This window comes from Lissotriton helveticus, chromosome 5_1, assembly GCF_964261635.1.
Source record: "Lissotriton helveticus chromosome 5_1, aLisHel1.1, whole genome shotgun sequence".
NCBI classification, from domain to species: domain Eukaryota; kingdom Metazoa; phylum Chordata; class Amphibia; order Caudata; family Salamandridae; genus Lissotriton; species Lissotriton helveticus.
In genome coordinates, this window is record NC_136065.1 from 559,904,024 (window position 1) to 560,338,175 (window position 434,152).

The following is a 434,152-nucleotide window of genomic DNA, read 5'->3' on the forward strand; positions in this document are numbered from 1 at the left end:
GTAACCAGAGTGACTCGTCTAACTCCATCTTGACCGCATGCAACATAATATATTTATTTTAAATCAGCTTGTTATTTAATGTATTTTTTAGCTACCGAACTAATATTATGTTTTAATTTCATCACCAAAAATATGCATTTATTTCTGCAGCACTGGCTTCTGCGATAACGATAGGCGTCGCGCCTCACACAACTTGCTTTCATGTCACTTGTCTGTTTTACTTGTGCCTAGTTTATATTCGTTAGTGCTGTTCTAATCACCTCACAATTTCTCAACCTGATCGTAGCTTTCAACTGCTGTTGTTTTGCAGCGTTCTAAATATTTTTAAAAACATCATCAGTGTTTCCAATTGCATCAATTAAAGGAGCGAGACGCGAGTGGTCTATATTTGTACATAACTCTTTGATCCCATGTAATCACTGCCGGGTGCACAGGCCTCTGTTCACATTGCATGGGCGGCTACATCTGTATTGGTAAAGGAAATGTATACAGGCAAGTGCTTTTACTTTTACATCTGAGAAAACTCACAGTATTTGCATGGATTGGGTAATCCAATCAGAGCTATTAGTGCCAAAAATTCGGGAAATGGGGTAGTTCTGGTGGGGGGCTCAGGCAGCAGAATGGAAGGGGGAGTTTGAGAGATACTGTCAGTACCAGTCAGCCTAGAACATATGCATTCATTAGTAAACCCTGTCCCAAAGGAAAATGAAAACAATGATGGGTTTGTGAGCAACGCTGTCCTGTATAGGTACGATAAGTCAGCTGGTTAACGTGCTTCCTGCACAGATCAGCGTGTAATCTGCTGGTCTCAGATGTGGTTTCCATAAAATAACCTATGGGTTAATGCGTCTTCTGCAGAGCACTGCCAGTAACCTGCAAGTCTCATTCTCTTTTTTACAGTAAGATAGCTCAGTGGGTTGTTGTTGCAGAGATCCTTGTATAACCTCCACGGCTTTAGTTCCATCCCTGATCAAATAAATCAGTTGTTTATGCACCCATTGCTTACAGCTGTATTTAACCTTCTAGGCAGAAGTTTGAATTCATACAAGCTTTATCTCAATCTTTCACTTTTGTAAGGTTGATAATATGTGTGCCATTGAGTTGGATAGCAATAAATAAATATCTATTAAGTTGTAAAATAATTAAGTTAGCATTTTGTCCTTCATTAATGTTGAATATTGAGTTAATTACCTACATATATAACATACTTCACATACATATGTCAGTAGTAGATATGTATTCAAATATGAATCTTGAGATAGTATATGCTTTTATATCTCAGTGGTTATGATTTGTTACGATATATAGCTATGTTGTTTTTCCCTCTAAATAAAATATTGTCTTTCCCACTCAAATCACGCTGTGCAACTGTAACCAAACTTGCTGGCATGTCTTCCTTCTCTGGCGGTAATAATGCAGGACTTTTTATTTCATCAGAAACAGTATTCACAGGAGTCATTAAAAAGTTTGAAAGTATTTAATGTGTTGTCGTGATTACCGTCATCTGGGAATGTCATTGTACTAAAAATACTTGTGAGCTAAGCTACGTTGCAGTAATGTGCTGCATCACCAAATACTTATAATGTCCTAAAGGCAAAACCGATTGCATTGCAAGTGCTTGTTGTTACTGGTGGCCGGTTTTGCTGCTGTGTTTCTATATCAGCCCCTAGTAACAAAAGCAGCAAGAGGGTTGGCCCGTCATCATTGCCAGGGCTGCTTTGGGTTCCCAGTCCGGCCCTGAACACTGAGGGCTTTGTGTCAGAGCATTAGATCGTTGCACCTTTATACAAAGAACAAATAAATATGAGAGCAAGAACAAAAAAGCTAAGCTGCCCATGAAGTCGTAAGGTATTTTGTCCAGGATTAGACTGTGTGATGGAGTGAGGAACTGTGGTTGAAAGCAGTGCCTCAAGGTTTGGAAGTGTGAACTTTGCTCATGAATTACCTTGCCCACTTAAACATGACAAGGAATCAGTAGTGTGCACCTGTAACCTTAAAATATTCTTGTACCAGTTGGAAATCTTATGGAAATTCAGAAAATGATAGTAAGAAAGGGAAAATCTACCATCTGTAACCAATCACTTTTAATATTCACGCTCTGGAACACCCATAAAAATTACAGAATTCAAAATGTTAAATACTTTTTCATGAATATTCTCATGTTTCATGAGCACATATTAACCCACACATGTTTTTCCTATTGCCAATCTGGTCAGTAAACATTTATTCACAGGTGATGTATAGTCCTTATCTACACCAGAGATGTGAAAGAGAGCAGTTAGTTGTTTTAGATCCATTAGCTGAGATTCAGACATATCAAAGTGAGAAGTACATTTTTTATAGATGAGTGTAATGTACTCACCTTTAGTAAACCAAAAATACTCTTTGATTGGGAATATTAACTAGTATCCACAAGACCGTCTACTAGCAGGCTCAGGAGGTACTTTCTCTAATTTTTTTTATTGAGTAAAAAAAAATATATATTTACATGGAGCATGAGATATACATGAGTGAAAAATCAGAGAAAGAAGAAAAAAGAAAAGAGGGAAAGGAAGGGGCGCCAGGCGGGGGGGGGGTGATAGTTTGATTGTCCATGTTCTGTTGGTCTTTGTTTTATGCTTCCTCCTTTGCAGCGCTTTGTTCGGCTAAACTTCCTTTTTAAAATTAGTGGAAGTCTGGTAAGAAAATCTGAAAATAATTTGTTGTAATCATTCCGCTCAAATGATATGAATTCTGATTCCAGGTTTGTGATAAAGGCTCACCACCAGCCAAAAAGCTAGAATCTACATTGGTTCCCCACTCTTGTCCTTCACCTTTGCTCCAGGTGATTTCCTGGAGTTTGAAATAGTTTCATAGGGTGCAGTCTGTACACCTAGTGAAGAGTCTCAGTGGCTGGTGAAGATGTAGAGTACACTAAAGGGGCAAATGAAGAGATGTATATAAATGTATTAGACCAACGATCCCAATCCAATATTTGGGTGAGACTTTTCCCACGTAACACCTGCATTGGTTGCACTTATACACGCAAAGACAACAAGCTTCTGCACAGTAGGCGTATGCACAGAAAGCATGATGTACACAATAAACAAAGCAGTGGCAGCTTAAGGCGGACATCTACCGGGATCCCAATTGCTGAGACTACTGCTGAAAATTATGGAATGTTAAAGGATGCAGATTTATTGCATAGTGTCACATACAAGCAGGAGGCAGAGGAGCACCGCCTCACTGCTATTTGGGTAGTGAAAAAAGGAGAAATAAAATTATGAAAACATAATATTATTATCATTTCATTTTTCCGTACTGAGGGAGGTTTGCGGGGCAGGCCGGGATGGGCGGTCTGGGCTGTCATCACAGCCAGCAGGGGAGGAGTGGTTGGGGAACTTAAGTGCGCATGATGGTTTGGCCGGCACTTGGGCCAGCCACACAGTCATGCGCACTTTGCATGTTCTCCATTGGCTGTATTGTACAACCTGGGTGGAGAACATGCAGAAGCTCATAGTCCCCGTCTGAGTGCTGAACCACAGCGCTCAGACCACTCAGGACGCTTCTATCATGGTGACAGCAGCATCATGATTGGCTTAGGGGAGCCTGTGTGTGCTTCATGCTTCCAGCAGGAACAGAAGAGGACGCAGGCGAGGCGAGGCGGTGGCCGGCCGCCAGGTAAGTCATTTTATTGATTTTCCTACCCCCCACCCCACCTGTAATTTTCAGTGGCAGCCTCTACTGCATACAAGCAATTCCGCCTCTCTTTAACCTAGTGCTTCACATTAAAAGTGGTGCCCATTACCCTGCTTACTGGGTGAACATTCAGAGTCAGGTACCACACTAATCCCCTTTCACTTCACGCAGTTTAATCACTCACTCATACTGGTACCACCCTTTATTCTTACACACTGGGTGGCCATACGCTACCAACATGTTTCGCTTCATGTCTTGAACATGCATTGGAGGGCAACATTCTCTATGTTTTTCTAGGGCATATGTGAAGCTAGAAAGTTACAGTGAAGAGATTTTCACAAGTCTCGTGTGTTATAAGAAATGTGTGTTGAAAAGGACCTTGAAAAGTGGCATTTTGTTTTCCTCCTAAAATTGTTCCACTCTTTCATTCATCCTCAAAAGGCTGGTGATATTTGTAGCTGATATGTGGTTGGCTGATTTTAATATTAAAACTAGAAAAAGTTGTTTGAGATGAATATGTTGTTTGTCGTTTCAGTCTCCTGGAAGGAAACAAGCTTTTTGCAGGTTTCCCCCCCCACTTTTTGCCCCCATTTGGACTACTAGCTGCTGATTTTTCAATTCTGAGAGTGCACTGATGTCGGCTAACCAAAACCCGGTGCCAGTGTTCTGACCCATTATAAAATATATGTCAGATTGGACGTCCCTAATTGGCAGGCACTTACTTACTTGTAAGTCCTGAGTATACGGTACCCAAGATACCAAGGGCATATAAGGCAGAGTGTCCACACAGGACTGCAGCACTCTTTCTGCCACCTTGATTGTGAGAAACAACAAAAATGGCTACCAGCCTGCCACTACAGGCTGGAAGAGCAGTGTTCACACTGCTAGTTCAACTTTGCCATCACCATTAATGGCAAAACGCCCCTTCCCTTAATAAAATATGTAAGTATCCCCTAAGGAAGACCTATCGATTCCTATGGCAGGGAGCTGCATATTGTTAAGCAAGACATATATGTTTATATAAGTCTTAGCAGTAAAACCCTTAAAGTTTTTTGTTTTTCTGAGAAAAGGTAATTAGGCCCATCGGCTAACACAGGATTACAGGCTGGAATCCCAGCCTGGCTAACTTCTGAATCAGACAACATAACTGGGTGCTGGAAAGTATCACATTTATTGTGGCATTAAATCCAACTTGATGCCCAAGTCGAAATTAATGTCACTATTAAAGTTAAGCACCTTTTAAAACGTTGCCACTCTGTGTCCCAGCTGGTCCGGTGGCTTGGCACATGCCCTGGCCAATGGACAGCTTTCTGCCCACCTGGGGAGAAATGTGAATAACTCCCGGACTTAGGAACAAAGGCAGTTGCTGTAAAGTGAGGTGTGCCCTCTTCTCCCAGGAAGGCTACTTGAGGTGTTAGCTTGAAAGAAGAGCTTCAAAGGGAAAGCTGCTTTTGAAGGGCCACCTGTGACAACACCCGAGCAGGATGCCTTTTGTTTCTGCACATAAGTTGGAAACAATGTCAGAGAGGAAAAACCCATCCCCAACCATATTTCGCCTTTGAGCATGTAGCCCTTATGTAGCCACACCTCTGGTGTACATGCCAAGCTCCTGATAGTCGAGAGAAGGTTCAGACATCTTGAAAATGGCATCGGACCTATGTTACCAAAGAGGAGGGGACCTACTACCCGATTGGCTAGTGACCTCCTTGTCCCCGTGGGACACTTTCCTGGGATACAATGGGCACTCCCTGGCACCTTGAACCTTTGTACACATTGGATTTGGAGAGAGTACTGAATGAGGACTGCCCTGGTGCCCTTGGAGCTGCATGAAGAGAGGTTGCACCGTCAGAAGGACTGGACCTGCTGCACTTTGGGCTAGTGAAGTTTGAGCTGTGTCTGTAGCTTCTGTCTTGTGGGAAGTTGATACCCAGATCGAAGCAATGACTCCAAGGGTCAGTCAGCTGGCCCCCTGGACCAGCCCCAGGGAGATCACAGCAGAGGACGCCCAAATTGGCAAAGCAGTAGCCACTTCTGAGAAATTGCAGCTGACCACCGCAAGGCGCTCCAAGAGACAAATCCCAGATAATCTAAAGTTGACGTAACTGCTGGACCTGGGAGTTATATATTTAAAACCGGATTCTTCACCCAAGAGGGGCACTAGTCCCCACTAAGGATATTCGTTGTAACCACTGTGTCCCGGGATCAGTAGCCCAGCCACAGCTGGCCATCTTCTGTCACTAAGAGGGCATCGTGGGACCCCAAGTTTTATGGTCAAAGTCGCCCTACCTCACGTGTGGACTGAAGAATTATCTGTGCTTCACCCTTGTCGAAAACAGTTTTCCAGGAGCATCATTGAGTGTCTTTTCTGCCTGCATCCCCAGCATTAGGATCACCCAGTGTTGTCTGAGGCGGTTTGTTTCCTAAAGGCTGGAATTGGACTGGAAAAGTCTCTAGTGGCCAGGTAACTGTCCAAAGTAACCTTACTAGACTCCTAGACCTCCGCCCTGTCAAATTTGCTTGCCCAAGTTGGGACGGAGTCACCAAACTAACTGTTTAAAACTATTTAAAAGTTTACAAACTTTTTGTTGACTAATGCTTGCTTGCGGTTGCATTTAGAAGGTAAATTGTTGTTGTGTCTCTTTCTTGTTGTGTGACTTTCTTATTTTGTTGTTTAGTGCTGTTAAATGCTTTACAGAAAGGGCCTCAGTACGACTATGGCGGTCTTTCTGCTGGACCACCGCTACGGCGGTCCCAAGTACAACCTTGAGCCGTCAGTCTTCTGCCTGCCGTATTATGATGTTACCATTGTGCTGGTGGTCTTGCAGCAGCGATCTTCCAACGGAGGGAAGCCATCATGCTAGGAATCTTGCCTATTTTTTGTTTTTTTTGTCACAGTGCAAATACATGTGTCCATATTTTCACGAAACGAGTGTGTAAATACACACAGTAGTATTAAACCTATGGAACACTAACCTTCTCCTACAGCACGGGTCCACAGCCATTGCAACATTGGACAAATGGACAAGAAACTTACCTGTGATTCTGGTGACAAAGGTGTGGATTTCCTTTGTTCAGAAGTGTCTGCAGCAAAAGGGGGACCTGGACGAGGGGCTCTGTTATGGAGAGAGGAGTGGAAACAGGAGACATGGTAAGTTTTTCCCTCAAATTTTGTTTTTCCGCCAGGTTGAGTGTGGATGCCTTCCTTCCATAGTCAGTTTGGCAGTAAGGCACATCGTAATCTCGATGGTGGGAACAGGTTCTGGGCTCACTCCATGAGCCACTTTTGCCTATGACCACCATCGAGTCGGGAAGAGAATGGAGTGGTGGTCTTTCGTCTGTGGGACTGCGAACATCGTAGTTTGGCTGTTGGACTGGTTAGTCGGCAGGGGGTGAATCCGACGGTACGGAGGTCCTAAGACCGCCAAGGTAATAATCAGGCCTTACATTCCTTTGTTTAGCCTTGCTGCTTGAAACCACAGCTACCTAGGGTTGAGCTTAAAGTTTGCACACAAATCTGACTGGACCCAAACAGGTTTTGTGAGTGTATTCCACAATTAGGCCCCACAGCCATATCATATAATACACCCAAGTGCACACACCTCCTATCTAAATACTTCAACTGGACAACAGACAGAAAGTGAGTATCTAGCCAGATGCTTCATTTTTCACCCTCAACCTTGAAAATGATATACATTATACACCACTCTAAATTTTTACTAAAGCCCAATAAGTAGGGGCGAGTGTACTGTAGGCACTTTTCATTTCTGACATACACATATGGCAAGAAAAACAGCAAGTCGCTATGAAACTTCCATAAAAGGTAAACTAAAATTTGTGTGCAGGACCTAACAAAATGCCATTTAAAAATATTTAAACGTAATACTGAGTCATTCAACAGTTTATAGAAATCACACTGTTGTCAAAAATAAGAACGAATGCCAGCATGACCAGATAATAATCAAAATCAAAAGTGTGTATTCGTTGTTTCTCGTCTGAAAGCTGTGCTGAGAGCAGAGGACAGATGGCTCTTAACATCAGCTGTGGAATACACCAGGTTCTATTAAGAGGAAACGTTTATACAACGCTGAGAAGAGACTTTATATTAACATAATCGGTTCCAGCTTCCATATCAGTTTTGTTGGATCATGTACCCAATCTTTCTTATTCTTTGGGAGTTGCGAAAGTCATTCACCCATATCAATGTACATTTAATTTATCTTCTAAAAGATATCAATAAAAAAAATAAGGTCTCTATTAAGTAACAGGTCTAATGTTTTGTGGCTTTGAACAATAAAATAAAATATAGGGGCATATTTACAAGCCCCTATTGCCACCACAATGTCACTTTTCTCGACGTTGTGATGTGACATAACATGGCTTAACGGCGCCTTGTGTGGAAGGCATCCTTTCATGCTATACTTATCATGAAAGGAGTGGGAAATAGGTGTTGTGGTGGGGGTCCTGTAGCAAAACCCATTGATTTCGACGCTGCCCTATATTTACAAGGGTGGCGTTAATATGGGGAAGCGCCAAAATTAAGGCCAGGGAAAACCTGATCTTACCCTGGAGCAATGAGGAGAAATGTTTAATTTCTCCTAGTTTTTGCTTTTTCATGCATGCTGCGTTGTGCAGCACAGATAGAAACAGCAAAATGTCATTTATTGTTTATTTGTAGGAAGGTGTCCCTTCCTGCACATAAACATTAATTTAAAAAAATTACATTCTGCAACTTCTATGTGTGCTGCTTAGTGCAGCACACATAGAAGTTGCAAAACGTCATTTCAGATTGTTTATGTGCAGGTAGGGGCACCTTCCTGAACATAAACAATCATTACCCTCAACGCAGGCACCATTGCACTTTGCTGCAAGGGTGCCTGCGTTGGCGCTAGGAAGCTAAATTAGAACCAGTAAAGGGGGAAATGCAAGGCTGCACAATTTCTTGTAAATACGGTGCAGCCCTGCATTTCAGAAGTGGCGGAGCACTGCTTTAATCCAAGGAGGCTAACGCCACACTCTGCCACTTTCTTGTAAATATGCCCCATACTGTGTTATGCTTCTCATCTTTACAGGCTTTCTTTCATTTATAATTTAATTTTGATACTTGCAAGCAATATGAAAGGGTCATCCGGCGCATGGCGTCACAATAGATCTGAAAACCGAAGCAGATGTCAGCAACAAATACAGTATCATTTCAGAATGTCTATTGTGGGTCATTGTTAAATATACAGGACTTAGTTAAGAGGGTTGTTTATTTCTCCTGCTCAGTATGAACCCTTTAAATGGTAGTAGCTTAAGTCAGAGATTAATAACGAACATAACAAGCGGGTTACCATTTTCAGCAAGGAAATGTCACTTGCCTTAATCAGGACAAATGGGCCTTGGTTGGGAAGATCCAAGTCCTAGGTGAGAGGACTACACAAGGTTTTCCCCCCAAAATGCTCAGTTATGAAGCACTAAACTGGTTACATTTCGCCAGTGCAGTGTTATACTATTTGCAGTTTACACAAATAAGCAAATAAAGTAGTATACTTATTTCCATTGTTTGCGTACATATCTTGTAATAATGTAATGTATGTTTATTAGTTCTTATACGAGTGCAACTATCAGGTGATTATGCAACATTGTGGGTGGCTCTTGGATGTTATCACCTGTAAACAAATACTGTGTATGTATATTCAAGTTGATTTCACACTGTTAACTTTGCATCAGCGCTTGTATAATTATGCAGACATTTCTCATTTATGATGACGCAAACACTAACATGAAAATGAACTTGACATTTGCATGCAGTCCACAGCATACCTTTTAAAAAGTGTGGCCAGCCAAGCCAAAAAATAATGTAACACACGTGTTCTTACAAAAGGGAAACATTAACAGATGCAAGTCATCTGCAGCGAAGGAAGTGAGTTTTATTGTAGCATACGAGTCTGAAAAAGTCACACATTTTTAAATGCAATAATATTTCCCACAATAGTCATCCCATCCTAAGCATTCCCATATTTGTGAAAGTGTTGGATGGTGTAATCTTGCATTCATTGGAACCAGCTAATCCATAGATGGAAACATCTCTAGACAAGAAAAAAATTCTATAGTCAGTTTAGAGCAGTTCAATACTAAGTTGGTCAATTTGGACACTTGCAGGCAGTTGGGGAACCCACCAGCCATATTTAGAGAGCCCTGCAGAGTCAGTGTTAATAGTTGTGGCAAACGTCTTCCCAGTGATCCGGTAGGAGCACTTATGTCCAAACTGAAATACTTGTTGACCATCTTGTCATGGCCACCAGTCAACACTTTTTTCTATTTTAGAAATTAATAACTAATGCAGGAGTTTGTTTCAGAAATAGGAAATATCTTTGGCCCTGACATGAGGAGGTTTTCTCCCAGCTCGTGGCTGTCGGTGAATACTGTATGTTGAAAAGAACGCAGTTGCAGTTCCTCCGCTAAGGCAGAGACGCGTCGCCCCACTGCTCATTGAGCAGTGGCAAATACAAATAAAATGATAGTAACAAGAAGTTATTATCATTTTATTTTACTTTGCGACTCTGGGTGTGGCTGGCTCGCCGTAGAGGGAGCAGGAGTGGTTTGCACTCCCTCCCTACATGTGCATGCTGCTTTGACCTTCCCTCTCGGGCCAGCGAAATAGTCATGCGTAGTTGGCATGTTCTCCATTGGCTGGTTTGCACAGGCCCATGGAGAACATGCCCAGCCTCCCCAGGCACTGACTGAGAGGCCAAACAGGCCGCTCAGAACAATCACGACGTTGCTCCTCCTGCGTTTCTGATTGGCTGGCAGAGTCGGAAGCCTGGGTGCTTCCGGTGCAGGCAGCAGGCAACAGCCGGTAAGAAGACAAGAAGACGGAGGAGAGCTGTGAGGCGGATGCGGCGGCAAAGCAGGTAAGTTTATTTAAAAAAAAATCATCCTGACTCCCCCGCCCTTCCACTCCCGTTCAGAGGCAGCCGCCACTGCCCATGTTAAAAAGGGTTAGTCTTCAGACATACCAGCTTAGTGGTCCTATGGCTGTCCTGCCAAGTGGTCCTGCTGCAGTTTGAGACAGCGGAGCCAGAAGAGACTCCATCGTTGCATACATTGTGGTTCCCCACTTTTAAATGTGGTGGGGAAACTGTGGGATTTTGGGGCAGTTTCGCCCCATAGACTGAAGGGGGCCTCCAACTCCATCAAACTCTGAATGTGTCTCAGTAAAAAACGAAAAGATATGTCAGCACCTAGTTTAAAAGAAGGTGTTATTGCAAAACACAGTGATGATAGCAGATTGCTTTTCAGACAGAGCACATCTTTTTGTCCTGATGGTCCTAGGAGCGGGGGACACCCCACGGCGCACTAAAACTTGGGGAGAGAATGTAGCCTCACGGCTAGAGCGGTGGACCTCAAAGCTGGGGAACTGGCTTTGAGTCTCGGCAATGACGTTCAACATCCTGTGATTCTGGGCAAATCACTTAATCTCCCCGTGCCTAACAAAAAAATGAATGTGTCCCTCTGTAACAAAACTGGTGCTTATGTAAAGCGCTCTGATACCCGATTCCTCAGGTCTAGTTCACGCTATCTAAAACTCTAAAAAAACAGAATCAAACCCACAAGAAACCTGGTTGTATTATAAAACAACCTGTCTATGGATGACTAAATTATTTCAGTCTCCGCGCCCTGCTTCGGCGTTCTGAAGCTGATCCACAAAGTCTACATTGGGATTCACATCAAATCATGGAAACTGAGTCCCAGGCCCTCTTCACCAGTAATCTAGATTGCAAAAAAAACTCTATATGTTGCCATTTCTGATTATTTGACCAAAAGAGTCCAAAAGTCCATAACACAGTCGCCCTGATGGTCCCCAGTCTGCCTGCATGGGCTTCAGACTCTCCCCTTTTTAAGGCCCTCCAATGGCTTCCTGTCCAGAAAAGGGCTCTTTTCAAGCTTTTCTGTCACGCTCACAAGGCACCTCACTGGCCACTGTACCTTTCTAACAGGATCTTCTTTCATCCATCCATTAAGGTAGTCTCCTGTTGGGACCAGCACCTGCCTCCGTGCAGTCAGGCATTCCATTTCCCCATGCTAGGATATCCTTTTAGGGTAAAAGAGTGTGAAACAAATCCAGTTAACATAACTTATTGAACGTATGATAATCAACCTTATATTTTATATGGACAGAACATTGCATACTTAGAGCCAGAGATTGGTAACCCTTTATTAAAGTAAGATACAAAATAGCTAGGTAAAAAATGCCCTAATCCCTAAATTTCCCTAAAAGAAAGTACTCTGAACTATTAAGTGGAAAATAAAGCATATCATGACAGTCACTTTATCCCATTTCAAAACAGTGCGCACACATATGTACACACAATACACACACACTAACAACTAGCACTCCACACTAGGTTTGTGTTAAAATCCACGGCTGCTCTTTTTTGGCATGTGTACTCTTGATTTCTTGAGTGCTCTTTTGAATGCTATAGGTCTTTATTCTGCTTTGTCCATTATTTTCACAACAGCTGCAAACATATTTTTGTGACTGATTTGAAATAACCAGTTGTGCAGAATTTAATACATGCCTAAAAATATTCCCTGTTTCCATTTGGCCGGTTTTCCTTGTGAAATGTAAGTACGGAAAAGTGGTGATAAACAAGGGGAATCTGCAGTGATACGGTGTGCAAAACCTGATAACTCATAAAAAAAATCATAACAGGGATTGGGAATAAATAGCATATGCAATAAATGCCACAAACAATAATGGGTGATTCATAATGAGGCCCACCTCATTTTTTCATGTACTTGTTGCCAATCTTAATGTTATTTGCCTGAGATGCAGAACAGTTTTCTTTTAGCACTAAAGGCTGTATTACAAAAATTGTTTAGCCGTGCAAGTGGTGAAAGCGTGGAAGCCTGCATGAATTCCACATATTTTTGCACGGCACTTACAGGCTGATATTACAGAAGTGGCCTTGCATCTCTTTCTGTAATCTAGAATGTGCTGTGGGTAACTCCAGCTGTGGCGCTCAGATAAAGAATTTAAATATTTTGGATGTGAATGCTATTTGTACAAATTAAGAAATCCCTACCACATGGTCCCATGACAGAACATAATTTGTGGCAAAACCTCAAATGGAGTTGCATTACGTAATGGAGCAACAGAAAGACTGTGTACAAGATCCTGATTTTGTACAGTCTTACATGTACCAGATAAGAGATGCGTTACAACTATCACAGGAACATGATATAGCTGTCTTATCGTTTCCAGTGTCACCATTAGTTCTACCTGGCGGTAAAACCGAATACATAGGTCCACCCATGTAAGAGGGTAGAGTGTGTCTGTATCTGAAAGTCAGGTGTGCACTGCCGGCAGAGTCTAGGCACAAGGAAGAATCACAATGATAAAATATGTAGTTCAAATTGAGTGAACAATTAGGATCTTATTTGATATGAGATGTATTAGATGTAAACAGGAGACACAGTTTGAAAACACAGACTGGGATAGTGAAATCACCCTGGCGTACAGCCACAAGGTGTGCTAACTGATTTATTTTACTACCTGCTAAATTTGACAAACTTTATGGTCTAAAACCTTTTCCATATCTTTAACAATCCCTTCCTGTCCCTTCTTCTGAAATGTTAACCTCAACCAAACAATTTCTTTATTTTTCAGGCTTCTCTTTGGATTAAAGATTTTCTGTGATGCCGTTGCCTATTGTTTTTTACTGGCCACGCCCATTGTGTCAATTTATCCTTAAGTTCTTCTTGTATGTCATGAAGAGTATTGCTCAACATCTTATCTTTATTAGTTCAGGGCTGCGGTGTGAAGTGGGGCAGTGCGAAGTGGGACTGTGCAAAGTGGGGCAGCGCTAGTAGGTCATAGTGCAGGCAGCGTCGTCATCGTTGCTGAAGTGCTGTTGTCGGCTGACAAACTGGAGTTGATGGTGCCAGTGTCGGTAGGCTAAGGCTGCAGTATGTCATGTGACTTATGAGCGGTGTCCCCAAACCACGGTTTAGGCAGTGGCGTCGATGTCAGCTTAGAACAGTGTTGTTGGTGAGACCAGGGCTGTGGCGTGATGTGGAACGGTGCTCTGTGTACTCCATGAGCTGTGTCGGGGATACCAGGCTGGTGGCGTTAAGCGAGGCAGTGTGGAGCACGGTGCCCACAGATCACGGTGCAAGCAATGGCTCAGTGGTGGTGTCGAAAGCCATCATCAGTGAGACCAGGGTTGCAGTGCAAAGTGCAGCGGTGCCCTCTGTGGTGCCTTCAGGTGGCGTCGTTGATGGCGTCGGGTTGCTTTTCCTTCTGTTACAGTACAAAACACACAGTTCCCTGTGCTGGTAGCAGATGAACTTGAAGTCTTTGCTGTTCCTGAGACTTTTTGAACAGGGAGCTAAACTCTACCTCAAGCCCTTGGAGAAACTCAGGCAAATAGGATGCAGAAAGTCCAATCCAGTCCAGTTCTTTCACTGCTCAAGATAGAAGCAGCCACTACAGGCCAACACAGCAAAGCACACAGCAAAGTGGTAGTCCCGTCTCACAGCTTCTCCAGCTCTTCTACTTGACAGGTTTCTTGATCCAAAAGAGATCTAAAGTTCTGGGGTCAGGGCCCCAATATTTATATCACATTTCCCTTTGAAGTTGTCACAAACAAAGTTCTATTGGCATACATAAACCAGTTCAGCCTGGCACACATAATCAGGCCAGGTTCACTACAGGAGGTGGATACAGCTTTGTGAGAAGCAGACACTGTCCATTCAGGTGCAAGTGACAACTTCTCCCACTACTATAAATGCAGTCAGGTCTATTCATCCTAGTTATGAGTCACTCAGGAAAGGCAAGGCACACCTCACCCCCCCACCCTGTGTCTGTCTGGTGTGAATGCACATCCCTAGCCCTGTCAGTCTAAAGCCCAGACAGCTAATGCACAAAACAGGCAAGGACACATGGATGGTTAGACAAGGAAATAACCAATTTCTAAAAGGGGTAGTTCCAAACACACAATATAAAAAATCATCTTTACTAAAAGATGTATTTTTAAATCCTGAGTTCAGGTATCCTAAACTCCACTTTTCTATCAACTCCCTTTGGCCAGGTACTTTTGTAAAAGTGTTAAACAAAGCAGCCCCCATGATAACCTATGGGAGAGATAGCCTTTTAACAGTGTTAACGAAATGCACAGTATTTCACTATCAGGACATGTACACCACACCAGTAAATGTCCCACCTTTCACATACACTACACCCTTCCCACAGAGGTACCTTGGGCCTACCTGAGGGGTGTCTTACATGTAAGAAAAGAGAAGGTTAGGGACTGGCAAGTGAGTACACTTGCCAGGTCGACATGTCAGTAAAAACCGCGCGCTGACACTGCAGTGGAATGTCTGAGAACCCTTTGAAAGGCTGCTTGTGTGAGTGGCACAATCAGTGATGCAGGCCCACTAGCAGCATTTGATTTACAGGCCCTGGGCACACACAGTGCACTGTACTAGGGGTTTGTAGTAAATCAAATAAGCGAATCATGGAAAACAAATCGTAACACACATTATAGTAGGAGCACTTGCACTTTAACGCTAAACAGCCGTGAGAACATGTGCAGGGACACTAAAGCAGCAAAAACAAGGTACAAAACAGGAGGCCAAAAAGTCTGAGGTTAAACCCACTGAGAAAGCCAAGTCTTACACTTATTTATAAATATAATGCTATATATTTATCAATCGGTTTCCAAAATATGTGATAAGTAGATGTGTTATAAAACACATCCAAAAAAGTCAAATTAGCTCTTCTTCTAATACAAGTTACCAATGACCACCATGAACGGATTGATATTAATGAAGCATTTTTCCACTTTAAAGCAGCAGAGTATAGAAAGTCTAGTATTGTGTTATTTGAAGCAGACAAGTATGTGGAAGTGAAACAGATTTACAAATCAATATATTATAAGGAAGATTCTGAGATCTTAAAGATTTTTGTAATAACATGCCAACATTTCCTTCCAAAACTTAGAAACAATATAGCATATAAGGAGGCAGCTATTGTTTGAATCTAAATTGTAAATCAGAAGTGACATTTTGAGGGAAATTGTTGGAAAATGAATCAAGGATGAAATTACACAAAAGTTCATATTTGGAAATATCTGAGGAAGGTAAAATACATTTTTGCTGTAATTCGTCAAAAGTAAAAAAAAAGGTATTGTTAATATATGCATCTTGTAAGTAAAAAGTACCAGCCTCCATCCAAGATTGGAAAAATGTTGCAGTTCGAGCATGTTTTATCAATGGTTTGTACCATAACAAAAATTTTGAGGAGTGTGAAATAAGAAATTGAAAAAGAGAGTCTAAGGTCTGTAATATTATTTATGTAGATTTAAGTATGGTGGACCTTTTAAGTAATGGGGTAGAAATAGACAGTGAATAATGCAGGTAAAGGGAATGTTGATATAAATCTTCGTTCAATGAGAAACACAAAGGTGATTTATTAAACTCTGTATGTATGAACCAAATAGAATCTTGCTTTAAAATAAACACTTTATGATAATTAAGAAATTCTGGCAAACCAAAACAACCATTACACTTTACAATGTAATTTTTTTTTATAACTTATGCAGGTGGGTTTGTTATTTAAAATACATTTAGATAAGAGTTTATCTACATTTATATGGAACTTAATAGGAAGTTGAGTGGGCATCATAGAAAGGAGGTAAAATATTTTTGGAGCAATAACCATTTTTATGGATTCCGTTTTCCCCCGCCAGGATAGATGTAAGGTGGACCACTTATGAAAATTGTCTTTGATATGTTTAAGAATGTATTCACAATTCAATGTAATTCATTGCTTAATGGTGTGAGTGAGAAAATAGGATACCTAGATATTTAAGTTTTTCATTTTGCTATATTATCTCGTTGTCGGAGAGCAAATCAGGGGTACAATGAACATTTAGAGGGAAAAATTCTGTTTTATTAGTATTTGAAGTATGACCTGAAATTTGAGAGTAAATTTGAATTAGATTTAATAGAGGAGGAAGGCAAGAGTCAGGATTACTAATGTATAGTAGTTAATCATCCGCATAGTTTGAAGCTTTTACAGCAACATCATTAATAATAAGGTCTTCAATTTCCAAAGAGTTTCTGATGGCAGTGAGTAAAGGTGCAATAGCAAGGAGAAAAAGTAATGTGATAAGGGACATTCTTGTCTGGTGTCTCTAAAAGGAAAATATTACTAGAGATTTGACCATTAATGAAAAGTCTGGTGGAAGGACTTAAATAGAGTGCTGATATCATGTGAATAAATGAACTGCCAAAATTAAATGCAGACAAGGTGTGAAATGACACTGCCAATGCATTTAATCAAAAGCTTTTTCAGCATCCTGAGCAGGACTCAGGAAAAAAGAGGCAAGGAAGGACTAGCTTCAATCATCATCATCATTGATAACTTTATTTCGGTCAATGAAGACCATAAAAGTACAACAAAATAAGTACATGAAAGCACAGGAAGTTAAAACAATAAATTACATATACATTAAAACTTAAAACTAAAATTGAATGAAATTTGATTGTTATCAAGCTGTATAGTACAGTTAATAAAATTAATAAATAAGCACAGATATTATAGAAAACTTCTCCGTCTGCACCAAATACCCAACAGAAACCTTGAAACAGCAAATACGATGGGAGGGTGGGTATCGTATCTTAAAACCCTACAAGCTTGGGCACATTGGGTAAAACCTAGATCCCTACAGAGTGGAACCAACCAACATTTCCTAATTGTCTGATACGTTCGGACAAAAAAACAGAACATGGCATACATCTTCTTGCTTATAGTTACAGGCCGGGCATACAATGTTCTCTGCATTCGCCCATTTAGATGTAAATGCCCTAAGCGGGAGGCAGCCGATCCTAAGCTGCATATAAAGCTTCCTTGCAAGGGAGGGGTTAATTAGGTCCAAGAATTCCTCCATTCTCGGTTCGGTTTTTACTAGAAGGAACTCCACCGTCAATCTCCCCAGAGTGATACATCTCTGTAGAGCTATTAGGTTCTGGTTCCTAACATAGCGCAAGAGCTCAGCTTTCTTTAACTTTGGGCAGCTATCTGCAGGGTTCTCCCACAAGTCAAGTAAGCCGATTTGCCCACAGAGTGTCCTGATGTGTAGGAGCCACGGGATATTCTTGGTTGTTAGAGCGGCCCACACCTCTGTGAATTCTTCTTTATAGCAAACTAGTTCAGGCACGGACCAAAGCCTCTTCCAATACATCAGGGGCCGTGCTGCTACAGCCTCCTCTATAGGTTCTAGCCCCAAGTCCATGCGTAGGGGAATAAGTGGTGTACTCACTGGTAGACCCAGTAGGTTTCCCATAAAAGCATGCTCTACCCTTGCAATACTGGTTATACGTTTATGACCCCATAATTCTGCTCCGTACATAGAAGCCGCTCTGGCCTGGAGTTTGTAAATTTCTACGACCGGTGCCGCAGGCTTAAAAACCGAAGTTCTATGGACTTTACTAATTCCCCCCACCACTTGAGACAGCCTAAGGGCCACCTTTGATATCTGAGGACCCCAATCATAGTTTTCCGACAGATTGATTCCCAAGTACTCGAATGTCTTCACTCTTTCCAGATATGTCCCATTTAAAAGAGGGTTAGGGCGAGTTTTCTTGGGTGGGTTAAAGATCATAAACTTGGTCTTATCCAGGTTTATCTCTAGCCCGCGCAATTTGCAGAAATCTGCGAATACATCCAAAGTGCGCTGAATGCCCGTTGATGTTTTAGATAACAACAAAGTGTCATCTGCAAACCTCAAGGCGGGCACCCGCCCAGTCACCAGCCTTGGGGCGTCATTATCTTTCACTCTCTGCAGATGATCAACTAGTCCATATATTTAGAGGCAAAACAGAGTTGGAGCCAGGACACATCCCTGGCGTACCCCTTTGTTGACAGGGAAGCAGCCTGACAGTTCCCCGTGCCACCCACACCTAACTTGAGCATAGTTGTTCATATGGAGTCTCATCAAAATATCCAGCAAGTAAATGGGTAAACCCATAGCTAGCAATACATCCCACAGTTTTTCCCTCGGTACTAGATCGAATGCGGCCCGTAGGTCCACGAAAATAAGGTAGAGGCTGCCAACCTCCACACACACCGATTTCCAAAATAGTACCTGCAGCCTAAAAATTTGAACTAGTGTGGGGATGCCTGTCCTGAATCCAGCTTGGAATATAGACAGAATCCCATTTTCCTCTATCCACCCCTGAATTCTATCTAAGATGATCCTGCCCATCAGCTTTTGAATGATATCTATCAAGCTGATAGGCCTGTAGTTAGACGGGGTTAACGGACAGCCTTTTTTGTGTATAGGGACAATCTCTGCTCTAAGCCAGGTATCTGGCGGGTCATTCCCTTTGAGTATCGCATTAAATAAAACAGGCAGATACGGCGCCCAAATTTTGGGTTGAGCTCGAAATAAATCCCCAGGAAGCTTATCCAAGCCGGGTGCCTTATTGGGTAGAAGTTTGGTTATTGCGGTCTCAACCTCCACAAGCGAGATGTCTACGTGCCCACCCGAGCGATGCTCACAGAGAGGAGCCACTATCTCCTCGCCCCGCTCAGGACCCAAGGGCTCCACCAGTCAATGCTCATGGGGGGGTACTGGGGTAGAGAGCGGGCAAACCTCATCCTCATCCCCGGCCACAGGAACCAACGGCCCCTCCAATCTATACTCATGGGGGGGTCCGAGGGTAGAGGACAAGGATGACTCTATGGCGGGGTTAGCATATAAGGCTCCAAAATGGGCTTCCCAAACTACGGGTGCTATATTCGCCAAGGTAGGTGGCCCACCCCCCTGGTTCCCCGTACTAACAATGGCCCAAAACGATTTTGAGTCTTTAATCAGGAGTGCTAATCTTAATTCTTCCCACCTATTCACCTCCCAGTTCTTCTTTTCCCTGTTGATAACCTGCTTATACATAAATCGACATTGCTTTATACTAGCTCTGTTCTTGTCTTTTATTGCGACTAGCAGGTCTTTTTTCGCTTTCCGGCAGGATGCGTCATACCAGGAGTGAGTTTGGGCTGAGGTAGCCTTCGTTCTTCCACAGGGGTAGAACGAATCTATGACATAATATCGACAGACAAAATATAGACATACAAAAATATCGACACAAAAATATCAACATCAAAAATATCGGAGTTCTATCTACATAAAGGTAAGTACAAAAATATCGAAAACAAAATATCGTAGTACAAAAATATCGAAGTTAAAAATATCGTTTTTTTAAATGTATTAATAATAATGTAAAAATAATCAAAAAATACATATAATTTAACCAATTATAAATATAAACATTAAAACATATTTAAAAAATAATAACTAATACATATACATTTAAAATAAATTAAAAACTCTACATATAAATTAATATATATACTTACTCCACATATTGCAACAGTAGAAAAAGCGTTGGATAGCGTAGGGGTAAAAATTACTATTCCCACTCCAGAGGGTGCAACAGTAGGGAAAGCGTTGGATAGCGTAGGGGTAAAAATTACTATTCCCACTCCAGAGAGTGCAACAGTAGGGAATGCGTTGGATAGCGTAGGGGTAAAAATTACTATTCCCACTCCAGAGGGTGCAACAGTAGGGAAAGCGTTGGATAGCGTAGGGGTAAAAATTACTATTCCCACTCCACAGAGTGCACCAGTAGGGAAAGCGTTGGATAGCGTATGGGTAAAAATTACTATCCCCACTCCAAAGGGTGCAACACTAGGGAAAGCGTTGGATAGCGTAGGGGTAAAAATTACTATTCCCACTCCAAAGGGTGCAACAGTAGGAAAAGCGTTGGATAGCATGGGGGTAAAAATTATCCTGCATTTAACCTCAGCCTGGTATCAATATCAGTTTCTCTTTCATGTTTTTGTAGATAACCCTTGTTTGTTTATATAATCTGCACCGGTCACCCGCTGAGTAGACATCGTGATCCCTAGAGGCAATACGCAGCTTATTCATTACTTGCAGTTGAAGACTTTAGTATGCAATATTCGTGCTGCTTTTTCTACAATCTAACCGGTAACCCAGTTATTTTCCATTCGTCGTTTTTTATCGTTGCTATCTATTATTATTTTGATGGAAGAGGCAGGATCAACATTCAGTCGTATCCGAGGCATCTATGTCCACTAGAGCTTCCACATCCAAGCCGGTGCATATACAGCCATGTGGTTTGAGTTTATCAGTGTACTACACATCCCACCATTCCTTTGGCACACGAACCTGCCTAGAACTCTTTATATTGCAGTATGGTATCCTTCCACGGTAATCTACCACTACACCGTCAGTCAGTGTCGGAGATTGCAGCTGCTTCGATAGCAGGTACGAGGCTTACACAATTAGGCACATAGGCCCACATGCATCAAGCATTTTTGTAGTCGCAAACGGTGCGATTCCTTAAAATCGGCCGTTTGCGAATGCAAAAGTGCTTTTTGGGATGCATGAAGCAATTTTAGAATTCGTAATATTTTTGCGAGTTCTAAAATTGCGGGTGCTTTTAAGAAGTCGCAGATGTGCGACTTCTTAAAAGCAATGCATCATTACTTTGACAAGTGGAAATTCGCAATTAGGGTTCCAAATTTACCGAGTGGTTGAACCACTCGGTAAATTTGGAAAAAGTGTTTAAAATGCTTAAAATGTTTTTTTTTCAACATTCATGTTTCACACACACATGTCCTTAGGACATGTGTGTGCGAAACATGATGCGAAAAATACATTTCAGGGGTGCATGGGGGGGTCCTTTGGACCCCCCCCTGCACCCATGAAATTTTCTAAGTGCCACTCGCAATTCCCATTGACTCCTATGGGCCTTTTGGCCCATAGGAATCAATGGGAATTGCGAAAATTAACTTAAGAATTCGGTATTCATTTGGGATTCGGTAAAAATTGCGATTTTTACCGAATCACAAATGAATACCGAAAATAATGATGCATAGCATTTTGCACTTCTTAATTTGCGATTCCTTATTTTTCGCAAATTAGGAAGTGCAAAATGTCACAATGATGCATGTGGGCCTTAGACTACTAAAGTAACTTCTCGCTTTTTACGATATAATGGTAGTGACATTGGTGTGTTATTCCACGTTGTAGATTTTTCCGGAGTTCATTCCATCGACGGCTATATTTTACTCTTATTATTTAACTTGCTTATTGGACGCTAGAAACATTGACTATTTGACCCCCAAATCATTCACTCCGGTCCAGTCAGTCTGCATAAGCAGGTACGTGTGGGTTTATGTCTTTCTCACACCGAAGTAACGATGATTTTTTAGCACATAGAGCATTTTACAGACACTCGTGGTTTGTATCATTTATAGCTCAAGTTCACGTCAGTAAGATGATTTTCCTCCATATCGTCAATTAAATGAAGCATTAGCTGGACTACAGGATTATTATACCAATCGCTAGGTATGGGCAGATTTTCCCCCGTTATTGTCGCGGTATGTACTAAAGATGTTTGCACTTAGTAAGGACAGATTTTTTCTTTTCATTTATGCAGTATGCGAACATAACATCGAAAGAATCATCACTGGACTTATTGTTTGTATCTCAGCACATAGCTACTTAGTGGATTGTTCGAATCAGCCACTTCTGAGGTATCACTCTCTCTTATGTATTCGTGTAATTAACAGTTCTTTCAAAGCCCCCTTTTTTATTAGGCTTATTCTCATTTGTTCTTATCTTCTAGCACTGACTGCCATTCGTTCGTGACTTTATTTGTACTGTTTCCAATGCACAGCCTATCAGCAAGTAAGTTTATCCTCTATATACGCAGAATTTATCTTTAGTCTAGTATCGTGCTCTTGAGGCATCCAAGTATTAGCAACACTTACCATCCCATTAAGGTATGAATATAGAGGTTCACCAAATGAGTATCCTGGGGTCACTATGGTGCAGTACCATCCTTTAGGTAGAGGACATTAGCATTTGTAGGCTATTCCGTTAGGAATGATGTTATGATGTTAAAAGGTTAGAATCGTTGGTTGTCTTAGGTCATGTAGCAGAGCATTTCATACTAATGTATCCCCTTTTGACTGTCTGATTTTTTTATTATCATGTGTAAGACGTTCTAACAACAACATTCTGAATAGTTTTTTTTTATATTTTAGGATTCAGCCCCTGAAGAAGGGTACCTGAGGGTCCCGAAATGCATTGGGCAACGCAGCTACAAAATTATTACTTGTCTTTGTAACATGAACGTACATAGCAATGCCTTGCATTTTGTTTGTTACCACAACTGATTGCAATTGTGTATAAAAACAGGGATTCCGTTTGAAATAATATAATTTAGCAGAGCATTGTTTATGAACACAAATTAGGTGTTAAATAGGTGAATAGGATTGATGTATTCACGCTTTATCAGTTGAATGTATATATTTTCTATCATGAAAACTAAAAACCTAAATGTTTAACAAAAAACTGTCAATTGTTTAGTTATTTTTTGGAAAATTGAATGTTTCCACTAGGAACAGTGCTCACTTCTTGTAGATCTTGATCTACTTTTCTTGTTTGTTCATATATTGTGTTAGCCAACACAATTTAGCAGTGAGCACCCTTTATCTAATCGAGTTTAGAATTTTAAGAATAGGATTTATCTAGAGTGCACCCCACTCACCCCTTCTCTGGTAAAAATTACTTCCCACACTACTCGACCTTTAACACACAACACACTAACACAATTAATATAAATATAAATGAATCAATTAATAACAATTAATATTATTACATTGATGTAATTATAAATTAACTAATTAACACATATTAATTACCAATTAATAATTAATTAACAATTAATTAACAAGATATTTACAAGAATAAACAATATCTATTAATAGATTATTTATAATTACTATCATGAAATAATTTAAAAACACTAAATACCAATTAATTAATTAACAATTAATTAACAATAAATACAAATAAATAAATACAATCTCTTTAACTAATTTATTTAAATTATGTCACACCCTATTCCGCTATCAACACACAACCCATTACACATTAATAAATCACATAAAAAATGTAATTGTCATTTAATCACTTAATAATAATTAATTACCAAATAATTAATAATTACCAATAACAAAACATAATAAATATTACTACATTAACTCTAATAAATTTAATTGACTAATTAATAATAATTGATCGCCAATTAATTATTAATTATTAATTTTTTATTAATCGAAAAAAAAATTTTTTAAATTAATTAATTAATTATAATTAAATTACTTCCCACCCTATTCCCCTATAAACCCACAACCCGCTCTGATACTAAAATGCAAAATGTAAACAAATTACTAATTTCTAAACATACATTAAAAACATGTTTAACAAACATATAAACAACATAATAAAATACATAACACTAAACAAAATTTCGATATTAGTAACATACATACCTTAATATCGATATTCTGTCTATCGATATTGTTGCACATCGATATTCTGTACCATCGAAATTAAAACATCGATATTATTGTATATCGATATTTTAATTTCGATATTTTGTCTCTCTACCGGGTAGAACACGTCTGATAGTTTTGTAATCAGCTGCCTGCGAATTTCTACGATCCTAATCTGAGCCTCTTGGTCAAGGGCCTTTTCTCCCGCCTCCCCCATTTCTGTCAGCTGATATATTCCTGCCAGTTTGGTCGGCGAGTCCTGGAATTTTGACCACTTAATTCGCCGCCAATTATTTGATAGCAGAAAAGGCAGTTGAACAGAATTAGGCTCAGGGGCCGGGCTAGACAGACCGAAACTCCCGGGTTTCAATGTCAGAACCAGAGCGTTATGGTCGCTATCACTCCACGAGTGGACCTTGAACTCCAAAACCCTGTCCCAATGTCTGGCTTCAATCATTATGTCGTCGATGTTGGAGTTTTGCCCTAATCTATTGAAGGTAGATAGGTCCGGTCTGTCTGGATCCACCCTCCCATTACAAGCCCGCAAAGACGCTGTAAGGGAAAATGATTTAATCTGGAGAACCAGGGGGGTCCAGGTTCTGATAGGGGCTATCCGTGGCTCGGGGATGCGCCAGTGCCGGTCCTCATCCTCCAGTTCGCCCAAACCTAAGCTGGCAAGGGGTTCGAACTAGCAGTTAAAATCTCCCCCAACTAGTAGGGCAATCGCAGGGTCAAGAGAAAAGATAAACTGCCCCAATGTAACGATGGTAGCAGATTCCTGCAGGCCCTGCGAAGGCCTGGAGTAAATATTAAGCAGGGCAATCTGAGTAGAATCGGGGAGGGTCAGAAGAACACATTGGACATCGGGTGAGTTGGTAGGGATATGGGCTGCCTTGGCACCTAAGTGCGCACCCACCCAGATCGACAGGCCACCCGAGGGTCTCCCCCTACCTCTGGTTGTGGCTGGGATATCAAAGGTGGCAAAGCCAGCCCACGCAGTCTCCTCCAGTGCCCATGTCTCCTGCATCAGGCAGACGTCATGATTTTCTATAAAAAGGCCCCACTCAGGAATAGATAGTTTGTTTCTCAGCCCTGCCACATTCCAGGACAGGACTTTAATATTGCCGTCCTTAATCCCAGGGCTAGATGAGCCTGAAACTTTCATTGGGGCATGATCGCCAACCGCTGCCCCGCTAGAGCACACCTGTCTCTCAATCACCTGCATTCGTTCTATCGCTTCGCCGGTTAACGGCTCGGCAACAGAACCAAATACACCCTCCTGCATCTCTGGTAATAGGGTTTCAAGGACTACGTCCGAGTACTCCCTCCCCGTACTCAGCCCGACATTTGCTCCTATAGGCCCTTTTCCCCCCACACCCTCCTGTTGGATTATAATAGGAGCACAGGGGCGGTTCGCGTCAGCATTGCTCCCAGTACTCACTACCAGTGGGCCTGGTTCACCAGCCGTTGGCCGTGGGGGGGATTTATCCTCCAGGCATCAGTCCACTAAGTCTAGGGAGCTGAACCTGTTGTTCTGGGGAAACATTGAGAGCAAGGGGGTAATTGGTTGTACGCCCTTCCAATTATTTGCCACTCCTAGATCTCTGTGTGGTGGTAAGGTCCGAGCCCCCCTTAGCTGCCCACCTCTGATTTGCTCAAAGCCCCACTGAGGAGCAGGATAAAAATAAGACAGATGTAGGGGTAGGATTTGTGTTTTAGGCCCTACTGGGGCCCCACTGCAGATGTAATCCACAGCATAGATGTACCTAAAGTTAATAATTATACAGTTTCCTGAAATGGTTTTTGGCCTTGCCCCTACCCAGTCAACCCGCCTTGCGAACAATATTTCACCAGAAATCTGTGGGGGAAGAGGCCTATTAAAATTTAGCCACTGTATACATTTATTCTTAAGATCAGGGTACGTTTCACTTTTCCCCTTATCTAACGCTGGGACCCCAGCAAGCACCACCACATATGGTAGAGAGGCTGGGGGGAGATCAATGCGGGGTAGGGGTTTTACAGGCTTCTCCTCAACAACATTTCTACAGATTTGGAGTTGCTCTTCCAGGTGCCCCGCTAACCCCCCAAGTGCCCTGCTTTTAGGTGCTACAATATTGTTATCTTCAGATCTTTCTCTTAGTTGTAAAGGAACGGGATTAATGGGCAGACATTGATTTGCCACCAACGGCAGTGCAGTTGAAGTGTTATCACTACTGGGCAAATTGCTGGGGTTGGCTTCACTGTTTCCAAGTTGATGGTCCCCATCATGAAGGTCATCCCCCCCAATGACTTGTGGGTCTACCCGCACCTGGGCAGGATCAGAACGTGACTCTAAATGCAAAAGTCTCTTTTCAATCTGGGCGAGTCTGTCATATATGGGGAGACAAGTCCTAGTGAAAATAAGTTCCAGTTTCGCCCAAAATGCAGTTCCCAAGTCTTCCGGATCGACATCTCTAAAGTCCATAGGAGTAGTGGCCATCTGGGTAGCCTGTGGAGTTGCTACTGGGTTATTTGGGGGACTTGCCCTTGCACCCTCACTCGTGTCATTCCCTTTTTTACGTTTTTTAAGTTTTGCCTTTTTATTTGTTAGAGGAGCACCACCCGCTTCCTTTTCGTGTCCGACTCTACTACCACCTTCATGGACTCAATTTTGGATTTCTGTGGAGATCTCGTTTTTGGTCTCGTATTCGAAGGGCCAGGTTCTTCGTCATTAGGGTCAAGGGCACTTGTGCTGACCGGACCAGTATTCATGCTTTCCCGTGAGGATTCCAGGTTTTCTCTGCCCTGGTGATCTGGACTTCCCACCTCACTAGCACCAGTCACGGGTTGTCGGTTTGGATAGATTGCATGCAATATAGGGCCCAGGGATGAGCGCTTATCAAAGGCTGGGTATAGTGACAGTCTTTTTTCGGTCAGTTCGATTTCGCGTGAGAGGACAGATGAAGCCCTGGTGATAAAACGGTCCAGAGTGCCCACGAGAGAGCCACCCGTGTTGGACTTCCCTCCCTTGGCCTCATTATTGGTAGCCATATCAGAAATAATGGGGTTGAAGCTTCTTTAGATAAATTGCCGCTAAAGACTGCGATGCATTGTAATATAATAAAGCACTGACCTTGATTCCACGGATGATATGGGGGTGGCCGGTCCCGTCCTCTGCCGGGCTCGAACGGGCTAAAACGGCCCGCCCTTGGCCCAGGCTTCCCCCGGCGCGCGCACGCGCGCGTCCCGCGGAACTATGACGAGTGGCTAATTAAATAACCCAGTTGTGGTCGGGACGTTGCGGTAGTGCGGCTCTTGCCACCGGTGTGTCCTGGGGAGCGTGGTTCTCCCCTGTCGTGTGCCCCGCTGCCTTCAGAGTCTCCTTGGTTCTGTGCTTTCTGCGAGGGTCTCCCGCGGAGTGGGAGACACGAGAGGTAATGAGCGCCTGATTGGGGGCATGGTGGTAGTGCGGCTCTTGGCCCTGGTGTGTCCTGGGGAGTGTGGTTCTCCCCTGTCGTGTGCCCCGCTGCCTTCAGAGTCTCCTTGGTTCTGTGCTTTCTGTGAGCGTCTCCCGCAGAGTGAGAGACACGAGAGGTAATGAGCACCTGGTCGGGGGCATGGCGGTAGTGCGGCTCTCGTCCCCGGTGTGTCCTGGGGAGCGTGGTTCTCCCCTGTCGTGTGCCCCGCTGCCTTCAGAGTCTCCTTGGTTCTGTGCTTTCTGCGAGCGTCTCCCACGGAGCGGGAGAAGCGAGAGGTAATGAGCACCTGGTCGGGGCGTGGTGGTAGTGCGGCGCTCGGCCCTGGTGTGTCCGGGGAAGTGTGGTTCTCCCCTGTCGTGTGCCCCGCTGCCTTCAGAGTCTCCTTGGTTCTGTGCCTCTCTGCGAGCGTCACATGGAGTATTGTTCACCGAGTGTCTATATTTCATGAAACCAGATTGATCAATATGACTAAGAGTGTCAAGCACAGAGGCCAACATGATTGCAAGAATTTTTGCATAAAGCTTACAGTCCTGATTAATTAAGAATATAGGGCGATAGTTTGAAACAATAGTGGGATCATTGTTGGTTTTTGAGAGAACTATAATCAAGACTTCAGTGAAGGACCCAGGCGTTGATCCTAAAATCCTAAAATCCTAAAGTGAGTAAATAGTTTGAGGAGATGAGGTTGAATGTGAGGACCAAACTTCCTTATAAGATTCAACAGGGATACCGTCAGGACCAGAAGATTTAAAGTATTTAAGGAATTTAATGGCTGATTCAACCTCTTCTAGAGAAATCAGTAAATCCAATGTATCTTCACCTGATTGAGAAAATGTAGGTAACCCACAAAACTCGAGGAAATTATCAATCAATCAATCAAACAGCTTTATTTCGGCTATTATAGCCATAAAAGCACATATTAAATAACATTTTCCAAAGATCAAAATTCATAAGATAACATATTAGCTTAAGCAAAAAAGTATCAACATATAGAGGGTCGAACCGCTTGAGGTCAATAGTCAAATGTGGGGCAGCAACCAGGGATAATACTATAGCAGGGGCATAATGTTCAACAATACAACCAATATTTAATTAAAAAGGAACATTAAAAATATAAATAAAAGAAAAAAATGTTAAAAAGAAATTCACAGCCTGGATTTTTACCAATTTGGGAACACAGTAATGGTCGTAAGAATACATAATTGGCTTAATTCTTTAATCAATCTGTCAATAGCCGTCTATCTTTACACCACATAGCAAAATTAAATTTTGGAGTTAGCAACAACAAAAACTGGGTGAGTATCGTATTTTAATACCCTGTAAAATTCTCTATAATTGCTTATCCCTAAATTTCTACACAGTTGCATGACCCATTTAGATCTGGGACTTTTATATGCCAAGCAGAAGAATAAAACTTGTATTCCAGTTTCTTCTGCTACTAGGCACCCAGGACAAAGTTGTTTAGTAGCGCCCGCCCACTTATTTGTAAACGCATGAAGTGGGAGCATCCCGTGCCTAAATTGCAGAAGCTGTTTTTTTGCTGCAAATGGTTGGATAAAATCCAGCACTAACTCCAAATTATATTGTTGTTTTGCATCCAAGAACCCAGAAGTCAAGCTAAAGGAGTCTACTGTCTGCAAAATGTGTGCTATGTTATAATCTTTAAAAGCAATTGCCAATGACTTTTTAGAGATGACTTGACAAGCCTCCTCTGGTGTTGACCATAGGTCATCCCTCCCTATGGCGCGAAATGTATTCCCCGCCCCCAAGGCGCCCCCAAGGTAGACATGACAGCTTTTAGTTCCTCCCTGTAGTATTCTAATTCTGGCGTGCTCCATAGCTGTCGCCAGTAGAGGAGTGGACGAGAAGCAATGAGGTCTGCAATAGGATGGATACCCAGATCCATCCTTAAAGATTTGAGGGGGGTACTTTTGGGCAACCCCAAAAGTTGTCTTATAAAATTGTTTTCTGTGATAGGTAAAAATTTAGCTAAACAATGACCCCAGAGTTCAGCACCCTACATTGATGCCCCCCTTGCTTGGACCGTATAGATTTCTACAGGTGGGCTTATAACCTTTATGGCGCAACTCCTATGTACCTTTAAAATCCCCCCAGTGGCCTGAATTAGCTTTAGATTCGCCTTATGGATATGTGGTCCGCACCCCATTTTATCATTTAGCGTAAGACCCAGGTAGTCGAATATGGGTACCCTCTCAAGAAACCTAGGGGTCCATTACGATGTCGGGCGGTTTGCCTCCGCCAGGCTGGCGGTGGCCACCGCCGGCCTGGCGGAGGCAAACTGCCCGACATCGCAAGCCCAAATCCCCTCCGCCAGATTAGGATGGCGGAGGGGAAGGCGGCGGTGAAAAACACAGCCCGCCTGTTTTCCGCCCCGGTCGCCTTGCGGCCGGGGCGGAAAACCTGTAACATGGTGGCGGTGTCAGTAAGACACCCCCCGCCATATTACAATGGGCTGTGAGGCAAGCCTTTCCGTAGCGGCAATGCCGCCACGGAAAGGCAGGCGGTCTTCACTCTGGGGTCCCCTGCGGGTCCCCAGAGTGAAGGACAGTAGGGGGGTGCACACGGGGGGGTACTTTGCATAATGAAATCAGTACGCACAGCGCGGTGCCTGCCGCTTTCATTATGCAAATGGTGAAAAGCATTTTCAGCATTGTGGCGGGCGGTGCAGAAAGCACCACCCGCCACAATGCTGTGAATACAGGATGTGCCCGCCACTGTGCCGGGCACATCCTAATCTCACCCCCGCCCTTATGGCGGGCGGTCCCATTCCCCACTATGGTGACGGGCCATTGTGGGGTGTGGACAATTTGTGAAATCAGCGTTGAAGACCATATATTTGGTTTTCTTTATATTTACCTCCAAGTTAGGCTTCTTACAAAACAGGCTAAATTCATCTAGGATACGCTGCATCCCCATATGTGTTTTAGAGAGGAGCAGCGTGTCATCCGCGAACATCAGGGCCGGGATTTTGAGGTTAGCAAGTCTTGGGGAGTCAATATCTTTAACGGCAAGGAGGTCCTATATTAACCCGTTTAGAAAGAGTGAGAAAAGGGTTGGCACAAGCACCCAGCCCTGTCTCACCCCCTTCTCAACGGCAAAGGGAGCGGTTAGTTCTTGCCGAATCTTACCCTAGCAAAAGTGCCTTCATGGAGGCGTTTAAGCTGATGGCAGAGGTAAGCTGGGACTCCCATGTCAAGCAATAGGCCCCACAGCTGATTGCGATCTACCATATCAAATGCAGATTTAAGATCCACAAATGTAAAGTAGAGGCTGCCACCCTCCGATGTTATGTGTTTGCAATAGATCAGTTGAAATCTAAATAGCTGATCTATGGTCGAGGTTTTGGGCCTGAAGCCTGCTTGTAGGGGAGTTAAAATATTAAAGTCATCCATCCATGAGTGAAGTCTGCCTAGTAAAACGCGGGCAAACATCTTCTGTGTTACGTCAATAAGGCTAATCGGCCTGTAGTTTATAGGTCCTAGGGGGGAACCTTTTATAAAAATAGGAATTATCTCGGCCCCTGCCCAAGTTACCATGGAGGATAGCATTAAAAAGGGTCTGGAGATATGGGGCCCACACTACCTGTTAGCTTCTATAAAGGTCCCCAGGGATCCTATCCAGGTCAGATGCTTTGTTGGGTAGTACTTTGGTCAGGGCCGCTGAAATCTCAGCCAATGTACAAGGAGATATATCTCCAGAAAAGTGAAGGGGTTGAGCATTAGCCAATATCCTTGTCTCACTAGGACCATTTTGTACACTAGAGTACAGGGCTTTAAAATGAATTCGCCAGACTTCCTCCCCAAGGTTTGGCTACATGGCAGACCTCCCCTCAGTTTTTCCAGTCTTGACCAAATTCCAAAAGCCTCTAGAATCTTTAACATCTAAGGCTTTCTTAATGGACTTCCATCTCTCAAGCTCCCATTCAGATTTTACAGTTAAAAGATTTTTTTTTCAAAAATGCCCTTGCTTCCGTTATACATTTACTTTCCCCCCCCTTGAGACTTAACAACAGGTCACTCTTTGCATCCCTGCATGCCCTATTGTACCATGGGTTTCTTCCTCTATGTTGTTTACCTTTTTTAGGCTTAGTACTATAAAAGAACTCCGCCAAGGTTGTAACCAGATCCTGGTGATTTTCCCTAACTCTTCTTGAGATTCTATATAACCGTTACTTTCAGAGGTAAGGCTTGCCTTTTCCAAGAAGGGAATAATACGGTTATGCATAGTGGCCATTTCTTCTGGAGATTGTGCAATCATACCCCAACGTATTCTTCTCCCTCCTCCAACTGCTATTAAATTGTGGGGGGTGGACTATCCACACCTTGTTCTACAAGCGATAGAAAAGTATCAATATGAGGAGTATCAATAGATGGAGAATTACCGTATAAAGTTGAAAAATAATTCAAAAATTCACTGACAATTTCTTTGTGACTTAATGCAATTTAACTATTTGAACAATATATTGCATTAATTAGAATTTTACTTTTTTTAATACAAAGACAATTTGCTAGAAGCCTTCCAGACCAGTTAGCACTGAAACAAAATGTAGCATTATTATTAGAAATTTGGAAGAAAGCCCTCTTGTTTAATAGAGTTTTAATTCATAAGTTAGTTTTGTAGGTGTATTTTGTACTTGATATCATTAGATGTGATAAAGAGGTGTTTGTATTTAGCTATTTGTTTATCTAAATCCTCAAATTTAGAGTTAAATGACTTATTATCATGTGCCATAATAGATATGGTTACAACTCTGACATATGCTTTGAATGCATCCTAACGATTTACAATTGAAGGAGAGCTTCCTGGATTAAAAGAAAAATTGTCATGTATTGCAAACAAAAGTTTTGGTTTATTATTTTCATTAAGGGCAACATTCACGTTCATACGCCATCTTTGTTGAGATTGTTGAGTGGAGTTAAGTTGCAAAACAAAAGAAATGAGCACATGATCGGAAATATCGGTATTATGAATAATTATGTCAGAAATTGAGTGGATTAATTGACATGATATTAATAAATATTCTATTCAGGAATAGGAATTATGAGGGTTAGAGCAAAAAGTAAAATGTTTATCTGTTGGGTGATGCAAGTGCCAAATATCTACCAGTTTGGTCATTTTAAAAAAGGATTTGAGGGAATAAAAAGCTTTGAGAGGTTGATATTTAGTTAGAGAAGTTCTGTCCATCAAGGGGTCACATTCTAAGTTAAAATCACCTTCAATAATAAGCAGAGCATTACCTAATTTGAGCACTTCAGATGTAAAGAGGGACCAAAAATGTGGGTTATCATTTGATGGAACATAAACATTAATCAAGTGTAAAACTGTATTATCGATTTTAATTTTGAGTATAAGATAACGACCATGTGCTCCACCTTCAACAATCCAGTTACTTCTTAGTTCACCAGGGGGCATATTTACAAGGGATTGCGCCACCGGAAAGTCACTTTTTTTTACGTTCCGTTGGTGCACTGCCCTGCATTATTTATACAAAGCGGCGTTAAGCCACTTTGCAGGGCTGAACACTGCTTTGTAAATATGATATCCTTTCATTGAGTTTTCTGTGTGAAAGGAGCATGCAATGAGTGTTGCTGTGGGTGTTCCACAGCAACACCCATTGCTTTTTGACACTGCCTCAGAGGATCTGTAGATCAGAGGCAGCGCCAAAAACTAACGCCATGCAAAACCAGGCGTTAGATTAGCACAACAAGGATAAATGCTTTTATTTCTCCTCCATCGTACTTTTTTTGCTTTCTGCAGGACACATAGAAAGAGCTAATTGTCTTTAAAGATTGTTTATGTGCAGGACGGTATTCCTTCTTGCACCTAAACAATCATTCCCTGCAACAGAAACACCCTTACACCATGGTGCAAGGGTGCCTGTGTTGTAGAAAATCATCCCTGCAACCTAGGGACCCTTCCACTATGGCGCAAGTGTGTCTGTGTTGCCGCTAGGCAGTTATATTTTAGCACCAACGCAAGGGAAAACACAGGGATACATTCTTGTGAATATGCCGCATTCCATCTTTTTTAAATGACATAGTGCTGCGCTGCAAAAATTTGCCCTAGCGTTGCTATACACCATTTCCTTATGAATATACCCCTAGACTTCTTACAGTACCACTCCAAAGCCATTGCTACCTGCCAACTCCCAGTATTGCTCCATGTTTCCAGCGGTGAGATTCGCATCCCTCCATATCCACGTGCCACTAAATTTGGATAATAATACATCCTAAACATGTAGGTCCTGTTTCATGCTTTTGAAGTAGTGGGGGAGGATGACCTATATTGCTTTCCAATTGCACCTCTAAACCTGTGCATAGAAAAAGGCTTGTTGGTAGCCTTTCCTTTGTAAACATGTAGCTGGGTTATAAGTGATGAAGCACAAGATGGCACCCCTAATGGTTCTGAATTTTTCAAGAAACAGACTAGATTTTTGGTTGATATACTCCAGTTTAATAACTATCAAGACAATTGGGTCAAAGGTAATTTACATTTCTCTGAAATTCAAAGGGACCCGAGACTGTTGAACAGTTCACAAGAGGACTCTCACACTCTGTGCATACATGTGTTACAATAGTATGACGCCCTCAGCTGTAAAGTTTGGCAAGTCACAGCTTAATAGATGAACCAGTAAAAACTGGACAACAAGGCTAGATGCCAACTTTTTCCCGTAAGGACTTTACCCCATCTCTCTTTCACCATGTGTTTTACTTTGTGAAACTGTATACCCAGAATGAAAAAGAGAGTTACTCTCACTGTTTTAGTGGTGAGTTATTGATTTGACCTCTGGATGCCCCTGTGATACATCATCCTGAAAGTAGTCCCAGGGGTGACGCCTTGAAATGCTGAAAAAGCAGTGAGCAGTCCTGCCACACTACCCACCCGTCCATCATCCCCTTTTGTATCGCTTTGTTCGCCCTAAGTGTGGCAAGGTATGCTCAGACGTGAGTCCCTTGCTCACTTGGCCACTGGATTCAAGATAGCCTGGCTGATGAGGATTATGAATCCGAAACCGGTCCCAGGATGCTTGTTTCCGGTCCATGGAAGACATGGCTTGGCATTTCGGGCTGGACTGTTCCCATGAGGCACAGGGTCAGACTGATTTGCATATAGCCATGTCTGAAATGGGGTGGCTGAGTGGGCTAAAGAATGGTGATGGATTAAACCCAGATCAGTTGACTGGGGGGGAGTGTTTGATTTGCTCAAACGCTCCGTCCATCATCCCCTTTTGTAACACTACCCACCCCAGCTTTCTTTACAATTTTTCCTTCAGTGCCTCCGAGTGCTCTCTGGTGAATGCAGATTCCTGGCTGTGCAAGTCCTCTAACTGTCTTTTTGTAAGGGACCCAAAGTAATCTGAGAGGCTGAAGAGGATGAGTTCCACCACCTTTTCAATCACAGTATCTAAGGGCACTGCTAGTCCTTCTTTAATTATGCTGCCATGCAAACTCCATGGGTTACAGTCTACCCTGGTGAGGTTCCCTTTATTAGTTTTGCATCTCTTTGGGGACTGCCAAATGAGTGATTGCTTGTAGTGACACACCGTCTGCACTGACGCAAGCATGTACATTATGCCTACTCCTGGCTGGTCTACTGATCTGTACTACCAGCATAACCTTTGCTGTGGAAATACTGCTTTTGTCATATTTTTAACCATTGCCCTCCCCCTCCCCACACCCCACACCCAAAAAGAGACTATTAACAAATACAGAATAGGTCTATCCCTTGCATCGGACACTTCTCCTTCAGCATCTGACCAATGCTCTTTTCGGACTTCACTGCATCTTTATGTGCTGGTCTATAAAAACCTTCTGCCTCCCTTTTTTTCTCTTTTGCTTTCTTGCTTACATTTTCTTCACCTTGGTCCTCGTCCCTCTTGACCTGGCTCTTTACCCGCACCCACCTGTGACTTACATGGCTTTGAATTGTCTACCCCACTTTCATTACTCCCGTGGCCATCCTCAGTCCTCTTTCCCTACTGTTTCCTTACCTTTTCTTTTCCAGTTACTTCCACTACCTGCTATGGGTATTCTTCCACTCCCTCTACAACTTCTAGAGCTTTTAAATAGGTCTGAGTACAAAGGCAAGCTCTATGCATGCCTCTTCACTTGAGGGCACTCCACTATTAAATTCATCCCCTTCGTTCTCCTTACTCTTCCAGAATCTGTCTAGTAGGTCCCTTTCTTAACTCTTTGTAGAAGGTGCCCCAATACTCCGGATGGATCAGACCCAGCAGTGGATGACTGGCAGTACAGTGGGTAAAATAATAAAACTCTAGTTTGTTCCACATTTGCCCTTGCGGGCCAGACTCTTCAGTGGACTCTTCGTGGTCTTGTGGCTGAATTAGCAAAGGTTTTCTAAGCATGTTAGCAGCCTCTTTGTGTCTGGAATCTTCGTTGGTTGCCTGATATTGTAGTGGGACTAGTCTAGAATTCCGCAGGCAGTGGCCATATAGGAAAGGACTCTCTGTTTAGTGCCTTGTGGACTAGCAACTATAAATGAAGTTCTTTCAGTGCCTGCCGGTGGCCTCTATGGAACTAGATACTCCAGTGACTGTGGTCTGATGCACACCCCATGGATCCCCCTATATTGCCTTGATTATGTGAAATAGTGCAAATTATTGTGTAGCATCGCCACAAACGAAGCTCATGTATTCACTTTGTAACCATCTCATGCACCCCGAAAAACCCACCTTCTTAGGTTCCCAATTGTGATTTCAAGGTCAAAGAGTGCTCTAGCAGCAGACCCGTCCATGCTTGTCAGTCCCTGAATTCTTAACATTTGGTCAACTACTGGAACAACTTCCATGTTTTCTTTACTTTTTTGCCTCCACCCCGTCCAATATCGTAGTCTGCCTGTTAGTTACAGAACCCACTGAAAATTTAAAAATAGAGAAGCATATTTACAAGCCCTCAGCACTACCGTAGGGTCACTTTTTTGATCCTCCGGTGGCGCAGTGCCATTTTCCATATTTAAAAGGTGGTGCTAAGCCACTTTGGATGGCTTAACACCACCTAGTAAATATGCCCCTTTGCGAAACAGGCCTCTGAGGCAAAAGGGTGTGCAATGGGTGTTGCTGTGAGGGGAAACATCCTTTACGATGCAACTTTTACCACGCAGTGCCTTTACAACGCAGGATTTACAACGCAAATCATTACAACGAATTGCGCTGGGGGGCGGTCTAGGATAGGTAATAGTTTAATTAACTATCCAACACCTTCCCTACTATCCACGGGGACTGGAGTTGGAATAGTAAATTAAACTATTCACTATCCAGCACCCCCCAACGCAAGTTGTAAATCCTGCGTTGTAAAGGCATGCGTAGTAAAAGCATGCGTTGTAACAACGTACATCCGCTGTGAGTGTTCCACCGCAACACCCATTGCTTTTTGCTGCTGCCTCAGATTTACAAGGTTGATGCAGCCCCAAAAACTAACGCCATAGAATACCAGGCGTTGGAATGGGGCAATGAGGAGAAATTATTAATTCCTCCTCGTTTTTTGCTCTTTCCATGTGCGTTGCCTTCTGCAGCACACGTAGAAGGTGCAAATCGCCCTTATCTAATGTTTATGTGCAGCAAGGTGTCCCTTCCTGCACATAAACAATCGTCCATGCAGGGCAGTCACCCTTGCAACATAGCAACAGGGTGCCTGCGCTGGCGCTCGGCAGCTTTTTTTGTGCCAGTGCTAGGGGAAACACAGAGGTGCGCTATATTCTTGAGAATACGGTGCATCCCTGTATTTTGACAATGTTGTCACGTGGCGCTGCCAAATTTGGAGGAGATTCTTACACTCTTGATTAATAAGCACCGACAAATTGTGGTATTCATAATTTATAGTCTATGGACCATTGTTTTCTAATACTGCCAAATTTGGCACAGCTCCGCGCTCTGACTTTTTCTTGTGAATATGCCCCCCAGTGTGCCTACTAAAAAACACAAAGGAAATTAAATGAAGTGAAAAGGATAGGAGACACCATGAGCCAAACAACCACAACCCAAGCATTAAAGTGCATGTTTTCCAATCTGTGTACAGTCTATGATATGGCGACCGAGCAACGGGAATATTAATGCTTAATATATTCAAGAAGTTATGAAGGCTGCCATTGGCTCTTTGACCTTTCCGTTCCCGTCAACTGGCTGACTGCTCCTGCCTTCCCCACACACAATGGCCTTGCAGTGTGCAGACATTGCAATGGAACAATTAGCCTTCTGTATGTGCAAGTGTGGCCCTTTCCAAAAGCTAAATTAAACTCACTTTAGGTGGCTAGAGCTTGAACATCGGGCTTCGTGACGCCAACACATAACCGTAAAAGGCCGTTTGTTCTTTTTTTTTACAATGCAAGCGCGCATTTGTGCTCCTTGTTTAAATCAAAGAAACATGGCGGCGCACATGTGGTAATCCTTATTTTCAGACTGTCACTGTGACCTCCAGGATCTCGTCTTTTCTTTCTTCTTCAGCTTCTTTGAACTTATTTTATATTTAAACCAGAGCAGTTTTCATATTTCGCAACAGCAAATATAACACAGTAGGTTCTGGTGCATAGGGCTAATGTCTGCTAATAATAATAATAATGAGCATTGTCTTGCTTTATAATAATGGTAAAAATAATCGTACGTGGTCTATGTATAAAGCGACGTGTTTCAGAAATATACAAGCAGTAAACTTCTTAAAGTAGCAGCAGCTTCTAGTCTGGCAGGATGTGCAGACTTGGCTGTTCAGGAAATAGAGTGCTGGCTCTGTTAATGTTATCAGTATCAAATTACTCTAGGATACAAGTAGAGAGCAGCGCCAGATTTTTTTCCACGGTAAGAAAAGTGGCAAGTTGCTGTCCCCTCCGGTGGCAATTGACCCTTTCTGTGTGCTACTCTGTCGGCCCCTGCAGATGGCATCCATGGCAGCCTCATAGCATCACCTTGCCCTGTAAATATGGCCCTGATGATAGAAGCCCAGGCAGTGTTCGGGACCCTATTATAGTAAAATGCCCTATCACATTGTCTGTTCCCATGCTCCCTGCCCTTCTTAGCGATGCAGGCCAGGGAGGCAAACAGGGCTGGACTGGCCATAGCGGGCACCGGGCAATCCCCCGGTGCGCCGCACGAGTGGGGGCCGGTTTTGGTAGCTGCAAAATCGTCCCTCTACCAAAATCGGCCGAAAACCAGCCCGGGCAAAGAGCTCGGCGGTACCTCCAACCCCCCCCCGAGTGGGAGGGGGGGCGGCCGAGCACTTTGCCAGGGCTGGTTGTGGTTCCCAGTCCAGCCCTGGAGGCAAAGCCAGACCACACAGGGGCCTGCAGGAAACCTCTACCGCTGGCGGGAACACCGGAAGCACCCACCACGGTTAAAAGCCCGCGTAAAGGATGTGTGACGATTGGGCGCACTTTTTGAAATTACTAACCGCCCAATAGAGGAAGGAGGGCGTGGGGGCCAAGGAGTTCAAAAGTGGGCATGGGCCTCCTCTTGGCCACAGCTGACCATCACCTCATCGCCTTGGAACCCACCCACCCACACCAAAAGAATAGGGTTGTCGCAGCCGGAAGGATAGTGGAGAAGGGAAAGGCGGAGGCAGCACAGAAAGAGGCCCAGAGAAAAGAGTAACATGGGTAGAAGAGCTGCTCAAACAGTGTCATTGGGAAGCCTCACGCCTGGGACACGGGGGAGCAGGTGACAGTGCACAATGACAGCCAGAATAGATAAGCTGCTCAGACATTGTCCTTGGGATGCCACACGGGAGGGACATGGGGAGCAGGCGAGTGGTCAGCAAGGATCCAGGGAAGCAGAACGGCACTTGCAGCCCGGGCCAGGTAAAGCTATAGAAGCACAACCGGGACATGCATTTGTTGCTGCCTAATTGTGATAGTTTTGCAATGTTCCATTGCAACGTATCAGCGGGAATAGCATCTGTTACCACACATGCCAAAACTACTCGTGGCTTAACAACACAGTCAATACCGCCACTAGGCTGTTACCTCAAGTTCAATTATAATGCAAGGCATAATAACAACTTGCTTTAGGGAAAGGTTGGACTTTGGAATAGTTAAAATTAGTATTCCAACTCCAGTCAGTGTATCATTAAGGAAGGTGTTGGACTTAAAATCCAACACCAGTCCAACAACGCATTCTTTAAAACAAGCCATTGTAATGACTTGCATTGTAATGGAACTTGTGGTAACATTGCAATGGTGGTACTGACTGCCTTGTAAAGGCACTACAATGTAGTGTTTCCTCATCAGTGGTGGTACTGGCCCTTTCTGTGGTTGATACCTGTGACCCTGCTGCTGCTCGTGGTTAGCTGCTTAGTGATCGGGATAGTGGTCTTTCACTAACTGATTAAGTATGTTTCCTTTATTGCTTTTATTGTTTGAAAAAGGTGATGAGGGGATGCTAGCAATGAGTTTAACCACAGGCAACTGCTCGCGGTTGCATTCCAACCCATTGTTCTTTTGCCCACCATGCCACCTTAGTTTGAACCCGTCCATATGCAAATCAGTCTTGACCCAGCTCCAATTGGAACAGTCTGTCCCGAACCGACAGGCCAGATCCTCCTTGAATCGGAACACAAGGTACTCAAGACAGGTTTCTCCCTGATTGGGGCTCATCAGACAGGGGTAGCTTGGCTTCCAGTGGCACAGTGAGCACAGCCCCATGTCTAGGCATACCCATGTCACTTAGGTCTTTACATCAAACTCGTAAAAGGTGATGGGAGGAATGCTTGCAATAAGACTAACACTGGCAAAGGATCAGGGTAGCATCCCAACCCATTGTTCTTTTCCCCACTATGCCATCTCAGTTTGGACGCACCTATACGCCAATCAGTCTTGATACTCCTTTTTTCGTTATGCCTGTGGTATTATATATATTGTCTTTTCAAAAGCTCCTTTGATATCATTGTTTCTGTACATAAGGCCATACAGTAATAGTGTTTTTTACATGGCTGGCTATATGTACATTTATTTCTAGTGCTTTTTGGCCTGTTCGTTGCCTCTTAAATGGGTTGGGGGACTAAGATTGGTTCTACACCCTACTCACAGCCAGGTATTTCACTGTGGTGCATTAAATATTTACATCATGTATGTAAAAGGCAGTACTACCAACAGCTGCAACAGGGTCACTAATGATGATGTTATTTGTGTAATAACATTTGTAGGTCCCTGTGTAATGCAAGATTCCTTTCTCTTATCACGTGACCTTTTGCATGTGTTACCTTCATACACGATCTTCCCCAGGGCTGGACTGGACCTGTATCCCATTGGGGATTTCTCGGGAGGGCAGGAGCCATTGGAGGCTGGCTTTTAAGGGCCCAGGGCTGACACCTCTGTCACTTCCTTCTGCCTCCTGAGTTTAAGTACAGCAGGCAGAGGAGAGACAGCGGAGAGAGAGAGCGGTAAAGAGGGACACATAGCTAAGGAATGGATGGATGGGAAGAAAGAGTGAGACTGTCAGAAATATGTAGGGCTGGGTTGAACATTTTTGCAAATCTCAATCGGACCGTTCTTTCTGTCCCATTTGTGCATTCTTTACTTCATCTAATCAGTGTTTAATTTGAGCAGGTGGTTTCCGGTGCTCGGCACCAGCAGGTAATTGTCAACACTTGCACTTATGACAGCTGCCCCATGGTGACGTTGTGTAAATAATTTTGAGATTAGCAGAAAAGCAATTGTTTATTAATTCAGTATACATTTAAAGGAACTAATACCTGCTGCTCAAGCCATTTTTGATAGCTTTGTGGGCCAAGAATAGTCTGAATTGTCACCTACGTAGCAGTGTTGGTTACTAGTTGTGTAGGTACTGTCATTGGCAATGCTGGCAGAGCCAATAGGTGGTGCAGGCTACTGAGGTTTCTTGATGAAGGCCTGTCATTTTTTTTTTACAAATTATGCCCTGTCTAATTTGAACAAGCAGCAATATTTACGATTGTAAATTCTGTTTTGAATTCAAAGATTGAGGAATGGTGAGATTTTACCTTCATGAAGGGGGTTTCATCATTCATGGAAGTTCTGCCCATATCATGGAACTTCATGAGCACAAATTAGCTCACAGCCATGTGATTGAGGATGTTCCACTAGGTGTCCACATGTAAAAGTTGGCAATATCCACAAACGAGTATCTTTGGTTGATAACTAGTATACTTGTTACTTGTAGTTTCCTAACCTATAGAAAGTTAGAGATTTACTTCTGGGAAGGCAAGGAGTAAATAGGTGTTCGTGATGGGCATTCGAGAGTAAAAATTCCAAACTTGATGGTCAAGATAGGTGAAAGGTGTATCAAGGATTATAGATGTCAGTCCTCTTGTGAATAAGTGATTGTACTCGATTCCTAATAACAGTTGTGGAACTCTTTAAATATTTCTAGAAAGATATTTACTCAAAATATAGGTGCAGCACTAAGAAATGTCTGACTTTTTACCTGATCCTTCTGTGAATCGACCGTCAGTTATTACTTTCATAGGCAACATGTTGCATTTTATTATCAGCAAATAGTTTCTACTGTTCTTCTGTCTATGTGTCATTAAATAAGATCACAGATCCTTTCCCCTGTGGCAAATCTATATTAGAAAAGAAACAAAGCTGAACCCTTCCTAGCTTTCCAAAGGGGTAGAGGCTTGCAGCAAAGAGGTAGGTAAACGAGAACATGAGGAGGGGCGGCTCCTCTGCAATGGCGGAGGAGCATCCCCCCACTGGCTCCGACCCAGCGGGTGAAAAATAAAACGATTACCTAAATCATTTTATTTTTCATTTGCTGGGTCTGAGCCAGCGCGTTCAGGGAGCAGTGGGGTAGAGGCATGGGAGATTGGAGGAGAAGTGCTATGTGCACTCTCTATGTGCGCATATGTGTTTGGTCAGCCAAACACATATGTGCACTTAGGTTTCTCTAGCCCGGATACATTGAACAGCCAGGCTGTAGAAATCCCACAGACTCCTTGGTCTGAGCGAAGTGTCTTTTCAGCCTGCTCTGACCAATCCCTGCGCTGCTTTCATAGCAGGAGAGCAGTGTGGGGATTGCACAGGGAGCCTTTCCCAGTGTATGCAGGGAGCCAGGACCAGGAAGAGAACTCAAAGGCGTGACACAGCCGCAGCCCAAGGGAAGTGGATTTAAAAAAAAAACCAATTATTATTAACCCCCTGCACACTCCCTCTCCTACGCTCCCCCACAATCCCTCCACCCGCCCCACCACCTCTTTATTGTGTCGGCCACCACTTAACATTTACAGGTGAGTAAATCTCCTTCGGAGGCCGGAAGTTGGTGGGCAGTGAGCACTTACGATGGGGCAATGAAAGCCTGCGAGTTTATCCACATTAATACAGTAACGCATTTGTAGGTAATCAAAAACTCCTTTCTGACCATTTCCCACCCCAGAAAATGTTGACAATTACTCCTTTATGCTTGAGCAAAATAAAAGGGGAGGGGGTTTTGCTCTGGGAGTAAAATTTTCATTGAGTAAAAAAGGAAAAAATGACTGAAGAGCAAATATACAAATGCAAAACAATTTTTTACAAAATCAGGACTACATCCCAAAGCCTGCAACAGTGGCTGGTTTCCAGATACACCCTGATGAACATTTGTGAATTACAAAAACAAGTGAATCAACATCTATGCAAGGTGGTTGCAAATCTCTCTGTGGATATATATTGTTTGCAAATCAGGCCTTAAAACACCTATACTCCGTTCCCAAGCCATTATAAAGCTGTTACAAATTCAGGTAAGAGAAACAAGAGAATAGCTGCCAAAAACGGGAAACAGCCTTTACAACATGGACAGAGCCACTCATGCTGTTTCCCGGCAAGCGCAACCACACTTGCCTTAACCACGCATATGCACGGTTAAGGAAGTACGTGGTCTAGATGCGTGGAAGAGAAAGGAACTGGAAATGACATTAACTTATAAGTGGGGCTGGGGCAGTGTTTTGGGGGTAGGGGTAGTTTTGGAGGTGGGGATAGTTTTTAAGGTTTGGGGGGCAGGTTTGTTTATAGGACAGGGGGCAGGGTTTTAGGTCTCAAGGCAGACGGGGTCAGGGTAGTTTTAGGTTTTAGGCATGGGGTCGTTTTTGGGGCTCAGCGGATTCAGGTTGTTTATAGGGCAGGAGCCAGGGTTTTAGGGCTCAGGGGAAGGGAGTTCGGGTGGTTTTAGGGGTAGGGATAGTTTTTAGGCCTCTGGGGTTTGTTATTTGTTTAAAGGGCACGGGCCAGGGTTTTAGGGCTCTGGACGGGGGCTGCGGTGTGATCTTTACCACACATCCCTTTACTAATCATGCCTTCGCCATGAAATTGTGTGGTCAAGGCTGCTGCATCTGACTGCTGTAGCTGTCGTGTATGTGAGAGAAGCCTGCTGTACTATATACTGTGTGTCCTGGGGAGTCTGGTAATGCGGATGCCTATATTGTTTCTGTTCTGAGTTAGGGAGGCTTGTGTAGAGGATGATGGGATTGTACTAGTTTGTATAGCTAGACAGAACTGCAGATGCCTGCGCTAAACATCAGGAGGGTAGCTTCTTCTGGTGCATCAGGTACATTGGCACCAAGGCCCAGAAGTTTGAGGGGCCCACATAGCCCTGATTATTGCTGTATTTTCTCATTCATACAGTAGTTAGAAGGCTAATTTCCTTCCTTGTTCTAGTGCCCACGACACACAGACTATGCTACTGCTACAACTGCTTTGTGTGAGGGAAGTATTATGTTTTATGCTAGTTATTTTAATGTGCAGTAAATATTTTAGTGGGGAGCAAGAATGTTGAAAATAAATGCAGACACATTGGTGTAGTGGGAAATATAGCCCCTTTGAGCTGGGCTCGCACGTTCAAGAAAATTCTCAAGTAAGTTAATAACTTTATTTTGATTTCTTATTCTTTGAGGCAATATTTCCAAATTACCATTAACAAGCTGGAGAAATGATACAAAGTGATGCACAATGTTTTAATTGGAGTGTAGAGAGAGAAACTCATACATAGTATTCCAGAATGTGGGAGGGATCATTGAAATTTGAAATGCTAAGGTCTGCTAATGAGTTGGATACTAATCTGGAAAATTCCTGTGGAGTTGTAAATTCCATGTGTGGTCAGTTCTCTAATTTTAGCATTTTCCCCAGAATCTTCAGGATTTTCCATTAGTAGCCAAGTCAAAATTTCTACTTGGATGACAGCACTGGCCTCGCTGTTGTTCCCTCTAGCCTTGTCAGACCATTCTATTCCTGCCTCTGCCACATGGGTCTAACTCACTGCCAGACTCGGAATTCTCTAACTGAAACCTTTATCATGTAACCTCAAAGTCTTCTCACATGGTTTCGTCCTCAGGGACATGGATGGGTTCGAAGAGAGCACACTACAAGCAACTACAATATGATAAACACATATATTTATGTATTTTTAAATAAAGAGAACACAACAGGCGGCTATGTTGCAGATCATAAGGTATGTTATTTCTTGCCTATTTTTTTATATTATATAATATGCTAAAATATATCTTTTTTTTAACTTCCAACTGGTTTAATATTTCAGAATAGCACAATTCATCTCACTTCTTAATCTTTTTAAATTATGGGATTTTATGAATCATATTCCCCACATTTGCATAGTATGCAGACCGATTGATAGCCTATTTACTCTGCCTTTCGAATGTGTACGTTTCAAGTGAAGAGGATAGGACAGTAATCAATCCTTCAGAGGCTGGTCAGAGATTATGGGATACAACTTTATATGAGTGTCGGTGCATGTTTTACATTTTCTCTGTGTATTTTCTTCCCTACTCTCTAAATACTACCATTACTGGTAGATTAAGCCAATAGCCTCTACCACGGATCAGATTTACCCACCATGAAAAGACTACAACAGATTCAGAAGTCAGCTGCCAGACTACTCTGGCATATCAAAACACAAGACCACATCTCCCCTGCCTTGAAAGCCCTGCATTGGTTACCGGTTGCCAGAAGATCCACGTTCAAGCTGCTTTGTATCACTCTCAAAGTGATACATGGAATGGGACAGCTCATTATCAGGAATAAAATCACCAAACACATTCAGCAAAGGAGCCTCCGCTCTAGAGTGGCAACTCACATTAAAATCCCAAGACACAAAAAAAGAAAACATGGGTAGCACATCATTCTTTGTTCAAGTAGCCAAATTATGGAACTCTTTAACCCTCAACATAAGATCTACAGACAACCACCTTATCTTCAGAAAAAACTACTCAAGAATTGGCTCTTCCCCACATATGCACCATACGCAAACAGAAACATACAGCATATTCCTCTGTATATAAGCATCTATTTATGCTATAGATATGTACCTATATATGTGTATTTCTTTGTATAAACATGTAGATTAATTAGGTTTAAAAATATTTTTTTTAACTACAACAACACTTGAAAACCAGAGTTTATCTAATGCATCTATATATACTTACTTCCTTTATGCATCTATAATATACCTTCCATGTACTTGGACCTATACATTTATTACTTTTTCTACTAAGAAAGCATATTCAATGCATTACCCTAAGGATCACCCTATAGCTCTATAAATATCTTTAATCTACATATACCTACTTCCTTTATGCATCTATATACTTTCCATGTACTTATGGATCTACATATTTATTACTTTGTTCTAATTCAGCATATCCAATGCACTACCCTATTTCTCACTCCATGCCTCTCTCAATATATCTTCTACCTCAACTCTCTGACTCATCTCAAACCTCTTTCTACTACTATTTCCAATGCACTACCCTATTTCTCACCCTATACCTCTATCAATATATTCTCTACATCCCTTCTCATTCATCCCAACCCCCATACCACTACTATGATCCCCAGAATAACCCTTTCTAGACTCTCCCCTACTCTACAACTCCTTGCATCATGTGACACCTCTTTTACTGTACCGTTCCCCCAAAGCAAGCCTTTCTAAACTCTTCCTTCTGACTCTTCCACTCCACATCCCTTTTTACTCATCCCAAGCCGCCTCCAACTGCTATGACCTCCCAAAAAAAAGAAGTCTACATTATTCACTCTTCTATCCCTCCACTATTCTTTTCAATCAAAATAACAGATTAACATGTCCACTTCTCAAGATTCATATTTCACTATACTAATTTACCACTAATCCTTTATGGGTTCCAGAGTACCGTGCTACTCGCCATAAAAGCGCTTCAACACCTCATAAGGGGTAGCAAGCACTATTTAAATGCAAACCTTTCTCCTTCTTCTATCCTTCCGCTCTTCTTCTCAATCCAAATAACTAACATATCCACCACTCAAATTACTTTCATATTTCACTATACTAATGCAACACTAATCCTTTATGGATTCCGGAGTAGCGTGATACTCGCCAAAAAAGTGTTTCAACACACAATCAGGGTTAACAAGCACTATATAAATGCAAACCTTTTTCCCTCTTCAATCCCTCCCCTAACGTTCTTAATCCACATAACTGACTAACATATCTACCACTCAAATTACTTTCATATTCACTATACTATCTGAACACTAATCGTTTATGGGTTTTGGAGTAGCGTGCTACTCACTAAAAAAGCGCTTCAACACCCCATCAGGGGTAACAAGCACTATATATAAATGCAAACCTTTTTCCCTCTTCTATCCCTCTGCCATCCTTCTGAATCCAAATAACTGACTAACCAGCCACCACTCAAATTACTTTCATATTTCACTATACTAGTTCAACACTAATCCTTTATGGGTTCCGGAGTAGCGTGCTACTCGCCGAAAAAGTGCTCTGATGCCTCGCCAGAGGTAGTAAGTGCTATATAAATGCAATTACAATACAATACAATTCTTTTCAGATGATATCAGGACACACCTTAGTCTTAGTAGTGTTACTTTTGGCTTCTATAACTATTCCAGGGGGAACAACGTTTACAACGCAACTTTTACAATGCACTACCATTACAACAAAACTTTTACAACTTAACATCCATGACAACGCATGCCATTACAACGCAACCATTACAACGCATGACACTACAACGCATACCACTACAACGCATGTCATTACAATGCAGTCATTACAACGCATACCATTACAACGCATACCTTTACAACACATAGTACCCTTACACTATCCAACACTTACCCTACTGTTGCACCCCCCTGGAGTTAGAATAGTAATTGTTACCCCTACACTATCCAACACTTACCCTACTGTTGCACCCCCTGGAGTTAGAATAGTAATTTTTACCCCTACACTATCCAACACTTACCCTACTGTTGCACCCCCCTAGAGTTAGAATAGTAAATTTTAACCCTACACTATCCAATACTTACCATATATGCAATGTAATGGTATGCGTTGTAATGGTATGTGTTGTAAAGGTAGTATGCGTTGTAGTGGAATGCGTTGTAAAGGTAGTTTTTAGAGATGCGTTGTAATGGCATGCGTTGTAATGGAATGCGTTGTAATGGATGTTGCGTTGTAGAAAATGCGTTGTAAAGGTATGCGTTGTACAAGTATGCGTTGTAACGACATACATCCCTATTCCAGAGGTCCCTTTTGAATCACTGAAGCCTATATTTACCATAGTGTTGGGTCACCCTTGCGCCGCTCAAGGGGGTACAAGGGCAACGCAACACTAAAGTCAGATTTATCAACCCATGCAAGGCCACCTTGCATGGCCCTGCATGGCTTGATAAATCTGGAGTAACGCAAGGTAGCACAAATTGCTGCCTTGTGCTACTCTATCCAGGGAGTCGTTTCATTGGTGTAGCTTGGGTGTTACTAAGGACCCACCCGTGGATTTTGGCGCATTCCCAGATTCAGCCGCGGCCGTTGGTGGGAGTACCTGCCGGGCTGTGACGTGGGGAGGGGGAAGGGCAGGGTGGAGGATAGTAATGTATGGATTACAGAGTTTAACAGGTAAGTAAACATATAAATTAAAAAAACGAATTCTGTTGCGCGCACTGCTTCGCATTTGGTGATGCAGTGCACGTAACGAAATTTGTTTTATTATTTATATGTTTACTTACCTGTTAAACTCCGTAATCCATACATTACTACCCCCCACCCTGCCCCTCCCCCTATCACCGCCCGGCAGGTACTCCCACCACCGGCCGCGGCTGCCCAGATTTACCCTTAGTGGTAGGCTGGTGAATGTGTCAAAATACTACGCCTCCCCAGGTGAGGTGTAACAAGGAGAAATATATTTATTTCTTTATCTTTATGTGTGCTGCTGCTGCAGCACACATAGAACGAGGAAAATGCCTCTCAATATTGTTTTTTGTGCAGAAAGGTGTCTCTTTCTGCACAAAAAACAATCTTGCTAACAAAGCAGGCACCCTTGTATCATGGGGGAAGGGTGCCTGCGTTTTGGGATAGGCCGCCAAAAGTACACCAGCGAGAGGAAAGGATTGAAATGCTCCCTATGATGTTAAATGCAGCTCATTCCTGCTCTTTCCCTTTCAAGCTGCACGGCAAGATGGCTGCAGCATTGCGCTGTGTGAAAGTATGATAAATATGCCCCTAAATGTAGAACTGCGCAAAGTTGCAAGGCCAGACAATTTGTATTGGACAGACGACCACGAGGGAAAATTATATAAATAATTAATTTTCCTTCGGTGTCTGTCGAAATCCCCAACCCGGTCCTACCGCCCTTACCTGCACGGGCCGCGGCTGTGTAGCACGAAAATTAAAGATTTCCTTGGCCTTGCTGTGGTGTGTTCCATATGGCTGTCCACATATATACATGTGTTCAGAAGGTGCCTATCATTTTTGCGTTACAGGGGTAGAAGAGAAACCTTGCCTTCTTCATTTTTCGCAGAGGCCGAAGTATACAGTTTTCGACGGAATACTCAGGTGGGATAAAATATGCAAACACCCCTAATTAAGAGAATGTAATGTGTTGCCACAATGATGCTCTGAGCCTCTGTTGGTGGTAAACGCTTCTTTAATATATGCTTTACACTCCTAACTGAAGAGCGCCGAACCGGCGCTGTGTTCCGCTCGGAACTCGCGCCCACATCGCCAGGATGCGCGCGCATCTCTAAGATGGCCGCCGCACGTCACGTCATGACGTGACGTGCATCAACTAGAATGCGCCACTACATATCTCCCCTTTTTCATACAACAGTAAAGTCACTTACAGTTCACTGTCCATTTCGAAATCGCGATACCTGGAGGGCCTTATCACAGTTCTACCACTCCGGGTCACTCTGGCAGTGTTCTCCGGGAGGCCTCGGTTTTGCACCTCCTCGTTACTTTCCTCTCTCCTTCCAGCTGCCACTCCGTCGGAGTTCCCCCTCCGTGACTCCCCTTCTGTGCCTTGGTGATCACCATCACTTCCTACCTCAGTGAGTCCATCTGCAGCACCTCTACCTTCTCGCTGCACCTCAGCCTCTTGTCCCGGCTCAGTGTCCTGTTCATCTCCATCTTCCCAGTCATTTCCCATCTGTTTCCATCGTAAGATCTTGTTACACTTGGCCATGCGGTCTTGGGACCATACGTTCCCATCACTGAGTAAGGCCGCCCGATCATACACTTCTTTGACCTGCATGGGCCTGCTGTATTTACTGTCACCTTTCTTCTGTAACGTGGCCAGCTTCACTCTGACCCACTCTCCTTGCTCTAATCTCGATCCCTTCACACTTTTCCTTTTGTTGTAGTAGTTGGTGTATATAGACTGCGCCCTTTCTAGGTTGGCGCGTACAATCGCAGGAGACCACTCACTAGTGATAACTTTCTCTTTCCAGACCCGATTGTCATGGGTGAAAGGCTCGCGCCCTCTCAGAATCTGAAACGGGCTATATCCCGTACCCGTTGGGGTTATTCTGTAAGCCCATACCATGTTCTCAATGGCCTTCTCCCAGTCCTTGTTGCTTGAGATTGCAGCTTGAACAGCACCCATCACCACCCTGTTAAAACGTTCCACCAGACCATTTCCGGCCGGATGATAGATGGCTGTGTGTCTGCTCGTGATGCCGTTCCTCTGCATGAATTGGTTCCATCTGTCGGACGTGAATTGGGGGCCATTGTCACTGAGGATGGCTTTGGGAATGCCCTCCCTCACAAACGTGTCTGACAAGAATCTTAGGATGTTCTCGGTGTCCATAGTCTCCTCCACCTTCACCTCCGGCCATTTGGAGTATTGATCCATGAGCACACACACATATTTCTGCGTACCTTGGTCGTCAAGGATGGGCCCTAATATGTCAATGGATAGTTCCTCCCACGGGTTCTGTGGAATCTCAAACTGTCCCAGTGCGGGACGCAAAGGTTTTAGCGTTTTGTCGGCCCCTTGGCACTGGGGGCACTCCCTGACATGCCTCTCTGCTCTCATGTCCATGCCAGGCCACCAGTAGTTCTGTTTCGCTCTTAATTTCAACTTCCCAATGCCGAGGTGACCCTCATGTAGCATGTCCAGTAGTTTATTGATTAAGTTCCTTGGGGGAATCACTTTGTCCCCTCTATATACAAACACTCCTCTATCTCCTACTGATAATTCCTCTCTCACTTCATAGTATGGCTTGACCTGTTCAGCCACGTGTCTTTTGTCCGGCCAGCCCTTGATAATGTTGGTTTTCACTTCTTTCAGGACATCGTCCTCCTCATATTCAGTCATCCACTCCTGGTGGCTGATAATCTTTTCCTGGTCCTCTATTAGGGCCACCAACTCACTGTGGCTCGTGGGATCTTCTTCGCCTGGCTCCATTGCTGCCGCCCTGCTCAGGTAGTCTGCCACCCGATTCCGACTTCCAGGAATATACTCCACATCATACCGGAACTCGAGTAACTTCAATGTCATTTTTGATATCCTGGGGGTAGCATTGGCGTGCCCACAAGATGTTAATACCTTCACCAAGGGTTTGTGGTCAGTCCTGAGCAAGAATCGAGTCCCCCATAAGAACTGCCGGAATCTCGATGTGGCCCACACCACAGCCAACATCTCCTTCTCAATTACGCTGTACTTGCTTTCTGTGGCTGTTAATGTCCGGGACGCGAAGCTGATCGTCTCCATCAGCCCCTGTCCACGATCTTGCATTAAGACTGCACCTAGCCCCTTATCGCTGGCATCAGTCGTGAGTACAGTAACGCCCTGTGGGTCATATCCCTTCAGAGGTACTGCTCCTGTGACGTCCTTTTTGATCGTGTCGAACTCCCGTTGTGCCTCTGGTGTCCATTGGAAGCTGGTGTTCTCCCTGGTCAGCATCCTCATGTGGTGTGTCTTGGAAGCGAAGTGTACCACAAATTTGCTGTAGTACTCCGCCATGCCCAAAAACGACCTTACCTCCTCTTTGTTGGAGGGTGGCGGAGCCTCAGCGATTGCCTTCACGTTTCCTGCCTTTGGCGTGATGCCTTGGGCCCCAATCTCATGGCCCAAATAGGTCACCGACTCCAGGCCCAGTCGGCATTTTGCCCATTCAGCCGTAAGGCCTTTGGTTTCCAATGTTTTCAGTACCTTCTCCAGTTTCTGATCATGGTCTGTTCTGTCTCGCCCCATCACCAGGATGTCGTCCTGGAAGTATTGTATGCCCGTTATGTCCTTAAACAACTGGTGCATTAGTTTCTGGAACACGGCGGCTGCCGAGGCCAGTCCGAACGGCATGCGGCGGAACTGGTAGCAGCCAAACGGGGTGATGAATGAGGTGAGTTTCCTGCTGTCTGGGTGTAACTCTATTTGGTGGTAAGCGGAGGTCAAATCGATGGTGGAGTACCACTTGACCCCTCTGGTTCTTGCCAGCATTTCCTCTATTCTCGGGAGAGGGAATTTTTCCACGACAATGTTCTTATTTAACTCCCTCAGGTCAACGCAGAGCCTGACCTTTCCATTCGGCTTCATGACTACCACCAGCGGTGCGAGCCATTCTGCACAAGTGATAGGCTCAATTATCCCTTTCTTTTCCAAGTCCTGAAGTTCTGTTTGGACAGCCTCCCTTACGGCAATCGGCACATTCCTTACTTTGTGGGCCACCGGACTGGCGTCCTCCTTGAGTATGATTTTGTGTTGGAATTTCTCCAGTTTCCCCACTGTGCCTCCGAATACCTTTGGATAACTCTCCTTCCATCTCTTCAAGTCTGGCCAGGTGTCTGGTTCGGTGAGTAGGATTTGTTCTTTACCTCCTGGGTCTAGTTTTATTCCCAAGTCACCCTGGTCCAACCATCCCAGTACGGATGGTCCCTTCTCTGAGACGTATAGTTTGCACATCGCTGAACGACCTCTGAACTCGAACTCTAGGAGCCGGAACCCTGCCATGGGGATACGATCACCATTATATGTGACTGGTCGGATATCCAGTTTCTCCAACTCTGGTCCTAGTACGGGTCTGAAGGTGTCGTTCCACACCGCTCTTGGTACTATGGTGAAGGGTGAGCCGGTATCCGCCACCACCTCGACGGCTATACCACCCATCTTCATTTTCAGTATGGGTTTTGTTGTCCTCTTCCCTTCCACGCTTAGTATCTGATCATAAATGCACAGGACTGTGACGACCTCTTCATCCTGGCTCTGCTCCTGATTCTCCTCTTCTTGGTCGACGTATCGCACTGTATTCTTCGACAATTTCTTCCTGCACACCTTTTCGTAATGGCCGATGATGCCACAGTGCAAGCACTTAGCCCTGAACGCGGGACATCTCCTGTCGTGTGCCTCGTGCGACCAACTCCCGCACCTGTAGCACGCCTTTCTCGTGTCATTGTTGGGTTGTCGTCCCTGCTGTCCAGTGCTGCTTTGCCCCTTGCTGTGGCTTCTCCTTTCCGGGCCCTTGTATTTCTGGTCTCTCCGTGGTCCCTCTTCGTATACTTTGTTCACCATGGCGCCAGGTGCTGTGTCTTTCTTGGTAGCGTCGGCGCACCTACGTGCCAGCTCTGCCCTCTTGACGATAACCATCACGTCCTTGAGTGTGGTGTCTCCGCTCGCCCATAGCTTGTCTTGGACGTTTGTGCTGGAGGTGTGCATCACTATCTGGTCTTTGATAAATTCCTCCTCCCACTCTTTGTACCTGCACGTGGTCGCTAGTTTCTTCAGAGCTGCCACATATTCCTCGATCGACTCCCCCGACCTTTGCTTCCTCTGCTGGAAATTGAATCTGTCGACTGACACACATACAGTGGGTCGGTAGTGCTCATTTAAGTCGTCGAGGGCATGGGCGTACACATCGTCATCTGTGCTGTCTCTTTGTTTGGGCACCAGGCTCTTGTATATCCTGAGTCCTTCCGGTCCCAGATTTAGTAGCAATATGCGTTTCTTTCTTTTGGAGGTGAATTCCTCTTCGTTCTCATCCTCCAACACCCCTATAAAGTTGTCTATGTACTCACGCCAGTCCTCCCATTTCATCAATGGCTCCCCTGGTTTTGGTAGGAACTGGACCGGCGCTATGGCGTACCCCGCTGGTGTGCTCATCCTTTCTCCTTTGCCTGTGGATGCTCTGTCCTCCTTACTAGTGGGGCTGCCTGGGGTGCCGTCTGTCTCAGCCTTGTAGTGTTGTACCCGGGGACTCTCGGTGTCAGCCCCCTCTTCCTGCTTTGTGGTTGCCAGCTCGCTGTCTCTGGTGTGGTGGGGTCGTTTTCAGGGTTTGGCGCGTTTTCTTGTAGCTTGTGAATAGCGTGTTTTCAGGGTTTGGCGCGCTTTCTTGTAGGTTGTGAATAGCGTGCACCCTACCCCCTCGCTAACTTCTCCGTTTGGTGTTGTGGCTCTGCCGCGCTCTTCAGTTGCACTGTTTTATTATTCTTTGTACATGCACTTATCTGCGTCCATTCGTGGCTGTGCTCCTTCCTTGCAGTTCCTTCCCCCGGGTCTGCCTGCTTTGGCTTGGTGAGTCTCCCCCGAGGGTTCTGGTCGCGTCCCACCTTCGTCGCCACTGTAATGTGTTGCCACAATGATGCTCTGAGCCTCTGTTGGTGGTAAACGCTTCTTTAATATATGCTTTACACTCCTAACTGAAGAGCGCCGAACCGGCGCTGTGTTCCGCTCGGAACTCGCGCCCACATCGCCAGGATGCGCGCGCATCTCTAAGATGGCCGCCGCACGTCACGTCATGACGTGACGTGCATCAACTAGAATGCGCCACTACAGAGAAAAAAATCGTCTACATCCGACGATATGTCCCAGGCATGATTCACTTACATGGCACCCGGTGCCACACAAAGTGCACGTCACGTGAGTGAGATTCGCAGCCTCTGTTTTGGCGCGCGCCTTGCTCCTCAGCCCCTCCCTGTTTCTGAGACCGTGCCTTCTTTGGTGCTAACTGTTTTACAGACTGCATTTAAAAAACGGCCTCTGCTTATTTTTTTCTGTCACGTCCAGGCACTTCATCGTAGAGGTCAAGTCAGTGCCGGTAAACTTAGTAAGTGCAGAAAGCGACATCTGTTTAAGATGATTTTTATTTCTGTTGACGACAAAGCTCCAGCGCCGTGCAGCATACACAAGCTGCTTCACAACACGCTGGCGGTTGATGCAAGACCGGGCTTGTTCGCGAGGTCCCAGGAAGGAAAATCAAATGGTTATTGTTTGAACGGAAAATACAAGATCACAGATCTTTAATTCCACCCCTCCGTCAGTCCCCCACCCCCTCGTGGTCTCTCCTGCTTCCCGCCCTTCCCCAAATAATGAAAGCAGTTGTTCTGCAATCTCTTTTAGGGCCAATGTTCATATCCTCCCAGAAGGATGCATACTGTGCTCTCTGTGTGAATGCACTTAGCCTGACCTTTGAGCTAAACATCTGCGCTTATTCCCAGCTCGCCATCACTAGCACAAACATGCTGGGTTCAGTCACAGCTAGTTACTTAGGTCCTGGTGCACAGAGGTCTAGGTGGAAATCTGTTCACATACAATTACTCCTGCGCTTGGAGCAGATTTCGACTTTTTAGGGATTCCCCGTGCAACCCTAGAGTACTCCAGAAAATCTAACAGTCCTAGGTTTCCCGAAGCACTTAAATGTACAGAATTTGCAAATGCAAAAATATCCATCAAGAGACTAATTTAGCATATGCTATTCATGCATACATGTGCATCAGCACATTTAACATATCGTATTCTACTAAGTCTACAGGCCCACGAAATATGGGGGTATCGCCTCCATGTTACCACCCCCTAAGGCATTGACAATTGTCAGATTTTGCAAGGTTAAAGAGAGACGGAGTGAAAAGGAACGGGAACAAGGCTGAAATAGAGCAAAAGGCAGAGGTGGTAGAGGGGAGAAAGATCACTTTCCAAGGAGGCCATTGTAATGTGGGGGCCCTCGGCAATTGCCCACTATGCCCATGCCTGAAAAAGTATGAGTGATACACATCTGTGAACACCCCAAAACTTGGTGTTCTACTTCCTACTTCCTACTTCCTACTTTCCAACCCAGAAATGCCCACAACCCCAAACCTAACGTTGTGAGCTCAGCAGTATCACCACACCATACAAGCAGAATGTATGCATTCTTAAATGCACCTTACAAATGTAAAATTCAGCTAATCTTGATTCTGTGACTCACGAGGTAGAAACTTGCGTTTACAAAGTGCTTTTCTGCATATGTGCTTATGATTTAGGTAGACAAAACATCTGTAAATCGGGTCCCATAGTTATGATAGTTGAAGAAGTACAAGTTCCATGGAATATGTCCATCTCTCTTTCAGTTGCCAGCAGCTGGTTCTCTGTCTACTTAGCAATAACAAGAGCAGCATAAATGAATCTTACTGAAACCTTTTTAATCCAAAATAGCAAACATTACCTCCTGTCCTGCAATATATGGTAGCAGCCTCACACATCAGAGACACGGTTTCCACAACTGGACTTTGTTGTGGCAACCTATTGCTTTCTGTTTGTTGTGGCGTTTGTTTACATTGGACTAAATAGACTAGCAGACCTGTTAGGATTAATTTCTAGATTATAAACCCAGAACAGGAAAAGATCCATAATGACATGCTGCAATGTGCTAACCAAGGAACCTGTCAAATCAAGCGACGTCTTCCCACCCTAATGATACTAGCAAAATTATTGTATTGTCTGATGCTATGTTTTTTTATGAAATCCACCCACTTTGACCTGAAAAGTAAACAGCGATGGAAAAGCAACCTCTGAAGAGTGCCTCAATGCACTGTGAGCAATCCTGTCTCGCAACAAAGTGGATGCATTTACGGATAGCCAATATATCTATGTATGATGAAACCATCCGTTGACTGCCGCACTGCCATTCACAATGTTGGTGGCCCGATGACCTGCACATTGTGAATGTGAATGCTTTCACCGCTCATGGATAAAGTAATTTCCTTGAATCAGAGTTTGAACTCTGGAGATTTCTCGGTATGAGCAAACACTATGGAATTCAGACATGAGTGCTGTGTGAGGAACTAAAAGACTGGAGATCCAGAGGAGGAGGGCTCTTGCCTCAGTAGTGCACTGCCAATTAAGTGGGTGTGGTGGTCAGATGACTACATCCTGTAGAGCCCCTTATCATCAGACTGGGTCAAAACATCTACAAAACCTCCCATTCAGTTGAAAGATTGGAATAATACATGAGGGGCCATGTTGGAGCTCACATTACCCTAATAAGAACTGTTTTGAACTTTGTATACAACCATTATGACTTGTATAGTGTCATATATTATATGTTGTGAATAGATTCACAATCTGGGCACTGTGTCATCTGTTCTACAGTCACTTTTGTCAAAACAATATTTCTTGCATAATAATTTGTAATTTTTTAAAGAAACTAAGTTTGCACTGTGCTTCTTATTTAGATTTCTGCAATCACTGAAATAATCAGAACATAATTCATTTTTGGAACCATCTAAGGTGGTCCGTAAGTTTCCACATTCAAATGAGTCCCATAGGGCGACTGTTTCAATATATATGTACTTACCCTGCCCTGCGTGGGCAGATCGACTTGTCCTTGTCACGTACACACATGGATTTCCATGTGACATTTGGGGTACACTTCAATTGAGGGCAACAGAATACCAAAACAATTTGTGTGTATTCACTGTCTGGTCACTGAAAGCTCAGCTTTGTTCTACTAGACTTCTGTCTTTGAGTTTGTTGGGGGCAAAGGGACTGCCTAAAACTAGATTTTAGTGTTAGATATGGGGGGAACATTAGAATTACAACAGTGCGATCCCCGCAAACAGGTCTCAGAGCCCAAGTTTAGCGTGGCTGAAGTCCTTGGCCATCTTGAAAATGCTCAAAGTGGGTAGGGTTAGCACCAGAAACCTCTACTCCATTGGTTAGGGTGTCCCTAGAGGTAATTTCCACTCACTAGCTTGTGCCAGCCATAAATGTGGCTTCTCAGGTACCCACTTCAGAACACTCCTGGACCTGTGGAAGATAAGCCACTCACCTGGCTCTTGTCCGCAGAGATAATGCTGGATCTCCTATCTCTCCTAGGGTGCAGTCTGATCAGGGAATTGTAACCATGAATCAACTGCCGCTCAAGAATGGAAGGGGTGTTGGGACAAAATAACAATAAGAGAGGCTTGCGTGCCTTCAGGCTCAGACACCATATTCTTGGAGTCGTCCGTCCGTCTCTTCTCAGTCATGGAGAGCTTCATCATGATATGTGCATAATGTAGTGCATGGTGAGAACTGTACTGTAAATACAAGTAGAGAGGTTATTCAACAAATGAGCAGTCGTGAAATATTCCCTCTTGCCTTTGACATGTGTACTAACAGTCACTTACATGATAATGAATGTATTGATGCATAGACTTCCAATAATCAACTGTTACCCTTGGAGTTGCGACACTCCGGGCAGAAGCTATCTCGTGTTTTCACATAAGAAACTAAGGTACATCTTGTTTGTTCAACACTAGCCACAAGGTGCGCAAAGGTGTGCTTTTGGATTCCCAGACTACAACACAATAAAGGATGGCACATAAGAATGTTATTGGGTGCTAATACCAAGGCCTTGGTATGCATGTTAAATAATATCCATGATGTCTCAATGTTCAAAATTTGTCCTGTTTTAGCATCATAAAAACAAGTCTTTGGTTGATACGCTTACAGTTAGTGCACTAGCCTTAAGGATGGTACCTAGCCATGTTTTCTCCTTTTAGGTGTGGCGTTACAGGGATGGTGTTCGCTGCGTCACTGGATTTGCAGGGGAGAAGATGTCCATAGTGTTGGAAAGTTGCAGGAGAGCTGTGCAGCACTAAAGGGATGGAGTTTGCTGCATCTCTGGATCAGCAGAGGAGAAGATGTCTGCAACATCAGAGATTCACTGGAGAGCCGCAATGCAGAAGAAGCTCGACCAGGTCGTGGAGACCTTCAGGTGAGCGGGATCACTGAAGCGGATCCGTACTCTTCAACCAGCGGGTAAGCTAAGCACTGCCTCGGGGTTTGAGTGTGGTATAAATACCATTCCCAAATCCTGATGAGTCAGCCCGAATATCCCCATAGTCAGATGCCTATAAGTCAGTCCAAATATTCCCATAGTCATGTGCCTATGAGTCAGCCCAAATATCCCTATAGTCATGTGCATATGAGTCAACCCAATTATCCCCATAGTAATGTGACTATGAGTCAGTCCAAATTTCAACAAAGTTATGATGAGTCAACCTGAAAGCCTTAGGGGATGTTACTGTTTGTACGTTGGTGTTTCATGACTCGGTGGCCTTGGGCCCCGGGGGTTAATTACCATGCCAAGAACGTTGTCAAGCCTGTGGGACAATGATTCTCATGAACAGCCAGGGAGATACTGGGATGTGTGCTCGATCCCGCAAGGCCTCAACACATAAGGTACAGGAGGCATGAGGACACAAGGTGGTCAAGGTTTTGACAAACTGTTCTCTGAGACCTGAGAAGAGTCTAAGAGATTGGACATGTCTTCCTCTTGTACCCAAGACAAAGACGTGGATTTAATTGGTCATAAGGCTGACCTTCTGTTAAAGCTACAGGGACAAAACAATCTACAAGAGGTCATTTGCTACAACTGTCCAGATGACCAGAGGCAACCAGGAATTGAATAGACTCTGCTTTGTCCTCTACCTTACACCTACGTTGCTAAGTGTCTCCCCTGAGACTCTAGGGGTGTTAGAAGTGTATTCCTACGATGGATTGGGACTTCAAGGATTAAAGTCAGAGGGTAAAATCTTTGACCAGTATGAACTTGGTTAGAGTATGCAGCTCGTGGTCCATCGTGGTTAGCATCAAATTTCAGCTAGGTCCTGTTCTAAATTGACAATTGACTATCATTGGCACTTTGTGCTTCTTTTGTTTATTTCATTCTACTCTATATGACTCATTTGATTTTGGATTTATTTTGCTTTGCAATTCTGTTTTCTTACTGTATTAGTATTGCATAAATTCTTTACCTTTATGTTAAGCTTATCTGTACTTTACAATAGCCACATGGGGGTTGAACTTAGGTTTATATAGTGACTTTACAGGTTGACCTTGACAAGGATTGTAATTATTACTTTAGGTGGACTTTACCCCTCTCAACTAATAGTTCAATTTCTTACAACACTCATCAGATGATGACAGATGCGAAGACTTGGACAAGTTAGGTACCTAAGGAAGCAATCATTTCAAAGTATCATACTGAGCATAGCGATCAGCCAGTGAAGATGGGGTGAAAGTCATTTATACTGTTAAAGAGTGATCCTCAGACTGCCAAGTATGGAAGCATTCTTAAGATGGAATTTTTGATGCCTCTTTCAATGAAGAAATCGAGGAGGCCTTTCTGCACTGGACTTCTAAATATTGGGTGCATTATTAGAGATGGAGCATTAAACTGTGGAGTTCTCTTTGAAGAAGACCAATCACCTCTTTTAAGAATACTACCTACGTGAACTACTCAAACTACAACAGTTGAGCTAAAATATTGTACACTTTCAGAAAGGGCGAGCATTAAGGGTCCAACAGAATATAGTTACTGCAAAATTAGACAAATCAGAATTAAATCCCAGGACATGTACATTGAGATCCTGTTTGCGAACAATCAGCCAAACTGTAAAATAATAAAATACATGCAGGGTTAATGCCACCAGAGTATGTAACAGGAATAAAGCCATATTTTCGAAGGTATACCACAGGTTCTTAAAATGAACCCCAGCTACTCTGGCTCAGGTCCGGTATATAGATAACCCATGCTATATGTTGACATTGCTAAAAAAAATGTCATTGTGCTGTAAGGATTGTCCATAGAAAGAGCTCTACTATGTCAATCAAGTCTTTGCACTGACAGTACTGTAGTGTGAAGTCACACTTGCACTACCCAAAATGTCTACAAACGTTGTTGGCACATGCAGATGTTCTATGTTTGTGTGAGGGTCTTCTGTGTGCAAATAAACCTTGTAAACGGTTGTAAGGGTCTTTTTGGTAGAGGAGAACTCTGCTTGTTAGAGGTCTCTGTGCTGGAGATCTGTGTGTGGGGTGTTCTCTTGTGTGAGTTCATGAGTGTGGCTGGTCGCTACGTGCAACATCCTCCTCTGCATGCGCAGAGGCCTGTATCTGGGTGTTCATTGTGTGGGTACCTTTGTGGAGAGGTTGTTGCTTTAGTTTGAAATCCTTAGAAAAAACAGAAGACAAAAAGCGTTTGGCAAAACAGGAACATTGTGTTTAATTAAATAGTTCGGCCGGGAGATCATTTACAGGCACTAGGTCTGAGTACTTTCTCAATTTACATTTGGTTGTGTCCTTCTTATATACAAAATACAAGTCATAAAAGTTTCCTGCATACCATCTATGGTGCGGAACGTTGGTTGCTGGCTTTGGAGTCATAGATTAAAGGTTAAATAGTCACTACAGGTGGGTTCGACCTCACGCGGACACTGTTTGCCAAGTGTTGAACGTGTTCAGATGTCCGGCATTGGGTGCGCGTGACCACTACATGTGCTAGGTCCTGATTGGCTATGTGTTCCTAACTCATGTGGCATCTGACTTTATGGTGTTTTAGAAGCACATACTCCCTCCGGCCATGTGTGCTTTATTGGGGCAAGCTCCCTTGGCCATTGTAATGTCTCAGCGCCTATCTGTGGGATTGATACAGAGTTTCCTAACCAAGTCTTTGCCTGCCAGTTATGTCCCCTACCACCTATGACCTATCAACCAGCAATTCCCGGGCCTAGATCTCAGGGCCTGCCTAACTACATATTTGAGGTTGAAGTAGAGTTCACAACGGGTGATTCTATTAATAAAGACAATATTTAATTTCCATCAATATTTGCCTCATTTTCAATATTAATATTGTCCACGCTAGTTGATTTTTCAACTACACTACCTGACTTATGCATTTCGACACTTTCTGCACTTGGGGCCTGTTGGTCCTTAAGGTTGCTATTGACAACCACTGCCTCCCTATTTATTTGCATTCTACCCAGATTGAGGACTGCATTTTTACAATAGGTGATCCTCAATTGTATAACCCAACATACCAACAGAAACACAATGATAACTGGCAACAGTGATTTCCATAAACCGGATATCTATTGTGGGAGCCAGGAGAACGAATTTGAAAAACCCTCCTGCTCTGCAGTACAACCCTCTTCATGTATGCTTCTTTCTAGGTTATGCAGTGCTTGAATGGCACTCTTCAGTGTTCCATTGTCCATGTTGTTCCCAGGGATGAACGTGCATCAGGCGGCACTGATCTTGGCACAGACCCCTCCCTCCATTGCGGTCATTAAGTCCAGTACATAATGGTGCTGCATTACCATGAGCGGTAACTGCAAACACAACAATGATGGACAGAATGTGGATCAATGTCACACATTCACCCCAGTCAAAAGATCTGGGCCCAAATCCATCGTTTTTCCACTCCACACCACCCTGGGTTAGACAATGGCGATATGCAAATCAGCGCTGACCCTGTTGCCCCATGGGAACAGTCCAGTCCGAACTACAAAAGCCATGTCCTTCCCAGAACGGACACAAGCATCCGAGGACCGGCCCGGTTTCGAGGTAACACCTCTCATCAGCCCGGCTAGCTTGATTCCAGTGGTGTGGAGTGTCTGGGACTCACGTCTGAGCATCCCCAGTACACTTAGAGCGGTAACTGCAAACACAACAATGATGGACAGAATGTGGATCAATGTCACACATTCACCCCAGTCAAAAGATCTGGGCCCAAATCCATCGTTTTTCCACTCCACACCACCCTGGGTTAGACAATGGCGATATGCAAATCAGCGCTGACCCTGTTGCCCCATGGGAACAGTCCAGTCCGAACTACAAAAGCCATTTCCTTCCCAGAACGGACACAAGCATCCGAGGACCGGCCCGGTTTCGAGGTAACACCTCTCATCAGCCCGGCTAGCTTGATTCCAGTGGTGTGGAGTGTCTGGGACTCACGTCTGAGCATCCCCAGTACACTTAGAGCGGTAACTGCAAACACAACAATGATGGACAGAATGTGGATCAATGTCACACATTCACCCCAGTCAAAAGATCTGGGCCCAAATCCATCGTTTTTCCACTCCACACCACCCTGGGTTAGACAATGGCGATATGCAAATCAGCGCTGACCCTGTTGCCCCATGGGAACAGTCCAGTCCGAACTACAAAAGCCATGTCCTTCCCAGAACGGACACAAGCATCCGAGGACCGGCCCGGTTTCGAGGTAACACCTCTCATCAGCCCGGCTAGCTTGATTCCAGTGGTGTGGAGTGTCTGGGACTCACGTCTGAGCATCCCCAGTACACTTAGAGCGGTAACTGCAAACACAACAATGATGGACAGAATGTGGATCAATGTCACACATTCACCCCAGTCAAAAGATCTGGGCCCAAATCCATCGTTTTTCCACTCCACACCACCCTGGGTTAGACAATGGCGATATGCAAATCAGCGCTGACCCTGTTGCCCCATGGGAACAGTCCAGTCCGAACTACAAAAGCCATGTCCTTCCCAGAACGGACACAAGCATCCGAGGACCGGCCCGGTTTCGAGGTAACACCTCTCATCAGCCCGGCTAGCTTGATTCCAGTGGTGTGGAGTGTCTGGGACTCACGTCTGAGCATCCCCAGTACACTTAGAGCGGTAACTGCAAACACAACAATGATGGACAGAATGTGGATCAATGTCACACATTCACCCCAGTCAAAAGATCTGGGCCCAAATCCATCGTTTTTCCACTCCACACCACCCTGGGTTAGACAATGGCGATATGCAAATCAGCGCTGACCCTGTTGCCCCATGGGAACAGTCCAGTCCGAACTACAAAAGCCATGTCCTTCCCAGAACGGACACAAGCATCCGAGGACCGGCCCGGTTTCGAGGTAACACCTCTCATCAGCCCGGCTAGCTTGATTCCAGTGGTGTGGAGTGTCTGGGACTCACGTCTGAGCATCCCCAGTACACTTAGAGCGGTAACTGCAAACACAACAATGATGGACAGAATGTGGATCAATGTCACACATTCACCCCAGTCAAAAGATCTGGGCCCAAATCCATCGTTTTTCCACTCCACACCACCCTGGGTTAGACAATGGCGATATGCAAATCAGCGCTGACCCTGTTGCCCCATGGGAACAGTCCAGTCCGAACTACAAAAGCCATGTCCTTCCCAGAACGGACACAAGCATCCGAGGACCGGCCCGGTTTCGAGGTAACACCTCTCATCAGCCCGGCTAGCTTGATTCCAGTGGTGTGGAGTGTCTGGGACTCACGTCTGAGCATCCCCAGTACACTTAGAGCGGTAACTGCAAACACAACAATGATGGACAGAATGTGGATCAATGTCACACATTCACCCCAGTCAAAAGATCTGGGCCCAAATCCATCGTTTTTCCACTCCACACCACCCTGGGTTAGACAATGGCGATATGCAAATCAGCGCTGACCCTGTTGCCCCATGGGAACAGTCCAGTCCGAACTACAAAAGCCATGTCCTTCCCAGAACGGACACAAGCATCCGAGGACCGGCCCGGTTTCGAGGTAACACCTCTCATCAGCCCGGCTAGCTTGATTCCAGTGGTGTGGAGTGTCTGGGACTCACGTCTGAGCATCCCCAGTACACTTAGAGCGGTAACTGCAAACACAACAATGATGGACAGAATGTGGATCAATGTCACACATTCACCCCAGTCAAAAGATCTGGGCCCAAATCCATCGTTTTTCCACTCCACACCACCCTGGGTTAGACAATGGCGATATGCAAATCAGCGCTGACCCTGTTGCCCCATGGGAACAGTCCAGTCCGAACTACAAAAGCCATGTCCTTCCCAGAACGGACACAAGCATCCGAGGACCGGCCCGGTTTCGAGGTAACACCTCTCATCAGCCCGGCTAGCTTGATTCCAGTGGTGTGGAGTGTCTGGGACTCACGTCTGAGCATCCCCAGTACACTTAGAGCGGTAACTGCAAACACAACAATGATGGACAGAATGTGGATCAATGTCACACATTCACCCCAGTCAAAAGATCTGGGCCCAAATCCATCGTTTTTCCACTCCACACCACCCTGGGTTAGACAATGGCGATATGCAAATCAGCGCTGACCCTGTTGCCCCATGGGAACAGTCCAGTCCGAACTACAAAAGCCATGTCCTTCCCAGAACGGACACAAGCATCCGAGGACCGGCCCGGTTTCGAGGTAACACCTCTCATCAGCCCGGCTAGCTTGATTCCAGTGGTGTGGAGTGTCTGGGACTCACGTCTGAGCATCCCCAGTACACTTAGAGTGGTAACTGCAAACACAACAATGATGGACAGAATGTGGATCAATGTCACACATTCACCCCAGTCAAAAGATCTGGGCCCAAATCCATCGTTTTTCCACTCCACACCACCCTGGGTTAGACAATGGCGATATGCAAATCAGCGCTGACCCTGTTGCCCCATGGGAACAGTCCAGTCCGAACTACAAAAGCCATGTCCTTCCCAGAACGGACACAAGCATCCGAGGACCGGCCCGGTTTCGAGGTAACACCTCTCATCAGCCCGGCTAGCTTGATTCCAGTGGTGTGGAGTGTCTGGGACTCACGTCTGAGCATCCCCAGTACACTTAGAGCGGTAACTGCAAACACAACAATGATGGACAGAATGTGGATCAATGTCACACATTCACCCCAGTCAAAAGATCTGGGCCCAAATCCATCGTTTTTCCACTCCACACCACCCTGGGTTAGACAATGGCGATATGCAAATCAGCGCTGACCCTGTTGCCCCATGGGAACAGTCCAGTCCGAACTACAAAAGCCATGTCCTTCCCAGAACGGACACAAGCATCCGAGGACCGGCCCGGTTTCGAGGTAACACCTCTCATCAGCCCGGCTAGCTTGATTCCAGTGGTGTGGAGTGTCTGGGACTCACGTCTGAGCATCCCCAGTACACTTAGAGCGGTAACTGCAAACACAACAATGATGGACAGAATGTGGATCAATGTCACACATTCACCCCAGTCAAAAGATCTGGGCCCAAATCCATCGTTTTTCCACTCCACACCACCCTGGGTTAGACAATGGCGATATGCAAATCAGCGCTGACCCTGTTGCCCCATGGGAACAGTCCAGTCCGAACTACAAAAGCCATGTCCTTCCCAGAACGGACACAAGCATCCGAGGACCGGCCCGGTTTCGAGGTAACACCTCTCATCAGCCCGGCTGGGGATGCCCAGACGTGGGTCCCAGGCACTCCACACCACTTGGAGTCAAGCTAGCCGGGCTGAAGAGAGGTGTTACCTCGAAACCGGTCCGGTCCTCGGATGCTTGATTCCGGTCTGGGAAAGATATGGCTGTTGTAGTTCGGACTGGACTGTTCCCATGGGGCAACAGGGTCAGAGCTGATTTGCATAAGGCCATTATCTGACCCAGGGTGGTGTGGAGTGCAAAAAAACGATGGATTTGGGCCCAGATCTTTTGACTGGGGGAGTGTGTGACATTGATCCACATTCAGTCCATCACTTGTTGTTTTTTGCAATTGCCGCCCTAAGTGCGCTGGGGATGCCCAGACGTGGGTCCCAGGCACTCCACACCACTTGGAGTCAAGCTAGCCGGGCTGAAGAGAGGTGTTACCTCGAAACCGGTCCGGTCCTCGGATGCTTGATTCCGGTCTGGGAAAGATATGGCTGTTGTAGTTCGGACTGGACTGTTCCCATGGGGCAACAGGGTCAGAGCTGATTTGCATAAGGCCATTATCTGACCCAGGGTGGTGTGGAGTGCAAAAAAACGATGGATTTGGGCCCAGATCTTTTGACTGGGGGAGTGTGTGACATTGATCCACATTCAGTCCATCACTTGTTGTTTTTTGCAATTGCCGCCCTAAGTGCGCTGGGGATGCCCAGACGTGGGTCCCAGGCACTCCACACCACTTGGAGTCAAGCTAGCCGGGCTGAAGAGAGGTGTTACCTCGAAACCGGTCCGGTCCTCGGATGCTTGATTCCGGTCTGGGAAAGATATGGCTGTTGTAGTTCGGACTGGACTGTTCCCATGGGGCAACAGGGTCAGAGCTGATTTGCATAAGGCCATTATCTGACCCAGGGTGGTGTGGAGTGCAAAAAAACGATGGATTTGGGCCCAGATCTTTTGACTGGGGGAGTGTGTGACATTGATCCACATTCAGTCCATCACTTGTTGTTTTTTGCAATTGCCGCCCTAAGTGCGCTGGGGATGCCCAGACGTGGGTCCCAGGCACTCCACACCACTTGGAGTCAAGCTAGCCGGGCTGAAGAGAGGTGTTACCTCGAAACCGGTCCGGTCCTCGGATGCTTGATTCCGGTCTGGGAAAGATATGGCTGTTGTAGTTCGGACTGGACCCATGGGGCAACAGGGTCAGAGCTGATTTGCATAAGGCCATTATCTGACCCAGGGTGGTGTGGAGTGCAAAAAAACGATGGATTTGGGCCCAGATCTTTTGACTGGGGGAGTGTGTGACATTGATCCACATTCAGTCCATCACTTGTTGTTTTTTGCATTACCATGAGGCGGATGGCTCGCATTTCTTCCTTGATCAAATTGAGGTCGAGCTCAGTGCTGTTCAACATTTTGAACATTTCCCATCGGGTGATTTGCAGCCAGCAAGCGTTTTTGTCTGCAGGGTGAAGAAGGGTATTCACCCCCCTGGCCCCGGCTGTGCTTCCATGAACAGCCTAAATTCTTCTGGAATGTCTTTAAACTGAGCCCAGCCAAAATAGTCTGCCACTTTCACTTCACAAGCTTGGTGCAGCAAGGTGGTCTTTTTCCTTAACAGGTGCTGGTACAAGTCTGTTAGCTCTTCTCCAGGAATGACCAGGGTTGGGGTGTGTAGTCTGACCAGGGAACACAGTCCTCCCCATCCAAGAAGCAGCTCAGCACAGCATGTTTGGTGCACTGTCAATAAAAATCCATAAGCGTAGAGGTGCCATATTGCATATCTGGAGTATGTAGTATCACTCCACAGTTAGCATTCATCCCGACCGGAAGCATTCCTTTTCCTCTGAATACAGTGTGAGTTTCCATACAATCAGGGTTTCACCTTTCCCTTCTAGCCAAGTGTATCTACCCACCTCGTTGTCTCAGATTTCCCGACACAGATTAGTCATACTTTCATTAGAACCCTCCCCCATGTGACCCAGTCCCCTTTTTATCCCTGAGCTGGATGGCCCTCAATAGGAATTCCATGTCAGGTGACCACTTGTTTTTAAAGAAGACCACCCCGGATATACTAATAACCACTCTCGGTTCACAGATGGCTGCTGGAGTAGAGGTGTTTGTGCACTGAGTTAGGGGTTTGGTTACCTCCAAAAATCTGTTCTCTGGAAAATCTCTTCTCTGTTAAATGTCGGGCAAAGTAATATCTTCCCCTATGTTACCCTTCTTACACTTCCTGTTCATCTCAGTCTGGGTATCAGTGGATTCAGTAAAGAGGTATAGCACTGTTGGGTTGGTGTCCTATCTGGTTAGGTTTACAACTACCCTGCGTGGTTCTATCTTGTTGGGTTGGATCTAGGCTCTTGTCCTACATAGGTTGAGGTGAACAAGGTATTTTGCTTTCTCAGGGGCTACTTCTTGAGACAAGTAAAGCCTATCTGCACCTTGACCGTGTGGGATCAATGAGCAAGACATAGCATGACCCGGCTGAAGTTTGGAAGCTGACTGTTGTTATGTGCTGGTACCATGTGTTATGTAAAAGGGCGCTGTGCAATGGATTTGGGATGCTGGTGTTCTGTTAAGTGTCATTTTAGGTGACGTATGAGAGGTCCCTATTCAGGCGCTGTAGTTCGCCATTAGTGAATCACTTTTGAGTCTGCAGTTCCTCTGCAGTACTCAAGTTTGGGACTACCCATAGTAGTCAGATCCTACATAACCACAGAAATATACATGAGTGTGGCGTAACAAAACTCGAGAGGGCCCCCTCTGGACTCCGTCTTGAACTCTCCAGCCGTAGTGCGGTGCTGAGGGGGCCCCCTGGAGGTTGGGGGACCCCCACACTGCGGGACCTGTGTTACGCCCCTGATACATAAAGTTTATCGTGATACTGCAGTTCGAGGTATGGGTCCCCTGGGAGCAATCTGTGTATTTAGTTCAAGGGTGTCTTCCCCATGGAAGGGTTTGGCTATATGTTGAAACGGTGCACACTTGCAGGTGTTAAGCAGACCCCTCGCTGAGGGCCCATGGATTTTGCCTCCTTCCATTGACATAAGTTCAGAAATTTACAATTTTCCCTTTGGGTCATGGGGGTTGACATCAAGTCAGCATTGGTGTACTTTGTTTTTGTGGTTACCTGTTTTGAAAGAACTTGGTTGATTGTTAACTGAACTTGTCATCTGCTCAGTCATGAATGGTTTAGGAGACCCTGTATTTTACCACAGGGGTGTGATCCCATTAACCTATTAGTCGCTATCTAGTGAGGTATGGAAGGATGGTGAAGCATATTTTAATGATATGGGGGAGTGAGGTTGATAATTATTCTCTAGACAGGTGTTATTTTTCTAAGCCGTTGAGCCCCCACCCCATAAGACTACTTGGGTAGTTTTTGGTCCTTTGACATTTCGATTCAGAGTGATCAAATCGGTGTTAGGTATGTTTGTGGGGTGGCCGCATGAGTACAGGTAGGGATAGAAGTGTTGCTTTTAGCAGGAGTCCTATGGGTGACGCTAGGTTTGCCAAGGGTGCTTCACCCGGTGCGTGCCAAGGAGCGCGGTTGCAGTGCAGCCCCTTCCAGAGGCTATTTGCCTGTTGGGAGCTACTTCTTTTTGATATTACTCCCAGCTGGGCTTTTTTTACGTTGTATAGTTCAGTATCACTATATATGTGTGGACATTTTGGATAGAGGGGACATGTTTCAGTTTGGTGTTCCGGGTGTTTGTCATGTGCCCCATGAACACGTTTTGGTGCTTGTGCACCTCCCTGTTCCTGGCACATGGTGTGTAACATGGACTTCTCTCGGTGCCTCAGATACCTGGATTTGCTGATCTCGACCCCGCCTTTAATCTGGAATCTTCCTTTTGGGCAGTTTTTCATTTAGTTTGGGCGTTACCCTGAATCACAAAATTCATTGTTTCCCTGCCCCCGTGGGGAGAAGGACAGAGACTGCTCTGTGGTTCTTCCACCCCTCCTCTGTAATGCCCCATGGGGTCAGCGGTCAGGGCTGTCTGTTTCCTGTGTGGTGACTGCAAGATCTGGACTTCTCATGTGGACTATGTTTGGAATAGGTTTGCCAAGGGCGCCTCACCCGGTGCGTGCCTAGGAGCGTGGTTGGTGTGCGGCCCCCTCCAGAGGCTAGTTTCCTGCTGGGAGCTACTTCTTTTTGATATTACCCCCCATTGTACTTTTATGCATTGTGTAGTTCAGTATCACTATATATTTGTGGAAATTTTGGATAGAGGTGACATGTTTCAGTTTGGTTTTCCGGGTGTTTGCCATGTGCCCCATGAACAAGTTTTCGTGCTTGTGCATGTCCCTGTTCCTGGCAAGTGGTGTGTAACGTGGCCCTCGCTTGTGGTCTCAGATACCTGGTTTAGCTGATCTCGACCCCGCTTTTTATCTGTAATCTTCCTTTTGGGCATTTTTCATTTTAGTTTAGTTTGGGCATTTTCCTGAATCACAAAATTCATTGTTTCCCTTTCCCCATGGGAAGAGGGTCAGAGGCTGCTCTGTGTTTCTTGCGCCCCTTGTTATACCACCCCATGGGGTCAGCAGTCAGGGTGGACTGTTTCCTGTGTCAGCAGTCAGGGCTGACTGTTTCCTGTGTGGTGCCTGCAAGATCGGAGCATCTCATGTGGACTATGTTTGCAATAGATGTGAGTCTGGAAGGGAGGTACCAGGTGCCCTGCTTGCCATTTGCAGTGGGGGTAAAGGCTCGGAATCCTCTGTTCCTGGCACCACACTCACCCTTTGGCGCAACCCTGTCTTGAAAGTTTCAGTGAACCCCAACTGGAGTCTCGAACTCATCATTACGCTGGGGTAGAGTAACCAGTTTTCTAAAGCCAAAGAACATTTCACAAAAATAGGAGTAAGACTACAATTTCGCATCACAGAGGGGTGCAGAATGCCTTGAAGGCAGCACTCATCAGCAAAGCAATCGCTGACCCCATTGTACTAAGGAAAAATGAACTACGGCTATTAGACCTACTATAAAAAGACTGACACCTATTCCTGCACCAACACTCATAAAGGCTAGTTCAGTAGGGTCTCTACAAAAACCTGGTATAAGTGCTCGATCCACTGAACTTCGCCAGGACAGATAACCAAAAACCAGGACTGTACGCTCAATTCTGACACATCTGGCCATCCTACACTGAGGCCTCTAATCTCACTGACTCACGCTTGTGGGAGCTGTGAAGTTTTTATGATCTTACCATTTGAGGCATGAGAAGAACATTGGTTCATCCCCAAGGATGGCTTCATTCATAACTGAATGGGAGGCTTCCATTGCTTTGGAGCATTTGGGAGCGCTGTCACGACTACGCGCCATGAAAGAATTGTTGAGGGTGGGCATGATGCCTGAAAATGGGGACCTTTTGACTTTGTAATTGTAGTACGCCCCATTAGACTTTTCTTGCAGGACCTGGCTGTTGGCTTTTTAAAATAGTTTTCTTTCCTGCCCCCTCGTCAGACTGCCCTGCCCTAGGGTGTGGCCGATGAACCCTGCTCTGGGGGATCAGCAGCGGAGTGGGGCCTAGTTTCTATAGGTGCTTTAGGCAACTTGATTATTCTGTGCTTCCACGGGCTCACTGTTGATGCCGAACTTAATGTGTACACCTGATCAACACAGCCCACAGCAACCCTAAATTCCTGGAAGCAAGCAAAAAGCTGTTTGGACCCCCCAATGCTGTCTGTAGTTATTTCTGTTCTTCTAAAAAAGGTGGAAGGGGGATGCTGTTAGTCTTCTGGGGTTAGGTCTTTGGCATTATAATTATTTCCTATCATTATTCACTGAGGGGGCCTACTTTACTCTGTATTTTGGCTCTGTGATTGTGTGAATGTGCTACATCCTCACACTGTCACCCCTCCTTGCTGGGGTTGTGGCCCCTGTCCCTGTTATGCTGGGTTCCCTGTATGTGGCTGCTGCTGATGCCACATGCTCACCCAATTTCCTGATCTCTGTTGCGGTTGTATGGCGACCGGCAGACCTCCCTGCGACTGCATGTATGGTACGTTCTGATAACCCTGTGCTTGGTACTGAGGAAGGACGTTCATGGGGTTTTGTGGTGGTTGGCACTGGCTTACTATCCTCTGATGCATTTGCTGCTCATGGTATGCCGTTGTCTGACATCTCTTTACCAGGTGACCCCACCTATGACAATATTAGCACTCTTTAAGGTCTGGTTGCAACCAGCCTTCTTGGCCTCCACTATCATAGCCTGTTCTTGCTCCTAGACTGCCTGTTGCAACCCTTAAAAGTTTTGTGGTGGACCCCCCCATTGTGACTGGTGCCATCTAAACACTTTTTTTTATTTTATTTTTTTTATTGTTCAAACCGTTGTATTGCAAGTTTCATTCGATACACCGCTTCTTTGCCTACAACCCAGAGGCCGGCAGCACATCAGTAACAGCGCATGATTGGTATTAAACAATGTAACACAGCCTCTATACCGACAACCCGGAGGTCCGGTGGCGGTCTGCACAATGCAATGCAACGTTTCGTGTACCTAGGGCTTGTTAATATTGAACATATCAGCACAGTATGACATTTTCTATTGACTTATATAAAACCATTTTAACCTTATTTTAACCTTATAACTATCACTGCTTCACAACATTCTCACTCCTTTCGTGTGCTTTGTTCTTTGTCAGATTATTCGGTCACGGTATCTCCCCGCTCCCTCTAGTTCACTCAGCACTCCCCAACATTTTCTGCATCTGTCTGCTGTCCACCCTGTACATAGGCAACCAGGTACATCCAGTAGTCACGGGGTCTAGAGCCTGCAGGTAGTTCCTCCTCATATGTATTCAGTGTGTCTTTGCAGTATGTGAGATCTGACAGCCAATCTTTTAGCTTGGGGCATCTCCTGCCTCCCCAATGTAGCGAGACCCTACGTTTAGCCATCAGTAATGCGATCACACAGTATTTACGCTTGGTCGCGCGTAATGTCGGAACCAGACCCAGTAAACACGTTTTCACTGAGCACTCTACAGTTGTGCCCAACATAACACTCAGTGCATCCGTGACTTCCTTCCAGTAGTTCTCTACCCTAGGGCAGCTCGATGCGAGATGTATAAAATCAGCATTGTCTAATCTGCATCTCCTACATCTAGAGTCGTCCCGCAAACCATAGCGATGTAACCTGCTCGGTGTATAATATACTTGATGCAGATATTTATAATGGATTAGTCTCAAGTTGCCATTTGGGGTCAGCATATCTGTAAGCATACATGCCCTAGACCACTCTTCAACTGAAAGTGGATCATGCATTACCTCATTCCATTTAAGTCTCATGGTGTCTGTGTCGTTTGCTTTGTCGTCCTGCAACCTGGAATATAGCCGAGAGACCATATGAGATGCTGTGGGTGCCGTTAGAAGATATTGCAATGTGGACATTTGTTCAGGTTCCTCGGGATACATGTTGAACAGTGAACGCATTGCCCTCTGCAACCTGTAATATGTGAATGTGAATAGTGCCGTCTGATTACTAATATAGGTTAACGTCTCAAGTTTTTTGAATTGCCTGTCCTCATAGAGATCCCCCATTTTACCTATGCCCGCCTGTTGTAGCAGTGTCATGCCTACTGTGTCTTGTGTAACTGAAAGATCTGGGTGATGCGCTAGGGGCAGGTCCGGTGCATACAATGGGAGTTTGCTCGCTTTTCTACCCATCAGGTGCCATGCTGTGTTAGTAGTATCAATCGTGTTTATGTCCCGTGCATGTAGCGGTGGGCGTTTGTGTGGAAGTATCGCCGCTAACGGAATGGGGAGTGCGTCTCCTGTTTCTATCGCCACATGTGACATGAATGGTATCTCGTGGTACCAGAAGAACGCAAATTGCGCTTGTGCGCACAGGTAGTAGAGATAAAAGTCTGGTACCTTGAAGCCGCCTTTAGCGTATGGTAATGTTAGTGTACGAAGACGCAGTCTGGCCGTCTTCCCCGCCCAAATAAGATTCAGAACCAATCGATTGATATTACGGAATACTTCCGCTGGCGGTTTAATGGGGATGTTATTAAATAAGTAAAGGAACTTGGGCAGCAGTACCATTTTCACTATGGCAGTCCTGTCTGCAAGGGAAAGAGGTAGTTTGTTCCATCTGTTTATTTTCTCCTCCAATTCCAATGTCACCCTCCCATAATTTGTACGAATGACCAATTCAGGATCTCGGTGGAACCAGATGCCTAGGTATCTTGTGGGTTCCTCTCGACATTCTAATGGGTAATCTAATTGGAATGGTACTGTGCTATCTGACAGCGCCAATATTTGGGATTTATTCCAATTGATTTGCAAGCCAGAGTGCTGGCCAAATTTAATATACTCTCTCATCAGAGGGTTGAGGTTTTGTGCGGGGTCTCTCACATACAGCACCATATCGTCCGCGTAGAGCGATATGTGCAGGGGCCTCGTGGGAAATTGAAGGGCCGAATAGTGGTGGTGTTGTCTGATTTTACATGCCAGAGGCTCCAGCACTAGTGCGAATAGTAGAGGGGACAAGGGGCACCCCTGTCTAGTCCCTCTGCGTATCTCTATGGGGTTCGATATGTAACCATTGACTCTTATTCTCGCCGACAGCCCAACATAGAGCATCGTCATCCACTGAGTAAACATCACAGGAAAGCCCATGCACCTCAAAACAGCGTGTAAGTAATCCCATTCGATTGTGTCAAAAGCTTTCGCGGCGTCCAGTAGGATCGCCGCGGCCTTAGTTTCCGGCGTCAAGTAATGTGAGAGGGCAAACAGCGTTCTTGTATTGTGCATTGTCGACCGCTCAGGTATGAAGCCCGCCTGGTCCGGTCGTACCAATGACGGCATCAGAGGTTTAAGACGTGTGGCCAGTAAGCTGGTAAGTATCTTAGCGTCTACATTAATGAGCGATAAAGGTCTATAGGAGTCGCATAGATCTGGGTCCTTTCCGGGTTTGAGCAGTGCTATCAGCATTGCCTCCCGAAGGGTAGCCGGGAGGATTTGCTTCTCATGTGCCTCACCATACATCCTCACTAAATGCGGGGCCAATTGGTCCACAAATGCCTTGTAGAATTCCCCCGTGAAGCCATCTGGCCCTGGCGCCTTACCGTTAGGTAGAGCTTTAATTACCTTGGTTACTTCCTCAATCGTGACCGGTCTGGACAAGTATGCTCTATGCCCATCCGAAAGCCATCGGAGTTCCACATCAGCCATGTATGTTAATACATCTTCAGGTGGCACGCAGAGGTTCGAGTCGTATAGACGGCCATACGTCTTGCGGAATTCCTCCAATATTCCCTGCATGTCGTATCTATTCGTCCCCGTGTCGTCACGGATCGTGTTAATGTGCTGTGGAGCGTGACCTGTACATATTTTTTGCGCTAGTGCTCTACCTGGCCTTCCCCCCTCACCATATGCTCTAGCCACTCCTCGTTGTGATATGTATTTAAGTTCTGAGTTGGCGTATTCCTGGTGTTCAGTCAGCACCTGTTTGATAGTCCCTAGTATGGTGATGTCTTGAGTACGTTCATATTGGAGCTCAAGGTCTTTCAATTTAGACACTCTAGTTTGCATCTGTTGTCTAATGTCTTTCAGGATCCCTGCTGTTGTGCTGATGCATCTCCCCCTAATCGTGGCTTTAAATGCTTCCCACAGTACCCCTTTGTCATCGGTTGTTGGTGCATTTATGTAAAAATATTCTGCAATAGCTTAGTGTATGGTTTCAGTGAACACCGTATCCAGGAGTGCCTTTGCATTAAAGCGCCATGCGAAGGGCGGAGGGGTGTAATGAGGCAGTGTTAGAGATAGTAATACTGGGTTGTGGTCTGACAGTGTGCGTGGGAGGTGCAGGATATCAGACGTCCACAAGGACACATCCCCGGAGCCCAACCAATAATCAAGTCTCGACCAACTATTATGCATTGTCGATACATGAGTAGCTGCTGTGAGTCCGGGGTTACGAGTTCTCCAGATATCATGTAAGCGTAGCTCTTCTATCGCATCAGTGAATGCCACACGTGCCTGCCTGTGTGTCTCAGTGGTATTTGGCGATCTGTCTACCCCATCTTGCAAGGCGATGTTGAAATCTCCACCCCATAACAAATGTGGAATGTGTAGGTCAGAGATTATGTGCCATAATTTAGTGAAAAAAACGGGATCATCTGTGTTTGGCCCATACGTGTTAATTAAAGCTACAGATTGCTGTCTGATCCGACCAATCACTATAACAAATCTGCCTTCTGGATCTTTGATCACCTTAGCCACTTGAAAATTGAGCCCCTTCCTAATGAAAATGCTGACGCCTCTGGCATACGAGGAGTAATTAGAGCTGTGAGTGGATTCCGCCCATCTACTCCCTATTGCCGTTGTGGAATGCGCTGCGATGTGCGTTTCCTGGAGGAAAGCAATATCTATTTTGTGTCTGGTAAGGTACGTGAAGATTAGACGTATTTTCTTGGGTTGATTCATACCCCTAACATTCCAGGTGAGAAGATTTAGGGTAGCGTCTCTTATATTGTCAGTGTGTGTCCCTGGTGCAGTACAGTCTCTCAACGCTATAAAGTACATTTGGGGCGCCGTGTAGTTCCATATCTGTGAGCAGGGAACCTACCAATTTTAAAAGATAGCACATTTCGGAGTTTGCAATGTTTCTCAGATACAGTGATGTATAACAAAATTCCCCAACAGTTTCACTGTTCCCCCCTCCCACTTCAGCACCCCAACCATGCCAAAGCCATAAACCCAACTCAGTTAAACTACAAAACAAACGTATGTTGGGGGACACCCGGGTAGGGGGTCCACTAGGTGCACACATCTCCATCCACATGGTGGATGTGGATAGGTAGACTACCTCATTTGTCGTAACGTATTCTTAATGACAATAACCCATATTTGCTGCTGAGTTCTGGCTGTACCTTCCTCAGATGTGATTGGGCCCACTCCCCACTTCCTACTGTTACATGCTCAAAACACGGCCATCAAGACCAGTCCAGTCATCAATTCACCCAAGCAGTCATGGTAATTGTTCAGTATCAATCAGAGTTTCTACACAGGCTCGGTTGGGCCAGAATCGTGACTGCTGTTGGAGCCAGAAAAATCCCACCCGTCCCCGTATCATCCTGCTCACCTCCAGAATTCCAATGCGCCATCCACACCGTTACCTGTGCATTACAGGGGCTACATCTTCGCAGTCTCTCGGGCGGGTGGCGCCGTACCCAAATCCAGGTACCTTAGCAACTCCGCAGGACCTCTCAGCTTTCGCCGTCCTCCTGCAGGTCTCTCTCCGGTGTCTTCCGCCGCCGAATCAGTTTTTTGATGAATTCATGAGCCGCCTGAGGGGTTGCCAAAACCGCTGATCTCCCGTCCTGGTTTACCTTGAGTTTTGCAGGGTAGAGCATGGAGTAGTCCACGCCTAACTCTCTGAGCTTCTTTTTTGCCGATTGGAACTCTTTTCGGGCCAGTTGCACAGCCATAGTATGGTCCGGGTAAAAGTCGAGCTTATTCCCTTGGTGGGTAATTACACCCTGTTCACGCGCTTTACGTAGGACCATGTCTCTGTCTCTGTAATTCAACAGACGTGCTATTATGATGCGGGGAGGCGCCCCTGGTTTCTGGGGTGGCGCCAGGGAACGATGAGCCCTCTCCACCAGGAACACCTGTGAGAACGCTTCCGCACCAAAGAGTTCTTTCAGCAGATTCTCCATGTACAGTTCCATCTTACCAGTGTTGGTCGTCTCCGGAAGTCCCGCTACGCGGATGTTGTTGCGGCGGGACCTCGCTTCCAAATCCTCCGTCTTGTTGCGTAACGTGTCTATCACTTTCTCCATGGTGGCACATGTTTTTGTGTTAGTGCTAGAGACATCCTCCACTGCCGATATCCTAGTTTCCGCCTCGACTAGTCGTTCCCCATGTTTGTCCATTTTAGCCGCCATATTGTCAACTCTCCGCGCAAGAGTATCCAATTTTCCATTCATTTCCTGTAGGCTGCGCTGAATGGCCCTCAGCACCCCTTCCATTCCGGTGCCCTCCACCATCTCATGCTCAGTCTCCGTTTCGGAGCCACCAGTCGCGCCTTTGGTTTGCTTTTTTGCTTCAAACTGTAGCTTGGTCTGCTGTTTTTCCGGCTTGCCCATTTCGCCAGTTATGCCAGGGGATCCCCGGTTACCACGTGGTTGGCTGAGAGCGGCGTGTGCCTTTCTCGTTACCGTCGACATCCGTTGGTTGTGGTGCGCATCAGTATCCGGGGATGCAGCTCTGCAACCTCCGTGTCAGTGTCCGTTATAAGTGCGCTGAGCAGTCTGTTCCCCACTGTAGTGCTGTGCTCCGATGTTGTTTGTGTACTGGAGCTCCAAGGTAACCCCGGTTTTCACTCTGCCATCCCCGGCCAATGCGTGTCCACAAGGTTCTTTGCTGGAGTGACCATGTGATCAGATACGTCCGTCTCCCTCCCTAGCTGGTAGCATTATGCCTGCCGCGTGTGGCGTGTGTCTATTGTGTTGTCCTCGGGTATTCGCCGCTATTAGAAACATCCAGGCTGGCCCATGCTCCTCTATGGTACCATTCTCATGCTGCTTTCGCTATCCCTCGCTAGCGAGATCACGCCACAACTGCTCTGCTCTTGCTCTCCTCCGTATTGCTTTAGACCTCAGCTTCCACTTCGTAGCTGCAGGGGCTCGCAGACCTGTGCCCTCACGCCCTCAGCGTGTGCGTTTGAGCGAGCCTGCTTCCTACTCCTCCACCTCCCTCGCGCAAAAACACGGTTGGCACCCACAGACGTCTCATTAGGGGTCAGAGGAGAGTGTTGAATGCGCGATGGGCTGCAGCGCGCCTTACCCGGTGACGGGAGTCGAGAGGGCCTTACAAACGGTGCGTTGATCGGGCATTTGCTTATTGCGCCGGTATGCGTTTCACGCAGTCCGCCATTTTGCGCTCCGTGGAACGCACAACATATTTACTCACTATCGGCTATATAGTTCGCCGCTTTGCGAGATATCCGCTCTGCACGCTTGTTGGCCCCTACTCCGCCGTCGCCACATGTCCGAGGGTCACAGATGATGGTCCAGGGGCGTCCGTGTGAACAGCTCCTTCAAACTGCAGTCGCCGCCATTTTGGCCGATCGTCCACTGTCCGCTCACTTTTCCCCCCGGTTCTTGGTCATTCCGGGTCGTGTAGCCTTCGGAAATCCTCGCTCGGGGGTCCTCAGATATTCTGACAGCCCTCGCTGTGAAAATTCAGCATTTTAGGGTCATTGGCACAGCGCTATTTCTCCCGGTAGTCTCCCGTCCGGCGGAGCCGACTTAGGCGCCAGCCATCCCGCAGTGCGCCCTCTAGCGCCCCCCGTGCCATCTAAACACTTGCAGCCACCACTGCCTCCTCGATGGCAGTATTTTTCAACTTATGCTGAACTAATTTAGCTGTGTCTCTTTGGGTCTGCTCCTGCTGCTCTGTTTCTTTTTCTTGCTTTTTCCTATGTTAGTGGACTATAAGAGCTTGTATCTCCCGTCATGGTTTGGTATCTTACCCAACTACGCTGTCCAATCAATTCTGTATCTCAGTAGGTAACCCTTTCTTCAAAATATTGTAGAAAACTGTGAGTTGTGGGCCTGTATCGGTTCTCAGCTGTCCAGTTTATTGTCACCATCTTTCCCTCATTCTAGTAAATCGTTTATACTCTCCTCTGGCTTCATGGTCTCTGATATTAGCCCTCCTACATCTGGGAGGTCAGGGAATATTTCTCTCAGGGCGGTCCATATCCAAGGCTTGTGCATATTAAATGCAGACCCGTTATGCTGGGTATTTGTTAGCGTGATTGCTTGAATGCCTGCTTGGATGGACACCATGTTAGCCTGCTCCCCAATTTGACTTCTTAGCAAACTCTTACTGTCTCCTATCACTGGATTGTTACCTGTGGTGTTTTTCTCAAAGCATATAATCCATTTCCCTGCCCCATCCAGCAATGATGGTAACTTTGTCCCCAACCCCTCTTTATCCATCTGGGATTAATGCCAGAAACCGGTCCCCGGTAGCTTGTCTCCTTTCTGGTGAAGAATTGGCTTGGTAGTTTGGTCTGCCCTGTTCCCATGATGCACTGGGCCAGGGACAGACTAATTTGCATATAGCCAGGTTCTGAGCTGGGATGGGGCAGTGAGCTAAATAACGGTGATGGATCAAGCCCTGATCTTTGGACTGGGTAAGAGTGGTCTGCTTAATTCAGATACTCTGTTCATCACCACCCCCTTTTCTGAATCGTTTTTGGCCACTATAGGTGTGGCAGGGTATACTCAGACATGAGTCCCTTGCTCACTGCTCCATCAGGATTCAAGCAAGCCGGGCCGACGAGGCTGAAATGCCAGAAACCGGTCCCCGGTAGCTTGTCTCCTTTCTGGTGAAGAATTGGCTTGGTAGTTTGGTCTGCCCTGTTCCCATGATGCACTGGGCCAGGGACAGACTAATTTGCATATAGCCAGGTTCTGAGCTGGGATGGGGCAGTGAGCTAAATAACGGTGATGGATCAAGCCCTGATCTTTGGACTGGGTAAGAGTGGTCTGCTTAATTCAGACACTCTGTTCATCACCACCCCCTTTTCTGAATCGTTTTTGGCCACTATAGGTGTGGCAGGGTATACTCAGACATGAGTCCCTTGCTCACTGCTCCATCAGGATTCAAGCAAGCCGGGCCGACGAGGCTGAAATGCCAGAAACCGGTCCCCGGTAGCTTGTCTCCTTTCTGGTGAAGAATTGGCTTGGTAGTTTGGTCTGCCCTGTTCCCATGATGCACTGGGCCAGGGACAGACTAATTTGCATATAGCCAGGTTCTGAGCTGGGATGGGGCAGTGAGCTAAATAACGGTGATGGATCAAGCCCTGATCTTTGGACTGGGTAAGAGTGGTCTGCTTAATTCAGACACTCTGTTCATCACCACCCCCTTTTCTGAATCGTTTTTGGCCACTATAGGTATGGCAGGGTATACTCAGACATGAGTCCCTTGCTCACTGCTCCATCAGGATTCAAGCAAGCCGGGCCGACGAGGCTGAAATGCCAGAAACCGGTCCCCGGTAGCTTGTCTCCTTTCTGGTGAAGAATTGGCTTGGTAGTTTGGTCTGCCCTGTTCCCATGATGCACTGGGCCAGGGACAGACTAATTTGCATATAGCCAGGTTCTGAGCTGGGATGGGGCAGTGAGCTAAATAACGGTGATGGATCAAGCCCTGATCTTTGGACTGGGTAAGAGTGGTCTGCTTAATTCAGACACTCTGTTCATCACCACCCCCTTTTCTGAATCGTTTTTGGCCACTATAGGTGTGGCAGGGTATACTCAGACATGAGTCCCTTGCTCACTGCTCCATCAGGATTCAAGCAAGCCGGGCCGACGAGTCTGAAATGCCAGAAACCGGTCCCCGGTAGCTTGTCTCCTTTCTGGTGAAGAATTGGCTTGGTAGTTTGGTCTGCCCTGTTCCCATGATGCACTGGGCCAGGGACAGACTAATTTGCATATAGCCAGGTTCTGAGCTGGGATGGGGCAGTGAGCTAAATAACGGTGATGGATCAAGCCCTGATCTTTGGACTGGGTAAGAGTGGTCTGCTTAATTCAGACACTCTGTTCATCACCACCCCCTTTTCTGAATCGTTTTTGGCCACTATAGGTGTGGCAGGGTATACTCAGACATGAGTCCCTTGCTCACTGCTCCATCAGGATTCAAGCAAGCCGGGCAGACGAGGCTGAAATGCCAGAAACCGGTCCCCGGTAGCTTGTCTCCTTTCTGGTGAAGAATTGGCTTGGTAGTTTGGTCTGCCCTGTTCCCATGATGCACTGGGCCAGGGACAGACTAATTTGCATATAGCCAGGTTCTGAGCTGGGATGGGGCAGTGAGCTAAATAACGGTGATGGATCAAGCCCTGATCTTTGGACTGGGTAAGAGTGGTCTGCTTAATTCAGACACTCTGTTCATCACCACCCCCTTTTCTGAATCGTTTTTGGCCACTATAGGTGTGGCAGGGTATACTCAGACATGAGTCCCTTGCTCACTGCTCCATCAGGATTCAAGCAAGCCGGGCCGACGAGGCTGAAATGCCAGAAACCGGTCCCCGGTAGCTTGTCTCCTTTCTGGTGAAGAATTGGCTTGGTAGTTTGGTCTGCCCTGTTCCCATGATGCACTGGGCCAGGGACAGACTAATTTGCATATAGCCAGGTTCTGAGCTGGGATGGGGCAGTGAGCTAAATAACGGTGATGGATCAAGCCCTGATCTTTGGACTGGGTAAGAGTGGTCTGCTTAATTCAGACACTCTGTTCATCACCACCCCCTTTTCTGAATCGTTTTTGGCCACTATAGGTGTGGCAGAGTATACTCAGACATGAGTCCCTTGCTCACTGCTCCATCAGGATTCAAGCAAGCCGGGCCGACGAGGCTGAAATGCCAGAAACCGGTCCCCGGTAGCTTGTCTCCTTTCTGGTGAAGAATTGGCTTGGTAGTTTGGTCTGCCCTGTTCCCATGATGCACTGGGCCAGGGACAGACTAATTTGCATATAGCCAGGTTCTGAGCTGGGATGGGGCAGTGAGCTAAATAACGGTGATGGATCAAGCCCTGATCTTTGGACTGGGTAAGAGTGGTCTGCTTAATTCAGACACTCTGTTCATCACCACCCCCTTTTCTGAATCTGGCATTTCAGCCTCGTCGGCCCGGCTTGCTTGAATCCTGATGGAGCAGTGAGCAAGGGACTCATGTCTGAGTATACCCTGCCACACCTATAGTGGCCAAAAACGATTCAGAAAAGGGGGTGGTGATGAACAGAGTGTCTGAATTAAGCAGACCACTCTTACCCAGTCCAAAGATCAGGGCTTGATCCATCACCGTTATTTAGCTCACTGCCCCATCCCAGCTCAGAACCTGGCTATATGCAAATTAGTCTGTCCCTGGCCCAGTGCATCATGCGCTCTTCAGTAGTAACGGGCAGGCATTTTCTCACGCTAGGTGACTATATGGCTTTATCCTCAACATAGCGGTCCCATCTCGCGGGGCATCGCTGCATGTAGAGGAAGTCCCAACTAAGGTTTCTTCCTTCTTGCCTGATGCAATCTTCTGCTACTGCCATGTTCTTTGGCTCAAACGTTCCTTTCCTCAACCAAAACCTGTCATATTGGTCCCTCTCTTCAATCCAATCTGTAAATAGGTCAGAAAACAGGTACACAAAGGTCTTGTCTTCCCTTTTAGCTTTTATCTTCCTCTGGGTTTGTTTAACTTTGTCGTGCACCCTTGAGGAGCAATGCGTATCCTCGGTGCTGCTTACCTTGTGTGCACGCAGAGGTGCCATTTTGTTTTTCCTGTGCCTTAGGTGGGTAAGTACCAGGCTGCTTTGTTCCTTTATTCTTGGTCAGACCCTCTCCTATATTGACCAAATAATGTGGCTCTGAGCCCTGGTAGTAGCCTTTCATCAACCTCTGACTCCTCCCAGTGCTGTGCCCTGCGCCTGGCCCCGCTTTCCTCATGAGAAAAGTGCTCTGTCCTAAACTCTCATTCTAACTCCCGGTTGCGCGCCTTTTCTCTTTCGAGCACCCTCTCATGCTTCTCTTCCTCTCCCCATCTCGCCTGGCCCTTGTGCTCAGAGCCATGTGCTACTTTCGTTATCCTGGCTTCACTCTCAAATTCTCTCTTTGTTTCCTCCTTGGCTACCTGGGCAAATCCTGTAGCCCCACCCTCGTCATTAGTTTCCAAGGGACTGTAGCTCCCTTCATCTCCTGAACTTGCTGAGTCTCTATCGAGAACTGCCACAAACTTTCCTGACACACCGTAACACTTGCATGACATAATGGTAATGTGCATTTTACCCACCTTTGAGGTGTCACATGTCAAGTGTCGGGTTGATGGGGAGTCGAACTTTTGGGGCCTTCAGCAGGAACTTGCTAGTGGCATCTAGGCTCTCTTGCTTTTGGATTTCTCTGGCTTAGATCTGACGATCTTCTTTCGGTGGGGGGCTCATTGGCTTCCATTATTATTAGGTAGGACTATCCTAATGCAGGGGGAGATGGTGTGATTACATCCATCCCTGCATATGGTCGGGGAGGTGCCGAAGTCTTGCTTGCTATCAGCACCTTGGGGTTATCGGATTGAACCTCTTCAAAGCTAGCCACAATTCCAACACTGACTCCCTTTTGTCTTTCTTCTGTCCTGCATATTTAGTTTTTATATGTGTTTTCGTGGGTTCAATTATATTTGTATTGAATGTTACCTCCTTAGGCGAGGGAAATGTGTGTGCCTGTGTGTGTAAATGCTACTCTGGGCAAAACTTATTAATTATTTTTATCTGTTTGGGGAACCTAGTTTCCATATGTTTTAATGGGGAATCCATGGCAATTCTAGTAATTTGGAAGAATACAATTCAAATGACGTCTTTCTAGTTTTGTTTGTCTAATCCTAGGGGCAATCATATTTGGTCTACTCTTAAAAAGTATGTACTGTGAGCTCAGCGCTTAAATTTTTTACATCAAATGGCTCAAACGAGCATTTCAATAGAACAAGATGAGACTGCATTTTTAGTATGAGAACATAGGGCAAATATACGTATGTTAGAATAGCATCTGGCCGATCTCAAATTTTCGCACAATACTGTTTTCAAAGACAATCAATGCAATATCATCACATACAATAATACATTTCACTAATGGTTGGTCAAAAAAAATGACTCGGTCAAAAACAATTAGCGTGTTCATCACAGATTATCCACTAGCAAGAGAAGACTAGTGTGGAATACGTTCCTAAGTGAACTAGTTAGTCTGCTACTATCCGCTCCTAGACAAAGGTGGTATTTATAGAAACCATTTAGTAATAACTCTAGAATCACCAGCCCCTCTTGGTCACACATGAGTTATGCCCAGTTTACTGGGTCAAACTTTTCCTGTATCTAAATTGTACCCTGTAGCACCCAGAGTCAAGATAGATGCACCTCTGACACACCTACCAGATACTACTGGTGTTAAGAAACCTCTTTAGCACTGGGAAACCATTGAACTAAAAAACTATGAGACTACGGTGTCAACTCCACCAAATCAGGATAGCTATGTTACAAAAATCAGTGTCCTTTGAGATATCAAGGGCTATACACCGTACCCACTATTTTCACCTTAGCTAGCGGTCAGCTATCGAGCAAAGGTGACTTCCGTAGGAACGCTTCTGAGACCGCCTTAGGACTGATACAGTTAGGACATATAAAATAGATAAGATGCCAGAAGGCTGCTGCATAATGGACCAGCGCCCTGGGGATTCAGCAGAAATTCCAATCAATTGCGGTGTTTGCCCACCTTTCTTGTTGTGCAAACGTGAATCCATCTGGAAAGTCACCTTCCTTCATTGCAGGGGGGCATGAGATCCCAATCCTCCTATGGTGGGTCACCAGGATGTTGCTTGAGTTTGAAATCCTTAGAAAAAATTTAAGACAAAAGGCGTTTGGCAAAACAGGAACAGTTTGTTTAATTAGACAGTTTGGCTGGGAGAAGTGACAGGCACTAGGTCTGAGGACTGTCTCAATTTATAGTTTGTTTGTGTCCTTCTTATATACAAAATACGACAAGTCGTAAAATTTTCCTGCATACCATTATGGTGAGGAACGTTGGTTGCTGCCTTTGGAGTCATAAATTAATGGTCAAATGGATATTACAGGTGGGTCTCGACCTCGCGTGGACACAGTGTGGCCAGTGGTGAGCATGGGGTGCACATGATCAATACGTATGCTCGGTTCTGATTGGCTGTGTGTTCCTAACTCATGTGACATCTGATTTTATGGTGTTTTTAGGAGTGCGTGTACCCCCTCTGGCTAGGTGTGCTTTAGTGGGTCCATGTCCCCTGACCATTGTAATGTCGCTGCGCCTATCTGTGGGATTGATGAAGGGTTTCCTGAACTAGTCTTTACCTGCCAGCTATGCACCATCCCACCTGTGACCTACCAATCAATCAGCAATTCCCAGGCCGAGGTCTCAGGGCCTCCCTAACTACATATTTAAAATCAAGGTTGATGTAGAGTTCACAACGGGAGATTCTGTGAATAAAACTATATTTAATTTCTATTGATGTATGCCTTGTTTTCCATAGTAACAAGTTGAACTTTTGTATATGTCTGGTGTGAGTCTGCGGGTAGAAAGGAGTTGGTGTGGAGGTCCTTATGTATAATGGTGGAAGGTTCTTCTGTCTGAATGAGGCTACTGTGTGATTGTGTAAATTCTAATTCATAGGACATTATGAATTCTCAAATAGATAACATTATAGAAAAAGTATGTCAGTATGGCCAATTCATAGTGTTGAGTTTCTGCTCAATGTACTGGAGTTCTATGAATAGTTTTAAGGATCTGCCAATCATAACAGAATGTGTAGGTGACAATGTAAATACTCATTATGTGAGTGTTCCACTAGAAATATAATTACAATGCCTAATAACATTAAATTAGAACCAAGATGCTACCAAAATATGAGGATGAGGCTTGATATTCCTATTGTGCCACTGGTGACACGATGGTACTGCTCAAACACTTAGAATGATGCAGCTGCATCATTTTACTCCCAATGTTCTGAGCTGCTCTGTCAGATACTAGGGTACTCCTGAGTGAGCATGGGTGCAACCAGTTCAATTAAGGTACTGCTTAATATGAAACACAGCCCTATTACTCTGCATGTTTCAAATAATCATCATCATCAATCTTTATTTCAGTGCATGGCCATAAATGGACACATAAAACATTAATACAATACAATTGATAGAATAAAACAATTAACACAACACACCAATTCATAAAATGATCCCCTTCCATGCTGTCTATGATCAACAGTGTATAAAATAAAAAACACAGAATAAATATATAATAAAATTATAAAAGTAATTAAAATTTAAAAGACAAATACCTTCTAATTAGATCATTTTTCTGCCTGTGCCTCCACATATACAATAAAATTTGAGAAACGGCAAACGCAATATATTGGTGGGTGTCACTTCTTAAGATCGTAAGTGCAATCGTAAAGTTCCTTGTCCTAGATTACGACAGATCAGTAAGACCCATTTATTTCTGATTGCATGATAACCTGGGCAAAAAAATATAACATGCTAAATCTTTTCCTAAATCACCTTCATTTACACAATGATTCCATTTTACAGTAAATGCCCGTAGAGGGAGGGTCCCTAGCCGAAATTTGACATATAAAGTCTTTGCCAGCGGAAGTTCAATTTCATTCAGATAAGATTCCGTATGATAATTAATTTTAAAATCTAAAACTGAATCAGTAAGCAACCCTAGCCTTGCAGAGCAATGGAATTAGTTATCAAATATATAGCCAATATGCACTTTTTAGCTCTGCTTTGGAAATTGAGTCAGCTTCGCAAGGGGAGGACCAAAATTGGAATATCCAATTCGACCCAAGGAATTCTTCATAGAACATAATCAAGGAATTTTACAATCCCCAGGTTGGCTCATAATGTCTTCAGGGGCCATACTAAAAGGAGAAAGTTTGGGGGTTACCCACAACCTTCGCCAGGACATAAGAGGCCTCATCCCTGCTACATCACAAATCCATGTAAGACCATAATCAAAGATGTAAAGAAACAAGTGGAGTACTCACTGACAAACCGCAAAGGTTCCTTGCAAAATTATTTTTTCTCATTTCTAGTGTATCAGAGTCCTGGAAACCCCAAAGTTCACCACTATACAAAGAAACCCCTAATGCCTGGCTTTTATCGAATTCAAGGGCAGGAGTCACTGGGCGGAAAATGTAAGCTCGATATACCCTCAAAATACCCCCACTAAGTTGCTCTAACTTGAGACCACACATCCGAATATGATTAGACCAGTCGATCTTTTCTGTAAGTGTGACTCCCTAGTATTGAAATACCTTGACTCTTTCCAGAGTTACTCAATTGAACCTCAGGTTGGCACGGGTAGTGGGACAGGGATTAAAAACAGAAAACATGGTCTTGCCGAGGTTGATCTCAAGCCCTCGTTGCTTGCAGAAAGACTCAAAACAGCCCAGAATTATCTGAATCCCCATAAGGGACTTGAATATCAACAAGGTATCGTCTGAAAACAGAAGGGCTGGGATCTTAACCCTGGCAAACTGGGTGACATCTCCCTCACAGTGCTCCAATTGCGAAACCAAATCATTAATATATAAAAGAGTTGGAGCTAACACACATCCGTGCCTAACTCCACCGTCAACTGGAACAGGGTCTGTAAATTTACCCTGTGGTCCGCACCTGACCTGCGCATAGTCGTTCAAATGCAATCTATTAAGGACCTCTACAAGGTACACTGACACCCCCATCTCCTTTAGGCTCTTCCACAACAGATCTCTAGGGACCAGGTTGAAGGCTGACCGTAGATCCACAAAGATAAAATACAGCCTGCCTCTGCCCAACAAAACATATTTCCAATATAATAATTGTAAACAAAACACCTGATCCAGGGTTCCTACACTGTTCCTAAAAACTACCTGCAGAGGAGGTAAAATATTATGGTCCGTTAACCATTCACTCAATCGGTTCAAGATAACTCGACTAAACAGCTTCTGTGCACTGTTGATAAGGCTAATAGGCCTATAGTTTGAAGGCAGGGCCATTGAACTCTTTTTAAAAGATCGGGATGATCTCTGCTCTGGCCCAAGTAGGAGGCAAGGGTGCACCATTCAGAATGGCGCTAAAAATACTGAAAAATACGGACACCAGACATCTTTATATGATTTGAAGAGATCGCCATTTACTTTACCTAAGCCTGGGGCTTTATTGGCTATAATCCATTCCATACCTCTACAAACTTCATCAACTGAAACACTGTAGACTGCCTGCAATTCTAACTTTTTGCCCGAGTCAGTTCCTACACCAGTGATTGAAACAGGACTCCACTCCATAGCTACAAGGAGATTGGGAGCAACCTGATTCAATCCGTGCACCTCAACTCCCAAATATAACTGAGAGAAGGGATCTACCCACACAGAAGCAGGAATATTGCTATCCGGGGGGGGTGTCAGGATACTGGGATCCTTATTTGCTACAATACAGCAAAAACTCTGATAGTCCTCAGTATTAATGGCGCTCAACATGGACACCCAGTCACTTCACTCCCACTTTCTTTTTGCATCAGAGGTCGAACCCTTATACAAAGTCCTAGTCATCCTGATGTTGGCTCTAGACCCGGAATTAATTGTATGAAGTAATGCACTCCTAGTTAGCCTGCAAGATTTGGTGTACCAACGAGCCTCTTTCTTCCTCTTTGGAATGGATTGGGAATCTACTAAAAACGAGTACCTAAGGGCTAAAAACATGTGGTTGTGAATTTCACTCAAGCTGGATTATCGGCAGGGCTTTCCATTGTGGATGCTATGGCATCCAATCCTACCGTCACAGTCTTAAGCACTTTAACCAACGCCATCTCTGAGCTTGCCATAAAACACCACTTTACTTACGCCTATTATTAGAGGGAATCACCATCTATTAATTGGTTTGCGCAAAGAGGTTGTAAAAGAAGTACCTAGGGCACTTAATATTGACCCAAGGCATTATGGTCACTTTCCTATGTGGTGACTACAACCATATCAACCAAAGATAGCCATAGCCTTACATCATAACAAAATATAGTCAATAAGACTTTTACACTGGGGGCGGTGATACATATGATAATTAGGCAGTCCTTCCATTACACCCCTTCAGCCATTACCATATGTAAAGTCACTGATTTCTAAAACAGCGGCAGTCCACCTTTTTCCTGGGACAATAGACAGACCTGGTATTCCCCAGATTCGATCTTCACCCCCAGCGAAATCCTCATGCGAAACAGACAATGGCTCAAACTTAAAATTAAAATCATCCGCTACTATTTTAAAAGCATTTACAGGCAAAGTAACCATATGGGTTCCAATGAAATGAATGATCTTCAGTTCTGCACCATTTACCTCACGCCTGCAATCAACAATATACACAAAATACACACTAACTGATTAAAAGGAGAGATTGACACACTGAGCATCAACACTGCGCAAATCAAATATCTTGTTTGTGCAACAAAGGGAATTTTTGACCCACACAACCAGCTCACCTGAAAGCCTACCCCTCCCCGAGGAGACAACAGATAAGAAAAAATTGGCAAACCCAGCTCTAAATTGAGGGAATAGGCATATGTTAAATGAATCAATAAATAAGCCCCAATAGGGGCACTTTAATTTGGATGCCAAGACAGCTACATTCCAGGCAGCAATTCCAGTGTTAAAGTGCAGACAAGGAACTGGGTCATCCAAAACCATCACTGGTGGTGACACTTCGTGGGACCTAGCACAACTCCTTATTAGAGAACAAATATATTGGGAAGGAGATACAGAATATAGTAGAGTGGGACCTAAAATTGGAGGTAACCCAAATTTAGCGGAAGGAGAAATTGAAACCACCGACCCAGATGCCAGAAGCCTGTCATAGGTGGCAAGCGGAATTAAACGTCAGTCTGGGCCATTCAGGTCAGTTAGTGGAGAAAATCTATTTGTGGTGGGAACAGATAATTCATCACCATTTGTAATCCTGTGGGCTAAAGGCCCATGACCCACCATTTCCCTAAGTGCTTATAGAAAAACCCCAAGGGCACAAGATTGATAGCATCTCTCCCCAAACGAACCCTGGCCCCATTCTTGACTAACCTCTCAACCATCTCAGGTCTCCTACAATTGAAAACCACACAAACACCGCCAATATTTTTTGTGGATGGTCCCACCCGACCCACCCTCCTTCCCAACAATATATCTTCATACTCATAGGCATTAAAATCTATGTGCCTGGTCAACCAGTGACAAACTTTGGGGCAGATTTACAAGCCTCTTGCGCCTCCATTGCGTCACTTTTTTTGACACAACAGCGGTGCAAACAATGCGGCCAATCTACAACCTGATACACCTAGGGAGATGCGTCACCTTGTAAAGCCTTGCGTCACATTATACCTGCTTTGGGTATAATGTATGAAGGGTGTGCGTTCCCACGCAAAAAGCCATGTAGAACTGACACAGTGAAATTTACATTTCACTGCGTCACTCTACGCCTTCACTGCGTCAAAATCCCTACGCCTACTCAGGCCAGGCATAAGGAATGGCGCAGGGCTTTTTGAATGGGACACACCTATCTGTTGTGGCCAGTGCTGGAGTTGCGTCACTTTTGGGCCAACAGATGCGTCAGAATTTCTGAGGCATCTGTCGGTCCAAATAAGAGCGGTGGGGGGTAGATTTGACGAGACGACCATGAGGGAAAATTAAATAAATAATAATTTTTCCCTCGTCATTGCGTCATTGTCTGTTGAACCCCCATCCCCCCCCCCCCGCATCCTCCACCACCACCTGGCCCACCACTCTTACCTGCACAAGCTGCGGCTGCTTCTACCTCTGCTCACGGTCAATGATTTAACATGTTTCTAACACGTTGCGTGCTAACTTGATTTTCCAATCTATTAGACTATTCATGCCAATTCAACATATGCTAGCATATTCCACACACCACACACACAGTGACACTTTGCAATACCAAGAACCTGAGTATGGTTGAGAAAGCTCATTTTGAAGTTCTCCAGCCTATGTTTTGGCACTACAGAAGACAAACAATATAAAGAGAGGTGACCAGGGCAGTGGGCATTTTGACAAATTGTAACTGAAAAGACTTTAAGTGTGCAATTAGTGTGTGGTGGACATGGGACCAACATTGAACTGTGGATGTTCGGATCTATTGTATTTTTTGGTGCAATTTGTGAGCGACTTAATGCAGCATTACTACTTAAACTGACGTTTTGGGACTTTTGGAGTATTGCACTGTAGCCAAAAGTTCTTTTAGATTTTTTTTATTTTTATGGAAGACATAAGGTTTTTGTGAAAACAACAATTCTGCTAGACATTTAACCTGTAGCTTCTCGAAGAGAGAACCAAAAATCAACCCGTCACTGCATGTTTTAGCGCCAGAACTGCAGAATATAAAAGGTTTTCATATTGTGCGGTTCTGGCGCTAAAAACAACATATTGCACAACTGTAATATGTTGGTCCCGAGCCATAAAGTGCAACCCAAGCTTTATTATCTCTGTAGTGTAAATCTGTTCGCCAAATGCACAGCACATGTTCAATTGTGCGAGCCTGTTCTGTGCAACAGGAAGGGGCCACGGAGGGGTTAACCACAGTGCAGCTGAAATCTTTGTCAAGAGACTTCCTCCCCCCAAACTGCTCTGCCTCGAAGTGGATCGTGCCTTTGTGACTGCTCAAGCCTTTTACTGCTTTGTTTTTTTAATATGCAGAGATTTCTCGTTGTGTTTTATTCCTGTTTTAGCCTGATTTTCTTTCTTTGAGAATTGATTGGGAAGTCTGATAACATTGAGGTTTTTGTCTCAAGGTTTAGAGCATTGTACACATCTCAGAGTTGAAGCAGTTCCTTTGTGTGTAGCTGGGGTGCACGAATTTGTAGGGCACTGCATGTCTTTCACCAAAGTCAAGCGAAGTGAAGTCATTTCTGCTCTCCGCCCGCTCAATGTCTGCCATTCCGGCGGATTTTATAGTGTCTGGGAGGATGTCTGTTACTTGTGTCTGCTTCGTAATTTATCCAGTTCTGGAAGCTACCCACACATTGCTGTGAACTATATATTCTATGGTATCGGCCATGTCCTAGCAACAACATTAAAAAACAACAAATAAAACATTTTGACCATTTTTATTTCATACCTTTTACCGTCACCACAAAAACGAACATTATTGGACACTTGTACAACAAACACACACGAGAACAAAAACAGCCAGTCGGTAAGGCGGGTAGGACAGCGTTTCACGTCACCGCATTTTGTAGCAGATTCTTGCTCAGTGAAATAAATGACGACCACTCGTTCCACGGCACAAAACCATGGAGTGATTTAATTTTTTTGTTATGTAGCCTCCAAACGTGCTTGTCAAACAACAGACTTCTTTTACACCTTTTTGTTTAAATTAACTATCATTACATTGGAATCGCGACAGAAACCAAGATCTCACCAAAAATGATCACCCCCTCTCAACCAATAACTCACTGGGAAAAAAACCCGAATCAATTGTATTTAACTTCAGGGAAACAGAAAAAACTATATCTAAAAAACAATTACAACAGTTGAAATGTGTCATACCGATAGCACCAGGAACCACATTTCTCATGCCAGACATGATGGATTACAAAACTGCACCAGAAGATGACAGATTAGAGGGTACAGTATTTCTGTAAATGTACGGGGGCCAGGGGTGTAACACAAGCCATGCGGTCCAGGGAGGCCCACAACCCTTCTTGGCCTCCCAAATCCTACAGGGGGCCCACTCCCCCCCAAGGTTCTCAATATCTGGGAGACATGGGAGACTCAGGGGCCCATCGTCTCAGTCTGCGGGGTCCCCCATCATTTTACGTTAATCCTCTCATGGGACCACTGATTAAAGTTGGCGTGATTTTGTTTAGCTATTATGTTGTTTACTCTAATCGGGGTCAGCTCCTCCGTCATGGGGGAGGAGCGTCGCTCCACTGCCTTTAAGCAGTGCACTGCAAAGTAATGGAAACACCAAATGATAATAACATTGAGCTAATACTTTTATGTTTCCTGCTGCTTTGCTGGCAGGCAGGAGTGGGTCGGCTCTGCTCTTGGGGCAGGGCAGGAGTGCTTTGGCCACTCCTAAGTGTGCAATGACTGTTTGGTTGCCCCTCTCGGGCCGCCCAAACCAGTCATGCGCACTTGCCCTGTTTTCCATGCAGGCTGCATTACAGCTTGCGTGGAGAAGAAGCCCAGGCCCCATTCCCTGGTTGAGCATCGAACCAGTATGCTGAAACCCAATCACAACGCTGCATTGCAGCGTTGTGATTGCTCGGGGAGCCTGGCTTTGCTTCCTGTGCCACAGTCTGACGAAGAGAGCAGGAGCAGAGATGTAGGACACGGAGCAGCAAGGTAAGGTATTTTTCTCATAATTTTAAAAATAATAATTATACTTTTTTTTTATTGCGCACTGCTTCCCTCACCCCCGTCGCGTCCCATCGCGCGCGCCCGCCCTGCCACCCACGAGCCATGCCGGTCGCCACTGACCCTAATGAACCAGAAGATGTCTCACAACTTGTTCCTAGATATCACATAGCCTTGGTCTGGTTTCTATTAACAGTTGTATAATAGCTTTGCTAAATGTGACTCATAAAAGATGGATACTTCAGACTGTGGGTTCTGTCAGGAAAAATAGGGGTTCCCAAGAAAGTGATAACTATGCATATGGCACATCACATTTGCTTATAAAGAATAACGTCTAGACAAATTAACCCACAGGACCAATTTTCCAAGTAATTTGCTCACAGTTCCACTTGAGTGCCATATAAAATATTTTAGAGGACAAACTGGGGGAATATTAACCTCAAAATGGGAGTTGTAATTTTGAAGTTATTCAAGTGTAGTGTAATTTACAATCATACATTGAGGGTGAGGTGAAGATTAAGGTGGATAGAATTCCTTAGGGATCCTACCTGCCAAAGTAGATGAATAACTCCAAACTTTTAAGCTTGTGGGGTTAGTGTCCTATACTTAGAAATGTTGCCTGTCAAGACCAAGGGTCACTAGGGAATATGTACAATGAAGTGGCTGAGCGTGTCGTTAGCCTCCTGGGCTTAACGACATGCTCACCAATTTGGAAACGCAAGGCTGCACCATATCTACAAGAATGTGGTGCAGCCTTGCGTTTCCCCCTGCGATGGCGCCAAGTTTAACAACTTAGCTCCAACGCAGGCACCCTTGCACCGAGTGCAAGGGTGTCTGCGTGCAGGGAAGGATTGGTTATATGTAGGAAGGTGTCCCTACCTGCACATAAACAATCCTAAAATGCCATTTTGTAACTTTCATGTGTGCTGCTTCATGCAGCACACATGGAAGTTACAAAATGGCATTTTTTTAAAAAGGTTTGTTTATGTACAGGAAGGGTCACCTTCCTGTACATAAACAAACCATGGCATTTTGCTTTTTCCATGTGTGCTGCACAAGGCAGCCCACAAGGAAAAAGCAAAAATGAGGAGAAATAATGCATTTCTCCTCGTTTTGCCAAATTATGACCAGGATTTTCCTGGTCTTCATTTTGGTGCTGCCTCCTATGTACGCCACCCTTGTACACAGGGGGCAGCGTCAAATCAAATGGGTGTTGTGGTGGAACGCCCACTGCAAGACACCCTGCACGCCCCTTTCACTCTAAACATAAAGTGAAAGGGTGCCTTATGTACAAGGCAGGGTTAAGCCTGGCTTAATGCTGCCTTGTACATAAGACAAAGCCCCTATGGCTACAGGAATGTCACAAAAAGTGACGTTCCCGTGGCGATAGGGGCTTGTACATATGCCCCAATGTGTTTCCAAGGAGACATCACGAAGAGAACACTTCTGAATTCAATGTGATTGTAGTGGAAGGTTTCCTTCACCAAGGAAAATAATTTCCCGATGGAGAAACAAAAGATTTGAATGTGCAGATGCACGTTAGCTGCTGATGTTCACATGAAGCCAAACCTCCTGAAAAAAAATGTATCCTGTGAATCCTGCTGGAAAAATATGTCTGTTGAATATTTCAGGTGAACCATAGAGAATCTTTGTGACGCCTACAAGTCAGAAATGTGCTCCAAATGTAAGAGCAGTCCTACAGCAGTAAAGGTCTCGATTTCTTCCCAAACTTTCTGAAACAGGGAATAGTATGAGGCCAAAGAGATACAGCATTGTACCTCTCTCTCGTCCTCTAGGTCCTATATTGACACCAGCATAAACTATTACTGTCAGGCAAACTTTCTTTTGATGCTTCAGTGTAATATACCAGTGATGCATACAATTCTAAATTATCTCTTTATAATGAGAACAACGAGATACCTACCTGAGCTGTTTCATTTACCATTCGACTGACTGATAAATATTCCATGCAGTTACCCTTGCCATATCTTCATAGAGGACCACAAACAATCATTTCCTGGTGGATAAACATAATTATTAAATCTTTGTTTCCTAAGCAATGCTTTAAAACATTTCTTGTCAAAACGCACTAACATTAACACAATCGAACGCAGCTCCTTCAAAAATGTACCTGTAACTACTGCTTGCTGTTTGAATGACAATAAAGCTTCCCAATTCAAGTTGCACTTGCAATATTTTAAATCTTCATTTGCCCCATTAAGATAATAGCATCTTGCCGGGATTGAACATTATGCTTTTTAAACTCATGGGGTAGATTAGCCTTCCTATTATTAAGAACAGCAGACAATCCAGTGATTATTACATTTTACTGTGATTGCATCCTCTTGTGAACACGCAGTCTCCGTTGTTTGTTTTTGGAGATTCCATTAAACCATTTATATATCAACATAAACTTTGCCTTATCCTACATTTCCCAATTTCGTGACTTAATTTGTCTGGAAATTTAACTATATATTTTAGCACGCCTGGATCACCCAAATAGACTTGCTTAAGAAACAGCAAGTTTTGATAATTTTGGTTTATCTGAGGTGTATGTGGCCTTGACTCTTTTTTAGCCAACTTTTCTTCATAAACTGGATTTTTTTAAATCAACGTAGTGCAGAGTAGAGGGGGTTTAACCGCTGATAATAATTCAAAAAACCATTAGGTGTTGAGACTTGCTATGTTCCTGGATTGCAAAGGGAAAAAAAATATCCTTCGAGATCAGGTTGGTGGAAGGGTCCCTGATCGTCACCCGAAATTAACCTTTTTGGTGGATTTGAGGTGACTGATGTTGAGTGGTAATAGCTTGATAGTATAATGCCCCACAGTGAATTACAGTGATTCTCACACCAGCCACGTTTCCTTTCACACTGGAGCCTAGTTCCATTTGGTGTACTTGTGGTAATTGAGGCGATGAGCATGTTGTTTACAGCCTCAGAATCTAGAGTGCATCACAGTGAAGCGCAGACCAAATACTTTTCTTAGAAAGGGGATTGGGAGCACACCGCCTCACATCCCACATACTTTTCTCTCATAATTATTTGTGTCCATTATTTGTGTCCAAAATCACTTGTTTAAGTACAACGGTGATAGGCAAACTGTTTCCCGCTATTCACGTTGTACATCAGACTATATCGGTTGATGTAGTGTGTTCTCATGGTTGATGTAGTGTGTACTCATTGGTGATGCGCACACATCATCGTTGATACAAGCAGAAGGCTCATTTAATGATATAAGACCTATCGCTATGTGCTTAAAATTATTTTGCTACTTGTGTTTTGTGATCGTTGTATTTTTGGCTACAGATGACTAGGACGAACTGCAAAGCAGTGTAAAATGGGAAGACTTTAGGGGTAATTAGGATGACGGGCGGACTTAGTCCACCCGCCATCCTATCGGATTACCGGACCTCTCACCATAAGGGCGGGGGTCCCGTGGGGGGTATTAGGATGCGCCCGCCACAGTGGCGGGCGCATCCTGCATTTTTAACATTGTGGCGGGCGGTGATCTCAGCACCGCCAGCCACAATGCTAAAAATGCATGTAATGCATTTGTATACACAAAGCGGCAGGCACCGCACGGTGCCTGCCGCATTGTGTATGCAAATGCAGGGGGGTACCACAGGTACCCCCATGTGTACCCCTCACTTCACCTTCAAACTGCCACCATATTAAACCTTTTCAGCCCTGGTCGCAGGCGACCAGGGCGGAAAAGCGGCGGACGATCTTTCCGTCCGCCGCGGTTCCCCCCTCCATAGTAATATGGCGGGGGGGAAATGGGTGGGGGGCGGGTGGCTGGCGGGCAGATCGCCACCGCCCGCATGGCGGTGGCGATCCGCCCGACATTCTAATGGGCCCCTTTGTTTTAACAAAGACCCAACTGCCATAATAGCATTAGATGATGTGCCTCTTCAGCTTCTAATAGATTAATTGTCTTATTGGCAGCATGACATTTTGTTAGAACTGGATATCAAAACTGATGCATTTCAAGGCACCCTTTATTGATCTTGGTGGATATTTTGAAGAATGTATTTCTTTTAAAGGAGCTAACACTGAGGTGAAAGTGTATGTTGCTTTCAAAGGCAAAAACATTCTAGACTAGTTATGTCAATAGTTACTTGATATTTTAATGCTGCCAGGGAGAAAACAACCAGTTATGTTCTTTCTAAATTATCAGATCACCCAAAAGTATTATGCTTAAACAGTGTGACACCGATCATCTGGAGTCTGGAGACACACATTTTACCGATAGTGAAACAGTTTGGAGATTAGTTAGATTGTTGAAAAACACACATTTTCTGAAGAAGGTTTGTGTTGGCTAAAAGATTTCAAATCAGTAATACAATTGAAAGACAATGCTTGTCCAGTTAACCAGAAGATGAGGGCAGTCCCACTTAGTGATAGATAGGAGCTCTCTCAGGTTGTTAAGAAGTTACAAGTTGAAGATGTTATTGAACCTTTTGATAGTTCTCTTTGTTGATTCCGATTGTTGTGGCACAAAAGAGGAACAACAAGTTGAGAGTTTGCACAGATCTAAGCTCTCTGAACCAGGGTTTTTTGGGGAGATGCTCATCCTTTACCAATTATCTGTTGCTGTGTCTTGATAGGGCAACTGTTTTCTGTAAATAAGACTTATGTTCTGTTTACCATCAAATTGTACTTGGCCCAGAGCTGCGTCACCTCACAGTATCTGACACCCAAAATGGATGGGTTTTTCAGTACAAGACAATATCCTTTTAGTTGGCATTTGCTGCCACTGTTCCCAGGGTGTCATGAAACAGTTGGTTCAAGGTTTAAATGGTGTTTTGGCTTTTTAAAATGATATATTGATTTTTGGTAAGGATTTACAGGACAACAATGCCAGGTTACAAGAAGTATTTAATTTACTCCAAATCAGCATTTTGTGTTTAAACGTTGTCAAATGTATTTTTTGTCAGAAGCAACTGGAATGTTTAAGACACATGATTAGTGAACATGGAGGGAATCATCCATAGACCGTGGTTGCTGATATTTATTAAGGATATGTCAACTCACACAGAAAAGATTTTCTTGCTTCTCGAGCTTTGTGAAATGTACTCCAAATTTGTACAAAATGTTGATACAGTCTCTGAACCGGTTACAGGGTTCACAAGAAAGAGGGTAGCATTTCTCAGGGGGCAATGAGTAGAATGTAGCATTTCAGAGACTAAAAACTGATTTACTGAATGCACTTTTGATGCAATGTTACATTCCAGTTTTGCACATTTATGTTTCGATGCCAGTGGCTGTAGGTTAGGGCATGTGTTAACTAGAACGAGTATGAGAGAGAGATAGATAGTGACGTTTTTATCTTGCACTTTGAGGTACATGAAAAAGTAACATTTAGTTACTCAGAAGGAGATGTTTTCATGCACACAGGCTGTTCAAAGGTTAGGAGGTTACACTTGGGATGCATGGTTTACCTTGACGACTGATCACAAGCCCCTGTTCATTCTGGGCAAACCTAGTTCACATAGAATAAACACCAGATTTACAAGACTAGTTACCAGGATGTTGGAACACGATTCTGTAGTGAAGTATATTAACAGAAGATGCAACAGGAGAGCAGAATGTTTTTGAAAATAAGATGTGTCCCTAAAGAACAGTGGTCTCAAGCTAAAGGGTAAAATCCCATTATTCAGACACTTATAAAATTTATCAGAGAAGGGTGGCCCAGACGGAGGTGTTTGACAGGGGATCTTCATAGTTTTGCCAGGATAGACCTAGAACGATCTACAGAGGGTGATATTTTATACAGAGAGGATAAGCTAGTTCTTCATTTGGCACTTGGACGCAAATTGGTTGCTTTAGCGCACATTGGGCATCTTGGTATGACTTTGAATAGGAAAAGGCTTCAGGAGTCTTATTTGTGGCTAAAGATGTATGCTGATGTTAAGCAGAAGGTGCGAGGATGTGTTATGGTTAGAACGACTGCTAAATGTTTACCCCACCCATGGTAACTGAAGAGTAATCAGAGCAGGTTTGGGAAAAGGTAGCTTTGGACTTTTTGGGGCCTTTTCATGGTGAGCAAAATTACAGATTTCTTATACTTTTAATTGAGTACAGATCTAAATGGAGTGAGGTCAAGTATATTAGGAAGGGAAACAAAAGAGGAGATGTTGAATTTTTGAGAGAGGTTTTTATACAGGTCTTCCTAACATTTGAGTAACAGATAATGGGATGCAATTCAATTCTAGTGACAGCGTGGAATTTCTCAGGGAAACTAGAATCAAACCTTGGAGGAACAAGCTTTTGCCATCTCCTGGGAAATTGACTCCTGGAAAGGGTTAAACAATTAATTGAACGATGTACAGATTGGCGATTGCCTGTCAAACAAGTGGTTTGTGACAAGCTGTTTTGTGGAAAAGTAAATTTTGCCATGTTCTGTGTCCCTACGTGTCCCCCATCTTATGTTGTATGTGCATGATTAATATGCATATGTATTCCCCATGTTTGATTAAAGACGCAATTACAGTTGTGTCCATCTCTAGTATGCCAGTTTCCAGTTCTCGTGAAAGCTACGAGTATTAGGCCTATGTAAAGTTGCGTTGCCACGTTTCTCAGTGTGCACGTTATTTCATTGAAAAGTCCCCGTTTCTAGGCCTCAGAAGGGCCCGGACACCAGATTCAGCTCCTGTCTCCTGAGCCCTCGCTGAGGAGCGATACAGCCCCCACCTGTATCCTCGACCCTTCACTTACTTCCTGCCTCACAGTGCCCGGCTCAGCCTGGCTCTGCCTACGAGTCTGCCAAGAGTATGTTATGATTCTAGTTATCAGTCCAGCCCTCCTTCTCTGCATTCCTAAGCTACTGAATCGCATCAATAGTTTCCGTCATTGTCTAGCCTTTACGTCTCCATGTAAGAGAAATACTGCATTTAATGGTCATTTAATATTCTTCAACGCACTACATGTAGAATAATGCATGCTCCAGTCTTAGAGTCTGTTAGCCTTTCCCCTCCTGACTTTTAGTTTATATCAACATGTTCTCTAAACATTAGATACTAGATAGGGTTTAGGTACATGTTGCCCTGACTCTCCAGACTTCAGTCTCTGCTCCTAGCACAGAGTTCATAGCCCCCAGCTTCTCCTAGTAACACGTCATTGTCAGTTTGCGCGCACCATTAGGTTAGAGGTCCCGGCTCCTTAGGTAGCCCCCTCCATGTTTCCGCCCCATTTATGACATACTCTGTTACGTTTACATCACATGTCTATGTATACGCCTCTTGTTACACCCACTTACACCCTTATCTTTCGCGACTGCTATTGACCACACCCACTGATCCGCCTACTGTAATTCACTGTAATGCAATTGTTTTAGTATATATACTTGTGCACTGTTATTAAATGTTACGCCGACGCCGATTCCTTTTCCCTGGCACGCCAGTCCAATCCTGTCCCAGGCAGCGCTGCCATCCTATTCCTGTGCAGGTTGTCCTGTTCCTGTCCTTTATGCTGTATTAAAACCTGCAAACTCCTACTACCTCGAATCTTGACTCTTATTTATTGAGCTATCTGTTATTACTATGTCCAGTCAAACCTAGATCCGGTATTATTTATTTATATACCACATAATGGTGCCCGAATAGGGACTTGCCCTTTCCCCACGCGCCGGTGAAGCCACGCCGGCCCCCTGACCCTCTGCAGCCGTGACGGAACCATACCGTGCACGTGCAGATATTTCTGCTTCAAGTATCCCTCAGGCCCACGGAGGAGGCGGAGGTGGCGGTCCAGCATCCAGACGAGGCGGTGGAGGAACGCGGCGAGTCCCGACCAGAGCCCAAGCCGAGAGTCCAAGGTCCGAGGTATCCGGAGGCCCACCCGTAACAGAAGTCCGAAGTTCGTCCGTCCGGCGTCGAAGCAGTCCAGTCCAGTCCGAGGCCTTCCGTTCTTGCTGCCCGGTGAGTACCGTTGCTGGGGTAGTATCTAGACAGGGTCAATCTAATTGACTCTGGTCCGTGGGTTTTGGTGGTACACAGACCCAAAACGAAGTGTCCACTTCGGTGGATGCGGGTCCTGACGTGTCTCTTTATGAGACCGGTAAGTTTCGTACTGTTTCAGCAGTGCATCTAGTCTCTGTTCTAGTCAGTTCTGTTCTCGAGAAGATTCATGTATTCTGTTTTCAGTATTCCAGGTAGTATTCTGTTCGAACTGTTATTTTAAATGTTCTTCATGTATTTTTAATGTCGTGGTATGAAAGTGGTGTAGTTATCGTGTTCATTGTGTATTGTATTGTGTCTAGATTACAGTTCAGTCATGCCTTTATTCTCGAAATTACGTCAGTTAAAAACCAGAAAAGGTCTGCTAGAAGCAGCAGTTCCTGTCCCGCCTAGGGACAGTCCAGGTCATTTTATGTATCAGAAGCATGGCATAAGTGCCATATTATTTCTAGATTTATGGGTGGAGTACACCAAGGAATTAGAAGAAAAGTATAGATGGCCCGTATCAGGTACGTGGGATGCCGAGTGCATCATGCGAGTAGAAGAAGCATTATGGAAAAAGAAAGCCAGACAGTCACAGAAAGATGCCATCGAGTTATGGCGTAAAGAATCTCATAGAAGAACCGAAAAAGAAATCAGAAAGTCAGAACTAAGTAGAGAATCCTTAGAACGAGCCCAAGAAAGGGAATTAATCGAGATAGGTGAACGAGTTAAAACCGAACAGTCAGACAGACAGAGGAATGCCCTTATTAAGGGTATGTACCCTCTTCTTGCCGAGGGCTTGCCAAGAGCAACCCCGGAGGCATCCAGTAATTTTCCGCCACCATTAGTTCCGATCAAGCTACGTCACAAACCGACCGCAGCTGATATTTTTATTTCGTCCTATTTGGACGACACAGTCCCAGAATATGCAAATCCTGTTCCGCCAGCTCCTGTAAATAATGTAAATCCTGCTCCTCCAGTCACCGGAGTACCTGTTACGGTACCCCCGGTCCAGCCTACATTACAATTTCCCACTCTGCCAGCACGAAGAGTATCAGTCGACGATTCTAGTTTAGGGGCCGCAGGAGGAGGTCCTCCTGGTACCCCGCCACCACACCAACGTAGAACGTTGGCCGAGTTACATGAATGTGCGTTACAGCGCACGCCCAAATATAAGTCCGTTGCAGATATCCGACGAGCTCTTACTGAATGCCGCTATGATCCAGTCGCAGGTGATGATAGTACAGTTATATATTCCATCCGTGTAAGACGGGTGACCGGGTATTTGGACACCCTACCGGATATGAAAGGAGATCTAGACAGAATATATCGTTTCATCCGTACAGGGGATGATCCAGAAAGTATTGGCGAAGCCATGTCTCAAAGGAAAGCTGAGATCCAGCTCATGTTATTAAAGTTTCTGATTAATTGTCTAATAAGAGAACAAGATTCTCCGACTAAAGATCCGGCCGACATGAGAATCCTGACAAGGTGGAGTGATAACATAGCCGAGGGTAAGCACAGAACCATCAGTAGTATAGAGAGTATGTACAAGAGAATTCGTAAAGAAATAATAAGGTTACACGAGAAACGCAAAGAAGCACTAGTAAACGAGAAAGAAAATGACTCTTCTACTGAAGAGGTAGACGACGAGAATCCCACTAGAATAGCATATGTAGGAAAATCTAGATTTCCAGACCACCATTTACGCCTAGACTACAAGAAAACTGTTCCTCATCCAGCACCAGAGCAAGGTTCTCTAGAACAAGTATTTCAAGTTACCAATCACATTCTGGAATCACGAATCGGTTACAGTGAGTTAAGTACTATGCATGAACAAGAACTAGCCCGATCAGCAGTCCGATGGATTACTGATTCTACCACTTTTCCAGATGAAATAGTGGCACAAATGTTTCTGAAACTGCCTCCAGCCGAGCAACGACTGGTGGGTATGTATATGATCCAGCACCTCATTACTCTGTATGAGGGTCAACATTCTGATCCAGGTCCGTTACACGATGTCCTGAACGAGTTGCTCCAGTATAGATGGAAAGGTCTAGGTACCGATTTAATTAGTGTCATCCTAGAACAGCGTCACAAATATAGAACGTTCTTGAACCCGCATTTTGTTCATGTCTCACCCCCAGAAAGTAAACCCTTTTACATAGATAGACAGAATCCGTTACGAGAAGTACATCCAGTCAGGACAGCAGATGGTGAAATGCAACGAGTGTTTGTTTACACTCCGATTACAAAGATGGAACTCTTAGAGATGAAGAAATTAATTCCCTGTCATGACAAAGATCCAGCAGGGTTCCACCGAGAATTAAAAGACATGCTCCGTATGGGAGAATACACGTATCCAGATATAATTAAAATGTTAAAAGTCCTGTTGCCCGCAGGGGTATATGAAAAACTCAAGGAAAAAGAATGGGAGGTGGGAGAGAAAAAGATCGATTGGGCAGTTCTAGAAGCTGAAGATAAGATACGAGTACCAGGTACCGGTCTAGGAGAGAAATGTAAAGAATTACCTGAACTATTGATACAAGTTTTGCCAAGATTATTAGCCACTAAAAAGGAAGACTGGGATGCAATCTCAGCCTGTAAACAGAAACAAGACGAAGACACTAGTGATTTTTATTCTAGATTTGAGAAATGCTTTATTATAAACAGTGGCCTCAAGACAAGTAGCGAGTCATACCCTCATCTCTTTGTTACTAAATTAGTCGAGAATTCAAGTCCACAAGTTAAGAACCGAGTTTTGAAAGTCGAAAGTACCTGGCAAGCTAATACCCCGTCCCAAATGTTACAGATGCTTCAGTATCACCAGAATAGAATCAGAGAAGAGCAAGATCACGAAAGAAAACGTATGAAAGACACGAAAATGAAAGTACTAGTTGCACAATCTGTTCCTCAAGACAGTCAGAAGAGGGGTACGAATCAAGCCAGTCATCCTGCAGTTCCCGTTAAAGGGACCTGCAATTATTGTAAACAGCCAGGTCACTATATAAACGAGTGTGCAGTTCTGAAACACAACATAGCTACCGGTAAGACTAAAGAAAGACTACGTCCGTCTAGACAAGAACAGGTTTCACAGACTTCTCAGCCACAGAATGCACAACAGACAGTTCCAGCACCGCAGCCTATTGCTGCAACACAGCATGTTACACAACAGATGTGCCAGTATGCACAGACAGAGTATCCAGAGTATCAGCCGTATTCATGAAACAGCCTAGAGAGGGAGGTAGGCTTGCCTCTCATCGAGATACCTGTAGATCAAGAAGGTCCCTATGTTCATAGTCAAGTACTAGGGAAAGACAGAAAGTTTCTGATTGATACAGGGGCAAGTAGGACGACCATCAGTCACGCCGAAGTTCCAGGGGCTCCGCTCTCAGGCTCTAGAAATGTTTCCCTTGGATTTTCAGGAAAGCCTATTGTAAACGAGATATCTAAGCCAGTTACTCTAGAAGTAGGTCCATTGTCCCGCACTACTGATCTGTTACTTACGAAGTCATGTCCAGAAAATCTGTTAGGCATAAAAACACTGAAAGAATTAGGTGCAGTTATTTGCTGCTCCCCAGAGGGAATACGATTGTTCTTACGTGACTTCAAGGGTCACTATGTATTACGAGATTTTGATCAGAGATTGTCTAATGTTCCGCAGCATCTATGGGCACAAGGTCCAACTGATGTTGGTTATATGCAAATCACACCCCATCGTGTGACTCTCAAACCAGGTGTAGTGTTACCACGAATCAGACAGTACAGATTGCCACCTGAGGCTGTAGCAGCCTTATCCAAAATTATTGACGAGCTCATCGCTCAAGGAGTAGTTGTAGAAACTGACTCCAATGTATGTAATTCTCCGATCATTCCAGTCATGAAACGTACTGATCCAAATGCACCCCCAGTATATCGATTAGTGATTGACCTTCGAGAACTCAACAAATGTATTATTCCCCAGTACCCAGTTGTCCCAGATATCTCTTCCCTATTGACAGCTATTGATTCTGAAGCCACATTTTTTACAGTCATAGACCTCAAGAACGCATTTTTCAGTGTCCCCATTCATCCAGACAGCCAGTTTCTTTTCGGATTTTGTTTAAATGGAAGGAGCTATATGTTCACACGAGCTCCTCAAGGTTTCACAGAAAGTCCTAGTATTTACAGTCAAGCACTTAAGAGACAACTAGACAATATTCACATGCCAACTGACACTGCCCTGCTCCAATATGTCGATGATCTACTGATCACAGCCCGTTCTGAACGTGCTTGCGAGCGAGCATCCCTTACAGTTTTGTATTTCCTTGCCGAGATGGGGCACAAGGTGTCCCCTTCGAAGCTTCAATTCTGTGTCCAGCAAGTGATCTACTTAGGCCACTTACTGTCCAAGAGGGGTAGGCAGTTGACACCTGACCGTATCCAGTTAATAGCGAGTCTTCCTCAGCCCAAGACCCAGAAGGAGGTACGTGCTTTTATCGGCCTCACTTCTTATTGCAGACAATGGATTCCTCAGTATGCATTTCTAGCCAAGCCACTGATACAGTTAACGACACAGGAGGCAGCCGTATCGACTGTCCTCCCTTGGACATCTGAACATACACTTAGTTTCAATGAGTTAAAGAAAGCCTTATGCCAAGCCCCAGTTCTCGCTACACCGAACTACAGTAAGCCTTTTACACTTTTCGTCACTGAACGTGATGGTACTGCATTATCTGTTCTCACACAAGATCAAGCAGGACAATACAAGCCCTGTGCTTATTTTTCGAGCACATTAGATCCTGTAGCCCAGGCTCTGCCTGCGTGCCTCAAGTCAGTTGCAGCCACAGCACTAGCTATCAGACAAAGTTATTCCATAGTGTTAGGACATTCCTTGACAGTACAAGTTCCACACTCCGTGGAAGTTCTTTTAAACCGAACACAGACTCAGCACTTGACAATTGCACGTTTGACAGGTTATGAACTGACACTGTTCCAGCCACACATAGAAATCAGACGCTGCAACGTTCTAAATCCTGCTACACTGTTACCGTCAGTTACTTCAAATCCTGCCACACATGACTGTGTGGAAGTAGTTAACACTATGACTAAGCCAAGACAAGATCTGACAGATATTCCATTACCAGATCCCGACCTGACACTTTATGTGGATGGTTCATGTATGAGAACAAGTACAGGAGAACTAGTAGCCGCGTATGCAGTGACTACAGACACTGAAGTTATAGAGACACATCGTATTGACACCCTGTCCGCTCAAGCAGCAGAGCTAGTTGCTCTGACCCAAGCCTGCATACACGCTAAGAACCTGAAAGTAAATGTTTACACAGATTCACGTTACGCATTTGGAGTCGTACACGACTTTGGAGTGCTCTGGCAGGAGAGAGGTTTCATGACTTCTCATGGAACCAAGATTCAGCATGGTCTCCTTATTCAAGCTCCGTTAGATGCCATACACTTACCGACATCTATTGCTATCATGAAGTGCAAAGCACATACGAAAGTTACTGACACTATTTCTCAAGGTAATGATCTAGCAGATCGCACAGCCAAGCTTACAGCTCAGACACCAGACATGTCAGTTAATAAGACACCGACACACACTCCAGATCTGACTACCTGTATGACAGTTAAGGACCCCACTCAAGATGTCATAGATATCCAGTTACATGCTACTCCCGATGAAATCAAGAAATGGTCCGAACAAGGAGGGGTCCAGACAGATCAGGGATGGGTAACGAAGGGAAAAGCCACATGGTTTCTCCCCGACTCTATGGTTCAAGTCATTATCAATACCGCACATAGTCCAGCACATTTAGGAGAAAAAGCTATGTTAGATAGTATCCAGAACATTTGGTTCAACAAGCATTTACGAGCTGCAGCCAAGCAGAAGGTCCGTACCTGTATGATATGTTGCCAGTTTAACCCAGGTAAAAGTGTCCCGGTGGAACAAGGTGGATTCCAGCCCCCTGACCACCCTTTTGAAGTCCTCCAGATGGATTATATTCAGATGGAGCGATGTCGAGGTTTCAAGTATGTCCTTGTAGTTGTATGCGCTTTGTCCAGATGGACAGAGGCATATCCAGTCCCAGATTACACAGCCGCGACCACTGCCAAGCAGTTGGTTCGTGAATTCTTCCCCCGTTATGGACTCCCAAGGGTCGTATATTCTGATAACGGCCAGCCATTCTCATCTGAGCTTATGAAACACGTCTCCCTTTTGTTAGGGTACCAGTGGAAGTTCCATTGTGTACGCCATCCTGAAGCAGCCGGTCTCGTAGAGAGACATAATCAGACCCTGAAAATTCGAATTGCAAAAGTATGTAAAGAGAAAGGTGTGGACTGGCTAGTAGCTCTGCCAGTCGCTTTGTTTTATATGCGCATGGTCGCACATTCCAGATCAGGTCTGTCCCCGTACGAGGTCGTATTCGGCCGCCCCCCTAACATGTGGGGTACACCTAGACCTCGAAGTATTACCGATGTTTCAAGTAATATGCTGACAGATTACCTAGCTTCCTTGATGTCTGCCCTACACTCTTGTCGTTCACAGGTTGCCGCCGCATTTCCAGACAATACCGAGGTGGCACCGCATGAAATCGTTCCCGGATGCATGGTTCTTGTGAGGAACTTTGATCGTTCAAGTCCGCTGGAGCCCCGCTGGAAGGAACCCAAACAGGTCCTCTTGGCCACCCGTACTGCCGTCAAGTTGGAAGGCAGGAAGGGCTGGGTCCACCTGTCACATGTGAAAAGATTTTTTGGACTAAAGACTGTTTCCAAGAACATTTCCGAGGATTTTAAGGACTGCCAAAGTACTATTCTTAAGGACTGTCCCGCAAAAGACAATGATACAGATTCCTCCCTGTTAGAGAAAACTCCGCAGCAGGAGTATAAGAAAAAATTAAGGTCTAGTAAAATAAGTCAGCCAGTTTGATTGTCTAAGTCCTCCCCTAGGTGAAACGGTTAGACCGGTTTCTGACATGTATATAATAGACCCCCACCGAGAGAGAGTTAGTGAGAACTCTAAAAGTTGCACTATTATTTTATGTTTCCTGCTATATTTTAGCCTTATGATTTCCTGCACATGTTATGCATCTTATTTGTGTTTTCCAGTTTCTCATGTAAATAAGTCTGCTAATGTTACAGTAGAGCACACGTTTAGTGATCTACCTCCTCATGAACTCTCATATCGTCTTGCTATGCGTAATAATTCTTTTATCCGCATGTTACATTATTCACACCAGACCAGCAATGCCACTAATTGTTGGGTGTGTGGTCGACTCCCCCCTTTCCAGACACCGAAGGGAGTTCTGCCACTCTTTCCTTATCCATTTTCACATAATGGTTCGTGTGGAGCATGGTCCACGTTAATGTCATCCTCAACAGATATGTCTTTTCTTAACAGTACATGTTTTCCAGACAAGCAAGGTCTTCCCCACAGAACAGGGTTAGATCTAGAAAATGAAGTTTATAATTTGGGTAATTATTCTTCGAATTTTATGGTCCTGAATGTTCAGTCTGATTCTACTCCAGACTTACCTGCTATGTCAGTATTAGCAGTCAAAGGCGAATTATGTGTCAGAAATAATGGTTCCATACATGTAGGCCATAGTGATTGTACGACTATTGTCAAGTATAGTGACAGTAGGAAATCTATTTTCAAAGCTTCACGTCATTCTTATTTTGTTTGTGGTCAGACCGCATATGTCCGTCTGCCCCTCGATTGGGAGGGAACCTGTTACATTGCCTTCCTACTGCCACCAGTTTTCCTAGCCCCACCTGACTATCATAGGAATTCTCACCTAGTACATACTAGACACAAGAGAGACCTCCCGATTGTCGATTATACTGAAACTGCTCTAGAACAATACATAGATATCAATAAAGGTGTCTTCCCCTATTTAGGTACTGTCGTGAATAGTAAACTGATACGTAGATTAACGAGAACCCTTGAAGCAGTAGTGATTGAGACTACCTCTGCTCTAGGTAACTTAACCGAAGAACAATCCTTTATGAGAATTGTCGTGCTCCAGAATCGTCTCGTCCTTGACGTCATACTGGCCGATAGGGGCGGGGCATGTAGAGTCATCGGATCTAGTTGCTGCATTTTCATTCCTAATAACGCACCGTCTGTTTATTCAGCTATTACCAGACTCCATAATATTGCCCATATGTTACACCAAGATCCAGGCACCTGGACATGGTCCGGTTGGTTCTGGAATATAATTTCCACCTGGGGATGGAAAGTATTGTCATTTCTAGGTATTGCAGTAGCGATCATATTCAGTTGCTGCCTCTGTTTACAATGTGGCCCTGCGATTTGCGGCATTTGTGCTACATCCTGTATTCCTAGTCCCAAGTCCCGTTCTAAATCCAGTTCCAAGAAAATTCGAGACGAGCAAATGTTACTGTATGAAATGATAGATGGTATCATGAATATTGATGTTTCCTGATGGAAACGTAGTGACAAGGAGGGAATGTGGAAAAGTAAATTTTGCCATGTTCTGTGTCCCTACGTGTCCCCCATCTTATGTTGTATGTGCATGATTAATATGCATATGTATTCCCCATGTTTGATTAAAGACGCAATTACAGTTGTGTCCATCTCTAGTATGCCAGTTTCCAGTTCTCGTGAAAGCTACGAGTATTAGGCCTATGTAAAGTTGCGTTGCCACGTTTCTCAGTGTGCACGTTATTTCATTGAAAAGTCCCCGTTTCTAGGCCTCAGAAGGGCCCGGACACCAGATTCAGCTCCTGTCTCCTGAGCCCTCGCTGAGGAGCGATACAGCCCCCACCTGTATCCTCGACCCTTCACTTACTTCCTGCCTCACAGTGCCCGGCTCAGCCTGGCTCTGCCTACGAGTCTGCCAAGAGTATGTTATGATTCTAGTTATCAGTCCAGCCCTCCTTCTCTGCATTCCTAAGCTACTGAATCGCATCAATAGTTTCCGTCATTGTCTAGCCTTTACGTCTCCATGTAAGAGAAATACTGCATTTAATGGTCATTTAATATTCTTCAACGCACTACATGTAGAATAATGCATGCTCCAGTCTTAGAGTCTGTTAGCCTTTCCCCTCCTGACTTTTAGTTTATATCAACATGTTCTCTAAACATTAGATACTAGATAGGGTTTAGGTACATGTTGCCCTGACTCTCCAGACTTCAGTCTCTGCTCCTAGCACAGAGTTCATAGCCCCCAGCTTCTCCTAGTAACACGTCATTGTCAGTTTGCGCGCACCATTAGGTTAGAGGTCCCGGCTCCTTAGGTAGCCCCCTCCATGTTTCCGCCCCATTTATGACATACTCTGTTACGTTTACATCACATGTCTATGTATACGCCTCTTGTTACACCCACTTACACCCTTATCTTTCGCGACTGCTATTGACCACACCCACTGCTCCGCCTACTGTAATTCACTGTAATGCAATTGTTTTAGTATATATACTTGTGCACTGTTATTAAATGTTACGCCGACGCCGATTCCTTTTCCCTGGCACGCCAGTCCAATCCTGTCCCAGGCAGCGCTGCCATCCTATTCCTGTGCAGGTTGTCCTGTTCCTGTCCTTTATGCTGTATTAAAACCTGCAAACTCCTACTACCTCGAATCTTGACTCTTATTTATTGAGCTATCTGTTATTACTATGTCCAGTCAAACCTAGATCCGGTATTATTTATTTATATACCACAGTTTCTCTATCACTCCACTCCACATTCCACAACCAGGATTGCTCCATTTCGAATTCTGAAAGGCTGTAAGACTTGTGCTTAAGCTGCTGAGGCTTAAGATCCAACCTAGGACAGTAGGATGTGTTGTTTGCAAAAACCAGAGTGCTGATGTCAGGGTGCCAGAAAGGCAAGAAAAATCTAGTTCACTACAATTAATTGCATTGCTTGAAGATGAGAAATATCCAGGTGAAAGATTGGTTTAGAATTAAATTGACTTGAAGCATTAAGCAAGGTGAGTTTGAGTTTGGATCAGAACTCATGGTGGAGGATGTATCACAGTTTGTGGTGTGTTTTTCTGGGGGAAATGGTGGAACAAAGCGTTAGCAACTCTCAGCCAATTAAAACAAGATGGGATGGTTGGAATTAGGCAGGAAGTCATATCTGGGAGACTGCAGATAGTTGAATCTGAGAATATTGAGCAAAACAATGCATCTGAGACGCTGATTCTGAATAAAGCTTCCCAGGATGTTCATGTTAAAAAATGTCCCCATTGAGTCAAAGACTATACAAACATTTATATTTCTATTGGTTGTAGATCGTACTCTTAATCATTATGCGCTGTTCTTGTTGCCATTGTTGTATATTTGAATTTGCATTCGGTTCTCACAGTTGTGGTGGCCCAGTCTTGCCATCTTATTTTCATTTGTTTCCTTGGTCTGATGGCCAGATCGGGAATTGAACCCTTTCCCCTGTGGACCATTTTGGGGGCCTGAAGAGAACTCCTTCTTTTTCTCCCCTCCTCTTTCTCCTATTGGGAACACTGAACACCCTTTTGGGAGTGCCACCCAGATACCTTCTTGGAAACTCTGGGGCTGACACAGATGTCTGCCTACTCAGCAACTTTCATGGGGCCAGTCAACTTGCTATCAACCAGGTGTTGGCGCAGCTCTGGAAAAGAATTATCAAGCCTCTTATCATTCAAAATTAAGTTGTACAGCCCTGAATAATCATCAACCTTGCCTCCCCTCACCCAGCACTACAGTTGCCTTGCTGGCATATTCAAATAAATCCACCAAAGTTTGTGATGAAATCTTGTGGTTGCCCCTGAATCTCAACCTATACCTCTCAGAGGTCAGACCAAACTTACTGACCAGAATGTCTTTCATCGCAGTGTAGCATGTTTGTTTCTCTACATTGAAAGCATCCCTCCCCTCTGTAGGCATGTACCTCCATAGTCTACCTCACCAAGAATAATCAGGGGCCATGGGCACCCTTAGGGCCACTTCATAGGCTGGGAACCATTTGTCTATGTCATCTCCCACCACATAACTGGGCACCAAGTCTTTTGGTATGCGGACCCTTCCTTCACCAGTGGACACTGTGGGTACGCTGCCATCATTACTGCTGAACTCCACCTGTAGTGCTCAAAAGTCCAGCTCTCTGAGGCCATGCTCATGGGCCATCTTCCTCTCCTCCATGGCCAGCGTCTTCTCCACTAGGGCCTGCTCTTTCTCCAATTTTGCTCCTGCTCCATTTTAGCAAGCTCCAGCTGTAGTTTACTCTCCTCCCACCTGTCTTCCAACTCCTCTGAGGACAGGTTCCTAGACGACACACTGGTGCCTGTCTGGTGTGGTGTGGACTTCCAGATGTTACCCCCCACCTCAACAAACTGCATGACAAGACCTCCAGACAAGTCCAGCTCCATTTCCTCCTCAGGCTCTGACTCCCCCCCCCCCCATCATCTGTGTTGGTCTGGTGGGGTGTAACCATGCTCTTAGGGCTTTTTGAAGTTTTTTTGAAGCTCTGCCTTCTTGGCACGTCCTTTAGTGAATACCCTTCTTTCTTGGCAGAGCCCCTTGAGCGTGGCCTCTGTGTGGGTTTCCAGATTGTCCAGCTCGAATTTCATATTGCCAGATAAGGCCACAGATATTGCCGATAAAAAGTGATTATTGGGAAAAAAGACTTTTTAAAAATCGAAGATGTAAATGAGGGAGAATTGAAAAAGGTTTTCATTGGTCTATATATGGAGTAGTAGTGTAGACCAAGTCACAGTACAGCACTGCAAAAAAACAAGTCCTATCCTCACCGCTGATTACCAAGTTAGAAGTTGGGTTTCTGGTTGGCAGAGTATGCACCCTGTCCAAGCAGGAACCACAATCCTAGTCAGGGGAAGTCAGATACACACTTTAAATTAACCTGTGCTTGTCCTCTGGTAGTTTGGCACAGAGCAGTCAGGCTTAATTTAAGAGGTAATTTCTTAAGTATTTGTGCAATACAACAAACAGTAAAACAGTGAAAACACCACAAAAAAACTCCACACTGGATTAGAAAAATTTATTATGATTTAATAACAACAAAGATCCAATAAGTTCAAGTTGAAATATGAATTTTTAAAAATTAAATGCAGTTTAGCGCTTGAAGCATATAGCACTTAAAGGGGTTCTTGGGACGCACTGGGGGACAAAGTCAAGAGTTCAGGTATCCCACAATGGCTACAGGACCCATGCAGGGCCGGCTGAGCAAAAGTACCTTCGTCCTTGACCACAAACCCAACATGCGGAAAGCATTGATTGATGTGTTGATGTCAGTCCCAAAGTTGTAGAGATGCATGATTTTCTCCAAGCTTTGATGACGGTGCGCCAGCTGCCAAAGATGAGCGTCCGTTCCGCAATGCATTGATTCCGTTGTCGATCTGCCAGGTTTCTCATCACTTGTTGAAGGGATGCGTCAATCGTACTTCAGTAGTGGCGGTAATGCGGTGGACGAAGCAATAGTTCCGGTAGCGCTGCTCAGTGCCAATTCTGCTCCCACTTCAGTAGCAATGCGTTGATTCAACTCGTCGCAGCAGAGGATGAGTCTGTTTCCCTGGAGCAAACATCTGGAGTCAATTCTAATGATCGAGAAGCAGGGTTAAAGATTTTGATCCCTGACTCTTTGAAGAACAGGAGGCTTGTCAGCTAGCCCTTGGAATCAAGCTGGGACAGTCAGAGAGAACAAGCAGGCAGCAGAGAGCACAGCAAGGCAGCCATCATCCAGAAGAGCAGTCCAGCAAGCAGCAATCCTCAGCACAGCAGTCCTCCTTCTTGTCAAAACTGGTTTCAAATCCAGATGTATACTGAGTTGGTAGGTTCAGAGGTCCAGTACTAATACCTAGTTGTGCCTTTGAAGTGGGAGTGACTTCAAAGAAGGGCAGTTGAAAAGCACACAGGTGCCTTCATCCTGTCCTGGCTCCAGACTCACTACAGGGGGGTCTGCAGATCTTTGTGTGTGTCATCAGAGCACAGCCTATGCAGGTGTAAGTCTGAGGCTGTGCCCAGCCTTGTCCCTCCTTCAACCCTGGAATATGCTTGAAGTCACACCCAGCCCTTCCTGTGTGAGGGACTGTCTAGGGAGGGAATACAAAGTGAGCTGTCACTCACCCCAGTTAGTCATCAGAGACAGGCAGCTGACACCAACGAGCTAAGAGCAGGAACATGTTCAACTTTTTAAAAGGATTTTCAGAAGGGTAACCACAAATCCACTTTTACCATTAAAGAGGATTTGTTAGTACCATTCCAGATGTACTAAACATGACATCCTTACCTTCTCTCAATTAGGAATTTCAGTTTATTAAGTGTAATAAGGAATTTTCAATGTTAACCTATGAGAGGAGTAGGCCTCTGAGTAGTGAAAGACTAGTTTGGGAGTTTCTCACTACCAGGACATGTAAAACTTAAAAGTACATCCTTCCTTTTGGTTACATAGCACCCTCCTTATGAGCTATCTAGGGTCTACATTAGGGGGGGCCAATATGTAATAAAGGGATAGTTTGAGGTTGGCAAGGGGTTTCAAATGCCAAGTCAAAGTGGCAGTGTAATTGCACACACAGACTCTCCAGTGGCAGGCCTGAGACATGCGTAAAGTGCTATTTCTGTGGGTGGCACAGTCAGTGCTGCAAGTGTACTAGTAGCATGTATTTTACAGGCCCTAGGCACATGTAGTGTGCTGTACTAAGGACTTACAAGTAAATTAAATGCGCCAATTGTGACTACATCAATAACACCAAACTTTAGGGGAGAAGCACATGCACCTTAGAACCGGTTGGCAATGGTAATGTGCTCAGAGTCCTAAGGCCAGCAAAAAGAGGAAGTAAGCAGGCTAATAGTCTGAGATCAGACCGCAATAAGGATGCCAGGTCTAACATCCTTATTTGTAAGTTCATCTCACCTCTCTTGCTTCTGGTGGGATCCCTGACCATCCTTTTGGGAGTTGTTGCCCCCCCCTTAGATACGTTTCTGGACACTCTAGTGCTGGCACAGAGGTCTGTTTCCAAAGCAAGCTTCCTTGGGTCAATCAGCTTGCTGTCAACTAGGGGCTGGCATGACCCTGCGAATAAAATACTGAGCATGGGCTCCCTTAAAATCAGATTGTACAACCCATTGTAGTCATTAGCTTTGCTGCCCTGCACCAACCATGTATTGCCTTGCTACAGTAATCCACAAAATCTACGCAAGACTGGTTGGTGAGCTTCTGGCTGTCCCTGAACCTTTAGCAATACTTTTAAGGGGTCAGTTCAAACTTAGCAAGCAAGATGGCATTCATGGTGGAGCACCTAGTTTGGTTCTAAACTTCAAAAGTATGAAGGGTGTCATGCCCCACTGTAGGCATGTGTTTCCACAACCAACCCCCGTGCTCTTCTGGGATCTTGTGAACCCTGATGGCTACATCGTAGGCAGAAAAACATTTCTCAGTGTCATCTTCCACCACATGCCTTTTGCAACGATTCCTCTGGGATGCTTCAGGTATGGTGCTACCACCACTGCTGAATGTTGCCTGTCTGGCCTTGATGGCCAGCATCCTTAAGACTCTGTATCAACTTTTTCTCCCCTAAGGCTCTCTGTGCCTCAACTTTCTTCTCCTCAATGGCCAGTTACTTAATTACATCCTTAACTGGGCCATCTGCAGCTTGAATTCCCTCTCCTCCCTCCTCTCTGCAGCTCCTCTGTGGACAGGCTGAGGGAAGAGACACTGCTCCCTGCCCTGACAGGGGCTCCATTCCAGTGATCAACTCATCCCCCCACTGCAGGTTCCTTCAAGGGAAGATCCTCTCTAACCCTCTCCACTCCATTATCATTTGCTGTGGCTTCAACCAGTGATTGATGAGTTTCTGCCCAGACCCTCAGCGCCTTTTCAATTTCACCTTCCTGGTGGTGCTCTTGGCAGGAATTCCCCTCTCCTTGAGCTGGGCCACAGGGGCAAACATGTTTGCCAGCTCAAACTTCATTCTTGCAAGTGTACTTCCAGATACAACAGTCAGAGGAAACATTTGAGAAAAACCAAAAAGGCCAATCAGGGAGAATTCAAACTCAAATTGGTCTTAGATATGGGATGATAGTATACACCAGACCATTATATAACACTGCACAAACACAAGTCCACTTATCACCAATGTGAGAAATCGGGTTACTGGTTGACTGGGACATGAGCTCTGGCCAAGCAGCAACCACAATCCTTGTCAGGGTAAAGCACAAGCAAACCACAATTTAACCTGTGCTCAATACCCTGGTAGCTTGGCACACAGTCAGGCTTATCTTGGAGGCAATGTGCAAAGTATTTGTGCAAAACAGTAAAACCTTGAAAAAACCATGCAGGAAAAGTCACACCATGTTACAAGAATACAACACATTTTAATAAATAAAACAAGACTAAAATGAAAAAAAAGCCAATCAGTAGAAACAGAGTTATGAATTCTTAAAGAATAATGAGAAAAATAGCACCTAAAAGCATAAAGCACAAACTGCCGCTATCCGGTCACACTGGACTGTCAAGTCAAAATGTATGTTTATTATGACCGTAGTCTTTAAACAATTGCAAATAACCGTATCACAGAATAAAATATTCACATCAAATACAATAAAACCTTTTAAAAATTAATCCAGTAAAAAATTCTTATGCATCATTATAAAAATACAAAACACCAATAGAATTACATTTGCCTTAAAACTTACATTTACATTTAAAACCCATTCCTTTCATTTACTACATGATGTATTTTCATTGGTTTAAAATTTCATACAGTGCTACAGATTATTCCTGTTTTCTTAGTGCACTCAGGGCCACCTTTATATATTTCCCAAGGGCAATTGCAATATCAATAGTGGGGATTTCAGTTAATAGGTTGGCCGCACTGGACTGAGTCAAAGTCAATAGTTAAGGCTGACTGCTATGGAGGGTAGGTCGGATACAGTCCCAGATTAGTCCTGCTGAAGTTTTACTTTCTCAAGTTTTGTGCCAGTAGTCCCTTTCGCATCGGAGAGGGCCGCTAGGAGCAAAGAGAGAGTCATGGGAGGCTGTTGTCATGGAGAAAGGAGCAGGACGAGCATCACAGAAGGGTGATCTGGAGCTTCTTGTTGGCAGTTAACCACAGGCGATCAAGCCTGCTGTGCATGGAGATGAGGTGGTGGTGGCTTGTGCTGATTTCTGGCGCAAGTAGCACGGTCTCAGTGTGAACAGGCCCAGTCGTGGTAGCAAAGAGCCCAAAAGCTTTATTTCAGTGTCCATGAGCCACAAAAAAGGTCCAGAACATGAGAGGCACCACTTGCTGTTCAGGTACTTGCTACAGCTGGGTCCAGGAGCTATTTGGAGAGGCATTTATGTCTCCGAAGCTCAGATAAGGAGGCCATTAGACCCACACTTCAAGTCACTCTGGGGTCTTGGTTTCAAGATGAAGTGCAGGGTGAGCTGTTCTTCACCAGTCAAGAGAGCAGCAGGCAGAGCACAGCTGGGCAACAGTTGCTTTAAAGCAGCTGTCCGGCAGATTGTCAGTTTTTTGAACAGCATAGCAGCCCTTCTTCCTGGGAGAGTATCCACACGTTCAGACTACTGAAGAGTTCGTGTCTGAGGTCCAGGATTTATTGCCAGTTAAGCCTTTGAAGTGGGGGAGAGAGGTTTCCCTTTGAACTCCCCAAGTATCCTGCCTTCCCTGTCCTGGCTCCAGACTAACTACAGGGGGTATTATTCTGCACAAGACAGGTTGTGCAAAAATATGTATATACATGAATTACTGGGGTAAGAAATCCCAAAATCCAAAGGCGTTGGCAGAGCACTCACCTCGGACTGCAGAGACATCGGGTTCCCCCTTTTCTTTCATGTAACAAGTCGACCATAAAACGGAACATTTAACTATTAGATTAATTGCCTTGAAAAAGCCCTTGGTCTGTTGGGCATATGGGTGAAACACGTGTTGGCTGTTTACAGTTTTTTATTTCTTTTGACAAAAAAATAAATACAGACCTAAAGCTGACAACGCCCTTGGATTTTGGTATTTCTTACCCTAGGAATTTATGTGTATACATATTTTTGTCTAACCTGTCTTGCACACAATAATCTATCCTAACTTGTGGACTTTGGGTGTACCACCTGACAGGTCTTGTGCCCCACAAAGATGTGGGTCCTATCTGTTTGTGTGTGAACCCCAGCAGCTCACCCCTCTACAAGATAAATACCTACAGGGTGTATGCAGCTCTTTGTGTGGAGGCAGAACACAGCCTATTCCAACTGGAACTGTGCTGAGCTCCTTCCTCCCACCCTGCCAGTAATAGCCCATCCAGGCACACCTAAGTCCCTTATTGTGTGTGGCTATCTAGGAGGAATGCACAAAGCTCAACTATCAGCTACACCCAGTCATCTGACCAGAGACAGGCTACAGGCACCTATTGACCAAGGCAAGGCATTAAGCCAGCTTTCTAAAACTGGCATTTTCAGAATAACAATGTAAAATCTAACTTCATCATAAGTTAGGATTGCAAACTGTGATTCCAGAGACACCAAACAGGAAGAGGTTACCTGTTCCCATTTGGAAATTACACATATAAAATGTAATAAGGTAATTCTAATGTTATCCTATGGAAGAGGTAGGCCTCGCAGTAACGAAAACTGAATTTAAGAGTTTTTCACTAAGAGGACATGCAAACCTTAAAAATACATGCTCCACTTTTTACCTACATTGCACCCTGCCCACTGGGATACCCAGGGCCTACCCCAGAGGTGACAAATGTATTAAAAAGGAAGGTTGGTGCCTTGGCAAAAATTTGTCAGGTCGAAATTGCAGTTTTAAAAACTGCAAACGCAGGCCGCAACCGCATGCCTGAGGCATGTTTAAAGTGCTACTTGCGTGGGTGGCACAATCAGTGCTGCAGGCCCACTAGTAGCATTTAATTTCCGGGCTCTGGGCACACGTAGTGCCGCTTTACTAGGGATTTGTCAGTAAATTCAATTTGTCAATTGGGGATAAGCCAATATTACCATGTTTTAAGGAGTGAGTACATACATTTTAGAACTAGTTAGCAGTGGTCAGCGCTTAGAGTCCTAAAACCAGCAAAAACAAGATCAGTAAAAATGGAGGAGGAAGGCAAAACATTTGGGGGAACACCACCCTAAGGGTGACTGGTCAAACAAAAATGCATTTAGATACCACAGCTTGACTTGAGCTTTCATCAACAGATTACTGTCTACTAGAACTCCAAAACGTTTGGCAGAATTTCTGGGCTTGGGCACCAATCCCATTTCTGAAGGCCAGTATAGGTTTATAGATTTGCCTTATTGCTCAGTTTTAAGTAGCTGAGAGATGTCTGCATTGTTGTTGAGTCTGCACGCTCTAGCTGCTAATTCTTGAACCAGAGGCTTAATATACAGGTTAAGTAGGTGGGGAACGACGATGATCCCTGTGGGAACCTGCACATTACAGCCAGTGCTTTAGCTGAAAAATATGCCAAATGACCTGCCCGAGTTTGTTCTGTCAAAATGATTTAACCCAATTCAAGGGTGGACCTTGAAGGCCATTGTCCTCTATCCGGCCGACCAAAATTTAAGCCATTAGGGTTTGAATTTGCTACCAAAATACAAAACTGTAAAACTACTGATATTGTATTTATAAGCCGTAAGCATAGGAAGGGACAGGGTTGTTATAGCTGGAAGCATCAAAAAGGAGCTAGTGACTAAAGCAAGAGGGCATAGGGAGAAAAGCCAGTACCTCAGCAAAGCTAGCCATAGAAGCACTCATCATGGCTTTGGCCACCCATAACGCCCACCTTAATGCTTAAAAGGTTAAACGTACATCCCTCTTCTCCTGACATCAACAATAAAGACTAAAAGCAGAATTTTATTTCCAAAATGAGAACCTTATTTAAGTGAAATCAATGTGCATACAATCCATGCGTGTGAAGAAAAATGGGATACTTATAAAAAAGAGTTTGGGTGCCCCCACCACCACCACCCAATACTGAATAAATGCATTTGTAATACTATTCAAGTAGGGTGACTGTCATCCATATTGCCAAAACAAAGTGGGACGACAAAATAAATGGCGGACTGGTCCCTAGGGATAACGTGAATAACTGGCTCAAGTCTCAAGAGTAAATCAATGCAAACTTAATAAATATTTTAGCTGTGCATCATTCCATGATTGCCTTAGAACCTAGTACGGTGGCCTATATGGTAGAAATGAATTGTATGATGATGCCAGTGTTATTAAAAAGCCTATCAAGCACTCTCAGACGGAGCCTGCAGTCCCCTCACGGGCAAATGAAATATATCAGGAGCAAAGAGACAGTAAGAAATACACCAGAGAGACAAACTACAACAAACCAACAAAGACTTATAAATCACAACAGCTGCTCCAAAGAGTGTCCCGGCGACTCATTGAACAACTAACAAGTGTGGCTGCAAAAATGCCAAGTATTGTAAGGAAGGGATTATTTTAAGACTAAAAGAAAATGAGCCTAACATTGCAAATAATCACTGGACCAAGGGTTTAAGAACAGAATAATTATTACAATTATCAGTGTTGACAAACCTTAAGTCAGAGAGCCAATAGATAATATGAAAAGCAAGAGCATGCCTGTACAAAAAATCACCTCTGAAAGTGTGAGAACACAAAACACTGTTCAAAATTTATGTTCCTCCTCTGGCCAGAAGTATAAACTCGTTTGGTCCTAAGCCTGAGCATCATATGCCGATGCCACCCATATTCTGTTTAGGCTTGATGGTGATTTTCAACCGGGCAAAGCCGTTGCATCTTGGATGAACTACAGTTGGCTAAAGCTCAACCCTGATAAAATGGTGGTCTTGATAGTGGATGGCCCCTCTACTATCCCATCCTCAGTCTGAAGACCCCCTCGTGGGACCCACCCCTACTCCTTTTAGTTCAGTCTGCAATTAAGGAATTATCTTGGATTGCACTTTAAACTTGTCGTTGTTCCTTAAATCTCCAAAGTCTCTCAAATTGCTTTTATTGCATCTGACTTTTAAGGGAAATCATCTTCCTCTCCCTCTACCACCTCTTTAATCATCCCAGTACGCCACTCAACTCTCTCTCTCTCTCTCTCTCTCTCTCTCTCTCTTTCTCTCTCTCTCATGTTTGCTCCCCCACCCATTCCCTCCGTGTTGCTTAATCTCTAACATTTAAATCGAGCCAACCTCCATTGTTTTATTTATTTTTTCCATTTTTTTTAGAATATCTTTTTAATAGTTGTTTTCCTGAGCATTGCTATTCTAATGTTCGAATATAGCAATGAGCCATTACAAAGCAATAACATATTTCATAATCGCTCAGAGTTCATTTAACCATCAATTCCAGTCAGCCGCAAAGGATCAGATACCGCTTCCCAGTCCCTCCCCCCAGAAAATATTTCACAATTTCGTCATTAATCCATTGTCATTTATACATCGGAGTCCCTGGTTATATGTTACAGAGGACTGTGCTCCTCCCGGTCTCCCATCGTTTACCTCCACTCCTAAAATCACCTTAGGATTCAGCTGCCCCCTCCACCCTCTTGTGCTGTTAGCCCTTGTGTATGGTCAGAGTGTTCAACACCCTGTGATTGCGATCCCAGCTCACTTCCCCCTACCGCCCCAATATGCATGGCCACCAACAGTGTTGCCCAGACCTCTAAATCATCCTGTAGCTTGTCATCCTGTCTATTAATTTTTGATGTGCACTTCCTCTGCAAGTGCCCACTCCTTGACGCCCCTATTCCACAGCGCAGTCGAAGGGGCTCTCGTGCTTATCCATCGTAGAGCTCTCCGATTGGCCAGTACCAAGACCAGCTGAAGGAACCTCCAGTGCATCTTCCCCCCTCTCAGTTGTTTAACAATGCCTAGCAAACTCACTTTGGCTATCAGCTCCTCTGCTATTGCTGTCCCTGTTTGTAGTTGCGTGACCACTGATGACCAATAGGTGTGCACCCTGGGGCAGGTCCATGCCATATGCAAGAAGAAAGAGCGTCTCCCCCACATTTCGGGAAATTGGGGAGCGGATGTGGCTTAACTTCTAGAGCGGTCGACCTTGGAGATGGGGAACTAGGTTCGAGTCTTGGCAGGGAAGCTCAACATCCTGTGATTCTGGGCAAATCACTTAATCTGCCTGTGCCTAACAAAAAAATGAAAATGTCCCCTGTGTCTCAACTGGTGCTCATGTGAAGGGCTCTGATACCTTCGGGTCTAGTTTGCGCTATATAAAACTCCCCAACAAAAAAAATCTGCGCACCTGTCTCTATACATCCTACTGAGTTTAACTGGTGTTAAGTACTTGCAGTGAACATACTTAAAATGTGCCAGCTTAAACCTAGCACTCCATGAGCCCAGTTTCACTAACTTGCAGGTCATGCTTCATTTTGTCAATCAGGGGCACTGTCAATTCCTCCCCCCCCCCGTTGGCCGATTCGCGGTGGCTCAGTCCTGACCCTATCTGTTTTGAGTGCTCCATGGAGAAATGTCAGCATGTGTCTCGCTATCCCGGTCGTCAACATCATTTGTAGGGTTTCCGCCTGCTTGTGTGTGTTAGGGAAATCTGCTAGCTAACTTAGCATACTGTAGAGAAATGTCCGTCCTCCACTGCAAAGGCCTCCCTTGCCTCCACGAAGGTAAGGAACTTCTCTCCCCGGAAGAGGTCACCCAATGTCTCACAACCGCCTTCCCTCCAGAGTACCACCGACATATCTGCACTAAAAAGGCTAAAAGGCAGCAATGTCCAAACGATGAGGTCCCTAGCAAAGGAAGGGCTCTTCAAGACCCTGGAGACCACCCTTCACCCCACCTCTGTGACCTGTCATATTACATATGGGATATCCCTCGGTGTCCTCGACCCTTGCATAAGCAGCACCAGTAACGAGTGTGTGCCGTAGGTGTCCACCAGTAGTCTCCTCTCCCAGTTGTACTCTTCCGCTGCCCAGTGTGTTGCCTGTAGTAGTTTAGAGTCATAAAAGAGTTCCAGGTCTGGGAGATCCATGCCTCCATCTAGGGGGTCCATCGTATGGGAGAGATAGGCCATGGAGTAGTGAAAAACTAATTTAAAGAGTTTTTAACTACCAGGACATGTAAAACTTAAAAGTATATGTCCTACATTTTAAATACATTGCACCCTGCCCTCTGGGCTGTCCAGGGCCTACTATAAAGGTGATATATTTATTAAAAAGGAAGGTTTGGGCATAACAAGAGGTTTATTTTGCAAGCCGGAAATGGCAGTTTAAACTGGACAGACAGGCTCTGCAATGGCAGGCCTGAGACATGTGTAAAAGGCTGCTTACGTGGGTGGCACAGTCAGTGCTGCAGGCCCACTAGTAGAATTTAATTTACCGGCACTGTGTACATATAGAACCACTTTACTAGGGACTTATAAGTAAATTAAATATGCCAATTGGGAGAAGCCAATATTATCATGTTCAGAGGAGAGAACACATGCACTTTAACAATGGTAACGTGGTCAGAGTCCGAAGACCAGCAAAATCGTGGTCAGAAAAAATAGAGGGGGATGGTAAAAAGTTGGGGGGAAGACCAACCTAAGGCTGTCAGGTCTAACAATTGCTCTCTCTTCCTTGCTTTTTAACAGGCAAGTTGTATGAATACTTGCTGTCTGTCACAGTCACCCGACACCCCCAGGTACCACCAGGGACCTTTGGAAGCTTTGACTACAATCACATTCAAATAGGTTCTCCGTTTTTCCTGGGCGAATGCTCCAAAACATCCTACCCAAAAATATGGACCTGTCTGGCTGCTCCTACTCCACAGAAGCCCAAGAGCGATCCCTGCAAGTCACAATGGCGATCACTAAGAAGGATTTTCTTAACAGCTTAGTGACCCTGCATACAGAGAACGAAGAATATTTAAAACATGAGCTTGATAAAGGGCTCCAAATGCTGCAGTATGATCTGGTTCCTAAACTAAAAATGATGAGAATGGATCTTGAGTCACGGGGAACACGAACAGTAGACCCTAAAACCAAAATGAAGACCCAGGAGATATCCACCCAAGATATGGCACAGGAGCTCGTGAGGGCGCAGTCTCGGTGGTGCTCAGCCTAGACAGGAGCAAAAAAACGAGAAAACTGATCTCAACCTGAGAACATCAGGGGCCTTTAGGAAGGAGCGAAGGCTCAGACCTGGAAACATTTCTAACAGGCATGTTCGCATCCTTCCTTGATGAAAACAGAGATCCTCCTAGGCTTGACAGAGTACACAGGGTAGGCTCACTCAGACCATCCTCTGGCAAACGACCCAGAGACAGTTTAGCTAAACTACATCACTTCACAGTATATGAACATAATGAAGGCTGCCCAGAACAGGGGTGACATCACTTTCAATGAATACACATGCCAGCTTTACCATGATATATCGGCAGAGTCTTTGCAGAGACGACAGCTATTTCGCCCCATCGCGATAAGCTCAGAGATGACAACATTAAATATAAATGGACATACGACTTCGGCATTCACTTAAAAAAAGACAATAATACTCACCATTTTACGAGCTGAGAGAAGGCTGCAGAGTTGTAGGGTTTGGAATTGGCTGCCACGTCAACTCATGCTGTGAAGCTCCTAACCTCCCAGCCAATCTTGACTTTGATGCCACTGACCCCCAGCCAATTACTTCGCCTAGAGGTGGCATTGAGCATCAACAGAATAAAACAAAAGCCCAGAGACACCAAGAGAACAGGCAGAATAAAAAAACTGACCAACCTGTGCAGGGCTAGAAATTGATGCGGGATACTAAAGACAGATGTAAAGTAGCCTTTTTTGAATATTGCTATTATCACTGCAAGGACAAGGTCATGTGCATGACAGATTTGGCGTCCCTCAACATTGTCTCTGAGGCCCATGGTATCTTTTGTGAGGGTGGGGGGCAATTCCCATTCGTCTCCCTCTGCTTTGTTCCGGGCAGTCAAATAACTGACTCTGAGGGAAGAAGCACAATATGTCGACTGCTAGAATCCCAGTTATTTCCGTGAGGATTTGAAGTGTTTGTGGCATGGGAGGGTAGGGTGCTCGGCGAGTCGCCACTCTCCTGCCTGGTTTGGTAGAGCCTTCTCGCTGACTGCGGCAAGGCTGTGGAATTCCCTCCTGGAAAAGCTCTCTGGTCAACCCTCTCACTCCATCTTTCGCAGGAGCTTAAAAACCTGGCTTTTCTCACATAATTCAGTATGAGCGTGTTGTCTACTCTGCTGCCTCCTTTTAGCTGCATTAGCGCCTTGACGTCCTTGGGCTTAGTTCGCGCTGTATAAGTCCAATACTTACTTACTGTTACAATGCGTGAGGTGCAACTTGCACTCCTTTACCTCATTATGAGACCCGGGGAGTTTTCTTTTCGCCCTTGAACTCAGAGCAAAACTATTTGTTACCAGAGTTCAAAGAATGATGATTGGTCGTTCTTGCATTTATGGTCAGTTATTGCTACTTGCTTCTGCTGCTTGTTACACCCATTTGGACACCACAGAATACCTTCCACAATAGGGCAGTGTTGTCTCCCTTAGAGTGGAAGCACCTTGTGCCATCCACCATATCACAAGGTTTATCATGCGGTACAGACTCCATCGCTAAATCTAATACATTTATAAATTGATTATACAATAATTGGATCATATAACGTTAAATCCCTAAAATGCCCCCATTAAACGGCTGTCAATATGGAAGTCTCTCCCATGAGCCCCTACAGAAATAACCTGCTTTCAGGAGACCCATCTGATGAGACACGATGAACACAGATTGAAACTTTGATATTACCCTAGGGCGATTTACCCCTCGTCAACCTCAAAACATAATTGCATGGACATTTTTGTTTCATAGGGAGACCCACTTCTAGGTAGAGGAAAGGATCAGGGATAAAGAGGGACATATCCTCATGCAAGGGAGGTGGGAGAACACTCTTGTAACCATTGCCACAGTTTATGCACAAAATAGGGTTAAAGACACTTTTACGATATGGGATGGATAATCTCTGGTTCTAAGTTTAGCGGTAAGCGCACCAGCTTGGAATGTGCAGTCTTGAATGGTACTACAATTTCTATGAATGCACAAAATTGACAGTATATTACATTTTCCCTCAGGGAACAAGGACGAAAGCCTAGCTAAGAGAATAGCTATGCTGTCAGAAAATTCGAGGTGCTAGATTGCACCTAACCAAAGGGGCAACTTTGCCAACTGGAGCCTGAGTATCTGTCATATTTGTACCAGAATGATAGTTGTTCTTTTATAACTGGAGACCCTTGGGCTGCGTTTAGAGGTAGGAAGTAGTGGTACATCTGCCAGAAAATGGCAAATGTCCAGTTTGCTGGCCTTTCAGTCCCCCTGCCTCATTCAGAGGCAGGAAAAGTGCTGTGTTATCGATGGCAGTACCATACAACACCTTTATTAGTGCATGACCACCTGCTGGCAAGGTGTCGGAAGGCACACCCTATTAAGGGTGCCCCTTTCCTCCTAAATAGGGCTTCTCAGGCATTTTTATTGCAGCAGGTCCTTTACATGAAAAACCAAAGCGATTCTCTTAAAGAGTTTGTTTCCTAAATATAAACCCACCCAAGGGCAACCCTCCTGACAAGCACAGTTTTCCTGTTGCCAGAAGTGCTGCAGCATGTCAGCAGGGCACAGTTTTCCTGTTGCCAGAAGTGCTGCAGCATGTCAGCAGGAGTGCTTTCAGCAAACAAAATCCCACTTACACTGTCAAAAAGACTAAATACAATGAGGGGCTCTTGCTGCCGGTGGGGTGCTCTCTATAAGATCCGCCTTGCCTGAGAGACAGATATATTGCCTAATGCTTGGAGCTGAAAGATAGATTTGCTGTAAGAGGTTTGAGCCTTTAGGGTCTCTGAAACTTAAAGAATACCGTGCCTGTCTGAGGCTGAGCTTGTAGGATCTCTGCAACCTAAAGAATAGCTCTGCTGTCATAGTCCTCAGCCTGCTAGATATATGCAACACAAGGATAGTTCTATTGTCAAAGGTGTGAGGCTGTAATTTCTCTGTGACATGGAAGACCGCTTTATTTATCAATTAGGTATGTCTGTGGTACATGTGCACCCTAGGGGATGACTTTGCTCCCTGAAGCTTGACCTTTAGTAACATTTCAATATGGGTTAGGTCTAGTGCTTGAAACCTGAATATGTGTAATCAGTTTAACCTATAAGACATTTTACATGTTAGAGATTACTGCGTCAAGTTAGAGGCTGTGTATGATATCTTTTCTGTATGATGCCTGACTCACAATTAATATCTATGTATCATGTATGTATATGACATATATACAGATCACATACAATGTACATGAAAAGCTGACTTATATCTACCGTTATGTTACAAAGATTTATTCCTGTTGACAGGGATTCCGGTTTGACTTGTATGTTCGTCGACCTCCTTTTGTAGGGTTTTATTTCATTGGGACCTTCAAATTGGTGTTGTACTCCCTAGCTTCTAATTCTGCGAAATTGGGTCATGAAAAATATAAGCGCTCCCATTTATTAATTCCGAAATAATAATCTACTCATTTATCACTAATTAGGAAATTAATACAAATTGCGCCCAATTGTGTGTTTCCATGGGAACCTACCACCAGGTTTCGGTGATTATTGCCAGTGTAAACCATTGCTGTGTGCATAGGAATGTATGAAAAAGAGGTGCTGTCCTACCTAATACAATTCTTTGTACATGTATGTACCCTAATCCGGTGCAAAAACTCACCTGATACCTAGAGCATACTTATTGGAGTTGGGGTGTTTTTGCAACTGGCATTCCCGTGTGAGTTTAAATGACCACATATGTGTTCTAAATAAGAATCCGCAAATTATTACTATGCCCAGAGCCTCAGAAACCCATAAATTTGACACGAAAAGTTTAAACTTAGGGGCCTTGAAGTCCCCAGTGATTACATGCATTTTTGTTTAGCCTGCTTCCTGTCAAGAGGCTATGCTGTGGGATCCCACGGCATCTATGCACGTGCCGCTTTTAGCTAAAGAAACATATATAATCTATGGTTCACGTTTTATTCCTCATTCACACATTCAGCAAATATAAATGCGTAAGCAATGTACGCCTAGTTTAACTAATGTATTGTAATAGTAACACTGTAAGGACATTTGGGAAGATATGTAGTGTTTTAGATATCATAGTATGAAAACTAGTTCTGGAATGGGTTTGTAAATATAGGGCTTTAACTCCTTAGTGTATGGAAGTTTTGTCAACAAAGAAATAAACACATTAGTCTGAATAGCATGCACGCACCCATAAGTGAACCTACAACTAAGGCAGCGGCTATTTTGGCCCGAATCAATCGTCGATGACATCAAACCAGGAACAATCTTGAGTTTCATGATCAAAGTATCAGAGAGCATGTGAAAAATATAAAGAAATATGTGTCTGTGCTGAGCCTTAAAATATGTGCGTGTTTTAAAGTAGTTGAACGCATTCTGGGTGTGTGGCTGGATAGCACACCTACCTTTCAGGCACGGACAAAACTAGTGGCGGGCAGCTGCTGCGGCCTATGACGCGGCCAGGGGCCGCTGCTCGGGTTCTTTGACCTTTATACTCGCCAAATCATCATCCAGCCCACTATTCTCTCTAGACCAGATTCTGCAACTCTCTGTATCTGGGTGCCAATAAGGCAGGCATCACTAGATTACAGAGGGTTAAAAATGCTGCTGCCCGTTCCATCTTTGCCCTCCTGTGGTCTTAATCTACAGCCAAATACATACATAAATTAAACTGGCTCCTGGTGGAAAAAAGAATTACGTTTAAATCTCTGTGCATCGCTCACAGAATTTTTCATGCCAGGCCACTTCCATTCTAACCAATCTTCTCATGCCCTATGTACCCGAACGTGCTCTATGCTCAGCACACCAACTTTTGGTGTGCACCCCCGTGTCAAAAGAGCTTGGGTAGGAGGTCGCTCCTTTCCGGCTCTGGCTGCATCTCTTTGGAACGCTCTCCCGAGCACCATCAAGAACATACAAGACCATAGGGTTTCCAGGAAGGAATCACTGACAGAATATCGACGTTGGAAATATCGACATCAAAAATATTGGAGGCAGAATATCGACATCAAAAATATCGAAGCCTTATCTACATTAAGGTAAGTGCACAAATATGAAAAAATATATATAGTTGTAAAAAATATCGTTTTTTTAAATGTTTAAAAATAATATAAAGTTAAATAAATAATACAAATAAATAACATAAACATACTTAAAAATATACTTAACATTATAAATAATACATATAATATAAAAAATAAATAAACATATATATAATAGGATATATACTATTTACAATGAATTACTCTAATAACTTATCAATTGTTAAAAGACATTTTATAATTTATAAATACATATAGACACGTACAACAGTAATATAAATACAAATATCAAAACTATATATAGCAAAGTTAAAAAAAGAATTTTAAATAAATTACACACTAAATTAACTAAAACAATAAAGATTGTATAGCGTAGGGGTTAAAGTTACTATTCCAACTCTAGAGGGTGCAACAGTAGGGAAAGTGTTGGATAGCATAAGGGTTAAAATTACTATTCCAACTCCATAGGGTGCAACAGTAGGAAAAGTGTTGGATAGCATATGGGTAAAAATAACTATTCCAACTCCAGAGGGTGCATCAGTAGGGAAAGTGTTGGATAGCATAGGGGTCAAAACAACTTACTAATAATTACAATAATAAATAACAATTTAATTATTAAATTACAACAAATTAATTAACAATACCAAGAAATAATAAAAAAATACCAATCAATAATTAAAATAAATATAATTAAATAATAATGATTAAAAATGTCTTAACAAATAAATCATAATAAATATAAATAGCAAAAAACAATAATTATTAAACATTTACCAATACTTAATTGACAATAATTTATTGATTAACACAAATAAATTATAAAAAAAAAATGTTATTACCAATTAATAATTAATTACCAATTCATTAATTTTTTTAAAAAAAGAACAAACTTTTATTACCAATTAATAATTGATTAACAATAATTTAATAATAAATACTCAACACTAATTTTCTTTTTTACTTAATTACAATTAAATTACTTTCCACCCTATTACCCTATGAACTCACAACACACATCATTAATAAATTAATACACTTAATATAATTACCAATTAATCAAAATTATTTACCAATTAAAAAAATAATTACCAATTAAAAAATGAATTACCAATTAATAATTAATTAAAAAATAAATAATTATTAATACCAATAAATGAAAATAAATCATTACATGATTACAATTAAATTACCTCCCACCCGATTCCCCAATAAACCCACAACCCGCTACAGAACTTAAACGCAAAAATGTATTTAAATTAATTTATAATTCCTAAAAATGTATAATTAATTTAGTATAATTACATTACTTCCCAAGCTATTCCCCTATAAACCCACAACCCACTCCGGTACTAAAACACAAAATTGACTTAAAAAACATTATTAACATATAAAAATAGTATACATATAATTTAAAACAAGTAGAATACTTAACAAAAAACATATAACACATACATATTAAATACATAATAAAATACATAACAATAATATACATATTGATATTAGTAACATCGAGATTAGTAAAATCGATATATTTGATATAGATATTACTAACTTCAATATTACTTACATTGATATAAAAAATTCGATATTACTTACCTTAGGGTCGATATTCTGTCCAACGATATTCTTGACCTCGATATTCTTTACCTTCGATATTTCCAACTCGATATTTCTGTAGGTCGATATTTAGGATTCGATATTTAGACTGTGCACCTTCAGGAAGGCACTCAAGACCTGGCTCTTCCCTTGATTTCTCCCTATATCTTGTCTCGTCTTTCAGTCTCTATCTCTGTGGATCCAGCGCTGGGACGCCCTGTCGTTGGGTCATCCATGCGCTCTACAAATCCAATAACATAACATTCTGGTGTCGATCAATTGTCCACTTCCATATTTTCAAATGACTGTAATGACAAGTTCCACATCATCACCATCAGATCGCATCATCAACATCCAACAAGCATTGGCATAGCCACTAGGTCTCGCTTTTGGGACCTTATAAGTGTTTAGCCATGCAACACTTGATGTTGTTTAATCAAGGATATTGTGCTGGATAACTAAACACTTATGATGTCCTAAAGGCGAGACCTATCGGCTATGCATTGGGGGGCCTTATAAGTGTTTAGGTAAAGCTATTCATTTTGCCATTGTTTCTAAGATGTGCAGTAGAGAAGCGTGGCTGCTGTGCAGCATGCTGAGAAGTTGTAATTAAAAAGTTTAAGAAGCACTGAGGTGATGCTGTGATGTCGTTGAGTGATGCTGTGCTGGCCCTGAGTTATGCTGTGGTGGCATTTAGTGATGCTGTGCTGGCCTTGAGTGATGCTGTGGTGGTCCCGTGTGATGCTGTGGTGGTGCTGACTGATGCTGTGCTGTTATGTCTTTGGTTGCTTTGTTTTACAAAAGGCATTGATTTATAATATATTAGCACACATAATAACACGGGGATGGTACAGATGAGCAAACTGAAAACGTGGCCAGTATGACATTTAGACCTCACAAAACCGTTCACTTTGTTGGTTCGGTTCGTCTTTAGAGCCTTCCAGGTCCTTGGTCGGACTCTTTCAATTAATTCTCTGGATGGTATTCTTCACATAGACAGTAACATGCCTACTTACCTCTAAAATCGTCACTCGTCAGACACAGTAACAGCTAATTACGTGCTCTAGTTGTTAAGTTGATGTATTTTCAGCAGTGGGCGGGCGGAGGAGGAGGAAGGCTTTCGCAGAAGGTGAAAAGTATGCTTGACCTACATCCTGCAGTCTTTCCTTTCATGTGGTTTGTCCTCCAGGAAGATTGTCACTTGGTTCACATTATAAAAGTCCCTCATTTGCAACCATGGAAAGGAAGAGTACACTAATTTTGATCTCTGTAAGTGAACTCAAAGGAGATACAAAACAATAAAACTAACCTTAAAGCCCTCGTTTTATCATTCTCCTTTTGAAATTTTGCAGGGTTATTGGGGGTGCGGCAGGGAGGGGGGGTTTGCTGCACTCCCGGCACCCCTCTTTTAGCGCCTCCGAATTTAACCCAGTACTTTATTGACAATGTTCCCTCTGCCTGCGAGGCTGCTTTTATTCCACTCTCCCCAAGGCACGGCCCGTGCCGGGCGTTATACTGGGGCGGTGACGTCAGGCAGGGGAGGGTCAGGGTGGGGGGTTGTAAAAATTGGGATATGGACCATTAGAGGTAAGTACCGATAAAAATAAATAAAACTAATTTCGTTACCCACGCTGCATCGCCAAATGTGATGCAGCGTGGGCAACGAAATTCGTTTTATTTATTTTTATCGGTACTTACCTCTAATGGTCCATATCCCGCATTTTACAACCCCCCCACCCTGACCCTCCCTTGCCTGACGTCACCGCCCCAGTATAACGCCCGGCACAGGCCGTGCCTGCTCTCCCCTCCCTTCCCCTAAACATGAGGAGGTTGCGCCTAAACACACATGGTAGGTGAGAACTGCAAAAAAAGACCTAGGCCCGGAGCTCACGTGGAGCTGCGTAATTGTGGCACGCGTCACAGCTGCTAAAACGTCCTCCATGTTCCAAGCTCCCTGGAACCTAGGTGGCGGCAATGCAGCATGAAGCTTGGCTGCACTAACACGAAACGCATGTGGAAAAAATGGTTTCTTTCAGCATCTACGGTTAAGGTAAAAAGTGTGCATTTTGTTTTTCTTTCACAGACGCATTCAGGCGTTTGTAAGTGAAAACGCATCTCAGACTCTTGCACGTTTATGCGTGCTTTCTGGCCTGTGTGGAACTGCCTAATGAGCTAACTGCTCCCGCTCTGGATTCGTGAATTTGTAATCAGAAAGTGTTTGGTTTCAGAAAGTAAGTTTGAGTATGGCAGAAACCCCGGGATGGCAGAAGTGCAAGCTTCATTCGCACAAGCTGAAGTACAGGGCAGGCAGCACTATTGCTACCGTCACACATGCAGAACGTGGGGGAACACAGGCAGAGCTTTGAGTAGGCCGTGTACTCAGTGGCATAAAGCACATTTTATGGTGGAGCTGGTTGGGGAGTGAGAGGGGCAACAAAGACGCTTGAGGATTTTTTTTAAAGCTGCACTGTGATGGAACACTCTCCCACGTAAACAGCAAGGCCACATATTGTTTTTATTAACAGACTTTAATTTGCTTCCTTGTGGCCTGTCAGAAGCACGATTAATTAGTCTACACCCAGACAAGAATAAAAAACTATGAAACATAGGGAAACAAAACGTGTGCATTACTTAGCTGGTTAGAGATCTCGGGGTTTTGCGCCTGTTGCAGTGATCTAGCTGCAACCGAGAGAGTTGAATACCGTGAAGGCCAACTCAGTCTTCTTTCCTTCATGGGTCTATAAATTAATGCTTATAACTGAAATGTGGTACTAATAGCTGCGTAGACGTGGCAAGACACCACTCAGTCTGGTGTAAATGGTCACTGATTTTATTATCCAATGTATATGAGAAGAGTTGACCACATCAAGAGGCCTCAAGTGCAGCGGACGTTGAGATGTTCGTAGCAGCTGTTTGTGGAGTCAACACACGAGCAAGGGGGTCTCTCAGATCCTGCCGGCCCCTTTCTCGGGGTTCATTATGCCTTGACATGCGGATGACGTGCGAGTTTACTCGGTGGATGTGATTTCACTTTCGATGCAGACGTCAAAGGGAGGGGGGGTTGTTGCAGTGGGGCGCTGTGGGGGCCGGCCGACTCTGTAATGTACTCGAGGATAGATTAATGAACACGCGAATAAATACAGGCTGACCGGGCTTGAAAGAGGGGACGCGGCAAGCAGGCTGGACACGTGGCGCGTAGGGGCAGCCTGTGCCTTCGGATGGTCTATGGGAGGAGATCTCGGAGGACCTGTGCACTCCCCGCACACTGCAGCTACCGCTTGCCCTCGCAGTTCACTATTAGGCGACAAAGCTGAACATCATCACGATGACCAAAATGAGCTGTGGCTACTAGCACCGCGAGACGCACGTGCATGTCTTGGCGTTATGCAGTAGCAAAGGCCACGCTCTGCGGTGGGGGAGGGGGAGGAGCGAGACGCACGCTTGTGCTGTAATGCATTAAGAAACATCGGACGCACAAATTCAGCCCGGTGACTCACAAGGAAGAAGGGGGAGAAGGGAGGGGGTTGTGAGAGGGAGGGAGGGGAAGAAGGAAGGGGGTAGTGAGAACAGAGAGCAAGGGGGTGGAGGAGCATTGAAACAAAAGTGATTTGCGCACTATAAGGCTTAATGAGCCATGACAAAAAGCCAGATGGCGGCTGATCGCGTGCCATCAAAGCGTGTGGTAGCACTTTGAAAACCCACTTACTAAATGTCTCTCAGCGCATGCGCTGGCTCAGGCGAGACCTAAAAAAGACATAAAGGACAAAGATAAGTGATGAAAGAGCTTGTGAACGAGAGATGAGAATGGCTATAGAATTGTAGTGTTGGAACCATTTTCAGAGTTGGGGTGTGGGCATCAAACATCACTGAAGTGATAGGGGTTGTGAAAAATTCAAGAGTCAGACAATGAACAAGTGCAGTAAATGTATTTAACAGGAGAAGGTTAACTCCCGATTGTGCTTTGCCCATGTCCTTACTGCTTAAAAGCATGCTGTAGCGTTCCCTTTACTAAAGAAGCCATCTTTGAGTCCTGGTGTACTGGAAAAGTACCATCTAAAATCCGTGCTCCCCTTCCCAGCCAAAATTGTGGCAAAGAACATAAATCATGAACTTCATTCTCATTGGGAGCAATATCATTTATAACACCCATTTCAGCCCGGCTTTCTGCCTCAAAACATGTCGGAGTCAGCATTACTTGCTACATCTGAAGAGCTAAGAGGTCTTTTAGATCAAGGAGGAACTGCGGCAATCACCCTACTGGATTTGAGAGTCACATTTGAGACTTTGTCGTACAGCTCACTCCTCCAGCAATGACTAAATGGTGGCATTTGTACAGCAACCTTTAAATGATCTGCCTCCTTTCTTATTGACTGCAACTTCCAGGTAGCGGAGAAGCAATTCTTTTTCTCTACAAAAGCCACTTTGTGTGGTGTCCCTCTGGATTATTCCTTGAGCCCCACCCTGTTTAACTTACATGGTAGATCGCTGGTGGATATTGTGGTATCTTTGGACTGTCACAGATGTCATATGCAGTTGACACTCAGTTGATCATCTTGCTCTTCCCCAATGAGGGGAGGGACGCAGATTGGCTAAGGAATAGTTTAACAGCAGTAGTCAACTGAATGGATGTTAACTGTTTAAAAATAAATGGGGGCAAAAGAAAGGTGATGATTGTGGGGAATCAGCCTCACCTATGGACTCCTGAAGGGTTGCCTGAGGTGCTAGGGCCTTTACCAGTTCCCAGGCATATTGTTAAAAACTTAAGTATATGGTTGGACCAAAATTTGACAATGGATTATCAATTGACAAAAATGTATCCACCTGCTGGTTTGGCTTTCTTAGGAATCTCACCAAAAAATGTGGTTGATTTTCCGATCCACAATCAGAAAACAGTGGACTGGGTAATTATAATATTGGATCTGGGTTATAGAAACATGCTGTACCTTCGCATTAGGCTAAAGTTAAAAATAAAAAAAGGCTGCAGACTTTCAAGAATGCAGCCACAAGCATGCAACAAAGTATTCCAAGATAAACATTAGTTTCCTCCTATCTAACACCATTGTATTGGTTGACGATTGATAGGAGAATCATATTTAAATCTTTGTGCCTTGTGTATTCTCTGCATTTTCTGACACTGAGTCTTTGTCCATCCAAAAATTGATTCAAGCCTCTACTATGTCCCTGGGTTAAGAGAGTCCAAGTGGGCGGTTGGTCATTTAGGATTATAGCTGCTAAACTCTGGAGCACACTTCCAACTCAGTCACATTTGAGCCCAAATAAGACCACCTTCAGGGAGAAGCTTAAGACCTGGCTCTTCTGAGTAGTGCATTTTTGCTTTCAGAATGCTGGTTCAGATAGCGTTCGGAAGGTCTGGTTGGACATCATGCTTCAAACATATCTTTTGGTTTGTGCCTGGAATTCTATATGTCTGCTGGTCTATGTGCATGCACGCTTTAGGTGCCTTAGTTTTTGTGTGTAGAAATGCCCATAGGTACACTATCTGACGGATTTTGGTTAATACATGTCTGTATCTGGGATTCCTGTGACATTTACTTAATTCTTCATACGCTTGACTAGGTCTCAAAACCCTCTGATTTCCACTGAGTTGCTGGGACCCCTTCCAGAGTGCATGGATGACAATAGTGTTGGTTGTTTTTCTGATGTGAAAGGTGTTGTGTGAGGTGCGTGAGCCTAGAGGATGGTCTCTAGACATGGTTTAACAGCATCCTTCATCAGAAAGTGCAACAGAGAAAGTGAGAAAACACAGTCCTACCTGCAGATACTCACCACGTATAAGAAAATTAAGCTGCCAGGGAATAGATCACATAGGGTCACTCAAGAGCGAAAGAGACCTAACTAGTAGAGACATTGTTAAGAAATCTGTGGATATTCTTTAAGGGCTCACCTAGAATAGACATTGGATAACCCCTGGGGTATTTTTAGATGGTAAAGGAGTATTATATGTGGTCCACCTGAGTGACGGAGGTAGTCTCTGGAAGAACTGTTAAGCAATCAGTGATCATCTAGGAGCAACAGAGGCCAAACTGCTATGGGTACTGCTAAGTAGACAGGAAATGCAATATGGCTTGACAGAGGTTGAGCATCTGGAGGCTCTGATAAGGAACCAGTGAACATATTATACAGGGTCATCCTAGCCGGAGGCCTAATCCCTTGAGGTACAGTTATTAAGCTACCATTAATAGGTACTATGCAAGGTCTGGAGTCAATGTGGAAGTGATAATGCTGCACCGCATTTAGGACAAGGTCTGGAGTCAACATGGAAGTGATAATGCTTCACCCTATTTAGAACAAAAACGTAAGTTATCGGTCTAAGGGCCCATCTGGCAATGGTGATCGTGCAGTCTACTAGAGGAGATGTTTCTGAGGAACTAGACATCATGAATCAGTGAACTTGTGCGAGCACATGTGGTCAATTTAAAAAGATTAGATAGGTGGTATGGGGGAAGCATTAATTAGGATGAATAATAGAGTAAGCAAATGGTCAAGGGTTCAAACCCTAGACCCAGAGTAGAACCTAAGAGGCATCACACTCAGACAAGTGGGAGGAACGACCATCCCAGGAGGTAATGGTGGATGGGGAGAGATCATGTGGTAGGTGGGAGGGAAGGAAGACAGAGCAGATCCAGATCTCATGGAGAAATAACAAGTGTGCACAATGGGCCAAAGACCAAGGAACACACACGAACAAGTAAGTGGCTCAGTAGACAAAATAATACAATAAAATGTTGGCGCAATCATTTTTATATTGTGTGAACACCAAAAACGTGTGCCACCTGGGCCCCTCATGGGAAGAGGTGGCTCAGTGGAGGAGGCGAACTGATAGCATATGGTATGGTAGGGAATGATCAGATGACAATAGCAGGTTTTGTTCAGGAGGAATAATGGAGCAGAGATTGATCCGCAGACCAAGGCAGTCTGAAGTAGACTAGTTTGCATGGACAGGTTTCCAACAGGTATCTCCGTCCCCATGCGACCTTCACATGATGTGCTTTATGTGTGCTATAAGCGATTGTATGTGTACATGTTTGTCTCTCTGTCTCTGTCTTCCACACTTATATATGTATAAACCACTAGTTTTACTTCTTTTGAAAGAATTGAAAAGGTCATCTATCAAATCTTCTACTTCTCCTTCACCTAATCAAAATCCTTTTGAAACTTGGGTAGGTAGTAGGACAATAAATCTGTGGCTGAGCAAGTGTTGCACTGCTCATGAAATATACACAGAAATATATGCACCCAATGATTGGTGCACGTACACCTGAGCCTCAGTTCGTGATAGCAGTGCAATGGTTGTGTCATGCATTTAGTTTTGTGTTTTTTTTTGCCCCCTGCAATTTAGAGATGAGACACAGCCTAGAATGTTGCTTACATCACTATGGAGAAGCCTATCAGTGATATCAGCTGAGAAGGGAAGCTAAGTGATGCAGCTGCCCTGCTCCTGGTGGGTCATATTTTACTACTGCACAGCTTCGCCTCATAAGATTCCCTTTTGATTCATTTTGGGTCACATCTGTTTTGGATATCTTTCATAATATTTTGACTATCTCCCTATAAATGTAATTCAATTTCACCTTAGAACAGTGGTGTGCCTATGCTGGTATTAAGCCAGGTACAAAATCTACCCAAACCAAATATGGAAGCAGTTAGTTATAGGGAAAGGGATCAGCCCTTTAGAGTCAACATTTAGCCCCAATTTTCTATTCACATACAGCATAGTTGTGCTATGAAGAACTGGCTTCTTGTGTGAGTCCCGTGAAATCTGTGGAGATGTGATTACCATGTCAGCACCAAAAGCTCAAGTGACTTTTATTTTTATTGAAGCCTTCATACAGCATGAAACAATGGATTTCCAGTTTTGGAAACAAGCTGTCCTTGCATTACCTCAGACCTTGGCTCCCTGGATTCCTTGCTTCATCCCAAGGCTCCTGCCCAAACAGAAATATATGTTAAAACACAGGAGCATGTTGTGGTTTGAATGAAGTATGGGTGTGAATGTGGTAGTATTTTGAGATTGAGTGTATGAGATCAGGGGGTGTTTCCTTGAAGTATATTGTGTACATTTTTTTGTATATATTTATTATTATATTATATTCTTTTGTCTTTGTTATGAACTATGTAAATGTTTATAAAACTGAATTTGTGATGAAATGTTTTCTATAAATTAAAAAATAATGAAGAATATAAAATGATGGACAAATTGAAAATAAAAATTTTATAAAATAAAATATGACTGTCATATATCTGTCACCTAGTTCAGATTAACAATAGGATGTATACTAGTATTTGAAGATTATGGCCTGTGTTGGAACAACCCTTTCGTAGTGATGTCTTTCTCTTCCCCTCTGTTCCTTGGCCACATTTACCCTTTTGAGGGGGTCCCATCATACTTGCTATCAAAACACAGGAGCAACCCTTAGACCATGGCTGGACAAGGGGTAAATGTAACAAATATTCAACAGTAACATGGAAAATATTTTTTCCATTCTCACTGAAAATGGATACAAAAGATATAAAGTATCCAGTGCTACTTCATCATGGAGGTCAGAGAGATAATTAGTATGTACAAAGAAAAGTAAACTCTCAATGTAGGACAGAAACCCTGGTGCAAGTTGTAGGAAAATGCCCCTTTTTCACATGGTCAACCCCACTTTTTGCCTGGTATTTGAAGCAATTCTGACAGGTCTACAGTGCCATATTTATTTACGTAGAACTGTATAAATGTTTCCCCAATTTTCAATACCTTTAGCACCCCCTGTAAGTCCCTAGTGAATGGTAAGTAGGGCAGGGAGGCTAAAGAGGGTCCCTAAAGGTTGGAGCATTAATTGTGCCACTCTAAGGGACACTCTCACCACACTCAAGCAGACTGCCATTGCAGGCTGCTTGACATGGTGCAGAGAAAAGTGAAGACACAACATGGCACATCTTCTGTGTGCCATGCCTGCAGTCGCTGTATGTAATATAAGTAAATCATCCCTACAGCAGGCCTTACAGCCCTAAGGGTGCATTATATTATATGTGAAGACACATCTGCATGTGCATATATGTCTCCGTGATGTCCATGTTGATGCTTGGACATCGCCACTGACCAGGGAAGCCATATTGAGTATATATAGTGGGCAGTGGTGGTTACAAGTTCCCCAGATACATGATGACTTCTTTTAAACTAAAGCTGTATTAATAAGTCCACACTGGTTTCAATCTCTAGTGTGTTGGCTGAGTGGTGTAGACCAGTCTGCAACCACAGACAGGTTTCTGACCCCCTGCAGGTGAGAGCCCATGTTTATGTCACCTCCTCCAAGCAGCATGGTTAAGTAATCAGCATTTCACGGCAGGAGGCTTCAAGCCCTCTGCCGCCTTTGCTAAGCGATCCCGGCTTCCCCTAGACTTGGAAGATGCCACCCTCTGCCCTGAGGACAATTTGGCACCAGGACAGGTGGTAAAATCAGTTATTAAGGAGGCCTGTTCCCCATCATGCTAGGTCTACCTGATGTGGATAAAAAAACTAGAATTCCACCATCTTAGCTTTTGGTGGCATTAGGCTCACTGGGTCAGAGTTATGCCCATTTTCCTCAGGGAGTGGTCATATAAGGAGTGTAGTCCCCCTAAAGGTAAGTAGCCCATAGGCTACTACCTGTCACTCCCCTTAACGACCCTACATTGAAAATGTAGGAGTTCCCAAAGATTCAACAGATCCACAAGAAGAGGAAAAAGAAGAGCTGTGAGAAAATGAGAACTAAAGACTTGCTCTGGCCTTTTGGCACCAAACCCTGCCTGCCTGCACCAGTCTCGACAGTCATGACCAAGTGAGTCATCTGGCAGCTGAGCAACTGCCAACAACCCTAGTAGAATACCACCCCTTCACAATTTGCCAGCAGTCTCCCTTGGAGTAGAGGAGCTCTCCCCTACAGTCTGCAGGCTCCATAGATACTGAATTCAGCTCACCGTGTTGCAGTTCCCTGGCCAGCCCGACACAGCAGCCACCAGGAAAAAGTACCTGTGCTCCCGAAGGTCAGATATATCCCCCACTGAGTGAGAGCTCGTCAGGAAAAACCGGAGCTGCACAGCACCAATACCCAGGGTACTGGACCCCTTGCAGCAAACAAAGTCTGTGAGAGACCAATCCGGACTTCTACTGCACAGAGACCGAGCAGCCATCGAGGTACGCTAGCACAGCAGAGACCCACTTCCAGAGTGGCCCAGCTGTCCTGATTACTGCCCCCTCAACCGGCGATACTGACAACTCCCAGAGCTCAGTTGACCTATCTACTCTACATCCGAGCACCCCAGCCCAAGTACCTGAGAATCAACTATGCTTTCTTGCTCCCAGGACCAATGTTCCCTTTAATTTTTTTTCCATTTGTGCACCAGCAAATGGTCTCTATGCACTGCAGTCAAGGCCAAAGACTTGTGAAAACTCAGTAACCAAGCGAGAGTGCTACCTGTATCAGTGGTATTTGCCATAGTGAGATCACACACCCTTTAACGCAAGATGACACCTCAGGGCTGACCCCTTGTCTCACTCTTAGACCTTCAGCTGGCATCTATTGATAAGTCGATAGGGGATGGAAAGACCAGGTGGGGACACTACGGAAAGTTAACAGATTTTTGCAATTACATTTATATAGCGCTTCTTAGCCCTAACAAGGTGTTGAAGTGCTTTATGCCAATCAGCACTTTCTCAGGTGGTTATCCTTGTGAAGAGTTTAGTCCAATTCTCTCAGGGAGACCAATCGATGCCCAAGCTAGTGTCTTTGAGGTGGATTAAAATTAGTATCAGTTAGGTAGGATCATTAGTGAGGGTGGGTATATGAGTTCATGCAGATGGTCGGTGCATTTTATAGAGCAGGTTAGGTTTTGCTAGGCTGTACAGTCTGATTTACCAAGAATGACTGGTTTCAAGCTTTGAGATGAGGTGTGGGCAATTTGCACAAATACAATAACAGAGATTGAATCATGCACATGACTCAGAGGGAAGGCATGCAGAGTATGTACGGCATGGACATTCAAAGGAAAAAAGAGGTGACAATTGAAAGTTTTAAGTTGAAAATCAAGGTCAACATTTTCAGGGAGGGTTTTAGGCACATAGAGTAGATGTTTGACATAGCCTGCACTCCGAGGATACCAAACGATAAAAAGAAACATCATTATTTGCATGTGATATGGTTCTATATTGGGCACCTTGGGTAGGCACTAGAATCAGGTGAACAGTAGGTCCACGTCTAGGCTATTGCTAGACCACTGCTTCAGCATGGACAGCTGATCAGCTGAGGGGTTGGTAGCGTAAAATAATGGCTGGACGCATATATAGGGAACTGTTGAGCAATTAAGGTTATGATAGAATGATGCAATACCCTCATGATCAAAGGAACATGAGGCAATATACAGCGTAAATAACGCAAACATAGAAAAGAGAATCTACAAAAGTGGGAGCCATGTCTTCTGATATTTACTCTTAAAATTTGCCTCACAAGTGCTTTGCCTAAGTACAAAAGGAAGGCATTTGGATGCCCCTGCGTTGGCATTGTAAAGGATGGAGTTGAGAACAGCTTCCCAGCCAGTGGAAGTGCATTGCCTGCATTCCTGTAGTTGGAGGGAGGCAACCAAGACACTGATGTGAGGAGGGAGAGTCCTAGCTACCTTAAAAAAATTCAATGACACTTCATTTAACATGTAGGAGCAAATTAGTCTACTTGGGCACTGTTACGCAGTGAATGGCATGGAGAAGAGAGTTGGCTGTAGTTTGTTTAACAAGATGAGGAAGTTTCTAGGTCAAGTATATCCTTTGTCTGCCCCTGAATACTGCTTTGGGAAGCATGATAACAGCCAGGTGCTGAGATCTCATTCTACCTTGTGCCCGTGTTGTAGGTGTTCCAACTTAGAGACTGTTCCAGTGCTTCCTGCTGTGAGAAACACTGCTTTGGACAAAGGATGTTTCTTGAGGGCAACCCGAGTAAGATATTAGAAGTCCAAATCTAGTACAAGGCTCATGTAGGGAAACCAGCAATGCATGGAGAGGACAAGGCATGTAATTTGGTTTGTAGATTTCATTTCCACTCCTATGAGTGAAATAATGTACACAGGCCTATACAGGTGTGGACCAGTGCACTGTGACTGGAGAGATAAAGACTTTTGTGCCTTACCAACCCTCCTGTGAAGAGCTTGGGAACATGCTGTTTTAACTTGTGCATGAAGAGAGTATTGTCAGGGCTGCACTACATCATTTGCATGTGAAGAAACACATTTCAACAGCTGTACAGAGTACAGAATTTTAAAAATGATGTATGCCTACAAATCAGACAGTAAATGTTTTTTTAAAAAATCCAACCAGCATCTGTTTGTTTTAAAAGTATTAATAATATAACAGAGGAACAACTTTACACAGACCTTAGGTTCCAGGAAATGCATCACCCTTCAGTTTTCTAAGCCAAAGTATGAGCAGCCTTCATATCAGTAAAGAACAGACACAGATCTATTTGCAGACTAGCGGTAGCAAAGTTCCCTCTCACAATACAAACATGGTGTGTCTTTATGTTCTTAGGAGGGAATAGTGTCAAATTGTTGTCAAATGATGAGAAGATAACTATTATATGTACATTTAATGTCAGAAACTCAGGCTACACAGACCCTCTCTCTTTCGCACTATTTAAGTCAAAGGTGGGCGAGCCAACATATTAAGTGGTAGAGCCAAACCAGAGCCTAGCCAAGGGTCTGGCTTGGCTCTTAAAGCCTGTGCATGAGCCGAGCCTAGAAAATGTTTGCTGTGTAAATCATATAACAAACATCTTTAACATGTGGAAGATTTTTACATGAATACGTCACATTATAGCAATGCACTGAGAAGTACTTATTAAAATTGATAGGGGTTATTTACAAGCCCATTGCACCACTGGTGCTTCACTTTTTTGGATGCACTGGAGCTGCAGTGTGCCTGGCCATATTTACAAGGCCCCCTTTCACGCATTACTCTGCATGAAAGGGGTGTTCCATGGGCGTTACTGTGGTTGTTCACACACAACATCCATGTAACCGGACACATTCCCAGATTTACAAGGTTTTGTAAACCTGGGAAGGCATCAGATTCCTCCGCCTCTGCAGGGGAGGCATAAGGGAGGTGCAAGAAGGAGAAATACCTTTATTTCTCCTCGTTGTTCCTTTTTCTATGTGTGCTGCACTCTGCCATTGTGCAACATTCCGTCCATCAATTGTTGTTTTTGCATTTGTCACCCCGAGTGGGACGGATATGCTCAGACGTGAGTCCCGTGCTCCCCATGCCACTGGAATCAAGCTATCCTGGCTGATGATGGCTGATAGCCACAAACCGGTCCTAGGATGCTTGATTCCGGTCCAGGGAAGACATGGCTTGGCACTTCAGGCTGGACTGTTCCCATGAAGCACAGGGTCAAGACTGATTTGCATATGGCCATGTCTGAACTGGGGTGGTGTGGTGAGAAAATAACGATGGATTAAACCCAGATCTGTGACTGGGGGTGAATGTTTTGCCATCTGTGCTCTGAGGTGCCAATCAGCATGGGTCATAACAGTAAGTTGCCAAGGATGATGGTGTTATATGAATTCGGAAGAGGGAAGCCTATGATACCTTTAATGTGACTCAGGACTTCTTATCAGTATAGAGTTAGTAGGGGGCAAGGCCACCAAATGTGAATGAAGTCACCAATTGACAGCGCTAGCAGTAGGGGTAAGACGTGAGAACATTCCCTGTAGGCGACAGGGTGTAAGACAACCAAGTCTTTAGTTTATAGACAGTTTCACACTGGGCTATGCTCCTATATAGCCTAGGAATGTCAAGCCAGGGTTGCTCTCATTTTTTTTAGGAAAATATCCTCTGTGGAATCCGCATGCCACTGTGTTTGACAGGTGTGTGGATGAATAAGGGTAGAGTGTTGTAGCACCTGGTATGTACGGGAGATCAAGCCCCGTTTGCCATCAAACGATCGCACCAGTATCTCGAAAGGAGTAAGTTGTCATGTCACCCCCTGTATGATGGATGATTGAAGCAGCCATTGTCACAGTTGAGAAAATTGTAAACAGTAGGTGTCCGGGAGGGGAAAGACCCTCTGCACTGGTCAAAGGTTTTAAACGTGTCCCCTTCAAAAAGGTCTTGGATCATATGGCACTCTCCCTCCCTCCAAGCGGAGAACGGTTGTTGTTGTAGGGCGGTGGGAAATCCAGGTTGCGGACCAAGGGAGTATTAGGGGAGGGGAAGGTGGTGAGACCCCTCAAAATCAGTATCCTGTCCCAAATTTCAATAACTGTCTTAATGGGGGTAGCAATAACAGCACTTCCGGGTCTAAGATGCTTCGGGAGCCAAGCCAGGTCCCAAAGGGGGCGACATGTCACCACACTGTCCAGATGGAACAAGTGCTTTTCGCTTTCACAGAGGACCCATTCAGAGACATAACAGAGATGTGATGCCACAGAGATTAGTGCATGCCAGCACCCCCTCCTGGTCTCTAAGAAGCACAAGGATCTTGTTGGAAAACTTCAGGCGTTTCCCACCCCAGATAAAGGTGTTTATGTCACTTTGGAGGCGGAGGATAACATCTTGAGGGATTGGGGTGGGCAGTGTCTGGAACAAATATAAGACTTTCGGCAATATGGACATTTTCGCCACATTGAGTCGGCCTAGCCGGATGTATTAAGCAGCTTCCATAACCGTAGGTCCTTCAGAATGGACCTTCTATATTCCGACCAGTTGGCCTTGGTGTATTTTGACAGAGACGGAGTTAGGTTCAAGCCCCGGTAGCAGAGTGATCGCGGGACCCATTGGAAAGGGGCGAGTGATTGCAAAGTGGGTATGTCTTGTAGAGGAATTGTTACATTCAATACTTGGCCATGTTGATTTTCAAACCCGAAAGTCTTAAAAAAAAACTGGAAAATATTTACTAGGGCACGAAGAGAGGCTTCAGGCTTGGCCAGGGTAATCAAGAGATAATCAGCAAAGAGAGCAACCTTATGGTATAGGCCACCGAAACGAATATCTACAACATCTTCCACCTGGCGTATAGCTATTGCTAATGGTTCGACCACCAAGACAAAAAGTAGGGGCGAGAGCAGGCAGCTCTGTCTGGTACCCCTTGTCACATGTATGGTGTGGGAGAGCAGGCCGTTAATCCGAATCTGCATCATAGGGGAGGTATAAGATGGAATTTTCCGAGATGTCATGCCCGACCCTAGACCAAAAGTCTAACTCTTTATACTCATCTAGGGAAAGAAGGCAAGCTGAAATGTCCCAGCAAGGAACCTTCTCGACCAAGTGGGCTATTCAGCGAATATTGTCCTGACAATGACTGACAGAGCCGAGCTGGTCTGGGTCAAGTAGGCCGGGGAGATACAGGTCTAGACGGTTTGCTAGGATCTTGGTGTAGATCTTGACATATGTGTTATGCAAGGCAATGGGGCGATAAGATGTGCCTGAAGTGAGGTCCTTGCCAGCCTTAGGGATGAGTACTATTTCAGCCACAGATATGGTTGTGGTAAGGTCTGTGACTTCAGAAAAGGAGTTAAAGTGCTGTAATAGGTGGTCCTGAAATTAGGGCAGAAACATAGGATAAAACAAAACCAGAAGGCCATCTGGTCCCGGGGTTTTACCCACCAGGAGATCGCAGAGAGCCAGCTGTGGTTCGGCCAGGGTGATTGGGCCTCTAAGAGCTGAGTATGTTGAAAGTCAAGGGGTGACCACTGGCAAGAGTCCATGAAGGAGTTAATGTCATCCCGTGAGGAGCTTTCACCTTCATAGAGGGCAGTGTAAAAAGAGTGAAACACCATTTGCTTATCTTGCTCCAAGACTGCCCACGTACCATCCACAAGTTTTATTTTGGATATGTGGGCCCATGCCATCTGTTGGTGAAGCAGGCGAGCAAGAATGGAGTCCACCTTATGAGCCTTATTATAGTATCTCTGCTTTAAGGCAAGCAAAGATCTTTCTGCCTTGATTTTTCGGTGTGCCCTCAGCTGACCCAGGAGCAGGGCAAGCTGCCATTTGTGGTGCCTAGAAGGGTCTGAATGATCCAGCCTCTTCAAAGCTTGATGTCCCCGATCAGGCCAGACTCTATCAGTCTAGCTTCTTGAGTAGGGATAATAATAGAAGACGTAATAACACCCGGATTGTCACCTTAAAGGCATCCCAAAGAGTAAAGGATGGGGTCTCAGGAAGGGCATTCGACTCAAACTAAGCTGATATCTCTCTCCGGTACTCAGCTACATTAACAGGGTCTCACAACAGATGAGGGGGAAGTTGTCAACAAGGGCAGGAAAGCGATGGCGGTCCCCGGCACCGCAGTACCATTTCTATGTGGGCATGGTCCGAGAGGAAAATGTCTGAAATACAGACTTACTCCAGGTCCAGCAGCAGTGAATGTGAGATGAACAAATAATTGATGCAAGAATTGGAGTGGTGAACATGGGAGTAGATGGAATAATTTTGTGAGTCAGGAAACCTCCAGGCATCAGTGAGGCCCAGGTCCCTAAGGACCCTTTTTAATGCAGCAGACATCGGCCATGCCCTGGAAATAAGCAGCACTCTGGTCCAACTCAGGATCCCACACTAAGTTTAAGTCCCCCCACCATTAAACAGTCCCCCTCCCATGCCACCTGTTCCCACAGTAGAGAAAGATAAAGCTTTTGACCCTAAAATCCCAAAAGGGATCCCCACTCACATATGTACAAGGTGATGATATCGCCAAGTGGTTTACAGCCTTTGAGAGGGCTTGTAAGATGAGGAAACTCAGCCAGAAGTATTGAGACTATCTACTGTAGGGGCTGTGTGCAGGAAAGTGCAGGGATAGACCCCTGACACTTAATGAGACAGATGTTGACTCCTATGACCTCCCGAAGGATACCCTGATTCAGGGCTTTGGACTCACCTCTGAGCAGTACATATTAAGCCCCGGGAGACTCACAAAACCTGAGTCAGACCTGGGTAGATTTTGTTGACTTCTCAGTCAAAACACTAGGTGGCGGGTTTTAAAAGGTAACAACGTGCAAGACTTTGATTGGCTTTTTTAATCTTAGTATGAAAGAGCAGCTGTGAAGTAAATGTATTTCTAAAAAATTGTATCAGTACTTGGTGGACCTAGGTCCAGTCTCTCCCCAAGAATTGGGAAAGAAGGCCGACCACTGTGTCAAGTCTAAGGTGTTGAAGAAGTAAGTCTTATGGCGAGGTGACCAAAGTAAAGGGGTTACTAATACCCCCCAAGTGAAAGAAAGTGGGCAACCCAAAGATAAAAATAAAGAGTCCTCTAAATGCCCCCATAAGCCTGTTCAGGCGGGTGAGCCTCAAGACTATACACAGACCAATGGAGGGTACTTGGGTAAAAACTGGGATCCCAATAAGGCTTGGTGCTTCAATTGCAAAGCTAATAGGCACCAAACTGGCGACTCTATTGGTCCCAAAAAGAATTTCTCTAGTGCACCTCCAGCTTCTGCTGGGGTGGTGAGTCTCCAGATAGGATCCTTAGTGTGCCCATACAAGGTCAGAGTGCAACAGAAGCTACCCTAGTCTCCGAGGGTGGGGTGTATGTAGCTGCCCTGGCTGTCTGTCCCACTAAATGCAAATATACAGACAGCAGCCTGTGATTCATGGGATCAGAGTAGAAGCACTAAGAGTACAGGTGACTGACAAATTGGTATCTCCAGAACATTGTCTGTCTGAACAAACCTATACAGTCACCAACGCTGATAATGTGCCCAGGGTTAATTGCATGGCTATGGTGTCCTTGGAGTGGGGAGGGGTTACTGGCCAAAATAAAGTGGTTGTGTTCTCTGTAATTTCTGTTGAATGCCTGCTAGGGAATGATCTGGAGTCCTCAGCATGGGCTGTGGTAGAGCTGCTAAGATCCGATGCAGCCATGCTGGAAATCCTTGAATGGTTGTGATTAAAAACCCAAGCACGGAGCAAAGTCCAGGGTGAACGAGAGGAGCTTGAGTCTGGAATAATGGCCCAACTCTTCAAGAGAAAGATAAGAAGTATGGTAAACTAACTTCTTTACAGCCACAAGCTCAGGTTCCCGCTCCTGAGGAAGAAGACCTGTCAGCCCCAGGAACTTAGGCCTTACATAGCAGAGCTCCTAGGCCCAGGGCGATCCTCTAGGGAAGAGCTGTGCCAAGAACAGAAGACCTCTCCTACTCTTGAAAGTCAGAGAAAGCAAGTTGCTGCAAGTTGGAAGCATCAGTTCTTCCCACAGGACCAATTGGGAGGAGGGAATCCTGTATATGGAGTCCAGAGACCCCAATCCTGGTTCATCTAGGAGCAATACAGAGAGATTTTACTCTCATTGGGCCATGACATCCCCCTAGCTGGGCATCTTGGCCAGAGCAAGAATTGAAGTGGGGTTTTCACCCAATTCTACCTCCTAAACCTGTTTTAGAAGGTGAAGGAGTTTTGTAACTCCTGGGGTACCTGTCAAGCCAGTGAAAAGACAGGAAACCACCCAAAGGCCCCAGTGATTCTACTTTCAGTTGATGGGGGTTCCCTTTGAAAGGGTAGGAGTTGGCGTTGTTGGCTCCATGGACCCCCTAACAGCATCAGGGAACAAGTTTATACTGGTGGTGGTGGTTCAAGCCACCAGGTACCCTGAAGTTACACTAGTTAGGACTGTCACTGCTCCTGCGGTTGCCAGAGCCCTCTTAAGTATTTTTACAAGAGTGGAATTTCCTAAGGAGGTGGTGCCAGACAGAGGTAGTAACTTCATATAGATCTACTTGAAAGCCATGTGGACTGAATGCATACGAGATTACCACCCCATATCACCCACTAACAAATGGTTTAGTGGAGAGATTCAACAAAACCATGAAAGGTATGATTATGGGACTCCCTGAAAAATCACAAGGAGATAGGATGCCTTTTTGCCATGCCGGGGTTTCACTTACAGAGAAATACCTCAGAGTTTAGTCCCTTTGAACTTCTGTTTTGGCATCCTGTATGGGGACCACTGTGTCTAGTTAAGGAAGGCTGGGAGTGACCTCTCAAAGATCCTAAACAAGACATTGTGGATAAGCATGGGCGTAAAATCCGCTCCGATCGCGGATTTTTCGGATTTTCGGCAAATTCGCAATCCGCGAACTCTCGCGAATTTGTCGAAAATCCGTGAATCCGCTCGCGGCGGATTTTTTGCTTGGTTGCGGCGCGCGGCGTGGTGCACGGCGTTCACTTTCCGTCATTTAGCGTTTGCCGAGTTGTTTTTCTTTGCGAGTGACGCGCCATTTTGGATCTTGCTGCGTGATCCCGCGGGAGTTTGGCGCCCGCGAATACGTAATCGCGGCTTGCCACCTTGCACAGCACACCTCGCGAGAGTTCGCAATTGCGAACACGTAGTTGCGGCGGAAAGGAACAATCTCGCACTCGCGAAATAGAGCTTTTGCAATTCTGCACAAGAAAATCACCAGCAAACAGGATAAACCTTCAGAAAATTATGATTTTTATCAGAATCACTCCTCAGATTGACATTTGCATGGCCTTTTTTTTTGCAAGGAGTCCATTTTTTGGGGGGGGGGGAGGAAGGAAGTGCCCCACAGTCTCCAACTTCCTGTTCCTGTCCAGCAGGCTCCTCCCAGTGCTTTGTCCATCTCCTGGTCACTTTCATTTGGATCTGGAGCTGGAAGGATTACTTTTTGTGGGTGCTGCTGGATATTTGGATTTGAGGCCTTTTTGACTGTCTTTGGATCACTTTTGGATTAGAAATCAACTTTCACAAGTAAGTTTGTTTGGGGCATTACAGTTGCTGCAAGTAAAATTTTGGAACTTTTTCAGAACATTAAATAAATTATATTGTGGGTAGCCACAGTATCCAGTAGGACCAGGGTTGGTTAGGGGTGCATGATACAACTGTTTTGTTGAATTTAAACACCATTGAGGCCATGGATGGGCTGGGATTGTGCTGATTTTTGTCGTTTTTTTGGGCCTGCTGGTGGGGCCCTTTGCCCAGGGGTGGTGAGTGTTGCATGGGCCTAGTCTTTCTGTGGGGTGTCTTCTTGAATTTAAACATAATTGAGGCCATGGATGGGCTGGGATTGTGCTTATTTTATTATTTTTTGTCGTTTTTTGGGGGCTGCTGGTGTGGCCTTTTGCCCAGGGGTGGTGGTGCATGGACTGAGTGTGCCTGTGGTGTAGTCTCACTCTCTTTAATGTAAACATCATGGATGGCATTGGATTGTGGTGATTTCTGGCTGTTTTTCTGTTTTTTGGGGTGTACTGTTGATGTGGACTGGCCATGTGGGTGGTGGTGGTGGCCATCTTGAGTGCTGGCTGGTACAGGCAACATGTGCTTGGGGTGTAAGGGGCCATTTTGAGGAGAGGCAGTGTCTGAGGCCTGCACTTATTTTGCCTACTTTTCATCCTTTATGCCCAGGGGTAGTGAGTGTTGCATGGGCCTAGTATTTCTGAGGGGTGTCTTCTTGAATTTAAACACCATTGAGGCCATGGATGGGCTGGGATTGTGCTGATTTGATTGTTTTTTGTCGTTTTTTTGGGCCTGCTGGTGGGGCCCTTTGCCCAGGGGTGGTGAGTGTTGCATGGGCCTAGTCTTTCTGTGGGGTGTCTTCTTGAATTTAAACATAATTGAGGCCATGGATGGGCTGGGATTGTGCTTATTTTATTGTTTTTTGTCGTTTTTTGGGGGCTGCTGGTGTGGCCTTTTGCCCAGGGGTGGTGGTGCATGGACTGAGTGTGCCTGTGGTGTGGTCTCACTCTCTTTAATGTAAACATCATGGATGGCATTGGATTGTGGTGATTTCTGGCTGTTTTTCTGTTTTTTGGGGGTGTACTGTTGATGTGGACTGGCCATGTGGGTGGTGGTGGTGGCCATCTTGAGTGCTGGCTGGTACAGGCAACATGTGCTTGGGGTGTAAGGGGCCATTTTGAGGAGAGGCAGTGTCTGAGGCCTGCACTTATTTTGTCTACTTTTCATCCTTTATGCCCAGGGGTAGTGAGTGTTGCATGGGCCTAGTGTTTCTGAGGGGTGTCTTCTTGAATTTAAACACCATTGAGGCCATGGATGGGCTGGGATTGTGCTGATTTGATTGTTTTTTGTCGTTTTTTGGGCCTGCTGGTGGGGCCCTTTGCCCAGGGGTGGTGAGTGTTGCATGGGCCTAGTCTTTCTGTGGGGTGTCTTCTTGAATTTAAACATAATTGAGGCCATGGATGGGCTGGGATTGTGCTTATTTTATTGTTTTTTGTCGTTTTTTGGGGGCTGCTGGTGTGGCCTTTTGCCCAGGGGTGGTGGTGCATGGACTGAGTGTGCCTGTGGTGTGGTCTGGTCTCACTCTCTTTAATGTAAACATCATGGATGGCATTGGATTGTGGTGATTTCTGGCTGTTTTTCTGTTTTTGGGGGGTGTACTGTTGATGTGGACTGGCCATGTGGGTGGTGGTGGTGGCCATCTTGAGTGCTGGCTGGTACAGGCAACATGTGCTTGGGGTGTAAGGGGCCATTTTGAGGAGAGGCAGTGTCTGAGGCCTGCACTTATTTTGCCTACTTTTCATCCTTTATGCCCAGGGGTAGTGAGTGTTGCATGGGCCTAGTGTTTCTGAGGGGTGTCTTCTTGAATTTAAACACCATTGAGGCCATGGATGGGCTGGGATTGTGCTGATTTGATTGTTTTTTGTCGTTTTTTTGGGCCTGCTGGTGTGGCCTTTTGCCCAGGGGTGGTGGTGCATGGACTGAGTGTGCCTGTGGTGTGGTCTGGTCTCACTCTCTTTAATGTAAACATCATGGATGGCATTGGATTGTGGTGATTTCTGGCTGTTTTTCTGTTTTTGGGGGGTATACTGTTGATGTGGACTGGCCATGTGGGTGGTGGTGGTGGCCATCTTGAGTGCTGGCTGGTACAGGCAACATGTGCTTGGGGTGTAAGGGGCCATTTTGAAGAGAGGCAGTGTCTGAGGCATGCACTTATTTTGCCTACTTTTCATCCATTATGCCCAGGGGTAGTGAGTGTTGCATACTTGCATGTCCCTAGTCTTTCTGTGGGGTGTCTTCAATGTAAACATCATGGATGGCATGGGATTGTGCTCATTTTTCTGTGTTTTGTCCATTTTTTGGGGTGTATAACTGAACTGATGTTCCTCTGTCTTCCATTGCTTTTAGGTGCACAAGAAGACTCAAGAGAACCACCAGTGCCAGGAAGAAGTCCTGCAGCGGTGTGTGTGTGCAGCATAACGTCACGCGACGTCACGTCTGGACACAGAACCCTCTGCAACTCGTGCAACTGCTGCCTGCTGACCTGCTCTGAAGAAGATGGCCCCAAAAAAAGTAACCCGTAGCTCCTCTAGCAAGAAAGGTGCCAGTAAGGAGCAGAAGAAGCAAGTTACCAAGGACACTGGTGTGCCGCCCGCCCCTTTTTTTGGGAGTAAAAAAAAAAGTATGCCTGCAGCAGCAGCGGGATCTGCTGGGGACCAAGCTGGCAGCAGCACCCCCGCTCCATTGGGCTCAGTGCCACCACCACCACCACTCCAACTTAAGTCCAAGCCCTTGAGTGCTGCAGAGGCAGCCAGTATAGTTCTTCAATCACCATCGACCAGTGATGTTGGCTCATCGCAAGAAAGCAGCAGCAATGTCCCTCAATCAACACAGGTTGTTGTAGCTCATCTGACGAGTGTTGAACAACCACAGCCGCAACAACAATCACATGTGCAAGTACAAGCCCAAGTACATGTGGAAGGAGAGGCAGTGCAAGGAGATGCGCAAGCAGAGGTGCATGGAGGGTCACAAGTGGCCACAATAGTTGTTCCTCCCGAAGTAGGGGCACATCAGGAAATCGACAATCAAGGCGAGGTATCATTTGAGGAAGCCACTCCTCCTGATGATCCTTCATTGTCTTCCACACCCCTAGCAAGGAAGAGATCAAGGGTGGTGTCTACATCTTCTTCAAGCACACCTCCTTCTGATGATACGGATCAAACTTGGGAACCAGCACCACAGCCGTCTGAGAGTGAGGCACACCATGATCCGACAAAGGTAGTTAAGCGTAAAAGGAAGCTCGTCCAAAGTCTCAGAGTTATGGAGTGTGATGAGGCTCAACAAGAAGTGGCGGATACTGCTGCTGATGAAGACTCTGCCAACGACGACCCAGTCATCATAAAGGTCACTGCAGCCCCAGCGGGCATGCAGCAAACAGACATTTTGACCCTAGCCCGAAGAGCTGCTGAGCGTGATGATGATGATGATGTTGTCGATGAGGAGGCAGTGGAAACACCACAATCATTGGAGTTAAGTAGTACACCAACTCGTCCCGCTTCCATATTTCTTTCTGGCAAGAAGAGACCTCCGTCAACCTCGACCTTAATTAGTGGCGGTGAAAGTGCAAAACGTACAAAAGTTGGGCAATCCAGATCCTCCACTTCATCTGGCATTAGCTTCATGACCACCACCACCAGTATCGCCGCCTCCTCCATGTCCCACAGACACTTCAAGTCCCCAGTTTGGGACTTCTTTACTGTTTGTCCAAAAAATCCAAAGTTTGCCATTTGTACCATTTGTAAGCAAGCAGTTAGTCGTGGTAAGCCAGGTACCAACTATGGTACCGGAGGCCAGAGAGGTCATCTTAGGAGACAGCACACTGTCAAATGGTTTGCGCACCTAGATGCGATCAAGAAAGGCCGAATTCAAGGAAACGTTGATGTTTCATCTGATGATGACGAGGAGGAAGAAGACGTGTCAAACACTTCCCTTACACCCAGTACCCCTGTCAGCAGCACACCCAATGTGAGGCACACTAAGAGTGTTGGAGCGACTGAGACACCAACGCACAAAAGTTCACCAGCGAGCAAAATTGGGTCAACGAAGTCATTATCAGCCCGTAAATGCTTGGTCCAGGGCAACATTAGAACAATGCTTACTTCAGACGTGCCATATGAACGCAACGTCCATCATCACCTTTGGTTTTTCTTTGTTCGCCCTAAGTTGGCAGGGTATGCTCAGACGTGAGTCCCTTGCTCACTTTGCCACTGGATTCAAGCAAGCCCGGCTGAAGACGGCTGTAATGCCAGAAACCGGTCCTGGGAAGCTTGATTCCGGTCCAGGGAAGACATGGCTTGGCAGTTCGGGCTGGACTGTTCCCATGAGGCACAGGGTCAGACTGATTTGCATATGGCCATGTCTGAACTGGGGTGGCGGAGTGAGCTAAAGAACGGTGATGGATTAAACCCAGATCAGTTGACTGGGGGTGAGTGTTTGTATTGTCAACGCTCCGTCCATCATCACCTTTGGTTTTTCTTTGTTCGCCCTAAGTTGGCAGGGTATGCTCAGACGTGAGTCCCTTGCTCACTTTGCCACTGGATTCAAGCAAGCCCGGCTGAAGACGGCTGTAATGCCAGAAACCGGTCCTGGGAAGCTTGATTCCGGTCCAGGGAAGACATGGCTTGGCAGTTCGGGCTGGACTGTTCCCATGAGGCACAGGGTCAGACTGATTTGCATATGGCCATGTCTGAACTGGGGTGGCGGAGTGAGCTAAAGAACGGTGATGGATTAAACCCAGATCAGTTGACTGGGGGTGAGTGTTTGTATTGTCAACGCTCCGTCCATCATCACCTTTGGTTTTTCTTTGTTCGCCCTAAGTTGGCAGGGTATGCTCAGACGTGAGTCCCTTGCTCACTTTGCCACTGGATTCAAGCAAGCCCGGCTGAAGACGGCTGTAATGCCAGAAACCAGTCCTGGGAAGCTTGATTCCGGTCCAGGGAAGACATGGCTTGGCAGTTCGGGCTGGACTGTTCCCATGAGGCACAGGGTCAGACTGATTTGCATATGGCCATGTCTGAACTGGGGTGGCGGAGTGAGCTAAAGAACGGTGATGGATTAAACCCAGATCAGTTGACTGGGGGTGAGTGTTTGTATTGTCAACGCTCCGTCCATCATCACCTTTGGTTTTTCTTTGTTCGCCCTAAGTTGGCAGGGTATGCTCAGACGTGAGTCCCTTGCTCACTTTGCCACTGGATTCAAGCAAGCCCGGCTGAAGACGGCTGTAATGCCAGAAACCGGTCCTGGGAAGCTTGATTCCGGTCCAGGGAAGACATGGCTTGGCAGTTCGGGCTGGACTGTTCCCATGAGGCACAGGGTCAGACTGATTTGCATATGGCCATGTCTGAACTGGGGTGGCGGAGTGAGCTAAAGAACGGTGATGGATTAAACCCAGATCAGTTGACTGGGGGTGAGTGTTTGTATTGTCAACGCTCTGTCCATCATCACCTTTGGTTTTTCGTTTTTTTTTTATATGAACGCAACCACCCACTGACGCGTCTGTATAACACTAAGCTGGCTAAAATGCTAGCTGTGGACCTTCTCCCTTTTTCTTTTGTAGAAGCGGTAGGTTTTCAAGAATTAGTGGCAACGCTCTGCCCTAAATGGAAGGTTCCTAGCCGGTTCTATTTTGCCAGAGTTGCGGTTCCAGCACTACATGAAGATGTGCTGGAGGCGATTGGGGCAGCTTTGCAGAAGAGTGCTGTTCACACAATACATCTGACAACAGACATGTGGACCAGTGGCGCAGGCGCTGATTACATGTGCATCACTGCACACTGGGTCTCTTTTTCAGGTGTTAAAGCAAAGCTAAACGCAGGTGTTGACCCGGACCAAGTTTTTAAAGCTGCTCGGAAACATGCAACACTAGCCATGTTTGGCTTGGAGAAAAGTCACACAGCAGAAAACCTTTTGGAAGAGTTTAACAAAAAGGTCTTGAAAATGCTATCCCCCCAAAAACGCATGATTGGTTATGTTTCCACGGATAATGGCGCCAATGTAGTTAAGGCCATGTGGAAGGGTGACTATTTTAGAGTGCCGTGTTTGGCGCACTGTATCAACCTGGTAGTTCAAAAATTCTTGAGTGATAAACACAGTCCAGCGTTCGAGGTAATGGCCACCTGCCGCAAAATGTGCAACCATTTCGGCCATTCTTTTAAGGCCCGGAAGCATCTGAGGAGACTGCTACTTGAACGTCAAATGCCAGTGAAAGCACTCATCCAGGAGGTGGCAACACGTTGGAACTCAACCTTCTACATGCTTGAGCGTCTGTATGAGCAGTATACGGTACTCGATCACTATTTCTTCACAGAGGGTACATCTCAGAAGGAGGACATGCGGTTGGGTGCGGCGCAATGGGACATAGTTAAAAGCCTGACAGACATGCTTCGTCCTTTTGAGTTCTTCACGCGTGCAGTCAGCCAGGAGGACTGTAATTTGGGAAAAGCTATCCCATTGTTGTGCATGCTGGAGCACCAACTGATGGCGGTGTCTTCTGAGTTTGAAAAAGATGAAAAAAAAAGACCATTTTATTTTGTCTGAGAAATTATTAGAGCGCCTACGTGGTGATGAACGTCTTAAAAACATCAAGTCAGAACAGCATTACATTTGTGCTACTATTCTGGATCCACGCTACAAAAAGGCACTGGCAGGCGAAGCATTCTTTCCTTTTGCTGATGCAGATGTTCAAAAGTACAAACATTGGTTAGCCTTGTCAGCCAAGAGGTTTGAAAAAGAACGGCAGGTTATTGAAGGAGAAGACAGTACATCAGCATCAGCATCAGCATCAGCAGGCCATCCCCAGTCACAAGAATCCACTTCTGCACCTGTGGCTGGGGCACAAGTGACCTCTCAGCCGTTAAAGGCAACTGGATCATCTGCACCACACACAACAGTATCAGTGGCTGTTGTAGAGGATTGGCTAAGTTTGCTTGGGTATGGTTCTCGAAAAAATGTCAAAGGCACAGCAAAAAGTAAGCAAAGTGGAGGAACCGTTGATGACCTTGAGCCGATGGTGCAGGACTATATGAATGACTCAACAGAGGTCTTTCTTAATGATGAGCCATTGCAGTATTGGCATGGCAAAAAACAATTGTGGCCACAGCTCTCCAACCTGGCTATAAACTATTTGTCTTGCCCACTCGCAAGTGTGTCTTCTGAACGTGTTTTCAGTGCTGCTGGTGGCATTGTAACTCCCAAACGGAGCCGCCTCTCGCCCAAAAATGTGGAGCGGCTGACAATGATCAAGATGAATCAGCACCTCATACCACCAGATTACAAAGTACGAGAAAGCACGCCGCATGAAGACGAGGAGGACGGCAACGTAGATGAGGGGATTTGTTCTCTGTTCGGTGGCACTGACCTCATCCTGCCTGAATTCGCAGAGTATGATGACGAAATCTTCTTCTTATTCCCTGACACCGAGCCCTGAAAATGAGACAATGAATCAAGAACTTTCTTTTTCGTCCTTATTCACTTTTATTCCTGTTTGTCTCTCTTTCTTTGGTTTGCACAGTTAATTTAATTCAAACTTTAATCACCTAATCCCAAAAACAAGACCATCAGCAGAACTGTCTTCACTTGTTTGCTTATTGATTTGAAGGTGCCGCAGTCTACATTCCTCAGGTTCACAAGTTCTGAAGAACATGCTCCTCTATCCTCCTCCCCAAGACTGCGATTTCCCTCAAAGCAGAGTGCTGGATTACGCCCAATGAAGAAAGACTCAGCACTTGTGGGGGTGTTGTACTTCTTTGCGGGTGAGTTGACGGATTTGGGCCCATTGCTGTGAAGCTCTAATAATGGACAAAAGTGTTTTGGACCAAATATGAGGTGGAAATTTCTTGCCGTTTTTGCTGACTTGCTTGCCTTTGGGGTGCTCTTTGGCGGGGTTCCGGGTGTTTGTGGGTGATTATTGGTGTCTGGGAGCACTGCTGCGACAATCTAATCTTGATTGCATTTGCTTTTCAGGAAATCCGTGGTGGAAAACAGGAGTTATGATGATGATTGATGATGATGACCTAGCTGCACAGCGCCGCGTTTGGACCGAAGGCCGAGAGATATTGTAAGTATGAGATTTAGCTTTTTCGCTGTTTGGGGGTGTTGTCGGGTGGTTTTTTCCGGGTGGGTTGGTTGGCGGGTCTTGCCTGGGGCATTCCTGGGAAGGTCTAATACCGGATAGAAGTGTTTTGGACAAAATCCTTAAGGAACAGCCTTTTTTTTGCTATTTCTTCTGTCATCTTGCTCAATGTAGCGTTTTGGGGGGCTTCCTGCTGTTCGTGGGTGGGTTGCGGCCGGGGTCTCTGTCGAAGCACTGCTGCGACAATCTAATCTTGATTGCATTTGCTTTTCAGGAAATCCGTGGTGGAAAACAGGAGTTATGATGATTGATGATGATGACCTAGCTGCACAGCGCCGCGTTTGGACCGAAGGCCGAGAGATATTGTAAGTATGAGATTTAGCTTTTTCGCTGTTTGGGTGTGTTGTCGGGTGGTTTTTTCCGGGTGGGTTGGTTGGCGGGTCTTGCCTGGGGCATTCCTGGGAAGGTCTAATACCGGATAGAAGTGTTTTGGACAAAATCCTGAAGGAAACACCAGTTTTGGCACTTTTTGTAAGTTAGGGTTCGTTAGGGTTAGCCCTAGCAGCAGGATTGCATGTGTTTCGGGGGGTTCTATTGCAACGCAGTTCTGGTGTTGTAGAGCACTGTTGGAGCGATGCTGGCTATGGATACTTTTGCTTGCTTGCAAGTGGTTTGAATACAATCCACGGTCTGTATTTGGGCCTACTGTTACTTTCAAAGTACGTTTTGTAACCATTTTTCTGCTAGGCATCGTTTTTGGAGATCTGATTGGGGTTCTTCTACATTTTTGCGACTGGCTTTAGTAAGGGTCTTGGTGGGAGCATTGCTGGGAAGGTCAAATTTTGTTCTAAAACACAGTTTACAGTACACCTACCTTGAGGGGAAAGATCCGCTATAATATTTTGGCCATACTTATTTATCCTTAAAAAGGTGACTCAGACAGAGCACGCAATTTCAAAAATATTGTACTGTCTATTAGGGAAATCAAAGTGTCACTTTTTGAACCACACAGCGTACATACCTTTTATTTATTTATCAGTGGTATTGTAATAGCACTTCCTGTTTTCCGTTCAATAATTACAGGCCGGGTTTCAGTCAACATCCGCCAGGCAGGCAGTGGACAGGGTGTCTTCTGTCAGTGGTCACCAACATTGATGGACGAAGCGTCAGCTGGAATGGAGGAGTGCCGCCAATAAGAGGAATTGTTTGCTGCATGCAACTTACTTACCAAATTCAACAGGACAACTCCAACAACATACGCAATACAGATACAGTATCCATTGTTTTATTCTATGAGTGTGACTGCATGTGCTTAGCTTTAGTTTGTAACCAAAGATTGTCTTTATCTTCAATTATTGTTTGTCCATGCTCTGCTTTTTTTTTCTTCTCTCAACAAAACCTACCCAAAAAGAAACCCCCATTCCCATCCATTTTACAAACCCTAACCCTCTTCCCCCGGGCTGTGTTGTTTTGCTTGATGTCTGACTAAAATGACATCAATAATTCCACACACTTGCTGGGGAGGATAAGGTCATAGCAACAGGCTGGTGAAGGAATACGAGGATATCTTCTAGACTTACTCATCTTCAGTACTATATCTTCTAGTAGTAGTAGCCAATGTCAAATAAATTCAACGCAAGTACTAGTTATACTTGCAAGCAAATACTTTACCATTTGTTAGGCTACATTATGGCACTGTTCTGTCTGTCACCTGCTATATTCTCGATCGTACCGTAACCGTTGTAATGCTACAGTAAGGACAAACAAGGTTTCGTTTTCTTTTTTTCCATAGGCATGCAACTGCCACTGTGTCACACCACTAGTACCACCGCAATGAGGAAATGTCACCCGCCCAGGATTGACAAAGTTAATCCCCATTTCACGTGGAGCCAGCCCTGGGCCTAGCCCTAATTTCTAACACAAATTACAGGTAAGATAAGCGTTTGGTGGGAGGTAGTATAATGGAGTATTATTTCGGAGTAGACAAGAGATTGACGGTTGTACTACTAAAGTCCTACGACTGTTCAGGAAAACAAAGTTACTGTTACACCCCCGCCCCCCACCCACCAGACTGAAAAGCAGTAAAAAACAGGTATGGTCAGATAAAGTTTAAAAATATATTTATGTAGCCCTAACAAAATAATCTCCCTCACCCACCCTAACCCCAACGATTGTCTTTGAAACGTCCCAAAACGATCCCAACTCCCAAATCCCACCCCCCAAAAGTCTATAAAAAAAGGGCAAGGGACACTCCACTACTGGAGGGTGCTGGTGCTGGTGCATTTTGCGGCATGGGCATCATACTCCTTGCGGAGGGTGGCAAGCTCGGAGCGGAGGCCCTTAACCAAGTTCTTATACTTCAGGACCTCCTGCTCCAGGTTGGACATTCGGACTCGTAGGCGGCGTTGGCGTTCCTTGCAGCTCCTGTGGGGGGCAGCTGGTATTTCTGTTGCTTGGCGGTGGCGGTTGTCTTTGTTAGCCCGGCTCGGTCCCGCTGGCTTAGTCACGGAGGAGGATGCAGCGGTCCCAGTCGAGGATGTTGTTGTTGCCCCGCTCGACTGCGTGTCCTCCTCCTCCTCCAGGGCCACCAGCCGCCGATATTCGGCGACAGTGGCCTCCAGCCTCCGTTGCCGGGCCATTCTAGCCTGCTCCCTCCGTGTTGTTGATTTGGAAGGAGCAACTATATGAAGAAAGAAAGACATAGTCTGTAACCAATGCTCCTTAGCATTAATAACACAAAGTGATTGAGCCGAAAGTTGGGTCACAGTACAAGTAGCAAATTGAAAGCACAGTACATAACTATTGAGGACAGTATCTATGTAACCTCCCACTTCTGCATCCTTGCTCTAACATTAGTGGTAGTTTAATGAACAAATTCTACGACCACTATGGACTTCCATTACAGTCGACTATGACAGTACACCAGTCTTATTCTTCTTCTTCTCTCTTGTTTAGGGAAATTGGTACGTTATCTTATGCAAGCCGGCAGAATGACATGGACAGCACAGTGAACTTGCACCCGAGAAAAAAAGTTGCACACCATGATGAGTGAGACAGACTTGCGTTACTGTACCGGTCCAGTACATGCAGGTGGTGAAGCTATTACTTTTCTATTACGGGTGGCACTGAGAATACTCTGTTACAAGGGCTACTGCTTAATTAATTTACCTTTCACCCTACAGTGCAAATGAGTACTAGAAAAGGAAAATGAAGAAGCTAACTAATTTGATTATCTATCACTTCACATGGGACGTATTTGATGACATATGGGATGACTTTAGGTGCTTTGCTTAATATTGAGTGAACAGTGATACACCCACACATGAATGACGTACTACAAGTAAACTAAAGTTATTAAGAGAGGTACGGAGTGTCCACCGTAATAACCAGATATATGCTGTGATTGCAGACGCAATACAAAGTACTGCTACTATTCATGGTAGTATTGGACACATTTACAATTTCTTTTCCTTGCCTTCCCTGCACTGGAACGGACGTGCGGGTGCGGTGGTACATGCTCTTCAAGGTAACACTTAGTTCATCTGGCGACCATCTACTCTCTCTAGATTCACATGTGCTATCTAAGAGTCAGAGAATACCATGCTCCAGGCATCCATTCAGTCAAAGTATACGCACACATACAGTTTCTGTTTCACCCACCCAGGCTGCTGTCCTTCCACCCATCCTTGCTTCATCATTGACCCAGCCATGCACCATACCATATTCTTTCCTTCCCAGCCACCTCGGGGGCCAAGCAAACACATATCGTTCTTCTTTGCCAGCCATCATACAAGTTCGCGTCCCACTTACTTACACCCTTCTTTCGCTTTTCGTTCATCCCATCCATCACGTTCGTCTAAGAACTTATTGGGATTCTTCTCACCAAAAACTTCACAGCTAAGTCGAAGTACATTTCGAGGAGGCTACTACCTGGTTGATTTGTAATACACCCGTGCAGAAAGCACACTATGCAGTCTTCAATTTCAATAAGTAAGGAATATATAGCTTACCTGTTTCCGCCACCACCGTTTGAACCCCCACAGGACCGTCCGCCGGCTCTTGCACCGCCTCCTCCCCAGAGTCCTCCGAGTCCTCGCCCAACACAGCCACCTCCGCGCTGGCCCCGTCACCAGATGTTACACCTACAAAGTACATTTAAGAATGTTAGAATACACCACTCACTACTATATAATATTTGGTCTAGGAGAAACGTTAAAAAAACTGAATACAATGTAATAATTTGTGACTGTCTACTCCAAAGTAAAAATGTCCCTTTTTCCAGGGAAGGCTGTTGTCTTGCTGCACTTTTATGCACAACTGATGAATGCTTGCTTTTGATTTTTAACACGCACCACTTTTTCTCCTAACAGACAGAAGCTTGACTCCTAAGAACACGACCAGGATCAAGTTCAAACCAGGTGAGAGCTCGGCTCGACCACAAGAAATGTGTCCAATTAATCGTCAGCACTAAACACTTTTCCGTTTTCAGTTAAATAGTTTTATGACAAAGTAGATTTTAATAAATGTGTTTACTTTTAATAAAGCTTTTAAACTTAAATAGACTCTGTGGTTTTTGTTCCTCCAGACTAGAGTGGATGAGCTAAAGGTTTTGGAATTTTTGCAAGCATGAGTGCCTCTGACACTTCTTGACTGTGCTGTGACTCCGTACTCTCTTGTCCTGCGTACGATAATCTAGAGATCATTGGGGATCAATAATCGGTGACTTCGGGAGCTGAATGACTCTGCCACACTATCTAGTCAGTAAGGAGACAGTGCATAGAGCTATTGCTGAATAGAATGGGAGTCCAATGGAATTGCCAAATGTCCAATCTTAGTTAGCTACACAGACAGACTAATAAGAATAGTCTAGTAATACCACAGGGAGTCATATTCGAGGCAGGATAAGAATTTATATCCAGTCTACAAGAAGATCAAAGACGATTTAGAAAAAATCGAATGAGGAACGCTAGGAAAAAATAGGTACTCTTTATTAAAATGTAAACTTACTGGGGCCAGCAAAGGAGCCCTCGCCTGCCCGATCCTGGCGTGCATCCTCAGCACCCTCCTCCTGTGTCCTCTTGCCCTTGGGGGGAGCTGATGTACAACATGAAAGAAAGAAAGACCAGAAAACATGGATGAGATTTTTCAACCAAATCAAACATTTCAAAAGAACAATAACAAAATATTTTGGAGAAATAGCAAATAGATAGACAACTATTCCACGGGATCTATCTCATGTGGTATACTACGTTATTCGTATTGCCTGATTTGCGGAACGTTGACTTAGAAAGTTCCTATGTAACTCAATAAACAGACTACTAAAGAGGTTTGCCTAGGCCTGGCACTGCAGGCAGCAGTCCGCAGCACGCGAAGTGACAGACAAAGTCCATCCTGCTTGCAGATCAGTGAATACTCAAACTATCAATCCACCCACCACCGCCACTATTTCTTCTTATAGCCATGTGTCTAAAGGAAGGACTGGACTTCAGTCTGTTGGGGCTGATTTAGAAGTCCCTTGCGGCTCATTTTCCTCCATTGTTGCGTGCCTTTTGTGACGCAGCGGCAGAACAAAAGACTCGCCATGGTGTTGGTGCGGCGTATATATTAAAAAAAACCACATATGGGCATATGGGCGATGCATCACGTTGTAAAGCCCTGCGCCATCAGGGGGCGTTCCGGCGCAAGGGAGGGCGTACCTGCGCAGGAACGAATCCTAAAAGTGGCTGAGGGAAATCTACAAGATGTCAATCAGTCACTTTTAGGACAATGATGCATGACTCAAACCCTGCGCACTTGAAGCCGACGTACGGCTTGATGCAGCATTGGGGAGATAGGGTACCCCAGAGCATTGCTGGAGCTGCGCCATCGTTGGCACGCAACTCCAGCAATGCGCTGCCTTTACGGCACAGATGCGTAAGGCTTCTGTGACGTTTTGGGCCAATGGGTGGTGGTGGCATGGCACACAATTACTGCCGCATCCCTGCTACTTTGCAGGGATGCGCCGGTAATTGAAAATATGACCCTTAGTGTCTAGCATTACGCAGTTCTTATCTTTACACTACACTCATACATAATTTCTCAGGCCAATGAAATGCTTCTGAACACAACATACAAAACAAAGAAGCATAGTAGCAAGCAAGGCTACTGAGAAGGAGAGCAGTGCACCTGAAATGCATAGAAGATTTTGAAATATAATTTACCTCAATGTAATCGGCAGCATTATTGCTCTTGGTAAAGAACAAAGATTTGCAAATAACAGAGCCGGATAAAACAGAGTAGTAAATGAATAGCTACTACTACTCACCAAGCCCGGGGACCTCTACGCCGAGCGCGTCCAGCAAGTCCCGTTCCCGGTCCATGACATCGGTCCAGCGGTGGGTGGCCTGGTTATATGTGCGCCGGACCCCAGAGAGCTTATACATGGCCCGGCACACCTTCTACCACCGCTTGCGGCGCTCCCGGATGCCATAGCCAGTCGCGATCTTGCCGCCTCCCAGGATCGTCTTGGGGAGGCGGCACTGGACGTGGAAGATGAGTGCCGCCACTTCCTCCGCGCTGAAGATCTCCCGTGGCACCACTTGCTCCCCCCTCAAACGCCCGCACGGGAGCCGGGCACGGGGTGCGGGACCCTTCCCCTTCTCAGGGTGCTTCCCGGCTCCCTTTACCGTGGTCTGGGCAGAAATACAGTTAAATGATAAACAAGAAATAGAATAGTGAAGAAGAAAAGAAAAGAGTTTAAAAAAGTAGTTTAAAAGTAACTAAAAGCAGCAGAAAACACAAAAATATAGAGCTAGAAAAATAGAGGGATAGATAATAAGTAAAATTAGATCAAATAAACTTCAAACAAGCAAAGGATGGCAGAGATTGAGAGAGGATAGAGAAAGCATGCCCAGAACCATAGCAATGAATGAGAAACAAGATGGCCGCGCCCGTTCACGACCGCGTGGGTAAGTTCGCGCGAGATTTTCCTCGCGAGCACGTGCGAAATTGTACTAGCGAGCAGCACACTTTGGGAGATTACACATAGCGGCCGGAAACGGAATTACGTCACGCAAACAAGATGGCCGCGCCCGTGTACGACCGATAGGGTAACTTGGCAAACGTATAGCTAGAAGCGCCTCGCGAACACGCGCAAGATCACGCGAACATACACGTCGCAAAAAAAACAATTTTGTATTCGCACGCATTCGCGGCTTCCGAAATCGATCTCGCACGGATTCGCGCCCCAAAAAACACGCGAAATTGCAGAAAAAACGATTTTAGCTAAACTGAAAGCAATGAGCAGGTGCAAAAGTTCAAACTTAACATTAGTAACATTCAAGGTAGTGCTTCCTGAGGGGCCCCTCCAGAGTTTGCAACTATTCTATGACCCTGCTATGACCCAAACAGCAGGCTCATAGAATAGCTACAAGTAGACCATAAAGGTCCTGTGAAAAAAAATTTCACTGCAACAAAAAGCAAATTACAGATAAGGAAGGAAGCAGGTGCCAGCCAGACTGGAAGTTTCAAAATTACTGACACATTAATGACCCACAAATTAATTGATGGCAGTTGAAGAAGGGCAGGTGTGCTTGCTTTTTTCAACCACCATAATCTACAGTGATAAATAAACCTAATGGGTGGCAGTGAGGATGTACCAGAGGGTGGCATGGGTGTCCCAGAGGGTGGCAGTGGTGAAACAGAGGGTGCTGTGAACCTGTGATGATAAACCAGACGTAGAAACAACATAGTCGCGGCCGTTGCGAGCCGAAAAGTAAGTTCGCAATTGCGAACTTGTCCCAAAATCGGCGCGAACGCGCGCCAACACAAAAAACGAGAAAATCCGCAAATCCGCTAGAGTTCGCGTATCTTCGCGGATTGCGAATCCGTAAATCCGCAATTTCGCGTACGCGAGATCCGCTAGATCTGCCCATGCTTAATTGTGGACTATGTGCTTGCCAAACTTTCAAGGATGGCTGAGTGCATGGATAAAGCATCCAAAAACCATGAGTCAAACCAAGAGCTCCAGAAGTTTGGTATGACCAAACAGCTGCACTGGTGGAGTTCCAATCAGTGATGAAAGTATGGTTTTTGGAGTCTGTGACACCTAGGGCACTCCAGGACAAGTGGCATGGACCCTACCCGATCTTTGAGAGGAAAGGTGAGGTCACCTATCTGGTAGACCTAGGTACTAGCAGGAGCCCTCACAAGTTCATCCATGTCAACTGCCTAAAGCCTTTCTATGGCAGGGTTTTGTGGTAATGCTGAGGGTCACTGATGAAGATCAGGAAGCAGAGAGTGAACCTCTCACTGACCTCCTCTTCTACAGCCCAAAAGAAGGACCAGTGGATGGAGTGGTCCTCTCGGTCAATCTCTCTGCATAAAAGCAAGGTGACTGCAGGCAAGTCCTGGAGCAGTATGCTGAGCTCTTTTCCCTAACCCCTGGTCAGGCAACCAGGTGTACCCATGATGTGGACAACGGGGACAACACACCTGTCAAAAACGAAATATACCGACAGTCTGACCAAGTGAAGGAACGCATCAAAGCTGAAATCAGCAAGATGCTGGTATTGGGAGTTATTAGAAGGTGGTTCAACCATCTGAGCCGCTTTTGAACACCTATTTGTTGAGTTTTTACTGTGGGAGAGCCTCATAAGTTGGGACTCACCCACAGTGAACTCATGATGAAAGAGACTGCATGTGGATTTTACTGGTGTTCCCTGGCTTGATTAGGCAACTGCGGGGCAGCTGGAGTAAGGGGCACCTGGCTGGTTACATGCAGGCACATGTGTGCATGCATGTGCACATGTGTAGGGGCTGCGCATGGGAGATACCTGGTGTGTGCAGCATAGGAGCAGGTGCAGATGGAATGGTGTGGCAGGACTTATGCAGAGCTGGGTGGTGACATGAAATAGACTTTATATAGTGGGAAGAAACATGCCAGGGAAAGACAGTGTGCTTTACGGTTTTTCACTTCATTATTCTCCTATGAGGATAAGAGCACCTGGGCTAGTTTCACTTTCCTAGGACCTACAAATTCCAGACATGCACTAAAGTCCACTGTAACATATATGAGAGGAAGTATTCTGCAGAGTCCAAAGTCATATTTGTACTGCTTTTGGATCATCCAGAAATGTCATATTTCTTTGAGTCAGCTTATAACCAGGGCCTGGCTGGGGCTGACCCTGCTAGGCTGAATTAATGACCTTCCTCCCCCAAGCCAGCCCTGCACACGAAGCATTCCAAGGGTGAAGGCCTCCACTCCAAGAAGAGAAGATGGGTGGAGCTACAGGTTCATCCATCAGCAGCTGACACCTGGTGCCAGGCACCTAGCTGCCCTGAGGCAGTGAGGGGCTCTCAGAGACCATGTGGCATGAGACCCCTGGACGACGCCATTTTGAACAAACCCAGAGGCCTGGGCAGGAAGGAGGGAGCAGGGGCAGAGAAGTGATGGGTCGCTGTGTGATAGGGCAAACAGAGACTTCCTGCCAGCCCCCTCCCCAACTCTTTAAAAAAACTTGCACAGGAAGAGGACTTCCATCTGGGGTGTGGTCTGCTGAGGCAGGGGGTGCTGGAGCCTGGCGCCATGGGCAGTTGGAAGGAGGAACCCCCTGACTGTCCCAGGATCCTGAATAGCGCCAGGAGAGGAGTTCAGGGCCAGTGAGCAGAACCCTGGGCCTCTGCGCAAGGAGAAGGGAGGCCCAGGAGGAGAGCCAGGTAAAAGGCTTGTGCAGGGAGCCAGTGAAGACCGCTCCCTGCCAAGTGCATCCTCTTGAAGACAAGGAGGACAAAGGGGAGTGCTCTCAGTGGCTGGGGAGCGCCACCAGGAGCAAGAAGAGGGCGGAATTGTGAAGATCGGTCCCCTGGGGGCTGAGATATGCCCCCCCAGAAGGTAGGCGACCTTTGACCTCTGGCTGACCGACGACGAAGCGCATGTGGCTCCACCGCCGGTCTCAAAGATGCCCCCGGGGTGCGTCAATTCCCGGGGCTGCCCCGCAAGAAGCAAAGTCGGGGAGCGCTGTCACGCTCCCCGTGAAGCTGGTAGAGAGGGGTGCCAGGAGCCCACCTTGGCCCCTGAGGAGAACTGGAGCAGGGGAGCGCCGTCGCGCTACCCTGGGAAAAGTGACAGGGGTCTGGGACCCCAACTCCTGGCCCCGAAGCTGCCGGCGGCAGCCGAGGAGCGCCATTGCGCTCCACGAGAAAATCGTGGGAGGGGCTTGGGATCCCAACTCTGGGCCCCCGTGTGAGGAGGAGGAGGAGGTGTGGAGCGCCATCATGGCCCCGCGAAGAAGACTCGGTGGCCCAGGACCCCATCTCCGGGCCCCAACTGGCAGGAGGAGGAGTGCTCCCCCGAAGCTGGAGGAAGGCGGGGGAGTGCCGTCGCAATACCCTGAGGTCCGCCCGGACCAGCAGGGGTCTCCCTGTCTGCCCGCAGGAGCATGCAGACCAGAAGAGAGGTGCCGTCTCCCACAACAGCACGCGAGCGTGCTGGCCCGTCAGGGAGCCAGTGAGGGCAGCCGGGGGTGGGTTCCCCAAGTTGCCCTCGTATGCAGAGGCAATGCGAGGAGCCTGGGTGGAACCGGGCTTCCAAAGTGAGAAGAGAAGCAGCGGGAGTGGCCTGGGATGGGTTACCCGAGCCGCACATAACTCCAGAGGCAAGATGAGGTGGAAGCAGCCGGGGGTGGGTTGCTTGCACTGTAGTGAACTTACCTGAGTGGCCAGGGGTGGGACCGGGGCCCCCACCGGCCTGAAGAAGCGGCGATGCCACTAGCAGTGCATCGCAGCTCTCCCCGAGCAGCGGGAGAGCCGCTGCTATTATATTCATGGAGCCGGGAGGAGAGCGCCCCATAATGCCCGGAACGGCCTGCAAGGGAAAGGAGCCTTTTTCTCGGCTGGTGGTGACCTCAGGAGGACGGGGTCACTGCCCAGTGAGTGCCAAGGTGCAGGGGGGAGATGCAGGAGCATCGCAGTCTCCCCCTGCACGAAGATTTAAAGTTACCACCCTAAGTCTCTGGAGACTCTGAAGAAATAACCCCTCAAGGGATCAGCCAGCATTGAATCACTTCCTGGGCTGAAACTTTTGTTCTACAGCTGGGGGTGTATTGAGTTGGGGATGTCTGGAGAAGGGCATCCCCTGGAGGCGAAGAGGTGCAATTGCACGAGATGTGCATTACTAATGTAATTTCTACGAAGGGCATTGACTAAGGTTATTTCCATGGAGAGACTGTAAGTCACATGTATAATGTGAGGTCATAAGCAATGAGGGGTTATGTCGCCAGACATTCCTGCTGGGGTGTCTGGCTGTATATGCTTAATCCTGTGATTTCATCTGTGATGCCTTTAGGGGCTGCAATTTCAATGCTTTATAAATGTTGTCAAGTCTAATGAGTACCTCATTTAAAGTGATGCCCAAACATATATTCTTGCTACTGCGTTAGGGGAGGGACAACCCAGACTGTTAGCGGCTAAGATGTAGAGGTGCATACTGTATGGTCAGTATACAATGCTCAGTCAGGGTTATGTGTCCCCAGGGCAGGAGTACCTATTTTTAATGCTTGTTGAGATGATGGGGTGGGTCGCCACTGGGATGGTGCCAGTTGGCAGACCTTCGCTCCTTGTTTTGTCAACCCAGTGCATTAGGGGGCAAGATGATGTGCATACCTATGAGTGGTGGTACTAGACCCCCCCCCCGCGGGAGGGGTGGAGATGTTATGCAATGTCACAAAGTAATTCCAACAGCTTATGTATATTTGTAAATTGGTGCATAGTATTAAGTAGTGTGTGTGTTTAATAAATGTACTCTTACTTTTATAAAGCGAAGCAAGACTGGACAATCAATTATTGAGTGTTATTCCTGCGTACCTGTAAATGGTGATTACTAGCCCACACCACCTCCCTTGAATAAGCCTTAGACTTCTGTGGAACGCTACCCTCTGAGAGTAAGGTGCTACACTAGGGTGTTTGGTTCCTAGTGAAGGACAAATGTGACATGTTATTTGTGCAGACCTCACAGATACTGCCTCGTTTTCCAACAGGAGTCCTTCAACCCTCTGGGAGCCCCTGGGCCAGCACAGTTGTGTTAGACTCAAACCTCATTCCAATGGTGTAAAACCAGATCTGGGTTTTTTTGTGGACTATAGGGGCCAAAATGCAGTAACCAAGACACACCCAATTCCTAGAGCTGATGAGTTAATTGACAGGTTGGGGGCATCCACATTTCTCAATACTTTTGATTTGGCATGAGGGTACTGGCAGATAGGTCTGACCCCAGACGCACAAGAAAAGGCAGCATTCTCTGGCCCATGTGGGCATTATCAGTTCGTTGTTCTGCACTTTTGATGAAAGAATGCCCTTGCCACCTTCCAAAGGTTGGTGAATAAAGTTCTTGCTGAGTTGGAGACATTTAGTGAAGCATATCTGGAAGATATTTCAGTCTATAGTTCCACTTGGGAGGATCATCTGATCCACCTTGGGAAGATCCTGAAGGCTCTTCAAGCTGCAGGCCTCACTATCAAGGCAAGCAAGTCCCAGATAGGGCAGGGCACAGTTGTATACTTGGGCCACCTTTTAGGTGGAGGCCAAGTTCAAACTTTGTAGCCCATGATCCAGACAATTCTGAACTCGGAGGCTACAACAACCCAGACTCAAGGCTTGATTGGGTACTACAGAAGGTTTGTGAAGGGGTATGGCACCACTGTGTCACCCCTCACAGGACTTACCAATGTGCCCAGCAACCATTCTTAAAGTCCCAGAGAATTCAAAGCAGTTCATAGTGAAGACAGATGCCTCTGCACATGGGATAGGAGCAGTCCTAACTCACGGCCAATTATGATAGCCATGAGCAGCCTTGGCCAGCCATGATAAATCCTAATAGATTTATTAATCCTTGGACCCAGAGGGCACTTTAGAGTTTCCCCCTGAAAATCTACCAATCTTTAGTGTACCTGAATGACTGATGTAGACCAGCCTGCCCCCAAAGACATGTTTCTGAACCGCTGCAGGTGAGAGGCCACGCTAATTGGGGGCAGTAACAATGCCAGCTCCGCCGGAGGTGTTGTCACCTCCTCCAAGCAGAATGGCTATGTAATCAGTATATCAAGGCAACAGGCTTCAAAGGCCTCCGCCACCTTTAATATGCGACCCTTGCTTCCCACCAGACCTGCCATGGGGTCCATTTAGCACCAGGTTAGGTGGAAAAATTAGCTAGCCAGGAGACGTGTTCCCCATTTATTTATTTGTGGTATTTGTAGAGCGCAACACTCATCCCAAGGGATATCAAGGTGCTTATACCTGGACTGAGACTACCGCCAGTTAGCACTGAGGCGGTCCTTAAGGTTTGGGAAAGAGGAAGGTTTTTAGTTTTCTTCGAAACAGGAGGTAGTTGGTGGTATGTCTTAGGTCTTGAGGGAGCTCATTCCATTTCTTTGCTGCCAGGTAAGAACATGAGCGACCCCCGGTCCTTGTTTTATATATGCGTTTAGTTCTGGCGAGGGCAGACTGGAGTGAACGCAGATTTCTTGTGGGGACGTAAAATTCAATCTTCCCCTGGAGAATCGTAGGACCTGTCTTATGAAGGGCCTTGTGGGCATGACCAAGCAGTTTGAAGACCGCTCTCTGGCGCATCGGCAGCCAGTGCAGTTTATTCAGGCACTCCGAAGCAGATTCAAACTTGCCTTTATTGCAGATAAGTTTAGCCGCCGAATTCTGTAGTACTTGTAGGCGTGTGAACAGATACTCGTTCATGCCCACAAACAGCGCGTTGCCGTAGTCCAGACGGCTAACTAGCAAGGCTTGAGTGACGGAACGTCTGCAATCCAGGGGTATCCATGGAAATAGTCTGGCAAGAAGCTTCAAGATGGAGAAGCCTTTGCCACAAAGGGATCGCACATGATCTTTCATGGACAATGCGTCATCCATAATGACGCCCAGATTCCTTGCGTGTTGTGTCGGGATGGGGGCCATACCAAGCGAGGGTGGCCACCACGTCACATCCCACACACGTTTGGCATTGCCCATCAGGCTGGTTTCCCTAAGGTGGGCTACCTGATATGAACACAAAAACTAGAATTCCGCCATTTTGGTTTTGGGTGGATTTAGGCTCACTGGGTTAGGGTTATACCCCACTGGAAGTTGTCATATAGGGGGTTTAGTTGCCCTAAAGGTAAGAAGCCCATTGGCTATTACCTGTCACTTCCTTTTACGCCCCTAAATTGAGTATTTCATCGAGACCCCTGATGCCAGGAACTCAGATTCGACAGATCCAGAAGAAGAGGACAAAGAATAGTCACGAGAAAAGAAGAACTGAAGACTTGCGATGGACTTTGGCACAAAACCCTGTCTGCCTTCACCAGTCTTGACAATCGTAACAAAGTGACTCATCTTGTAGCTGAGCAAACACCAAGAATGCTGGTAGACTACCAGCCCTTCACAAATTTCCAGCAATCTTCCTTGTAGTAGAGGAGCTACTCCCCTGCAGTCCATAGGCCCCAAAAAGGTCGAGTCTGGTTCACCACGTTGCAGCTCCCCAACTAGCCCGACACACTAGCCACTGAGTTAGAGGACACCAGAACCGACCAAAGGCGCATAGCACCAATACCCAGGGTACCAGACCTCTTGCAGCAAACAAAGCCTGTGAGAGTCCAGTCCAGACTCCCACTGCACCGAGAAAGAGCAGCCAATGAGGGAAGTCTGCACTACAGAGACCCACTTCCAGAGTGGCCCAGCTGCCCTTATTTCTGCACCCTTTAACGCACAGAGCACAGCTGATCTATCCACTCTGCACCAAGTCCCAGAATTGACTGTGCTTTCTTGCTCCCAAGACCCTTGTGACCCGAACTCTCAATTGGGAACTCCCAGACTTGTCCCCAAGTCTCCCTCTGCAACTTTTTTTTTTAGGTGGCCCCCTTCTTTCTAAAGTCACAAAAAAAACAAGGGAACCCTACCCACAAATGACGCCCCCAGAAAACGAACCCTACGAACAGTGCCTATGATTCTTGATAGTCATTGTTCCAAACTATTGTGTTCATTATTAATGTGGTCGTTTTCTTGCACTATTATTCCTTTTAGAAACCGTATATGTCACTCCTGTTTGTATTAGTTTTGTATAATTGTTGTACCTCCTTGGTTCTTACTTTACACTTTGGGTCACTTTGCACTTAATTTTGTAACACTAAGAATATTTATTGATTGTTGAAAAAGTATGAAAAAAATCAAACAAAGAAACATAAAATTTAATGATGATATGGAATCTTCTGTGTAGAGTCGTTTCTCTGCGGGAGCTATTTGCTGAAGCCCTTTTAATCCCTGCCTAACGCAGCGCTCGCCTCGCGCTTTTTAAACTTAACTCACCCTCACTCAGGGACCTCTCCCTGCTTGTCAACTTCCCGCGCAGCCGAGACTCTTGCTGTAGCGGCCCCAGGATCCCTTGCTCGCCGCTTCCCCAGCCACGCCCACTCTCCTTGGCCACGCCCACCTGGGCTCTACATATAGGAGCTGACTACGAGCTCAGGTAGTTGGACGTCTCCCCTGCCTTCCGCGGGAGCTATTTGCTGAAGCCCTTTTAATCCCTGCCTAACGCAGCGCTCGCCTCGCGCTTTTTAAATGTAACTCACTCTCACTCAGGGACCTCTCCCTGCTTGTCAACTTCACGCCCACTCTCCTTGGCCACGCCTACTTGGGCTCTACATATAGAAGCTGATTACGAGCTCAGGTAGTTGGACGTCTCCCCTGCCTTCCGCGGGAGCTATTTGCTGAAGCCCTTTTAATCCCTGCCTAACGCAGCGCTCGCCTCGCGCTTTTTAAACTTAACTCACCCTCACTCAGGGACCTCTCCCTGCTTGTCAACTTCCCGCGCAGCCGAGACTCTTGCTGTAGCGGCCCCAGGATCCCTTGCTCGCCGCTCCCCCAGCCACGCCCACTCTCCTTGGCCACGCCCACCTGGGCTCTACATATAGGAGCTGACTACGAGCTCAGGTAGTTGGACGTCTCCCCTGCCTTCCGCGGGAGCTATTTGCTGAAGCCCTTTTAATCCCTGCCTAACGCAGCGCTCGCCTCGCGCTTTTTAAATTTAACTCACTCTCACTCAGGGACCTCTCCCTGCTTGTCAACTTCACGCCCACTCTCCTTGGCCACGCCCACTTGGGCTCTACATATAGGAGCTGATTACGAGCTCAGGTAGTTGGACGTCTCCCCTGCCTTCCGCGGGAGCTATTTGCTGAAGCCCTTTTAATCCCTGCCTAACGCAGCGCTCGCCTCGCGCTTTTCAAACTTAACTCACCCTCACTCAGGGACCTCTCCCTGCTTGTCAACTTCCCGCGCAGCCGAGACTCTTGCTGTAGCGGCCCCAGGATCCCTTGCTCGCCGCTCCCCCAGCCACGCCCACTCTCCTTGGCCACGCCCTCAACGGTCCTATAAACCATGTGTTTTCCCCGTTCGCGCAGCAGACGGGCGCAGCGGGCGCGCCGTTGGCAAGCCCGTCTGCGCCCGTCCGCGACCGGCCGGGACCAGGGGCCACAGACCCTGCTCAAATCTTGACCTACTCCTCTGCCCAACTATCTGCACTTAAGACCCCCAGCCTTCTCTCTCCCTCACTCACTCTTCGTCTGGATTCACTTGGTGTCCTCGCGGCTCACTGCCCCTGTCCACCTTCTTTCTCCCCCCCCTCCACTTCCCCACCCCTTCTCCCACCGACCACTCTCCCTTCGCCACCACCTCTATCCGCAGCCTCCCCTCTTCTGCTTAATACTCGGTCAGCAGTCAAGCACCAAATCGAACTCTCCAATCTCCTTTCCTCAGACTCCCTTGATTATCTCTTTCTTACCGAAACGTGGTTCACGACCTCCTAGCTATCCTCCCAGACACTCATTATGCACTCCGTATGGATCGTCCGGCGGGCAAAGCTGGTGGCGGAGTGGCAATGATCATTCGCTCAACGCTTAGATTCCAGCTTCTTGATCACCCTTCCATTCCTCACGTGGACTTTTTGGTTGCTCGTTCCACCAATCTCAATGATCCTCTCACTCTTGTGCTTGTTTATCGCCCTCCCCAGTCCATGCCTCAGTTTGTTCCCTTACTACAGGACCTTCTTGCCACTTTGGCGGTAAACAACTCTTCTGTTATCCTCCTTGGGGATTTTAATTATTGGCCTGACGACCCCAGAGAATGCTCTGCTTCCAAGGACTTCTCTGCCAAATATGGTCACTGCGCCGCCAAATTTCTCCTCCCTCTATCCTTCCCTGCATCTGGTCGGATCATTTTATGATTTCTTTTAATACTTTTTCTGCCTCCTCTGTAAAAATCCCTTTCACCAAGAATGCGTCAGTCCGCTGCTGGAGCAAGACGGACCTTGTTCTTCTCTCTTCTTCCCTGGCCTCCACAGCCCCTGATCTGACGGATCTCCATATTGAAACCCAAGCTAATGCCATCAGCTCTTGGCTTTCTTCCTCTTGTGATACCGCCGCCCCCCTAAAGAAAGTCAAATCTGTTCGGCCTTACGATGCCAACAGATGGTTCACGAGCGAACTTAAAGATCTCAAGCTCAGTCTCAGGCGCTCGGAGCGCCACTGGAGACGCAATTACTGTCCCAAGCTCCGCTCCAGGTACAGACTCTTATTGAACAACTATAAGAAAGCTGTTGTGTCAGCCAAAACAGCTTACTTTTCAGAGAAGATTGCTCTCTCTACTAATAAGCCCCGTGAGATCTTCTCCCTGGTCAAGCAGCTTGCCACCTCTGACCGCACAAATATCAGCTCCGTTCCGTCTCAGTCTTTTTGCCTCACCCTTAATAATTACTTTATCGATAAGATCACTGCCATTAAAAACAATATTCCCACAGTCTCCCAAATTCAAGTCACATTTTGTCCCCCTCCGCCGCCTGTCCTACTGGATCATTTTCTTCCTATCACTCATGACCAATTTCTTCTTTTACTTGCCAGGATCAAGTCTGGCTCCCCAGCTGACTGCGCCCCGGCTCGAATTCTTCAAACCCTCTTTACCTCCTGCCCTGTACCCCCTCTCACTTTGCTTAACTCCTCCTTAGCCCTTGGATCTGTCCCCTCTTCCTTTAAAACCGCAATAGTCTTCCCTATCATAAAAAAACCTGGTTTGGATCCCTCTTCACCCCCTAATTTTAGACCCATCTCCCTTCTTCCCAACCTGGGCAAGGTCTTGGAAAGACATGTGACCTCTTGTCTCTCCTCCCACATTGAGGAACACTGCCTCTTAGCTTCCCACCAAGGAGGCTTCCGCCCTGGCCATTCCACAGAGACTGTTGTCACTGCGGTTATGGACGAGCTCAAGGGCAAGGCGGATCTCGGTCTACCCCAGGCGTTGGTGCTCCTCGACCTGTCGGCTGCGTTCGACACGGTTGACCATGTCATTCTTCTCGACCGTGTCCGCGCAGCCGGCATCAGAGGGGCTGCACTTTCCTGGATAGCATCTTTCCTCCAGGGCAGAACCCAGGCAGTCCATCTTGCAGGTTTCCCCGCTCCTCCCTGCCCCCTTGTGTGTGGAGTCCCTCAAGGCTCCTCTCTCTCCCCTCTTCTTTTCAATCTCTATATCTATCCTCTTATTCTTTCTCTTCAGGAGCTGGGGGTCACCGTGTATAACTACGCTGATGACCTTCAGCTCATCTTTGATTTGTCCACCCCTGATTCTCCCTCTTTCCTTAGTTCCACTCTAATTTTCATCTCGGATTGGATGATCACCAACCATCTCAAGTTGAATCCGGACAAGACGGAGCTTGTCCTCACTGGTGGTCCCACTAATCCTTGGTCCCCTTCTTACTGGCCCCCTTCCTTTGGCCCCTCCCCCTCACCTGTTCCTTCTGTTCGTACCTTGGGCATTAAGGTTAGCAATGACCTTTCAATTCACGCCCAAGTCAGCTCCGTTATTTCATCCTGTTTCTTGTCCCTTCGTCTTATCCGAAAAATTTCCCGCTTCTTTTCTACCTCTGCCCTTAAATCGATCATTATGGCCCTCATCACTTCCCGCCTTGATTATGGGAATTGTCTCTATGCTGGCATCCCGGCCTTCGAATCACGACGGCTACAGGCTATTCAGAATCAAGCCGCCCGTCTAATTTTCCATCTCCCCAAATTCTCTCACATCACGCCCATCCTCAAGTCCCTTCACTGGCTCCCGGTACACCTCCGCTCTCTCTTCAAACTAGCCTGCTTAGCTTTTCTGGCCTACACTCACTCCGCTCCTCTCTTTATTGCTTCTCTAGTCACTCCTTACACTCCGACTCGTACCCTTCGCTCCTCATCCCTTCTCCTTCTCCAAGTTCCCCGGTTTCGTAAATCTCGGACCGGTGGCACCCGTTTCTCGGTTTTGGCCCCCCAGTTTTGGAACAGTCTCCCATTATCCATTCGGTCTGCTCCCAACTATTCATCTTTCCGCAAAGTTTTAAAAACTTTTCTTTTTCTCCAGGCCTTCCCAGTTTAGCCCTCCGATAGCACTGTAGACTCCAACTCTCCAGCGCCAGGAAGCCGCTTGGCCGCAGTGCGCTCTAGCAAGTTCCTTTTCAATTTCAATTTCTGTCGGATACCCTCCTTCAACCCTTTAATTGTTATTAATTAACATATACTATAATGACTTTCAGTCTTACATTTATTGTGCCACTGGAACCGTTGTTTTCCCTTCTTTCTAAAGGCGTAGTCCACAAAGCTACCAACCCGATTAGCACCTCTGCACCTGGGCTCCCCAGGGCAGGTAACGAGCAACTGATGGCGGTACTTTGGATGTTGGCCCCCTAAGTCTTGAAGGAGACCCCTAAAAACTGACCGTAAATAACTGTGCTACATATGCCTTTTTTTCTTTTGGAATTAACAGATATTTCCATATACATGTATACTTTATTTCCCACCACTATATATATGAAACTGTGGGGGATTGAGTTATTTGCTCGCCACTTGATCTTAACATTTTCTCCAGCCTTTTATTAGAGTTTATTTTCAAGACTACTGTACCCGGCTAATGCGAGGGCTTACTTTTGGTCAGATAGTTGGTTTTGCTTAGTAGTAATCTCTCCAACTGGCTAAATCCCAGTTTATAGGTGAAGAAAGCAGAATGCCCAGTTTATAAGTGAAGAGAGCAGAATGCCACTATAGGAACTGGTGGTCCAGTGGGCTCAGAAGTAGGTTCTGAAGTAGGGAGGGGTGATAAATTCCACTCCGCAGGCGGAGTTTTGGCCACTTCGTGTCACACATGTAATGCAGAGTCCCAGCCAAATTCCACCAGCCGGCGTGTGGTGGAGATTTTTCTTGCGCGCGGCTCGCCAACAGTAAGTTAGCAAGCGAGATTTGGCATCCCCTAGCGGATTTTCAGACTTTAGAGGGGACCCAGTGAGATTTCCCCAACTTGGGTGGTCGCGACCATTCGCTGTAGGAAAACTGCAGCTCAAGTAGAAAATCTACTCGAACAATATCAAAATCAACTCAATAACCAGCGCCCCAAGGCGCCCCACCGTGTGACATTGGCGCTGATTTTCAGCACATAATTAGCTCCCAGCACTAAAAATCATTGCGAGCAGTGAGATCCGCCTAGTTACACCTATTGGCTGAACTCTTCAGAATCTTGCAGAGTTTTTATGTAACTCTGCGCACCTCTGTGGACTGAAACATTGGGAGTTCTACCCACCCCTACTCAGAAGGCTTAGCAGCTCACTCACTTGATGCTCCTCACCCAGCATGCCCTAACATTGTAGCCAGCATAAGCCACAGATCAAGACACGGAATGCTTGCATTGCCATCATTGAGGGCTGAAGGGGCAGCATCCAATGTATGGAGAAGAGGTCGAAAAAAGAAAGACTAAACAAAATGTCATGTTATTGATTGTAGGAGGGGCTTCTATTTAATCCCACTACCCGCTCACAGCAGCTTCAGCGTTACAAACATCGCCCTCAAAAGTGCTCCGTCTTCTCAGGAGCGATCCAGGAGTACCAGCGGCGAAAAGCCTTTTCAAGCCGGCATCTTCTGATAGGCTTATTCTACCTACAAAGTCTTTGTTGGGTAACATTTAGAGGATTTCCGTCTGTTATAGCATACCATAATACTGGTTCTGCTGCAGTTTCCTACATTAGTTGGTGATCTCTACATGCTGAAATCAGGAGTTTCAGCGAGGCAGGTGCTGTTTGACCTTGCACTGGCTATATTGACAACACATCTGAAATAACTTGCTTGTTGGAATAAGTTACACAGGAATGTTTCGAACACCAGTGTTCCGTCATTCACTTATAATTGCATCCACATTTAATCAATTGACATCATAGGTGTTGCCCAACTTCAGCGTTACATATTCATTTTGATTATTTCTGTCTTTCTGTCTTTGTTGTCTTTTTTTCTAGATTCCTTGTAAGGCAAAATTATAATCATGGCTTTGATAGCTGTGTATATGGCAGAGCAATCACTTTTTACATTGACAGGAGGGTATCATACTCATTTTGGTCACTAGTTGCAGTTAGATAGCGCGTCATACCCCTGACAAGGCGCCCAAACATTATAGGTGATTGGCAGCACGCCACACTGCAATCTACTGGTGCTAGACCCAGTGGCATAGCTAAGGGCGACCCCAGGCGGCATGAGTTTTGGGGGCGGTGGTGAACTCCCCCAGCTTTTACCTGCCGACTCAGGGCGGCAATTGCAAGCACCATGTTGCTGGCTGGTGCAGCACCCCCCCACTCTTCACTGCGGCCGCCACAGGGCGGCAAATGCAGGGACCGCCACGGGCGACCAGAGGGCTAGCTACGCCGCCGGCTAGCCCTGTAGAGACTATTGGTCTCAATGTAAGGCACTGCTGAGGAGCACAGCATGACAGCACCGGATACAGGCAGTCATGACAGAAGCTCTCTGTAATCCCCATGGAGCAAGGGATGAGCAACACACAAGCATTGAATTGTAAACAGCCAACCATGGAAAAGGATTCCACAAGTCCATCTAGTAGTGACAAGGAATAACCCCAAAGCAGGTACAGGAGAGGCATAGCCGCAGTAAGGGTTCTTTAGTAAACACAGAGCAACAGAGGTGGGGCTCACATGGTTACAGGCAAACCTAGTTAAGCTGTATAGGTTAGAACCTTGACCATGAGGAGAGGAACACATGCGTCAACACAAAGCTCTACGGCGTCTGCTCAGGGTTGGTAGAAGAGAGACCACATAACCGATTAGAAACAAATCCCCCACTGGACATCAATGTTGGCCAATCGAAACTCGGTCAACATGTGTTTCGCCACTATTAGTGTGCAGGCCTAGGGGGTTTTCAAGGCTGAAAACAAAAACAGCATTTCAAAAGTACTGTTAGAAATTTGTATAATTTAAGGTCTTCTCCATTGTTGTATTTGTGGGTAGTGATCACACGGGTGATACAGAAATCGTGAGTGTGTTGAAAAAGGTGAAGAGCCAATTCTGGTTATCTATAGCTAAATAATTATGCTGTAAACTAATCTGTGTTATACAGTACTAACCAAATTGTCAGCATCTACAATTTTTTCTAATTCACTATAGAAGGTTGCCCCTTTAATTAAAAAAAAGTGCCAAATATATGATTTCCTTGAGGCAGTCAGACACTAAACTATACTTAAAAGCTCTTAAAAAACACTCATAAACGTGTGTATACAACCGCTCTCCCGTAGGTGTGGTGAGCCAGATGAGCAGAACATTCATTAAAGCAGTGCGCCTATTAGTATCATAAGTACACAAGTGAGGCTGTTGCACATTCTTGTGTCCTTGTAGTAATTTTGGGCTTCGATACCTGTACTTACTCTAAGGCAGATCAGTGATATGTCCCAATCTAAGGCACTTCCTTTTGATTTGAGAGCAAATCTTAGTTATGAGCAGCAGGAATTTGTGGCAAATGGCCAGATGTAAGGATGTAAATCTGTATTGTAAAGCGTGAACTACTCACCCTTACGGGTCACAAGGCGCTAGGGGCCGTCGTGGAAATGAAGCGAGCTATTGCCCAGAGTCACATGGTGCTGAGCTGAGCTGCTGCCGGAGCCGGGAACCGTGAACCCTGTGCTACGATGTCAGCTGCCCTGGCCGCTGCACCACACCTCTCCATGTACAAAATTCCCTTTTTGTATTTCCTAAATACCGAAATCCTAAGAAATTGCTATTTAGGAAATGCAACATGGAATGTACAAGAATAGATATTTCCTAATAGAAATCATAAATTTGGGAAACACAAAATCAAGGCTGCCTATGGGCCTAACGACCCCCCCCCCCCTTGATGCACCCTCAAAAAGGAGGTGCACATCTAAAGGGTACACTTACCCTCGGGGCAAGTGTGCACGATATGGCAATTAAAAAAAAAGCATTTTGGGGTGCTTTTTTTCAAATTGCACATAGTTACCATTTACTTGGAGTCGATGGTAATAACATTTCTTAAATGCCCATTTCGCATTTAGGAAATGCTTTGTAGATGTGCTTAGGAAATTGCAAATAGGAAAACCCTATTAGCTATTCCTATTTAGGGAATCGCAAAATGCAATATCTACCTTTGTACATATAGGGCCATATGTATCTGCGAATTTCGGCCTTTGCGAATGCTAATTAGCTAAATGGTATGTATCAAACATGTTTGATGCAAAATAAGGAATAGCAAAATTTGCTATTCCTTATTTTGCGATTTCACTTAAGGAATCGCAAATTTTGCGGTTCCTTAAATGCAATGTATCAAAAAAAAATATTCAAAAAATGCCATTAAGGATTCGCAAATTACCACCAACTTCTAGTTGGTGGTAAGTTGCGAATTCTTCTCAAAAAGCTTTTTTCCCAAAAACCAAAGGTGCCATATGACGCCCATACATGCCCTTAGGGCATGTATGTGCGCCATATGCCCCCAAATGTCTTTTTCAAGGGTGCAGCAGGGTGTTCTTGAGACACCCCTGCACCCTTCAAACAATTCCTAATTTGCGATTAGCAAATTGCTAATCGCAAAATTGCCCCTTCATTCCTATGGGCCTCCTGACCCATAGAAATGAATGGGTAATTTGCGATTAGCAATTTGCTAATCGCAAATTAGGAATGGTAAGGAATCGCTATTAAAACGAGATTTTGTACATACATATCGTTTTGCGAATTCCAAATAGCGATTCCTTAAAATTCGCTATTTGGAATTCGCAAAACGGAACTATGATACATATGGCCCTTAAAAAGGTAATTTAGCATTTCTTAACGGACCGAAATTGCGATTCAGTCCGCTAAAAAATGCTAAATCGTTTCGTACATCTTGCCCTAAATCACAATCATGAGTTCAGCGGTACAGTCTGTACATGATTTTTGCTCGCTTTGCCCAGAAACACCTGGCCTTTCTTTGACCTTCAGCGTGTGTGAACTCAGCTGCAAAAATAATGCATACATTACCCTCATGAAAGATTCACTAACAGCCGCACATGTTTGAAATACCCAACAGCCACAATAGCAATAACACCAATGAAGCATTGCATCAGAGACGAATGTGGCCAGTGGCCGCTTATCTGTGAAGCACACTGTGGCTATTAAGGATTTGTCACGAGATACACGTAACCAGGAAAAATATTACAATGGTGGATCCGGGTAATGGAGTGTTTCTGACAAGGTGACCAGGATGATGCAAGATGGTGGCATACATCACTTCTCAAGTCTATTCACTCCTTACAAAGAAAGGCTGATATAGCATTGAATCCCCTGTGCAGCTGTGTGTGCAGTAAAATAGATAATCCTGAAACTTCATTCAACTACAAAGTATAAAATAAAACATTTCTATATGATACTAGTTAGCAGGGGTTTGCTGGTTTTGGTTGCAGTCTAATTAAAAGATGTCAATGTTGTCCCAATGCATAATGCACAACTTATCAACATCAAAGGGAACAAGCATTTGCACTGAAATATGCCTCACGTGTGTGCAATTTTGAGCTATTGGTGTTGCAAAATCAAATTGTTTGTTTGTTTGTTCAGAAATATTTCAGCAGTAGCATAAGTAATAGTAAATTAAACTGTACTTATTAAGGAAAGGGTGCAGTACCACAGACTGCTGCTAGGTGTCCATGTGAAGTTGTAAAGGGACCTCTATTAGTCACATAAGGTGCTTCACCTATAATAGAATTATAAAGAGAAAGATTGGTGCTGAGCATACGCTTTCATTTCTTTTTATAGGAAGTGAGATTTTTGTTCGTTTGCATTTTAAATATGCATTATTGTTGGTCTTTTTGTGAAAGAAAGGTAAATAATCAAGAATGGAGCATTTTGAAAACGCAAGCTAACAAAAATTTCACTTCCAATAAAAACAATTTGAAATGTATGTTCAGCTGTAATTTATCTGTTTATAATAGGGAGCATTAATGAGTGCGACCATTTTTATGTAGGTTTTTGCAGACTTTGTGGTATGTGGCGCTTTAACTTTATATGTTTACAGCTAAAGTGTGCCCTGCCGTAATTGTAGAAAATGAAATAAATAGAAAGCAAAGGTGGGCGGCCGCTATGTTGAAATGGAAAATTGATAATGCTGTAAAGGCGGCTGCTTGCCTTATTTAAAAATATATGTACTTTATTACCATTCGCAGCACGCCACACTTTAGCTTTACACGTCAACAGCTAAAGCACGGCATGCCACGATTATTACAAAGTAAATAAATAGAAAAGAAAGGCAGCGGTTGGCCATTTTTTTCTATTTATTTACTTTTGTAGCAATTGCGGCATGCCTCGCTTTAGCTTTACACATGTAAAGCTAAAGTGCGACTTGCCGAGAAAGGTAATAAAGTATTTAAATGAAACAAAAGACGTAAAGCTCATATCTATGTGCCGTTAATGGTACAAAAGTAAATAAATAGAAAGGAAAGACGAACAGCTGTCATTTTAAAGGGAAAGCCGACAATTATGGAAATGCGACAGGGTGGCTTTTTTTTTTTTTTCTTTTCTTAAAGCCCATATCCTGAATACAACATGTCTCGAAGAGACAGTGCAAGCGCTGCCTAGGCGAGACATAAAAAGGCTGCACCATTATGCCTGTTTTTAAGTCTCTAACCTCTGTGGTGGCACACGGATGTCTAAAGTAAACAAGGGCTTTTCTGCTTAAAGAAGGCAGTTTGATCAATTAGATGGTTAAGCTTTAAACTGTCAGAAGACGTTGAGCAATAAACCCGACATGAAATGCAACTGCAAAAAAGCAAGCAGGCGTGCGGGAGATAAGCACATTTACAAAATTGCAACTCACGTCAAATGTTATTTCTTTTGCTTCTGTATAATTGTGCTAAATTTATGAAAGATGACTGAAAATTTGAAACATGCCAACTATGGCATACATTCACAATCTTCAAGTGATACAGGTGAGTCAAGATCAGGCCTGTATCCTAATACCTACCTTGTCGACTTCTACTTTGGCTTTTACTATGCATCTCTTTCAACACACCCACTTTTGGTGGGTAGCAAGTGGCATTCCACCCCTGGACCACTCACCTCAAAGGCTTTAGGTTTCACTTGCTGTGATTGTTGTCATTGCCAGTGTCTGTGTAGCCTGGGCAATTACCAGATGCCTGATGCACACAAGAAAAAAAACCCACACACACAAACTGCAATACCTCTCTTTGCCTTCCCTAGAGCATATTGGCAGCCTCGTACCATACCACTTCTTATATCCCGCCATCTTTCACGTTACTCGCCTGTTCCTCATAGTGACCTCGAACAGTCTTGTCACTGCGCTGCAACAGCATCGCAGAGAAGTGCAAATGGAGCGTCACTGCTATTTCTGTTGCTTGAGGGGAATTTGAACATCACATAATTGGAACTGGCATCTACTCTTTAACCGGATTGAAACTGGTATGCGACCAGGTTGAAATATTGAGCCAACACCTGCAAACGGCGAGTTGTGAAGCAGGTCCCACACCCATCCATCTTCTCATTCTTATTTGCCGTCTCAGTTGTATGAACATCTCCTCTGACCTTCTGTGGTGAACACCACTAGCAACATCCATCCTTTGTACCTCCTTGCAATCTTTTACTTTTCTGTTCCTGCTTTGCAGTCGCTGATTTTTTTCTAAAAATCTTCTCCCCCGCCAAAGTCTGTCACTCGTGCTGTCCTCCTCATCTTCAAAACCTTGCATTAGATAAGGACTTTTCCTGATTTGTTAAAACCATCCTTTCGATTAAAATGTTTGCAGTTAGCTATTGCCTGCTGCATTTTGCCTGGTTGTGTGCAGCTACTAGATATATACTTTGCATTCACAAACCACAATATTATACAATCATATAAACATTGACTGATGTATTGTGAGCATACTACTATTCGGAGACCCATTTACTACATTGTTTATACAAAATATAGAACGAGACCTTCTTCATATTAAATCTTTGTGAAGGACGATGTCATGGGGTCAAAAGTTAGGTGAAGTTACTTCTTGTGTGGTATTGTGGGTCATGGATCATGTGATTTTACCATCATCATTGAAGCCTGGCTTTCAACCTCCAACCTTCTCTGAATGTTTCAGAGGTCTGGTAATGATAATGAAATGAAACTACCCTCCTGAACATTGAAGAACTGAAGAAATCTTTTCAACTGGAGGTGTAGGCTAGATCGGTGCTCTTCTCACAGTACTTACCGCCACCATCTTCTACGTCATTGGCAGCTGATTGCTCCACTACCAACTTCGTGAGCATGTCAACATCAGAGTTAGTGGTATGGTTCAACATCCTTCCTGGAGAACAAGACCCACCAAATCAAGTTTGATGCTTATCTCTTTATCTCCCTCCTCCACCTAAGGAGTCAGTTCATGCATCTCTCTGCCCTCCCCCCTCGCAACCTCGTTTTGCATCCACCCTCGTCCACGTCACTTTGGTCCCACATACGTGTCCCCATCTTGCTTCCACCCTGTGTTGTTTCCCCTTTAAAAAAAACCTAGGCCCCATTAGAGCCTCCCCATTCGTGCTTCCACCACCTGCTTTAAGAAAAGAAAATAGGAATGTTGTATTTTACTGTACACAACTCGGTAACTAAAGAGAAACAAGCATTTGCAATGCAATAGGTCTCGCATTAGGAAAGTTTGAGCTATTGGTATTGTAAATGACAAATATTTTATTAATGTGTTGGTTTTGAAAATAGAGAAATTAATAGCTTTGTCATTTACAATGCCAATAGTTATAACTTTTGCAAATGTGACACCTATAGCATTTGTAATGCAATATGTGTTGTATTTACGTGACTTAGATGTATTGATATTACAAATAACAATGGCTTAATTTTTTAAAATAATTAATACTTAAATAAAAGTTATTGTAATTTATAATGGCAATGGCTTAAACTTTTGTAAATAACTTTTGTGAAGATTATGTTCAGTGTATTTTATTGTGACGAAAATCCAAGAACAGAAGTGAAATATTAACATCTTTTTGTAACATTTGTAATAAAGCTTGAAACATTGAGAGAACATATTTGAACCACTTGTTGTTGAATGGTTGCACAGATTGATGCTGTGGTGGTGCTGAGTGAGGCTGTGGCGTTCAATGATGCTGTGGTGCGCATAGTGATGTTGTGGTGCCCCTGAGTGATGCTGTGGTGGTGCTGGGAGATGCTGTGGTGATGCGATAGATAGATAGAGTGAGTGTGATAGATAGAGGGAGGGCGATAGATAGATATAGGGAGGGCGATAGATAGATATAGGGAGGGCGATAGATAGATAGAGGGAGGGCGATAGATAGATAGAGGGAGGGCGATAGATAGATAGAGGGAGTGCGATAGATAGAGGGAGGGCGAAAGATAGATAGAGGGAGGGCGATAGATAGAGTGAGGAAGGGCGATAGATAGAGGGAGGGTGATAGATAGAGTGAGGGCGATAGATAGAGTGAGGGCAATAGAGTGAGGGCGATAGATAGAGTAGATAGAGGGAGGGCGATAGAGTGAGGGCGATAGATAGAGTGAGGGCGATAGATAGTGTGAGGGCGATAGATAGAGTGAGGGCGATAGATACAGGGAGGGTGATAGATAGAGGGAGGGCGATAGATAGAGCGATAGAGTGAGGGTGATAGATAGATAGATAGATAGATAGATAGATAGATAGATAGATAGATAGATAGATAGATAGATAGATAGATAGATAGATAGATAGATAGATAGATAGATCGATAGAGTGAGGGCGATAGATGGATAGATAGAGTGAGGGCGATCGAAAGATAGATAGAGTGATGGCGATAGAGTCAGCGCGATAGACAGACAGATAGAGTGATGGCAATAGATAGATAGATAGATAGATAGATAGATAGATAGATAGATAGATAGATAGATAGATAGATAGATAGATAGATAGATAGATAGATAGATGGATAGAGTGAGGGCGATAGAGTGAAGGCGATAGATAGAGTGTGGGCGATAGATAGATATATTGATAGAGAGGGGCGATAGATAGAGTGAGGGCGCTAGATAGACAGATAGAGGGTTGTGTGTGGGGTTGTATGTGTGGGGGGTTGTGTGTGTGGGGGGTTGTGTGTGGGGGGGTTGCTTGTGCGTGGGGTTCTGTGTGTTTGGGGGGGTTGTGTGTGTGGAGTTGTGTGTGGGGTTGTGTGTGTGGGGGGTTGTGTGTGTGGGTGTGTGTGGGGGGTTGTTTGGGTGGGTGTGTGTGGGGGGTTGTGTGTGTGGTGTGTGTGTGTTGGGTGTGTGTGGGGTTTGTGTGTGTGGGGGGTGTGTGTGTGTGGGGTGGTTGTATGTGTGGGGGGTTGTGTGTGTGGGGTTGTGTTTTTGGGTTGTGTGTGTAGGGTTGTGTGTGGGGGGTTGTGTGTATGTGGGGTTGTGTGTGTGCGTGTGTGGGGGTGTGTGTGTGGGGGTTTTGTGTGTGGGGGGTCTGTGTGTGTGTGTGTGTGTGTGTGGGGGGGTTGTGTGTGTGTGTGTTATGTTATGTTATTTTATTTAAATTTATTGTGCGCACAGCTACTCCAGCCAAGGAGCGTCCCGGCGCATAGACAAGGAGAAACATAACACAACAGGAAAAGATAAGAGAAGATGGGGGCAGCTAAAACAAAAAAGTTTTTATTGCTCTCCGGAAGGTCGTAAGGTCCTCTAACAAACGAATTTCGACCGGGAGAGAGTTCCAGGTTGATGCAGCTTTTACACTGAAGGAGCGACCCCCATGCGGCTGAGTCTGAATCTAGGGACTACAGCAAGGGCCTGGCTCTGCGAGCGGAGGGTACGAGTGGGGACATAGAAGGAAAGACAGCTGGACAAGATTTCAGGACCTATACCTTTCAAGATCTTAAAGGTCAGGCAAAGGACCTTAAAGAGGATGCGCTTCCTCACTGGGAGCCAATGTAGGGAGCGAAGGACACTCGCCACCGGGCAAAATCTGGGTAGGCCAACAATTGCTCTGGCCGCAGCGTTTTGAACCCGTTGTAGGCGAGTTAGCTCAGCCTGATTGGCCCCAGCCAGCAGAGAGCTGGCGTAATCCAGGCGAGAGATGATAGTTGCCTGGATCACCAGCTGTCTGGTTGGGGCATCAAAGAATTTGAGTATTGGTCTTAAGCCTCTCAACAGACCAAAGCAACAGGCTGCTGTTTTTTTAGTATGTCCTACAAAGGTAAGGCCCGCATCCAGCCAGACCCCTAGATTTTTCACCTCCGACACCGGGGTCGGGGTTGGTCCCAACTCTGGAGGCCACCATTGGTCACCCCACAGCTCCACACCCCTTCCGACAATCATTACCTCTGTTTTGGTGGCATTAAGCTGGAGACAGTTTCCTGTCAACCAGCTTGCCACCGCCTTCAGTCCAGCCTGGAACCTGGGGGCATCATGTTCCGCGTCCCCGCTGAGAGTGACCGCCAGCTGTGTGTCGTCGGCATATGAGACCAGGGTGAGGCCCCACTGCCTGGCGACATCAGCCAGCGGCCTCACATAGAGATTAAATAGCGTGGGACTCAGCGAGGACCCCTGCGGAACCCCCGTGGCCAGAGGCTGGAAATTGGACTTGAAGGGAGGGATGGAAACACAGAAGGAACGATTGTCTAGGAAGGAGCGGAACCATTGCAACACCTGGCCACCAATACCAGTCTCCTCGAGCCGATGCAGGAGGATGCTATGGGATACCGCGTCGAAGGCGGCGCTGAGATCTAACAATATCAGCGCCGCCGTCTGACCTTCATCCAACCTCGCACGGAGATGTTCCACCATCACAAGAAGGGCCGTCTCCGTGCTGTGTCCAGCACGGAAGCCATTTTGTGTGGGGTCGAGGGCATTGGTCCAGGCCAGATGTTCTGACAGGGCCAGATTGACATGGGCCTCTGTAATCTTTGCCGGCCAAGGTAACAACGAGATAGGCCGGTAACTTTCAGGCTTAGACGGGTCCAAGGAAGGTTTTTTAATAATTGGGGACACCACCGCCTGCTTCCACTTTGTTGGAACTACACCCAACTCTAGGGAAAGGTTGACAAGGGCACACACGGCAGGGCGCCCCATAAAGGTCTGATCTCGAAAGAGAACAGATCTTACTGGGTCAGATGGAGATCCAGATTTAACTTGCAGCGCAAGTTTGTCAAATCCTTCCGAAGTAAGAAGGGGGAATGAACACAAGGTGATTTGATGAGGGGTCCCGTTGGAACTTCCCAGACCAATCCCCGTGCTAGGGAATGTCCGATAGATTAATTGGACTTTTCCCGAGAAGTAAGAAGCAAGGGATTCGCAATGGGAGATGGAGCTCACGGTCGTAGAGGTAATCCGCTTCATCGTAAGATCTTTCACAGCCTTGAAAATGGCCTTCGACGGGTTAGTGCTGTTTCGAAATTCTGCAGCATAAAATGCCGCTCGAGCTCGACAAATGGCCCGATGGTAGAGCTTGACGGACATATTGTATGCAGCTTTTAGATCAGCCCCATACGTCTTCCGCCATGCCCTCTCCGCTCGCCTACAGGCTCCCTTCAGGGCACGTAGGGCACAGTCGTACCAGGGACTCGACTCTCTAGTATTGATTTTAGTCGATACGATAGGTATCAGAGTGTCCAGAGCCCTGGTAAGCCAAGAACAGAGGAGATCATATCCCTCTTCTACACCATTCAATGGACCCAACGGCTCCTCTAGCAGAAGACGATGGAAGTCTTCTAGCCTAAGTTTGTTCCATGGTCTCCTAAGTACTCGTCTCACTGAAGAGATGGATGGAGTAACCGATGTAGGGCAAAGAATAGACACCAGAAAATGTTGTGTAAGGTTGTGTGTATGGGGGTCTGGGTGTGTGTGGCAATATTCCAACTTAAACAAGTGTCCTTCCAACTTAAAGTTATGTATTAACAATTAGCCCAACTTATAAATTACGTAATTAATTTATTACCTAAAATCTATTTGACTTTATGTACCTTAATTTAAGGAGTAATTTGTGCCTAATGGAAACATTTTACGGGGTGTGCTCTGAAAAGTGAACATTGAGTCGTCGGGCAAAAAAATAATATGGTTCTTGCTTCAGACACGAGGCATCAGCTTTCTGAGCAGTAGATGTCTGGCGGTATCTGCCAAGCACTCAACTAGATGCAGATAGGACTAGTTACGTATCGACCACCTAGCTAGTAAATGGAGTATTAGTAAAAGGTGTAATGCACAGCTTAGATATAAGAAGTGCCGTGGGAATATATACATTGCTTTGACCTTTACGCGCAAAATAAAGGCAAGCTTGGGGAGATAGAAGAGCTGTCAACGGGCTATTGTAAAAATATAATTCAAACAGAACGCCCCCCCCCCCACCCCCATTTTCTAATTTCTGTGCTACATTAAATATTTGGTGTTCTTGTTACTTAACTGACCTTTTTCATCGCTGGGCTTATTAATGGGGAGTCTTCTCTGGTTAAGATGGCAGGTATCAAGTCAATAAGTGCCCACAGATCTTGCTTGTAAACGCGCTATAGAACTTCACTGTATTACTGCAACTGTTTTGCTCGCTGCTAGGTGTATTTTCCTAAGTCTTGCAATCGCATTGTAAATTCACAAGCATGCTTTTTAGAACTGTGTCAACGATTGCAAAGGTTGATTAAGTGCATAGGCACGCTAGTGGAGATTTGATGTGAAAGCGCCAATATGTGTATAGGCGATGGAGCTTTAATTCCATACGTATTCCAACTACATGGGAAAGATGCTTGCTTGTATCGTGGCAAGCAAGCAGTGCTGTGGGAAGGGTTGCAAAGAGGGAGAAACGACCTGGGATGAAGGGGGGGGGGGGTCAAGCCTTGTTGTGGGAGGGGGTTGCGGTGGAAGAAAGCAACAATGAAGGAGTTTAAGTCAGGGAAAAAGGTCGACCCAGTGATTTAAATTTAGACGGGGCAAATGGTACATGACATCACTCGCTATCACCCGTGGTTTTTAGGTGAACCGGCGGCCATGATTACAAATGAAAACAAGTTATGAGTACTTTCACTTCATAGCTGCCAAGGTTTCAGATTGCTATGTGTGACATTTTAATAATGTTAGTGAAATTAGGAGTGACATTTCAGTGACTATGAGTGACACTTTCTCGCGAGCAATATCAAGCAATGAAGGAAGATGAGTGAAACATAAATATAATAAATTACACCTATATGAGCAACGAAAAACTCTTTAAACTGCTGCAAAGCACCAGAAAATGGAAAGGTACTAACCTAGTGCCTTTCTAATCTGATCGTACTGTTACTGTTAGGGGTGAGGGCAAGCCTCAGGAGAGGCTGGCTATGGCACATGATAGCCTAGGTCACAGCCGCAGCGTCCAGCCGGCTGAACAATTTTTCAAAAAGACACTGAGAGCTATAGTATAGTATAGTATATATATAAAAATCAATAGATGAACGGCCGACCACCCCGAGGTCTGCCGTGTCGCCCTCTAGAACATGCGTCAGCTGGGCACTGGCGTCATGATGACTCTGTAACACAAGCAAATAATTGTCACAGTTCACTTTAATAATAATAATAATATCAGCTCCGTCATACACTTACTTACGGTTCCCGATGCAGATGATAGCACAGGTTCCAACTGAGCACGACTGCTGGTGTCAAGCCGGATAGGCTGGGATCGGGCCCTCCCGCTCGCTGTGTGATGACTTATGTGATACCACCGGGCCGAGGTGGCCCATCATACTTCCGAAGAGCAGCGGAGCTTTGTGTACCCACTCTGTTGAGTGACTGGCCTCCCTGAGTGACTCCGAATGAGACTTCCGATCTGGGCCGATTCGCGGGGGCAGGAATCCCATGCAGACTGGATTCCATTCTTCACCGCCGGCATGGGCAGCCGTGAGTCCTACTCTCCACCTGACTTGCCCTGCAACAGCCCAGCGAAAAGACTGCAAGACAGTCAGTCGGCGCCCGCTGTCAGCAGCACTACATACAGTTAACCTACACCAGACAAAAACCTGGCTCCCCGCTGCGTCTCGAGCCTCAGCAGCGAGGTCGGAGGAGCTGCTGCGGCCCTCTTCTTAATCCCCAAAAGTGCACATGAACCTGATGCAAGTTCACAAGAAGGCCGATAGGGTCGGGTCTGTCGTGGGATCACACACTGCAGGGCAGCCGATCTACAGCACTCTCGCTAGGCCCGGCCAAGCTCTCGGCTCAGAAATAAGTATTCACCGGCACTAGTTCAGCCATAAAATGTATTCTGCCCCACAGCGCGGGCGGCCCGGCAGTACAGCAGGTGCAATCAGCGGTGCAGGGAAGCAGCTGAGCCCCCATGATTCCGGCGCTAACCATTGAGTGCAGCCTGCCACCACCTCCATAATTTCATTTAAAAATGTAACTCCCGGCGCGCCCTATCAGCAGGACGTGACGTCGCATCCCCACATGGCGCCACAGCCAAGTTGCCACAAAACATTAACTGCGGCAGCCAGGCGGCGGGCAGTAGCACTGAGAGCAGTGCACGTCGGATCATTAACTGAGCCTGCCTGGTTTACTGGGCGCAGGCGGCCGCAACCGGGCCTGCCATGAGAGGCTGTGAGTACTTGTACCCAGTGAAATAGAAAAAAGAAATCACCGCCGCAGCCCTGCTCCGTGAAAACCGGAAGTCAGGCACTTTTGGCCGAGACGGGGGCGGGGCCTGCAATCCGGCAGGAAGTCCCGCCGCCGCCGCCGAGGAAGAAGTAAAGCCGGCCGACTGATGGCCTCTCCGCAGCCCGGGGCTCCCAGGTGCTGGAGGGAGCCCCGGAAGTGAAATCCTGCCCGCCTGGTGCCGCGACGAGACGAGACTGCCGCAGAGAAGAGCCCGATCCCCAGCAACAGCCCGGTGAGTGCCCGACCAGCGCTGCAGAGGAGGACCGGAACACGCCGAAAGAGCCCGGTAAGTGGGAGTGGGAGGGTGGGGGGGGTGTACGCTCGTGTGTCTGTGTGTGTGTTCGAATGTGTCTGTGTGTGTGCGCGTGGGTCTGCGTGTGTGTATGCAGTGTGTGTGTGCCTGTGTATGCGTGTGGCTGTGTGCATGCGTGAGTGTGGAGTGTGTTTGCGCAAGGGACTGAGGCACGAGAGGGGCACGGCGCCGTGCGCGCTCACGAGGTGAAATCTGAGCAAATCTGCGCTCGTGCACCCTCTCGTGTCCACATTCCCAAATACGGGTGACATTAGTTGTCGAAGCACTGCAATCAATGCTTACGCATTGAATGCAGGTCGTGCTTCGACCTAAAAAAGCAGCTGTGTCATTGTATGGGTGTGCGTGCATGCATGGTGCATGTGCCTACAAAATGATGCAGCAGGCAGTGCCAAAGATTGTTTTTTTATTATTATTTAGTCATGCGGCACGGCATTAAGGATGCTAAAACCATTGGCAAATCCAATTGGACCCAAAAGGTGAGATCTATTGGTTTGCCAGGTCTTGTTACCCATTGTTTTTTTGCCCACTTTTTTGGTGCTGAATGTTTTTATTTTTTTGTGAACAAGATACATTTGCCATTTGAATCTTTCTATTTAATGTCTTGAGCTTTTACTTTTTTCAAACGTTTTTGTTTGTTACACTAATTAGGAGTGTGCTTATTGACTATAGCAAATCACTGGATACCTTAGTTAAGTGATCACAGAAAAAGCTATCCAGCAAAAGTCACTTGACTTTTACAACACATATTTACTTTCATTCATGCAACACTGACATGCTGTGCATTATTGGCTCCATATCAGATGTCCATTATCCAGTTCAGTGCCACACTGGTAGGGAATACTCGTGCTTCTTAACTATACTTTAAGGGGTAAACTTTGTGCCAGGGTTAATGATGCCCCATACTTTGGACCTCCTCACTCCTGATCTCCTGTGATTTTCAGTTCCCACCTGACAAAGATCTCATGTCCTAGAGTTGTGTTGTACTGGTTATGGCAGGGATGTGCAACACACTTTTCTCAGCCCATTGTCAGTTTCTATTCCTGCGGGGCTCAAACTCCCTTATCACAAACTTACAGTGGGAGTTGGAGATCCCACAAACAATAAGGGCCTTCTTGGGAGATACATTACTTAAGATACTCTAGAGTCATGGCCAGTTGCTTACCTGTGCCTCTCTCTGTAAGGGAAACACTTGTTTGCCTAGATTTCTTATCTTCCCGGATTCCTCCTGAGTCCCAGCTGCCATGTCAAGGTTTTTGTGATGGTCACTCTTTCCTATTCATAGACTATTCTGCTCATTTCCTGGGTTCGCCATAAAAACCTAAAAAGTAAGGAAATTAAGGCACAGATTAGTGTTTCATGGATTACTCACGTCTAGGAAGCAATATCCTTGCTATTATTTTTGTTTTTTTGTTTGTACAATTTAAGACTGAAGTAATTACGAGTTATGAAGCAGAACAGAAGAACTTTGAAAAAAAGCAGTAACAAAAAATTAACTGCTGAACAGCAAGCTCAGTAGGAAAAAACAAGTTTGAAATGAGCCACTTAAATTATGAACATACTGTGAAACAATAGTCTTTGTAAATGTGTTGGTGTATCAATTACTTTAACTACGAATGAATACCTTTCGTTTCATATAGGAATCTCCACAAGTTGTTGACAGCAAAACGAGTGCAGTAACATAGCAAGGAACCTACTCGGTCTTCGATTGTTCTCTCATCCCATTTTCTTGCACTACTTCCTGTGACATCTTCCACGCAGATCAGTGTATCTCATAAGCGACCCAGAGGTTGCCTAGTCGCCTCTGCTGCATTTAACTTTACTAGTCTGTGGTCTTGAGAAACACAGCAGTATGTCTTATGGAATCAACTTCAACAACATCTTCAGTACATTATCTGCCACCTCAGTGATGTACCACAGTGAAGCATCGGCTTATAACAGCTAGGATTCTGATTAAAGAAGAAGGTTCTACCTTAAGATGCTGGTAGTCTTTCACAAAACAGCATACAGTAAAATATGGGTACACATGGACCAGGGCCTGATGGAAAAAGCTCCACAGCCTGCTGGGTAGTCGGCCATTTTGAATCCTCCCTCACATTAACACTTCATTTTGTGGTTGCCCCGAGCACAGAGAAGAGACAAAAATGTACAGCATCAAGGAAGGGAGAAACTGTGAACCTGCATCACTGGAGCAGTTGGCTTTAAGCACACAGAAGCAACAGATGCTGACACCATCCACACTGTGGATGATGCCAACGTTGTGGCATTTTGCGATGTTCTGGGAACTAGGGAGGAGGCCAGTGGGTCAGAGAGAGGAAAAAGTAAGAGGAATGGGTCGAGAAAACGCCATTATCCCTCCAACAACCACCATGATCTGGAAAACAGGACTAAGAGAGGAGCTAGGATATCTAGCCTGCAATGCTCACACACGGAAAAAAACACAGCGATCCAGTGATTGGGGATTGTTTGAATAGTGGGGATGGAATCTAGCCTACACTAACCAATGGGAATTCTTGCATCCAGTTGGAAAACAATGACCATAAGGAGAAAGACAAGTATAAAGGGCGCTAGAGGGCTGATGGGTTAGTGGAGCATAACACAGTATTAGGGGGTGGATAGTTACTTTTTTTTTGCTTCCACAGGCAAATGACTCGAAGGGTCCTGGGTGACTGCTGAGGTAAGGTCTGTGGTGAGAGGGTAAAGCAAAACACAGTGATGAGAGATTGGTAGCTCCTTTTTCTTTTCTCCAGGATGATGTAGGCCCACACGAAGATACTGCCTACCCAAAATAAACCAATATGAAGGCTGTAAAAACAAAATGTGTGCTGAATGGAATTACACCAAACTTTGCAAAATTGTAGGGACTGGTACGCAGAAGTGCCTTTTCTATATTTGGTGAAAATTGCTCCAGTGGTTTTTATGAAAATTAACTTAAAAAACACATATATATCTGGGCGGAGCCTAACCACACATCTCATCGTGAGATCTGATCGGCTTGTCAGCACTTCATCCAAGAAGTGTTGGCAGCCATCTTGGGACCAATATACATGATAGCCGTTCATTAAAAAGCATTGTAGTTAATAGTTACATTATAAATCATTTGTTGATGGGATCATACTCATTAGGAATTGTGGTGTGTTCTAAGGTGATTTTACCATGTGAAAAAGCCTTCTGCTGGGATATCATTAATCATGTTTGAAAGAAAACTATTATCTCATGCTTTTCCACAGTGGTTTGGAAGGGGATCTATAAGCTAAACTGAAAGCATATTTTCTGTAAATTCACATTATCTTTCTCAGTCATGTGAGAATGAAGTCTGACATTCTCAGTAAAACATGTACATACAACAAGGACAGAGACTGTCAGTTGATTCCTTTGTGTTCTACTGCAGCCTCCTAAAATGTTCTAAAGAACAACTAGAGCGCTAACAGTCCTACTTATTACAAAGGTATGGCACACCTTTTACTAACTATACAATATAGTTTTTACGACCCGTATGGCACACCTGAAGCCATCTTGTTTGGAATAAAGTGGTAACTCTTAAAACATTTAATTTAAAAAGGAACAAAATGAGGGGGTATATTTTGCCATAGAAAGTATGATTAGTGCTGCAGAAAGAAACATTAGCCCACATTTTGAGTGACTTCTCAAATCCTCTTCTATTTCATAAAAAAAATTCTGACATGCAGTCTCCCAAGATGGCCACCAGAGACAAAAGAGCCCAAATGTAGCCCAAATATCACCCAGATGTAGCCCAAGTATAGCCCAATGACAGAATCAATCAATCAATCAATCAATGCATGTATATAGCGCACTACTCACCCGGAGGGTCTCAAGGCGCTGGGGGAGGGGGTCCGCTACTGCTCGAACAGCCAGGTCTTGAGCTGCTTCCTGAAGGCGAGGTGGTCTTGGGTCAGGCGGAGGTGGGTCGGAAGGGAGTTCCAAGTCTTGGCGGCCAGGTAGGAGAAGGACCTTCCTCCTGTGGTGGCTCTTCGGATGCGGGGGACGGCGGCGAGGGCGTGGCTGGTCGATCGAAGCTGGCGTTTGGGAGCGTAGAAGTTGAGGCGGCTGTTGAGGTATCCTGGGCCTTGGTTGTGTAGGGCTTTGTGTGCGTGGGTGAGGAGCCGAAAGGTGATTCTCTTGTTGACCGGGAGCCAGTGCAGGTCTCTCAGGTGTCCGGAGATGTGGCTGCGACGGGGGATGTCCAGGATGAGTCGTGCTGAGGTGTTCTGGATCCGCTGGAGTCTCTTCTGGAGTTTGGCAGTGGTTCCGGCGTAGAGGGAGTTGCCGTAGTCCAGACGGCTGGTGACGAGGGCCCCAGAGTGTTCTAAAGAACAACTAGAGCGCTAACAGTCTTACTTATGACAAAAGTATGGCACACCAGAAGCCATCTTGATTGGAATGAAGTGGTAAGTCTGAAAACATTTAATTTCAAAAGGAACAAAATGAGGGGGCTCATTTTGCCATAGAAAGTGTGATTAGTGCTTCAGAAAGAAAAATTAGGGCACATTTTGAGTGACTTCTCAAATCCTCTTCTATTTCATTAAAACAATTCTGACATGCAGACTGAAACATGCACTTTGAACACCAGCAGCAGACTTCCCTGGTGAGCAGTAGCTTTACTACAGTGATCTAATGAGCAACTAGAGTGCTAACATTTAGAATTTATGGCAAATGTGTGACACATCTGAATGCCTTCTTGATGGAACCAAAGTAAACAAGCATTGAAAATGCAATAGATCTCACTCTTGTTTAAGTTAAAGCCATTCTGTTTGTGATGAGGTGGCTTTTTAGCTTTGCTTTTATTAGTGTTTTTAAAACTTTCATGTAAATAACATGCATATGTATGCATATATGTATATGTATGCATGCATTTATATTTGTATTTATATAGATATGCAGATTATATATGTTTATATATGTATGTATATATATATATTTACTAATACATATATATAAATGCATATGCATATATATGCATATATATATGTGTATATGTGTGCGTGTAGAGAGAGGTAGAGAGGTAGAGGTAGAGAGGTAGAGGTAGAGAGGTAGAGACTAGTAGAGAGAGGTAGAGAGGTAGAGAGTAGAGAGTGAGTAATAGAGAGTAGAGAGTGAGAAGTAGAGAGTAGTAGCGAACAGTAGAGAGAGTAGCAGAGAGTGAGTAGTAGAGAGTAGTAGAGTGAATTGTAGAGTGAGTAGTAGAGAGTGAGCAGTAGAGAGTAGTAATGAGTGAGTAGTAGTGTAGTGTAGTTCCTATTATCCCAATAGGCTCTGCGCATTGGAATAATACCTTCAATAGTATAGGCCTAGACCAGACGTTAACTAGGTCTACTACTGTCGATATTAGACTTAAAGTTTTGGGTTTGCCAGCTAGCTCAGAGTTCACTAGAAACTTTCTCGAATGTTCAGGAAGGAATTAACTTCCCTGATTAGACAAGAAGGGATTTAGTTTCTGACAACCATAGAACATGACAACTTTGCTCTCCCCTAATCAAGAGTGTATCTCGAGAGTCGTGTGAACAAAAGGCAATTTATTTTACTCAGTCAGTACGTGCATTCTTAGTCTCATCAGATTGTAGAGAAAAGGAAGAGACGGGCGTGTTCAATAAAAGATGTTATTTATTGATCAGTCTCTTTTCTCATACAAGAGAAATGGATCGATATTATTGCAATACTTATAGTTAAGTAAAGTGCATACATTAAAAGCAGAAGTATAAAATAATACTGTAAAAACATTGATATGGTTTCTAAGCCATATGAAGGTTTAAAATGAATAAAATATATTACATACACATATACATTTGACTAAACGTACTCAACTGGTGTTTCTAGATACGCCTACCCCGTGTACCTGACCTAAGCCTAATACGTGGGCGGGAATAGAAAGTTACAGTTTAAGTTAAGTTTGTTTTTGCCAAGTGACTGCCTTAAGAATTCTCTGCGAGGGGTTATTCAGTTCTGTACCTGGAAGTTAGGATGAATGAGTGATGGTATCTCTCGTCTCTGGTCTCGATATTCCAGGCTGCCTGCGAGGGCTACCCGGAAACGCCGGTGCTGGATTTCTCGGCAGGAGAAATAGGCAGCTGCTCGTTCTCAGCGCGTCAAGAAGGCGGGGCTGCGCCAGTGGGGTCTGCTCTGCTCTGGGCTTCGGCAAGTCTGGCTGCTCCGTCCTCGTCACCACCACGTGTGTTTGCATAGGGCAATATCGGTAATATTTATACCTTTAAGGTGCCGAGATTGACGTAAGGATGGACATAGATACGTCAATAAGGATGTCATACGACCAGGTCGTTAGCACATTCTTTTGCTGAAGTTCTCGGTGAAATCAAAACAATGGCCGCAGGGTTTTTCCCAGGTTGTCATAGGTTTGATTTGTTATGAGAACTCCGTATGCCTTATCAGGGGCTGGAGGAATATCGCTTGTCTAATTAGATGGCAAGCGTTATGACCTAATCAGATAACACGTTCCTGTGCCGTAGTGTGGCTTTATCAGATAACGGTTCCTGCATCATGGGGGTTTTCTGCCTCATGGGCTGACTGCTAGTTAACTTGTTAGTTTGCTAACCAGAATAGGGTCAGGAATAGGGGGATCGATACAGAACCTATAGGAATACATCACACCCACTCCACGCTAACTATGAACATATTTTCTAATCTATGCATAGTACAACATACTGTAGAGTATCGTGTATACCTTACCACCCCAAAATACATAAATGCATTTTGAAATTATCAAATATACGGAAAAAATGCAGTCATATGTATAGTATGCACTCAAGCTGTAGAATAATGCTAAAGTAATCACGCATTTGTATACATTATTGCTATTTTGTATATGAAAATTTACACATGAAATGGCTCTTAATACAGAAAAAAGGTTCGAGACCATTTCATCACAGAATAATAATAATTATGAACATGCCAGCGGGCAGCTAATGTCTATAAGCTATCTGAATTTAGAAATCTTAGTTCTCTAAGAATAGTTCTTACTTTAAGCAGAAGATAGTGTCCCGAAAAATATGCAAAAATATTTTGGGGCTGCTGAAAAAATTGCTGTCCGTGAACTGGAGGGAAAATTGTTCATGTGACTTTATTATTAGAGTTGAAGGCCAAATTCAGGGAACGCCGTGTACGAGCTTGCTCAAACGTCTCTATTTCTGCTCTGGTGAGAACATCATATCATTTAGACTCTCGAAAAAGTTGTCAACAGCTTCCTGGGAGAGTTCCACTAACTCGGAAATAGGTGTAACCATGCATTCGTGCGCATGATTGTCTCCATTGACATTCTGATTTGAATTGCTGACAGAAGGTCGTACCTGATCGATGCTGCTTTCATCTTGAACTTCACTACCCCTTAATCGTAGTGGTGAAGCTTCCACGAATGCCGTCATCAGGATTGGTAGCCTTTGAGGGCAGCACAAAGCGTGAGCCTTTGTTGGACTCAACAATGTTTCTGCATCCATTGGCGCATCCGATTGTAGCGTCAGACAGGTGTCTAACACGCATTCTTCTCCGCATAGCAGGCACCTTAATACAGGTAAAACACATCGTTGCCACATAGGTCGAAATGATAGAAACCAAGTCATGTTCAGGTCTCTAAGCCGGGATAGTCCCAGGATTTTTGATATCCGGTCCCGGTATCCAATGGCTAGGATTGTTTCTTCCCTTGTCGCAGGTGTTCTGTCTGTGACATGGTTTGCCATAACGAAATATAAGGACTAGGAATAGGATTCCTGCAATCAGTCCTAAAATGAGGGGAAGTCCGCCAAAAATCGAATGGACGAAATCTGGAAAAATACCCAGTATGGCTTTGAATGGTGTTAATGCCATCGAAAATACTGTCTTAAATACTTTTGAGACTCCACTGGTATCAGAAATATTTAAGATTTCATTCAGGATTTCTGCGAAATGTATGGGGGAATTAGTTGATAACAATGAATGTATCTCTGCAGTCGTCCTTGCGACTTGGAGATCATACGTTTCTTTTGATGACGTGAGCCTTGTCGGCGTCTGAAGAAGCACTGTTTTCATTCTGCTTAAAGTATCTATTCGAATAGAAGTAATTTTCAAGTTGGGCCATGCCCTTGCCTCCCTGTCTGGAAAGGAGCTGGGGAACAATGAGTGTCCACAGCACTTGACCTTCGCAGTCGTAGTTACGAGATAAGGAGTCCCGGGCATAAGACTACAACATCTGCGATCTACAATTAGAATGTAACTCCCATTATAGAGTCTTTGAAATAATGGTTCAATCTCTGTTGCAGGTGCGCCTTGCTGGTGACATGAAAGGTTATTTGAGTTCCCTTCACAGGCTCCATGCAAACTAATTCCGTTACACAGAAGTGTACCGCTTAGTGACATTGCACAATTATTGCCACTAAGGAACACTTTCTGTCCTTTATTACTGACACATGCATGTGAATAGGGCAAGTTCCATGTTGTTTTAATGTACCCTTTTCCCAATTTTTTGTACATGCCAGCCTGTATATATTTTTGGCAGTATTGAAACCTGAAGGTTGATATTGGAATATTTATTATCCCATGTATTATCCATTCACTGACAGGTCGTTCTGACATTGTCACTGGTAATCTCTCAAGTTTCTCAATGCTCAGGATTGTATAATCAGCTCCCTTTTGGGCCATACTGATTTGTCTATCAGTAAGATTAAAGATATAGAATAGTGACGTTGTGTTGATTAAACGCCAGGGCACATAGCCTGAACGCAGATTTTGTAACGTCCAGCCAAGCTGTACAATAGAACGCAATTGAGACTGACCGTGTTGTAGTAACAGTAAGTCTTGCGATAATATGTCGATTGCTGAAGACACAATGCTCTCCAAAGAAAAAATTCTGGAGGACAGAGTCATTAACCCATTGTCCAATACAGAAAGTGATTTTTCCAAATTAATACGGTCAATTTCCCGTATTCTCTCTGCTGTTTCAATTTGAGTAACCTTCCAGGCCTCATTGTATGCTGCATATACAGAGGCTGCTATGAAACGCTTTTGACGCTGTTTGCGTGGTCCCATAGTGAAATCACGCAAGTCAGCACCATCAGTAAGTAAAGTTAGGTGTTGCTTAATTTCTGCCAGTGTGGAAGTTTGTAGCCATTGAAGGCATAATTTGCCCACACTGTAGGTGGTAATTATCCCTGGGTGATGTCTTTGAGGATATCTAGGGTCTGGCCTGGTCATTTTGAACCCCTGTGTTTTGTTCAGGAATCTGTCTTGACAGTTATTAGTATATGTGGGCCAGATCAACCACTGTTTCCAATCTGGATGTGTTCTGTTTTGGTTTAATACATAATTTACGTCTATCTCTTCTTCTGTAGAACTATTGCTGTTCATCGTTGGTTTTGGAATAGACGGTTTATTTAAGTCTTTGATTTTGGCTAAGCCTAGACAGGTGGTTTGTTGAACAGTGTCATTTAAAAATATAATTTGTTCTGGGATCATGCAGGCTCTAAACAAAGATTCTATACCCTGTACTTGCCATTCTTTTGTGCCCCAAACACTTTTCAATTCAACATTTTTGTCCCAATAATCAAAACCAAAAGTATTCATTTGTTCAAAGAATGAGTCTGAATATATCAATTTTGTGTTGGTTATCATGGTCTTCATCCCTGTCTTATTTGACAATTTGAAATAAAATGTTTCAGCATTACTTATGTTAAAACCTGAAAAGTATGAATATTTGTCGTAAACGGTTCTTGAGCTTCCTTTTGGAGGGGTTGCACAATGTTCCCATTGATTATAATTTAAAACATTTCTTGGTTGTGCAGATCTATGTAAAAAATGGTTACCATAGTGGTTATAAAAGTACATACTATCATAATTTGTCGGACCCTGCAAATAATTATGTTTGGTAAATTTAGCAGACATTACTAAGTCAGACATCATATTATTAATGCTTTCGAAGTCCCAATCATCAGCAAATGAGCTTGGTTTTACAAAGTCACTCAATGAGATCTTAATTTGGTGTGGATATTTCAGGATTTCAACCGGACCATAGATTTCGTAGTCTGTGTTGTCCCATGCTACCCCACCCGGTATAGGATTGGCTGTGAAGTTGACTGAAGAAAGTTCTCTTTTCTCGACGTGTGAAGATGTGTGTGGTTTGAGGATCAAGTTGATTTTCTGACTTGCTGTGTCCATTTTAGCATATTTTCCCTCAATGAAGCGTCCCAATGTTAGTATCATGATGAGCCAAAGTATGAGGATAAATGCACCAAAACCCACCCAAAATTCGATCCATGGAGAAATCAGATATGTTTCTTTCAGTTGTTTCAAAAGTTCTTTAGCTTTATCTTTAAAGGTTTTTGATGATGGCTGTGTCTTTGATTCAGTGAAACCTTCATAGGAATCATCGAAGTTTATGAAGTAGCCGGATGCAGTTCTGTCAATAGTTCCAATTGCTTCAGGATTAATGTTTCTTGCATTGTCGTTTGTTACTTCATTATAGGTTGGTGTGTCTCTGCTAAATGTTTTTATTTGGGTTTTCAGAGGTCTAAGTTCCATTGCATTGTTGCATAGTCCTTGTTGTTCTTCTGTAGGCGTTTCGAATGTGATTAGCCTCTTTGTTAGAACCTCTGTACTGGTAGCAAACCTTGGTGTCCTGCTACTTATTGGGAGTCCACTTGGCCTACTATTTGTTATCGGCCACATGATTGTGGTTTTACCAGGTCGATGGATACAACTCGGTTCTCCTTTTTACCAGCAAGTGACGGTAGTACAACTGATCTTGTCCCGTTGACAGACAAGACAGGAACTGCTTTTCTGTAAGAAGGCCCAAATTCCTTCTTTACCGCGATCTTTTCTCTGACTAGATCCCCGACTTTTGGAATCCAGACAGGTCTTGCTGGGACAGGTGGTGGTTCTTCAGTGGTTGTTGGCTGTTGTTTCAACTTTATGTTGCTCAGGTCTTTTCTTGTTTCATTTAAGTCCTGCAAAATAGCCAAACGGTCTTTGATATCAAAGCTTTTTTCCTTCACCACTGAAGTTTGACTGTCAAGGTCAGAGATTAACATCCTAGTTCCAAATAATAATTCGTACGGACTGAATCCCTTCAGAGAATTTCTTGGCAAGTTATTTAGACTACGTTGGACACTTATTAGATGTTTGACCCACCCAGCTCCCGAACCTAATATCCTTTCCGTTATAGATTGCTTTATGCCTTGGTTTTTTCTTTACACCATCCCGTATCCCTCAGGAAGGAAGTGAGAAGATTCCCGCTGTGCTATGCTCATTTGGTCATGTTTCCCATCAGGCTGGAAGGCTAGAGTGAAAACAATGATCAAACGTAGCATGCTCTTAGCGTATATGCCATTTAGACTCTCAAATCTTTGTATAACAGTCCAGACGTCAGCCGAGTGCTGGTGATCTACATTATAAGTGGAAACTAGCCTGTATATGTTAATCGCAAGCCTTGCTTTTTACTCTTGATTTTTTCTGGAGTGAAACGACGAGGTATTACACTGTTTCTCTCCCCACTGCGATTTCTGTTGCAGTTTGGTCAGTTTTTCACAAACATGGTGTGATGCAGGCTCATGCCTGGCCACCAGTACCTTGATTGTAATTCTTCCAGAGAATCTTTTAGTTTGAGGTGTCTGAGACCCTCGCCCATATGTGCGTCTGCGATTAACAAGTTTCTCCTGTCCATGTTTGGAATCACTCTATCCCCCACTCCAGGGACTCGAGCAAAAGGGACGGAGTTTGCATCGATTATGTATGTATAATTGAGTGGATAGTTGATCGGTAGCGCTGAGCAGTCGCCTTTTAATGACGTTTTCACCGCCAGTACTGTTTCACCGTCAATATATTTTAATGTACGCTTTTTTCGAACTACGGAAGCCGATTTGGTTGCTACCGCTGTGGCTGTGTCAGCCAATGAATTCCCTGCAACGTGAACGCCATCACGCTGATGACTCAGTGAGTGTGTCACGTGAGTCTTTGGTAGTTCTTTTTGTAAAAGAGCTATTTGTTCCCAGAGCAGTTTCTGCTTTATTGTTGCATCTGTGTCATCTTTGTAACCGTTTTGAATCCATGTCTGCAAATCGTTGTTATATGATTTGACGCAGTAATATGAATCGGACACTATAAGTGTCGGGAATTCGCGATCCGCATTATCTAGCGCCATTTTCAATGCTATTATTTCAGTCTGTTGTTCTGAATTAGTTTCTACTGAGTGTGTTTTTGTTAATAGAGGTCTTAATTTACCTCCGCGCCACACTTCTTTTGTAATCTCACATGTGGGGTTGTATGCTTGTTCTCCCCAAACGGAGGGTTGAGCATGTCCGTCTGTATAGATTACACAAGCGTATTGTCGTAAGGGCAGAATGTCGATTGGCAGAGGGATTGTTCTTTCATAATCTAGATTTTGTAATTCCTCTAGTTCTGGATCAAAGTGGTAGTACACTTTGTCCGTTGTAATTGAATTCACCCATTGTATCCATTCCGGATTCAATGTTGTTGTTGGTAAATTACACGGTGTTGTTAATGCCTCAAAGGCTGATTCAGCTGTTCTGACTGTGATGTGTCTACCGTCAGCTTGATCTTTTTATCTAGCTATTGCGGTTTGAACTGCATGAACAATTTTTTCTTTAATGCTGAATTTCTGTTCAGCTTCTGTGTACAAGTGTGATTTGAATGCAATTGGTACCTTTTCTCCCTCATTAGAGGTCAGGTATGTGAATCCGCATCTCCCTGGGATGACTCGAATCACAAGATTGCGTGTGTTATCACGTGTTTCTAATTTTGTTTTAATTAGCATGTCTGTTTGTAATGATCTCAAAATTTCTATGTGTATTTGAGTCCAATTGGTTCTTTTAAAATCAGGTTTTATTAGATCATAAAGGGGTTTGACCCTTTCTGCGTAATTTGCAATGTATGTTCTTCCGAAATTTAGGAAGCCTAGAATTGACTGTAGGTTTTTTAGTGTTCTAGGTGCTTGGAGGACGGCACATTTTTCTAGAAAATTGTCAGCCAGGCTTTTGCCTTCACTTGATAATTCATATCCTAAGAACAGGACTGTCAGATGGGCAATTCTGGATTTTTTAAAGTTGAATTTGTAACCCTCTGCGGCGAACCCAAGTATTATGGTGTTCACCCTCTTCAAGTGAGTCTCCAAGTCATCATCTGTTAAGTATATGTCGTCGACATACGATAATGCTTCGTCGTCATATATTTGTAGTAATTCTGTTACTCTCTCTGAGAATACTCCCGGGCTGTTCTTGTACCCCTGGACTAACCGACAGAATTGTTTTTGAGTGCCATTTATTGAGAATGCAGACAATATCTGCTCTCTGGTGCTATGTTTTGACAAAAGAATCCATTAGAGATGTCTAATGTTGTTTTGTATTTTTTGCGCACTATGTTATTCATTAGTGCAGCACTATGCGAATTTTGCACTGCAAAAGTTTTGCAACATGAGTTAAGGTGTCGGTAATCCAAAACTAGACGATATGAATTGTCTGGTTTGGAGACCGGAAACAAATGGTTGTTCATTTGTGAGGTGCAAGTTTCAATCACCCCCTGGTATTCTAGCTGATCTAGAATTTCTTTTACCTGTTTTTTAGCTTCTTGCTTAATTGGGTACTGCCTTTGTGCAGTAGGTTGTGATTTTAACTGGATTTTGTGAGGAGGAGAGTCCTCATCCCATCCCACGTGATTTTTATATAAAGCAGGAGCTAGAGCTACTGCCCACTTTCTAGCAAGTGTATATTTTTTATGAATTGGGATATGATTTGAGAAGGCAGGCATAATTATTTCTTCGCCATGAGGGCACTCCCTGACAAACTCTGGTGGCCAGTCTTTTTCAGCTAGAAGGATGTCATAGCCCTTGGAGAGATTATCCTAAAATAGTCCCCTTATTTTTCTAGTCTTATCCCCCTCTATACGTAATGTTATTTCGTATATTTTGTGAGGTTTGCTAACTCTGGTGTCTGCAGTTTCCACTTGAAGATATTCATTCGTGTCCACTGTCTCCAGATGATTCATAAGGACTTTGCGAGCTATGCTCACTTCTGCTGCGCTGTCTAGCATTGTCTGAGCCCATTCTCCGTTTTTCAGTTGTGCCTTCAGTATTCTCGGCATTGTTAACTACCTTGATACTGGCTACCTTCTTTTTTGGAAATTGTAATTTCTTTTTTAGCTGAGCAGGTTCCTTGTCTTTGGACTTGGCGTGCTCTTCTCTTTGTTCTGATCGTCCTCTTCTTTCCGATTTCTGCGAGGAAGTCTGAAAAGATTGAGAGGGACGTGTATCAATGTCTTGATATCTATCAGGCTTCTTTATATTATCCCTATTTCTAAGGTTATATCTTTTCCCAGAGGGGTCACTCTGGGGTGACCTGTGTCTTTGGTTTGGAGATTTTTCTCTTCGCCTAGGAGACCTTCCTCTGGACTGGAATTTCTTTTCTTTAGGATTGGATTGTTTGTTTCCATCCCAGCTCTTTTTCTGTGATGTTGAATTATTATTAAAAAATATTTTTTCAGGACTTTCAATCAGTTGTGGTTTTACTGGTATTCCACCTAAACTATCTCTGCCTAGTTCCTCATAGGATTGTTCTATGATTCTGGCAATTTCAGCTGGTTGGTCTGCTATATCTGTCTCCTTTAACCTCTGGCGGATCGCCACGTTTGCTGCTTCTCCCTTTATGTTGGCTAATAATATAGCCGAGACCTGCTTGAAGTCTTTTAGTAATTTCATACCAAGAGTTAAAGCTGGTTCTGGACCATATTCGTCTTGAATTTGTTTTAGCACATCTGGTATTACCGAAATGGATGGAACACCGTGCGTTTTTGTGTAGATGGAAGCAAAGACTGTACCCCAAGTGTCACAGTCCTCAATGTGTGGTGCGATTCCCATTGGAAGACAGATAGTCAGAATCCTGTGTTTTTCTAACGGGGTGGTGTCAGGAAACACCGCCTCTATTTGGGTAATTTTTTGTGCCAACCAGAATGGTATTTGTTCCCGTTTAGCCGGTACTTTACCTAGGCAGGATTGTATGTTCTGTGGTGTAATTTTATTTGTGTTCCCCTGGTGAGGGGTCAGCTGTGGAATTTTAATTGCTGGCTAAATTGTTGAAGTCCGCATCACATACTGGACTAATTGTCTATGTATTTTTACTAATTGTTTTAGCTGTGTTAACAGCTCTGCTGCAGACATCCCATTGATGTCTGGATGTGGTGTGTATCCGGCTAGGACCGGCCACGTTGCTCCTGGTCTACCTAAAGGACCGAGCCTGGTGATGTGATTATTGTGTTTTAGGGCGCCATTAAATAAGAGCAAATGCTCTTGAAATTTAAGTGGTACTTCCACCTCCTCGAAAGGAGTGTACATTTCAGGAGGTTCCTCTATTTTGTAATAGTGGAAGTACTTTGTTACAGCATTTGCTGCTGGAAAATGTATCCATGAATAGTATACCTCTGTCTGCCGATATTCGTGTGCCTCAATTACGAATATGACTGTGCCACCTCTAGGTGTCAGTCCATTTTCTATAAGTTTTAAAGTTATAGATTTCCTTTTGATGACCGGGATGAGTATTATCTCCGGGTCTGTGTCTTGTATAGCAGTATCAGCTGCTGCTATTTCAGCTGCTAATCTAACTGCCTCTCTTTCATCATCACTGTCTGCCATTTTACTGACAGGATGGTTATTTCTTTTGTTTGCAGATCAGGCTTCTTATGGAAACAAAGATTAGATGTACAATAATTTGGAACGGTGTATCCTTCAACGTTGACTAAACCAAGTACCATACATAGGAGTTTCCTCCTGCGAGGTTTGGCGGATATTACCTTTTACCCACTCCAGACGTCTTTGGAGTATTATGGGGAAAAGGGGTCTGAGTGAGAAAGCACGACTGAGTTACTCTAAATGTCTTACGTTAGTTTTATCGCCCTTCCAAACGCGTTGGGCGCCATGTAGTGTAGTTCCTATTATCCCAATAGGCTCTGCGCATTGGAATAATACCTTCAATAGTATAGGCCTAGACCAGACGTTAACTAGGTCTACTACTGTCGATATTAGACTTAAAGTTTTGGGTTTGCCAGCTAGCTCAGAGTTCACTAGAAACTTTCTCGAATGTTCAGGAAGGAATTAACTTCCCTGATTAGACAATAAGGGATTTAGTTTCTGACAACCATAGAACATGACAACTTTGCTCTCCCCTAATCAAGAGTGTATCTCGAGAGTCGTGTGAACAAAAGGCAATTTATTTTACTCAGTCAGTACGTGCATTCTTAGTCTCATCAGATTGTAGAGAAAAGGAAGAGACGGGCGTGTTCAATAAAAGATGTTATTTATTGATCAGTCTCTTTTCTCATACAAGAGAAATGGATCGATATTATTGCAATACTTATAGTTAAGTAAAGTGCATACATTAAAAGCAGAAGTATAAAATAATACTGTAAAAACATTGATATGGTTTCTAAGCCATATGAAGGTTTAAAATGAATAAAATATATTACATACACATATACATTTGACTAAACGTACTCAACTGGTGTTTCTAGATACGCCTACCCCGTGTACCTGACCTAAGCCTAATACGTGGGCGGGAATAGAAAGTTACAGTTTAAGTTAAGTTTGTTTTTGCCAAGTGACTGCCTTAAGAATTCTCTGCGAGGGGTTATTCAGTTCTGTACCTGGAAGTTAGGATGAATGAGTGATGGTATCTCTCGTCTCTGGTCTCGATATTCCAGGCTGCCTGCGAGGGCTACCCGGAAACGCCGGAGCTGGATTTCTCGGCAGGAGAAATAGGCAGCTGCTCGTTCTCAGCGCGTCAAGAAGGCGGGGCTGCGCCAGCGGGGTCTGCTCTGCTCTGGGCTTCGGCAAGTCTGGCTGCTCCGTCCTCGTCACCACCGCGTGTGTTTGCATAGGGCAATATCGGTAATATTTATACCTTTAAGGTGCCGAGATTGACGTAAGGATGGACATAGATACGTCAATAAGGATGTCATACGACCAGGTCGTTAGCACATTCTTTTGCTGAAGTTCTCGGTGAAATCAAAACAATGGCCGCAGGGTTTTTCCCAGGTTGTCATAGGTTTGATTTGTTATGAGAACTCCGTATGCCTTATCAGGGGCTGGAGGAATATCGCTTGTCTAATTAGATGGCAAGCGTTATGACCTAATCAGATAACACGTTCCTGTGCCGTAGTGTGGCTTTATCAGATAACGGTTCCTGCATCATGGGGGTTTTCTGCCTCATGAGCTGACTGCTAGTTAACTTGTTAGTTTGCTAACCAGAATAGGGTCAGGAATAGGGGGATCGATACAGAACCTATAGGAATACATCACAGTAGAGAGTAGTAGAGAGTGAGTAGTAGAGAGCAGTAGAGAGTGAGTAGCAGAGAGAGAGAATAGTAGAGAGTAGTAGAGAGTGAGGAGTAGAGTGAGTAGTAGAGAGTAGTAGAGCGAGAGTAGTAGAGAGTAAGTAGTAGAGAGTAGTAGAGCGTGAGTAGTAGAGTGAGTAGTAGAGAGCAGTAGAGAGTGAGTATTAGAGAGTAGTAATGAGTGAGTAGTAGAGAGTAGTAGAGAGTGAGTAGTAGAGAGTGAGTAGTAGAGAGCAGTAGAGAGTGAGTAGTAGAGAGTAGTAGAGAGAGAGTAGTAGAGAGTGAGTAGTAGAGAGTAGTAGAGAGTGAGAAGTAGAGAGTGAGAAGTAGAGAGTGAGTAGTAGAGAGTGAGTAGTAAAGAGTGAGTAGTAGAGAGAGAGTTGTAGAGAGTGAGTAGTAGAGAGTAGAGAGTAGTAGAGAGTGAGTAGTAGAGAGTAGTAGATAGTGAGTAGTAGGGAGTGAGTAGTAGAGAGAGAGTAGTAGAGAGTAGTAGAGTAGTAGAGAATGAGTAGTAGAGAGTGAGTATTAGAGAGTAGTGGAGTAGTAGAGAGTAAGTAGTAGAGAGTAGTGAAGAATATTCCAAAGTTTGGCACAGCACCACTTGCACAATAAGTCCAATCAAATCATATCACTTAGAGTCCTTATTGAAGCGCTGAATCTTGGTGTATATTCAAATGCTTTTATTTTCCTTAAGTTTAAGTACCACAGCCAGCCGACGCGTTTCGTTCTGTACAACAGAACTTCTTCAGGGCGTTCTTATTTCCTTCAAGTTATGTCGGTATCCTGTTGTCATATAACTAGATATTTCTTCCAAATGTTAGGCGAGACGTAAGTACATTCTTATTCAAAGTGACTAGGTATCAATTTTACCCACACAATTCGGGCAGACTTGAGTAATTTATAGCATCCTCAAAGTCAGTCTTTCAAAAATTCCAAAGTATAGGACATGATAATCCAAATCCAAATGTTTCTCAAGAAAAATCATTTTCAATCGTTCGGAATATCGGCGTTTGGGCAGATATGACCCAGGGACCCCTAGTATGCAAGGGAAATTAGTCCCCCCTCTGCAAACGCGCCAGTGGCATGCGTTGCAGAGAGGTATAAAAAGGGGCATAGCCTTATTACACCTCTGTGCAATGCAGCCTCCTGGCGCATACTGGAGGTTCCAGGTGGGCTAGTTGGCCTCCAGGGACCCCCAGTATGCAAGGGGAATAAGTTCCCCCTCTTCAAACATGCACGGGGGCTGCGTTGCAGAGAGGTGTAAATAAGGGTGTGGCCTCATTACACCTCTCTGCAATGCAGCCCCCTGGCGCATACTGGAGGCTCCTGGTGGGCTAGTTGGCCCCCAGGGACCCCCAGTATGCAAGGGGAATTAGTTCCCCCCTGCAAACGCGCCAGGGGGCTGCATTGCAGAGAGGTCTAACAAGGGGCATAGCCTCATTACACCTCTGCAATGCAGCCCCCTCGCGCATACTGGAGGTTCCAGGTGGGCTAGTTGGCCCCCAGGGGCCCCCAGTATGTAAGGGGAATTAGTTCCCCCTCTTCAAACATGCACGGGGGCTGCGTTGCAGAGAGGTGTGAAAAGGGGCGTGGCTTCATTACACCTCTCTGCAATGCAAGCCCCTGGCGCATACTGGAGATTCCTGGTGGGCTTTCAGGTCTGATATAGTTAGGAATTAGCATTAAAAAACCTTTGAAATTCACTGAAAAAATATAGGTTTCAGGCCTTATATAGTTAGGAATTAGCATTTAAAAACCTTGCAAATTCACTGAAAAAAACATAGGTTTCAGGCCTTATATAGTTAGGAATTAGCATTTAAAAAACCTTTGAAATTCGCTGAAAAAACCATAGGTTTCAGGCCTTATATAGTTAGGAATTAGCATTTAAAAAACCATTAAAATTCACTCAAAAACTATCAGTGATGTCATCAGTGATGTCATTTGAGATGTCATCAGTGATGTCACTGACCAGGTCATGAATGATGTAATATGTGACATCATCAGCAGTGGATTGCGGGTGCGCGAAATATAGTTAGTACAACTAACTATATAGGAGCAATGGTTTTGTATGAGTGAAATGTCCAGCTAACTATAACACCCCTAAAACGTATAGTTTTTGAGTGAATTTTAATGGTTTTTTAAATGCTAATTCCTAATAGTTTTTTTAGTGTTTATGTATATGTGTGTGTGTGTGTGTATATATATATATATATTCAGCAAGACGTAATACTATTTGTTTTCTTTATTTTTGCTGAATACAATAAAGACCAGACTCTCAAGGCAAAGTTATGGACTCCAAAAGCTGTATGACAGTGATGCACCCTCACAATCAATTTGCCGCAAATAGAGAACAAACCGAATTCGAAAGGTGTATGGCCATAGGACCAGGTTTAAAAGTCATGAGGTCAAATACTTATGTTTTTTCATTCCTGTTTGAAATGCTCCCATGTGGGCACATGAGAAGCATTATTATTCCTCACTGGGGAGGAACACTGAAAATAAGAAATAGATTGTACTGTGTGTGGTCATAGCTAAGAGAACTAGAAGCACAATGATCAAGGAAGTGTAAACATTTGTATAATTGGCTTTACAACCCCAAAAAGCTTCATCGTATGCACGCTACACTGACTCAAAATGTTGGAGGAGTTGCTGGCTTTAGGGAGACATGTTACACATCAGGTGGTGGTGTCCTAAACTGTACCAATTCTGGGAAGAAGTTCTCGGTGCCATTAAGAAAGTCCTGGTTTCATATTCCCTCCATTCCAGAGCTAGTAGAATTGGCTTTAAGATCACATATTGGGAGATACCTTGAGGAAGGATTGGATGTTATGGTGGCAATGACTTTCAGCTGCTATAGCAACCACTGCGATGTTGCTGTAGCAACCATCTGAAAAAAGCACGACCCACCTACATTTTTGTCATTTCAAATGATTTTTATTGGGTTTTAAGAAGTATATAAACATTACATAAAGTAACATCAAGGGGCATAAACCTAACATAGCTGCGACATGTTATAAGTAAGGAAAACCATTGTAATGCATTCATTGTCTGTGTAGCCGTTTTCTCGTCACACAGGCAGGATTTTAGGATTTTTTTATTGTACAGTTATACATACGATCCATTTGAAAAGTTAAGACTATCCAATCAGAATCCATACCAGCATTGAGATTAGCGTCAAATGATGTTTCCTGATTTAGTTCATGCAAGCAATGCACTTTCTTGCATAAGAAGAAACCCCAATCAATAAATAGCTAGATTATCTTGAATGCTTGTACACTTATTCTCCAAGTCCATGTACTCACCACTGCATTTTTGGTTCTCTGCTCCCAAGTTAGTAAACTCTCATCCCTCACTAGTGTTCAGTTCATCATAGGGCACATCGCATTTAATCACAAAAGCTCCATATGACAACACTGATCCAGTATTGAGGACTTTACCCATCAAATCACCTACGCATACCGTGCAACCGCCCCACCTTCCTACTTTAGCTATAATATTTTTAGACATTCTAACTAAGAAACAACTCACATACGCAGAGACGAGAGCAGATTCAAAAACATTTGGAAACCAGCCACTGATATGGGTTATGTTGTGGGGAAGCAGGGTCACCCTCAGAACCTGGGAAGGATGATAATGAAAGTAGTTGACATATGTACGGGCGTGTCTGCGAATATTTCAGGGAAGTGAGGGGAGGTGGGTTTGTCAGCCATTACTGAAGAACTTTACATCTACTTCAATGAAGGCTGTTGTTTCAGCGTGGACGTGCTCAGTCTTCGATACCCTAGCAGAAAATACCAATAATAAACAGCTTAAAAAGCTCCAAAGCTTCTGTAGCAATGGTCAAGAGACACTGAATTAGCACAGGTGATTGGTTGCTAGATGCTCATGTTAAGTGCCCAATATAGCTGTTCCTGTCAAAAGCTGAACCTCACTTTGACCAGCCTCTGGTGATGCATACGCTTAAATATACATAGAGGTGCACTTTGTTCTTCTTGAGTTCTGTTTTTGAAGAATCAAATGTGTGGGTTTCAAGATTGCATATATAAGTTTGTGATGACAATGAATGATGTGCGCCCTCTCCCATGTTTTGATTGGATCCATTTTGTAGTTATTGGACTGACTAGCCTCTGGGGATGCACCCACGCTTGGAGAGTGGTACTGAAACCAGGGAAGACTTCGAACAGTGGGGCATATTACCAACAACTAGCGATAATTATCGCTATGTTGGCTTAGCGGCAAAAAAAATATCGCCGAGCTCCGCCGATTTTTATCACAGATAAACCTTGCTATTATCAAGGTTTATCGCAAAAGCGATAAAAATCGGCCGAAATGCATGAATATCGCTGAAAGTCAGCGATATTCATGCATTACCGAGCAAATGCTCTTAGCCATGTTATCCACCTACCATTGGATAACATGGCTAAGAACTGCTCTGGCCAGGCGTTAGCTTTTGGAGATATTCGCGCTTAGCGCGAATATTTCCAAAAGTAGATAATAGGAGATAGCGATGTTAGCGACTGTTTACAGTCGCTAACATCTTGGCACGCCCACTTTGCATGTCATTAGCGATAATTATCGCTGACATGCAAAGTGGGCACCTAAATGCCCGCTATCTCCTACTAGCTGTCGCTAACTGGTGTTAGCGACAGCTAGGTAATAGGGCGATAGAATTATCGCCGCTTTAGCTGGAAAAATTCCCGCTAAAGCGGCGATAAGGCCCTTGGTAATATGCCCCAGTATTTCCAAGCACTTCCAAACTCTTGTGTTACTATCTGTTAAAGAAGGACATAAACACCTTGAGACATGTATCCTAAGATGAAAAGAATTGGTTGCACCAGCAGTGGCGAATACCACAAAGGCTTTCAATTAAAGGGAGTGTTATCATGCATTGCATTCACCACAAAGAACTTGGGAGAAATGTGTGCTGTTGTGCCAGGCAATGGTACTCCCTCATCCTCTTTTATGGTCTAGTTGTGGTTACTCAATCAAAATCTTCCAATAGGGGACACACAATTGACGCATTTTTGGGGCCTGCCACTTTGTGGTGATAACTCAGACAAAAATAGTGTCATCACAACACTCCAGCTAGCGTGTCAGAATTGCCACAATAGTTTGCAGTTAGAGATCATTTGAAGTATGGCAGAATAGTGCATCTGCTATAAAACAGTGGGTGCACCAATTTGACAAACGTTCAGTTCTCTCCAACATGTTTATGGATGGAAGAACTGCTGAGTTTCTGACACGAAACCTCAGCTGGCTCTGACATGGGCCCTTGATCGAGCAGTCGATCCACCAAAGGACCACCAGACCATAGAGGTAGTCACCGGGAGACAACCATAACTTGTTTTCCCTAAGTGTAACCGCCATGTGGGATATTTGAATCCATGGTACAGAAATCACACATTAGCGACCATGTCCCGGGAGAAGACTACACACATATCAGGGCCATTGTTATTTTGTTCTGCAAGAACAAACTGACACTTTTGGCAGATTGATCTGTCAGGGAAGAAATACTTTGCCGAGGGAGCACATGAAACATGAAGCTTGCTTGTCAAAAAATCAGTGCCTTCAATGGAGCCACCACAGTGGAGGCCTCATTGAAGGCGCTGAGCTCCCTTGTAAAGCCTTTGAGGCTCTTCAAATCTGGTGGGCGGTGTTATGGCAGGAGATTGAAGACCATAGCCTCTGCTGACCCGGTGGGTCATCTGCCATGCTTTGAATGTGGTCCTATGTCACAAAATGCAGGGAAACATCCCCAGCATGTTCATATCATAAGATATGTTGACCATGTGCCCCACTTTGAGGGCATATTGACAGTGCTTACATTGTTGGAAGACATTCCATCATGCAAAACGTGCATTGGAAGACACAAAGGTACCCCACCTTCCAAAGAGTCTATTCCCAAAGTGTTGTGAGGCAGTGAGGGATAGATTTCAGCAATGTTTGTGTACATTCGGTTGATGATCTACTCTTAACACAGACATTCTGCCAGTAGAACTCTAAATCAGCTTGCAACACAAGCCCTAAGATCTGTAAGCGTGGCGAGCAGTTTTTGGTATGACTGAAAATTGATTGAGTGGCTTAAGACAATGGTGTCTTCCTACCTGACACATTAGGCTAGCATTTTGTGGCAAGGTACATGCAAGTATATGTCTTTGAACAATTTCTCCTTTCTCAGTAATGCTAAGTAAAATATTTGTTAACCACCATTTTGAATAGTCTAGACAATTTATCAGATGGAAAGGTTTGACTGCTATTCACTTCTTCAATCTTCATCACATAGGGCTTGCAATTGTGGTGTGATAAACTAGACCAAGAAACTCCATTACCCTATCTTGTGGCATTACTGCCGGGTGATTTTACCTTCTCCTGTTGAGTTAATGATGTCGGAATGAGGAATAAAATATGGGTGTGGTTTTGCCGCACCTGATATCCATAATTTTTTCAATTAACGACCTATTTTCCTATGAAAATTCCTCAAAGTTATGCACATAAAAATGTGTGCTGAAAAAGCACGAGGTGCAGTAATTTTGCAGTACTCCGAATCATATATCCAGCACAAACATTATAATGAGGCCTTTAAAGTGATTGACCAGTGTAAAATGTTGTTTTGGCACTGGTCATTAAGTGCAAATGTTTATGTTCTCTGGAAATGTCGATAAGTGCAATCGCTCTAATGTACAATACATCAACATTAAAGTGGGATATTACTGTTTAAGAAGGTTTGGCACTTTTGCAACCACCACATACTATGCCCATGGCCAAGACTGGTGGTGAACAATGCAATAAATAGAGAAACCTGAGAATAGTGCTCATATTAGTGCTTGTAGAAGATTGGATGCATGCCAATTGTACAATCCATGGCAGCTTATCCCTCAAGCACAACCGTTTACGTGAGTTTCTGTGGCATTATGGAATCCGCCCCCGACTCTGCTCAAGCAGTCAGCTAAGTCAAAGCACAACCCTGCCTGGCTTACCTTCAAGTCCAACTTCCACCTTTAAAGCCAAACTCTTCCTTTCCATCACTCCCAATGTTCTTAGTCTGTCTTCTTATCACTCTCTCTTTACGCAACCTGTATGTCTCACCCTCAGGCACTCCACGTTCCACCACCACTGCTAAGCCAGAAAGGATGTTCATGGGAGAATTGAAGCACTGCTGTTATTGGAATCCGCCATGTCTAACAGACTCTGACATTCCTGAGTTTCATAAAATGCGCACAGTTTAAATCAGTGACTTAAAATTCTGCACTAGCAAGTGTTATATATAAAAAAAGGTTTTACTATTGTTGAGTCGATTTCATGTCTCAGCGTGCGCAGTATTGTGGGCTGAAAATCGACACCTGTCTGATAATCATCATAACATCAACTCTGAAAGCCCTCTGTCTATATTTTAATTTAACCAATCAGTGTCCAACGGTTGCAGAGGAGGACATCTACGTGCCAGATATTCAGGCTAACCACTTACTACGTGAATAAGTTCCATTTTGATTCATTGCATTTATAACTATCTTCTGGGGATGTACTGGAAATCTAGTAAGGATCCGGCCTTGATTTAACCAGTCACAGCGCCCAATAGAAACTCTAGAAACCGTGCATAAACGAGGGATAGCCCTAAAGCAAAAGTGGAAACGTTCTGGAATGTACGAGGTGTAATATACTTCCGGTCTCAGAATGTAAGGCTCAGTGGGTCATTCCATGCTCTTTAAACGGTCCCTTTCAGATCCAAGGCCTTGTATGGCCTATCTCCTGACCAGTCGCAAATGAGACTTGCTCTGTCTCGTATTATGTTCTTGGTCTCCCAGTTCACAAAAAAGAAATATATTTTCATTCAGGTTGCCACCGCTAGACTGCTATGTACAGTTGTACTTTAATTGTACTTTCAATTAAACCAATGGCACAATCAGATAACATAAGTTACTGAGACGATCGCGTGCCTTTGCCAGTGCAGTCTCGTGCACGACCTGCATACTGAAGCCAGCAACAATTTAAGGATCTGGCAACCGTCGTGCAACAGCTGGGGGCAAACAAGAAGCAGTGCAAGATGTCAAGACAATAGTACTTTAACATGAATGAATGAAAGAGATCCACACACGTCTCAAACACCCTTCCCTCATACAGCATCTCCAGACCCCAGGGGGGCCTCACAAACAAGAGTGGGCTCTGCTACTTTCAGGGCCGACCAGGGTTGCATGTCTGATATTTCTTCACTCGAGTCGAGCACAAGGGTAATACCCAGTTTAACGTCATGCATGACTTCATTTTCTTCAGGTAGCGTGGAGAACATTTCGATGCGCTGGCAGGACGAGTTAAAGCGGCGTTAAGCGCGCTCTCGGAGTCTGAACGAGCATCCTACCTCTGCGACGGGCCCGGCACAGCTCGTGACTCATTTCCTATATGCACGGTTGTCCCTTTAGGTTTGATCTGCACGAACCGGAAGTTCAGTATGTGGAACGCATCCAGAGAGTGGACACATGCTTGTGTCAGTGCACACACACTCTGATAATTACGTATCTGTGTAAAACCCGAAGGGAAGTCTGTTCGGTGCCAAAGCACAGCGATGGAAGTGACCTCCGGAGCATGCTCTCATTAGCACGCGCTCAAGCAAATATATGAAACCTGTGCAAGTCTCAAGTGAAATGTATGAATCACTGTGGCCAAAACGCGTCTGGTGTTAGGAGTGAGTCCGGTCCAGGCTAGCAAATCTCTTTTTCTCTTTATGCAACACATGAACATGTAAATACATTCCAACGTTAGACTCTGTCCATTGCTTACTTGTTCTAGAGGAGAAAATGGCAAATTCAATAGATCTGGAGTTTCTATATGCCACAGGTCAGTTTGTATGTGTATGGATGAATGAGTAGGTGAATGCAAGACCAAGTCAATTGAAAAATGGGCGAATAAGTCAGTGCTTGGGCCGATGAATAGTTGGGTGACTGGGTGCAAGGATGAATGAGTTACTGGATTCATGTATGGATGGCTAAATGTGGGGGCGAATGAATGCATGGCTACAGTAAAACACTGACAAAATGTACCACGTGGACATGTGCAGTGTAAACACCCCTATCGCACAGAACAGGATTCAACGAAACAGGCAGTGGGAGTGCGCGCTTCCCACTCCTACAGAGCACCACAACTTAAGGAGGGAATTAAACTTTTTGTCTCTAGCCACCCACCTACATGGATGTTGTAGTGTGCAGTCCCTAAGATGGCCATCACTCCACAAAGCATGCTTTGGCCTCATAAGCAAGCAAACCTAATAAATGTAGCCAAACCCCCATCCAAGGGAATCTGCCCAAGGTGGGGATGCAAGTGCTAAGCAATGTCGTAGAGGACTCGGTGGTGCAACAATAGAACCCGCAGCCCACACAGTGCTGGGGCCCACTCCGGCAATGTGCAGTGGTGGCGGGCCCCTGGATTGAGAGCTCATGACTGGATCTGGAGCGTGGGGGAGCCCCCTCTATGTACCATACAGGGGGGTCCCCTCAAGTTTCATTACACCACTGAGAAGACTCTTGAAGATGGTACTTCCAATCTAGTGTGCTGTATATTGCACTAACTCCTTCATCCTCTCACTCTTCTTATCGAATACTCCACTTAATCCTGAACTCAATCCTCTCGTAAAAGGCTAGTCAGACCAGCATACTTGCAGAACTGACAGATGGCACACAACAACTCTATAGCAAACTGAACATGCTGTTTCTCAAGGTAGACACCAACCATATGAAACCCCACATCTAGGCAAAAGATAAGATGAAACCAATAAGATAATTATTACTCTGCACGGTGCAGTGAGTCCCCCACTTTATCTGTTAAAGCAAGAGTATGATTAATAGCCTCCCAGAACCAAGAGCAGCAGGCAACATCGAAGCAGTAGTTGAGCAATTCCTTCAAAGGGGGGACCCAGGGAGAGCCAGGCGCGAGCCGGTCTCTCCCTGGGCAGGTTCGCGCGAGGAACATCAACAGGTGGGGGGCTGATTAGCAGAGGGTTGAAAAGGGGAAGTCAGGCGGGGATTAGCAACTGCGTGGCGGGAGGCGTGTAGGGAGGTTGTTTTGCGGCGTGTATTTGTCGTACCTGGGTTTTCTCTGACCACATGGAGGACGTGGAGGAGGTCAGGAGGGCCGTGCGGTTCCTCTGCGATGCCGGGCGCGAGGACCTGCTGCGGCCGGGTGTCCCAGCGGAGGCGTGGGTCGGACTGGCCCGCCCACCTCGCAAGGCTTCCGAGGGCGTTTCCAGGGCCGTGGACGCTTGTTTAACCCCGGGCCCGGAGGAGGAGGAAGACGGCGAGGCGGCCACGCCTGCGGACGGGCACATGCTCGTTTTGCCGGTCGCTGCAGTGGAGCCCCCGCCGGGTGACCCGGGCGCCCCCCAGCAGGTATGTGCATTCCAGTTACTTGGTGCTGGTTCCCGCGGGGCGCCCGGGGGGAGGCGGGGGCGTTCTGCGGGCCGTCAAGCTCCGCGTTCAGGCGGCTTGGTCTCGGGGAAGACGGGGAGGCTGCAGGCGGGCCCTAAACCAAAGCGGGGGCGGAGCCTGGACTCCCTTGGGCACGCGCCGACCCCTCCCCCTGCCGGTATGCCTGTAGTCCCTGCCGTTACGGTGCCCAATTCTCCGGGGGGGGTTTCCCCACTCCTGTGGCTTAATGGCCAGTGTTTTATGCTCTCTCCTGCCATGCTGGGGCCTGGCCCTGCCCCCCCCCGCGCTGTTGGCTCCCCGCACACGGGTGACGCCGGTGCTGGGCCACTCACTGCTGCATTGCCGGCTCCAACCCCTCCTGTGGTCCCCACTCCTGCCCCTGCTGTGGTTCCAGTGGGCACTGTCTCTAGATTGCTGCCCCCCCCGGCCACTGCGGCTGTGGCAGCCGGTTTGCCTGGCCCTCGGGCTGCCATCCCCACGCCCCCGGCTCCTGGTATGAGGGGTTTGTTCAACGAGGGGGCGCCCCAGTACCCGGGGCAAGCCTTGTTCCCGGTCCCCAGGGGGCGGCCAAGTGGCCACTTGGGGGGTCAATCGACTGGGTCGGGAGGTGTCCATGGTCTGGCGTCGGTGGGCCGTCCCTTGGGGGAAAATTGCGGTTCAGCTTTCAGGGACCATGTTGTCGCGCACCCTTCATCGTCTGGCTTGAGCGGCAGCAGTTTTCAATCTGCGCCTTCGGCTGGGCGGCTGTTGGCAGTTTCTACGGGCCCGGGAACTGTCCCCACGGCTGTTTCCAGTGGTGGGCTTTCAGGGGGGCTATCTGGAGCGGATACCTCTTCTACAGTTTTCTGTCCACAAAGCTTTCAGACCATTGATTGGCAGTTTTATGATGGGGGTATTGGTGATGGGGCTATGCCCAGTGGAAGTAATCAAGTTGAATTTTCTGATGCAGCTTTCGGTGGGAGTTTTCATGATGATGAGTTGGAAGAGGGGGAATTGAGGGACAAAGATGTTGGGCTTTTGGCAGCACGGGCCCAGGGGGGTGGGTTGGGGCAACCCACTGTTTCTCGTGTTTTGCAGGAGTCTAGAGCGGACCCTGCAGGTGTACGAGGGGCAGTGTGGTCTGGACCTTCTCAGCGGGATCGTGGGGCCGTCGCCCAGCAGTCGGAGCAGTTACCAAGAGGTAAGGATGGGTGGTGGTCAGTGTGGCAACCTAGGGAGAGTCTCCCGGTTAAGTGTACAAGATCTGTTGGTATGGGTGATGGGGTTGTGGTTGAGCGAGTCGCTCTGGCACCGAGGCTTGAGCGGCCCGTAATTTCAAATGTGCAACCTAGGGAGAGTCTCCCGGTTAAGAGTACAAGATCCTGTGGTACGGGTGATGGGGTTGTGGTTGAGCGAGTCGCTCTGGCACCGAGGCTTGAGCGGCCCGTAATTTCAAATGTTTCTACTGTGCAAGTTGCAAAAGAAGTTTCTATATCGGGGGATGGCGGGGTGGATGCCACTCGGGTAACGGAGGATAGTATCCTACCGAAAAAGTTGCCTTATTCTGGGGTGGGGATGCCCTTGGGGTCCCATTTATCTGAAAAAACAAAGAATCTGATCTGGTCTGGGGCTTTTGTAGATGTTTTTCGTCTTCTCCACAGGGATGTCCAGGCAAAAGAAGGGTCGAAAGAGGAGGAATTAGAATTGGCTCGGAGGCCTCGCGTTCCGAAGTCCATAGAGAATTGGACTTCGGCCTTTCTCATTTATGCCAGCGTTTATTGTCAACGTCATCCTGAGAAAGCGATAGACATGTTTAAATATGCAGATGTCATCCGCAAGGCTCACAGTTATTTTGGAGGCTTTGCTTGGTTGTCCTACGATGACGAATTTAGGGCGCGCATGGCCGCTTTTCCTGAGCGTTCGTGGGGTGCGGTTGACTCTGAGTTATGGTTGCAATGGATGGCATCGGCAAACCCTCCTGCTACGACCCACACAGCTAGCGGGCAACCTGTGTTTTATCGGCCCTTTTCAGCTCGCCCCGCTCAGTCTGGGGCGGGGGTTTGGGGCAGAGGTCAATCAGCCGCTTCTGGCACTTGCTGGCATTTTAACAGAGGTTCCTGTAACAGACCCGCTTGCAGGTATAAACATGAGTGTTCACAGTGTGGAGGGAAGCACGCCCTCACCCAGTGTTTTCCCGGCCAGAGATGGGGTGATCAGGGACGGGGTTCTGGGGGCAGGGGGCAGCACCATCAGTCTGTTTACAAGGGCCCCTACTCCTATTAGGCAGGAGGTTCTCGACCTCTGGCTGGTGGATTATCCGGATTTTGAGGCAGCTAAGATTTTGTCTTGGGGCTTCAAAATTGGGTTTCGGATTGGGTATCAGGGACCCAGGGTGGGCAGGTGGTCGGATAATTTGAAGTCTGCGAAGGAGAGTCCACATGTGGTGCGGAAGAAACTGGATGCAGAGCTTGCGGCTGGTAGGATTGCTGGTCCTTTTGTGCATTGTCCCCTGCCTGACTTGATTGTATCACCCCTGGGCGTGGTGCCCAAGAAGGCGGAAGGGGAGTTTCGTCTTATTCATCACCTGTCCTGGCCCGAGGGTTCCTCAATCAATGACTTTATTGATCCAGCTGACTCAACTGTCACTTATGCTTCGGTGGACGATGCCTTACGGCTCGTGCGCACGGCTGGTGTTGGGGCTTTGCTGGCGAAGAGCGACATTCAGTCGGCTTTCCGGCTATTGCCCATTCATCCTTGGGATTTCAGTCTGTTAGGAATGCATTTTGATGGTAGTTTCTACGTGGATCGGGTGTTGCCCATGGGCTGTTCAGTGTCATGCTCCCTGTTTGAAACCTTCAGTACCTTCCTGCAGTGGCGATTCACTTTTGTCAGTGGCCACGCGTTGGTCTGTCATTACCTTGATGATTTTCTTTTCATTGGGGAGGGTTGCTCTGGGCAGTGTCAGTCGGCTTTGAACATCTTTCAGGCTCTAGCGGAGGAATTGGGTGTCCCCTTGGCGCCGGACAAGACAGAGGGTCCCTGTACGTCCCTGACTTTTTTGGGGATCGAAATTGATACTCTGTCTATGGTGGCGAGACTGCCTGTGGCTAAAGTGAAGGAAATGTCTGCTTTCATACATCTGGTGTTGGGGGAGCGGAAAGTGGTTTTGAAAACTGTTCAGAAGTTGTTGGGTTATCTCAATTTTGCTTGCCGGGTTGTTCGGGCGGGCAGGACGTTCTGCAGACGTCTGGGTCTGTCCATGTCCGGAGCAAGCCTTCCCCATCATAGGGTGCGCATTACCACCGCTGTGCGTGCCGATTTGACTGTCTGGCTTCGTTTTCTGCAAGACTTTAATGGCGTGTCCTTGTTTTTTGCGGATGAGGACATGGTGTGGCAAGTACAGTTGTTCACTGATGCGTCAGGGGCTCACGGATTCGGAATATTTTGGGAAGGTCGATGGTGCGCGGCCGGCTGGCCGGCGCACTGGAAGGATCAGGGTCGCAGCATTGCGTTTCTGGAGCTCTTCCCGCTGCTGGTTGCTTTGCACCTATGGGGGGATGAGTTTCAGAATCGTTCCGTCTTGTTTCACGTGGACAATTTGGCTGTAGTACACCTTGTCAATCACCAAAAGGCTCGCGATTTGCGGGTTTTGCGGCTCCTGCGCGCATTCATGCTGCGGTGTCTGCAACTGAATATTGTCTTTAAAGCGCGGCATGTTCCTGGTACTTCTAATTGCATCGCTGACTCTTTGTCTCGCTTTCAGTGGTCCGAGTTCCGCAAGTTAGCTCCTGGGGCGGACCTGGCACCAACACCGATCCCACAGTACGTATGGGACCTGGGGGATTGAGGGTTCACCACTTGGTGGAAAATTCTGTGGCTGAATCCACCAGGCGGGGTTATGTGAAAGCCTGGTCTGAGTTTCTGCAGTTTTGCAAGGTTTCGATGGGGCCGTTCAGGGCTGGTTGGTCTGATGAACAATGCATCTTGCAGTTTGTTTTACATCTGGCGGACAAAGGCCTGGCGCCCACTACCATTTCGGGTAAATTGGCTGGGGTTTCTTTTTATGGACAGCTTTGGTGGGGGAGGGATCCGGTTGGGGGGGTGTTGGTTCGTAAATTGTTGAAAGGTTTGGCCAGGCTCCGGGCTGGGGGTCAGCAGCTCCGGCAGCCCGTGACGTTTGAATTGCTCCAGTTGATGTTGCCGGAACTGGAGGTGTGTTGTCATGATGCTTTTGAGTGTGCCAAATTTCGTTTGTGTTTTGTGTGGTTGTTCTTTGGGGCATTTCGGGCATCAGAGTTGCTGGGGTTGCGGGGCAGGGTAGGCATGACCAGCGGTGAGGTGGTGTTGGAAAGTGACAGAGTGCGACTTTGGCTGCGGGCATCCAAAACCGACCAGATGGGGAGGGGTAAGTGGGTGTTCCTTGGTAGGAGTGGGGTCTCTGCATGTTGCCCGGTTGGGGAATGGGAAGGGTTTGTGTCCTCTCCGCATTTTCTACAGGGGTCCATATTTTGTCATGCGGATGGTAGTCCCATAGTGGCATCTCAATTGTTGGCTGTATTACGTAAGGTCTTGTTGCGTTTGGGGAAGGACCCTGTTCAGTTTGGTACCCATTCCTTCAGAATTGGTGCGGCGACGGAGGCCGCCCGCCTGGGGTGGGACTGGTCCCAGATCCGACGCATTGGTCGTTGGCGTTCCAAGTGTTGTGAAAAGTATGTGAGGAAATAGTGCATTTTTGGCTGGTCTAACATTTCTTTCTCTCCTAGGTCCCTGGCTATCAGTCGCCGGATGCAAAAGAAGGGTGTGGATACTGGGGCACTCTTTTATTAAACGAGCAGCTTTAGCCGCTGCCAGCCAGCTTTGTGGGAGATCACTTGGCCTGAACAGTATGACACATGAAGTCTCATGGCATGGAACAGGGGGAATGCGCTGGGGTGGGCTTTTTCCCGCCTTGGCTGCTTTGGTTTCGCAGTGTTTGGGGGGCCCTCCGGATCTCCTGGTGCTACATTTGGGAGAGAATGACTTGGTTTCTCTCTCTGGGCTGACCTTGTTAAAATTAATGAAGCAGGACCTGGAAATCATCCGAACCACATGGGAGAGCACCATGCTCATATGGACTGAGTTTGTGCCCCGTTTGCACTGGCGTGGGGCACGGACCCATTCTGCCCTGGAAAAGGCTAGACGGAAAGTGAACAGGACAATGCGCCTTTTTTGTCAACATTGGGGGATATACAGTTTGAACCATTATCATTTACAAGTATCTGAACATCATTTATTTTGTGAGGACGGTGTGCATCTCTCAGCTTTGGGCCTCTCTTTTTACCTCCTTGAACTCAGGGACTTGATTAGCAAGGTTCTTCAAGTACAGTTGTGGTGTGCTCCTTCCTTTCCTTTAGGTGGGGCAGGAAAACGCTAAAGGTTTTCCTGGGTGGCGGGTTTTTGTTAGTGGGGGTGGGCAGCCTGGAGCGGGTTGGCCATCCTGAAGGGTAGCGTTGGGTAGGCTAGGGTTAGTAGGCAGGAGTTTGTTCGGGGTTTTGGGATTTAGGTTTCGTAGGCTCACTGTAGAGTTGAATTATGTAAATAATAAATAAATAATGAATATGTTTATGATATTGATGATGCACCTGTCCTAAAATAAAAGTGGCCTTTCTTGCTCCTAAAAGAAGGTGTGGACAATGTTTTCTTGCGCGAGGGGGGACCCAGGGAGAGCCAGGCGCGAGCCGGTCTCTCCCTGGGCAGGTTCGCGCGAGGAACATCAACAGGTGGGGGGCTGATTAGCAGAGGGTTGAAAAGGGGAAGTCAGGCGGGGATTAGCAACTGCGTGGCGGGAGGCGTGTAGGGAGGTTGTTTTGCCCCACCCACCCTCCCTCTTTTTTCTTTTTCTTTCTTTATTTCTGGGTTTGTTCTTTTGCGGTGCTCTAGGCACTGTTTTAGTTTAGGTAGGTTTGCCACTGTTAGGATGGGTGCCTTTGTTCTTTTGTAGGCGGGTTTTTGTTAGTGGGGGTGGGCAGCCTGGAGCGGGTTGGCCATCCTGAAGGGTAGCGTTGGGTAGGCTAGGGTTAGTAGGCAGGAGTTTGTTCGGGGTTTTGGGATTTAGGTTTCGTAGGCTCACTGTAGAGTTGAATTATGTAAATAATAAATAAATAATGAATATGTTTATGATATTGATGATGCACCTGTCCTAAAATAAAAGTGGCCTTTCTTGCTCCTAAAAGAAGGTGTGGACAATGTTTTCTTGCGCGAACATCCATGATAACCACAGGTGTCCCCTTTCATATCAATGTGTTATCCATTCCCTCCTGCCCCCACACTGATTTCATGTTACCCACAGAGATCAGTTCTATGGTGATTACTGAATTACTGGGCCAGAGTCTTAGGCAAGAGAACAGATGGATCCCCGACACAAGGAAAGCCTTTTTAGGTTTTAAGAAGGTCTTGAGCAGGAGAGATCGAGACATGCCTTGCGATATCCATCAACGAACAAGACTTGGGGTTAATACAAAGATGCTCTTCTTTACTTCCCAAAGTAGTCCAATGAAACAAAGAAATACATTAAAATAACCATAGCACAACACCACAGATCGCTGAACTCAAGAACTATCTGAAACAATCCAAAAGGAAGGCTTTGAACAAGAATTGGCAAAGCCGATAGCTCTGGGGTTGGCTGCCAATCGTTTTTCTTTGGCAGTGCTTGTAAAACGTATTGTTGGCAGAGCTGCCGGGCCCTCAATAATATAACAAGAAATTATCTTAAACACAGAAATATTTTATTGGTCTAAAATAGCTCACATTGCCATTGCAGCTCCTGGCACTGAACTACATTGTGAGGGATGTGCCTTCACTCACAGTGAAGATAGCTAGTGGTTGAAGTGGGCTGGACTATGCTATATGCTGTAGTAGAAGAGAGAAAAATGTGAATAAAAACACAATAGGCTAATGAATGAAGAGGGCTGCCTGAAAGCCCCATTCGTAAGGATTTGATATGCATAATTTCTTTAAAATCAAAAGGTCCTGGCCAATTCTAGATATAGAAATGTAGCCAAGATTGCGAAGAGAATTACAATTTCAAGGGCCCTATTATGAGTTGCCTGAAATAACGCATGAGAATGGTAAAAGAGTTACCGGCCCCATCGGGAATTATAAGCTCTGTGGAAACATTATGGACTGCTCATATTTCCCCAGAGATTTTGGCTGCAAAAAGCAGTCAAAATCTCAGGACAAACTGCAAGGAGAATGAGGAATTATTGGCAGATGGGAACCTTGAATTACTTATTGCTCTGTAAGTGCTCAATACTCAGAGGATTCTCAGGATTGAACCCATTCTAGGTGGATGTGCTTTACTAACTTAGTTTATGATCTATTAATGTTTGGTGTTCTCATATAGTATCACATTTCCATGCATTTTCTCTTATGTCACCTATGCCCAACTTGACTCCCACACTACGAAAACAGACTATGATCCCACATGAAACAATACTAAAGTACATATCATAGTTCCCTCGCATGGTGAAGGATCTGCACGCCTGCCCTGAGTGCCCCAACTCTAATGAGGTCTGGATCCCTAATGCTGATTTTTGTTGGTATGGGTAAACACAGACCATGCGTGTGCGCCATGACGTAAGCTTGTCTTATGGATTTTTTGTACAGGGAGGGGTCCCCAAAGTGCTACCCTCAGGGTGGTTAAAGGCTACTGCCTTTTCCAGGAGTTAATCTGCACAAGCGCTATGGTGGCAGCATAATGTGTACGACTAGTAGAAGTGAACAGGTCCTTTTATCTGTCACTGGAGTGAGGGCTACAGGCTCACTCATTTAAAGTCTCACTACTTTGCACTTAGTTCACCTATGGCCTACATTGATTTGGTATGGAGTGTTGCGCAGCGCATTTGTGCTACATATGTGCTGGTTCTAAATTTACATCACTAGGAAGGGGCCTTGGCAGTTCTCAGGAAGGAGATGGGACTGATGAGAGAATCATAAAGAGTAGGGCAGAGGCTCTGGTGTACCCTTTTGATACACATATATCGCTGTGCTGACATCCAGGTGCGACCGTCTAGTCATTCACATGACATGCATTGTGGACCTATCAGATTTGGAGTCACTCTGCTGTGTCAGATTGCTTTCTGGAAGAAGGGCAGGGCAGTGGATATGGCACTTCAAAAGGAAGCAGACCCCCTAACTGACTTTTAGATTCAAAGGCTTAAGACCCATTGACAAATGTCAAGCAGCCAGTATGGCTTTAGCAAGTGGGAAAAAGCTCTACAAGACTTCTGACTGTGACGAGGACTGGGGGCCAATACTTGCCAGTTGCTCCCATCCTGGTATGGGGACATGTTATGTTATGTTATGTTATGAGCACTTTTATAGCGCACAGCTGCCCCACCAAAGGGGTGTCCCGGCGCTTTGGACAGGCATAAAAGACAACACAAGACATCAGAGAATCAGAGGGCAGGAAAGCGAAATGCTAAAGTACAGAAGGGAACAAATGGGTTTTGATAGCCCTCCTGAAGTCAAGCAACTCATCCAGTGCACGAATTTGGGATGGAAGTGAGTTCCATAATTTAGCAGCTAAGACACAAAAGGATCGTCCTCTGGCTCGGCAGAGCTTGAACCGTGGGACCACAACCAGGTTTTGACCCAAAGACCTCAGGGAACGAGAAGGAACATAGGGAATGAGAAGATTCTCAAGGATCTGGTTGGAGGACAATTTGAGGATCTTAAAAGACAGACATAAGGTCTTAAAGTCAATCCTTTGTGCCATGGGCAGCCAGTGTAGCGTCCGAATAGTTTCTTTCACGGAGCAGAACCTCGGCAGACCCACCAGGGCTCTGGCTGTAGCATTTTGAACACGCTGCATCCGGTCAACTTCTGTCTGATTGGCCCCCAACAGGAGCGAACTGGCATAGTCAAGCCGTGATAAAATAGTAGCCTGCATAATCAGCTGCCTAGTGGGGTAATAAAAAAATTTCAGGATGGGCCTAATCCCTCGCAAAATCCCGAAACAAGTAGCTGCCACTTTTTTTGTGTGGCTGCAGAAGCTAAGGGCAGAGACTAGCCAGACACCTAAGTTTTTAACCTCCGAAACCGGAGTTGGAGTAACACCTAGCTCTGAAGGCCACCACTTTTCACCCCAAAGGTTACTATGTTTGCCCACGATCAGGACCTCTGTCTTCTTAGCATTGAGCTGAAGACAGTTAGCTGTCATCCAGCCCGCTACAGCTAAGAGACGGTCACGGAACCTGGGGGCATCAAGGTCGGACCTCCCACTCAGTGTCACCGCCAGCTGCGTGTCGTCAGCATAGGAGACTATAGTCATGTCCCACTGCTTGGCTACCACAGCCAGCGGCTACACATAAAGGTTAAACAATGTGGGGCTCAGTGCCGATCCCTTATCTTATCTTATTTTAAGTGCCATTTGTAAAGCGCACTGTCGCCGAAGCTTCCTGGCGCTGAAGACAGAGTGGGTGAGGGGGAAGCGCAGGGAGCGAGGAGCCTAGCTGAGGAGGGAGAAGAGATAAGTTTTCAGCAGTTTCCTGAATTTAAGAAGGGATGAAGAGGATTTGATTGAGAGGGGGAGGAGGTTCCAGAGCACAGGAGCCAGGTAGGAAAAACGGCGGCCGCCGAATTTCTTCGTTTTGTTTTTGGGAGTGACTAGCAAGTCACGGTGGGCTGATCGGAGGTTGCGTGTTGGACAGTGAGGATGGAGGAGGGATTTGAGGAACCCAGGGCCGGAGCAATGAAGGGCTTTGAAGGTGAGACATGCCACCTTGAAGGTAGATTTTTGGTCTATTGGAAGCCAATGGAGGCTGTGGAGCAGAGGCTTGGCTGATTGCCATCTGGGGGATCCATGAATCAAGCGGGCCGCTTGATTCTGGACGACTTGGAGGCGGTGTAGCAGAAATTGTGGGAGACCGTGATAAATGGAGTTGGAAAAGTCCAAACGAGAGAGCACGAGTGAAGTGACAGTTTGAGTGAGTGCCTCGGGGGGGGAGAAGATGACGGACTTTGCGGATCCTCCGAAGTTGGTACATGCAAGATGAAACTACCGCTCCAACTTGGGCTTTGAGGGAGAGTTTGGCGTCAATGATTATGCCCAGACTCTTTACTGTTTTAGCTGGGATAGGGGAAGGACCGAGCTCTGGTGGCCAGTACTGTGGACCCCAGAGGGCGTGACTGAGTCCAGGGAGGAGGAGCTCAGTCTTGCCGGGGTTCAGCTTTAATTGGTTCTGGTTCATGCAGAGTTGGATATGAATCATGACTGCGTGGAACGTGTTGATGGAATGAGGTGAGTTGAGAGGAAGGATGAGTTGCAAGTCGTAGGCGTAATTAAAGACTATGATGTCCCATTTCAAAAGAGATTGAATCAGTGGCCGGAGATATAAATTAAATAGAAGCGGGGAAAGGGAGGAGCCCTGGGGGACACCACAGAAGGTGGGGGATTTTTTGGCGGTGTAAGGACCCAGGCGGACTGCCTGTGTTCTTCCAGTGAGGAAGGACTTGACCCACTCAAGAGCAGTGCCCTGGATGCCTGCCTGCTCGACACGGTGGAGGAGGATGTTATGATCCACCGCGTCGAACGCGGCCTACAGATCCAGAAGGACGAGGGCTTGGGGGCGCCCGCGTCCGCATTGCTCCTAAGTGTGTCAAGGACTGCCAAGATGACGGCCTTTGGAAAAGTAGGGAAGGAGGGAGATGGGACGATAATTCGACAGCTCTGCAGGGTCGGCGCCGGGTTTTTTAAGGAGGGGTAATAAGATGGCCTCCTTGAAAGAGGTAGTAAAGATGCCGCTGCTGAGAGATCTGTTGAGTAAGTTTAGGATATAGTCTGGCAGGTTGAGACATATACTCCGCAGGACGGATGGTGGACAGCAGTTGTTAGGAGAACCAGATTTAACACGGGTGGCGAGTTCCGTTAGGGAGGTGGGATCCAGAGTGGGGAAGGTGGTAAAGGTCAGGGGGTTGCTAGAGGAGGTATCCGATGGGGATGACTGGGGAAGGGGGGGGATAGTCTTTTTAATTTTTATGATTTTTTCCAAAAAGAAAGAATTCAGAGTGTCAGAGGCCTCCTGGGTTGGGGTCTGAGTTGGGAGAGTTCTGTCGTCTGTAGTTAGCTCATTGAGAACTCTGAACACCTCCTTGGCTTTGTCTGCTGCCGAGGAAATCCTTTTAGAAAAGTGTTCCATTTTAGCTGATCTGATAGCTGCTTTGTAGTCTTTACGTGCAGTCAGATAGGATTGTCTGGCTAGGTCTGAGTAGTTACGTCTCCAAGTGCGTTCTAACTGGCGCGTTTTTAGTTTATGGGCCTTGAGATCATCCGAAAACCACCTGTGGGAATTCCGATGCCTGGTGCGAGGGAATTTGACTAGGGGAGCAAATAGATCGCTGGCCGACTCTAGCCAGGAGCCTAGGTCTTGTTCTACATCGTCGATGTCATTGGAGGGATGAGGGCCTGTGCGGGAGTCACTCCCAGTTCGAGCGGATAGGATTTAGACTCAAAGGGTGGAGTTGCAACCCTGAATGAACGATCGGCTAAAAAAGACCGAAACCAGTCCAATGCTCTGCCAGAGACACCAGCCTCTTCCAGACGTTGCAGCAGAATCGTGTGTGAAACCGTATCAAACGCGGCACTGAGGTCAAGTAACACCAGTGCCGCAGTCTGATCGGAATCAAGCACGGACCGCAGATGTTCCGTCACCGAGAGTAAAGCTGTCTCGGTGCTGTGGCCAGCACGAAAACCATTCTGGGAGGGATCCAAGATTTTAGCCCTCTGTAGATGATCAGACAGAATACCATTGACATGGGCTTCGGCAACCTTCGCGACCCACGGGAGCAAAGAGATTGGTTGGTAATTCTCCAATTTGAGGGGGTCCAACGTGGGTTTCTTTAGAATCGGGGTGACAAAAGCCTGTTTCCATTTAGTTGGAACCGTACCTGAGGAAAAGGACAAGTTGATAAGATGGCGCACAGGAGGGAGACAGAGAATAGATGGTTCCCTAAAATGCGCCGGTCTGAGAGGGTCGGCAGGGGAACCAGATTTTACTTTAGTAGCCAACCTATTAAACACCTCCTCCGACAGGCCAGGGAGAGTCGAAAGAACCACATTCGTGGAGGGGTTGGACCTCAGAGCCTCGCTCGAAGGGATAGAGCTAGGAAAAGAACGATAGATAGCCTGAACCTTTTCAAGAAAAAAGGCCGCTAGATCTTCACAATGAGACACTGAACAGATTTCAGCTGTAGGAGCTCTTTTCGCCGTCAGGTCTTTAAGGACTTTAAAGATCAATTTCGACGAGTTGGAGCTGTTTTAAAACTCTTTAGAGTAGTAGGCCGCACGGGCCCTGCATATGGCTCTATGATAACTTTTAACTTTAGTGAGGTATGCGGTCTTTTTCCCAACTTCGTAGGTTTTCCGCCAGTCCCGTTCCGCTTGTTTGCATGCTTTTTTTAGCGGCACCAGGGTACTATCGTACCAAGGACTTGGTTTTAAGGAGCGACATTTGCTCCACGTGGCAGGGATCAAAGCATCTAGAGCCCGGATAATCCAAGCACAAAAAAGATCATAGCCAGATTCCACCTCGTTAAGGGGACCAGGCAGATTTTCAGCAAGTAGGTGGTGGAAGTCTTCAAGTTTAAATTTTTTCCTGGGGCGTTTAAAAACGACTCTATCCAACGGTTTAAAAGGGAGGTCTCTGATCGTAAGATACAATCTCACTAAAAAGTGATCGGACCAGGCAACTGGGCTTGGGTGCGGCACCTCAGCTCCCGACAGATTCGAAAATATGGGATCCAATATATGTCCACCCACATGTGTAGGGTGAGTGACCAGCTGACTTAGCTGCAGTGCCTCTAAATCTGCAATAGTACTGCTTATCGATGGAGTATGGTGACAATCAAAATGGAGATTGAGATCTCCAAGGATACTAAAATTGGCAGAGCCCATTGCAAGGGAGCTAGCTATTTCAGGAAGAGCTTTCCTAAAGGCATTATCATTGCCAGGCGGACGATAGATCAAAAGGCCAGAGAAGGTAAAGTGGTGGCTGACCGTGACACTAAAATGTGCACTCTCGCAGCCATCCAAATTCAGTACCTTCCAGACACAAGGGTAGCAAGACTTAACTACCATAGCAATGCCCCCGCCCCTAGTGTTGCGGTTATGGGTATAGATGGAATACCCCGGCGGGAGTGCCAGATTCACTACTGCTGAGGCCTCTTCCTGCAGCCACGTTTCAATCATGAGGAAAACACCTGGGACCTCCTCCAAAATGAGATCATGGATCTCAGAGTAATGTTTGACCATCGATCTCACATTGAGATTCAAGATAATAAGTTCTCGCGGGGTCACAGGCCCTGTATGTGGAGAGTCAGCCGGAGAAAGCTCAGTAAGAGCTGAGATAGGAATTGAGGTCTTAAGTGAGAAGTTGCCACATGAGCACCTGGAAGGCCCAAAGGCACAATGCTGGGACAGCTGTCTAATGGTCAGCAGCTCCTCCCTGGAATACTGACCTCCTAAAACCTGAGGTGCCGAGTCCCTGGTGCTTAGCGCTTCCTTAGCACTGACGGGCGCAGACGGGCATGACTCTGGCTTGACTCCGGCGCGATTACGGCACGCCCGCTGCACGTCACCGCTGCGCGTTTCCATAACAGGTTTAAGTAGAGGTCCGTGAGAATGCCTGGAACACTCGAGCGCTCACCAAGATGGCGCCCGTCAGGTGTCCCAGCCTACCCCCAAGATGGCTGCCGAATCGCCGTGTGGAGCACCTAAAGACCCGCTCAAACAGCGGTGAAGATGACAATTACTGTGCAGTTAAGCGCTAGTATGCCAATTAAAATCAGGGGATAAAAACGAAATATGTAAATTATAAGGTAAACAGCAGGGAATATTTTAAAACGAAACGCTCGCTTCCGCAAATGATACGCTGAAAGCGCAGAAACGCCAAGTGCCTAATGTGCAGCGTAGTAGGGAGTTACCTTATCCAAGAGATTTCAAGACCAACTGCCCCTGTAGCCTGGAGCACAAGTGCCTGCCTGCTTGCCAACACCAGTGTGCCCTTTGAGGAAGAGGAGAAATCTGGAGAGAGTGAGGTCCAGTCGGGGATCTTGTTGACCCGATCCCTGTAGCGAGGTGTGGGGACAGAGCTGCTGCATTGATTGGTTCATTGCCCCGATGCAGTGAAAAGTTGACAACCACTCATGCGTGAGAGGAGGGCAGCTGTGAAGTGAGCAGGGACCATTGCTGCTATGATGGGGTAATCGCCCGCAAGCATGTAATAGTTCGACAACCTCGTGTTCCAGGTAGGGCCACTGTGAAAAAGGGCTGCTGTGCTAAAGGAGCCGTAGCCTGTGTACAGTCTGGAGACGGTCGAGACAGTCGTCGTGAGAAGGCCACTGTAGTGATCTGAGCGGGCCCAAGACCTGAGGATCATTAACTGGAGCGTCACCACCCTCCCACCTGTAAGAAGGATCACAAGAAACTTACCAGCATTGGAGGAGCATTACAGACCCTCCGGACTCTGCCTCCGCAGGACCGCACGTGAGGAACTCAAGAACACCTGATTGCTTCCCCTCCCAAGCTGCTTGTGAGGAAGTTACTAGAGGGGGCCACTGCAGTGCCCGCAAAGGGGGCTTGCTCGGAGACTCTAGTCACTCGGATTCTCGTGGTGTGGGTAAGACTAATTCAGGGTTCAAACGGCCCGGGGGAACTTACCTGCTATACAAAGCTTCAGCACTTGAACACTATTGCTTTTCATTAAAAAGTCGGAGTTGTACTTGTGAGTGGGTATGCTGTCCACTAATTAAAGCTAATGTTTATAAACCGCTGCACTCCTGGGTAGATAATGTCATCCAAGGGTAAATACTCTAAAATGTTAGTAGGTGCGCAGGAAGACACCTTCTGGGTCCAAAAGGTGCTAAAAGACTAGGAACGAAGCAAGCCTTACAGCCTGTATTTTTAGCGCCCTACATATTCTTTCTCTTTACCACACAGATTCCCCCTGAAGAAGTGCAATCTACGCACGAAATGCATCGGGGATCATTTAACCATCGGAGTTAAATTACTATTATGACTTTTTGATCCATGTTGAATCACAACAGTATCATATGACGGAATATGATTGAAATACTGAACTGTATCGTTACCATGGATAACATCCACTTGAAGTAAAACTAAAAAAACTACTATGACTACATTTGTTTTTGGAGTGCTTATAATTTGAATTACGCACTTTGTGCACATCAGAGTGCCCAGGAATTGTCCTTTCATCACTAATTAAAGCTGGAACCTTGTACCAGTCCACACAACCCTTATGATGTATGAGGTCAAAGATAACCTTTATTGAAAGCTATCCTAGTGGTAGCTATGGAGAGCAGCCTTCAGGCTTAATGTTGAAGCACTGTAAAGTAGCTTGTTTTACCAGAATATCATCTTCTAAATGACTAAATGAAAGGAGAACCACACAGTGTTTATATAAAAATGTGTATTTATTAATATAACACTCTCTACTAGTCTCTATGGGAGACTAGGGCACAAAGCACACAATACTTAATCAATAGAACATTCGTAAATAGCACAGTACACAGTGGGCTTCAGGGGGAGACCGAACCATATACTAAAAAAATGGCATAAAACAACGACTTGACTAGACACAGGGCCTAGGGCACGTAGAATCGCTGGGCCCTGAAGGAACCACCCAGAGTAGTGAGACAGGGAGCCCACGAAGGATGGGTGCAGTGAGGAAACACAGACGTGTGCTCCGTACAACTGATGGGAATGTCTCGGTTGGAAAATTAAAGTTTAAGGACACTTCTAAGAGGACTTTGAGCAAACCCTTTAGAACATAGGATGTTCTAAGGCCAACCCACCAGTGAGTACTGAGGTACCTGTGTTACCTATCCCAGAGGAGCCGGGTGCATAGGTGTCACGTGGAGTCGGAAACCTTTGTAATTTTCAATGGAGAGCTGCAAAGAAGTACTGCTGCCAGGAAGGTGAAGAGTGGCCAGTGGATTCCAAGCCTGGATTCAAGGTGAGAGGACCCTGAAAGCAGAGGGGACAGAGTCTGGGTCACTTCTGGTGACCAGGGGCTCGGTAGTCGAATGCCCACCGATGTCGGGGGTTTCAGGTACAAAGAGGGGTTGCTTGACTCTGCAGCCACGGGGACCAGGAGACGTCAAGGATGACCAAAATTCAGAGGTGAGCTGTCCCACAAAGGATGTAGAAAGCTGAGGGGTGATGCACGGCTGGAGCACCAACAAGCCTTGGCAACTGCAACCTACGCGGTCAGAGAAAACAGGTTACGGTGTGGACCAGCAAGGTCCAGGGGACTCTCCAAGCAATGGAGAGTCAGGGCACATCTGAGTAACCAGGTAAGCCCAAGAATTCACATGGTGACCCTCGCCAGGACCCACAGGCCAACATACCAGGGATCACGAGGGGACCTCAAGCAAGTATGCAAAGGACCAGCCCACAGGACACTCGTGGAGTGGATGCCGGAAATCTTCGGTGCAAATACTGCTCGGTGTCAGGACTACACGGAGTCCAAAGCACAGGCTCAGGAATCGTCACTGCAAAACCACGGGGTGCACATGAGTATGGGTTGCACGGTCCCCACGAGGGATACTGGTCTGAGAATTGCTGAGCAGGCAGATCGACCTCAGGGACTTTCGGGAACCCACCTCCTGTGTTGCTGAAATCTTCAGAGTCCTCAGGACCTCGGGAGAAGCAAACCGGGTAGATGCGGTTAGGTACCTGCTTTTGCATGGGAGTAACTCCTTTACTCCAAGGGAGATCGTGCAGCGTCATGCAGGCAGTCGAAGTACTTGGTCCATTCTTAGCAGAATCTTGTCCAGGTAAAATCTAAAGTCCTGAGATCAGGTAACCCACTTTATACCCATGGGAAGGGGTTGGATAGATTCTGTGGACCCTCCTGTGGGAGGAGCAGGACAGAGGGGTGGCTACACTCATGTCCTTTGTCCAGTTTCACGCCAGAGCAGGAGCCAATGGCTCCCAGAACTGGTTTGAGCTGGACTATGCACAGGGACACCAAATGTGCCCCCAGTGCAGACTTTCTGGCACTCAGAAAGTGCACCTACCCAGCGCCAATACACTAAATCCTGTCTGAGAGGTGGTTACACCTCCCTGTGACAGGATGCCCTTTGGCATGCCTTCCTCTGCGCGAGCTTGGCTCAGCAGCCGGAGGGCAGACCCGTGTCTGTGGCTGGCAGCATCCATTTTGTGCTGCCCAGGTCGAGAAAGCTGGTACCGGGTATACCAGTGACCCACATATGTCCCTCTAGAAGGGTGGAATTATACCTCCCACACCAGTTACTGGTGTGGAGGTATGATTCCAAGGTGTTTGACACCAAACACAACATGTTTCTAAGCAGCCATTTTAAAGTTAGCATTCACCGCGAGAAAAAGCATAAATGTCTGGCTGCATCACAGACAACCCCGGAGAATGGTCTCCGAAGGCTGCAGAGGGGCTCTGCTCATGCAGGGGCACTTTCTCACATTAAACCCAGCACCCTGCCTTCAGAATTGTTAAGGTCTGCCATAGGGGGACTGATAGGTATTTAAGTGTAGTGATTTAGAGAGATATAGTGAGCCTATATCTCAGTAAGTGATACAGGCACCAACGTACACAGTCTTCAGTAGCAGGCCTGTTGTGTCAATTTGGATGGCCTCTCATGGGTGGCATAATACATGCTACAACGCATGGGAGGCCTCTGGTGTACCTATGCCCCGGGTTCATGGTGCACCATATACTAGGGACTGATAAGGGTACCCCAGAATGTAATCTGGAGTGTACCTAAAGTACATGCCTTGCAATTTATAGGAGAAAGCAGATAGACTGGGGTCCTGGATAACAGAATTCCAGTCAGACTAAGCCAAACACCGTGTGACAAAAACAAAAAGTGGGGGTAACCATAAGAAGCAGATACTACTTTCCTACAGTATTCCTGAGATTCTAACTACTAGTGGGACTTAACCTGCATGACATCTATATTGAATGTAGAATAATCATTACTGCCAGTGAGAGGGAAGTGGGACTCAGAGACCCATTTATAAAACACTAGAGTCTTGACCTCAGGGGACAGGGTGTATTTTTTGGGAATGTCATATTTCACTTTGTGCTTGTATATAAATACTCCTTTTTTCAGCCAGCAACGAATATGCCCCCCTCAGGACAATAAGATCTGCAAGGCACCATGAGGCTCAGAAATGGTTCTCTACTGATCTAAAAACACAAAAATTAGCCCTCCGCCAATCGGAAAGGAGATTTTGACGTAGGACACTCTAGAGTAACAGTGCACGCTACAAATTCAGTATAACATACAACATAACATACTCTCCTGATAAAGGAAAGATTTATTTAGCCTAACTTAAAGAATACAAAAAATCAATCTTTACAACCAAGGCTATCTATTTTTCTTCGAAAATCCTGAGTTCCTCCAACAGGTCAAAAAAATATTCTCAATTGTCAACAAACTATCCAACCCTGATAGAGTCACAGTAAAACCGATACCATCTCAAGCACTTTGCAATTCCCTGAACACCTTCTTCATCGATAACATTAATTAGATTAAAGCCAGTATCCCCACCTGCTGTACCCACAAGGTACTCCAATCAATGCTGATCAATCCCTATTCCCTTGATCAGTTCCCGGGAATAGACAGTCCAGTATTTCTGGACCTCTTGTCGAAAGAAAAATCTGGGTCACCCACTGACAGCTGTCAGCCCCACATCTTAAAAGAATTTTTCTCTATACTCCCCAGCCCTGCCCTTTGCCTCCTAAATGAGTCACTGTCTCAGGGCTGCGTCCCGAGACCTTTTAAAGAAGCGATTATTGTTCCCCTCCTAAAAAAAACAGGGGCGACGCCCAGAATCTGACCAACTATCGTCCTATCTCTCTGCTTACCTACCTGGCCAAGGCATTAGAATCCCATGTGGTCAAATGCCTCTGGGCCTTTGATGAACAGTCGGAATATCTTGACCCCAGCCAAGTTGGGTTTCGCCCAGCTCATTCAACAGAGGCAGTGATACTGACCGTGCTGGACACACTTCGGAAAGAAGCCAATAAAGGTTCTCCCCAGGCCCTGGTGCTGCTGAATATTGTGCGGCATTCAACACGGGCGACCATAGTATATTGATTGACTTACCTGGGACGCTGGCCTCCTGGAATTACATGCTAGTTGGATAGGGCCATTCTTGGAGGAACGCTCCCAGTCAGTCCACCTATCTTAGTTCACAGCACCTAAAATGAGCACAACATATGGAGTACATACGGGTTCTTCGTTATCACCTCTATTGTTCAACCTATATCTCCTTCCACTGATCCGGTCCTTGAAAGAAAGGAAGGTGTGCACATTCAATTACACAGGCAATCTACAATTAATGTTTACCATCAACAACACACCTGATTCTGTGCCTGGGTTCCAAACTACTATGCTGCACATCTGTAATTGTATGAACAGCAATCACTAAAAACTCAATCCGGACAAGAGAAAACTTATTCTGATAGGGGGCAGTCAGAACCCATGGAGCTCCGATTTTTGGCCAACTGAGTTGGATGTGAACTCAGACTCTGAGGAGGGATCCTAATCTAACCACCAAGTAGCATTAAAAAAGATCCAAGCACTTCAAGCACTGTACCAAATCCAAAAGAGATCCATGCTCTCTCAAATGTGACCCCATTACCGTCACCAGACAATCAGCATAAGCACATTTTTAACCCACGGGGTTAGCAGGAATATTTTAAATTTTAAATCCTGTCCTAAGAGACGTAAGGGATTTTAAACTGGCACAGGTGGAGGCTGACAAATTGTTAAATACTATAACAGAGCAGTTAGATGGTAATCTTTCCTGCATTGGGAACAGACTGTATTAAAGCAAAGGGTTTCTGATTTAGAAGACCAACAGGAACACACCACAGCAGAGGTGATTAAAGTTTCAAGCAAAGTGACATCGCTTAATAGCACATATGAGAACCAGGAGAACAGATGCTGGACATCACACCTAAGATTCATTGGGATCCCAAAGACAAGTGAATCACAAACAAATACAGTGAACTTCGTTACAAATCTGGTTAGAAGTTATAGACGACCTCCTTATCACTCTGCCAGTTTAACAATAACCAAAGCACATCATTTGATGCTCTCAAGACTGAATCATCTCATTTTCCTACAAGCTATTTTGGTCAACTTCTCTGACTAATGAATTAAGGAAAAATATTGCAGGAATTCATTCACGAACAAAAACGTTGATTTGAATAATTTGATTTGAATAAAATTTATAATGCGCAGACAATAACCCGAAGGCATCAAGGTGCCTAACAAAACATATCATTAACATAGGCATGACACCGTTACAGGTAAGCCTGCACAAAGAGATGCGTCTTCAGAGCGCTTCTGAATGCCTGAAGAGTAGGTAGGGATCTTAGTTCCAGTGGAAGTGCATTCCACTCCTTGGGCGCCAAAGTGGAGAAAGCCCTGCCACCCCATTCAGCTCTTCTGACTCGAGGGACTGATAGGAGAAGTCTACTAGAGGAACGCAACGTTAATGTGAGGAATGAATATACTTTTTAAGCTTTCACGGATATGTCTGCAGAAACAGGAAAATGGCAATGGGTGCTGAAACAGGTGATATAAACATTTTCAAAAAATGGTTTACAGTTGCTTTTGTTTCAGCAAGTAAAACTCAAACTCACTATTAAAATCAAAATAACTATTGTCTCACAGGTACAAGAGGAAATCCATCTCCGCATTGATAACTCTCAGGATGTTTCAAAATGACTACAAAACTATTACGAACATGCTACAAAATGCTATTCACTAACCTAGATTGGGTCTACACCTCTGCCTCTCCAATCTTTTACATGCACACTCCTCCACCTCAATTGCAGAGATCCCTGCACATGTAAGTATATGTTTGTAATAAATGTGGGAGGGAAGTAGGGAGTTCCTAAAAAATGGGGTGACACTAAATGGGAGGGGTTAAGGCAGGAGTATGGATGGTTTTAAGGAGGGATAAGGAGGGGTTTAGGTAGGACTAGCACCCACCCAAAAAAGAGTAAGCCCATTGCTATGCACAAACTGCACTTCTCTAGCTATTACAACCAAAAAGGAGACAAAACTGATGCAAGAGTTGTCCATCTCGGAGCAGGAGTAAGTCCAGCTTTACACATGGCTAACCACTGGTACTGCAACATCTACCCTGGAAATTAATAGAGGCAGGAAGACGTAAACTAAAAACCTATAGCAGCTAATGGTAAATTAGATTAGCTTATTTTAACTTTTTTTTAAATATAAATAAATGCAATTTAATGTTAAAAAATATATATACAAAGAGAATAATTATTAGTTTATAATTTTTCAAACATTTAACACATACATTTAAATATGTTTTACTACAAAATAAATATGTTATACTTTATTTAGAGTTTTTTATGTAAATCTTAAAAAATATGTGTTCTTTATTACATTAAAAATAATTGAATATTTATTTAAAAATTAAGGTAATAATGCATAATTATTTTTTGGTCTGCTTAGGAAAAACATATTTTAAATTGATTTACATTAATATTTAACTTACAAATATTTGAACAACTTTAAGAAACTTTTCCCTATACTATACCATATGGAGAACTCCACTCTGGTGGCAGAGACTTCCGCCTCTTGTGAAAAGTTACAAGTAGTAACTTTACACTCATAAATTAGGCTCCACTTCCCGAATCATGGGGTAGAGACATGCAAGTCTATGCTTTTGGGTAACTTTACACTTGTAAATGGTGAATAGCCAAAAGTAGCTAAGTTACTGCAAAGTGTAAGAGTAAATGTACATGTGTAGATTTATTCATTTACCTTTGTAAATATCTCCCCTGTGAGATTAATCTGTCTCTTGGAATGTATTTTGTATGAATGTCTCCTGTGTGAGTATCAGGATCCAGGGGAAGGAAAATGGAGGTGCAAGGGTCATGGGGTCAGAGAGCAACGTCAGTTAGGGTGAGGGAAGGGTAATTAAAGGGGCATGAATGAGCGGTAGAGGTAAGGGTCATTCTTTTTAACTAAATATTATTCTGTGATGCATGGTAAGCAGATTTAAAAAATTGATGCGTTATTTAATTTTCCCACAGAAAAAGTGAGCATAAAATATAGAATTACCAACAAGGCACCTGAATGGCACTTTTGCTGTTGTTGGCTGGCTGATAAGGCAGATAAGATAAGCAACATTAAAATTCTGTCATTCAATCCTTAATAACCAGCAAAAATATAAGCCTTGATGGATCTTCAGTCATTAACCATCTAAGTTGCGATTGCAGGAAATGCACTAGATCAAATCCAAGGATATTGTTTAAAAGACTGACCTTATTCATCGACCAGGGCTGCTACAGCGTTCTAGGTAAAATTATTTCTTTTAAAATAAGATACTAATGTTTTCTACAATGGCTCATATAACAATAATAGATGGGTCTGGGTTACTTGTCAGATAGAAGGAAATCTATATAAAAGAATTGGTTTTTATGGTCCTATAGAGGATAACCCTCAACCTCACAACAACTTGGGGGAGATTTTAATTTCATTCAAGACCCCAAAATTGACTACACTAACAGGAGTAGGAAAAGCAGCAAGCCCGAAATGGTGGCAATCATCAGAACCCTAAAAATAGAAATGGATTTAGTAGATCCTTGGAGAAATAATATTAAATTAATTCAGTAAACCTGTATATCACAAAGGTTCAACTAAGCTGCCCCAATTGATTTTGTTTCCTTATGCATCACTGAAAAATGAAATAATCTCAATCCAAATGAAAAGAGCTTCTCTGATCATAGTGTCATAGAGCTTGAGATACCACCTACAAACATTAAAAACATAGGGGTCGATTACGATGGCGGACGGATCTGCGTCCGTCCGCCACCCCCGAGGTGGAGGGACCGTCCGCAGGGGCAGCGGCGTTCCCTCCATTGCAATTAGGATGTGACCTTCACCCTGGCGGTCACATCCCGTATATTTAACATTGCGGCGGGTGCTGCTTTAAGCAGCACCCGCCGCCGGAGGATGCGGCCCGGAGGATGCGGCTTCACCGCCATTGTAATCGACCCCATAGTACAAAGACTTCAATTTAATAAACTTAAGTTTAATGATGAGGAATGGGTTTCGGAAATGTTTTCATAAAATAATGTTTTTAAATCAATTTAAGCATGTTCACACTAGGGACCATTTGAAATGCCTTTAAAGCCACAATGCACAGCAGGATTAATTCTAAGACCATTAACATTAATAAGCATAAAAGAATAAGTTAATGTCCAAGATTCATAAACTACAAAACATTTGCATACCAAATTAGAAGTAGATAAAAAAGAATTTTAAACTCCTTAAATATAGCCAGGTCAATAGAATTATGCGATTTTGTGGCTGCAGCATTTTCTTAATAATGATGGATTTGCCACATACTTCATCATCTGCGCATAATCTGCAGATTGTAACAAAACAAATTTGTTTCTAGTTCAAATAGATCAAAAATGACTAAAAATGCAGCAACAATTGCTGCACAGTGAAAGAGCCTTCATAAAGGTTGACTGGTCATTTTTCTGATGCTAGTGCTGTATTTGGATTTCAGACTGGTACTAATGAGGTTAAATCTTTGCCCAGATTATGTTAATGTGTAAAAAAAATCCGAACTAATGAGGCTATTCTATCACAAAATGTGCTGCATTACATCCCATGATTTACCGTCTCATGCCACATAATTTAGTAAACCATTCCCCATAACTTGGTCCTCCCCTGCCGCATAATTCCTCTGGTAATGGCTATAGTCCAGCGCAGGTATGTAAAAGGCAAAGGTCCGCGAAAATTACTAGCATGCTCAGCCAAAGAAAAGAATTGAATCCATGCAATTATAAATGCCAAACCTATAAAAAGACATTGCATCAAGCAGAAATACAACAGATATTTCCAAAAAGCTATAAGAAAATATATACTGAAGATCACAACACTTAAAAAAAAGCAGCATTTAAGTATTTGCTACAAATTGCCCTCCCTGAGCTATCCAAACTTAATGCACAGACTCAATAAAGCAAATACAAAAAAATCTAGATAGATTGCTGAATGGCAAGGCTTGTGGTGAGGAGTGGATCCCCTCCGAATTATAGAGGAAATCTTGAAAATCCTTATCCCCAATAATCACGCAATTGTCTAATGAGTTGATGACGACGGCACAACTTCCATCATCATTTTATAATCGGAAGAATGTGACCTTTGAAAAACTACGAAAAAACAGAAGATTCTTACATGCCTATCACAAAAATAAAGCACTTACAAATGGGATTGATAGGATAGTGTCTTCATGCATGCATCTTGATCGGAGTGGCTTTTTACCTGGTAGGCAGCTCTGCACCAACCCTCCTTTCTTAATTAAAGCCATAGATTTGTTTTCCAGGAATGAAGAAAATCCTCCAGTGATTATACTGGTAGTCACCAAAAAGGATTTTGACCTTATGAACTTGGGAAACACCATTTCCCACTCCGGAAGCATTCCTATACCCATCCCGGCTCACAAGATTATTCACAAACCTATATGAAAAATTGAAAGCCATGATTGTGATTAACTCCTCTGATGTTGGCTCTGTCAATATTTCAGGAAGCGCAAGACAAGAGTGTCCAATGTCTCCAATATTTTTTGCTTTATTCATTAAGCCGCTTGATACTATGATCCACACTAACTTCCCAATTCAACCCCCTTTGCCCTATTTTCCTAAATTCAAACGTGGCACAGATAGTATAACTTAGCATCTCAGAGGAGACCAAGAAAATACTCAATCAGTATTGTAATTTGTGTTTTTTAAAAACACCTTTGGGAGTTTTATATAGCGCAAACTCGACCTGAAGGTATCAGAGCGCTTGACATGACATGACATGACAGAAGGACACATACATTTTATTGGGCACAGGGAGATTAATCAATTTACCCAGAATCACAGGATGTTGAGCGTCCCCACCGAGAGTCGAACCCGGTTCCCCAGCTTCAAGGTCGACCCCTCTAGCCGGAAGGCCACATCAAAACAGTATCCATGATTAGGAGATGTACAATTAACCATTTATAGTAAAATATATTTTATTTAATTACAATAGCAAAGCCCTACTTCATCACCCTAGGCGTTGGCATACAAGTCTTTCTAGAAGATATCTTGATGTATATCTCAAACAAAAAGTATGAAGATCTCTACCATCCTAATTACCAGCCACTCCTCAATAAGATCCATTTACTGTTCAGCAAATGTAATTTACTCCCAATATTGATTATGGTGTGAGGATCACTTATAAAAAATGTCTATCCTCCCATTTTTTACTTTTTATTTTCTTCTCTCCCAATTATTTTGCATGCATACTTTTAGAGAAGTAAATTCAGCCTTCAGTAATTTCACTTGGAATAATAAATGCCCATGGCTGGTTCAGAATAATATGTGTATCCCAAATGACAGGGTTGCTTGGCCTTGCTCAACATTAGACTTTACTTCTTAGCAGCCTTTGCAGGTTATTGCAGTAGACTAATCTTGGTCGTAAGTCTACAATACTAAGACAACACTATGTTAGATAAAGTGCTAAAAGAGGTACCCCTAAGCTTCCCATGCGTGCTGAAGGCCCATAGGAAACCCATGTGAGTCACATAAAAGGCATTGCTTCATTTTCAATGAAAATATTTTATTTAAAGTGTTTCCATTATTCTTCTTATAAACTCTCAGACAAGATTGACTAACTGCACAATTAAATTCACTTTCTTTATTCCATCTATGATAAAACAACGATAAGACAATGCATTTGTTGTGTTAGATGACTTTTTTACAGCCACGGACTGGAAGCCTCAACAATGGTTTATTGAACAGGGGGGTTGCCTGCCATAGTTGGTTTTGGATGTAATTTGCCAATGCCAAAATACGTGGTGCTTTCAATAAGTCTACAATCAGCAAGTTGCATGATTCAGAAGAAATCTTTAGGTCTGTTAAACCACACGTTGAGATCTCCCAGGATACAAAAGTTATGTTATGTTATGTTATTTTATTTTATATAGCGCTCAGATGCCGCAGCTAAGAGGCGTCCCGGCGCTTTCCAGAGATGGTAAACACAACACAGCAAAGGTGAAAAGGAGCAGAAGAAATTAGACTGAGGAGAATAGGAAGGTTTTTAATGCCTTCCTAAAAGGAAGCAGATCAGGAATGTCACGGAGAGTGATAGGTAAAGAATTCCAGAGAGCCGCCGCCAGCACTGAAAAAGAGCGACCGCCCATTCTAGCTCTTTTAAAGCGGGGCACAATGGCAAGATTTGAGCCTGAGGATCGGCGGGTTCTGGACGGAACATAGTGTTGAATAGTCTGCGATAGAATAGGAGGAGAGGCAAATTTAAAAATTTTAAAAGTTAGGCACAATGCTTTAAACTTGATTCTTTGCCCTACAGGCAGCCAGTGTAGATCTCGAATAGTACGGCGGGCGGAGACAAACTTTGGAAGGCCGACAAGCATCCTGGCCGCCGCATTTTGTACCCTCTGAAGGCGGGTCAATTCTGCTTGATTCAGACCCAAAAACAGAGAGCTGGCATAATCCAGTCTGGTAAGAACCAGAGCTTGGACTATGATCTGTCTTGTTGTCCGTATCCATAAAACTTGAAGATGGGTCGAAGACAATGCAGAGCACCAAAACAAGTACCAGCTACGTGTAGGTGGTCAATGGTGATGTTCGATATGAAGTCTGGCAATCCTTGGAAAAAATACTTTGTGTGAAGGTGGTTAGTAGTTATGAAAGAATAAGGCCGAGAAGGTTTTGAGAGGTGAATCTGAAATACGTATTCACATACGGTGTTCGGGAATATTTGATGATGTTAGCTAAAATAGTTGTTGCTTACTCTGAACTAAATCCCCACCATACTTCTTTTTCAGATGGTTTCTTTAGAGGGTAGGTAGGTAGGTAGGTAGGTATTAGTGGTGGTTACATGTAGCATGGTTGAAGCATCATCTAACACCCAAGCTTATGTGAAAAATAGGAAGGAATCAGATAGAAAGTCATATATGTGGATTATATGACAAAATGCTAATAGATAATTGTATGGGCAACCTGAAGGTATGACATTCCCAGATGGATTAGGTGATATTGGTGCTTGCTCTGGTTGGATGGGCCAGGTGGAATGGAAAAATATGACTTCTGAAGTGCCTTGATATTTACTATTGGGTGTTCAAGGGGTCACCTTACTGCTCTAATGGTTAATTCAGTCTACTTGTCTGCACATGGTTTACACAGAAATAAATATTTGACTGTAAAGGATATCCCTCTGTGGTTTTCTCTGGGTTCTGTGTGCACAGATTAGGTAAACAGAACGCAGTTTGTGGGACTAAAAGATACTTATGGCTGGGACGTTGCAGAAAGTGAGAGTTCTGGGTTACGCTGGTATTGGTTACTAAGGAATCGAATGACCTGTAGTCAGTTGACTATGTTGATCATTGCTCAGGTAGTTGTAACAGCTGTATGTTGGTGGATCAAAAGGGCAGAGAAGGAATTTGAGGGGTGAAATAGTTAGACAAGCAGCTAAAAACAGGTATGATGGGTACCCAATTAGTGAGAATTACATGCAAGTTCAAAGGAGAGAAAGTGTGAGCAAAAGACATGATAATTGTGGTAAATAGAGGTTCTGGGAAAGGAGAGTAGCAAATCTTGCCAAGGACAGATCTAGATCTTTCAAGAATTAGCTATGTATGTGGTTTAGCTAATGATTTCTTTCAGTGACAGCTGGAATTTGAGGGGGCTCTTTCCGCCACACCCTAGTGGGCCAGTAACTGCTGGGGCACCATTGTGATGCCCTTTTCCACATTATCATTAATGAATACAGAATACCCAGTATGTAAATTCCCTCATCTGTCCATCTTCTCTCCTCTTTCTCTGTTGTCTCCGTTTTGAAAGCCTAACCTGCACTATCACTTTTATCTGCTCTCCCTGTTCGACTTCTCTGTCCCCTGGCTCTCAATCTTCTTCACTTTATCCTATGGCCCCCAGGACATTTCCCTTTCCTGTATGCACGAGTCCTACCATTACAAACAGAGAATAAATGAGAAAGAAAATTGCCTGAAAATTAAAATACACTGAAAACAGGAAACATAGAGAGTGTGCTCCTGGTGATGATGCCCACTCGTATAGGTGTTCCAATGCTCTCCTGGCTGTGGCTCCCCATCGACTAGTGCTTTCCTTAGTGCTGTGGTGGAAAGGCATGGTCATCCATCAAAATGACCTTGCTGCTTAGCTCTTTTTTCTTTAACTATGTGGCATTTTTTTAAATTCAGGATTGTGGATCCAGTTCACCCTTTCCTTACTTTGCTGAATGTGAAGGGAAGTACCTGCGAGTGTGCGGTGCCATAGAGAGAAGAAAGTCTATCTCATTTCCTCCCCTGTATGCATCACCAGAGATAAACACATATTCTTTCAAATGATGCAATAGCCATTGATTCTGTACACAGCGGCATGGGTGTAAGTGTGCACACACAAAGCTATGCATGGTTTGGGTGAGTGTGGTAGAGAACAAGACTAATGTAGGATAGTGCAGCATGACATAGTTCAATAATTAGCACCTGGCTGTTGCTGCATGCCTATGCTGCAACCTCAGGGGTGCTGGATACTGACAGAGACTTCCATGAGCCCTATAAAAAACAAGAACGTGCAATGCAATAGGTCTAACATTTGCAAGACTTTCAGCTATAGTATTTGTAAATATAAAAGGAGGCGCCGTGCTACAACATAAAGCGTGATGCCCGTGTTGTAAATATGAAAGTGGGCGCCATGCTGAAACCTAAAGCGCGACGGCCGGGCACATAAAGGTTAAGCGAATGGCAGCCCGTAAAGTGGGCACCATGCTAATAAAAAAATAATAATAAAAGCGGGCGCCATGCTAAGACATGAAGCATGGTGCCCGTGCATATATAAGTTAGTGTAGAGGGGCGGGACAGGGATGGGGGTTGTGACATGGGATAGAAGTGGGGATGAGGGAGCAGAGAAATAAGATCGAGTTGGGTGAGCAGCGTGGCCGCCATTGTGCAAGCTGAAGCATGGTGTGCTGCGCTGATTTAAACTAAAATTATAATAATAGTGGGCACCGTGCTAAGTCATGAAGCACAGTACCCGTGTATATTAAAGTAAGTGTGGGATGTGGGACGATGATGATGGGCAGTGACATGGGAGAGGAGCGAGGATTTGGGAGTGGAAGAATAAGATTGAGTTGGGCTAGCCAAGAGGTCATCGTTGTTCAAGCTGAAGCGGGCATGCCGCAGTGTGTAGATTGAGTTGGGCGAGCTATGCATAAGAAAAGAAAGGCGCGGCCGCCATTGTTGAACCTGAAGCTCGCCGCACTGGTGGAAAAAAACCAACGCGTAGATAAAAAAAACATAAAATAAAGCGTGGCATGCTGAGCTGCTTTAAAAAAATATATACCAGGACGTGTGCAGCATTAATGGCACTGTCGCCATTGTTGAAGCAAAAAATAAGGTAAAGCGCGTGCTGCTTAAAAAAAGACAGGCGGTTGAAGGAGAGCATGTCGTGTGTGCAATAGGAGTAGGTCGTTTAAGAAAATAGTGCTTACAGACTATAAATAAAACATTCTGAGTAACAACACATGTTACAGGGGCAGTCCTCGCGGGAGATTATCACAAGAGAAAAGGAGGTACCAAGGAGAGACTAATAAGCCTATTCACGAATCAAAAACCACCCGTTACAAAGGACAGTAAGAGCAGCCAAATGCAAAGATGGGCAGAAAATTGGTGGAGCTTCAAGTCCATACCTGAATGCAGCATGTCTTGAAGAGGCAGCGCAAACGCTGCCTAGGCAAGACCTAAAAAGAAAAAAAACATAGATGAAGTCGATAGGTCCAGCTTTAGCTGCCAGCATTGTGGCATTGTTAATGCTTATTTTGTCTTGATTTTTGTGAACGTTTAGTCTTGGGGGAGCTGCTAGGCCTCCCCATTGTAAAATATTGACGAAACACAAAACAAAATCAGCCTTAAAAACCACACCTTGCCACTGTAGTCTATGGCACTGCAGGGAAATATTTTGACCCACTACCTCATGTTATACTGGGCAGAAGGAAAATGTGAAAGACACAACAAAACACCCATGGATGAAGAGGGTCGGCTGAAAGCCTCAATAAGTAAGTAGATACATATATATGAGGGCTGGCTGACAGCCAGTGTAAATATAAATATATTTTTCATGTACTGGTACCTATTTGCCAATAACTTGTTTGACAAATCCTCACAAAATTTAAAAAAAGAGTTTGTCAATCACTTCAGCTGCTGCCTTGAAACTTATTGGGTGATCCGTCAAATGAGGGCCAAGAAAAACTGGGGGAGGTCCAAAACACGTTTTCCCCATGTTAATTTCCATAGGAACTTTAGACACAGCTATAAAAAGCACCTTTCTGTTAAATGGTGTGAATCCGTTCAGCAGCTGCAGAGTTATTTAAAGAAATTTCCAATTTATATATAGGGACATGGAGTATCCGCAGCTCGTCCCTATCTTGTGCTGATATCTGATTGGCTGCCAACACTTAAAACCAGGTAGTGCTGGCAGCCATCTTGTGACAAGGTTGAACAGATTCACAGAAAAAACATTTTAAAAAAAAGAAAAGGGGGCAGGGTAGAAACACCCTGACTCCCTAGGCCTCTTTGGGGAACGGGGGATTACACAGGGCAAACAAAAGTATTAAAAAATTATATATATTTCAGCGCAGTTGCACTGGAACAGTGAACTCGGCAAAAATGTAAAAATAAAATGAAGGAAGGGCTCCTGTGCTTTATTAAATGGCTATCGGTTGGGCCAGGTCATGTGGAATTGTAGAAATAAAGGAGGGGGAGCACATGATCCCTCTTCCTGGGGTGTATTATGCTCAGGGACCACCACCTCCCCGGGGCTTTTAACAGAAATGCGGGGGTTGCCTGTTCAGCAAATCCCATGCCTTGGGGAACACCACCCCACCAGGGAAAAATCTGAAGTTAATGTGTGGGGGCCTGTATGCCACCCACAGCCCCTGGGACCGCAACCTCCCTGGGGCAAAATAAAACATTAATCCTGGGGGTGCATGGCCCCCTCACAGCCCTGGGCACCGCCACCTCCCAGGAGCTAAAATGACATTTGTCTGGGGGGGGGACCGTGGGGCACTCCTTCAACCTCTATGACCACCACCTCCCCGGGGCTGTGTGTTGCAAAGGAGGGGGGCAGCCTGGCCCCCCCACCTGGAGCCATAGATGGCCTGGGGACCATCACCCACAGGGCCGGATCCTGCTGTGTCCTGGGGTGTTCACTACTGGGACATAGCTGTTTGCTATGGTTTGGCAGGAGCTTTCCCGCTCGCGCCAAGCCATAGCAAACTCTGCTCTGTTTTGAGCAAGCAAGAGGATTTGGGTAGGATGAGGGCACCCACACTAGAGGCTGGGCTCCAGGGTATGGGGTCCTCATGTCCGAACTTAGCCCAGGTGGGGGGGGGGCTGGGAAATCCCTATCGCCAGTAGGTATATATAGTTAGGATTTTTTTCCTATGGGATTTTTCAAAATTCTACGTTGAATAACTTTGGCGTTGATGGACGGAATTGGCTGAAATTTTCCTGAAATGGCACATTTACTCTCCGGTCCTTCCCTGAAAGTTTGGGGGGGATTCGTCAAGCGGGGGCCGAGAAAAGAGGGGGGTCCCAAAACGTGTTTTCCCCATGCAATTTTCCATAGGGCGGTTGGACTCACTTTTAGCCCGAACGGCCGAATGGATTTCCACCAAACTTGGCAAAATTGTAGGGACTGTTAGCCCGATGTGCCTTTGCTATGTCTCAAGATATATGCTCCAGTGGTTTTTACGAAAATTAACTTTGAAAAAATATATATTGGGCTACATTGGTCTATATATATGTTAGAGCCCAAATGTAGCCCAATGTAGCCCAATGTAGCCCAATGTAGCCCAAAGATGGCCACCAGAGACAAAAAAAATCAAATGTAGCCCAAATATAAGCCAGATGTAGCCCAACTATAGCCCAATGACAGAATGTCCCAGAGTGTTCTAAAGAACAACTAGAGTGCTAACAGTCTTACTTATGACAAAAGTATGGCACACCTGAAGTCATCTTGATTGGAATAAAGTGTTAACACTTAAAACATTTAATTTGCAAAGGAACAAAATGAGGGGGTTCATTTTGCCATAGAAATTATGATTAGTGCTGAAGAAAGAAAAATTAGGGCACATTTTGAGTGACTTCTCAAATCCTCTTATATTTCATTAAAAAAATTCTGATATGCAGTCTCCCAAGATGGCCACCAGAGACAAAAGAGCCCAAATGTAGCCCAAATATCAGCCAGATGTAGCCCAACTATAGCCCAATGACAGAATGTCCCAGAGTGTTCTAAAGAACAACTAGAACGCTAACAGTCTTACTTATGACAAAAGTATGGCACACCTGAAGTCATCTTGATTGGAATAAAGTGGTAACACTTAATACATTTAATTTGAAAAGGAACAAAATGAGGGGTTTCATTTTGCCATAGAAATTTTATATATATATATATATATATATATATATATACATATATATATATATATAAATATATATATATATATATATATATATATATATATATATATATATATATATATATATATATATATATATATATATATTACCTACTGGCGGTCGCCAGTAGGTATATATAGTTAGGATTTATTTTTCAAAATTCTATGTTGAATAACTTTGGCGTTGATGGATGGAATTGGCTGAAATTTTCCTGAAAATGGCACATTTACTCTCCGGTCCTTCCCTGAAAGTTTGGGGGGATTCGTCAAGCGGGGGCTGAGAAAAGAGTGGGGTCCCAAAACGTGTTTTCCCCATGCAATTTTCCATAGGGCGGTTGGACTCACTTTTAGTCCGAATGGCTGAATGGATTTCCACCAAACTTGGCAAAATTGTAGGGACTGTTAGCCCTATGTGCCTTTGCTAGGTCTCAAGATATGCGGTCCAGTGGATTTTGAGAAATTAAGGTTCAAAAAAATATATGTATCTATAGCAGCTTACCCGTGAGCTTACCGGTGCGCTTACGGTACGCGCACGTACGCGTACGGTAAGCGTACCTCAAGCGCACGAGCTGCATGCTGATTGGCTGCCAATGTCTGTCAACACTCCAAAACAGAAACTGTTGACAGCCATCTTGTGCCTCGGTAGACTGAGGCACAGGAAAGCAGAAAAACAAACGTGTAGAACTCAAAAAGGGGGCAGGGTAGAAGCACCCTGACCCCCTAGACCTGCTCAGGGGGTCCCACAAGGACCCCGAAGGCAAAAATATATATATATATATTTTTTTTAAGTCGCGGGGTACGCGTACCGTACGCGCACGGTACGCGTACCCCAATTTTTACCAAAAAAAATAATTTTTTTTGCCTTTGGGGTCTTTGTGGGACCCCCTGAGCAGGCCTAGGGGGTCAGGGTGATTCTACTCTGGCCCCTTTGCGAGTTTCACACCTTTGTTTCACTGCTTTCTTGTGCCTTGGTTCTAACAAGGCACAAGATGGCTGCCAACACTTCCTGGTTTTGAGTGTTGACAGACAGTGGCAGCCAATCAGCATGCCTTCCCGAGAAAGCTGCATGGTCATTGGCTGTCAACACTTCTAACCAGGAGGTGTTGGCATCTATCTTGTGCTAGTGTTGACAGACAGTGACAGCCAATCAGCATGCCTTCCCGAGAAAGCTGCATGCTCATTGGCTGTCAACACTTCTAACCAGGAGGTGTTGGCATCCATCTTGGGTCTTAGTAGACTGAGGCACAAGAAAGCAGAAAAAAAACGTGTAGAACACAAAAAGGGGGCAGGGTAGAAACACCCTGACCCCTTAGGGCTGCTCAGGTGGTCCCACTAGGATATTAATACATTTAAACGTTATCCGCTAATGGATTTAGCATTTAACAAACCTTTGAAATTCAAAGAAAAAAACTTAGGTTTCAGGCCTTATATTGTTAGGAATTAGCATTTAAAAAACCTTTGAAATTTACTGAAAAAACCATAGGTTTCAGGCCTTATATAGTTAAGAATTAGTATTTAAAAATCCTTGCGAATTCACTAAAAAAAACATAGGTTTCAGGCCTTATATAGTTAGGAATTAGCATTTAAAAAACCTTTGAAATTCACTGAAAAAACCATAGGTTTCAGGCCTTATATAGTTAGGAATTAGCATTAAAAAACGTTTGAATATATAAAAACGTTATCCGCTAATAGAATTAGCATTTAAAAAACCTTGCAAATTCACTGAAAAAACCATAGGTTTCGGGCCTTATATAGTTAGGAATTAGCATTCAAAAAACCTTTGAAATTCACAGAAAAAACCATAGGTTTGAGACCATATATAGTTAGGTATTTGCATTTACAAAACCTTGAAAATTCAATGAAAAACCCATAGGTTTGAGACCATATATAGTTAGGTGAATATTTTATTCATACAAAACCAATGAAATTCCATATATAGTTAGTTGCACTAACTATATATTTCGCGCACCCGCAATCCACTGCTGATGATGTCACATCATTCATGACATGGTCAGTGACATCACTGATGACATCACTGATGACATCTCAAATGACATCACTGATGACATCTCAAATGATATCACTGATGACATCTCAAATGACATCACTGATGACATCACTGATGACATCACTGATGACATCTCAAATGACATCACTGATGACATCACTGATCACATCTCATTTGACATCATTGATCACATCACTGATGACATCATTCATGTGCTAATACGATGAACCTCTTCAGACTCTAATATAACCTTAGATACACTCAGTGTATACAGACACTCACACACTGTCACTCATCCATGGAGTTACTCACACACCTAGTCAGTCATGCAAAGAATCAATCTCACCTCCATTTCCTCAACTATACAGTTATACACACCTTACTTATTCAAACATATACTAACACATATTTACTCTCTTATACAATCCCTGATACAAGTTCACAATGATCCATACAGGCACTCACACATTCACTGGCTCTCATGCACAGTTATTTATATATGCCAACTTTCACATGTACTGTGTTTTACATATGTACTTACTATGACATGTAGCATTGAGATATCCATTCACTCATCAATACACTCATGCACACAGTCAACCGCCCATGTAGCTGTTTCCACATGCACTCTTGAACTCATACACCTAGTGAATCAACTGCTCACACATCTATGCACAGAGTCACACACCTCTCAGCCACCCCACACAAACTCAATCTCCCATACAAATACTTGGGCAACCAATCAATAACACATATAGCCTCTCGTATGGCTAATGATCAACACATGCAGCAGTTTACATCACAACAGACATACTGATGCACACATTCAGACAGTTTAGTCACTAACCCATGCATTTAGTACGACACATTTATTCACTCACTCATACAGTCAGTCACGCACCTACTAAATCCTTCATCCAGACACTTATACATCCACTCATTCTTCAATATGTCAAACATATTTAAACTTTACAGAAACACACAGTCACTGGATGATGTCATCAGTGGTGTCATCAGTGATGTCATTTGAGATGTCGTCAGTGATGTCATTTGAGATGTCATCAGTGATGTCATCAGTGATGTCACTGACCATGTCATGAATGATGTAATATGTGACATCATCAGCAGTGGATTGCGGGTGCGCGAAATATATAGTTAGCGCAACTAACTATATATGGAATTTCATTGGTTTTGTATGATTAAAATATTCACCTAACTATATATGGTCTCAAACCTATGGTTTTTTCATTGAATATATATATATATGAAGAATCAGCTCCTTACAACACAGCTCAGCACGCCGCGCCAGCAACGAAGGAGACGGACCAGCCAGGTACAGCAGATGGTAGTTTTATTCACAAATTACAGCTACGCGTTTCGGGCTAACTCGCCCTTGTTCACACTGTAATGCTACTAAAAACAATTGCTTTTTTTATATGCTTGGAAAGTGAACACACCTCTAGTGATGACATCATGAATCACATGTTCATAGACATAAAATAAATATTTACATTTTTTTCTTTCTTTCATTCATTTTGTCTGTGAAGCGTAAATTGTAGTAGATAACGGGATAAATCCTGTTTAACTTTATAAATATAGTATAAATATTAAATAAACAATTATTATCCTTATAAATACATAAATGGTATATCACACACGCTATTACATGAAAAATTCAACATTGGTATGTCTATAAAGTGATTAGTGCAAAAATAGAAAAGCAGCAATAGGATAAAAGTGCATGTGAGACTGCGCAAAGATTGTGCAAAAGAAGCAAAAAAGTGCATACTGCGAGGTCAAGAAGTGATTCATTGTCTGTAATTATATATACTCAGATCCCTGAGATAGTTACATTAAAATCTACTTAAATAACTCTAAAAAGCAGTAAAAGCATGTGCGTGTTTACAACTAGATGGTCATCAACAAATATATGTGATGCACCATACACGAACATGAAGAAGAGATCATCATACATTTATAAATAGGAGTATAAATACCTAAAAATTTATAGAAAAGTGTATATAGAAAAATAGTAGAAAATGTTTATACATGAAGAAATGGTATCAAATTATCAGAAAAAGAAGAAGAGAAATAGAATATATTAAGAGAAAGTTAAAAACTTTAACCTCTTATATGCATATATTAACAAACACAGTATCAAAATTATCAGAGCCAAGAGAATATTAACATCTAAAATTAAAGTATTTATACATAACAACTAGTGGTGGTATAGTACTCAATAATAGGGATCCTAACTATTGAGTGCATAGTTGTTATAGTCAAAAAAATGATGATGAGTTTTGAGAAAGCACATATATAGAACATAAAATATAAAACCATGGATGAGGAAATTACAGGTAGTATGTTATAGATCATATAAAGTGATGCATTTTTTCTGTATTGTCCATTAGGCCATCTACTGTCGAATTCTAAAATCATTTTAGTTTCCAGCTGTCTGAGCTTAAGTTCCCGATCGCCTCCAGTTCTGAGTTAAGGGATAGCTCCCACCACAAAATATTTGAGACATGCCACATCTTTGTTATGTACAGTCTTAAAGTGGTGGGCAACCGGATATGCCGGGTCGCTATGGATGATAGCCCTCAAATGCTGCAATATCTTGACATGCACCTGCAGCCTGGTACTACCAACGTAGTTCAAGCCACAGGTGCAGGTCAGGATATACACCGCATAATCGGTTTTACAGTTGTAATTACCAGCGATCGGTATGCCATCTGGGCAAAAAGGGGTAAAATAACGTGTAGTATTTACCCCAAATTTGCAAGCGCGACAGCTTGAACATTTGCGAAACCCTTTAGCAGCCTGAAACCATATTGTTTTTTGTTTCAGGGGCAGCCTTATCCAAGGCAGATCCCATGTTGTTAGCCCTTCTGAAATTGATGACAGGGGACTGAGGGAGCCTGGGACCTAGTACGCTGTCACTTAATATTATGGGACAGTTTTTCTTCCTAATGGCTTTCAGTTGTCTCTCTTGTTTACTAAAGGTAGTTATCAAACGTGGACAGTTGGCGTTAGAATTAGATTCGACAAGGATAGCCAAAATATCAGTCTCCTGGTCATTGTGCTTAAATATGCTTTCTCTAGTTCTTAATTTGGACTTATCAATAGCCAGTTTTAATATGGCATCGGTATATCCTCGTGCTTTGAGACGGACAACCATATCTTTAAAACAAGAGTCAAAATCAGTAACAGTGCTGCATATTATTTTGAGTCTTAAGATTTCTCCCTACGGGATGCTGGAGATATTATGCCTCGCGTAAAGTAGTGTTTCCCGCAGTGGGTTTTCTATGTAGTGTGGTTTGGATTGAGGAATTCAGTACATACATCTCTACATCCAAGAATTGCATTTGTGTAGCATGGATATGAGCAGTAAAATTTAGATTTAGGGAATTGTTATTTATCTCTTTGATAAAATAGAGTGCCTGTTCTGTACTACCATCCCACAGGATAAAAATATCATCGATATATCTTGGATAACATCTAATATTTTCCTGCATCCATTTGCTGTGAGCAGTCGCGAGGACCTGTTCCTCCCACCAGCCGACGTGAAGACATGCGTAGCTGGGGGAGAAACAGGCCCCCATTGCAACTCCCCGCAACTGCTTGAAAATGTCTTTACCAAAAAGAAAAAAATTATTATGCAAACACCATTTGATCAAGTTTAGAATTACTTTGTTATGTTCATAATAGATATTAGGTCTTTTGGCCAAAAAGTGTGCAATAGCTGCTAATCCCTGAGTATGGTCAATACTGGTGTAGAGTGATTCTACATCGAGAGTAATTAGCAACATATTAGTATTGCATTTCAGGTTTTTAATTTTGGTTAGGAAGTCGCTAGTGGCTTTTACAAAACTTGGTAACTGCTTGACTATATCTTTTAAGAAAAAATTGATATATTCACCAACTTTTTCCCCAATACTTTTGATGGCTGATATGATGGGACGGCCCGGAATCGGGCTTACACCTTTCTGAACTTTCGGGATTAGGTATAAGGAGGGAAGAACGGGAAACTCAACATTCATGAATTTATATTCCTCAAAAGAGATTAATCCCTCTCTTCGCCATTGTCCAAGCAGTTTGTTTAACCCCTTCCATGCTCATGACGAGCTCAGCTCGTCATGCAGTACACTGCTTGTGTGCTCATGACGAGCTGAGCTCGTCATGAACAATGGTAAATATGCATCTGCAGCACAGCAGATAAATATGTGCAGCATCCATGTGGTTAAAGTTGTTTAAGCATTAGCATATTCCTTATTGGTCGATTTAGCATAACACATGTTATCATTCAACTGTCTATTGGCCCCTACTATGTAGTCTTTCTTTGGCCAAATTACTAGGTTCCCACCCTTGTCATAGTTTTTTATAACAATTTTCGTGGTTGTCGCTCAATTTCTTCATCAAATTCACATATTCTCGTTTGATATTAGAAAATTTCTTACTTTTCTTGCATCTGGTACTGTGGTATAACTTCTTGAAGTCGTTGGTTACACAGTCATGGAAGACATCGATGCTATCTCTGGGCATCAATGGTATGTAGGAAGATTTACTTTTGAATGGGCTCAGTCCTGCTCCTTTTTGGTGAATGTCAATTTTTCTTAGTGTGATTTGGGTGGCTAAGTCAGAGTCTATTTCTGCATTGTCAGCTCTGGCGTTTGATAAATCTTGTGCATCCAGAAAAGTATGCGTATCTGAGGCACTTAGGGCCTTAACATGATCTATTTGAAATTCATCCATATTAGTGTTTGTTTCCGGGTCAGTAGGATCGTTAGCAGGTTTGGCAGCGAAATGTTTCTTCAACTTTAGCTTGCGTATAAAACAATAAACGTCTATTCTTGTCATGCTGTAGTTGAAGCTCTGGACTGGACAGTAGTTAAGTCCTAGAGAGAGCAATTGTTCTTCAGGCTTGCTTAATGTAACTGTGGACAAATTGATTACGGTGTTGTCTACTGTCGTTTGCTCCTCCACGTTTTCTTTTTTATTTCTTGTTTTTTGTTTGTGTTTGAGCCTCCTTGCTTTCCTGCGTCTGTTTCGTCTCTGTCTGTTAATTGCTTTTGCTGTCTCGGTCGTAAGGTCTGCAGTCGCTGTTCCACGATAAAATCCATCTCCTGCTCTAAATTTAGAAATACAGATCTTTGTGCACCTGTGATAGTTGAGTCTGCACTAGACCCGCTTGTTATTGAGGCTGAATCTAAGCTGACTTCGTCGTCATCTTCATTTTCATTTAAAGTTGTAGGCTTGCTGATGTTAGAACTGGTCCCGGGATGCGATGTTGTAGCAGCTTCTGTGCCTTTTTCACTGCTATACGCTTGTCTTTTAGCACTATTGTATTTCCTGGAAAACGTAAATATCTGGCCATTATTGTAATCATCTTTATCACGGGTAAATGTATGTGCCTTGCGTTGCTTAATTTTAATTTTATCAAGCGGTCATTCATTAAGTCTGTTAATTTTTTAATTTCAGCCGTTTCAGTCCGTGTTTCTATTTCCATTTAGATTGTCTTGATAACATCCAGAATATTATCGCGGTCACTTGCAGCGTATTTTATTAATATATGCTCAAGGTTCATGGACGCTGCCAGGTTGCTGTGGCCCCACTCCTTAAGCATTGCCGGATTCGGCTTATCGAAACTCGGGGCTAAAAGAATTCGTAACCCACGTGGGACTCTGTTTACTTCCGCGTATTTACTAAGGGACCTGTGCTCCCAGCATTTTGTTAGTTCAGTCTTTTTGTTTTTTTCCAGATCTTTAAATAAAGTTTTCAAACTTTTCAATCCAGTGTTATTGCTTTCATCTGATGTTATGTTCGATTTTCTACTTAGTGTTGATGATCCATCAAATAGTTCACCAGCAGCTTCTTCGCGCTTTCTTACTGTCTCGTCCGACATAGTAACTTTTTGAGAATAGTTAAACTTTAGAGGTGTTGATAGAGACCTCTCGTGATTACGCTGTCCAATTACTTCCCCGCCAGGATGTGTGCTATGGTATCGACTCACCGCAGACAATGAAACGCTCTGTATGTAGGTCCTCCGACCCGACCACGCGTCGCAATTCAGCTGCGGCTTCAGCAGATCTCAGCAATCCAGGGGGCGGCTTCAGGAAATTCCACCACGAACAAATAGCAACTCGGTTTGAAGGCAGCCGCCAAACTTTGAGGGAAGGGGTCCGTTGCAGAAGCAAACCAACTCCTGCTACGATCAATGAAGAATCAGCTCCTTACAACACAGCTCAGCGGGAGCCAGTAGGTAGTTATAGTTAGGACCTATTATCCATAGGAAAACCACAACATTATATTGCCAATAACTTTGGCGTAGATTGATGAATCTTCTTGAAATTTTCCAAACTTTTGGCCAGCTCTGTTCCGCTCCTTCCCTGAAAGTTTGGGGGTGATTGGTGAAGCAGGGCCGAGAAAAAAGGGGGGTCCCAAAACGCATTTTCCCATGCAATTTCTCATAGGACCTTTAGCCACGTCTACAGCTCGAACGGCTGAACAGAATTACACCAAATATGGCAGAGAGGTAGTCCTCAGGTCCGACTTGTGCCTTTGGCATATTTGAAGTCAATCTGTTCAGTGGTTTCTTTGAAAATTACGGTTAAAGTCATTTATATATCTATGGGCGTGGACGATCCGCTGATTGTGCGAGGATTAGCCTCGTAGGATAAGCACACCGTTCCGATCATGAGCTGACTTCTCATTGGCTGTCAAGCGGTTGTAAACATTCGAAACCAGGAACTGTTGGCAGCCATTTTGTGTCTCGGTAGAAGCGAGGGGCAGGTTAGACACACCGTGACCCCCTAGGCCTGCTCAGGGGGTGACATAGGGACCCGTAGGGCAAAAAAGTAGGAACATTTTTTTACAAAAAAAGTTACGATATGCGCGTAGGATCCGCGCATTTGGTCGCTGAAAAAAACGAAGCATGTATTTTTGAGATATATATCAAACTTATGTGTATGGGTGGTTCTAGAAAGAGCCCTTGTGTTTGAGAGATTTTAGTAATTACAAGTAAGTACCGATGCAAAGTCTAAAGTTCATGAGGAAGATTCGGTTTTCTTCATCTGTAAAATGTACACTATCTCTTTTATAGATGCTATGCATATTGAAACGCAGATTGTTGTGGTATATGGACAATATTCTATAGTCTCGTAGAAAAGTAGAAAGATTTATTCACATGTTTATTCACTTATGTGCGCAGATCAGGTGTTCTAGTCTTCCCCTATCTCGATGACTGGTTGTTGAAGGTGGGCTCGCCCCAGACAGTCGTCTCTCACCTCCAGACTACCGTCGACCTCTTGCACCTGCTGGGGTTGTCCATCAACGTGCCAAAGTCACACCTGTGCCCCTCTCACAAGCTCCTCTTCATCGGAGCGGTTCTGGACTCGGCGCAGTTTCGGGTTTTTCACTCCGAACACCGGGTTCGGGATATTTAGGCTCCAATTCTGATCTTTCAGCTTTTATCCCGGGTCTCAGTCAGGTTGACGCTGTGGCTCCTGGGGCTGAAGGCCTCCTGTATCCTTGTGGTGCATCAAGCAAGGTGGCATGTGAATAAATATAAACATAGGCCATGCAGTTTGCGTCCCATAATACACAAATTTCAGGGGGTGGTGGTTCCCGGGGCTTGAGGGGGGTTGTTGGAGCCCACATACTTGTAATGTTGTAGGGGGGGTCGGACGAGAAAGTGGTGGAAGGGGGTTGTAAATCTGGTACACAGTGTTTTGTTTTACTTTGCTTTCCTTTCTGTGATGTAGAAGATCCTGGGTAAATATAATGGTTTTTGTCCAGCCAGTAACTTTTAACCCTACCCCCAAACGGCTTTCTGCCTGTTACCATAGTAACAGTTCAATGAACACTTACGTGAGCACAGAGGTTAAAAGTTCACCACACTATGTTATTAATGAGTTAGCCTCAGAACTATACTTCAAATTATAAATATCATTTCTATTGATGACTGCTACCCCCACAAAAAAAAACAGACGTATGTACTTTTTTAATTAACTTTTATTAAAACAATAACTGGAACTATAACTAAAAGATAACAATACAATAAATAACTAGAACTATAACTAACAAAACAATATAATAAACAACATATAATATGGAGTCCAAAAGAAGTATTGTAGTTAATCTGCAAAAAAAAAAAAAATAGTGTTTAAAATTAGATTGATGTGACTAAATGAGGTCACACATTACAAGTCAAAGTAACACTTGACGATATATATATATATTTTAATGTTTCCAGTGTGCCTGAAACGCTTCCACTGGCATTGTACATGCAGACTTTGGTCCACCCTTTTTATCAATTTTTGCAGTATGAGATATAACGTCGTACCTCTGTTATTCATCTCCTACTTTCTCCTTTCAAATTCTTTTGTAAAGACGTTATCAACAATTTAAGGGAACATTTTCTGCATATTTTTAATAAAGCATTTGACACAATGCATAGTGACACCGTATTTATTGAATGTTTTGAAATTAATTTTCACAAGTCTTAAAAAAGGTGAATGCAAGAAAAGTTACTTGCCGCATATGCAAGGCTGCTTTCAAGAGGAGACCCCAATAAAGAGAACTGGTTTGGAACTGCAAGTATGCGGAAGCATTTGCAGACTAAGAATCCGGTCAACTTTGCAAGGGAAGAGTTAAGGAGATTGAGAGAGGCTCCTCCTGCTTCATGAGGAGGCCAAAGTACCAGTGGAGCAACACCGTCAACCTCTACTGTACAGCTTAATATGCGTCCCAGATTTGGAACCCTTTAAAAAAAAAAGTACGACGGTTGGGAGCTCTGTATGCCATCCTAAAACCTAATTATCCGTTAGTTATATAGAGATCCACCCTGTTTCAGACTCATTCCTAGAAGTGTGAATTTGAGATTATCTGCCACCGAAAACCCCTCAAGTACTTATATCCGTTACTTTTTAACTTCGTTGAGTAGTCGTATTGTGAGTATTTACCTTAACGTTGTCCGTTAAAAATTTGTGAATGTGCATGGCTTCGGACAACTAGTAAATGCCATATTTGAGACATCAGTGTATTCAGCTGGAACAGGAGGATATAGTTTTCTTCAACCTCGGCAACAAACATTCTGCAAACTGAAAAAAGAGTTAAAAATGTATATGTTGTACATATGTCCAAGATTGTTCTCAATAGGATTGGGGATGAAAAGCAATTATTAGAGGTTATATTTGGCAAGCAAAATAGGAAATAGCATTGCATTATACAAATGTTAGGCCGAGATTGGTCACTCACTTTATTTACATTGCAATTTTCGGCTGATAACATATGGAGAGCAGTCACTGGATCTGGTGTGTCGAGTTGTTCACCACCACATGGTATAGTGTATGGGCAGGACAGCTTGTGGTGACCAGTACGTCTCGTGGTTGAGATATCTGTATAATGAGATAGAACAGGGGGCAAATGAAGTTTAAGGTTTTGAAAAAACATGGAGACCGTGCTAAAATACAACAATGACCAATCAATTACATGTGCAGTGCATGGGGAGGAAGGAGCATGTGACGCACTACTTAAAAAATTATATGCGGCCGGATTAAGTAATTTGCCCAGAAACATCACCTACCAAGGCAAAATATTTAAGTTATAAGAGCTGGAAGCCGTGCTAAAATACACTTTTACCGAAAACATTACTTTTGCAATGCATGGGGCACGTGACGCACTACTTACACGAGAAAAACGACATCGCATTCACTTGAACAGCACGTAGCACACTGCTGGAGGAGCGGCCACGTGGCGGTGGCAAATTAAACAAACACACCAGGATTAAGTGATTTGCACAGAAACAAAAGTTACGAAGTCAACTTTAATGATATAAAAAAGCAGGAAAGCGTGCTTAAAAACAGCATTGCCAAATCGAACATAATTTTGCATTTACTCGGTATTTAAAGATTGTTCAGATTAATTAATTTAATTACTCTTAAAAAAGTGCTCACCTAATAAGAAGTGGATACGAACACTCTCAATGGCTGTGACTGCGGAATAGGAAAAGTTCAAGAAGGTTGGCAGCTTATAAATGCTTTGCAGAAGGATGATTGGTTGAAAATGATGTCACTGGGTGGGAGAGCTGTGATTGGGCATGTTGTGATTGGGCATGTTGTAATTGAGCATGCGCAAATAAAAAGAAATACTTTAGGGGTACATATCCAGACGGTGGGACGTATTGTGCACATGCGTAACATTAACATGCATGCGCTACCACAAACATGCATGCGCAAAGTGAAGGCAACTCCTACGGGGTACATACATAGATGGAGTTCGGATGTCCCCGTGGTCTTGGAGTGGCTTCAGGAGGGGGCTTTGCAGCCTCCATAAAATAATAATATATAATTAGCCATGTACCGGAATTGGACACGGGAGGGGGTCGCGCGGCCCACTACCTATAAATATATTGAATACGTATACTACGCTTATTGTCATCGTACCATAAGCGCACCCTTCCGATCACGCGATGAAGACTAATTGGCTGTCAAGTGGTTGTCAACATTCGAAACTAGAAACTGTTGGCAGCCATTTTATGTCAAGGTACAAGGGAGGCTGAAGAAGCGTGTGAAATGTGTGTTTAAAACGTGGAAAGGGGGAGGGTAGACGCACCCTGATCCTCTATGTCTCCTCAGGGGTCCCACAAGGTCTCCCAGGGCCCCTATTTTTGTCTTTTTTTGGGAAAAATCACGTATGATCCGCGCATTCTAGCGTTATTTAAAAAAAATAAAGATGTGGGCTTCTGCGCGTCTTTGGTAATTTGCATTCTTTCAACTATTTAGAGGAGATGCAGCAGTTCTGTATCCAGGATCCACCACTGAGTAAGAAAAGGTAATGATAACACTATTTACATGCTAAATGAATTTCTACCCATAGGATAACAGTGCGCAACTCCATAAAAAAATTAAAAAAAATTATAATAATTTAAGTATATTATGAACAATGTATAATAATGAAAAAAAATTGTATGTAAAAAATGTAATAACAAAAATGTGTAATGTAATTTAAAAAATAACATCTAAAAATAAAAACATTAAAAAAATGTAGTTAGAAAATATTAAAAAACATTTTTTTTTACAAATTACCATTTCAAAAATCTTTGAAATTCACTGAAAAAACCACAGGTTTCAGACATGTTATGATTAGGAATTAGCTTTCAAAAAACCTTTGAAATTCACTGGAAAAACCATAGGTTTCAGACATGTTATAGTTGGGAATTAGCATTTAAAAAACCTTTGAAACTCACTGAAAAAACCATAGGTTTCAGATAAGTTATAGTTAGGAATTAGCATTTAAAAAACCTTAGAAATTCACTGAAAAAAACATAGGTTTCAGGGGTTTTATAGCTAGCTGGACATTTCACTCATATAAAACCATTGAAATTTCCCCGTTATAGTTAGTTGCACTAACTATAACTCGCACGCCTGCAATCCACTTCCGATGATGTCACATATTACATCATTCATGACATGGTCAGTGACATCACTGGTAAGCTTATTGATGACATCTCAAATGACATCACTGATGACATCACTGATGACATCATCCATGCCCCAAGCTGATACACCTGATCATACAGTAGCATAATCTTTCAACACACAATATAAAATATGAAGTATCATATTTGAAACATTGACACACCAGTACAAGTTTCTAAAAACACACTCAGTGATTCCTACATCTACACACACATCTAAACACTTACCTATAGATTCACTCATACATGCTAACAAAGATCAATAGAACACTATTAAATATACTTGTATATCTACATCAACATTACACACCAGCACATATCCTATTCCTTTATGCAGACATCCTACTCACTTATGCAAACAATAGATCATACTTACATTTACTTAGCTATACACTTATACAAACACCACTTTATTTATTCACTAGCAGCCCTTCCCGACGTTGTCCGGATATGAAATAGAATGTGTGTAATGTGTGTATTTGGCAAGGGCAATTTATTTTAAAATCTCGCGGTAGACAACATTTTTTGTTTCATTAGAATAGGGACGGAAAAGGCCCAGCTACAGCCCTGGTTGATGTTAGCAGGCGCGTGTAATTAGTGTAGTGATCCGCCGCCTGAGCCCGGCTAAAGCCCTGGTTGATGTTAGCAGGCGCATGTAATGTCGTTGAATGAGAGAGTTATCAGCCACGGGTAAATCCGTTTAATGAGAGAGTTGAGTGACAGTGAGTAGGAGAGGCTGCAGTAATTGTCCCCGCAGACACGCTCATTTGCATGTTCCCCCGCTTGAGGCCCAGATGCAGGCCTGTTTGATGTTAGCAGGCGCGTGTTCCCCCGCTTGAGGCCCACCTGCAGCCCTGGTTGATGTTATCAGGCGCGTGTAATTAGTGTACTGATCCGCCGCCTGAGCCCGGCTAGAGCCCTGGTTGATGGTAGCAGGCGCATGTAATTTCGTTGAATGAGAGAGTTCAGTAAGCGCGCAGGAGAGGCTGCAGTAACGTTACTTACCAGGCCTCCAGGTGAACGCGTTTGTCACGCCCCCAGCACACGGGCACAGCAGACGATCTTCTGATTAATGTACGACCCACATGGCATGAAGGGCGGAATGTGTAACACGCCCCCAGCGTTTCCCACGCCCCCAGCATGCCCCTTGATGCGGCGCAATTGCGTTCACATGGCATGAAGGCCGGACACACGCCCCCAGCGTTTCTCACGCCCCCAGCGTGCCCCTTGATGCTGCGCAGCAACGTAATTGGCGCTTGTATGTACGACTCACATGGCATGAAGGGCGGACACACGCCCCCAGCGTTTGTCACGCCCCCAGCATTTGTCACGCCCCCAGCACACGCCCACAGCCCACGATGTGCTGGCTGTACCACACGCCCGTAGCGTTAGTCACGCCCCCAGCCCACGCCCACAGCACAACGCAGACACGCCCACAAGGGACTACTTTGCTGGCACGGTTCTTTTACCTTTTAAATGTATAGAGGAGTTGGCCTAACGGCGAAGGCGCTCGACCTCGGACCTGGGGATCTGGGTTCGAGTCTTGGTAACGACGCCAAACATCCTGTGATTCTGGGCAAATCACTTAATCTCCCCGTGCCTAACAAAAATGAATGTGTCTTCTTATGTAACATAACTGGTGCTATGTAAAGCGCTCTGATACCTGATTCAGTTCGGGTCAAGTTCGCGCTATATAAAACCCTGCAAAAAAAAAATGGTGGCCGTCTGCGTAGCTTATGTCCTTCTGCTGCAACTGCCCTTTCCAACGCTGTATTGGGTGTTGTGATTGGTGCTGTGGTTACTGAGATTACCCGCCTCAAAGGTTTGGGCTCTCTCTTTATAATATTAGTATGGACTTAGGCCAACCATCTCCATCCATTAGTCTGGTGCATCTTTATTCACATTTTTCTTCTGAGGCTGCTGATAGCAAGTGTTCTAACCACTAAACCCTAAAATGGAACTCATTTTATCAACCTCAAAAGAAGAAAACGTACCTTAAAAAACAATGAAGATGGTCTTTATGATATTGTAGCTGTGAATCTGCAGGTTAAGATGATCTTGGCACTAGGCATATTAACTAGATGTATTGTCCCTCCTACTTAGGGTAATCTGAACTAAATCTAAACTCAGAGTCCAGGTTTTCCTTGTCACAATCCTTACAAAAAGAGATTAGTGCTCGCCCACGAGGCTGATCAACAAATTTCTCCTGTTTACTGCCAAGCAGCATGTAACCTAAAAAAGGGAAGGGAGGGAATCCAAGGACACTTACAAGGAAGACTTGGGCTTGGAGTAATGAAGATTGCTGGTAAGATTGAAATATGACCCCAACAAAGAAAGTGAAGTCCTCAGTTCACAGGACAAGAAACAGACTTGTTGACAAACAGAACTCAAGGAAGCAAAGTACAGCCAAGGACAATCATAGGTTGTGAATCATTCCAAACGACAACCCCAAGACGAATAAACGAGACACTGCATCGTATCCTGCAAAGTGGCGTGTCTCCTGAAAACTAACCATCCCAATAACAAGCCCCAGCTATGAAAGAGCCCTCCTGGCCATAGCGGCTGTGAAAAAGAGATGGCTGATGTGTACCTCGAAATTAATCCAAAGCAAAAGGCTGGAAAGAGAACAGGAATTAAACCAAAACTCGGTCGCGCCGGGGGTCGACACAGCAAATGCCCCTGAAGCATAAAGTCAAAGAATGTAAAAAAAGCATCCATCATTCCTGAAAGATGAGCTCTTGCCCATGAGAACAATTCATGAGAGTTTCAGGGAGAGCATAGTAAGCACCGGTCTCAGCACTGAGGCACTTCTTGGGCAAAAAGACAAGAAACCAGCCCCTGAGCGCACACGGTAGCATCCCGAGAGAATATAAGAAACGTAGCGCAGATGTTAAAAATAAAAAAATGGCAACTTTGAGTTGTACCAGACAGAATGGAAAAGTCCGAATTGCAGAGAACAAACTCCAACCCACCACGCAGGGCAACATAAGACTCATAGTAAGGGCAATAGAAGCCTCGCAGTAATGTCAAGCTGGTTCAGGAATGTGGATAGTGCATAATGTGCATGTACCACAACCTAGAGGAAATAACAATGTAAAAATGATAACAACTGCCTCCGGGATGATGAAACCACACAAACATCAAAAAATAATCATGTTTACAAAAGATTTGCCAGGAAACATACCTGAAAATGTGTAAGAAAGCAAAGTTTCAAAAGAAACCAGGAATTCATACTGCAGTAGGATGAGCAGAAATCTTGGCACAAGCCACTGTTCAAAACCGAAACTACAAAGAAACAGGTACTGTATGTGGCACCGAAAAAGGATTGCTTAAAATGACAGTATCCAACACAGTGATGGGAAGTCTTTACCTTCAACCACTGATGGATGTGCCAGGACAAAACTCCCTTTGCAGCAACTGACATTACCTTTTACAGCAGCAAAAAACAAGGCTGATCCTGATCTGGCAACCATAGTGGCTCTGTAGCATAATAAATCAAATAAATAAAAATGCAATAGACCATGTTATGTTATGAATTCTTATATAGCACATGACTCACCCGGGGGCATCTCAGCGCTTTACCAATGGGGATCCAGAACAAGGAAACAGAGATAAAGCTATGTTATGAAAAGACGAGCTTAGAACAAGAATGTTTTTAATTGTTTCCTGAAAGACATATAGGTGCTGGATTTTCGCAGGGTCACCGGTAGCGAATTCCAGTATTTGGGGGCTATGTACGAGAAAGCTCTGCCACCTGTGCGGGTTAACCGAATACATGGGATCTTCAAGAGAGCTAAAGCATTAGATCTCAAATTGCATTCATGTGATTGTTTGGAAAGTTTATTTTTGAGGTAGGATGGTCCCTCCCCTTTAAGTGATTTAAAGGAGAGACAGCATATCTTAAACAAAGATCTTTTTTGCACTGGAAGCCAGTGCAGTTGTCTAAGCAAGGGGAGGGATGGGGATCCAGGAGGACAATTTAGAACCATTCTGGTGGTGGTGTTCTGTATTACCTGCAATTTTGCCAGAGTGGTAACGCCTACTTCAGCCAACAGGGCGTTTCCATAATCTAACCTGCTCACCACCATTGCATGCACTACAGTTCTACGGTGTTCCAATGGTAGATAGGGAATAATTCTACGTAGTAGACGTAGGTTATAGTAGCAGGACCCTGCGATATTTTTTACGTTGTCTATCATGTTGAGCATAACATCCAGCTGGATTCCTAGGCTTTTCACTGAGGAGGACGGCGTTGGGGCTTCACCCAATTGGGGGGGCCATCAATCAGGAGTCCAAAAGTGGAAGTCCTTACCTAAGAGCATAAGCTCCGTTTTTTCCGGGTTAAGCTGCAGGCACCGCTCCTTCATCCAGTTCGCGATTGCTAGCATACCGCCCGAAAAGCGTAGTTTCTCGTCAGTAATATTTTTGCCTATAGAAAATAGTAGCTGCGTATCATCGGCGTACGAGACAATCTCGAAGCCGAAAGATTGGACTATCTTGGCCAGGGGGGACAAGTATATATTAAAAAGGGTGGGGCTAAGGCAAGAGCCCTGGGACACCCCTTTGTCCAACAAGAATTTATTTTTTGAGTCGAATGGTCCAAGTGTAGTGGTTTGCCATCTGTCCATTAAGAAATTCCTCAGCCATTGTAAGGCTATGCCCCCGATGCCACACTCGATCAGTCTCTCCGCTAGCCGCTGATGAGATATTGTGTCAAAAGCAGCGGAGAGATCTAAGAGGATCAGGATCGAGGATCCTCTGGCATCGAGGGTGCGTCTCAGCGATTCAGTAACAGCCAGAATGGCTGTTTCTGTGCTGAAGCCGGTGCAGAAGCCCGACGGGGAGGGATCTAATATGTCATTGGATTCCAAATACTGACTGAGTTGTGTATTTATTGTGGATTCTAGCAGTTTCCCCAGTAGGGGTAACAGGGATATTGGCCTGTAATTACTTAACCCCTGGGGATCTGCTGATGGCTTTTTTAGGATGGGCCGAACAGAGGCCTCTTTCCAGGCGCTCGGAATAAGGCCGGTAGAAATAGAGGCATTAAGGATGTTTTGGATAATGGGAGCGCAAGTTGGAGACAGAAGAGCCATAACACTAGGTGGACATGGATCTATTGGTGAGCCGGATTTTGCTGTTAGCAATAGATTATTTGTATCAGCAAGTGAAATGGGCTTGAACTGGTTGAGAGCACCTACAATAGAAATGGAGGAGTTTTCCAAAATAATGTTTGGGCAGGAGTTGTTGGTGTTGGTGGCCGGAAAGTTAACATAGATTTTGGCAATTTTGGCGTAAAAAAAGTGTGCTATAGAGTCACATAATATTTGGGATACAGGCGGTGTTTGTTTGCATGCTAAGGGAGAGGAAAAGTCTTTGACAATGTCAAATAAAGCTTTAGTGGAATTTCTAGATTGTTCGATTTGATTATGTAGATATGAGCATCGGGCAGTTTTTATTGATTGATGATAGTGGGATAGAGATGCTTTATAGACTTTCCTATCCTCAGGTGTTTTTTTCTTTCTCCATCTTCTCTCATGTGCTTTGCATGTGGATTTTCGGATTTTCAATTCACCCGAAAACCAGGGAGCTGAAAGTCGCCTCGATGAGGGTTTGACACTTTTTAATGGGATCACTATATCAAATGTTTTCGTTAAGGCTGAATTAAAGCTAGATAACATAGCTGAGGGATCTCAGTCATTTAGCTCAATATTGGGGGAGAATTGGATAAATGTTTCGTTAAAGTTGTCCAGAGTTAGGTTGTGCCATGGCCTTTTGTTTTTCCCATTTTTAGGGCTCGGACTCCTCCCCCTGGGGGAGGAGTTTCGAGATCCTAATGTTATAAGGAAAAAAAGAAGAAGAAGAAGAAGAAGGGCCTTGGTGAGAGGAATTCCACACATTCCTTTGCGTTTTCTGGCATCTGGTCAGTGATTCGTCTTCCCTGTGCTGTGTATGTAGTAGCCTTGAAGTGATAGGCTGTAAGTAATGTACGCGTGCCCGATGTGGCATTTTGTGTGCGAGAACGAGCATGGCAGAGTGATTAATCTTAATTACGAGCTGTCAGAGTGCCCGTGTAATGCAAGCCAGATGATGCGAACGCGTTCACAGCGGTGAGCGCGTTCAATGTTAAATGACGAGAGGCAGCAGGCGAGGCTCACAGAAGATGACTCATACATGCTCGTCCACACTGTAGTTCTTGTTTTACAATACGATCGCTTTCGCGATCGGTTGAAGTGCCACTTGTTTTTTAATAGAACGAACCTTTCCGAAGAAGGGACAGACCGCAATAGTGCATTACGAGGGTGAGTGATGATTACGAAGAGAATTTGGATTTGTGGGAGTCACTTGGAATAATGCAACATCGTGTTTGTCACTAAAAAAAAACACTTGCACGTCTTAGCACTGCACTCTTAAGCATTCATTGGTACGTTTAGTATATCAAGTGACACCGGTTAAAATGTCCAGTGGAGGTACCCTTTGTAGACTCGCATCTGTTTGTCATAGCGCGATTATCCCAAGAATGGAGCGATGCGGGGAAGTTAGCGAGTGAAGGTGGTTACCTCCTTCTTACAGTGTAATTCATACTGCGCAGCACTTCGGATATAGCCTCAGCCAAGACCCAACAAATCAGGCATATAAATATTGATGGGTCCTCAGTGATCCGGGGGGTGGCTCAGGACCGATGTATGCCCCATATAGGTAGGAGGCTGGGCGCAGAGATAGGCAGTCAAACGTTTTCCTCTCCAGCTTGATCTAGCATCCGCAGCAATCTTACCCAGCTACAGATAGATGTCAGCGCGGCCGGTGGTGGCCTAACATCCAGACTCTCTCCCAACAGCGCCGCCGAGCCAGACGCTACATGCCCCTTGTGGTGTCAGTCGTGTGGAGAGGGCAATTATGTGTAGAGGGCTGTTATGTGCTGTGTGCTGTTGAGTGCTGTGTGCTGTTGAGTGCTGTGTGCTGTTGAGTGCAGAGTGCTGTGTGCTGTTGAGTGCAGAGTGCTGTTGAGTGCAGAGTGCTGTGTGCTGTTGAGTGATGTGTGCTGTTGAGTGCTGTGTGCTGTTGAGGGCAGAGTGCTGTTGAGGGCATAGGGCAGTTGAGTGCTGTTGAGTGCTGAGTGCAGTTGAGTGCAGAGTGATGTGTGCTGTTGATAGTGTGTGCTGTGTGCTGGTGAGTGCTGTGTGATGTTGAGGGCAGACTGCTGTTGGGGGCAGAGTGCTGTTGGGGGCAGAGTGATGTTGGGGGCAGAGTGCTGTTGGGGGCAGAGTGTTGTTGGGGGCAGAGTGCTGTTGGGGGCAGAGTGTTGTTGGGGGCAGAGTGCAGTTGGGGGCAGAGTGCTGTTGAGTGCAGAGTGCTGTTGAGTGCTGTGTGCTGTTGAGTGCTGTGTGCTGTTGAGTGCTGTGTGCTGTTGAGTGCTGTGTGCTGTTGAGTGTTGTTATGTGCTGGGTGCTGATGAGTGCTGTGTGCTGTTGAGGGCAGAGTGCTGTGTGCTGTTGAGTGCTGTGTGCTGTTGAGTGCTGTGTGCTGTTGAGTGCTGTGTGCTGTTGAGTGCTGTGTGCTGTTGAGTGCTGTGTGCTGTTGAGTGCTGTTATGTGCTGGGTGCTGATGAGTGCTGTGTGCTGTTGAGGGCAGAGTGCTGTTGAGGGCAGAGTGCTGTTGAGGGCAGAGTGCTGTTGAGGGCAGAGTGCTGTTGAGGGCAGAGTGCTGTTGAGGGCAGAGTGCTGTTGGGGGCAGATTGCTGTTGGGGGCAGAGTGCTGTTGGGGGCAGAGTGCTGTTGGGGGCAGAGTGCTGTTGGGGGCAGAGTGCTGTTGGGGGCAGAGTGCTGTTAGGGGCAGAGTGCTGTTGAGTGCAGAGTGCTGTTGAGGGCAAAGTGCTGTTGAGGCCAGAGTGCTGTTGAGGCCAGAGTGCTGTTGAGGCCAGAGTGCTGTTGAGTGCTGTGTGCTGTTGAGTGCTGTGTGCTGTTGAGTGCTGTGTGCTGTTGAGTGCTGTGTGCTGTTGAGTGCTGTTATGTGCTGGGTGCTGATGAGTGCTGTGTGCTGTTGAGGGCAGAGTGCTGTTGAGGGCAGACTGCTGTTGGGGGCAGAGTGCTGTTGGGGGCAGAGTGTTGTTGGGGGCAGAGTGCAGTTGGGGGCAGAGTGCTGTTGAGTGCAGAGTGCAGAGTGCTGTTGAATGCAGAGTGCTGTTGAGTGCAGTGTGCTGTTGAGTGCTGTTGAGTGCAGAGTGCTGTTGAGTGCAGAGTGCTGTTGAGTGCAGAGTGCTGTTGAGTGCAGAGTGCTGTTGAGTGCAGAGTGCTGTTGAGTGCAGAATGCTGTTGAGTGCAGAGTGCTGTTGAGTGCAGAGTGCAGAATGCTGCTGAGTGCAGAGTGCAGAATCCTGTTGAGTGCAGAATGCTGTTGAGTGCAGAGTGCTGTTAAGTGCTGTTGAGGGCAGAGTGCTGTTAAGTGCTGTTGAGGGCAGAGTGCTGTTGAGGGCAGAGGGCTGTTGAGGGCAGAGTGCTGTTGAGGGCAGAGTGCTGTTGAGGGCAGAGTGCTGTTGAGTGCAGTGCTGTGTGTTGTTGAGTGCTGTGTGCTGTTGAGGGCAGAGTGATGTGTGCTGTTGAGGGCAGAGTGCTGTGTGCTTTTGAGGGCAGAGTGCTGTGTGCTGTTGAGGGCAGAGTGCTGTGTACTGTTGAGGGCAGAGTGCTGTTGAGTGCTGTTGATTGCAGAGTGCTGTTGAGGGCAGAGTGCTGTTGAGGGCAGAGTGCTGTTGAGTGCTGTGTGCTGCTGAGTGTGTGACTATGTGACAGTGTGTGACTATGCAGGGTGACATTGGGAGTGTGCGGGTGAGCAGTGTGTGAATGTTACGGGGCAGTGTGTGAGTGTGCAGAAAACACCACACACACATACACCACACACACATAACGCACACACAAACCACACACCTCAGTCTCTCAACACCACACACTTGTCACCACTCAACACAACACACTCACCACCACACTCACTCCCCAGGCTCACCCCCACAGACTCACCAGCACACACTCACCAGCACACAGAAAACAACACACACAACAACACACCCCCAGCCGTCAATGAATGCTTTCACCATGCACAAACACCAACAGCCATCATCCATCTGTGCACGCTTTTACCAAGCACACACCCACCAGCCGTCAGTGCACCCTTCCACCAGGCACACACACCTCCAGCCGGCAGTGCACTTTTCCACCAAGCAATCGCAGTATGGTACACTTTACTTTTAAACATATTCATATAAAGCACAGCATGCCACCATTGGTAAAATTACAATTCAACCAACATACTTCCACTACACACCACATGCACACACTCCATAACACATGGCAAAAAGACATTGGCATTTACAATGCCATTAGCTCAAACTCAAATAAATCCGAGCCCGATTGCATTTCTAATGCTTGTTATATGTAGGATTAGTCCTATATTTTGGTCCTGATTGAAGCAGAAGGGAGAATTGAATCATGTAGTGGTCTGACCAGATAAGAGGAAGCGGCTGCGATACTCTCAGGTGTTCTGAGCTGGTAAAAAAGAGATCCAGGGTATGGCTAGCCGTATGTGTTGGTCCAGACACCATCTGTTTAAGTCCAATATCGCTCAGATTCGAGAAGAGTCTCATTACATCTGGTTTTTTTTTCATCCTCTCCATAGAAATTAAAGTCTCCCAAAAGGATAAAATTGCATGAAGAGCATAAAGAGTGTCCAGAGGTTATGAAGAGCAGAGGCCACTGTACATGTTGTCAAAACCCCATATCTAGTCTCTGTCTAGTGAGAGGGACACTCCCCATTGTCCGTGAAAGGACAAATGTCCCTTAAGAGCAGCAGCTACGGAGAAACAAGTATAGTGACACAAAGGAACCTGAAGTAAGCTAGCTGATGGAAAGAACTTGTGAGAACATATATAACAGCCCCAATGCCACCTTATACAGCAGCATCTGTGCCAACCAATTTAGAACATAGAAGTTGAGTAAGCCACCCATCAAGACCCAAGCCAAGAAGGCGATCACTGCTCATCAGACAAACAAAGAGGGCCACAAAGGTGCTGAACATCATCACTGTAGACATAAGGGATCAAATGCTGAACCAGAAATAGTACAACATGAATCAGACACACAGGGCTGTAAAAAGGAAGCACCCAAGCCAGCCAGCTGTGCATGCAATACTACTTATTTAGGTTGCAAACAGAGAGAGAGTAGACTGCACCGGTGAGATGGTACATCCTGAATGATCGGATAAAAGCAATAGCAAACACTTGATACATCTAAAAGAGATAACAACCGAACCAGAGTTAAACAGCAACCCCAGTGCCCTGCATGATGCCTCATGAGGAGTCACACAGCACCATGGCATCATCCGTCAAACAACATGGAATTCGGGGCACCAGCTCAGAACCAAGCAGAAGCAGCAGCCATAGAAACACACCCTGCCAGAGCCTGACTTACAAGAGAGGCAGTGGTTGCACCTAGATCCTCGAAAAGCATGGAAGATGGAGACATAACCATGTTAAAACCAAAAACTTCCCAGCCAAAGACACGAGGACCACTGGACGAAACACCCCATAACTAGCAATAGGTACTCCCACCCACCAATTGTGGGCTTTGTTTCAGTTCAACAAAGTCACCTGCAAAAAGGCAAAAATACTTAACATAATCATGTCAAATAGGAACAGGAGCATCATACAACAACACAAGAAGGAAGTAAATAAGAATTTCAACTACAGATTTGTACTCAGAAACAAAAACGTGTAGAGCAATAGCAAAACAAGAGTAAGAAGAAAATCCAACAAAAAGGTGGAATCAGAGGACACTCAACACAAGCAAAGTAGCTCATCACACTGAAAAGATAGCCAGTAGAAAATAATGAAGGTACCAGACAACCCCATGTCAGCAGGGACTTCCCTCTTACAAATCACGGCAGCATGTAGTATTAGCTGACATGAACAAGGAATACAACTTGTACAATGCAATAGGTTGCGATACGAAAACCTATAGCCAAAAACCAGCAACCATCTTTATTTAATGCGATTTTATATAGCGCGAACTTTACCCGAAGGTGTCAGAGCGCTTTACATAAGAACCAGTTGTAAAACATAAGGACTAAGGATTACATGCGTTACATAAGAGATACACACAGAAAAAAATTGCAAATGTACAAGATGTAAAGTCACACAAAGAAGAGACTGGTGATTATAGTTATCACTATATACATAGGGAAGGGATATGAATGGATATACTCTAAGAGTCACATAGGAATGGTAGATAGTACAAAGGTCTACTGCATATACTAGTGATTAGAGTTATCTCTATATACATAGGGAAGGAAAACGAATGGATATACTCTAAGCGTCACATAGGAGTGGTAGAGAGTACTATATACAGAAAAGCAGAGTTCCATTTAGTGGGGTCGGAGGGGGGTGCAGTCACAGCACCAAGGGAGGGACAGAGAAGGGCAGGAAAGTGAGACAAACGAGAGAGGGAAGCAGATAGTAACGAGTAAGACAGCGAGGAGTGTGTCAGAGGCAACAGGAGAGACAATAGAAAGGTCGCTAGGACAGAGGGGAAGGTCAGAGATCGCTAAAATGGCGGAGGAGAAAGATAGAAGAAGAAGCGAGTCATAAAAAGAAAATGGCGGGGAGCATAAAGGTCCAAGTCCGAAAGTCCAGGAAGAGGGCTGCCATAGCCAGCAAGTCCGGGGGGAGAAAGGCAGTCCGCAGCAAAGTTACAGCCTCATCGTCCATGAGGAGCTGGGGCAGAGGAGTCCAATCCGGAGACCAGGGGTCAGGGAAGAAAGACCACAGGCGCCAAGGCAGCTGATCGCAGAACGGGAGGCAGCAAAGTTTAAAACAAAGTTTAGAGGGAAGGAGGAAGTGGCCTCTCACCAGAGCCCAGTTAAACACGCTGTGGGTGGTGGTGTTGTGCGTGGGGGTGGCTCAGCGGCAGCTAAAAGCAGGCTCTTGGTGGTCCGATAGTCCAGTAGTCTGCCCCTGACTGTCCAGATACCTGGACCTAAAATGATGGTTACAGGAACAAGCAACAACAGTCTTACACACCCAACATAGAGTGCACGGCACATGTGAGAATGTCATAGGCTGACCACATGCACCTGAACAAAGTGGGCCGAGAAAGGACAATCAAGACAAATAGACATTTGTGTCACAATGAAATATAAATGAGGACAACAAAGAGGCAATTGATGTAATGCTTGAGCTAATCTCAGCCACTGCCAATTACTGTGGGCACATGCAAAGCCATCATTATTTGTTCTTCTATGCCCGTCCAGATAGAGCCTATACATATGCAAATCACAGTCCAGCCCAATCTACCAGGCCCTGAAGGGCAGCAGAAACAATCCCAGGCAGGTTTCGGCCTCTATAGCCTACTTATAATGGTATAGTGACCCCATACCAACATCTAGACATACCGGTATCACACACTGAAGAAAACAAAAAAGGCCAAATCCATCTCTAGTGGCTGAGATTAATTCAATCATTGCTTCAACCACTTTATTTTTTGTTGCAGTGGACGTCCTAAGCACGGCTGGCATTTCTAGTTGTGGATCGCGTGTACACTGTGGCACATGACCTACCTCACTGATGAGGCCTGTCTGAAATTGACTGTGATCCCATCTGGAAGACACCTGGTGTGGAAGTTCAGGATGGATTGTACCTTTTGGATGAGGACCAAGGCTGGTTTACATATGGCTAGACTGTCCAGAAGGGCGCAGTGGGTGAAAATAGATAGAATGGAAAGTGGCCCTGAACGATTGCTATTGGCTGAGACTAACTCAAGCGTTTCTTCTATCACTTTGTTGTTTGTTAGACACTGGCACACAGCTGGCACAAAGTGTTGATTTCGGATTTATTTTCGAGGCTAAACTTGTTTTGCATTGGAAAGTAGCATTAAAGTAATGCAAAGTAGCTCTATGCACTGCTTTGCACCAGTTTGCATCAAGGGGCGTCCAAGAGTGGTACATTGGCATTCCAGGATGAACCAGCCATGGATTTTGACACAAAGCCCTATCTACTACTATTTGCAGACAGAACTTTGTACCAAAATGTACACCTCCTCGAGGCAGGCGTTAAGTTTGAGAAAAGTATTTCTTTCTCTGAACTTCTTTGAATATGTGCTGTACTGTAAACCACACATGCTAGCTATCAGGGGCTCCCGAATTTCGTCCTATTTCCCCAGCTTTACAAAGTTACCATATGCAAGCTGTGGGGCCTGCATCATATGGAGGGGAACTTTGAGGCCATAAAGATTATAGCTCGCTGGATAAAGCTATGAACCCCTTTATGCATTCATTGATTGACCTTCCTGCTCATTCCTCTGCGCCTAGACTTGGGAGTGAGAGCACTTAGTTCAAAAATAGGGCTTATACCTTTATTTTACCTTTATTGTATTGGCGCAGAATTTGGGTGACACATTAGCCTATCAACAGGGCCTATGGGAGGTCCTCAGAGTACCTGGTACTCTAACAATACCTTGGGTCTGGTACATCCAACAATACTTTACCATACCAGTCTGTGCGCATCACTGGGCCACTCCAACAGACCTCAGCGGGGTCACTAAGGTTGCCATTAAGAGCTCGTACTGGCAGCATAAGACACTTACATTGGGCAAGTGGGAATAGGTTCTCTAGCCACTGTATTTCTTGAATTTAAAGTATATTTTAAACTGGAACCCTTTTTTGATGAGGCTGAGCCCCTATCAGCTAAGACATTATATTTGAAATTCCGTTATGGGACCCTTCCTCTGTGTTCTTTTACTTCTAAATAGCGGCGAGTTTCCAGGGACCTGGAAGGAACTTGCCCTCTTGGTGCTGGATCCAATGAAACCATCGAATATGTTTTACTCTTTTGCCCAGCTTACTGGGGATATCGAGGAAAATGGCTCCTTCCACTTTGGCGACTCCTGGGCATTTGAGGTTATAGAACAGTAATTAGGATTTTGAGAACTGGTTCTAGGAAATCCACAGTGTTTGTGGTCTCACTGTATGTGCTATGCTTGTGGAGACTAAGGTCCAAATATCTGCAGTCCAGCGATCCTGGTTCCATTGCAGTTTTACTTGCACACATTCTGTGTGTAAATTGTTGTTCTTGCTGGGATGAGTTTTGTAGTCATTTAACCAAGTATCGATTGATTGAACTAATCAAGTGTTTTATGTATTTTTATGGCCTTGTGCCGATAAAAGGAAGATTAGATTTATTGTAGATGCAGCAAGGTTGCGTTAAGTAGCAAGCAAGTAATTATAATCAAATATTTATACTAGCTGCATATAAGAGTCAAGTTGTCCCTTTCTGTATTTTCCTATGGTCTATTGATGGTAGGACATACTGGGATTTGCATTATGCACACAATATAAATTATGTTACGAAATGAGACTGCTCGAATGTATGCTGCTAGTGTTCGCTGCTCTTGTAAATTTTGCACATTTATTATTGAAATATCTTTGCTACAACCATAGGATGATGACAGGTGCAGTTGTTTTTCGGATATTTGCACATGGTTTAACGGCAAGTTGTTTTTACACAATATTGGTATTTATAATGACTTATCATGGAGATTTTAACATTTGGAAATTTTTAATTGTGATTTTAATGGAATTGTTATAATGAATAGTATGTTTCTTTTATGTTTTTAACCGAATAAAGGTCCTTGTAACTAAGATATCAGGCAGACACCCTTACTCTACGGTGCAAGGCTGTGTGGTACAAAGCAGCCTAATCTGCCCCAGTGTTTTCATGCAACGCAGCACAGCAACTCTGATTGCTGCGTTCAGTTGCGTCACTTTCGACTAAATTATTCTTTCTTTTAAGCACCCCAGATACACATATATGTATATATTCTTTTTGCATATATATATATATATATATATTTTTTTTTTTTATTCTTTGCACACTAAAGTCACGGAGGGGACTTGCAAAGTCCCAATCACTTTGGGCCATATGTATCAACATTCCCTTTTGCGATTTCTAAATAGCGATTTTTAAGGAATCGCTATTTAGAAATCGCAAAATGGTATGTATGTAGAAAATCGCTTTTTATTAGCGATTTCTTATAATTCCTTAATTGCGATTAGCAAATTGCTAATCGCAATTAAGGAATACTTTCCTATTCATTTCTATAGGCCAGGAGACCCATAGGAATGAATGCGAAATTATTTTCAATTTGCGATTCGCAATTTGCTAATCGCAAATTGAGAATAATTTCAAGGGTGCAGGGGTGTCTCAAGAACACCCTGCTGCACCCCTGGAAACGACATGTGTGCGCATATGGCGCACATACATGCCCTAAGGGCATGTATGAGCGTCACATGGCACCTTTACAAATTGCATAAAGTGCATTTGTAAAAGAAATCGCAAAATACCACCAACTACAAGTTGGTGTTAATTTGCGATTCCTTAGGGCATTTGGTAATTTTTTTTTGCTTAATACATTGCATTTAAGGAATCGCAAAATATGCGATTCCCTAAATGCAATCGCAAAATAAGGAATGGCAAATTTTGCGATTCCTTATTTTGCACCCAAATTCTTTCATACATGCCATTTTGCGAAAATGGGTTCGCAAACGCCGAAATTCTGCGAATTTTGGTGTTTGCGAACCCATTTGGCCTTGATACATATGGCCCTTCAGGAGAAGGTCCCTTGGAAGATGGGGGGCGCCCTGGGAAATAGCCCCGTTCGCCCGTGCCTTAAAACGGCTCTTCATTTGTGATGCGTGATGTGAGCATAAGACAAGCAAACATTATGCGCAAAAGCAGTCTGGCATGAGAAACAAAATGTTTTAGCTTCAGAGCGCAGTAGGTGATGTAAGAGGAGCCATATGTCTGAGGACCGAGGAACTGTGCTCCATAAGAGAGATTTTAGCCGCAGCTGTGGTTAACCACAATGTTTCTCGTGATCTGCTGAATGGTCAGATGTCGCAGGGGGCAGAAAAAAGTTCAGTTTCCCACACTGCAGACAAGGAAAGCTGTCTGTGCTGCAGAGGAAGATGTGGCTCGCATTTTAACTCCCATTTTAAAATTATTTCCAACCTTGTGACCTCCAACTGGAAACTTGAGTGGACCAGATGCATTTTTATTTGCGACGCTTAAAAAACAAGCAAACCATTTTAAATCAAGATGCAGCGGTGAAGTAATGCACGGGACTGGAAAATACAATTTAGGGACCGCTCTTTGCATAACGGCAGGACAGTGGGGGATGTAGTGTCTCTCCTCTCCTCATTCAACTCCCTCTGAGGTCAAAGGTCCAGAGCCAGCTGTCAACATGGAATGTAAACAGAGGGGTTTAACGGGATGAGAAACCACCATAAATGTTATGAAACGTTCGCTCCAAAGTATAGTCAGTCATAGCCTAGAAAAGGAACTCACAATTCTACCTTCTTCAGTGTCGGAGGAACTGTGCGAACCTGTGACCTTCGTAGAAGGCACGCCTACTGCCTCTGCGCACAAAATAAACTATACGAGATGACTATTTCTCCGTCTGGCCTTATAATATACGTTTTTCCTAAAGCCCTCTCCATCCATTGGTCTGTTGTTCTGTCCTTCACATTTTTCCTCTGCCCAAAGCATTCGGCAAGTTCTTTTGACTTTACAAATTTTATACTATACCGATAGGGGAGATTTCAGCCAGCCATTTTCATTCATTGATGATGTTGTGGCACTCATTTTCCTTCCGCTCTCTACAGCATGCGCCAATGGGTCACCCAGCTTCAGTCATTGGCTGGCTACTTTGTGAGTGATGTAATTCTACCCTTTGCTAGGAGAACATCCACCCACAAATAATTTCCTTAAGTGCATGGGCACTGGAATTATACAGCAAGAGTGGACAACATTATATAGCAGGGTTGATTCAATTAGGTAGGAAGAAAAGGTACATTTTCCCCTCAATTGATGAGGGGCCTAAAGATTTCCAAACAATAAAGTTTAGCAAAAAACCATGACAAAACAAGTATTGACAAAGCCAAATGGTAGGTAGCCAACACCAGACCTATTGGCTTTGACAATACTGTCTTTATTTATGACACTAGCCAAGACTTTTTGCTTTTACCAAAATTACATACATGATATATTTACTTCTAGGTTCTTTCAGTCTGCCCTCTTCATCAACTGGTGTTATTCGCTTTAGTTCTCCTACAGCATATTTCAAGGAGCACTGAGCCAGCCCACTGTGCTATTAGCTAACTTCAGTGTGAGTGACTGTGTTCTGTTTTTTTTTTTAAACGAAGCACATCCTTGCATGCAGTAGTGCGCTTTTTGAGACCCACGAATATTTTACATTGTTTGCCATTTTTTGTATTGGCTAGAGACTGGCAACTCCCTCCGATAACACAATTGTACAAAAACTATTACAAAACATGCCTTGACAAGGCCAAAAGGCTGGCAGCCAACAGCAAACTTATTAGCTTTACCAATACTCGTTTTTACCCTGCCATTGAGTAAAGTGGAATTTCTGGTCTCATCTAGAGGGCCAGAAGGTTTAAACTGACATTATTCCCACTCTCACACACGTTTATAAGCACATTAATGTACTCTACAGCACTTATCCAAATAACTAGGTGCGATATAGCGAGGGTGGGATACACAAACCTGGTTTGACCAGGTTGGAGGTTTTACCTTGGGACAAAAATGGTAGACTAATTCCTTCAACGCGGCACAAAAGCAGGCAGTGTCCGAGGAGGACTCCGCGATGTAGGATAGCTGCTGGACGAGGCCCAAGTGAAGCTGGTTGTTTAGGCAGAAGAAGCTCTGACAAGGAAAATTCAAATTTCGTGGCCAGGAAAGTTCTCTCACCAGTCGGATATGTTGATGCTTTGACAGGTCTAGATTTCTACATTCAAACTAAGCCTCTTTTTAAGAGCTCAGAATCCTTCATTGGGTCAAGACTGTGGGGTTTACCTGACGAGGGCGCCACAAGGTTATAGACCTTCTTGTTGAGCTCCCACTGAATCGGATTTGCTGCTGTGGAGAAGCTACAAGGAGGAGATACCCATTTTATGGCCCGATGGGTACGCACCTTAAGCATATCGGTTGGCAGGTTGGACTTGGTTATACCGGAGTTCTCAAAGTCCAAAAGGGTTTTATGCCCCAGGTTTTCAGTGGTGGTCGGAGAAGTCCAGCCAGACTCAACCAAATATTCAGGAAAAGCACTTGGTGGTCAGGGCTCACTCCAGCATACGTCACCAGCAGTGTCAAGATCAGGTCCAGTTGGTACTGGCCAGGTGGGATTGCAGGGAATGGGCTCTTGTAGCTTATTGTAGCCCGGTAGCCAAACAGGAGGCCAGCCAACTGACTTTTGGGATCCACTTCTGTGCCCGAGGTACAGTTCTTCTGGGTTCATCTAATGTCACAGACAGTAGGTATAGTCCTGTTCTTCCTCGGGTCCAGCAGTGTTCTGAGAAGGGTTTTAGAAGATGCCACAATTATGCTTGTGGGTGAGGGGGACACTTGGCTCTTCCATACCCAATGGGAAAAAAGTTCCCATTCTTGCACCCACTTTTGCAGAAGTACCTGTATGTCCTACTATAAACTATCCCACAGTGCCCTTCACTCCTAAAATCCTAATTGATGAAACCCTTCTCCCATTGTCCATGGTCTGTGTGCTCACCCAGAGGTGAGGCTAGGGTAATGAGAAGACCCCCCCACACACACACTCTGCATGGTGCCTGCCAGACTAGGAGGACAAACAGAGAGACTAGTCCAGGTTTCATCTGACATCTGGTTGTGACAGATGATGGCCCTTTGAAGTGAATTAAGTGCCTGGGGACAGCCCAACTGGTCTTCCTTCCAGAGGAACAAAAACACTTTACCACACCCAGGCCTTTTTCTGTGCTGTGGGAGGAGATTTGTCACACCTTGTTACGAGTCATTTACCTGATGGGTGACAGTTGGAAGGCTCATGTAAATTAGCATTCAGGAATTTCAGGCAGCTAAATGGTAGCTTTCTAAAAGTTACTTTCCTTAACATTTAGTTTAAAATCTGACTTCCCCATTAATTTGTGCTTTTAATAAATATTGAAATAGTGTTTGAATCATCTCTCTAGCTGGTCCATACCTTGAGATAGCAGAATTAATATCTAATATTGCTTCCTAGTGTTTTTCTTTGGGCCAGCCAGCCTTCCTACATTGAAAATTGCTTTTGAATGCTGGTCACTGTAAGGAACTGCTAACTTTTCATTTCTACATGTTCTACTTTTAAATAGAGGATTTTGTTTCTATTTTTAGGTCTTGTAATGGTGACTGCAATATTTCTCTTCATATTTTCGGGCCACCCAATCGGAACACCAGCTCCCAGAGGATTAAGATAGCCATCGGGGAAAAAGGGACCTCTTGACCAATTAGAACGCTTTATAATTTTTTTTAATTTGCCAGCAGGACTCCTATGAGTCCAACCATACATATATCCATACATTTTATTTGTCTTTTCTCAAAACCTACTGAACAGATTTACACCAAATCACGGAAAGCACTATTTCTGGGTAACAATCTAGCTTTCTGCCAAATATGTTGCAATTCTGTCAGCTGTTTTGTCTGTAGCACTGTTCAAAAACTCCTATGAAAATTGCATTCCGAAATTGCATTTTGGAACGCCCCCATATTTCTCAGCCCTCCACTTGATAGTCAACCTTGAACTTTCCAGTAAGGAGCCGAGGTGCATTAAAAACACAAAACCATAGAAATTCAGCAGTTATAGTTCTCTTAAGTAACTCGCGCCCGCAGGTAACTAACTCGCAACCTCAACATGCACAGTTTTCTCATCAATAATTTAACTGCAAATGTTGCTGTGATATTATCAATGATGTCACAGATGTCATGAGTGATGAAATATGTGGGGTTAGTTATAATTATATATAGAAATATGTGGGGTTAGTTACGTTAAAGTTCAAGTTATAGTTACTTGAGATAACTAACCATAACTGCTGAATTTCTATGGTTTTCAATGTGTACAATCTGCTTCTAACTATAACGTCCCTGTAACTTTAGTTTTTTTGGTGAATTTCTATGTTTTTTAATGCTAATTCCTAACTTTAATTATCCTGTAACCTGGGTGTGTGAGTGGTTGTGTGGGTGTGTAAGTGAGTGTGTCAGTCTGTGGTGAGTGTACCAGTGTGCGTGTAACTAGCAGTGTGGGTGTGAGTTGTAGTATGGGTGTGTGTGTGTGTAATTGCCTCTGTGGATCTGTAAATGGGTGTGTGAATGGTTCTCTGAGTGGGCATGTGAGTGGGTGTGACTGGTTATGTGGGTGTGTGACTAGTAATGTGGGTGTGTGACTGATTATATGTCTGTGTGTCTGAGTGAGTGTGTGTGTGTGTGTGTGACTGGCTAAGTGGGTCTGTGAGTGGGTGTAGGTGTGTTAGTGGTTTTATGTGTGTGTGTGTGTGTGAGTGGCTGTGCAGGTGTGTGAGTGGGTGTGGGAGTGGTTGCATGGGTGTGTGACTGCCTGTAGGGGTCTGTGAGTACCTGTGTGAGTGGTTCCCCTGGGGTGTGAGTGGGGGTGTGAGTGGCTGTATGGGTGAGTGGTTGTGTAAGTGAATGTGTGAGTAGGTTTGTTACTGATTGTATGTGTTTTTTCAATTGAGGTGTGCATCCACAAATGTAAATGTAAATGTATTTCGATTTATATAGCGCACTAATCACCCAGGGGTCTCAAGGCGCTTGCTTAGGGAACCCGTCCTGGTATTCCCCTGTGAGATACCCCGGCAGGGTGTTCACAAGGTGAAAGCCAGGCATCCCGCCGCGAGGGGCCGTAGTGGAGATTAAGCAAGCTATTGCCCAGAGTCGCAGAGTGTGACCCCGTGAGTCGAGTAGGCACCGGAGCGAGAATTGTCGAGTCTGTGGAATTTTTGAGCCCGAGACCCGCCGAGGCGGGGAATCGAACCCTGGTCCACGGCTGATCTCAGCTTCCGGGTCTGCCGCCTCTAACCACTGAGCCACGCTTCTCCACAAATCTGCTGTGGATTCAGATGGGGGGCTACGATGAGCACCGCGAAGGATTTGCAGATCCTTGGGTGTAATAAATTATGTTTTCAGGCAATTTCTTGCCCATAAGGGGTCCCTCACCAACCCCTCTATCAGACCCATGGGGTCAGGGTACCTCTACCCTGACCCCATTCGTACAATTTCATCTCTTTATTTTGCTCTGCTGAACTGAGTCCCGATTAAGAAAATGTCAGCTACAAATTTCCTGCCAGGTTGCGACCAGCCAATCAAGGCATTGCTATTGGCGCATGGATCCGCGGATCTAGGGCGGTTGATCCAAATTGCTACATATACATAAATCTTTCTTCTTTAATAACTCCAAAACTACTGAATGGATTTAAACCAAATTACAAAACATACTCTTTCTCGACTAAGATCTAGCTTTCTGGCACATTTGGGGTAATTCTGTTCAGTAGTTCAGACAGGAGTCGTGTTCAAAATTCCTATGGGAAATTGCATGGGGAAAATGCGTATAGGGAAACCCCCTTTTTCTCGGCCCGATGCAATGGCTTGAATTATATTTATTCATGCGCATGCTGAATACTGCCAATGCATGCGCATGTTCTCGTGCATGCTTCTGTTTGTATTGTAATGCTTATAGTTCCACTGCATGCGCAAGGTCCACGGTTGTATTAATATACATGTATACTTTTGATTCTGCAATCTCGTGCATACCAACTCCTCTTTGAAGCACGAATGACAATAACTGTCATCACTTGTTCGTGCTTCGATGAGGACAGATGCACTCCAGTGGTGTCTGCCATAATAAAGCATCTCAACTTTACCTAAAGACATCTCTTCTTAATTTATCGACGTCCATCACATCTTTTCACCTGGCGATGAGTTTTTCCTGGCATGGAAAAAGACATTTCTAATTGGATTAATTTGTGCCAAACTTGTCTTTTGTCCGATAAACATTGAAAGACCATTAAAACCCCTTTACATAATGTGCCTGTTCCAGAGGGAGCATGGACGAAAGTAGCTCTTGACTTTGCAGGACCGTTTGAAGTTTTATCCAGTGATAAGAAATACATTTTTGTGTTAATTTTGAAGTTTACAGTTTTTATTTGCAAATAACAGCCGCAAAGAAAGAGCAGTCTACTCGTTCTCCTCGCTGCGCAGTCTGGCGTTTGGATTTGTGAGTTTGATGGCGAGCTGGGCGTCCCTCTCTACAATGGTCTTGCGGTTTTTGGATGAAACATTGTGCGCGATCTCAGCACAGAAGGACTTGTTACTCATCATTAGCACCTCCAGCTCCTTCACGTTGTGTACCAGAAACTTTCGGAAGCCTGAGGGTAACATGTGCTTGGTCCTTTTATCACTACCATAACCAATGTTGGGCATCAGGATCTGGCCCTTAAACCTCCTGCGCACTCTGTTATCAATACCTCGTGGTTTGCGCCAGTTACGCTTAATCTTGACATAACGATCAGACTGGTGACGAATGAACTTTTTGGTTCTTTTCTTAAGAATCTTCGGTTTGACAAGAGGTCTTAGGGCAGCCATGATTGCTGCTCAAAAATGTCCGCCTGCTCCGCAGAGAGGCCAAAGGAATTTTTGTGTTAATTGATTATTTCTCTAAATGGGTAGAGTTTGAGATTTGCTCTTCACCCAATACCTCATCTGTGATCAGTTTTCTTACAAGGGTGTTTCTTTCAGAAGATTTCCTAAAGAACTGGTCACAGATAATGGTTCTCATTTTACTTCAATATCAATGGATAATTTTCTTACTGCTCATGACATTAAACATTTAAGGGTGGCATTACACTCCGTCCGCAAATGGCCTGGTAGAACGCATGAATAGATTCATAAAAGAGGGTATTCAAACTGCTTTGGCATCTAATTCTCCTGTAGATATTTTTCTCAAGAAAAAGATATGGTTGTATCTTACGACACCCCACTCTTCCACAGGCGTTTCTCCATTCAGACTTCTCAAGAAGAGAAATCCAAACAGTACTCTCTGTCCTGCTTGGCTGAAACTCTTAAGAAAGGAGGATAATTCATGTCTTGTATGCAAGGATAAACAAAAAATGCTTAAAAATGTTGCTGCTCAACAGTTCTTCCAAAAGAAAAGGTTTGAACCTGCACATGATTTTCAGGTTGGTGATTGGGTCATGGTGAAGTATCCCAACTAGGTTAAAAAGGATCTTTCGAAATTTTCACTTCCTGTAAAAGTTCTTAAGCTTGCCAAGCGTTCCCTGTTTTTAGGCTCTAAAGGGCTGGTGGAACAAAAGAATGATTGTCAAGTTAAACCCTGTTCAGGCCTCTAAAATGTTAGCCAACAAGAGTACCGATCCACATTGCTCACATTTTTCTAATGACTCCTTGTTTGATGAATCCCTCACAAACAATTAAATTGATTAACACGTTTCAATTTCTCCCTCATCTACTCCAGGGTCTCCCTTCATGTCTTTATCTCAACAAGTTGGTTTCAATTTGATACCATCTGCTGTCACTTCGAGACCCACCATCTGCTGTCACTTCGAGACCCTCTCGTAATTGCTCTTTTCCCTCCAGGTTTAAAGATTTTTATTTGAGCTAGATCAACAACTTGTGTCATGTTTTATGTTTATTTCACTGTACATATGTTGTTCTTCTTTTCTTTAATAGGAGGAGGGTGATGTAATGGCTTGAATTCTTTTTATTCATGTGCGTGCAGAATACTGCTTATGCATGTGCATGTTCTCATGCATGCTTCTATTCGTATTGTAATGCTTATAGTTCCACTGCATGTGCAAGGTACACAGTTGTATTAATATACAAGTATACTTTGGATTCTGCATTGTCACGCATACCAACTCCTCTTTGAAGCACGAATGACAATAACCATAATTATTTGTTCATGCTTTGATGAGGACGGATGCACTCCAGTGGTGTCTGCCATAAATGCTAATAAAGCATCTCAACTTTACCTAAAGACGTCTCTTTTCAATTTATCAACGTCCTTCACATCTTTTCACCCCGCTTGATGAATCACCCCAAAACTTTCCAAACTGCAGTTGAAGTGAGTGTCAAACACATTTTGACCATTTTGTGACAATTGATCAAATGGCATCAAAGTTATTTGCAAAACTAAAAATGATTTTCCTATAGAAACAAGGTCCTAACTATAACTACCTACTGTCATGTAGTTCCTAATAATACATAGGATCTGCACATTTAGACAACATAAACTAAGGTATTGGTGTTCAGACTGATTCCAGACACCCCAAAAGGACATGTTAGCTTTAGACCAGCTGGCTCACAGTGCCACTATAAGCCTTCTAACCTTACCAAGGAGCGAATAGTTTCTGGCAACTATCGAACAAGACAACTCATAATCCTCCAGGGTTCGTGGAAACAGCACAGAAGGTTTCGTTCAGTCACTCGTGCTCACTTCTTCTCAGAGACATATACAGAATAAACGATGGGGACATTTTCAATAAGCATTTATTGATCCAGCGTTATTCTAGTATAAAATATGTGTGCTACGACAACCGTTAGACAGAAACATATATATTCGATTACAAGCACTGACAGAGTAAATAAATAGTAGACTTCTACCATAGTGCTAAACCAATGAATATATGCAGGCATATAGATACATAGTAATAATCAAGCTACTCCTAAGATGCGAACCCTAGCTAAGTGTACCTGAGTGCACCCAGTATGTATGCAGGTGTGAAGCCAAGAATACCTCTAGGAAAAAGCCAACCCCATTACCTCATGGGAAAAAATGAAGGACACCATTTTTTTTTTTTTTTTGTCCTCATCAACTACCTTGGTTGCATCTATAAAGTCAAGTAGAGAGCGAGACACTGCCTCAGATACCCGGATAGGTAGACCAGTACTAATGTTAGTACCTCGCCACCTAAACAGTGAAATCGCAATCACAAAGACTACCAGACCGCAACCATAAGGGCACAGTTTTGCTACCCGGGAGGACCTGCCATTAGACTGTAGTCCACGGAGCAAGGTAAACCAGCCAGGACAAGAGCGAAGGGTTCCGAAGGTAGCACAATCATTGGACCAAACGGGGGGAAAAAAAACAAAAAACAGCGTGATTCAAAGTTAGTTCAGCTTGAGGAGATGCCAAAAGGCCCTCTTGTTAGTATTGCCTGATCTCATTAGGTCTATTTTAGAGGTTTGTAACATAGATGTCTTCCAGTCAAAAAGGGATGGTGGTGTGGCGTCCTTCCGATTTTTACAAATTTCTCTTCTGGCCAGAAGCATTGCGTAAAATAGCAGACATTTGGAAAGGCCCCTCACACCCTCCATAACTCCAAAAACTACCAATACCGGATTTATCGCAGTCTGATGACCTAGGGAGGTTGTAAGTAGGGTACTTAAGGAGTCCCAAAATTGAGATAGTTTAGGGCATTCATAAAACATGTGTATATCAGAAGCCTCCATTTCCCCACACCTTGCACAGGCAACTGGTCGATCAATAGCAAATTTTGACAGCTTTTGTGGCGAGTAGTAAGCCCTATGCAAGGAGAAAAGATGGTTCATTCGGAGCCATGCCGGCTTCACAATTTCCCACAATGTCTGAAAGGAGGAGAGCCAGAGACTCAACATCCAAATCTGGAAAACAGCTTCCCCAGATTTTATTAGGGAGTTGGAATTCACCGTCTAACTCATCAAGCATTAGGTGATACCAAAAGGAAATCTCCTATTTGCTGGAGTTTCAGCTAGAAGTTGAGACTCAAGGTTGTTGCCTTTCCCTAAAGGGGGCTTAAACCTGCTGGTAGATTACGCGTGGGCCCAACTTGCTATCTGTAAGTACTTAAACCTAGATAAATTAAAACCTGTTCTGATACTTAAAAGTTCCCAAGATAAGAGGACCCCCTCCGCAAATAAGTCACCCCAAACTTTCAAACCCCCCTCTCTCAGAGGTAAAGCAAGGCTATCGCTAAGCCAACTGGCGGCCCTCCGGCAAGTCCCACAAAGGAGCTTTACTTGAAAAGTATCCTAGGTTCATGGTATTGCTAACCTTAGTCCATGTTCTAACCATGCCCTGCAAGACCTTCAGTTTAATTTTCTTAAAAGAAAACCTTCCTGTGGCAACCCTGTCCCAATTAGCATAGCTCTGAACATACGACCAATCCCGAAATTGGTAGGAGTTTTCAATAGCATATGGGAATGTGTGAGCTGAAATGACCATGCATAGAGTTGGAAATCTGGGGCTGCTAACCCTCCCTTCTGCTTTCGATGCCTCCATTTTTTCCAGGCAATCCTGGGGCTGCGCTGGGCCCAAATGAATGAGCTAATATCACTCTGCAATCTAACTAAAAGTGATGGCTTAAAAAAAAGAGGTATTTTATTACACAAATAGGTGATCTTCGGCAGAATGGTCATCTTTATAAGGTTAACCCTCCCCAAAATAGAAAGAAGCAAAGTTGACCAAGATCGCATGAGTTGCCGAAATTCTTTAGCTTTGGCGGAGAAGTTGATCTCAACTATTTTATTAATGTCCTGGATGATTACTATCCCCAAATAGCGCATATTCAAATTGTGCTGAACCGCAGAATGTAAGATTCTGTGGTTCCAGGTCATAATCTCGGTTTTGGAGGCATTAACCTCGTATCCCGAGACACCACCGAAGTCCGTAGCTAGTTCAATAACAGAGGGGAGTGCTGTTGTTAAATCGGAATTGAAAATCAAAATATCGGCCGCATATAGGGCCACCCTCTTCTCCCAACCCCCATACCTAAAAGATTTAATCCTGTTATCCTCCCGCAGACGTTGGACAAAGGGTTCAATATAAAGATCGAACAGGAGGGGGGAGAGAAGGCAGCCCTGACGCGTACCCCTGGTGATGTTAAAAGGGTCCGTCAGGGAGCCGTTAATCAAAAGGCAGGCAGAGGGATTTTTATAAAGTAGGCCGACTGCTCGCCGAAAACTTGCACCCACGTTGAACTTGGCCAAGACCCCCGCCAGGTATGACCAATTCACTCTGTCGAAGGCCTTGGTCGCGTCCAAAGTAAGATCAGCCAAGGGCAACCCAGTAGATGTTGCAACATCTATTGCCCCTATTAAGTCATAAGTCAGCTCATAGAGTTGCCGACCCCTAATGAAACCCCTCTGGTCTTGATGTAAAATATCCCCCACTACCATGCCCAGCCTATCGGCCATAATTGAGACAAAGATTTTATAGTCAGCATTTAAGATGGAGATTGGGCGGTAGGATCCACAGAGAGAAGCTGGTTTGCCTGGTTTCAAGCTCAATGTGATTGACGCTTTGTCCCAGGAAGTCGAAGGTAACATCCCTTCCTGAAGAATCTGATTGAACAAAGACGTCAGGAATGGCACTATCGCCTGTTCTAAGAGCTTATAGATTTCAGACGGAAGGCCGTCAGGGCCCGCTGCCTTCCCAGGCTTACTGTTTATTATAGCTTTCGTGACCTCATCCTGAGTAATTGTCTGGTCTAAAAACGAGGATTGATCGGGAGTCAATGTAGGCAAGGATACCCCATTCAGCCAATTAGCAATCGAATCCTGGTTGTTATTCAAGTCTTCCTTATAGATATTTTGAAAGAAGGACCTAAAATTTGTTCTTATTTCTTCATCTTAGGTGTGAACCTGGTTGTCATAAATGATCGAGGAAATATTATTACGGGTCTGATCGATCTTAGACTTCCAGGAAAGAAGTTTCCCTGCACCTTCACCATATTGGGAGTGGGCGATTTTATTAGTTTCCCATTTCTGTAATACCTGTGCCTTCAACACAGAATCCAGGTCGCCTTTAGCTCTAACCAGTTTATTCTGAAGATCTTGTAATACATTAGGCAAGGCTGATGATTGTAGTTCAAGTTCTCTTTGTAACCTGCCTATCTCTGTCTCCCTTAGCAGTACCTCCTCTCTATATACCTTCCTCATATGGGAGACCCTGCTGGTAATTTGGCCCCTAAGGAAGGCCTTAAAGGAATCCCATAGGCAACATGGAGTGGCCGTGCCGATGTTATGATCCATGAAGCATCTGCTTTCCTTTAGCAAGGACGAGATCGCATTGTGTCTTGAGAGCAGAGACCGATCAAACGACCAACTTCTAGGGGCTACATGTGAAAAGCCTGCCATAATCAATAAAACAGCTGAATGGTCAGACAGATGTGATGGGAGGTAAGTGATGTTTTTAACCAGGCTTTTTAATGACTGACTGATCAAAATATAGTCAATCCTAGATTGATGACGATATTTATAGTTTCTGAATAACACACCCGGTTGTTGCCCAGATAGTATCCTCCTGATGTCCAAATAACCATATTGTTTCATATTGGCTAATAACAAAGACCTAAATTTAGAAGGGGTCAGTGCCCGATTGTGAGGGGACTTATCCAATAGGGGGTCAAGGACTATATTAAAGTCACCCGCTAGTATAATAGGTTCCGGAACAGAAACCAAATGGGAAAAGACAGATGCTAAGGCTGAAGGATCATCTACATTCGGGCCATAATATCCTACAATTGTAATTTGACCACCTAGGATACTCACTGTGGAAATGGCCCATCTTCCACTTGGATCCGTTAATTTAGATACTAACCGGGCTTTTAGGGATTTTTTAAACAATATTGCGACCCCTCTGTTATTCGTGGATTGCGTTGTGGTTATAAAGAAGTCAATCCACGGATTCTTCTTAACCAAAATGAGCAACTCTTGTTCTATCAAGTGGGTCTCCTGGAGGACAATGACTTGCGCATCACAATCACGGAGATATTGCAGAATTTTGTCTCTTCTGGGACGTGTGCGGAGGCCATTGACATTCCAGGAGATAAGCCTCAAATTATTCATAAAGGGGTTGCCACTTCCCTATCCCCCTGCCAATAGCCACCACGAATGGAGAAAGACAAAAGAAGATTAATACAGCCCTGCCAAAGATCATCTTAGTACAAAAGAAAAAATAATTAAATACAACCAAAGAAGAAATGAGGAAGTTTTTTACTTTTTGCACTTGCAACACCCCCCTACTACCCCGCGACACCACCCAACCCCCCCCCCCCCCCCCGGGAACCGCTTGCCCTATCTGTCTGGAACATGTCCAGAGATAGTGCCCAACTCGAGCACCCGCAATATTAATGACATTTTTAGAGAGTTCAAATACCGAAGAGGTTTTTAACAGAGGTCCTGAAGTTATTTGAATATAACGTGCCCCCCTTTCTCCCTTATTGGTTTTCTTCCTTTCTTCCTTTTCTCTTCTCTTTTTTTTCTCCCTTTTCCCCCTTTTCTTCCTTCTTTTTACCTTCTTTCTCCTCCCCTTCTCTACACTTCTCAAACTTGTATATAATAGGAGAAGAATAAGCCATGCAGGATTTTACTTTGGGAAAAGAAAAAGAAACTAAAGTTATACCTAAGTTTCCTTTTGCCATCCATACTAATATATTAAAGAGAGAGCCCAAACCTTTGAGGCGGGTAATCTCAGGAACCACAGCACCAATCACAACACCCAATACAGTGTTGGAAAGGGCAGTTGCAGCAGAAGGACATAGGCTATGCAGACGCCCACCATATACATTTAAAAGGTAAAAGAACCGTGCCAGCAAAGTAGTCCCTTGTGGGCGTGTCTGCGTTGTGCTGTGGGCGTGTGCTGGGGGCGTGACAAATGCTGGGGGCGTGTGGTACGTTCCGCCCTTCATGCCATGGCTCATATTGTGTGCTAATCCCACCCTACTCCCTTTAAATACCCATGCACCCCATAATCATAACCCACCCTTACTCCTTAAAATACCCCAACACCCTTAAACACTAACCCATCTTAACCCTACAAATATACCCTGTACCCCAAAACCCAAACCTATCTCTAAACCCTAAAAATACCCCTGGATCCCAAAACCCAAACCTAGCCCTGAACCCTATAAATACCCCTGTACCTCAAAACCCAAACCTACCCCTGAACCCTAAAAATACCCCTGTACCCCAAAACCCAAACCTAGCCCTGAACCCTTAAAATACCCCTGTACCCCAAAACCCAAACCTAGCCCTGAACCCTAAAAATACCCCTGTACCCCAAAACCCAAACCTAGCCCTGAACCCTAAAAATAACCCTGTACCCCTAAACCCAAACCTACCCCTGAACCCTAAAATACCCCTGTACCCCAAAACCCAAACCTAGCCCTCAACCCTAAAAATACCCCTGTACCCCAAAACCCAAACCTAGCCCTGAACCCTTAAAATACCCCTGTACCCCAAAACCCAAAACTATATCTGAACCCTTAAAATACCAAAACACCCCAAAACATATACCTCAGTACCCCAAAACATATACCCCTATACCCATACTTACCTTATCCAAACATTAAAAAAAACATGCTTTTACCATTCATGCATTTACAACGAATGTCGTTGTAAATGTATGTGTGGTAAAAGCATATAAAATGTAATGCCATGTGTTATAATGGCTTTGCGGAGTTATGGTACTTTTGTAATGAAAGTATGCGGAGTGATGGTATGCGGAAAGAAAGTTGCGGAATAACAGGTGTTTACCCTCCCCCGGTAAGTACATTGGTGGCACGGCGGCCCACATCTCCAGTAACATACTCATATTTTTTCACCACCCATTTGAAAAATGTACAGGGCTCTCTCATTGATGGCCAGCACCGACATACACTTTTAGACACACCTCTCGCCACAAGTTCTAGAATTGCGAACTTTAGAGCTGAGGAGCTACGTTCGAATCTCGGCATCAGCTCAACATCCTGTGATTCCAGGCAAAACGCTTTGTCTCCCCGTGCCTACCACAAATGAATGTGTTCTTCTGCAATGTAAATTGTGCGCATGCCATGTTTTCGAGTTTGCGCTACATAATATTGCAAGGAAAAATAAAGTAGGGAAACTCGAGTTCACACACTACTGAACGCGCACTCTTAAGTGCATCAGCAGTGCATTGTGAATCGGAGCGTTTCACAGGCCTGTCACAGATAAGAAATGCTATCAAAACGAAATCCTACAAAACAATATACTACTGGACGGCAGCAATTCATACCCGGACAACGTCGGGACGGGCTGCTAGTTTTAAATAAAAGAAAACGAGAATCAAGACAGAGAGCCAGTGGACACCCCCCGCCTAGATTGATAGACCGTCCTTTTAACCCCAGGCCAGCAACCATTCGTCCGCCTCCTGAACTGATCTAGTATTGTACATTTTATTATTGTACATAACCTTCAATGCGGCTGGAAACTTGAGCAGGGCAGAGGCGCCTAACTGCCTAAAAGCGTCCAGTCTCCTCCCAAACTCCCATTGTTTATCCAAGGTTGCCCTTGAGAGGTCCGATCTAACTTGGAAGGTGAAACCCTTTCCACTCAAAGACTTATATTTTAGGGCCTGACTAAAAATCATCTCTTTAAGGGAGTAGGTGTGGAAATTGACTAGGGCTTTGATCTTTGGGGACTTTTTCTAAAAGTCTCTCCGTGGATTCTTTGAATATCCAGACTCAAAACCTCCACTGACTGTTCGAGATGGAGTGAATCTTTTAGAAGTGTAATGATGTATTGTTTTATATCCGAACCCTCACTCTCTTCAGGAATGTGAAGGAGTCGAAGATTATTATGTCTTGCATTATTTTCCAATGTCTCCATTCTCTCAGAGAGGGTGAGGTCATCTTTTTTATGATTGACGATGTCGGTCTTGGCCTGATCTAGATATAAGGAGAGGCCTGCTACAGTTTCCTCTAAGGCCGTAGTCCTGGAGCTGAGCTGCCGTAGTGCTCTGGACTCGAGCGCTCGCTATGTCTGATCTTTCTTCGATAATGGAGGCTCAAGACGCCGATAACTAAAGAACATAAGAACATAAGGCGGGCCTACCTGAGATAAGCAAAAACTTTAATTCCTCAGTTTCCTCGCATTCCCGTACTTGCCATACTCACTCTCCCCCTTTACGTGGGGGTGGATTGCCGGTTTGCCGTGTTGTGTCTTGGCGGCAGGCGGAGACCCGGCGTCGACACGCTGACGCTTTTCTTTGTCCGGGCTTGGTTGGGCTGATTTCGTCAAGCGGAGCAGAGTGACTGTTACCACTCCAGTGCTCCGTTCTGCCGGGGGTGCTTTCTCTCGCCCCTTACGGCTCTCTGTTTTGAATGCGGTTCCTACTCAAGGTTTTTTCCTCTTTCAGTTAGAGGGGGCGGCGTGATTCCTTTGCCTCGTTTGGCTAGCCGCGCTTGTTTTGTATTTGGGCTCTTGGAATAGAGCCCAACTGAAGAAACACGTCTCTCCCTTGTGTCTGTCCTTGCTGTTGTTTTACCGCTGGATCGGATTTTGAGTGTGTAACCCTGCGTATACAAATCTGTGCAAAGCAAGTCACTGACACTGAGTGCTGCATCGATCACCTCGCAAAAATCTGTAAAGGTCACTATTATATACTAACTGTTCTGACCTTTGTCATGAAAATAGCACTGTCAATAACTGACCCCGCAGAGAGGATCCCTTCACAGAGAGGATCCCTTTACACATAAGTATACGACTCCACATTCAGGCAATCTGTTAGCTTTTTTTTTTCTCACCTTGTTTTCTTTTTGAGGGAGTCGCCAGAGCTAGGTGGCAGTCCCGATCTTCTATGTGTTTGGAAGAGGCGGCTTTTATCAGCTCTGCAGCTTTGCTGCCCGGCCAGCGGCAAGGTTTGCTGCGCTGGGTGTGGGCCGCTCTGGAGCTCCGTAAGGGGAGACGGATTTGGAGCCTCCTGCAAACCACCCAGATAATCTGGAGCTTCGATGAAGTTGAAGACACCAGTCTTGTAGTCCCTCCAGGACAGCAGACGGAGGGAAGCCTTGACCAGGGAGCAGAAGATCACAACATATTGACCGACTTAGCACCCCCGAAAACGTGCCCGACAACGTGCCCACCATCAAGGAAGAAAGGAAAACGTGGCGCAAGAGTGAAAGCCCCTCTTAGAGTATGGGAAGTCCCTGTGGGGTGCGCGACGGTCACCCCGGTAGTAGTTAAAAAATTAAAGGCTAGTGCTGTTTCTGGCACAAAGGGGAAAGATCCTGGGTTAAGCCTGCGGCCTAAGTCCCAGATTGGGGGTCATGCTGGTTCTGAATATTTTGTTTCCCCTTTAGCAACAACAAAGGGTGTAAAGGGAGTAAATAGCTGGTTACAAGGCTTGAGTCACAGTTCTACAGAGTCAGAAAGAAGCAGCAGGAGTAAATCTTCCTCCTTTTTAAGTACTGAAGTAAAAGCTAAGCGTACAAAAGGTGGTAAGACAGCCAAAGTTACCAAAGCTGCTATCTTGGGCTCAAGCACAAGTGTAAAAATAACCCCCTCCTTAAGGTCTTACTTTAAGATGGTTGCCCAATTTCTGGATCTAGCGAAAGACCGACCTCATATGGAAGTTAATAGCCCTCCTTTGTCCATTTCGATTACAGCCATGGCCTCGCTTTCTTCAGTGGTCCCTGAGACCAATACACCTGATCAAGACAACTTGTTTTTTGTGGGGGACAAAGGTATAGAAGCTGTAAGAGGGTCTGTAGTCCATGCTGATCACAAGGGTTCACTCCAACAGCCTGTCCAGGCTCCAGACTCCAGACTGGCTCCAGACTCTATGGCGCTCTTAGGTCTACCAGATGCATGGGTAGCTCCACAAGACGGTCTAGCTCCATCAGCTAGTGCCCTACAGGGAGATGTTAGCCCAACTCTAACGGAGTTTTCGTTAAAATCTATGTTTGCTTCCTTATCTCTGGATATAAAAAAGGGGTTTGAGGTTTCGGCGGCTAACCAAACGGAGATTAGGAATTTTTGTGAATCCTTGGACAATGAAGGACCCCTTCTTGGTCTCGAGTTGGACACCCGCAAGGGATGTCAGACAACTGCGTGCTGGAGTTTCTGCGTGAAGGGACTCCAGCGTCTTGTGTCAGCATGGAAGCTTCTCCTCTGGTTTGCCCTGCTCAGATGTGGTGTCTATGTACCCAAAAGGTATCCTCAGGGGGTCCACCTAGTTGTGTTATGGTACTGTGGTCCTATCGTCCAAGGATGATGAAAGCTGTGACTTTTGTACAGAGTATCTATACAGAAGCTGGTAATCCTCTGTGTGATACTAAGAATCCTCATGCATAATAAATGAGGCTAGTTTTCAAAGAAAATCAAACTGCATTTAATTGGCACATAACTAGGCAAAAGGTCAGCACCAGAGCCATTATGTAGAGCAAGGTAGGACAAATGTAGGTAAATGTTTGTGCAGCTACCTAGCCGATATTGGGGTACATTTGGGCTCATAACTCTACTGGCAACAGTCAGTAGGATAGATAGATAGATAGATAGATAGATAGATAGATAGATAGATAGATAGATAGATAGATAGATAGATAGCCCTATAAACTGGAAAAAACGAAATTTCAAGTGACGTTATAGTTAGATATGTAAATGATACAAGAACATTAAAAAACCCAAGATTGTTAAAATACGGCAGCTATAGTTTAATCAACTAACTATAATGTGCACCCTCAACATGCACTGCTTGTGACCTCGCATATACATGCCCAATCCTCTGCATGTGCCCATTCCCAATTCCACATTCCCGGCTGCCATTTTTCTTTAATTAAAGTTTTTTTTCTTGGGTATCGTGATACTTATTAGTAAATTGAGCACAGCTGGTATTTAAATCTATTGAGTGATGACACCACTGATGTAAATTAACATGTGGTGAGTGATGTAATATGGGTGGCCATAAGCAGTGCATGATGGGCATGCAAGATTATAGTTAGCTGACTTTCAAAGTGATAGTTTGGCTATCAAGATTTCCAGATTTGTTACGTGTTTCTTTTACTTTGCCAAAATGCTGCAGGTTGGTAGTGATACTGTCAATTAAGTGCCTTTTGTATTTTTCTTTTTTTCCTAGAGCCTACTGAGGACACCAAGGAGGACCAGCAGAGAGAAGATCTCCATCACCAAGAAGAGGGACAGGGGAAGGAGAAGTGGCTGCTGGGATGAGTGAGTGGTAAGTCAAGTTCCTGTTTCAATGAACACAGCATCATTTGTTAAAGTCTTCCTTCCTTGCTTTCAATCCCAGTCACCAATCCCTTTTTTGGTTATTTCTTTCTCTGTCACGTAAATAATAAATATTGCCCAGTGTCTACTGCAGTGCCTATGTTATGTTATGTTATGTTATGTTATTTTATTTTATAAAGCGCACAGATGCCGCAGCCAAGAGGCGTCCCGGCACTTGAGGAATGGTAAAAACACAACACGGAAATTAAAAACCAGAAGGAGAAACTAGACAGTGGAAAATAAGAAGGTCTTCAAGGCCTTTCTAAAAGAAAGCAGATCATGGATGGAACGAAGAGGGGCAGGCAGAGAGTTCCAGAGAGCTGCCGCCATCACAGAAAAAGAGCGTCTGCCCATCCTTGCTCTTTTAAAACGTGGCACTATAGCAAGATTTGTCCCTGAAGATCGAAGGGATCTAGGAGGCACATAGTGGCAGATTGTTTGTGAAAGAATAGGGGGAGAGACTAGCTTAAGGATTTTAAAAGTTAAACAAAGAGCCTTAAATTTGATTCTTTGCCCAACGGGCAGCCAATGAAGATCCTGAATAGTGCGACGTGCAGAGACAAACTTCGGGAGGCCGACCAGCATCCTAGCGGCCGCATTTTGCACCCTCTGCAGGCGAACTAATTCTGCTTGGTTAGCGCCCAAAAGCAGAGAGCTGGCATAATCTAATCTAGCCAGGACCGTAGCTATGCACACCTAGCACTGCCTACTCAGTCCCACCCCTCTCTGGCATTGTAGGAAGCTGGGTTTCTGTTGCAGTAACCCCCCCCCCCCACTTTTTGCCAGACTACAGATGCACTTTGAATTGATGTGCTCTGGGTCACTGTGAATCAGGTTCCCATGGCCTGTGTTCTTTCCCAAAACTGTACCTTGTACTCCCTGATTGTCACCTCTCTGCCCACATGGCAGTCCCTTGTAAAAGGTACCATGGGTACCAAGAGCATTGAGGCCTGTGAATGCCTCTAAGGGCTGCAGCACTTATTGTGCCACCCTTAGAGGCCCTATATATATATATATACACACACACACACACACACACACACCCTACCCCACCCCACCCCACCCATTACAGGCTGCGTGTTTTGGTACAGAACAAAGCGAAGAGTTTACATGGCACACATCCCTGTGTGCCATGCCTACAACCCACTGCCCTGGCATAGTTCAGCCACCCCTCTAGCTGGGTGCACTATACCAGTGGTGACGGTACAGGTACATGAGTCCTGTACCCCTCCAGTGTCTAGACCAATTCCTAGATATTGTAAGTGCAGTAATACCATTAAAAGTATACCGTGCTGGGAGTTTGTCATTATGAACTCCACCGCACCATAATGGCTTTACTGTAAACTGGGAAGTTTGGTATCAAACTTCTCAACACATTAAACCTACACTGATGCCAATGTGGGATTTAATGAATAATGCACTCAAAGGCCATCGTAGAGATGCCTCCTGAAAAACGACCAGCCTCTGGTGGGTTCTCCGACTGGTACACACCAGCCTGCCACCACAAGACATGTTTCTGGACTCCTGGGATGAAGCCTTTGCTCCCTGAGCCCAGAAACAAAGCCATTCCTGGGAGGAGGAGGTCACACCTCCCCCAGGCCAGGAAGAGCCATCTGTGGCAGGGGAGCTTCACAATCCTTGCCGCCTTTGTAACGTGACCTCCAGTCTCTCCTGATATCAGGAGCAGGCCCCCTTACTGTCTTCCCTACTTTTTGGTAGGAAGACAGGTGGAAAAAATTAGCATAGCCAAGAAGGTGGGTCCACCTCTGCCAACCCACCACTCAGATGGGGTAGGCGAGGTGAAGTCCACTCTTCAGTGCCGGCCATATTGCAGATGGCAGGCACTTTCCAATCAGGACTGGGAATTGTGCCCACTTCCTCACGTGGGGTGAGCACACCAAGGGTGTAGTCACCCTAAGGTCAGTAGCCCATTGGCAGCTGACCACGAGACTCCTAAAACATCCTCTAAATACAGTATTTAGGGGCATCCCTGAACCAATAATGCAGATTCCCGCAACCTACAAAGGAGAAGGATGAATGAAGATGCCCAACAGAGCAGACTGCAGAGAAGAACTGACTTGGCCCAGCCCTACCGGCCCGTCGGCTGTTTCCAGAGATCCTGTGCCAAAAGTCACCTTGTACTGCAGCCAGCGACCTCCAGAACCCTCTGAGAGGACTGGCTGCCTTCCACAAAGCACAGATCTCCTGTGAACAGCAGTTCTGTTTAAAAGAAACCGCCAATAAAGACTCCAAGCCTGCCAAGGACAAAGAAACCCAGCGCCTGGAACCACCACTGCACCGAGTCTGAGTGGCCCACTAGTCCCAGCGAGGTCCCACAGCACCACAGAGTCCGAGTCCACCATGGGTTGACCCCAACAGGACACCCTGACGTCGCCTGAAGCCCCTGCACGGAAACCCTCCTAACAGCGAGTGGCCTTGTAAGGTGAAATCTGACATCAAAAGACACTCCTGCATCCAGCTGCCCTGCACCCTGGGGAATCCCGAGGTGCACCTACATCCCTGAGCCCACCAACTTACCTGCTCAGCTGTTGATTTCTCCCTGATGTCTTCCTGGACCAAGCCTGCAGCCAAAATCCCAAACCAGCAACTCCCATTGAAAACAACAGGGCACCCAATGCCAAAACAGCACCCTGCACCCGGACGCTGCTGTGTGTGCACCTTGTGTACTAAACTGGATCCCCCTTTGCCCTGAGCCTAACACCAGGAGCTTTGCTCCCACAACCTTATGACCTGCTCGTGAGCAGCCACCAACCGGAAGCCCCCTATCCCTCATTGGATAACATTGGGCCTCAGCATTCTGCACCTGGCCGCCCTAGCGCCCCTGTGGGTGTTCTGAGACTGCACACTCAACCCTGGGGAAATCTGGTTCTAACTCCAGAATACCAACTCCCACAAATAAGTACTTACCTGAAAACCGTTTACTTAATTTCCTTCCATAATATTGCATTGACTGCTTTTCCTTGAAAATTCTTTTTAGTGTGGAATTGGTTTGTATGAAACATTGAAAAACTGCAAATGTACTAAAAGTCAATTGCTTACCTTTTGCCTAAGAAGTGTCTCAAAGTCATATCTAGGCATATCACACTGATTAGCATAGTAATCTAAAAGTAACATGCACAGTAATCTGTAAAGTAACTGAAAAGTAATTTCGAACTGTTAACTTACCTGTAATTCAACCAACTGCATTTGAACCTGCATTCAAATGTAAATCACTGCGGAAAGTATTATTTCACTTACCTGCCCCAGGCTTGGCTTGGTTCCATAAATAAAATATCTAAATAATATTTTTATACAAACAAATTTGTCTGAGTTCAGTCTTTGAGTGTCTGACATAATTTGCTCCCTGAGTGTGTACAACAAATTCTAAACACTACCGTCTGATAAAGCCTTACTGCTCGCCCACACTACCACAAATAGAGAGTAAGGTGGTATATACTTTTACCTCTGCCTACCTTTGGGGTTCCACTGGACTCTGTGCACACTATACCTTATTTTGGTATAGTATATACAGAACTAGCTTTCTACAGGCATGTCCCACATTTCTCCCACAACTTCTTCCTATGTTTTTGCGTATGCCTTCTCTTACAATGAGCTATATACTTTCCCCTATCTACCTAACCTGTTCTTTGCCAAACCTAAGCCTAATTCAAGCCGTGGTCTAAAACATCAACCTTATCTAGCACTTTCCTGTTCCCAAACTCAGAAGTATTTGTTGTACTGGGAATAATTAACATTGAGAGTGAGGTGTGGGGGACTGGGACTTGGCAGAGAAGTGCCATCAGAATTATCTTTATGTACCAAAAATTGTCAAAGGCAATGAATACATAACTTTGCAGTCCAGTCATTTTTTTCATGCAGTCTATGCGTCTCATGAAAATTTTGAACCATGAACTCATTTATCTAAAGTTTGCTATTTTTCTTTTTTTCCCTTTCAGCTACTTGTTGAATTATGCAAGTGTGTGTTAATTAATCAATGCCAAGTACTGCACATAGTAATTCTGTGAATAATGTGAGATTTTTTTTAAAATAAATAAATAATTCCCAAGGAGACAGAATCACATAAAAAGAGAACGAGAAGCAACACTGTGTGCCAGAGTGTGAGTATACAATTATGCCTGAAGTGTTTACTACTATTCATGTTTTAAAAAAATATTTTCTCAGAAAATCCTGTTGTTTCCAACGGAAGCCCTAGCCGGTGTCCTGGATCAAGGAAGACGAGAGACAATAGCAGGAGAAATGTGCTTTGCTGTGCCACCATAAAGATGGAGGCCATAATGCTGGCCTTCTGTAGGCTATCTTACGAGAGTAGGAGGCAGCAGTGGCACCTCCCTGAAGTGGCAAACCATCAGAACAGAAGGAAATGCACTAATACTGCTCAGCCACCGTAAGTGGCTTAGCGGACCATTCCACACAGCATCAACCGCCAATCCCCCCTCAACCAAAGGTCCTCCTCCGTGAGGTCCTTCAAGATATACACTACACTGAGGCCCAGAGTACCATTCTAAACAGACGTTCAGGTTTGGAGGGGTGTTTTCACTAGGGAGAGGGTGGGCCTGTTGCGGGTGTGAACTGTTGGGGAATGGGTAAAGTAGGATTTGTCTATTTTGTGGCTTAGGAAATGAGTGGGTCTGTTAGGGGTACAGAGGGTTTTTTGGGTGTAAAATAAAAACAAAATGTAAAAATGTTTTTTATGATTATGGTTTATTATTAGTTGGTTGCTTCACTGTACTCTACCATCGCAGTTATGTGTATAAAACCAGGAAGCTATACCTACCTACTGAGACAGGCTGATCAATGAACCTAAGCCATCACAAAAAATGTGTCCAATTTCCCAGCCCCAGCCTGGTCTTTCTCTGCCTTAATGTGGCCCCCTTAGCAGTTCACACCTTCCGTTATAAGTTTTGAAAATGATCATGCACAATTTGTACCCCACCCCTCCTTTCTTAATGTAGTTAATGCAGCTGCACACTTCTTCTCTCAGTAATAGCAATGTACTGCCCTGCCTTACTCAATCACCACTAACAAATATAATCCATAGATGCCAATTTATGCATGCTTCAAACCCAACCACTCCCTCTTTTAAGTTTTTACCTAAGCAGAAATGCAATATCTGCCACTGCCCCCAGGACTCCGTTGATGCAGGGGTTTGCCAAAAGGGCTAAGTGTGGGTGCCTTAACAGGCCAAACACAGACGATTTCCGAATAAAAGCAAGGTTCTTCTTAATCTCAATGAAGAAGGTAACTCAGCACAATGATTTGTATTCTGCAACATGAAAAGGTAGTAAAAGAAAAGAGTGAGTGGGAAATCCAAGACAGAGGTCAGCATAAATAAACATGGTGTAAAGAGTAATTTACTATACTAAGCTTTATGAACATTCAGATCTCAGGAGGTGGTTAGGTGCAGTAGATTCATTAGATAGATTGATTCTAGATAGTGGAAAAGCGTTCATACTACCTGTCCTCGGCCTACCATGGTTATAATTTAATCTGTGAACTATGAAGTCTATTTATGGTCAGGGTAAGAGGGATGGTGTTGGCAAATTTGCAATTATTTTAAATAACCTCCCTCTGTAATGGATTAGAGTTGCTTACACCACATCCTCTCCACCAAGTGTGAGATCTATTGATGGAGTAATTAGATAAAAGCACAACAGATCGCACAACCTGGGAGAATTCGTGAAAGGATGGTAAGGGGAATTATGGAAAGGTAAGAGAGACACAAACACAGCAATCAGCAACTCCATGAGAACTCCACATGATCTGTAATGGAACAAAGTTGACAGTTAACTTATTCAGCCCATAGACTCCCAAGTTAGTTAATAATGACCAAGGATAGAATTCACAACAGTCAGCACACAACTAAAACATATTTATAGTAATATTAAATAAAAATTACTCTGTGCGCAAATGGTGCAAATGCATTCTTCTGGCATTATCTGTCTTGGGAGTTGGGCTGAACCATAGAGCGGGAGCACCATGGAGGTTCCTTGCAATAGAGAAGGCCTGTGGAGTGAAAAAAAAGTAAAAGGCAGTATTTGAGAGTCAGGGTAAGCATGGCATATTAGAAATCAAAGTGAGGAAAATGGGCTGGTGTACGATTAACTAAGAGCCAATCTAATAACGACCCCAGAGACAACTAGCTGATGTACCCTGATCACCCAAACAATAACAAAGTTTAGCTTTGCCCATCATGCCCAAAACCATTTGGAATGTACCGCCTGAGCCACTAGTCTGCATTATTTTAAATAACTTACTTCTTTCCAGTACACAGAGGAAGCCTTCTTTTTGTCTTGTGTGCCATAAAAGTAGATAAGCATCGGTCCTTCTTTCAAATGTTGTTGGTTGGACTTTATTGACAAGATTTTATTTCTTCAAAAATAAAAAAAATAGCAGTTGAACAAGAAAATAAACACAATTGAGCCTTAGTTTAGTGTTGGTAAATTGAGATGTCTCAGAAAAACTAGGAGATGCTGAACTTCAGTTAAGAAAAGGACAATAAAGTAAAGTTCATGCAGTATGATCTCCCAAACATTAAATACCAAGTTTACTTAATCTCCTCCCATCCATGACACCAATCCTCAATTGGCATTCATTATAACATGTTACCTGCTCCAAGTGAGATGTCCATTTTCCCATGTGTCTCTCATTTCCATGGAAGCCACAAACATAATTAGGCACTATCGTTCCTTGAATCTTCATTGCCTGTGGAGCATGGGAATGAAAAGTTCAGCGTGAGAGGCATCACGTTCTTTTAGATAATTGAGGCGTCCATTGCAGACATAAGATACCACTGCTCATTTTGTATTTTTTTTTTGCAGAGTTTTATATAGCGCGAACTTGACCCGAACCGGGTATCAGAGCGCTTTACATAGCACCAGTTACGGTACATGAGGACACACATTCATTTTTGTTAGGCACGGGGAGATTAAGTGATTTGCCCAGAATCACAGGAAGTTTGGGTCATTACCAAGACTCAAACCCAGTTCCCCAGGTCCGAGGTCGAGCACCCTAGCCGTTAGGCCAACTCCTCTCATTGCAAGGTCCATGGATGACTCTAGTGGAGGAGTGTGGCTCACTGATTAGAGCGGCAGACTCTGATGCAGATGTCTGGCCCGGGACCAGGGTTCAATTCCCGACGCGGCAGGGTCCTGAGCCCAAAATGTCCACGGACTCGATAATTCTCGCCTCGGTACCTATTCTAATCATGGGGTCCCACGCTGCTACTCTGGGCAATAGTTGCTTAATCTCCACTACGGCGGCCCACCCCGCTGCGGGATGCCTGGCTTTCACCCTGGGGATACCCAGTAGGGGTTATCTCACAGGGAAAAAGCCAGGACAGGTTCCCAAGGCAAGCGCCTTGATGCCTTCGGGTGATACATGCGCTATATAAGTCGCAATACATTTACATTTAAGGTTGAATCAGTCCTCTTTCTTTGGGACCTCTCAACCCATGATACTGCGAGTCTGCTGAGTACTGGTCACGGTTCCTTCCTCCTGTGCCAATAGGTTAAATAGTATTAATCCAGGTAGACTTCTGATTAGTAATCGAAGTAGTCTTGCACCATATTCTTTGTTGTAATAGTTACTGTAATTTGATATTTCTGAGTTTCTGCACACTTGATTTAAGTCCTGGAATATTCATATTAAACCGGCCCATTGCAGAGTTTGGAAGTGAATATGATCCTGTTGATGATGATTTAGCAGCAGGTGCATCTTGTTGGAATGGCAATTTTGTGTTGCCAGCTGTGTGGTGGTGCCACACTTGTTATATGCTTCTGAACTTGGAGCAACCACCACACTCTGCAGAAGCTGAAAACAGGTCTTTGGTTCTTTAATGCCCTCAAAGTTGTAATCTTTAATTTTTTAGTTCCCTCACTTTCCTCACAATCCAGGGTTTGTAAATGGACACACCTAGTGACGAAAAGGGAATGAAAGTGGGTAGCCCTGCTTTATACAGTGAATCCAGTGTCATAGCACAGATGTACTCTTCAGAGGCCACAATCACTTTTTGCAGCCTTTGATTTTTAGTCAACAAAAGGATAAAGCTATTGAACAAAATAGCTGCATCTTCATTGGCATTTGTGTATCATTTGTTCCTCTTACAAATGATTCTGCAGCATATGCAACAATAGAATTGCTTGGCTCATGGTGCAATCCTCCTTGTTGACTTTCTGGGATAAAAACTCAAATACTCTAGGCATTTGGATCTGGCACTGTATGATCCATCATTTGTCAACCTCCATCTTCATGGCTTTGACATCCTCTCTCCTTTGTACAATATTATCATTGATACACCTATCCTGCCCAAACAAAAGGTACCAAACAACAAGGAAGGGTTTGGACACAAATCAGTAAGACTGAGCCCGTAATCATTAATAAACAACAGAATACCAGTACTAATCAATCTTTCACCTTTTTTCAACAGAAAATTGACATTAAACAATTTTAGTACAAGACCTCTGTTTCCGTCTGAATTAATCAAAATTTATTAATCACCAAATTCATTTTTTAGAAGTTCATAAATCTTGTTGATCACATTGAAGTACAATCTTATCACCGATACACACACCAAGGGCTAGATGTAGGTAATTCTAATTTACCGATGCATAAATACCGAATTTTACCGATTCGGTATTTATGAATCGGTAAACTAGAAGTAGGCAGATGTAGGTAAATTTCATTTTACATTTACCGAATCTGTAAGATTCGGTATTTACCGATTCGGTAAATACCGAATCGGTATTGCCCATTGATTCCTATGGGCCTTGAAGCCCATAGGAATCAATGGGCAATACCGATTCGGTATTTACCAAATCGGTAAATACCGAATCCTGCAAGGGTGCAGGGGGTGTCACTTTCACACCCTCTAGCACCCCAAGTTCGGGCTTGTGTGACATGTGGCACACATGCATGCCCTAAGGGCATGTCTGTGTGTCACATGGCACAGGTGTGCATGCACACCTGAATTCGGTATTTTACCACACAATAGGATTGTGTGGTAAAATACCGACTCTTAAGGGCCTGTGGCACTCTTTGAAGTGTTAGCTACATCTAGAATTACAGAATCTGTATATTTTCCGATTCGGTAATTTACCGATTCGGTAATTTTACCGAATCGGTAAATATACCGATTCTGTAATTTTAAGCCCCCTACATTGCAAAACCCAAATACCGGTCGGTAACGGCCGAATTCGGCCGTTACCGATCGGTATTAGGGCTCCTACATCTGGCCCTAATTTCTTTTTCTAGAGAACATCTTTCAAAAAAACATCTACCATCAATTCACTTTCGACCATATTTTACCACACCGTTCCTCTCATTCCATCTCATTCATCCACTGTAAACACTATAATCATGTAACAACAGCTATACACACAACAACATATAAATCACCAATAAACTACACAACACATTGACAAAACTACGAATCAATTGAAAAAGCCAATAGAAGAAAACATCATGAAAACATATCCAGAATTACATAACAATTTTGTACAAACTAATATACATTCAATTGGCTACAAACAGGTCGACGCGTTTCGAACACCCTCAAATTCCGGGGTTCTCTTCAGCACCGACAAGCTGTAAAAAACAAAGCCAATGCCTCGATGTTATTACCACAATAATGCCTCCTCTCTCCTACTCAGCCCCTTTTAAAAGCATGGACTGCTTACCTCAATTGAGTTACTAGATCAGCCGATCTAGATTTCCAATGGCGCCAAACACTTTCTGTAACAACAGTGGTGGACAACTGATTAATTACTAAACCACACACGTGCCCAACATAGACTCTAGTCAGTCAGTCATAAAGATATCCTTACTTTAATGGCGGTCCAAGTACCATGGAATGTACAGGAACAAATAACCACTATGTTCAGTCAAAATTATTTTCTTTTTATGGGGGTCCTGCAGAGGACACACAAAATACAAATGGGAAAGTTTATGGAACTGTGGGCTTTAGATTTAAAATAAGGGACTCTGCAAAGCTAATTTTTTTTAAATGACTGAAAATGGGCTACCTTACATTTGGCGGACTGTCCTTCAGTAAAGCATTTCGTCTGTTCTGATTTCCAAACGGCAAGGAGGTACCTTCAAACCGAGTCGAAAAATCCTTCCATAGTAGCTCTCTCTTAGCGAAATGCCTCAAAGGATGGTGCGCAATAGCGGAGGGTGCGGAAGTGTTTTAAAGGAAGTGTGCTCACGTTTCCGGCGCGTGCGCTGCTTTCTGGGCAATGTAGTCTGATGGTGCCGGTACCTTGACCTATTTTGTATGGAACTCCTTTGTTTGATCCCAGAGGTTTTTTGATCGACTGGATGTATGGAAAAAGATTTATTTTTTAGATACCAGATCCTCATAAGGGCCTTCCTTAGAATCCAGAACTGTATCAATATCACCTCGTATTCCAACTCCACTTTCGATGGTATTAAGCACCGCTCTCCGTTAGGGCTCAAACACCTTATTTTTAAGAAGAAGCGCTGCGGGAAAAGTAACATCTACTAGCGATTTCAATATCGCGTAATATTTTTTTTAAAATGAGTACATCGGTGTCCAGAATGCATATAGATATATTGCCAATTGACTTTGCACTCATCTGGATCGAATCATGAGTACTTTAGATAGCATTCCTCATACATAAATGCCTTAAGCAGATGGCCTTCTCATAATTTGTAAATCTCCAATGGTTCGTTTAGCCCTTCAACTGCTGTGTTGAATTTCACAATCAACATGGCCTCTCTTCTGGTTAATTTCAATTCCAAGTCTCCACCTCTAGAGTCTTGTTCCACTTTTGAGATGACTGTCCATTGTAATTCTTTTCCAGAATGTGCATTTAGCTTCCAATGGTTTACTAAGGATGCTGTCTGGACATTCTTATGTAGCCGTGATTTATGTTGGGAGATTCTGTATCTCACTTCCTGATTGGTTTTGCCTATGTACAATTTCATGCATGGACATAGGATCCCATACACAACGATTTTAGATTTACAATTCGTAAAAGACTCATGTTTCCAATGAATTGAGTTGTGGGTGAATAATGCGCTTTCTTGCGTTGATTCACAGCATATACATGTACCACATTTATGATGCCCCGAGACAGGAGGAAGGCCCACAAAATCCCGTAATCTGTTTTTCTTTACATGGGATAATGAGGCTCGTACCACCTGATTTGCAATACTCCTATCTTTCTTAAATGCAAATAGTGTGTTTAATGATAAGGACTGGTCCAGGTTTTTAATCAAATGCCAAATCTGTTGGATGACCTTTTTAAGGAGATTAGAATTGGGACAGAAGGTTGAAATGCACACTATTCTTTCCATTGGCTTTTTTATTTTCCTTTCCAGCAGAACTTCAAGGGGAGTCCACCATGCTCTTTTCATTGCTTTCTTGAGTAATGTTTTGGGGTATCCTCGCTCTATCAGGCAATTCATCAAATTAGTAGCATGCATAGTAAATTCATCTTTAAAAAAGCAATTACGCTGCAGTGCTTTATTCTGTCTGTAGGTTTCTTAAACAAGGTTGTTACTAAGCCCCCATCTGCTGGATAGATCTCCACATCTAAAAAAGCCTTTTTTTTTTTTGTTATTCGAATGGTTTATGCTGAATGTAATGTCAGCTGTCCTGCTATTCAACCAGTCTTGAAATTTTAGCAAGTTGTCTTCATCACCTGTCCCCACCATGAAGATGTCGTCTATGAATCGTACCCAATCACCTATAATTTGAATATAGGGATTGTTGTTGTAAATGAATTTTTCAATGAAGACTACAGCTAGCTCAGAGGCGAAAGGTCCCTTCACTTGGAGGTAAAATTCTCCATTAAAATTGAAGTAGTTCTTCTTTAGTGCAAAACTGGCCAGTTCTACTGTAAATTCTGTGGGTACTTGTACTGGTTTTGTCCTATTTTCTAGAAAAGATGTTACTACCGCTAGGCCTTCCTCCTGGGGTATTTGAGCATATAAGGACACCATGTTCAATGTCACTAGAAGATATTTTTCTCATCAAATTGCATAGAATCTAGTTTCTTGATGAAATCTGTAGTATGTTGCAGGAAGGAACGAACCTCTACCATAAACGGCTTTAAAAAATGATCCACAAATTTCGCAGTAGGTTCCATCAGAGATTCACACCCTGAGACTATCGGTCTTCCTGGGGGTTTAGTCTCATTTTTATGAGGTTTGGAAGTACATAAAATAATGGTATTCTAGGGGGATTATTTTTTAAGTACTCATTCTTTTTTCCCCAAGAAACCTTGTTCAAATTCAATCTTTAAGTTGTTAAACAGTTCTCCTTGGAATTCCCAAGTAGGATCTTTGGCGATTTTTCTGTAACATACGCCATCTCCCAGCTGTCTCATTACTTCCGTTGTGTATTCCAGTGTGCCCCATACAACAATGGAGACCCCTTTGTACGCCTGCTTTATTGTTATTGATGGATCATTCTTCAGATTTAAGATTGATAATGGGAGAAACTGCAAATTTTTGTAGTTCTGTCATCTTGTTGACATCTCCCATGGTTGGTCGTTGAATCTGGTACGGCCTCGTGTCTTCTGTTGGCCTCTTCCTAAAAAAGGACTTTGTTGTTGTTGGAAATTGCTCCTTCTATTTGTATTCCGACGTCCTTCGTTATTCTCTACCTCAATTCCACTGGAGGAAGAAGAAGTTTCAGAAAACGAGATGAAATTATTTTGAGATCTCCCTTGAAATTCTGGAAGATACCCGTGTGACTCTTTTCTTGAATAGAAATCAGTCTGGAGATATGGATAAACCTTTTCCAACTAAAAATTCCTTTTATCTTTTTCAAATTTGTTCCCTTCTGGTTGATGGCATAATTTTTAAATTCTAAGATCTTTTTCTACTTTGTTGGGCAGTTTCAACTGTCAAGACCATCAGGTCTCTATGAAACTATAGCCTTTTTTGTATAAGGGGTCATCTGTGAAAATCACTGGGACATTTCGTGTTTGTAATCCACTAGGTATGGTCCCTGCTTTTAAATGCTCTACTAGGAAGTGGCCGTGAAGGTCAGTCCTAATTTTCTTTTTTCTTTAGTCTCAGAAGTTTATCTGATTCATTTTGATTTTTTGCTGAAGCACTCAAAGAGGCCGAAGCAAAAAGTGGGGGGGGGCTGATTAGTTTTTGAATGTGTTCCTCACTATAACTAAAAGTATCACGTTCTGACATAACTACACAAACTAAAAAGAAAAAGCACACACTACTATTCTCCACTATCACTCTACTCTTAATACATCACAATCACCTCCCTTTTATCCACTAGTCACAGTTAGAATCCTGCCACAGCTCCTGTTTAACTACTTGCTTTTAGACAATATCCACTGTCCACACTACCTCACGGATATGCATCAGCCAAATAACCAAACAACAAGGAAGCGTTTGGATTCAAATTAGTAAGGCTGAGCCCCTAATCATTAATAAACAACAGAATGCCAGTTCTGATCTAAAAAATAAATCTTTTTCCATACATCGAGTCGATCAAAAAACCTCTGGCATCAAACAAAGGAGCTCCAAACAAAATATGTCAAGATACGGGCACCATAAGACTACATGGCCCAGAAAGGGGCGCGTGCACCGGAAACGTGAGCACACTTCCTTTAAAACACTTCCGCACCCGCCGCTATTAAGCACCACCCTTTGAGGCATTTTCTTAAGAGAGAGATTTTTAGACTCGGTTTGAAGGTACGTCTTTGCCGTTTGAAAAACAGAAGAGACGAAATGCTTTGCAGTTTCGGTTCATGATACTGAAGTAATCAGTGACCTTGCTTTTCCAGGAAGCAGGCCGAGTCACCGCGCACAGATTCTTTCTACCGTCACGAACACGGACAGTCCGCCAAATATGAGGTAGCCCATTTTTCATTAATTTTTTTAAAATTAGCTTTGCAGAGTCCCGGATTTTAAATCTAAAGCCCAGAGTTCCATAAACTTTCCATTTATACTTTGTGTGTCCTCTGTAGGACCCCCATAAAAAGAAAAGAATTTTGACTGAACATAGTGGTTATTTGTTCCTGTACATTCCATGGTACTTGGACTGCCATTAAAGTAAGGATATGTTTATGACTGGCTGACTAGAGTCTATGTTGGGCACGTGTGTGGTTTAGTAATTAATTAGTTGTCCACCACTGTTGTTACATAAAGTGTTTGCCGCCATTGAAAATCTAGATCGACTGATCTAGTAACTCAATTGAGGTAAGCAGTCCATGCTTTTAAAAGGGGCTGAGCAGGAGAGAGAAGGCATTATTGTGGAAAAAACATCAAGTCATTTGCTTTGTTTTTTACAGCTTGTCGGTCCTGAGGAGAACCCCAGAATTTTAGGGTGTTCGAAACGCGTCGACCTGTTTGTAGCCAATTAAATGTCTATAAATTTGTACAAAATTGTCATGTAATTCTGGATCTGTTTTAATGATGTTTTCTACTATTAGCTTTTTCAATTAAATCGTAGTGTTGTAAATGTGTTGTGTAGTTTATGGGTGATTTGTATGTTGTTGTGTGTATAGCTGTTGTTACATAAGTAGAGTGTTTCCAGTGGATGAATGAGATGGAATGAGAGGAACAATGTGGTAAAATATGGTCAAAAGTGAATTGATGGTGGATGTATTTTTTGAAAGATGTTCTCTAGAAAAAAGAATTAGTGCGTGTGTGGTGATAAGATTGTACTTCAATGTGATCAACGAGCTTGATGAACTTCTAAAAAATGACTTTGGTTATTCATACATTTTGATTAATTCCGACGGAAACAGAGGTCTTGTAGTAAGATTGTTTAATGTCAATGTTCTGTTGAAGAAAAGGTGAATTATTGATCAGTACTGGCATTCTGTTGTTTATTAATAAACCCAAGGTGCAGCATGTAGAAGCTGGAGTTCCAACAGGTTGAGACATCCTATATGAAGTCATTTTCAAGGTCTCAATCACCTGAATGGTCTTCAGCTGCTTTGAAGGATTGGTTGAAATGAGTGCAAATCGTGTGACAGACGAAGAGTATGATGTTTTTTTTTTTTTGTTCAAAAACCTTTATTTGAGTAAGCATAGAAAAGTACAAGAATGGGCCTACAACCACACGGGCTGGCCGCTAAGAATAAGGCACAAGGCATGAATTAAAAATGTACACCCGTGGTCAGGCACAAATCGAGCACAAAGCATTACTCCTCACATATCACAGAGCATTTGAATTTTTATTTTATACAAAAAGAAAAACGAACACAAAGAAAGGCGAATGCACGGTAAGTAAAGTCAGCCCAAAGAACGGAGGGGATGGTCCATGATCAGGAGAACATACCCAGAGCCCTGAGGCTCCAACAAGGTCAGGGGGGGGGGGGGGGGGGGGGGGGGGGGGGGAGCAGCGGGGAGAACCGGAAATGCAAAAAACAGTATAAAAAGGTTCCGGGAACGCTCGCCTAGGGAGATAGGACAACCTCAGCAGTGCCTACCAGGGGAGGGGTACAGATATCCCCACGATAGTCATTCCACTGACTCCAAATCTTCGTCCACGCCCTGGGTCTGCCCCTTGCCACATAAACAGTCTTCTCACGAAACATGGACCAGTCCATGTTGTCCTCCCACTTCGAGACCTCAGGGGGCCTGGAAGCGCCCCAGAGTTGCGCAACATCCCGTTTCGCAATCATGTAACCCAGGGTAGCCCACCTAGTCTGGGCCACAGAGTAGTCAGTGGGCTCCCACACATTCAACAGACATCGTCGAGGCTCCGGCCGCAGGGCCACACCAGTCACATCAGTCATCACCTCAAGCACAGCAGTCCAGTAAGCCGCCACAACCGGGCACTCCCAAAGAATATGTAAAAAGGTAGCACTCGACCCACAACCACGCTTACATAGCCCATCCAAGGAAAAGCCCATCGCCACCAGACGCGGACCCGTGACATACACTCGATGCAGGATCTTAAGTTGAACCAAACGGAGACGGGCAGGAATGGCTACCTCCTTGGGTGAAGAGAGTGCCGATTGCCAATCTTCGTCGTCCAGTTCCAACCCATCGCCGACCCAAGCCTCCCGAAGTCGGACCAGTAAATCCGCCCGAGTATTAATCAACTTTTTATAGATCAGAGAAATAGTGCTATCAGGAAGATGCCCATCCAGGACGCGGTCTTCGAGGGGGGAAGACTCAGGCGGGGCCTCATCAGGGGCCAAAACTGAGGCGAGGGCGTGCCGGACCTGCAGATAGCGAAAAAATTCCCTATCATTCAAACCATATTCCGCCTGGAGGGCCTGGAACGACTTCACACTACCTTTCGAGCACACATCACCCACCTTACAAATCCCAATCATATCCCAGCGGTCGAAGCCCTTGGTAGACCAGAGACAGCCCAAACGTTCCGATGCATAAAGCGGCGTCGCCATCGTTAGGCGATCCTCCCATCCCAAACTCACATTAGCGGCTCGCCACACCGCTACTGCAGTCCTGGACGGGCCCACGAGATGGCGCCCGGCCGAGCGAGAATAAAGCGCTCTATTAAAGTCCCCACCCGGAAGCTGGAGTCTATCCATCTCAAATGCAGGATTCCGACCCGGCGAAAACATCACGTGATTAATAGCGGACAACTGGGAAGCCCAGTAATATCGCTTGATATCGGGGAGCGCCATGCCCCCGTCGTACCAAGGGATGGTGAGTTTCGCGAGTGCAATACGTGGACGCCCATCCCAAATCAATTGCCTCTGAAGGCTCTCGATCTCTCGGAAATAGGTCTTGGGGATAGCGTCATAGGAGTTCTGGAGAGCGTAAAGGAACCGCGGCAAGGACATCATTTTAAACAGGGCCGCACTGCCCAGAGGAGACAAAGGAAGCTTACGCCAACGGGCCACGTCCAATCGCAATCTAAGCAACGGGGGAAGGAGATTACGCTCAAAGCGGAGCGACGAGTCCAACGTAATAAAAATCCCTAAATATTTGAAGCCAGACTGGACCACCTGGATAGGAAGTCTGCTCGGCAATGGGGGCAAAACACCCGAAAGAACATACACACAGGACTTGGCCCAGTTAATAACAAGGCCTGAGTTGGCACCAAAGGAAGTAAGAACGTCAAACAAAACAGACAGAGACTTACGCGGGGAGGTGAGATATAAAAGAATGTCGTCCGCGTAAAGTGAAACACGGTCCTCAAAGTCCGGAGACCAACGAATCCCCTTGAGGGAAGGTTCCCACCGAAGCCAAGCAGCCAATGGTTCCAGGGCGAGTGCAAACAGCAACGGAGACAAGGGGCATCCCTGACGGGTACCTCTACCAAGGGTGAAAGGAGCCGAAACCCTACCATTCACCACCACTTGTGCCAGAGGTTCCGTGTATAGTAACTTGATCCAACCAATAAACTCAGGCCCGAAACCAAATTTCTCAAGAGCCGCCCAAAGATAAGGCCATTCCACCGTGTCGAAAGCCATGGAGGCATCCAATGATGCCAAAATGGCCGGCTCCGTCAGAAGCCCCGCCCTCGCAATCGCGCCGTGAAGACGACGTAGGTTCAGAGCCGTGTTGCCATGCGGGATAAATCCGGATTGATCCGGATGGACCAGACCACTAATGACCGTCAGGAGACGGGACGCCAGGAGTTTCGCCAATACCTTGGGTTCAACATTTAGCAGGGATATGGGCCTATAGGAGGAACAAAGATCTCGCGGTTTACCATCCTTGGGGATGACAACTATCGTGGCCAGTCGTTGATCATAAGGGAGAACACCCCGTTCCCGGGACTCCAGAAACATGGCGCGAAGATATGGAGCCACCCTGTCGGGACGTAACTTATACAGTTCAATTGGCAACCCGTTCGGGCCCAATGCCTTGCCCGAACGGAGTGAACGGATGGCAGTAGCTATCTCATCAACAGTAAAGGGTGAGTCCAAAGCTACACGATCTAAATCGGAAACACCGGGGAGGGCTATATCACGCAATAGAAGGCGAGAGTCAGCCACATCTCTCACAGACACAGGGGCATACACCACACGGAAGTACTCGGCAAAACGGTCAACTATTCCAATCGGGTCCGTTACACTCTCCCCACTCGCAGACTGAATCACGGGTACCACACGATTAGCTCTCTCCTTCTTATCCAGCCATGCCAGCAATTTACCCGCTTTGTCACCCACATCATACAAACGTCCCTGTTGCTCACGAAACATCACTTTAGCAGAATCTGTGACCATGGACTTATAGGCAAATTGTTTCAGACCCAGGGCATGGAGTTTCTCAGACGTGACACCAGATTCCAAGGCTTTCTCTAATGCAGAAATCTCCCCCTCAAGATCCACCACCTCTCTATTCCTCGCCCTCTTAGCTTCAACAATAAGGGAGAGGGCCTGGCCACGAATCACCGTCTTAAAGGCCTCCTATAGGGACACAGCCGAGGAAACAGACCCCTCGTTATCCAGAAAATACGCGTCCAAAGACTTAAGCAAAAGGCTGCGGGTCTCGGGGGAGGTAAGGTACCACGGATTGATGGGAGCCACCCGGCCCGCTGCCTCCACCCCAACCTCGAAACGAAGCCAAAGCGGCGAGTGGTCCGAGACACCCCTGGGCAGGTGCACAATCTCACGCACCGCTGGCGACTGAGCCGCAGGCATCAGGAAATAATCCAGCCTAGACAGAGTCCCATGGGCCCCAGAATGAAAGGTGTACTGAAGCTGAGTAGGATGTAAAAGCCTCCAGCAATCCACCAAGCCAAAGGTATCCAAAAATCCACCCAACCACTGCTGAGCCACAGGAGTATCCCTAGGGGGGTGGAGACCGGAAAACACCGAATTAAAATCACCAGCCAGAAAGAGAGTACTATCAGGGAGGTCCAATAAGACACGGCCCAAATCTGAAAAGGTAGAAGTCTGCAAGCCGGGGGGCACATAAACAGTGAATAAGGAAAGGGCACGGCCCTCATATCTACCCACAAGGACAGCATACCGCCCCCGGTCATCCTGAATCACATCATCAATAGCTAGGGGGAGGGAAGCCCGAACAAGGATACCCACACCCCTAGAACCCGAGGTGAACCCCGAATGTGCTACGAGGCGATAGCCCCATCTATTCAGTGCATGACAAACATTGCCTATCAAATGAGTCTCCTGCAGGAAAACAATGTCAGGAGATAAACGTCGAATACATTTCAACACCACACTTCGTTTGATACGATCTCCCAGACCGTTGACGTTCCACGAAACAAATCTCAACCCGCTACCCCCCATCCCACCCGACAAAGCCAAAACCCCCCACCAATGAGCATGACACCAGAGACATTTGCAAATAAAGGATAAAGTCGCCTTGAAAACAGAACACACAAACAGCAAACTTCCCAACCACCCTCCCCCCAAATAACAAGAAAACACCCCCCACCCCTGCAAAAAGCTAAAAAGCCACCCCAACCTGCAGTGTGCCTGTCGCCCAAGAACCCCTATTCTACACAAAGACCCCGGAGGAGGAAAGGCTCCGTCCCACCCGCCCCCCGATCAAGCCCAATGACGAGAAAAGAACATACATAAAACACATAAGCAATAGAGGAACATAGGCATACACCCCTGGAGAAGTTATTCAAAACAAGGCACCAGGCATAGACAAAGCGTTCAGCTCTCCACACCACCTTCAGCACCGCCCGGGTGGGCATCCGATTCAGTCCCAGGAGATCGGCTAGGCAGGGTGTCTAGCCAGTCATTCACAGCATCTGGCCGATCAAAGAAGAAAGCCCGGTCATTATACTCAACCCGCAGCCTGGTCGGAAAGAGCATAGCGTAACGCATCCCCATGTCCCTAAGACGCTTCTTGGCACCACGAAATCCCATCCGCTGCTTCTGGACCTGTTGGGAAAAGTCCGGATAAAAGTTCACCGTGGCATTCTCAAAGGCCACCGGGCCCTTCACCCGCGAAGCCTGCAGGATAGCGTCCCGATCCCTATAGTGGAAAAGCTTCGCGACAATAGGTCTCGGCGGGGCGCCTGGCTTACCCTGGCCCCCCGGAACACGATGTGCGCGCTCCACTGCAAAAAATTTACTAAGGCCAGATGGAGAAAGGTGGTTCTGGATCAGGTCTTCAACCAGGAGATCAACCGAGTGGGGCTCTGGGTTCTCCGGCACACCAACCAGGCGAAAATTACAGCGACGTGCCCTGTTCTCAAAATCCTCCAAGCGCCGGGTCATGAAATCGTTCACCCTACGGAGATTGCCAATCTCCGTCTGTATCTCAGAGACGTCCGTCGTGAGGCTGGATGATTTGATATCCAACGACTTTACCTTTTCGTTCGTCTTGGAGAGATCGGCTCGAATTAGATTCACCTCAATTGCCACAGTGTCAAGTTTGTGGGCCAAGGTTTCGTACTGTTGGCCTATGGATTCCCTCATGCCAGAAATGGCGCCCATGATGTCTTGCAAGGAGGGCTCCGGCGACGCATCCGAGACGTGGTCAGACGCAGTGGGACCGGGCAGGGCAGCTCCGGGGGACCCCTTAGAGTGGGTATAGCGATCCATAACATTAGATTGGACCGGACCCCCGCGCAGAGGTGTCTTCGTCTTGCGCGTCTCCCGGTCCCCTCTGCCCGCCATTTTGGAGATGCGTCACAAGGAGATTCACCAGGGCCAACGGACCGGGCACCAGAAATGGAGGCCCCGAGACCAAAGGACCACAAGAGGGGTACCACTAGGATAGAGGCAGCCAGTTCGGAGAATAGTCCAGCCAAAAGCCCAACAACCGACGCGTGTCCTGGCACCAGCTCTGGCCCGACCCTCTCAGCAATGTCCCAGTCTGAGGGAGAATCGAAACCGAAACTTAAGAAGGGGACCCACAAGTCCAATCCCCCTGCCGTTGTTGTTCAACTCCAAGACGGCCACCGAACCTCACCCAGTCCCGGGCGCACCTCGAGGGCGGAGCCCAAAAGTTCATTTCGCCATATCTCAGGCACCCGGTGTCCAAATCAGTTTCCGAAAAGTCCAGGTAGATCAGCCCAACGTCCTCTATACAAATCCTCGCGAAAAATCAGGATTCATGCAGGATATTATGCCGGGAGCGGCGGGGGTCCGGGGAGCGCTGTGCTCACGCGGCCATCTCGGATGCCCGCCAAGCTCCTCCCTCGAAGAGTATGATGTTGACTATGACTACTACTACTTTTTTAGTATGCGCTATGCAATTGGGTGGAAGCAATGAGATAAACATAGGTTCTGAAGTATCCTCCTTCATCTATGGCTTTGAAAATATAGCCATGCTCAGGAGCAATGAATCTGGTGCTAAGTGCTAAGACCTTTGGGTTGAAGCCATTTGTAGATTTGTAGATTCCTCAAGGATTCATCAAGGATGTTGCCAGTTGTACGTACTTTATCTATGGAGTACCTTGCAACTCTTGCATGAAGACGAATGCTTTGAAATACATCAACACTGTTGAGACCAGTGGCTAGCCTTTGCTTAACACCCTATGAAGGAGTACCAATGTGCAGTGATACACATATAATCTGAAGATTGACAACTGGGCCACACGACGGTCATACGGTGGATAGACTGAGAAGCGTTCTCCTTTATTGCTTCACTAGCCAATTTCAGAATTTGATGGTGCAGAGATGGCACATCAACAGCTAGAAAATAGTCCCAGCTTGAAACCTTTTTATTTTAGACAAAAGGTCTTCAGAAGAAACCCTTCTCCTTAACTTCCAGAAACCCTTCTCATTCTACCAAACAAAAAGGGGTAGGTCATTTGCTAACTTTTAGCCAGTTTCCCATGTATCAATGGAGTAGTCCATGGGCTTGGTGGTAAGGAGACTCTTTGCTGAACACAGACTTGAAAGTGGGTTATTGCCCCCATTTATTTCTTCACGAGGATCCCTCCACAAGTGCCCGCTGGGTAGCAGGTAGACTGGGGGATGATTTGGAGTGACTGTATCCCTCTTTTCCTTCTGCCATGTAGAGGTTGCTGTAGGTGACTGCTGCACACCAAGAGCAACAGTCACACAGCTTCTTCGCCCAATGCCGGTATCATCATTCTCCACATCACAGGCTCCCTCTATCTTTAACTTCTTGCGCTGAATCACTTATCCATTTGAAGTGCTTTTTCCTAGAATAGGAACTGGCTTCCCATGACGCACTGGTTTACAGCAAATTTTTCAGTATGCAATGTGATCGTCATTTGTCCTAAGTGTAGAAAAGTATCAAACTGGGAAGGGGAGCCTCCTTATAACACCAAATCTTAAAAAACATGTGGTGGAACAAAGCAATTGTGTTTACTGCCTCTAGGGTAAGCTGTGATTGTGGTAGGGATGGGGGTTGCTAAAGGTTTCTGGGTTTATGAAAAGACAAAAGCAGGTGGTGTTGGTGGCCCTACATGATTCAATAAACAAGAACAAATGGCCAGACAGGTTCTATTTTAACCGCTACCCCGCCTAGTCTAGCGAATTACTAGGTCGGACAACAATTTTGTTAAACAAATTTGTACTTTATATGAAATTATTTTGCAAAGGATTTTTCTTATGTCATCAAAAACGACACAGTAATTGACACATACATACATTCAACAAAGTGAAACAGAAATAAAACGATTATATATCAAATATATGTCACAAAGAATCACATAAACAACTGTAAAATGCCTCTTAATAATTTGGTTGAGAGGCACCAGTCCTTAGTGAAAATACAATCAGACAAGTGGACATTCTAATTGTTGCTCAAGCCTACTTGTCTACACCAGCCTAAGACTTATATTTTCGTTCAGAAAGGGTGCTAATTAGAGGGGTTGAGCACGATGGAATATGCAATAGGAATACATTGTTTTATCCATATATAGCCCCTTGTATTTTATGTCTTAGGCGGAGAACGCATTTCGAACCCTCTATCGTTCGGCGGGTTCTCCTCAGGACACGGACTGGGGGTCGTTGTCACTTTTGTAGCCCAAAGGGGTCGTGAGTTGTCAAAAATCGCCCATACGTCTTCTTTTTTACTGCCGGTATGGACGGAAAGAGTGGATGCAGGATCGATAATCCGAAATTCGGTATTCTTTTTGCCTTGGAATTACGGGGATCTTTTCGGGGATGAATCCCGGCTGGGCTGCAGGCGCTGTTAAACGGCAGCCGTCGCACACGGTTGTTGATTGGAATAGTTTCTTCGGCTCTTATTTTCCGTCATCCATTTTCTCACCAGGTGCAGCCCAGCCGAGATTCATCCCCGAAAAGATCCCCGTAATTCCAAGGCAAAAAGAATACTGAATTTCGGATTATCGATCCTGCATCCACTCTTTCCGTCCATACCGGCAGTAAAAAAGAAGACGTATGGGCGATTTTTGACAACTCACGACCCCTTTGTCACAATCATATGGTGGGAAGCTTGAAGATTTCACTGGAGTGCTCTTTTTTATCAGAGGCTTAAGTCAAGAATAGTTGTTACAATATCCTTCTTCTGCTCTGCTCTGCTCAGACGTATGGGAAAGTATGAATGGCAGACTCTAGTTGCTGTTGAATTTCCTGGGACAATTCAATTTTGCCCTGCTCTCGGCCATAACTGTAGTGCTGAGAGACATCTGTTTTCGTGTTGGTGGCACAGACATGATCCAAGGATGATCCTTCTCTCAGTTTCTCACTGCCCAGAAGAGGGTGTAGGCAGGATGGCACGTTGCTGGATAAAAGGTGAGGGTTGGTTCCAGTAGTGGCAATAGACTTTCCCTTGCTGGCTGCTTATTGGCAGGAGCCTGCTCTTTGGGTGATCTTCTTTACTTCTTCAATTGTTCAGCAGCATGAGAAGGGCTTAGCAGAGAGGTCTCAGGTAATTCACAAAGTTCTTTCCTTCTCAGTTTCCTCTTATGCACCTGCAGGCAATAAAAACATGAAGGAAAAGAGAAACTTGGCAGTTCTAGTCAATGAAATATAATAATTCCTCATCATTATCATAACAATAATATATACATTAAATAAAGTAATAAAAAGATACCTGGAGTCCTTCCACAACCTATGGTGCCACTATGTAGTCAGAAGGAGTCTGGCAAAAATGTAATAAACTATTACAAATACCTGGTGTTACTGCAGGGATACTGACACCCTATGAGAGTCTGTCAGTCGAAAAGAATGTTTATTTAGACCATTGGACGTAAAAGAATCCATAAAATACAAGATTCCTTAATAGCTCCACCTTTCTATGCAGAATAGATTTCATCGTAAAATATCTAAAAGCTTCAATTCTAGTAATTTTTAAGAACTTTTTTTTAACTTGGAGCATAAACCTCCCGATGGCACATGCTATATCCAAAGAGCACATTTCAATTAGCAGATCTCCAGCTTGTGCACGATTTTCAATCCCGCATTTTAAGAAAATTGGCCGTAAATACATTTTCCGTACAGGACCTTAAAACAATCAAATAATATGTGCAAAGTATTGCATTTTGTGCTTAAGATACAAGTCCACTTCCCTTCAGTATCATCCATAGCCCCTTTTTGTCCCATCATTGGCATAACCGGGATTGATTCTGATCCTTAGCAGTTCATTTTTAAACCAGCGATAGGGTAGTACATCTATATACGGGTATTGCTGTTCATTTTGCCATGAGTTAGTCAAAAAACTCACACATTATTTCCCCTCCAGATACCGTCAATCATGGTCTCTGGATATTTCTTTTCTTAATGCCCCAAGATCCCTCTTAGCAATCTCCATTTGTAGATTCTGTGGGCACAACTTGACTCTCATGTCTCTGTAAACCTTTGCTAGTGTTTCCCTGACCCATTTGCACACTTCAGTTCACTCTTCAGTATCTCACTTTTGCACTATTAGGCTATTTTTTGCTCTTCCCCGCGGCCCAAGTGCTCCCAGAAACTTATGTGTGTCATATGTGCCATTATATCCCATCATACCGTTCCGGTCTCCATTCTTATCACCTGAAGCATCGAATACCTGGGTAGGGAGAGTATGTTTTTTAAGCATTTCTTCTCTTCAACGACCCACCCACTTTTACCACCTGTGCATAGTAATTCAGCTCCATATTGGAACTGCGGTGGTATCATGGCCATATAAGCTTTCAAAACCGGTTTATCTGACATTTCTCCAAAGTATTTATTAAATTTTTTCAGACCACTAAGTGAAGCAAGGGCCCTTTTTAGGTCTCGCTGGCGTTGCAGCGCGAAGCGCTGCCGCCAACGAGACTTATAGTCACCGTGTTTGCCTCCAAGGGAGACAGACCTGGAGACAGGCCTGTGCACGAGCCGATTGTAGTATGGGCACGAGCCGATTCATGTCTGTGAACGAGCTTCACAGTGGAACAGCTTGTGCACTGCAAGTAACAATTATCACAGCATGAGACCCCACTTATCACAGCATGTCAACAGGCGCCCCAGGCTGCTGGAGCACTCAACTATAATTAATGTGCAGTTGAGTGCTCCAGCAGTGTGAGGCGGCTCTCTGCATGCTGTGATAATTATCACTTTGGGGCCTCATGCTGTGATAATTAGGGCGGCATGCTCTATTTGCAGCACTGAACATTTTCAAAGAAGGCGAAGCAGTGACATTCATTGGAGACACTCACCCTCACGCCCTCACCCCCTCACCCCTCACACACCTCCTCACCCTCACACACCTCCTCACCCTCACACCCTCACCTTCACACCCCCTCACACACACCCTCACATACCCTTACCAGCACAGCACAACACAACACAGCACAGCAAAACACAACACAGCAAAACACAACACAACACAGCACAGCACAGCAAAACACAACACAGCACAGCAAAACACAGCACAGCAAAACACAACACAGCACAGCAAAACAAAACAGCACAGCACAGCAAAACACAACACAACACAACACAACACAGCACAGCACAGCACAGCAAAACACAGCACAGCAAAACACAGCACAGCACAACACAACACAGCAAAGCACAGCAAAACACAACACAGCACAGCACAGCACAGCAAAACACAGCACAGCACAGCAAAACACAGCACAGCACAGGACAGCACAGTACAGCAAAACACAGCACAGCAAAGCACAGCACAGCAAAACAGCACAGCACAGCAAAACACAGCACAGCACAACACAACACAACACAGCACAGCACAGCACAGCAAAACACAGCACAGCACAGCAAAACACAGCACAGCAAAACACAGCAAAACACAGCAAAGCACAGCACAGCAAAACACAGCACATCATAGCAAAACACAGCACAGCACAGCAAAACACAGCACAGCAAAACACAGCAAAACACAGCAAAACACAGCAAAGCACAGCACAGCACAGCAAAACACAGCACATCATAGCAAAACACAGCACAGCACAGCAAAACACAGCACAGCAAAACACAGCACAGCACAGCAAAACACAGCACAGCAAAACACAGCACAGCAAAACACAGCACAGCAAAGCACAGCAAAACACAGCACAGCACAGCAAAACACAGCACAGCACAGCACAGCAAAACACAGCACAGCAAAGCACAGCACAGCAAAGCACAGCACAGCAAAACACAGCACAGCACAGCAAAACACAGCACAGTAAAACAGCACAGCACAGCAAAACACAGCACAGCAAAACACAGCACAGCAAAACACAGCACAGCAAAACACAGCAAAACACAGCACAGCAAAACACAGCACAGCAAAACACAGCACAGCACAGCAAAACACAGCACAGCACAGCAAAACACAGCACAGCAAAACACAGCACAGCAAAACACAGCACAACATAGCAAAACACAGCACAGCAAAACACAGCACAGCAAAACACAGCACAGCACAGCAAAACACAGCACAGCACAACACAGCACAACACAACACAACACAGCACAGCAAAACACAGCACAGCACAGCAAAACACAGCACAACACAACACAGCACAGCACAACACAGCACAACACAACACAACACAGCACAGCAAAACACAGCACAGCAAAACACAGCACAGCACAACACAGCAAAACACAACACAGCAAAACACAGCAAAGCACAGCACAGCACAGCAAAACACAGCACAGCATAGCAAAACACAGCACAGCAAAACACAGCAAAACACAGCACAGCAAAGCACAGCACAGCAAAACACAGCACAGCAAAACAGCACAGCACAGCAAAACACAGCACAACACAGCACAGCACAACACAGCACAGCACAGCACAGCACAGCAAAACACAGCAAAACACAGCAAAACACAGCAAAACACAGCACATCATAGCAAAACACAGCACAGCACAGCAAAACACAGCACAGCAAAACACAGCAAAACACAGCAAAACACAGCACAGCACAGCACAGCAAAACACAGCACATCATAGCAAAACACAGCACAGCACAGCAAAACACAGCACAGCAAAACACAGCACAGCACAGCAAAACACAGCACAGCAAAACACAGCACAGCAAAACACAGCACAGCACAACACAGCACAACAAAACACAGCACAGCACAGCAAAACACAGCACAGCACAGCAAAACACAGCACAGCAAAACACAGCACAACATAGCAAAACACAGCACAGCAAAACACAGCACAGCAAAACACAGCACAGCAAAACACAGCACAGCACAGCAAAACACAGCACAGCAAAACACAGCACAGCAAAACACAGCACAGCACAGCAAAACACAGCACAACACAACACAGCACAGCACAACACAGCACAACACAGCACAGCAAAACACAGCACAGCAAAACACAGCACAGCACAACACAGCAAAACACAACACAGCAAAACACAGCAAAGCACAGCACAGCACAGCAAAACACAGCACAGCATAGCAAAACACAGCACAGCAAAACACAGCAAAACACAGCACAGCAAAGCACAGCACAGCAAAACACAGCACAGCAAAACAGCACAGCACAGCAAAACACAGCACAGCACAACACAACACAACACAGCACAACACAGCACAGCACAACACAGCACAGCACAGCACAGCACAACACAGCAAAACACAGCAAAACACAGCAAAGCACAGCACAGCAAAACACAGCACAGCACAGCAAAACACAGCACAGCACAGCAAAACACAGCACAGCAAAACACAGCACAGCACAGCACAGCAAAACACAGCACAGCACAACACAGCAAAACACAGCAAAGCACAGCACAGCACAGCAAAACACAGCACAGCATAGCAAAACACAGCACAGCAAAACACAACACAACACAACACAGCACAGCAAAACACAGCACAGCAAAACACAGCACAGCAAAACACAGCACAGTATAGCAAAACACAGCACAGCAAAACACAGCACAGCAAAACACAGCACAGCATAGCAAAACACAGCACAGCACAGCAAAACACAGCACAGCACAGCAAAACACAGCACAGCAAAACACAGCACAGCATAGCAAAACACAGCACAGCAAAACACAGCACAGCAAAGCACAGCACAGCACAGCAAAACACAGCACAGCACAGCAAAACACAGCACAGCAAAACACAGCACAGCAAAACACAGCAAAACAGCACAGCAAAACACAGCACAGCACAGCAAAACACAGCACAGCACAGCAAAACACAGCACGGCAAAACACAGCACGGCACAGCAAAACACAGCACAGCACAGCAAAACACAGCACAGCAAAACACAGCACAGCAAAACACAGCACAGCACAACACAACACAGCACAACACAGCACAGCACAGCAAAACACAGCACAGCACAGCAAAACACAGCACAGCAAAACACAGCAAAGCACAGCACAGCACAGCAAAACACAGCACAGCAAAGCACAGCACAGCAAAACACAGCACAGAAAAACACAGCACAGAAAAACACAGCACAGAAAAACACAGCACAGAAAAACACAGCACAGCACAGCAAAACAGCACAGCACAGCAAAACACAGCACAGCACAGCAAAACACAGCACAGCAAAACACAGCACAGCAAAACACAGCACAGCAAAACACAGCACAGCACAGCACAGCAAAACACAGCACAGCAAAACACAGCACAGCACAACACAGCAAAACACAGCAAAACACAGCACAGCAAAGCACAGCACAGCAAAACACAGCACAGCAAAACACAGCACAGCAAAACACAGCACAGCACAGCAAAACACAGCACAGCACAGCAAAACACAGCACAGCAAAACACAGCACAGCAAAACACAGCACAGCACAGCACAACACAGCACAGCACAGCAAAACACAGCACAGCACAGCAAAACACAGCACAGCAAAACACAGCACAGCACGGCAAAACACAGCACAGCAAAACACAGCACAGCACAGCAAAACACAGCACATCAAAACACAGCACAGCACAGCAAAACAGCACAGCAAAACACAGCACAGCAAAACACAGCACAGCACAACACAACACAGCACAACACAGCACAGCACAGCAAAACACAGCACAGCACAGCAAAACACAGCACAGCACAACACAGCAAAACACAGCAAAGCACAGCACAGCACAGCAAAACACAGCACAGCAAAGCACAGCACAGCAAAACACAGCACAGAAAAACACAGCACAGAAAAACACAGCACAGAAAAACACAGCACAGCACAGCAAAACAGCACAGCACAGCAAAACACAGCACAGCACAGCAAAACACAGCACAGCAAAACACAGCACAGCAAAACACAGCACAGCAAAACACAGCACAGCAAAACACAGCACAGCACAGCAAAACACAGCACAGCAAAACACAGCACAGCACAACACAGCAAAACACAGCAAAACACAGCACAGCAAAGCACAGCACAGCAAAACACAGCACAGCAAAACACAGCACAGCAAAACACAGCACAGCACAGCAAAACACAGCACAGCACAGCAAAACACAGCACAGCAAAACACAGCACAGCACAGCAAAACACAGCACAGCACAGCAAAACACAGCACAGCACAGCAAAACACAGCACAGCAAAACACAGCACAGCACGGCAAAACACAGCACAGCAAAACACAGCACAGCACAGCAAAACACAGCACATCAAAACACAGCACAGCACAGCAAAACAGCACAGCAAAACACAGCACAGCACAGCAAAACACAGCACAGCAAAACACAGCACAGCAAAGCACAGCACAGCAAAACACAGCACAGCACAGCAAAACACAGCACAGCAAAACACAGCACAGCACAGCAAAACACAGCACAGCACAGCAAAACACAGCACAGCACAGCACAACCAAGCACAGCACAACCAAGCACAGCACAACCAAGCACAGCACAACCAAGCACAGCACAACCAAGCACAGCGTAATAAAGCACAACATAGCATAACAAAAAATAGCATAACAAAACACAACAAAACATAGCATAGCATAACAAAACATAGCATAGCATAGCATAACAAAACACAGCATAGCATAACAAAACACAACATAGCATAGCATAACAAAACACAACATAGCATAGCATAACAAAACACAACATAGCATAGGATAGCAAAACTAAACAGATCATAGCATAACAAAACAAAGCACAGGATAGCAAAATAAAACATAGCCTAACAAAACATGGCATAACAAAACATGGCATAACAAAACATAGCATAGCAAAACATATAATAGCATAGCAAAACATAGCATATCAAACACAACAAAACATAGCATAGCAAAACAAAGCATAGCATAGCAAAACATAGCATAGCATAACAAAGCATAACAAAGCATAGCATAACAAAACATAGCATAACAAAACATAGCATAACAAAACATAGCATAACAAAACATAGCATAACAAAACATAGCATAGCAAAACAAAGCATAGCATAGCAAAACACAACACAACACAACATAGCATAGCATAAAAAAGCATAGCATAACAAACAACAAAGCATTGCATAGCATAACAAAACAAAGCATAGGATAGCAAAAAAACATAGCATAGCATAACAAAACAAAGCATAGAATAGCAAAACAAAACATTGCATAGCATAACAAAACAAAGCATAGAATAGCAAAACAAAACATTGCATAGCATAACAAAACATAGCATAACATAACAAAACATAGCATAACAAAACATATCATAGCAAAACATAGCATACCAAACACAACAAAACATAGCATAACAAAACATAGAAAAACAAAGCATAACACACACAACCACACACACACAACCACACACACACAACCACGCACACATAACCACAACCACACACACAACCACAACTATCTATCTATCTATCGCCCTCACTCTATCTGTCTATCGATCTATCGCCCTCACTCTATCTGTCTATCGCCCTCACTCTATCTATCAGCCTCAGTCTATCTATCTAATCGCCCTCACTCTATCTGTCTATCTATCGCCCTCACTCTATCTATCTATCGGCCTCACTCTATCTAATCGCCCTCACTCTATCTATCGCCTTCACTCTATCTATCGCCTTCACTCTATCGCCCTCACTCTATCGCCCTCACTCTATCGCCCTCACTCTATCTATCGCCCTCACTCTATCTATCGCCCTCACTCTATCTATCGCCCTCACTCTATCTATCGCCCTCACTCTATCTATCGCCCTCACTCTATCTATCTATCGCCCTCACTCTATCTATCTATCTATCGCCCTCACTCTATCTATCTAATCGCCCTCACTCTATCTAATCGCCCTCACTCTATCTATCTATCAATCTATCTATCTATCTATTGCCCTCACGCTATCTATCTATCGCCCTCACTCTATCTTTCTATCTATCTATCGCCCTCATTCTATCTATTTATTTAGATACTGATCGCCATCACTCTATCTATCTGTCTAGCTATCTATCGCCCTCACTCCTATCTTTCTATCTATCTATCTATCTCGCTCAATCTCTCTATCGCCCTCTATCTATCGCCCTCCCTCTATCTATCTATCGCCCTCACTCTATCTATCTATCCCACTCACGCTATCTATCGCATCACCACAGCATCACTCAGCACCACCACAGCATCACTAAGGGGCACAACAACATCACTATGCGCTACCACAGGATCATTGAATGCCACAGAATCACTAGTCGCCACCACAACATCTCTCAGCCCCACCACAGCATCAATCTGTGCAACCATTTACCAACAACTGGGTCAAATATGATCTCTCAATGTTTCAAGCTTTATTACAAATGTCACAAAAAGAGGTTAGTATTTCACTTCTGTTCTTGGATTTTCGTCACAATAAAATACACTGAACATATTACAAAAAGTTATTTACAAAATTTTAAGCTATTGCCATTATAAATTACAATAACTTTTATTTAAGTATTAATTATTAAAAAAATTAAACCCATTGTTATTTGTAATATCAATACATCTAAGTCACGTGAATACAACACATATTGCATTACAAATGCTATAGGTGTCACAAGTTATAACTATTGGCATTGTAAATGACAAAGCTATTATTTTTGCTATTTTCAAACCCAACACATATATAAAAAATGTGTCATTTACAATACCAATAGCTCAAACTTTCCTAATGCGAGACCTTATGCATTGCAAATGCTTGTTCTCAGTGCATCCAAATGGACCCTATGAGAGGCAAGGGAAGGCAGGCAAAATCTATTAAATTAATACAAAATAGTTTGTCCCCCTCCGGTGCATGTGGTACCCCTATGTCAGACTAGAGGAGTCATGCAAACATCAATTAGATTAAATATATAAAAAAAAAATCAAGCATTCTTCGAGAGATGAGCATCTAGTTTTTTGGATGGTACACTAAACGCGAAGAACAACCTTGGTAAGGTAGAGAAAGATATTTGAAATTAGATTTTACAAGCTAGCATGAGAGTTGTGAAAACTATGGCTCCACCTAAAACAATAGGAACCAAAGTAGGTGTGGACCGTATAAATCCTTACAGTTAATAAACATTACCATAATAATTTGGGTCAGGCTTCCCGCAAAGAGGATCAAAGCATTTACAGCTAAGCTAGGGCACTTCAATCAAGCTGAATTAATTGCAGAAATATCGGATTGGTGTAACATAAATAGGCTAAGTAATGTTTTAGTAACGATAGTCACCATGGAGGAGGCACTTTGGTTGCCACACTGGATAAGGAAATATCTTCCATTTAAAACCATGGCTTTATCTGAAGGTGCTTTTGAGACATTCAAGCTTTGGCCATTATCTGCACTCTGCCACTCTACACAGAAACTGTTGTCACTGTATTAACTAACAACTGGTCAAAGTGTATTAAGCTAAGAAGGGGCATCCTGGAGGTATGTCCTCTGTGCACCCCCTACTATTTGCCCTACCAAGGAAACACTTTGTTGCACAAATCAGAGAAGACCTGGGTGGTCATGAATTTGTTCTTTTACGGGATTAAGTCCACAACATTGCTATATGACAACAGCATTTTATGTACACGACTTGGGAATAATTCTGCCGTTAGCTCTGGATATTGTGGCTCAATTTGGGGGCAGGGAAGATATCTAAGTGTATTATTGGTAAGTCAGAGGACCATCTTTGGAAACAATGCAGGACAAAACATCAGAAATATCATTTGGAAGGAGCCAAGATCAATTACATATTTGGGCATTAAAGTGTGTAAATAGGAAAAACGTGTGCTAGTCATATTGTGGAAGATTTGCTAGGAACCTTCACCGAAAGAAGTGGAGATATATCGCTTCAGATTTAACTCCGTGGTAGAGCAGCACGAATCCAAAGGATCTTGGTGCCTGAATTGGTACTTGCATTTGCTATATCCTGGTAATCACTTGGAGACCTCTTTCAATATCTGCATAAGAATTGTAGAGGCAAGTAGTTTTTTTAAAAAGGGGTTGGAGGCCTACTGACAGTAAATATCAGGACCTGTACAATAAGCCTAACTGCAGCAGATTGCACAGTGAATGGGAAGTCATTATCAGAAGCTGTATGTAGCAAGGGCAAAAAGCAAGGTTTGCACGTGCAGCAATGGCAGACATACCTGCATTCTCAGATGCACATGTCTTGCAGTGGATTTCCATCGTGCAAATCTCTTGTGCAAACTCAAGTACAGGCTTGACTCAAGACGATGGATCTTTAGTCCCAGATTGAGGTGTAATACAACAAATCAAATACAGTTAAATACAGTGGAACACATCTGGCCCCACAAGAATGACGGAGAGTGGTAGATATGCAAACCATGAAGGTTTAACAGATCAGCAAGGTTACAAATTCAAACCATCAGATTATTCATAAATCATTAATTAATACATGAATGCATTAGCCAATATGATTGAAATAAATTTGAAATATCAAATACAAAGACAAATTGTTTAAAGTTGCCACAAGGTAAACTAAAGCAGGATGGCATTGCCATGAAGGGAAGTTCACTATTAGCTAAGCTAGGGAAGTTGGAGAGTAGTCAGGCAGAAGGTGTGAGCAAATAAGGCCCCTAAAGGCAGAATCAAATAAATATTCAGTCAAGTGAGTAGGAAAGGCAATTTTTCCAGAAGTCTAAGTCTTTCGGGGAAAAAGCAAGCAAAGAATCTACCCAACTCAGCAATGCATGATCAAAACATATCTTCTCTCCCTACAGTTTCCATGAAGAGAACCAAGCAGGATTGAACATGTTGTGATAGTGAAGGTTTCAATCCTCTTCCCAGCTACCTCACAATGAAGTCTTTGCTGCATAACCTTCAGCTGGTTATTCGCATCAGGGTAATACTATTTGGTCAGAACACGCGGACAGCAGGTTAGGAGCTCACAACTTAGCTCTCCCATGAACATAAATAGAAACAATTCACACGAAAACAAAACAAGAGATTGCATTTTATTTAATGTTGGCTGCTACCGTTTGGCTCCTAAATGAGAAAGAGGAAAAATACACAGCAGACCGAAATTCACGATAACTGACGAGCCATTTTAAATTGATGCCTACATTAACTGTGACCAACTTTAAGATGAAATCACACTGTAATTATCGTTGGGAGGTGCAGATGAACATAAATGTTTGTGCAAAGCAAATGAAAAAGCACCATCAACATGACCCAGAGTCATCATGTATTACATTCATTAGTCCCCCCAAGACTGTATTTCAAATGCCACTAATTGACTTTTGCTGTTTACGTCTAGACTCATCTAAATCCTTTAGCTCATTGTAAATATGACATAGCAGCTCTTGAAGCTCCGCCTCTTCTCTCTTCCTCCCAGCTCCTTTTGTCAGCTGCCTCTCCTTCCCCCCCTATTTGCAGTCATTAATTGAATTCCGCTCTATAAAAAGAAATACGCATATCACTGGAATGGCAATTAGCAGTAGAGGGGTGAGCATAATTCCCAAATGCCCAGTGCTAGTACCACTAAGCTATCTACGAGCTGCATAAAATCCTTTCCCTATTGGCTCACTGAGGCCAGTCGCTTTGACATGTAATGAAGCGAGACACACCTCCAGAAGGGACACTTAAAGAGCCACAGTGATCAAATTCAAAATACATATGTTATATAACTCCCACATTTTTTGTCGAGCAGTTTTTGCTCATGTAAAACTAAATTCTGAACATTAAATATACTTAGAGAAATGTCGGATCTCTCTACAAATAAGCCCCCACAAGACGCTGCGATGCTTTTCTATAAATCAACATCTGAAGGGCATGGATGCCAATTCACCAAAATCCTAAGGGTAGAGAAAGTGACATCACACACCCTTTGACCTTCACTTTCACTCACACATGCACTCACACTTACACACAACATCTCACATAAACATACACTCACCCATTAGCACACACAAAATATACATTTAAAAGCATTTTGTTACTTACCTCAGCTGCCAGAGAAGGTCTAATTCCAACCAACTGCACTCCGTTGTTATTACACTAATAGTGCATAATGTAATATTATTCACTATTAGAGTAAGTAAAAAAAAGATAGAAAACAGAAAGTGGAGCCCCATCCGACGTTCATAAAGAACTGCTTGCTGTTCTGTGTTCCTGGCACAGATGGATTTGCCACCTCTGAAGCCAGGGGTGGCAGCGGCGATACCTAAATGATGTCCATGCTGATCGGTGTTGTAAAGCAATTACTGGCATTTATCTACTGTTGCAAGATGACTCAAATACTGTGTACATACTGGCTAAGGAAAAGTGGAGACTGGTTCTACAGGCACAGTCAATCAAAAAGCAATGGTACAAAGCATGCTTTTATCACCGACTGTAATATGTTAACTAATAGAAGACATATATTTCTCTAGATGCTACGTCACGCCTTACACTATTAGTAAATGACATTTGAGACTATGTACGCTAATGCCCACATTGCTTACGTATGGATGTAGGATTTCCGCACTTGGTGTGGGAACACAGGACTAAGGGTGAAAATACAACTATGCTTTTGCAGGTGATCGGTTCCTAGTTCTACAAACGAGCAAGATGTGGAATCTGACATAGTACTATGTTGCCTTCTGTTTTTCATTGTTATGCTTGCCACTTCTCGCCATTGTTGGTGGTGGTCTTCTGTTCGAAATTGTCTAAACCCAATGTCTAGTTATGGTAAATGGTATTCTACTACATTATCAAAAAATATTGCCTTATCGGTATTATGGCACCTAACCAAGTAAACACTTGTGCTAGAAAAATATATACAGCCCATTTGGGGGAGGCTTAGCCGCAACCAATCGTACAGCGGCAGGACATTTTAAGTGTGGACTGTTTCCTTGTTCTTCATTTTCCACGGCGCTGACGAAGGCTCACAATGCCGAAATGCATTCGCCCTGGTGGAATGGACAATTAAAGGCCTCCTAAACCTGCTCCCGTGTGGGTCTCCGCCTTTTCATTTGTTGGGAAGGACTTTGGTGCATTTACTTACACGTTTGCCAGTGACGTGTTGGGAGACCCCCGCACTCCAAGTGGTCAGATCTTTTGCTGGCAATGCTTCGGCTTTTGTTTCCGTCATGAATTGACACTGATCAGGCCTACCGCAACATCCGGATGGAGTCCAACGCGACAGCGAGGACACTGTGCCTTGTGTGGAGTTAGCGGCAGCGCTGCGGGCTCCCGCGAATGTGACATCTGGACAGAGTGGGTGTGCGAAGGGAACAGGAGGGGAGCCTTTTCAGTCCTACATTGGGGAACATTGAATCTACAGCACACACCGTCCTGTGAAACGGCGGATCCTATCGTCATCACCGCCATGGGACTCTGAGTCAGACTGCTGAATTCTGGGTCCTGTAGTTTCTGGTACCTACAGTATCAACTGCATTTGGCGGAGCCCATTTGGGGGAGGAGTAGCTGCAACCAATCGTACAGCGGCAGGACATTTTAAGTGTGGACTGTTTCCTTGTTCTTCATTTTCCACGGCGCTGACGAAGGCTCACAATGCCGAAATGCATTCGCCCTGGTGGAATGGACAATTAAAGGCCTCCTAAACCTGCTCCCGTGTGGGTCTCCGCCTTTTTATTTGTTGGGAAGGAATTTGGTGCATATATATATATACTGATAACATCCAGTGATTTTTTGTTTCTGTAAAGTTTAAATATGTCTTACATATTGAAGATTGAGTGGATGTGTAAGTGTCTGGACGAAGGATTTAGTAGGTGCATGACTAACTGTATGAGTGAGTGATTAAATGTGTCTCACTGAGTGCATGGGTTAGTGACTAAACTGTCTTAATTTGTGCATCATTATATCTGTTGTTCTGTAAACTGCTGCATGTGTTGATCAGTAGCTGTATGAGTAACTATATGGGTTATTGATTGATTGCCCAAGTATTTGTATGGGAGACTGCGTGTGTGTGTGTGGCTGGCTGGGAGGTGTGTGACTCTGTGCAGATCAATGTGTACTTGTATCAATGATTGTATAAGAAGGTAAGTATGTGTTAGTATATGTTTGAAAATGTAAGGTGCTCTATGTTTAACTGTATAGACAAGAAAATGGAAGTGTCATTGATTCTTTACATGACTGACTAGGTGAGTGAGTAACTCCATGGATGAGTGGCAGACTGTGAGTGTCTGTATAGGTGTATGAGTGCATATGATAGTGTTGTAAAGATGAGTGATTGTATGTATGAATGATTGTATGGGTGAATGAGTGAAGGTGTGTGTAGACGTAGGAATCAGTGAGTGCGTATGTAGTAACTAGTATTGGTGTGTCAATGGTTTCAAAAATTATACTCTGTATTTAACACTGGGTGAAACAGAGGTTATATTAAAATGTGAGGAGATGCATTGTATTGTCACATGAATGATATCATCAGTGATGTGGTCATTGATGTCAAATGAGATGTCATCAGTGATGTCATCAGTGATGTCATCAGTGATGTCATTTGAGATGTCATCAGTGATGTCATCAGTGATGTCACTGACCATGTCATGAATGATGTAATATGTGACATCATCAGCAGTGGATTGCGGGTGCGCGATATATAGTTAGTGCAACTAACTATATATGGAATTTCATTGGTTTTATGTCAATAAAATGTCCAGCTAACTATATATGGTCTCTAACCTATGGTTTTTTCAGTGAATTTTCAAGGTTTTGTAAATGCTAATTCCTAACTATATATGGTCTATAACCTATGGTTTTTTCAGTGAATTTTCAAGGTTTTGTAAATGCTAATTCCTAACTATATATGGTCTATAACCTATGTTTTTTTCAGTGAATTTCAATGGTTTTTTAATAGCAAATATCATAAGCTGTCGAATGTCAAGTACGTGGTAAGTAAAAACATTTTCGTGTTTATGCACACTGATCTGCTTTGAATGCTGCCCCCCACCCCTCATTTCTATTAGGAGTACTCTCTCTTTGCAGATAGTGAAGGGTAGTTAACGCAGGCCTTTGCCCCCGTTGTAATCCGTCGTGCCTGCTTCTCTCTCCATTTGATTGATTGTTCTCTTTGGTTCATTCTCTATTTACAAACAAGCACAGAGTCGCAATACTCTGTTTAGTCTTTGCAGATAGCGAAAAATCGTGTAAAAAAACAAAAGGAATCGAGCAAAATCAGTAGGCCACTAATGGGATCTCTTTTTGACCTCGCTAAAATAGAAACATTAGGAACAACCTGTTGAAAATAGCAATGTGTATGTACATAAGCGGCGTTCATTTGTGTTCACAGTACCCCTTGTTGATTGTTTGAATCGAGCATTGAATTGTTCGAAGTTGGTTCTCTTAAGGATCTTCTCTGCCTGCAAACGAGGAAGAATAGGAATATTCTCTCTCCCTTTGCAGATAGTGAAGGGTAGGTAACGCAAGCCTTTAACACGTCGTACCTATTTCATTCCTCATTGATTGATTGATTGTCCGAACATTGACTGTTTGGGAATTAGTTCTTTTTGGAGGTATTCCCTGTTTGCAAATAAACGTAGGAAAATCTTTGCAAGTGGTGAAAGTGTAGGTAATGCGGACCTTTCTCGTCCGTTGTAATCTGTCATGCCTATCTACTCCCCACTGATTGATGCACCTGTTTCACCCGGACCATTTACTAGAGATAGGTCATCTGGCCCAACAAGAGAGCACCCCTAGTGAAAAGGACATATGCAATAATAACGAAGTGATCACTGTATCCTGTTAACAGAAACTTTAGCATGAAACAACCTGGAAAGAAAAGAATAGGAAAACGAAAATCAGTAGGCCACTGATGAACTTTTTATTAAATAACAAACAAAGAAACGATAACAATACGTAATGATAAAACCTATTATTGTCCTAGAAACAAGAAACGTTAGAAGTAAGCCCATAATAAGAAACCTGAAAACATCGCCCCTCACTGCCCCAAAACGTGTCTGTCCCACCGCCTGCCACGGCCAAATAACGGCAAACTGGGAAAGATAGAAGTCAGCAGACATCCGCCCCATTCTAGAAACTTCCAAAGGGCAACAGGTTTTCGGCTACGCCCAGCCGGAAGCAACACATATAAGGCGGGTCCTGCTGCCACGCCTCGGAGATCATCACGTAGGGTGTAGCCGGAGGAGAGGCCGAGGCCGAGGCCAGCGGGACCCGGCCAGGGGGATTGACAACGCTGGAGAGTTGCAGGGGGGGGAATGTCCGTGTCCTCGACCCTCCCCTCTCTCTCCCAGTCCGGCCGCGGTGGCCCTTGACAGTTTCAGGCAGTCCCGCCACATTCTCTACCGGTCCGGCCACCAACGGCCGGGGCCGATGGGATCCGGCTGCAGCCGATAAACCAAGGAACCCGTTCATGGGGCCAGAGCAAGGGGCGTCCGGCCGACATCCACCGGAAGCCCTGCCCGAAGACGGACGGGACATTTCTTCAATAATGGCTTTGACAACACTGGGGGGGATGTCTTGCACATGCCTCCGACCCCCCCCCCCCCTCGTCCACATCGCCTGGTCCGGCCATAACAAATCTCAAGCGAGACGCCGTGGGGTGCACTGGGAGGGAGAGACAGTGCGAACAGGCCTCTCCCGCCTCCCCAGTGGAGGCTTCCCACCTGCACCCTCAGCGCTCCAGGCGCCCGGAAAAGGGTTCTTCCACTGTGGCGATACTGCAACGTCTCGCCCGGGAGGGTGGAGCCCGTCCGCTCATTTGACCCCGCGATCGCCAGTAGCTACCGAACTCTCAAAATGGCGATCGACCTGGCAAGAGCGGGCCCAGCATAAAGAAATGGCCCGGTCACTGGTTGACTCCACCACCGTAGTCCTCCACGACCTTGAAGATTCTAGAGGAGCCGCGGGAGTCTCCGACCCCCGCAGACACCCCCGATGGGGAATGACTGCCATGATCGCCCGTGGAGTGAGGAAACTGTATCCGCGGGACGTCGGCGCTCCCATGCTGGCGCCAGCCTCACTTTGAATTACTAGAATCCTGCAAACCTCAGTTCCGGTGAAAGCACACTGTGACCCGGTAGGAAAAATTGTTGCACCCCCTCCCCTTTTTGACTGATAGTTCAAACCACCAATCCTTTCCTTTGCCCTTTTACCAGAACTTTGGACTGCCTCCCCCTCTTTTACATTTTCTAGAGAAAACAAAACATTAACCACTACATTAGCATAGCAGTTGACACCAGAACTGTTTTCAAATTGAAAACCAACAACATCTTCAACAGAATCCTTTTTGTTTCTGCTGTGACCCTGCTACAGCACAGGCATTGTCCCCAGCAGTAATTCTGCAATGCCGGTAAGAATAGCTGTGGTGCCTACTGGACTCACTCACCCCCGCGGCGCCCCACGCCGTTATTTGCTGGGAGGCAACTTACTAGACATCACCTTCGTGCCATCTAGATTTCAGCGCGTTCTGCTGCCTTGGAACTATTCGCACAACAGACTGCTACTGACGACCCACCCCCAGGCAACATCTTCTGAATTTTCATAATTTGAAAGAACTAGTAACATGTCCTCATCAGGAATTTCCTCATGAAAAGTCTGCAATGATGATTCTTGTAACTCTATGGTCTCCAAACATTCGATAAATTCGCCATCAAGAGATTGATCAAAAAAATCATTCAAGTCATCTCCTCCTTGTGAGAATATTTCATTATTCGTGCTGTCAATTTCAATAAATGTATTGGATAATTCAAAAGAAATTGCCACGGTCTCTTCGTTGTTTAAATGTTTTTACTGTTTTTGTTTTGTTGTATATATTTATAAGTTATTAAAGTTTTATAATCCTACTACTTTGTTGGAGTGCTATATATTTTTAATGTGACACATAAATGTAAAAACTTTGATGTACAAAGAGTCATCCCTGGAATCTTCCGCTTCAGGCTCGGTCCCCTCCCCAATCACAATACAGGATGGTTTTCAGATAGTAGGAACACGTGTGGTGTGATGGATCTCATCGGGTGTGGGCCTTGATCTACTATAACTCCTTTGAAGAGGGGTGATTCTTTACAGCTGGGGCCATAAACTACATCTGCAGGGCTAGCTGATAGCCTGGACAATCGGACACAGAGGAAGAGGAGTGTCAGAGGGTGCGGTAGTGAATAGGGCGAAAGGGAGGTGTCGGGCGGGCACAGAGTGTGATTCTCAGGGAAGAGCAGCGCAGATGGGGAGAGGTTTATTGCCCATGCATAACACAGAGAGCGGGGGTGACCAGTGCCTGGGGAAGATGCTTGCGAGGGGGAGTCATGCTACGAATCGACAGCGTGCAGAGAGTGGGTCTGGTCAAGGCATCTAAAATGGCTGCCGTGCACGACAAAAGTGTGGCATTTCAAAAAAGGCAAGATGGCGCAAACAATGTTTTTCAACACTTCCTCATTTCCTTCGAATCGAACGTTAACAGACGTTGCTGCATATTACCAAAGTTAAGCGATATTTATCGCTAACGATGCTTACCAACGAATTTTTTACCGCTAAGCATCGTCAGAAATTATCGAAGATAAACCTTGCTATTATCAAGGTTTATCGCAAATGCGATAAAAAACGACCGCAATGCATTAATATCGCTGAAAACTCAGCGATATTCATGCATTACCGAGCTAATGCTCTTAGCCATGTTATCCACCTCCCATTGGATAACATGGCTAAGAACTGCTCAGGGCAGGTGTTAGTTTTTGGAGATATTCGCGCTTAGCGCGAATATCTCCAAAAGTTGGTAATAGGAGATATATATCTTGCATGTTGTAATGCAAATTATTGTGGTATATGGAACTCATACCATAATCTCTCAGGAAAGCAGAAACTGATCCTTTTGGGACCGCCTGAGAAGGCCTAGGGGGTGAGGGGTACTCTACTTTGCCCCCTTTTCACGTTCCGAACTATTTTATTTTACTCTCTTCTGTAATTACACAAAATAGCAGCGATAAGATGCATCAGAGACACACAGTGAGAGAAAGGAGGCCGGAGATGAAGAAGAGATGTCAAATACACATTGGAGATAATATAGTGGGAGAAGGGAAGTAAATATGAGTAAACTTACCATGTAACATAAAAATGTTGCACTCTATACTATAAGTCTCATTTTATACTACAATCACTTCGCTACAACCTCATAAATTAAAAATAAAAATGAATAATGTCTCAAACAATTTTTGATTTCTAAATATAAATTTATTCTTCTGAATTTTCTAAATTTGAAAGAACTAGTAACATGTCCTCATCAGGAATTTCCTCTTCAATCATCTCATCTGGAATCTCCTCATTAAAAGTCTGCAATGATGATTCTTGTAACTCTATGGTCTCCAAACATTCGATAAATTCGCCATCAACAGATTGATCAAAAAAATCATTCAAGTCATCTCCTCCTTGTGACAATATTTCATTATTGGTGCTGTCAATTTCAATCAATGTAGTGGAATCATTCAAGTCATCTCCTCCTTGTGACAATATTTCATTATTGGTGCTGTCAATTTCAATCAATGTAGTGGACAATTCAAAAGAAATTGCCACGGTCTCTTCATTGTGAGCCATTTTATTTTGAAATTGCTTGCTGTAAATTGCAGAAAAAAATAATCACTTTCATTTATCGTTTTTAGTAATACATAATATAAAACTAACTTTATCAAGTATTTAGTATAACAGAAGGACTGCAAATAAATAACAGAAAACATTTTTCAAATTATCTTCAAGTGTACAACATAGTTCCCCTTACAAATTAACAACTCACCTTTTTAAAAGTAGGAGAAGTGTTAGTACTGTGTAAATCAAACACCAGAAATTCACCACCAAAAATTCCTCACAAATGTACCTCAGACAGTAGTATCACAAAATGGCTGTGGTTTCCTCTCATTTGAGATATATACATAACCAATTAACTTTCATCACACACAAATACAAAACCAAAGTAACATTTTAATTGGTTCTAAATTTCAACACTTTCAAATGTGTTTTCCCCATGCAATTTTCCATAGGACATTTACATACGTCTACAGCCTGAATGGCTGAACGGAATGACACCAAACTTGGCAAAATGGTACATCAAACCTAAGAGGTCAGGAAGGATCTACTAGCCGAGAGACAAGATGGCGGCCGCTACGGACTGTTTGGAATGTTTACAGACGCCGGAGAACCAATCAGCTTCGCAAAGCTCCGTAACGCGAAAAGTACGCGAAGCGGAGCGCTGTTACAGATATATATCTTTTTTTGAACGTTAATTTCTCAAAATCCACTGGAGCACATATATTGAGACCTAGCAAAGGCACATCGGGCTACCAGTCCCTAATATTTTGCCAAGTTTCGTGCAAATCCATTCAGCCGTTCGATTATTATTATTATTTATTTTTTTTGCCCCGCGGGGCCCTTTTAAAACCTCCACATCAAACCTAGGGGGTCAGCGAGGATCTACTATGCCCCCTTATGGTCATTTGCCCCTTCGCTTTGGCCTCCTCTTGTCTCTCGATCCTACCGAGAGACAAGATGGCGGCCGCTACGGACTGTTTGGAATGTTCACAGACGCCGGAGAACCAATCAGCTTCGTTTCACAAAGCTCCGTACCGCGAAAAGTCCGCGAACCGGAGCGCTGCCCGGTCCGCTGTTACAGATATATATCTTTTTTTGAACGTTAATTTCTCAAAATCCACTGAAGCACATATATTGAGACCTAGCAAAGGCACATCGGGCTACCAGTCCCTACAATTTTGCCAAGTTTCGTGCAAATCCATTCAGCCGTTCGGGCTAAAAGTGAGGCCAACCGCCCTATGGGAAACTCAATGTTAAAAACACGTTTTGGGACCCCCCTTTTTTCTCGGCCCCCCCTTGACGAAACCCCCCCAAATTTTCAGGGGCTGCTCAGAAACGAAATGTTCCATTTTCCTGAAAATTTCAGCCAATTCCGTCCACAAACGCCAAAGTTATTAGACATAGAATTTTCAAAAATCCCATAGAGAAAAAATCCTAACTATATATACCTACTGGCGACCGCCAGTAGGTAATATATATATATATATATATATATATATATATATGTATATATATAAAAAATGTAAAGAAAAAATGGTCCACAGTTAAATTATGCATTGCCCTTGGAAAAACAACTCAACAGTACAGAGGGCGTGGGTGGTAGCTGGGGGCAGCTGTCATGTTGATGCCCTACCAAGAACATGCTTGAAGAATGGCAGCCTCTGGGAGAATGAGCTGACATTTTCAATGGGAGAAATAAATGCAGTGCTGCATAGAAATAAAATGCAGGGGGCGGCAACAGGTAGATGGTCTTGCATTCAGGGTTGACTGCATATACATCAGCATAGGTGACACACATAGTCATTAGGCCAAATGCCACTTGCTCTGTTCAAATACAATCTATGATAGGTTTGCAACAATATGTCAACTAAGGAGCAATGGGGGGTTATGAGAAAATGGGGAGAAAACGAATCTAAAGGAAATTCAGACACCTGTGGTACAAAGGGCAAAAGTGCCCAGAGTATTATCTTACCAGAGGGAAAAAAAGAGTGTACCTTACATGTGTCAACAGGGACTGGAGGTCATGAACATGGCACACAGATGTTACACAGTTTTCCACTGAAAGCAAATTAATATTACTGAAAGCCATTGGGTTCTCAGGCCTGTGCTTCTGTGTATAAGACTGATCAGGACAATCAGCTTAAGGGGTATTAGGCATGAGGCTAGCTAGATGTAAGCTGATTATCTTGTTAGCAGAGCACGATTCTGTCAGAACATTTCAGTAGAGTCTGATAGCTGCCAAATAGGTCTTGAAAGTGTCAGTCGGAACCAGTGATTCCTCCAGGCACACAAAAAAGGGCAAGCATTTTCCCCAAGGTTTCAAGGGTCAGTACAAATGGCGAAACAAAGATCACTGGGCATCGGGAGTTTCTGACCTGTTGCCTCCTTGCCCAAATTATGCTTAACCTTACACTCCTCTTGGACAAAAGTAGGCAGGATGAAGGTCTAGCGAACAAAATGGTGACAGAGGTAGAGAGCCTAGGCCGTCGGATGGCATTGGCTTATATAGAGAGTCCAATTGACTTGCATATTTTCTTTCCATAGTGAGGAACATTTTGCCTTCTTGCCCAATCTTTCCTTTGAGAATGACCACCAAACAGGACAGGAGGGTTCTCAAACACAAAGAACTAACAATTACAGGAACCATCCATTTGTTGTTCAGAGAACTGGAGAGCTGTGGCTCAGACTGAAGCACCACCAACAATTCCAGGACCTAGGGCACCATCTTGAGTGAATGCCTTGGTAAAGGATCCACTGCAGACAATAAACCATATATTCTCTCGTTCTCCAGCAGCAGCCGGTGCCTCAATGAAAGTGACAGGGCAAAGACTACAAATAGCTCATTCTTGGCTGAATGTCTTTAGTACCAGGATCATCGTTGTCCAGATGTATATCCTGATCGGTCAACATCACTCTCCTTCTAGAGGGTGGATGAGGTGATGGATTCGCTGTTCTGCTCTCAGGGACTTCAGTGGCCTTTCGACGTGTTACAAGAGACCATCAGTTGAAGTGATGGTGCCAGGCACACTGGCATTGCATGTACTCGTTGCACTTCTTGGCAGTGCAGCGATCATTTGGAGTAATAGATACCGCCTGTACCAAATGGAAACAATGCTGTGCCTCTTCCTCACAGATTGGTCCTCAAGGTGTCGAAGAAGTAATAATCCTGACATCTGGGCAGTCTTCAGACTTTTCACCTGTACTCTTTCCCTCCTGACTTGTAACCTATGTTGTATGTGCCAGTAAATTATACATACCGCCTTATTTTTATTTGTTAATACTTAGTTTGTGATTTTATGAGACACTATGCTGTTTCCTAATTATTATTTACTGAGGGCTACTGCTGAAGGGAATCTTCCTGGCCTTTCCCAACAGGCCTGTTGTGATGTGACAGCTGTGTTTTCACAGTCCTCGAGACCATCCGGCAGTAAATACGCTTAATTTTAACGACGTTGAAACAGATTTTAAGGGTAGAGGACAGGGGCCTGTGAAGCCTCATGAAGCCCATTCGATAATGGTGTGATCTACCACAGCAATGAAACGTATGACCACCTACATCTGCTGGGATCATAGGTGAGCTAATACAGAGGCTTGGCATGCTAGGCTCGCTGAAGCCCCAAGAAACTGTTCGGCCTGGAGCATCTGCCCCTGCAAGATGATTTTTCTGAACTGTATTGCACCGCAGGGCCACGGATGTCACCACTCTTGGCGACATGACTTGTGCCGGTCGTGGGCCTATCGCGGCATAAACGGCTGCAATTGGAGGGTCTCAAGCTAAGGGAGGGCTAAACCCCCGTTCATAGTTATCCAATTGCACGCTGTTGACTGCTAGTGCTGCCTTAGAGGTGAGTGGGGAATCCAATGGCTGGAGGGTCCATTCAAAGCACGCTGGGTCGTCGCTGAAGGCCCTGCACTTACCTATCCATCATGGATGGCGATAATAGGTCACACATTGTGATGGCAATTTAGGCATAATATATGATCTATAAAGTTTCAAGAAGTTCAGCTGGAACCCTTTGCGAGCCTTCAAGAACACCATCAGGTGAGGCATAATTTGTTTTCAATCAGTGCAAAAAAGATAGCAGTGAGGTCTTCAGAATATCATTAATGGAAGTCCAAAACCTACAGTCACCGATATTTGGCACGGTCAGGGATTTACTCCATGCCGAAGAGCTCCTGCGGCAAACACTCCTTGATGAGGCATGAAGTTTGTTGTTAGAGACTGAATCCCATATCGGTCAGTGGAGGAGATAGGGCAAGCAAGATATTATACCACTTATGCCATGACTAGCAACATCACTACCAAATCACTCACCTGTTGGGAGAGACTAGCCGAATTGTTATGGGGAATGATAACATAGCCTGACATTTCTCAGAGTACTTCAAAACACTATACTCCAAGGTGGAAACCATCTTAGACCATGCCTTGAGAGAATTCCTTTTAGACCTCCTGCTGCGACTACGATCAGGGATGGAGAGGGACCTACTGGAGGCTGACCTTACAGCCTTGGAGAAGACAGCAGTTCTGGCACAACTGCTGCCAAGAAAGACTGAGCATAAATGGATTTCCAACTGAATTCTTCAAGGCCTTTGCTTCTAAATTACTTGACCCCTTGACCACTTTGAAGGGTGACTCCCTGGAGAAGGGGGCGTTACCCCCTGATCTTCAGAGGTCAGATATTGTAGATATTCATAAACCCAGCCAACCGCATGATTTATGCTACTGCTATAAACCAATCTCACTTTTAAACGTGGAGGTTAAAGTAATGGCTAAGGCTCTGGTTAACCATCTATTTAAGGTGAGCTCGTCTGGTGGGTCAGGATCAAGCCAGATTCATGCCACATTCAGGCAACAGACATAACATTATGTATGTCTATAACACATTAGCACTCTCCAACAGATTAGAAGATCCCACTGCGCTGCTCCTTACTGATTTTGAAAAGTCATTCAACATAATAATTTGGAGTAACCAGTTCTCTTTGATGCAAAGATTTAATGTGGAACCCAAGTTTCTCAAATATATCATACTCCTTTACACAGATCTCTCAGCAAGGGTCAGAGTGGGACCAGGGGTTCTGGACTTCTGTCCAATCCAGAGGGGCTGTATACACTTTACTGTCTTTAAAAGGACCTTCATACTTGAGTTGGATCATTAGATATAGTAAGGAGCTTGTATGAGGGACCTCATCGCTCCTGGTCCCCTCCCTCTTTTATACAATCCAGAGGGACACCGGACAGGTTGTCCTCTGTCCCTGTTGCTCTTTGCCATCACAATTGAACCACTGGTAGAATGGTTACAAATAAATGCTCAAGTGAAGGGCTTTAAATCGGTAATGGGTAGTGTCTGATAGAGTGGTATTGTATGTGAATAATGTCCTCGTGTTCCTAGAGTACCCGGAATGGTCAGGCCCGAGTTTTGCAGCTCCGGGTCTTTGGAGACCTCATAAGGTTAAGCGCAAACACTGCTAAAACTGTGCTATACCGAGTTGGTAACCAACCCTAAAATCTTACATGGGCTCAAGACATACAGGTGGTCAAGAAGGGTGTTTAAATCATTAGGTACATATGTTACATAGGACACTATAGTCACCTGATCCAACTTATCAACTTATCTGGGAGAAAATAAAAGGTGATGTGAAATTGTTGGCGATACTACCACTCTCCATAATGGATAGATTGACCATATTTAAGATTGTGACCCACCTACCGATAACTTATGAATGGTGGTATGATACTGGAGGCAAACCCGGCTTTGCATCTCAAAAGTGGGCTATGCAGTGGGTGTTGTTAAACACTTTGTCGATAGTGTAAAATTGAAACTCATGCTTGGCCCCAGCAATTATGCATGCCATTAAAATGATGGTGATATACCCATAAAGGCATAAGCTGGGGACTTCAACTCATCGAACCACTGTGGGAAGACAGACAGCTGCCATACATGACAAAACGACAGGATTTTAAACAGTGGGATCTAATTGGGATCTCCACTTTGGGAGCTGTGATGCTAGGAATGACCCTTAAGTCCTACCAAGAACTGCAAAAGCAATATGATCTTCAATCCCCTGAAAGCAAAGTTATTATTGAGTGAACTGGAATCCCATAAAATATGGCAGATATACTGCCCCCATGTCATTAATATGCCACTTTCATTTGAAAGGTTGAACCAAACAGACACTGAACTTGTGCGGGATCTCAGAAGACTTTGGTTAACTCAGGTTAAATATCCACAAAGCGTGTATCTCCCCGGACACAAATTGTGGAAGATGGGGGATGATAAATTCTCCATCATGTTTGAGATGCACACCTAAGGTGGAGTACTTGATGCACACAGTTTGTGGATGTGGATTGCTCACTACCTTCTGTCGGGTGTTCTCTCTACTTTGAAGAAGGTACTGAAGTTGACAGTACCTAAAGATCCCAAATTAATTATCCTACAGATTACCCCTGATTTGATGGCCAACAGGTACAAGATGGAGTTGTGGTTGGCACCGATTGTGGCAAAAAGGGACATTGCATGAACATAGAAAGACACTATGGCCCGTTACAGTGGGGAGTAGAAGAAGGGACTGAACCACTGCATGAGCATGAATACGCCCATATATAAAGCTAATGGTTGTCCACAGAAATCTTCTAAGATCTGGTGAGACTGGTGGCAGTACAGAGGGACTGTGCTGGATCCGATTGCCTCCATTAATACTTTATTTAACTCTGAGGTTAGAGTATGACAAATGAGGATCTGTCCCAGGTCTGGTCTAATTTGACAGACTCCTATGGAATTATGTCCCTTTGAAGGAGTTCACCACGAGGAGTTTGGGGGGAGTGGCGAGGAACGTAAGGAGGACCAGATGTTTTTTTTAACTGCATTTTCGCTTTCTATCATTATTGTTTCATTACTTATTATTATTGCACTTTGCCCACAATTTTGTGGGAATAAAAAAAGTGCTGTTAAAAAGTAATGACATTTCCACTGATGGAGTGGAGTATAACCAACTATAAATTCAGAATATTAGAATAGGGGAGTAGTTCATAAAACAGTCTTCTCCCTCCAGAACCTGATGCAGAAGAGGGAAAGGTGAAGTTACATACTAAGAATGTTGGTTAGTTCCCAAAATATATTGATGTTTCCACAAAGAAATACACAGTTGAAGTTGCAATTGCAAATATCCTGGTCCAGTTTTCTGTATGGATTTGTGGCAGATGGCCAAGGAACTTGAAAAGCACCCTTTTTGGCACAGTTCGCCAAAAAAATTAGAAAGATGAGGAAACCCTTTCACACCAATTAAGACCTAGTACAAAATTGGCTACCACATTCTGAATAACTTGCAGTTTCCCTTAGTGGAAAACACAAATAAAGAATTCCTGTGGTTCAGCGGGTAAACAGACACCACTATCACCATGGCCACTTTTTGCAGCAGCCATTCAAGAACAGAAGAAGGATTTTATAAAGTGTTTTTAGAACAGAAAAATAGATTGAATGGAATCAATGTATTAATCTGCAGAAGTGAAAGATCAAGAACAAATACTACATTCTCTGCAGATTGAGTTGATGTAGGAGAAATTGGCATGTAAGCAGGATATCAATCATAAGTCTAGTGTAGGTGGGGCCACACAACACTCCCATCTTGAGCTTAATGCTGTTCATCTTCAATTAAATCTGGTTCATCCATTCTTCGGTGGCTGCAAGACACCAGTCATAAAACAATTTTGCATGAATCCCAACTTAACATGAATCCTTACCCCAAGCTTGGTACTATCATCAGTATCACAATATAATGTAAATTCCAAGGATCTGATTAATGCAGTTACTTTGGAGATGAATTAAATAAGGTGGCGCCCCATACAACAAAGGGCAACAATAGGCCAGAGAAACTCACTGAATGTGGTCTTAAAGAAAGGACCTCAGCCTTGCTGTCACACTGACTCACCCCAACAGAAAGCAGTTGATTAAGTATGGACTAAAAGGAAAAACAAAGGCACCAGAACGATATAAAATGGCAAGGGCAGTCATTGTCACACAGAAGTATCAACTCATCCATGACTGCCACCAGGGTGGACTCTCGATCATGAAGGGGACAGAACCAGACAGACACATCCAACAGTTTCTTACACTCTACATAAGAGTAAAGATTGTAATGCGCCCTCGTCACTGTGTTTTTCCCCGAACATGTGCAATAACATGGGCAGATAGTGGCCATGCTGCGGAGGATCTGTGTTAGAATTCTTTAAGAAACCGAGGGGCCACTGTGGCCTTTTCCCAAGATATTGAGGCAACTCCTGAATTCAGTGACTTATTGTTCTCAGAGGGGGGGTTACAGCATGTACTACCAGCTTTAAATGTTCGCTGCACGTGGGTCTAGAGGAGAACCAGACAAACTAGAAACTGACAGATTCGAGGAATACCAAGTAAGAGAAGTTAACAGAGGATATGCTAGAAGTGCAGATAAATTGCTATTAATAGTCTCTGGAATCCACCATCTTCTCAGTTGAGTAGATGTTAACGAGGAATGCCACATTCACAGAAAGGACATGCTGACCGAATTTCAAAGAGTAGGGGATGCCGAACGACATTGAAGGCTTCCCTGGTAGCCTAGCAGGCAGAGAGAATTTTGCTGACGCAAATCTTAGTAAAACTTTAATGGCACTGTAAAAACACCAAATATTGTCCTTTTGAAAGAATGCAATATTTTTAAAGCTATTCTTGTTTTTTCTTCTTTTTTTCTTTAATTGGTACTCATTAAACCAGATAAACAATTTTGTTCGATAATTTTATTAGGGACAAACTCTTTTCATGTATTCAAAATCAATGAAAACTTATTGAAATGAAAAAAAAAATAGGGGTGATCTTATTTAGTGATAAAGTTACTATGCTATCTGTAGTATGTTGGTCCATACATACATATAATGATGTAGCCGAGGCAGATGAAGTAGAGTTATGAAGTAGGTTTATTCAGCCATTACCAGGATAGCAGGAAGTATAACTGTGGAACAAGTAGCCCCACCAGGAGCAGCCTCCTAGCTGCTCAGCCCATCTTTAACTGCCAACTCTCATACCAAGCACCCAAGCATTCCATACATGTCAATCACACCAACATTCTTACCTGGAACACTCATACTGGCTGAGCAGCTAGATGCAGTGAAATGCAGGAACATAAATATATAACTCAGAATACTACATTATCCTCTTCCTCACAAAAAGAAAGAAGAAACAATCAGTGAAGAGGAAAACTATAGACAAAGAAATTACAATTGATGATAATAGTCCGTAAACCCAGGGATGAGGAGGAAACCACACCATGAGAGGGAAAACAGACAAACAAGGTAAAGAAGGAAGAAAGAGACAGTAAACACAAGCACTGACACTATCCTCCTCCTTTAATATTGCAAAAGATAAAAATTTACTCACAAGGCAAGTGAGTAAGACCTAGAATGAAGGAAAGACCTCCATAAAGGTAGACTGTGGCAGACAAAAGCCACTCCTCAAATGAGGAACTGAGAAAACAAGGACTAAACCCAGAACGAAGGTGTACAAAGGACAAACCTAAGACACACGCAGCACTGGAAGGTGCAGCACAATGTGGCATAATTCCACTCCTCATGTGAGGAACACTGAAAATATGGGGCTACCCATAAACGAATGTGTTACAAAGGATAGACCTGAGAACACTCGCGGCACAAGATAGTACAGCACAATGTGGCAAAATTCCACTCCTCATGTGAGGAACCTTGAAAGTATGGGACTTACCCATAAACGAATGTGTTATAAGGACATACCTAAAAACACAAGCGGCACGAACAGGTGCAGCACAATGTGTCAAACCAACACATAGAAAAGTGAAGCACAATAAGCTTACACACAAGACATAGTGAGTCAAATAACGAATAAACGCAATAGAAATGTGATGCACAGGGCGTCTTAGACACTGGACTGGAGATCAAGCACACAGATAATGTACAACAAAGTGTCCAACATAGGCAGAGAGGGTTTAAAGTCTTAAGAAAAGAATTTGACCCTATAACCCAGACATGAGGGTTAACTAATGGTAATAGAACCATGAGGGGAAATGGGACTGCAACCCAAACCCATCCCAAAAAACAGGAATACTGTGATGCACAAATGAGGGTGAGAGAACCTTTAAACAAAACTTTTGCGCAGACATGAGTAAGAGAACTCAAGCACCAAACTTAAGTACAGTAATGAAGATGAGGGTGAGAGAACCCTAAACGTTGAGGGTCAGAGAACCCATAACAAATAGACTTAAGGGTGTTAGAGCCCCAAACTACGGTAGAGCAGACTAATGTATCATAACTGTAATAGTGAGGTAAATCCTAAAACCAAATTCTAAAGACACAGTTATGTAACATGAGGGTGAGAGAACCCAACATACGAAATGTGTCACTAGCGTATAAAAATGACATGTCAAATAAAGAACACACTCATTTCTTAAATAAACAATCAGTAATATAAGACATGTTTGATGAATAATTATAGGCATAGGTGTGCCTGTCACCGAGATGGAAAGATAGGCGCTTGAAAATGTTCCGGTGACAATCCTGAAGAGAAAACTTCGCAAAAGTACATTCCCAAGTACTATGTAGTAAGTCAGAGTGCTGGGCAGCAGACAACATGCCAACCGAATTTGAGAATGCGTCGGAGCAATTAAATAACATGAATAACTCACCACGAAGATTTCCAGCACTGTTCTGTAACAGGAAAAAAAAACATATTTCCCAGACGTTGAAGATGAATAGAATTTGGTGTCCCTTTTCTAAATAAATGATGTGCTCAAACGATGTGCCAAGCGAAGCGGAGAGGTTCCGATGCTGAAAAGAAAACTTTATTAAATGAACAGTGACTGGCAGAACACCACGTAGCATTGGAGTCATACAAAATGCCTATCTATGTAAATCTCAATATGGCGGCACGCTCAGGAGACATCTGCAGAGTAGCTCACGGCGCGCTCCTGTTGCCAGACGTACAAGTGCAGTCACGCCGGCGTTGAAGAAAGAAGACGTCACAGAAGGTTGATGCGAGGATCCGCGTGGAACTGTGCTAAAAGTAAGTAGCACGAGCCATTTCGAATTTTTCAAACAAAATCAAACTGTTATGTTGTGAAGTCTCGTAAAATTACACTAAAACGTTTTTCTTTTATATTTTTTTTGAAAACTTCTCACTGTGTCAGCTATCTCCCATTTACTGTGTCGGTTTCTTCCCAGTTAGGCAAGGACGATTCTGATCGATAGATAGAACAATCGTAACACTGTCATAGAGGTCGTTGATAATTTAAACAAGCAGTCTTAATGATATTTCATCCATGTACAGTATTAGTACGGATGAATAAACGCTCATGAAGATGGTTATGTATATGAAGATGGTTACACATCCAACATCGAGTAAAAGAGAGTCACGTACCACGCACTTGTTCCAAAATGGAGAGAGACACCAAATACCTTGGTTTCACAGACAGGTTCCATGCTGGCACAGCTTGCTTCCAAAAGCATTAGAATAGATGTTGTTTCCTCTGCGTCATATTGGCAGCTTCATGGATGATCTCCGATGCAGAGACTTTGTCTTTTGATGACTTGACGACTGGACTAGGCTGTCAGGTGTAGTTGACACTGGTGGGGCTTCTTTTTGCGTTTGTATAGGTTTCTTCTTCTTGAGATGCTAGTTTCTTGTTCCATAAATGTTACTGGATAGTCCTAATACCTGTTAGATGGCATGTTGTGCGCAGGAAAGTCTCCGAATCGTCGCCATAAATAATGTAGTATGTTGGTCCATACATACATACATATAATGATGTAGCCGAGGCAGATGAAGTAGAGTTATGAAGTAGGGTTATTCAGCCATTAGCAGGAAGTATAACTGTGGAACAAGTAGCCCCACCAGGAGCAGCCTCCTAGCTGCTCAGCCCATCTTTAACTGCCAACTCTCATACCAAGCACCCAAGCATTCCATACATGTCAATCACACCAACATTCTTACCTGGAACACTCATACTGGCTGAGCAGCTAGATGCAGTGAAATGCAGGAACATAAATATATAACTCAGAATACTACACTATCTAATTATTAAAATTCGCAACATCACTTACTCTCTCGGCCACAAATGCAATTTTTTTCCCTGTTCTATGCCGCAGTAAAATTAGATGCTTTCACTTTAGCTCAGGCACTCTGTTTTAGTTCCCAACATCTGCTTTAGAAGCGGCACTGCCATAATATAATTATGAAAAAAGACTGCCACATAGTAGGTGGAACACAAAAAGGCATTAGTGGAGGAGAGCACCAACTCCAGCACGCGCCCTTTCAGAGGAGTATTGCCATAACCAGCTAAGTAAGTCCTATGACCAAAAAATAGGAGTAGCTGGTAACTTTTGATCTTGATGGGGAGAAAAACTCAGAAGTCTACTAACAAATGAAACTTGGAAGCATTTAAAGTGGGAGACAAACTTCACTATTGTCAAAGCTGCCAGCTAGACAACAACGACGCTATGTAATAAAGCAAGTAACTGACAAAGTAGATGACATGAAGAATAGTACCTTGAGAGTTTCATTAATATATTTTTTAAAGGACGCCCAAAGCGATTCTTAGCAATACCGATTACTCTTCCGCTACGTTGTGTACGATTGACACAAATATTCAATAGCCCTCAGGCAGAGCATAGGCAACATCAAGGCCAGCATCTTTTCCCATGGCAAACAACAATCTTGTATCCTCAGCTACAATGTTCCAAACATTTAACAGTTGCCATTTACAACTTCAGAATCAGCAAGGCTGATTGGAATAGCAAATCTGTCACTAGCATGTATCCGAAAACTTTCCCTTTTACCAATTGATACTTTGCTGTATAATTTGATAATCATACCAAATGTAAAAGTATTTGAAACACAATGTTGCTTGAAATATTTTCCATTTCATTAAAACAATACTGATTAAAACTCAAAGGAGACAAGAATTCATGATCAACACAAACATTTGAACTGGTGTTCCAGTGGTTTCCAACCGCTATTCACAAGCACTGGAAAGCCGCTAGGTCCTGCCTATGACAGCTATTACATTTTACAATGCTTTATTTTCCTAGAGGGCTGCAGGCAAGGCACACTTATGCTGCCCATCTGATGGCCATAGTGCATTGCGCACACTTAGATGCAGCCTTATATGTACATATGTGATTTTGTTTTAAGAAAGATCATTTCAAGTTGCCCGTCATGAAGGAATATCAGGAGGCAGCAGAGTTTCTCGGAGCAATGGAGATCTCTTACTGAAAGAAGAGAACTTATGACAGAGCATTTTCTGGTGCCGCACCAAGATTTTGGAACTCACTCCCCCGAGCATTAGAAGAATCTCGTCCACTTCAGCTTTCAAAACAGAAGCTAAGACTTTTCTTATGATCAAAAACTCCCCTAATAAAAGTTGACCAGACACTGTTCAGGCACTTTCCTGGCCGCACACCTTGATAATACAAAGCGATCTCTAGTTGTTAGGACATGCATATTTGATTTTGAAAGCACAAATATCTCTCTCTCAAATTGATAGATATATATATATATATATTACCTACTGGCGGTTGCCAGTAGGTATATATAGTTAGGATTTTTTCTCTATGGGTTTTTTGAAAATTCTATGTCTAATAACTTTGGCGTTTGTGGACGGAATTGGCTGAAATTTTCAGGAAAATGGCACATTTTGTTTCTGAGCAGCCCCTGAAAATTTTGGGGGGGTTCGTCAAGGGGGGGCCGAGAAAAAAGGGGGGTCCCAAAACGCGTTTTTCCCATGTTAATTTCCATAGGGCGGTTGGCCTCACTTTTAGCCCGAACGGCTGAATGGATTTGCACGAAACTTGGCAAAATTGTAGGGACTGGTAGCCCGATGTGCCTTTTGTAGGTTTCAATATATGTGCTTCAGTGGATTTTGAGAAATTAATGTTCAAAAAAAGATATATATCTGTAGCAGCGGACTGGGCAGCGCTCCGCTACGCGTACTTTTCGCGCAACGGAGCTTTGTGAAGCGAAGCTGATTGGTTCTCCGGCGTCTGTCAACATTCCAAACAGTCCGTAGCGGCCGCCATCTTGTCTCTCGGTAGGATCGAGAGACAAGAGGAGGCCAAAGCGAAGGGGCAAATGACCATAAGGGGGCATAGTACATTGTCGCTCACCCCCTAGGTTTGATGTGGAGGTTTTAAAAGGGCCCCGCGGGGCAAAAAAAAATAAACATAATAATAATCGAACAGCTGAATGGATTTGCACGAAACTTGGCAAAATTGTAGGGACTGGTAGCCCGATGTGCCTTTGCTAGATCTCAATATATGTGCTCCAGTGGATTTTGAGAAATTAACGTTCAAAAAAAGGTATATATCTGTAACAGCGCACCGCTTCGCTTACTTTTCGCGTTACGGAGCTTTGCGAAGCGAAGCTGATTGGCTCTCCGGTGTCTGTAAACATTCCAAACAGTCCGTAGCGGCCGCCATCTTGTCTCTCGGTAGGATCGAACAGCTGAATGGATTTGCACGAAACTTGGCAAAATTGTAGGGACTGGTAGCCCGATGTGCCTTTGCTAGGTCTCAATATATGTGCTTCAGTGCATTTTGAGAAATTAACGTTCAGAAACAAGATATATATCTGTAACAGCGCTCCGCTTCGCGGAGATAAAATTATATGTGTATTACCTAGCTGTTGCTAACACCAGTTAGCGACGGCTAGTAGAAGATAGCGACCATCTTGGGCCCCACTTTGCATGTGAGTGATATTTATCACTAATGACATGCAAAGTGGGCATGCCAAGATGTTAGCGACTGGAAACAGTCGCTAACATCGCTATCTCCTATTATCAACTTTTGGAAATATTCGAGATAAGGGCGAATATCTCCAAAAGCTACCACCTGCCCTGAGCAGTTCTTAGCCATGTTATCCAATGGGAGGTGGATAACATGGCTAAGAGCATTAGCTCGGTAATGCATGAATATCGCTGAGTTTTCAGCGATATTAATGCATTGCGGTCGTTTTTTATCGTATTTCCGATAAACCTTGATAATAGCAAGGTTTATCTGCGATAATTTCTGACGGTAAAAAAATCGTTGCTAAGCATCGTTAGGGATAAATATCGCTTAACTTTGGTAATATGCCCCAACGTCTGTTAACGTTCGATTCGAAGGAAATCAGGAAGTGTTGAAAAACATTGTCTGCGCCATCTTGTCTTTTTTCAAATGCCACACTTTTGTCGTGCACGGCAGCCATTTTAGATGCCTTGACCAGACCCACTCTGTGCACGCTGTCGATCCTTAGCATGGCTCCCCACCCTCGCAAGCATCTCCCCCAGGCAGTGGTCACCCCCGCTCTCTGTCTTATGCATGGGTAATAAACCTCCCCCATCTGCGCTGCTGTTCCCTGAGAATCACACCCTGTGCCCGCCCGACACCTCCCTTTCGCCCTATTCACTACCGCAGCCTCTGACACTCCTTTTCCTCTGTGTCCGATTGTCCAGGCTGGTCCTAGGGTATCAGCTAGCCCTGCAGATGTAGTTTATGGCCACAGCTGTAAAGAATCACCCCTCTTCAAAGGAGTTATAGTAGATCAAGGCCCACACTCGATGAGATCCGTCACAGCAGAAGCGTTGCTATTATCTGAAAACCATCCTGTATTGTGATTGGGGAGGGGACCGAGCCTGAAGCGGAAGATTCCAGGGATGACTCTTTGTACATCAAAGTTTTTACAATTATGTGTCACATTAAAAATATATAGCACTCCGACAAAGTAGTAAGATTATAAAACTTTAATAATTTATAAATATATACAAGAAAACAAAAATAGTAATAACATATAAACATTTTTAGGGAAAAACAACGAAGTAGCGGTCGGCTGTGCGAATAGTCCCAACGCAGCACAACGTCCAGATTTCCGGCGTGGGGCGTCGCGGGGGGTGGGTCATCAGTAGCAAACTGTTGTGCGAATAGTTCCAAGGCAGCAGAACGCGCCGAAATCTAGATGACACGAAAGTGATGTCTAGTAAGTTGCCACCCAGCAAATAACGGCATGGGGCGTCGCGGGGGGTGGGTCATCAGTAGCAAACTGTTGCGCGAATAGTTCCAAGGCAGCAGAACGATGGCACCAAGGTGATGTCCAGTAAGTTGCCGCACTGGTTTTGGTATCCTACAATGCTGCTCCGAATAACGGCGTGGAGCGCCCCGGGGGAGGCGGCGTGAACGGGCCTCTCCAGGTGGAGTGTCATCTGTTGTAGTGGGGCGCCCCTTTACCGTTTCAGTTGCCATTCCGTCCGTTTTTGGTCCACTGTGTCAAAAGCCGCAATTCAGCTGAGTTGCGCCCACTCTTGCGGTGCAGCGATAGGCGGCTGCCACAGGACTCTCAAAATGGCGGCAGGCTGTTTCCTTTTTGGGCCTGGTCCACTGAAATGGCCCTGGGACACCTTGGAAATCGGACGCTTGTCTGCTAGGTCTTGGACCCCATTCTCGAAAGCGTCCCCTCCGCCTTGAGAATTCATCAAAAGTTTTGGGGGCTCCGACTCCTGCAGGCTTCTGGTGGGGAGCGGCTGCCATGATTGCTCGCGGAATGACCACGACGGAGCCACGAGATGGTGGTGCTTTCATGCTGACGCCAGCTTCAGTCTGAAACATCCAGAAACAAGGTGGGGCTTTCATCGTTTGGGAAAAAATAAAAGTTTTCATCCTATGAAAAGTGTTGTTTTTAGGTCACATGATCATGCCTTCCATCATTAGGAAACCAAAAGTAAAATGAACCAATGAAAAGTTTTATAAACAAGTCACATGACCTGTTATGCGGCATAGGGTATAAAATGCGGAGAAAATACGTTGGCACGTGAGGCGGCGTCAGTAGCGGACCGATGTGCGAATAGGCCGAAGGCAACACAACGCGCCAAGATCCGGATGGCACCGAGGTGGTGTGTAGCAAGTTGCCGCACTGGTGTGGCCATCCTACAATGCTGAAAGTCGGCGTGGGGCGCCCCGTTGGCCTGTGAGTTTGCGTCAGTAGCGGACCGATGTGCGAATAGGCCGAAGGCAGCACAACGCGCCAAGATCCGGATGGCACCGAGGTGGTGTCTAGTAAGTTGCCGCACTGGTGTGGCTATCCAACAATGCTGAAAGTCGGCGTGGGGCGCCCCGTTGGCCTGTGAGTTTGCGTCAGTAGCGGACCGATGTGCGAATAGGCCGAAGGCAGCACAACGCGCCAAGATCCGGATGGCACCGAGGTGGTGTCTAGTAAGTTGCCGCACTGGTGTGGCCATCCTACAATGCTGAAAGTCGGCGTGGGGCGCCCCGTTGGCCTGTGAGATGGCGGCAGTAGCGGACCGATGTGCGAATGGGGCCAAAGGCAGCGCAACAATATTTTCTGATTTGAAGACACCACAAGGCGCTGAGATGCCAAGATCCGGATGGCACCGAGGTGGTGTCTAGCAAGTTGTGGCACTGGTGTGGCCATCGTACAATGGTAAAAGTCGGCGTGGGGCGCCCTGTTGGCCTGTGAGATGGTGTCAGTAGCGGACTGATGTGTGAATGGGGCCAAAGGCAGCGCAACAATATTTTCTACTATATTTTCGGAGTAGAAGACACCACAAGGCGCTGAGATGCCAAGATCCGGATGGCACCGAGGTGATGTGTAAGTTGCGGACCGATGTGCGAATGGGGCCAAAGGCAGCTCAACAATATTTTCTGAAGAGAATACACCACAAGGCGCTGAGATGCCAAGATCCGGATGGCACCGAGGTGATGTCTAAGTTGCGGACCGATGTGCGAATGGGGCCAAAGGTAGCGTAACAAGATTTTCTGTATGGAAGATACCACTAGGCGTTGAGATGCCAAGATTCGGATGGCACCGAGGTGATGTCTAGCAAGTTGTGCCACTGGTGTGGCCATCGTACAATGGTAAAAGTCGGCGTGGGGCGCCCTATTGGCCTGTGAGATGGTGTCAGTAGCGGACTGATGTGCGAACGGGGCCAAAGGCAGCGCAACAATATTTTCTGACTGACACCACAAGGCGCTGAGATGCCAAGATCCGGATGGCATCGAGGTGATGTCTAAGTTGCGGACTGATGTGCGAATGGGGCCAAAGGCAGCGTAACAATATTTTCTGTATGGAAGATACCACTAGGCGTTGAGATGCCAAGATTCGGATGGCACCGAGGTGATGTCTAGCAAGTTGGTGTGGTCATCCTACAATGCTGAAACTCGGCGTGGGTCACCCCATTAGCCTGTGAGATGGCGTCAGTAGCGGACCGATGTGCGAATAGGCCGAAGGCAGCACAACGCGCCAAGATCCGGATGTCACCGTGGTGGTTTCATAGTTGAGAGGCACTTCATCTGCAGTGGGGCGCCGAGATCCGGATGGCACCGAGGTGATGTCTAGCAAGTTGCTGTACTTGTGTGGTCATCCTACAATGCTGAAACTCGGCGTGGGTCGCCCCATTAGCCTGTGAGATAGCTGTTCTTTGGATTTGGGCCTGGTCCACTAAAATGGCCCTGGGACACCTAAGAACTCGAACGCTCGATTTTTTTTTCCTTTCCTGTACATGCAAAAAAAGGTAAATGCCCGGTATGTTACACGCTTCATCTGCCACGATGAACTCTCCAGAGGAACCGAAAAAATATATAGTTGTGGTAACTATACCATGCATCGTCATATGGAGAGGTGGCACCAATTAATTATAGTGCTGCATAAAAGAGAGATTTGGAGGAGAACCCCTGACCTGCTAGTACATTCATCAAAGAAGTGGCACTGAGAGCTTCAGAGGCAAGGGAAACGGTCCCAAATATTTAGAAGAACTTTGGAAAGATTAAAATGACATGTTTAGATTGTGGTAAATTAATTTCATGTGGGCAGATGAGTGTTACTCTAATAAATACAGCATATGAACATCATCATAGTCGATGGTTGGTAGAGACATTTTGACTATATCCTGGACCTGTCCGTCGTCGCCCAAAATGGCGCCGGAATAAATGGGACTCGTAACTCCTTGTTGTGTACTGGTTGCAGAACCTTGAAATCACGAGATACGTATGCAGTTTTGAAGCACATGGCGGGCGGGGACGAGAATTGATTGAATATTTCGACATCCCTATTGATATTAAGTTCTGATGTGTTATTGATTACTGTACTGTTGAAAATTCAAATTAACGTCACCCATGGTACTTGCCCGCAAATGTATATCTAGATAATTTTATTGTAACTGGCCCTGTCGTATTTTAATTATAAAATGTACGTCCACCGATTCCGTAACTGTTAGACACCTTAGTTTTTGCAACCTAATGGCCCGCCCGTTACGTTCCTCTACAGTGTAAATGTCTATTCATCATATACGATTACAGTTTGCTCCGTGGCAGGCCCACGTGGTTATAGGCTCGTATTTGTATAATGAAATTTTCACAATAAAGGTTTTTAAAAGAAAACATGGTAGTAGTGTATACATTGGTAAAGTTTTTAATAATAGTCACTGTTTTAGAATCATTAAAAGGCAAGTGAAATAAAGCAGACCAATTACATGAAGGGTAAAAGGTATAATACGAAGGAACGCAGTAAAGATAAATGGTCAAGGGCTGTTGTGTTTTCTATTCCTGCAACATAAAGTGATCGATAAGAATCTCATATTCAGGCGTATCGGCGACTAAGACAGCAGGTCGACCCTCTTTTGCTCAACGGCTCCGTCATGGGACGAAGAAACGCTCTTTTTCTCGAAAAAAGAATATATTTTACTTGCAGGACAGTTGTAAAATTTCCAGGAAAGTACATTAGCCTGGAACATTATAACATATATTTAAGAGAAAATAATGTTCGGAAGTAATTAAAAGCGTAATTTTTAGGTGATATGACCAAGGCTTTCATCATTAGAATAAGAAAAGTAAAATGAACCAATGAAAAGTTTTATTAACAAGTCACATGACTTGTTATGCTTACGTTACGCGCTGCGCGCCCCGGATGACTTCCGGATGCGCTAACGCGGCGCGTCATATGACGCATTACGCGACAACGCAGGTCCAGAATATAGTCAAAATGTCTCCACCAACCAGCGGTCGAAACACAACCCCTTTCAGCAGGCTAAATAGTTCTGTTAAATGACAACAGAAGGGACAGGCAACAAGAACCATCAGTCAAAGAGGGGAGGGCTAGTTCTTCTCTACCGGGTTACATTGGGGCGCTACCGGAACTGATCGAATTGGTAGTCTACAGTGTTTCTGGATGTTTCAGACCGAAGCTGGGGTTAGCATGAGAGCAGCACCATTTCGTAGCTCCGTTGTGGCCATTCCGCAACCAATCATGGCAGCCGCTCTTTATCGTTATTTTGGGCGGGGTGGGTGGCGGAGCCGAGCTGTTTTGCAGCCATCATTGTGTGGAGTTCAGTTCATCTCACTAGTGTTGTATTTGTCATGAGGGGTTGTTCCTAATGTTTCTATTTTAGCGAGGTCAAAAAGAGATCCCATTAGTGGCCTACTGATTTTGCTCGATTCCTTTTCTTTTTTTTTACACGATTTTTCGTTATCTGCAAAGACTAAACAGAGTATTGCGACTCTGTGTTTGTTTGTCAATAGAGAATGAACCAAAGAGAACTAATTCTAAAACAGTAAATACTTGGATAACAATCAATCAAATGGAGAGAGAAGCAGGCACGACGGATTACAACGGGGGCAAAGGCCTGCGTTAACTACCTTTCACTATCTGCAAAGAGAGAGTACTCCTAATAGAAATGAGGGGGGGGGGGCACCATTCAAAGCAGATCAGTGTGCATAAACACGAAAATGTTTTCACTTACCACGTACTTGACATTCGACAGCTTATGATATTTGCTATTAAAAAAACATTGAAATTCACTGAAAAAACCATAGGTTATAGACCATATATAGTTAGGCATTAGCATTTACAAAACCTTGAAAATTCACTGAAAAAACCATAGGTTATAGACCATATATAGTTAGGAATTAGCATTTAAAAAACCTTATTTTACTCACACAAAACCATTGAAATTCCATATATAGTTAGTTGCACTAACTATATATTGCGCACCCGCAATCCACTGCTGATCATGTCACATATTACATCATTCATGACATGGTCAGTGACATCACTGATGACATCACTGATGACATCTCAAATGACATCACTGATGACATCTCATTTGACATCAATGACCACATCACTGATGATATCATTCATGTGACAATACAATGCATCTCCTCACATTTTAATATAACCTCTGTTTCACCCAGTGTTAAATACAGAGTATAATTTTTGAAACCATTGACACACCAATACTAGTTACTACATATGTAATCACTGATTCCTACGTCTACACACACATTCACTCATTCACCCATACAATCATTCATACATACAATCACTCATCTTTACAATACTATCATATGCACTCATACACCTATACAGACACTCACACTCTGCCACTCATCCATGGAGTTACTCACACACCTAGTCAGTCCTGTAAAGAATCAATCACACTTCCATTTTCTTGTCTATACAGTTAAACATAGAGCACCTTACATTTTCAAACATATAGTAACACATACTTACCTTCTTATACAATCATTGATACAAGTACAGATTGATCTGCACAGAGTCACACACCTCCCAGCTAGTCACACACACACTCAGTCTCCCATACAAATACTTGGGCAATCAATCAATAACCCATATAGTTACTCATATAGCTACTGATCAACACATGCAGCAGTTTACAGAACAACAGACATAATGATGCACAAATTAAGACAGTTTAGTCACTAACCCATGCACTCAGTGAGACACATTTAATCACTCACTCATACAGTCAGTCATGCACCTACTAAATCCTTCGTCCAGACACTTACACATCCACTCATTCTTCAATATGTAAGACATATTTAAACTTTATAGAAACAAAAAATCACTGGATGTTGTTATCAGTGATGTCATCAGTGATGTCATTTGAGATGTCATCAGTGATGTCATCAGTGATGTCACTGACCATGTCATGAATGATGTAATATGTGACATGATCAGCAGTGGATTGCGGGTGCGCAATATATAGTTAGTGCAACTAACTATATATGGAATTTCAATGGTTTTGTGTGAGTAAAATAAGGTTTTTTAAATGCTAATTCCTAACTATATATGGTCTATAACCTATGGTTTTTTCAGTGAATATATATATATATATATGATTTTGTAAGCACAATTGTCTCTCAAATTTTTGTATGCTTGTTACTTTTGCTTAAAGTTTGTGTCAAACTTGCTGGCTTACGATTAAGGCTATGTAAATGTGAAGCGCTTTGATACCCTATTCGGGTCATGTCCACGCTATATAAAACACTGAATGAATAAATAAATAAAATAAAAAAAGGTGTACATCGTGTATGTGTGCGTGCACACCCTCCTCTCCCCCCCCCCCAGTACAGTACCTGGAATTGATTTAAAACTACTTAAAGATGGCCACAAGAGGACTTGAGGGATAATATATTTTAAACAGAGTCGAGGGGCACAATGTGAGGGGGTAGACAAAATTGTCTGTTATGCACTGCAATGCAAGGTAAGGTAAGGTAAAGATGTCAGCAGTGAAAAAATACAACTCTTCCAATTCAAACACAGCGAGAACAAATGCTCCTTGGGCGGGACTGACATAAGAATAGGGTGGAAAGCCATTGAATGAGGAGTAACAAATTGAAATAGACAAGAAAAACATCAAATAATGAGCAAGGAGCAGACACAAAACTCAATCAAAGTCAATACTGGAACTAATTTTGTTTGTCACTGTAGACGAAAGCTAAAAAGTGAATACATAAATACTGGGTCAGAACCTGATCTCATGGGAAATTGGTAAATGGAAAATCCCGTATAGATTCTCTTCTAGGGTGTCAGGACATCAAAGTGTCAGACAGTAAAACAAAACCAGCAGAGAAACATACTATTGATTATGAACTACCATCCCACTCAGTAATAATTCTTGGGAAATAATTCTTAAAGGTTATTTAGTCCAGCACATCCATTTGGAGGTAGTTTGGATGACAATCTACAGATATTTAGCTTCCAAAGAGACACCCACTCCTGATATACCCCAGCCAGAGCTCGCTTAATGACTTCCTCAGTTTTTTGGATGACAAAATGTTTTCAGGTTTTTTCACCAAATGTAGTAATGAGAGAAGGATTTGATTCCTGCCTGGTCTTCTACGTGAATAAAACTCTGTTCCAAGTTCATTCTAATTATGGGGGTCTGTTCAAATGACATAGCAGTGTTTTTCTGTGGAAATTGTAGGAGTGGGCTTTCTAAAGACCAACAATGATGCTTCATCTAGAGATGAAGCAACAGCCAGAGAACGAGGCACAACTTCACCACCACATCTCCATAATTTTTACTAAAAGGTAAAACCTCTCCTGCTTTTTCGGTGTGATTCAACAAGGAGCCTGAGTTTAGCTGTTCCTCAGATTTTTATAAATAATTGCAAGCTCTAACAAGCCAGAAAAGTAAACACGCCTCTGACACTTCATCTTCCATAACCCATCAATAAGGCCTTCTTTCCATTTACTTCCACGCATTGGAGTAAGTAACGATTAAAGACCACCAAAAGCTCTGAACTAGCAAAGTCTGTGAAATAAGAACACAATAAACATGTTACTTACCTTCAATAATGCTTTTTCTGGTGGATACTCTAAACGAAGATTCCTCACCTTGTGAACATTCTGCATGCATCAGACTAGGTCAAGAAACATTTAAAGCAGTACTGCTAAGTGCCAATAGGTGGAGTCATGCAGCTCCACGCCTGCATCATTCCACTCCTAAGTGATAAACAGTCACATATAATTGCCATCTTTGTGCGCGGACGTCAGTTGCCTTCTTAGGCTGTTGTGCCCTCAGATGAAGAACCTATCAGTAGACTGGCATGACTAGTGTACAGCTCTATAGTTAACCCCTTCGACGCTCATGACGAGCTGGCCTCGTCATGAGGTAGCCTCCTCGCACGCTCATGACGAGCCCAGCTCGTCATGAATAAAGGGATTTACAAATTCTCAGCGTGCCAGCTGAATTCCGCCCGCAGCCTAGAGGTTAAGGACCTTTGTAGCAGGAAAAGAGTCTAGTTCACAGAAAGTGGAGGTTAGAGGATCTATGAGGAATCTGCGGTTAGAGTACCCATCAGAAAGAGCATTACCGAAGCTAAGCATACTTGCTCTTATGATGGATCCATCTAGCCGCAGATTCCTCACCTTGTGAATAGATACTATAGAGGTACCTACCTAGGTGGTGAGTCTGTGAACTAGCTCATAGCAAAAAGTCCTGTAGGACTGAGTGGGCAAAATGCACCTCACGACGGACCTATTGAGTAGGTATTGCTTTGGGAGCATTTGTACCAATGCCCTCAAATACACTTGACAAATCTCCAGAATGTATACTCCAGGTGCCAAAGCAGCGATAGCAGCTTTAATTTTGGTGCAATGAGCACATATGTCTTCCAAAGAATACATGTGGCCAATTCGCAGCAGATGTTAATGCAGAACACAATCAAGACATGTTACTCATCTGCACTGTGTTGCCCTTCTTTGCATCTACAAAGCCCACAGTTTTTTTTAAACTTCTTTTTATCGGCATTTAGTTTTCATTTACAATCATTGTCTTGCAAAGTAACATATATGCAACATATTCTGTAACTTCACAACGTAACTTACTTTTTTTGTTTTCTATTTGTCTTTTTACATTTTCTGCATTCGCTCTTACTAGCGTGTGTTTTTTCTCATACATGGTTGTTACTCTTATACATCAAAATTGTTGCAATCAGTGGGTGTAGTTCTATGACATAGTCCAATACAGTGTAATCCTCTATAGTGGAATCACAGTTACATTGGTTGCATGAGGTAAACCTTAGCGTTCTACAGTTTCTTGTGTTTATTTTGCTTCAGGTATCATGTCTCAAAGCATTTTTCTTTATTTAAAACAGAAACTGTAACAGAAAAGAAATAAAAACAAAGGACAGAAAAAAGGGGGAGCAGCAATTCGAATGGAGCAAAATTCCCTTTTAGTGGAGTATCAGTGGTGTTGGGTAACCCAGTACCCTCATCCTGCAAAGTATTGTGTGTCAGGCGTGGTGTAGTGGCCACGGGGAGGTCAGGTGGACCAGGCGGCACCCTTCAGTACATTCTCAACAGCTTCAGTCTTGCGTGGTCTCTAGTACTCTTTAGTCAATCTGTATATCACCTATGGGGTCTACTGCCAACTCGTTATCTTCATCATCCATTGAGTCTGTATCTATATCTGGCTCAGTTCTGCTGCCCTGTTCTGGGTGTTAACACATGGTCAGTATTTCTGTTCACAGATCTGCTATCAGACGGATTTTAACCCCCCTGGCTTCCTCCCTCTTCAACAATCTTTCCTCGTGTTACATCTGTCTTCAACGTACTTACTCTAGGGCCTTCTACTGACTTTCAGTCTATTTCTCTTTGCCTTTTGGCCAATCCCAGTGCCAGACAAGAAATCGAATGCCCACCTTCTTGGGAGCTGGCCTTGGGTACAGTCCCAGGATAAAAGCCTCTAGAGGGTGAGGGGGGGTTCGCCCTAGCTTAAGGTCTAAGGCATACAGTATCTCTTGCCCGTAAGATTGTAGTCTAGCGTATTCCCACACCATATGCACAAAGTCTGCATCTATATGCCGACATCATGGGCAAAGACGCGGTTCACCATCATAACTAATCTGAAGCCTTTGTGGTGTCATGTATGTCATGTGTATATAATTGAATTGGTTATATTTTAACCTAGTGTTACTGGAAATCTTCTTGGGGTATTCTAGCACTTTTTGCTATTCTGAGTCTGTTAATTCTTGTTTATGGGCTCGTTCCCATCTGCTCCACAGCCCAGTTAGCGGATTGCGGGTCTTCCTTTTTAGGGATCTATAAAAGTCACTAAGTGCATTGTGGCCCCCTTGGACATTACCATCTGCAACACCTCATGTGTCACTGGTTCAGTCTTACAATGGATGTTGAGTTTCCTCTCGCAAAGAACTCAGACCATCAATTCAGGCCCCTTCCGCTCTGAGACCACGGAACTAACTAAAGGAGTACCCCAGGGATCCTGTCTCAGTACCTCTTTATTTAGCATCTATGTTGCTCCTTTGGCAGGTTTACATAGGGAGTTAGGTTTTATACCCATCTCCTATGCTAATGATACTCAGCTTCTGTAATCCTTCGATAAACACAACCCCAATGCTCAGTGCATCTTCTCAGAAGGTATGAAAGCCATTGCCAGCTGGATGAGGCAAAACTTTCTCCAGCTTAAAGCGGGAATAAAAGAAATTATGCTGTTTGGTGATGCTCCTTTGAGATGGTCTCCGAACTGGTGGCCAACAGAACTGGAATTCGCACCGGAGCCCAAGACCGTGGTAAAAAATGTAGGTGTGCACCTGGATCAGAAATTAATTATGAAGGATCAGGCTTCGACCACCATCGGCTCCTGCTTCCATGCACTAGGTCTTCTGCAAAGATTATTTCCCTTTCTCCCCTTGTCCACTCGGAAAACCCTTATCCAGGCACTAGTACTAAGATGCCTAGACTACTTGCAATGCTCTGCTGATCTCAGCCAGTGAAGCCACTCTGAACAAATTGCAAGTGGTCCAAAACACCACTGCCCGACTGGTCTCCAATGCTCCCTCCCTTACGCCCTCCCTTCCCCTTTTGCAGAGACTGCATTGACTGCCAGTGCGGAAGCGGATCCGTTTTAAGATCTGCTGCATTGTGCATAAATCACTAAATGGCAAAGGGCCCAGTTATTTGGCAGAGAAATTTAAAAAAATACCATCCTCCCAGGAATCTACGCTCAGGGACCAAATCTCTACTTGTGGTCCCACGCTGCAAAAAATCTCGGCTAGGCAGGAAAGCTTTCTTCCACTTAGCCCCTACTTTCTGGAACGAATTACCAATCCATTTGCTGGAGTGCTCTGATCACCTGCAGTTCTGTAGGCTTCTGAAGACTACATTGTTTTAATCTATTGATCTTTCTTGGACACTTAGCAGTTCGCCAGCGTGGCGATACCCCTTGGGGGGTGATTCAGGTGCTTTCTAAATCCTAAATCAAATAATTAAATCAAACAATGTCCCGGGTCTGGGAATCACTGTGGAGGGATTAAGCAATTTAGCCATCCACCGATCAATTTCAGTCACCGGTCCCATCTGCCTTATCTCTTCCTGGTTGACCCCATCCAGCCACAATGTGATCCACTGAAGTGAAGACGCTAAAAAATATTGTTCACAATCTTTTAACCCCGAGACACCTTTCTTCAATGGGGCGTCTAAGCGTTGCCAGAGCTACTCTATGGCGGTTCCGGTCCCAAATCAAATCTCTCAGCAGACTATCTAGTTGTTTAAACCAGGAAGCCGCTATGCATATTGGCATGTTTGTAAAAGAATACAGGAGTCTCTGTAACATCACCATCTTAGAGACTGCTATCTGGGCCATAATGGGTAGTTTCAGTGATCGCCAAAAGGCGAATTCAGTGAACGTAGTGCTTCCCCCAGATTACTGTCCCTCAAGTCTTCAGTCAAATGGAATATCTGGATTCCTAAGTACTTAAAGGAAATGGGGGGCCAAGTCAGTTCCACTGGCAGTTCTGGTGGTTTCTCCAGTTCCTGGAACAAGGGAAATAAGTGCATTTTAGATGTATTACCTCATAGGCCAGACACAAGCTCAAAGCGCTGCATTTGTTCCAAGGCTTTCAGGACATCCCCCGTCCCTGAAGTATAGGAGAATGTTGTCGGCGTATCTCGAGATAATGTGATTCCGCCCTTCAACCATATGTCCTCAGCCATGTCCCATCTGCCTGACAAGTTCTGCAAGGAGTTCAATTGCTAAGGCAAACAATAGCAGAGAGAGGGGGCATCCCTGCCTTGTGCCCCTGTGGACCTGGTACTGTGGCGACAATGTGGAACCCGTTCTAACTCTAGCCATCAGAGTTGTGTATAATAACCTGACCCATTTTATCCAGTCGTCCTACAGGCCCATTGGTTTCATCTCTGCAAACAGAAAATCCCACTGAACCGTGTCGAAGGCCTTCTCGAGACCCACCGACATCAGCATCGCTTTTTTGATCAGCTTGTGTTACTGGGTGGTATATTACATGATAAAGCCTGCTACGGTTAGGGGGAGGTATTGTGTGAAGGGATAAACCCACTTTGGTCTGCATGCACCAGCTCTTTCATATGTGTGAGAAGTCTGAGAGCCAATACCTTACTAAGGATTTTAAGATCTAAACTTTGCATGGTCAGGGGACTAAATTTGTAGACTTTGGCTCCTTGCTCTTTGCTTTTAGGTATGGGTATTACTACTACATCTCTGGTAGTTTCTGGGAGGATTCCCAGACGTCAAGACTCAGCCAATAGCTGTTCAAGTCAGGGGGCCAGGGTCTCCAAGTATGCCAGTTATACGGATTTCTGGGACGGTGAAAGAGCCTCCTAGTGTTTTACAGTGCTCATTTGTCAGCCGTTTCAAAAGTATTTGCCTCAAATATTGTCTCCTCCGAAAAAAGAAGCAGGCTCTGCATATAGAGATATATAATATTTGCAAAATTCCCGATTAATTAGTGTGGGGGAGTGAAGAGGCAGGCCTTCTCGAGTGTGTATCCTGGTGATAGGGGAACCTCTGGACTGATAAGCCATGCTAAAAACCGTTGTGCTTTGCCTTCTTCGTGTGCTTTAGTTTTGTATTGTTTTTAGTCGTGGTGACTTAACTTCTCCAGGAAGTCCTTGTATTGTCTCCTCGAGTCTCGCGATTCTGTTAGTGACCCTTGTTGCATCTTGATCATGTTATCTAATATGCGTCGTTTCCAGAGTCTGTAACTCCTTACGGAGCTTTGTTTGGATTACTACGGTTTGGCCTATACATTGCCCTCTTGTCACTACTTTAAAAGCTTCCCACTTGTGCAGTCTCATAGACGCCAATCCTTATTTATTAGTCAGAAACCACCCTGCTATAGCGTTTCGGTAGCACGCATCTTCTAGTGAGGCTAGATTAAGCCGCCATATTGGAGTAGACTATGATCAGAGATAGTTCTTCCCAGGTATTCGGATTGCGTGAAACTCTGGGTCAGTTTGTGGGAGCACCCAAAGCGATCTTTTCTAGTATGCAATTCATGCCAATGTGAAAAATATGAGAAAGTGTGGTCCGCACTGTGCTGCGCCCGCCAGACATCAATTAATCCCCAGTGTTCAACCCAGTGCCTCAATTTTTCAGTCAGCTTCCTTACCCCAGTCACTCAACGGCGGATGGACTGATCCAGATGCACATCTAATTTGCAATTAAAATCGCCACACAACAGAAAGGTATCTGGGGGTGCGCTCACCATGGGTGTAGAGAGTGGGTGAAGGAAAGTGAGTTGGTCTTGATTAGGGGCATAGATGCTCCCTAGGGTAATCTCCTTACCATATAGTCTGCCTTCTATTAAGACATATCTGCCCTCTTTGTCTATAATGGAATCGACAAACTGAAATGGCGTCCCAGCTTTAATCCATATTAAGGTCCCCCTGGCATATGCAGAGTAGGATTTAGCATAAAGTTGGCCTCGCCCTCTCTGTCTCTATCTATCTATCTATCTATCTCAGCCCCTGCCAAGTGTGTTTCCTGTTGTTATAAGGCAACAAGGGAACCCACTAGGTAATCAAGGACCAGGGGTAACAGTTATAATAGGCAACTAAGGTCCTTAACTTAGCAAAATATGTATGGGGCAATTAATGAGTTATAGACCAGTGTGTACTATAAGCAAGACTTGTCCAGCCGGACAATGATTTAATCAATGTAAATGATTTAACAAAATAAGGTGAACAATTATACAGTGGGATACAATCCTGTATCAAGTACATATAACACAAGGAGGACAACCAAAAAATACATAGAAGGGAAATTGGCAGGCAATTCTAAAACTAAGGGTGCGCTGGTAATGAGTTATAGTTTACCCAAGCTGACCACATGTAGTAAACACAGTTAGGTAACACAATGGAAAACTAGCGTGAACCTACATAAAATGTCGATGGCGTTTTGATCCTGTACAAAATAAAGGATCATCATCAGGACTCAAATTACATTGCCTGATTGTTAAACATAACCCTTCCACTTGCAGGAGTAAGGAAGGTGTTGGGGCAGACAACCAATGGGTTGTTGTCCGGGTGGTGGGCAATTCTCTTGGTATCCTGGGGGGAGAAGTAACGGTCGGAGCGCCGCGGATTGAGGGGCGCCTATGCGTTCCTGACGTGCGACGGGAATCAATGCCCTCTAGAGGATTGAGTAATCACGGTTTCCAAGAGTTCCAAGGAGCAGAGGAATTGGTGCCTGGACCTGTTGATCAAGGTCCCGGTGTATGATTTGCCCAGGATCGGGGTGGATTTGTGTCAGCGATCCATTGCGCCCGGGGTGGACCGGGCGCAATGGATCGCTGACACGAGCCATTGCACCCGGTCGCATTCGTAGGATGATCCATCTGGATAATTAAGGAATCCCTCCCCGCCTAGAGCTGCCAGACGGAACCCACGCTGGAGACGCCTCCACCCTGATCCTGGGCAAATCATACCACGGGACCTTGATCAACAGGTCCAGGCACCAATTCCTCTGCTCTCTTGTGGTCCAGATGATGGAATCTTAAAGGACAACTGTGAATCAGTTGAAAGGGAGTACACATTAAAAAAGTAAGAAACACATTTAAATCCCACTGTGGCATCACAAACTGTTCTGATGGAAATAAATGTTGCAAACTTTTTAAAAATCTCATCACAACTATAAAATATAACACTAAGGCGGATTCAGCAACCGGAAAAAAGTTGACACAGCCAACAACTAGCCTTTAACAGTGCACAAAGCAAGTCTTTTCCTGGGCCAGGACAAACAAGAAAACATCAGACAACTTGACTACAGTTGGCAAGTGTGGCAAGTGCTGCGCCAAACCACAAAGTTGTCCCGACAACTGGTGTACACAGATTGTATAGAGGGATGCCTCACCACCACGAAGACATCAACAATTTCAGGAGGAAGTTCAAATAAGGTCAACTGTCGCTGCTCAACCTTCTAACATGAAGATGTAGAATGTACAGGCATGGTGCAGCACCCTACCCTGCGCCTCTGCAACAGAGAAACTCCCTGGTGGTCCACCTAGTTTAAAGCTTAGAGCCTCCTAGCAGAGGACCCAAGACTTCAGCCCCACCTTGCTTATTGCAGTAGCACATGGCAGCGGTGCTGTCTGCAAGTACCTGCTCCAGCATTCTTCTCGTGATGGACAGGAGAGGTTAAATGCACAGAAATTGTGCTTAACTCCAAGAAATTGATGTAGAGGTGAGCTTCCACTGGAGACCAGAGGCCTCTGATCTACTACTCTTCCAGATGGCCTCCCCAACCCAGAAGAGATGCACCCATGACCTCTTTCATATCTGGGAGGGGTAAGGAGTGGGTTCTGCTCCTGACCCAAATGCAATCCAGCAGCCACCACTGCAGGGCTTTGGACGTCTCCTCTGAAATATGGATACAATCTGACATATTCCCCTTGGTCTGAGCCCAATGGGACTTCAGGTCCCACTAAAGAGTCAGCATATGCCATCTGGTATGTTTCAACAGCAGGATACAGGAAGCCAACAATCCTAGCAGGGAATAGTCATCCACGCGGACATGCGGGACAGGCTGAAAAATATGTCTCACAGCCCAAATGTGCTGAACCCTCTGCTCTGGGGGAAAAGCATAAAACTATACCATACACATTACGGCTCAGATAAGAGAGCGCATCTGCAAAAGAGTTAGTTGTGTCTGCAGCAAGTTTATAGTGGACCCCAATGATGTTACGGATGTTTGCCTTCAGGAGGTGCTAGACGACTGCCTTAGACAAACCTGCATTCAACAGCCAGTCAGTGAGGTCGGGGAAGTTTTGTTACCCGACCTCCGAAGGTGTGCTGCAACTTTCGTGAACATTAGGGCTGCACTAATGAGAGCATAACATGCATTTGTAAAACACACATTGACCCAGAAGGGTATCTTGGCGTTGAATAACATATGTTTACCGTTATCCATCTCAATGGTACTCATTTTATCAACATCAGAAGGATGAAAGGCTGAGTGTACCTGCCCGGATTTGAAACGTGAACCTCTGGTAAACCTGTGGGTCTACAGGATAGGGATATCGAAATAAATGTCCTGCAGGTCCAAAGTCACTATCAAGGCTCCGAGGTCTACATGGCAGACAGAACCAGGGCTAGCGTGAGCATTTTGAAATTGTCCTTCCACATGACGACGTTAAGAGGCCAAATATCTAAAATAAGACAGAGGCCTAGTAATTCTTTAACATGATGAAATAGCAGAACACACACCCAGTTCCTATTACAGAGGCCGGAATCCTCTCAATTGTCCCTTTGGCTTCCTGTAGCAAGCCGGACATGTGGTCCTCAGTCAGTTGTATTGATGACTGTGAAAGGTGAGGTGGGGTGGGGTGGGGTAGAAAGAAATGGGAGGGCATAGCCCCGAGTGACAATTTTGATGGCCCCCCTTGCATGACGTAATGGCTTGCCACCCATGGAGGAAATGCCTGATCCTCCCCCAACAGTAGCTGTGTGCCTTGAACGACACACTAACGAGGTTTTGTGGGTGCAGTAGCTGTGGGGGCCGCGAACAGAGGTGTCGGTTGTCCACGATGCCCTGGGCATTATTTTACAAGCCCTGGCCTAAGCCACAGATGGGCTGAGAGCATGTTGGGCTTGTTGTGGGTTGTGATAGCGGCAGTATCGGAAACCTCTACCGTAGCATCAAAAGGGGTGAAACTGCTGGGTGTGGCAGACTCGTCTGAGAAAAGTAAGGCGCCCTGCTTCTTTATAAAATGTTTCAGGGGAGGCAGAATCCACTTTATTTTTATTCAAATGGTGAAAGTCATCAAATGGCATACCCATCAAGGATTCTTGGACATCCCCGCAGCAGCCCATAGAACTTATCCAGGCATGGCACCGAAGTGCTATTCTCGCACCAATCATCCAACCATAGTAGTCGGGTGTGTCCAAGCCAAAGCTAATCACAAATTTAGCTGCATAGCGGCAGTCATGGATAGCTCAGGTTTGGGGTGGCCTGGAGGTTGTCCAGAACTTCTAGTAAAATTTGGGACACCTTGTACCATAGAGCATGGCAGTAGCAGCCTTAAGGACAGGTGGATTTGACTGATTACAGAGCAAGACTCATGGTGGAACAGATGCACTTGCCATATGTCTCTATATTCTTAGGCTCACAATTAGGTGGGGTGGTGTAGAAGGAATTAGGATTTACCATACTGGTGGACACCTGCACAATCAAGTTACCTGGCATTGGATGTTGTGTATGAAAGTTAGGTTCACCTGGTGCTGGTCGACAACGAGCGGCCAGCCTATTAACTGGTGGTATCAAACATGGCTCCACCCAAATGGGTATCCATGAGGGCCTCATTAAATTGTAATAGAAGCTCTGTGGGCTCTTTACCAGGCTTTAGTACCTCAGGCATTAAATTAGTCTGCACTTCGATAGTAGGGAGTAGTAGGTCGAGTACCTCTGCCACCCTCTGCATAACATTGAAGGAGGTGATTCCTCAATGGCAAGGCTGGGAGGAGAAATGGGGCCATTATCTAGAGAAGTATCCAGGCCATTAACATCTTATAGTTCCTCATACAAGTTTACCTCATCATATTGGGTGACACGATCATCTCCTTCATGAAAATTATCATTGACCGAATCAGAGCCGAAAAGATTGTGTAAAATGTGGGTCCTGCCGCGTGGTTTGGGCAAGGTATCCGAATCAGAAGGGTTGCCGGCTGGCTGCCCTCTGGTAGGAGCAGTGCATGGCCTTAGTCAAGGTAGATTCTGCTCAGAGTCAGAAATCACAATGGGCTGCAAATCTGCCTCCCTCTGTGGAGGCACTACAGTAGATGCAAAGGGAATGGGCACAACGAGTGGCACTGTATCTGAAGTCTGCATTGGAGCTAGTGTTAAACCTGAAGTGAGCTTGAAAGCACATTCTGAGCCTAGGGAGGACCCACTATCAGAAGCCCAACAGAAAGGCCATGCCAACCCTTGGGGCTAAAAGGCGCAACAGCGGGAGCTAGTGAAGTGCCAAAAATGCACAGCATGAAGTCCCTAGAAGCCTGCACTAGCTGCGACATCGAACAACCCGAAAATTCAGAGAGTATCGCGACAAGGCTAGGGATCATCTCAGATAGAGATCGAGAGTGAGACCGGGTGGCACTGTGATGCTTGCGCTCTCTCTGGAAGCAGAGAGTGGCCGAAACGGGGAAAATTCTGGCTTCTATTTCTTATGCTTCTTTTTGGACTTACCCAACTTGGCCTCAACAAGAATCTGACGAGGGATCAGCTCCTTCCTTTCGACTTGCGACTGCGTAGAGTCTTCCAATGTTTGGCAACATACAGTTTTGCCTCACTGTCCTGTATGGCCCTCAGATTCACTTGGGGACAGCTTCTGGAATCATACTTAAACCACAGGCATCAAACACACACTTTTCATGGGTCCATCACAAACATCAGTTTGCAACAGTTCCTACACAGTATGAACTCTGTTGTCTTAGTAGGTGACATTGAGACGTTTTAAGGCATGAGCAATATAGGCAATTGCCCAGTGAACCCACCTTCTAAGAAGACCCCAGGAAAAGTGTTTATATCCCTTTCTAGCTCACCTCTGCCCATTTCTACATCTGACCCGCTCTTCTCTCTGCCTAACTCTACCCCAGTCTCTCTTTGCCCAAAGTCATCTTAAGGATTTGTGGGGGCTTTCAACTGTTTTGCGCTATAATTAGCACAAAAGTGTGTGATGAAATTCAAAGTTGGAGGACCCAAAATATGTCTTGCCCAAGGCCCAAAAATCGTTAAGACAATACTGGTGACATTTTCCCTTGCACACTGAGTCATTTTAGTGAAAAAGGTCTTGAAAAGACCAAGGATTAGCTCCGGATCCAACTGATGTCAGAGTGCGTGGGTGCCACTTATTTGTGGCTCCGGTCACTTTCGGGGGGAGAACAACATTAGCGTGGATCCACAAGACACCACCTACCGATACTGTTCTAATAGTTTATGGATCCTTCTCTCCATGAATCAACAGGTCAATGCCGTGACCTCCAGCTGCTTCAAAATCCGCTGCATCCTCTGTAAGACCTTCAAATGGATCCCCCTGAGGCAAAGAAGACCGTTACCCGCGCACTCATCACCAGCAGGCTAGACTACGGAAACGTCCTCTACACCGGCATCAACAAGTCCCTACTTCGCAAGCTCCAGACAATACAGAACACCACCGCCAGACTCGTTGTGAGTAGTGCGCTTATAATTCCCATAACTGATTGATTGATTGATCCAGTATAACCTCTGGGGAATATTCACAAGGTGAGGAATACAAGTTAGAAGTATCTGTCAGAATGAAACTAACCCTTTCTGACCACACCTTCCTACCCCCAAAATAACAGGCACATCCTTGCCTATCCATGCAAGATGGTAAGTAAGGTATTAATATACCACTAGAAGAGCAGGATGGACACAATGCACATTTGCGGAACATGGGACGACTCCTCCCCTCATAACCCTACCACTCATAGGAAAAGAATTAACTGCTCCTTCAGACTAAAACATACTTTGGCCTTCGTGTCATGTAGAGGGATTTAATTTGGTCAGTGATTTTTCAAGCCAGCGACTCTCCAAGCAGGGCCATGGCAATTCCCTCCTTATTGAATATAGATCTTCGCAATAAGTGAAGGTAGATTTGTCATGATGGCACAAATCACATACAGTATTGAAGCTCTGCTCTATCATATTAAAAATCCTCCTTCAACATGCTCCTGCATGCCAGTCAGGCGAACAGTGTCCTGTGGCTAGGGGACGGTGTTCATAAGTAAGATCCGTTAGTAGCCAGGTGGCTATCATGGCTATCTCCATTTCTAAAAGCGAGAGACTAATATGGGCTCTGTCCACAAAAAAAGGGAGATGTTTTAGTGGTCGAGGTGGGTTTAGTAGAGAAGAGTGTAGACCCTCAATAATGACATAAGATGACTTAAAGGATAGGGTTGGCATTACACAAATCTATGGCCACTATATCAGGCCCAAGAGATTTTTTAGAGTGCTGTGGTCATAGGACCTCTTCCAGCTCTTTCGGGATAACATTAAGCCAGATTGTCAAGCCTATGTTGCCGCATTCAAGAGGACACAGGCAGTAAAACCTTACAGAAATAGGGTAACCAAGATGGCTTGATCCAGGTTTAAGGCTTCATACTTCATGGGTAAATGCCTTTCAGTTGCCAAATTGCCCTACTAACCATTGCGGCAACTGCAACATTCAACCAGTCCCTAGTCATTCATCCCATTTTGGCAAATGCTCTCCAGCAACATTTCATACACCACCCTCAACCCTGCCACAATGTCCACTCAGTAATAGGAGATTCCTCCAATCTTGTAAAACAAATGGCAAGTATCAAAGCAGTTTACTGCTAAAATCTGAATACATACTGGTACCTAAACAATTTTTTAAAAAGCTGAAGAGTACTGCACCAAACTTATCATGAAATTGAAAATTCACCCAGAATAAGTCTGTTTTTGCTCAGTTGTAGATCAGTATTTTTTTTTTAAATATTTTTGTTACATAGAGGTTATGGTCAGGCTTAGAAAAGCGATTTGTTTTTTTTAACAGCAATGTAATACTTTTTTTAAATTCTTTTTTTCTTTACAGAGGTGGAGTGTAAACATTGACACCACCAGCTAAAAAAGGTCAATATCCTTGCACATGAATACAGAATCACAAAAAGCACCTGATGGACCACCCCTTCATGTATCGCCACTTTCTCCAACACAAACGTTCCTTAATTAAACAGATCCTTGTTCATCTATAACAAATGTTATTCTCAATCCCATCACTTTCCTGTTCTTTCTTCCAAAGGTCTTTCACTTTCGGAGGTAGCTTGAAGAGCTAAAATACACCCCCACACGCCCAATGTATACAATTTCTGGTTCACCTATTTACACCCATGGCTCTACCAAATGCATGACAATGCTGGAATAACTTGAACCAGGAAGTTGCTGACCAGTATTTATGGGAGTCAATTCTGATTAATTAATCTTCACATAGATTCCTCACCATGTGAATATCCTCAAGGTTCCAGACTGGATACGGAAAAATCCCCCCAGCAATAGTACTCCAGAATCGTCAGGTGGCACTATGCGGTCTCATAAGGGACACTGGACTATACAGGGCATCGAGTGGGCTCTTGTAAGTTCCTCTTTTCTGTCATCCTCTACCTGGGTCTGGAGCTGTTCTCAGTGCTTCACTTATGAAAATCTTGAACTTTTCAAATGCAACTGGATCAAAGTCTCCTCCTACAACTTCAGAGTTCAAACCCTGTTGCAGGTGCCATACGAAGATATCCTCGTTAGAGCCACATGACATCTGCATGTGGTGTCTTGAATCTAAGCACATCCTGATGCACAGCAGTTCCTGCTCCACTAAAGGTCATCCTAGGACCGTTTGGAGTATTGATCCCGGTATCTTCCATTTTGGAGCACAGCCGGGATTTCTAAGTGGCTGTACTCTATGGGCCTGGAAGTCTTCACCATCTGAAGGGCAAGACTACCAGAGACAAGCACTGCATGCCTCCTGGGCCAATATGTCCATGTCCCTTGGGAATCAGCAAAACTGACCAGCACCAGCCTCCATCTCACATGAAGAAACCATTCGAATACCTAATGAGTGATGGTTTGGATGCTTCCAAACAAATAGTGAAGTACAGTAACATTCTGCAGACACCATGTGGCTTGATCCATGGGCATGGCTGTCACCTTAACCCCATGCTTGGATGTGTTCCACAGGCTTCTCTGGATATTTTCAGCAACACTCCTGGGCCTGCCTTTCGATGGCAAGCAGCCATTCATTGGGAATGCAGGCTCCTGCTTGAGATGATACAAGGACAGCAGACCTAAGGCTTGCTCTCGCTGCTTTCCCATCTGCAGCAACATAATTCCACAGACAGTACAGAAAAATGTAAATGGTACTTCAGGGTAAAGCAATTTCAGCAGTGACAGCCCTAATAGCCACTGCAGAGGAACTAGGGGATGCCATCACAAACTGCAGCAGCAGATTCAGTCCTCAGCATCTTCCGCTGGTTCTACTGTCTGGAAAACATCTAACTCTTCCATCTCCCTTAAGCCACCACCTTTTGGTTTGGGGGCCAGGGAGTATCTTCAATGTTACCATCAATCTGGAGACATTCATCACAGGTTGCTGCAAGGGCTTTGTCGTAACCTTCCAGTGTTCCCCTCAGGCCACCCTCCTTCCACCCGGATGAACTCTTAGGCATATGTATTTTGGAGGCAGAAGTTCCTGCCTTCTGCATAAGGGGTTATTGAGGTCGTGTTTCCCAGGGAAAGGGGCAGGGAATTTTACTCCCTTTACTTATTGGTCCCAAGAAGGGCAGGTGTCCGATACCCATCCTTAACCTTCACCTCTTGAAGATGCTCATTTGACAGGACAAGTTCATGATGTCCCACACCAAGGACTCTTATTTTCATCAAGCAGTTTTCCTCGGTCACAGACCTTACTTAAAGGTGAGCGTGGAGTTCCAAGTGCATGGTATTGCCATCAGTGCTTCAATTGTAAAAGTGTAAGTGCCAGGGCCCTTCTCCGTAGGCGACTGCATCTTGCACCACCCATTGCACCGGTCAGTGCTGCCAATGACAGATCCAAAACAACTACTAATCATCGCACAGTGAGAAGGGTGACAGTTCATACTATTCCAGACACCCAAAAGGTATAAGAACGGTGTGGGTGCAGATAATAGTAATTTTTAGGTAGAGCCTGGGCAGCGCATGCACTGCTCTACGAGGTATGTTGTAATGAGGTAGGGACTTGAAACTCTGCCCACTCTCCACCCATCTTTTTCATTGGCTTGTGTCATTGTCCACTGTAAACTGTGGCTGTTCATTGGTCAAAAGACATAGTAGTCCCTCCTTAGGACCGCCTTGTTTCATTTTGTAACCTCCCGTCACCACCTGGTAGAGTGTTACTCTGTAGGCTATAATTACAGCCTCTGAGCACTATTTTCTCAAATAGCTCTCTCCTAACTCTTAAAAAAAAGGATATCACACATTTGCAATGCAGTAGGTCTTGCATTCGAGAGTTTAGGCTATTGGCATTGTAGGTGACAATTCCTTTTATTTATCTGTTGTAAAACAACACAAATAAAAGGCAGTCATTTACAATGCCAATAGCTCAAACTCTCATAAATGCGAGACCTATTGCATTGCAACTGCTTGATACACTTGGAATACTTACTGATGAAGACTAGGTCTCTGGCGCTGGTCAAGGAACATCTTTAGTGCACTAGGACTCTTCACAAGTTGGGCTTTTCTGTCAAGAGCAATAAGTTGAACCATATACTCCTGAAGGGGCTGATCTTATATGAACAATACTGCATAAACCTTAGAGGGACTTTCCATCCTCCTTATCCTCAGAGGATTGCAGATATTCAGGATATCATTGATGTTTCAGATTCAGACAGTGATCCCGTTCTGCAAGTCCTATTCCTACTGGATTAGATCTCCCTGCACATCCTATTGGTGTAGCCCCTAGATGTTAGGGGCGAGACCTTCAGCAATGCCTACAGCTCCAACATAGAGGAGTCTCCTGCCTCCGGTGCAAATATTGGAGTCAGTCGATTCAGAACTGCGCTGGTGCATGTGTCCCTCTAATCTGTGGGTTGGTCGCCCCTGCAGTCCTCTGCAGGTACAGGCAATCCGGTTTATGGAAACCTTGTACGGCTGGGGCACACATCTGGGCAACACGTCAGCACAAAGTACTTAATCTGCATTGGAGCAAAGCCTAAACATTAACGTGTAGAACTGAAGGCCGTTTTGCTACGATTGCCTTCCTCCTTTCCATCTGATAGAGCATGAATCAGGATCCAGAAACACCACTTTCCAATTATATCAACAGACAGGGTGGTGTGGAGTTGAAGACCCGGGGTCCTGCAGCGGTGGACCCAGCAACAGGGCATTTTGCCAGTAGCAGCACACCTTGCAGGCACTCTCAACGTGCCAATTGACTCTCCTTGGAGGACCAAGCAATGGAACTTTATCTTGGCAGATCGAGATCTTTTCCAGATTAGAGTGTGAATGCGTGAAACTCTTTGCTGCAACTCAGAACAGGCAGTGTTCTGTTTTGTGCCATACTCATACCTTCAGGTTCAGCTGACCAAGGGGCCTGCTTTACTAATTGAATGATTCCAACCCTGTCAGGTACAAAAACATCAACATAGCCAATCCTAAGTGTCCTAGACTTGACAAGGATTTAGTAGGCCAACTTGTTGACACTCCGCAACCCCCTTTCTCTCTGCTGCATAAAATGGTGGGCCTTTGTGCAGCTGGAAGGCCAGGTCTTTCAACCCGATTCCCAAACAGTGCTGCTGCATGCCTTGAGATTGAATGGTGCTAGCTAGAGTCTGATGTTGCAAACGTCATATTGGTCATCAGAAAATAAACATTTATCTAAGGAGTTCTTGGATTACTCAGGAGTGGATAAGCCATAAATAGGAGTTGAAAACATGACAAATGGTGTAAACTTTATGATACTTAAAATTTTAAACATGGTGTGTCAAAGGAAATTTTCAGGTTCAGAACAAGCTATATTAGGATCGATCAGTAAATCCACACAAAATCCATGCAGTTCATCGGAAAACGTTTGTTTAATGAAGTGAGCTAGAAGGCCTTAACCCATTTCAATCACACCTTTCCAAAGTTCTGCGCTTCACATGGTCTCTTGCCGAACATTACCTAGTAGTGTCTACAGTAAAAGTTTATTTAGCTGCCCTAACCTGCCAACATGTGTCCCTGATTAGTCTTCTATAAGGTGCCACACTTTCTATATTATTTATACCATAGGTTTCCTCTCATTCTGTTTGTTTCTCAGTAGGAACTGAATTTTGAGCTCAACTCCAGTAAAGTCATCCCCATTTGAGCAGATGCACAATTGCCCGGTTCCACTTCTCATTCTGATAACTGCCTTCCTGTTGGTCATGATGAACAAGTTACTGTAACATTCTTTCTGGTGGATACTCTAACCACAGATTCATCACCTTTAGAATATCCCCACACGGCAGACTGGATCAGGTAGATTTCGCTGCATAGAGGCTGGTGGCGTGGTGGAGCTCTGCGTGTCCCACCCCTCCAGAAATGAAAGCTCGATTCCTATGTAAGCGTCACCCAAACATGCTAAAGTCTTTCTCTCTATACCGTCAGTAGTAAGCCGGGATACCACTCATCAAAAAATCCTGGTCGCAATTTTGACATGTCTGGTCGCAAAAGGCTGGTCGCAATTTTGACAGCTTTTGACATGTCTGGTCTTAAACTTCTGGTCTCATTTTTGACAGTTTAAGACCAGGACTGTTTAAGACCAGGGTTTGATCTGGCCTTAAACAGTCTGGTCTTAAACTTCTGGCCTTAAATTTAACAGCTAGGGCAGCAAAAACATGTGGTAATTGTGTATGTGTTTAAAAGTGCATAGAAAAACTGCCTGGTTGCAGGCTGGAATGTCTGGGCACTTTTAAAACTGGGGGTTTGCAGCCTGCTGCTGTTTGAACAGCTGCTGGGGCAGGCCTGAGTTCCCCAGCCCAGGGCCTGTGAAGAAGAATGTGTCATGTAGGTGTCAAAGCTGTAAAGGGTCCTCACGTCTTAAACTCCTGGTCTCAATTTTGACAGTTTAGTTCCAATTTGACGTGGCTGGCAGGAAATTTGACATATGAGTCCCAAGGTAGATTCTGTTCCCGGGCTCCCTAATTCCCAGGAGAAGGGGTCACGTAGGGGTGAAGAGTTTTACACCGGCCCCCATTGTCTAACCCCACTCTTCCCAGGATAGGCCTTGAGTTTGAGTAACAGGTGTCAAAGTAAACAATGTTGTACTGTTTATACTGTACAAGGATAGAAAAAAAGGTTCCCATCCAAAGGCCACCATGACATTGTTCTAAACACCCCTCAAGTCATAAAGGGGTGTGGGGGGCTTCTAATTAGCATGCTAGGACAGGTATAAAAAGGCCCCTCATGGAACACTGCCAAACACCCATTCAAAAAACCCCCTTTGAGGAGCGACTGGCGTGGATTGTTCTGCTGTACCTGGAGGACTCCTGCATCTACAACCCAGTCAGAAAACCTTTGTGGATTTCTACACCATCAAGCCCTTCAAAACCTTGGGGAGTGACTGGCCTGGATTGTTTTGGAGCCAACCCAAGGAACTTAAGGCAAGAATGGACCGGAGCAACTTTTCCCAGATTGACACCGCCTGTCAACATGTAGAGAAGGTAAATAATGGATGGCGCAATGGTGTATTAGGGTGTACATGTAGTTTGGAAAAAAGTTGCACTTTTAAAAAATAGTACTATGTAGTGTGGATTGTAAACTGTTAATCTTTAAGGCGATGTGCTGTGTTTAATGTGAATAAAGGTTTTGTTGAAGGATGGAGTTTAAAAAGACCTGAATTGTAATGTAAAGGTATTTAAAATGAATAAAGGTTTTGTTGAGTTTAAAAAGCTATGTGTGTAGGTATTTAGTGTTAATGGGGTGGTGACGTAGGGTAGAGTTTGCAGGCTATGTATTTAAGGGGCATAATGTTGTAGGCCTTAGGAGGGTACATGCAGAGTGGAACAGGGTATTTTACAGCTCATAGAAACATTTAACCACACTGTAACGGTACCATAGGGGCTTTAAATAATATACAGGGCATATAATTAAAAAATTAATAATGCCTGGTTGCACTCACCAAACCGCTGTAGAGAGTTGGAGGGGTCCATGGAGGGCTCCGGGGTCCTTGCTGCTCCTTGGGGGGTCCTGAGGGCCTTGTATTTAAAAAATAAATAAACCCTGGGGCCAGTTGTCCAGGGGGGCTCCTGGTGGGGCGCCATAGTCCCTTGGGGTGTCCTGGGGGTCTCTGGGTCCCTAGTGCAGCGTTATTTTTAAAAATATGCCCCCAGAGCCCTCGTGCCTCGGGCGCTGCTCTGGGGGGTGGGGGTCGCGGTGTCTCTGGGCCTCCGCGGCCGTTCCTTGTGTAAATAAAAGGCCCCCAGAGCCCGCTTGCCTCGGGCGCTGCTCTGGGGGTGGGGGTCGCGGTGTCTCTGGGCCTCCGCGGCCGTTCCTGGTGTAAATAAAAGGCCCCCAGAGCCCGCTTGCCTCGGGCGCTGCTCTGGGGGTGGGGGTCGCGGTGTCTCTGGGCCTCCGCGGCCGCTCATGGTGTAAATAAAAGGCCCCCAGAGCCCGCTTGCCTCGGGCGCTGCTCTGGGGGTGGGGGTCGCGGTGTCTCTGGGCCTCCGCGGCCGCTCCTGGTGTAAATAAAAGGCCCCCAGAGCCCGCTTGCCTCGGGCGCTGCTCTGGGGGTGGGGGTCGCGGTGTCTCTGGGCCTCCGCGGCCGCTCCTGGTGTAAATAAAAGGCCCCCAGAGCCCGCTTGCCTCGGGCGCTGCTCTGGGGGTGGGGGTCGCGGTGTCTCTGGGCCTCCGCGGCCGTTCTTTTTAAAAAATAATCCCCCACGAGCCCGCTTGCTGCTGGCGCTGCTCGAGGGTGAGGGGTGTAGGGCTCCGGTGTCCTTGGGGGCTGTGAGGGTATATACCAGCCCCGGGCTCCACGTGGATCCAGCAGCAGGCAGCATGGCGGCGTGAGCTTCTCCGGGGCTGCTGTGTAAGGACCGCCCCCAACAGTGATGAGTTGGTGACATCACTGAAGGGGCGGCCCTAACCCTGCAGCCCCGGTGTGGTTTTTTATTGAGAATTATCTAGCGCTGGGCTTTACCCCGAATGTGTCAGGGCGCTTCACAATAGCGGGACACGCCTGGGGCATAGCGCTTCACATAAGAACTTGCTGCAAAAACATAAGGACTAAGGATTACATGCACTACATAAAAAGATACAAACAGGAAAACACACCACGGAGCTGCAGGGCAGGGTCCGCCCCTCCACTGATATCACCAGTGATGAGTTGGTGATATCACTGGAGGGGGCGGACCCTGCACTGCAGCTCCGAGGTGTTTTTTTTTTTTTTTTTTTTTTTTTTTTTTTTTTTTTTTGTTTTATTAGCTAGTGCGAACTGTACACGAAGGCTGGCAGAGCGCTTTATATATGACCCATTTGTAAGACATAAGCACTAAGAATTGGATGAGTTATATAAAAAAGATACAAGTAGAAAAAATGTAGCGCAGACTTTATCCCAAGTTGTCAGAGCGCTTTACACAAGAACCTGTTTGCAAAACATAGGGACTCAGGATTACAGGTGTTACATAAAAGATACAAACAGAAAAAATACTGCTTGTTAGCGCAGACTTTACCCGAAGGTGTCAGAGCGCTTTACATAAGACACAGTTGCAAAACATAAGGGGAGTGACATGTGTGCCGGTTACAAAAGCAAACGTTAAGTTACATGAGTAATAAATAAAGTGACAAGTGTGCAGGTTACAAGAGAAAACAAAGTACAGTTAGAGCTATAATACTGTGATATAAGGCAGACACTCGAGCACAAGAATAAGCATTATGTAGTCAATTGTGGCAATGGCGCAACTATTTAAAGCACTCAAAATGTGAGAGTTATTAAACAATGTGTTACAAGAGAAAAGTGGCATGTACATGTTACAAAAGAGTAACCGGTATATAGGGTAGTGGTTAAATGTCAGAAGGGCCATGTGTACCTAAAGTGGTTTACCCCATAAGCAAAGGATATGGCGCAGGTTGTTTTTTAACATATGTTTTAGCGCAGCACTTGCAACGCTTTTTTAAAAATGTGTGTTGGTGCACCCCGCTTATCAGGTTTTAAATGTATACAAGAATTGTTTGAAGTTGTGATACTTTTGTTTAAGAAAGGCGTTTACTAAAACCGCTGCTTTTTTTTTTTTTTATTTTTTTTTTTTTTATGTTTAATACAGGTGCAAGACCTTGCAAATGCAACCGTCACCAATGTGCCCCCTGGGCTGGCCCCAGCTGTAATAAATAGCAACGCTGGGCACTTGTCAGCCCCGCAGCCTGGTATATATATATTTAAAGCTATGTAGTTCTACGTAGTTTTGTACACCAGTCTCTCAGAAGTTCTCTTTTTTCTAATGGGCTCTCATGTGTGTATGCTTTTACAGCTTATGACCCTGACCTACAACAAGCTTTTGACGATTTTATGGAGTACATCGAGGCTCAAGACGCTCTGAACACTGTGCAAAACACTTCAGTTCCTACAGGTAAATAAAAAGACAGCTGTTATTTAAACTGTCTAAGACGCTGGGTAGTTGGTGGGGTAGGCCAGAGTCCTGACCCTGAGGATGTATAGAGGTAATCATCAGAAAAGATGTCTAATGTTGGGTATTATTTTTTTTTTACAGGTGTCCCTACGCTATGCCAGGACGTCGTCAAGGTCCAAGAGGCGGCGCATGGTTCAAAAGAAAGCCCCTTGAAGAGGAAAGCTTCAACTTCTAAAGTGGGACCACTGTCAAAGAAAGGAGCTGCAAAAAGACCTCTTTCAGGTGTGTTTTTTACAAAAGGGTGTGAGAAGTACTAGAGGTGTTACAGCTGCTTGTAGCAAAGCCTATATCAAAAAAGGTGGTTGTGTAGGACGTAGTCCGCTGGTGCTTGTATGTGTTGTTTTTTTTTATGCTTTCTCTAATATATATATATTTTCTGTTTATATTTTAGAAGCGGCTCAGAAACATGCGGCTGAAGAGAGGTCGGTGGCGCCCTTAATGGACATAACAACATCCGTCCAGAACAACGGAAGCGGCGCGAAAGGCGTGAGTAGGCGTGTACGCCAGGAAAAACTCTCTACCTACTACACACCAAGCAACACGCTGAACAACCAGCTACAACAATCTATTCTGCACAGGGGTGGGGTCAACACTGGCGGCCTGCCTACAAACCAGGCCTCCCTTAAGAAGAAACATAGGGACTCAGAGAACCTCCCCAACCCTTTAAAACGTGTGAAGGCCTGTAAGGTATTCACAGATCCCCAAACAGAACAGTTAAACATGAAGAAGAAGACACCGGAGGTGCTCCAAGAGGGTCAGGCAAAGCTCTTAAGTCCTGAGAAGAAAAGCCCTAGCACCCCTGAGCCCCAAGCTAGCCCCTTAGATTTATCTATAAAAAAGGATGCTAAGCCCTTGAATGAGACCTATACAACCTTGAGCCCCAAGGAGGTGTTAGCTGCACCTGTGGGTGTAGAAGAGGCGTCGCCACCACAACCCCCTAAAACATCGCGCCTCTCAAGGAAACATCTGAAGCTGAAACCGGGGGTCCCTAAGCTACAGTTAGCAGAGTCCCTCAGCAGCCCTAAGGCAACGGCGGATCCACCAAGCGTCCTGAAACCCCAGACAGTGCCAAATAGAATAACTGTACATGTAGAGGTGCACGCCCCTGAACAGCCCCCAAAACCGGTTGTAAGTGTTCAGGCACAGCCTAGGGTCTCAACAGGTGATACTGCGCAACCCCTAGAAGGTCCTTCTACCACGATTAGCAACTCTCTTGAGGCATTGAGGGGGTTGGTAGACAACATAGGTAGAACCCCAGAAGCGGTGTACCAGGGGTCTTTGAGCACAGAGGGTTTACAGAACACAGGTAACCAGGCACCACACCCTACCACCGACATTTCAACTAGGCCCCAGGATTACAACGACACCTCCTCACAATCCTCATACCCTTTGTCCCCGAGTACCCCGCCAGGAGCATACGCCCCTACCAGCCCCACGGCCATCCACATGTACACCCCCGTGTCCAGCCCCTCTGCCAACCCCGTGTACAGTCCTGTGTCCAGCCCAGCTGCCAAGCCCGTGTACAGTCCCGTGTCCAGTCCCGTGGCCAGCACCTATGCCAACCCTGTGTACAGTCCCGTGTCCAGTCCCGTGGCCAGCACCTATGCCAACCCTGTGTACAGTCCCGTGTCCAGTCCCGCGGACAGCACCTCTGCCAACCCTGTGTACAGTACCGTGTCCAAACCCGAGGCCAGCCCAGCTGCCAATCCCGTGTACAGTACCGTGTCCAGTCCCGTGGCCAGCACCTCTGCCAATCCTGTGTACAGTACCGTGTCCAAACCCGAGGCCAGCACCTCTGCCAGCCGCGTGTACAGGTCCGTGTCCATCCCATGGGACATGCCCGTGTACAGACCCGTGTCCAACCCCGTCTTTGAGGGTTGCAGTATAGATGGGACTGGGGGGGTGCCTCCATTTATAAGACCTCGCAAGGTGTGCCCCCCTAAGCAGGAACAAGATGGGTCTGTAAACACAGAAGATGTATTGAAGACACACGTAAGAGAGATACAGATGGCGGTTCGAAAATTAAAACGGCAGGCGAACCGTGCACTCATAAGAATGGATATGGGGTATTCCAATCTCATCAACAAGAGGGAGGCCCAACATCTGGTCGTGGCCAGGGTTGGGGTTTGTAAAAAAGACATCATACAGATGTGTCAGGCGGCTGTGGCTGACATACAAGGTACACATTCATGACTATGTAAGCACCAACCCCTAAAGACCCCCACAACCACTGGTGCTCATAAGAGACCCCCAAAATATAGCCGTACGGTCCAGAGGTTAGTGACAAAGTCTGCACGCTTCTTAAAACTGCTCAAGCAACGCCCAGTTGGTACCCCACAAACCTTCAAACAAGACCCCAATGTTTCCATAGAACCCTTCAAACAAGACACCCCTGTTTCCCTAGACCCTTTCAACCACGGTACCACAGCTTCAAGATCAACGCCTGAAGCATATAAGCCAGCACTTCACCGCCGACAATACATAGGGGCAGGGTCTAACATACCTAGGGTCGGCCATTTAAAGGGGGTAGGGGGGATGGCAAAACTCCAAACAACGCAACATTCAGAAGGACCCAGGGGTGGAACTGTAGCGGGGGCCTCCATGAACAAGACATCCAACGACAGCGACCTACCTGTTCAGATAGGCTGGGGCTTGGTATCTAGAAAAGCCTGGGCCCGTAAAAAAAAACAAAAGTGGCTTAATAGTACAAAGCAACGCAGGGTTTTAATAAATAAGCTCAAGAAGGCTAGAATATGCGCTACCCGCAGGTTTACAAGGACTCCTGAGACAGGGACCACCCTGACCTCCCAAAGTGACACATCAGAGAACACCTCCACAAATCACACTCCTACTGATGAGGGCCCAGAGCCCTTGTTTTTAGAGAGTGTTAGGAGTTACACTCGCAATGTAGAGAGGTTTAGGGCCGTAGAACACTATGAGGAGTTTAGATTTGTTAACCTACATCAAATAACATCAACCACTCACGGTGTTCTGGCTATACATCAGGCTGTGCAGGAGCTCATAGTAAGGTTGTTACACGATGTGGGGCCTAATGACTTTTTCCAACTCCGCTTCCAGGGGCAGGGTTTTGACACACCGTTGTTCACCAGGCGGAAGACCCGAGATGTTTTTGATGCTGTGCAATTTTTAGAAAACCTCTCAAGGCTTTTACAGAGTAAGGCTGAACTAGTCGCCTATGGCACGTTTAGAGTCATAGCCCTCATTGTACGGGGGCGTGAGGGGGGTGTTTCCAGACCCTTAAAGAGCGTACTATACAGTAAAATAATTGGCAAGAAACAGAGGTGGCTGCTCAACTTTAGCAACGCCACTGCCAATACATGTCTGGCGGCCAGCATCGTGGGTCTGTTGATGACTCGCAAGACCCCTGACGCTGTCATCATGTCTAGAGCTGCTGAAGCCCATGAGGTTCTTGAAATACCTCCTGACCGAATGGTCGGCTTTGGTGATATAGGTCTTTTTGAGAACTATTTCGCCGTGACGGTGAAAGTTCTCTATCACAGCGGTTCCTGGAAGTACTTTACAACCGGGGAACCTGTGAGAAACAAGACCGTATATGTCCTCCACATGGAAAATCATTTTTACGGTATCTTGAACCTTAAAGGTTTTCTGGGGGCCAAATATGTGTGCGCCCACTGCGATCATATATACAACAATAAAACATACCACCAGTGTGAAATGTGTTGTAAGATGTGTCAGAGGGACGGCTGCATAGAAGACGCTACCCTAAAGGTGAGGTGCGGCATCTGTAGGTTGTTTTGTCGCTCGCAAAACTGTTTGAGCATACACGAGCAATCTTACAGCTGCGTCCCTAAAAAGGACTGTAGCGAGTGTGGGCGGTATGTGGCAGTGAATCACAAGTGCAAAGGTATGATATGTCCCCGTTGCCATGTATCTTACAAAGCCGGTACCAACCATCAGTGTTATATGGTTAAAGGTCCATCTCAGACCAAGACCGAAGACTATATAGTGTTTGATATAGAGTGCACACAAGAGACGGGGGTACACCAGCCTAACTACATTTACGCGCACCATCTAACTTCCGACGACAGTTGGGAGTTTGAGGGACGAACGTGCGTTGGTGATTTCCTGAGCACTTTCATTCAGGCCAAATTCCAAGGATATACCATGCTAGCCCACAACTCGAAAGCCTATGACTCCTTCTTTATTCTACGAGACATGATTCGTGAAAAGATACAGGTGGAACTCATAACCCAGGGGTCTAAACTGATGCTGATGACGGTATGTCCTTTAAAAATACGCTTCATAGACACCCTGAATTTCCTACCCATGAAATTGAGCAAGCTGCCAAAGGCCTTTGGGTTCCCAGGTTGTAAAGGGTATTTTCCACACTTTTTCAACACCTGGGCTAACCAGAATTATGTGGGACCCATGCCGCCTCCTGACAGCTACGGGGTTGAATACATGATGCCTGATGAGAAAGTGAGCTTTCTAGAGTGGTACTCTGAAAACCGTGAAAAGGAGTTTCACTTTCAAACAGAGTTGAAAGCTTATTGTCAGGCTGATGTAATGATCCTCCGGCAAGCTTGTAACCTTTTCAGAGATGTTGTGGTGTCTATGACTAAAGAAGTCAAGGCCTTGAAACCTAAGACATTGACTAAGAAAGTCAAGGCCTCGACATCCAAAACCCCTGAAATACAGCATGCGGTCGAATACATAGACCCATTTCAAAACGTCACTCTGGCATCCATGTGTATGTCCATCTACAAACACATGTTTTTGAGGCCAGAAACTATCGCTCTAGTACCGCCAGACCTCTATAACGGTAAACAGAAACGTTATTCAACCCCCTCTATCCAGTGGCTCATGTACGTCTCTGAGAAGGAAGACATCCAGATTCAACATGCATTACAGGCTGGTGAATTCCGCCTGGGCCCCTATTACCTGGACGGGTACTCTGTAATTAAGGGTGTGCCGACAGCCTTTGAATTCAACGGCTGTTTTTACCACGGCTGCCCCAAGTGTTACAAGCCCCACGAATATAACAAAATGCTGGGTGCCAAATTTGAACACTTATACAGACGTACTCTGACAAAGGCCCAGTATGTTGAAAACAGTGGCTTTGCTATGAGAGTTCTTTGGGAGCACGAGTGGTTAGACATGTTAAAAACCGACACAGCCCTCTGCTCTTTTCTTAAGACTCATGATTTACCCACACCTTTGGAGCCCCGAGATGCCTTATTTGGGGGGCGTACAAATGCCATACAACTGTACAAGGCCGTTGGTGAGGGTGAGAAAATACACTACTATGATTTCACCAGTCTGTACCCTTTTGTGAACAAGATGAAGTTGTACCCGGTGGGTCATCCCACCATCATCTATAGAGATTTTAAGCCCCTAGACGAATACTTTGGGCTTATCAAATGTGAAATATATCCTCCTAAGCAGCTTTACTTCCCGGTGTTACCATGCAGAGTCGATGGCAAGCTAATGTTCCCCCTCTGCCGAACCTGTGCGATGCTTAAAGAGGTTGACGGCTGCACACACACCGAGGAACAAAGGATGCTCACAGGGACCTGGTGTAGCATCGAGGTACAAGCTGCCTTAGAGAAAGGGTACAGGCTAGGTAGAGTACACGAAGTGTGGCATTTTAAGAGCACTACAACACAACTCTTTGCCCCCTACATTAATTTGTTTCTCAGAGACAAGCAGGAGGCCTCAGGGTATCCTGACTGGTGTACTAGTCAGGATGCAAAACAGAAATACATCGATGACTACTACGCTCACGAGGGTATCCGTTTACGATCCCATCTGATAGAGGTCAATCCTGCACGCCGACAGTTAGCCAAACTCTGTCTCAACTCCTTATGGGGAAAATTTGCACAGCGCACAAACCTTTCAAATACTACCTTAATATCAGATCCTGATGAACTGTTCAAGTACCTGTTTGCCCCATGCTACGAGGTGTCCAGCTGCGAGTTTATCGATGACGATACCGCGGCTTTGTGTTGGAAATATGCCCAAGAGTACCCCACATCGAGTAACAACATAAACATTTTCATAGCCTGCTTCACGACAGCCCACGCTCGTCTAGAGCTTTACGGGGTTATGGATAAGCTCCAGGATCGCTGCTTGTATCACGATACAGATTCTGTGATTTTTCTGAGCAAGCCGGGGGATGAAGACCCTCCTCTAGGAGATTATCTGGGTAACCTAACCAGTGAGCTAGATAAGGACGAGTATATAAAAGAATATACTTCCTCAGGGCCTAAAACATACAGCTACCGTACCAACAAGAACAAGGTGTGTATGAAGGTCAAAGGGATAACATTAAATGTCAGCAACACCCTAAAAATCAATTTTGATAGCTTGAAGAATCTGGTGCAAGAATACGTTACAGCAGACGATTCTGAGAATGCTAAAACCATAGTCGTGAACCAACCCTGCATAGTCAGATCCAAAAAGAAGTGGGAAATCACAACCGAGCCTCTACATAAAACATTGCGAGTTGTTTTTGATAAAAGGGTCCTGACCACCGACTATAAAACACTGCCTTATGGTTATTAGGCCCATTAGAGAGACAGCCGCCACAGCATGGACACCAGGTTACAGCATCCATTCTCCTGCGTGCTAGCAGGACCCTCAAACTGTGGTAAAAGCTACTTTATAAAAAAGCTCTTAGAAAATGCCAACTCTGCTTTATCACAAACCCCTAACAACATTGTGTGGCTTTATTCATGCTGGCAGCCTCTTTATACAGACTTGGGCAGTCGGTTCCCACATATCAAATTTATAGAGGGTATACCGAATAACCTCAACGATGATGAACTACTACCACCAACCCTTGTAAATATGATAATTGTTGATGATCTGATGCGTGAAGGTGGTGATCATCCAGAGTTAGAGAGAGCTTTTACTCAATATTCACATCATCGCAATCTAAGCATCTGCTACATTGTGCAGAACTTGTTTTACAAAGGCAAGAACAGTAGGTCTATAGCTCTCAACGCTTCATACCTTGTTTTATTTAAAAACCCTCGGGACAAACAACAAATAGCTGTCATAGCTAAACAGATGTACCCCGGAAACACACACTTCTTCATGGAGGCCTTTAACGACGCTACATCAAAACCCCACGGGTACCTGTTGGTAGACTTAAAAAACGAAACTCTAGAAGACTATAGACTAAGGGCCGATATTTTTCCCCCAGAGCTACCTGTAGTTTACACACCAAAGCCCAAGACCAGGCCCTATAAAAAGCAGCGGTGAAGTCTTTTAGAACCATTTACAGGCCAGCCCTTATAACGCTCAGTGGTGACCATGTCTACACACCTACGCCGCAATTTAGCTCTCCTGAAAATGCTTGTTACAGCCAGCCCCCAACACCGAAAGGCCATCCTGGGCACCGCTTCTGACGATTTAGTGGCCGCCATTTCAGAAATAGCCCTAAACACCCTAAAAGGCAACGTCCCTATATCAAAGCGTCAGTTACAGGTTCTGAAGAAGAAGAAGGGGCTCATCAAGAAGCTCAGTAATAAAAGGGGCTCACTCATAACAAAGAAGAAACTGGTGAAACAGTCTGGAGGTTTTATAGGTAACTTGCTGGGCATAGCTATACCTGTAATTACAAGCCTCCTCTCGGGTCAGTGATGGATCATGCCACAAAAATGTATCTGGTTCCTAGGCAGCAAATGGAGCAGCTGGGGTCCACCACGGACAATGCCTGGGATATTCGTAGAAATGAGACTCTACGCCTGGATACTGAAATTAAGGACATTTTGAGCAGGACTGATCTAAACCCCTACGACAAGGCTAACCTTTACAACAGCACTCTAAAAAAATTCTTAAATTACTACACCCAGTGGAATACTGAGAAGAACAAGTTGACTCTATATACCCCAGACTCTGAACAACCAGCTGCTCAGGCCCCCGACCCTCAGCCCCTACAACCGCCTCCCGATGGGGCGACAGCTTCAGATACCTTTGCTGGAGACCTCCTAAAAAATATAGGTCAAAGGCACAGAGGGGCTGCGCAGATGCTGATGAGTAAACTAGCCGCTTCTAAAGACCTAGCCTCTTGGAATGAACGCGGTGAGTTTCTCTACAAGGGCCAACCTGTTGCAGGGTCGCATATGTACGATCTAGTCAAAGGTCTGACCCACCCCAAAATCCTAACGCCTCAAAATGCACCGAGAGGCTGGGAGCAGTTTCTGAGGGCCGCTGCTGAACTCAATATACCCTCCACGCTTGTTGGTAATAATGAACACCGGCGCCTGCTAGACAATTTGAAGAGTCCCCTACTGCCATCGCCTACAGGTTCTGAAGGCCCTAGACTATCTCCTACTTGGTCTACCCCTACCCAGCCGACGACATCTCGAAAAAAAAAAAAGACATTGACCCAGCCACCCATCGCTTGGATTTTTGATTAATTGTGTGTGATTTTTTATTCCTAGGTTTCTGCAGTAAAGTTTTGTCAACTAAATATTTGTAATAAACACCTTGTTATAACTTTACAAACCGTCTCAGTCGTCTTTCAAAAATCATTTCATGTTGCATGTATATTGAAATAACGAGTCTGAATGCATGTTTTTAAAAAAAATATAATGTCTTTTATTTTAAACGTTCAACTTTAGACATACAACTGTTATAAACCCTTACAGTTTTGACAAGGTACATATTCTGTTTTCACAGGTCTGACCGACACCCAGGTGTTTTCTTTTACATATTTCGCAACTATACGGTCATTGTTAACAAGATCCCCCGGATATAGATTTAAGAAATTTCTAAACGAAAGACCCTGTGACATTTTACTGATAAAATAAATACAATGTTCCCCGCATGTGATGGCCATGGAATCCTGCACCCTTAGTTTGTTATACTCCACCACAGCTGCAGCTTTTTTCACAAACTTGAATATAGGAGTTGTATAGAGTCTGTGCTCAGGGAACTCTGCGGTACTGTCAAACACTATAACCTTATCAACATCTATAAACATGGCCGCCCAATGTGTCCCAGCCTGGTCATGCGGGTCTGTGTTAAAGACTAGGGTGCAGGGCCTTTCTGCCCCTATTTCGCCTGGTAACCCATCGCTAGGGAAAACACCCAAAAAGTATTTCCTAGCGTATTTATGTCTGCTTAAGAAGTCACGTATCTGCACCGTATCCATTTCACCAATGTTTTTAAAGATAGTCAAACAAAATCTGCCTTGCGTGGTTGATCTGAATGATGCTGTCGAATACAGAGAATACGACCATGTTCACATTAGTCTGTAGTGGAGCTGCGAATCGTATTTCAGCTTTTAGATTCCCATTTTTGACCAGGTTGTAGTGATCGCCATCTTCCATGTCCGGTGTCAGGTCGAATGCGAACAGCGTGTATCCACGGCCATAGCCTTCTCTTGACACGGCTACACCGCAGTCCCTTTGATGCTTTCCTGTTATCGAAACCAGTCCTTGATATTCCCTGATGTAATGCCTTGCTTCAAAACTGGGGGTGTAGGGTTTTGCAGGAATCACATTGCCCTCGTGGACCAGCGCTGCGTAGTTGATGTTGTAGTGTTTAAAATTGAAGGGGTTTGAGCCATAGGTGCCACTAAAAGCTGTATTGTCCACAAACCCTATGATGATGAGTTTTGGTAGCTGTCCCAGAAATAAATTCTGCTGTTGTGTTAAGCGGGTACCTGCAGGGATGCTGAATACCTTCAGAGCTACTCTTTCCACAGCGTACTTGGCGTTGGATATTTGCAAAGCTTCGGCGTGCGCTAACCTGACGCTCGGGGACACTTTCACTCTCTTTACAAACAGACTCGCAGACAGTATGTTCAGCTTGTACTGTTCAGCATCCCCGTTGATGAGGCAGAATGAGTCCTTGTTGCGATTGAGCTTGATCTTAAGATCAATTCCGTTGATGAGCAGTTTATCTTGGAAGAAGAGGTCCGAATGTATGCGCCCCAGGAGGTCAAAGGTACGGCTGGCTGCAGCATGCCCCGCTCTTTTTATAAAGCCCTTATTATCACCATCCAGAGCTGTGATTTCAAACTGACCGTGTGTATCCCTGTGAAAGAGACCCGCTGAAAGTTGTGTGTCAAGGGCTTCGCTACTGTAATTTAGAATGCTTTCTATGTAGGCTCTGTAGGCGTACATGTTATCGTTCTGGGTGATGAGTCGGTCGCCCAGGGTGATGTCCACTTGATTAAACATGGTAGCTAGAGGGTAAGCGATCGGTGCCACTTTAGCGTCGTCGGCAATGTCGGACCCATCCGCTTTTACGATTTTACACATAAGATGCAGCAGAGTGTTGTTGAGATCCAAATACATATCCGTGGCCCCTGACACATAAAACTCTATAGGTGCCAGAGGTGTCAATGCTGCTAAAGGTGACACCTCCATGAAGAAGCTGTTTTCGATGCTTGTCTGCGTAGGTTTTAGACTAAACAAGTCTAACTCTGATTTGGCGCACTCTCCAGATCCACAATGTACGAAGGCCATGGCTGTGTTTACAAGTCTTTAAAAAATATTTACTTTAGAGCCGGTTCGTTTCTTCGCAGCTCTCTTCCGTCTTGGAGCTCTTCTTTTCTGAGGACGTTTTGAAGAGGTCCTCCTTTTTTTATAGGGGGCTGGGGGACCCCTGCGTCTGGAAACACGCCGTTTCCTTTTGACACTAGCGCGTGGCTTATACATCAAACCAGCTCCTTCTTGAGGTTGCTTGTTCATGCGCTCTGCAACCGCCGATGTAACAGACCCCACCACCTCCTGGGCAATGTTCGTGGCAGCAGCCTTAACATGAGGCTTTGCAATTTCATAGCCTCTTCTCAGGAAAGGCATAGCTCTTCTAAACAGACTCCTAAAGAATCCCCCTAATCCCGCCCCGTACATAACAGGTGAACCTTGAAAGTACGGTGGTCCTCCATAACCGGCTTGACTTCTGTAATAGTCTCTGTACATAGACGGATCTCCGTAGGTTTTCATAACCACCATGATGGCTGCTTAATACCCTCTGTCGTGTCTAGGCCTTAAATGAAGCTTGACAATAACTTTCCCGTATTTAAAGGCCACCGGCTCAGACTGATCATCGTAGATCATAATTGAAATAGTGTCAAAATGGTTTTTAGAAACTGCGACGTAGTCGGGTTTGTTAAATTGTATGTTGACCATGGTATTATTATCACCCTGTACATGCACCCACCTTAACAACGGCGAGTAACTATCACCTATCCTCTGAGACTCTACAATATCGCTGTACACATAGAGCGTGTAGAACCCCCCATTAATATCGGGGCACGTGTGATCTTGTTCCACGGGGCTTTTCACATGTTGTACTGTCCCTAAAATCCTTCTTAATTTACCTGAACAGTTAAACAGGTTGTTTCGATTTATGGATTTAAGAAACACCTTCCTTCTCACATTATCTAGCGCCAGATGAATATTCGGATGTGGTTCTATACTGGCTATGGATTTGTTGATGGCTTCGATAATGCTTGTTACGTGTGGGTAGTAGCCTGGTGGGAAGGATGTGTGTATGCCCATGGGGTCCTGGTCCCTCTTGATGTAAAACTTGGTTTCAGCCGCTGTAAATGTATTCCATGTTCTAGGGTATTGTATTTCTGTTAGGGCGACCTCCCAGTCCCCCTTCAGGTCCACAGCCTTAGCCAATTTGACGGTGTAATTAGAAATCTGATTGTTGGGGAACATGTCCTTAGAAGCGTTGGATGGTAAGGTTATATAAAAGGGTGTAGTCTCCATCGTCGCAGCGGCTTTTAGTTCACACACCCTTCAGGGAGCTGGCCAACACCCAACTGTTAAATTTCTCAGGCCATCCGCGCCATTTGACATATGCCTGGCTCTTAGCACCGGTACCTTTCCTTTTCAGAACCTTTTCAACCCTATACACGCGGTTTGGATCATCGGGCACCTTTTGTAACTCTTCCTTGTAAAAGGATCCTGACACCGTTTCCCCATCGTAGTCCTTTAGCCTGTAAATATACACCCCTTCCTTAAGCTCCACACTTTCCACTATAAATATTTCATCACTAAAGGTCTGTTGGTAACCCTTCGTGAAGACTCCTTTCAGTTTTGAAATCCTGACGTGATCACCATTTTTAAAAACAGACTTCTTCACCTTTGTACCAAAGTTAGACCCATACACGTTTCTCCAGGCAGTTAACGAATTATCAGTTGTTACCTCTTCAGGTGCCATTTTGATGGTCCTATGATAACTGGCATTATATACAGCTATAAAAGCCTGTAGAACATCCACGTATCTGTATGTATTGTTGGCCGTAAAATACCGCCACATCTTAGACTTTAAAGTTCTGTTAAACCTTTCTACAACCGCTGCCTTTACCTCCGTGTGTGTTACAAAATGTTGAACATTATGCTGCTTTAATAATTTCTGAAATGACTTGTTTAAGAATTCTTTTCCTGCGTCTGTTTGTAGTTTTTGAGGAATACGCCCCTTATCGAAGATGGCTTTAAAAGCGTCTGTGACGCTAGCTCCACTTTTATCACGCATCGCCTCTGCATACGCATACTTGGACAACACATCTATGACTGTTAATATATAACACACACCGTCGTTATGTTTTGCTATATCTTGAAGGCTGATTATGTCCGCTTGCCACTGATAATCTATACACGCATTAACGATTGTGGGTCGCCTCTTAAAACGTCTTCTGGCAGGTTTATGTAGTGAATATGCCTCCTCTCCTGATAACCATGTCTTCACAGCTTCTCTGCTTACAGACTCCTTTTCAGCCGCAGCCCTTCTATATAGAGCTGCGCCGCTTCCAAAGCTGCCAACCCCTCTTGTATCATAATAAAGTTTTCTTAACAGGCCCTCCGACATGTTAGCGGGCATTACAGTACAGGAAATGAAAGACGCTTGTTTTGTGTAAGAACATTTTATTAAAAAAGAATGAGTATTACCATATCACAGACATTTTACATTATTACATAGCAAGTATGGTTTACATAAAGGTATCTTGAGGGTGTAACATTCTACTACATTACTTTAAATGCACGCTATAAGGTCACAATACATCAGGCCTTATCTATTATAAAACAGCCTTTGTGGTGCCAAGGATACCACTTTTCTGTTTTTTAGATACAGATTACACATGCGCCTTTCTATAAGTCTCTGTGCCATCTTTTTGTCACAGCACACACCTGTGCCTGGCATACTTCTTAGTTTTGCGTAGGGGTCGTTGGCATAGCGTATCTCCTTGACTGCCGCTATCATGATCTTCAGCATGTTCGGATGGACAAAACTATTTTCAGCGCTCAGGCCGTGCACAACCCTTAGCAGTTTATGCATCTTGTACGGGTCTAGCATACTACATATGTACCGGATTACACGGTCTCTGTATGATCCGGATAGACACTCGTGCGCCCCCTGTTCAGGGTCGTTAATACGATGGCCGAAACACAGGCTGTAATAGTCCCTTTTGACGCATGTGTATACAACCACAGCTGCGAAACCTTTAACACTTGATATGTCATCAGTGGTGAACCCAACTCTGGTGAACCCTGGCGTTGGTTTTTCAGAGTCGTCGTTCTTAGAACACTCTTCACACTCCTTAGACATAGGTGTCCCCAGATTTGTGGAACTCCCCGTCTGGTTTGCACAGCATATACAAGACAGATTCAAGCTGCGACCTTTTGCAGTCTGCCCCTGGGCATCAGTTCTTTTCGGTGTTTCATCCTAGGTTCAAAAGACAAATATTGACAACCCGTTAGCGTTAGAAAGACAACAAACGTTCATGTAAGGGGTCTACTCCTAACATTTTTTTTTTGACTTACCACCACATTTTCACCATCCTCTGCAGCGCCTCTGAAATCTTGAGAGTCGGTAATATCCATTGGGGACCCTTCATCTTCCACGCTTGTACCAGGCTGTTGCACAACTACTTCCTGAGGACTCGTCATGTGAACATCCGGGGTTTCATAGATGGGTGTGTTAGGAGCTGGTGCTCTCTAGAGGGGCCAAAAGTAAGATTAACGTTTGGTAGTTGAAGAAATAAAATACATCCTTATGCAAAATAGTTGCTCCTAACATTTTAACTCACCTCCACATTTTCAAACCCTGCGTCGGCTACTCTGACATCTTGAGAGTCGGTAATATCCATTGGTGAGCCCTCATCTTCCACGCTTGTACCAGGCTGTTGCACACCTACTTCCTGAGGACTCGTCATGTGAACATCCATGGTTTCATAGACGGGTGTATTAGGAGGAACTATGGATTCTTCCTCATCCTCCAACTCCAAGAGCATGCTTTGCTCACACGCCAAACCGTCACTCGAACACTCGCTAGAGCTGCTGTAACGCTTAATCGGGTCCACCCGGCTCGGCCATTGCTTAACAAACCCCCAGCCAGAAGGTTCTCCTGGTTGAGCATTATGTTCCATTACCGCAGGTCTGGTTCTGTAAAAGCTACTGACGGGGATCTCTGAGCCACCAAACCAATGTTTTCTCTCAAATGGTTTGTAGCTCTTCCTTTCTGCCATGGTGACCCTTCACGTTGTCCAGCGGCTGCTTGCTACAACAGGCTCCTGACAAAGGCTTATATGTATTCAAAGAAATCACCACCCCTAAAAGAGGCGTATACCTCTACACCACAACAGGGACACATGGCCATAGGGCTGCTTTGCCACGCCTCTACCTCCAAAAAACAACCCGCCCCCTGTGACTCATACGCCCCTTCCGGGGCACCTGCCGGCCCTTGTCAACACTCGGGCCACCTGTCACTTGTTTGAGACCAACAGTTTAAGGCCAGGACTGTTTAAGACCAGGCCTGAGCACTCCTGGGCATGTCCATTTTTGCAGCCCTAGCTGTTAAATTTAAGGCCAGAAGTTTAAGACCAGACTGTTTAAGGCCAGATCAAACCCTGGTCTTAAACAGTCCTGGTCTTAAACTGTCAAAAATGAGACCAGAAGTTTAAGACCAGACATGTCAAAAGCTGTCAAAATTGCGACCAGCCTTTTGCGACCAGACATGTCAAAATTGCGACCAGGATTTTTTGATGAGTGGTATCCCGGCTTACTACTACCGTCTGTACCCTTGAAAAACAGAGCTCACAATGCAGACCTCCAATTTCGTGCTGTTTAAATGAAAAGAGTCCACTTCACAGAACAGGGAGGCACAAAGGCAGTTAGAGTAGCCACCAAAAAGACAATTACCCAAGGTAAGTAACATGTTCTTCTGATGGATACTTCCAACTACAGATTCCTCACCTTTAGAAGAGCAGTAACTCCCCTGGTGGTGGGTTCTGTGTAATGACTCAGACCAAAAAGTACTGCAGGACCAAACTTGCGAAATGCCGTTACTTTCAGACATGAACATCAAGGTAATAATGCTTAATGAACATGTGCACTGATGTTCACATTGCAGCCTGACAAATACCCAGGACAGGCACTCAGACAGCGCAGTGATAACAGCCTTGGCCCCGGTGGAATAGGCCCTCAATTCTTCTGGAGGCTGTTTTAGTCAAAGCATAGGAGATCTTAATGCAGATTCTATACAACTTGATACAAGTTATTTTCTGAACTGCCTTGCCTTTCTTTGCCCTAGAGAACCGAACAATGAGCATATTGTGTTCTAAATGGTCTTTTGTATGACTAATGTAAAAGCTCAGTGCTCTTCTGGGGTCCAAATGATGAAATTCTCCTTGTTTTTGAGGGGTGGGGTGGAGCAAAGAAGGTCTGAAGTGTAAGGAACTGTCCGACATAAAAACTCTGGTAGAAAGACCGCTCTAGTCCTCAGTACCAGTTATTCTTGAAAAAAAGGTGGTGTAGGGTGGCTTGATAATCGGAGGTTGAAGCTCACTCATGTGAATGGTGAAGTTATTGGGATGGAAAAAAACCTCTGTGTTGTCAGGAGATTTAGAGGAAAGGAGTGCAATGGTTCAAAGGGATGCACATAAAGGACCAAACAAAGGTCCAACAGCGTCATCAGAAAGGGTTTAGGAGGAATCAACCATGCCCACTGCAAATCTTTTCTGGGTCAAAGATAAAACGAATAAGACTGTTTGGCCAACAATGTGTCCAGATTAAGGATGCCCCATCAAGCCACAAACTAGTCCCAGCGTTCAGCATAAACATTTGGTAGAAGGACATCTTGCCACAAGGATGACATCCACATATTTTGGGGAAAAAAATGAATGCAGTCAAATGCAACTGCTCAATCTCCACACACGAAGATTTAGATTGTGCAGCCCCAAGAAGTTCCTCCCAAAGCAGCAGTCTGATCAGAGTAAAAAAGATCATTACCAGAAGTTTGAGGTACTACACTCTCCTGGCCAAATTTGGAGCCACTAGGATGACTTGGAACCTGTAGTTCTTGATCTTCATCAGAAATTTAGTCCGGAGAGGTAACAGTGGAAAAGCATACAGGAGTCCCACTCTCCACTTTCGGCAGAATGAGTCTCAGAGACCGAGATTTCTTGGGAACTCTGGTGCACAATAGTGCGGACATTGAACGTTCTCAACTGTAGCAAAGACATCGATTCAGGGTTCTGCCCACTGCAGGAAGATGCCATAGTCACTTATGGGTGTAACTTTCACTCAGGATCCGCTAGGCATCACTAGCGGAGTTGGTCTGCCCTAGCATTTAAAAATCTTGCTAGGAGCTGTGCCATCAGTGAAATGCCTTGGCAATTGAGCCTGTTCCAGAGGCGCAGGGCCTCCTGGCACAGGGCCCAGAACTCTCAAACCCCACTGTGCTCTGTTTGTTGCAATACCACATGGTGGTGGTGTTGTCTGAGAGGATATGAACAAGCCTTTCCTTGATGAATGGCAAGAAGGCTTTCAGCACCAAGCGAATGTCCCACAACTACAAAAAGTTGATGCGGAGAGTAGAGTATTCTGATCCCCAGCTCTCCCAGATGACCTCTCCAACCCAACAGTGATATGCCTGTCACCACAGTCAGATCTGGGTCAGGAGGCACAGGGGCCTTGTTGCCGGTCCAATTGCAGCAGCCGCAACCGAGGAGTCTTTGCAGTCTCCTTTAAAATCTGGATATAATCCGACAGGATCTCTTTATGCTGGGCCCAGACTTCAGATCCCCCTTCAGAGCCTGCCTGAGGCACCTTGCATGTCCTAATGGTAGGAGGTCAATCGTACAAAAAGCATCAGAGCCACCCCCCATTCAGACAAAAGACGTTGGCTGAAACATCGGGATCAAAGCCTGAATGTACTAGACTATCCAATCTGGAGGAAAGCCCCAGTAACAGACTGCATCGAAGACAGGTCAGACGAAAGGGAGCCTCTGCGGAGTCAAGTGTGATTCAGCACATCGAGTCTCAATGATGATGATGCTGTCTGAAGGTGGTCAATGACTGACTGTGGCGAGACGGTTTTCAAAAGCCAGTCTTTGAGGTAGGGGGAAGAGTGGCACACTCAACCTCCAAAAGGTATGCTGCAACTACTGCCAGCACCTTAGTGAACACTTGAGACACTGGTGAGGCTGAAAGGGAGCATGGCAAACTGAAAAATACTCATGGCTCACCTTGAGCCATGAGTAGCGCCTGTGGGCCTGCAAGACTGGAACATGGAAACAGACATTCCCCAGGTACACCACAACTATCCAGTTTCCTGGATCCATGGCAGATAGAACCATGGCCAACATGAGCATCTTCAATGCGTCTTTCCCTAGGAAGAAATGGAGAGGCCAAAGGCCTAAAATAGGATGAAAGCTTCTGCCCTTTTGCAGCACAACGAAATAACAGGAATAATAGCCTGTTCAGATATCTGTAGCCGGGATCCTCTCTATGGCTCATTTTCCCAAAACATCATAAACTTCCTGCAGAAAAATGAAGAAGTGTTACTCCAAAAGACACTCTGGAGCAAGTGGAAGAGGCGACGGGTTGGAAAGGAATGGCATAGCATAGCCCTGTTGTACTATCTACACCTTTCGGATGGTGTGGCCCTGGGCTCATGGAAGAAAATAACCAATTCGGTCTTCCACTTGGTGGTCATGTTCTGCTAAGGGCACACTAAAGTGACTTGGAGGGTGCTGCCTGATGACTGCGAGGTGTACTGTTACTTTGGGCCCCGGAGCCGTTTGTTTGATACCCTACCTGACCCAAGACATTGGTGTTGCCTCTAAGCAAAGACTCTAAAGATACCTCAAATGGGGCCAAACAAATGAGGATACTGCCTTGCAAGGGTGGGGACACCGAAAGAGCGCGCAGTGGCTCTATTTTCTTAACATAGCTCTACGGTGGAGTTGGCCTTCTCAAACATGCGAGATCTGTCAAAGGGCTGTGGCTCTCATTCATATGTGGTGCTGGAGCACCACGCTCATTCTGACAGCTCTTCCTAAACAGTCGGTCATGTCGAGGCCTAAATGCTTAACTAATGTGGCCGCATCCTGAACGGTCTGCACCAAGATGGTGTGGAATTCCTCTTGACTACTGGCAAGACCTCTGGAATCATCCAATAACCAGTGGGCGAACCTACCTGTGTGGTCAAAAGGCTGAAGGACTTTGGTCAGAATGTTGGCCTTAGTTTTGGCAGTGGTCAAGTGCAACTCGAGAACCTCTGCCACTTTTCTAAAGGAGTGGTATGTGGTGGCTTCAGGGGACGGGGGCCCACATGGGTCCAGAAACGCCAGCTCAGGTGAAGTATCAATGGTACTTACATCCGCAACCTTCTGAAATTCCTATGGAGCTCTTGAAGATCTTCCTCCTCCGAGTATGTGCCAAACAGAAAGTGAATGGTGTTCATGGAGCTCTCTACCTTATGCACTTATGTACAGGGGTGTGACAGTACGTGAGGGAGGGTAACCATTGTCAGCACAGCAGACAGTGAGGCTCTCAGCTGAACGAAGGTCGTCACCAGGGTAATGTTGACAAAACAAACGGTGCCGCTAGGAGCAGCAAATGGAGTCAACGTTTGAGAGGAATGGTTCACCATCAGGATCCCATAAGGAATTACCATATGGGGCCTGAAGGCCCTCCAGAGTGGAATTTCGACCCCTACAAAACTAGACACCTTGAATGGGGCCTGGACCTGCGCCTACCTGCTTTCCTTGGCCTTCTCCATGAAGAGCTTAACCACCCTCTCTTCAATAGAAATTGTGCTGGCACGACTCAATATATAAAGTTGTGGCTAGAGCCAAAGCACCAAAGAGAGACAGATGTGGTAGGTCATTGCTAATTGACATCTGCCCCTCACAACTGTCACAAGGTTTAAACCGGGACCTCATGGGAGGAGACGTTGTTGTTGCACTTGGTAAATGTTCTTCTGAGTAAAATGGAGTTCAGGAAGTGCCTCAACAGCATGGAAAAAGGGAACTGACATTGGTACGGTAGTGTGAGAGATTTAGGAGGTTACCAACATTACTGAGACATCACTTCCAGGGCTGAATAGAGCAAGCATCCACTACTGCCAGAGTAAAGCAATGGAGAAAACGTTTCCAGTTTAGTTTGGCACCTGCAGGAGTATTCAAGAGGTGAGGAATCTGAAGGTGAAAGTATTCATCAGAAACTGTTAACTGTAGAATAGAGAAGAACACATTTAAAAGTTCTTCCCTCTGCAAATCTAGTGCTCGATTTGCTCACTCGCCAGCAATATGTGCAGTTCAGCAAAGGTAGTGCAATCATGGTTATGGTGATAGAGTTTTTGCAAGACTGAAGCTGCTGCAATCTGAATTACTGGAAGCCTCCCCAGCAGGCGTTTAGAAATTCTCCTATATGCAGAAATAGACTAATTTAAACTTGAATAAATGTTGGCATTTAGAGCAGGTATTTAGCAAGAAGTGCAGATTTTGCTTTAGTACGTTCAGAATGTGCCAATCTGAGCTACAAAGGTCACTGCACAATCTATTTGCACTACAAGAGCCTTCACCACTCCTACTAGAGATTATGGTGTGCCCAGTTGAAAAGGTCATAAATAACTAGTTCAAATGGAAGTCTTATCGAATGTTTACGCTTCAAGAAGCTGTCACACATCCCTGTCAAGATGGCATTTAATAGTAAGAGAACCAGATCGCCTGCATATTAGCAAGGATTAAAAGTAATCAGCGTACCTGAACAAACGAATCAGCACGTGGGAACATATAAAACGTTAAACAGAAAATTTGCGCTGCCTGAGATAATAAATAAATGTAAAATCAAGATGAGAAATGGGGTAGATCCCTGTACGATGGCACCGAGGACTACAGTGAACATTTTGAAAGGGGTGCAATGAGGAGCATGCTGAAAACCAGGTGGCAGTAGTCACTCAAAATAATGCGATTCAGGTTGCAGCCAAAGGCTGGATCTCTATGGAATACAGGCAGAAGGAAATAGATCGCGCCAACAGTGTCAAACATGCTCATGATATCACAAGACATTCTCAAAACACAATTCAGCAAAAGCGGACACGACCACCAGATGAGCACTAAAGCAAGGGCACAATCCGGATGTTTATGGAGGAAAATATCACTGCTCTCAATGAACATCTGTAGGTAAGCCTCAAAAGACTTCTTGGGTAGTTTGCTGGAAAAAGACAACTAAAATGTAGACCTTATGTTGACTGGGATTGGGCTCTATCTATGGAATCAAACTGACCTTACCCAAAGAAAGGAAGCACAGACATGTTGGAAGTTGGACAGACAGCAGTTTGTGGTCAGGCAAGAATATGTGGATTTTCAATACGGAGGCTGGGAAACAGGTGAAAGGAATGTCGGAAGCAATGACCAGAAAGTGAGGGGGGAAGTTACTCTATTGGAATTCTTGCACCACTGCCATTTTATACTTTTGCCATACTTATGAATTTACTTCGATTGAGGCTGGCTTTGCAAATTTGAGCAATCTGGCTACAGACAATCAATCGACGCCTGTTGAACAAATTACTTACCTTCGGTAAGTATATATCTGTAAGAAACATTAGTTAGTGATATATTCCTTACCATAGAATTACCCCCAGGTGTCAGACTGGATCCGGAAAGTTTGTCAGCAGTACCCCTGCGCGTCGGTAGGCGTCATCGTGCAGCTCCGCATACGTCGCTGGTGTCGTAGTCGGCGAGATGACGTTGCTGGAGCTACTTTGACACGCCCATGCGCTCTGACGTACAAGTTACTTACCTTCGGTAACAATGTACCTGGTAGAGAGGATTCTAGCTGCAGATTCCTTCACGTAAAATTATCCCAAGGCGTGAGACTGGATCCGGAAACATTTTTGCCACAGCATCCCTGCGCCAGGGGACACATCACGCGACTCCGCCCAGGAGTCCTCCACGTAGGTGACATCAGCGAGCTCACATAAGCCCTGCCCCGGCGCACCAACGTCAGTTTTCTTCGGAGAACTTCTCCGCACCACAACGCCGAGCCACCAGACAAAAACTGAGGGAGCATGGGAACAGTGTGTGAAAGAGTAGAAAAGAGGAAGACACCATAAGGAACAGTGCAACACTGCAGTGTCCAAAGGCCGGGGCAGAAGAACAGAGCAGGACCCTGACCAACCACTGTGCTAGTACATAGACAACAACCCCTTCCGTCCCCTGTATACAAGGAACATGCGTAAAAGGTCATGACACATGTGACAGACCTACAACCCCTAAGCAGAAATAAGGAGGGGAGCCAGTCCCAAAAAGGCCAGGAACAACCAACCACCAAGCCACTCTGCCATAGAGCGCAACCACCCCTCAAGGATTAAGGGCAAGGCATGACTAGTCGACCCCAACTCAGAGGGCAGCAGAGGGGCCAGGACCCCCAGTAGCAAGAAGGAGGGAGTGAGCCAGAGGGAGGGAAGAGAGGGGAGGTAGAGATTGGAAGGCCAACCGCCCCAACCTGGAGCAGCCAGAGCAGCGGTGTACAGGAACACCGTAACCCCATCCTCCCAAGAACCAAAGAGAAGGAATGAACAGCAACAAGACGGACCACCTGTCAAGAGCCAGGAGACACTCACAAGAGATATAGCCCCCCCCACCGGGAGGCAAACACCAAAGACCAAAGACCAACCCAAGGGTCCTCGCAGAATGGGGAGGAAGGGCGGGCTGTGAAGGAATCTGCGGCTAGAATCGTCTCTACCAGATACATCATTACTGAACGTAAGTAACTCATACATCTGATAGATACTACTAGCCGCAGATTCCTTCACGTAGAATAGATACCCTAGCAATACCCACAGGGAAGGAGGGTCTGCAAAAGGACCCCACCAGCCATGACAGGATAGTGTGTCTCACAGGGGACCAGACCTGCAGACCGGGCAAGTAACCCAGTCCCTCCCAAGCAGGAGGAGCCCCCACAAGCAGAAAACCACAGACCCCAGAGGGATGGAGGAGGAAGAAAGGAAAAAGAAGAGGCCCTCACATTCACGATAGAGAAACCAAGGGCAAGGCCAGACAGGCCGAAGTATCCTACACTCCTCCAAGTCAATAAAGCATCCACCCAAGCAAGGGGGAGAGCTCAGAGGGCCCAAGGAAATGAGGGAAAAGAAGGCGAGTCCACTCCAGACGGAAGGCAACAGGCCAGCCAGAGCTGCGCCAACCAACATAAGCCGCCAGAAGCAATAAAAAACAGCCCAGGGCCCCAGGAAGACCTGGCGGGCGACGCCTGACAGAAGCATCCCATCCCGCAGGACAGAAGCAGAGAGGTGAGGAAACGGCCGGACACACCAGCACGAGGGGCCATGCACACGACCCCAAGAAGCAAAGCAACATACAGAAACGCCATGGAGAACAAGCACCCAAGGGCCACCAGAACTCCCCAGCAGAGCGCAAGCTATAGAACAGCTACTACTACCCCACATTGGGCACATTAAGTCCCAAGACATGGGAACCCTCTTTGGAAGAACTTCCGCAGCAGAGGAAAAAAACAAAAGACCACAGGGAAACACCCCCGCGAAAGGCCTGACAAGCAGCCCAAAAGGAAAAAAAAACAGAAGGGCCAAGTCTGTGCAACAATTCCAGCAAAAAACACACACAGTGAACAAAGGGCCGTCCAGCAGCCAACAATGCCAAGTCCCAGCAAGGAGGACTCAATGGCCAGAAAACACACTGTACATGAAGAGCGACCGTCCCAAGCAGGTCCAGAACCAGCTCAACTCAGCAGTCACTGAGGAGGAGGGGGGAGGAGGAGGAGGAGGAGGGGGGGGGGGGGGGGGAACGGAGCCTTGCCAGGAACCTTTGGATGGCGGAGCCAGCCGGGGCATGGAACAGGCTACCATCAAACGGAAGATCAATGAGTCGCTCTCCGAATATTTTCAGGGAACAGGCCGTTCCGAAGTCAAGCATGGCGACGGAGAGAGACTGAGGAAGCCATGGCCAGCCCGGCCCAGCACCTCTGAGATGTCCAGAGCGGAGCGGAGAATAAACGCATCCAGCTCCCGGCCATCCAACGCATGATGCCGTAGGTCCACCTGAACAGTCTCCCTGGAAGCAGCGGATCCCAGAGACTCAGCCGAGTCCCACAAACAGGAGGAGGCCCTAGCCAGTACACACAAGGTGTTAAGGGCCCTCAGGACAGCGCTGGTCGAACATGTTGCGCCCCCAAGAGTCCAGCCAGTGGGCCTCCCGGGACGCCGAGTCAACAGTGGCGGCAGGGAGGGAAAAGCAGTCCGAAAAAGTTGACTGGCGGCAGAGGGGTGGGGGGAAAGACACGCCGGGTCACACGGCACCAGAAGGTGCCAGTGCAAAAGATGTTGAGGCACCGGGTCCCCTGAGGCAGGACGCCTCCAAGCCCCCGACAGGGAAGAAAAGAGCGAACCTTCAAAGGGAAGCAAGATTTCCCTCCCACCAGAGCCCTGGTGGAGAACCTCCAAGCGATGGTCCGCCGGAAAGGGAGCAACTGGGTCACCCATGCACAGAATGCCCACCGCCGTGGACACCGCGTGAGCGAAGGCCGCACCTGCCTCCGTAGGGCCCCGCGGTGGAGAAAGCAGCTCCTCCGTGGGCGACGGCTGCAAACTAAGGTGGGCATCCCCGAAGCCAAGCGGGACAGGCAAAGGCCAGACCTAGACGGTAGAAGAAACCGAGGAATGAGGGACCTGCAGCTCCTATGACAAACACCTCTGCCTCAGAATTGGCGGGGAGCCGCCTTTCGGCGACGCCGGTGAAAAAGACACCACACGGCGACCAGTCTCCGGGGAGTACGACACCAATATACAGCCGGCCTCTGGAGAACAAGGAGTGTCCGAAGATGAATCCGCGGCACGACCCCTGCGCGGAGCCGTAGAGTCCGCCGCCTGAGGCAGGACGTCTACACCGTCCGGCGACGCTGGATAGGGCTCCTCCAAGTCACACCACTCCAGGGACCAGAGTGGAGCCGAACTGGCAAAGAGGCGGTGCAGGAACAACGCCGACTCGACCTCCGCCGAGGCAGCCGCCTGCGTGGAGGAATGAGAAGGGCATGGGGAGTGACACGAATCCCTTCGCCAGCCACGGCCCAGAATGTGGCGGAGGTGGCACGGCAAACCAGGTGGCGGCGGCAGGGACGATTCAACCTCTGACTCTCCCTCCGCCTGCGGGGAGGGACGAGAGGGGCCCGGACAGGGAAGAGGGGTCCCCACCCAGCCTGGACCTGGAGCAGGACGAGGAGGGTCCACCGACCCCTGTGGCACCGCCCGGTCCAGTCGCTGCCGGCACCGTAGCGGTGTCACCTCGGCCTTAGGCAGGACCACCTTGTCAAAGGACCTAGAGGGGCTCGGGGATGCGACCTGAGCCACGGCGACCTCCCGCGACACCACAGGGACTCCCGCAGGAGTTGCGGCTAGGCAGAGGCGCCGTGGTCTGAAGGAGGAACCCCCCCAAGGGAACGCACCCCAACAGTACCACATTCTCCAAGCCTGGATCGGAGCCAGTCGGTGCCGGAGCTGCCAGCGGCACCGCGGAGGGCGCCAGCGAGGCCTGCAAAGCCAGCACGTATGTCTCCATCTGGACTTTCGATGCCCCATCACCGGGAAACTGGATAAGATGACACGCGGGGCCGCACCACCCGTGGAGAGCCCACGCCAGGCCGGACACCATCCCCCGGGGGCAAACTACGACACTTACCCACCGGGGAGCGACGCTCACGTGACATCGGAGAAGGGCGAGGACGATGTCCACGGCCGTATCTGAAGCCGTCCGCCAAAGCTGACCGAGGGGAGGACGCCAACCTGGAGAGACGCGCCAAGAGAAGTTTCATCCGGCGCTCCCGCAGTGGCTTCAACTGTTGGCACGCCTCACAATTAGTGGTGCCGCGATCCTCCCCTAAACACCACATACAAATGAGGTGAGGGTCCGTCGCCGACATAAGACGTCCACACGACGAGCAAGTCTTGAAGCCCGAAGGCATTTGCACACTGTTCCACCCAAAAGAAGAGACAATGGGAAGAAAAAATGGGCCCAAACAGGCCCATAGCAAGGACAGGATCCGCGTTGCTCGCGGAAAAGGAAAAAACTGACGTAGGTGCGGCGGGGCTTATGTGACCTCGCTGACGTCAAGTACGCGGACGATGCCTGGGCAGAGTCGCGTGATGTCGCCCCGCCCCCAGCACAGGTATGCTGTGGCAAAAACGTTTTGGGATCCAATCTCACGCCTGTGGATAATTCTACGTGAAGGAATCTGCGGCTAGTAGTCTCTATTAGATGTCAGTTCTGTACACTACTGTCCGCGCCAGGAACGCAGAGCCATAGAAGATACTGACCATTGGTGCATTGAAACTAGGGCCCTGACAGGGATGACCTTAACCCTAGAAATCAGTTTGCAGAACGGGGAGGATGGATGGGGTGGTAAGGAATCTATCACTAACTAATGTTTCTTACAGATATATTGTTACCAAAGGTAAGTAACTAGTTCATCTGAAAGAAACACGTTAGTGATAGATTCCTTACCTTAGAATAGATACCGCAGCAATACCAACCATGGGGGTGGGTCTGCAGACAAAGATCACACCAGAAAGTCACGGAGAACAGAACGGCCAAAGAAGCCATCTCTCCGGACTGGACTGTCAAGGCAATAATAATCGCTGTTATAACTGCTGAGGCCTGGAATGCGCTCCCTCCAGACCTTAATAGTGCACAGAGCAGAGCCCTGCTGGGCCAGAGAAAGAAGGAACAAAAGGACTTCTGAAAGAGGGGCAGAAAGGGGATCCACAGCCTTTGCTCTGCACCATGCCACACATTTGTTCCACCTGCAGGCATATACCGATTTAGTGGAGTGACACCTGGCTGCCAGAATTATATCACAGACATCAGGAGGCAAGTCAAAAGGAATAAACTGTCGCCGCTCAATTTCAACGCATGTAGGTGGAGGCTGGACAGGTTCGGGTGGAGGACAGTCCCCTGCTGCTGCGACAGAAGATCGTCCTGAAGAGGAAGTCGGATCTGGGATCCATGCTCATACTGAGCAGCTCGGGATATCAAACTCGAGCCCAGTTCGGGGCTACAAGTAGGACTTGGGACCGGTCGCGCCTGATCTTCAGCACTCTGGGTGGAAGTGGTATAGGCGGAAAGGCGTACAATAGACCGCAGCTCCACTCGAGACGAAAAGCGTCCCAGAGCGAGCGACGCCTTGGAATTCCAACGTGCAGAAGTAATGACATTGCACGTTCTCTTTGGTGGCGAATTGATCTAACCAAGGCTCTCCCCACTGTTGAAAGAGACCTTGCGCCACCTCAGAGTGAAGACTCCATTTGTGATCCATCAGGCTGAGTTCGTCCACCCTGGCGCTCCAAGAACCTGCCAAGTGTTGAACCATCAAGAAAATGCCTTGACGTTCCAGCCATATCCAGAGACGCAGAGCCTCCTGACATGGGGTCCACGACACCACCCAGCCATGGTTGTTGCAATACCACATGGCGGTGGTGTTGTCTGTGAACACCTGCACTACTCTCCATTTGACAGAGGGAAGGAATGCTTTCAGTGCAAGTAGGATTAGAAGGTTGATATGGAGCCTGGACTCCGCCGGAGACCAGATGCCTCTGATCTCCACCTCTCCCATGTGACTGCCCCATCCCAGGAGGGACGCATCAGTCACCACTGTGTGCTCCGGTTGGGGAAGGGAGAGGGATCTGCCGCTGATAAAACGTTGGTTCGTGAGCCACCACTGCAACTGTTGCGCAGTGTTCTCTGAGATCTGGACGTACTCAAACAGGTCCCCTTGATGCTGCGCCCACTCGAACTTCAGGTCCCACTGCAGAGCCTGCATATGCCATCTGGCATGATTGGTCAGCAGGATGCAGGAGGCCATCAGGCCCAGCAGCCTCAAGGTCATCCTGACCAAACCCACGATAAGGGCCGAAATATCGGGATCATAGCCCGAATGTCCCGGACTCGCTGTTCGGGAGGATAAACCCGAAACTGCGCCGTGTCCAGAACTGCTCAGATGAAAAGGAGCATCTGAGAGGGAATCAGGAGCAACTTCGGCATGTTGATGGAGAACCCCAGCAAATGCAGGAGGCCGGCCATAGTCTGGAGGTGGGAGACGACTGCCTGGGGCGAGCCCGCCGTCAACAGGACGGGGATATGAAAATAGGCGCCCTGCAAGTCCATCGCTACCAACCAGTCTTGGGGGGTTTAGGGCAGACAAGACCTGAGCAAGTGTGAGCATCTTGAACTTTTCCTTCCGGAGGAAGCAATTGACGTTCCGAAGGTCTAAGATAGGACACAGACCCTTGTCCTTCTTTGGAACCAGGAAGTAGTGGAAGTAACAACAAGGACCTACTTCTGGCATCGGAACGTTCTCGATGGCCCCCTTGGCCAAGAGGGACGCAACTTCCTGTTGAAGAAGTGTCAAGTGATCCCCCAACATGCAGTGGGACTGAGGTGCCATGGCTGGAGGGGTAGTCTCAAAGGGGAGGATGTAGCCCCGTCGGCTTATCTGCAGAACTCACCTGTCCAAAGTGATGGTGTGCCAGTGGGAGAGGTGATGGTGAATCCTGCCACCCACTGGTGTTTCATGGGCCTGAAACACCGGACTAGGAAGGTTTGGAAGGAGTGGCGGCAGGGGAGCTGGTGGACTGGCCCACTCGCTGGCCCTGTGACCCACCTCGGCGGGTCCCACATCCGCGGCTACGCGGAGACTGTTGCTGCGCGGGCCTGCAGCTCTGAAACAAACGAGTTTGGGCGCCCCTTCCTTGGCCACGAAGGGAGCGAAAAGCAGAAGTGGAAGGAGTGCGCGTGGCCGAAAGGCCTAAGGACTTGGCAGTAGCCAGTGATTCTTTAAAACGCTCCAACGCACTGTCTACCTTGTCGCCAAAAAGGCGAGTACCATCAAAGGGCATGTCCATTAAAGTGTTCTGGACATCCCCAGAAAAGCCAGTTGCCCTCAGCCAGGCATGACGGCGTAGTGCCACTGTCGTAGAAATCGCCCTGCCCAGTGAGTCGGCGGTGTCAAGGCCACAATAAATAGTGAACTTGGCTGCGTCTCTCCCCTCAGCAATAGCTTGGGAGAGCACAGTCCGGGGCTCCTCCGGACACTGAGGCAGCACCTGCACAACTATGTGCCACACAGAAGGGGAATAACGGCCCAAGAGGCATGCGGTGTTCACAGACTGCAGCCCTGAAATGACAGACGAAAACAGTTTCTTCCCAAACTGTTCCGGTTTCTTGGATTCCGTATCCGGAGGTGTGGAAGGGAATGCGCTTGGGGACGCAGAGGCTTGGACAACCAAGCCCTCTGGTGTCGGGTGTTGGAAGAGGAAAATGGGGTCGCCAGGGGCTGGGCGAAGGCATCTGACCATGTTCTTATCCGCAGAAGCACCTGTGTTGGGCCTGGACCAGGTGCCCAAAAGAACATCTGAAAGTGCGTCATTAAAGGGCAGCAGCGTCTCCGAAGAGGATGACGCTAGCCAGAGCACTTCTGTCAGGAAGTTAGTCCTGACGGCCACCGTAGGGAGCTCGAGGTGGAGCGCCTCGGCTGCTCTACGCAACACCACAGGCAAGGCAGGCGGAAAAGAAGGAGGCGGATGGAGAAAGGGATAGAAAATTACCATCAACGTCGATCGACACCGGTCTGGCGCAGTCTCCACGTCGGGGTGGAAGCCGGGGACAGCGTCTGCCATGGAGCCAGCAGACACCAGTGGCAGCGCCGTAGATGCTGGTGGAGGTCATACAAGGCCAACCGACATCGGCTGGGATGCATGCATGGATCCATGGGGGTCTTGCAGCGCCGAGACTGGCATCGTCGACTTCGTGCCGGAGCCGGCGACAAAGAAGAGGGGACCCCCAGTCAGACACTCGGGCCTGAAGGCATTCCGTCAGGGACCGATTTGTTAAAAAGGCAGCCCATGGCTGACAGGAAGACCTGTAGCCGGGCCAGAGTCGCCGACGGACCTGGGAAGGGCGGGTAGGCCGTGGGCAACTGCGCAGGCTCCGCCGGGTGGAACCACTCCCACCCATGTCACGCTAGGGGAAGGCGAAAAGCGACGATGCTTCTTAGACTTCTTGTGCTTCGCCTTACCTGACTCAGAGTGCAAAGACTTCGACGAACGATGGTGGTGGTGGTGGCGGCTCCGCGGTCGGTCCCTCGACCTCCCACGGGACCGTGAATGGCACCGAGCCAACTCCCGGGCCTCCAGCCACTTTCGGGAACGCTCCCGCAAAGTTTTCGGAGCCATGGCCTGGCAATCGGGGCACGACTCGGGAGTCGTGGTCGCACCCTAGGCAGTAGAGACACTCATGGTGCGGGTCCGTCACCGATATCGGGCGGGGACAAGCCACGCAAGACTTAAAACCAGGCATCCCTATACACAAGGAGTCAAAGACTCAAAGAACAGAGACAAAAGTCCCAAAAATAACTCCGTCAAAAAGTGACTGGGGGTACCACTCTCTCCGGATCTGCGCTTGCTGAAGAAAGAACTGACGTCAGTGTGCGTGGGCGCGTCTCAGTAGCTCCAGTGACGTCATCTCGGCGACTACGATGCCAGCGACGTATGCTCTACGCAACACCACAGGCCAGGCAGGCGGAAAAGAAGGAGGCGGATGGAGAAAGGGATAGAAAATTACCATCAACGTCGATCGACAACGGTCCGGTGCAGTCTCCACGTCGGTGTGGAAGCCGGGGACAGCGTCTGCAATGGAGCCAGCCGACACCAGTGGCAGCGCCGTAGATGCTGGTGGAGGTCATACAAGGCCAATCGACATCGGCTGGGATGCATGCATGGATCCATGGGGGTCTTGCAGCGCCGAGACCGGCGTCGTCGACGTCGGGCCGGAGCCGGCGACAAAGAGGGGACCCCCAGTCAGACACTCGGGCCTGAAGGCGTTCCGGCGGGGCCCGATTTGTTAAAAAGGCAGCCCTCGGCTGACAGGAAGACCTGTAGCCGGGCCCGAGTCGCCGACGGACCTGGGAAGGGCGGGTAGGCTGTGGGCAACTGCGCAGGCTCCGCCGGGTGGAACCACCCACACCCATGTCACGCTAGGGGAAGGCGAAAAGCGACGATGCTTCTTAGACTTCTTGTGCTTCGCCTTACCTGACTCAGAGTGCAAAGACTTCAACGAACGATGGTGGTGGTGGTGGCTCCGCGGCCGGCCCCTCGACTTCCCACGGGACCGTGAATGGCACAGAGCCAACTCCCGGGCCTCCAGCCACTTTCGGGAACGCTCCCGCAAAGTTTTCGGAGCCACGGCCTGGCAATCGGGGCACAACTCGGAGCTCCAGTGACGTCATCTCGGCGACTACGTTCCCAGCAACGTATGCGGAGCTGCACAACGGCGCCTACTGACGCGCAGGGGTACTGCTGACGAAAACTTTCCAGATCCAGTCTGACGCCTGGGGATAATTCTAAGGTAAGGAATCTATCACTAACGTGTTTCTTTCAGATATGACTGTGAACTATCTACTTTTGAACCAAATGAGTTTGTGTTGACATTTAAATATCCGGCATATGTTTATGAAGATCTTAATGCAAAGGCAAGAATGCTAAATTTCCCTAGTTTGTTTTTTTGTATACCACAAATCACCATGGACTTAAAGGGAATGGCTGCATGGTCTAGAACATATTACTGTCAGTCCCTCATCTATACTGATACGGGCCTTGTTGAAGAATATGGTGTAACAAGCATCTACAATGCAATGGTCCCGGCATTTTTAAAGTTAGAGCTATTGGCATGGCATTGCTCATGAAATTTTTATTTATGTTTTTGTTTTTCCCTTATGTGCACCTAGAATAGTAGAAATGACATCACATAGACAAGGAAAGCAAAATAAGCACATGCCACCATTAAATTTGCTGCAGTTAGTAATGACAAAACGAAAACAACAAAATTAATTTATTATTTTTGCACGAACAAAAGATGCAACAATTATGCACGTTTATGAGCACACATGTTAATGTCCCATTGGGGGGGGGGGGGGGATTTCTCTCAAGGTCACGGCTGGAAACTGGTAGTATTGCTCTAAAACATGTAGCCTTATTTTAAAAATGGTATACGCATGTGATATTTGTCTTCTATTGTAAACCAATACAACTGACGGGCTAACTTGAGCTAAAGCGCCCCAGATACCCTCTGTTATCTGAGACACTGAATTGAGTAAATCGACGGTTCAGCAGGTTTGCCTTGCTTCACCCACCTGGCCCATATGTGGTTAGCTTTAACATGCGTACAGCCTCTACAGAGTACATAATTTGTTTTAGACTATTGCACGCGTGTGGCGCTTTCAGTTGAAGTTATTTGGGGGGTAGGGGGGTAGAGATGACCATTTATAATTGCGCAGCGTCCAGTAAACAGTATTGATGGCTATTGATCTGCACACATTGATGTATACTGCATTTTGAAGAATTGGCATGGAGTGGACTTTAACGCCACCCAGAGTTTTACCCGTCCAGCACAATGTACGGAAAATCAAGAACCTGTGTATGTGCATGATGGGCTAGTCTCCATCTGTGAGCCGTGTCTTCTGCGCGATTTTGCGTGTCATTTTTTCTAGTGATCCTACTGCCACCTCCCTGAATAGCTCGATTCGGACTCTGGCAGTGGACTGTTCGAGTTGGGCAGGAGGTGTACATCCGACAGAGCTGCTGGCAGCTCCAGTGCCATGTAATCCTAATCCTACCAGTGCTGCCAGGTCCGGCATGCTTGGCTATAAGAGGTCTGGGGCAGGCACCTCGGGGCAACCACTGCCTTCTGATCTGATCCTTCGCAAGCCTCTAAGGACAGGCACGGGAAGGGGCTGAAGCTGGGCTTCTTTTCATGTGTGCATGGAAGCGTGTGTTTAACTGATTGGGTATTAAAACTTTGATATCCCGATGGTAGGAAACACAAAAGTCCGCTCGGAGCAGGGAGCAGAGTGCGCCTCGCAAGCCTCTGAGGACGGGCACGGGAAGGGGCTGAAGCTGGGCTTCTTTTCATGTGGGCATGGAAGCATGTGTTTAACTTTGTCTTTGAATAAGGGCGGCATAAGAGACAAAATTACTTTATCTCTCTCATTTTCCCTGTCCACTATGGTTTCCTTTCTTCTTTCTCTAAAACTCCTCTCCTCCCTCCACGTTCCTTTCCCCGCCCCCCTTCATTCCTTCTCTCTTTCTTTTGCTGACTTCTGATCCTTTCTCGGTATCTATTCCCTCTCTTACTCTTCGTCTCCCTCACCCCTTCCCCTCACTTTCTCCCCTCCGCCCCAGCGCGTGCCTCAGCCTCTCTCCTCCCTCTTGGGAGCACAGGGAGGAGACTGCAAGCGAGCGGGGGGCGCCTTCCGGGCCTCCGATGGTGACAGAGAGCGGGCGGCTGGTGCTTTACGAGGCTGGGCGGGAGAGGCGGCTGCGGGGTTCTGGGCGTGGGCCTTGCGGGCCGGCGGCGGGGACTTGGGTGCCGCTGCAGGAGCCTTCGGCGGGGACTGGGAGCGAGCGGCCGCTGGCTTCAGAGGGGACCGGGACCGAGCTGGCACAGACTTCCGACTTCACCGGGGAGCGGGCCCGAGCCCTCTGCAGACACCGGGAGCGAGCCGCGGGGGGTTGCGGGGGAGAGCGGGACCGGGACGCGGGGGTCTTCAGAGGGGACCGGGAGCGGCACAGAAATCGCTACGTCCATCCCGGCAACAGAGACGTTACCAATGACAAAAAAACAGTCCTGTAAAAAAAAAAAAAAAAAGGAAACTGCCCACCTCTGAATTAAAAAAAGGGGCGGGGCTTAAAAGAGAAAGAAACGCCCACGAATCTGCTCAAGCCGGGGCCTGAACCGAGTGACGCACATCTCTTCCAATGGCTAGCCTCCATTTACGAAGCTAGCCAATGGAAGAGAGAGGCGGGTTAAAGCCCCACTGTAGAAGTAATAAAATCTTCGGCTCCGCCCACTGCCTCGCAGTGCGACGGTAGCCTCGACCTAAAAAGTGTTTATGTAGCCTGGAGCCTGAAATCCATTGTGCCAAGAACCCTGACCGTCAGGGAATCAACAGCAGCTGTAAAGCATCAACCCTGACATCTATGCTCCATAGAGGAAGGGAACTGGTGCTAAAAACGGCGTGACAAATAAAATACACCAAAATATTTACTAGCTTAAAAGAAGTAGGTAGGTAAATATGCCAAAACAGTACTCCATGAGTAGTTTATTCAACAAGCTGAGTTTATCAGCCTTAGTTTTAATGGATGAGCTACAATAAATTAAAGGATGTTATTGTTATTGTTATCTTCGGTTTATATAGCGCCAACTCACCGGCAGGTCTCAAGGCGCTTGTGACCGAAGGACAAAACAGCTATTAGCAAATCGAAGAACAATCCTATAATGTAGTGCAGGCTAAAATGACCCCAGAGCCTCCTTAAATAGAAGTGTTTTTAGCGATTTCCTAAAACGCAGAAGGTTACTTTCTTTACGAAGGGACTCAGGTAGTCTGTTCCAAATTTGTGGAACTAGAACAGAAAAGGACCTCCCACCCTTTGTTGCTAGTTTGAACCGTGGACAAACTAACATCTGAGCATCAGAAGACCTCAGTCTTCGTTCAGGTTTATAGACCTCCAACCGTTCTTTAATATAGGCCGGTGCTTGCCCATAGATTGCCTTATGGGCCGTGCATAAGCTTTTGAACTCAGCCCTTTGCCTAATGGGAAGCCAATGAAGGCTCTGTAGCAAAGGAGAGGCATGGGATCTTCTCGGGAGTCTGAAGATGAGTCGTGCGGCATCATTCAGAACAACCTGCAGTCTATTAGTCAAGATTTTCGGCAGACCTAAATAGAGAGCGTTCCCGTAGTCCAGCCTCAAGAAGATTGTAGCAGAAACTATGATGCGAAGCATGGAGGGGGAGAGAAGAGGAACTAACTTGCGCAGCTGTCTAATTAGGCCCGTGCACGTCCCCACGACAGGAAATCTGACTGGCCATTGACAGTTCACAGTCAATCTTGATACCAAGACTTTTCACCTTGTCACATGGTATTGGGGTAGGACCTAATTCCTGGGGCCAATATAGATCACTCCAGGGAGAACTTATAGTCAAGACCACTAAAACCTCCGTTTTTTCAGGATTCATTTTCAACAGATTTGCCGTCATCCAACTGACTACATATCTGAGAATATCCTGAGCGTAGTTCTGCGCGGGGACCGTATTATCTATGCTAAGTAGCAGCTGGGTGTCGTCAGCGTAATTAAATACGCGGCAACCCATATTTGCCAGAGAGTTAATCAATGGTTGTAAATAAAGATTAAACAATACTGGAGATCGTGCGGAGCCCTGTGGGACTCCGCACCTGAGGTTGCCCGCCTCCGATAAACTATCCCCCAACTGAATCCGCTGCGTCCTTCCCGACAGGAAAGATTGAAGCCACCGAAAGGCCGCATCCCGAAACTGGCCAGTCTATCCAAGAGCAATGTGTGGCTGACAGTATCGAACGCCGCTGAAAGATCTAAAAGTATCAGGGCGCTCGGTTTCTTACTGTCAGCCATCCCCCTAAGCTCATCCAGCACCGAGAGCATCACAAACTCGGTGCTGTGATGTGCCCGAAACCCCGCCTGACGTTCCTGGAGAAGATGATGTGACTCCAGAAACGGGGCCAGGGACTTCAGCTTGTTGGATTTGTAGAGCGCATTACTGCCCAGAGGCGTTATAATTGTTGGGGTAAGGTTTAGTAGCACTGGACCACACACCCCTCCCAATTATGATTTACTGATGCAGACAAGATATTGTTGTGCTATCAGTTTATGAAGTACCCACCGTTTTTGGCTTTTAAGCAAGCATTATTCAGCACAGCAGTCCGGTTGTAGAATTTAGAGGCAGCACAGAAGAGTTTTAGGTTGAAATAATGCATTTCGAAATACTGCCCATGCTAAAAAGATCGTAAAAAATAAACGCTACAGATATTCATGTATGAACGATTTTATTGCATTGAATCTGGTTTCTGCAAGTAGTTTAGGGAAAACAGATCGATCAATATTATAACGGAAGGTAGTACCCAACACAAATATAAGATTACGTTTCCTTGGTTCATGGGCTGAAAATGAGCGTAACTTGAGCGAGTGGCTGCCCTTTTAGCGCAATAACAGTCCCAATATAGGGATGTGTTCATAGAGGTAATCCAGCGACGTGAACTCGTAGTGTGTTCTTGAGGGATGTTTACTATGAACAGTGCCGACTGAAGCCCGAGTAGCTGGTCTGGTAACACACTTGGAATACGCAAAGGAAATTGGGAGAATGAACAAACAGAGTAATATGAATCTCGATGGGGTCAGTAGGTTCCTGAAAATCTAACCATACCATACACGTTCATGTGGTAAATTAAGGAATCAGCTCCAAACAAGAGCCAGCTATAATACGAAGGTAAAAACGCAATTAAGCATTAATGCCTGCACTTGCGGGCAATAAAAGCTGGTAATTACCCGCCCCACAATGATGGGCCTTGGTTGTAGGTAAGAGGGCATACAAGGGGGGTAATAAGGCGATTAGCACATTCTCTTTCCACCCTCGAAAACCACAAAGCGCTGCGGGAGTGGTGTCTAACCTAAAAGACGAAGGGAAACAAGCATTTACAATGCAACGGTCTCGCCTTTGGAAAAGTTAGAGCTATTGGCATTGTAAATGAGAACATTTTTATGTGTTGGTTTTGAAAACAGATAAATAAATGGCATTGTCGTTTACAATGCCAATAGCTTAATCTCTCGCAAATGCGAGAGCTATTGCATTTGCACCCACAAACAGAGCCCCACACACACAGAGCCAAGCACACACAGCCAGAGCCACACACACACACACACAGAGCCACACACACACACAGCCACACACACACACACACAGCCACACAGAGAGCCACAGACATACACACACCCACATACACAGAGCCATACACAAAGAGCCACACATACACACACACACACACAGAGCCACACACACACACAGAGCCACACTGGCATGGCATTCCCTCGCTGATCAAGCATTCCCCTCTTGCCCTCTCCACTGTCTGGGCACTTTCAACACTGTTGGAGCATTCCACAGATGACACTGCTCCCTCCACTCTAGTTCCTTATGACTAGGACACTGTTGGGGGGCAATAGTAGTCTTTGCAGAAAACGGTTTTCGCACTCTCCGACATCTTGGACTGCTCAAGCCTAGATGGAGAGAAAGCGTTAACTGTGCACTACCGTGACAACATTGACGGCACAAAGGCGAGACTTCCTAGGATTAGAAACTCTAATAAATGTACAAAAATTCAGTTCGTAAATATCGTTTATACAAATTTTGTATCAATTTATTTTTATTTATTTAGAAGTTTATAAAGCGCACGGCTACCTCCGGCGGAGGTGTCCCGGCGCTATGATTACCTGAATGTCCCCCAGAGGAAGGAGCCCAGTATGAATCCCACTAAGAAGAATAAGAGATGCTGCAAAACTTTATAACCGTTGAGTGAACAACGAGGTTTTAAGTTTACGTCGGAAGACTGACTCGGATTCAATGAACCTGAGATCCAGAGGTAGGCTATTCCAGAGCTTGGCAGCTATGACGGTGAAAGTTCTACCGCCGCTGCGGGAAAGCCTGAATCTTGGGACGATCAGTAGACGAAGGCTGTTGGATCTTAGATGTCTAACTGAAGATGAAATTTTAAGGCGTTTACTCAGGTAAGACGGGCCAGTTCCATGGATTGCACGAAATATCAATGTCTTTCTTCTCCAATGAATAAGGCACCTCACGATGATTAAACGTTGATATTTTCAAGTATTGATAAGGCGCAGTTTTATTTCGCCCCACAGCGTTTAGTTTTTTACTTCGTGCTAACATTTTACATCGCAGCAAGCCCTTAGTAATGTATGTCACTAGTCTTTCTTTAGTTTTCGACAGCCAAAGCGGACACCACGGGGTGGAGAAAGGAAGGGGGCGGCGAACAGATGATGTAAAGGCCTCCGCCGTCGTCACCGACAGAGCCTCACTGCTGTATAGCTGCTCTGCAAGGTGCTGCGAGTGCTGGCTCCGTGTAACCAGACACTGGGTGGGACGGGCAGGCCAATAAAGACAAGTATGCAGCAATGTAAGAGAACGGAAAATTCAGGTCGGGGCGAGTGCGCAGCCTGCCCGGCAAGGGCTGGGGCTCTCCAAACCTCTGACAGTGTGAGGAGCGAGCGCCGGGAGGGACAGCCGGCACTGGGTGAACATCCGCCGGGTGCAACGCCATCACGGTGCAGGTAAGATCCTTCGGGGTGTTGAAGGCCTGCGCGGGCGCCGGCGTACCAGGCTCTCGCGAGGGGTCAGCAGGTTTTATCACCAGCGGTGGGTGGTGGTTCGTGTGATTGGAGCTTGTTTTTGTGGCTCCACCGTTCGGCTGTGCAACTTTCAGCTCGTCTGGTGGTTAGCGAGACGGGCAGCAGGAGTCTGTAAGCCCCGTCCTTTTCGGATTGGGGGGCATGTTTTTCTTTCTCCCAGTCTTCTCCATTGGCTGGAATGTAAACAGGCGTGTTTTTGACTGTTGTTTTTACACTCCAGCCAATGGAGAAGAAAGAGAAAGTTAAAAAACAGGCCCTTCAATCCGAAAAAGACGGGGCTTAGATCGTCACTGGGACCTCTTCTCTCAATGGCTGGCCGCAGTTTAGGAGGCCAGCCAATGGAGAAGAGGGGCGGGGTTTACCTTCGCTACTCTAAGACATTAAGTCTCGCTGGCGAGACTGCGCATGTGTGCAGCCTACGCCAGTCTCGACCTAAAAAACTGCATTCTTCCTCTTCAGAAGCACCCACCTCTTCACAGACGGCTATCTGAGCTCCTCTGATTTTGCTGCGACAAATGCCCAATCAGCCGAAAATGCATACAAACATTTGAATTTGTTGCATATCAAAAGACAGTTTTTAGCAAAAAGTTGGCAAATTATCCACAATATTTGGGATAAGCTTCTCAACTGAAATACCATTTATATTTGGCACTATAAGCTTAGAAGCTCAAAGAAAAAAAGGATATAAATAATCAAGAATAAAAGTTATCTATCTTCGGTAACTATCTTTCAAGTGGATCCTCTTTCTACTTGCAGATTCCTTCTCTCATGAGTGTGGCCAGACAACATGGAGACATGGCTTGCAGACAACTGACTTCTGAAATGAAATTTTGCCTGACCAAGATGCCCCCTACGCATACCCTATGTTACAAGTATGTGCATGTCACCCATGCATATTTCTCTTAGTGGCCTGAATCACAAGGCCTCTGCAATCACGTCCTGCATTGAGGTGCCTGTCATCAAGTTTCCCAAACGTTAAGCTAACATGAAGGCCCATGTATTTGCATTGTGCACTTTTAAATAAATATCGTAATGAACCCTTTCTGTGGTTCAGCCTGAGCCACTTTCTGAATTAAGGGTTTTTCATGGCTCAGACACTCTGAAAGCTACAGTTACGTATCCCTGACCTCGCATACTTCTAGCTCAGCCGAAAAGGGCCCAGCAAGGGTTGCCAAGACAGTGTTTTGCAAAATAGTTATCTGCTTGTTGTACAGAATCACATTCCTGCCCGGTTAACAAGAATAAACAGAACCCGTCCGTAGAGATAGAGACCTAGCCTTCCTGTCTCCGTTTAAATGTAATTACAGTACTTGCATCTGAAGAAAGCTCACAGCACAAAGAAATATATGCCCTGTCTTTTAGTGATGAGCAACCTTTGCTTCAGATAATACATCCCGACTCAAGATATCAGATAGTACCAGACGTGCTGGTCGCCCTGACACTGAAGGTTCTCTCCTAGACTTAAAGTCAGCTCTCCTCCCAGTTACACGTCAATTGCACGTCATGATCCAGTTGCGTGCACAAGTAGGGCAAAGTTCCAGCCTGCCATGTAACTCCTCCTCTGTGTACCACCCACCTATGACACCTACCTATCACCTTCCTATGACTCATCAAGTGTACACCCTCATGCACGCCTACATGCTCTTATCTCATTTTCTGTCTTGCTCTGCCTGAAGCGCTCCTCCCTATGTACAAGGAGTAAAATGTATATATGTTATTCATTGTTATTAAATGTTAGAAGACCCTTCCTGAACCTCAGGGGTGATGGAACAGATTCTCCCTTAACTCGAGTTATTGGAATAAAGCCCTTTTAACTTGGACACCACGGACTCTCTGCCTCTCATTTGATACATGCTAATTGTTAATGCCTAGAAATTATGCCAGGGTAATATTTTATTTACCACACGGAGTGCGATGTCAGAGGCCAGGCAGCACCACCTGTGACTTCAGTTCCTGTTCTTTTTTATTCACCTTGCCCTTGGAAATGGAGACGAAGCTAAGAGAAGGCAATGCTGTGCACAAACCAAGAGCTTTTGTTCACTGGGAGGAGGAGAGGGAATACAGCAACAATGCACCATAACGTCCTAGCCTGTTGAATACCACGGAAACCAACCCACAAAATGCAATGGAAATTAATGGAATAGAAGTAGGATAGGTCACAAGGGGAACTCGCGCCACCACCACCGGGAAAAACATAGGAAATTGACCCCCATACTTACAGCAAATGCCAGTGGACCACAGCCGTCACTGCGTGTAGGCAAAGCCTGTAAACCATGCACAAATCAACAAAGCATCGGCAGTAATTAAAACAAGCATTTGCAATGCAATAGGTCTTGCAGTTGCGAGAGTTTAGGCTATTGGCATTGTAAATTACAATTCTTTTTATTTATCTATTTTGATAATTAACACACAAATAAAAGGCATTGTCATTTACAATGCCTATAGCTCAGACCTTTGTAAATGTAAGACCTATTTCATTTCAAAGAAGCGGACATTTTTGTCCCAGGCTGCTTGGAATGGGAAAGTGAAACTGAATGTTGCAGGAAAGCATATTCTGCCTGCAGGAGAAACTCTATTAAAAAAATAGTGCTTACAGTCTAAATAAGACATACAGTGTATTAGAGGTAAAAGGGCCAGTCCTCAAGGGAGATTACAAATGAAGACAAGGTGTTACTAAGGAGGGACTAACTAGCCTATTAATGAATCAGAAGCCAGCATTTATGGAAGCACAATGATACAAGCCAATGACAAACAAGGGAGGAGAATGGGCGGGGCTTCAATTCCATACTCTAATACAGCATGCCTCGCAGAGCAGCGCTTGCGCTGCCCAGGCTCAGACTAAAAACCCTGGACACAAAAACCCTGGTGTTCCACGCCTCTGCAATATTTTAGGACAGTGGTTCTTGACCTGTGGTCTGATTATCTCTGGGTTTCTGCGAGGCCTACTTAGGGGGTCTGCAACTATTTTTCAAAAATAAATTGTATTAAAATGAATACATTAAAATTAAAATTCACTAACTATATACAGATAAAGAAGCAGAATTGAAAATGTTAATTAAACAAAATATTTCAATATTTGAACATCTGTATAGTGTATACTTAATTTCATTTTTTGTGTGTATTGTTTTGAGGCAAATCATAAAAATTGCTTAGGCCGGGTGGTCCCGGCTTCCAATAATTGGCTCAATGGTGGTCCCCAGATTCAGTAATGAATCAGTGGGGTACAGAGAAGTCAAACGATTAACAACTGCTTAACATGGACGTGCAAAGTCCAAAATGACAGGAACTTCAAAACCGCATTGGGAAAGTCAATAGGTCTCACCTTTAGGACATATTGGGTTTGTTAGTGTCTCTTGGCAATGATGTAAAGCAAAGGCAAAATGCTGTGCAGTTTGGTTAAAAGTTGAAATAAATAAAGGAGCAATGAGGAGTCCGGCCACATCATTTTGTAGGTGAATCACCATGCATAGGTACCGTTAAAATGGCGTAAGTGTCTTTTATCCCCCCAGCTTACTGTTACAAGATGGATCTGTAACTAAAAATATGAAATTGAAGTAGTGCAATAGTGCTTTTTTATGGGGGAGGTGCCTGCAGCAATTTGCTGCCCGACCCTTCTCTGCCCCTCAAACAAAAACAAAAAAATATATACACATATACTTTTAGGTCTCGCTGAGTCAGCGTGCATGCGCTGCTCGGAGAGACATTTAGCAGCGGCTTTGGGAAGTGTTCCCAAAGCGGCCACCAGCTTGCTAGAACACGCACAAGCACGTGCGCTGCTGTGCCAGTGGCGTAACGAAAGTTGAGGGGGCTCCCGTGCAAGGTAAATGGAGCGGCCCCCGCTCTGGATTTCATCCGGAGCTCTCAAGCTGGAGTACCGTACTGAGGGGGCCCCTTGCAGCTCAGGTGCGGGATGGGGCAGCCTGTGTTACGCCCCTGGTTCAGCCACACCACTCACATGCACCTCGCGGGGAGCTGCACCAGAACAGCTTTCCTGCTCTTCCATGCCTCAGTGTCTGCAGAGGTCATCCTCACCAACTGTCTCATTTTGTTCACGGGACAAAGAGCAGCAAACAGCCTGGACTGGCTGTACTCAAGACATAACTGTATCCTCAAACAACTAACCGTGCTTGGGAGTAGAGGCAACCTGTGGGGAATGTGAATCATCTTGCCTCCCCTATGGAACTGCCCATATCAACTGGGCCCAACCATTACTTTTGGTGACTTGCCTGGGTCCTATGGATGTGTCTGCAACCTCACTGAAGAGCCTAGGTTTAAATCCAGCAAGCTTAAACTAGCATTTCAATCTTCCAGTGTCAATAAACTGGGATGGCAATATTAACACAGGAATGTTATTGTTGCAAAGAATAATGGATTGAATGCTCTAAAATGAGAGACACGCAAATATTTATTTTAGAACCAGTGTTGTACTAAACGTTGTGTCTCAAAAGGAATATTGTTAAATCACCACCAACCACAGAAGAGACATTGAGGTTTTATGTTCGTTGGCCCCAGTTTATATTACAGTCGTAATGCAATTTGAAATAGCTGACCAAGCTTGGTTTTAGTTATAAAATGCACGTTATTTTACTTGTACAAAAAAACACAACTTATGCTTTAAATAAAAATTGACAAGGAGTCTTTCACGTTACAAGGGAACAGCTTTTCACACTTTTTCTTTTCAAACACGCCGGTGTGCCCTGTTAGGACACCAATACAATTGCATTTAATTCACAGATCAAAGAGAATGTTCCAATCTGAACCTCCAGAAAATCTGGCTAGCCTCCCACTTCATAATGATTGGAGTCATAAAAAGCACTTGAAATGCAATAGGTCTTGCATTTGTGAAATTAAGAGCTGTTGGCGTTGAAAATGACAATATGTTTTACTTTTGCTTTTTTACAAGCTAAAAAGTGCACCTGGGAGATGAGTGAAAGGGGCTGTGGGTGGG

At 45.0% G+C, this 434,152-nt stretch overlaps 3 protein-coding genes, 1 long non-coding RNA gene and 1 pseudogene across 6 annotated transcripts; 3 read left to right on the forward strand and 2 right to left on the reverse strand.

The window, feature by feature from the left end:
- The first annotated feature begins 10,495 nt into the window (after nucleotides 1–10,495).
- LOC144753267 (uncharacterized) lies at nucleotides 10,496–307,882 on the forward strand. Of its 3 annotated transcripts, none has more exons than XR_013594275.1 (4): nucleotides 10,496–10,571; nucleotides 58,553–58,767; nucleotides 303,094–303,192; nucleotides 307,425–307,882. It is a non-coding gene; the product is annotated as an uncharacterized LOC144753267 (long non-coding RNA). The 3 variants fall into 3 exon arrangements; XR_013594276.1 differs by lacking the exon at nucleotides 10,496–10,571 and adding an exon at nucleotides 44,882–44,980; XR_013594277.1 differs by lacking the exons at nucleotides 303,094–303,192; nucleotides 307,425–307,882 and adding an exon at nucleotides 196,185–196,321.
- Nucleotides 161,563–170,146, reverse strand: LOC144756459 (uncharacterized). The gene is made up of 3 exons (XM_078646286.1): nucleotides 170,008–170,146; nucleotides 163,329–163,460; nucleotides 161,563–161,998 (listed from the first exon to the last, which is right to left on the reverse strand). The coding sequence occupies exons 1-3, from the start codon at nucleotides 170,144–170,146 to the stop codon at nucleotides 161,574–161,576; spliced, it is 696 nt and encodes a 231-aa protein (XP_078502412.1). The 3' UTR covers nucleotides 161,563–161,573.
- Nucleotides 196,571–228,365, forward strand: LOC144756460 (uncharacterized). The gene is made up of 3 exons (XM_078646287.1): nucleotides 196,571–196,611; nucleotides 224,550–226,088; nucleotides 227,030–228,365. Exons 1-3 carry the CDS (start codon nucleotides 196,571–196,573, stop codon nucleotides 227,091–227,093), a joined length of 1,644 nt encoding a protein of 547 aa, XP_078502413.1. The 3' UTR covers nucleotides 227,094–228,365.
- On the reverse strand, nucleotides 290,344–290,846 carry LOC144753266 (large ribosomal subunit protein eL32 pseudogene; annotated as a pseudogene).
- An 83,942-nt stretch (nucleotides 307,883–391,824) lies between the features above and the next one.
- On the forward strand, nucleotides 391,825–400,137 carry LOC144754728 (uncharacterized). Its single transcript, XM_078642885.1, has 2 exons — nucleotides 391,825–391,877; nucleotides 392,047–400,137. The coding sequence occupies exon 2, from the start codon at nucleotides 394,191–394,193 to the stop codon at nucleotides 398,199–398,201; it is 4,011 nt and encodes a 1,336-aa protein (XP_078499011.1). The 5' UTR covers nucleotides 391,825–391,877; nucleotides 392,047–394,190; the 3' UTR covers nucleotides 398,202–400,137.
- Nucleotides 400,138–434,152: the final 34,015 nt, after the last annotated feature.

What these genes read in the sequence shown, in the direction of transcription:
- LOC144756459 (XM_078646286.1), bottom strand. Translation starts at nt 170,146, where the DNA reads ATGGGGCGCTCTCCTCCCGGCTCCATGAATATAATAGCAGCGGCTCTC. An exon ending in TCCCACCCCTGGCCACTCAG is followed by an intron (nt 163,461 to 170,007) that starts GTAAGTTCACTA and finishes TGTACTTTGTAG; the next exon opens with GTGTAACATCTGGTGACGGG. An exon ending in AACGGTGGTGGCGGAAACAG is followed by an intron (nt 161,999 to 163,328) that starts GTAAGCTATATA and finishes TTCTTCATATAG; the next exon opens with TTGCTCCTTCCAAATCAACA.
- LOC144756460 (XM_078646287.1), top strand. Translation starts at nt 196,571, where the DNA reads ATGGACCAGGGCCTGATGGAAAAAGCTCCACAGCCTGCTGG. An exon ending in AAAGCTCCACAGCCTGCTGG is followed by an intron (nt 196,612 to 224,549) that starts GTAGTCGGCCAT and finishes TACTCCTATTAG; the next exon opens with GCAGGAGGTTCTCGACCTCT. An exon ending in GCACCAACACCGATCCCACA is followed by an intron (nt 226,089 to 227,029) that starts GTACGTATGGGA and finishes TTTCTCTCCTAG; the next exon opens with GTCCCTGGCTATCAGTCGCC.
- LOC144754728 (XM_078642885.1), top strand. Translation starts at nt 394,191, where the DNA reads ATGGCAAAACTCCAAACAACGCAACATTCAGAAGGACCCAGGGGTGGA.